The sequence below is a fragment of the Chiloscyllium punctatum genome, chromosome 17 (genome assembly GCF_047496795.1).
Source record: "Chiloscyllium punctatum isolate Juve2018m chromosome 17, sChiPun1.3, whole genome shotgun sequence".
Classification (NCBI taxonomy): Eukaryota; Metazoa; Chordata; class Chondrichthyes; order Orectolobiformes; family Hemiscylliidae; genus Chiloscyllium; species Chiloscyllium punctatum.
Window position 1 is genome coordinate 92,950,304 of NC_092755.1, and position 463,827 is coordinate 93,414,130.

A 463,827-nucleotide genomic window follows, 5' to 3' on the forward strand; every position below is an offset into this window, starting at 1 on the left:
ATTAAGGACCTCAGACAAGTTCCCTTCACTACCTCTGATTGGCCCTACCCTCACTCTGGCCATCCTCTTGTTCCTCACTTAAGTGTAGAATGCCTTAGGGTTTTTCTTAATCCTACATAGGAGGTATAGTTAGTAAGTTTACAGATGACACCAAAATTGGAGGTGTAGTGGACAGTGAAGAATGTTATCTCAGAGTACAACAGGATCTATATCAGATGGGCGTATGGGCTGAGAAGTGGCAGATAGAGTTTAACTCAGATAAATGTGAGGTGCTGAATTTTGGAAATCAAATTAGAGCAGGACTTATACATTTACTGGTAAGGTCCTGAAGAGTATTGCTAAACAAAGAGACCTTGGAGTGCAGATTCATAGTTCCTTGAAAGTAGAGTCACAGTAGATAGGATAGTGAAGAAGGCATTTGGCATGCTTTCCTTTATTGGTCAAAGTATTGAGTACAGGGGTTGGGAGGTCATGTTGCAGCTGTACAGGACATTGATTAAGCTACTTTTGGAATATTGTGTGCAATTCTGGTCTCCTTCCTATCAGAAGAATGTTGTGAAACCTGAAAGGGTTCAGAAAAGTTTTACAAGGATGTTGCCAGGGTTGGAGGATCTGAGCTACAGGGAGAGGCTGAACAGGCTGGGGCTGTTTCCCCTGGAGTGTCAGAGGCTGAGGGGTGACCTTATAGAGGTTTATAAAATCATGAGGGGCATGGAGAGGATAAATAGACAAGGTCGTTTACCTGGGCTAGGGGAGTCCAGAACTAGAGGACATAGGTTTAGGGTGAGAGGGGAAAGATATAAAAGGGATCTAAGGGGCAACCTTTTCACGCAGAGGGTGGTACGTGTATAGAATGAGCTGCCAGAGGAAGTCGTGGAGGTTGGTACAGTTACAACATTTAAAAAGCATCTGGATGGGTATATGAATAGGAAGGGTTTGGAGGGATATGAGCCAAGTGCTGGCAAATGGGTCTAGATTAGGTTAGGATATCTGGTCGGCATGGACGAGTTGGTTTGAAGGTTCTGTTTCTGTGCTGTACATCTCTGACTCTATGACTATGACCAGCTCAAGCTTTGTCATGCCCCCGTCTAGCTCTCCAAAGTTAATTCTTCAGTTTTTTTCCTGGCTCCTTTGTGACCCTCTAAAGCCCTGTCTGATCATTGCTCCTTCAGTAAGCTTCCTCCTTCTCTTGACTAGATGGTCCACTTCTCTTGTCACCCAAGGTTCTTTCAAGCTACCATCACTTCCTTGCCTCAGTGGGATAATCCTGTCCAGCATTATCAGCAGGTGCTTCCTAAATAACCTACACATTACTATCATGCATCTCCCTGAGAACATCTGTTCCCAATGTAGGTGCCCCAGTTTCTGCCCATAGCACTGTAGTTCCCCCTTCCCCGATTAAATACTTTCCCATACTGTCTGTTCCTATCCTTCTCCATAAGTATAGTAAAGGTCATGGAGCTGTGAGCACAGATATACACAGATGTTCTTTAGAGAAGGAAACCTATTGTTTTTAACCTGGTCTCAGCTGTAACCTGTAGAACCCTTTGAACTAAAAGCCTGACAAGAAATGTACATTGTGAACATCAAGACTACTGAAATTGTATTGAAGCACCTCAAAGTAGAACATGGTGATCGAAAAACAGGCTATTTCTGTTGCACTTTCCACAATTTTCAACTTGAAATGTTTGCCCTTGGACTATGTGCCTGATGTGGAATGTATATTGTATGTGTTAACCTTACAGTCGTACCGAGACAACTCAGCGAGGAACATGTTGTATGGAGAGAAATTCAGTTTTAATGCACATTCCAAGTCAAAATATTTTGTAATGGACCTTTTCAGATTTTTGTGAATTAAGTATATTTTTGTTAAAAAGAAGTGGCTTAAGACATTCAGATCTTGGATTAAGGCAAGTGAAAGAATCTGGGGGGAAAAAAATCACTAATTCTTGACAAGTTTATCAACAGAGTTGTCAGGTCCTTTGAGAGATGTAAAATTCCTGGAAGTGGAAGTTTACCAGCCAAATGATGCTTGTTTCAGTGAGACTGTGTCAACCCAGGCTTGTTGGGAATGTACAAGGATGTAATTCTGGCTGGAAGTACATCTGAAGCCATAAGGAAAGGCATCATCACCGTCCACAAACAAAAGCAGAACACAGAAGAAATTAGAAATTGGAGAAACTCAAAAGTAATTATCTCTGGACAATGACCTGAACAACATGCAAATTGGCATTTGGTAAATCAGATTAGAAAGGTGAATACATGGTTTCAGGACTGGTGGGGGAAAATGAGTTCTGGTTCATGAGGCACTACTAACTGTATTGGGGAAAGTGAACACTATACCGTGACTTGGCCTGTACTTGAACTACATTGGGGCCAGATTTCTCGGAGGTAGAGTTAGTTTTAATCTAAATAATTGGGGTAAGGGATCAGATGCAGCATGATATGGTCAATTAAAGGGTTGGCGAGACAAGAAAGGAAGGCATTTACACTTTATATAACGTTAAATTTGAGCTGCTATGTCAGGTACCCTGACAAAATCTTGACTCCAGACTCACAGCAATGTGGTTGACTCTCACACTTTCTGAAAATTGTACTCTTTAAAACAGGTCACCATCACCTTCTTGAGAGCAATAAATGCTGGTCTTGTCAGCAATAGTTACATCCAACTAATTTTAAAATAAAATTAACAGTCAGTACTATAGTAAAATGCTTTGGGATGACATTGAATGTTCTGTTATTTTAATTGTTCATTTTGAAAATTTCTAAGGATATATGTTATCAACGTAGTGATTCAGTTGCAGAAAGTTGCTTTCATTCACATGTTCTTTTCATGAATATAGGGACATGTTTGGTAGATATAGATTCCAACACTAGTAACTATTATTGACTTAATGGGTAATTACAAAAGAAAAAGAACCTATCAAAGATAAGCTTTAGCATCAAACTAAGCTTGAAATTGTTGTTGAAGATGGTGAGCATTTAATATGTAAGTATGTTATTCTTCACTGTGCTGTTTAACTGGAGGCATTGGCTAATATGTCCCATGAACTGAAGTAATGTATAATTCTGCAAACGTGACAGCATATAAATCAGGCTATGTCTACCTGTGAAGCTATTGAGCCTCTACCAGCAGTTGTGGGGAGGGGAGGAGGTGGGGGAGCTGGCTAAGCTAGGACCTTTCTCATTTCTTTTGTTAGTGTCTTCCAGTTTCTCTTCAATCGCATCTATGCTATTCACTTCAAATTATTTTCATAATAATAAGTTACACAATCAAACTACTCTCTGGGTAAAGAAATTTCTCTTTAATTTCCTTTTGGTATGTTGTGTTTATATCCCCTAGTTCTGGTCTTCCCCATAAATGGAAACCATATGTCCACCCCATCGAATTCTTCCATAGCATTGAAGACCTCAATTAGGCTATCCCTCTGGTTTCTCTTTCCTGACTCATTCAATCTTTACTGACTGCTATAATCTTTCAACTCTGGTATAATGTCGATAAATCCACTTTACATCTCTATTTCCTTTCCATAATTTTCAAAATGGATAGTGGCGTCCAGGAGGTAGGAAAAAACATTCAAACGTAACATTTTTTTCAAAAATGCATAGAACATATAGATTAGGTTGTAAGAGGCAAAATAACAAAACTGGGAAATAAACAAAGCAAAATTATTAGGAAATTTATTATCCTAATATTGACTACTTTATACTCAAAGAAGACCAATATTTCAATGAACCCAGAATCAGTCTAAGGATTAATAAGTGCTGAAGTCTAATTAGTACATTTAATTTCTGATCTATCTACCCAATTATTATAACTCTGTCAATTCCAAACATCCTGTTCTCCCACACAACTAACTGCCATCTGCATGTTTAGGCATTCTGCTCTTTATATACTCAGTGAGATCATTGACACTGTAAACAACAAAGATCCTTAAACCACCTCCACTGGCACAGTCTGCGTTTTAAATTGAGAAGTCCACTCAGTCCATTTGTTAACCAATCAACACCCTCTCCTCATACAGTATAAATTGTTGTTCCCCTTGAAGTTTGATATTCGTGTGAATCTGTCCTGATGGCAGCAAAGCCAAAAGCATCAATAAGAAGTCACTTTTTCCCACAATCCCCAAATTGTGAAGTCTCGGTGATTTTGTTGTGTAGTAAGCAAAAAGACAAGGTGAGTGAAGAAGAGTACTGCAAAAAAAGTGGTGGAGATCACAATGGGTCAGACAGCATCCATGAAGAGAGAGCAAGCTAACATTTCAAGTCTGGATGACTCTTCATCACAACTGGTGTGAAGTGTGGAAAGGCGGCATTTGGGGGCATGGGATGCTTTGGAGTGCTGGAGGATGAAGGCTGTTGGTAGTTCAGATTAAGTGATTGTAATATGAGAATGTGAATCATATTCCAATCACTTAATCTCAACTATCAGCATCCTTCCCCCCCTCCACCCCCACCCATATTCCAAAGCACCCCCCCCCCAACGCCGATCCATAACTATAGCCTAAATACTGTCCACTCCACACTTAACCTCATCTTTGCTGAAGAGTCATCTAGATTCGAAAGATTAACTTGCTCTTCACGGATTCTGCCTGACCCGCTGTGATCTCCAGCATTTTTTGTTTTCAGTATGGATTCCAGCACCAGCAGTAATCTCCTCCACCAGTGAGTGAACACGTTCAGGCAGATGATGCCAAACCTGAATTTGGAAAACCCAGATATTATATAAAGAAAAATAGCACAAAATAAATAATTCCACAGCTATGATATCCTGGCAAAGAGACAGCTGAAGAAGGAGCTGTTTTGATTAATCTTGATTTGAAAACAACAATGAGACAGGAAGGTAGAAGGTTATGGAGTATCAATGCTTTTAGACTTTAGGAGGGACAGAGATGAAAAACAATGGTCATAGTGATAGCTGTCAAACAGTGGCTGCCAAGAATGCTGCATAGAAAGGGATTGATGGTTGGTAGAGAATCATGTACAGGATAATGTGCTGCTTCATGTAACCTGCCTAGGAGTGCAAAACAGTGAGGATAGACAAGCATCCCAGAACAACATTGTCATTGACCAATACCTACTGAGTATGCCAATATAGTTTGCAGTTAGGCTCTCTGAATCTGGATTACATTAGTCCTTGTTATCATTACTTTAGATCCTCAAAGTATCCCAATTAATTTGCTAAACAGCAGTAACTTATCACCCATAGCATCTGATCTAGCGATTTCTGTTTCTACTTATGATTCTGAATCATTTCCATCATACTCCAGAAATGCCATTAATTTGATGTAACATGTTCTAGTGTTTTTTCAACTTCATTTGTCAAGTTACCAGCCTGTAGTCTCCAGAATCATAGTTCTGATCCAATTAAAATAAGAACAGCAATGACTGTTTTATGGCTTTCAGTTACTGCCTCCCTATTTAATGTACAGTGAATCTTCTGGTCACAGCACCCACTCCTAACCTCACTTCCTAAAGTATTTTTGGATAAATTTCTTCCGGGCCTGTTTTCCAGTCATTATTAAGGACCAATCCTTTATTTTGTAAGGTTGGAATTATCTCCCACCCATTCATTGCGGACGTGAATATTACATTTACATAAATGAAAAAGTACAGTGAACATTTTGACTGAACTGCATGGTTCTTTGTTCTACCGTCCTAGAACATTTGGCTTTGAAACATCCTATTAGGATCTTCAATAATGTTTTGAGCTTCTGAACATCATCCCTTCAAATTTATTTTTCCAGTCTTTCCTTCTCTGCAGGTTCTGAATGAAGTCATGTCTTCCAATCTGTCTCAAATGATGAGCATTAATCCTGAACATATTCCTCATTAGCACCAAAATTATACATCCATACAAACTAAATTTGAGGCTTTTTTAAATGAGATCTTCGGTGCCCACTGAAGGGTAATTATTTTGTGTAACTTGTGCCTATTAGAACATATTGCCCTGAAATTGTTTCACTAATATTCCCCAGAGACAACCAACTTTCTTCCTCCAATCCAAGGATAGATTCACATCACAGCCTGAAGATAAAAGGGCAGCAATTTGACTGATGATTCTACACAGCCGTTACTGAATTACTTATTACCAAATGTTTGTGGTGAGCATCTGTTTAGGTTTAGGGATCCACAGCTACAGAACTAACACATTAATACAATTTTCTGTACCAAGGAATTGCCGACAGGATAGTGACTTGTAAAACAGGACCAGTTTGGATTCATTAGCTGACTATGTCCTTGATTGACCACGGCCAGAGATAGACACAGTGACAATTTCTCTCACTGGACTATACTGCAATCATTGTCATGGTATCCTCCATCAACCATGATCAATAACCAATTGAATATGAAGTGATTATGTCATAAACTGAGAATCTTCAGGTTTGTGATTGCTGATTGTAAGATTAGTTCTTTGATTATGTCACACACCTTTGAAAATAATCCTGCGCTTTTTATCAGAGGCATTTCATTGAAAATGTCATTAAAAAAGGAGACTTAACCACCCTGTTGGGATATTAAGCATTATCATCTCTCTGACTCAGTCTCACTACCCAGTTGAGATAAAATAAACAGTTGGTCAATTCCTAGGAGCTGATTCCATTTCACCAAACCTAATTATTCAAATGTGTGATGGAAATACCATGAATAGCTCCAAAGGATTTCCCAGTCAATTTTCCCTGTATTCTGATTCTACGTTTTAACTTCAAGCTTTGAGAAACTAGGCCAGTGCAGCTTTTACAATACCTACTCTTGGATCTGCCTCCCAATTACTACCAAGCTGCCTCCATGAACTGTCACCATGCCATGCCCCGCCTCCATCAGGTCATTCTTATCCCATGAGGTAATAGTTGTGCCAACACCCATAAGAACCAGGTATGAGTAACATAGCACTTAAAGATTTACCCATGCACATTTGTGTAAAAGTCAAACTTTTTAGAGTATTTTTTAAGGTTAAATTACGGTAGATACTGAATAAAGACAATCGAAACAAAAATTAATTAGTAAGCTTTTATTTATACATACAAAAAGTAGAAATATAATACAGGTTTAAATTACAATTACATGGTACATCTTAAACGTATCAAATGCAAAAGTTAATTAAAATCCTGCAATATCACACTGTTCAACACCTTCAGCATCAAATAAAGCTCCATAATCGTCAGGAGGAATGATATTGTCATATGAATCCTCTTCATCTCCACTGTCCGTAGTTAGAGGTAACACATCATCCGTTTCTTCTTCATCTATGTCATCCCAAAAATAGTCATCCTCTGTGCAACACTCTTCACTAGATGTTCTCTAAACTGGCCCCAGACCAGCAGACTCTTCTCCTTGTGTAGCCTACCAGGGGTTGTAAATTCCAAACTTGCTTTATCCATTTTCTACATCCACCTTAACCATTCCAGCTTTGTGGATGCATATGGATGACAATTCCTTTTGGAAATTCCTCCCTTGGCAAAGTTTTCTCCTAAAACCAGCCATCGATTTTAACTTAGTGCCACAAGCAAGAAATCAAGTAAACCTACTTTTCTCACGGCCAGTGGTTCTCACCATTACTGTTTTTTCTCCTTTTGGTTCACAGTTCGATTCTCTCGCATGTTGAGAGTAATCGGCGATTCATCCACGTTTCTAATGCATCATACTTTTTGCCTTCCTTCTGGCGATTTCTGATTACAAACTGATGAAATATCTCATCTGCTAGTCCAGCCAGCAGCTCTTGTGCAGTTGGAGTTCTCTGCTGAAGTACTGAGTCATGCTTTCTCGTGAACCTTGTGCACTAACCTTAAAATCTGAAATTCCATCATACTTTGATTTGTTTTGTGCATGGATTCAGATAGCTTCACAACCAACACGTTTTCCATTTTGACCATTTGCAAACACCCACTCAGCAACTTTTTTTCTCCAATTGTGAGCACCTGCTAGGTTTATGTCTGTTGGCACACTCTTGTTTTAGCATTGTCTGAAGTTGGTCAGATTTCTTTCGCCGGTCTCTCACAAGTTTCTCTGAAACACAAAATTCTCGCTGCCATGCAGTTTATTTGTCTTCTCTGCAACGTCAATAACTTTCAGTTTAAACACTGCTGTGTATTTTTTGTTTTCTCTTCAAAATGATGAAGAAATTTCAAAACCTCAACTAGGTGTATGACTGTATTCCACAAGAGCTACGGGGGGAACTGAGCTCAGCTGAGCTGCACACAAAGAGAGGTTGTCACCTGACTCTGACCTGATGCATTTTGAACTTTCATGCAAAATTATACATCAAAACGCATAATAGCACAGAAAAAATTCATTTCCTCATTTGAACTTTTATGAGCACGATAATACCTTGACTCCCAAATGTTGATCTAGTAGCTGTGAAGAACTAGGATCGATATATGGAAAATTGCAGATTCCAAAAATAGGGAGTCGACTTCCACATGAAATCGACTTTTACTCGAGTATATACAGTAATAAACATCAATTGTAGCTATTGGCATCTCGATATACTACAGTCCAGACACTTCAGCATCTGGGTTAATGCTAAGCTTTTGGGTACAAACAGTTGGCCATTTTCATCAGGCTGTCATGCTTCAAATGACCCCAGTTAAGATGGAATCTGAGACCTTGACACCCTTAGGTCACATGCTATGGTACAGTGATGATTCCACAAGCATATCTCTTCAAGGTATACTGCCTGCTAACTGAGAGATTAGACAATGATACAAAGTAACAGACAAGAATTTGTTGCAAGTATGTTATGAAATGCTGCAGAAATAGTGGGTGTATGAAATTGTCCTCCAACTGTAAGTTAACTTCTGCCAAACTGAGGCTGATTTTGTGCACTAACTTTGCACTCATTACAATCTAGCCTGAAAGACTAATGTGGCTTCATCTCCTTTTCCGGAGGATGCCTACAGTTAATAGAGAGAGGAGATCTTCATTTGATCAGCATGTGCCGGAGCTGAGCCCAAGGTCAATGCTGTAACCCACTGAAAAAGCCAGCCCTTGAATAACCTTAACTTTTTGCATTTAATGGTTGCAAAACTAATCTTTGGAGCAGATCCATTTCTCAAAGCCTCAGAGAAGATAGCGATACTACATGGTGTATTGTAAAGAACAAGTGATCCTTCAGAGCGATAGGGGTAAAGTAGAAGAATATGTCTGACAGGCCTGTTCTAGAGCAGGATTCAAAGGCCTGAATGATCTTCTCATGTGATAGCCCAGCTTTGACAACTGGTATGTGTTGATTCAAAGAACTCAGCCAAGGTGACAGTAAGCAGTTTGAAGAAGTGGTAAATTGAATCATATTTCCCCTTACCTACTCTCCAGAAACTACCAGTGGGCAGTTTAGGCGAATGAGATCTGACTTCATTGGCTCTGATACAGTTTCTAGTTGAATATGAATGAATATCAAAACTGGATTCTGAATTTCCTACAGATGAGGGCCAGAAATAATATTGTTGCAAAGCTTTGGCTAACTATTTATGGAGACACTGTTCAGCAGGACACCATTACAACGTACTTCCCTCAGGTCCCAAGCCTAGATGATGTGGCATCACCTAACAACATTGATGTTACATTCTAGCTATTAACTATTAACATTAATTCATTCTTTCCATTACAGAAAACTCCATGAACCCTCATTGTCTCATTGGCACAAAGTGCAAACCCTTGGGGAGATACCAAAGAGCAGCAGGCAGCCACCAAACTGTTCCTGGCCAAAAAGGATGAAGAGAAAAGTTGTTTACATTGTCATGAGTCCATAACATCCAAGTCAATGAAGTACTTTTGAAGTGTAGTTACTGTTATAATTTTGGAAAAGCAACAATTGATTTGGACATGGATACCTACCTCAAACAGAGATGTGATGTTCATTGAGGGATCACTATTCCGTCATACAGGGGTTTAATGATGTAAGATCAGGACCGTGTTGTTCATGGAAGGTAGTCCACATTCTTGATAATGAAAATCAACAGCCTTTATTAAACATAACTGTACACAGAGATGGTAAGAGAGGATATCTCTTGAATCCTACAGACTTCAGTTCCACCTCCATGTAATCGACATTATTATGACACAGTTCTTTGTACATAGGCTGTTCTTAGAGTAAAGGATCATTAACCCTTTGCTCCACAAAAAAGCATCTCTCCATTTCTTTGAAAGAGATCATTTATGTGCAGGTGAGGGGCATTGGTTTTTAATGTTTCACTTAAAAGATAGCACTTCCAACATAGCAGTGTTCTTTCAGTACTGCATTGGAGTCTAAGCCTGAATTATGTGCTTCCATTTCAGGAATGGGAACTTGAACCCACTATTTCCAGACTTGGAGGTGAAACCCACAGCATGTGATACATGGCTCCTTTAAGAAGGAGTACTGGAGAGGGAAGGAAAGGAGAAGAGTTCACATTCAGAAGGGTTAATCCTCCATAAATAACTCCCCAGGAGATACATAAAACACATTTCATAGCTCAAAATACAGTTCTTTTTCTCTTTTGCTAAGAACTTTGAGACAAACTTTCTTTTTGTGGAGGGCATGTTTAAAAACAAAACATTGACAACAGATGATATTTCTGTTCATTCTTCTTTGTATCTTTTATTAGTAACCAATGATTCACCGAGATTTTCTGTTCAATTGAAACATGCATGAACACGCATAGACACAACCCTTTCTCTCTCTCTCTCTCTCTGTGACTCCCAGCAGCTCAATCAGCTGCATAAAGTAAAGCGATCTGGTCTCAACACAGCACACAAGCGTCTGACAGGAAGTCTGCTGCTGAAGAGCACTCTATCCCTGCAGGCTCTCCCACATTAAACTCCAAGCTAATGAAAACAATCTGGTGAGGAGGAGAAAGAAAGAGAGAGAGAGAGAGAGAGAGAAGAACCCACAAGCCTAGCTCCTAACCCATGGCTTGAGGGAATTGCTTGTAAGATAATTGGCAAGAGAACGCTTTTCCAAGGGCACAGAACAGTAAAGACTGACAAGAAGTTGAAAAACTCCTTCCAACTTTTTATTTCCAAGACCTCTACTGCACATAGAAGCCATTGACTGAGAAGACGCTTACTTTGTTTCAAACAAAAGGTCACAGGGTAAGTCGAAGTTTATGTTTTTTGTCTGAACTGCCACGAGCTATGTAAGAAGAGAATTTCTTTTATTCATTCTCTTATGCTTTTGTTAAGTTATAATTGCATTGCAGTAAATATCGTTTCGATGCAGATTATTGTGAAGATAGTCTTAGATTAAACTATGAGCTTTCAGTGCGAATGGGAAAATCCCTGGTACTTAGTCAAAAATGTTCTTCTCTCCTTTCTTTTCCACTCTCTGCCTCTCATCATCTCATCACTTTCCCTCCATTTCCATGTCTCAAATGCTACAGATTTAAGAAAGTATGTGATTTGCAAGCTGCCAACAACATATTAGGGGAGCTCAGTCTTCACCATTCGCAAAATGAACGTGGAGTTCTGTTTACGATTTTTCCATCAACATTTCAAAGGGAACACATTTTCACCCATTGTTCTTCACCGAACTAACTCCTTGTGCTGTCACCTTTCAATCTAAAACATGTGTGGTGGAATAAGAATATTGCAAAAGAGTCCTGAACTGCTTAAAAAAATTTGGTAAAACTAAAAACTGAGAGACATTTGAAATGAAAACTGAAATTGCTGGAAATGCATTCAGCAAATGGAAAATTAAAGTGTACTTTTTCAGGTTTATGCTTAATTTACTTGGCATTGCAAACACAGCCCTTTCTTTCCTTTGTTTAACCAGCCATTTGCTCCAGAATTGTGTTGAATTTTCTCTCCTCTCACTTTCTGATCAATGTCTTTGTTCCTCCAAATGCATATTTTTGTCTTGTTCTTTTCCCTCCCTCTCAGTCATTTTGCTCTGTTACCGTCATGTTACATTTCACTTTGGGCAAGCTAAATCAGATTGAGTGCTCACTCTTTCCTTCACTCTGTCTTTTTTTTATGAATTTCACATTCCTCTTCTCTGCTGCCAGCCCTTTCCTTATTCCTTTGTGTTCTAGTTTTTCTTTTTCTGGCATATCTGGCTGCACTAAATTCAACCTAGACTATGGATATTAGTGGTAGATGTGTCTGCTTAGAGCATTATAACCTGCAAAGAAGACCCTGACTTTCACTTGACCCTGCTGCCAATAGCACAGACAAAATTGCAAAGCTAGTGAGCGGGGAACGGCTGAAAAATATTACATCTTAGTAACTCCACAGCACTGTATCTCAAACCATAGCCAACAACTTGATTCAAAGTCATAATAGTCAGGACCTTCACAGATTATCTTACAGAAACAATTGTTTGACGCAGATTCAGATGAAAAAAAGAGATTCAATGGACAGTGTGGCAGTAAAAGGCAATTTGTACCTTCAAGGACTCGCTCAAAGGCCAATAACTTGATGTCATGTTTAATCATTTCATGGCTGAGTTATGGGATGAGAGAGCCAGGGTACTGCGTTTCAGGGATGAACCGAGTTCTGGGCCAAATTGAGATTAGCTGGAATGCTCACAGAAGCTTGTTTCATTTGGAGAATGCTTTTCTTCCCCTCATATCCCAATTTTCAAAGAATCCTATTTGACTGGTTTTCCATTCATTACTCAGTGCCTTCTCCTGGAGGGAAGCTAATGGGAGGTCTGGAGCTAATTATTGGGAGGAGCTGGTGACTCTCTCACTGAATTTTAACCCTTTCTCTGGAGGACATCCTGACCTCCACTTCCAAATTCAGCCCGATGACAATATGAAGTGGTGAGTGGATAGTGTCTAATAATGTTTCATTTTAACTATTTCATGAGAGGCCAGCTGAGCCCCCACTGCTCACCACGGGGCTCATGTAATTGTTGCAGCATCCCACCCTTTTCTGTTGTGTCCTTAAGGAGGTTATTGATTCTCAGTCTGCTGGCGAGCAGAGAGTTTGGGAGCAGGAATGGGGCCTCAACCCTAGGTTAGTAATGGCTCTGCATGGTCAATATGTAAATCACTTCTAATGCCTCCCTGTCAAGCTGTTGGAGCTACCCTCTGAATGCCCCCCATTCTTCTCATTTTCACATCCTCAATCTTCTGTAAACCCAAAACATCTTTCCCTCAAAATGATGTCGCCCATCTCAATTCGATCAACAGACTATAAATAGCAGCTAGGTAAAAACAATGACTGCAGATGCTGAAAACCAAATACTGGATTAGTGGTTCTGGAAGAGCACAGCAGTTCAGGCAGCATCCAACGAGCAGCGAAATCGACGTTTCGGGCAAAAGCCCTTCATCAGGATCTTTATTCCTGATGAAGGGCTTTTGCCCGAAACGTCGATTTCGCTGCTCGTTGGATGCTGCCTGAACTGCTGTGCTCTTCCAGCACCACTAATCCAGTATAAATAGCAGCTTGCAACCCAAACTCTATGCCCAGAACTCATTTCATCCCTGAAACGCAGTACCCTGTCCCTCATCCCATAACTCAGCTGTGAAATGATTAAACATGACATCAAGTTATTGGCCTTCAAGCGAGTCCTTGAAAGTACAAATTGCCTTATGATAATGATCAGGTAATTCATGACAAACCCTAGAATTTCCTGTAGCACATCACCTTACCATGTTATCTTTGATATTTCAAAGAAAATCTCGAGATTATTTTTTTCAAACCAATTCCTTGTGATCCTCTGAAGGTTTGGGCCTCATTGGGGTATTTCCATGAGCACTGATATTTTCCAATACTTCATGGATTCATACAGTACAGAAAGGCCATTCAGCCAACCGTGTTTGACCTAGCTCTTTGCAAGAGCTATCTGATTAGTTCCACCTTTCTGTTATTGCCCCTGAAAAATGTTTCCTTTCAATGTATTGATCCAATACCCTTGTGGACGTTGCCAGTGATACTGCTTCCACTAACCATTCAGGCAGTGCCTTCCACATCAGAAACTGTTGCCATTAAAAAATATGTTTTGACAGATTATTTGCCCAGGAAGCTATTTCACTCATCTTTGATGATGAATTTTAGCAGGTTAGGAAGCCACAGAAAACATTACAACTAAGCCAATCTGTATTCACTCAATGCTGGCTACAAAGGGGACACTTTTATCATTTATACTTGAGACTGATCCACCAGATTTGTTGTTGATATAGATCACCAGTTACTGTAACTAAAGCTCCTGAATCTCTTCTCCTACTGTAATTCTAAAATTCTCAACTCCAACATATGGCCTCTGGATTATTATAACTTTACAGAAATTACAAATGTCCAAACTGTGAAGCACCAATGGCCACCTGATGTAAATTGAAGAGTGCCACCTACCAGTTAATGCCAGTGTCCAACAGCAGCAGGTTACAGATATTTCCTGATCAACTTGCAAACCTGTAGAGCACATAGAATGTGAACACAGGCTTCCTAGACCAGAGGTGGTGACATTACCATTGCACCACAAGAGCCTTTCTACCAGTGGAATATCTGCTCGTTTAACTGAGGAGTTTTATTATCTCTCGTTTCCCTGCACCATTCTTGATTCACTGCTGAGGAGGTAAGCAGACAAGTCTGTGAGTGACATGGCTCTCTGACAAGGAGAGACATCAAAGAAAATGATTCAATTTTCCCATCAAACCCGCAGTACCTGTTACCCAGAAGTAAATCTTGAAACCGTATGGGGAAATCTTGGGCATAAGTCCACAAGCTATAATACAGTGACACACTCCTTCGCAGTGCTGTTGTGGAAGATTTTTAAAAATCCTTACTCCTAGTTGGGACTTTTCCTTCCCTTTACAAATTATTGGGATCATTTTCTGACTAGACCCCATCTGATTTTGCACAGCCAGCTTGGTCAATCTCCAGGAGGTACTTAGGACTGGATTTAAAAATTGCTTATGGGAAAGGATTCATCGGCTTGGGGTAAAAAAAAGCACAAGAGAATTAGAGTAATTGACTTGTTTTGCAGAGAGCTAGCACACATACAATGGGGTGAATGACCTCAATCTGTGAAATATGATTCTACGAATCATAGATGTTCATTAACCATTGGAATGAAAGTATTTAATTTTTTTCTTCATTAATTCTACATTCTCCTATTCAAAAATGTAACCTCTGTGAAGGAGTGAGGGATAAATGTAAAGGGATAAGACCATAAGACCATAAGACATAGGAGTGGAAGTAAGGCCATTCGGCCCATCGAGTCCACTCCACCATTCAATCATGGCTGATGCGCATTTCAGCTCCACTTGCCAGCGTTCTCCCCGTAGCCCTTAATTCCTCTAGACAACAAGAACCTATCAATCTCGGCCTTGAAGACATTTAGCGTCCCGGCTTCCACTGCACTCCGTGGCAATGAATTCCACAGGCCCACCACTCTCTGGCTGAAGAAATGTCTCCACATTTCCGTTCTGAAATGACCCCCTCTAATTCTAAGGCTGTGTCCACGGGTCCTAGTCTCCTCGCCTAACGGAAACAATTTTCTAGCATCCACCTTTTCAAAGCCATGTATTATTTTGTACGTCTCTATTAGATCTCCCCTTAATCTTCTAAACTCCAACGAATACAATCCCAGTATCCTCAGCCGTTCCTCATATGCTAGACCTGTCATTCCAGGGATCATCCGTGTGAATCTCCGCTGGACACGTTCCAGTGCCAGTATGTCCTTCCTGAGGTGTGGGCACCAAAACTGGACACAGTACTCCAAATGGGGCCTAACCAGAGCTTTATAAAGTCTTAGTAGTACATCTCTGCTTTTATATTCCAACCCTCTTGAGATAAGAGACAACATTGCATTCGCTTTCTTAATCACAGACTCAACCTGCATGTTTACCTTTAGAGAATCCTCGACTAGCACTCCCAGATCCCTTTGTGCTTTGGCTTTATTAAGTTTCTCACCATTTAGAAAGTAGTCCATTCCTATATTCTTTTTGCCAAAGTGCAAGACCTCGCACTTGCTCACGTTAAATTCCATCAGCCATTTCCTGGACCACTCTCCCAACCTGTCTAGATCCTTCTGTAGCCTCCCCACTTCCTCAGTACTACCTGCCTGTCTACCTAACTTTGTATCATCGGCAAACTTCGCTAGAATGCCCCCGGTTCCCTCATCCAAATCATTAATATATAATGCGAACAGCTGTGGCCCCAGCACCGAACCCTGCGGGACACCGCTCGTCACCGGCTGCCATTCTGAAAAAGAACCTTTTATCCCAACTCTCTGCCGTCTGTTAGATAGCCAATCCTCAATCCATCCCAGCAGCTCACCTCGAACACCATGGGCCCTCACCTTGCTCAGCAGTCTCCCGTGTGGCACCTTATCAAAGGCCTTTTGAAAGTCCAGATAGACCACATCCACTGGGTTCCCCTGGTCTAACCTACTTGTTACCTCTTCAAAAAATTCCAACAGGTTTGTCAGGCATGACCTCCCTTTACTAAATCCATGTTGACTTGTTCTAATCAGACTCTGCTCTTCCAAGAATTTAGAAACCTCATCCTTAATGATGGATTCTAGAATTTTACCAACAACCGAGGTTAAGCTGATTGGCCTATAATTTTCCATCTTTTGCCTTGATCCTTTCTTGAACAAGGGGGTTACTACAGCCATCTTCCAATCATCTGGGACCTTTCCTAACTCCAGTGACTCTTGAAAGATCTCAACCAATGCCTCTGCTATTTCGTCAGCAACCTCTCTCAGAACTCTAGGGTGTATCCCATCAGGGCCAGGAGATTTATCAATTTTAAGACTTTTTAACTTTTCTAGCACTATCTCTTTCGTAATGGCAACCATACTCAACTCAGCCCCGTGACACCCTTTAATTTTTGGGATATTACTCATGTCTTCCACTGTGAAAACTGACGCAAAGTACTTGTTAAGTTCTCCTGCTATTTCCTTATCTCCCATCACTAGGCTCCCTGCATCAGTTTGAAGTGGCCCAATGTCTACTTTTGCCTGTCGTTTGTTTCTTATGTACTGAAAGAAACTTTTACTATTATTTCTAATATTACTGGCTAGCCTACCTTCATATTTGATCCTCTCATTTCTTATTACACTCTTTGTTATCTTCTGTTTGCTTTTGTATCCTTCCCAATCTTCTGATTTCCCACTGTTCTTAGCCACTTTATAGGATCTCTCTTTTTCTTTAATACATTTCCTGACTTCCTTTGTCAGCCAAGGTTGTCTAATCCCTCCCCGGTTAATCTTTCTTTTCTTGGGAATGAACCTCTGTACAGTGTCCTCAATTATACCTACAAACTCCTGCCATTTTTGCTCTAGTGTCTTCCCGGTTAGCCTCTGCTTCCAGTCTATTTTAGTCAGTTCCTCTCTCATGCCCTCATAATTACCTTTATTCAACTGTAACACCATTACATCAGATTTTGTCTTCTCCCTTTCAAACTCCAGACTGAACTCTACCATATTATGGTCGCTACTTCCTAAGGGTTCCCTTACTTTAAGATCTTTTATAGAGCCTGGTTCATTGCAAAGCACTAGGTCCAGAATAGCCTGCTCTCTTGTGGGCTCCATGACAAGCTGTTCCAAAAAGCCATCCTGTAAGCATTCCATGAATTCCCTTTCTTTAGATCCACTAAAGAAATAGTGGATGTGAACACCTAAAGTGACCACAATGTAAGAATAAAATGTTTTTTGTTTTCAAAGGTAATTCTAAGGGCAGCTAATATTTTTATTTATGTATCAACCTTTGCAATATGTCTTTCTCAAAATAAAATTACTTGTAAAAGTTCATGGTGGTACAAAGCCAAATAATTAACCTTTGGCCAACTGAAGGACCGGTACCAACATTCTAGCCACCTGGTCAAATACTCAGAATACTCAAAAAGCAGTGAGCACTGCTTTTTACTCGAGGGCACTGCCCACAACTGGACCACTGAACCTCCCAATAAATTGTCCCTTCAATAGAATCTCTTTTTAAAGAAAGTAGTTAAAGTTGCAAATTAACCTGCTTAAAATACATTTGACACTTTGTTTCGCTTAAGAAATGTGCTGCTGTCTTACTCATTCGATGATGATACTAATCTGGTATATGCACTGTTGTATTCTGTTACTTTTATTCTTAGTACATCCTGTGGATATAGACAAAAGAAGAAATGTCACACACGTGTGGGTTATCAAGCACAACCCTTACTGCAACTTGTCCATCTGCAGTAAAATACCCCGTACAGCTACAGTTTGATCCAACTTGATCCATTTGGTATATCTCTTTGAATTCCAATTAATGTTCTCCTCCCCATTGCTGTCATATTTTGAAGCACTCCTTCTTCAATGCACAAGTCAAACAGATGTTGTCAACAGCTTGGTCATGGATTTGTAGCATTCCTGTATATGTGCTTCTTCTCCCTCTAAACCTCACATCTCCATTACCACCCCTTTTCTCCCATTTCCTCCCAATTCCTTCTAATCTAATCATTAATCTTTTAGTGCACTTATCCTTTGTTCATATTTCTATACACTTCATTCTACTATTCCCTCTTTTGTGCATGTCCTCTCACTCTTTCACGTATTCCCACTACAATGTATTACTCCCTCTTTTCCTTTGCTACATTGACTCTTTCATTGTTTCCTTGCTAATCTGGCTGTCTCACCTTGTCAATTAATACGCCTTACTACTCCGAAAACATTCTTTCTCTCTTTAATTGTTAATCGCAGCTGATTTTTCTACTCTTCTTCTCACTCCATCCCTGCAAACTATCTGCCCCTCTTGTGTTCACTGGTGCCTTTCATTGACTCACTCTCACTGCCCCATTTTTTTGTCTCACTTCCTCTCGCTCTCACATTCTCAGTTCTTTCCTCTCACTTTTTAAAAATTTATTCTTTCTCTCTTGTTCCTTCTGGTTCTTGCCTTTTCCTCTCGTACTCTCACTCGCTTCTCCTTTCTGCACTTTCTCTCTCATTTTTGACTTACCAGCCTTCTTAATTCCCTCTGTTTCTGAATTTCTTCCCGTAACTTCACCACCTCTGCCTTGCCTCATTCCCCTTCTCTCAGTTTTGTACATGTATCCAACTTCAAACTAACAGCAACAGGAAAACAATCCAAAAATAAAGACATTCCCTATGTAGCCACGGAACCACAGATTCTCGCTGAGTTGCTGAGCTGGCCTCTCTGTAATGTTTGGAGTCTGTATTAACTCTCCAGATTTATAGCAACATGATGATAGTTTCTGTTAGACTCATCAGGCCTCTGACCTTTTGTTTCTTCCTTTCTGGAAAATGGACTTTTAAAACAAAAACTCCCAGTGCTTCAGGTATATTGACACCCCTGTGTGTGCTTTTCAATAAATTACATTTCCAGTCTTTGTCTGATCATTGATTTGGATGTTTTCAGCTTTCTCACGTTAAGCAAGGACAAAGAAAATCATAACTAGCTGGAAAACCAGATTGCGTTTGTAAAAGAAAAGCACTAAATGCCTTCAGATTTAAAGTAATGCCACATATGCTGTGGTTTCCTCTGTAGCATTGTCCAAGAATGCGAGAAATCTCACTCTATTCAATGCTGAACACAGTACAGAGCTCCTGGGGACTGGGTAGCTGTAATGGTTTTCCTTACTTTTCCCTACCTTTCCTGAAGATGCTGATACGCCCAGCAGAATTCCACGGTCAGCAGAACCCCCCTCCCCCGTTTTGGTATTTCACTCAAGTGATCATTCATCATCACGTGAATCAGGATGGTCTGTGTTGAAAGACCACTCAAAAGTCAGAACTCTCATGGCAAGTCTGAGCTCACCTTCGTCCAAGTTGTGGCAATCAGAAAAGGGAACCCAGCTGGGCAAGTGAAGGCTCGGGGGAAATGGTAGTCTAGTGAACCCTCGACTAATAATCAAAGGCCTGTTCCAGTGAGCCAGAGACGACTCAAATTTCATCAGCAAAAATTAAATGGCACTATGGAATTAAGTAGTTCATATGGATAATTGTGGAACTACCAAACTGATGTAAAAACTCATCCAGTTCACTCATGCCTTTTCTGAAAGGCAATCTGCTGTCCTTGTCTGGTCTATGACTTGTGACTTCAGAAACATAAAAATGCATTTGAATCCAAACTCTCATTTGAAATAGGCACTAATGGAGCTCCCTGTCATTTTCTTGAGAAACAGAACCCTGGCCTAGTCCAGCAGGCTACCAACCTGTGAATGAATAAAGAGAAATCAGCATTCTATTCGATATATAAATCAGCAAGGTCAGGCTGTTGTCAGGCCTGAGTTGACTTGGCTCTTGAGGGGAGCCTGTAAATTTCCTTCAAATCTTCAATAAAAATCAACTCTGGTTACTAACTAATACCCACTGTTGGAAAGTGTGATTGAGACCATCATTTGAGACTGGCAAGTTGCTCAGTTGTGTATAGAATAATAGAACTCCAGTACAGATAAAGGTCCTTTCAACCATCCAGACTCTGCCAGTCAAAATCAAGCACCTAACTGTCTTAACTCCATTTTCCAGCAACAAGTGAACATCTAAATACTTAGAGTCATAGAGTCCTAGAGATGTACAGCATGGAAACAGACCCTTCGGTCCAACTCATTCATGCTGACCAGATGTCTCAACCCAAATTTAGTCCCACCTGACTTCTCGAATGTTATGAAAGTTTCTCCCTGTGCCACCCTTACAGACAGTGAGTTCCAGATTCCTATCATCCTCTAGTGACAGGAATTTTCCTGATGTGACAGAATGGGAAACTGCAAACTAATGAGTTGAGATTAAATAATAATGAGGCTGTTAATGAGTGAAAATCCATGCTAAGTGGCTCCTTGCCATGTTTTAGTGAGAATCTCCTCTCGATGTCCAACACTTGATTGGAAAATGGGGCTTTTTGGTCTTGACATTGAGAAAGGCCTCGCTGAATATCTCCAGATTTTCCCAACATTCTCGCCATGGCCCATATTGTGCAGGGACTGGTAAGCCCTGCATTAAACATCGTACCTTCTGGATCTCAGTCAGTATTCTACCGTTGACTCAATTAGTTCAGTGATATAATTATCTTGATGTTTGTTTAAATTTAAACATAGATTCAGTTCCTATTTTCACTACATTGCTGACAGTCACAGCCGGAGCTCTTCATGAGTGCTCATGCAGTGCTATCCTCATTGTGGCCTGACTTCTGTACTTCTGAAATTGTGCATAGTGTCATAGATTCATCCAGTTTGAAAATAGACTCTTCAGTCCAAACCATCCACGCAAACCAGATAGTCCAACTGCCTGACTCCCATTTGCCAGCATTTGGCCCATATCTCTCCAAACCCTTCCTATTCTATATCCAAACAGATGCCTTGTAAATGTTGTAATTGTTCCCGCCTCCACCACTTTCTCTGGCAGCTCATTCCATACATCCACCACCCTCTGTGTGGAAATGTTACCCCTCAGGCCCTTTTTAAATCTTTCCCCTCTCACTTCCGACCTAAACCTTATAGTTTAGAACTTCCCTACCCTGGGTAAAAGATCTTGTTTAATCACCCTATCCATGCCCCTCACGTTTTTATAAACCACTATAAGGTCACCCCTCAGCCTCTGACACTACAGGGAACAAAAAAACCCACCTATTCAGATTCTCCCTGTAGTTCAGACCCTCTAGCCCTGGCAACATCCTTGCAAATCTTTTCTGTACTGTCTCAAATTTAACATCATCCTCCCTATAGAAGGGCAACCAGAATTGTACATATTATTCTAAAAGTGGCCTAACCAATGTCCTGTACAACTGCAACATGACATCCCAATTCCTATACTGAATGTTCTGACCAAAGAAGACAAGCATGCTAAATGCCTTCTTCACCACCCTGTTTATCTGCGACTCAACTTTCAAGGAATTATGTACCTACACCCCTAAGTCTCTTTGTTCAGCAACACTCCGAAGGGCCCTACCATTAACTGTGTAAGTGCTGCCCTGGCTTGCCTTACCAAAATGCAACACAATTCTGTGGCTTGTTGTAATAGATTTCAATTTCCTCTGCATTCAACACCTAAAGTCTGCTGGTGAGGCCAGTGTTGATTGCCCATTTCTAATTGCCATTGAGGAGGTGGTGATGAGGTATTACCTTGAACCTCTGAAATCCAGCCATTTTAAAACTTGAGCTGCCTGTCAAAAACTGCTATTATGCCTTTGTAATGCTTATCTTCTTCCTCCCAGCACTAACCACTGTGACCATTTAAAGCAGCAAAACACTGTGCATGCTGGAAATCTACTTCTGTAATAAAAACAACAGATCTTGGGCATGTTCACTTCTGTCAAACATATGATCTTTAAAGTAAAACACTTGTTACCTGCAGATCATATAGAAAGGTGAAATAGATTCAATGGGCTGAATGGATCCCTGCTGGTCCTGTTTATATTAGACACGAATGATTAATTTTTAAAACTTTCTTACTTTTTAAAACAAACTTTGGTTCAACCAAACAAATTATTTGTTTTCATAATCATTGAGTTTGTGCTTCACCTAATTTGATTTCAAGCTGATAAAGAAAGTGAACTATTTCAAATACTATTGTACTAGTGGTCCTTATTACTTGTTCATGGGATGTGGGATGTTGCTGGCTAGACCAACATTTATTTCCCATTGTTATCTGTCCTGAAACTGAGTCGCTTGTGTGGCCATTTCAGAAGGTATTGAAAGTCAACCACATTGCTGTGGGTTTGGAGTCATATGTAGACCAAATCAGAAAATAACAGCAGATGCTTTCTGTAAAGAACATTAGTGACCCACATGAGTCTTTATAACTATTGACAGTGGATATACAGTTGCCATTTTGCTCATTTTCAATTCCTTGTGCCTTGGTGGGTTTTTTTTATTAACTTGAGGTTCTGGATTATTAGACCAGTAATAGTACCACCACACAACTGCCTCCCTGCTAACTATATAGAGAAGCAGGGGAATTTTGTGCTGTTTGAAAGGACTCTTGGATAATGGCTATTTACTTGGGTAATGGGGACAGAGAAAAGAACCGGGTGAGACTAAGAATATAAAAGTTCTAATTGAACAGCAAGAATTTATAATCTTTTTTTCTTGTTTCCCATTTGGTAACTGGCCAAATTGGCAAGCCATTGGGTGGAATGAAACACCAGACAAGTTCAGGTGTGGCCTTAGGGGATGAGACCTGGCAATCTGGAACAGCGAAACCAACAAAAAATTGGCAGTGTTGTGTTGTTATACATGTTGTCTTGGCTGGATTCCATGCAGTTTGAAATTGATTGACAACTTGCCATCAGATGTGTTTCCATGTCTTGGGCACTGTTTAGAAATTGTTAATCCAATTATAGTAACAAATGGAAGATGATTTTGGGAAATGCAATACAAGTATCTTTTCCAGTTCTAAATAAGAGTAGTCCAATGTACTTTGTTTTGATATTCATCACAAAACTGGTCTTTTCTGCTATATTTCTATCAACCTGAATGCGCATGGACATTGGGTGAGGATGAAATATGACTTGACAGTGATGTTCTCTGACTTAAATGGCTTTCTCTATTCTAACCCCCCTGGTGTCATTAATTTCTGCTTGAAGAAAATACATAGTACTGGTGAATTATGGATTGAGAGGCTGTAAGTAGTGCAGTGCTGCAGGATTTATAATGCAGATATAACAAAGAATTAGAAAACAGATGAAATTTTGGCCTTTATTTGGAATTGGGGAAGTGAGAAAAGCTATCAGCAGACAAAAGTGGTTTTAGTGAAAGGTTATGATTGGAAAATCTGGGTGGGAAGTGGGGGTGTAGAGGAAGATTAAAAACTTCCATGAACTATCAAAACATAATTGCACTTCCTACCCGACAGTAAGGATGTATTCTTCTGTCTCAGTTTTACTGCCTGCTTTCTTCAATCCTTCCAAGGAAGTCCAGTTAATGATTGTTCCAAATAGATTCCCAATTGTACTTGTCTGGTTATGTTAACCTCCAAGATGGAACATGTTGCTCATTATTGTAAAGCAAGTAGTGGTAAGTTGGCAAAGGCATTCTTGCCCATTGTGAGGAAGTTAATTAAAACTAAGATCCTTCAGGCTGTCAGACACTGTTATAAGTATGGCCCTTTTAAAATGAAAATCTCAAAGTTTATTAACCATTTTGTGTTCCTTGCATTTTGCCACTTTCCATCCTTTCATGCCAAATGTCATCAGACGGATGGATTCAGATGGATTTTCAAATGTCAGCATATTTTACTAAGATTCCAATTTGGTACAAATTAAACGTATGTCTGCATTCTGTGGTCAATGGTGACGTTGTGGTGTTTACTTCTGACATCTAAGTAAAGTTGTCCACAAAAATCCATCAATCTCCAAAGCTTGGATTTCATTTTCCTTGAGAGGAATTTAATTTTGTTTCTGGTGTTAGCTATCGGGCATCTGACATCAATCTAATGGATTGAGCAACCAAAAAATATTACCACTGTCTTGGCCCTGAAGCCCTCTCCCAAGAACCAGGTGCAGAAACTTATGAAGAAACTCAAGTTGTTGAACTTGAAAGAATTCAGAAAAGATTTACAAGGATGTTGCCAGGGTTGGAGGATTTGAGCTATAGGGGGAGGCTGAACAGGCTGGGGCGGTTTTCTCTGGAGCGTCGGAGGCTGAGGGTTGACCTTATAGAGGTTTATAAAATCATGAGGGGCATTGATAGGCTAAATAGGCAAAGTATGTTCCCTCGGATGGGGGAGTCCAGAATTAGAGGGCATAGTTTAAGGGTGAGAGGGGAAAGACATAAAAGAGACGCAAGGGGCAATTTTTTCACTTAGAGGATGGTGTGTGTATGGAATGAGCTGCCAGAGGAAGTGGTGGAGGCTGGTACATTTGCGACATTTAAAAGTATCTGGATGGGTATATGAGGGATATGGGCCAAGTGCTGGCAAATGAGACTAGATTAGGTTGGGATATCTGGTAGGTATGGATGAGTTGGACCGTGCTGTACATCTCTATGACTCTATGACTCTACAACCTCACGTTTATCTAAATTAAACTCCATCTGCCACTCCTTGGCTCAGTGGCCCATCTAATCAAGGTCGCTTTGTATTCTGAGATAATCTTCTTCACTGTCCACCACACTTCCTATTTTGGTGTTATTTGCAAATTTATTAAACATGCCTCCTATATTTACATCCAAATCATTTATATAAATGATGATAAGCATTGGACCCACCACTGACCCTTGTGGCATACCGCTGGTCATGGGTCTCCAGTTCAAAAAGCAATCTTGTACCACCATCGTCTGTCTCCTGACTTCAAGCTAATTTTGTTTCCAATTGGTTAGATCCCCCAGTTTCTGCATGATCTAGCCTTAGTAAGCAGTCTACCTGTATCATGAAGCTCTCAGTAGGTTTAAATTATAAAGAGGCCTGTGTTAGTTTTGACTTTGTGCACGATTGCTTAGATTTCCATCCTCTTTTATTTTCATTCCACAATTATCCTTGCTATGGTACAAGAGTCGAATCATCCTCTCAGCTCTGTAAATGACAGCAATTTGCTTTTAATCCATGGCAGAAGTTGAGAATCTTCCATCACAGCCTAATCCAAAAGGAAAATGTTGTTCATTAACAGGATGTTATATGGCCTACCCTGCTAGACTGAGCCATAAACACATCAACGACCTTTATGAAACAAGGGGCTTGTGATAACAAACAGAGAATTGGGGTGGCAAGTAAACTGATTCGCCCAGATAGAGTCATACAGCATGGAAGCAAACCGTTCCGTTGAACCAGTCCATGTCAGCCATAATCCCAAATTAAACTAGTCCCACCTGCCTGCGCTTGGCCCATAACCCTCCAAAAAGTTCTTATTCATGCATTTATCTAAGTGTAAAAAAATGAATTAAAATAAAAATCTTATACTACTGAAATATAATAACTGTGCGAAATCTAGAAGTAAATCAAAAATTAAGCCGAAATCTCAGGAGTAGCTGCAAGTTCCACATTACTCTCATTCCACTATTTAAATTTGTAAATTTGAGCAAATTACATCATCACAACTCAGGGTCCAGAAAACTGCTTTGATCCAGGGGTCTTTAATGCATATGGTAAGGTGTCAACAATACAAAGTTTGGGAGAAGATTTGTAGCTCGGGTGCTCGTTGTTGTGGTTCTGTTTGCCGAGCTGGGAATTTGTCTTGCAAACGTTTCGTCCCCTGTCTAGGTGACATCCTCAGTGCTTGGGAGCCTCCTGTGAAGCACTTCTGTGCTGTTTCCTCTGGCATTTATAGTGGCCTGTCTCTGCCGCTTCCGGTTGTCAGTTCAAGCTGTCCGCTGTAGTGGCCGATATATTGGGTCCAGGTCGATGTGTTTGTTGATAGAGTCTGTGGATGAGTGCCAAAATACATGTCAACAATACAGCCTGAATGCCACAAGCTGTCTAAGACATTACATCTGCTGTTTAAAAATAGGTCAGACTTCCATGATTTTCCATTAACTTGAATGAGAATCGATATTCGAAGAGATGTAAAGGGCTGTAACTCATCCTTAGCCATTTGGATTCCTCACAAATCCAATCCTGACTTAGAGATGAGGGTCATTGGATTGCAAATAGGAGCAGGAATTTCTTTAATTGATTTTCCCCCTCTCTAATCGCAGACCAGAGAAATTCCAACACCGGGCTTCTCCTAACTCAACATTTACCCTGCACTGCACCTGGCCTCTTTCATGTGTAGTTTATGTTTCAACCTCCAAGAAATTAATATAGTTAATCTTAATAGTATTTGAACATTGTATTTTCTCATTCTAATCTGTTGTTTTGTTCTTCTTTGATTTAAATAGATTTTTGAGCTAACTGTGAAAGACAACAATGGCCATTCCATTGGCATTTTGGCTACTTGCCCTCACAACAATACGCCCAAGTACAACATTTCCCAGCGCTCATTCATCTGCACCCATATCAACAGCCTCAGCAGAATCATCTGGAGGTTCAGAATCTGACATGTCTTCTACTGAAATCATGTTTTTGACTGGGAAGGTGTCAACATCTACGAGCAGTGCTGACCCCGTTTCTGTAAATGAGGCTATTAGTGCCACTGCAAAACCCACAACCATTGGTGCTGCTATTATGGGATTCATTAACCAATACATGAGCTTAATCATCATTGGTGGGGTTCTTCTAATCTTACTGGTTGTCATAGTGTGTGCTATAGTGCTGGTGAGGCAAAACTACAAGGCTTCAGCCTATTACCCATCTTCCTACCCAAAGAAAAAGTATGTGAATGAGCAAGATAAACGGGGTTCGACCAAGTCATTTGATGAGATTCCCGAGAAGGTCAATGATGAGCCCAGGGAAGATTCTAAGCAACTGGAAACAGACATACTCACCGTGACCCACAACCTCAAAAAGAAGACGCCAACCAAAGGAGAGACTGATACCGCAAAGGGAGAGGCTTCCCACACTCCAGAAAAGGACGGTGCGAGCACCACATTACAAGAAGCAGCAGGAGTAGACAACACATTGAACATAATAGAAAACAAGGAAGACAAAGTACTGGGTACAGACAGCAAAGAGGATGGAAATAAAGAAGAACAAAAGGGAGAAAGCAAGAAAAGTGATGATGAGCATGGGAAGGGGACAGAGCAGGAACTGGAAAATGAAGAAGTTCCAAGTACCAACTCCAATCAACTATCTGCTGATGATATGGGCAGTAAGTCCCCCAAGTTCACTTTGGACCAGACAGCAGACACAGTCGAGATGAAAGGTGTGGGTAATGTCAATCCAGACAGCCAGGAGCCAAAGTTAGCACAGCAGGGGTTGAATGAAAAAGCCAGTGTTGCTGAACCCAGTGCAGACAACACTGGCGATCTGGAGAATGTGCCATTGATCTCAAATTGTAATGGTGCACCAAATGACAGCAGAGCTTTTTAAAAGAGCAGAAACAAAGGATGAATCAGCGTTAGATTGACATGGAAAGTATACAAAGGACTACTTGGACATTCACTATCTGGCGTGTTTGTTCTGCTTACAACTAAACCGCATAGTTTTGACCAGATCTTTTGCAAGCCAATTTTACAAAACAAAATCAGCAGAAAAAACATGCAGGAAGATGATATGCGTAATGAAAGCCATAACCATTTTCAATACTTATAAAAATATTTGTTTTTAAATCCAGTAATCCAGTTTTATCTTTTCTCTCTACTTCAGCATAGAAAACATTGCCACAGACCCATGAGACTATTTTAATTTCCACGGCACTGGGGGTTTAATCAGCCTGTAAATGGGAAAACCACAAGGAGATTCCACTATTCTGGAATGCTTCAATTTGCTCTTTGGGCAGTTTAACCACTATGAGGAATGCAAATATAGTCTTTGGACAAATATTCTAATTGAGAACACCAAATCCGAATAGGTAACCCCAGTTCAGAACTTCAACCAATTTCACATGTTCAGTCATGTTGCTGAATCGTTACCTCCTCTCATGACTACAATTTCTGCCATCCAAGTGGATATTTACAACTTATGCAGAACAACAGAGACAGATTTTGGTCAATGCTCTTGGGCTTACCTGAAGCAGAAGATAACACACCTTAGACACATGGACAATTATCTGTCAGCTGCCAGCAAGCATTAAGGAACCCTGGAATGCAGGAAGTAAACATTTTCCTTGTAAATTGTTAACATGTCAAATGTAAAGAATTTGAGTACACTTAAATTTTGCCTTATTACAAGTAATGAATGAGCTATAATTGCAGCCATTTAAAATCAAAATTGGAATTCTGCATATTTTAGCCCTTACATATCCCAGTCAGTGGAGGTGTCTGTGGTACAGTGGTAGTCCTTATCTCTGAGTCAAGAGGTTCAAGAGGTGTCTCATGACATCTTTGAACAGGTTGATTAGAAAATACCTATCCCAGCTGGTGTATGCAATTGGCAGTGATCAGAAATAGTAATCTGAAAGGAAGGGTTGAAACTTGAATGTGTCTCTTATCCCAGCAATGCCATTCATTTAAAGGATTGAACAAAAAAATTGCAACACACTTTGTTAAAGAAGTATTATTGTCACAGATTGTTCAGGCAGGATCTGAACAAAATTAAACACCTAGCAGTATTGATAGGAGTCAAGCTCCTTGAAGGAAATTTAAGGTTTATCAGAATAAACTGCAATCTCCGATCTCAAATTACCCTTCTATTTTAGTGGAGAGTTCTCCTCTGCTTTTAGATTTAGTAAAACTAGGCACAATTTCTGACACATGCTTTAAAGTCTTCTAAAATCCAAATGCTTGAGTTTCTTGTATGCAATATGGATGTTGAGTGCTTCCAGGAAGATGAGGGAATATTTCCAGCCACAGAGAGAACTCAGTGCCAGCGTGATTCAACATGAAATTGGTCATATTTAACCCTGAAACCAGCTTTTAACATACTGGCTGTGAGGATGTGCTCTCAGCTTACTCGGAATAACACGATCATGGCAATTTGGCCATTACAATTCCATTATTTCATGCTTCGGAAATCCATTTTTCACTTAGCTCTTCAGAGATCGCTTCTTGAGGTGAGCAGTTTATCCCATGGACTCTGGTCTCGACGCTCAGGTGGTCAGCAGTGCGGTCGGCCATCTCTAAATTGGACAAAGAGCCAATTTCCATGGAGAGAGCATCAGTTGCCATCTCCTTTCCCAGCCTGTTGATGCTGCAACCCTTGTTTTATATGGCCTCAATATAGCATGGATTAGGGAATGGAACTAATAGGGTTGGGTCGGATGGAGGGCATTCAAACTTGTAAGATCATGGAAAAGACTGGAATACAAGCAGAAAATGTGGGAATGCACAGCAGGTCTATCAACATGAGGTTTAGCTGATCATCCATGCCCTGGGTCTTAAGTCTTTCAGACCCTGATAGGCCGGTGCTTCAAGCAAGACGAGAGATCAAGCTTTTCTTTAGGAGGTTATTGTACAAGGATAAGAATTTTTGATGCTTGCTTTATCTACATCCTAAAACTGTGATCATGTTAATCAAGCACAGATTTTTGGAAAATGATTCATTATTTCTCCCTCCCCACCTTCTCTCTAATTTTGGTTCTTCTGGTGCACTCATTCACAAAATGTGACCAGTTACTGGTGTTACTGGCTGCTGGAGCTAAGGGGAGGGTGTCTGCAGGAACTGACCTTCAGAATGTTTCCACTCAAGGGAATTTCATTCTGAGTAAACTCTGCCTAGGAGGTTGAGGGCTCACTGCCTGTAGCATATGGTAGTCAACTCCCAGCTCTCAATCTGTGGCACTGCATGCTTCACCAGGACAGCTACGTTTATGTTACCACATCTCACTGTCTTCTCATGAAAATCTCATAACACACAAGGCTGGACAATGTTAAAGATTCTGTTTAATGCTTTTCTGTTGAGTTCAGAATGTATTGGAACTTACTGCTGCCAAAATGCAATAATAAACCATTTTTAATAAAACAACATCTTCCTGTTTTTATTTTAAGTTCAGTCCTCCAACTCTATTCCACAGATAACGCTGTTGTCCGTGCACTGAACACTTTGACTAGCTTGTTATACCAAAAACATTTTGACCTAAGCACTCTTGTCAGTGAGATGGACAAAAGGACACAGAATTTTGTTTGCAGTTCAATTCAATTTTATTAACCAAGTATTCTTTATTTAAAACTCCATGTGAGCATTTCAAATATTCCCATAATAGTTATTCTCTATCTGGCGCTATCCGTCTGAGAAAGTATATCAGCTGCAATGATCTTCTCTGATGTAAAAATAGCTCTGTTTGATGAAGGTAGGTCTCACGGGTTAAGGTGGGTCTTGCTGCAAGTCTTCGCTAAGGGGGAGGCTTCCGTGTGTGTTTTTATTCTCCTTTCCAAATATTTTGTGACTTTTGGCCAATGGGGTCAGGAGCTGGGTTCCAAGTGTCCAATAGAATCACGCCAGCACCCTTCGCTGTTGCCGTGCTGGGGAGATGTAAAGTGCACATCTTCAGGCAATGGCTAGAAGTCAAGTTGCCAGAAAGTTTGGCCAACACTCTGCTCATACACTTCCCTTGGGCAAAGTTGGAACTGGATCCCCCTATACCTTCGTGATTTCTTTGACCTCGGTTTTCACTGATCTCTGCAGCCGATAGTCGCGAGCTGCTGTCTAATTGAGTTTGGCTCATTTTCTGTCGGGCTATCCCTGACCCGGGGACATGAAAAACCGATCGAATGGCCCAAATACTTGGCCAGTTGAGACCAGACAACAGCACAACCCGGTCATAAACTCAAAATCTTCTCGTTTCGCACAGCTTAACGCCAGCTGGTGTGTGGTTTGTGCTCACTGAGCTGTCATAGAACTGATCCCCCCTCACTTCCCATTTAAGGAAACCTGTCCTAACGCCACAGAGAATACAGGGCAGCCATGCTGCAAGTTTTCCTTCTGGTGGCAAAGTGTCAGAGCTTTTCTCTGCACCCCTCCATGACAATAGCTGGTCGGGTCACAGGCATTCACTCTTGGACAATCACTTCATTTGGCAATTCATTCATGTCAATCAACAGCAAAGCGGATGTTGCAGTCAGTTTCTGAGGACTATTTCTGTGCACAAGAAACTTACAGCTTCACACTCCGTGAGTTCCGTGTCAGTTGCTGCGATGTCTGTCAGAAATGAGAGGTGGGGGAGTTCCAGCCAGTCGCAAGTCTGTTCGTCAGTGAGTGATACTGCCATTACTATCTTTACTACCCAACTAAAAATGAAGCTCTTCAGCCGCGTTCTCAAACAGACTCGCTACCACACCCACACCTCCTTCCTCAGCACCTGCCTACGGAAAACCCTCTTCTGAAAATGTAAGGTGTCTACTGAGCATCGGCTCATTCGTAGTTTCTATGTTGCACTGCAGGTTCACGCTGACCTTCCCCCTTTTGTAAATTGATGTGATAATCCTCTCCGTCTCTCTGTAACTGTCCTGCATAACAAGAGCTTGGAATTCATCAACACATGTTCCCCATGCGGCTTAAAACTGTCTCTAATTAAGCACGAGTGATCAGTCACAATCAATAGGCTGTAAGATTCATGGCGTGAGGAAAGGGAAACAATGCATTAAGGAACGAAGAGCGCTTTCGTGTTTGTGGCTGAGACATATTGTTTGTGTAAAGATAAAAAAAACACCTAATTTGTTATGTCTGAGCAATTTTTCAATCAACTCAACTTCCTCCAACTGATCATTGTCAATAGCGACAAAAAAGCACCTGGAGAGACTCGAGAGATCAGGCAGCCACTATAAAGAGCAGTGTTAATGTTTCAGATCGGTGACCTTTTATCCAGATCTTTCAGTGACATGACATTCCTACCAAATGTACACTCTCCATTGAACAACACAGACTCATCTCAAAATTAGAGTCAAGAGAGTGGTGCTGGAAAAGCACAGCAGGTCAAGCAGCATCCGAGAAGCAGGAGAATGGACGTTTCGGGCAAGAGTCTTTCATCAGGAATGAGGTTTATGAGCAAAGGGGGTGGAGAGATAAATGAGACAGGAGTGGGGCAGTGTTGAGTTGGAAAGTTGGATCTGGATAAGATGGGGAGGGGAAATGAGGAAACTGGTGAAATCCACATTGATACCGTGGGGTTGGAGGGTCCTGAGGCAGAAGATGACGCGTTCTTTCTCCAGGCTTTAGATAGTTAGGGTGTGGCGATGGAGGAGGCCCAGGACCTGCATATCTTTGGTGGAGTGGGAGGGGGAGTTGAAGTTTTCGGCCACAGGGCAGTGAGGTTGGTTGGTGTGGGTGGTGGAACTGGCGGAGGATGATGCACACCGAGGTTGGTAGTATGGAATGTGAGGACTGGGGGGTTGCAGTTAGACTGGGGTTCAAGGGTGGAGGTGCAGAAAGTGGATGAGATCTGCTGATTTCACCAATTTCAAGGCGTAGCCATGGACACCTGCATAGGCCCCAGCTATGCCTGCCTTTTTGTTGGTTAAATGGAACAATCCATCTTCCGCAGTTACACTGGCACCATTCCCCACCTTTTCCTCCGTGACATTGATGACTGTATTGGCGCCAACTTGTGCTCCCATGAGGAGGTTGAACAGTTCATCAACTTCACCAACACATTCCACCCTACCTTCAGATCACCTGGACCATCTTAGACACCTCCCTCTCCGTCCTGGACCTCTCCATCTCCACCAACAGTGACCGATTCAACACAGACATTTCCACAAACCCACCGACTCCCACAGCTACCTGGATTACACCTCCTCCCACCCTGCATCCTGTAAAAATGGTATCCCTTATTCCTAATTTCTCCACCTCCGCCACATCTGCTCCCAGGAGGACCAGTTCCACCACAGAACATACCCACTGGCCTCCTTCTTCAAAGGCCACAACATCTACTCCCACGTGATTGATGACTCCCTCCGGCACATCTCAACCACTTCCCACACCTCCACTCTTGAACCCTATCCCTCCAACCGCAACAAGAACAGAACCCCCCAGATCCTCACATTCCACCCCACCAACTTCCATATACATCAACCTCCACCAGTTTTGCCACCTACAAATGGACTCCAGCACCAGAGATATATTTCCCTCCCCTCCCCTATCTGCTTTCTGTAAAAAACATTCCCTCTGCAACTCTCATCAGGTCCATGCCCTTCCACCAAGCCGCCCTTCCCTCCTGGCACCTTCCCCTGCCACCACAAGAATTGCAAAACCTGCGCCCACACCTGCCCCCCCTCACCTTCATCCAAAGCCCCAAAGGAGCCTTCCACGTCCATCAGAGTTTTACTTGTACTTTCACATGTCAATTACTGTACATATTGCTCCCGATGCAGTCTCCTCTACCTTGGGGAGAAAGGATGCCTAATCGCAGAGTGCTTTAGAGAACATCTCCGGGACACCCAGGCCGAACACTTCAACTCCCTCTCCCACTCCTCCAACTGCATGCAGGCCCTGGGCTTCCTCCATTGCTACTCCCTAACCACCCGACGCCTGGAGGAGGAACGCCTCATCTTCCACCATGTGATCCTCCAACCCCATGGCATCAATGTGGATTTCATCAGTTTCCTCATTTCCCCTCCCCTACCTTATCCCAGATCCAACGTACCAACTCGGCACCGCCCTCATATCCTACCTTCCATTTTCCTTCCCACCTATTTGCTCCACTCTCCTCTCCGACCTATCACCATCATCCCCACTTCTGTCTACCTATCGCATTCTCAGCAACCTCCTCCAACTCCTCCCATTTATCTTTCAGCCCACAAAACGTCAATCCTCCTGCTCCTCGGATGCTGCCTGTCCTGCTGAGCTTTTCCAGCACCACATTCTTGACTCTGATCTCCAGCATCTGAAGTCCTCACTTTCTCTTATCTCAAAATTATCTCAGTCTCCTGTTTGATTTGAATTATTTTTGTTAAACTTGTTCAGAAATACTGTGACATACCTCTGGGGCAGGAAGGGCATGAACTCTGACCTTCTGAATCAGAGGTAAGGACAATACCACTACACCACTAAGCCCCCACTCTCTTATTTGATCATCATTTTGCATTTTAACAAAATCCTTCCTTTCAAGTGAAGAATTGCAAGTTTCACCAGCTCGAGGGGACAAACATCTCTCCAAATCCTTCTGATCTGCACTTCTCTCCAAATCCCCCCCTCTTTTTCCAGGTCTCAGCTCTTTCTGTGCATTCACTTTACTTTCTGAGTCTCCTCCCTACTCCACAGTGCTCCTGTCTCAGCAAAGGCCTTAGCACCATGCCCTTCCACCTCCACCTCTCTGAATATCAAACTCAGCATGACATGAACTCACTTTCTGTTGCCTCCTGGTCTACCCTGTGACTCGAGATCTCCCCCCTGCCTGATTAGTCCTTTCATCCATTTCCAACATTCTCCCTCTGCAGGGACCCCTCTTTATCCATCCTTTCTTTCGCACTGTTGCAGTCCTACAATGCATTTCCCTTCCTGAGACTGTGTGTGTACCTTCATCCCAACCCACCCATCCCAGTAGTCTACTCACCCCCATGGATTTATTTTCTAATTACTTCACCCCTCAGCCTAAAAATAACTTAGAAAAAAAATGAGAAAGTGGATACCATGACTGACAGAGATGAATGTGCAAAATACCATTCTAGCTCGGTTTTAACCCACTTTAACCTCATTTTAACTCATTCAAACTTTACCTATTGCGCATTTAAAATTGTGCCCAAGCTTGCCTTTCGACAGAAGATTCTGGGCCCAGGCTCCACTGCACACTTGAGACCATTATTTTCAACTTGGCATTGAGGAATAAAACGTAACTTTTAGTTGAGACATTAAACCGAGGAATTGTCCATCTGAAAGACGCTGTGGCACTATCTGAAGAAGACAGAGAGCAGTTTCTGGTCAGCATTCCTCTATCAATTAATACCACAAAACATTGGAATACTGCATTCAATTCTGGTCACCCTGTTTTAGGAAGGATGTTGTGAAACTTGAGAGGGTTCAGAGAAGATTTACAAGGATATTGCCACAGATGCTGGGCTTGAGCTATAGGGAGAGGCTGAATAGGCTGGGGCTATTTTCCTTGGAGCATCGGAGGCTGAGGGGTGACCTTATAGAGGTTTATAAAAACATGAGGGGCATGGATAGAGTGAATATCCAAGGTATTTTCCCCAGGGTGGGGCAGTCCAAAACTAGAGGGCATGGGCTTAAAGTGGGAGGGGAAAGATTTAAAAGGAACCTAAAGGGCAATCTTTTCACACAGAGGGTGATGCGTGTATGGAGTGAGCTGCCAGAGGAAGTGATGGAGGCAGGTACAATTACAAAATTTAAAAGACATTTGGATGGGTACATGAATAGGAAGGGTTTAGATGGATATAGACAAAATGCTGGCAAATAGTTCTAGATTAATTTCGGATATCTGGTCAGTATGGACAAATTGGAGTGAAGGGTTTGTTCTGTGCTATACAGCTCCGTGACTCTATGACTCTATGTGCCTGTTTGGCAAATCGGACCTTAATGTGAGAAAATCAGTTGCTGCATCTTCCTGTATGACCAGCACTGACTCTGTTCTGTAAGAATGCCACTGATTCTAAATCCTGCACTTGGAAGAGTTCCCATCAATATCTTGATGCTCCTCATTATAGTATTCATGACACTACATTAGGTTAGCTGGTCAGTTTATTTTATTCACAGAAAGTTACAAAATTCACCTCTATTTATTGGTAAATACAAAGAAACCATTATCAACAGAAAACCAATGTGAACAAGTCATAGAATCATAGTTTAACAGCACAAAAACAGGCCCTTCAGCCCAACTCATCCATACTGACCAGGTTTCCTACACTGAATTAGTCCCATTGTCCTGCATTTGTCCCATATCTTTCTAAGCCTTTCCTATTCATAATTCAGTAGAACCGGTATTGGACTGGGGTGTACAAAGTTAAAAATCACACAACATCAGATTATGTCTAACAGGAGCAGCGCTCCGAAAGCTAGTGCTTCCAAATAAACCTGTTTGACTATAACCCTGGTGTTGTCTGATTTTTATCTTTTTCCTATTCATGTACCTGTCCAAATGTCTTTTAAATGTTGCAATTGTCCCCAGCTCTACCACTTCCTCTGGCAGCTCGTTCCATATATGCACTATTCACTGTGTGAAAAATTTGCCCCTCAGGTCTCTTTTAACTTTTTCTCCTCTCACCTTAAACCTATGTTCTCTACTTTTGGACTTCTTAAAAATAATTTTCTTTCTCTGATTGCCCATCCATCCTTACATGCTCACTTTGCTCAGAAGCAGACCACAGGCCTTGTCAACTCACCCAGGTATTAAGCTTAGACTGTCACAAAGCTAACACTGAAAGTTGTACCTTCGGTTATGAGGTCATAAAGAAAGCAAGCAAATACTTGCTTGATTTCTAGAGGATTCATCTTGAAAGTTACGAAATTTACACTACATTTGAATTGAACGTTGGTTCAACCACATTGAAAGAACTTGTGCACCTTGGGTGACCATAATTATAACAAAATATACAGCAATTCTCCAGGATGATACAAGAAATATGGGGTAGACATATCCAGAAAAGATGTGAAGGCTGGGTCTGTTTCTTCCTGAAAAATGGAGGTGAATGGGTGACCTAATAAATTACAAAAGGTTTTCATAGAATCCCAACAGTGTGGAATCTGGTCATTCAGCCTGTCAAGTCCATACCGACCTTTCAAAGAGCATCCTACCCAGACCCACTCCATCTCTGTAATGCTGCATTTTCCATGGCTAACCCACCTAGCCTGCACATCCCTGGCCACTATGGGGCAATTTAGCATGGCCAATCCACCTAACCTGCACATCCCTAGCCGCTATGGGGCAATTTAGCGTAGCCAATCCACCTAACCTGCACATCCCTGGCCGCTATGGGGCAATTTAGCATGGCCAATCCACCTAACCTGCACATCCCTGACCGCTATGGGGCAATTTAGCATGGCCAATCCACCTAACCTGCACATCCCTGACCGCTATGGGGCAATTTAGCATGGCCAATCCACCTAACCTGCACATCCCTGGCCGCTATGGGGCAATTTAGCGTGGCCAATCCACCTAACCTGCACATCCCTGGCCGCTCTGGGGCAATTTAGCATGGACAATCCACCTAAGCTGCACATCTTTGTGACTGTGAGAGGAAACCAAAGCAGACCCAGACAATCATGGGGAGAATGTGCAAACTCCATATATTCCTGAGGGCTGAATCAAACCCGGATCCCTGGTGCTGTAAGGCAACAGTTCTAACCATCGAGCCACTCGGGGCTACCTAAGATATTTTTCCAATCAATCTGTCCAGAGCTGTTAATACATACCCCTGGAGCAAGTAGGACTTGAATGATACGACCATTGTTCACAAGAGAGCCCTGAAAGGTTTTAAGAGACTGCCTACATTGAAAGTGTTTTCTCCTATGGGGAAGAATATCTTGGCCACAAAAAGGCCATAAATAAGAAATAGGAAGGAGGCCCCTGAACTTGCTCTGCTACTTGATAAGATCATGGCTGATCCAACATTCCTTACATCCACTTTCCTGTGTTGTCCTGTAATTCTTGATTCCCCGACTGATCAAAAATCTTCCTATCTCAGCCTTAAATATACACCAGTACCCTGCCCCACAGCTCTCTGTGGCAAGGAGTGTCAAAGACAATATAAGATAACACCAAGAAATTAAATAGGGAATTAAGGAAGAAATTTCTTTATTCAAAGAGTGGTGAGAAAGTGGGAACTCACCAGCACAGGGAATAGTTGAAGCAAATATTTCCTAGACTTACAGTGTGGAAACAGGCCATTTGGCCCAACAAGTCCACATCAACCCACTGGAGATTAATCCACCCAAACCCATTCCTCTACCGCTCTGCATTTACCCCTGACTAACACAACTAACCCACACATGCCTGAACACTATGGGCAATTTAGCATGGCCAATTCACTTAACCTGCACATCTTTGGATTGTAGATGAATTTACAGGGCAAGCTAGGTATGTACTTGAGGGAGAAAGGGATAGAGTTCTGATGATTGATTTAGATGAGAAGGGATGGGAGGCAGCTAGAGTACATAAAGCCCTGTCTAAGGGGCTTTATAGTGGGAATATAAAGTCACATGGATGGTTTAGGCAAAAGGGATCTTTCTGTGCTGTATATCCTACATCATATCCTAAGAGAGCATGCCACCAGGCTAATGTCAGCAATAGGGAGCATCTTGGCTAAACTGCATCAGTGTCATCCTTACGGGTCCACTTTCTGGAAGAAGATACTTGCAGTAGAGAACCTAACTGATGTTTCCATTCTTTAACCTCAGACACAAGGATCAATTTGCCCTACCCTCACTAACAACCTCTAACTCAGCAAAACCATGGATCAAACCCAGGAACCTGCCGGTTTGAATGGCTCAATACTGCACTAAGGCTTTCACAATATTGAAAATGATCCTGTAGACAACACTGAAACAAGTTGATAGCAAAAGTGCAATTACAGACTTAGTGGAAGCAAGATCACCATGACCTGGCAAAGCTATGTTTCCAAGTGTGTTTGCTGTTTGCTGTGTGCAGTCCAAGGTCTTGGTTCATTATTTTCCACAATAAGACGATTGTTTTAAAATCAAGCAAGTACAATACTGACTGTAACCTAATCTCTTTGGTCCTTCACAGTTCCTAGATTCTCACCAGTAAGAAAATACACTGATTTGTCTTTCTTGGATCCAAAGTGAATGACCTCACACTCCTCCACATTGAACTGCACTTGACACAGTTTTGCCAATCAATTAATCTGTTAATGTTCCTTTGTAACTTTCTGCTCCAACCTGTGAAATTTTCTGTAACTCTAACTTAGTACAAAGTTAAAAATCACACAACATCAGGTTGTAGTCCAACAGGTTTATTTGGACTATAACCTGGCATTGTGTGATTTTTAACTTTGTCCACCCCAGTCCAGTACCTGCCACTCCACATCAGAACTTAATACAATCTGCAAACTTGGCTATTAATTCTTTCAACCGCAGCATCTAGATAAATGGTGATAGCTGAGATCCCTGCTAAGATACGTGGGGAACATCACATGGACTGCACTCCATCATTCAGAAAACCTTCCATTTATCCTTACTCTGGCCTGATTTCCTACTAATGCCAATTTCCACTCCATATCATTTTTACGAATAAATTTCTTCACTGGAGCTTTATCAATTATTTTCTGGAAGCCCATGTAGATAACCTGGGCATTCCCTTATCCATCGTTCTAGTTACCTCCTCAAAAATTCCACTAAATTAGTTCATCATGACCCACTGTTCATATGGTCATGCCAACTCTGTTTGTTCATCTGACTCTTATCAATTGGTTTAATCATTTTGTCCCTAATGCCAGATTCCAGTAACTTCCTCACAGCCGAGAACAGATTTACAGGGCAGAAGTGTAGGATTGAGCAAAATCCTTATCATCTAAAATTCTGGACCAAAAGACCTTTCGCAAAAAAAACTTTTATAAATAGAAAGGCAGCTGGGCTATGGTCTGGGAAAATACAGAGACATAGAGATAGCTGTCTGGAACCATCAATCAGCCACAAAATCCAAGCTACATCCCGACTCTGAAAGAACAATCAACCACCCAACATAGAATGGGACCTCTACAGACATTCAATTTAAATCAATATTCACTCACAGAGATACTGGGCATTCAATGTCAATCAAAATCCATTCACACATAGTCCTAACTGTCAGGAAGCCGACTGACCTCAAAGGGAACACCAGTAACACAAAGGCAAGTGCAAATTTGGCATGAAGACGCCCGCAATTAGTAAAATTGCAGGTCCCGATCTCACAGTTTTGTGAAGGGTAGGTCGTGCCTCACAAACTTTATTGAGTTCTTTGAAAAGGTGACAAAACAGGTAGATGAGAGTAAACCAGTTGATGTGGTGTATATGGATTTCAGCAAGGCGTTCGATAAAGTTCCCCACAGTAAGCTATTGTATAAAATGCGGAGGAATGGGATTGTGGGAGATATTGCAGTTTGGATCAGTAATTGGCTTACTGAAAGAAGACAGAGGGTGGTGGTTGATGGGAAATGTTCATCCTGGAGTCCAGTTACCAGTGGTGTACCACAAGGGTCGGTGTTGGGTCCACTGCTGTTCGTCATTTTTATAAACGACTTGGATAAGGGCGTAGAAGGGTGGGTTAATAAATTTGCAGATGACACTAAGGTCGGTGGAGTTGTGGATAGTGACGAAGGATGTTGTAGGTTACAGAGAGACATAGATAAGCTGCAGAGCTGGGCTGAGAGGTGGCAAATGGAGTTTAATGTGGACAAGTGTGAGGTGATTCACTTTGGTCGGAGTAACCGGAATGCAAAGTACTGGGCCAATGGTAATATTCTTGGTAGTGTAGATGAGCAGAGAGATCTCGGTGTCCAGGTACACAGATCCTTGAAAGTTGCCACCCAGGTTGACAGGGTTGTTAAGAAGGCATACAGTGTTTTAGCTTTTATTAATAGAGTTCTGGAACAGTGAGGTTATGCTAAAGTTGTACAAAATTCTGGTGCAACTGCACTTGGAGTATTGTGTACAGTTCTGGTCACCGCATTATAAGAAGGATGTGGAAGCTTTGGAAAGGGTGCAGAGGAGATTCACTAGGATGTTGCCTGGTATGGAGGGAAGGTCTTACGAGGAAAGGCTGAGGGACTTGAGGCTGTTTTCGTTGAAGAGAAGAAGGTTGAGAGGTGACTTAATAGAGACATCTAAGATAATCAGACGGTTAGATAGGGTGGACAGGGAGAGCCTTTTTCCAAGTATGGTGACGGCGAGCATGAGGGGGCATAGCTTTAAATTGAGGGGTGATGGATATAGGACAGATGTCAGAGGTAGTTTCTTTACTCAGAGAGTAGTAAGGGTATGGAATGCTTTGCCTGCAATGGTAGTAGATTCGCCAACTTTAAGTGCATTTAAGTCATCATTGGACAAGCATATGGACGTACATGGAATAGTGTAGGTTAGATGGGCTTCAGATTGGTATGACTGGTCGGCGCAACATTGAGGGCCGAAGGGCCTGTATTGCACTGTAATGTTCTATGTTCACCCAAGAGAGCTATTGCCCCAGGAGCTAACCCACAGCATCTCCAGAAGAGGAATCCCAAGCAGCTAGCTTCCCGAGAACTGTTCCACAGGAGGTGTTCCTGACAGTGATCCTCAGAAGAAAATTTCCAATAGCTAATTACAGCAGCTTTTTCCAAGAGCTATCTCCAGAAGAGGGATGCCAATAACAATTCCGAAACCTATGGACATAGGCCTGTTCTGAGCCAGGAGAACAAACAGCAACTGACCACGACCAGCAGACCGGACACCCAAAACCTCCAAAAACTGCCTCACCAACCAACACCACAAGGCCCTCAGACACATCCTGAGGTGAGAACCGGCTCTCAAAAAAAAACCATCAGAAAGTAAGGAAAACCAAATACTCACCTGATAAATCCAAATCGCTTCTTACTGCTTCAGTGGACTCAACCCAGACTGAAGGCCTACACAGTTTGAAGTCTTCATCGAGGCACCGGGTACAGCAAGTGGGAACAGTCAGCTGTACTTCAAAATTGTGTTTCCCCATGTGGTGAGCCTAAACTCTTGAGACCCCAAAGTCTCCAACCTATCGAGCAGGGAGGGGAAGGTGGGTGGTGACAGTGCAGGGACCCCAAGGTTAGGAAATCTGATTTATGTGTCTGTGATTAGAACTGCTGTTTAGCTTCTAATAGTGTTTTAACCTGTTTAGTTTTGGAGTGTATTTAATTATTGTCCTCTGTATAATTGTGTTATTGCATTTGCCTTTATTTCTTGTATTATACTAACCTTTTTGTATTTAAATAAACACAGAGATTATTTTGCCCTGAAACACCTGTCTACTGCTTTCTTCATTTTACATTCCCTAAATAAGCCTAGTGTCAGAACTAGGGATCTGGGAATGATTCAAAACATCTAAAAGTCACCAAATGACTGATTGCAAACCAGAATCCCTACAGTAGTTACCTGGTTTCTCTTTCTCCCTTCTTAAATAATATTTTCAGAATGAGGAATGATGTCCAACTTTCAAATCTTGCCCTTCCTCACAGAATCACAGAATTACAGAATTGTTATAATGCAGCAAGAGGCCATTTGGCCCATCATGCCTCTATAAGCTGTCTGAGCAGTTTGGCCTAAGAATTTAGGCACTGAAGCTAATCAGATTACTTAACGCAGTATCAGAAACCAGATCGTCACTAAAGCATGTGTATAAAATGTAGGGACAAGGAAGAATAAAGAGGTATTGTACAATGATGGATTTTAGTAAGGTTTTCAAAAAGGTCCTCATGGTTGGCTCATCCAGAAGATTAGATTCCCTACAGTGTGGAAACAGGCCCTTTGGTCCAACCAGTCCACACTGACCCCCTGAAGATTAACCCACCCAGACCCATTTCCCTCTGACTAATGCACCTAACATTATGGGCAATTTAGCACAGCCAATTCACCTGACATGCACATCTTTGAACTGTAGGAGGAAACTGGAGCACCCAGAGGAAACCCACACAGACACAAGGAGAATGTGCAAACGTTGTGTAAAGTCACCTGAGGCTGGAATTGACCCTGGGACCCTGGCGTTGTGAGGCAGCAGTGCTAACCACTGAGCCACCGTGCTGCCCCAAGATTAGGATGTATGGGATCTATGGTGACTTGGCCGCACAGATTCAGAATTGGCTTGCCCATAGGAGGTGGAAGAATGATTTTTTTGTTTGGAGGACGATGACTAGTGTGTTCTGCAGGGATCCTTACTGGGACCTCTGCTGTTTGTGATAGATACAAATGACTTGGCTGAAAATGTGGATGGATGGGTTAGTAAGTTTGCAGACAACACAAAGATTGGTGGAGATTTAGATAGTATAGAAGTTGTCAAGTGATATCGTGCAACATAGACCAATTGCAGATTTGGGCAGGGAAGTGGCAGACAGAGTTTAATTTGGGTGAATGCAAGATGCTTTGGTTTGGGAGGTCAAATGTTAAGGAGAAGTAAACAGTTAAAGGCAGGAACCTGAATAGCATTGATGTAAAGAGGGATAAAGTCCATAGCTCCCTGAAAGTGGTCTCACAAGAAGATGGGATGGGTAAAAAAAAGCATATGGCTTGGTTGGGGTATTGAGTACAAATGTCAGGATGTCATGTTGCAACTTTATAAGACTTCAGTTAGGCCACACTTAGAATACTGCAATCAACTCTGTTCACTACATTACCACAAGGATGTGGAAGCTTTGGAGTGGGTGTAGAATAGGTCTACCAGGATGCGGCCTGAATTAGAGGATATGAGCAATAAGGAGAGGCTAGAAACACTTGGGTTGCTTTCTCTGGCGTGGCAGAAGCTGAGAGCAGACATAAGTAGAGTTGACAGTCAGAATCTTTCTCCCAGAGTTGAAATGTCTAATACTAGGGGGCATGCATTTAAGGTGAGAGGGAGAAAGTTCAAAGGACATGTGAGGGTCAAGTTTTTTATGCAAAGTTTTAGACATCTAGAATGCACTGCCAGGGGTGCTGGTGGAGGCAGATATGATAGGGGTATTTAAGAGGCTTTTAGATAAGTACATGCAAATGCAAAGAATGGAAAGAATGAACCAATGGCAGGCAGAAGGGATCAGTTTAATTCGACATCATTTTCAGCACAACATCATGGGCCGAAGGTCTGTTCCCGTGCTGTGCTGTTCTATGTTCTAATGTAGAGAACATATGATTACATCGGCAATACATGTCATAATACAGTGTATAGAGCACAGCATGGACTGTATAAGACAATGCAGAGTACTTAATACAAGATATAACAGAATCAAAGTCTATTCTCAAACTCATTGAGATCTTGTCACAGTTCATGTACAGTAATGCAGTGGTAACTTTGAAAGAAAGAAGAAGAATAAAGGTAGAAATGTTTACACTCAAGGGATCTGATCCTTGGTTTATCTCATCTCACAACAAGAAATATGGGAAAATTTGGTTCAAGTTTCATCTTTCATATTCTCAGGTTGTTCGACTCTGCTTCATGCCCAATGAGTTAATTCTGAATTCATTGCTGTTTTGTATTGAAACATTTATTACTCATGCCTGGGAATTGACTCACTTATAAACAAGGTAAAAACAATGACTGTAGATGCTGGAAACCAGATTCTGGATTAGTGGTGCTGGAAGAGCACAGCAGTTCAGGCAGCATCCAAGTAGCTTCGAAATCGACGTTTCGGGCAAAAGCCCTTCATCAGGAATAAAGGCAGTGAGCCTGAAGCGAGGAGAGATAAGCTAGAGGAGGGTGGGGGTGGGGAGAAAGTAGCATAGAGTACAATAGGTGAGTGGGGGAGGGGATGAAGGTGATAGGTCAAGGAGGAGAGGGTGAAGTGGATAGGTGGAAAAGGAGATAGGCAGGTAGGACAAGTTCGGACAAGTCATGGGGACAGTTACTGAGCTGGAAGTTTAGAACTAGGGTGAGGTGGGGGAAGGGGAAATGAGGAAACTGTTGAAATCCACATTGATGCCTTGGGGTTGAAGTGTTCCGAGGCGGAAGATGAGGCGTTCTTCCTCCAGGTGTCTGGTGGTGAGGGAGCGGCGGTGAAGGAGGCCCAGGACCTCCATATCCTCAGCAGAGTGGGAGGGGGAGTTGAAATGTTGGGCCACGGGGCGGTGTGGTTGATTGGTGCGGGTGTCCCAGAGATGTTCCCTAAAGCGCTCTGCTAGGAGGCGCCCAGTCTCCCCAATGTAGAGGAGACCGCATCGGGAGCAACGGATACAATAAATGATATTAGTGGATGTGCAAGTAAAACTTTGATGGATGTGAAAGGCTCCTTTAGGGCCTTGGATAGAGGTGAGGGAGGAGGTGTGGGCGCAGGTTTTACAGTTCCTGCGGTGGTAGGGGAAAGTGCCAGGATTGGAGGGTGGGTTGTTTGGGGGCGTGTACCTGACCAGGTAGTGACTTGTCCGGACTTGTCCTACCTGCCTATCTCCTTTTCCACCTATCCACTTCACCCTCTCCTCCTTGACCTATCACCTTCATCCCCTCCCCCACTCACCCATTGTACTCTATGCTACTTTCTCCCCACCCCCACCCTCCTCTAGCTTATCTCTCCTCACTGCAGGCTCACTGCCTTTATTCCTGATGAAGGGCTTTTGCCCGAAACGTCGATTTCGAAGCTACTTGGATGCTGCCTGAACTGCTGTGCTCTTCCAGCACCACTAATCCAGAATCACTTATAAACAATCTGAAGTCCTCAGTAAAGTGTTTTCTGTACTTGTCAAAATTTATGCAAAGAGCCATACTATTAGGAACAGCTAACTCCAGTATAGGTCAAAAATGCAAGCTGTAATTTTGCTGCTTGTAATTATGATGTGGAGGTGTCGGTGTTGGACTGGGGTGGGCAAAGTTAAAAATTGTCAGTGCAATAGTAAGTATTGCATTTGCCCAGTGAACTTTCAAGAGTACAGATGCCAAAAATTCTTTCCATCAAAACTGCTGGGGTTACCAATAATGAGATTCTATCTAAACCATGTTTACCAATGACAATTTTGGTTGGGATCATATGTGAAACAGAATGTCAGCACCAAACTTCCCAGGACCTGTAAAAATCTCTCTCACCATAACCATAGTGTACTGACTTACCATTTCTAGGACAACTCAAAAATAACCCTCAATTATGGATATTTTGGATATGGTAAGAAAGAATACTATTTTCATCAAATAGCCCTGATGCAATCTGGCAATAGATACACTTCATAAATTCAAGAATCCTATCTAGTTTAGGATAGGATCACTTTACCTGGTATCACTTTATCAAGGATCACTTTACCTAGTTTCTGCCCCAAAACTGTCAAGTTTATAGTGACATTCACCCACCTTTTACCACACCCTTTCTTGTAAATATCATCACTGCTACCTTTTTTATTAATTCATGGGATCAGGGTATCACTGGCTAGGCCAGCATTCATTGTCCATTCCTAATCATCCAGAGGGCAGCTTTAAGAGTCAACCACATTGCTGTGGGTCTGGAGTCACATGTAGGCCAGACAAGATACATTTCCTTCCCTAAAGTGCATTAGCTAACCAGATGATTCTTCCAACAATTGACAATGGATTCGTGGTCATCATCAGATTCTTGATTCCAGATTTGTTTTTCCATTCAATTCAAATTCCACCATCTGCCATGGCAGGATTTGAGCCCCAGTCTCCAGGACATTACCAGGGTCTCTAGATTAACAATCCAGAGATGATACCACAAGGCCATTAGCACCCCTCAGCCGCTGCTGCATCTCAGAAAAAAAATAAGATAGGCCAGAAACCAAACTCCAGATCCCTCAGAGGATCAGAGAATTGTCATTTTAAAAATACATGTAGTTGTACGTTTGCGTTACGTATGGGGTTAATTAATGTTCTGCTAATAGTGAGAGCACATCCATCATCAGATCACCTAGACCTAAGACCTAGGAAAAAAGCTCAAATGAAGTCCTGCTGAAACATAACTCTGTAAACAGTTAGGCAATGTTTCTTAGTCTGTGCCTGTATGGTTAACAATCCTTATTTGTAAGGACTATCTGGAACTTGGCTATGACATTGATAAAATCTGCACACTAAGATCATGGTGGCTCAGTGGTTAGCATTGCTGCCTTACAGCGCCAGGGACTCAGGTTCGATTCCAACCTTGGGCGATTGTCTGTGTGGAGTATGTATATCCTCCCCATGTCTGTGTGGGTTTCCTCTAGGTGCTCTCGTTTCCTCCCACAGTCCAAAGATGTGCAGGTTAGGTGAATTGGCCATGCTAAATTGCCCATAGTGGTGCATCAGTCAGAGGGAAATGGGTCTGGGTGGGTTACTCTTCGGAGGGTCGGTGTGGACTTGTTGGGCTGAAGGGCCTGTTTCCACACTATAGGGAACCTAATCTAATCTGAACAAAATCATTTTGCTTCTCTGTCCCAAGAAAACAGAGAGGGGAGTGGGGCAAATGAGGGCAGGAACTAAATCAAAATGGCATTGGAGGAGAAGATAATGCACCAGCCTCCATGATGTTCTCCTTTCTCTAAGGGCTCCAGGTTTACTGGTACACACCATGTGCTCCCTCAACAGGGACATTGGGAAAAATATGTAAATGCGGAAGAGAGGCAAGTAATTAGCGATTACAACCTACTCCATAGCTACTTTGGCCAGGCCCAGGAATAGGTCCAAAATGAGGTCCCCACCCCACTCAGCCTTCTCCACACCTGGTACACAAAGATCAGGAGCAAGGGTTTGAAGTCCAACCCAAAGAAGTAAAATGTTCTTAAGAAGATTAAACAGGGGATATAATCTTCCCACAACTATTATCTTCCAGGGTTATTCTAGTTCTTAAACTATCAGTATATTTCTTCCTTTGTCTCCCAAAACTCTGCTGTCCTCGATTTTACTTGTCACTACCAAATGAGATGTTTCTATGACTCTATAAGTGTCATATCATTGTTGTGAGGCAACCATGAGTGTATCCATGGTTAGGATCAATAGAGATTACAGGAGGGTAAATTTTTCATAGAGTCATAGAGATGTACAGCATGGAAACAGACCCTTCGGTCCAACTCGTCCACGCCGACCAGATATCCCAACCCAATCTAGTCCCACCTGCCAGCACCCAGCCCATATCCCTCCAAACCCTTCCTATTCATATACCCATCCAAATGCCTCTTAAATGTTGCAATTGTACCAGCCTCCACCACATCCTCTGGCAGCTCATTCCATACACGTACCACCCTCTGCGTGAAAAAGTTGCCCCTTAGGTCACTTTTATATTTTTCCCCTCTCACCCTAAACCTATACCTTCTAGTTCTGGACTCCCTGACCCCAGGGAAAGAACATTGCCTATTTACCCTATCCATGCCCCTCATGATTTTGTAAACCTCTATAAGGTCACCCCTCAGCCTCCGACGCTCCAAGGAAAACAGCCCCAGCCTGTTCAGCCTCTCCCTATAGCTCAGATCCTCCAACCCTGGCAACATCCTTGTAAATGTTTTCTGAACACTTTCAAGTTTTACAACATCTTTCCGATAGGAAGGAGACCAGAACTGCATGCAATATTCCAACAGTGGCCTAACCAATGTCCTGTACAGCCGCAACATGACCTCCCAACTCCTGTACTCAATACTCTGACCAATAAAGGAAAGCATACCAAACGCCTTCTTCACTACCCTATCTACCTACCTGCGACTCCATTTTCCAGGAGTTATGAACCTGCACTCCAAGGTCTCTTTGTTCAGCAACACTCCCCAGGACCTTACCATTAAGTGTATAAGTCCTGCTAAGATCTGCTTTCCCAAAATGCAGCACCTAGCATTTATCTGAATTAAACTCCATCTGCCACTTCTCAGCCCCATTGGTCCATCTGGTCCAGATCCTGTTGTAATCTGAGGTAACCCTCTTCGCTGTCCACTACACCTCCAATTTTGGTGTCATCTGCAAACTTACTAACTGTACCTCTTATGCTCACATCCAAATCATTTATGTAAATGACAAAAAGTAGAGGACCCAGCACCGATCCTTGTGACACTCTACTGGTCACAGGCCTCCAGTCTGAAAAACAACCCTCCAGCACCACCCACTACCTTTGAGCCAGTTCTGTATCCAAATGGTGAGTTCTTCCTATATTCCATGAAATATAACCTTGCTAATCAGTCTCCCATGGGGAACCTTGTTGAAAGCTTTATCGAAATCCATATAGATCACACCTACTGCTCTGCCCTCATCAATCCTGTTTGTTACTTTCTCAAAAAACTCAATCAAGTTTGTGAGACATGATTTCCCACACACAAAGCCATGTTGACTATCTCTAATCAGTCCTTGCCTTTCCAAATACATGTACTCCCTGTCCCTCAGGATTTCCTCCAACAACTTGCCCACCACCAGCTTCAGGCTCACTGGTCTATAGTTCCCTGGCTTGTCTTTACCGCCCTTCTTAAACAGTGGCACCATGTTAGCCAACCTCCAGTCTTCCAGCACCTCACCTGTGACTATCAATGATACAAATATCTCAGCAAGAGGACCAGCAATCACTTCTCTAGCTTCCCACAGAGTTCTAGGGTACACCTGATCAGGTCCTGGGGATTTATCCACTTTTATGCGTTTCAAGACATCCAGCACTTCCTCCTCTGTAATATGGACATTTTTCAAATTGTCACCATCTATTTCCCTGCAGTCTATATCTTCCATATCCTTCTCCACAATAAATACTGATGCAAAATACTCATTTAGTATCTCCCCCATTTTCTGAGGCTCCACACAAAGGCCGCCTTGCTGATCTTTGAGGGGCCCTAATCTCTCCCTAGTTACCCTTTTGTCCTTAATGTATTCGTAAAAACTCTTTGGATTCTCCTTAATTCTATTTGCCAAAGCTATCTCATGCCCTCTTTTTGCCCTCCTGATTTCCCTCTGAAGTATACTCCCACTGCCTTTATACTCTTCTAAGGATTCACTTGATCTATCCTGTCTATACCTGTATTATGCTTCCTTCTTTTTCTTAACCAAACCCTCAATTCCTTTAGTCATCCAGCATTCCCTATACCTACCAGCCTTCCCTTTCACCCTGACAGGAATATACTTTCTCTGGATTCTCGTCATCTCATTTCTGAAGGCTTCCCATTTTCCAGCCGTCCCTTTACCTGCAAACATCTGCCCCCAATCAGTTCTTGCCTAATACCGTCAAAATTGGCCTTTCTCCAATTTAGAACTTCAACTTTTAGATCTGGTCTATACTTTTCCATCATTATTTTCAATCAAATAGAATTATGATTTTAATTTATATTAAACTTCTCTTTAAAATATATTCAGGGCAAGGCATGTCATGAGAGTTCTGATGGAAGTATCTCCGAGTTGACTTTGGTGCTATGAGATCTTAGATACAGATGATGTAGACTGTTTATTTGCTTATTTAACATTAACCCTTACACTACACTAAGCATCTGCCCAAAGAATTTTAATTGTTTCTTGACAATTATTTGTAAAAGTGCTTCTCGTGTTCCTGCTTTCCTGTGAACATTCTTGCTAGTTCTCAAACGTAATCCTCAGCATGTGTCATAAACTCTGTTGTCTTTACTTAATCTTCCATAATCTTGTTTATATTCCAACTTTTGCACCTTGTGTGATTTTTTTTTATATTGATCATTTTAGTAACCTTGTTCTGCTTTCCATGTTGGGTCTTCTTAGTTATAAAGAGATCTGACATATTTTGTGAAGGCTTGTTTTTGCAAGTGTTGTGTACTTTCTGGTGTCTTGATAATCCTCCCTGTCAAATGTTATTACATGAAAATTGCTATATAAATACAAATTGCTGCTGTTCCCATTTCCCATCACTAACATTGACTATAAGCTCTACAATAATGGTCAAGAAAAAAAAAACAAAGTTACACCATCTGAAAGTTGGTTGAAAGGTGAGATATAGGTGGACCAGCCCTTAATCACATTCTTTGAGGTGACACCATGCACAAAGTATCTCCTCACTTTGTAACACATTGATGCGACTCAATACAGATTGCATTGCATGTGTTTACAGAGTTTGGCAAACACAGAAAAATCAACCAACATATGTTTTTGGAAGGTCAGCAAAAACAAAGCACTTACTTTAATTTCCACAGAAAACATTTAGATTTCATCATGAATGTTCTGGCCCATTTGAGGTACTCCAGATAAGGTTCTGTATATCCTTAAGCTTTTGCTCATTCATTTTTTTTTGTTTGCACTCATGAAACCTTCTGATACCAGTTTATTTATTGGTAGTTCAGAAGGCTTTTAGTACACTTGCTTTCATTGCTCAGACCTTTGAGTGTAGGAATTGGTGCATCATGTTCAAACTGTACAGGATGTTGGTAAGCCCTCTTTCTGAGTACTGTGTCCAGTTGTGGTTGTCTTATTATAGAAAATATATTATTAAGCTGGAGAGGGTTCAGAAAAGATTTGCAGGATGTTGCCTGGGATGAAGGGTTTGATAGACTGTGACATTTTCACTGAAGCCTTGGAGGTTAAAGGGTGACATTATAGAGGTTTATAAAAACACGAGGGGCATAGAAGGGTGAATTAGAATGGGAAAGTTCTAGACTCAGGGGCATATTTTTACAGTGAGAGGAGAAAGATTTTAAAAGGACATGAGGGGCAACTTTTTTACAGTTGTTTCTGTGGAATAAACTTCCAGAGTGAGTGGTGAATTCAGGTATAGTTAAAATGTTTAAAGGACATTTAGATAAGTACATGAATAAGAAATGTTTGAGGAGAAATGGGCCAAGCGCAGGCAGGTGCGATTAGTTTAGTTTGGGATTATGGTTGGCATGGATTGGTTGGACCAAAGAGTTTATACAACTCTATGGTTCTATGCTTGGCATCAGTTAACTCAGTGCAGACAAAGTATCAGCAAGACTATGGACCAAGTGCTGGAAAATGGTATTAGAATAGTTAGGTGGTTGTTTTTGACCAGCACAGATTCAATGGGCCTATGGGCTGTTTTCTATGCTGTAGACCCTATGACTCTATATATCCCTTTTCCATAGTGGTTCCTACTTTGACAGGACCTCCTCCAACTTTCCATGAAGTTAAAAGCTGAAAGGATGAAATTGATTGACATTTTCAAGATGTTAAGGGGAACGGATCAGGAGAAATTATTTCTGCAAATTGGGAAGGCTAGGATTGAAAGCACAGTCTAAAGATTAAGGCCAGATCTTTCAGGACTGAATAGAAAACATTTCTTCATAGCAAAGATGATAGAATTTTGGATCAGCTTGTAAAAATAGGAATTGATGCTGGATCCATAATTGTAAAACTGACACTGAGAGATTTTTGTTCGCCAAAGGAATAAAGGGGAAATAAGCAAAGGTGGGTTTATGGAATTAGGTAGTAGATCAGTCAGGATCACACTGTACGCTGAAACAAATCCGAGCAGCTAAATGCTTACTCCTTCTTCTATGCTCTAATGACGGTTATGATAATTGAAATAGGTAGGAATTTAACAGAATGAAGAGTTCAGCTTCTATAGACACATTTTGCCTACTTCATAGTTCTTTGTGGCAAATTAATCCACTATTTCAAGTTATTTGGCCACAATTCTCTTTTAGCACTTTGTCCGTTTCTCCCATAAACAGGCCAGATATTGCTGATATATATTTAGGTTGCAAGCTTTTATTATTTCACTTAGCACCCGCCCTGGGCAGGTTTTATGGTCAGCTCCAATACTGATTCAGTTGTGCAACACCTCCCAACAACAGTCGCAAAATATCTTGAATGGAGACCCTCCTGATTTTATTTTCCACAGTGAATGGTTAATAGGGTTAATTGTAGCATTATTACATCTGTTGAGGTTTCTTTTTTCAGACTGTAAACCAGAGTGAGACAGAGATGGTAAAATGGCCTTCAGTTGTCTTTATTCAGAGAACTTGCTGTTACAGGTTTCTGAACTGAAGCTACATCATTGAGTGGCTTTCTTATACCATATCAATAACAGACAGCTCATTAATATGATCAACATTTTCAGGATACAGGTATCAATACATTAAAAGTTTTAACACCTACAGGGTGCAGTTATCAGTTCATTAAAATGATTCTCCTTTCCGCAGTTTTGATGGTTTGTTTTATCTGCAAAGTCCTTGAAACTGACTCATTCAGACAGGTACTTGAGAATTATCTGTTCAGTTAATTGGTTTAGACCACTTCTAAGCACTCTTCAGTTACCCCTCTGCTGTACACTCAAGGGCTTTAGACCAAATGCAAGCACCCTGCAGTTAACCCCCTGCTATATACTCAAGGGCTTATACTATGCTAGACAGTCACCCTTACCTGCTTCCATCAGTTTCCTTTTATCCCTATTGTTGCTACTGGAAACTTTGAATCTGCTCTGATTAAATTTCAACTAGGAGAAAGTGAGGACTGCAGGTGGTGGAGGTCATAGTCGAGAGTGTGGTGCTGGAAAAGGACAGACAGTCAGGCAGCAACCGAGCAGCAGGAGAATCGATGTTTCGGACAAGTGCCCTTCATCAGGAATGAGGATTAAGATTCCCTGATTCAATTAATTCTCCCCTTTATTCTTTCTTGCCTTGTGGGTTTCTGCTGAACCCCACAACTGCAGTAATGGGTTGTTTTAATTTGGTCTATCTTGTGATAGTAAATGTACTACCGAACCGTGGTTTCATTAATGAATGAATGAAAAGGGATTTATGAATGAGTATGTGACAATGCTGCTCCTTTAACAAGTTAATGTCGCCCTTGGTTTTTTTTCAAAAGTGGTCATAAAAGCAGAGGTTAAGATATGTCTAGAAGTATCTACTTGAAAAGGCTTTTCAAGTTTTGTTTTGAAACATTTGTACAATGAAAGGGGAGCGGCCAGTTCTTCCAGTTCAGGGTTTTGGTTTCATTTGGTTTTAGCAAGGATTCTGTTTGAGGCTGCTGATCAAGAAATAGCTCCATGCTGATCCTGACTTTCTCTGACATCTTTCCTGTAAGAACCTGTGTTTGATTTTACCTTTTTTTAACCAAGGGGTATTTAAGGGGATGTTGCAAGTATTTGGAACAGTATTATTAAGTTGCGATAGAGTCGGCTGGGTTTTCAGATGGGTTAAGTTATTCTAAATTTGGTTCTCTTTTGTTTGTGTTTCATTTGGTAATCTTGTAAATAAATTCTGTTTTGTTTAAAACTAAATGGTTTGACCAGCTGCTTCCCTCCTGGAATATCCATGTCATACCTACTTAAACCAACTAACAAAATTAGGGTCTGGGTTGCCTTCTTAAAGCATTTTGAAGGGGTCTGACCTGGTCCATAACAAGTAAATATAAAGTGCTGTGAGTGGGTTAGTGGGGACACCTATAATATTGAATCCCTCAGATCAAACTGAATAACTTACCTTGAACTGTTTGAATCTGGCTATTTATGTCCTATACGGGTTAATACTTCATTATTTATCCAATGGGCGATCAATGGAACTGATGATGGAACAGTCTATCATTTGCCAAAATCAGTAGTTTTGGAAGAGGTCTGATTTGGCAGTAGGGATTCTCAGTTTCATCACACCAATCCTGCAGTTTTCTGGTTTTGACAAAGTCTTTAAAAGGATTGCAGTGGAGGGCAGGGGAATGAGTTAAAACCCGCTGATTTCACCTTTTTGGATCAGGATTCAGTTCATGACATACTGAGTATCCATTTTAACCTTGCCCAATGCAAATTGAGCACGTCTGTAGTTAAAATCTTTCATGGGATTTACTAGCGAGACCCCAGTGTATTCCTGTCATAAAATAGCGGGGTTCTTCTTTGATTATATCTGCAATGGTCTCCGATGACGTCCTCAGAACTGAACACAATATTAACCAGCCTGCATGAGTGAACCTGCCACCATGGTCAGGAAAGCCCATTGAATAGAAGAATTGGGAAGACATAAGAGCTCAGAAAAGATAAATATCTTTCCCTTCATATTCCCTTCCCTGTAATGCAGTTGGAGCCAGTGAGCTCCATTTAATCCACAAGGAAAGATCAGTCCTCCTGTACTGTAGATAGCAGGCTGTTCCCCAAATACAGTGCCTTTGTGAATCCATTCCCAACCACTCACATGAGTGCTGGGCATCAGTCTTTGAAAAGTCTTCTACTGCATGATATTTTATCACATCTGCTGGCCTGGGGCTCCTTTTTGCCAGTTTCAGGTGGGTCCTAACCAAAACCTTCCCTACCCAGTGCTGAAGACAGAACAGCTTGGCTTCCAGCCCACAGAACTCCTGCTCTAAATTAAAATCAAGGCCTGGGGTGTAACACAATCTGCTGTACAGTGAAGTTCACTCTATTAAACTTCAACAAGCCATTGCTTTAATTTCAAAACCAGCAATCCTCTTATTACAATGTAGGATTAGTTTTTACATACTCACTATTCTTGGTTGATAGTTCCAAGGTTAATTCATTAACTAACAAGGTCAGGTAGCTTTATTTTGGGGTGAGGGAGTGTATCACTGTATCTGACTCTTCTGTTCATTGTCAGCAGCTTTTGCACATCTGTTTCCTTTTCTATTTTTAGCCCAAAAGTACTTTCCAAAAAATGTCATATATCAGAAAACAGGAAGTTTTACTTAGAAAACAATTCCCTTAAGAACTGATTTTAAAAAGTACATACATTATTTTCAACAAATCTTTTAAGTCTCCTCCAGATCTTTCACCCAAGAAACATGCACCATTTCTTTAAGGCGCAGCGAGCACTAATAGCTCTTGACATCCTGCAAGTGGCAGTAGCTAAGGCTGGCACATCAGTGTCATTGGTGTGGTTGCCCACACTCCAGGATTGCTTGCTAGTCTTGAGGAACTGAAGCTTAATCTCTAGGACACTGCTGGAACCACACCAGGGAACAGAAAAAAAAACATAAATTCTTTTTAAAAACTTCAATTTATTACAGATGAAAAATAAAGGTTGCTTTATTAATTTTCAAGATGAATCAGATTGGGTAATAATCAATATTGCCTTTTGGGCAGGCAGTGAGCTTGAAAAATAGACCAATGATGGGAGTGAATGTTTTGAAATAGAAGCTCACGAGAAGAAACTATGGAACAACCCAACCACAGTTGGGAAGGTGGTGTTATGGTGGTATTGTCACGAGAATATGGACCCAAGCTAATGATCTGGGAATAAGGGTTCTAATCACATCAAAGCTGATGGTGAAATTTAAAACTATGAAAATATGACCCAATGATGGCCATGTAACTACTACTGATTGCTATAAATAAAAACCATCTGGTTCATTAATGTCCTTTCGGAAAGGAAATCTGTCATCCTTACACCTACATGTAACTGCAGGCCCTTACAGCAAAGTAGTTAGTCTAAAGTAAGTCAGACAGTCTGTGTAGCAGTAAGGGATAAGCTGGCCCAGCCAGCAATGCCCTTAACCTATGAATGAATGTAAAACCCTAGATGAGAGTTAATTAGAATAATCTAATTAACTCAAGTTAACCATCTTGAGAATATAGCATTGATGTTTGGTTGGGACATGATATTGAGTCAGATCATGTCCATACTGCCTCTCTCTGCTGGCACCGTGCAATTCTTCAGCTGTAACCTCAGAACATCAGGGACTACAAACTTACTATTCATCTCATTTCCCACAATATATCTAGTTGTCTTTTAAAATAAGATCACAGAAACCCTTCCCCAGCAAGGTCTCAACATTGAAAGTTCAGACACAACAGAAGGCTCCTGTAGCTCTAAAATCAGAATGTAGCTACAGAACATGTTATACAGGTGAATGTGACTGTTAAAGGGAAAGGGTCATATTGGATTCCTATAAGACAAATAGTTAGATCATGATTGCACTATTGTTTGCTGATCATCCCAGTTACAGAAAGATGTCAGTGTTAAGGAAAATGTCCCACGTTGAATCATTAGAATAAAGCCAGTTATGAATGGTTATTTTTGAAGAAAGTTCTGAGAAAAAAATCAAGGATTTTCCACAAATACAGAAAAATTAAGGAAGATCCAACAGTGGTTTTCATAATTCAGAAAGGTTTTAAGAGATTAATTGGTAATAATTTCATTCCACTGGTTGTCAAATTGCTAATAATATGGCATTTCTTAGAAATGGATTAAAGTGGCTTTTGATACAGAAGCTAGGGCATCATTTAAATGAGAGTTTAATTACTATGCAATAAAAAAAAGTGCACAGGGAAAAGGTAGGGAAATAGGATTAGGATAATTAGACAGCCTTTAGTGGCACGGGTACGATGAGCTCAATGATCATTCCTGATGAAGAGCTTTTGCCTGAAACGTCGACTGTCCTGCTCCTTGGATGCTGGATGACCTGCTGTGCTTTTCCAGCATCACACTCTCAACCCTAATCTCCAGCATCTGCAGTCCTCCCTTTCACCACGATGAGCTCAATGGTCTGCTTTTGTGTGATGATTTCGAAGATTACAAAAAATAATGTGTTTAAGTTGAAACATTGCTGATCATTACCATGCTTCTACAGTTTCCAGGGTAGAATCAGTCCTCTACGGATCACACTCTGCATATGTAAGCTGTAACCTGAAACAAGCTTTCTTTTTGGCTTTAATGCAATGGAAATTCTCATTACAGTCCATAAATTACACAAAGCTATTTATAGTGGAATATTAAACTGTCTTTTGGTTTAACTTGTCTTAAAGAATGATAGGTTACAGCATGCTGTTGGCAGTCTTACTGAATTCTAATGAAAACGGTATACTTCCACCACAATTATTTGGCAATATATTTATTTCCAGCTTGAAATTTTTAGAGCAATAAAACTGAGCTTTGCTGAGGCTAAGGGCCTGCTCTATGTTCAAACATGGCCACCATTTTCTTTTATTTTATATAAGAACTCGCTTGGTGAACTCTTTTTGCCAAATAAAAGTAAAACCACTGCAAGTATGATAGAGAAACTTTGCTGTAGCATTTCAGAACAAGGGGATTTTGAGATTAAATGCACTGCGCTGTATGATAGCTGTGATCACACTTGATGCGGATGGGCAAATGGTCTTTTGTGTAAGCCTCACCAGTGCTGCTCGGAATCTGACTGCCAGAAGTTCTATCACGGTGTGTGCTTCACTTGTTGGCAGAATCATCACATCTACAGTTCTAAAGGAGTTGTTGCATTAAAGAGCCCTGATACCTAATCCTAAGAATACCTAACCAAGATCTTGTCTGCCTAATGTGAAGATGGGCATCGAATGGTACAAGTGAAAAAACAACATCCTTCCTGAGGCTCTGAGACTTATGAAACTAATTGGATGGTCATTTACCTCCTTGTTGTTGTGATATGTTGAAGTTGAAGAAGCAAAGTTCTGTTTTCCTATATAAGAACAACCACACTGTTTGTTAAAATATAGATGAGGTTTGAGGTATGCTGATGTAAAATAAGAACTTGGAGCATAAGAATAGGAGCAGGAGTAGGCAATTCAGCCCCTCAAACCTGCTCTCCTATTTAAGACAACCATGGCTGATCTCATGTCAGCTTCAGCTCCACTTTCCTGCCTGCTCTCCATAACCTTTCAACTTGTTACTCATTAAAAATCTGTCTATCTCCTCCCTCAATGCCCCAGCATCCATCCCACTGATTGTGAATCCCACAGATCTACAACCCTTTGAGAAAAGTAATTTCTCCCCATCTGTTTTAAATCTGCTACCCTTATCCTGAAACAATGACCTTGCATTCATTATAGATTACTCCACATGAGGAATATAGGAACTCACCAATGCTCCCCAGCAGCACCTTTCAAACCATAACCTCCAATGTCTAGAAGGAAAAGGACTGATATTGCATGGAAACACCACCAAGTTTCCCTCCATGCCACACACAATTCTGACTTGGAACCATGTCACCATTCCTTCACTGTCATTGGCTCTAATTCCTGGTAGTCCCAACATAGCAGCCCTTTGGAATGTCCTGACACACCAAGAAGTGCAGTGGTTCAAAAAGACAGCCACCCATCAACCTCCTCCAAGACATTCAGTGATGATGCATAAATGCTGATTTTGACAGTGACACCCACATCCCATGAACAAATGAAAAAACAATACTTAATTTATAGCAACATTCTGATGGAATTTATGATAACTGCTAGGAGATGTTCTGGACCAGGATATACTTTATAATGTTTCCCTTCTCCCTGATATGTTTAACACACCGTAGGTTATAGAGTCATACATCATAGAATCAGGCCCTTCAGTCCAACTTGTCCATTCCAACCATATCCCCAAACTAATTAGTCCAACTTGCCTGCACTTGGCCCATATCCCTCTAAACCTTTACTTTTCAAGTACCTGTCCAAATGTGTTTTAAATGTTACATCAGTATCAGCATCTACCACTTCCTTTGGCAGTTCATTCTATATATGAACCACCCTCTGCATGAAAAACTTGCTCCTCAGGTTCCTTTTAAATATCTTCTTCGCCACCCTGTCTACCTGCGATTCAACTTTCAAAGAACAATGTGCCTGAACCCCTAGGACTCTCTGCTCGACAACACTACCCAGGGGTCAACCATTAATTGTATGAGCCCTGCCCTTGTTTGTTTTTCCAAAATAATTTATCCAAATTAAAATCCATCTGCCACACCTTGGCCCACTTGCCCAATTGATCAAGATCCCTTTGTTAAGCATACATAATCTTCTTCACTGTCCACTATACCACCAATTTTGGTGTCATCCACAAACTTACTAACCACGCCTCCTCAAATCTCAACCAAATCAATGCAAAATTATATCAATGACCAACAAAAATGGACCCAGCACTGATCTATGTGGAACACCCCTGGTTACAGGCCTTCAGTCTGAAAAGCAACCCTCCACTATCACCCTTTATCTCCTATTGTCAAGCCAATTTTGTATCTAATTGGCAAGCTCTCCCTGAATTCCATATGATCTAACTTTACTAATGAGTCTAACATGTGGAATCTTGTCAAAGGCTTTACTAAAGTCCATGTAGACAATGACCATCATTCTGCATTCAACAATCCTTTTGTTATATCCTCAAAAACCTCAATCAAGTTTGTGAGACACAATCCCCCATACACAAAGCCATGCTGACTATCCCTAATCAGTCCTTACCTCTCCAAATTCATATAAATCCTATCTCTCACAATCCCCTCCAACAACTTACGAACCACTGATGTCAGGTTCCCAGGCTTCTCCTTTTAGCCTTTCTCAAATGAAGGCATTATATTAGTCACCCTCCAGGCCTCTGGCGCTCCACCCATAGCTGTAGATGATACAAATGTCTCTGCTAGAGGTCCCACAATTTCTTCCCTAACTTCCCACAACCTCTTGATCGGGTCCTGGAGATTTTTCCATCTTTATGTTTCTTAAGACCACAGCACCACCTCTTCTATAATGTGGACTGTTTACAAGACATCAATGTTTATTTCCCTCGAGATCCCTAGCTTCCATTTTTCTCCACAGTAAAAGCTGATGTGGAATATTTATTTAGTATCTCTCCCATGATTCCCCACATAGAAGACCTTGTTGATCTTTAAGGGGCCTATTAACCTCTTATCAGGATCCCTGCATTGTATAGTACAACAGGAATACTACCCTACTGCACTGTTCAACATAGGACAGGGCAACAGTGCAGTCATGAGGTGTATCTGGTCAAAACCAGCAAAAACATCCCAGATCTTCCCAGATGGATCAAGGAACATGTAGCATATACATTGAGATTTCCTGTGCATGACATTAATGTTGATGGATTGCTGTGCAGGGAAGGAAGAGATGTAGGAGAGATAAATGCAAAATCTGAACAGGAAATCATTTTCCTCCTCTTCTGAGTAGCCTCCCTAGCAATGAAATCACAAGCAGCTATGGCTATTCTAGGAGTTCTGCAAAAGGGTACAACAACACTGTGTTAAACACGATGGGGCTGTTTTGACGAATGGGTATTGGTGACAGAAAATTCACCTGTGGCAGCAGATGCCAGAAAATTGCACATCGTTTCTGATATGTGATTTTCTAATATGTACTATTGAGTAACATTGAGATTCCTGTCATTGATGTATACTTTGAAAGTGACATTCAAAAGATTAATCTCTAAATTTTCCCTATCCTCCATTTATTAGTGTCATAATATTTCAGATTGTTGAATATTAAAGGGCCAAAAATCAACAGCCTTTTCCATCATGGTTTGTGCTTGCCAATTCAACTGGGATATGTTTCTGGGTACTACTATATCACTCTCCCATCTACAGCTGTCCCAACATTGGTCACCTGAAATGTATATTCTCTAAGGTGCACCATCTTCACATCCGATTGGAAAATAAATAATTCACCGAATCCCAATTGGATGATTTTTGACTATCAATCATGTCACCTTTTATCGCTATTTAAAAACACTTTATAACACATCAGTGGAAGTGTTCAAAGAGAATAACAACATAATCTGCGTGTGTTTTTTTTAAATGCCAAATCATTTTTCTCTAGAATTATGAAAGCAGTATCCAGAAGATGAATCTTTAATTCCTGGAAACCCAAGGACAACTCTGACAGGTTTGTGGCACTAAACATGTTTCAGTAGGTCAATCATTTTTAGGGTGTAAACTAATATTTGGCTTTTCTGTCATGTCAAAAGAACTAAAGGAAACTTCTATGAAACTTTTTTTTCAAAGATGATAAAATCAATAATAGCAAAGAGAGAATGGTGACTGGTGACAACAGCAAAAACCCTTCAAGCCCTGCAGAGCAGAGCAAACCCTCAGATGTTAGGACAGAGACTGTATTAGAAACAGGAAAGTATGAGAACATGAGTTTGTGCCAAATAAATGTTCAAGATTTGTTTCATGCCATTCTCATTTCACATTGTACTCATTTGTGCTTTAAACGTGAGCAAACCAGACTACGAAAATCACTTGTCATGTCCTCTACTAGAAGATGCTCTTTAAATTTAACTTCTGTTCATTCATAGGATGTGGGCATTGCTGACTGGGCCAGCATTTATTGCTTGTCCCTAGCTGCGCTTGAGAAAGTGGTGGTGAATTGCTTTCTTGAACCACTGCAGTCTGTTTAGCATAGGTCAATCACATTAAAGAACGAATTCCAGGATTTTGACCGAGCAACAGTGAATGACTGATAATATATTTCCAAGTCATGATAGTAAGTGGCTTGGAGAGGAACATGAAGATGTTGGTTTTCCCTTATATCTGTTGACCTGGACTTTTCAGGTGGTAATGGTGGGTTTGGAAGGTACTACCTAAGGAGGCTTAAGTGAATTTTTGAAGTACATCTTATGGATGGTACATACTGCTTTGTGTTGGTGATGGAAGGAGTAAATGCTTGTGAATGTGGTGTTAGTCATGCTTTGTTTTGGATGGTGTCAAGCCTCTTGACTACAGTTGGAGCTGCACACATTTAGGCAATGGGGAGAATTCCACCTCAGGGGCTTGGGCCTTGTAGATGGTGGGCAGGTTTCTAGGGCGTCAGAAGGCATATTACTCAATGTAGGATTCCTAGCCTTTGGAACAGTTTTGTGGTCACAGTATTTATGTGGCTAGTTCATTTTCAGGTCAATAGTAACTTCACAAGATTTCAACAATGAGGAATTCAGCAATGGTATGACCATTGAATGTCATGTTTACATGGTTGCCAAACGGAATGGGTATATTTGGCGCCGCCCTTCTGGCGCCGATCATTTGGCCCTGCCGTTTTGGCTCTAAACTGTTTTGGCACTCATTACTTTGGCGCTGAGCTGTTTTGGCGCCAATTCAGAATAAAAAAAAGTCTTGTTGAACCCGTAAGAAATTTGTTTTTCTTGCATTGTAAGAAATAAATCTAATTCCTTTTTATTCATTATTTTTAACCTATTCATTATAAAAACGAATTTCTACATTTTGCTACATTTATCAAACACATATATATAACCATTGTGTGAAAATTTTGGTTTGTCTCTCTTGCTTAGAATGTTTTCGGCCATTTCTGGTATGGGTTCGACAAGAAAATAGGAAGAAAATTGTATTACAGCTTTCCAACGTAAAGACAGAAGGGCTTAAGTATCATCAAGGCAGGAGATGACTATTAACAATTGTTAAATGAGAAAATGATTACAAAACAAGATTTGAATCTACAGTGGGTCATTACAGCTTTGACTATCAACTCTTGCTAGTTGAGAAAATTACATCGGGTCATTAGTCATCCTCTCTTCTTTAAACAAACAAGACTTTTTTTTATTCTGAATTGGCACCAAAACAGCTCAGCGCCAAAGTAATGAATGCCAAAACAGTTTAGAGCCAAAATGGCAGGGCCAAATGATCGGCGCCAAAACGTACCCGACCTGTTGCCAAATATGCACTGTTAATTCTGGGTGGCTTTTTAGTTCCTGCTTGGGTAGCTTACATAGAAGTCAAAGAAAATGCTTAAAAAGGAGTGGAGGAAAGTTCACCTGTAATTCACTGTATTGTAGAATCCCTACAGTGTGGAAGCTTCTAGCAGGTCTCATGCGTGTCTCTGTTTGGCTTGTCCTAAGATAGATGTGTTGTCCCAGTCGAAGTAGTGTCCTTCCTTATCTGTATGTAAGGATACTAGTGTACAGGGTCATGTCGTTTTGTGGTTAGTTGGTGTTCATGTATCCTGGTGGCTAGTTTTCTGCCTGTTTGTGATGCAACTGAAATTATATATTGAAAAAGACCTGGATTGTTTGTGAAGTCTTTCATTATCTCAGGTCTTTTTCGATATATAATTTCAGTTACATCACACTGTAAACTTTTGCTATAAATTCTGTTTCTTACAATCTTATTCTCTACAACCATCAGATGAAGGAGTAGCACTCTGAAAGCTAGTGCTTCCAATTAAACCTGTTGGACTATAACCTGGTGTTGTGTGAAATGCAATGATGGCATTTATTTTGAGGGGAATTGAATATAAAAGCAGGGATATATTTCTGAGGCTCTATAAGGCTCTGATCAGACCACATTTGGAGTATTGTGTGCGGTTTTGGGGGCCCGTACCTGAGAAAGGATGTACTGACCTTGGAGTGTATACAGAGTAGGTACACAAGAACAGTCCCAGAAATGAAAAACTCAACATATGAGGAACATTTGAGGAGTCTGGGTTTATACTCAACAGAGTTTAGAAGGATGTGGGAGGATCTAATTGAAATATACAGAATACTGAATGGCCTGGAGAGAGTAGATGTTGGGAAGATGTTTGTATTAATGGGAGAGAATAGGACTTGAGGGCACAGCCTTAGAGTAAAGGGAAGACCTTTTAGAACAGGGATAAGGAGAAACTTCTTCAGCCAGACAGTGGTGAATCTATGGAATTCACTGCCACAGAAGGCTGTGGAGGCCAGGTTATTGAGTATATTTAAGACCGAGATAGACTGGATCTTGAATATCAAGGGGATCAAGGGTTACAGGGAGAAAGTGGGAGAATGGGGTTGAGAAACCTATCAACCATGATTGAATGGCGAACAGACCCAATGGCCTAACTTCTGCTCCTATGTCTCATGCTGACCCTCTGAAGAGCATCCAACCCAACTCCTCCACCGCTGCATTTCTCATGGCCCATCCACCTAAGCTGGATGTCTTTGGACATTGGGAGGAAACCCCGCAGACGTACAGAGAATGTGGAATCGAACCAGGGTCCCTAGCCCTGTAGCTTGCCTCTCCTACGTGTGATAAGTTTGCAATGACCTAACCTTCGTTTGACAAGCAAACAATATGATTGAGGTTGGAAATGGTCAATTGGCAAAAAAAAACAAACATTTATTGAAAACTTGAATGAAGATGCTTGTGAAAATTAGCATGGTGGATTGTCAAACAGTCGGTTTTAAGAATACATCAATTCAGCTTTGCAGTATTTCAATAATAGTATTCCTTTAAAGACTGTAAGCACTCACTCTGACTTTGCAAAGACCGAGAGAAAAGAAATTGAATACAAATGGTGGGACATCATTGGATTCTTGGCAAATCATTGCACTGTCAAATAACTGAAAAGTGTTTGAGCACAATAGCACATGAATGGTGAAAGACTCCTGCTGTCACAGTGCAAGGATGCAGGAAGCTGTGGTTATGCAAACATTTTGCTCAAGAAGAGCAGATTGCATCTTTATGTGTGGGTCACCATTAGTGTACCTTACACACAAGTAGTTCATTATCGAACAAAATATATGCTAACATGTATGACAGCTGTTGGCCTTTAAAGAAGTTGGCATGCATTTGGTTAGAATATGCAAGTACAGTGAGCAATTAGGATAACTAATGGTACATTAACTTTTGTTACGTAGGACTGGAATATAAGACTAAAGCACACTTACAATGATACATTGTACTGATGAGGTCACCCCTGAAGCACTGTGTGCTGCATTGGTCTCCTTACCTAAGGAAGGGCATACTTATCCTTTGGGAAGTACAACAAAGGTTCACTAGATTGAATTTTCAGAATGGTGGTTTTGTTCTCTGACAAGAGACTGAGTAGACTAAATCTGTATCCCCTGGGATTTAGAGAAAAGAGACATGAAATAAATAAACCTTGATGTTTTAAAACAGTTCAAATTACAGAAGAGGAGTTTGAGAGGTCTTCAAGAATATAAAGGTGGATAAATCTCTGGGGCCCGATCTAATGTACCCCAGATCATCGTGAGAAGTAAGGGAGGAAATTACGAGACCCCTTGCTGAAATATCTGCATCATGTATGACTATGGATGGGGTGCCTGTTGACTGGGGGCTGGCTGATGTTGTATTTTTGTTTAAGAAAGGTTGTAAGGAGAAACCAGGGAACTATACACCTGTGAGTCTGACTTTGGTTGCAGGTAACTTGTTGGATGTGATTATAAAGGATACAATTTATGGACATTTAGGGAGGTAAAATTTGATTGGGATAGTCAACATGGTTTTGTGCGATTAAAATCATGTCTCACAAAGTTGATTGAGTTTTTTTGAGGAAGTTACCATAAAGATTGAAGAAGGCAGAGCAGTAGATGTTGCTTGTTTGGATTTTAGTAAAGCCTTTAACAAGGTTCCACATGATAGATTAACCAGTAACTTTAGGTCACATTGGACTCAAGGTGAGCTTGCCAATTGAATGCATAATTGATTTAATGGCAGGAGACAGAGTAATGATGGAAGATTACATTTTGGACTGGAGGCCTGTGACCAGCAGTGTTCCAGAAGGATTGGGTCTGGGCCCTCTTTTATTTGTCAGTTATGTAAATGATTTGGATGAGAATAGAGAAGGCATGTTTCGTAGGTTTGTGGATGATACCAAAATTGGTGACATATTAGACAATGAAGGTTTTTTAAGATTACAAGGGGATCTTGCCCAAATGTGTCAATGGGCCAAACAATAGCAGATAGAGTTCAAACTGGATAAATGTGAGGTATTGCATTTTGATAGAACAAACAAGGATAAGGCTTATACAACTAATGGTAGGGTATGCAGATACATAATTCTTTGACGTTTGCGTCACAAACAGGCAGAGTGGTTAAAAAGGCGCTTTTGGGATGCTTCCCTTCATTGCTTAGTCCTTTGAGTATAGGAGTTGGGAAGTCATGTTATGGTTGTACAGGACATCAGTGAGGCCTCTTCTGGAATACTGTGTCCACTTCTGGTCGCCAAGTTATAGGAAGGATATTATCATGCTAGAGAGGGTTCAGAAGAGATTTACAAGGACGTTGCTAGGTCAGGAAGGTTTGAGTTGTAAAGAAAGACTGGATAGACTTGGACTTTTTTCACTGGAGTGTAGGAGGTTGCAAGGCAACCTGATAGAAGTTTATAAAATAATGAATTATAGATAGAGTTAATGGTAGTTGTCTTTTCCCTAGGATGGAAGATTTCAAAACTAGAGGGCACATTTTTAAGGTGAGAAGAGACAGATTTTAAAAAAACAAAAGAAGCAATTCTTTTACACAGAGGGTGGTTCATATTTGGAATGAACTTCCTGAGGACGTGACAAATGCGGGTATAATTACAATGTTTAAAAGACATTTGGATAGATAAATGAATAGGGAAAGGTTTGGAGGGATATGGACCAGAAGCAGGCAAGTGGGACTAGTTTAGTTTGTGATTATGCTCGGCATGGACTGGTTGGACCAAAGAGCCTGTTTCCATGCTGGATGACTCTATGAGCTATTTGAAACAAAAACATTGGTAGAATAGACATTGAGAAAGTATTTCCTGTGCAGGTATCATTTACCTTTGGATTCCAAGGAAATTAAGGTATATGATGAATATTGTGGGATGTTGAATGTAGATCAGCCATGATTTTGTTAATTAGCAGAGGAGGCTCAAAGGATCAAATAACCTCACTCTCATTCATATTCCAAATCTACTTCTGTTTCCACTGCACATATACAGTCATGTTCCTTACATGATTCAGGAACACTCATAGAGTCATAGAGATGTACAGCACAGAAACAGACCCTTCAGTCCAACTTGTCCATGCTGACCAGATATCCCAAACCAATCTAGACCCACCTGATAGCACACGGCCCATATCCCTCTAAACACTTCCTATTCATATAAACATCCATATGCCTTTTAAATGTTGAAATTGTACTAGCCTCCACCACATTCTCTGGCAACTCATTCCAGCGGTGGAACAGAGGACCGTGGCCTCCCAGACTGCAATGGAGAACTCCGAGGGGTATGTCTGAATCTTGGAAGGCCAGGTGTGGGCCCTGCTGGAACAAGTAGACGACCTCAAAAACCGAGGTCGGAGAAAGAACTTGTGTCATGGATCTTCTGGAGTGTGAAGAGGGTGAAAACTTTGTTGAATTTCTTGAGAGGTGGCTCCCGGAGTTCCTGGGGCTGGAGATTGAGTTGTGCCATGTGAGTCTGGAGTGGGCCCACCAGATCGTGATGCGTAGGTCTGGGCCAGATCAGCGTCTCCACCCAATCCTAGTGCAATTCTGGCACTAAAAAGAAAAGCAGTCAATAGTAGGAACAGCCAGAAGACCGGGATGGGATCCACAGGCTCTGGTTTATAAAGGTTCAAGGATAACATTTTTTTAAAACTTTTTTTCTGGGGCCATAATTTTAAAAAGAAACACTTTTGGATGATGTAAAGAAAACATTAAGAGACTTAAATATTCAATATTCTCTGAGGTACCCGGCAGTGCTACATTTTAATTATGGGGGATCCGTCTGCAACTTCGACTTGGTGGAGAAAGCAAAAGAATTTTTGAATTCGCTGAAATAATAGACTGGGACCAAGAGGGAAAGATGTGTGCAGACAATGGCATAATTTTTAAAAATCTTCTCTTGCTTTGGTCTTTTCCCCTTTGTGGTTTTGGGTCTTAAAGGCTTGGTATTGCTTTGGTGCAAATTCTGGTTTGTTTTATGTTATATCTCTTTAGTAGTTATCTGTTATTCTACAGCTCTGTTTTGCTGGGTGAGGCGTTACTTCTTTGATGTAAAGATGTGTGATGTTGAGATGTGGAGGGAGAGGGTTAGGTATCCATTGTTAACTTGCAGGAGGGTTAATAACATTTCCACTGCCTGGGTTTGGGGCGCGGCCCTAACTGGAAGGAGCCAGGATGGATGCAAGGTTGAGAATGAATGCCCACTATGGGCTCAGAGGGAGATCTCTGGAAATTTGTGGTTTTTGTGTTTATTTGTTTAAGTTAGGACCAGTGGTTAGTTTCTTAATTTTAGTAGTTTTGGGAGTGTTTGTTGGAATAGTCTTTAGATTTGATAAAGTCCGTATTTTAGCCACTCGCCGCAGACTGAACGGGCTTCTCCCTCTCAGGTAAAAACAATGACTGTAGATGCTGGAAACCAGATTCTGGATTAGTGGCGCTGGAAGAGCACAGCAGTTCAGGCAGCATCTGAAGAGCAGTAAAATTGACATTTCGGGCAAAAACCCTTCATCAGGAATACAGGCAGAGAGCCTGAAGGGTGAAGGGATAAGTGAGAGGAGGGTGGGGTTGGGGAGAAAGTAGCATAGAGTACAATAGGTGAGTGGGGGAGGGGATGAAGGGAAGAGGGTGGAGTGGATAGGTGGAAAAGAAGATAGGCAGGTCGGACAGTCAAGGGGACAGTGCTGAGCTGGAAGTTTGGAACTGGGGTGAGGTGGGGGAAGGGGAGATGAGGAAACTGTTGAAGTCCACATTGATGCCCTGGGGTTGATGTGTTCCAAGGCGGAAGATGAGGCGTTCTTCCCCCAGGCGTCTGGTGGTGGTAAAGAACAGGAATGATCGCAAAGATTGCACGTCGTATAGTGGATTGCACGTGAATGTGGACTTCAAAATTTTATCAAAGGTGTTGGCTCTGAGGTTGGAGAAGGTGTTGCCCGTTATTATAAAAGAGGACAAGACAGGTTTTATCAAGGGCTGCAACTCCTCCAATAATATCAGATGGGTACTGAATATAGTGCAAATATGTCAGCAGAGATTGATTCCAGGCTTGGTGGTCTCCCTGGATGCAGAAAAGACTTTTGATTGGGTGAAATGACTGTATCTCTTTGCTGTTCTAGATCGCTTGGGTCTGGGAGGGGCCTTCACCAGGTGGGTGCCAGTGTTACACAGCTCTTAGTGCAGCTGTTATCATGAATGGGGCTAAATCGAACAATTTTGGTGTGGGGAGAGGCAGCCAACAGGGATGCTGCTGTTTACCTTGGTATTTGAACCGTTGGTGGAGGCCATCTGAAAGGACCCTGAAATAGCAGCACCAAAGGTGGGAATTGGGGAACACAAAATTACTCTTTATGCGGATGATGTCCTTCTGTTTTTGGCTAACCCGGAAAAGTCCGTACCCCAGCTAACACTAAAGATTATTCAACAGTTTTTCGGGATACAGGATAAATTTTGTAAAGTCAGTAGACATGCCCGTGGGGAGATTGGTGGAAGTTGGAGGATGGAATGGAGATTTTTTTTGGTGGTCACAGAAACGCTTTCTCTATCTGGGAATTTTTATTACCCCTACGTTCCATCAGCTGTACAGAGCTAACTTTGTACAGTTGTTTGAGAGAATAAAGCAGGACTCCCAGCAGTGGGAGGGACTGTCCATATCATGGTTAGGCCGTATAGCCTTGATTAAAATGAATATTCTTTCCGGTTATTATATCCCATGAGGTTGCTCTCGTTTTTATTACCCAAACAGGAGGTTTGCCGGCTGGCTTGGATAATTTATTTGGTGTCGTAGGTGCTCCCTAGTTAAATTTACCAAGTTGCAACTACTGCAGGAAAAGGGGGAGAGTGGACCTCCCAGATCGGAAGTGGCACCACATATGTGCCCTGCTGTCATATGTGGTTGAATAAGTGTGTAATGACTCAAAGTCAATATGGCTTGATGTTGAGGCCTTACAGGCGAGATGTCCCTCATCAACTTACTGTTAATGGATAAGATGAGATCTATAGCTGAGCACTGAGAGTCCAATTATTGTAAATAAAGTGAAAGTATGGAGGATAATACAGTAGGGTGAGGGCAATTTACTTAAGACTTCGCCGTTCACCCCATTCATGAGAGTCCCAGGATTTAGACCGGGGTCAATGGACTCTGGCTTTCGAGCATGGGAGGGTAAGGGAATCTCCTGTTTGGGAGATTTATTCGAGGGAGAGGTCTTGATGTCTTTCAACCAATTAAGTCAGAAATACGGGATCTCTAATTAGGGATCTTTTCTGATACTTGCAAGTTAGCGATTACATACAGACGAAGGCCACATTCTTGACCCAGCCCTACAAGTTGGATATAGAAAAAAAGTGCTCCAATGTGGGGGTGCTCTCTTGGCTCATACCATATATCATCTGCAGAGAGGAAACGCTTTGGGGGATATGGAGAGACTCAATGAGATCTAGAATCAGGAGTCAGGAGAAGAAATCTCATCAAAAACCTGGGAGGATATACTGGGGAATGTAAAGAAAATTTCAACATGTAATGTAGCACAAGCGATGTAATTGAAGATCCTTCACAGGGGCCACATGGCACCAGAGAGGTTAGCAATGTTTAAGAAAGGATCTTCTCCGAAATGTCCCAAATGTAAAATCAGCATAGGCACCCTCACACATCGCTTTTGGTCCTGCTATAAGATTCGTGGGTACTGGAGTACCATAATGAACGAGCTGGAGAAGATCCTGGGAATGGAAATTAAGGCATATCAGGTATCCTGTCTTTTGGGACTACTGAATCTGCCCTCTCTGGGTGAGCACAGGAAGAAGATGCTTAACATTCTTACACACAGTGCAAGGAAGAATATCCGAATGAATTGGATATTCGAAAAACCTCCAGGTCTTGCAGAGTGGCACAGACTTGTGATGGAGCACATCCCTCAAGATTATCTGACAAGTATGGTGTGCCATGGAATAGAGCAATTTTATAAAATATGGTGGCCATTTCTAAATTACATAGAGGTAAACCTATCGGCAGTAGTGATTAGGGCCTTTATATAGCTTTATATGGTGGCCCGAGGACCGAGGGGTGGGGAGGGGGTGGGTGGAGGCCTAGTAAATATGGGTATAACAACTGTTGCTCCCATGGATAGGAGCTTCGGTGGGAGGTGTGGCGAATGGAATAATGTAATGTAATTTAAGTTTAGTGGATTGTAACTTAATGTAATACTATTTTATTTAATTTGAGTTTATTCTAATTTGCGTTAGGTAAATATGAGACAACTGCATCTTGAAGAATAGTAAGCAGTTTATTGTTAACATTACTGTAATAGAACAATGTGCTATTTCTACTTTTCTGTATTGTACTTCTTTAACTTTTTGGGTTTTTTTGTAAAAGGCTGATAGATGTATACAGCACTGAAAGTGGTCTTTTGCCCCATTGCACCTGCATCGGTCAAGAAAAATCTGACTAATCCCACTTTCCAGCTTATGGCCCATAGCCCTGGAGGCTATGGTTATGCAAGTGAATATCTAAACACTGCTTACATGTTACAAAAGTTTCTGACTTAACCACCCTTTCAGGCAATGATTTCCAGATTTCCAGCACCTTCTGAGTGAAAAGGTCTCTCCTCAAATCTTCTTTTAACCAGTCTATGCTCACTGGTTATTGACCCCAGTATTAATGGAAAAAGTGCTTTTCTCTTCACCCTATCTATACTCCTCATAAATCTCGTACATCTCTGTCAGATTCCAAGGAAAGCAACCCCAACTTATCTAATCTTTCCTCAGAACTTAGACTTACTCAGCCCAGGCAATATCATAAATCTCTCCTGCACATAATGCAATCATATCCCCCGCAAAGCGTGGTATCCAGAACTGCACACAGTACTTCAGTTGTGACTGAAACAGAGTTTTATACAGTGCCAACATAGCCTCCTTGCTCTTGTATTCTGTTCCTTGGCTAATAAAGGCAGGAATCCCGCACGTTTTCTAAACTCATATCTACCTGCCCTGCTGCCTTCAGGAATCTGTAGATATGCACACAAGGTCTCGTTGATATTCAGTACTTTTTAGGTACTGCTATTCAAACTGTAATCCCTTGCCTTGTTAGCCCTCTCCTTACCTCACATGTTTTCATGTTGAATTCAATTTGTTACCACTTTGGCCAATTGACCAATCTTTTGATATTCTCCTACAGTTTATGGCTACCCTCCTATTTACCACCTTACCAAATTTTGTGTCATTAGCAAACTATTTGGCCATATGCCCTACATTTAAGTCCATATCAATAATGTACACAACAAACAGCAAGGGACCCTAATACTGTGCTCTGTGAAATCTAACTGGAAACAGACTTCCACTTATCAGAAATCTCTCTCTACCATCATTGTGTGCCCACTGCCTCTCAGCCAATTTTGGATCCAATGTGCCACACTGTCTTGTATCCTGTGAGTTCTCACTTTCTTGATTAGATTGCCATGAATGACCTTATCAAAAGTCCATCTAAACAAGACCAAATGTTCATCAATACTCCTGGTTCCCTCTTAAAAGAAATTTAGTCAAATCTGTCAAACATGACCTTTCTTTAACAAAACCAATGCTGACTATTGCTGGTTAATCCCTGCCTTTCCAAGTGTGATATATTCTGTCCCTGGGAATTATTTCTAATAACCTCTTCACCATTGAGGTTAGACTGACTGGTCTGTACTTTCCTGGAATATCCCATTCTCCCTTTTATAATAATTAAGACAATGCAAGCAGAAATCCAGTCCTTTGGCAACGGGCGGATTTGAAAATTATCTCAGGGTTCCTGACATCTTCTTTAACATCTAGAATACATATTATCTGAACCACAGGTCAAGATCAGAGGGGTAATTGTAGGCACAACATGTGAAAAAAAAAGGAATTATGTCTAGCATGGAAAAAACAGTACTGTACCTGCAAATAGCTGCATCGGGTTACATATAACTGTTTTGTTAAAAAGAAGCAAAGCAATCCCTTAAAGATGAGAAGCCACTGAGATATGTTGGGTGATGATTGTGATAAATCATTAATGATAGTTTGGCACCATTCAATCTCAAGGTGATAAATGGTTGTGATTGTCAAAGTGATGATTACAGAGATGTTATGCCTGCTACGCTGTGTTTTAATTCTTATACCTCGCAAAGAAACTGCAAGTCAACTCTTATTAATAATAAATTATATTTATTTATTTAGCACAATTAATATAATAATAACAAAATACACTATAAATCTAATCAAATACCTTGGGCTTTAACTTAACTCTGGATGAATATACACCAAGACACAAGATCTTGGCCTTGATCTATGAGATGATCATCTGATCATCTTCACCCTGTGGTCCCAGGGGTGTCTTCTCTTCACAGTGGTTGGTTTCAAGTTACTGATGCTGAGGATGGTGTTGCACAGATTCTTATACTCCGTAGTTGTTCGCACTCGTTTGGGAGGGTCTTTAGTGTCCTCCAACAGATTGATCAGAGCTCAATCATCCCAATTGATCAGATTGAACCAGGCGTTGACATGTCAATAGCAGGGTGGTCCTTGGATATCCATTCATGGAGGTGTTCAGTGCTCATAGGTCACGTAGCCCTCTCCAAATAAGGGTGTGAGCCACCCTTTTGTCTGGTAAACAACTCAAAGTTCTGATTGTCCTGGGAGTGGCATTCAGGTTGATTCTATTCAATACAAATTCAACTGCATATTGTATTGTCTGCAGCTGTTGGGTTAATTACATATTGTCAGTCTGTAGATGCAGCCTGTCTGGATTCTGCAGCATGTTTACTAGCACAACCACTTTGGTCAAGGCTTGTCTCAATTTCCCAACATGCCTAACTTATTGTCCATTTTTTGTAAACCTTTATAAATCCACCATTTTGAGCTGCCCATAAGGGAAAAGTCCCTCCTCTTGGTCCTGAACACTAAAAGTGTGATGGATCACAAGATCACCGACCAATGTCTGTGCAGTGACTACATGATCATCCAGGCTCATGCAAAGAACAACAGAGGAGAGCATCAAGTGAATGTGACGTGTCAGCTAGACATCAGTGCTTCACAGACATGTGAAAAGTGACTCAAAACATTGAGCCAAAAATGAAACCATTGATGGTAAAGTCGAAGCTATTTGATGGAATGATACTCACCCTCAGAATCTAGTGACACTGCTGGAGAGAGCTCACTAGTGGAACCTGAATTGGAACAAGGAAAAAGATGCACTGAAGTCACATACATAGGTAATGTAGTGACAATGAAAGGACGTCACAAAGTGAGAGCTGTAGTAGCGGTGTAGCATCCAGTCGATATGAAAAATGATGCACAGATTTATTGATTTGTGAACTACTTAGCAGAGTCCTTGGCTGATTTGTCATTAGTATGTGAACTTTTATACATGTTCATAAGAAAGAGCATGTAACTAGTGACAACAATGTCAGTACAAACTACAATACTCCGATGTCAATGATGAATTTATCCTGCAGTGTGATGACAGCATCCTTCATACAGTAAAAAGAAACTTGTTGCATTTGCATCCATGCAACTGAACAACATTACTCACATGTTGAGTGTGTGTACCTGGCTGTAGTGTTTGCTTATAGATTTTAATCAATACCTATTTGAGACAGAAAAAACACTCTAGAGCCTGATAAAAACCACATCAAAACAATTTCTCAAACTGCTTCCAAATGCTCCAAAGAATGTTACTTTATTTGCAGAGGCATCATTTGGATGTGCAGACGAGCAAAATAGATGGATAATGTCTAAATGCTGTTGAGAACTGCACTCCCTATGAGGAAACTTGGGGATGTCAACAGAGTGTGAAATTTTCCAGATTCAATGAGAAGTAACATTCTTGGAAGTTATTAACGCAGAAAAGACATTGGGTGTGAAAGACAAGCAATATATGCAATAAAATCCATCTCCAATCAGGATGAAAGGATGGTCTGAATCATTAAGGACATACCTGTTGCTGTAAGAGAGTACCCTATCCAGCACTGAAGGGATCACCAAATTACTTAGAAAGGAACCAATATCGTTGTTCTCAAGGAGATGAGAAAGAATGATGCTCAAGCACACTCTTGCAAACAGTCAAGAAATTGAGTCTAATCTGAGGGAGGTAATGAAAGTGCTCTTCTGGCAACAAAACTAATGATCACATCACATATTAAAATGCTTCTAACGAATACCAAACTAAGCAAGCTAAAGTATCTCTCAGGACTCATAACACCCAGACTGTACATGGATGATTCTTGGAGTTGACTTTACTCTTGCAGGAAGTGATGATCTTTAAACCACTGTTTACCAACCATGAGAAGTGAGAGCAGCTGACAATACAGCTACCAGTGAGAATGTGGAATGCCTGAACAGACATTGTGATGAGTAACAATAGCCTTAACTCATTAATGAAGAATTCAGCTGTTTTATAAATAACTGGGAAATTCAACACCATACATCATTTCCACACTATCAACAGTTAAATGTGAAGGTGAATGTAAAGGCAGTGAAAATCACCAGAGATAACAAAATAATTGAGTACATTTAGACCTTATAAAAATCTTATGCTCAAAACACGGATTTTCCCGCTCCTCAAATGCTGCCTGACCGGCTGTGCTTTTCCAGCACCACATTCTTCGACTCATAGGAAAATGTACTTGGGTAACTAACAGAGCACAAGGGAGCAAAAGGAGCTGCTGCTATTTATGAGGGCAAATATAGGGGTTCCCCACAAGTCAGGCTGTAGTGCGCCACATCTGACAAGCCTAAAGATACAAGACCTCTGTTTTTAACAGGAGTGTTTCCAAAGCATCAGCCGCTGGGAGTGAGCTGGTGATGTAAATGATGGCTCAGGTGGAGGAATCCACAGGACATTGAAAGAAAGCTTTGTAACTGTACAGTCTATTGTAGTGGATTATAATATCCATCAGTCAGAGGATGGAGAAATCCAGAATATTTAATCTGAAGATAGCAAAAACTGGTGAAGGTTAGCTTGATAATCTGGACAAGCAGAGATACTAGGATAGTTCTGGCCTTTATAGGATCATGGAACAGGTTAGCATCCTGTTTGTCATCTCTCCTAATTATAATTTCTTCTGATGCACAGAAGTGAAATTAGGAAAAATGTCAAATTACTGCTAGCATTTTACTGTTGGTTTTACTCAAATTGACAAAGGTCATTTACACCTGAATGAATCTGAACATCAGGGAAAGTGGGGATAATAAAGCAGTTATTAGAGAGTGGAAATAAATCTTGAAACAGTCACAATGTTGATATGAAACTGTTTTGTTTTAACTCTGTTGTAAGATTGAGCAAAAATGAAACACCAATGAAGTTCATGAAAAACACCTATCAAAAATAAATAATAAAGGGAAAAATAGAATATCAGTATCAAAATAGATATTGAGAGACTCGCTTCCAAAGAAATTATAATCCATTAGTTAAAACTATTAATGTAAAAAATATTAATGACATTATTTTTGAATAATCATTGAGACTGGTATATTAAATGTAATTCTACCAATGTTTACTTCAAAGATTTCGTATAATCAGGACAGGAGACAGTATAAAATGAAGCTCTTGCTAACAATAGTTTTACACATGTCTTCAATTTATTCCAATGTGAAATTATACTGGGTAACAGCATAAGACTGTTGGTGAATGATACAATGGACCTGATCTTCTAAGTTCATCAGTACCAGGCTGATTGGTCTGGCCTTAATTTGAACAGGCTACTTTGAACAGGCTACCTATGGAAAATTTGGTTGATGACGAGTCACAATATTGGACAAACCAGAAACTCTCAAAAAGGAAGTTACAATCATTGTGTGTATGCAGTAACAGCAACTGAGAAAACCATGTCCTACAGTAATGAGTCATTCAAAAACTTGATGTAGGAAGGCAGCAAGGAGTGGATGGGGGAAAAAAAAAGACTGGAGAGGTGTGGGAAAGAGGTGTTAAATCACAGGTGAAAATTGTACCACTAAAGGGATCTAAGCTGACCAACTACAGCCAGTTTCTCAGCTCTGCCAAACTCAGAACCAAAACAATAGAAAAGCACTTTGGCAGATGTATGGTATCCCAAAGGTTATATGGGTTCCATCCAAAATGTCCCTGACTCTTCGGAAATTTAACATCTTAATGGTTCCCCATTTCCTCCAATTAATCTTTTCTTTCTGCTGATAATAAGGTTTATCCAATAGATCTCACACCAGTCACTGCATCTGCATGCAAACAGATTACAGATTGGTTTACCTGGAAGTGGTGGCCTGAAAGGGTCTTGTTTTACGGAAGCTTAACCCCATGGTTTATAAGAAGAGCTGTCCCATTGTTGGTCTATAAATCAGCCATTTGACACGTCTGAATCTGTTTGTCATGATCTACAATCATAGGTTAATGGATAATGAAATTCCCATTCCTGTCACCAAACGTCTGATCATTATAGATCCTCATGAACAGAGTCAATTCGTACAGCAGTATGAGAACAGTCAATATAATCTCCATGCGCTCAGGAAAAGGTAAAAACTCTAAGAAATCAGAAACCCTGGAAAAGAAACATTCTGGAATCTCAAATTGTTCTATTTGCACATACATAAGCTAAGGTATACAGTCATAGTCAGAGTCATACAGGCTTTTTAGTTTTCTTTTCTCAGAAGGATCTTTCTGGGTGATATCTGAGGGAAGTACTGCTTTGCTGAACTGAAGGTTTTAGATAAGAGGCAGAAATACACAGGGGTTAAAACAAATTATGCAAGATGCTCAAACGAGGAGTAAATAATTCTTAAAGTTGAAAAAACTCTTTGGCACTAACAGCAACATCAGCAAATTTGTTTTAAGTACAGGGTTTAAGAATTCCAAACCTATTTATAACGTCAATAATCCATTTCATGTCGTACATAGAACTCTTACCTTAAACTAAATTAAATCACATGCTTAATTTCATAAAGTACACTTAAATAGAAATGTGGGTTTGCTTGCTGGTGTTAATGTATTGAGAACACTACTTTACAGAACTGGTGACATCATGTGCTGTAACCCAATTTTCTAACCTTTATCTACAAAAACTCCAGACTAGTAGGTGTTGCCAAATAATGCCAGCCCTAATGCACAGAACATGGATTTATTGAGGATGGAATAGCAACTAACAGATTAGAAATCAGTTATAAGTACCTTTAATATTAATGTTCAAGAGCAAAAATCTACAGGTGCTGGAAATCTGAGAGAAGACTTTTAAAAAACATTGGAAACAGTTAGCAGTTCTATATGGAGGTAACCTTGTGCACATCTGCCTGCCTCAAGAACATCCGCCTCTCCTGGTGGGACTGTCCGCTTATCACTGTAAGCACCCTGACAGGGCACCTGGCTTGTGTTTCATTCTTATCATGAAAGCGAGCATGGAGATGGTCAATTAGAAGATCACTTCCTGAAAGATTGTGCCGAGGTGCACTAACAACACAGATGGGCTCAAGGCCTCAATATTCGTCCAGTGTTTTGGTCCAAAAATCAGTCCAATGTTTTCATTGATGGTCTAGAATTCGTGCATTCTGATGAGGAAATATATTTCAAAGGAAGTAACTTAGAAATGACTGAGAAATTCTTCCGCTGAGATGAGAACAGGCATTAAGATGCATAAAATGCTTGAGAATATATTTACTCTATTCCTTGTTCAAAGCTCCCAAATTCAACACTTTGCCTGGATTTGTTTATACTCAGCCTGTGGAGCTTTATAATGCTCAGCAAAGAATACAAGACTCCATTACATTGGAGTAGATGTAGGGCATTAGACGTATTGAGTGTGATCTGCCACTCAGTGAGATTACAGCTGATCTGACAATTCTCAGCTCCTGCCTTATCCCCATAACCCTTGATTCCTTTACATTAAACATCTTTCCAACTCAGCCTTGAACATACTTTATGGCAGAGGGCTGTTACGACTGTTCAGTAAAGAATTCCAAAGACTTATTCGCCTCCGAGTAAAGAAATACCTCCTCGTCACTGTCCTAACGGGGTGACTCCTTACTCAGATTATATGTTCTGCTTCTGGATTCTTCCACAAGATGAAACATTGCCTGCAATGCTAGTGGACATCAAACAGGCCCACAAAAGAAAAATATTTTGACGCAATTTGCTTTAATCTATTAAATGATTACAGGGATGAGAAAGCAAACGATCACACAAGTATGACATTATGGTTTAACCAATAAGCACAACCCAGTCCTACATGCAGCGCTGCTAAGTTAGGCGTGTTCTGAAGGAACTTATTCAACTGTCCACATCGGCAGCGTTTCAATCGTCAGTTTTGACAAGGTGGGATGGTTAAGGGGCAATTTAACCAGAACTTTTTTCTCAGTTGTTAATGTTAGCCAAACAAAAATGCTGCAGATGCGAGAAATCTGAAACAAACACACAGAACACTGAATCGGTTAGCACATCAGGCAGCATCTGTGGAGAAATATAGTAATTAGTGTTTCATATAGACTACTTTATCATAATGGGTGATGGTGAATAGCGATTTCTGAAATGTTAACTTTTTTCTTTCTCCATAGGTGCTGTTTTTGCTTAAACATTGGACAACTTGTCAATGTGTTCAGTTCAGTTATTTAGTTAATTCAGAGATGTTCAATTTTAAAGTGTACATCTGAGATACTTCTTAAAATTCACAGGATGTGGGCACCACTGTTGATTCTTGATTGCCCTTAGACAGAGATGACCTTCCTCTTGAACTGATGCATTCCAAGTGGTTAAGTACACTCACAATTCTGCGAGAAAACAATTTCCACAATTTTGGAAGTGACTGTCAAGGAACAGCAATGCATTTCCAAGTCAGGATGTTGTATGGCTTGTAGGGGTGTGTTGCATGTGGTATTTCACTGTGCATCAGCGGTGAAGGGCGTGAATATTGGAACTGTTAGATGTGGTGGCAAGCAAGTGGGCTGATGGATAGTGACTATCTTCTTGATTGTTATTGGAATTACACTTATCCAGGCACGTAGAAAGTATTACATCTCACTCCTGATTTGTACCTGGTAGATAGTAAACAGGATTTGAGGAGGAAGAAGATGAGTTACTCACTAAAAAATTCCCAACCTCTAACTCGCTGTTGTGTACATAGTATTTATATGGCTGATGCAGTTCAGGTTCTGGTCAATGCGAACAGCCAAAATTTGATATTTCAGAATTCAGCAACACCATTGAATATCAGATTTTTTCTTATTAAGAGATGGGCACTGCCTGGCACTGAAGTGGTTTCAGCGTTAATCACTGCTCATTGAGTGCACAATAAACATCCCCACATCGGAGCTTAGAGTGAAGATCATTGATAAAGCAGCGTACATTGTTTGACCCAAGTCATTATTCTGAGTAAACCTTGCAGCGAAGCCTGTGGCTGAGGTACGTTTTGCACACAGGACATATTTAGGCCACTTTCTACATTCTCAGCTAAATGCCAGTGTTCTAACTGTACTGGGACTGCTTGGTTTAGGACATGATTAGGTATGTAGCACAAGTCTTCAAAATGTTTCAAAGCCAATAGCCATGTATTATTCAATACCTTCTTGATATCACCAGCATCTGTGATACTGGGATCCCCAAGTGAAGGTCAAGATTTATCATCTGCTGAGCACTTCTGGCTAAAGATAGAACATAGAACATAGAAGAATACAGCGCAGTACAGGCCCTTCGGCCCTCGATGTTGCGCCGATCAAAGCCCACCTAACCTACACTAACCCACTATCCTCCATATACCTATCCAATGCCCGCTTAAATACCCATAAAGAGGGAGAGTCCACTACTGCTACTGGCAGGGCATTCCATGAACTTACGACTCGCTGAGTGAAGAACCTACCCCTAACATCAGTCCTATATCTACCCCCCCTTAATTTAAAGCTATGCCCCCTTGTAATCGCTGACTCCATACGTGGAAAAAGGTTCTCACTGTCAACCCTATCTAACCCCCTAATCATCTTGTACACCTCTATCAAGTCACCCCTAAACCTTCTTTTCTCCAATGAAAACAACCCCAAGTGCCTCAGCCTTTCCTCATAGGATCTTCCTACCATACCAGGCAACATCCTGGTAAAAAAGATGCTTGCTAATGCTTCAGCTTTGTCTTCTGAATTGATGTGCTGGACCTCCCAGTTATTGAGGGTGGAGACTTCTCCTTTAGTGTGCTTATCATTGCCTACCACCATTCACAGCCGTATTTTTTTTCCAATTTGGTCACTGGATGCCAGCATAGCTAGGCTAGTTATTATGGCTCATCCCTAGTTAGTGGTGAGCTGTATTCTTGAACATCTTCAGTCCATTTATTGTAGGTACAGTGCTACGAAGGAGGGAAATCCAGGATTTTGGTCCCGTAACACTGAAGGAACAACAATAAAATTCCAAATCAGGTTGAATGAATGACTAGAAAAGAAATTTTCAGATTAAGTGTATGCAAGCTGTTTGTTCAGCTCAGTTGTCGTGGTTGGAGGTGTGGGTGGTACCGTTTAAGGAACATTGGTGCTTTTCTGTGTACCTTTGTACAGGTATATACTTCTGTTCCTGAGTATCAGTAGTGAAGGGAGTTAACGTTTACAGATGTGGTCGAGAGTGTGGTGCTGGAAAAGCACAGCAGGTCAGACAGCATCCGAGGAGCAGGAGAATCAACTTTTCAGGCATATGCCCTTCATCAGGAATGAGCCAATGAAGGGATACAGATGTGGTGCCAATCAAGTGAACTGCTTTGTCCTGAATGGTGTCCAACTCCTTGAATGTTGTTGGAGGCAAGTGCGTAGGTGTGAAGTCAAACGATGGCAAGGAATTGGAAGTAGGTAGTCTTAGTGATGCCATGGTTATTAGAACAGAAGTTTATCTTGGGGTCAAATACAGAAGTAGAGTCATAAACAGTCTGGTTTATGTTCAGGTAGTTGCCAGGGAGATGGATGGATTTAGAGGTTAGGGAACAGAACACAACACAATAGTATAGTTCTTCCCATTGTTTAGTCAGAGGAAATTTCTGCTCATCCATACCAGATGTTGGAGAGTAATACAACAATTCAGAAAATAAAATGCAGGGTTTGAGATAGATAAAGGCAGCATGTAGGTCAGAAATAGAAGGAGAGAACAACGATAGATTCTTGGGAGACACCAGAACTAATAGTAAGGGAATAGGAAGAGGAATTGCTGGTGTTCTCCGGCTATGAACAAAAAAAAACACTTACACCCAACTAGATTGTGACAGTGAGACTTTGAGGTAGGACGATGTGGTCAAACATATCAAACACTGCAGACATATTAAGAATGTGGAGGGGGCTATATTTATGTTGTTCACAGTCACTATCTATTTTATTTGCACCTTTTTTGCTTCAGCAGCATAGTTGAAAATCTGTTGTTAGGGACTCAAGCATTTGAGTTATACTAAAGATGGGTACATATTTAGGAAGCAATAGTATATTCCAGGAAATTAGCATCTAAGATCAAAAGACATATTTTCAGTTCAGCAACGTTCTAGTGTTTTGGTGCTTTAAAATGGAAGAACTGTCAAATGGCCATGAAGCTGGGCTTAAAAGGCGGTCTATTCTAAGCTGTCAAGAGACTGTGTTGATTTGGAACAAACATCTTGAATGTGTTGCCAGTTCTAGAACGCTCTTGTTGAGCAACTAATGCAATATCACTCATTTTAACATCACTAAAAGCCAACTTTTCCCCTAGTGTTTTATTTATCTATGTATTTAGAGTATACAGGGAAGTTCTTCACTTTAAAAGTACTTACCCATGAAGAACCACTTCCCCTTTAAATAAAAATAAATTGCTCAAAAACTTTTTTGACAGTGCAGGTTCCCCTTTAAACTCATCAGAATGAAAACCTTATATTTTATGTTCGGAAGACAGTTCTCTTTTCATAATTTGCTGAAGATATTACAAAATTGTTCTTAATGCCAGATCTTTCTAACTCTGTACTTCACCATGCCTATAAGACTGCAAGATTAAGAAGCACCATCTCCACCATCAGGACAAATAAAGTAATTTCAGATCACGTCACCTAAGGTAAACCAAATAGTATCATGGAACATGGGAGGCTATTTGGACCACTGTGTCTGTGCTAACTCTTTGAAAGAGCTATCCAATTGTTCCAGTCCACAGAACACTGCATTATTTCCTAAATTTAAACAATTTGCCTCCTTCCCCTTTGAAATTTTTCCTGAATCTGAATCCTCCTCCCCTTCAGGTAATGTGCCCAGATCATAAGTTCCTGAATAAAATGAAGATTTCTCCTCATTTACCCCCAATTATCTTACGTTTGTGTCATCGGTTCATTGGCCTTTAGGCCTCTGGGATCTGTATTGATTGTACATGGTCGACCTCATAGAATAAGAGTTCCCTGATTGGGGCTGTTAATCTGGTTCAATTAGAGAACATCAGTTGACAGAAAAAAACAAGAGTGTCAGAGGTTCTGTTTACTCAGAGCTAGCTCTGAGGAAGCTGAATCAGTGTCAAGGATTTTCCACGTGTAAATAGAAGGATGACTTGGTAATGGGATACCAGCCTCTGTGGAGGCATTTCAGTGGCAATTAGAGAAAAGCAGATACAAAATTTCGGTGGTGTGACAGTCCTGAACATGTATGCAGACCACGTCAAAGCTTAAAACCTTGCAAACTGCACGTAAGCAAATGTGTCCGGTTCCTCGACTGTCTTTCCCCCTGCTCCAGAACCTGTGGATTCTCTCTCTCTCCATCAAGAGTTGAAACTGCCTCAAAATCTGAGATGGATATAGCATATATTGCAGCCTTAACATCTGAAGAGGGGAGTGAATTTCTTCTGAGACGTCCCAAGGGCAAGAGACAAACTAATGTGCGTTACACACCACCCATATCAGAGGCAGAGTTGGAGGAATTTGACCAGGTGCTATAACACCTCAGGACAAGCTACAAATAAAAAAAAACTGCCTACGTCTTTGAACTCAGAAGGGGAGGAATGTAGTGATTGTCATGAGGTCAGCCAGGTGGACTTCACATGAGTTCCCTGATTAGATCAGATTAACAGCCCCAAATCAGGGAGTCCGAGGGGATGGATATAAATAGGAACGTCAGAGGTTCTGTTCATTGAAAACTGGCTCTGAGGAAGCTGGATCAGCGTCAAGGATTCTCCACATGTAAATAAAGGGTGACTTGGTGACAAGATACTGATCTCTGTGGAGTTATTTCAGGAATAGTTTTTCCTCATTTGATCAATGAAAACCCTTCTTGATTTTGAATACTTCTTTTGAATCTCCACTTGACACAGCTCCAATACGAATCTCAGATGGTTGCAACTTTAATGTCTCCATTGGATCTTGTAATGTGTTTCTGAAATAAACTTGCATTCTGTGATGTGATGGAACTCAACACCTAACAGTGCATTAGAAGTATGAATTGAACCTTTGCATCTTTGACGCTCTTCACACTAAGTTCCCAGGTTTAACTTTGATGTGGTCAACAATCAGATATGAAGGCAAAAAGTCTAAGATGTGTTTAAATGTTGGCATATACTTTTTCGTTATCTGATCTTGAAGCCAAATGAGTGTTCTTGAAACCTGGCAATATTTCACTTACTAAAGCCTTAGTTAGAGACAGCAGAAGGAAATGAATCTCCTTTATTGTTGCAACCTGAGTCTACTTTTTAAATAGAATGCTATATAGGAACAGAAGCACGCATTCTAAGCTACCCTTCAGCGAATTTCTAGCTCATCCACACTTAAGCATCTATCCGTCTTGGTTCTGCAACTCTGAATACTAAAAACGTCGAACTAATTTTTTTAAAAACAATCTATTTTGGGGCATTTTCAGCATATCATCTCACAAACAACTACTGATAGGGGAAAGACTTCCATATGTCAACTATTATTTTCATGAAGGACTGCTTCCTGACAACATCCTGAAGAACATGGCTCTGATTTTAAGGTTCTACCCCTTGTTCTGGATTCCACATCAGGGAAAATAATTTCCATTTACCCTACTGAAGTCTTTAACCATTTTAAACACATTAATTAGAAAATCCATTCATCTTTGGCACTCAAGGTAATAAAAGCCTGCACTATGCAACCTGTCTTCCAAATACAACTCTTTCTGTTCCTGCACAAATTTGGAGAATCTGCACCACACCCACCCTAAAGTCAATGTAAATTTTCCTAAGGCATAGTGCCTAGGACAGAAAATGGTGTTTGAAATGGGGTCACCAGAGAGTTATAAAATTAGAAAATGCCACATGACAGAAGTCGAATTTTTAATATTACTTGTGGCCTTGCTCATTTATACTACAGTTGTGATGGTCCAATTTCAAGCTTGGACATGGAGTATATTGGAAGATGGGAACAGCAAAGCAGAAATGACTGAGAAACAAGTATAACATTTCAAAATTGCTTTCTGGGTGTGACAATCCAGAGTAGCAGGTATTATGAGAATTTATTTTTATTCTTATGTTTGCTTTCCAAACAAGAGGGTGCAAGTAAAAGATTCTTTCTTTGCCAAATTAGAAAGTTGGGATATGTGCTTAAAGGGGCAGTATCTTTCATATCATAAAGAGAATTGAATATGCACTTATAAAAAAAACTTTTTGTAGGGAAAGACCAAAGAGTGGGACTAATTGGACAATTCACTCAAAAAGCCAGCAAAGATACGATAGCCAAGTTGCCCCCTCTGGTACAGTATACTTCTCTAGCAAGATTAAATCTACATATGAAAATAAACACTAACAGGTTTTATTGAACATGACAATGTACAGGGGATGTTAAGAAAGAGGATGTTCTTATGTGGAACCCTATAGACCTCGGCTCTATGTAATTGGACATCAGTATGACTTAAATCCCTTTGCACGTGCTCAGTAGCTCTAACCAAGTAAAAGGTATAATTCCCTTTAGTCTACAGTATCCATTGATACTCATGCTCCGAGAAATGACATTTATGAAAAATTGAAATGGTGACATGAGCGACACACTTCACAAGTCTATAACTCAAGCATCTGCAAGCATTTGAATAATTTTGCTTTTCCACTTCTTGGTGATTTGTTTAATCCTCTGGACCAGATAGTGCACAAGAACTCAAACCTCAATCTTTGGAAACATGAGAAGAGTTCCACTTTTTTTGAGGTACTGTGAACATGGAAAATTGTGCAAGCAACTTTGGCAGGTTTCTAAAAAACTTAATTTTTCTCTTGATTTGTTAAATAATAAATGTTATCAAGATAGCCATATGTAGCTTCAAATCTTGAAAATTAGTAAAAGCTAATTGCTTAAAAAAATTCAAGAGGGAAGTGAAAATAGGGATTTTTAACAAGAAATAATTATGCTTAATAATTCAATTATAGTGAAGGCAAATAAAGATAAGTACATGAAAGACAAAAGAGGAAACCCAACTGTTAAAGGCAGAACTATTCATGGTGCTCTTAAAGCATTGTGCAATAATCCTGCTGAAAGACTTGTACTTTTACATTAAAAGTGACTGTCTCAGATGTACAGCACAGAAACAGACTCTACAGTCCAACTCTTCCATGCCAACAAGATATCCATTAATCTAGTCTCATTTGCAAGTTTTCGGATATACTCCTGTAAACTCTTCCTATTTATGTACCCATCCAGATGCCTTTTAATATTGTAATTGTACCAGTCTCCACCACTTCCTCTGGTGGCTCATTTCACACTGTGCATGAAAAAGTTGCCCCTTGGTCCATTTTAAACCTCTCCCCTTGAACATATACCCCTTGTTTGACTCTCCTACTGTGGGGAAAAGTCCTTGACTATTCACCTTATCCTTGCCCCTCATGATTTTATAAACATCTCAGCCTCTGACACTCCAGGGAAAACAGCCCCAGCCTCTCCCGATAAGCTCAAACCCTTCAATCCTAGCAACATTGTTGTACATTTTTTCTGAACCCTTTCAAGTTTCATAACATCTTTCTGAGCAGGAGACCAAAACTGAATGCAATATCGAATGCCTAACAGCCATAATATAACCGCCTAAATCCTAAACTCAACCAATAAAGGCAAGCATACCAAACACCTTCTTCACTATCCTATTTACCTGCAACTTCACTTTCAAGGAACTACGAACCTGCACCTCGAGGACTCTTTGTTTGGCAACACTCCCAGGACCTTTCCAAAATGCAGTAACTCATGTTTATCTAAATTAAACTCCACCTGCCATTCCTCAGCCCATTCAAATTGTTTATTCACATCTAAGTCTTTTAGATAAAATAACAAAAAGCAGTGAACCCAGCACCAATACTAGTGGCACACCACTGGTCACAGGTCTACAATTCAAAAAGCAATCCTCCAGCTCTTACTTTGAGCCAATTTTGTATTCAAATGTCTGAAATTCATTTTAAGTACTTTCATAGATCAGAATTAATCAATTTTTAACGCAAAAGTCAACTTTTAAATTTTGAAAAGACCAATTATTGCTCCCTAGAATGTTATCTCAACATCCCTCCCATATCAATCCCCCATTCACAAGGGCACTCTCAAGAGCTTCCCTCCAGACCAGGCAACATCCTGGTAAACCTCCTCTGCACCTTCTCCAATGCTTCAACATTCTTCCTATAATGGGGTGATCTGGACTGTACACAATATTCCAAATGCGGTCACACTAGCATTTTGTATAGTTGCAGCATGACATTACGGCTCTGGAACACAATCCCTCTACAAATAAAACCTAACATACTGAACATTCCCAATCAACTCATTGGCTTTTCTGGAGAGCAGAACAAAGATTTGGTAAAGGAGTTATCAATGGCTCAGTAAAATAAACTGTCCATACCCTAGAAGATAATAAGGTCATAGAGTCATAGAGATGTACAGCCTGGAAACAGACCCTTCGGTCCAACCCGTCCATGCTGACCAGATATCCCAACCCATGCGAGTCCCACCTGCCAGCACCCGGCCCATATTCCTCCAAAATGCCTCTTAAATGTTGCAATTGTACCAGCCTCCACCACATCCTCTGGCAGCTCATTCCATACACGTACCACCCTCTGCGTGAAAAAGTTGCCACTTAGGTCTCTTTTATATCTTTCCCCTCTCACGCTAAACCTATGCCCTCTAGTTCTGGAGTTCCCAACCCCAGGGAAAAGACTTTGCCTATTTATCCTATCCATTCCCCTCATAATTTTGTAAACCTCTATAAGGTCACTCCTCAATCTCCGATGTTCTAGGGAAAACAGCATGTTTGAGAATATAATGAACTTAGGAACCACACAAATGTGTGAAATTAGTGGATCTGACAGTTCACAGAAAAAAGGAATGTGCACAAAAAGGAGTTGAGAAATAAATCTATAATCATAAATCTGAAGTTGAAAGTTACTATCAGAGAACAGAGCAACCTGCTCAAACTACATCATAGTTTCTTCTTGAAAATTTGGAAGAGAATGGTTCCAAGGAAAGGGTCTTTAAAACCAAACTATGTCAGGCTAATGGAATATTGGGAAACTGAAACTTACAGTCAGACACAGGTTAAAAGAAACACAAAGGAAAAGATGTTAGCATAATGGAAATAGATGATCCTGCTATTCCAAAGCTGAGCAGTTGTAATCAGGTTTATCAGGATGTTGCCTCGTCTGGAGGGAAACTCTTGAGAGACTTGGATCTGTTCTCATTGGAAAGGAGGCAGCTCAGATGGGATTTGATAGAGACATACAAGATGATCAGAGGATTAGATAGGGTAGACAGTGAAAGTCTTTTTCCTAGAATGATGACATCAGCTTATATGAGGGGGCATAACTACAAATTGAGGGGTCATATATTTAAAACAGATGTCAGAGGCAGGTTCTTTACTCAGAGTGGCAAGGGCATGGAATGCCCTGCTTGCCAGCATAATTAATTACATCTCAACAAAACTCAAGATGAATGAGATGGCACTCAGTTGAATGCTGTAAACACAATGTAAAGCACATTTTAATCAGAAAGTGATTGCCAGTTTACCTACTGGGTAAATTCCATCATTATGAGTGATAGCATTCAAAGACAAATGAATGGGTTACAATCTTAGTAAAAAAAAGGAGGACCTGAAGATGCTCATCAGGTATAGCAGCTTTTGTTGAGGGAGAATCAGAACTAACATTTCAAGTCCAACATGACTTGTTTGGAAGTAGAGAGAGGTGGGAGAAAGTGAGGACTGCAGATGCTACAGATCAGAGTCAAAGAGTGTGGTGCTGGAAAAGCACAGCCAGTCAGGCAGTATCTGAGGAGCAGGAGAGTCAACATTCGAGCATTAGCTCTCCATCAGGAATGTGGGGGGTGCCCCAAGGGTGCTGAGAGATAAATGGGAGTGAGGGGCGGGTGAACCTGGGGGAAGCCAGCTGGGAATGCGTTAGGTAAATGATAACAATAGGTTGGATGGTGGATAAGTGGGAAGGAAGATGGACAGCTAGGGCACATGTACCTTCACATGTCATCTACTGTGTCCATTGTTCCCGATGTGGTCACTTCTACATTGGGGAGACAGGACACCAACTTGTGAAACGTTTCAAAGAACATCTCTGGGACACAGGCACTAAACAACCCCACCACTCTGTGGCCAAATGCTTCAACACCCCCTCGCATTCCGCCAAGGACATGCAAGCCCTGGGCCTCCTCCACTGCCAGATTCTAGCCACCCAGTGTCTGGAGGAAGAAAGCCTCATCTTCTGCCTTGGGACTCTCCATTCACACTGGATCAATGTTGATATTACCAGTCTCCTCGTCTCCCCTCCGCCCACCTTATCCCAGATTCAACCCTCCAACTCTGCACTGCCCTCGAACTGTGCTACCTGTCCGTCTTCCTTCCCACTTATTCACTCCACCCTCTACTCTGACCTATCACCATCACCCCCCCACCTTCATCTAACTATCCATTCCCAGCTACCTTTTTTCCCCCAGCTCCACTATTTATCTCTCAGCAGCACCACCGCCAACTTATCTATCAGCCTGCATCATTTCCATCCCTTCCCCCTGCCGACTACTGACGAAGAGCCTATGCTTGAAACATCGACTCTCCTGCTCTTCGGATGCTTTTCCAACACCAAAGCTTTTGGGTAAAGAGAGGTGGAAATATGATGGTGTAGAAAATGGTGGTGGGGCAAAAAAAGAACCAGGTGGAATTTAAGGGAGAGAGCATGGGTGCACGAGTGAAAGGGAGAGAGAGACAGAGAGAGAGACAGAGAGAGAGACAGAGAGAGAGACAGAGAGAGAGACAGAGAGAGAGACAGAGAGAGAGACAGAGAGAGAGACAGAGAGAGAGACAGAGAGAAGAGAAAGATTAGCATCACAGAACAAACAGCAAACTGAGTACTCATTTTGTAGAGAGAGACAGGACCAGATTAGGTGTTAACAATAGCTGTTAAGAGCAGAATAAAGATTAGCAACAGATACAAAGCCAAGAAAACCAAACACTGGGAATGGGGAGAGAGGCAAAGGAAACAAAATAGAGAGCAGAGTTCTTGGTCTGAAATTGTTCAACTCAATGTTGAGCCCAGAAGGCCTAAATAGAATAAAACAAAGACCTCCAGATGCTGGAGATCAAAAACAAACAAAAAACAGAAATGGCTAGAGAAACACAGGACGTCTGGCAGCACCTGTGAAGAGAAAATAGCCCAGTGACTCTTCTTTAGGCCTAAATAGACAATGCTTCAGTTTGCAATGGGCTTCACTCAGACACTGCAGCAAGCCGAGGGCAAAAAAATGATTTTAAGAGCTAGATGGTGTACTAAAATGTCAAGTGACAGGAGGTTGGGTTCACGCTTGCAATATGAATTGTGTTCTGCAAAGCATTATCTCCATTGAAGGGGAGACTACATTCTAAGCATTGAAGATAGTAAAAGATTGAAAAAAGCACAAATAAATTTTTGCATCTCCTGGAAGAAATGTTATGGGCTTTGGATAGTGGGAGGGTTGAGATAAAGGGAAATGGATTGCATCTCCTGCGATAGTATAGAAAGGTGCTACAGGAGGGAGATGATGTGTTGGGGGTAACAGAGGAATGCTAGGATGTCACATAGGGAATAGTTCCTTCAGGATAGCGAGAAGAAGTGTAGCTGAGGTTGCTATGTTTGTAAATATTAGTAAACAGTTTATCACTACAAAAGGTGGCAGTAAAGTCAAAGATTAAGGGAAGAGCCAGAGATGGGCCAGGTGAAGTTGAAGTTGGAAGCAAAATTGATTAACTTTTACCGTTCTGGATGAGAGCAGGGACTGATATGGAAAAAGACTTATGAAAGAATGCCCCACGTCAGACTGGAAGAACAAAGCCCATAAAAAGACAGGAAGTAGCAATTGAGCCCACATGGATAAAATGGCCACATCTTATTTTAAGTTCTCACAGCCAATACTGAAAGATGAAGCTATGAACTGAGAAAGGAGAGAGAGCTATTCAGAAAATTCGGGCAGATTACCAGAAACTCACATTTCAGATTGAAAATTTAAAACAAAAAAATGTTGAAAAGTTTCAAGACTGAGCAGGGCATAACATGACAATCTATAAGGTACACGAAATAGAAACTGCAACGTATACTGTTAGGAGAGGAGGTAAACATGAAAATGAACAGCCTAAACCTCAGTTCAAAACCTCATCAGCATATGCTTCATAGAGAAGAACTTGTAAAAGGCTGACAGTGCTGTGTTCAGTCAGTAATTTAGTGAACTCCAGATGCAGTCTAACACCATGTCCAATTGGAGAATGTTTTACTGGAACTGTAAAAACAAAGGTTGGACCAATTCCAACCAGAATGGATAAAGCAGGAAGTTGAAAAGCTGGAAGAGGGGCATAAGAGTGGCTGCAAGAAAAACATATGCTGCAGAATGATAAAGCAGAACTTGAAGTACTTGAAGCCCAACTATAGTGTGCTGTTTTGTTCCAAAACAGGGACACGTCATTTTATAGCCAAAATAATACATGTTTAAAAGAAAAGAGAACAAGTTAAATAACTGTAAAGTATTCCACTTCTAAAATAGATCATTAGTCTTTATTTAGGAAAAATGACACTGGAACTGTTAAACTGATATGAAGGCACATCATTTAAAAAAAAGTTATTTCTAATGAGAAAGAAATAGGAATTAATTGTTCAATGTACAAAGGTGACCTCACAGCTCCAGTGTAGTAATTTGCCAAGCTCCATCAGTCCACTTGACACATGGAGATGCAAGAAATACCCTTGATGGAATCCATTTTGAGTCTGAAATGTCATTTTGAACTTCTGGGAATCAAAAGACATGATCCTCAATGCTATCCAACTCCCTTACCTTGCCAAAATAAAAAACTGCAGATCATAGAATCCCTAGTGTAGAAGCAGGCCATTCCACCCATCACATCCACACTGCCATTCCAAACAGGATCCCACCCAGATCCCAACCCGATCCCTTTAACCCTGCATGTTCTCATGGCTAATCCACCTAGCCTACACATCCCTGAGAACCATAGGACAATTTAGCATGGCCAATCCACCTAACCTGCACATCTTTGGACTGTGGGAGGAAACTAGAGCACCCAGAGGAAACCCACACAGACACAGGAAGAAGGTGCAAACTCCTTGCAGTCACCGAGGCTGGAATCAAACCCAGATCCATGGTGCTCTGAGACAGCAGTGCCAATCATTGAGCCATCGTGTCACCCTGCTGCAAATGAAACAAAAAACAGCAATTACTGGAGAAGCTCAGCAGATCTGGCAACATCTGGGGAGAAAAAGACAGTGTCAACATTTCAAATCAAATGACCCATCTTCAGAACTGGTTGTCTCAGGAAAAAGATGATATTATGCTGAAGATGGGGACCGAGGAGTAAAAGATAGTTAGAGATGGAGCCCAGGGAGAGAACAGCAGTTGGGCAGACAAAAGAATGACTGGGCAATCACTTTATGGAACTTCTATGTTCAGTCTGCAAAATGACTCTGAGCTTCAAGACACAACGTTCCCTAGCCAACATTTCTTCTCAAGCCTGCTGCAGTAATCCAGCAATGCTCAGCACCACCTGGAAACCTGCAGCTTTCAGGACTCAATATCAAATTTCTTAGGGCCTGAGCACCTTCTTCCATATTCTCTAAACACTTCCCTGCACTACCACCTTGTCATCCCTTTGGCTGCTTTCATCACAAACAACACATTTTCACCCACTAATGGTCCCTATTAGTAGCTATCTTCAGGCTGACCAATATCCATTCCTTTATTTGCCCAAAAGATGTTTTCTCGCTCTCTCTGGGTTCCATCTCCACTTATCATTGACTCCTTTCTCTTCCTAGCTCCATTAAGTTGTGTACCTGAAACACTGTTTTCTCTCCACAAATATTGCCAGACCCTGGTGCGTTGCGTTTTTGTTCCTTTTGTCCAACTCATTTGTGCTGTATACACACCCAAATCCTGAACCAAATAGTAAGAGCAGGCTCAGCCCCATTAGATAAAGGGGTTGCTGCAATTCTCTCAATTATTTTAAGTTGCCACTTTTACATACATTTAAATATCACTTCTCCACTTTACTTTCAACTCTTATTGATTCGGCTTCCAGCAATGTTTATAACAGGAAATTCCATCTGCTAAACCTTTGTTGTGGTAAAATTGTAGCATTTGTTACAAAACTGCTTTTATGGAGCCACAGGAAAGTTGCAGCATGGAAAGCGGCAAGTTTACAGTCGGCCTGTCAAATTTACTGCAGCTGGGGGGGGGGAATAAAAAGCTATTTGCTACCTTCCACCGCCTGGTCTGTACTCTCACAGATCCCAAAAACAAACCGTCCAGGCGGATTGAAGGTTTCTAATGCAATAGAAAACCCCCAGAAATACCTAGAGAAAATCAGCAGGTCTAACAGCATCTATGGAAAGAGAAGCAGAGTTAAGGTTTCGACTCTTCAGAACTAGACAGTACTTATCTCCAAAACTAATTCTGACGAACGGTCAACGGATTGGAAACGTTAACTCTGCTTTTTTTTTTCTCTCTCTCTCCAAATAAACCTGTTGGACTATAACTGGGCGTTGTGATTTTTAACTGTGTCTATAGGTGCTGCCACAACCGCTCAGCTTCTCCAGCTTTTGCTGTTTTTTTGATTCCAATATCCGCAGTTTTTGTTTAACATGATTGAAGGTTTCGGCCTTGACCACCAGAACATTCTCGAAGCCTCCCGCCTCCCGCCGCCCGCCGCCCCTCTTGTTTTCCTCACGTCCCCGCAAATCCTTCTACTCCAAATGGTTTCTAAGCCCGTCCCCAAGAGACACCCAGTTAATAAATGAATTAAAACCAGTCCGAGACCTGAGTTATTGTTAATCGAGCTTCCTTTGAACCTTCTCTCTCAGATTCCGATGCGATAAACCTCTCCTGGCTACTATCTCCGCACACCGCTCACAATACGCATGCGGAAAAACCCTGCTCGAGCGCATATTGTCTTGCCAGTAAAAAACATGGCGGCGCCCAAACCGGGGCGAGTGCGATGACGTCACTGGGTTTCGCGAGAGAGGGGGGGGGTACGGTGAATGCAAGTTTTACGCACGCGCACCAAAAGCGTTTCGGGGTGTCGCACATTCTCTGCCCCACCGTTCCACGGCTGCGCCCGGTCTTGCAGCGAGGAGGCTGATGCGTGCGTCATATCCGCGCGCGGTCGGACCAACAGTGACGTGAATTTTCAGCGTCGTCGCCGGGGAGGGAGAAGGAGCTGGGCGGAGATGACTTCTTCCCCCCCCGCGACGTAGTCGCTGTTAGTTCCTCAGCCGGGAAGAGAGAGAGACGCTGGGCGGGAAGAGCGGCCTGAGCTTGAGTCCGGGCCCCTCGCCCTATAGAAGCTACGGCGGCCTCAACTTTCGGCGGAGGCAGAAAATAACCGGCAGGCCAGTGTCGGAGGGAGTGCCCTCCGTCCATCACCATGACATCCCGAAGGTGGGTATAAGGGGGAATGGATGTATTGTGGGGAAGACGGGGTGGGTACTAGGAGGAGACTGAGGCCACGCCACTACTTTGGGGGGGGGGTCTGAAATATGGAAACAACCCCCTGGCTGCCTGGGAAATACTGACATTCAGTGATAACCTGGCCTGAACTTAAGGGAGCCTGAGGGAGGACAGGGGAAGTATCACTACTGGATCTAGGCGAAAGTGAGGACTGCAGATGCTGGAGATTAGAATCGAGAATGTAATGCTGGAAAAGCACAGCAGGTCAGACAGCATCCAAGGAGCAGGACAATCAACGTTTTGGGCAAAAGCCCTTCATCAGGAATGAAGGATCTCATAACTGGATCTAGCTAGTCACTGAGCCAAAAGGTAGCGCTTGGAGTATTGTAGCTAGGCACAAAAACATGTTGTCAATCCCTCATTGAACTGTACTTATAAGTTCTCGCTCAGAGATTGCTGTGCCGAAGATAGAGTTGAACTTGGACCTTCATAAATAGCGCCTATGTTGCGTATGAATATGTTGAGGACAAATGTGCAGCCACAATAGTACAACTAAGGATGGGTGACTGTATCCCAACTAGTAAGACTCTAGTAATGCTGATTTGGAAGCTTTTTGTCTATATGATGTCTTTAAATGCAAAAAAGATTTTGATAACAGGAAATGTGAATGAGAGGGATCAGACACACAGTGAAAATATCGTGTTTTTTTTAAATTATAGTGGTGGCCATTTGCTAGGGTTTGTGGAATAAGGTACTGAGCAATTTATAAAAGTCCCTCAAAGCTATGCTGTCAGGCAAGATCCATCAGTGATTTGCGTTTATGAAACCAGTTAAATTTGGTCAGATTAATGTAAAATTTTACCTGATGCAAGGAAATTAAAATTAAGTATTTAAAATTATCTTAAAATTAATGTGCAAACTTCAGGGCTAAGATTTTTAAAAATTCAAATTTAAAAACCAAAAATGTGAAATTGAACTTAAATTATTCCACCTAATCACTCTGTACTTCATCAAGGGGGAACAATTCATTTTGTCTAAAACCAAAAGAGAAAATGCTGGAAAATCTCAGCAGGTCTGGCAGCATCTGTAAGGAGAGAAAAGAGCTGACGTTTCGAGTCTAAGTTTGTCAAATTAATTTTGTCTATTTTGTTCTGAAAATTGAAATACCATCTTTTACAGAGCACTCATTAGATCATTGTGTGAAGGTGTTTGGCAAAGGGCCTTGATCAGCCAGGTGGCTCAGTGTTTAGCACTACTGCCCCTCAGTGCCAGAAACCTAAGTTCGATTCCAGTCTCTGGCCACTGTCTATTTGCCCATTCTCTCCCTGTCTGCGTGGGTTTCTTCTGGGTGCTCTGGTTTCCTCCCACAATCCAAAGATTTGTATGTCAGGTGAATTAGCCATGCTAAATTGCCCATTCTATTAGGTGCATTAGTCAGGGCTAAATGGAGGGGAATGGGTCTGGGTGGGTTACTGTTTGGAGGGTTGATGTGGACTTGGTGTGTTTCCACGTTGTAGATAATCTAATGGATTGTAGGAAGAGGAGCAAGAATAATCCTAGTTTAAATAATGTGATGCAAATGACATGTCTAAAGTTATTGTCAGAGAAAAGGAGATTGAGATGAGATATGATCAAGATCTTTATTATATCTAGACATGGTAGTATGGAGTTCCTAAGCTTTAATCTAGAGCGAGAAGCAAAACTAGAAAGTTATCAAGATCTTGGTGAGACTCACAACTTTAAAAAGTTTTCTTGCCTCCTATGTCTCATTTGGGCAATAGACATATGCTGTAGACTTCAACCAAAAACCATTCTTGCCATATCACCTGAATTTCTTGAAACCCTGACCCAATGAAAATTTGAATCAGCAGAATTATTGTGGACTAACTGCAAATGAGGATGATTGTGCTGTCTACAAAAAGCTTAACTTCAGGCCACAGGGTGTTACTTGGAGAGTGTGGCCTTCTGAGTAAAACTGTATTCCCTTCAACTGTTGGATCTTGCTTCATTCTTTAGGACATCAGATTAAAATGTCAGTGTTTTTACTTCTTGGAAATACTGACTGTGGTTGCACTGAACTGCCACAGGAACTTCAATTATGTTGAGCCTTGACAGTACAATTCATGTGCAAGTGGAAGTGTGGAGTTGATTCAGCTTTTCTCAGTTGCACATTTCTGTAAACATGGTATAAAGCAGACCCACCCACATTTACTAACATGTAAGATTGCAAGGCAGAGAAAAGGACCAACATGAAAGGAAATGACATTGCATGTTGTATGCAGGAAAAATATGACTTAGCAAATATTACTGCAAAAGGACCAGCACCCAGAAGACCAAGGGGATATGTCTGTTGATGCTATAGAGATAATGACAGCACTGAGCAGACAGAGTAACCACGTACAGGTCATTCTGCTAGAACATGACAATTGCGTTCCTCTGCAACCCCTCACTATAGAAATTGTACTCTGGGAAGACTCGATAGAAAACTACTGTAGAAGATCACTAGAAAATTGCTATATCCATTCAGTAGAAAGTTCATGTTATTCAAACAGCGTCCTTAATTTGTGAGTCCCGTTTTAGCCAATTCGAGTTGATAAAACACGCATTATACCAGAATAACCTGTAACTGTGTAAAAATAACAGCTGATTTTTACAAAGTGCTTTGCATAGTAAAATGTTCCATGATGTTTCACAAAATTTGACACCATGCAATACAGGAGGTATTGGGGTAGGTGACAAAAACCACCTTCAAAGAAACCACGAGACAGAAATCTAGGGAAGGTGTTAATGAAATGGGGACTTTGATCCTGAAATTGTGATCACAGGTAGTGGTGAGTAAAATCAGGGATGCTCAAGCTGAAATCTAGGATTGCAGATAATCAAAAAGCAGTGGGTCTGGAAAAGATTCTAACTCTTCTACATTATAAATCAGAGCAGCAGGGTCATGGAAGGATTTGAAAATGATTAAAATTTTAACAGGGAGCCATTGTATGTCAGTGAGCAGGAGAGGTGTGGATTGAACTGGATTTGGTGTGAGATAGGACACGAGCCCATAGAGTTTAGGATGTCCTTAAGTTTACAGAATGCAGGAAGCCACCTAATGGTTTGCTGAAATATTTTTATAGTAATAAAAATATAGTTGCAGCAAATAAACTGCGAAGGAGCAATATTAGTGATGACCTGATTGCATGGTCAGAAGTACACCTTGCAGTCAAGTAGAACACAGTTGCAAACATTTTGGTTCGGGAGTACTGTGTAAAGTTTTGGCCTTTTTACTTGAGAAATGTAGTTTCAGAGGAGGTTGACTAGATTGGTTCTAGAGATGAGGGGTTTGTCATGTGAAGAGAGATTGAGCGGTTTAGGCCTTAGCTTTCTGGAGTTTAAAAGAACGAGAGGAAATTTAATTGAGATATAATAGATATTAAAGGGGGTTGACAAAGTAGATGTAGCGAGGATGATTCCTCTTGTGGGACCATTCAGAATGAGTTGTCACGGTTTTAGGATAAGGGATGACTAGCATAAAACAGATGAGGCAAAATTACTTCTCTCAAGGGATCATCAATTGACGTATGGTGGATGCTGGGACATTGAGTAAATCTGAGGAGATAAACAAGTTTTTAATTAGTTATGGGCTGAAGAGTTTTGGAGAGTGGGCAGGGAAGTGGAGCTGAGGCCAAAGTGAGCTTGGCCATGATCATATTGAATGACGGAGCAGGCTCAAAAGGCTGAATTGCCTACCTCTACTCCAAGTTCTGATGGTTGCTAGGGTGAGGTGTGAAATCAATTGTTCAGAGGTGGCTTTGGCATTTCTAATAGAGCCATAGAGATGTATAGCACGGAAACAGACACTTCGGTCCAACCCGTCTATGCTGACCAGATATCCCAACCCAATCTAGTCCCACCTGCCAGCACCCGGCCCATATCCCTCCAAACCCTTCCTATTCACATACCCATCCAAATGCCTCTTAAATGTTGCAATTGTACCAGCCTCCACCACATCCTCTGGCAGCTCGTTCCATACACGTACCACCCTCTGCGTGAAAAAGTTGCCCCTTAGGTCTGTCTTATATCTTTCCCCCCTCACCCTAAACCTATGCCCTCTAGTTCTGGACTCCCCGACCCCAGGGAAAAGACTGTATCTATTTATCCTATCCATGCCCCTCATAATTTTGTAAACCTCTATAAGGTCGCCCCTCAGCCTCCGACGCTCCAGGGAAAACAGCCCCAGCCTGTTTAGCCTCTCCCTGTAGCTCAGATCCTCCAACCCTGGCAACATCCTTGTAAATCTTTTCTGAACCCTTTCAAGTTTCACAACATCTTTCCGATAGGAATGAGACCAGAATTGCACGCAATATTCCAACAGTGGCCTAACCAATGTCCTTTACAGACGCAACATGACCTCCCAACTCCTGTACTCAATACTCTGATCAATAAAGGAAAGCATACCAAATGCCTTCTTCACTATCCTATCTACCTGTGACTCTACTTCAAGGAGCTATGAACCTGCACTCCAAGGTCTCTTTGTTCAGCAACACTCCCTAGGACCTTACCATTAAGTGTATGAGTCCTGCTAAGATTTGCTTTCCCAAAATGCAGCACCTCGCATTTATCTGAATTAAACTCCATCTGCCACTTCTCAGCCCATTGGCCCATCTTGTCCAGATCCTGTTGTAATCTGAGGTAACCCTCTTCGCTGTCCACTACACCTCCAATTTTGGTGTCATCTGCAAACTTACTAACTGTACCTCTTATGCTCGCATCCAAATCATTTATGTAAATGACAAAAAGTAGAGGACCCAGCACTGATCCTTGTGGCACTCCACTAGTCACAGGCCTCCAGTGTGAAAAACAACTCTCCACCACCACCCTCTGTCTTCTACCTTTGAGCCAGTTCTGTATCCAAATGGCTAGTTCTCCCTGTATTCCATGAGATCTAACCTTGCTAATCAGTCTCCCATGGGGAACCTTGTCAAACACCTTACTGAAGTCCATATAGATCACATCTACTGCTCTGCCATCATCAACGTTCTTTGTTACTTCATCAAAAACTCAATATTAAGTTTGAGAGACATGATTTCCCACGCATAAAGCCATGTTGACTATCCCGAATCTTCCAAACACATGGAAACCCTGTCCCTCAGGATTCCCTCCAACAACTTGCCCACCACCAACTTCAGGCTCACTGGTCTATAGTTCCCTGGCTTGTCCTTCCCACCCTTTTTAAACAGTGGCACCACGTTTGCCAACCTCCAGTCTTCTGGCATCTCACCTGTGACTATCGATGACACAAATATCTCAGCAAGAGGCCCTGCAATCACTTCTCTAGCTTCCCACAGAGTTCACTGGTACACCTGATCAGGTCCTGGGGATTTATCCATTTTTAACCGTTTCAAAATTTCTCCTCGTCCAATACTGCATGCTGGACAACCAGTATGATATTGAGGGTGGTCCCCCACCACCCTCTCTGACCTATCACCTCCATCCCCACCCCCATTCACCTATTGTACTCTCTGCTACCTCCCCCCACCCTCCTCTCTGACCTATCACCTCCATCCCCACCCCTATTTACGTATTGTACTCTTTGCTACCTTTTCCCCGCCCTGCGCGCCCTCCAAATTTATCTCACTACCCTGGAGGCTCCCTGCCTCTATTCATGATGAAGGGCTATTGCCCAAAACATCGATTTTTCCTGCTGTACTGATGCTGCCTGACCTGTTACCATCGTTGGTTGATCTAAAAATACATTGCCATCCTTATCTGGACATGCCTATGTGTGACTTCAGACCCACAGAAATGTGGTTGACTCTAGGCAATTAGGGATGAGCAATAAATGCTGGTCTAGCTAGTGACCTCCAAATTCCAAGAGACTTTTAAAACTGAGTGTCATTCATTATTGTTCATTTGAAAACCAGTGTTATGTATTCAGATGATGTTACTGAAAGGTAGCATACAGACGTGAAGTAGGAAGGACCTAAAGAGAGATCTTTGGTGGGATGCTGAAGAAAATGGGGTTGAGAATAGGAAGTGTTGCTGATAATTTTCTGACTGGTCAGATAAAAGTGCAGTCTCACACAACTGAAGACAGGGCAAGTGTTGGTCAAGCTTTTCAAAGGCTGCAAAAAAGTTGTGAAGGGATAGTTTATCTCTATTATACTCACTTGGATGTCATTTGTGACTTTGGTAGGAGTCGTTTTAGACGAGTGGCAGAGATGGAAAGCTAATTGCAAGGATTCAAATGTGGAGTTCCAGGAAAGATGGGCACATTTAGGAAGTGACATGTTCAACGATTTTAGAAAGAAAAAGGATTTGGAGATGGGATGGCAGCTTAGAAAGACCAAAGGGTTGAGGGTTTGTTTAGGGCAGGAAGGTAGTACCTATGGGGAATGAACTTTTAAGAATCAATTAACCTGGGGGCAAGGAAAGGAAATAAGATTGCTATCAGTTTAGAGGGATTAAAGTTGAGGGAGCTGAAAGTTAGGTGTTGTATGGGCCTCATAGACAAATGAGCTCAGAGAGGAGATGGGAAAGGTACTAGATCATGTCATTTGAAGACTTAGTCCTTTCTAAGGAGGAAGCAGCTGATGATTGGATAGCCTCAGTGTTGGTGACAAAAATTTCTAAGGTCTCTGTACTAATTGGAAAGTGAGGGTGGGTGAGATTGGTTTGTGAAGACATTTTGCAGTAGAGTAAAGAAGCCAGAGCATCTTGGTAATGCCAGTGATCCCAGAACGATGACCAATTTGGGTAGAGGAGAGCAGAACCTATGGTCCTTTGTGGTGTGGCAGATTTTGCAATAGATAATAGACAATAGATGCAGGAGTAGGCCATTCTGCCCTTCGAGCCTGCACCGCCATTCAATATGATCATGGCTGATCATTCCTAATCAGTATCCTGTTCCAGCCTTATCTTGACTCCACTATCTTTAAGAGCTCTATCCAATTCTTTCTTAAATGAATCCAGAGACTGGGCCTCCACTGCCCCTGGGGCAGAGCATTCCACACAGCCACCACTCTCTGGGTGAAGTAGTTTCTCCTCATCTCTGTCCTAAATGGTCTACCCCGTATTTTTAAGTTGTGTCCTCTGGTTCCCTCCTGCCAGAGTGTCCAGTCCTTTCATAATCCTATACGTTTCAATGTCTGCCATATCTGTTCAAGGTGCTGATCATTGAACTTAAAGGGGTAGAGGTGAGGACTGTTCTTGGGAAATGGTGAGTATGAGAGTCACTGTTTTAATGGAAACGAGGGCATTAGAGATGAGGATGTCATGAGCAAATATATAACTGCAGAAATAGAACAGTAAAGGGAGGGTCAAATGTGACTAGGGTAAAGAGACAGACAGCAGCACCATTTAACAAATTATACTTCAATGTGCAAATATTGGAAATGATACTTCTACCATAAATAAGAGTGGACAAATAGATATGGTAGTGTTGGTGATTATAAGGAGAGTATGTAAGCAAGATGCTAAAGTAGCAAGTTTCCATGACTGTACTTTGATATTCACATGCTCCTCCAGCTATTTGAAGAGGAGGAGCAAAACATTAAATACCTCCAGGCGAAATGGCTAATAGCAATGACATTTGAACTCTACCAGAATTCTGCTGTTTACCCAGGGATATTGAGGTCCGTTTTATCTCCACTAATGCAGCTAAGATTGAAAGATTCTCTGTACCGACAAGAATAAAATCTGGGACCATCTGGATAAGTTTACTGGGTTATTGAGGCTCTTAAAATCTTTGATTCTGCAGCACTTAAAATATCAGTAGAATAGAGCTGGTGCTTAATGCAGGGAATTATTTGAATCAGGCATTATGTGAGTTTTTAAACATTCTGAGAGATGGGTTAATTTGGATCCACCAGTTTATTTAATCTAAGCTATGATTGTAGCAATAGCAAGCACAATAAAAAGATAAATTTCTCAAGCAAGATTTATTTTCCTTTCAAAATGAATTGCATATCTGTTGAATTTTTTTTGTCTGAAGGAATAACCAAACACCCAGTTGGAAAAATATGATTGAAAATTTTTATAGCAATGTACAGGACCTATTTGGGGAAATATAATCCATCAAGGCATAGTGCATGTGCTGTTAGATAATCTCTCAATGCTGTTTTCACTGGATTATCTGTGTAATGTAAAACCTGTCTGGGGGAGAGCTGGTGTATCTGAAATGTTTTTCAATTACTAGCTTGATTAGGGCCAGCTGTATAATGCAACACATTTGGAAAGACAAATTATTTCCAGATGTGCTTTTCTTGTTTTCCCAGGTGGTTTCACCCCAACATCACTGGAGTGGAAGCAGAGAACTTGCTGCTGACTAGGGGGGTTGATGGGAGTTTCTTGGCTCGACCAAGTAAGAGCAATCCGGGAGACTTCACACTTTCAGTGAGGTAAGAGTGAGGCTGAAAGACTACAACAATCAATTCATTCAACAGTGGTGGGATAGCCCCAGTAGCACATAAACTTGAGTCTGCTATATCAAAGCAATATCCAAAGCAATTAGAGTCCTACAGCACGGAAACAGTTCCTTTAGTCCAACTCCTCCATGACAAGCGGGGGGAATGGTGAGAGAAGGAAGATGAGAGGAGGTGAGAGAGAAGCTAAAGAGAGCACGAAGAAGGAAAGGGTGCAAGTAGTTGCCCTGCTCATTGGCAAAAGTCAGTGATGATGAGTCAGGACCAGCCATGCTGTGTATTGCTGAAAGTGAGAGCAGGAAACTCTAAGAATGATGCCACACTCGTGGCAGCTGGCTTTGGTCATCGGAGGGATTATGGTTAGACTCGATCAGTAGTTCAGGACCAGTAACTTAGAAGTTGAGAACTTTTATTTCTCTGTGGGATTAAATTCAATTCATGTGGTTATTTGTAACTAATGCCAAGAAAAGTAGCAGTGAAAGCTGCTAAACTAAACTAACATGCCTCAGTGTTTGGTGGGGTGGGGCTAGTGTTAGAAAAGCCAGATTATTGACAGAAGGCATTCTACCAATGGCTGGTCTGTCCTTCCTGTGACTCAGGTCTGCGTTATGCATTAAGTTCCCTTCAGGGGGTTAGCGGGTCTTCGTTCCCTAAGCAAACTCCAAAGCAAGTGAGGGTGAGCAACACATTCAGCTTTCCTAAAAGTTAGCTTGTTAACACAGCTGGAGCTATATTTCAAAATAGAGAACTTTGCCTCTTGACATCCCTAAAATTTCTTCTGTGTTTGCATTTTCACAATCAAGGCAGTACCTAAAGTTAAGAACTGTGACAGCCAATGTATGCATAGAAATATCTGACAGATTATGAATTTCTATTGAGTTAACGTTTTGCCAATATAACATGGTGGTATAGTGGTGAGCACAGCTGCCTTCCAAGCAGTTGACCTGGGTTCGATTCCCGGCCATCGCAGTGTTGTGGTTCTTAATGTTTGGCCATGTCATTTGAGAATGAATGTCGGTCAGGGCACAGGAAGAATACCCTTGCTTTTCATTTTGTTCTGTAGCATTTCTGACATTCCATTTAAGCAGACAGGTAAACACTTTGCTTCATGTCTCGTCCAAAAGATAGCATCACCAAGTATGTAAAAAACCAAAAAAACAGTGGATGATGTAAATCAGAAACAAAACAAGTTGCTGGAAAAGCTCCGCAGGTCTGGCAGCATCTGAGAGGAGAAATTCGAAAACTGAGGTGCTGAGGAAGGGTCACTGGATTCGAAATGTTAACAATGATTTCTCTTCACAGATGTTGCCGGACTTGCTGAGCTTTTCCAGCAACTTTTTTTTATCTCTAAGTATGTAGTGTCTCTCAGTACCGTTAGTGTTAGACATGTCTGCGAAGGTGAGATGAAAGTGAGCCATTGAACTTAAACCTACAGTGACTTGGGCAAGGACTATGCAGTACTCATGTTCAACAATAATATTTGTTTCTAAGTATATTCTTGTATGTGGATCTGTACCATCAGTTCACATATTTTGCATTTCACTTGTTTCTCTTTGGATCACCAACCTCCCCCCTTCACAAGTTGCTCACCTTGTTAATACTCTCCTAAGGCTGGTGGCCTTTTCTTGATTTCGACTTTGGCAAGATGCAACTTGCTGAAGAGACTTTTTTTTTGACTATGTTTAATGATACAAAGGCTCCTCCACCATAGAGTGCAATTTTGCACTTGATTCTGTCTTGCCTAGCATCTATGCATTGTGGGAATTAATGACATCAAGCTGAAACACCTGAACAGTTTAAGTTGCTCCCTAATGCAGAGGAGAGGCCATTTATTCACTCTGTTGAGGTGAGATTAATTGCACAGTGTTTTGCTCATGACTGATTCTTACCCAGATCCTCCAAACTGGCACACTCGTGTTCACTTCCTCCCTATGCCCCTGTTTTAAAGCCTAGAGTTACAAATAAATTAGGAGCAGGAATAGGCCACTTAGCCCTTTGACCCTGTTCTGTCTTTCAATTAGATTGTGCTTGATTTGATTTTCACTTCAACTTTGTATTTCCAACTACATAGATAACCTTTTGCTCCTTTGATTATCAAGAATCCATTACCTCTACCTTAACAGTATTCACGATTCTGTTTCTGCTGCCTTTCAAGGAAGAGTGCGAAAGGAGTCCTCTAAGACAAAAAAATGCTCTTATTTGTCTTAAATCAGTGACTCCTTATTTTTGAACAGTGACCCTTAGATCTAAATTTTCCACCAGACAAAGTATCCAATCAAATTACTTAACCTTCTAAATTGCAGCTAATAAAAGTGAATTGTGTCCAGTCTTTCCTCACAGACTAACCCATCCATTGCAGACAACACCTTTGGATTGTCTCCAGTTCATTTGTATCCTTTGTTGCATAGATGGCAATACTGTACACAGTACTCAAGATGTGGTCTCACCAATTCCCTGGATACCTTCCTAAATTTGTATTCAATTCCCCCAACAGTAAGCAATTACATTCTAGATACTTTCTAATTAACCTGATCAGAGATGTTATCATCCACATCTGGAGCAAGTGGGATTTGAACCCAGGCTTTGTGGTTAGCAGGTAGGGACACTAGCACTGTACCACAATAGCTCTTTTAACATTTGCATTCTCTCCGCTTTCCTAATTACTTGTTGCACCTGCATACAAAGCTTTTGAAATTTTTGCACTTGGACAGCAAGATCTGTCTACATTTCAGAACGGAAACATTTAAAAGTTACCTGAGGAGCAACTTTTTTTTTTGCACAGGATGATTTCATATATGGAATGAACAACTAGACAAAGTGGTTAATACAGGTATTAGTTACAACATTTAAAACAAATTTGGACAGGCATGTAAATTGGAAAGGTTTAGAGGGATGTGTGTCAAATTTGGGAAATTGGTATTAGTTTAGTCTGGGAAACCTGATTGGCATGGACAAATGAAGGGTCTGTTTCCGTGCTGTATGACTCTGAGCTCTGCAATCTCTCACCATTGAGGTAATATCCTTTTTTTCATTCTTTCTGCAGAATTGACTATTTCACATCTTTCCACATTATATTGCATTTGTCAGATATTTGTCATACACCTAATCTATTAATCCTTCTGTAGTTTCCTTTTGTCGCCTTCACAATTTACTTTCCTACCTATCTTTGTGTTATCAAAGTTAGCAGCCACGCCTTGGTGTCCTTGAAGCAAATATTTCATCCTCATTGTGAAACATTGAGACCCCAAAACTGACTCCTATGGCATGCCATAACAAAGGCAGAATTGGACCTCAGAATGGAGTGCAGCTAGTTCAGGGGGAGATTGGTTAATGGGTGAATTGGTTACTGGGTGAGGGGAGCAGAGAAAGTAAAGCAGTTAATGTCACATCAGGTCTGGAGATGATACAATGGTATGGATAGAGAATTGGTTAATGGCAGGAAACAGCGAGTGGGGTTAAGGGGTTCATTTTCAAGTTGACAACCTGTAATCATTCGGACTGTTCGCAGGGATCTGTGCTGGGGCCACAACTGTTAACAATATATATTAATGACTTGGAGGAAGGAAGCAAATGTACTGTAGCCAAATTTGCCGGCAATACAAAAATAGGCGGAAAGGCAGGTTGTGAGAGGGACACAAACAGTTTAGAGAGACATTAAGTTAAGGGAGCAATAAGTTGGCAAATGAAGTATGTGAGAAAATGTGAAATTGTTCATTTTGGGAAGGAAGAACAAAACATAATATTGTTTAAATTGAGAAAAACTGCAGAAAACTGCAACACAAAAGGGAGTTTGATGTACTTATGAAATACAGAAAATTAGCAAGTACAGGTAACCAAAGTTTGGAATGTTGGCTCTTAAAGGGATTGAAGTATAAGAGTAGGGAAGCTTTACTGCAACCGTATAAGGTGCTGGTGAGACCACTGAGTAGTTTTGATCCATTATTTAAAGAAAGATATTATTGAAGACAGTCCAGAGAAGGATCACTAGGATAGTCCTTCATATGGAGGAAATGTTTAATGAGCAACAGTTAAGCACGTTAGAACTCTGCTGGAATTTCAAAGAATGAGTTGATTTTGTTGAAGCATATAGGAATTTTAAGTGGCTTGACAGGGTAAATGCTCATGGAGAGTCTAAGACCAGGGAGCCTAGTCTCCAATTGGAGTGGTGCCAGTTTAAGACTGAGATGAAGAGGAATTTCTTCTGAGGGTTACAAGTGTTTGGAACTCCTTGCCCCTCCATTGTGAGGGAAGAATCTTTGTGTATATTTAAGGCTGAGCTAGATAGATGCTTGATCAGTGGGGGAAAGGGCAAGAAAGTGGGCATGAGGAATATTACTTCAGCCATGAGCTTTTTGAATGTAGGAGCAGGATTCAGGGGCCAGAGTGTTCTGTTCCCATTTCTTATGGTCTTACATCTGCTTCAATCAGATCACCTCTCATCCTTGTAATCTTTAATGATTAAAGGCTTAGCCTGTTTAAGTCAACTATTTCATCCCAGGAATTAGCCTAGAAAATCTCTTTTGAACGACTTCCAATGGCACTTTATCCCTTGAAATGCAAGGATCCAAACTGTACACTACTTTAGGGTGGAACCTCACCGTCACCTGTACAGTGTCACAAGATTTTCCTCTTTGTAAACGCTAGCTCCCTGAGCAGTAATGGCGAAAATTCCATTGATCACCTTAATTATTTTCTACACCTATGTGCTCACCTTTTATCATTTACACACATGAGCATCCATATAAATGAATGATTTATCGTCACATATATCTAAGAAGATGCCGTGAAAACTGTTATGTTGCTACAATTTTCCACCATTTTGAGGTAAAAATGAATTAAAAGGAAATACGTAGTCCATCTTCATTGGCTAGGGTTCCAACTCTGTTCAAGGGCTTGTGCAAAGTGTCTGTAACGTCCCTGCTCTGAGCTTACCACAACCAGGAATTCCTGCTCTGTGTCACTGAAGCTGATGCCGCACCCAATTCCAAACATCAGGCCTACAAAGCCAGGGAGGCACAGTCTAGTCACTGCCGACACTGCTCCAGCCTCCCCGTGTTGTCAGGAAGGTGAAGAAAAGAAAGAGAAAAGACAAAAAGGAGAGAGGAACAAAGGGATGCAAATGGGCCTACCATGCTGGTGCCACCATCTTGAATAGTTGGGTCTAGTCTCCCTTCCATGCAGCAGGGCCCACTTTTCCCTACTTTTGCCACATGCTCAGAAGGCCAGGCCTGCTCTTACCCCACTGAAGATGCCCAGAAAGACCTTCAGAGAGAAGAAATAAACAGGGGAAAAAAAAATAAAGGAAGTAGATGGAGGCAGACAAATCCCAGCTCAGGAGTTTGCACACAGTGCTGTTATGTCGCCACCATCTTGGGTATATCCTCCTATACTGCATTTTTGAGTCTCTCCATTTAAATAATCATCTTCCTTTTATTCTTTCTACCAAAGTGCATGACCTGATAGTTTCCTATATCAGAAATCTGAAGCACAAAGGGACTTGGACGTCCTTATTCAGGATTCTCTTAAGGTTAACATGCAGATTCAATTGGCAGTTAGGAAGGCAAGTGCAACATTAGCATTCATTTCAAGAGGGCTGGATTACAAGAGCAGAGAAGTACAGCTGGGGCGGTATAAGGCTCTGGTCAGACCATATTTGGAATATTAAGTGATTTTTGGATCCCGTATATCAGGAAAGATGAGCTGGCCTTTGAGGGAATCCCGAAGTGTTTTACATGAATGATCCTGGGGGTGATGACCTTGTCATGAGGATTAGTTGAGGATCCTAGGTTTGTAATTGATGGGGAAAATGGCCTAATTCTGCTCCTATATTTTATGGTCTCTTATTAAACTTTTTGACAAACTTTTGCTCTCTATATCCACTGTAGATTCTTCATCACAATGTACCCTCCCACCTGTTTTTGAATCATCAAAAATTTGAATACGTTACAATATTTAGGGAAGTGTTCCAGGGCCCAAAGCCCAGAAAGCTGAAAATATGGATACTGGTCAGGGATTGATTAAAATCGGGGCTGTGCAAGAGACCGGAATTGCAGGAGTCAAGAAACTTGAAAGATTTAGGGCTAGAGAAGATGTTACAAATCAAAGAACGACAAAGCCTAAAACGATTTGAAAACCAGAAAGGGCGAGAAATAAATTTGTTTAACTAAATAAAATGGTTGTAGTATGCATTAATCCATATGTTTTGATACCTCAGGCGAAATGGTGCAGTAACACACATTAAAATTCAGAATACAGGCGATTACTATGATTTGTACGGAGGAGAGAAATTTGCTACGCTGGCTGAGCTGGTGCAGTACTACATGGAGCACCATGGGCAACTCAAGGAAAAGAATGGCGATGTCATTGAACTAAAATACCCATTGAACTGTGCTGATCCTACCTCTGAGAGGTAAGCCGAGCCTTGTGCTGAACCGTGTGTGAGAGGGTTCCTGTTGACAATTACTGAGCATTATACTGTGATTATGAAGCTTGGAGTTTAGAACCAAATGTGTTTTAGGCTAGAATACTTACATGGATCCTTCTGTCACTCGTGACAAAATAAGCAATTTCCCTTTCATATTTTGTATTCGGCTTCTGTCATAAGGGAGTGAATTATGCTTTTGTCGGTAACTGTTTTAAGCCAAAAATAGTGCTTCCACGAAGTGGACAGTTATTTCCGGAGGAGATATTTTTATGCTGTTTCTTTATTACTTTTACTTTCATCCATTAGAATGATTCCAAGGAGAAAAAATATATTCTCTTTAGGGTACAATTATTGTATCTAGACGTAGTAAACAATACTATTACTTCATCTTTTTAATTCCTCTGTTGAAAATACAATGATATAGTAGTAATGCTCTTGAATTATTAATCCAGAAAATTTAGATTTCACCATAGTAATTTAAGAATGTAAATTTGATTTATTTAAACCTGGATTGAAAGGTTGGTACTTGTAAAATGACATGAAACAGTTTGGTTGTCATTAAAAACATCAAGTTGTCTATTAATTTTTTTTAGAAAAAGAAACCTGACTTTGCTTAATGGTAGTGCTTGCTTGCTTTTGGTTTATGTGTCAATGATTTGAACATGACTGTCCTCTTAATGGACTGGTTTGCTAGTGAGCCACTAATTTGTACACCTGCAACCAGAAGTGGGTGCAAAATGCAGCTCACAAATAAATGAAAATTAAAATATTGCTGCACTAAATACACAAGCTGGCACTATCGTTCATTTGGGATCAGGCAGTATATCTGCGCAGACACCAGGATAGAATCCCAAATGTAAGAATATGGGGTATGAGGTGATTAGGATTGTGACACATCCCTCAAAAGGAGTCTGTACTCTCAACAGCATGGATGTGGTGTCTGCCAAAATCAGGGATGTGCAGTGTGGGAATTATACAGCATACTAGTCCACAGAGGTTGCTGGAAGTTTGGCTAAACATATAACGCTGTCTTTTTTTTTCAAAGCAAAGGATAATGCATACACATTTTCTCCCCCACCCAGGGTTAAGCTCAATAATGAGAGTGTGAGGAAGCGTTGCCTTTCCATCTTGTCTACCAGGTTTCAGCATCAAGCACTCCTGTTTTAAGCATAATACAACTAATGGCAAATAAAGTGCTCTGCACAGTAATTCCCCTTAAGCTATCAACTGCCAGAAATAAACTCTGCTCTTAAGTGTATCAGTCCTAATTTTCACACTAGCTATCTTTAACACCATGTAAGAGTCATTCTTTTATGGCACCTTTTGTATTTTGAGTCGTGCTGTGTTGAAACTATCCCAGATGTAATTATTGTGTGTTGAGGCTAGCACATTGAGGAGACTTTCAACCTTTCATTCTCAGCTCGGTTCATATACGGATCTAAGATATGAGAAGGGAAGAGAAGATTAAAGCGTGTGTTTATATCATTTATTTCAGAAACTCCTTTCAGAGCCAACAAAGTGCTTTTGAACTTTGGCCTTTTCTGTGCTTTCCTGCATTAAAACAGGCAAATTGTGCTCAACGTATTCCCTTGAGCTACAGTCAAATAACTCCCCCGATAACTTGTTCGTGGCATGGCTAGCACACTGAGAGCTCGCTTGTTCCTCTCCAAATACTGTTATGGATTTCTTAAGCTTAGCAAGAATGTGCAATGTTTCAGTATAAAATCTCTATATTGGGCACATTTCTTCTTTATATCAGTGACCTATATTTGAAAAATTTGGCAGTGTAGTAAATAGCAAACGTGAACCAGACTCGAGGAAGATAAACACTTTTTTAATTATCCTGTATTTTTGATTGTGGACTGAAATGGGAAAAGGACTTTTTAAAACCAAAGATTGTGCAGGGAATGCTGCATCTTTAAAGCAAACTGAAATACTGTTCACACTTGTTTTTCAACCCATGGAGAAGACTGAAGGTGGTGATAGAGGATTATTATTTATACTGGAGGCCCATGACCATGGTGTGCTGCTAGGATTGGTTCTGGGTCCAAAACTAAAAGATGCCGGTTTAAGGTGAGAGGTTATAATTTTGAAATAAATAACAAGAGAGATAGAGGGGGAAATGAGAAATTTCTTCACAGTTAAGATCTGGAGAAATTTCCTGCAGATAGCAAAGTCAAATATTTGAAGTTTCAAAATACAATGAGTTACATGTACTTGAAACAATTTGCAGGAACGACGCTAGAGCATAAACTTACTTGAACAGTACTGACAGGATGGGCCAAATCGTGGCCATAGTACATGATAAGATTCTACAACAGAATGTGCAGGCAGTGCAATACAGAAAGACAAGCTCAAATGATGTTCCTGGTTCTCTGTTTGGGTCGAATTCTTGACTCAGCTGAAAGTGGTACTACTGAGCCACGGTTGACTGAGGGGTAGCAATTTTGTGCTGTTCCCTTCTGGCCATGCCTCTTGTTGTTTAAATCCTCTTTTCTCATTCCCCACTGTCCTCATTGGGTGATAACTGATTCATTTTTCTTTCCCATGTTGTGTTCTAATTGAGTGAGTGCAATGTAACTTAACTAAGGTGTGTCTGGGCAAACCTTTTCCCTTAGTAATTTGTTAATACTTCATGGTGACTAGTCAGAAATATGAATGCCGATGCGAGGAATTGTCATCTTAATACACCTGAGTACTACAGAATGCCCTTTTATGAAAAAGGTAAATTGAAAAGATTTAATTTCCAAAATTAAGTTCCAGTATGAATATTTTGAGCTTGGAGGAATTGCTTCTTGAACTTTCTTTGATACCTACTTGGAGCTATTGCTGAGACTTGAATTTGTCACATTTGTTTGTTGCGTAAACTGGTGTTGCTCTAGGTGGCTTAACTCTCTCCTTTTTGTGCAAGGTGGTTCCATGGACACCTCTCAGGAAAAGAGGCAGAGAAGCTGCTGACAGAGAAAGGAAAACCAGGAAGTTTCCTTGTGCGAGAGAGCCAAAGCCATCCAGGAGATTTTGTTCTGTCCGTGAGGACTGGCGATGATAAAGGAGAGAGCAGTGAGGGGAAGCCAAAAGTCACTCATGTAATGATCCGATGCCAGGTTAGTGACATTACTTCATACAATATTGTTACTTAAAATAGTAACCTGTTCATCCATCATGGGAAGTCGTTTAAATTCAATGGGCTTTTGAACAATTGCACTGTTTGCTCATGGTCATTAATGTTATTTGAGGCTGACAGGTGCTGACAAAGGTCGCAGTAATCTCTTAGTCAAAAGGTACACTTTGAGACTGCCAATACTGAGAGAGTGAACTATAAGTTTAGTATCTAATAAATACTCAAATCATATTTGACATGTAATTTCATTTTAGGATAATGGATAAGAGTAATGAAACTTCAGAGAGCAGATCTGCATTGTCTGATAGAATTTCTGAAGAACCCAACCACAAACCTTTGTCAGTACTTGTAGAGTTCTACTTGTTAAATTGCTTGGCTTTAATTGTATAAATAAGAGTGGGGGAGGAAGTAACCACTAGGATTCCTAACGTGACTTGAATAGTACATAGTTTTGCATTTGTGGAATTTTTCCTCATGAGATCTGAGGCATGTGCACAACGTCAAATGTGAGATTGTACACCTGAATATAATGTAACTACATATAGCTAACGTATCTGTTAATCATAGTGATTTCAGATTATGTTTATATATACATATCAAGAGTTAAACCGGGCATAATTTTAAAGTTGCAAAGTTCAAAATGCAGAAATATGATAAAAGGAAGGATAGAGCTACAGCTTTTAGAGGGGAACGTACGTTTGAAATGGGCAGACAGATGGGAAATGAAATTTAAGACAACTTGGAAGTTACTAATTTTGTAATGAAATGACAGACTTTGAACTGAACAGTACAATTTTAAAGGGAGTGCAGGATGGGGGGGGTGGCGAGGAGAGGAGAGAGAGAAAAACATATAAGGTGTTGAGAGGGGAAAAGCAAAGAAATTAGGACAAATGAAGTAGCCACATCGAAGAAGTGGCCCAGGCACCATGGATCAAATGCCTGCTTGTGTTGTCTAATTCTGAAACTCTGTATAATGAGTTTGTAACATTCTTGAGAATCTAACAGCTCTTTTTAATACTATTCTTTTCTCAAGTGCAGATCCAGCAGACATTGTAGGTCAAAAACAATTTCAAAAAGGAGAAAGCTATCCATTGCTGTGGAGGATCATATTTAAAAGTGCCTCAATTTTGCTACCGTTGCCTAAATTTCCTCAAGGGCTAGAAAGGGAAAGAAAATTGAATCGACAAAGTAAATTAGCAGCTAAAGACCTCTTCTGTGTCCTACATTTTACCTTTGGAGATTCAGGTTTTCTTTTAATTGTTAGAATATTTTTAAGTTGGAGGTACCCAACAGTTGTCTTATTGAGTTCAGTGGATTTTATATTCATTACTCTTGCTCTCAAAAGCACGCATCTATGCTTGCTGTGCTTCACCCAACAACGTGCATTCTCTCGAAGTTGATGGTCATAGACAGTGGTATCTGTGTAATTATGTAGGTTAGCTGAATCAGTATAGTTACAAGGGACTATCAATGTTACAGAATCCAGGATACAGCTGTTAATCACATTTGATAAACTCAGTTAGGTATAAATTCCAGATGCAAAGTGACACACTGCATCAGTGAGTGCAAGATGGATCTGAATCTTGCTCATTAGTGTTGTCCTTTTTAGGCTGACTGAGGCCTAGTATTATCCAGATGCTGTATGGTGTATTCACAAAATGAGTTGATATTTGTGCTTGGATTATTGCCAGCACAGCAGGCAAGCAAATTTGCTAATTTAACTTGCAGAATTTATTGTTTAATGCTTTCCTTAAGGATATGATCTGAATGATGAAGTGGGCTTTGTATGAGATGCATCAACCCCCCCCCCCCCCACCCCCCGTCCCGGCCCAGATGTATTGTCTGAAGTAAAATAACTGTTCTGCTGGTACCTATTGTAATACACTGAGCTCTCTGCTCCCTACCCCATTCCAAGGCAAACTCCATGCTACTAAATTCCAGGCATTTGGCATAATTTAAAATACACACTTGTATGAATCAACTCATGAAAACAATATCCCAATTTAATGCAAAAAAAATCTCCAAAACATCATATCTCTTTTATTTTGATATTGTTATTAATGGATGTCTGGAAATACTGACTTTAGGATTACAATTCATCCAAGAGCAAAGCTTGAAGTGAAATGTGTTCCATAAGTATGCTTTAGTTTAAAAGATAAAGAGGACAGTCTTGTGTTTTCTGATCAAAGAAATCACCGTCAAATGAAAGGGGTCTGGGAACTAGCAATGTCATTTGAGTTTATTGTACTTTTACCAGGCTGAATCTTAACCCATGCGTGTTCTAAGTGATTAGACTATTTTTGTGTCCATTTCAGTAACTGGTCTTAAACCCTATCCAGGCAGGTTGATTAAATGAAGCTCAAGATGTTTATTCTCTCCTCCCCATTCAGGATGGGAAATACGATGTTGGTGGAGGGGAGAAGTTTGACTCCTTGACAGACCTGGTGGAACACTACAAAAAGAACCCTATGGTGGAAACCCTGGGCACTGTCTTGCAGCTCAAGCAGGTAAGGTATTCTGAGCTGCTGTGATTTGAAAGGAAAGCAATATCGCATGAGAAACATTCAGTTTAGGAGCCTGCATTGTTTTTCGCTTAATGTGTACAGTAAGAGGTTCTGCTCAGTATTGCATTGCTCTAGTATTGGCACTAGAGGGCACAATTGGCTGTTATAAGCTTGCTTCAACATTAAAGACTGATCAGGGTTTACACTGTCGCTTGCATCAATAATGACGTATGTGAGGTCCTGCCTGAGCTTAATTCTTCTTTCCTGCTCTTTTAATTTTTGTGAAGGGTTAAGCACGTAAAAGGAGGCAATATTCTTGCTTTCCCAGTGGAATATTGAGAAATTTGAACAGTGGACACTGAACATTGTTGCATCATAGTTGTTAGTGGGTATCATTGGCAAAGCTGTATAAGAGAACTGCAATCTGAGGAATAGGGGAGATGACTATTTTAACAGTAATGTCACTGGGCACCAGGTACTCATGTTCACACTGTTGGAATGTGGGCTAAAAAATTCAATCATTTTGAAATTAAAAATTGAAAACTTGTCTGAATAATAATGATGATTAAACTATTGTCATTAAAGCCCATCTAGTTTACTCTGGCCTGCATGTAACTGTCAACCAACAGCAATGTAGTTGACATTGAACTGGCCTAACATACAACTCAATTGTACTGGACCTAAGCCAAAATAGTCTCACCAGATAGATGCTGATGTCCTTAAACCACTGCAGTCCAAGTATTCCTTATCTACTTGTTCAGAGATGTTATATTACATATCTCTGGCGTATGTGAGGTTCGAACCCAGGCCACCTGGCTCAGAGGTAGTGACACTGCCACTCTATCACAAGAACCCTCTTAAAATAAAGTTTGTCTTTTAAAATATGTGGACAAAGACAGCAACTTTCCCAATGAACTTAGGTCCAGAAATGGAGAGACTATCACTGCACCACAAGAGAGGGCACCATCACCACCTTTATTTTTAAAAGGTAAAAGCAAGGACTGCAGATGCTGCTACATTGATGACTGCATTGGCGCCACCTCGTGCTCCCGCGAGGAGGTTGAGCAACTCATCAACTTCACCAACACATTCCACCCCGACCTTAAATTCACCTGGACCATCTCTGACACCTCGCTCCCCTTCCTGGACCTCTCCATCTCCATTAATGACAACCGACTTGACAGTGACATTTTTTACAAACCTACCAACTCCCACAGCTACCTGGATTACACCTCTTCCCACCCTACCTCCTGCAAAAATGCCATCCCGTATTCCCAATTCCTCCGCCTCTGCCGTATCTGCTCCCAGGGGGACCAGTTCCACCACAGAACACACCAAATGGCCTCCTTCTTTAGAGACCGCAATTTCCCTTCCCATGTGGTTGAAGATGCCCTCCAACTCATCTCGTCCACATCCCGCACCTCCGCCCTCAGACCCCACCCCTCCAACCGTAACAAGGACAGAACGCCCCTGGTGCTCACCTTCCACCCTACCAACCTTTTTCATAAACCAAATCATCCACCCGACATTTCCGCCACCTCCAAAAAGACCCCACCACCAGGGATATATTTCCCTCCCCACCCCTTTCCGCTTTCCACAAAGACCATTCCCTCCGTGACTACCTGGTCAGGTCCACACCCCCGAAAAACCCACAATTCTGTCCTGGCACCCTCCCCTGTCACCACAGGAATTTCAAAACCTGCGCCCACACCACCTCCCTCACCTCCATCCAAGGTCCTAAAGGAGCCTTCCACATCCATCTAAGTTTCACCTACACATCCACCAATATCATTACTTGTATCCGTTGCTCCCGATGCGGTCTCCTCTACATTGGGGAAACTGGATGCCTCCTCGCAGAGCGTTTTAGGGAACATCTCCGAGACACCCGCACCAATCAACCCCACCGCCCTGTGGCCCAACATTTCAACTTCCCCTCCCACTCTGCTGAGGACATGGAGGTCCTGGGCCTCCTTCACTGCCGCTCCCTCACCACCCAATGCCTGGAGGAAGAACGCCTCATCTTCCACCTTGGAACACTTCAACCCCAGGGCATCAATGTAGGTTTCACCAGTTTCCACATTTCCCCTTTTCCCACCTCATCCCAGCTCCAACCTTCCAGCTCAGCACCATCTCCATGACCTGTCCTACCTGCCTATCTTCCTTCCCACCTACCCACTCCACCTTCCTCTCTGACCTATCACCTCCATCCCCACCCCCATTCACCTATTGTGTTCTATGCTACTTTCTCTCCACCCTGGAGGCTTCCTGCCTCTATTCCTGATGAAGGGCTTTTGCCCGAAATGTCGGTTTTCCTGTTCCTTGGATGCTGCCTGACCTGCTGTGCTTTTCCTGCACCGCTCTTGTCTAATTTTTTTTAAATCAACCTGTTCGGAGGTATTACACCACACCTCTGGAGCAGGTGGGACTTGAATAAAGACGTCCAGATCCAGGGATAGGGATGCTACCACTGTGCCGCAAGACTCCCTCCCCCATCAGCATCTGTTTTTATATTATTGACCTATTTTTCGAGCCATGTTATTGCACACCAAAGGGCAACTAGGGATGGCCAACAGGCTTTCCCTGCAGTAACCACAGCTCATGAGAGAATGAAAGGAAGCTTGTGGGAGGAGGAAACAAAACTGAGTAGAACAAGGGTATTGCAACAAGATGAATTCCTAGTTGATAATTACATTTGCCAACTCTAGACACATCATGCTCATCAAAAAAGTAATTAGTCTTTTGTTACTGTTTTTCTCATTACAATCAATGTTGAAATGAATAGATGTGTTTCACAACGCCGATGATTTCCAATTAAAGATTAGATTTAGTGTAATAAGCAGACTGCTTCGGGGGGGGTTTATGCAGATTGATTCCTAATAAGCTAATATGTGTCTTCGGTATGATTTGAATAGAGCTCTGCTTGCAAGACCAGTATAGTGTTTATTAATGTCATTTTACTTGAAATGCAAAGTGAAGTGTTTTGCCCAAACAATGCATTAAAATATCTTTTTACCTTTAAATTGTAGCTGGAGACAAGTCCAGTATTTAGTCTTGCAGAGAGGAATTTGCATTGCAGTACATTGTGAAAAGACACGGAAAAGAATATGCTAGTATGGCAGTGACTGGATTATGCATTTTGGAAATAACTATTTTCCTGGATCCATCCTGCCCCCTACCCTATATGCCTAAGCAGCCAGTGAATTTCTACTAATGTAACATTGTCTCTGTCTTATACAGACCAGCTCATAGAAAATGCGAAGAAATATCAGGAAGATGTAGAATGCAAGAGGTGGGACCAGTCTGCTTGCAAAAGTGTTTTAATCTGTCTGTTTGCCCCTGTAGCCATTAAACACAACACGAATTAATGCAGCTGAGATCGAGAGCAGAGTGAGGGAACTGAGCAAACCAGCTGAGATGATGGACAAGGTGAAGCAGGGCTTCTGGGAAGAGTTTGAGGTAATTCCTTCTCACTTTTGCGTGGTTTAAAATACATTGGACAAGAACTAGTGATGTCTGTGTCTAGGTTTCACTCCAGCTGATGAAATGTGACCCCCTTCTCTGAATCAAAGTTGTGATATTTCACTTCCTTAAATATGAATTTTAGTGAACATTAGAACTGCTGTCAAAGGTCAGTGTGTTAGATATTTATGCTTATCTGTAATTTTATTTTTCTTTAAATTCTTAAAACTCTCGATGTCTTCAGAAGCTGTAAAGAGTACTGGGAGATTAAAAGGGCAAGAATATTAATTACAAATTGCAATTTGTGACTCTTGTTAATTCAGCATCCTTGTCTGGTCAGGATCAGTAAATCCTCCAAGTCAACACTGATACTTTGTGTCTCAATGAAAAGACCATTAGAAAGGGGAGGAAAAAAACATGTTAATAATTCTTTCTAACCAGTCATAGTCATAGAGATGTACAGCATGGAAACAGACCCACCCGTCCATGCCGACCAGATATCCCAACCCAATCTAGTCCCACCTGTCAGCACCCGGCCCATATCCCTCCAAACCCTTCCTATTCATATACCCATCCAAATGCCTTTTAAATGTTGCAATTATACCAGCCTCCTCCAATTCCTCTGGCAGTTCATTCCATACATGCACTACCCTCTGCGTGAAAAAGTTGCCCCTAAGGTCTCTCTTCATATCTTTCCTCTCTCGCCCTAAACCTATGCCCTCTAGGAAATCTCGCAGGTGAATAGGTGTCAAGTAAAATTAAATATTTTTCAATGTACATTTTATTTTTTAATTATTCACTGCCAAACACATTCGTTTTATTTCAGCTCCTACATTATCGTGGTGCAGAATTTTGAATATGTAATTCCTAGAAATTTGAAAACTGAGCAGAATAAAATCTGAAAAAAACAAAAAACACAGGAATTACTGTACATGGTGGGACCTGTAAGCAGAAATAAAAGATGAATATTTTGAGTGCACAATCCTTCATGATTCTGAATAAGGACATTTCTCTGTGTATTGACTTGTGCTGGCCTGATTTTATGTTTCCATTATTTTCTTTCTTTAATGCACTGGGCCGTGCTGCATGCACTTGGGTCCTGCTGTGTGTGCATTTTTCTAAAGGTCAATTTTTTTCTAATGTGTGTTTTGGATGACATTACAGAGAACACAGATGTTTTGAGTTCAAGATCATCAATGTTCTGAGCATTCTGTCAGTTCAACAATCCCTTGAGTGACTTGTGAATGACAGCCAGCTGTTATCCTCTGTCAAACTATCTACATTCCTGCCAATCCATTTCCCTGAGTCTGGCAGTAGTGCAGCCAATCTGCCATAGTTGATGATTTTACTGAAATGAACACTTGGGTTCAATTTCTAAAGTCCTATAATTTTAAAACCTAGTAATTTTTATCACCTGATCTTTATTTTTTTCTCTCTCCACTCTATATTTCTGGATTTGTTCCATTAACGTTAGATGCCATGCTCCGCATGCCCCAAGTGAGCGTTTCTACACAGTCCAGTTTGTACAGGGAGTCGCAATGATTTAGCATTCTAAAGGATGCAGGGCTCCTTTAATAGTGAACAAAAATGTAGCTGCATGTTCTTAGTGCCTGTTCGTGGAAGGGTGTTATGGTCAATTGTGGTTTGGTTATCATAAATTATTTAAATTTTTGGCTGTTCGACCTGAATCTATTCTGTTCCAGACACTACAACAACAAGAGTGTAAACTTCTCTACAGTCGAAAGGAAGGACAGCGAGCAGAAAATAAAAACAAAAATCGCTACAAGAACATTCTGCCCTGTAAGTATTGACTGACCTAATCCATTATGTAGTTTTATTTCCTCCTCTACTATTTGTGCTAGTTGCATTAGTGACATATTTTGTGACTGCTAACTTTGTCCACCATTGTGTAATTGCCAGTCTAAGCCAGTTAGCTTTCTGGTGTAGATAGTCTTTCTACCAAGCCTGTCTTGTTAGTTATCTTCGCAGACAATGCTTAACATAGTAGTCCTTTCAAGGCTGAATGACTAACTTGTGACACAATGACACCAACAGCATGTGATCAATTTCTGCACTGGCTGAGGGTTACCATGAAGGACACGCCTCCTCAGCCTCTCCCCTTGCCTGAGGTATGGTGACCCTTGGGTTAAGCCACCACTAGTCGGTGTCTCTGTTTTGGGAGAGCAGCCCTATAGTCTAAGACTATGGTAACTGACCTTTTTAGTCTTTGAAGCTACAGTTGAGAGAGGGAAAATGATTCCATTTTAATTCTCTAAGTTGCCTAACAAATTTTTATGCCATTCCTCATTAAATATCAATAATTTCTTCCTTCTAGTTGATCACACTCGAGTAGTCCTACACGATGGAGATGTGACTGAATCTGGTTCCGATTACATCAATGCCAATTTCATAATGGTAAGTATTTAATCAGCATATAGCTTGACTTAGAATTTACATCAAACACTTAATGTTTTTAAAAATGTAGAAGTTGGATGACACCTCAGTTGGATTGAGGGGGAATAACTTTTTGCGTCAATGTTTACAACTGGTAGATGGTAACATACGAGAGGGATGTTGGAATTGTTGTTGTAGTAGTTCACTGGATAAAGATTTTTTTTTAAAATGCCGAAGTCAGCAAATACATCATCTGGTCTTGAACTTGAGCACCTTAAATCAAATAACGTCAGAGCAGGTGACAGACTCTGCCGTTTTTTAATCCTCCTTAAAGATGCAAATAATGCTGGAAAATAATCAATGTAATGGCTCTTTTCATTATGGAGACTAGGATAGGTTGCATAATATAGATTACTTAATTTGTCACTAGTTACGGCAGTCTCTTAGAATGCATTCATTTGGATCAAATTAGTGAATCTTTCAGGATAATTAGAATTGAGCTGCAGACATGGTATTGTTAACAGGTAATCATGGAAAAATTAGAGTGCAGTGGTTGAGATATATTTGTATTTTCAAAAGGCATTCAATGTAATCTTTTCATTATTTTTTCACAGAGCATTTATTACCCATATCCATTTGCCCTGGAGAAAGAAGTAGTGAGCTTATGGTGTATTTCTCCAGACTGCTGATAGGTAGAGAAATTCAGGCTTTTGACCTAAAGATGAAAGAATGGCAAAAGGTTATCGAGTCAGAATGATATCGACCTTAGACGATCTTGAAGGTGGTGATGTTGCTATGCACCTTGTCTTGATAGGAGGTAGAGGTCTCAGGTTTGACAGGTGCTGCTGAAGAAGCCTTGGTGAGTTTTTCCATTCATTTTGTTGATGGTGCACACGATAGTAACAGTGCCAAGTGGGGCTGGGGGTAAATGTTTGAGGCGATGGATATGAATCAAGGATAAAACTTGCCAAAACCATATATGGTATAAGTCTGACCACACCTAAAATACTGTAAGCAGTTTTAGTCCCCTTATCCAAGAAACGATATACAGACATTGAAGGCAGTTTGCCAGAGAATGTTCTCTAGGTTGATGCTGACAATGGCGGGAATCCTCTTATGAGGAGAGATTGAGTAGTGGCCCTATACTGACTAGAGTTTAGAAGCATGAGAGGTGACCTTATTAAAACCTACAAAAAATCTTAGGGTGCTTGACAGGTCAGATGCTGAGCAGTTGTTTCCATTCGGATCAGAGAACATAACCTCAGAGTAAAGGATCACCCACTTAAAACAGATGAGGACTTTCTCCTGAGGGTAGCAAATGTGTGGAATTATTTACAGTATTGGGCTGTAGAGGTTAGGTCAGTGAGTTTATCAAGGCTGAGACAGACCAATTTTAATCATTAAGAGAATCAGGGTTATCGGGGAAAGGCAAGAAAGTTGAGTTGAGGGTCTTCAGATCAGCCATGATCTCATTGAATGAGTAGATTCGATGGGCTAAATGGTGTATTTCTGCTCTTATTACATCTTGTGTTCTCAGCAGTGTCTTGTGGGGCACCAGTTGCCAAGTCCTGCCAATTAAAGAAAAGACTCCTTTCTAAGTATTTTTTGCCAGCCAATCTTCTATCTATGCAAGTATATCACTCTCTACGCCATTTGTTTCTACATTGCACAATAAAATCTGATGTGATTCCTTGTCAAATGCCTTTTGTATACTCAAGAATGTGAACAGGCTCCCTCTATCCACTCTGTTATTCCTTCAAAAAAAAACTTATACAACTTGATTTAACCTGACTTCCCTTTCCCAAAGCCATGCTGACTATTTCTGGTTGTCTTGAAATTTTCCAAATACTAAACTATAACCTTTTTAACAATTAGTTTGCATGCCTTTCCCTTGGTAAACATTGAGCCCAACTGGCTTATCGTTTTCTGCTTTCTGCCATCTTCATGAACTGAGGGGTTCTATTTAGTACATTTCAGACTGGTGAAATCTTTCCAGAATTCTGAAAAGTTTGGAAACCAACACTAAAGCGTTTATCACCCCTTTGGCCACCTCCTAAGCCCATAAGTTGAAGTCCACCAGCACCCAGGGACTTGTCAACCTTCAACTCCATCAGTTTGTTCCTTACTGTTTCCCTTCTAATTTCATCAAGTTCCTCTCTTCTGTCCACCATCTGATTTACAGTTATTACTAGGATGTTTTGATATACTCTGTAGAGAAGACAGCAAAATATTTTTTCACTTCATCTTCCTTTTTTTTTATTCGTTCTTAACTTCCCATTCTCACTCTTTAGAGGACCATCACTAACTTTATATTTTTTCCTTTGTAGATACCTGTAAAAACTTGTATCTATTTTTAAAAATTATAGGTAGTCTCACTTATTCTGATTTATTTCTCCTAATTAACCCTTTAATTATTCTCTAATATCTTTATATTCTCACCAGTCACCTAAACCTACTACTCATCTTTGCATAATTTTGATTTCTGCCCTTTTTTAATGGTGAAGATCTTGTTCTAATACCAATAAATGATGAGCTCAGAATAGTTCAAGACTGAGACAGCCACTGTCTGGCACCTGTAAAGCTCAAATGTCAACCTAGCCTGAATTTGTCCAAGTCTCACTGTATGTGGGTAAAGACGACTTCATTATCTGATTTATTTTCAGATTCAGTGGTGGGATGTGGGCATCTCTGGGGATGGCCAACATTTATTGCTCAAAGGTCAGTTAAGACTCAATCCATTGCTGTGTGTCTGGAGTCAGGTGTCAGCCAGAGCAGTTATGGGCAGTGGGTTTCCTTCTCTAAAAGGTATTAGTGAATCTGAATAGTTGGAGTTGAATACTGTAACCAACAGCAAACATCCCAATTTCTGACATTGTTGGAATGAAGGCCACTTAATGAAGTGTGGAATATCTGCAACGATGTGCTGGGTTGAGATGATTAGCCTCCACCAATCATGACTATCTTCCTTTGTGTTAGACATAATTCTAGCCAGTGGAAAGTTCTACCTACTGCCATGCAGTTCCTCTTGACTTCAATTTTATTAAGATTTTTCGAGATTGTGTTCTCTCAAATGTTGTCTTAACATCAATAGCAAATTGTTTATGACTCTTTGGAGACTTGGAGTCTTGTTGGAAAAATTCAGATATCTGGTAGATGAAGAAATATAGTAGGATAAATACAACAATGGCCAACAATGCAGTTCAAAAGAAATAATGTTTGAAATGATGTTCCCTAAGATGTGCAGATGGCCTTGTTTAGTTTTCCATTATACAAAGGCAAATGCAAATTCCAGCATTCCTATCTTATAAAAAATTTCAAATCCCTTCAGGGACATGCAAGTAAAATGGTTGCTAAGCCAAAGTAGGAGAAATGGAGGGCTAGAGCTTGGTAACGAGGCTGGATTTTAAAGAACAAAATAAGCATGGCTGTTTTGCAAGAACATTTTGAAGTTTCGGGCTACATGCTTGACAATGGTGAAGCAAAAAACTTTATCTGGGAGGAGGAATCCATGGGAGAACAATGCTATGGCATTGTGCCCTGGCCAAATCTTTCCTTGAACCAACATTGACAGCCAAGTTGCTAACCACTTGTTGGCTGTTTGTGTAGAAATACAATTTACTTGAACAAGCACAGCTCAATTAACTAATTGACTAGAAATATTTGTGATATACTAATCACATAACATAATTCTTTAAAGTGTACTTTCGAACACTAATCAGCTCCTAAGCACATGACAATTGTGATTTCATCTTATGTAGGCAAAATGTTTAATATATTCTTCATCAAATCTTTTCTTCACTTTCTTACTGTTGATCCCCAGTCGCTTTAATTTGGCTTTAATTTGCATTGTCAGAAAGCCTTTGAAATAAAACTACTGTCTTCTCAGGTGGATGTGTGCAGCATAGAACCCCATTAAACAAATCTTGATTTTTGTAACTGATCTTACAAAATAATAGAATCGTGCTGGTGACTCTTGCTCTTTAATCAAACAGAGCTGTAAATCAGGACTGACTCGTTAATACATCGTATTCATCTGTTTAACTCAGCATGACATTGAAAGCAATCGAACCACTACAAAACCAAAGAAGAGTTACATTGCTACGCAGGGCTGTTTGCAGAACACGGTGAATGACTTCTGGAGGATGGTTTTTCAAGAAAACTCAAGTGTAATAGTCATGACTACAAAAGAAGTGGAACGAGGAAAAGTAAGTTTAATTAAATACCAGATTTATTGTTAGCTGTCACAATGGAGTGTGGTTAACCTTTTAAAATCCTGAGGACCAGACCATTGAGTGGGGTGTTGGAGATATCATAATCACTTTTTAAATATATTCCTCCATCTGGCAAGCATATAATCTGCGTCAAGTACAGTAAGCTACCTCTACATTTTACTGCTGCATTTTTCACATCTATTATATTGATTCTCTTTTGTTATCTATTAGCAACTCGGAAGATAGACATTAGGCTAGTACAGAGAGTGTGTTACAGACAGCCTTGAATTCGCCTTAATTCAGTTTATATCTACTAATTTGGAGCAAGATTTGCCACATACTGACCTAGCTGGCTGAGATAGAACTATTTGCTGAGTAACATGTTGTTGAAATTGCATCTGCTTGATTTCCATATGAACACTCATCTTGTCTGTTTAATTTTCTAAAAGTAAACTGTCATGTATTCCATATTGCCTGCGTATGACATTATAAAAATATTCATGTTGCAGATAATATGTTGACTTCTGATTCTCAATGGAACTTAGTTTCTTTTTTGTTGAGTCCAAAATGTCTATATCATTTTGCAGTGAATAACGTTGAGTATATACTCAATCAATGGGTGGTTTGGTCTCCAACGTATAAGGATTGTGTGAACCCCAGCTCTTGAATTCTCTCTCGTGCTCCCTTGCATGCACACGAACTCTGGACCAAGAGATAATATTCAGGGCAAGCCTGAAGCGAGAACGCTGAGCTAAGAATTGAAATCTTGTGGAAAATTTTTTTAATGCGGATTTAAAACATTTGATGTGTAAGTTATGATAGCTCAGCCCATGCAAGAGTTATTGTATCTCAGCTTCACCATAGTGTGGAAATAAGAGTGAGCGAATGCACCTGTGACTTGAAATTATCCTTGTACATCACAGTTATCATTAAATAAAAGCCAAGAATCTTTTCTAATGTGAAATTGAACTACATTTTTCATGTCACATTTTTGCTACTGCTATGATAATCTGGTTAATTACTCGTTAGTAAACTGTCACGGTATCTGGCTCCTCCCACTATCCCAGGCAGCATGGTGGCTCAGTGGTTAGCAGTGGACCTGGGTTCGATTCCATCCTTGGGTGAAGTTTGCACATTTTCCCCATGTCTGTGTGGGTTTCCTCCCACAGTCCAAAGTTCTGCAGGTTAGGTGGGTTGGGAATGCTAAATTGACCAGAGGGTCCAAGGGTGTGCCGGCTCGGTGGGTTAGGCATGGGAAATGCAGGGTCATAGGGATAAGGAATCAGGATGGATCTGAGTGGGGATTGGAGGATCGATTATAGGCCGAATGGCCACCTTCCACACTCTAAGGATTCTATGATTTAGTGATCATGGAATCTCAAAACAGCAAAGATGAATATAATTTTGCAGATAAATGTCAGTTTTGGGTCATAGAATAATTCATTGGATGATTTGTATAGTTGGGGTGCATGGAAAGTAAAACCATTTTTCTGAAAGAGTTCAGTGCCCTGATCACCTGAGCAGTGGGTAAACTACAGATGGTAAAATAACAATTAGCAGAGCTGTCTTCATTGGCAGAGAAATCATAGTGGATCACAAATTGATCAGTTGTACTACTTTCGCATTGCATTTACAGGAACATTTGCATTGCATTTCTAGGGATGAAGTCATTAACATGGTCAGGAGTGCAGTCAGGGAGATGAAGACACCAGGTCTAGGCTTCACTTTCTCAAGTACCTTTGCTATTTACACACCAAAGTAGTGACAGAACTAAAGGCTGAAATTTAGTTAAGTTTATTTTGGGGCATTTCAGATTTGGGCAAGTAAGATGGGATTCATTAACCCTATATATACTATCTCTATATATTAGCCCTATATATGCTATCCCTATATATTGACTCTATACATGCTATGTGAAAGTGAGGACTGCAGATGCTGGAGATCAGAGCTGAAAATGTGTTGCTGGAAAAGCGCAGCAGGTCTGGCAGCATCCAAGGAACAGGAGAATCGACGTTTCGGGCATGAGCCCTTCAGGAATGAGGAGAGTGTGCCAAGCAGGCTAAGATAAAAGGTACAGAGGAGGGACTTGGGGGAAGGGCATTGGAAATGCAATAGGTGGAAGGAGGTTAAGGTGAGGGTGATAAGGGGAGGGTGATAGGCCAGAATGGGAGTGGGGGCAGAGAGGTCAGGAAGAAGATTGCAGGTTAGGAAAGTGATGCTGAGTTCGAGGGTTGGGACTGAGACAAGGTGGGGGGGGAGGGGAAATGAGGAAACTGGAGAAATCAGAGTTCATCCCTTGTGGTTGGAGGGTTCCTAGGCAGAAGATGAGGCGCTCCTCCTCCAGCCGTCGTGTTGCTATGGTCTGGCGATGGAGGAGTCCAAGGACCTACATGTCCTTGGTGGAGTGGGAGGGGGAGTTGAAGTGTTGAGCTACAGGGTGGTTGGGTTGGTTGGTGCGGGTGTCCCGGAGGTGTTCTCTGAAACGTTCCGCAAGTAGGTGGCCTGTCTCCCCAATATTAGTTTAGATTTTTTTTAGATTACTTAGTGTGGAAACAGGCCCTTCGGCCCAACAAGTCCACACCGCCCCGCCGAAGCGCAACCCACCCATACCCCTACATCTACCCCTTAGCTAACACTACGGGCAATTTAGCATGGCCAATTCACCTGACCTGCACATCTTTGGATTGTGGGAGGAAACCGGAGCACCCGGAGAAAACCCACGCAGACACTGGGAGAACGTGCAAACTCCACACAGTCAGTCGCCTGAGGCAGGAATTGAACCCGGGTCTCTGGCGCTGTGAGGCAGCAGTGCTAACCACTGTGCCACCGTGCCAATATAGAGGAGACCACATTGGGTTCAGCGGATGCAGTAAGTGATGTATGTGGAGGTGCAGGTGAATTTGTGGCGGATATGGAAGGATCCCTTGGGGCCTTGGAGGGAAGTGAGGGGGGAGGTGTGGGCGCAAGTTTTGCATTTCTTGCGGTTGCAGGGGAAGGTGCCGGGAGTGGAGGTTGGGTTGGTGGGGGGTGTGGACCTGACAAGGGAGTCACTGAGGGGGTGGTCTTTTCGGAACGCTGATAGGGGAGGGGAGGGAAATATATCCCTGGTGGTGGGGTCCGTTTGGAGGTGGCGGAAATAACGATGGATGGTATGATGTATGTGAAGGTTGGTGGAGTGGTAGGTGAGGACCAATGGGGTTCTGTCCTGGTGGCGATTGGTGGGCCAGGGCTCAAGGGCGGAGGAGCGGGACGTGGAGGAGATGCGGTGGAGAGCATCATCGATCACGTCTGGGGGAAAATTGCGGTCTTTGAAGAAGGAGGCCATCTGGGTTGTACAATATTGGAACTGGTCCTCCTGGGAGCAGATGCGGCGGAGACGAAGGAATTGGGAATATGGGATGGCCTTTTTACAGGGGGCAGGGTGGGACGAGGTGTAGTTCTAGGTAGATGTGGGAGTCGGTCGGTTTATAGTAAATGTCGTGTTGATTCGGTCGCCCAAGGTAGAAATGGAGAGGTCTAGGAAGGGGAGGGAGGAGTCTGAGACGGTCCAGGTAAATTTGAGGTCGGGGTGAAAGGTGTTGGTAAAGTGGATGAACTGTTCAACCTCCTCGTGGGAGCACGAGGTAGCGCCGATACAGTCATCGATGTCACGGAGGAAAAGGTGGGGGTTGGTGCCAGTGTAGCTGCGGTGGTCCTCCTGGGATCAGCTACACTGGCACCGCCCCCACCTTTTCCTCCGTCTCAGACTCCTCTCTCCCCTTCCTAGACCCCTCCATTTCTATCTCGGACGACCGAATCAACACTGACATTTACTATAAACCGACCGACTCCCACAGCTACCTAGATTACACCTCCTCCCACCCTGCTCCCTGTAAAAATGCCATCCCATATTCCCAATTCCTTCGTCTCCACCGCATCTGTTCCCAGGAGGACCAGTTCCAATACTGTACAACCCAGATGGCCTCCTTCTTCAAAGATTTCCCCCCAGACGTAATTGATGATGCTCTCCACCGCATCTCCTCCACATCCCGCTCCTCCACCCTTGAGCCCCGGCCCACCAATTGTCACCAGGACAGAACCCCACTGGTCCTCACCTACCACCGCACCAACCTCCATATACCATCCATCGTTATTTCCGCCACCTCCAAATGGACCCCACCACCAGGGATATATTTCCCTCCCCTCCCCCATCAGCATTCCTAAAAGACCACTCCCTCCGTGATTCCCTTGTCAGGTCCACACTCCCCACCAACCCAACCTCCACTCCCGGCACCTTCCCCTGCAACCGCAAGAAATGCGCCCACACCTCCCGCCTTACTTCCCTCCAAGGCCCCAAGGAATCCTTCCATATCTGCCACATATTCACCTGCACCTCCACACACATTAACTGCATCCACTGCACCCGATGTGGCCTCCTCTATATTGGGGAGACAGGCCGCCTACTTGCGGAATGTTTCAGAGAACACCTCTGGGTCACCCGGACCAACCAACCCCACCACCCCGTAGCTCAACACTTCAACTCCCCCTCCCACTCCTCCAAGGTCGTGTAGGTCCTTGGACTCATCCATCGCCAGACCATAGCAACATGACGGTTGGAGGAAGAGCGCCTCATCTTCTGCCTAGGAACCCTCCAACCACAAGGGATGAACTCAGATTTTTCCAGTTTCCTCATTCTCTTTCCCCCCCCACCTTGTCTCCGTCCCAACACTCGAACTCAGCACTACCTTCCTAACCTGCAATCTTCTTCCTGAGCTCTCTGCCCCCACCCCCACTCCGGCCTATCGCCCTCACTTTAACCTCCTTCCACCTATTGCATTTCCAACGCCCCTCCCCCAAGTCCCTCCTCCGTACCTTTTATCTTAGCCCGCTTGGCACACTCTCCTCATTCCTGAAGAAGGGCTCATGTCCGAAACATCGATTCTCCTGCTCTTTGGATGCTGCCTGACCTACTGCGCTTTTCCAGCAATGCATTTTCAGCCCTATATATGCTATCCCTATAAATTAACCCTATATATACTATCCCTATATATTTACCCTATATATGCTATCTCTAAAGTTGTTCTTTTAGAGGGTTTGTAATCTCCAAGCATCTATCAATAACTTGTAATATCTTCCTGCCAGTAAGGAGATACCTTTGTCATGTGAGTGTGATGGTGGTGAATTGACAGTAGAGCTAACAGAAAAATCAATTGTAAACTTTTTCTCTTGAGATTTATGAGTGGCATGGTGGCTCAGTGGTTAGCACTGCTGCCTCACAGCACCAGGGCACCAGGGTCCCAGATTCGATTCCAGCCACTGGCAACTGTCTGTGTGGAGTTTGCACATTCTCCCCGTGTCTGCGTGGGTTTCCTCTGGTGCTCCGGTTTCTTCCTACCTTCCAAAGATGTGCAGGTCAGGTGAATTGGCCATGCTAAATTGCCCCATAGTGTTAGGTACATTAGTCAGAGGGAAATGGGTCTGGGTGGGTTACTCTTCGGAGGGTCACTGTGGACTTGTTGGGCCGAAGAGCCTGTTTCCATACTGTAGGGAATCTAATCAAATCTAACTTATTGCCTGGCTCATGGTTATTTTTTAATATCACTGGACACAGAATTAAGTATCTTTGATACTTAGGATTCTAATTGACATAAAGCTGAAATACTTGCTAATATTACCCAAGTTTTTTTTTGCTAATATATATTCAGGAGTGCTTCCTGAGCAGCTGTATGCTTGATGGTGGACCAGGGAGAACCAGAAAATGGAAGACAAGATCATAGTTTGGTTAATGCAAAACTCATTGAATTCAGCTGTAGAATCTCTTTAGTTCATAACTTTTGCATCACATTATGCTACTGACTCAAATGTAGCTTTTTCTCAAAATATGTTTGTGGGTCCTTGCTTAGTGTTATCACTTGATTTTGGAGCAGAGTAAAGAATTGTACCTTGTACATGACATTGCATTTCATTGGCTTAGCTATACCTTTTTGCTATGTTTCAAGAGCTGGTGTTGAGGTAGTGGTAACATCAGTTGACTAATAATGCAGAATCCGAAGCTAATAGTTATTCAATATGGAAGAGACCTTCAGCTCATCAAGTCTGCAGCAACAAAAGTATTTTGGGACTTGGATTCAGAACTCTCAATGGCAGATAGTAAAATTTGAATTCAATAAAGTCTGGATTTAAAAATAAGCTGGTCTAATGTAACCATTGTTGTAAAAACCTGTTTGGTTCCCTAATGTCCTTGAATGCAATTAGTTCAAGGGCAGTTGGCAACGCACAATAAATGTCAGCCTTGTTAGCAATGCCCATGTCCTTGTAAGAATAAAGAATTCAGCCACTTGCAACTGCAAGGGAACAAGGTGCTAATGGACAAATAGGAAGGAAAATTGCCAATTATGTCAGAAACTCTTAACAGTAGTAAAAAGAACAACTAGTAAGAAAGGCAGCAGTAAATTAAGCAGAAAGGTCCTATAAAGCCCCAATGTCCCTGTCACACGAAAAATCACAACTTTCCTAAATGCATATGTATCGATGTGTGTACTGACTATAAAACCTAGGATGCAGTTAAGGCTGCTACTTTTTCTGTCGACCACTGTTGTCTTTCTACTCCGACCTCTTGTAACAGTGTCTGTTCTGCAACTCCTGTCTCTTTATTTAATGTTATTCTCTACGTCTTAATCCCCTACCTCTGTCCCAAAGTCCAAATCCACTTCTTGGCTGCCATTCATTGCTTCTTGGCTCTTTTCCTGCCAAGCTCCAATCTCTGGCTCAGCATAAGGCATTGTTAATTTCATATCTCCCCACCACTTGGAGACTGAGGGCAATTGATTTTAAAGAAAAACTGGCTGGTTTGAGAATGTGGTATATGTCCATGTGCTGGTGAGCATCTTAAACTAAAAAGGCTAATATTTCACATAGCTCACCAAATTGGGCTGTTCTCAAAACCTAATCTATCAGGTGTTCATTAATTGTGTAAGAAATCTCAACTAAATGGAAAAAAAAGTTACCTTTTATTGAAGTTTAGTTTTGGATTGCACTGACACAAGCATGAGAAACCATGAGCAACTTGTATACTTGATCATTTTCTAAGCTTTGTGAATTGAAGAGACTGGAAATGTAGGCAATATTTGCTTCACTGACCTTTTTGTTTTATCATGCCTCAGTGAGCACCTTGATGTTTTTCTAACTGTAATGTGTTGAAGTGCATGTTGTTTCCGCTGGAGCAGTGAAAGCAAAGGGGTGATTTAAGAGGTTTATCAAACTAGTTTGGACAGTGAAAAGGAAAAGACAATGTTCTCTAAAATCTCTGATGAAGCACTGTCAGCTTAAATGTTTCCCTCTGAGTCGGAAGAGAAATTGAGAGAAATATCTTTATGCGGATGGTTGTTGGAGCATGGAAATTATTGCACCAGGGACTGATTGCTGAAAGAAAAATGCTTTTAAGGGAAAATAGATAAATATTCAAAGCATAAAGTAAAAACTATGGTTATAAAATGTGTACCTATGTGCACGCAGCGGACATAAAAATAGGCTAAGCTCTGAACTGTGAATCTAACTTGAGAAAAATTGGGGCTGATTGTTCTGCCACTCTCTTCTTAGTGTCATTTGCAGAGTTTGTATGTCCAAATGCTTGAAGTAAACTTTACCCAAATACATCTATTTCAGAGCAAATGTGTGAAATACTGGCCAGATGAAATGTCCTTGAAGGAATATGGTGGTATGCGTGTCAGGAATGTACGAGAGTGTCCGGCACATGATTATATCTTGAGGGAGCTCAAACTCTCTAAAGTAGGACAGGTAAGAGTAGTAAAAGTAGGGAAGTGCAGGTGTGTTTCCTGCTCCAAGATCGATTCATTTCAAAATATTGGAAACATCATTTCCCAGTTTATAATATGAATCTAAATCTGTCTTTAGGGATGCACTGAAAGGACTGTGTGGCAATATCATTTCAAAACGTGGCCAGATCATGGTGTTCCCAGTGATCCAGGTGGTGTTCTGGATTTTCTGGAAGAAGTAAATATGAAACAGGAGAACATCCCAGAAACTGGGCCAATTGTTGTTCATTGCAGGTAAGAGAACAGATTGAGTTTGGAATAGTGGAATTAACTCCTGTAATGCATGAATATTGATCCTTTTGACAGGAGTCCTGTCTGAAACTACACAGATAATTTAATACTGCTACTTTGCAATGCTTTGATGATTATCTGTGGGTTAGTCCATTCTTTTCATGTTTGATTGGGATGCAACTGTGCTTTTTTGCTGAATATAAGACGTTTAATATAGAGTAAGAAAGTTGCAGTTCCGTTAGTATTGTGTGTGAATCTCCAGTCCCCTCTTTGTCACTAAATTGGCAGTGTTTATTATAGAAAGCACATCAGAATTAATGATTTGGGACGCTGTGTGCCTTGCCTCGTACCATTCGACTTGAGATGAAATGTTTGGCTCATAGGTTGATGGACTGAAGGAAGCTTTACTCTCTTTGGTCTGAAGGCCACAACACGTATATGTGTAAGTAGGCCATTCAGACCACCTAGTCTACTCTGCCTTCAGTGAGATCATGGCTGATCTGATGATACTCGACTCAATGTTCCTGCCTTATCCCCATAACCCTTAATTCTCTTAAATATTAACAATCTGTTTATCTCAGCCTTGAATATACTTAATGGCGTGCTTCTATGGTAAAAAGTTCCACATATTCTCTACCCGCCCCAAACGAAAAATCGTTCTCATGTCTGTTTTTAAATGGGCAATGTTTTGCTCTAAGGTAATGTCCTCTAGGTCTGGGCATTCCCACAAGAGGACAACTTTTCTGCATCTTTCTTGTCATGCCCCCTAAGACCTCGTGTGAATCTTGTATGCTTCATTCAGGTTTTCTCTCATTCTTCTAAGCTCCAATTAGTAGAAGCTCAATGTATTCACCCTCTCTGCATAAGAATATTCCTTTGTATCTGAACTCAATCAGGTCAACCTTTTCTGAAGTGACTGCTTTCAATGCAGTATATCTTCCCTTTTAATTGATTAGACCAAACTGTTCATGTGTTCTGGGTGTGGTGTGACTAATGTTGTATAGTTTTAGCAAGACCTCCTCCCTGTTTTATACTCTTTAAAGAAAAGCTATTTTGCCTTCCTTATTACCTCCTGAAATTTGTGATTCATGTACAGGGAGTCCAAATCCCCCTCTATTGTAATCTTACAGTATTTAAATAATATTCCACTCCTCTATTTTGTACTGTCAAAGTGTATGACCTCGATCCCCATATTATTACCCATCTAAGTTCTTGCCCACTCACCTAACCTTTCTATATCCATCTGTATGCTGTTTGTGTCATACACATCACTTGCTTTCCAAACTATTTTTGTCATCCACAAACTTGGCAATAGTATATTCATTTTCATCATCCAAGTCATCAATTAGCCTTGTAAATAATTGAGTCTAATCCCTTTGGCAGTATACTAGTTACACGTTGCCATCCTGAAAATTTAAGAATTTGAAACCGGAAAGATAAAAAGTATTCATAGTCATGCAGCAAGGAAACCAACCCTTCGGTCCAACTTGTTCGTGCAGACCAGGTATCCCAAACTTAACTCATCCCATTTTCCCAGGTTTGACCCATATTCCTCTAAACTTTTCCTATTCCATGTATGTGTCCAAATGTCTTCTAAGTGCTGTGATTGTACCTGCCTCTACCACTTCCTCTGGTGGCTCATTTCATACACAGTCCACCCTCTCTGTAGATGAAGTTGCTCCTCAGGTTGTCAGCCTCTTCCTGTCTTGAGAGGTCCAGCCATTATACTTTGTGCATTTCTCCTTACTGAAGCTACTTAGTTGTGTTTAGATTTTATACTCTGACCTCAAAGCCCTATCTTGTGTTAACTGCTCATCAAATACAATCTCAAGGCTACACGTTGATTCCAGTATATCGAGTGGGTTGTTATTCACATGGGAGCATTAACACTGAAGCCACAATATTTCACTTTTTCATCAGAAGAGTCAAAAGCTGTCCTGATGCAAGAGCATGCCTCTTGAAAGCTGAAATCCTTACTGAGTTGTTATTTTGTGATTTTTGATGTCTCTCAAGCTTGCTCTCCTTGACTCCCCCTCCCCCACCCCACCAAAAAAACTTCAACGCTGTCATTATCCAATGTTATTGAAACCATATTAAACACTCTTCCTGCTACTCCAGCTCATTCAGATTAAATCAAATTAAATCCTTCCATTTGAGTTGAAAGATTACTCTGGTTTGCAGTAAAACTGAATGAACAATGGTCCGATACAGTGACAAAATAGATGTTGAAGCTTACATTCTACTATTATACAATGCAATACAAGTTTAGTTGATTTTTTTTCAGATACAGTTCCTGCTCTATTGTCTAATTATCTACAGGTCTTGGTCTTTTTAAAAAAAACATCATCTCAAATGAATACCTACAAATGTTAAAAGATTTTCAGTGAAAATAAACTTCAACTTTTTTTGTGTTACTATTTTAGTTCCTTGATTAGACTTTTGCTACAGATCTTGCTGCCAAGTACTCATTATTTAAGTGTAATGGTGTTGGACTATTTAGGGGAGAAACAGAAGGGAGACCTGGGAGCATTAGTAAACCAAGACTTGGCAAGTTCAATTGTTACCCATCAGCAATTAACAAAACAAACAATACTGAGCTGTATTGCCAGATCAGGGTTTAAAGCTGATGCTGTCATGTTGAGACTGTATAACATGTCTAAGCCTTACATTTTCCTTACACTTTACTGCCTGAAGTTGAAGTAAATATTCAATCCCTGGAAGTAATGCAGTAAAGAGCCACAAGACTATGTTCTGTTGGTGCCAATTGTAATTAGAAAAGGTTAAACAAAACTAACCTAATGAGTTTAATGAAGTGTCCAGGATTAACCAGTTAATCCTGGACACAATCTTAAATTGATGTACAACTGCAAGACGAAGGGACCAATGTGAAATTTAAGATAAGTTCAGAATTGATAATAGCCATTCTCCACTCTGATTACTTGGCATACTATTCTCAGAAGAATAGTTTGATTATAAACTCTGGAACAGTTCTAGAAACAAGATACTGAGGGTGAAGATGGTAAGTTTCCATAGAAGGCTCAGCTGAATGACTTCCCTGTTTTACGCTTGCATTATTAGACAAAGGAAAATTTACCGTAACACTTTGTTAGGTCATTTAGTTTGTTTCACATGCAGGTGCTTTTTTTGACTTCTGTCAAGAAAATAAAAACTTTCATATTCCTCACTGTTCTCCTGTTTAAGTCATTTCAAAGCATCTTTCATTTATCGACCTCCGTGTACATTTATGAAATTGGCTGCAGCAATTTTTCGCCTTGCTTGTGGTCCTCGAGAGCAGCGAGTGCACTAATTTGGCTGAGCTGCTAAAGTACAGACCACAGTTATGGTTTATCACCTCATGGACAAATGTTACATTGCATTCCAATCTTCAGCCAATCCAATCACTTCACATATCAAAAGTGCAAGGTCATACTTGATGCAGAAAAGGCTGTGGCCCCTAAAAGACTTCCTGTCAGCTGGGCTGACAACTTGGCTCCACAGCTAGCTTCATCTTTAGTCCTTTGATTCCAGTACACCTCTGACTCTGACATCTACAATACAATGTAGGAAATTGCGCAAGTAGGTCCTGTATGCCAAAATCAAAAACTGGCCAAATCCAGTTTGGTCAAGTCCTTTTTTTCTTCAGCCTACACTCTGTGATGGCACTGTTGACAGCACCTTCTATCAAGTGTGACACTTATCCATAAATAGTTCCAATTTTTGGGTTCTCCCAGGATCACTTGGTTCCAGACCTTGTTATGGACTTAGTGCAAACATAAGCAAAAGACTGAATGATCAGGTATATCATTGGGTATCTGTGGGGAAGCTGTCCACCAACTAGAGGGACATTTAGCACAAAGGAATATAATGTAGTTGTTGAAGGCCAACTGTCTCGATCCCAGGTTTTGGCTGTAATGACTTTGTCAAGTTCCTGTTATAAAAAGTAGCTTGTAGCTATTTTAGAATCGTCTACAATTAATTGGCTTGAAGCTTCAGTCCCAGTGTGAAGCAGGTGGCTGCTTTATGGCACAAAACACTCCAATTGCTGCTCCACAGCTGCCTAATTTACAAAACTTTAAAAATCCTGTAGTGTGGTTTCTAAAGGTCCTTTGTCACCTGCCAGTTCATTAGTTTTAAAATAATACATCAGTATTCTCTAAAGAGTCCACATCTTGGCCTTTTTATTTTGAACTTGATTGAGACAGCAGCAGAGCAAAATGTATGTCCACAGTCATCTCATATTCCCAGATTCCCCTAAGCTAAATATGCTTGCTTATAGTAGCCAGCTTAGAAATTCTCACGGGTAGAGAGTTGGGGCAGGTTAACCTTACCTCTGTCTTGGATATTGATGTGGATTTTTTTCCACAAATATTTGGGGTTTTTAAGCATGCAAAATCACTTTCTGCTGCAAATTTTCTTGAAAACTCCTTCGGCTGTCTTGACCTAAATATAGGAAACCTACTAATCATCAAAGTAGTGTTTTTTTTAAATGTGGTTTTGGCTGAAGAAATCAAAGAATAATTTTTCTGGAATAATTCGGGAAAGAGGACAGGTGATTAAGTATACTTTTTAAAACCGTTTTCCTTGTAATTTCTTTCCTGTCCTGAAGATGTAACTTTGAGTACTGAGGCCATTGGCAAATTATATCTCAAGAGAGCAGCCTTATTTAAATTATACCAGCAGATTATATAAACAAATAGACGTTTGTTTCTGAGATCAGTTCTGCTTGCCTTTCCATAATCTTTCCAACAGAGTTAACAATGGGTACCCACACTCTTTATTTTCTCTCTTGACCACTCCTCTATTCACTCCACCCTTTTCTGCTCACTCACTGTTAGCCCTCCTAAACTGTGAATATCCCTCTTTGCTCATTAATCATAAAAAAAAGCTGGCAATGGGAAGTAAGGGTTCTTATTTTATGTATTCATTGTAAGCATCAAGCTCTGAAGTCACAGTGATGCTTTTCCTGTTTGAGCAGTAATCTATAGCCTTGATGCCAGTTAAATGTACCCTGTGTTTAATTGCAAGTTTTCATCTCTGAAATCCAGTTGGTTGAAGTTTTAACTTTTTCTGAACTAATCCTTTGGCTGTATCTTAAAAATGATTGTTTTCCAACAGTGCGGGGATTGGGCGTACAGGGACCTTTATTGTGATTGACATTCTAATTGACATAATCAGAGAGAAAGGTGAGTACAAGCCTCAATTGACTGTACATTTTCACAGATTATTTTCTACTGGTGTAGAAATTTTGTAGTTTTGAATTGTGATAAATAAAATTTAAATATAAAATTAAATAGCTCCTTTCGTGCAGTGTGCATCATGAATGCAAAAGCGAAGTTGGGGGGGGTGTGGCTGACTTTTTTTGAACACATCACTTTCTTTAAACACCTTTCGGTGTATAAGTATTTGGAACAGCTTTTGAGGTATCTCTTTAAGTATGGTCGTGTATGAATTGTTTTGTGAATATTATACAGTCTGTATTATGCTTTGTAAATGTGATATTTGAGTGGTTTGATACATAAATCCTTCAGTGGGGACAATGTGTAATATGGGTTTCTGCACTATAGGTGTGGACTGTGATATTGATGTTCCAAAGAGTATCCAGATGGTACGGTCTCAGCGTTCTGGGATGGTTCAAACTGAGGCCCAATACAGGTTCATTTACATGGCTGTTCAGCACTATATCGAAACCCTGCAGCGTCGCATCGAGGAGGAGCAGGTATGTCTCCAGTGAACCAAATAGTAACACTATGTTTAATATGTTCTGTTCTATAAATGATACTCTTAATGCTGTTAACAGATTCATTATAATAACAAATTGGGTAGAACCATTCAATTGAGTTCCACCAATGAGCGAGAACCATTCTATCCAACATGTGTTTGGGAAAAGAGATTGGGTGAATAAGGTGCTTTGATAGTCTTTTGTTACGTGTGAAAACCTGAATACATTTCATATGTCCATTGGAAAATCCTGATTAAGAACAAAAGAGAAACCCTTGCTGCCATTCCTCAATGGTGTTAAAGATTTATAAATTTGCACTGAATAGGGAAAAAGTCTCTGACAACTCACCACAAATGGTGTTATTCAAACCAAAAGCAGTACGATACAGATCTTAGCGGATCTTTGCTATGATGGCTGAAAGTATAATATGGTTTATTTCAGTTCACTATTATGGGAAAATTCACCCAGGGTTTCTGCTGCTGGTTATTCTCTAATGGTTCCTGCTGAGAAATGTGCTAATAGGGATGCGTACTAATATGTATATGTGGGTGTGTGGTCATTTATGCATATTCATGAAAGGTTCAGGCTGGTTTCACTGGTTACATTTACAATTGATGGGGTAGATTCATGGGATATGTTTCCTCTAACTGATCTGATTGTAATCTCAAATCTGTTTTTCACCCTTTCACACCCTTGCATAACAAGAATCTGTTTCTGTGCCTAAAAAGTTTTCTCTGCCTTAATGTTCAAGTTCTCTGCTTCTACCTTTTCAAGAAGAGAGTTTTAAAGACATGTGAATCTGAGAAAACAAATCACCTAATCGATTTTAAATGTGCATTCCTTGATTTTTAAACAGTGACCCCTAGTTCTAGATTCTCCCATAACCAGAAACCACCTCTGCACATATACTCTGTCAGGACCACCCAGGATCTTGTATGATTTAATCATCACCACTTGCTATTCTGAACTTAAGTGAATGCAAGCCAAGCCTAACCAACATCTTTCTCGTAAAGAAAATCTTGTCATTCCAGATTTTGATCGCGTAAATCTTCTCTGTGCTGCTTCCAAATTATTTCCTTTTGATAGATATGGTGATTGATACTGTACACAATACTCCAGATACAGTCACATCAATGCCCTCTATAACTCCCTCTTTGGTATTCAATTCCTCATGATTTCTAATGACTTGCTGTGACTGCCTAATAACCTTGTTTGAGTCATGCACAAAGACACCTAAATCCTTCTGCACCTTAAAGCTCTGAAAACTCTCACTATTTAGGTGTATTGTCTTTAATTCTTCCTGCCAAAGTAGGTAATTTTACATTTTTTTCTTCTCACATCTTCCCCACTCACTCAGCTTATCTGTCTTTTTGCAGCCTCCTTCTTTACAACTTAATGTGGTGTCAGATTGTAGATAGGCCATTTGTTTTTGAATTGTAGGATGGTCTGAGTAGCATACTCCTGGTCCTGAGGCCAGTGTAGTGAGTGTATGTGAGATGCTTTACTCCATAATTATGCATTAAGGAGCATGTGGAGTATAGTGTTGGCTTTGTGAGTAAGGAAGGAAGAGACTTCTTTTGATTTGAGAAGTAAGATCAGAAAAATGATATTTTTCCTCAAATAACTCCATATTTGAATAAATTATTGTGCCAAGCATGAGCATTCTAACAAGATCCCCAACTGTTCCAGAAAAGCAAGATTAAAGGCCGTGAATACACAAACATCAAATATTCCTTATCAGACCTAACGTGTGGAGGAGACCAGAGCCCTTTCCCACCCTGCACACCTAATCCAGCATGCACAGAGTAAGTACATTTCACCATAATTTAACAATGTTTCCGGTTTTACAGTAATAGTGTAATTTATGTACATCTTAATGTTTTTCTCTGTTATAGGAGGTTTACTAGTGGTTAAATTTGGGTGGTTTATTTTTATAGTGCTGACTGCAGGAATAGGGAAAATGAATTTGAGGTGGCCTCAAGTTTATATCATCGTAGGCGGTCACAAAATCATCATAAAGATTAGAGAAGGGGAGTCAATGGCAATCTGGTAGTGTAACTGTGTTAGCAACCCAGGACTCCAGACCAAGTTTCTGTTGATTTATCATTAGTGAACCAGGTGGGTTTTTTAATGTCCTTTTGGTGAAGGAAATCTGTTATCCTTGCCTAGTCTGGCCTACCTGTGAGTCCAAGCCACAGCAATATGGTTGACTTATATCTGCTTTCAGGACAATTAGGAATAGGCAATATCCAGCGATGCCCGCTAATTAAAGGAAAAAAGGTAATGCTGTGTGATGCATTATAAGGTGCCTGGGTCTGAGTTAAAGGACGCTGTACTTTGTGCCTTTTGAGTTTGTATTTTAACCCTACCGCTGCCATCCTGCCCCCAGAATCCCGACCCCACACTTAGTACTTAAGTTACTCAGCAACTGTCAATGTGGCTGGACATTGAAATCTCAGAATGTAACAACTGGCTGCTGTGAAAAAGGGGGCAACGTAGAAAGGAACAGAGTGCAATCTTCATCTGCTTTCCAGACCTGTATGCTGTATCAATGACATTTGGGGCTAGAAATAAGAAATGCTTTAAGTGACAGACAATTGAAACATTCACCTGTTAATGATATGGGTGTGGTAAATATGATGTTGAATATTAGAATATGTAAAAGGCAAGAAGTGTAATGGAAAGTGAACCATTTTGATTGGAGTGATCTTTCCTGCAGTATTTGGGAGAGACAAAAGCCAAAACTCTTAGAAGTGAATTTGTAATTCATCAAACTAGCTGTATGCTGAATTAAATTGATGGATTGAAACTAGATACCAATTATGTTGCTACCCGTAAAGAACTACAGCATTTAGTTTGTTCATCTGTTTAACTAAATCTATTGGTGCTTAAGGTGGTTAAATCTATAAACAGTAACTAATTTGTTAAAATAATAGCAGCTGAGGTTTAAAAACCTTTTTGTAAACATTTGTTAGTGGGAGGTTCTTCTATGTTTTCAATTTTTAGATAACACTTCAAAAATGTCTTTATTTTTCTTGGTCTTTTTTTTTCTTTCTGTCTCAACGCAATCTTGCTTTCTTTCTCTCTTTTCCTCCTTGTGCCTAGTTTGTTGAATTCACTCTTTTTAATTCCGTTTCCTTTAAACCCTCCCTGTTTTCATTTCCCAGTTGTTAATTCTCATTGTTGATTGGGATCTCAGACATCCTATTTTCTTTGCATTGTTAACAGCTCACATCACCTTGTGAGCAAAATAATTTGGTTCTGAATTTGCAGGGCTAAATGGCAGAATCTGCAAGATGCCGTATTGCGATAAGTTCTGACCCTTTATATCCTTGGTTTTTTGTTAGAATTGGTATTGATTTTTGGTTGAAGTTTTTTTCGTTCAAAGGTAGCAATTTGTGGACCTGGTGCTGGAGATGTGTAATGATGCTGCAGTACATGTGATGTATGGAAATGCTTAAATATCGCGAGTACTGTATGATTTGGGATGATGCAGTTTTTATTCGATTACTTTAGCTCTCCTGCCTGCACTTGGTTTTAAATGCCTACTTTAGGTTGACTTTCTGTAGCATGTGGATGGAGGGCGATTATTTATATTCAGTTTTAAGCATGCAAATGGTCTTAACTCCACAGGGATTGCAACTAATTCCGTTGCCATAATGAAAGATTCCTATCAGAGAAGAGTAGCGCACTCCTGGTTATTATTTTGAGTTGGGGTAAAGTCAGTGTGAAGTAGTAAATTGAGCTGCAGAATGCATGCTCTGGATTAATCTCTCAACTATCAATTTAGGGACAGATTTAGGGTGTAGGTTTGCTCGCTGAGCTGTAGGTTTGATATCCAGACGTTTCATTACCTGGCTACGTAACATCATCAGTGGCGACTTCCAAGTGAAGTGAAGTTGTTGTCTCCTGCTTTCTATTTATATATTTGTCCTGGATGGGGTTCCTAGGGGTTGTGGTGATGTCATTTCCTGTTCATTTTTCTGAGGGGTTGATAGATGGTATCTAGATCTATGTGTTTGTTTATGGCGTTGTGGTTGGAGTGCCAGGCCTCTAGGAATTCTCTGGCATGTCTTTGCTTAGCCTGTCCCAGGATGGATATGTTGTCCCAGTCGAAATGGTGTTTTTTTTCATCCGTGTGTAGGGCTACGAGGGAGAGAGGGTCGTGTCTTAGGGACAGATGTTGGGTGTGAAACTGGAATACATTTTTTTTCATTAAAATATTTGGTATGATTTGATTTTGTTAATATACTGTGATTTTCTTTTTTGACTCTGACTTATTGAAAATGATATCTGGTTGTGATTTCTTCCTAGCAATATGCTACATTAAAGAGAACAGTTACCTGATCTCAAACTGAAACATTGGTAAAATATGAATTAAGGTTGTTGTTTTCAACACTATACATACTATCACTGGCATAAAGTCAGTATTATTCACTGACACAGTGTTACAAGATGACTTTGCAGTGTTAGTAAGCATGATGACGTTGCATTTCTGACCACGGGACTACAGAATTATAACACTTCTCACCTGTGGTCACAAATGCATTAATGGATTACCTTGCAATCTGGTAGTGAGTTAGCTTTCCAGTTGTAACCACGTGAAGTTGAAAGAGGAATTCCCAAATGAATGGTGCAATGGAAGAAACGGTCAAAAGTTAGTTAGGCATGTGACATTTTTCAGTTTGCAACCTCTCTCACATACATGAGCACAAGGTTCATGTCGAGGGATATTGCAGTGGAGTTTTTCTCTGGGATATGAGAAGCACTTTGTTTTTTGAGCATCTACAAGGTTTTCAGAAAATAGGATACTGTATATAGTGCACGTATCAGCTGTAAGTGCTACAAATGTCCTGCCTATCCAAACAGAATTGGAGTTGAGAGAAATAATTATTTCAGTTTTGGTATATGGCGAATAACAATTGGGGCACCATAAATCCCCTTTAAGGTGATAGGTCAGATATTTGTGTTGTAGCTATGGCAGGGTATTGAGCAGCAAAAAGCAGAAACTTCTTATAATAGTGTTATAAGAAGTATAATAGTGGTATAATAGTGTTATGTGTATATGCCACGGTGAACACATTTTACTGAACAGTATCTTTTGATGCAGGATGAAAGATGAGGGTGGCCGGATCTATGAAAATGTTGGCTTGATGCAGCAGCAAAAGGGCCATAGATGAGATAATACCAGCGTTTGGAACAGAATAGAAAGGTAACATTTGCACTTTTACCTCCCCTGTCAAACAAGATTTGAAAAACAAGCCACCATACACTTGTTCCGGTTATAGATGAAGCATACAATGGTCATATGGAATGTTCAACTTTTGCAATATGATAAAAAAAATTATCTGTCAACTTTTGCAATGAGATAAAAGGTTATCTAATTTCAGAAGGTTCTGCTTCTTTATTAAACTGTAAATCCTTGGGCAGATTGAGTCACTCTTCACTCATGATGTTGAGGGGGGATAGTCCCAATCCTCTGCTTTTTTAATGTCCATATGAGAATTTTCTCCAAGGTGTGTCTGGAAACTGATATAGAACAGGAACTTTGTTTTCTCCCTTCCTGAGCTGGGATCAATTATAAGATCGTACTTGTTGCCTGGATGCAAACAACTTTTGGCTGTTATGATCCTCATAGAGACCAACTTCAAAGAGAATTCAATTCCCATTCAGGAAGAGAAGGTTTAAGATTTTTATTATAACAAACCAAATAGTCATAGAGATGTACAGCATGAAAACAGACCCTTCGGTCCAACCTGTCCATGCCGACCAGAAGTCCCAACCCAATCTAGTCCTACCTGCCAGCACCCAGCCCATATCCCTCCAAACCCTTCCTGTTCATATACCCATCCAAATGTCTCTTAAATGTTGCAAGTGTACCAGCCACCACCACTTCCTCTGGCAGCTCATTCCATACACTCGCCACCCTCTGCGTGAAAAAGTTGTCCCTTAGGTTTCTTTTATATCTTTCCCCTCTCACCCTAAACCTATGCCCTCTAGTTCTGGACTCCCTGACCCCAGGGAAAAGATTTTGCCTATTTATCCGATCCATGCCCCTCATAATTTTGTGAACCTCTATAAGGTCACCCCTCTGCCTCTGACGCTCCAGGGAAAACAGCCCCAGCCTGTTCAGCCTCTCCCTATAGCTTAAATCTTCCAACCCTGGCAACATCCTTGTAAGTCTTTTCTGAACCCTTTCTAGTTTCACAACATCTTTCTAATAGGAAGGAGACCAGAATTGCAAGCAATATTCCAACAGTGGTCTAACCAATATCCTGTACAGCCGCAACATGACCTCCCAACTCCTGTACTCAGTACTCTGACCGATGAAGGAAGGCATACCAAACGCCGCCTTCACTATCCTATCTACCTGCGACTCCACTTTCAAGGAGCTATGAACCTGCACTTCAAGGTCTCTTTGTTCAGTAACAGTCCCTAGGTCCTTACCATTAAGTATATAAGGCCTACTAAGATTTGCTTTTCCAAAATGCAGCACCTCACATTTATCTGAATTAAACTCCATCTGCCACTTCTCAGCGCATTGACCCATCTGGTCCAGATCCTGTTGTAAACTGAGGTAACCCTCTTTGCTGTCCACTACACCTTTGGTGTCATCTGCAAACTTACTAACTGTACCTCTTATGCTCACATCCAAATCATTTATGTAAATGACAAAAAGTAGAGGACCCAGCACCGATCCTTGTGGCACTCCACTGGTCACAGGCGTCCAGTCTGAAAAACAACCCTCCACCACCATCCTCTGTCTTCTACCTTTGAGCCAGTTCTGTATCCAAATGGCTAATTCTCCCTGTATTCTGTGAGATCCAAGCTTGCTAATCAGTCTCCCATGGGGAACCTTGTCGAACGCCTTCCTGAAGTCCATATAGATCACATCTACCGCTCTACCCTCATCAATCCTCTTTGTTATTCCCTCAAAAACCTCAATTAAGTTTGTGAGACATGATTTCCCACGCATGACACCATGTTGACTATCCCTAATCAGTCCTTCCCTTTCTAAATACAAGGACATCCTGTCCCTCAGGATTCCCTCCAACAACCTGCCCACCACCGACGTCAGGCTCACTGGTATGTCCTTACCACCCTTTTGTCCTTAATGTATTTGTAAAACCCTTTGGATTCTCCTTAATTCTATTTGCCAAAGCTATCTCATGTTCCCTTTTTGCCCTCCTGATTTCCCTCTTAAGTATACTCCTACTTCCTTTATACTCTTCTAAGGATTCACTCGATCTATCCTGTCTATACCTGACATATGCTTCCATCTGTTTCTTAACCAAACCCTCAATTTCTTTAGTCATCCAGCATTCCCTATACCTACCAGCCTTCCCTTTCACCCTGACAGGAATATACTTTCTCTGGATTCTTGTTATCTCATTTCTGTAGGTTTCCTATTTTCCAGCCATCCCTTTACCTGCAAACATCTGCCTTCAATCAGCTTTTGAAAGTTCTTGCCTAATACCGTCAAAATTGGCCTTTCTCCAATTTAGAACTTCAACTTTTAGATCTGGTCTATCCTTTTCCAACACTATTTTAAAACGAATAGAATTATGGTCGCTGGCCCCAAAGTGCTCCCCCACTGACACCTCAGTCACCTGCCCTCCCTTAGTTCCCAAGTGTAGGTCAAATTTTGCACCTTCTCTCGTAGGTACATCCACATACTGAATCAGAAAATTGTCTTGTACGCACTTAAGAAATTTTTCTCCATCTAAAACTTTAACAGTATGGCAGTCCCAGTCGATGTTTGGAATGTTAAAATCCCCTACCATAGCTATCTGTAAGAATAATAGGGTAGTTGAGATCTCCTTACAAGTTTGTTTCTCAATTTCCCTCTGACTATTAGGGGGTCCACAATACAATCCCGATAAGGTGATCATCCCTTTCTTATTTCTCAGTTCCACCCAAATAACTTCCCTGGATGTATTTCCAGGAATATCCTCCCTCAGCGCAGCTGTAATGCTATCCCTTATCAAAAATGCGCCACACCCCCCACCTCCCTGGAACATGAAGCTGCCAGTCCTGTCCATCCCTGAGTCATGTTTCTGTAATTGCTATGATATCCCAGTCCCATGTTCCTAACCATGCCCTGAGTTCATCTGCCTTCCCTGTTAGGCCCCTTGCATTGAAATGAATGCAGTTTAATTTATTAATCCTATCTTTCCCTGCCTGCCCTGACTGTTTGATTCACTTCTGTTCTCAACTGTACCAGTCTCAGATTGATCTCTTTCCTTACTATTTCCCTGGGTCCCATCCTCCCGAGCAGTTCTCTCAAATTTCCCTGCCAGCATATCAGTCCCCTTCCAATTTAGGTGCAAACCGTCCTTCTTGTACAGGTCACTTCTACCCCAAAAGAGATTCCAATGATCCAAAAATGTGAATCCTTCTCCCATACACCAGCTCCTCAGCCATGCATTCATCTGCTCTATCTTCCTATTCCTGCCCTCACTAGCTCGTAGCACTAGGAGTAATCCAGATATTGCTACCCTTGAGGACCTTTTTAAATTTCTGCCTAACTCTCTGTAATCTCCCTTCAGAATCTCAACCTTTTTCCTTCCTATATCGTTGGTTCCAATGTGGACAATGACCTCCTGCTGGCCTCTCTCTCCCGTGAGAACATTCTGCACCTCCTTGATCCTGGCCCCAGGGAAGCAGCACACCATTCTGCTTTTTCTCTGCTGGCCACAGAAACGTCTGTCTGTACTTCGGACTACAGAATCCCCTCATACAATTGATCTCTTGGAAGCTGACGTACCCTTCGTTGCATTAGAGCCAGTCTCAATACCAGAGACTTGGCTTTGTTCACCTGAGAATCCATCACCCCCTCTACATTTTCCCAAACAGCATACCTGTTTGAAATGGGTATATCCACAAAGGCTCCTGCCCTAGGTGCCTATCTCTCTTGCCCTTCCTGGAGTTAACCCATCTGTGTGACTGTATCTGAGACTTCACCCCGCCCCCGCCCCCATCCTATAACTGCCATCCATCACTGCCAAACTGTTGCTGTTGCAAATTCCTCATCACTTCTATCTCTCCAACCAATCCATTCGATCTGATGAGATTCGCATCCAACAGCATTTATGGCAGATATAATCCACAGTAACCCTTAAATTCTCTTTAAACTCCCACATCTGACAAGAAGTACATATCACTGCAGAGGCCATTTTTGCTCCTTCACAATCTACAGACCCAGAAAATAACACCGTCTTATTCCTCTACAAAACACTACACCAGGTTAAATTCATAGCTATGGCTTATATTTTGTTTAATCAAGAGGCTTATCTCCAAAAGCGCATAATCGAGAAAGAACCCACTGTACTCACTATTGCAGCCATTCAATTGGGCACATTTAATGAATATTACCTACTAAGTAGCTAATTAATGATTCAGCATGACAAATATCCCCACACTGAATGCATATACTGTTCAATGTGTTATAATAGATTATAGAATTTATAGAAAACAGTCTACAGCCACTCTGAGGCATGAGTTCAAGATTCACTGCTGCACAGGCAATTTTGATTTGATTGATTAATGAAGTAAAACAGCTGGAGTCAGTAGTAGTAAGCATTCAGCTGCTTATTTCTTTCATGTCCTTTAGGCAAGGCAATCTCTCCTCACCCAGTCTGAAGGTTGAGACAACCCACAGAATATGGCTGACTCTTAACAGCTCTGTGTTGCTTAGCAAGTCCTCAGTTGACTCACCATAACTTTTTTTAAGTGCAATTGGGGATGGGCAGTAAATGTCAGCCTTGTGGATGATTCCTGAATCCCATGGATAGTCAAATAAGTATGATCTTTGTCCTTAATTAACTCATATTTTCTTACTAAACATGAAAGTATTTTGTAGTTGAATCTGAGGAGCACATTACTCAACATTAATTTCAGCCATGTTCTTTAAGTGTAAAGTAAGCAAAACCTATGGGGAGAAAAAGGGAATGGAGCACTGACTTGGATGATCAGCTTTGGTCATATTTAATAGTGGAGCAGACTCAAAGGGCCAAATGGCCTACTCCTATATTCTATGCTTCTATGTAAATAGTTTTGCAGTTTGAAATAATGGCCATAGACTGAAGCACACATTTATTTCTTTATAATTAATTGAATTTAATTTGTCAGGTACATGATTAAAGGTAATTTTCCTATGTATCATTTTTGCTAAAAATGACTCTTTTAAAAAATGATTTACATTTTCCCCCTCAGGAACGAGTGGCTGTGAAAAGCAGAGGAGAAATGGAAATACGTCAGATGTGAGTGGAATGAAAAATGACCATCAGAGGTTTAGTTCAGAGTTTTGCAGAATGGATTTTGCCCTCCCCCACATTTAAACACTAAAAGTGAAAAGTAACTTCCCAAATTGCTTTCCAAATGCCATTCTCTGTGCTAGGAAGTGAAGCATCACCTATAATTTATGCATCATTCACATCGCTTTTCAGTATTTTACTGACGTGAAACCCAAGTGCCTTTTTACAGTCACAGTCTCTCTGCAGTCATTTTTACTTTGTGTACTTGAACTTGTTTTAATTCACTTTAAGTGCAGAATAGTTTTTTAAAAAACAGTTGAGGTTGTTAGAAAATCATACATTAAAATGAATCTTGAAAGAATAGTGTGCTTTTAGCAACATGTTCACTAATATTGACGTAGACCATGAGAGTGTTATGTGTTGTACATTTGGCATTCTTTGTTTTTATTAACAACTTAGAAGCGGGATGGTTGGAATTTGCACATGGGATTCCCCCACCACCCCATTTCCTCCTCCTCCTCCTTGTTAAGTTGTTGGAAGTATTGATGCTTTTTAAAACATTAAACTCTTGTCTTTGTAAGAAAGTGATTCACTGGCCATAGCCTCACTGTCAGGGTTGAAGGTTAAATGTGTGCTACCCCACACAATTTGTTATTTCATATCAAACATTTTTAAAATTCATTTTCATTCTGTGCCAATAAGATTGTTCTTCCTGGTCATGAGAGGATTCAGCAGCCTAAGCTCAACTGAGATGAAAGCAGGAGTGCTGGAGGAAGTGCAAAGAGAAACAGTTACTGATCTGAGTCCAATGACTCCTCTTCAGATCTCCAGCATCCGCAGTACTTTGTGTTTAGTTCCATTGAGCTCTGATGAATTTAGGACCTCCTTGTCAGGGCTCTTGACACTTACTTAGGATTTAGAGTTCCATTTGTATCCTCAAAGCCACAACTAGAGATGACCAAGTTGACTGTCCTCCCCATAAGAGTTCACACTTTTATTTTAGTATTTGCTTCACCATGAGTAAGACAACCTTGTATATCTGAGAGTTAAAGTTGGTGCCACTCTCCTTTTAAAGATCTCAAGCCAGGAACAAGTGATCTTCTTCTGTTGTGCCTATAAAATTTGATGTTTGCCAACTCGCTCTCCTCCTCCAGCCTCCTATACGCCTCCAGCTCTCTCTACTGGGATAGGCTACAATTTGTGCAAGTTCCATATGAGACAAATGAATCATAAAAAGGCTTGGGTCTGGTTTTGGTTTAAACATTTTGTATGTAAATTGGAAGTTTATTTTCTATGTACTTTTATATGAACTATACTTTAAAATCTCCATTAAACAGAAATGACCAAGGCTTCAGTATGATGCCCTAGTGTTTGAAGATGTAATGGATTAGTTATGATTTGGAAACTAAATGCCTTGAGGATAGCACAACTTCTCTCTGCCTAGTGTTTTGTTGAAACTTGGAAAAGGTGAGGTACAATTTCCCAAGGTTAACCCTGTCTGGTAGCTTGTAGTACAGCAGCCACTTGGAGGTTCACCATAATTCATCATGCAGTCCAAATACAAGAACAATTTCCAAGACATAGTTTTGCCTGGTTTTGGAAGAGGTGAGGACAAAAGGGACCTTTTTTAAACTAAGTGCAATCAGAATCTATTGAGAGGAATAGGCCATTGTCTTGAGCCTTTGCTCATCTATCCCTTTTAAAAACCATCCTCTATCCTATGTTGCAACTATGCAATGCATTTGCATTCCTGATAAAAGCCATCAGTTCATCTGTGACCATGTCTGAGCAGGAATGGTGCTACCTTCCTCATTGTCAATTGCCTTTTTCCTCAATGAACTTTCTTACGGATATGTGTGTGTGTGAGAGTGTGTGTGTGTGAGAGTAGGACAGTATGGTTTACTGGCACATCCCAGAAACAAGCTTCTGAAATAGCAAGTGTTCAAAAAATTCAGCGGATCTGGCACCACCTGCAGAGAGAGAAAGAGTTAGTCTTGAGTCAAAACCAAAGCTTCAAAGCATTTGGAACTAGCTTTGATTTCAGGATGAATGGAAAAATTGAGTTATCTACTTGATTAGACCAGACTAAATCTTAACGTTGGATCCCTTGTAAGAACTGATTTTAAATGTCTACTTGTGTTTGAAAGGATTACATAGGCATTGAGAAAAGTGCAGTGTCCGTGATGCCTGACATTGTGTCTAACAGCTCCACTGTCTATAAATAACTGCATAAACTGCTTAACCATAGTTTGTGTGTAACATGATGACTGTGTCTCTAGACAGTGAATTGTGTAAGCAGAAGTTTCCAACATTCAAATATTTTTGAAACACAGTACATGTATTAATTCTATGTGCCAAATCTATTGGGTAAATTTAATCTGACTGGAACCGCAAAACCCATCTTCCACCCGCCCCACCCTCTGCAGGTAACATTCTGCAGGTAGTATCCGTCCAGTGTAGCCTGTGACTTGGTTAGTCTTTTGTGAGAGACTGCTGGTATCAGTCTGTAATTAAGTATGTTGAGGATATGAAACAAAGTTTTTTTTAAAAAAATTATTAAAGTGGGAATCTAAATGTTAACATGTGCAGGAAACTGAGTTGAGTAAGTTGTCTGTAAAGCAGCTTATGTGAAACTATTCGCGTTTAAAATGTGACCACGGATTCTGTTGTATTTGCTGACTGGAGTTATTTGGAGGATTTTATACTTGAATCAGGATTTTGTAACATTGTGATGTTAAATCTTTTATTTCCTCCGCCCTCCAATTTCCACACCACATATGACTGACTTGCCTGAGGGTGGGTTGTCACCTACTTCCAGGCTTCTACCAACAGCTGTGCAAAGCCACATGAGAGCACCCTGGCAATGAGTATCTTTCCTCAATATGACCATTGCTTCCTGCCCTCTCTCTCTCTCTGGAGTATTCTGGCGTTTGCTCAGTTTTCAGGTGTCAGGACCTCCTGGATCAGGAATGAATCCACATTGCTCACTGCTCCATGCTGATGTTCTAATGCATGCTGCCATTGCAAAGCTTTTTATGTTTTACAGTTGAGCATTAACTGGGGATCTTCATTAGTTGGAATTCTGCACTTGGTTTGTGAATGTGCATCTGGAGCAGCCTATCTTGCAAATAAGCTTTCATCTTCACAACACTTACATTCAATAGTGAACATAAAAAGAAATGCGGGGAGGGGGGTTGAGAATTAATTTTAGCAAGTCTTGGATGTAACCAGTTGGCCTTTTAATGTGAATTAAATTGCTCCAGTGCTTCAGATTATTACATGGGCTGTCTGTTCACCTGCAGAATCACCAACTGAATAACCCATTGTAGATGATCAGAATAATGGTGCAATGACTTAAATGATATCTGCTTTTTATTATCCATCCTGTAATTTCACATTTTGTCAAAGTACATACCATTCAGATGCCTAGTTTATGTACAGACACAGTAAATGATTTTCCTATATTTATAAAAGTATATATGGGTGGTAGTCAATTTCTTTTTTTGCTAATCATGCTGTGATTTTAAAGCTATGTAAGCTGATATCAGAGTATAAATGTATTTGTAATGTATCAGATCAAAAATTAGAAATAAAGTCATTTTATATAAGCGGAGTATCTCTCTTTTTTTCCACAAGATCCCCATCCCTGCTGTTTCTGGAGTTGATGTACAGTAAGTAAATACATGTGGGGTCTTAATGATTAACAGTATGTGGGAGTGCATCACACAATACTGATGCTGAAATGAATTTGCATTTAGATGCCAGCAGCTTCCAGCAAGCATAACTTTCCAATCTAGGAATGCCATTATGTAAAATTGCTATCCTACTCAAACATTTGCTCCAACAAGTATTTGAAAGCAAAATTTAGCATACCCCACCATTAATTTCTCACCTCTGCCTCTCTGTTGAAGGATCTTCTCACGATAGATATTAGTAATCCAATTGATTTTGTTTGTTGTCATCCTAGCCTCTGCATTTTGTTGGGTTCCTGAGACAGGGTAAGTGCTGAGGATGTTTCCCCTTATGAAAGAGTCTCTGACCAGAGGGCATAGGTTCCAGAATTAGGGGTGCTACTTTAAGATTGAGATGAAGGATTTTCTGAGAGTTGTGTCTTCAGAACTCCTTCCCACAGAAAGCTGAGGGCAGAGTCCTTGCATATATTTAAGGCTGAGATAGATTCTTGATCAGTAAGGTTATTGAGTTATGGAGAAAGGGCAGGAAAGTGGACGTGAGGAGGGTTGGATCAGTTTATGATCCTGTTGAATAGCAGAGCAGGCCCGAGAGACTGATGGCCTACTCATGTGCTTGTGTCGGATGGTCGTCTTTGCCTAAGAAGTATCGGAGTGGTAATAAATTGCTTAATGACTTGAACCTGGGCTTCCTAGCAAGGCCTGATCTCCTCTTGCTCCTGTGATCAGGGGAGTCTCTGTACCTGCTCACCATTTGGTGTATTTTGATTAAAGTATGAATGAGAGAACCATGTTCAAGTCCAGGATTGGAATCTTTGCATATTTCTCTTCCACAGTCTGCCAACTTTGTGAATGATATTTGGGCAGATTCAAAAATTTTTCAGGTGCTCATTGAGCTGTATCATGGCAAAGATCCAATGTCTTCAGGCAGAAATCACCTAATTTCTGCCTAATTTACATGACAGGTGCTGGCAGTTGTCTTCACTCTCTCTCTTTCTTTGGAGTTGCTGCTGTTTAAATAATTTGCCATATTTCTTTAAGCCTTTTTACTCTTTTTTTTTAATCTTTGTTTTACGTGATAGTCGATGTATTCTACCCAATAGTGAATTCTCCAATTTCAGATTGCAGTCACTAGTTTTAAAGTTTATTCCTGAATACTGCAGTAATTCTATTTACATATTTAGCTATGCAAATCCATTCCATGAATTTATTTTAATAGTTTCAAAGCCCTTAATCTTTGCGTAGTCATCTGCACCACACTTTTGAAGATTTCAATTGACCCAGTTTCTTCAGCCTTCAAGATATGAATGTACCAGATTTTCACTGCAACCTGAATGAAAAATTGCCTCAATTTTCACTTGAGAACTTTAGACTAATTTAGAAATGATTTATTAAACAATAATGGAGTATGTGACCGAATAGACCATTTGAGGTTTTAGTCATAGTCATAGAGATGCATAGCATGGAAACAGATCCTTCAGTCTGACTTGTTCACGCCGATCAGTTATCCCAACCTAGAGTCCTTTGCCAGCACTTGGCCCATATCCCTCTAAACCCTCCCTATTCATATACCCATCCCAGATGCCTTTTTAAATGTTGCATTTGTACCAGCCTTCCCCATGTTCTGTGGCAGTTCATTCCATACATGTAACGCCCTCTGCGTGAAAAGGTTGCCCCTTGGGTCTCTTTTATATCTTTCCCCTCTCACCCTAAACCTATGCCCTCTAGTTCTGGACTCCCCCACCCCAGGGAAAAAAAATTGTCTATTTATTCTATCCCTGCCCCTCATAATTTTATAAACCTCGATAAGGTCACCCCTCAACCTCCGACACTTCAGGGAAAATAGCCTCAGCCTATTACAATTATGTCCTCCACAACCACCTGATGAAGGAGTGGAGTTCTGAAAGCTAGTGCTTCCAATTAAACCTGTTGGACTATAACCTAGTATTGTGTGATTTTTAACTTTGTATCTCCCTATAACTCAAATCCTCCAACCCTGGCAATATCCTTGTAAATCTTTTCTCAACCCTTTCAAGTTTCACAACATCCTTCCATTAGGAAGGAGACCAGAATTGCACGCAATATTCCAACAATGGCCCGGCCAATGTCCTGTATATCTGCAACATGACCTCTCAACACCTGTACTCAATGCTCTGACCCATAAACGAAAGCATTCCAAATGCCGCCTTCACTATCCTATCTACCTGACACTCTACTTTCAAGGAGCTATGAACCTGCACTCCAAGGTCTCTTTGTTCAGCAACACTCCCTAGGACCTTACCATTAAGTGTAGAAGTCCTGCTAAGATTTGCTTTCTCTAAATGCCACACCGCACATTTAGATAAATTAAACTCTATCTGCCACTTCTCAACCCATTGGTCCCTCTGATCAAGATCCCATTATAATCTGAGGTAACCCCCTTTGCTATCCACTACACCTCCAATTTTGATGTCATCTGCAAACTTAATAACCATGTTTCTTATGTTCACATCCAAGTCATTCATTTAAATGACAAAAGTTAGTGGACCCAGCACTGATCCTTGTGGCACTCCACTGGTCACAGGCCTCCAGTCTGAAAAACATTCTTCCACCACCACTACCCTCTGTCTTGTACCTTCGAACCAGTTCTATATCCAAATGGCTAGTTCTCCCTGTATTCCGTGAGATTTAAGCAATGGGGAACCTTGTTGAACGCCTTACTGGAGTTCATATCGCGTCCACCGCTCTGCCCTCCTCAATCCTTTTTCTCCAAAGAAAATCTAAGTGGGAGTTGGCAAGATGTGTCTGCTTATGAGTATGCATCCAAATAATAAAGTCATGTGCATAGGTTTATCTTCTAAATCATCACATTTCAGGCTGCATCAGTGAGCACTGAGTGGGCAAGCAGCTGTTGTAACTTGGTCAGAGCCCCACAGTGGCCAGCACTGCTGCTGACCTTGAGACCTCAACATTTCTGAAATCCACACCACACTTTGGGAAACCCTGGTTTGGAGCTTCGTACATGGTTTCTGTGCAAGTGTTCTGTCTGACTCAATGACACAAGAAGCTTGACACCATTGAGGAGAAAGCAACCCACTTGATTGGCACAGCATCCACTCTCTGCACCACTGACACACAATAGCAGCACTGAGAGCTATCTACAAGATGCACTGCAGAAATTCACCAAGGTTCCTTGGCACATTCCAAATCTATGACCAATTTCATTTGGAAAGACAAAAGCAACAGCTACATAGGAACACCACGACTTGCAGATTTCCCTTCAATCTGCTCACGGTCTTTACTTGGATATACATCACCATCCCTTTGTTGCTGGATCAAAATTCTGAATTCCCTTCCTAAGGTACTGAAGGAGGTGACTCTAGAAGTTGTGGATGCATTGTTGATCACTTTCCAATGTTCTATAGGATTCAGGATCTGTTCCTGCCGCTTGGAGGGTGGCTATTGTTGTCCCATTTTTTAAGAAAGGAGGGAGAGAGAAATCAATTATAGACCAGTTAGTCTGACCTCAGTCGTGGGAAAAATCCTGGAGTCAATTATAACGGACAAAATTACGACACATCTGGATAGCAGTAACAGGATAGGTCAGAGTCAGCATGGATTTATGAAGGGGAAATCATGCTTGACAAATCTTCTGGAATTTTTTGAGGATGTAACTCTGAAGATGGACAAGGGAGATCCAGTGGATGTAGTACGCCTGGACTTTCAGAAAGCCTTTGATAAAGTCCCACATAGGAGGTTATTGAGCAAAATTAAGGCACATGGTATTAGGGACAAAATACTGGCATGGATTGAATATTGGTTGGCTGACAGGAAACAAAGAGTAGTGATAAACAGCTCCCTTTCAGAATGGCAGGCAGTGACCAGTGGTGTGCCGCAGGGATCAGTGCTGGGACCGCAGCTTTTTACAATGTACATTAATAATATAGATGAAGGTATTAAAAGTAATATTAGCAAATTTGCTGATGACACAAAGCTGGGTGGTAGGGTGAAATGTGAGGAGGATGTTAGGAGATTACAGGGTGACCTGGACAGGTTAGATGAGTGGACAGATGCATGGCAGATGCAGTTTAATGTGGATAAATGTATGGTTATCCACTTTGGTGGCAAGAACAGGAAGGCAGATTACTACCTAAATGGAGTCAAGTTGGGTAAAGGGGCAGTACAAAGCGATCTAGGTGTTCTTGCACATCAGTCAATGAAAACAAGTATGCAGGTACAGCAGGCAGTGAAAAAAGCTAATAGCATGCTGGCCTTCAAAACAAGAGGAATTGAGTATAGAAGCAAAGAGGTCCTTCTGCAGCTGTACAGGGCCCTGGTGAGACCGCACCTGGAATATTGTGCGCAGTTTTGGTCTCCAAATTTGAGGAAAGATATTCTGGCTATTGAGGGAGTGCAGCGTAGGTTCACGAGGTCAATTCCCGGAATGGCGGGACTATCTTACGCTGAAAGATTGGAGTAACTGGGCTTGTATACCCTTGAGTTTAGAAGGCTGAGAGAGGATCTGATTGAGACATATAAGATTATTAAAGGATTGGACACTCTGGATGTAGGAAGCATGTTTCTGCTAACTGGTGAATCCCGAACCAGAGGACACGGTTTAAAAATAAGGGGTAGGCCACTTAGAACAGAGTTGAGGAGAAACTTCTTCACCCAGAGAGTGGTGGGTGTATGGAATGCTCTGCCCCAGAAGGCTGTGGAGGCCAAGTCTCTGGATACTTTCAAGAAAGAGTTGGATAGAGCTCTTAAGGGTAGTGGAATCAAGGGTTATGGGGAGAAGGCAGGAACAGGATACTGATTGAGGATGATCACCCATGATCATAATGAATGGTGGTGCTGGCTCGAAGGGCAGAATGGCCTACTCCTGCACCTATTGTTTTGTGGGTCTACTTAGAGTAAGTAGACTGCAGTAGTTCAAGAAAGCAGCTCACCACCATCTTGAAGGGCAAATAGGGACAGTCAAATGCTGGCTCAGCCAGTGACACTCACATTGAGTGAATTTAAAAAAACACAGGTATCTCATTTTAATAATCTGATGAAGCACATTTTAATGGAAATCAAGTACTTCATACAAGACGTGCTGTCCGAAAAAAGGATTGTTCTGGGGATAAAATTTATGCCCACCAGAAATTTACTTCCGTGGAATCTGGTTTCAGCACTGCACTAGAGGCAAAGGTGTTTGGAGGAGGGGGTGATGTATTACAACTGAAACTGTGATAATGCTTTGTGCTTTAACTGAGGAGAGAGAGAGAGAGAGACAAAGGGTGAGTAGTGGCAAGGTAGTTCAAGAGTGACATTGTAAAACACTGCACACAATTGAGATTGAAATACTTTTTATCTAAACATATGAGGTGAAGGTGTGTTTATAGCGTCAGGTCACAATCTTGTTAAATGATCAAACGTCCCAGAAAGGCTCAATGCCACATATGATAAGGTCATTCCTCTAGCACTGCAGGCATTTATGTAGCTAATAACTACTTAAATAACCTCACTTAAATGTGCTTCAGATTAATTGTTCTATAATTAATATGTGGACAGTTTCCTTTCCTTTTCCTTGCTAAGCTTTTCTACCTTGCCTTGGGTCACAATCTTTGCCATTGCTCTAAATGTAATTCGCTCCTCTGTTACTTTACTTTCTTGCATCTTTTTCTTTAGTCACTGTGCTTTTTTATACATATCCCTATGGATTTTCTCTAAGTTTCTCCTTCGTTGTTCTGCCTGTTATTCTTGAACCTCTTTTCAGATTCTTCTGTGACAATAAGCAGAAATTAATCTCCATTAGATCAAAATTTTAGTTCACATCTTCCTCGCCTACAAATAGAACTGGCTGGCTCAAATGTTACTAAGAGGATTGAAGCATTTTCAGTTCCACTAGAGCTTAGTTCTATCAAACAATGTGGTTCCTGGATGGTTGTGATATTTGAAACCTCGTTTCAATGGGTGGATTGTGACCTATTTACTTGACTTGGTGAATGTTATTTTCTGTAAAGGATTCCACTGGATTTCTTCCATACATCATGTCACACTTCAGTGCCATAAGCCCTGTTTTGGAATTGACTCTGGCCCTAGACACATGTCCTCCAAGCTATTAATTGGAAATCCCACAGGAAAGTCTGAACATATGACTTGTGTTGGGCTTTACAGGGAATATGCCCAAAGTACTCCATGTTCAAAGGAGATTTTAAAAGATGAAAGGTCACCAGCACAGTGAAAACGCCAGACTTTTCCCCATTGAAGCTTGGTTTCCCTTTCCTTGCATTCTTATTGAATGGCAGGACTGGCTTAAAGGGCTCCTCCTGCTCCTTGTTCATATCTCATGCACCTTTGGGCAACGGGCTCATTTCATGCATATGAAACACTAAGAGCTTTCTTTTAATATTCTGGATTAGTGGTGCTGGAAGAGCACAGCAGTTCAGGCAGCATCCAAGGAGCTTCGAAGCTCCTCGGATGCTGCCTGAACTGCTGTGCTCTTCCAGCACCACTAATCCAGAATCTGGTTTCCAGCATCTGCAGTCGTTGTTTTTACCTCGCTTTCTTTTAATAACCATAGCACCAGCTTCCAAGCTGCACATTCAGTGCCTTCAGTTCACCTAAGCCACACGAGTCTTCTCTAATCCAACACATACTTGGACAAATCCACTAACTCCACAACTGAGGCGGACCAGGGCAATGGCTGCATGGGAACACCAGCACCTGTAATCTCTCCTCTAAGCTGCACACCATCCTGAATGGGAACTATTCCATCATCATTCCTTTGCCATCACAGAATCAAAATCCTGGAGTTCCTGCTCCATCTGCACTGGGTATACCTGCACCAGATGGACTAGAGGTTAAAACTCATTACCAACCTCTCAAGGGATATTAGGTCTGGGTAATTAGTGCAGGGCTTGACAGCAATGCTCTCCTCCTAACAATAAATAAAAGATAGCTTTAATCTTTTTGCTTGCATTTGGTTATTTTTCAATCTGACATGTTTCAAAGTAAAAAGGCTTTTACGTTTTGGTTCCCAGCTGTAAAGAATTTCTAAATTTTTCAAACAAGGGGAGTGTATGGTTAGGTTTGGTACAGGGTTTCTGGCGGTGATCAGCAGGGACCTGTCACTCAATGAGCATGCTCACAAATGTGTACATTCTCACAATAAGAACTCCTGGAGAAGAGTCTCATCAAGCTGTCAGCTGCTCAGACAGAGGCAAGGGGCAGAGAAGGCTGTTAGCAAAACCTTGACACTGAGCCATCCTGTGTGGGAAAGGTAGGAGTTGCAGAACAATAACAGTTTTTTCCCCCAGCAATGACAGTTTGACTCTTGTGGGGAGAAAGGGGAACAAATATTAATTTGGCATCAAGGTGTTTCACAACACATTTAAAGGACGTGACTAGTCGTGGATTTCAATGTGACAAAGAATGTTCAGCAGAATGTTATAAATGATTAACTGTTTTGGTTAATTATTGTTTAAATCGATGTACTAGACAGTGCTGAACTCATTGTGCTAGTAACTGCAGACCTCAATTGAATGAGTAACTGGAAACAATATCAGCTTTTCCCTTGTGCAGGTCTGGAGACTAGAGCTATGCAGCTTAATACTGCAGGAGTGAGCATTAATAATAGATTCAAGTTTTTATTCATGCCGTTTTGCATTTGGTAACGAAAAGTGCTACTGCATAACTCGTATCAGTATCTGAGAGCCGTGTGTTTTTCATTTGTCACTGAGAAAGCTAGATTCCCGAGAGAGGTTGAGGTGAGAGTCCCAACACAATCCCTCTTATCTGTGTTTTTGTCTGTCAGGCTGAAAAAGTGACAACGCAAAATGCAAACCTTCAGTAAAGCAGCATTTTGCCAAGAATATTATTGACTGTGTTTTTTCTTCAGTGACTGTGATAGTAGAAAGTCAGTGGTGATAGGAGACTGCACTGTTAAAGTTGCAGCATTTGTTCCTAGTGTTGGTTTGGCACTGTATACCAGCTACCTGTAAATAATACCCGACACCTGCGTACAGATGAACGTTATAAAATATTTTCTGATTTTATTTTCCTCTGATTCACTTTCCTCTGTACAGAAGCTAGCACTGCTTCTCTTTTAACTTGTCAGTGACATGTATGACAGACAACAGAGTTAAGGTCAACAGCTCAGCATCCACTGCTGTCTGGTGAAGAATATTCTAAACGTTAGCAACTCATTTCGAGAAGATTTTCTTCCTCATCTCTATTATAAGTGGGTCTGCCTTTATTTTTAGAATGTGAAACTCGGTTCTAGATTCATCAGGAGGGGAAGCGTCTCAACAGGATGTATTGTGTACACTCCTGCTCCAATTTTGTTCGTGCTTGTGATTTTTTTTTCACAGATATGCTGGAATCCCCCGTCATTAGAGATGGGGATATTTGTGGAGCTGCCTTCTTCATCAAGTTAAGGTTAGTGTGGTTCTGGAAAAGCACAGCAAGTCAGGCAGCATCGGAGGAGCAGGAAAATCAACGTTTCAGGCAAATCAGGAATTCCTGATGAAGGGCTTTTGCCTGAAACATTGATTTTCCTGCTCCTCGGATGCTGCCTGACCTACTGTGCTTTTCAGCGCCACTCTAATCTTGACTCTAATCTCCAGCATCTGCAGTACCCACTTCTCCTCCAGTGAGTTGTTAATTGTCCACCATTATTTACAACTGGACATGGCAAGGCTGCACAGCTTGGATGTGATCTCTTGGTTGTAGAATTATCTTACTTTGTATGTCGCTTGTTCATTATGCCGTTTCGCAAGCAAGGAGCCCTATGCTGTTGCTTCACCAGGCAAGTATCTCATTTTTAGGTATGCCTGTGATGTTCCTTATGTGCCCCCCTGCTCTCTTCATTGAACCAGGGTTGTTCCTGTGAGTTGATGGTAATGATAGAGTGGGGGGTTTGCCAAGCCATAAGGGTTCAGATCATGATGGTGTTGAATCCTGCTGCTGTTGGTGACCCACAGCCCCTCATGGGTACCCAGTCATAAGTTACTCGATCTGTTTGAAATCTATCTGATTTAGTTCACCAATAACCCCACACATGATGGAAAGTATCCTCAATGTGAAGACAACAAGCCGTTTGCAATAAGTTGTTTCAAGATTACATCTTTGGAATTCTCTATCCCAGAGGATTGTAGATGCTCAGTCATTGAGTATGTTCAGGATTGAGTTTCATAAATAAAGGAATCAATAGATATGGATGGAAAAGTGCAGTTGAGAGAGAAGATCAGCTGTGACTTATTCAATGGTGGAGCAGGCTCATGGGACCAAGAGACCTAACCCTGCTTATATTTCTTATGTTCTTCATCTCTTAAAAACAAGTTGCGGTCTCCATGGATTTAAGCTCGTTTTAGTCCCTGTGGGGGACTGCCTTGTTTATGCAAAATTCTTTAGGATTACTCTGGAGGGTTTTGCTTGTTGATTCTCTTATTGTTGGGTGATGTACTTAGTCCTCTTCCATCCAAAGGAAGGATAATTGTACCTATTCTGCTGAAACTCATTAAACTACCAGATTCCATTATCCCTTTTTATTATTATTATTTCTCCTGGGATGTGGGCATGGCTGGCTGTACCCAGCATTTAGTGCTCATCTCTACTTTTGCCCTTGAGAACGTGGTAGTGAGCTGCCTTCATGAACCATTTCAAACTATTTGCTATGGGTGGACCCACAATAGTGTTTGGGAGGGAATTCCAGGATTTTGACCCAGTGATACAGAAGGAAAGGTGATATATTTCCAAGTCAACATGGTGAGTGGCTTGGAGGGGAACTTGCACGTGGTAGTGTTCCGGTATATCTTCTGCCCTTGTCCTTCTAGATGGAAGTGGTTGTGAGTTTAGAAGGTGCTGGCTAAGGATATGTGGTGAGTTTCTTGTAGTGCATTTTGTAGATAGTACACCCTGCTGCTACTGAGTGTCAGTGATAGAATGACTGACTCTCCATCCACAAATAATTAAGTGGGCCGATTTGTCCTGGTTGGTATCAAGATTGTTGAGTGTTGTTGGAGCCACACTCATCCAGACAACTGGGAGTATAGGGGATGGGTTACTCACTGCATAATTCCTACCCCCTGACCTGCTCTTCTAGTCACAGTATTTACATGGTAGTCTAGTTGAGTTTTAGCAATAAACCCCCCAGGAGGTTGATAGTGGGGCATTCAGTGATGGTAACACCATTGAATGTTAAGGGGCATTGGTTAGATTGTCTTTTATTAGAGATGGTCATTGCCTGGCAGTTGTGTGGCACATGTTACTTGCTACTTGCTACTTTTCAGCCCAAGTCTGGATATTGCCCAGGTCTTACTGCATCTGAACTTGGACTATTTCAGTGTCTGAGAAATCATGAATGGTGCTGAACACTGTCCAATTCATCTTGAATGAATAGTATCATGTAGTGGAAAATCTGGAATGTCTACATCTCCTTTTAACAGATGTTTTAAATTAACATATCTAAAAATGTTTTTGTTGTTTTATATAAAAACTGACAGCCCTCATTCCCACTGAGACATCAACTGAAATCTGTACTCTGTCTGAACTTCAACTCAAAAGCCCTGAATGTTGTTCGTCTTCAGGTCTTACTTCAGATTGCTGACTGCAATTTGAAATTTTAACTTCAGCTAAAATTCCAACCCAAAGTCCCACATCTGAACCCATTTCCATTCTAAAGCTATTACCAGCTGAGAGTCCAGTGTGAACCCAACCTTCACCTTAGCAATTGTCATTTCATCTAAGACTGCTAGCAGCTGCAATCCCAATTCCAGCTGGTATCTCAACCCAAAGTCTGAGACCTCACCCTGAGATGCTAGCTATGATGATGATGCTCACATCTTGACCCTAAGCCTGACTTCAGCTCGGAATTTAAGCTAAAACCTATGACTCTGACATCTTTATGGAGATTGTTTTTGCACACCCAGTGAGCCAATTTCTGATTAGTAATCACAAGTGGCAGAAGGTAGATTGTTTACCAGTTGGGACCAGGGGGAGTGCTGTGGGGGTGGGCTGGGATTCTTGGTGGGGTGGGGGGAGTTGGGGTAGGTGGATAGAGTAGAGAAGAGCTCAGAAGTTCAGAAAGAGGGGAAAATGGAACTTGCTCAACTCAAGACATTGGATCCGATGTGAGCTCGTACTCATGGGATAGATTAAAGATCTGAAACAGTATTTGCAGGTTCTCCTCATGAATTTCAATGAGATTTTTGAAATCCCAAACCAACTCATCTAACCCACTTTCTTTTCAGTCAGAATTGGATGTGAAAATTATAGGAGGGGCTGGGTTTGCAAGAAATTGTTACAATCTTTAATGGCTCTTGAAATGCCAAGTTACAAGATATCAGTTCCAAAAAAAAATAATTATACCACCTTTATTTTCACCTTTTATTTTGGTCAAACAGTGCAGATTTTTAAGAACAATTTTAAAATCTTGCAGATAAATGTGGATGAGATCTAAATTAATTTTATTTCAGCTCCTCATGGGTAGTATTTAAAGGAGACTTTTTTTTCATCAGTATGTATTCAAACTTTGATAACAGAGGTAAGAGGACAATGCCTAACCCAGGAACCACAGACTACCAAGAGAAAAGGACATTCTGAAACCCATACCATTGAGACCCATAGTTCCAGGTACCACTCGGACATCAAACCTCACCTATGAGACTAATCTATAAATCATCCTCTTCACAGAGGTGAAGGACCTATACACCAGAGCTCCATTGTGGGTGATGGAGTCATTCAGTCCTAGCACTGGGAAATGTGCCAAAACTGTCAGTCTGCCTTTGCGTAAGGTTTGAAATGTATTAAGTTTCTCGATTCACAGCTGGCAGTATAGTAACAGTAGTTATTTTGAAGGAAAAAAATCTACAGGGTTATGGGAAGGAGCAGGTGTGTGGAGCTAATTGGATAGCTCTTTCAAAGGCACTGAGAGTTCAGTGACTTCCTGTGCTGTTCTCAGCCTGTGATTTAAGTCATTGTAATATTGGATTACTACTTAATGCTGGATGGAAGAATATCTAAAGATCTTCCTGTCTCAATACATTTGCCAATTATAAAGAAAGGGATGCTGGAAATATTTGGATCTCAATCCCATCCAAAACACCGTATCCTTTTTCTCATCCAACCATAAAAAGTAGGAGCAGAAGTAGACCATTCAGTCCATCGAGTCTCTTCTACCATTCAATTAGAACTTGGCTGATCTGATCATCCTCAACTCCACTTTTTGGCCTTTTCCCATAACCCTCAGTAGCCTTACTGATTAAAACTCTGTGTACTGCAGCTTAAGATATATTTAATGATCCTGCCTCTCGAGCCCTCCGCAGTAAAAACTTCAACAGATTCACCACCCTCTGAGAAAAGACTGGGGCTTTTTTTCCCTGAAGCGTCAAAGGCTAAGAGGTGACCTTATAGAGTTTATAAAATCATGAGGGCATGGATAAAGTGAGTAGCCAAGGACTTTTTCCTAGGCTGGAAGAGTCCAAAACTAGACTGCAGAGGTTTAAGGTGAGAGGGGAAAGGTTTAAAAGGGACCTGAGGGGCAGCTTTTTCACACAGAGGGTGGTGTGTGTATGGAACGAGCTGCCAGAGGAAATGGTGGAGGCTGGTATAATTACAGCATTTAAATGATGGGTTTTTGACTAGAAAGCGTTTAGATGGATATGGGTCAAAAGCTAGCAAATAGGACTAGGCCAGACTAGGATGTCTGGTTGGCGTGGATGAAAGGGTCTGTTTCTGTGCTGAATGACTGTATGAACAGAGTGCTCTACAAATGCAAGAGGAAAGATCACAGAAGCGCTTCACAGGAGGCTCCCAAGCACTGAGGATGTCACCTAGACAGGGGACGAAACGTCTGCAACACAAATTCCCAGCTCGGCGAACAGAACCACAACAAAGGGTCACCCATTTAAGGCAGTGGTGAGGAAGAATTTCTTCTCTCAATGGTAGTGAACGTGAGGAATTCTTAACTACCGAGGGGACAGCCATTTAAGCACAGCAATGTATAAAATGCATATATTCAATATAATAATTTTTGTAAAGGTTTCAATTTATTTATAACCACTTACATATTGTCACAAATAATGACTTACTGCGAGTTTAACACGAGGTTCTGTACAGCAGTGCAGTTAATTTAAATTTGTGAATTAGGTCTGATTAGCATAAAACATCAATGTGTCTTTTCCTCCTCCACTAGTCCCAATTATAATCCTCTAAATATCCGACACTTTCAGATTTGAGCAGAAAAACTCTTTCCTACTTCATTTGCATAAATAAAATTTGAATAATAATTTATTATCCCTAAAAGTTTGCAAGCTTTTCAAGTTGACTTCTATAAAGATATTTGATGAGTGTTAAGAGAGAAGTCTTGAGTTAGAATGTATCTAATTTGCATGCATAAATGAGGTCAAATTACCATAATTTAGTAATATATCAGCCTGAACAGAAATGAAATGTTCACAAGAAGTTCGTTTTTGAGTTAAGCCAAGGAGATTATTTTACAATCAATGTACATTCCCGTATAGATTAATTCAAATTAAGACAGTTGAACATATGTTACATCAAATATATTCATGAGTAAATCATTGCTGAGTTTTGGTTCCATTTACACAGCAAGTTGAAAGGCAAAAAGATTTTTCACAGATTCATACAGCACAGAAAAGGCCCTTCATCCCATTGAGTCCGCACCAGCATAACTATCACTAAAAGTGTACTAATCCCAATTCCCTGCACTTGTCTCGTATGTTATGATATTTGAAGTGCTCATCCAAATATTTTTTTAAAGGTTGTAAGGTTTCCAGCCTCCACTACCTTCCCAGGCAGTGCACTCCAGATTCCCACCACCAACTGAATGAAAAGGTTCTTTTTTACCAAATCCCCTCTGAATCCCCTGCCCTTTACCCTAAAACTATGCTGTTTTCTGATTGACCCCTTAACCAAAGGGAATAGATGCTCTCTATTCACCCTGCCACACCCTCCATAATCTTATACACCTCAATCATGTCCCCCCTCAGTCTTCTCTGTTCTAAAGAAAACAATCCAAGCCTATCTAAGTCTCTCCTTATAGTTCAGTCTCCCCATCCCAGGCAACGTCCTCTGCACCTCTTCTGGTGCTATCACATCCTTCCTGTGGTGAGGTGACTAGAACTGCACACAGTAGTCCAGCTGTGGACTGACCAACGTTCTGTACAACTCTAACATTTCCTTCTTGCTCTCATACTCAATGCCACAGTTGATGAAAGCAAGTGTCCACTATTGCCACCTTTTGACAGATTTCAGAGCTCTTTGCTTCGATCCCATGACAGTGCCATGTTACACTTTGATAGAGCCGAATTGAGATGATAAAAGAATCACCTGGATGCCTGAAAATCTTAAACAATGGTAGAAAGTGCTGCAGTCTATGACAGACTTTATACTTGACATAATGATTTTGAAAATATTTGTAATTGTAAATGTGGTGACATGCATTATCTGAAGGAATTAATTTGGGTTACACCTTATGTAGCGTCAACTTTAGTTATAGACTTATTTTTAAGAATGAAGTACTTTCGAAAAAGGAACTGTAATTAAAAAGAACAGGTTAAGATCTTAAGTGCAGCTGCATGTGGCCCTTTAAAAGATTAACAGGATCGAGTAAGTATAAGGTCAAACAAAATCAGAGGATTATAGACCATAGGGCCTCAAGTTCAGATCTATTAATTATTTTCCCAATGACGCAATCTTTTCATTTAAAATGTAAAAATGTTGGAATGAGTTACACTGCATGAAGTATATGTCAAATAAGACAAGTGTTTGAAAGGCAGACACAGGGGTGAAAATGTACTGGTGCCTTTGCTCTAAAATGGTGGGAAAGGTGGTGTCTGTTGGGAAACCTTCATCAGAATTGTGGGAAATAATTACATTCGTTGTTCACACCCATGCATTGAAGCACACCCAGGATAAAGGAAATATACGTGAAGCTGATTGTACTCATTCACATTCTGATAAGCCTTTCTTACTTGTTTTGGATCTGGGATGTGGTCATCACTAGTAAGGCCAGGACTTGTTGCCTATTTGTAACTGGCTTTGAACTGAAGTCGCATCCGAGCACCATTTCAGAGAGTCAACCAGATTGCTGAGAGACTGGAGTCACATGTTGGCCAGACCACGTAAGGATGGTAAACTGCAACCAGAGGTTTTTTTTATAGCAATCGATGATTATTTCATGGACATTTTTACTGACAGTAGCTTTCAATTCCAGATTTTATTAATACAATTTAAATTCCACCAGCTGGGATTTGAAATAGCTTTGGCAGTATTTGTGGAGAGGGAAACATTGAGAGCCCCACACGTCACTTCTTTAAAACTGGGATTTGAACCCATCTTCTCAGAGTAGCAACCTGGGGCTCTAGGTGATTGGTCCAGTGACTGTGCCATGATATCGCCTAACATAGTTGGCATATTTTCATGTGCATTTAAAATATTTTCTATTATTGAAATTATTATTTTTGAGTGTTTTGCAGTTTGTGTTGAGCAAGGCTGATGTCATGTAGGATGCTGAAGATGGGTATGACCTGAGTAGTAGGGGCATGTGAAAGGTTTGGTCAGAGGTACTCAGCCACATGGATGCCAGGTACTGTGCCGTTCCACAGCCCTGCTCCTTGCTTTAAGTACTGTGTGCCTCTGCACACCATAACAGCAAGTAACAGTCAGTTGCATCATATTTAGGATGTGGGTGTCAAGAATATCGTCTTGTCCATCGCTAATTGTCTTTGAAGGTGATGGTGAGCCACTTTCTTCAAACCCTGCTGTCCATCTCATTTAGAATCTCCCATATTGCTGTTAGGAAGTTCCAGGTTTTTCATCAAGCAACAGTGAAAGGACTCCAGACCCACAGCAATTTGGTTGACTCTTGACTGCTCTCTGAAATGACCCGACAGGGAACCAAAGCCATGGAGCAGGAGTAGGCAACTGTACTGCCCTTCGATACAATCATGGCTGATCGCATCTTGGCCTCAGCTCCACCTTTTTGACTGTTTTCCATAACTCTTCAACCTGTTACTAATTTAAAACTTAGATTTTTTAACCTAATTTAAAAATTGTCTATCTCAACCTTCAGTTTTACTCTAACATCCCAGCAAATACCACATTCTGAGACAGTGAATTCAACACAACTTGTTATCTACATGGAGAGAAACTTCAGAGTGGAATTAGGCCTAAACTGCTCAACTTTTCTTTTTTAAGACAGACCCCTTAGCTGTGGAATCAATCTAGTGAATCACTTCTGAAATGCGTCCAAAACAACTGCATCCCTTCTCAGGTATGGAGATCAAAATTATAAGCAGTACTCCAGGTGGGGCCTCACTAATGCCTTTGCAGTTGCAGAAACACTTACCTACTTTTATACTCTATTTCTTTAACAATAAATGCCAAAATTCTATTTGCCCTCAATACCTGCTGTACCTTCAGACTAGGTTTCTGCAATTCATGTAAAAGGACACCAAGATCTTTCTTCACTGAAGCACTCTGAAGTTTCTCTCCATGTAGGTAACAAGTTGTGTTTCTATCCCTCTGACCAAAATTCAGTTAAAGGCCAATTAGGGATGGGCAGCAAATCCGACCCTTGCCGTGAATTTTATTTTAAAAGTATATAATTCCAAGTATAATTCCAATGTATATAATTCCAACGTATAATTCCAAGTCAGCAACGTGTGTGGTTTGGAGGGGAAATTGCAGGTGTTGGTTGTGCCATGTACTTGCTGTACTGTGAAAAAGATGGGAAACGATTGCAAGGTATAATTAGGAAAATTGCCAAAGTGTATCTTGGAGAAGTGCAGCAGCCACTGGCAGAGGGAGTGCGTGTTTCAAGGTGGCAGATTGAGTGGCAGGGGGTTGTTTTTGTCCTAGGTGGTTTTGAGCTGTTAGTTGTTCGAGCTCCTGGTGTGTACTCCTACAGTCCTCATCGAATCAGGCTGGTCCCCTGGCTTGACGCTACCTCTGGCAGGACCCAGCACGGGGGTTGGGGGCGTACATCACGGTTGCGGCACGGTGGCACAGTGGTTAGCACTGCTGCCTCACAGTGCCAGAGACCTGGGATCGATTCCTGCCTCGGGCAACTCTCTGTGTGGAGTTTGCACATTCTCCCCGTGTGTGTGTGGGTTTCCTCCGGGTGCTCCGGTTTCCTCCCACAGTCCAAAGATGTACAGGTCAGGTGAATTGCCCATGCTAAATTGCCCGTAGAGTTAAGTGCATTAATTTGGGGGAACGGGTCTGGGTGGGTTGCTCTTCGGAGGGTCAGTGTGGACTTGTTGGGCCGAAGGGCCTGTTTGCACACTGTAGGGAATCTATTCTAAGTATTCAAAGGGGCCCACTGTGCTGAGGTTAAGAATGGGGACCAGGGCCCAAACCAGGAGCAGCCTTGGGACCCACAATTTCTGTCTCTGCCCCGATCTCTGGTTCCATGTTCCATGTACCTCATCCTGCACAGCTCCTTTTGTAACTGAATCTCATATTTGTGTCAAGCTTGATGAGTTCTCAGTGACTAGTGAAGAGTTAACGGGAGTATTGCTGTGGCTGGAACGTGCTGCTAGCTACTGAAGCAGTCCTCCTGGACCCAGGAGCAGCCAATGCTGGTGATCATTGGTTACAGCTGACCCTGAGCAACTTGCTCCTTCCCAGCACTGCTGCAGTCTGTCACTGCACTGATGAATCAGGCTATAGAGAGAGAGAGAGAGAGAGTGTGCAGCATCCACATTTCTTCGAAAGATCCTGATTTTTGTGGCTTGGAGTTAGTTTGTTCGACAACACCAAGGGTATGAATTTCACACAATTGACAAAGTCACTGAAATGTTCATCACAGCTTAGACCACAGATCAATAGAGTGTACAGAGAAACATTTTACCTGACACAGTATCAAATGCATACTCAGGGCAATTAATAGTACAATTACTAGGGAGTGTTTTGACTTTCAAAACCTAGTCTGAAGGGAATTATTCAGAGGAGAGCTTCATACTTTTTTTCAGAAATTCCAGAACACCCTATCTATTTGATACTTCTGCCTGTGTAATTATTTGATGCTATGTCTTGTATTTTGAGTTCTAATTCAATCTATCGATTCCTTTCCACCCAGATGTTATCTGAAGCCGAGAGTTTCTGCTGATGACTGGCATGTTGGAATTTGAAGCCTCTCGTTGGCCCCTGTATATTTTAGGAGGTTGTTTAACTGCTTATCCTCTCTACCTGACCTGCAAGTGTGCTCCCTCACTCCCCCAGAGACCTGTGATATTAGAGCAAGTGCTGGCAGATTGATTGGGAACTGGGGAGGTATCATTCATCTTTCCCCATCTGCATTTCTTGCTGGACTCCGTGAATCGTGACACAAATCTCACTCTTTTCTTCCACCACCTCAGCTCAGGGCCACAAGGGGCCAAAAATAATGAGCTGTCATTCCAATTAAAATCAGCCAACTGAATGTAGACCAGAGCTTCCAATCTAACCTCTTGTTCATCTATACTGGCTAAGTCCTGAAAAACTAATACAAAATAACAAAAAAAAGCTTAATTGCACCAGAACTTCTTTAGAGTCAGGGAGATATACAGCACGGAAACAAGCCCTTTGGTCCAACTCATCCATGCCAACCAGATACCCTAACCTAATCTAGTCCCATTTGCCAGCGCTTGGCCCACATTTCTCCAAACCGTTCCTATTCATATACCCATCCAGATGTCTTTTAAATGTTGCAATTGTACCAGCCTCCACCACATCCTCTGGCATTCCATTCCACACACGTACCACCCTCTGTGTGAAAAAGTTGCCCCTTAGGTCTCTTTTATATCTTTCCCCTCTCACCCTAAATCTATGGCCTCTAGTTATGGACTCCCCCACCCCAGGGAAAAGACCTTGTCTATTTACCTTATCCATGTCCCTCATGATTTTATAAACCTCTATAAGATCACCCCTCATCCTCCAACGCTCCAGGGAAAATAACCCCAGCCTATTCAGCCTCTCCTTATAGCTCAAACCCTCCAACCCTGGCAATATCCTTATAAATCTTTTCTGAGCCCTTTCAAGCTTCACAACATCTTTCCGATAGGAAGGAGACCAGAATTGCACGCAATATTCCAACAGTGGCCTAACCAATGTCCTGTACAGCTGCAACATGACCTCCCAACTCCTGTACTCAATACACAGACAAATAAAAGAAAGCATAGCAAACGCCTTCTTCACTATCCTATCTACCTGCGACTCCACTTTCAAGGAGCTATGAACCTGCACTCCAAGGTCACTTTGTTCAGCAAAACTCCCGAGGACCTTACCATTAAGTGTATAAGTCCTGCTAAGATTTGCTTTCCCAAAATGCAGCACCTCACATTTATTTGAATTAAATTCCATCTGCCACTTCTCAGCCCATTGGCCCATCTGGTCCAGATCCTGTTGTAATCTGAGGTAACCCTCTTCGCTGTCCACTACACCTCCAATTTTGGTATCATCTGCAAACTTACTAACTGTACCTCTTATGCTTTCATCCAAATCATTTATGTAAATGACAAAAAGTAGGGGACCCAGCACCGATCCTTGTGGCACTCCACTGGTCACAGGCCTCCAGTGTGAAAAACAACCCTCCACCACCACCCTCTGTCTTGTACCTTTGAGCCAGTTCTGTATCCAAATGGCAAGTTCTCCCTGTATTCCATGAGATCTAACCTTACTAATCAGTCTCCCATGAGGAACCTTGTCAAACGCCTTACTGAAGTCCATATCGATCACATCTACTGCTCTGCCCTCATCAATCCTCTTTGTTACTTCTTCAAAAAACTCAATCAAGTTTGTGAGACATGATTTCCCACGCACAAAGCCATGTTGGCTATCCCTAATCAGTCCTTGCCTTTCCACATACATGTACATCCTGTCCCTCAGGATTCCCTCCTACAACTTGCCCACCACCGAGGTCAGGCTCACTGGTCTGTAGTTCCCTGGCTTGTCCTTACCACCCTTCTTAAACAGTGGCACCACGTTTGCCAACCTCCAGTCTACCGGCACCTCACCTGTGACTATCGATACAGATATCTCAGCAAGAGGCCCAGCAATCACTTCTCTAGCTTCCCACAGAGTTCTCGGGTACACCTGATCAGGTCCTGGGGATTTATCCACCTTTACCTGTTTCAAGACATCCAGCACTTCCTCTTCTATAAGAGTTTAGATGGAGAGGAATTTGTTAAGTGTGTACAAGACAATTTTCTGATTCAGTATGTGAATGTACCTGCTAGAGAAGGTGCAAAACTTGACCTACTCTTGGGAAATAAGGGAGGGCAGGTGACTGAGGTGTCAGTGGGGGAGCACTTTGGGGCCAGCGACCATAATTCTATTAGATTTAAAATAATGATGGAAAAGGATAGACCAGATCTAAAAGTTAAAGTTCTAAATTGGAGAAAGGCCAATTTTGACGGTATTAGGCAAGAACTTTCGAAAGCTGATTGGAGGCAGATGTTCGCAGGTAAAGGAATGGCTGGAAAATGGGAAGCCTTCAGAAATGAGATAACAACAATCCAGATAAAGTATATTCCTGTCAGGGTGAAAGTAACGGCTGGTAGGTATAGAGAATGCTGGATGACTAAAGAAATTGAGGGTTTGGTTAAGAAAAAGAACGAAGCATATGTCAGGTATAGACAGGATAGATCGTGTGAATCCTTAGAAGAGTATAAAGGAAGTAGGAGTATACTTAAGAGGGAAATCAGAAGGGCAAAATGATAGCTTTGGCAAATAGAGTTAAGGAGAATCCAAAGGGATTTTACATATACATTAAGGACAAAAGGGTAACTAGGGAGAGAATAGGGCCCCTCAAAGATCAGCAAGGTGGCCTTTGTGTGGAGCCGTAGAAAACTGGGGAGATACTAAACGAGTATTTTACGTCACTATGGAAAAGGACATGGAAGATATAGACTGTAGGGAAATAGATGGTGACATCATGCAAAATGTCCAGATTACAGAGGAGGAAGTGCTGGATGTCTTGAAATGGGTAAAGGTGGATAAATCCCCAGGACCTGATCAGGTGTACCTGAGAACTCTGTGGGAAGCTAGGGAAGTGATTGCTGGGCCTCTTACTGAGATATTTGTATCATCGATAGTCACAGGTAAGGTGCTGGAAAACTGGAGGTTGGCAAACGCAGTGCCACTGTTTAAGAAGGGCGGTAAGGACATGCCAGGGAACTATAGACCAGTGAGCCTGACCTCAGTGGTGGGCAAGTTGTTGGAGGGAATCCTGAGGGACAGGATGTACATGTATTTGGAAAGGCAAGGACTGATTAGGGATAGTCAATATGGTTTTGTGCGTGGGAAATCATGTCTCACAAACTTGATTGAGTTTTTTGAAGAAGTAACAAAGACGATTGATGAGGGCAGAGTGGTAGATGGGATCTATATGGACTTCTATGTTTGGAAAGTTAAATACCCCTACCATAACCACCCTATTATTCTTACAGATAGCTGAGATCTCTTTACAAGTTTGTTTCTCAATTTCCCTCTGACTATTAGGTTTCTATAATACAATCCCAATAAGGTGATCATCCCTTTCTTATTTCTCAGTTCCACCCAAATAACTTCCCTGGATGTATTTCCAGGAATATCCTCCCTCAGCACAGCTGTAATGCTATCCCTTATCAAAAATGCCACCCCCCTCCTCTCTTGCCTCCCTTTCTATCCTTCCTGTAGTATTTGTATCCTGGAACATTCAGCTGCCAGTCCTGCTCAGCCCTGAGCCAGGTATCTTCTCACAGGACTTTGAGGATGTTGTGTGCAGACCATCACCTGATGAACTTGTGGTCAAAAGGTGCTTTCTTTGAATGAACTGAGAGTGTTGTGCGGTAATGTGGACAGACCAACCCTTTGTAGCAATGGCGACAGGTAGCACATTATGCCCTCTGGTGCCAGACTGTTCCACAAGGGAAACAGCCACTCTGCATTGACCCTATAAAGACCCCTAAGAATCTTGTATGTTTCAAAAAAGTCATCTCAGTTTCCTGTAAACTCCAACCTACTCAACCTCTCCTCCATATCTGGGATCAATCTCATGAACCTTCCCTCAACTCCCTCCAACCCAGTATATCCTTCCTTACATAAGAGGCCCTAAACTGTTCCCAGTATTTCAGCTGAATCTGACCAATGCCTTGTATACTTCATCGAATCATAGATTCATAAAGAACCCTTTGACCCATCAAGCCTGTACCACCAGTAAGATCGCCCTGCCTTTGTACAGCTTTCATTTTGAAATAAAGTCTGACATTTCATTTGTCTTCCTTATTACCTTTTGTATCGGGATGCTAGCTTTCTGTAGCCTTTATTCTAAATAGCCTAAATAGTATTCAGCTACTAAACAGCTCTCGGTCCTCCCATAATCTGACGATGTCTACCACATACCTCCAGCTTCTGTCTTTGGGATCTTACAATGCTTCTGATAGTTTTATTCCTTCCCAGACATTTGCCAGCTATACCACATTATTTACCAATAACCTAAATAGTTGTTTTTCACTCAGAAATCTTCCAAATTCTGTAATAACTTCAGTAAGGCAGGTTAGCTAGGATATTAATTTCTACCAATTGTTATAAAGTCTTCAGAATCAACCCCAATATAAAGTTACTGTGAGACAGCTGACAAATTGAGCACAGCTCTTCTCTCACTTTGGTCTGAGAAATCAAACAAACTGACTTGCAACTGTGGTTTCTGAACCCCTGCTCTTTACATGCTGCAAGTGGTTTTTTGACTGAAGTTTCGTTTTTAAATAAGTCTTTACGGTTTCCACTCTAAACACTTTCCATCACTAATTATCTTTTCTTAATAAAAGCATATATTCAAATTCCACTGATAAAAGTGAAATTTAACCACTTCACAACTTTATCAGGCCACTAAATGTAACTTTAAATAATAATTGCTGGAAAAGCTCAGCAAGTCTGGCAGCATCTGTGAGGAGAACTGGAGGTTCTGAGGAAGGGTCACCAGACCCGAAACGTAAACTCTGGTTTCACGGATACTGCCAGACCTGCTGAGCTTTTCCAGCAACTTCTGTTTTTGTTTCTGATTTACAGCATCTGCAGTTCTTTCAGTTTTTATTAAATGGAACTTGTTTAGATTCTACAAACAACTGAATGACAAAGCCATCTCTTCACTCTGTATTTTGTAATCTGTCACAGAATTTGTTGGAATTATCTACATCAGCACTTAAATTTGAATTGTTTATCTTTCCCCTGTTGTGACTGATCATTTTACAATCTTTCTCCTGTGCCAATGTTTTTTGACGGTCATGCTTACACAGTTGCTGCTTTATTTTCCCTAATAATGCGTTGGAACTCTTTATTGCCAACAAACATTTGCATAAGAAATGCAACTAAACTTTTTCACACTAATTTGTTGTTTGCCTTTGTAATTCTATGATGTGGAGATGCCGGTGTTGGACTGGGGTGGGCCAAGTTAAAAATCACATGACACCAGGTTAGAGTCCAACAAGTTTATTTGGAAGTCCAAGCTTTCAAAGCGCTGCTCCTTTGTCAGGTAGTTAGTGGAGCAGGATCATAGGACACAGAATTTATTGCAAAAGATCATAGTGTCCTACAGCTAATGTGGTATATTGAACAAATCTAGATTGCTGTTAAGTCTTTCATCTTTTAGAATGGGTTAGAATGGATCTTTAGGTGACCATCCTCCAAGGCAGACTTCGGGATACGCGACAACGCAGAGTTGCTGAGCAGAGGCTGATAGCCAAGTTCGTTGGCCTCAACTGGGACTTTGGGTTCATGCCACACTACAGGTGACCTACTACATACAGTATACACTGTCATACAATAGCACACATCACACACTCGTACATATCACACACTCACAGACCCTCTGTCATACACACACTTTCTTAGACACACACACACCCCACACCCCCAAACTCATACCCATGCGCACATGCTCTCACAGGTATAAACTCTTTCACACTCATGCACACTCTATCAAGCATGCACACACAGTCTCTCCCTCACACACACACACACACACACACACAGTCTCTCCCTCACATGCACACACACACACACACTGTCTCTCCCTCAATTGCACACACACACACACTGTCTCTCCCTCACATGCATGCACACACACACACACAGTCTCTCCCTCACATGCACACACACACAGTCTCTCCCTCAATTGCACACACACACACACACACACAGTCTCTCCCTCACATGCATGCACACACACACACACAGTCTCTCCCTCACATGCACACACACACACACACACACAGTCTCTCCCTCACATGCATGCACACACACACTGTCTCTCCCTCACACACACACACACACACACACAGTCTCTCCCTCACACACACACACTATCTCTCCCTCACATACACGCATGCACACACACACTGTCTCTCCCTCACATGCATGCACACACACACAGTCTCTCCCCCACATGCACGCACACACACACTGTCTCTCTCTCACATGCGTACACACACACACTGTCTCTCCCTCACATGCACGCACGCACACACACACTGTCTCTCCCTCACATGCGTACACACACACACACTCTCTCCCTCACCTGCATACACACACACAGTCTCTACCTCACATGCATGCACACACACACAGTCTCTCCCTCACATGCGCACACACACACACAGTCTCTCCCTCACATGCATGAACACACACACACACACACACGCACACACACTGTCGTTCCCTCACATGCGCGCGCACACACACACAGTCTCTCCCTCAAACACACACTGTCTCTCCCTCACATGCACACACACACACACGCACACACATAGAGTCTCTCCCTCACATGCATGCACACACACACTGTCTCTCCCTCACATGCACGCATGCACACACACAAACTGTCTCTCCCTCACACACACATACACACACACAGTCTCTCCCTCACATGCATGCATACACACATACGCAGTCTCTCCCTCACTTGCGCGCGCACACACACACGCACAGTCTCTCCCTCACATGCACACACACAAACACGCAGTCTCTCCCTCACATGCATGCACACACACAGTCTCTCCCTCACATGCACACACACATAGTCTCTCTCTCACATGCACACACACACACAGTCTCTCTCTCACATGCGCACACACACGTACACACTGTCTCTCCCTCACATGCACACACACACAGTTTCTCCCTCACATGCACACACACATGCACACACACACAGTCTCTCCCTCACATGCACACACACACACACACAGTCTCTCCCTCACATGCATGCACACACACACTGTCTCTCCCTCACACACACACACACACACACAGTCTCTCCCTCACACACACACACTATCTCTCCCTCACATACACGCATGCACACACACACTGTCTCTCCCTCACATGCATGCACACACACAGTCCCTCCCCCACATGCACGCACACACACACTGTCTCTCTCTCACATGCGTACACACACACACTGTCTCTCCCTCACATGCACGCACGCACACACACACTGTCTCTCCCTCACATGCGTACACACACACACACTCTCTCCCTCACCTGCATACACACACACAGTCTCTACCTCACATGCATGTACACACACAGTCTCTACCTCACATGCATGCACACACACACAGTCTCTCCCTCACATGCGCACACACACACAGTCTCTCCCTCACATGCATGAACACACACACACACACACACACGCACACACACTGTCGTTCCCTCACATGCGCGCGCACACACACACAGTCTCTCCCTCAAACACACACTGTCTCTCCCTCACATGCACACACACACACACGCACACACATAGAGTCTCTCCCTCACATGCATGCACACACACACTGTCTCTCCCTCACATGCACGCATGCACACACACAAACTGTCTCTCCCTCACACACACATACACACACACAGTCTCTCCCTCACATGCATGCATACACACATACGCAGTCTCTCCCTCACTTGCGCGCGCACACACACACGCACAGTCTCTCCCTCACATGCACACACACAAACACGCAGTCTCTCCCTCACATGCATGCACACACACAGTCTCTCCCTCACATGCACACACACATAGTCTCTCTCTCACATGCACACACACACACAGTCTCTCTCTCACATGCGCACACACACGTACACACTGTCTCTCCCTCACATGCACACACACACAGTTTCTCCCTCACATGCACACACACATGCACACACACACTGTCTCTCCCCCTCACATGCACACACACTGTCTCTCCCTCACATGCACACACACACACTATCTCTCCCTCACATGCACACACACACACACACACACACAGTGTCTCCCTCACATACACACACACACACACAGTCTCTCCCTCACATGCACACACACACACTGTCTCTCCCTCACCTGCACACACACACACACACACAGACTGTGTCTCCCTCACATGCACACACACACACACACAGTCTCTCCCTCACATGCACACACACGAACACACACACAGTCTCTCCCTCACATGCACACACACACAGTCTCTCCCTCACATGCACACACACGAACACACATACAGTCTCTCCCTCACATGCACACACACACAGTCTCTCCCTCACATGCACACACACGAACACACATACAGTCTCTCCCTCACATGCACACACACACAGTCTCTCCCTCACATGTACACACACACACATACACAGTCTCTCCCTCACATGTACACACACACACACACACACACACACACACACACACAGTCTCTCCCTCACATGCATGCACACACACACATATAAGTCTATGGGGTGAATTTGCATTTGCAGAATTGTATTTGCAGATGCATTCTATTTCATTCAAGGCAGTCAATCCATGTGACATTTTATAAATTCTTACTTTGGAAATAGAACCAGTCTGACTCAAAATTGGAATGCTGACAGAATCTAACCTCACACCTTCAATGCATTGTCTGAGCTAAGATGTCACCTTTTTTTATAAAGCCTTAAGTTATCTCAGGAATGTGTTTGGAAAGAAATTATGAGATTTACGTATTAATGAATCGAAACTTGCAACCCATTCTGAAAGATGAAAGGCTTAACAGTAATCTAGGTTTGTTTAATACATTGCATCAGTTCTATGACACTATGATCTTTTGCTATAAATTCTGTGTCCTATGATCCTGCTGTACTAACTACCTGACGAACGAGCGGCGCTCTGAAAGCTTGGACTTCCAAATAAACCTATTGGACTATAACCTGGTGTTGTGTGATTTTTAACTTTGTAATTCTACAGCTACCTAAATAGTTCAGAATACTGTAGGATCAGACTTCTCCTTCTACTTTTTACTAAGTAACAAATTTGGGACTGTGGTTAAACTAGGCCTTACACAAATGCGCCTTATTAGACTGCTTGCATATTTAGAACTGCCTGTTTACTGAAACCTGATTAACTTCCCTAATGTTTCTTGCTACGAAGAATGTCATCTTATCCAGTATATCTAAATGGAGACTACAAGTGCAGCTGTGAACATCTGCTGTAGGCAACTATCAGATCCTTCAGGCCATCTTGTGTTTGCGAGAAAAGCCCCAAGTGGCCATCTTGTCAACTTAGTGATGAGCCACTCCAACACTCCCACTGTCATTGAGGTTGATGAAGCCTTTCCTCATGGATTTGCCATAGCACTCTCATATAAATCCAAAGGGTCCTTGTTGATGAAGGCTCACTGTGTTGAGCACATTGCAACTGGTAAGCCATCTTCTCCAGGATTTTGACTCTTCACCTAAGAATCAAAGGCCTTTCTCAGCTCATCCAGTGTTAATGCTTGTCTAGATTCGCCCTCATTCTATCATCTAAGACCTTTATGATGGAAGCCAGGAATGTTAAGCAAACTGGGCTTTCTGTGGGTTTCATATCATACAGTCCAACATGAGAAGTATTTGCAGATTCTCAATGTTATGCTGTAATAAGTTTACTCCCAGCTAACTTCTTCCTTCAGGCTGCTGGTCACAAAGCTGTCCCTAGTTAGTTTTATTAACCAGAGGCTGAGGGAGTGCTGTAAGAGAGTCACATTCAACCTTCCTCTTCTGATAAACACAAGGAGCTGGTAACCGAATAAAACATGACTCCAGATGTTCAAATCTGACACTGGGGGACAAATATGGTCACACAGTGCATCTGTCCGGGTAATCTAATTCGGCAAGAAGACCCTGTTGCATTTAGTTATAAAAATCAGATGAAGTTTGTCTCATAGAAGTGGCTGGCATGTAACTAAAGACTGTGTTGGTGCAGTGTCCTTGACTCTGTGGATTATTAGCTCTGAACTCAAGTTCCAATTATCCTTTAGGTGTGTCACAACATATCCAAGCAGGGTTTATTTTAAACTGATTAAGAAGTGACAAGAGTTATTGCAGCACAGTGGTAATGTACCTATCTCTGGAGTGGAAGGTTGGGTTCAGGTCCCACTTCCTTTGGAAATGTGATGTAATCTGTCTGAACAGGCTGATGAGAACTGAAGCCAGTGATCTGGGGAGGGATAGAGAATGGATTGAGCATCCTGGGCCAGGACAAGGTGAAACCTGTGAGTGTGACACCTTTTTGGTGAGGTACAGATTCCCCTGAGAGAAGAACTCCGGTCCTCGAAAAAGCCTTTGAGAAATAACACAGTGCCCATTAATTCCCTGGAATTGCAGTCATGTTGCAATTAATGACTAACTAATGATTAAGTTGACATGAACACACAGGGAGATGCTGTGGACATCAATATCTGGCAGGTGAACATACTAAGCAGAAGTCTGAAACAGGATGACCAGATTTTCATAAATCAAATCAAGGACACAGTGATTTTCAATTGGATTTCCAATGGCAGGAATCTGGAGGAGGGCCAGTTGATGGTAGGAGGTCATGTGCTGACATCTCCCAGAATATGACCAGCCAGATTTGGGAACCTACTTCCACAGAGAATTTAAAAGGTGCCACCAGAAACTCAAACATTGCTGTCAGAATGGTAACTTCCTGGAAGAATCTGGATTAGTGGTGCTGGAAAAGCACAGCAGTTCAGGCATCCAGGGGAGCTCGGATGCTGCCTGAACTGCTGTGCTTTTCCAGCACCACTAATCCAGAGTCTGGTTTCCAGCATCTGCAGTCATTGTTTTTACCTACTTCCTGGGAGAAGACAGGGAGGCGGTGAGGGGAGGGATACCAGTACACTGCATGCACCACAATACAATGTGATGGGGTAGCTATTTAGAGGAGGAGGGTTTTTATTCAAATTTTTACCCCTGGGTCCAAATTATAATTAACAAAATGGAGCACGTTTCCAACACTGAGGTTGACCACAAGATGTTGCTCTGGTGGATTATCCCCATATCCTCATTCAGCCATGACAGGACTGCATTGTCAGTTCCCAACTGTGCACCCCCAAGTGACTCCAGCCTGCCCATGTTAATGTGGACGTGCTGGCAATGGGCTGTAGGTTTGTAGTTCCTCAGCACAGCACAGAGATACAGACAGGCTGTCAGTTCTACATTAACAATTGCAGAAATATGAACTCTGTTAACGATAACTACAAACTGATGATGAAATGAAACAGCTGATTGAAACAGCATGAGTCCATGAATGTTTGGAGAGCAGCATTTTCCCACTGACCTCTCAGCAGAAACTGTGCCAAATGTTGCATATGTAATCTCAGCAAACTGCAGGCATGTAGAACTTTGGAAAAGAGACAGAGGCCAATCAGCCCATCGTGTCTGCCTTAACCAAGGGAATTAAAAATGAACCCAAATTCTACTCGCAGCTTCCAGCACCCAATCCATGTTGTAAATATTCCAAGACATCATTATTTTTGAATTTGCTGACAATAAATTGGGGAAGGAGGGGGTGGTGGTGACAGTGTAGTTCTAATGTAACTGACTAATTATTCCGAATCTCAGACTAATGTTCTGGGGGCATGTGTTCACATCTCAGCATGGCATTTGTGGAATATGAATTCCTTTAAAAACAGTTAGCCAAATGTTGACCATGTGACCATTACTGAGTGTTGCAAAGCTTCACTAAGGCCTTTCAGGAAAAGAAGTCTGACCTACACGTGACAGCAATGTAGTTGACTCTGAACTGCCCTTTTGGCAATTCGGGATGGGCGATAAATGCCGGCCCACATCCTGTGAATTAATTCTTTAAATTTATAATAGATTTTGTGTATTTTGAATTGTTTCCTGCAATACAGGCTATCTTTCCATGATCCTTGTATCCATGTAGTGTGCCTACATGGCAGTGCCATCTTTATGATAGGTAACTACCCTTATGCCAATTGGCAGTCACTGCATGTGACTCCACACACGATAATTACAATCTTGACAAAACGTAAAAAAGGTGTAAATTGGAACTAATTTTAGGAAATTGTCAGGTCGTCGGGATATTTAGTAAAAAGCTGCGACTGACATGACCCAGGACACCTATCCATCCAAGCCTGAGGCCTAGTATTTCTTGAGGTGTACCATGTATGCATGTGTGCAGGGAGATAATTAACAGCTTGCACTCAATGTTTATTAAAGCCATAAACACTGTGTAAGGCTCCCATAATTCAAACTTGTTAATGGGGAGATTGGCAACAATGTAAACATGGTTATGAAGTGTGAGCATCTCTGGCTAGGTCAGCATTTATTGTCCAGGGGGCAGTTAACAGTCAACCACATTTCTGTCACTCTGGAGTCACATGTAGAGCAGACCAGGTAAGTATGACAGATTGCCTTCCCTAAAGGATATTAGTGAACCAGATGATTTTTTTCCTGACTATCAGCAATGTTTTCATGGTCATCATTAGATTCTTAATTCCATATTTTTAATTTAATTCAAATTCATCTGCTGCAGTGGGATTTAAACCCAGGTCCCCAGAACATTGACTGAATTTCTGGATGAATAGTCTAGCGATAATACCACTAGGCCATTGTGCCACTGTGCCTAGAGCTCCAATGGCTGAACAAAAAGCTCAGACAACCCCAGAGTAAGTGTGATGGCCCATGTGACATTCCTGCTGGGTCACGTGGTCTGTGCTAGCATTCCTGATGAAGGGCTTATACCCGAAATGTCGACTTTCCTGCACCTCAGATGCTGCCTGACCTGCTATGCTTTTCCAGTGCCACACTTTTCGATTCAGATCTTTCTCCTGGTCTGTGCTAGCAACCCCACCAAGGTGTGGATATGAGCTGGCTCCACAATGTAGAGTGAGATTAACCCTTATGGATGTAGGCCTAGGCCTGGAGTTGAAAGGCAGAATCTTAAAAGTTCTTTAGCCTGTCTCACAGGGAGTCAACAGATTGGCTTTATTACATGAGGGGATTCTGGGAGTTTGATTGTCTAGATGGCAAGTACGTAGTTCAGAGTGGTATTGACAGCACAGCTTCAATCCATGTAACGATAGTTGTTCATAGAGGCCCACCCCTTGCTAATACAGAATGATACCTCTTGAGCTATGCCTCTCTACCAGAAGGAGATGCTTATGTCTCTTTGTGGACTAATTACACTACCTTTGAGAATGGGTGAAAGATGTACCTCTCCATCACAGTTAGGAATACATCAGCTCAGACTCTCAGTAATTTTTGAATGATTTATGGTAATAAATTAACAGTTTTCCTCCCCAACTGCAGACAAGAATACTGCAAATTAGACGATGATACAAATTTTCAAAAAACTGACATTTTTCCTCAATAAATTTGGTCCTCTCAGCCACCAGTAGTATAAATCTAAGCTCATTGTAGAGACAAAGAGCTTCTTTACCTGGGATATTGATGCCATCTGTTTGGAGTGGGCACTTTTTGATGTAAAAGCCAACAAATCTTAAGCTGATGAAAAAGATTAACTTGCACCTTTTGTTTTCTGACAATAGCTTTGAAGTGACACATTGTGTTCCTGAAACTTTACTCTTTAATAAATGTGTTTAAATTTAAAGCTATGGAAAACCCTGTCAATTATACATTAAACCATGCATGGAGGAAAGAGACAGTGATACATTTTCAAAGTACAAATTGTCTTTTGTGTTGGAAACAAGAATTGCTGGACATCACAAGGAATCAACAGATTGGATTTATTACAAGAGGGGTTTCTAGGGCACAGGTCTCTGGTACATAGCCTGTCCCTGTTGCTCAGAGGGGAAGAGGAGCAGAGCAGTAGTCATTGAGGATTCCATAGTTCGGCAAACAGATAGGAGGTTCTGTGGGAATGAGAGAGACTCATGGTTTGTGTGTTGCCTCTGAGGTGCCAGGGTTCGTGATGTCTCTGATCGTGTTTTCGGCATCCTTGCGGGGGAGGGGAAGCAGCCCCAAGTTGTAGTCCACATAGGCACCAACGAAATAGTTAGGAAGAGAGATGGGGATTTAAAGCAGAAATTCAGGGAGCTAGGGTGGAAGCTTAGAGCCAGAACAAACGGAGTTGTTATCTCTGGTTTGTCGCCCATGCCACGTGCTAGCGAGGTGAGGAATAGAGAGAGAGAGAGAGAGAGAAGTTGAACACGTGGCTGCAGGGAAGGTGCAGGAGGGAGGGTGTTGGATTCCTGGATAATTGGGGCTCTTTCTGTGGTAGGTGGGACCTCTACCAACAGGATGGTCTTCACCTGAACCAGAGGGATACCAATATCCTGGGGTGGAGATTTGCTAATGCTCTTTGGGGGGTGGGTTTAAACTAATTCAGCAGGGGATGGGAACTGAAGTTGTAGTTCAAGTATAGAGGAGATTGAGAGTAGTGAAGTCAGAACTAAGATTTTAAGATCACAAGAAGGCACCGACAGGCAAGGAATTGGTTTGAAGTGAGTCTACTTCAATGCCAGAAGCATCCGGAATAAGGTGGGTGAACTTGCAGCATGGGTTAGTACCTGGGATTTTGATGTTGTGGCCATTTCAGAGACATGGGTAGAGAAGGAACAGGAATAGTTATTGCAGGTTCCAGGATTTAGATGTTTCAGTAAGAGCAGAGAAAATGGTAAAGAGGGGGTTGTGTGCCACTGTTAGTCAAGGACAGTATTACAGTTGCAAAAAGGACATTTGCGGACTCCTCTACTGAGGTAGTATGGGCTGAGATTAGAAACAGGAAAGGAGAGGTTACCCTGTTGGGAGATTTTGATAGGCCTATGAATAGTTCCAGAGATGTAGAGGAAAGGATAGCAAAGGTGGTTCTCAATAGGAGCGAGATTGATAGGGTAGTTGTTATGTGGGACTTTAACTTTCCAAATATTGACTGGGAATACTATAGTTCAAGTACTTTAAATGGGTCAGTTTTTGTCCATTGCGTGCAGGAGGGTTTTCTGACACAGTGTGTAGACAGGCCAACAAGGGGCGAGGCCATGTTGGATTTGGTTTTAGGTAATGAACCCAACCAGGTGTTAGATTTGGAGGTAGGTGAGCACTTTGGTGATAGTGACCACAATTCAGTTATGTTTACTTCAGAGATGGAAAGGGATAGGTATATACCGCAGGGTAAGAGTTGTAACTGAGGGAAAGGCAATTACAATGCAGTTAGGCAAGATTTATGATTTGGAGATGCCAGTGTTGGACTGGGGTGTACAAAGTTAAAAGTCACACAACACCAGGTTATAGTCCAACAGGTTTAATTGGAAGCACACTAGCTTTCGGAGCGACGCTCCTTCATCAGGTGATTATGGAGGGCTCGATCGTAACACAGAATTTATAGCAAAAATTTACAGTGTGATGTAACTGAAATTATACATTGAAAAATTGATTGTCTGTTAAGCCTTTCATCTGTTAGAATGCAGTGATAGTTTCACTTCTTTCATGTGTAAATCAAAAAACCCTTTTTTTTAAAAGTTGCATTCTCGGGTTAGCTGTTAACAATGAGTGATAGCTAGACAATATGTTGAAGGTGTTAGCCCCCTGTGTTCTCTGTCTATGACCTAATGTTTAGATTGATTCTAATCTAAAAAGTGAGATAACAGAGTTTTACATAAATTCATGCAGTTTTTGAGCTCAGAGTTCTACATGAATACATGCAGTTTTTGAGCAAAGTACAATGTAACTCTGCAAGTACAAATTCACCACACAAAACATCATGTGGGTCTTTGTCTGTGTGTGTGTGTGTGTGTGTGTGTGTGTCTGTCTGGGGTGGGGGTTGTGAGTGTGAGAAAGTGTGTGTGTAGTGAGTGCAGAGTGTCTTAAGTCTGTGAGGGGGTGCATGTGTGAGTGTGTGTGTCTATAAGGGTGTGTGTGGGTGTCTGTGTGTGCGTCTGTATGTACCTGTGTCCGTGTGTATGTGTGTGTGTGTGTGTGTGTAGGAATATCTGTGTGTGCGTGTAGTGCAATGGTGATCACCTGTAATGTGACATGAACCCAAGGTCCCGGTTGAGGCCCTCCCTATGGGGGTACCGAACTTAGCTATCAGCCTCTGCTCGGCCACTTTTCTCTGCTGCCTGTCCCGAAGTCCACCTTGGAGGATGGTCACCCAAAGGTCCGAGGCTGAATGTCCTGGACCACTAAAGTGTTCCCCAACTGGGAGGGAACCCTCCTGTCTGTTGATTGTTGTGCGGTGCCCATTCATCCATTGTCGTAGCCTTTGCTCGGTTTCCCCAATGTACCATGCCTCTGGGCATCCTTGCCTGCAACGTATAAGATAGACAACGTTGGCTGAGTCACATGAGTACCTGCCATGTACAAGGTGGGGGAGTTGTTCCCACGCGTAATTGTGGTATCTATATCCACAATCTGACACGTCTTGCAGCGTCCACCGTGACAGGGTTGTATGGAGTTGTCCTGAGAGCCGGGCAGTTTGCTACGAACAACGATCTGTTTGAGGTTTGGCGGTTGTTTAAAGGCAAGTAGTGGAGGTTTGGGGAAGGTCTTGGTGAGGTGCTCATCCTCATTGATAATGTGTTGCAGGTCACGAAGAACATGGCGTAATTTTTCAGCCCCTGGGAAATACTGAACAACGAAGGGTACCCTGTTGGTTGCAGCACGTGTCTGTCTCCTGAGGAGGTCATTACGGTTCCTTGCTGTGGCACATTGGAACTGGCGGTCGATGAGTTGAGCATCATACCCCGTTCTTGTGAGGGCGTCCTTGAGTACTTCCAGCTTTCCGTCACGTTCCTCCTCATCTGAGCAGATCCGGTGTATGCGGAGGGCTTGTCCATAGGGAATGGCTGTTTTAACATGTTTTGGATGGAAGCTGGAGAAGTGTAGCATTGTGAGGTTATCTGTGGGTTTGTGGTAGAGTGTGGTACTGAGGTGTCCATCCTTGATGGAGACACACGTGTCCAAGAATGAGACAGACAGTCGAGAGTAGTCCATGGTGAGTTTGATGGTGGGATGAAACTTGTTGATGTCACTGTGTAGTTTTATCAATGACTCCTCGCCATGGGTCCAGAGGAAGAAAATGTCATCAATGTACCTGGTGTACAATGTTGGTTGGAGATCCTGCATAGAGAAGAAATCTTGTTCAAACCTGTGCATAAAAATGTTGGCATATTGGGGTGCAAATTTGGTCCCCATGGCTGTTCCGTGTGCCTGGATGAAGAATTGGTTGTCAAAGATGAAGACGTTATGACCGAGGAAAAAGCAGATGAGTTGTAGGATGGTGTTTGAAGACTGGCAATTTTGGTGTTGAGTACTGAGGCTGTTGCCGCGATGCCATCTTTGTGGGGGTGCTGGTGTAGAGTGCGGAAACATCCATTGTGACAAGGAATGTTCCCGGTTCAACTGGTCCGTGGGTGCTGAGTTTCTGTAAGAAGTCCGTAGTGTTGCGACAGAAGATTTAGGATGCATAGGATGGGGAAGGAAACTGCAGGGGATGAGCACAATTGAAATGTGGAGCCTATTCAAGGACCAGCTACTGGTTGAGTGCTGGAGCCGTGGTTTACGAAGGAAGTTGAATCTCTTGTCAAGAGGAGGAAGAAAGCTCATGTTACGATGAGATGTGAAGGCTCAGTTAGGGCACTTGAGAGTTACATGGTAACCCAGAATGATCTAACGAGAGAGCTAAGATGAACGAGGAGGGGACACGAGAAGTCATTGGCAGATAGGATCAGGAAAAACCCTATAGGTATATCAGGAATAAAAGAGTGACTAGATTAAGACTTGGGCCAATCAAGCATAATGGTGGGAAGTTGTGCGTGGAGTCAGAGGAGATAGGAGAAGTGCCAATTGAATACTTTTCATCAGTAATCGTACAAATAAAAGGCAATGTGGTCGATGAGAATACTGAGATACAGGCTACTAGACTAGATGGGATTGAGGTCCACACGGAGGAGGTGTTAACAATTCTGGAAAATGTAAAAATAGATAAGTCTCCTTGGCTGGATAGGATTTATCCTAGGATTCTCTGGGAAACCAGGAATGAAATTGCCAAGTCTTTGGTTTTGATCTTTATGTCATCATTGTCTCCAGGAATAGTGCCAGAAGACTGAGGGATAGCAAATGTTGTTCCCTTGTTCAAGAAGGGGAGTAGAGACAACCCTGGTAATTATACACCAGTGAGCCTTACTTAGGTTGTGGGTAAAGTGTTGGAAAAGGTTATAAGAGATAGGATTTATAATCATCTAGAGATGAATAAGTTGATTAGAGATAGTCAACTCGGTTTTGTGAAGGTGAGGTCGTGCCTTACAAACCTTATTGAGTTTTTGAGAAGGTGACCAAACAGGTGGATGAGGGTAAAGCCGTTGATGTGGTGTATGTTGCCTCCCTGATGCCAGGATCAAGGATGTCTCAGAGAGGGTACAGAATGTTCTCAAGGGGAAGACGGCCCAGCAGGAGGTCATTGTCCACATTGGAACCAATGACATAGGAAGGAAAAAGGTTGAGATTCTGAAGGGGGAATACTGAGAGTTAGGCAGGAATTTCCACACGTCATTTACAGTATCCATTGCTCCTGATGCTGTCTCCTCTATATTGGGGAGACAGGCCACCTACTCGCAGAGCTCGTCAGAGAACATCTCCGGGACACCCGCACCAACCGGCCCCACCACCCCATTGCTGAATATTTCATTTCTCCCTCCCACTCTGCCGAGGACATGGGCCTTCTCCTTTACCACCTGACGCCTGCAGGAAGAACGCCTCATCTTTTGCCTTGGGACTCTGCAACCGCAGGACATCAAGAGGGTTATCTCAGATTACAACAGGATCTGGACCAGTTGGGCCAATGGGCTGAGAAATGGCAGATGGAATTTAATTCAGATAAATGCGAGGTGCTGCATTTTGGGAAAACAAACCCTAGCAGGACTTATACACTTCATGGTACACTTTTATTGGTAGAGGAACTGAGTTTCAGAACCATGAGATGATGCTGCAGCTGTACAAAACTTTGGTGTGGCCACATTTGGAGTCCTTTGTTGCTGAACAAAGAGACCTTGGAGTACAGGTTCATAGCTCCTTGAAAGTGGAGTCGCAGGTAGGTAGGATAGTGAAGAAGGCGTTTGGTAAGCTTTCCTTTATTGGTCAGAGTATTGAGTACAGGAGTTGGGAGGTCATTTTGCGGCTGTACAGGACATTGGTTAGGCCACTGTTGGAACATTGTGTGCAATTCTGGTCTCCTTCCTATCAGAAGGATGTTGTGAAACTTGAAAGGGTTCAGAAAAGATTTACAAGGATGTTGCCAGGATTGGAGGATTTGAGCAATAGGGAGGGGCTGAACAGGCTGGGACTGTTTTCCCTGGAGCATCAGAGGCTGAATGGTGACTTTATAGAGGTTTACAAAATCATGAGGGGCATGGATTGGATAAATAGACAAGGTTTTTTCCCTGGAGTGGGGAGTCCAGATCTAGAAAGCATCGTTTTAGGGTGAGAGGGGAAAGATATAAAAGAGACCTAAGAGGCAATTCATTCATACAGAGGGTAGTATGTGTATGGAATGAGCTGCCAGAGGAAGTGGTGGAGCCTAATACAATTGCAACATTTAAGAGGCATTTGGATGGGTATATGAATAGGAAGGGTTTGGAGGGATATGGACCGGGTGCTGGCAGGTGGGACTAGATTGGGTTGGGATATCTGGTCGGCATGGACGAGTTGGACCGAAGGGTCTGTTTCCGTGCTGTACATCTCTATGACTCTATGATTCTATATGGATTTCAGTAAAGTTCCCCACGGTAGGCTATTGCACAAAATACGGAAGCATGGGATTGAGGGTGATTTAGCAGTTTGGATCAGAAATTGACTCACTGAAAGAAGACAGAGGGTGGTGGGTGATGGGAAATATTCATCCGAGAGTTCAGTTACTAGTAGAATATCGCAAGGATCTGTTTTGGGTTCACTGTTGTTTGTAGTTTATATAAATGATCTGGATGAGGGCATAGAAGGATGGATTAGTAAATTTGTGGATGATACTAAGGTCAGTAGAATTGTGAATAGTGTTGAAGGATGTTGTAAGTTACAGAGAGACATAGATAAGCTGCAGAGCTGGGCTGAGAGGTAACAAATGGAGTTTAATGCGGACAACTGTGAGATAATTCACTTTGGAAGGAGTAATGTGAATACAGAGTACTGGGCAAATGGTAAGATTCTTGGTGGTGTAGATGAGCAGAAAGACCTCGGTGTCCAGGTACATAGATCCCTGAAAGTTGCCACCCAGGTTGATAGGGTTGTTAAGAAGGCATAAAGTGTGTTAGCTTTTATTAATAGAGGGACTGAGTTTCGGAACCATGAGGTCATGCTGCAGCTGTACAAAACTCTGGTGCGGCCACAGTTGGAGTATTGCATACAGTTCTGGTCACCGCATAATAGGAAGGATAGGGAAGCTTTGGAAAGGGTGCAGAGAAGATTTACCAGGATGTTGCCTGTTATGGACGGAAGCTCTTACGAGGAAAGGCTGAGGGACTTGAGACTGTTTTCATTAGAGAAGAAGGTTGAGAGGCGACTTAATTGAAACATATAAATTAATCAGAGGGTTAGATGGGGTGGACAGTGTTTTAGCCATCGCTATACCTTTTCCTTGGATAGCGATGGCTAACACAAGGGGACATAGCTTTAAATTGAGGGGTGATAGATGTAGGACAGATGTCAGAGGTAGTTTCTTTACTCAGAGTGTAGTAGGGGCATGGAATGCACTGCCTGCAACAGTAATAGACTCACCAACTTTAAGGGCATTTAAATAGACATTGGATAGATATATAGATGAGAATGGAACAGTGTAGTTTAGATGGGCTTCAGATTGGTTCCACAGATTGATGCAACATCGAGGGCCGAAGGGCCTGTTCTGCACTGTAGTGTTTTATGTTCTATCACAGCAGGTCAGGCAGCATCCATGGAGAGCAAGCAAGCTAATCTAGATGACTTATTGTCCTGTATCTGTTATTTAGCCATAATGTGGAAGTGCTGGTGTTGGACTAGGGTAGATAAAGGCAGAGTCACATGACACCAGGTTATATTCCAACAGGCTTAAAAATCACAAACTTTCAGTGTGCTGCTCCTTTGTCAAGTCAAGTGACCTCACCCAATGAAGGAGCCGCACTCTGAAAGCTTGTGACTTTAAATAAACCTGTTAGACTATAGCCTGGTGTGGCGAGTCCTCGGGCTTTGCTATTTAGATTCTAGATCAAAACGCCTGAATGAAAGGCCAAGTACTGTAGGGCCGATTTCCAGCCAAACGAGGTGTTTCAGAGCAAAGTAATGATGTTACTGGGCTAATAATTCAGAGACACTTCTGATGGAAGTTATGGAGCATTAATTATGTTTCTCATTGAATGGGATGCTGCCTGACCTGCTGAGTGTTTCTCAGCATCTTCAATTTCTTTTTTCAAATTTCCAGCATCCACAATATTCTCTTTGTGTCGCCATTGAGAGGCCTGGACTAATGATCTGAAGGCATTAGTTCAAATTACACCGGAACCAGAGAACCTAAATTCAGTTAATTAGATAAATTTGGAAGAAGCTGGTTATCAGAAATGGTGATCATGAAACTAATGGATATATGAGAGAGCTCATCTGCTTCCCTAATGTGCTTTCACTCAGGGTGGACTGTATGTGACTGCAGACCTGTAGTAATACTGGCAACTCTTAGACACCCTCTGACCTGGTCTAGCAAAACCGACCAGTTCCACAAAAGCACCATAGAAAAACTATAACAAGAAAAAAATTACAGCAGTAATCAACCCCCCCCCCCCCCACCCCACCGACCCCTACCACTATATCACAAAGAGAAAAGTGATTGAAGAAATGATGAGATAACTACAGACTTTTAGTTGTAAGAGCAAGTGAAGATTGAGAGAGGTCAGGAGCTCCCCCAAACCTGAGGTGCTAGGTAAAGGAAGCCAAATATTGATTCTGACACAGGAAGGTGTAAGAGTGTGTCAGACAAAATGTGTCTGAGGGGAACCAATCTACACTCAGTGGTTGTTGTAACGTAGCATGATGTAGAGACAACAATCTCTTCAATCATGTCAACAAAACAAAAGATCTGGTCATTGACTTCAGGAAGCAGAGTGGACGGCACACCCCTGGCTACATCGGGGATGCTCAGGTGGAGATAGTAAGGAGTGTCAGGTCCCTGGGAGTGACGAATGTCGCAATCTGTCCTGGTCCACCCATGTTGACGCTATGGTCAAGAAAGCACTACAACCCCTCTACTTCCTCAAGAGGCAAAGGAAATTCATCATAATCCATAAAGCCTCCTACAAATTTCTATAAATGTACCAGAGAAAGCATCCTATTTGGATGCATCACTTCATGGTTTGGTAACTGCTGTTCCCAAGATAGCAAAGAACCGCAGAGAGTTGTGAACACCCAGCCCAATCCATCTCACAAACCAGCCTTCCATCCATTAACTTCATCTATACTCCTGCTGCCTTGGGAAGTCAACCAACAGAATGTCCCACCCTGGTTCTACTCTCTTCCACTCTCTTCCTTTGGGCAGAAGATTAAAAAAGTTTGTATACATGTACCAAAAGATTCAAGGACAGCGTCTTCCCTGCTGTTGTCAGACTTTTCAATGAACATTTTTACTGTTAATGTTGATCTCTCTCTGCACCTTCTTGGCAGCTGTTACATTGTATCCTGCTCTCTTCTGTTAGCCGGATGTACTTGTATTGTACGATCTGTCTGTAAAGCACATAAGACTACATTTCTCACTGTACCTCAGTACACGTGACAATAATAAAACAAATTGAATCAAATCAAATTTCCAAATACTGCCAATGTTCCTCATAATTAAATTGTTGGGCCATTATAGTGCCCCTGTATCTGGTGAAATCATTCACAATAAGCAATAGGAGAAATCTGCAGGAATATTTGACATATTCCTTCACAGGGTATGGGCATCACTGAGAAAGCTTGCATTAGTTGCCCATCCATAACTGTCCTTGAGAAAATGGTGGTGATCCATTGTCTTCATTTTGGTCAAGGAACTCCCACCATGCTATTAGGGCCCTTTGAGCTCCTTTCATACTCCTGACGTGTGCCTAGGAAATGGTAAAGAGGCTTGAGGGAATCAGGAGATGAATTACTCACTACTAAATACCCAGCCTCTGACTGTGTGTGTGTCATGATTATGGTCAACAGGAGAACTGGTTAGCTTAGTTGGCTGGACAGCCAGTTTATGATGTAGTGATGCCAATGGTATGGGTTCAATTACCCACCAGCTGAGGTTAACATGCAAGAGTCTTCTTCTCAACCTCTTCCCTCGCCTGAGGAGTGGTGACCCTCAGGTTAAACCACCACCATTTGTCTCTCTCCAATGGGAGAGCAGCCTTTGGTTTACTAGGACTATGGCAGCTTTACCTTTACTTTAGTGTCACCTAACATATTGGAGGCTGTCCTCGGTTATACACAGGCCTAGAGATGTCTGGTAGTCCTTTTCACCATTACTGTCATTGGCAGATGTTTTTCTGACACGTATTGTGGTGTATACATTTTCCCCTCATTTTGATCGTCTCCTGAGCTACCATAGACCAAGACTGGCAGCTATGTCCATCAGGACTTGACAAACTCAGTCAGCAATGATTCAACTGAGTCACGTTTGGTGATAGATGAAATTCCTCCATTCTGAATTCCATGTCCTTTCCACTCTCAGTAATTCTTCCAAGTGGTGTTTCATTTGGGTAAGCACTGACTGATCGACTGAAGGAGAGTGTCAGGCGATAATCAGAAGGTGATTGTGCCCCGGTTTAACCTGATGCCGTGAGAATTCATTATGTCTGAAATCAATATTCAGGATTCCCCAGTCCACTCGCTCTGGTGGGTCTGGTTTGCTGCAGTCCATGAATGTCCATGAATGTTGATAGAGCAGTCTGTAATGTTGATTGAAAAGAATTATCCTTTGAGTATGACTACATCAGGAGAGAACTTGAGTCTTCTGTGAGAAAACTTTATCAATTTTGAAACAAAGCTGTTCATATTAGTGAGGAGGAATTGATGAGGTTGACTGTGCTGGATGTACCTTCGTCATGTCCAAACCTGATGCTGAAGCTCCGAGTCGGGAGATATGTCTGGTTTTATTCTTACTGTGTTCTTCCTTAGTAGTTTGCTGCAACTGAGTGGTCTGCTCAGCCATTTCAGAGGCCATTGCTGTGGTCCTGGAGTCACATGTAGGCCAGACCAGTTAAAGGCCACTGTTTTCCTACCCTGAGGGACGTGAATGAAGGACAGAAAGCAGCTACACTGCAATTTGGAACTCTGCCAATTAATCGCTGTGCCATGGAATGATAAAGATTATAAAGGGCAAAATAATCAGTGAAGCCACTGAGAAAGAAGGCATCCCAGATAAATAGGAAAGATGCTTAAAGGATTAAAGTTGTATCAAAAACAGCAGATACTTTTCCAGCACCTCACTGAGAGTGCTTTTCAGTCATTTGTTGCAGTTGACTCCAGTTGCAGGGTGTATTTCAATGCTTTCCTCTCATTTGACAGTAGGCAATCAGTCTGTTCGAAGGGACTGTTCACCGAATCTTCTTCCCAATGATTTAGACCTAGCCACATGAGGAAATTCCTGTTTGGGTGAAGACTCAACCAAGTGGAGAAATTTGCTGGGGAGTCAGTGAACTAAACACAGTGAAATCACGGTCAGTCAAATTCTGAGAAGCTGAAGCTGCAGTTATGGGAAAATGGGAAGCTATTCCCGATGGTGGAGTAGGAAGTCCATGCTAGAGCATGTTAGACCATGCTGGAGCGTGAAATCACACCAAAGCCATCCCTCGCCATTGAGGCCTCACCTGTGAAAGGACATTCAAGGTTGGCATGTATGACCAAACCCATCAACATGTTTCAATGGCTGTCAGTTGGAGTCAAAGAGAAATGCAGACAAAGAGACTGGGCCGCAAGGAGTTCATTAGCAGCAATGAAACAATTCAAGAAAATTGTTTCCTGGAGGGTAAGTGGTGAGGGTGCAGAACAAGGTAATGGTTGATGTTTAGCTGTAAAATGGCCTCACCCATGTCCTGAACAAAAGTGAACCAAGGAACATTTTTTATTGCTGCTGAAACTGAACCATTTCACCATCTTTTATCAGATCACTCTTTAAGGTTTAAAGATGAAATGTATAATGGATATTCCAACAGAGGAAACCATGTAGGATGGCTGATCCTGTACGCTGGAGCTGACAGAAGGGGTGCTCATGGACACAGTACCTTCCTCACCTGGATGATGCTGCTGAATGCTGGCCCCCTCACCAGCCTGGTTTCCTGAGCAGCAGCAGCAATCGCTATGGGGACTGTCTGGGTCACAGAAACACAATGACGACCTGGTGCACTGGGGCACACTTGACCGAACACAATGGAATAGGTACAGTGCTAAGGGAGGCCATTTAGCCCATCACATCTGCACCACTTCTCTGAGCGTTTGAACACAACACCAACACGCTAAACTGAATAAAATTACACGGTATTTCTAGAGCTAACTCCCAATGTTTTCCATTGTCGGCTATTGTACAAGGTCAGGCCATCATAAAGTGTGAGCAAATTGAAAATAAAAAACATTTTGCACATGCTGCACCACTTCGTTTCACTTTTATTTGACAATGTAGCATGTTACACAAGGAATTCTCTAGTTATCCTGAAGCTGTGCTTAATTCATATTTGTGAGTGCTGCTCAATTATTTTACTGAGACAGGTACACTGCACATGTGTCATAAACATGACATTACAGCAGGGAGGTGGGTCAGCTAGGTCAGAAACTGCAGTCATGGGATGAGAAACGGCAGTGTCAAAACATTCTCCAATACCAGCTTCCCTCCCTCACCTCGACAATCACCGCTCACTCTCTCCTGTACCAACACTGCACACTGTCTCCTGTAACAACACTGCACACTCTCTCTTGTACCAACACCACACACTGTCTCCTGTAACAACACCGCACACTCTCTCCTGTACCAACACCACACACTGTCTCCTGTAACAACACCGCTCACTCTCTCCTGTAACAACACAGCACACTCTCTCCTGTAACAACACCGCACACTCTCTCCTGTACCAACACCGCACACTCTCTCCTGTAACAACACCGCACACTCTCTCCTGTACCAACTCTGCAAACTCTATCCTGTAACAACTCTGCACGCTCTCTCCTGTACCAACACCGCACACACTCTCCTGTACCAACACCGCACACACTCTCCTGTACCAACACCGCACACACTCTCCTGTACCAACTCCGCTCACACTCTCCTGTACCAACACCGCACACTCTCTACTGTACCAACACCGCACACACTCTCCTGTACCAACACCGCACACACTCTCCTGTACCAACACCGCACACTCTCTACTGTACCAACACCGCACACACTCTCCTGTACCAACACCGCACACACTCTCCTGTACCAACACCGCACACACTCTCCTGTACCAACACCGCACACTCTCTCCTGTACCAACACCGCACACTCTCTACTGTACCAACACCACACACACTCTCCTGTACCAACTCCGCTCACTCTCTCCGGTACCAACACCGCACACTCTTTACTGTACCAACACCGCACACTCTCTCCTGTACCAACACCGCACACTCTCTCCTGTACCAACACCGCACACTCTCTACTGTACCAACACCGCACACACTCTCCTGTACCAACACCGCACACACTCTCCTGTACCAACTCCGCTCACTCTCTCCGGTACCAACACCGCACACTCTTTACTGTACCAACACCGCACACTCTCTACTGTACCAACACCGCACACACTCTCCTGTACCAACACCGCACACTCTCCTGTACGAGAAAATGTGAAGCTGGTCCAGGAGAGAGTGTGAAGATGGTCCTGGAGAGTGTGCGGTGCTGGTACAGGGAGAGAATGTGCAGTGCTGGTCGAAGAGAGAGTGCGCAGTGCTGGTACAGGGGAGAGTGTGCGGTGCAGGTACAGGAGAGACTGTGAAGCTTGTACAGGAGAGAGGGTGAACATGGTACAAGAGAGAGTGCGTGGTGCTGGTCCATGAGAAAGTGTGAAGCTGGTACAGGGGAGAGTGTGTGGTGCTGGTACAGGGGAGAGTGTGCGGTGCTGGTACAGGAGAGAGTGTGCGGTGCTGGTACAGGGGAGAGTGTGCGGTGCTGGTACAGGGGAGAGTGTGTGGTGTTGGTACAGGGGAGAGTGTGTGGTGCTGGTACAGGGGAGAATGTGTGGTACTGGTACAGGGGAGAGTGTGCGGTGCTGGTACAGGGGAGAGTGTGTGGTGCTGGTACAGGGGAGAGTGTGTGGTGCTGCTACAGGGGAGAGTGTGTGGTGCTGGTACAGGGGAGAGTGTGTGGTACTGGTACAGGGGAGAGTGTGCGGTGCTGGTACAGGGGAGAGTGTGTGGTGCTGGTACAGGAGAGAGTGTGTGGTACTGGTACAGGGGAGAGTGTGCGGTGCTGGTACAGGGGAGAGTGCGCGGTGGTGGTACAGGGGAGAGTGCGCGGTGGTGGTACAGGGGAGAGTGTGTGGTGCTGGTACAGGGGAGAGTGTGTGGTACTGGTACAGGGGAGAGTGTGCGGTGCTGGTACAGGGGAGAGTGTGCGGTGCTGGTACAGGGGAGAGTGTGCGGTGTAGGTACAGGGGAGAGTGTGCGGTGCTGGTACAGGGGAGAGTGTGCGGTGCTGGTACAGGGGAGAGTGTGCGGTGCTGGTACAGGGGAGAGTGTGCGGTGCTGGTACAGGGGAGAGTGCGCGGGGGTGGTACAGGGGAGAGTGTGTGGTGCTGGTACAGGGGAGAGTGTGCGGTGCTGGTACAGGGGTGAGTGCGGTGCTGGTACAGGCGAGAGTGTGTGGTGCTGGTACAGGGGTGAGTGCGCGGTGCTGGTACAGGGAAGAGTGTGCGATGCTGGTACAGGGGTGAGTGCGGTGCTGGTACAGGGGTGAGCGCGCGGTGCTGGTACAGGGGAGAGTGCGCGGTGCTGGTACAGGGGTGAGCGCGGTGCTGGTACAGGGGAGAGTGCGGTGCTGGTACAGGGGAGAGTGTGCGGTGGTGGTACAGGGGAGAGTGTGTGGTGCTGGTACAGGGGAGAGTGTGTGGTGCTGGTACAGGGGAGAGTGTGCGGTGCTGGTACAGGCGAGAGTGTGTGGTGCTGGTACAGGGGTGAGTGTGCGTTGCTGGTACAGGAGAGAGTGTGTGGTGCTGGTACAGGGGAGAGTGTGCGTTGCTGGTACAGGAGAGAGTGTGTGGTGCTGGTACAGGGGTGAGTGTGGTGCTGGTACAGGGGAGAGTGCGCGGTGGTGGTACAGGGGAGAGTGTGTGGTGCTGGTACAGGGGAGAGTGTGTGGTGCTGGTACAGGGGAGAGTGTGCGGTGCTGGTACAGGCGAGAGTGTGTGGTGCTGGTACAGGGGTGAGTGTGCGGTGCTGGTACAGGGGTGAGTGTGCGTTGCTGGTACAGGAGAGAGTGTGTGGTGCTGGTACAGGGGTGAGTGTGGTGCTGGTACAGGGGAGAGTGCGCGGTGGTGGTACAGGGGAGAGTGTGTGGTGCTGGTACAGGGGAGAGTGTGTGGTGCTGGTACAGGGGAGAGTGTGCGGTGCTGGTACAGGCGAGAGTGTGTGGTGCTGGTACAGGGGTGAGTGTGCGTTGCTGGTACAGGAGAGAGTGTGTGGTGCTGGTACAGGGGAGAGTGTGTGGTGCTGGTACAGGGGTGAGTGCGCGGTGCTGGTACAGGGGTGAGTGCGATGCTGGTACAGGCGAGAGTGTGTGGTGCTGGTACAGGGGTGAGTGCGCAGTGCTGGTACAGGGGAGAGTGTGGGATGCTGGTACAGGGGAGAGTGTGCGGTGCTGGTACAGGGGTGAGTGCGGTGCTGGTACAGGGGAGAGTGCGCGGTGCTGGTACAGGGGTGAGCGCGGTGCTGGTACAGGGGAGAGTGCGTGGTGCTGGTACAGGGGTGAGTGCGGTGCTGGTACAGGGGAGAGTGTGCGGTGCTGGTACAGGGGTGAGTGCGGTGCTGGTATAGGGGAGAGTGCGCGGTGCTGGTACAGGGGTGAGCGCGGTGCTGGTACAGGGGTGAGCGCGCGGTGCTGGTACAGGGGTGAGTGCGCGGTGCTGGTACAGGGGTGAGTACGGTGCTGGTACAAGCGAGAGTGTGTGGTGCTGGTACAGGGGTGAGCGCGCGGTGCTGGTACAGGGGTGAGTGCGGTGCTGGTACAGGGGTGAGTGCGCAGTGCTGGTTCAGGGGAGAGTGTGCGGTGCTGGTACAGGGGAGAGTGTGCGGTGCTGGTACAGGGGTGAGTGCGCGGTGCTGGTACAGGCGAGAGTGCGCGGTGCTGGTACAGGCGAGAGTGCGCGGTGCTGGTACAGGGGTGAGTGCGCGGTGCTGGTACAGGGGAGAGTGTGCGGTGCTGGTACAGGCGAGAGTTTGCAGTGCTGGTACAGGGGTGAGTGCGGTGCTGGTACAGGGGTGAGCGCACGGTGCTGGTACAGGGGTGAGCACGGTGCTGGTACAGGCGAGAGTGTGTGGTGCTGGTACAGGCGAGAGTGCACGGTGCTGGTACAGGGGTGAGTGCGCGGTGCTGGTACAGGAGAGAGTGTGAGGTGCTGGTACAGGCGAGAGTGTGAAGCTGGTACAAAAGAGAGTGCGCGGTGCTGGTACAGGGGAGAGTGTGCGGTGCTGGTACAGGGGTGAGCGCGGTGCTGGTACAGGCGAGAGTGCCCGGTGCTGGTACAGGGGAGAGTGTGTGGTGCTGGTACAGGCAAGAGTGCGCGGTGCTGGTACAGGGGAGAGTGTGCGGTGCTGGTACAGGGGTGAGTGCGCGGTGCTGGTACAGGCGTGAGTGCGCGTTGCTGGTACAGGAGAGAGTGTGAGGTGCTGGTACAGGCGAGAGTGTGAAGCTGGTACAAAAGAGAGTGCGAAGGTGGCACAGGGGAGATTGTGAAGGTGGTACAGGGGAGAGTGCGGGTTCTGGTACAGGAGAGAGTGTAAAGATGGTACAAGAGAGAGTGTGAAGCTGGTACGGGAGAGTGTGCATGGTGTTGGTACAGGAGAGAGTGTGCGGGGCTGGTACAGGGGAGAGTGTGTGGTGCTGGTACAGGGGAGAGTGTGCGGGGCTGGTACAGGGGAGAGTGTGTGGGGCTGGTACAGGGAGAGAGTGTGCGGGATTGGTAATGGAGAGAGGGTGAAGTTTCATACTCTCTCCTGTACTAGCACTATACACTCTCTCCTGGACTCGATTCTGGTATTCTGCTGAAGATATGCTGAAGACTTTGTTTTATGAAAATGGATTACTCATCAGGGGAAGAGGGATATTCCTGTCAAATTACACAGACTACATGCAGCAGCTGGTAAAATACATTGCAGAGTAATGTTGTAAACAAGAGACATACAAATGAGGAAAATATCTTGTGAAAGCCTTGATCTCTGCACAAACAGTGGAGGTCAGTCAAGTGTTACAAATCATTGGAGTAATATGCCACAATTCTAGCTCCACTATTTTTGGAATTGTGCTAAATGTTTTATTTTAGTTTTAAAGTATGCACATTATCTCAATTACCCTGACTTTTAGACCAAGGTTGATAGAAATCATGGGCCCATTTTCGGTATTAACCAGTTATTATTATTTATTGTAAGTAATTAGACAGTGGCTACAGGCAAACAGATGTAACCCTTGGCAAATAACATAACTAACTAAAACTCTAATCTCCGTACTAAGACCCTCTTACACAAACAGACCGCACCTGCACAAATCAGTAAAACCGTTTATTGATTGAGATAGGAAGAACTGGAAACTCCATTCCATGGTGTTTGCCTCCCTGTACCAATGTGGACAGAATACCTTTTGGCAAGCTAGGCCTTTGGAGTTTGATTATTCTTGTCTGGAAGCTTTCACTGGTTTGTAAGAGGCACCGGAGTGGATTGTTCACTTGTGAATTCGCTCTGATTAATCAATTCCAAACGCGCAGCTCACAGTGACTAGAAAAAAAATCACTGATTTTTCCTCAAGTTTAAATTGAGTTTTTCTAACTGCAGTGAACAGGCAGCTCCTGCTGGGGGAGAAGAACCCTATCCCTCAGTGCTTTTGTGTGTCTGTGTCTGTCTGTGTATCCATATTTGTTTCCAGTTCCAAACTGCTCAGTTAGCTGAGAACCAGTCAGTTTCACTTATAAACAGCTCATCGGCTCCTGATTGTCTGTACAATGTGGGAACCCACAAGCACAAAACACAGACTTCACAATAAGTATCAAAGTCCCTGCTGTGAAATTTTGCAACTATCTTAGTCAATCCCCATTTTCACAAACAGTTCTTTCTCATTGCAGTCCACAGTTTTTAAAAATTAAAAATACAGGGTCAATACACAAGCTATCGTTGGATGCTGCAGTTTCTCTGCATTTCTCTGACTGATGTGAAGAGAATCCACATGAAAGTTAGGAATGAGTGTGGCCATTCAGCCCCTCGTGCTTGCTCTGCCCACAATTCTATCACAGTTAATTTGAATGCAGTGTCATGAATCCCATCAGCTGCTGCTGTATCAGATAAAACTGCTCTCTCATCACTCCCCAGTGAACGATGTTGGAATTGGTTACACAGCATAGAGTGAAACCAGGATCACTCCCCATGAAAAATAAAAACCTTCCCATCCTCACAGAAAAGGCTACTTGGACAAAACTAGTGAACAACTCCAGAAAATTAGAAGTGGGTTTAGAACTGTGGATTTTTAGGGAATTAAAATTCGCAGATGACGAAACCTTATTTACAGTTTCTCTTTCTCAGTATTTGCTGGCGAAGCGTTGGAGTGAGTTTGTGGGTGGTATTCCTTCAGGCTTCGAGGGATGGCTGGTGTTAATCTCAATTGAATAAGCTGCAGGGAAATTAATCCATCGCTATCAAAAACCTACACTGTGCTAAAAATATAACAAGTTGTTGCTGACCACAAATAGCGTTCCACAAAGTATTTATGGATTATGTCATTAGTAAATTCAAGCGTAATACTTAATTAATAAATTGTCCAAAACATTTGATGCCCCTACCTGGGAACTCTAAACTTTTGCATGTGCATAAAATACAGACTCAGGATTTGATGTCATTCCAGGATGACGAGTATTTAAATACAGCATTGCTCTGGCAGGGTGGGTCCATGTATTGATCAGTACAGACTGTGTCATACACACCAGGAAGACCCAGATTCAATTAGTTTTCCCAGTCGGACTTGTGGGATAGATACTAATAAACTGGTCAGATTGAGTGCTCATTGGGAATGGTGCAATTCTGAATGCACCAACCTCACAGCTTCCTCAATATCTAAGTGTTTTATACCTACCCCTCCCATTAACCCACTAATATTCACCACTTCTTCTATTGACACTACTTTAATATTCACACTGGAACCATTTTTCCTATTAACACCACTTTAATATTCAGCAGACTGTACCCCACTTCTCCCACTAACAGCGTGTTTAATTTTCACAACTGTACCCTCGCTCTCCAATTAACACTGTTAATATTTACAATGAACGCCACTTCCCCATTAACACTTCTTGTGTTCAGCTGACTGTACCCCATTGCACTCATTAACATCAATTAAACATTCCACAGGCAAATTGACTGAATCAATATAAATTTAGAATCGTAAATTCAGTCTGAACATTAATCACTTTTGAATTATTTTTAAGAGATTTCCTCAAGCCATAAGCTCTTTCCCTGCAGAATATTTGTCAGAGATGTATTAAGGATGCTCACACTAAATTTATGGTATAGTACCAGCTGTTACATAAATGAGTTCACTTAAAGAAAAAAGCTTGCACTTACATAACATCTTTCACCCACTCAAAAAGCTTCACCGTCGATGGACATGGTGTCTGTGGTTTATAGATAAGTCAGCAATGACCAGGTTTTGCTTTGAGTTCTGATGAAAGGTTATCAGCCTCAAACATTATCTCCCCTTCAGTTTCTACAGATTCTGCCGAACCTCCTGAGTATTTTGAGCATTTTCTGGGATTATTACACTTTTAGCTGAGTTTGGTTGAGTGATGAATGAGCCACAAAAATAAAGTATGGCAGCTACTGGAAGTCTGAGACAAAACCAGAAAGTGCTGTGAACATTCCGGAGTCAAGGTTAGAAACAGTTTATGTCTCAGTTAGAGATAGTATTTACAAAACTCAACCTCAGAGGTTATCCTGCTTGACTTTGAAATGGTGCCCAGGAATCTGGACAATCAGATGAGGGTCTCTTATTAATATTCCATCTCAGTTAGAGCGGGTATTACGAGGTAATGCTTCCTCAGTACTGTGCTGACAATCAGTCTCACATAAATGTTTAAATAATGGCTTGAATTGAACCTATAATTCCTGACACAGCAACAGTCCCACCAGATAGTGTGCACGCATTTTGGCAAAATGTTCATCACTTTGCACTTTGTTTGATTCCCTGCCTCCAAAGTGTTTGTTTTCAAAGATATTTGTTCTTTCTAGGGTTGCAGGTATGATTGGCAACTGTCCTTGAGCTGAGTGACTTTTTAACACAATTTCAGCAGGCAGTTTGAAGTCAAGAACATTAGTGTGAATCTTAAGCCGCATGTAAGCCAGACCAGTTAAGTAGAGCAGATTTCCATCCCAAAGCGACATTAGTGAATCTGATAGGGAGGGAACATTACCATCTGCAAATTCCCCTCCAAGCCACTCACTGTCCTGACTTGGAAATATATCGCCTTTCCTTCAGTGTCACTGGGCCAAAATCTTGGAATTCCCTCCCTAATGGCATTGTGAGTCTACCTACACCAAATGGACAGCAGCATTGAGTCATAGAGATGTACAGCAAGGAGACAGACCCTTCGGTCCAACTCGTCCATGCCAACCAGATATTCCAATCTAATTTAGTCCAATTTATCAGCACTTTGCCCATATCCCTCTAAGCCTTTCCTATTCATACACCCAGATGCCTTTTAAATGTTGCAATTGTATCAGCCTCCACCACTTCCTCTGGCAGCTCATTCCATACACATACCACCTTTTGCATGAAAAAGTTGCCTCTTAGGTCTCTTTTGTATCTTTCCCCTCTCACCCTAAACCTATGCCCTCTAGTTCCAGACTCCCCGACCCCAGGGAAAAGACTTTGTCTATTTACCTATCCATGTTCCTCATAATTTTATAAACCTCTATAAGGTCACCCCTCAGCCTCCAACGCTCCAGGGAAAACAGCACCAGCCTGTTCAGCCTCTCACTATAGCTCAAACTCTCCAACCCTGGCAACATCCTTGTAAGTCTTTTCTGAACCCTTTCAAGTTTCACAACATCTTTCCGATAGGAAGGAGACCAGAATTGCACACAGTATTCCTGAAGTGGCAATTCAAGACAGCAGCTCAGCATCACCTGCTTAAGGGCAACTAGGGACGGGCAGTAACTACTGATCCAGTCAGCAAAGCCCACACCATAGTTTCACAGATCTCACTACCAAGAGTAGCTGTCAATTCCCAAACTATATAAACTGAATTTAAATTAGAATAGCTGCCATGGTAGGTTTTGATCGAGGGTTTCCATTCATTTCTCCTGGACTTCTGGATGACTAGGCTAATACCTTTAACATTAAGATGCCCTGAGACAGGCTAGGATACTACTGCCAAGTATAAGAATTATTCAGTGCCTACAGTTCTTGCCAGTTCAAGGAAAGTTTGACCAGTGTTGTAAAATCTGAAAAGCCTCTTCTGAGTGATCATGTAGGCATGAACTGAGGGCCTATGTGCTTCTGCTGGTCTCCAAACCCATGCAGCTGTATATACGGGATAAGGTCTGGCATCCATTCCAGACTGTTCCGCAGTTCATGTTTTCACTTGGTTTGCAAATTATGAAGGTGCCAACAGCAAGTGCCAACGGCAGCAGCCCCTCCTGCCCCTCCCCTCCTCATGAGAGTCATCTCAAAGCAACGGGCTCACACACACGTCCAGAGTTGACCCATCAGACAGGATCAGATTTTCACCAGATCCTCGCTGATGGGGTGACAAAATGCTACAAATCATTCTACAGACAGGCAGATGAGCTGAGTACAATAAAAAAGGGCAATTCATTACTAAATGGGGCCTGACTCAGGATTAAAATGCTTTTTTAATTAGCCACTCATTTTGCAAAGCTTTTTCTTTTCTGCTGCGCAATAGGAAATGGCCAGGTGATGGAGTGTTCACCAAGAGCTATTTTACAAGTGCTGAATATCGCGTGTGGATTTGCTCAAGCAATTCCTTAATGATCTTACTAAATCGGAATGGTTAGTGACAGTTTAATAGATTCACAGTCAAGCTGCATCTTCAGTTCCTAACTGTGTGCTATAAGCTCTCTGCATCTTGCCCCTGCTACCATGAATATAGCCTTTATCGTTTGTAAATACCAAGGGACTCTCATCTGTCACTGACCTTTACAGTTTTGCAAGGCCATGTTGAAACATTTTCGCACGTAAAGCACATGACAATAGTTCCGTCTGGTGGCTGAGCAGTGGGGTATGTTTTCCAGGCACTGGTTTGTCAGAGGGATGTGCAAAACAACAATGGAGCCACTTGCTGAAAGGTAGAGGTCAGTTCACTCATGTCCATGAAACCATAGGAAACGGAAACAGGAGTAGACCATTCAGCCCCTCAGGTCTGCTTTGCTATTCAATAGAATCATGTCTGAACTGATATTCCTTACTTCCACTTTCCTGCCCTTCAGCTATCGATTCCTGTACTGATCAAGAATCTATCTATTTCAACTTTGAATATTTCTGTGGCAAGGAGTTCCAAAGTCTCTCAGCCCTCTGAGACAAGAAACTCCTTCTAATCTCAGTCCTAATTGATACTAGTCAACCTTCCCTGAACTGCCTCCAATGAAGTGATCCCTTTCGTTAAATAAAGGGACTAAAACTGCTCACAGTCCTGCAGATGTGGCCTTACCAGCATCTTGCACAGCCACAGCAAGACCCTCCGACTCCTACACCCCAACACACCCTCTCCCTAGAACAAGGGCTGATAGTCCACCATCACCCTCTGACCACCCGCCACACCTGCATACCAGCCTCCTGCCCTTGTCCTGTTTCTCCTGTGTTGCTGCAGGCAGTTTGCAATGGTCAGGGGGAGGTGTGTGTGTGTGCAAAACAAAACTGTACATGTGTGTAAAGTTCCAAAGAGAATTCTGCAACAAACAAAACTGAAATACTTAATGACACTTATAGGAGTTACTGCCCAAGGCCTTTCAACCCCTGGAGGTGTGATGCTGTCAGGAGACCCCAGCAAGCACAAGCCAGAAGATGCTCAAGCCTCAACATGGACTGAGGCCTCAACGCTGACTGAGGCATCAACATAGACTGAGGCCTCTACACTGACAGAGATTCCTACACGGACTGAAATCTCTACACTGACTGAGACTTCTGCACTGACTGAGATCTATACACTGACTGAGATCTCCATCCTGACTGAGACCTCTACATGGACTGAGACCTCAACGCTGACTGAGGCATCAACATAGACTGAGGCATCAACATAGACTGAGGCCTCTACACTGACAGAGATGTCTACATGGACTGAAATCTCTACACTGACTGAGACTTCTGCACTGACTGAGATCTATACACTGACTGAGATCTCCATCCTGACTGAGGCCTCTACACTGACTGAGGCCTCTACACCGACTGAGATCGCTACACTGCCAGAGATATCTACACTGACTGAGGCCTCCACATTGACTGAGACCTCTACACTTACTGAGGCCTCTATACTGACTGAGATCTCTACACTTACTGAGGCCTCTATACTGACTGAGATCGCTACACTGCCAGTGATCTCTACACTTACTGAGGCCTCTACACTGACTGAGATGTCTACACTGACTGAGACCTCTACACTGACTGAGATGTCTACACTGACTGAGATCTCTACACTGACTGAGATGTCTACACTGACTGAGATGTCTACACTGACTGAGATCTCTACACTGACTGAGATGTCTACACTGACTGAGATGTCTACACTGACTGAGATCTCTACACTGACTGAGATGTCTACACTGACTGAGATCTCTACACTGACTGAGATGTCTACACTGACTGAGACCTCTACACTGACTGAGACCTCTACACTGACTGAGATCTCTACACTGACTGAGATGTCTACACTGACTGAGATCTCTACATTGACTGAGATGTCTACACTGACTGAGATCTCTACACTGACTGAGATGTCTACACTGACTGAGATCTCTACACTGACTGAGATCTCTACACTGACTGAGATCTCTACCCTGACTGAGATCTCTACACTGACTGAGATGTCTACACTGACTGAGATCTCTACACTGACTGAGATCTCTACACTGACTGAGATGTCTACACTGTCTTCTCTTCTCTGTGGCATTGCCCAGAAAACTGAAGAGACTGCTTCCACAGGAAAAAAAATGCTGCTGATGATCAGACAGTTAAAACATTTTCATTGAATCATTTCAGCACAGCCCATTCAGCCTTCTGTGTCCATGCTGGCCCTATGCACACCTGCCTTCTCTGGGTTAGCCCTGTCCCAGTACTTATCCAATTCTCTTTTGAAAGCCACAATTTAACGAACACCACACTCTTTGACTTTGATACTTATCAGTCCATTGAGGCAGGAGGTGGAGGTATACTCCCCAGGTGCATTGAGTGTTAGTAGTGACGTAAAGCTGCACCTTCCCATCTCCCAGAGTGAAGAATGACATGCTGTGTTTTGTGGGTTTCAATGGTTTGAAAGGGTCCCACCTTTAGACACAGAGAATGGGAAAAAAGAGTGGTTGCAAGAGCTGCTCCTTTTTTGAGGTATTTTAGGTGCTGGAGGTGAGTTCCTTGAATTCTAGGAACAGCAATTTATACACTGTTTTATACACTGTTTTATACACTGTTGCATTGTTTTGGAACTTTGAGGGAAGAAAGATCAAAACAACAGCACTTTTAAAGGAGGAAGACAGACAAAGGCATTGACCACATGGTCAGAGAAAGAAACCTATACTTGCTGTCTGCACAGTTACTGCCTTTGCTGTTTGAGTTCAAGTATCTCTGGGCATTGGAGTGCATCTGGGAAAATTAACATACAGCGAAATTCACAGCTGACCTTGGAGGAACCTGTGTGGGAGAGATCACAGCACAGGAACTGATAAGTGCATAGTTTTTAAGTGTAACGTTGCTGTAAATCTGCAATAGTGAATTGAGTGGGTTCTTTTTTGATTATATGTTTTATTGAGATCTATCACTTGATTAAATTTTAAAAATACAAAACATAGGTACTAAGTTAGCCTGGAGCAGTGTTTCTTTAGAGCAACAAGACAGTACTATTTTCTGGGTCTGCAGATTATTAAGGAGAAAAGATGACCTTTAATAGAGTGATGTGGTCTTCCTGTCAGATGTGGGAAATTAGGGAGAGAGTCCATATTACTGATGATTATGTTTGCAGGAAGTGTCTTTGGTTGCGATCCTATCAGATGGCATGGATCAGTTGGAGCAAAAGTTAGTGGCAATAAGGAATTCACAGGAGCTAGGGGGTGTGATGGATGGCAGGTTTAGGAAGGGAGAAAAACTGCAGATACAGTCACGTAGATGGGCTAACTCCAGGAAAGGTAGGAGAGGGAGGCAGGTAGTGCAGGCCTCTCCTGTGGCTATCCCCATTTCAAACAAGTATGTTGTTTTGGAATATGTAGGGGCTGATGGATTCTCAGGGGAATATAGTGTGAACAATCAAGTTTCTGGTATCGAGACTGACTCTAATGTAATGAGGGGTACGTCAAGTTCCAAACGATCAATTGTTATAGGGGACTCTGTAGTCAGAGGCGCAGACAGACGTTTCTGCAGCAGGAAGCAAGAATGATGTGTTGCCACCCTGGTGCCAGGATCAAGGATATCTCAGAGACAGTGCAGGGTATTCTCAAAGGGGAGAGGGACCAGCAGGAGGTCATTGTACACATTGGAACTAACAACATAGGAAGGGAAAAGGATGAGATTCTGAAGGGAGAATATTGGAGGTTAGGCAGGAATTTAAAAAGGAGGTCCTTGACGATAGCAATGTCTGGATTACTCCTGGTGCTACGAACTGGTGAGGATAGAAATAGGAGGATAGAGTAGATGAATGGCTGAGGAGCTGGTGCAGGGAAGAAGGATTCACATTTTTGGATCATTGAAATCTGTTTTCGGGTAGAAGTGACCTGTATAAGAAAGATGGATTGAACCTAAATTGGAAAGGGACTAATATACTGGCAGGGAGATTGGCTAGATCTGCTCAGGAAGATTTAAACTAGTGTGTGGTGGGATCCAGGGAGATAGTGAGGAAACGGATCAATCTGAGACTGGTACAGTTGAGAAAAGGAACGAGTCAAACAGTCAGGGCAGGCAGGAATAAAGAAAAAGATTAAACTGCATTCATTTCAACGTAAGAGGCCTAACAGGTAAGGCAGGCGAATTCAGGACATGGTTAGGAACATGGGACAGGGACATCATAGCAATTACAGAGACACGGGTCAGGGATGGGCAGGACTGGCAGCTTAATGTTCCAGGATACAAATGCTACAGGAAGAATAGAAAGGGAGTGGGGGGGGCAAGAGAGAGGGGGAGAGGACGTCCTGGTTAAGGATAACTTTACAGCTGTACTTAGGGAGGATATTCCTGGGAATACGTCCAGGGAAGTTAGTTGGGTGGAACTGAGAAATGGGAATGGGATGATCACTTTATTGGGATTGTACTATAGACCCCCAATAATCAGCAGGAAATTGAGAAACAAACTTGTAAGGAGATCTCAGCTATGTGTAAGAATAATAGGGTGGTTATGGTAGGGAATTTTAACTTTCCAAACATAGACTGGGACTGCCATAGTGTTAAGGGTTTAGATGGGAGAGGAATTTGTTAAGTGCATGCAAGAAAATTTTCTGATTCAGTATGTGAATGTACCTACTAGAGAAGGTGCAAAACTTGACTCTTGGGAAATAAGGCAGGGCAGGTGACTGAGGTGTCATGTTGCGGCTGTACAGGACATTGGTTAGGCCACTGATGGAATATTTCATGCAATTCTGGTCTCCTTCCTATCGGAAGGATGTTGTGAAACTTGAAAGGGTTCAGAAAAGATTTACAAGGATGCTGCTAGTGTTGGAGGGTTTGCCCTATCGGGAGAGGCTGAATAAGCTGGGGCTACTTTCCCTGGAGCGTCGGAGGCTGAGGGGTGACTTTTGGAGGTTTATAAAACCATGAGGGGCATGGATAAGATAAATAGACAAAGACTTTTCCCTGGGATGGGGGAGTCCAGAACCAGAGGGCATAGGTTTAGGGCGAGATGGGAATAATTTAACAGGTACCTAAGGGGCAATGTTTTCATGCAGAGGGTGGTGCGTGGATGCCAGAGGAAGTGGTGGAGGCTGGTACAATTATAACATATAAAAGGCATCTGGATGGGTATATGAATAGGAAGGGTTTGGAGGGATATGGGCTGGGTGCTGGCAAATGGGATGAGATTAGATTAGGATATCTGGTCGGCATGGACACATTGGACTGAAGGGTCTGTTTCCATGCTGTACATTTCTATGACTCTATGACTCTATGAGATGCTGGTACTGATGCCCACTGTATTTCTCTGATCTCAGTATGTGCTGCAGAATGGTACAATTGTTGCTTTGGTACACGGACAAGAGAAGGTGCAAAACCTGACCTACTGCTGAGAAATAAGGCAGGGCAGGTGACTGAGGCGTCAGTGGGGGAGCACTTCAGGGCCAGCAACCATAATTAAATTAGTTTTAAAATAGTGATGGAAAAGGATAGACCAGATCTAAAAGTTGAAGTTCTAAATTGGAGGAAGGCTAATTTTGACAGTGTTGTAGTGAAGCAGTATATCGTGCTAGATGTACATATCATGTATATGTGAGATTAAAGTGTATTTTTGTGCAAAACAATAAATCATCATGAAATAATTTAACACAGTGGAGGGAAAATGGAGGGAAAATGATTCAAAATTTGTGGAGAAAAGACATGGCCAGCTAGTTAGTGGGTATGGGCAGAGTTTCTGATCAGGGCTGTCAATAGCATATACACATAGTGTGTGTGATCGTGAAATGTACAAACAAGACAACCCAGACCAGTTCCTCTGTCAGACACAAGACTTTAACGAAGCAAGAGCACCCTGTCTGTGGAAGGTCAGTTAGGGATGTTGGAAACTTCCTTCACAAGTTCATAGCACAGAAGGAGGGATGTTTCCAGCAAGCAGGCAGTCAACCAATAACAGGGAAGATGGCGAAAGCCAGGGGAGGTCAACCTGTGACCTCTGAACCCTCACATTTTGGACCTCCTCAAGTCTGTTTGCCAGTTCATCCATTTTGAACTATATGGGATTGTGTAGTTTGGAAAGGAATATTTTTAAGCACTGTTGTCTCATTGATGGATGAATCTTTAATCAGATCACCAAGAACTGTCAGTACCAGCAACTTGAGAAATAGGCCAATTAATGGGAACGTAGACTTGACGTTTCTGTGTGGGTCCCCAAGGCTCGATGGTACCTGTCTCTGTGACCCAAAAAGACAACTGATGGGCTACTGTTGCCCTAAATGAGGTCAGAACAGTAGGTCAGGGTGAAAGGTCACAAGCTGCAGGTTTTCCTCACTCCTTGTTACTGATTGAGATTTTCTGAAGGCTGAAACATCATTTTTTGACCATTCTTCAGGCAATCTGGAAGGTTGAAGGAGGCAAAGATGTTTCCCTTCCCTGGAAATGGCCTTTGCATTTTCACTTCATGCTCCTTTCCTGAGTCTGAGCTGACCATGAGTGAAGGTGGGTGTGTAGCTGATTAACCCCTCCGAGAATAATCATCACCCTCGCCCCAAACACCATACTGTGACCCCTTCGACTCTCTTTAGTTTTCCCACACTTAACCACTCTGAAAATTGCCACATTAAACTTAACCTGACCCCCATCCTGAATGGTACCTTCTGAGTCAGGTGCTGGGTGCCATTAAATAAAAGGTTATCTATCAGGAATTTGTTGCCTTCTGCTGGAAGGGATTTTAACACAATGTTTACTATTGGCAGAGGGGTCTGCTTTCAATTTGGAGACGAGGGTCTGATCATCAAGACCTGCCAAAAGCTTCAACTTTAATGGTCTGCAACAGCCTGATCTCCTTTCTCCCTCATGTACTTATCTTGTTTCCCCTTAACCAGACAGTGAACAGTCATGACGGCTCAGCTGGTGAATATTGCTCTCCCCCTTGTCTTGCCGGTGGCTGTGTGCTAGTAATTTGTTTGCAGTCTGTTGGCTAGCTCTCCAGGAATGTAGTATTGCACAGCCATAGCAATGCAGTAGGGAAGCACAATCATCCCTTCACTACCTCTTACTTTGCTCCTAGACATTTATTAAGCAAATCTGTAATAGCTTCAATATCCTCTCTGGAAAGCAGATAAAACATCTTCACCACCATTGAAGGGGATACTCGGCAACTGTACAGGTGCACGTGGACCAATATTGACACACTTTGCAGCCAATGAGAACGGATTGGGCAACGACCTAGAGTTAAGGCCGAACACTTACCTTCCCATTTGCATCAGAGTTTTTCCCCTCTATTTTAACCCCAGGGGTTTTGGAGGAATGTGAGTAAGGGATTTATAGCTGTTCAAACGTGGTTCCCTTGTTCAAGAAGGGGAGTAGGGATAATCCTAGTAACTATAGGCCAGTGAGTCTCACTTCTGTTGTGGGCAAAGTCTTAGAGAGAATTATAAGGGATAGGATTTATGCACATCTGGATAAGAATGATGTGATCAAGGATAGTCAGCATGGTTTTGTGAAGGGCAGGTCGTGCCTCACAAACCTTATTGAATTCTTTGAGAAGGTGACGAAGGAGGTAGATGAGGGGAAAGCGGTAGATGTAGTATATATGGATTTTAGTAAGGCGTTTGATAAGGTCCCCCATGGTAGGCTACTGCAGAAAATACAGAGATATGGCATTGAGGGTGAGTTGGAGGTTTGGATTAGGAATTGGCTCTCTGGAAGAAGACAGAGGGTAGTAGTTGATGGCAAAGATTCATCTTGGAGTGCCGTCACTAGCGGTGTTCCGCAAGGATCTGTTTTGGGACCATTGCTGTTTGTCATTTTTATAAATGACCTGGAGGAAGGGTTAGAAGGTTGGGTGAGCAAGTTTGCGGATGGTACGAAAGTCGGAGGAGTTGTAGACAGTGAGGAAGGATATGGCAGGTTACAGCGGGATATAGAGAAGCTGCAGAGCTGGGCAGAAAGGTGGCAAATGGAGTTCAATGTAGCTAAGTGTGAAGTGATTCACTTTGGTAAGAGTAATAAAAAGATGGATTACTGGGCTAATGGTAGACTACTTGGTAGTGTGGAAGAGCAGAGGGATCTTGGTGTCCATGTACACAGATCTCTGAAAGTTGCCACCCAGGTAAATAGTGCAGTGAAGAAGGCATATGGCGTACTGGCTTTTATTGGTAGAGGAATTGAGTTCCGGAGTCCTGAGGTCATGCTGCAGTTGTATAAGACTCTGGTGCGGCCGCTTCTGGAATATTGTGTGCAGTTTTGGTCGCCATACTATAGGAAGGATGTGGAGGCAGTGGAACGGGTGCAGAGGAAGTTTACCAGGATGTTGCCTGGTATGGTAGGAAGATCCTATGAGGAAAGGCTGAGGCACTTGGGGTTGTTTTCTTTGGAGAAAAGAAGGTTTAGGGGTGATTTGATAGAGGTGTACAAGATGATTAGGGGGTTAGATAGGGTTGACAGTGAGAACCTTTTTCCGCGTATGGAGTCAGCTATTACAAGGGGGCATAGCTTTAAATTAAGGGGGGGTAGATATAGGACTGATGTTAGGGGTAGGTTCTTCACTCAGCGAGTCGTAAGATCATGGAATGCCCTGCCAGTAGCAGTAGTGGACTCTCCCTCTTTATGGGTATTTAAGCGGGCATTGGATAGGTATATGGAGGATAGTGGGTTAGTGTAGGTTAGGTGGGCTTTGATCGGCGCAACATCGAGGGCCGAAGGGCCTGTACTGCGCTGTATTGTTCTATGTTCTATGTTCTAAATATCAGGGTACAGATATGCTATTGCAGCCCTGGCCTGATTTTTAACCATCATGTAGTGGGCAGGTGGGATAGCAGAGAGCTGTTACCAAATGGATGCAAGGTTAGGAAGAATCCTAAACAGTGCCCAATGGTGTGGAACTGTCACCCAACAAAAAAAAACATTGTGTGGGAGAGAGGAGGGAGAGCTGGTCAGAAAAGGATACAGCAATGACATTTGGTGAAAAAATTGATTTCACGGAGTTTCTCTGTCACGTTCCCTTAAAGAATTACAAATTAAAATTTGGATTGGACATTTATCTGCAAAGGAAAAGTTTGCAGGGCTATAGGGGAAGGCAGGGGAGTGAGACAAAGTGTGTTGTTCTTACAGAGAGCTAGTCCTAATATGATGGACTGAATGGCCTTCTACCATGCTGTGATCGTTGCCTAACTCTAGAGGTTCAGCACGAGAAAAGACTCAAGTGCCCACAGTGCAAACTCAGCAACCGTTGTGAGCCGTTCCTGTCCAAGTCAGTACTGTTTATAAATTAAGGAAACCTGAAAGCTCAATAACTATAATAACTATGACTATAATAACTGTACTTATAATAAATGGCTATAATAATTACATCTTCAGTCACTGTATCTATTATGATTTATTTCTAATAACTGTATCTATAAAGCCACCTCCATTTATATAGACACAGGTGAGAGTCAAATAGTCCCAAGTCCTCTATTAGGCTGGGGTTAAACCCAGGCTAGAGACATTTCTCTGCATTGCTGTGCATTGAGCACTCTGCTCTTCTACTGCAGTTTGGGAGCATGCTGCCTCTTTGTTCATGATCATCGATTGATGCAGGGGATAAACGAATGACACTGCATGCATCAGTAGGAGATAGCAGGCTAGCAATTGTTGCCTGCTTGACTGCTCCAACTGCAGATAAATTGGATTTAATAAAGGCTGTGTAATGTTCGGAGATACTCAATATAGCCCTCACCTGCTGATTCAGGGCTAATTTACTTAAATTCATTGACTTCTGTCAGGATTGATGAAGGTCTTTTTCTTAAAAAAAATAATTAATTAATCCAGTTGAAAATCTCAGTAGCAGCAGGTACATCCATCAGAGTGCACAGACCCTGGTGGAAGCGGTGAAAATGGTAAAAGAGCAGAAGTCACATTTTAAACTGCTTTCGTACACTGAATGATCTTTAAGAATTCCTGAATACTTTCGGAGAACATCCAGGCATTCCCTAAATGAGAAGTCCCACACCAGCTCTGAGGGACTGAACGTTTTATCCTGTGAGATGGTGAACGTGAACTTGTGATGTTTTAGGCATAAGCTGTGAGTTATCAGATGTACAACTTCTCTTTAGCTTCTAGTCCTGTCCCAACTCTATGTTTATTCTCTCTCTAATTTTTGGAGAGAAGAGCTTCCCTTAGATACTTCACTCAAGTGGATAGTCTTCATGTATGACTCACTTAACCATGAAAGTCAGCACCAAGCCTAACCTAACTCATCGTCTCCTTACCCACCACCCAGGGGAGGTTGTAGCAGGGTGGTAATATCACTAGACTGGTAATCCAGAGCTCCAGGTTTGAATAGGATGTAGATACGATAGATGGCGGGTGTCTTTTCCCAAGGGTAGATAATTTCAAGAGTAGGGGCGTATTTTTGAAGGTGAAAGGTGGAAGATTTAAAAAAGAGATGGGGGTATTTTCTTTTACACAGAGAGTGGTTTGAGTGTGGAATAAACTTCCAGAGGAAGTGGTGGATGCGGGTACATTACAACACTTAAAAGACATTTAGATAAGAAATGTTTGGAAAGATAAGGGCCAAGTGCAGGCAGGTGGGACTAGTTTAGTTTGGGATTACGGTCGGCACGGACCGGTTGGGTTAAAGGGTCTGTTTCGGTGCTGTATGACTCTATGACTATGATTATGACTAATCCCACCATGACACATGATAACATTTGAATTCAATAAGAATCTGACCAAATGTCCTCTAGATAAGGTTCACTAATGCCCTTTCAGCTGGAACTCTGCTGTCCTTACTTTGCCCGGCCTACATGTGCCTTCCCTCCCACCACCCTCTCACAGCGATAGGGTTGACTGTTCACTACCCTCCAGGCAATTAGAGATGGGAAATGATGAAACCTAGCCAGCAATGCCTACATCCCATCAACGAATAAAATAATCCACACTTACATACATGATATTTCAAAGAAGACCCTTTTGATGAGGTATCAGGAACCGTCTCTAGTATAAACTGAGGCCATTCACACAACCTGGACTCCTGGTGCAGCAGAGAACAGCAGTTTCCATGCATTGCAGCAACTGAGCCCAGATTAAATGAGAGAGATGCACTGAAACATTCAGAGAATTCCAGACCATCAGGATAAGAGCTCATAGGAAAGGCATCCAAAAACTCCCAAAACAAGAGCTTGTTGACTGTTTGTTATTGTCGATAATTCCAGCGTGTTTCTCAAGTTCCAGGTGAGGGTGCAGGCGTGACACTGGGAAATGTGAGACTAGCGTCCAGACAGGAAATGCAAAGGTGTCTGTTACAAATAAAGCAATTCATAAGCATGCAGTCAGACAGAGGTAATAAACAGGAATGAATATGGGTTCAGCAAAAGGATGTCATTAATGCACAAGGGGCATGTTATTGATGATGTTACTGCCCTGGTCAATGTTAGCTCTGAAACTGTTAGGAGAAAGTGAGGACTGCAGATGCTGGAATATCAGAGTCGAGAGTGTGGTGCTGGAAAAACACAGCAGGTCAGTCTGCATCCAAGGACAGGAGAATCAACGTTTCAGGCATCAGCCCTTCATCAGGAATAGGGCTTATGAGCCAAGGGGGTAGAGAGATAAATGGGAGGGGGTGGGGTGGAGGAAATGCAGCTGAGAATGTGATAGGTAGATGAAGTTGGGGGTAATGGTGATAGGTCGGAGAGGAGGGTGGAGTGGATAGGTGGGAAGGAAGATGGACAGGTCATGAGGGCGGTGCCAAGTTGGAAGGTTGGATCTGGGATAAGGTGGGGGGGAGGAGAAATGAGGAAACTGGTGAAATCCACAGTGATCCCAAGTGGTTGGACCTACCTATTCAGAGAGTATTCAATAAGATTTATCACTGAAGAATTATAATCAAAACAGCAGCTCAATGGTAAAATTGTAAGGTTGGTGTGGAATTAGCTGAACAACAGAAGAGCTGTCAGAGCTGATGCAAGTGGCACTGTGATGCTTATGCAGCAGTGACTGGTAGAATCCCTGCAGGAAAATGTTCCAGGACCTTTTGTTACCCACAAGATTTATTAATAACCTCGGTGTGAGGATAATGAGCAAACTGCTGCAACTACAGGTGATAAGCAAAAATCCCCAAGGAATATCAGGAACAGGGCTTCACAAGTGCAACCTCCCCTCTCTGTGGGAATTCTCCTTCTGGAGTTTGCGGAAAACTGTCCCTCATAAATCAACCGTGGTGAAAAATGTATCATGCTAAAAGAAATTCATTGTCTGTTCTTACCCAGTATAATTTCACTGGCAAGATCAGAATCAATTTTATAAAACATCTATCCATGTTTGAGGGAGCTAGAGCTTTTCTCATTGGGGTTGTGAGTGTGGTGCTGGAAAGATACAGCAGGTCAGGCAGCATTGGAGGAGCAGGAGAATCAACGTTTCAGGCATACGTTTCGATTCTCCTGCACCTCAGGTGCTGCCTGACCTGCAGTTGGCTTTTCCAGCACCACACTCTCGACTCTGATCTTCAGCATCTGCAGTCCTCACTTTCTCCTTTTTTTTTGTCAATGGAGTGAAGAAGAGTGAGAGGTGACTCGATAGAGGTGTGCAAGATGATGAGAGACATAGATAGAGACTTTTTCCCAGAACAGAAATGGTTATCACAGAGGGGCATAATTTCCAGGTGATTGGAGGAAGGGTTAAGGGAGATGTCAGAGGCAGCTTCTTTACACAGAGAGTGGTAAGTGGATGGAATGCACTGCCTGCAGTGGTAGTGATTAGATTATATTCTCTACAGAGTGGAAACAGGTCCTTCAGTAAAACAAGTCCACACCGACTCTCCAAAGAGTAAGCCACCCAGACCCAATTCCCTCTGACTAATGCACCTAACAACATGGGCAATTCACCTGAACAGCACATCTTTGACAGCCTTCCTGACAGCCCCCCATTATCCCTTCACTAATATCACAAAAACAGATGATCTAGCTATTATCACATTGCTGTTTGGGACATTTGGCTGCCATTTGTCCTACTTTACAGCAACGACTACACTTTTAAAAACAGAAGTACTTCATTGGTTCGAAAGTGCTTTGTGACATCCTGAAGTCGTGAATGGTATTACATAAATGGACACCTTTTTGAGGTCTCTCTTTACCTGAAGGTTGCTGTAATGCTAGCATTGGTTCGGTCGTTGTTATTCTCTGTTGTGAAGAAGGGTCACTGGACCCAAAACGTTAACTCTGCCTTCACTCCATGGATGTTGCCAAACCTGATGAGTTTCTCCAACAATTTCTGTTTTTGCTTCTGATTTTTGTTATTCTCAATGCTGAGTTCCAATATAAACTTTACCCTGCCCTCACACGTCCATCTGGGATCTTTGTAATAATTGTATTGAATCACATGTATATATATATATATATATATATTGCATGTGCAACTATTGGGAGGTCTCTCATAGTGCAGTGGTGAGGCCCACCTGTTCCACAGGTATGTAACAACATCTTTGAATAGCTGAATTAGAAAATAATCATAAGATAATTGGGAGAATTGAAAGAGTCTTGGACTGGAGAACTACAAGATATTCAAATTTATTTCAGCGCAATTGAATAAAAACTGAAAGAACTGCAGATGCTGGAAATCAGAAACAAAAACAGAAATTGCTGGACACACTCGGCAGGTCCGGCAGCAATGTATCAGATCCAGCAACCCTTCATCAGAACTGAAAATGAGAGCTTTGTCCATTAAGCCAATTACTCCTTAAAACATTTTCCTAAGGCCAACTTTAATTGAACCTCCATTGCCTGATGTTTATTGTGTCTGTCCTGCTAGATGAATCTAAATTACTCTAATTGTAACAGATAGCTGTGTTCTTCTGTGTCTTATCTCGCATCTCTTGTGGTCATGCCTCAGTGTCGAACCTGAAGAAGGAAATTATATCGGGTTATTTGCATTCTGCGATTACCCAGCCAACCAATGAGTTAAGCAAATATTCAGTCACAACATTCAACCATTGGCCATCTAGACCAGAATCAACCAGTACAAGGAAGCTGTTTGGCCCGTCACATCTGTGCTGGCTCGCTGAAAGAGCCATCACATTCGTCTGTCTCCTGACAGTCTCGCAACATTTACCCTTTCTAAGCATTTATTCAATTCTCCATTTCAAAGTTAGTCTCTGATATACTTTCAAGCAGTGATTTCATATTTGTATCAAACTAAATAGTGTGCTGACAACATGGAAGTGACTAATTCATTTATCAAAACTAATCTTAATTACCCAGAACCAAAACAGAAATTGCTGAAGAAGCTCAGCGGGTCTGTGGAGAGAAATCAGAGTTAATGGTTCAGGTTCAATGACCCTTTCTCAGAACTGATGGTAGCTAGGAAAAGCTTTTTTTGTGCAAAAAGTAGGGTAGAGGGAGTGGTTAAGGAGTAAATGAGAGGTGAAGATGGAGCTTGGGGAAAGAGAAGAACAGTTGGACAGACAAAGGAGTGGATAACAGTCAGTTTATGAAAATGAATAGCTACTAATGGGGACTGTTAGTGGTTGTGTGTAATGGCAGATCATGTGATAGCAAGTCAATGAGAGTGGTGCTGGAAAAGCACAGCAGGTCAGGCAGCATCCGAGGAGCAGGAGAATCGATGTTTCGGGCAAAAGTCCATCATCAGGATAACAAGTCCTGGTGTGTAGGATTTGGGGTGGGAGCATGGGAAAAGGTGCCTCAAGTCCTAAAATTGTTGAACTCCACATTCAGTCCAAAAAGCTGTAGCGTTCTCAAGCGGAAAGTGAGGTGCTATTCTTCCAGCTTGCACTGAGCTTCACAGGAGCAGTGCAGCAAACCTGAGACAGAGGTATTGGCCACGGAACAAGGTGGTGTGTTGAAGTGACAGGCAACTTGGAAGCTCAGATTCTTTCCTGTGGGTGGAACATAGCTATTCTGCAAAGTGGTGACTGAGTCATCATCATAGAATCCCTACAATGTGGAAACAGGCCATTTGGCCCAACAAGTCCACACAGACCTTCCGAAGAGCAACCCAACCAGAACCATTCCCCTACTCTTATTACTCCACATTTACCCCGACTAATGCACCTAACCTATGCATCCCTGAACACTATGGGGAATTTAGCACGGTCAATTCACATAACTTGCACATCTTTGGATTGTGGCAGGAAATTGGAGCACCCAGAGGAAACCCACGCGGACACGGGGAGAATGTGCAAACTCCACACAGACTGTCACCCAAGGGTGGAATCGAACCTGGGTCCCTGGTGCTGTGAGGCAGCAGCGCTGACCTCTGAGCCATTGTGCCGCTCCCTCAGTCTATGCTTTGATTCCGTAATGTACAGACGATCACATTGTGAGCAGTAAATGCAGTAGACTAGATCGAGTGCAGTGCAGGTAAAGTGCTGGAAAATGTGTTTGGGCATTTAGACATTGGGGGGGTGGATGTAAATGGGCAGGTGTTACACCTACTGCAGTTGCAGGGGGAGGTGCTGTAGAGCTGTGGGGTTGGGGGGCAGTGGGGGGGGTGCAGCGAAGGAGGAGTGTACTAGGGTGTCCCAGAGGGAAGGTCCCTGCAGAGGATGACAGGTGAGGGGAGAAGAATGTGTTTGGGTTGGCCTCCTGCTGGAGGTTACAGAAATAGCAGAGATGGTGACTAATGACTCTCTGGATATGGATGCTGATGGAATAGTAGGTGAGAGCGAGGAGGACCCTATCACTGGAAAACAGTATGGGGATGGTCCACAACAACCCTGTGTGAGGTTTGTCCAGCTCCAACCACAACGCTGCTCCTTGTATCGAAGCTGGACCGGCTGAGAAGTTTGATGTACATTTGGTGCTTTTTAAAAATATAATGTTTCATAGAATATGTGCATCACTGGTTAGGCCAGCATGTGTGGCCCATTCCTAACTGCTCTTGAACTGAATGGGTTGCTCGGGCTGTTCCCTAGTCCCACAGTCTATTTAGTGAAATGAGCTGTTACTTAATGGACTGGTACAAGTATCGGGGAGACAAGAATCATCCAAATAACTGAGTCATATGTAGGCCAGACCAGGTGAGGATGGCAGATTTCCTTCCCTAAAAGACATGAACTGACCTTACATTAGGTCTGTTCAGCCTGTCTGTGGTTGATTGGGATCAGGGATTCCCTCTCCTAGCCTCTCAAAGAAATCCTTTTGTTGTTTGGGTTGCAGCTGCTGACTTAGGAGTTCTCTTCCTTCTCAGCACAGTACCTCAGGGACAACTGTCCACAAGTGACATGTAATTGATGAGATTAACTGAATGTGATCCAGGCCACTGGATCATACACTGACACTCATACATGCAGAACAAAAATAAAATAGCAGTAGAAATTAGCCATTTTGTCCTTCAAGACTGCTCTGGCATTCAGTAAGATCATTCCTGATCTTCAACCCTCAACTCCTGCACATATTGATACCCAATAATCTACATTGGATAGCGTCAGTGACTGAGCATCCACAATTCTCTGACAGCTCATAGGATCCACAATCCCCTGAGTAAAGAGATCTCCCCCTAACTCTGTCCTAAATGGGTGATCCCTTTATTCTGAGACTGTGACCCTGTGTTATGGATTTCACAGACTTGAAGAAAGATTATCTCACCATGTGGTGACCAGTTCTGCTCACATGCAAGGATCTGAGGGGCAGCAATCCTACAAGCTAGGTGCTGAGAAAGTATATCAGGATCTAAAGACAATGCTACCTTTTTGTTTCCTTTATTCTTTGATGGGGTGTGGGTGTTGCTGGCAAGACCAACATTTGTTGCCCATCTCTATAGCCCTTAAACTAAGCAGCATGCTCAGCCATTTCAAAGGGCAATCAGCCCATCCACATTGCTGTGGCTCTGGAGTCACTTGTAAGCTTAAGGGATATTCATGAACAAGGGGGGGGGTTTGCAACTGTCAATGGTACTGAGAGTGCTTTCAATTCCAGATTTTTATTAACTGAATTTAAATTTCAGCAGCTGCTATGGTGGTATTGGAGTGCTTACCACCATATTCTGGACCTCTGACTCACTGATCCAGCGATATAACTGCTACATATCGTCTCAGTGCCCTTTATTTCTCTCAGTCAATTGTGACCATTGATTAAGAGCAGGAATCCTGGCTGATTCCCCTTAGCCCCTCTCATATTAGCTCAGGGACTGGGATTGTAGCACCACTATGCTGCAATCAGCTAATTACACAAAGACAGATATTCTGCAGTCTAGTTAATGAGACTAGCTGTTCTTTAATGGACTGGTATAAGTGTCAGGAAGAAGCGTTGCTGTGTGACTGCTGTACCAATAAGGCTCCTGTTAAAAATAAATCTTACTTTCTATGGAAAATAGAAAATTCTAATCATGTATTTTTTATCTGCTGCAGAAGCTGCACTGCAGTCCTCGATGTATTCAGTCGAGCAAGCTGCCCTCTCAGGAAAAAGAGATAGTGTTGCAGAACTGGAATTTACAAGCAGGAACCTTCTCTGCATGTATCTGCCTCTTGCATAGTTTGTGACATTTTATTCCACTTTTGAGAGATTAAGCATTTTCATTTAGCTATTACGACCATTTTCTACTCAAATATTATGGACATCTTCTGGTGTAGTGATAATGCCCCTGCCCCTGGGCAAGAAACTGAGTCCCTGAGTCCCGTACCAGAACTGTTGGCCATGAAACGAGCATTCGCGATATGGTTTGACAGGCTAATTATCAGCTAAGAAATTCTTCTGTGACTGTTTCCCCAAAGGGAAACATGTGTGTTTGAAGATACCATTTTTAAAAAAAACTCATTAATTTAACTTTGCTCCCGTCTCCATCACCTACGCTAGATATCATTCTGCTGCATTTCACCTGATTGATCACAAAGGCACTAATTGGATCTTCAGGTTCCTTTCCATTATCTGTAACAATCTGCTTGGATGGTACTTGGTACCATCACCCATTTGGCTTGTTTTTTCTTCCTCTCCCCCCCCACCCCTCGAACCAAGGGACAATACTGTGTGGTACAAATTGGTTTCAGGTGGGACAAGATGGGAATCAAAGGTATACTATTGTGTCAGAATGTTTTGTAGATATCCACTGGAATAAATATTATTCTATAATTCATAAAGTGACAGCATTTCATTCCAGATCTGGGGCTATTGTATCTTTGACTTTGTTTGTAATCCACACAAAAGTTTAACAAAGAACCATTCTACTTAAGAAGAGAATGATCACACTGAGTGTAGCCCTTATACATGCCCACCCAACAAGTATGGCCTTCAGGTCCTCAGCTTCTTCCTCTCCAACAGACCCTTTCAGTCCCCGTCCACCAATACCCGCCTCCGCCTCGCCTTTTCCTTCAACTCCTCCCATTTCCACCAAATCCAGGGGGTGGCCATGGGCAGCCAGCTGGGCCCCAGCTACACCTGCCTCTTTGTTAGTCATATCGAACAGTCTCTCTTCAATACCTACACAGGCACTGTAGCCCAATTCTTCCACCGTTACATCGATAACCTCATTGGCACATCGTCCTGCACCCAGGCTGAACTGGAGCAGTTTATTGACTTCACCTACACCTTTCACCCCACTCTTAAATTCACTTGGACCATCTCAGATGGACCTCCCTCCCCTTTCTTGACCTCTCCATTTTCATCCCCGGTGACAGACGTTTACTATAAACACGCAGACTCCCATAACTACCTGGACTACACATCCTAACACCTAATATCCTGAAAAAGCCCCATCCCATTCTCCCAATTCCACCATCTCCACCGCATCTGCTTGGACGAGGAAAGATTCCATTCCCAAGCATCCTAGATATCCACCTATTTTGAACAGTGTGCTATTTCCCTCTCTGTCATCCAGACAGCCCTCCACTGCACCTCCTCCATTGTCCACTCCTCTGCTTTAAACCACTCCCACTCCCAGAAACGCAATAAAGACACGGTCCCCCTTGTCCTCACCTACCACCTCACTAGTCTCCACATCCAACATGTCATCCTTAAACACTTCTACCAACTCCAATTATGCCCTACCACCAAGGACATCTTCCCCTCCCCACCCCTCTCTGCCTTCTGCAAGGACCATTCCTTTCGCCAGACCTTGGTTCACACCACTCTTCCCCCCACCCCCCCACAACCCGGAACCCCCAGGTACCTTCCCCTGCAACCAGAAAAGATGTAAAACCTGCTGGTACACCAGCTCCCTCACCTCCATTCAGGGCCCCAAACAATCCTTCCAGGTGAGTCCTGCCTTTCCTCCAACCTAGTTTTTTGTATCCACTGCTCCCAATGTGGTCTTCTGTACATCGGGGAGATCAAATGTAAACTCAGGGCACGTTTCATTGAGCATCTAAGCAGGGCCGAGAGTGGCCAACCTGACCTCCTAGTCACTGCCCATTTTAATTCCTCTTCTCACTCCCTTTCTGACATGACCATCCTCAGGCTCCTCTATTGCCACAATCCCGAATCAAACTGCAAATTGGAGGAACAACACCTCATCTTCCACCTGGGCAGCCTACCGCCCGGAGGATTCAACATTGAGTTCTCCAATCCCATCCCCCAACTCCTTTCCCAACCCCTCCACCTCACTTCTACTGCTCTGACCCACCCTTCCTTCCAGTTACCAACCGGATATATTCCTCCCATCGACCCCTCCCAGGTTGGACACTCGACCTGTTTTCACCTCACCACCCTGCGCCCCTTCCCCTTATCTGGGGGCCTGGGGATTCCCTTACACCCACCCCCAGTCCTGAAGAGGGACTACACCTGAAATGTTAACTTCTCCATCTCCTGAGGCTGTGTGGCTTGTTGTGTTCTACCAGCCTCCTGCTTGTCTACCTTGGATCCCAGCATCTGCAGATTTTCTTTGTCTCAGACTGTGTATAGTAAAAGGAAGAACTTCTATACAGAGAGTTTAATTCATTGCTCACTATTTTCAACCATGTCGTTTCTGTGCTCTTTTAACTAACTGGGCCCTAAGGGCTGAATTTCTCCACTTCTTTACCTCCTTTTCATTTTAAGATGCTCCTTTAAACCTATCTCTTTCACTGAGCGTTTGGTCACTTGTGGCATTATCTTGTTAAGTCGTTTCATTTCAAATTTTATTTAGCAATCTTTGCTGTGAATTGTCTTTGGACACATTACAGTGCAGGTTATTGTAATGTGAGAGTATTGGGGCAGAATATGAGGAGGGAGCAAGGGGCCGTTATACAAAGCAATAAGTGTAAAGGTGGGAACAATTCCACTGAATAATGAGAGTGGGAGTATATAAAGTCATGAAGGAGGCAGTAATTACCGTAAGTGTTTTACGATGAGAATGAACAGTTACTCAGAGTAGAAGAAAATGAAGAAGAATTATTCGGGGTAATGAGCGAGGTTTAATGAAGGATAGAATTACGGATATGGAGATAAGTGACAAAGAATAATAGGAGGAAAGGAGTAAAGAATGTAGGAGGAGAGAGAGAGAGAGAGAAAGACTGCTCCATTTCCAGTTATAAATCCATCTCATCTGCTCTGTCAAAAGCAGATCCCTGAAAATCAATTCATTTGTGTGCACCAGTGTTCATGTTTTTTGTTTCCAAGATGATATTGCTTGGCAATGTTTTTCATTTTCAATATGTGAAACCTATCATACTGACATAAATCAAAATAGGAGATGAGAACTTATTCATGCCTGACTGAGCTAGCGTCGTTTAATAAAATATTAGTTTCAGTTCAAATGATTTTGCTTTTAAAAAATGTTTTGATTAGAGTCATAGAGTCATAGAGATGTACAGCATGGAAACAGACCCTTTGGTCCAACCCGTCCATGCCGACCAGATATCCCAACCCAATCTAGTCCCACCTGCCAGCACCCAGCTCATATCCCTCCAAACCCTTCCTATTCATATACCCATCCAAATGCCTCTTAAATGTTGCAATTGTACCAGCCTCCACCACTTCCTCTGGCAGCTCATTCCATACACATACCACCCTCTGTGTGAAAACATTGCCCCTTAGGTCTCTTTTATATCTTTCCCCTCTCACCCTAAACCTTCTAGTTCTGGACTGCCCGATCCCAGGGAAAAGACTTTGCCTACTTATCCTATCCATGCCCCTCATAATTTTGTAAACCTCTATAAGGTCACCCCTCAGCCTCCGACACTCCAGGGAAAACAGCCCCAGCCTGTTCAGCCTCTCCCTATAGCTCAAATCCTCCAACCATGGCAACATCTTTGTAAACCTTTTCTGAACCCTTTCAAGTTTCACAACATCTTTCCAATAGGAAGGAGACCAGAATTGCATGCAATATTTCAACAGTGGCCTAACCAATGTCCTGTATGGCCGCAACATGACCTCCCAACTCCTGTACTCAACACTCTGACCAATAAAGGAAAGCATATCAAATGCCTTCTTCACTATCCTATCTACCTGCGACTCCACTTTCAAGGGACTATGAGCCTGTACTCCAAGGTCTCTTTGTTCAGCAACACTCTTCAGGACTTTCCCATTAAGTGTATAAGTCCTGCCTTGATTTGCCTTTCCAAAATATAGCACCTCACATTCATCTAAAATAAACTCCATCTGCCACTCCTCAGTCCATTGCCTATCTGATCAAGATCCTGTTATGCTCTGAGATAACCTTCTTCACTGTCCACTACACCGCCAATTTTGGTATCATCTGCAAACTTACTAACTAAACCTCCTATGTTTACATCCAAATCATTTATATAAACATTGAAAAGTAGTGGACCCAGCACCGATCCTTGTGGCACTCCACTGGTCACAGGCCTCCAGTCTGAAAAACAACCCTCCACCACCACCCTCTGTCTTCTATCTTTGAGCCAGTTCTGTATCCAAATGGCTAATTCTCTCTTTATTCTGTGAGACCTAACCTTGCTAATCAGTCTCCCATGGGGAACCTTGTCAAGAATCTTTAATTTTCTTTTATAGTGTGTGGAAGTCACAGGCAAAACCCACATTTGAGGCCCTAATGGGTCTGAGAGAGCTGTACGCTCTACTTCTGTTTCTTACGTTCTTACGGAATGGAATGTTTTGTTTCACCTTTTCAGAGGGTAGCTAAGAGTTGACCACATTGCTGTGAGTGGGTCTGCAGCCTCACTGAGTAAAGATGGTCAATTTCCTTCCCTAAAGGGCATGAGTGAATCAAATAGATTCATAACACAGTTGATGATGTTAAAAATCACACAACACCAGGTTAGAGTCCAAAAAGGTTTAATTGAAAGCAGTAGTTTTCGGAGCGTCGCTCCGAAAGCTAGTGTGCTTCTAATTAAACCTGTTGGACTCTAACCTGGTGTTGTGTGATTTTTAACGTTGTCCACCCCAGTCCAACACCGGCATCTCCAAATCATGACAGTTGATGATGATAGTTTCATGGTCCCCATTACAGAAACTAGTTTTCAATTCTAGCTTTTATTAAATTGAATTTAAATTCCACTATCTGCCATAGTCTGGATTTCTGAATTACTAGTCCAGTGACATTATCACTGTGCAAACATCTCGCCCAGCTGGTTTCATCTACATTGTTTCTATGAAGCTTTGATAGCCTGTGTGGTCAGCTGACTGTCATTTTAAATCAGCCTTTGTAAAACCATTTTAGTCCACGAAGATGCAATGGATTGAAACCGGATAATGAAGTTTGAAAATAAATTATCCTTTATTTGAACACAATTGAGACATTTGCTTGCATCAAGAAATGAATGTTTCTTGTTTACAATGAGCATTCCATTCCAGGTCAGAATGAAATGCAGAATTTGGGATAACAGCACACACACATTCTACATTCACTCTCTTCATCCTAACTCATGTTCAAAACCTGCTTTGGGAGAGGCAGCCAGGCTAGTTCCATTGGCTGTACAGCCTGCCCAAGTATCAGTACCCAGTTCTATAATCTGTGTACTGGGTTCAGGCAGTTTGATTTTTAGCAGGTTAGTGACAGTAATGTTCCCCTTCCATAGGGTTTTTGGGCTTGTATCCTGCACCTCATCTTCATTAAACTTTCATTCATCTGATTGGACTCGTCAACGTTTGAAGCTTAGTTCTGTCCCTTTGTCCTCCCAGGGAGTAATTCTGTTTTTAACTCAATGGTACGCCCCCCATTGGTCTGCTTTGTGTCGGGAATGGGTTTGCTCCTTGCCTGTTCCACTTTCACTGGAACACTATTACAATCAGCTTCTGATATATATCCCTGCAGCTCTTCCACTAAGCTAGGCTTTATTTTCACTTTCTTCTGAGCTGTTTGAGAACTCCTCTGGTCCATCTTTAAATTTACAGGAAGGTATCTGTTAACCAGATCTGTGGCTCTATCCTGCCATTTTGCTTTTCACCTTCCTGGCCCTTCCTTGCCTTGTTTAAGGACTATTGGCCTAACCCCGGCCCTTTTGACTCCTTTGTATTGTGCCCCGACTGTATCTAACAGCACTGGCTGGTCTTCAGCCCTCTTGAATGAAAAAAGTGTGATGCCAGTAGCACGGATTCAATTTCCATTCTGACTGAGGTCACTGGGAAGGCTCTGCTTTTCGCCTCAGACATGTTGACCATCAGGTTCCATGCTAATTACAGCAGTGTATGGTACTCCGGGAGGTGATTTTCACTTCCACTTAATTTGAGTGACCATCCTTGAGTCAACCTGACCCTTACATGTCTTGCTGTCTCCTGTAGCTTTTCTGCACCTCTCTAGGTGCCTAGCCTCTCTGATGCCTCCTGCTGGCCTTCCTCAGTCTTTCAGGCCTCTGCACTGATCTATTATTTTTGAGAGTAAAAACAATGACTGCAGATGCTGGAAACCAGATTCTGGAGTAGAGTGGTGCTGGAAAAGCACAGCAGTGATGAAGGGCTTTTGCCCGAAACATCAATTTTCCTGCTCCTTGGATGCTGCCTGAACTGCTGTGCTTTTGCACCACTCTACTCCAGAATATTATTTTTGAGGGGCCTATTTAATGTCAGCCAGATTGTTCCCTAATAAATAATGTATCAGTAGCATTGGCAAATGTGGGACTATACCAGCTCTTACCAGCTTTATAACAAATTCACTCTCTAAGAAAATCCTAACCAGCAGCATCACCTCTTTCTCATTAGCACATTTATCAGCACACTGGAATTTAACTTTCTGCCAAATGAAACAGTTTTCATTTTACCCACCAGCAAGGTTTATAAGTATCTGGTGCTTTGGCAAATGCTAAATTCCTTCTCTGGCTGTTTAAAACTGTTGGTGTTACCATTCCTTTTAAGACAAACTCCTGACAGCTCTCCTGGTCAATAGCCATGCTACAGCAGACAGCGACCCCTTTTAACACTACAGAGTTCAATCTTGCAACTTGAGTTTCTGTGGGATGCCTAATCTAGCCATTTTCCCTGGATCAAACTTGGCTTCCCAATTTGAAAGGACTTGAAGCAATTTCCCACCCCATCATCGATCCTGATCTCTATTTTATCAACAGTTGGGAACAGTTCAGCCTTTTCTGTCTGATTTCCTTTGCTTTTCTAGATTTTCTCTGGGGTATTAACCTACTAACCCCACCCCCACTGTATCTTACTGTGGTCTGTGAATATTTCCAGAACCAGTTTAGTTGGTTATGGATTTTTCTGTTAACTCATAGTTGTCAGAATGTTCTGGACCCAGCTACCCCTGATTCTCTACATGAGCCTGAATTGGCCAAGGTATGGAGTCATTGATCTCCTCATGGACAATTACTTCATAAAGATTTTTTTGGGTTAGCTCAATTTTAACTGTCCTACTAATCAAAAAACGTGTGGCTTTAGCTGTTCAAATTCTAGACACGTCTGGACATGCTGTTTCTGAGGATAGAGAATTTTTGTCGCTATGTCTTGGGCACTAACTGGTACATACTTAAAAACCTCTTTCGCTGTCTCACAGTCAGTTGTGCTCTCCTTAGATAAGAGGGAGTAAACCTCATGAGTTTTCCCTGTCAGCCTGCTGCCCAGCAGCAGTATCCATTGTTGATAAGCCACGTTAATTGCTGTGCCAACCATACAAAAGTGATGAAAAAGGCAACCATCCCTTCTTCAACAAAATCAGGAATTAAACGGGCTAACGTGAATACTTCAGCCTTTAAATCTGAGTTACGTGTAGTTCCTTCACCAGAGCTCCCATCAGTGGAACTCTCCCTTACTAGCATGAGCTGTCTCAATATGATCTCTCTTTCGCTTTCATTGTCCTTTTCCTGAAATTCTCTTTCTTCTCCAGACTTTTGTTTCCTGTCTTATTTTTTAATTCCTGGATTCTTCTTTTATTTAGTTGGAATTGCTGTTCTAATCTTAGCTGCTCCAGTTTTAATTCATCTGTTTAAGTATTCTCAATTTCCACCTCTAGAGCTTTTTCCAGTTATTTTGCAATTGGCTTTCAGGTCAACCTCTACCCCTAAATACTTTCTTACATTTTTTAATTCTTCCAAGGGCAATGTTTTTAGTTTCTCATAGGTTATCCTGTCCTGTTTGACAAAAAGAATTAACCTCAAATGTAGACATCTCAGCACTTTTAATATTACCAAAGAAAACCTTTTTTGTAGTTTTATTTTGTTGAAAAAAATATTTGATTCTCTCCCCTGCAATTTTTTTGTCTTTTGAAATGTACCAGTCAAGCCCCCAATTTTATTACAACCTGGTGAACATTGGCTCATCTCTTTCAATCTCCTTGGTTGGCCGCAACAACGATTTGTCATCTTTTCAGCATGAGGTTAAACCTCTCCATAATAAAAGTCTGGTTGGCCAATGCCTACCTATAAATTCAGGAATCAATTATAAGGTTTCCTTGAGTGCGAGGCAAAATGACTTTATTAGTAATCAAAACTGAGAAAAGTAATAAAGACAATGTTAAGTATTCCATGCAGGCAGGTACAATGCTGAACAACGACAGGGCCATTTATAACAGGCAAATAAAAGAATATACAGTTTAAAATCCTTAAAGTGTCCTTTAGTATGTAAGGTTTTAACCAGAGGCCATGGTTATTTAAAAGATGGCTTGTATCCTCAGTAGCGGTGAATATTTTGGGTGTCCTTTAATTTCTTGATGCTTTGATGTTTCTTTTTAATCAGTCCTATTGCCGGGCACTTTCCTTCTTGAGAGGCTGTGTCCAATTATAAATTTATCTTACTGCTCTGTGAAACAAGTAGCCCCCTGAAATAGCTGAAAACGTGTTGCTGGAAAAGCGCAGCAGGTCAGGCAGCATCCAAGGAACAGGAGAATCGATGTTTCGGGCATAAGCCCTTCTTCAGCCCCTGAAATACAACTGGTTTGTTTATTTCAATACTGAGTTCCTTGATCTTAAGCTGGTCAATTACAGATTCATAGAGTCATACAGATGTACAGCATGGAAACAGACCCTTCGGTCCAACTCATTCATGTCAACCAGATATCCCAAACTAATCTAGTCCCTTTGCCACAACTTGGCCCATATCCCTCTAAACCCTTCTTAGTCATATATCCATCCAGGTGCCTTTTAAATGTTGCAATTTCCACCATGTTCTCTGGCAGCTCATTCCATACACATACCACCCTCTGTGTGAAAACGTTGCTCTGAGGTCCCTTTTATATCTTTCCCCTCTCACCCTAAACCTATGCCCTCTCGTTCTAGACTCCCCTGCCCCAGGAAAAAGGCTTTCTCTATTTACCCTATCCATGCCCCTCATGATTTTATAAACCTCTATACGATCACCCCTCAGCCTCTGACGCTCCAGGGAAAACAGCCCCAGCCTGTTCAGCCTCTCCCTGTAGCTCAAACCCTCCAAACCTGGCAACATCCTTTGCTGGTGATTTTTTTTTATCTTCAACATTTGAACTTTCCATAAAGATGAAAATCCAACAGCAGATATGGAGCTGGGTGACTGTTTCAGTTTCTTTGTTAATTGAAATAAACAAACTAGTTGTATTTCGGGGAGCTATTTGTTTCACAGAGCAGTAAGATAAATTGGACACGGCCTCTCAAGAAGGAAAGTGCCCGGCAATAGGACTGATTAAAAAGAAACATCAGGGCATCAAGAAATTAAAGGACACCCAAAATATTCACCACTACTGAGGATACAAGCCATCTTTTAAATAACCATGGCCTCTGGTTAAAACCTTACATACTAAAGGACACTTTAAGGACTTTAAACTGTATATTCTTTTATTTGCCTGTTATACATGGCCCTGTCCTTGTTCAGCATTGTACCTGCCTGCATGGAATACTTAACATTGTCTTTATTACTTTTCTCAGTTTTGTTAAATGTGTTAATTTCAGTTCAGACTGGTTCTTGGTTGTTGATATTTGGCTAAAACTTGGCTTAACCAATGCTCAGATGATCACTGCAGCCATTTGCAAATCAGTATTTCGTCCTTTGTAAAGCTTTTTCAGTCCATTAAGGTTCTAGGTTTTACAATCAGATGATAGAAGCAGAAAATTGATGGTCCATATTGTTCCACTATCGAGATAGATTGAACGGTTTTACAAAATTGAGAGTGATTGCAGAGCAAAGGGGCGATTGCACAGATAACAATTAGATTAGAAAATGATTGCACATTGACTGAAGAGGAAATTACAGAGGAAATGAGGAAATAGTTTCTCAGAGTGAGAAAAGTGAGTGTTTGGAATAATTGAGTGTAACAGTCAATCGATTAGTTTCCAGGTGAAGTGACTTAACTGGTTCAATACACCCCCTCAGAAGACAGACTCATTACACAATCTCAGAAGTCATCCCAAAGTCAGCAAGTTTGAGCAAACTATTTCACCTTAATGCTGAGATATAGGTCTGTGAGATGCTTTGCTCGATTTATAAAATACTAGCAAGTCATTATACAGTAGAGGTGCAATTTGTAGACCCACTGTTCCTTCAGATTCTTTTTCACCAGCTTTTCATCACCTCTTTGAATCAGTCCCTCCTTGGCTGGCCATCTGTTATTCCTCACTCCTCTGTGAAGTACCTTGGAACATTTCTCTGTGTTAATATAACTTACATAAAGGCACATTGGTGGTCTAGTTGAAACATCGAATTTGCAACAATCTGTCTCATGAAAAATAAAATGCTTTAATCCATCTGTCTACCTCCTGAACTGTTGTTGATTGGCATCTTCATGGATGCTTATTAGATGGAAACTGGAATGTAGAGGTTTGGTGGTTCAGACCTGCTATTGACTTCTGTCTAGTCAAATACTTTTAGAAATCGAAGCATCACAGACTATAAGTGCGTAGATATTTAAATAGGGAGATTAGATGCCTTGAAATAATTATGGACTCCTTGGTTCAATGATTCTAGCAAAGGAACATAGGAAATAGGAGCAGAAGGTGGCCATCTGGCCTATCGAACCTGCTCCATGATTCACCCAGCTCACAGTAGATCACCTATCTCTATGCTGCATTCTCCCAATATTCCCATAATCCCTGATACCATTCGTATCCAGAAATCAATTGATTTCTGCTCTGATAATACTTAATGATTCAGCTTCCTCAGCTCTCTGGGGCAGAAAATTCCAATGATTCACCAGATTTATTTGAAAAAAATTTCTCCTCATCTTGGTTTTAAATGGCTGCCCCTTAACTGAGACAGTACCAGTTCTAGACTCATCTAGAGGAAATATGTAACCCACATCCACCCTGTCATGCTCTGAAGGAATTTTGAAAGTTTTAATGATATCTCCATCTCACTTTTCAAAATGCTAGTGAATAGATGCCCAGTTTCCTCAAATTCCCCTCAATAAAATCCTGTCATCCCAGGGACTAGTCTGATGACTCTATGGCAAGTACATCCTTCTTTAGATAAGGAAATCAAAATACTACATAATGCTCCAGGTTTGGTTTCACCAAAGCTCTTTCCAATTGCAGCAAGACAGTTTACTCCTGCAGTGGAGAGTGTGGTGCTGAAAAAGCACAGCAGGTTAGGCAGCATCTGAGGAGCAGGAGAATCAACATTGATGAAGAGCTTTTGTCTGAAACATTGATTCTCCTGCTCCTCGGATGCTGCCTGACCTGCTGTGCTTTTCAAGCACCACTCTCACGACTCTGATCTCCACCATCTGCACTCTTCACTTTCTCCTAGTTTACTTCTGCCCTCAATCCCCATGCAATGAAGGTCAACGTAGCATTTGCCTTCCTTATTATTTGTTATAACTGCATGTTAATTTTCAATGACTTGTGACAAGGACACACAATTCTTTGAATTTCAACATTTCCCAGCCTTTTTCCATTTAATAAATTCTGCGTATTTCTGTTTTCTGATAACTTCACTTTTCTCCATATTGTATTCCATCTGCTGGGTTTGTTCCCACTCACTCAGCCTCTCCAAATCATTTTGAAGCCTCCTTGCATCTTCCTCACAACTCACATTTCCACCTAGTTTTGGGTCATTAGCAAATTTGGAAATATTACATACAAAAAATGTATATAGATTGTGAACAGTTGTGGCAATAATCTGTCACCCTGAGAGTGATCCATTTATTCCAGCTGTCACTTTCTTTTGTATGTCTCCCCGAGTCTAGAACTGCAAACAGTCATAGATAAGGGGCAAAGCATTTAAAACTTAGATGAGGAGGGATTTCTTCATTCAAACCTGGTGAATCTTTGTAATTCTCTGCCCCAGAGAGCTGAGAAAGCTGAATCTTGAGCATAACCAGGACAGAAGCCAATTGATTTCTGAATACTAATGGCATCAAGGGTGGCACAATGGCTAGCACTGTTGTCCCACAGTGCCAGGGACCTGGGTTCAATTCCAGTCTTGGATGACTCTCTGTGTAGAGTTTGCACATTCTCTCTGAGGGTTTCCTCAGGGTATCTGGTTTCATCCCACAATCCAAAGATGTGCAGAGCAGGTGGATTGGCATGGGAAATATAGGGTTGAGGGGTGAGCCTGGGTGGCTGCGATTTGGAGGATTGGTGTAGACTCTGTGTGTTGAATGGCTTGCTCTTACACTGTAGGGAGTTGATGATGAATATGGGAATATTCTCAAACCATAGCAATATTTACCTCGATCCCATGTACTATAATTTTATTTACTAACCTCCTGTGTGAGACCCTATCAAAAGCCTTCTGAAAATACTAATATGTCACATCTACTGGTTCTCCCATATCTATGCTACAAGTACAGTCCTCACAATAACCCACAGATTTGACAAACATGATTACCCTTTGAAAATCCAGGTTGACTCCACCCAAATGATTAGTTTCAAAGTGTCAGCCATGACATCATTAATAATAGATTCTAATATCTTTCCAACTACTGAACAAAGTGTCTGTAGTTCACCACATTCTTTTTCCCTTTCTTCTTAAATAGTGGGGCTGCTTTTGCTCCTTTCCAGTTCACAGAAATTGTTCCAGAATCTGCAGAATTTTGAAAGATAACCACCAATGCATCCTTTATCTCTGAGGCCTTCTCCTTCAGTACTTTGGGATGGAGCGCATCTGGTCCAGGAGATTTAATGACATTCAATCTACTTAATATTTCAAATTTAGCGCTATGTCTTTATTAATATTAATTTCTTTCAGTTCCTTATTTTCACAGGACCCTTTGTGCAATGCAGTTTTAGGCTATTTTCTTATCTCACTCCATGAATACAAACTAATTGTTTAGTTTTTCCACCTTTTCTCTATTTCCTTTTACAATTTCTCATTTTTCTGTCTGTATTAACAGACTAACATTTGGCCTTGCTAATCTTTTCCTTGCCACATGCCCAAAGTGGCTTATACAATCTGCTTTTATGTTTCTCACTGACTTGCATTAATATTCTCTACATCCTTTCTTTATCCATTTCATGGTCTTCCTTGTTGGATTCTAAATTACTTCAACTTTCACTTTTTCTGATAACACTGTAACTCATTTCTTATAAGTTAATGAAGTCTTTCTATCACCTTTGCAGAAATGTCAGGGTCTCAAATTTCAGAATGGCATTAGGAAACACACCTTTCAAGAAACCAGAGATAATTTGCTTAGTAAGATCACCTCAACAAAGTCCTCGAGGAAGTGAATAACAGCAAAGTCACTGTGGTTTCTTTCATTAGTCCGAAAGGTAATGGAATCTTTTTTGTTCTGCTTATATATTTTAGATTCCTTTTTTTTAGATTTCCTACAGTGTGGAAACAGGCCCTTCGGCCCAACCAGTCCACACGGATCCTCCAAAGAGTAACCCACCCAGACCCATTTCCCTCTGACTAATGCACCTAACACTATGGGCAATTTAGCATGGCCAATTCACCTGACCTGCACATCTTTGGACTGTGGGAGGAAACTGGAGCGCCCGGAGAAAACCCACCCAGACACTGGGAGAATGTGCAAACTCCACACAGACAGTCACCTGAGGTTGGAATCAAACTTGGTACCCTGGTGCTGTGAGACAGCAGTGCTAACCACTGAGCGGGAAATGAATACTGGCCATTTTAACCATTTCTTGACATACAGGGAAACAAATTCAATAATCTCTAAATTTTAGCCAAAATTAATCCAAGCAATCTAATTTTGGACTCACACCATTTCCATTGGAATAATTACAGGAGGATTTTTGGATCCATTGTGTTTTAAACAAGTGTATGCTGTGTAACTCTGTTACTATGGTAACACAGGCTGAGGATAATTGTTGCAAAATTGTCACTAAGTAGCAATTAATTGTGAGTGTTCGTACCTTTGATGGGGATAGGATGGTGAAAACCTAGCCCCAAAGAGTTCCATTCTTCACCTTGATCAGCCCAGTGTAACAGCCACCCACCAACCTTCTCCCCGCCCTTCCGCCAGCCCTGTTACATTTAAACAGAGAGTAAAGTTTGCAAATTTCCCTACTTCCTTTTTAGTTTGCAATCCCCCAAAACATACACACTGCCCATAAGAACATCATTTTAATTAACCTGTTGGATTCAAATCCAGAGTTACCCATCCTGAGTCATACAGTCGTTGAGTCATAGAAACAGAACCTTCCATCCAACTCGTCCATGCCGACCAGATATCCTATATAAATCTAGTCCCATTTGCCAGCATTTGGCCCATATCCCTCTAAACCCTTCCTATTCACATACCCATCCAGATGCCTTTTAAACGTTGGAATTGTACCAGCCTCCACCACTTCCTCTGGCAGCTCATTCCACACAAGTACCACCCTCCGCATGAAAAGGTTGCCCCTGGGGTCTCTTTTATATCCTTACCCTCTCACCTTAAATCCATGCCTTCTAGTTTTGGACTCCCCCACCCCAGGGGAAAGACCTTATCTATTTACCCTATCCATGTCCCTCATGATTTTATAAACCTCTATAAGGTCTCCCCTCAGCCTCCAAGGAAAATAGCGCCAGCCTATTCAGCCTCTCCCTAAAGCTCAAACCCTCCAACCCTGGCAACATCCTTGTAAATCTTTTCTGAACCCTTTCAAGTTTCACAACATCCTTCCGATAGGAGGGAGACCAGACTTGCACAAAATGCTCCAAAAATGGCCTAACCATTGTCCTGTACAGCTGCAATATGACCTCCCAAATACTATACTAAATGCACTGATCAATAAAGACAAGCATAACAAATGCCTTCTTCACTACCCTAACTACGTGTGACTCCACTCTCAAGGAACTATGCACCTGCTCTTTGTTCAGCATCATTCCCCAGGAACTGACCATTAAGTATATGAATCCTGCCCTGATTTGCCATTCCAAAATGCAACACCTCACATTTATCTGAATTAAACCTCCTCTGCCACTCCTCAGCCCAATGACCTTTCCAATCAAGTACGCTGAGGTAACTTTCTTCACTGTCCATTACACCTCCAATTTTGAATATGGGAGATACTAACCATATCTCCTATATTCACATCCAAATCATTTATATAAATGACAAAAAGCAGTGCATCCAGCACTGATCCTTGTGGCACACCACTGGTAACAGGCCTCCAGTCTGAAAAGCAACCCTCCACCACCACCCTTTGTTTTCTACCTTTGAGCCAGTTCTGTATCCAAATAGCTATCCTTGTATTCCAAGTGATCTAACCTTGTTAATCAGTTTACCATGAAGAACGTTATTGAATGTCTTACTGAAGTCCATATAGAGCACATCCACTAATCTGCCCTCATCAATCCTCTTCGTTACTTCTTCAAAGTACTCAATCAAGTTAATGAGACACTATTTCCTCCATTTAAAGCCACGTTGACAAAGCCCTTGCCTTTCCAAATAAATGTAACTTCTGTTCCTCGGGATTCCCTCCAAAAACTTGGCCACCACCGATGTCAGGCTCACTGGTCTACCTGGCTTTTCCTTACCACCTTTCTTAAATAGTGGCACAACATTAGCCTACCTCCAGTCTTCCAGCACAGTGGGACTTGAACATAGACCTTCTAGCTCATAGTAGGAACACTATCCCTGCACCACAAGACCCCTTATAAGAAACAAGTACTGAAAGTGATGGAGAAACTCAACAGATTTGGCGGCATCTGTGAAGAGAGAAAACTTATTTAACATTTGGAGCCTAGTGACCCTTTATTGGCATTGGACAGCTGCGCATCTCCGCCCCTGAACCCTGCTCAGACCAGTCCTGCTCCTAACCATGGGGACATGAATCAAGAACATATCAGGGGAAGGTGATGATGGATTGCTGCTCCTGGGATCAGATCTTACTTCCTCTGATCCAAAACCAGTGAATGGGAGTGACTTGCCACAAAATGGAATATGTGAACAAAGGCTCAACTTTTCAATGCAGAAAGGCAGCTTTTTAAGGGGACCATGGTGAAAAATTCCACCTGGGGCATTTGACATTAACCTCACACCTGGATTCATCGACCTCACGGCGGAATTTCATAACATGGGTCTTTCTCAGCAACAGCTGTCCAGCCTCCAGCCAAACTCTTTCCTTTTATTTAACTAATCACCCATAGGTGCTGAGTTTGATGGAGTTTGATGGCAACCTTTTGTATTTGTAAACATGAGGGAGAGCTGTTTTGTGTTTATAAAGATGAGGGAGAAATGTTTTGAATTTGTAAAGATGAGGGAGAGGCGTTTTGTGTTTGTAAAGATGAGGGAGAAATATTGTGGTTGTAAAGATGAGGGAGAAATGTTTTGTGTTCGTAAAAGATGAGGGAGAGATGTGTTGTATTTATAAAGATGAGAGAGATGTTTTGTGTTTATAAAGATGAGGGGGCAATGTTTTGTGTTTGTAAAGATGAGGGGGCAATGTTTTGTGTTTGTAATGATGAGGGAGATATGTTTTGTGTTTGTAAACGATGAGGGAGAGATGTTTCTTTTAGATTAAATTACATTATAGTGTGGAAACAGGCCCTTCGGCCCAACAAGTCCACACCGCCCCGCCGAAGTGCAACCCACCCATACCCCTACATTTACCCCTAACCTAACACTATGGGCAATTTAGCATGGCCAATTCACCTGACCTGCACATCTTTGGACTGTGGGAGGAAACCGGAGCACCCGGAGGAAACCCACGCCGACACAGGGAGAACGTGCAAACTCCACACAGTCAGTCGTCTGAGGTGGGAATTTAACCCGGGTTTCTGGCGCTGTGAGGCAGCAGTGCTAACCACTGTGCCACCGTGTTTGTAAAGATGAGGGAGATATGTTTTGTGCTTGTAAAGATGAGAGAGGTATGTTTTGTGTTTGTAAAGTTGAGGGAGAAATGTTTGTGTTTGTGAAAGGGATTGGTGTGGGAAAGAGGGATTCCACTTCATGGGGCATTGGCATCAGTTTTGGAACCGGGGGGATCTGTACTATTGGGATGGTCTCCACCTGGACCGATCAGGTACCAATGATCTAGCAAAGAGGATAAATAGGGTGGTCAGTAGGACTTTAAACTTCTAAGTTGGGGGGGAAGGGAAAGTGAAAGCGACAGGGAGGATGGAGTTAAATGGAAAGATAAGCAGCAGGATAGCATGTGTGCAGTCAGATTTAAACTTGAGGCAGACTGGGAATGCAGCAAAAAGGAAGGATAACTTAGGATATCTTACGACTTCCAATATCTCTAATGATAAGAAAGTTAGCATTAAGGCACTTTACCTGAATGCTCGTAGCATTCGTAACAAAGCAGATGAACTAATGGCACAGATAATTGTGAATGATTATGATGTGGAAGGCATCACAGAGACGTGGTTACAGGGGGGTCAGGACTGGCAGTTAAACATCCAAGGATTTTCAACTTATCGAAAAGACAGGGAGGTGGGCAGAGGGGGTGGGGTTGCCTTGTTAGTTAAGAACAAAATTAAATCGATGGCACTGAATGACATAGCGTCGGATGATGTGGAGTCTGTGTGGGTGGAATTGAGGAACCACAAAGGCAAAAAAACCATAATGGGAGTTATGTACAGACCTCCTAACAGTGGTCAGGACCAGGGGTGCAACATGTACCAGGAAATAGAGAAGGCATGTCAGAAAGGCAAGGTCACAGTGATCATGGGGGACTTCAATATGCAGGTGGACTGGGTAAATAATGTTGCCAGTGGATCCAAAGAAAGGGGATTCATGGAATGCTTACAGGATGGCTTTTTGGAACAGCTTGTCATGGAGCCCACAAGGGAGCAGGCTATTCTGGACCTAGTGCTATGTAATGAACCAGACTTTATAAAAAATCTTAAAGTAAGGGAACACTTAGGAAGCAGCGATCATAATATGGTAAAGTTCAGTCTGCAGTTTGAAAGAGAGAAGGCAAAATCGGATGTAATGGTGTTACAGTTAAATAAAGGTAATTATGAGGGCATGAGAGAGGAACTGACGAAAATAGACTGGAGGCAGACCCTAGCAGGGAAGACAGTAGAGCAAAAATGGCAGGAGTTTGTGGGTATAATTGAGGACACTGTACAGAGGTTCATCCCCAAGAAAAGAAAGATTATCCAGGGAGGGATTAGACAGCTATGGCTGACAAAGGAAGTCAGGAAATGTATTAAAGAGAAAGAGAGATCCTATAAATGGCCAAGAGCACTGGGAAATCAGAAGATTGGGAAGGTGACAAAAACAAACAGAGGATAACAAAGAGAGAAATAAGGAAGGAGAGGATCAAATATGAAGGTAGACTAGCCAGTAATATTAGAAATGATAGTAAAAGTTTCAATACATAAGAAACAAACGACAGGCAAAAGCAGACATTGGGCCACTTCAAACTGATGCTGGAAGCCTAGTGATGGGAGATAAAGAAATAGCAGGAGAACTTAACAAGTACTTTGCATCAGTCTTCACAGTGGAAGACATGAGCAATATCCCAACAATTAAAGGGAGTCAGGGGGCTGAGTTGAGTATGGTTGCCATTACAAAAGAGAGAGTGCTGGAAAAGCTAAAAGGTCTTAAAATTGATAAATCTCCTGGCCCCAATGGGCTACATCCTGGAGTTCTGAGGGAGGTGGCTGTGGAAATAGTGGAGGCATTGGTTGAGATCTTTCAAAAGTCACTGGAGTCAGGGAAAGTCTCGGATGATTGGAAGATCGCTGTTGTAACCCCCTTGTTCAAGAAAGGATCAAGACAAAAGATGGAAAATTATAGGCCAATTAGCCTAACCTCGGTTGTTGGTAAAATTCTAGAGTCCATCATTAAGGATTGAGGTTTCTAAATTCTTAGAAGAGCAGAGTCTGATTAGAACAAATCAACATGGATTTAGTAAGGGGAGGTCATGCCTGACAAACCTGTTGGAATTCTTTGAAGAGGTGACAAGTAGGTTAGACCAGGGAAACCCAATGGATGTGGTCTATCTAGACTTCCAAAAGGCTTTTGATAAGGTGCCACACAGGAGGCTGCTGAGCAAGGTGAGGGCCCATGGTGTTTGAGGTGAGCTACTGGTATGGATTGAGGATTGGCTGTCTGACAGAAGGCAGAGAGTTGGGATAAAAGGTTCTTTTTCGGAATGGCAGCCGGTGACAAGTGATGTCCCGCAGGGTTCAGTGTTGGGGCCGCAGCTGTTCACATTATATATTAATGATCTGGATGAAGGGACTGGGGACATTCTAGCGAAGTTTGCCGATGAAAGAAAGTTAGGTGGACAGGCAGGTAGTACTGAGGAAGTGGGGAGGCTGCAGAAGGATCTAGACAGTTTGGAAGAGTGGTCCAGGAAATGCCTGATGGAATTCAATGTGAGCAAATGCGAGGTCTTGCACTTTGGACAAAAGAATACAAGCATGGACTACTTTCTAAATGGTGAGAAAATTCATAAAGCCAAAGTACAGAGGGATCCGGGAGTGCTAGTCTAAAGGTAAACATGCAGGTTGAGTCTGTGATTAAGAAAGCGAATGCAATGTTGTCAATTATCTCAAGAGGGTTGGAATATAAAAGCACCGTTGTGCTACTGAGACTTTATGAAGCTCTGGTTCGGCCCCAATTGGAATACTGTGTCCAGTTTTGGTCCCCACTTCTCAGGAAGGACATACTGGCACTGGAGCGTGTCCAGCGGAGATTCACACGGATGATCCCTGGAATGGTAGGTCTAACATATGAGGAACGGCTGAGGATCCTGGGATTGTATTCATTGGAGTTTAGAAGGTTAAGGGGAGATCTAATAGAAACTTACAAGATAATACATGGCTTGGAAAGGGCGGACGCTAGGAAATTGTTTCCGTTAGGCGAGGAGACTAGGACCCGTGGACACAGCTTTAGAATTAGAGGGGGTAAATTCAGAACAGAAATGCGGAGACATTTCTTCAGCCAGAGAGTGGTGGGCCTGTGGAATTCATTGCCGCAGAGTGCAGTGGAGGCCGGGACGCTAAATGTCTTCAAGGCAATGATTGATAAATTCTTGATGTCACAAGGAATTAAGGGCTACGGGGAGAATGCAGGTAAGTGGAGTTGAAGTGCCCATCAGCCACGATTGAATGGCGGAGTGGACTCAATGGGCCGAATGGCCTTACTTCCGCTCCTATGTCTTATGGTCTTATAAAATGAAGGAGAGATGTTTTGTGTTTGTAAAGATGAGGGAGAGATGTTTGTGTTTGAAAAGATAAGGGAGAGATATTTTGTGTTTGTAAGGATGAGGGAGAGATGTTTGTGTTTATAAAGAGAAGGGACAGATGCTTTGTGTTTGTAAAGTTGAGGGAGAAATGTTTGTGCTTGTGAAGATGAGGGAGAGATATTTTGTGTTTGTAAAGATTAGGGAGAGATGTTTTGAAACATCTAGGCGCCTAGGTCTCAGTGACTGGTGAATGAGGGTAAAGTGTTGCTCAGAGGGGGAGGTTTTGAAGGAAGAGCCTGGAGGTTCAGGCCTGCAGTATTGGGCTTTTTTTTTGTTGGTGGGGTGTGTTTAGGGAGGTACGTTGCACTGATTAGATTGGACTCCCCTCACCGCCACATTCACCTTGCTCGGTCTTCATTTTCCATTCTCAGATTAAATGATAATAGTGTTGACTGACGGCACCACGTGTCAAGGCAGCACTGACCAGCAGTGGGTCGAACATCCATCAGCTGAGACTGTAGGGTTGGGAGGGGGAGACAGAACAGCGCTGACTGCAATTAAGCAGCAGAACTCATATCAGAACACACACAGCACAGGATTTGCACCATCTCAGAGGATCTCCTCCCAACCTCAGGTAATGTTGCTGCTTATATTTGATCATTTATTAATGTGTTACCTCCTCCCCTCAACAAAGATCGTGTCTTTAGCCCATCAAATTTTGCGTGTTAGTTATTTACCTGAATTGTCAAAGTGGGGTGGGATGCTCAGCGCACTTTTCCCGGGACATGACAAGGTCCCTAACAGAATAAATAACCGTCCCGTGCTGTCGCCTGACTGTGTGGCGAGTGGAGGCTGCGGACCAGCCCGGTTCCTGAGGCTGCTCCCACTCGCTGTGATGTGGGATTTCTAGGTGTTAGTGCGGAGCAGCCGTGGGCTGGAAATAGGGGAGTATCCTGCTTTACCCACACCCCCTTCCCTGTCCCGGACCCACATAGACAAACACACACAGACCCACACAAACACACAGACAGACCCCCCACACGCGCACAGACACTCCCCATACACACAGACAGACCACCCCCCTCCCCGACACGCACACAGACAGACCCGACACACAGGCAGACCACCCCCCGTACACACACACACAGGCAGACCACCCCCTGTAGACACACACACAGGCAGACCACCCCCCGTACACACACACACAGGCAGACCACCCCCTGTAGACACACACACAGGCAGACCACCCCCTGTAGACACACACAGGCAGACCCCCCCCCCCGTACACACACACAGGCAGACCCCCCCCGTACACACACAGGCAGACCCCCCCCGTACACACACACACAGGCAGACCCCCCCCGTACACACACACACACACACACACAGGCAGACCCCCCCCGTACACACACACAGGCAGACCACCCCCCCGTACTCACACAGGCAGACCACCCTCCCATACACACACACACAGGCAGACCACTCACCCCCCCCCCCCGTACACACACAGGCAGACCACACCCCGTACACACACACACAGGCAGACCCCCCCCCGTACACACACACACACAGGCAGACCACACCCCCCCGTACACACACACACAGGCAGACCACCCTCCCGTACACACACAGGCAGACCACCCTCCCGTACACACACACACACACACACAGGCAGACCACCCTCCCGTACACACACACACACAGGCAGACCACCCTCCCGTACACACACACAGGCAGACCACCCCCCGTACACACACACACACAGGCAGACCACCCCCCCCGTACACACACACACAGGCAGACCACCCCCCCGTACACACACACACAGGCAGACCACCCCCCCGTACACACACACAGGCAGACCACCCCCCCGTACACACTCACAGGCAGAACACCCCCCCAACACATACACAGACCACCCCCCCAACACACACACACACACACAGGCAGACCACCCCCCATACACAAACAGGCAGACCACCCCCACACACAGGAAGACCACCCACCCATACACAGGCAGACCACCCCCGACACACACACACAGACCACCCCACACACACACACAGACCACCCCCCCACACACACACAGACCACCCCCCCACACACACAGACCACCCCCCCACACACAGACAGACCACACACACAGACAGACCACCCTCCGACACACACACAGACACAGACAGACCACCCTCCGACACACACACAGACAGACAGACCACCCCCCCGACACACACACAGACAGACAGACCACCCCCCCGACACACACACAGACAGACAGACCACCCCCCCGACACACACACAGACAGACAGACCACCCCCCCGACATACACACACAGACAGACCACCCCCCCGACACACACACACAGACAGACCACCCCCCCGACACACACACAGACAGACAGACCACCCCCCCGACATACACACACAGACAGACCACCCCCCCGACATACACACACAGACAGACCACACCCCCCCAACACACATACACAGACCACACCCCCCCCCAACACACATACACAGACCACACCCCCCCCCCAACACACATACACAGACCACACCCCCCCCCCCCAACACACAATCACAGCCAGTCAGGCGGCTGTATGCAGACGCTGCCTTTTCTCTGTGCTGATAGTTTGTATTTCCTGGGAGTGATTCGCATTGGACCGGGGGCAGCTGGGGGGGGGGTGGGTTGGGGGCAGGATTGATCATCTTTCCTCAACTGTTCCCTTTCCAGTCGCTCCTTTCAATAACCAGTCGGAAGAACAGGAGCTGAGGCTGGTTTTAACCCAGGAAGCGCTCACTCACCTGCAGATACGGGTGTAACCCTGGGCCCTGATAGCGCCCCGAGCTCTTCATCCGAACTGGGAATATTATCGCTGCAACATTGAGTCGGGTTGATTTTCGTTTCTCTCTTAAGAATCGGATCATGATAAACTCTAACGCATTTCATTCCAATGTAGTCTGTTTAGTAAAGGGGTGGGGAGTGGGTCTATGTGGGTCTCCTCTGCACTGGGTTTGGGGGTGAGCTGTGTGGCGTGATTCAGACAAGACACTTTACACATCTCTAGTGTATATTTGAAATTCAGCGCACATTAAACCAGGCTGTGCTGTCTGGGATGTTCCAGTATCCATTCGCTTTAGATAGTTGTTCAGCCCGGCTCTCGCTCCCCAGGATGGGATCCCTGAAGTCCCAGTGCTGGAGAGGGATCTGTCTCCCATTTCTACCTCGGCCCCTATCCTGAGCAGTGTCCCGTTTGGAGGCTCCAGTTCCCACTTCGGCGCAGTATTCCGATAGTGGTCCCTGTTGGATGGCTGTTCAAAGCCCAGTGCGAGCAGTTGGAGACGCAGTCAGTTCCCCGGGTTTGTCTTGCAGAATGCAGCTGGCACTGGGGGGCACCACCTCGAACGGTTTACACTGACTTTAGTTCCCAGCTGGCCAGGCCACAACCCCCAGTCAGTGGTGTAAAACCCCCGGGGTGAGTGCAGTCTGTGGGCGGTTTCTGTCTGTCCCCCCCACCTTTCTGAATGGCAGGGGCTGTTGGAGGGGCATTCCCCTTTGTGCGACCAGCTGGTTCTCTCTACACAAATACAATGATTTACCTGTCCTTTGCACCATCACTGACCGGCTTCAGTTTCCCCTCTCACGGGGAGGGGGCTCACATGTGGTTCCATCCTGTTAACCCCACCACCCAGTTCCTGCTGGGAATTTCTGAAATACTCATTGTTACTGCCCAGGTTGGCCTACAGTGTAACAATGAGCACACTTCCAATTACTTTCCTGGTTGTATAGTGTCTTGAGGCTTGTGAAAGGTGTTTCCTGACTCTGGTAACCTTCACACTCTGTCTGACCCCTAACTGAATATTTCCCCCCCCCCAAACTGCCCCCCACATCCCCAACTGGTCTCGACCCCTCCCCACTTTGTGTTACACTTGGACCAGAGTGGGTTAACAAAGGAAAGGCCACCCCATTTATTCAAGGTAAAGGGAGCCTTGCTTGAGTTTTTTTTTGTAGCAACAGAGAGGGTTGATGTGGCATACCCAACCTCTAAAGGCATTCGATAAAATACCACTTACTGGGTGGAGTTTTCACATTCTCTCCAAGTCGGTGTGGGTTTCCTCCCCCAGTCCAAAGATGTCCAGGGTAGGGGGATTATGGGGATGGAGGGTCAGTGTGGACTCCTGGGCTGACCGGCTTCTTTCTGCACTGCAGGGATTCAACCCTATGGTACAATGATTCTGTGTCTTGTCAGCAAATTGAAGCCTGTGGAATAAAACAGACATGGTAGCAGGGATTCAAAGTTGGCCAGTAACAGGAATCAGAGAGTAAGTGGTGACTGGAGGAAATTGTAGACACAGTAATTTCCCAAGGCTTGGCATTATGACCTCTGAGTTTCTTGATATACTAATGACCCAGTCTTGGGGGTACAGGGTGTCATTTCGAAATTTGCAGATAACACACAGATTAGAAAATTGAGGAATGAGGAAGAGGATAATGATAAGCTTCATGAGGACAGGCTGATGGAATGAATAGACACACGGAAAATGAAATGTAATACAGAGAGGTGATTCATTTTGATAGGAAGAAGAAAGATAGGCAACGTAGTCTAAAAAAATTAAGAGTTATACAGCGCAGAAACAGGCCTTTCGGTCCAACTCATCATACTGACCAGATATCCTAAATTAATCTAATCCCATTTGCCAGCATTTGGCCCAAATCCTTCTAAATCTTTCCTATTCATATACCCATCCAGATGCTATTAAAATAGTGTAATTGTACTAGCCTCCACCACTTCCTCTGGCAGCTCATTCTACCCATGCACCACCCACTGAGTGAAAAAGTTGCCCCTCAGGTCCCTTTTAAATCTTTCCCCTCTCGCCTTAAACCTATCCCTCTAGTTTTGGATTCTCTTACCCTGGAAAAAAGACCTTGGCTATTCACCTCACCTGTGCCCCTCATGATTTTATAAACCTCTTTAATGTCACCCCTCAGCATCCAATGCTCCAGGGAAAACAGCCCCATCCTATTCAGCCTCTCTCTATAGGTCATAGTCTCCACTCCCAGCAACATCCTCGTCCGTCTTTTCTGAACCCTTTCAAGTGTAACAACATTTTTCCTATAGCAGGGAGACCAGAATTGAATTCATTATTCTAAAAGTGGAGTCACTAATGTCCTATGCAGCTACAACACAGCATCTCAACTCGTATACTCAATGCACTGATTAATGAAGGCAAGCATACCAAACATCTTCTTCACCAACTTGTCAACCTGTGACTCCACATTCAAGGAAGTATGCATCTGCACCCTAGGTTTCTTTGTTCAGCAATACTCCCCAAGACCCTACCATTAATTGTATAAGTCCTGTCCTGATTTGCCTTACCAAAATGCCACAACTTACATTTATCTAAATTAAGCTCCATTTGCCACTCCTTGGTCCATTGGACTACCTGACCAAGAGCCCATTGTACTCTGAGATAACCTTTTTCACTGTCTACTAAACTACCAATTTTGATGTCATTGGCTAACCCAAATCATTTATATAAATGACAAAAAGCAGCAGATCCAGCACTGATCCTTGTGGCACTCGCTGGTTACAGGCTTCCAGTCTGAAAAACAATCCTCCATCACCACCTAAATTCTAAAGGGATTACAAGAACAGAGATATCCAGGAGCAGACGTGTAAATCATTAAAGGTTGAGATGTTGCTAGTAAGGAAAATAGGATCCTCAAGTTATCATTGTGCCATTGAGTACAAAACCACGGAATATATGATAGAACTTTCAAAAACATCAGGTCGCCCTCAATATGAAGTATTCTGTCAATTAGGAAGCATGTGAACATTCTAGAGGTGGTACAGAAAAGGTGTATCAGAATGAGACGAGAGGCTTTGGTTACAAGGGTTAATTGATGAAACTGAGGCTGTTCTCTTTGGAGAAGAGAAGGCTGAGATGAGATCTGATGACGTTCAAACCCATGAAGGTTCAAGACAAAATAAGTTAAGAGGAAGTTTTCCGGTTGTAGAAAAGGTCAAGAACCAGAGGATTGAAGGTGATCGGTAAATGATGCAATGGTAATGTGAAAATAATTTAAATGTAGTCAGTGGTTAAGGTCAGAAAACATTTCCTGAGAGTGTGGTAGAAGCAATTTCAAATATGCTAGCTCTGATGAAGAGTCACCTGGACTCGAGACGTTAGCTTGCTCTCTCTCCATGGATGATTTCTGACCTGCTGTGTTCTCCAGTATTTGTTGTTTCCAGTACAGATTCCAGCTTCTGCAGTGATTTTCTCCCTCTGAAAGGGAATTTGATAAGCAGCTGCTTGCCTGTGGGGATACAGTATGGGAGTGGGACAAGCAGATTTGATTTTGGAGAGAGCAGAACCTGACTGGCTGAATGGCCTCCCTCAGTTCTGTAACCATTCTAAGAAACTAATTGAATAATGATTAAAATGCAACAAATGTAAACTCAAACTATATTTGAGTGAGAGAAGCAGCTGTAATATAACACAGCTCACTGGGAAAAGGGCAGTGACTGGTCTAATACCTATACCTAGATTTCAGAATTGGGGGGAAACCCATGAATTTTTATTTGAAACATTGGTCAGTATGGAGGACTGGCCCTATATCACATTTCTGTAAAATTATACTCCCAGAAAAGACTTGGATGCTTTGTCTAAATTCAAACCTTCAGCTTGTGGCATGGAGAGTTCCCACCTTCACTTCCACAGTTATATTTTATAAGTACCATATAAGTTGTAGGGTCACTGGATAAGTGAGTCAGAGGCCCAGGCTAATGCTTTGGAGGCATGGGCTAAAATCACACTGTGGCAACTGTTGGAATGTAGATTGAATTAGTCATTTTGGAATTAATTTCAGTAAAAGCCCATCTAGTTTACTAATGTCCTTTAGGGAAGGAAATCTGCCATCCTTATCTGGTCTGAACTACATGTGTTCAGACCCACAGTAATGTGGTTAACTGTTAACTACGCTCTGAAACAGCTGAACAAACTACTCGATTTCAGGGCATTAGGGACAGGCAACAAATGCTGGCAGTGTCCACATTAAATTAAAAATGCTCTCTGCGATTTTTAGAGAAAGGGGGATCGTTTTTAATATGTCATCTGTTTGTTGGTATCTCTGAATAGCCCTATTAAAATGGAAAACTATCCATTGTATCAGAGTTCATTAGATTTATCTTTGCAGTTAACATCCAAAACTATTCTGAATTCCCTTTAATATCTATTGCAATCTGTCAGCTAAGGCAAGATTATGCCCAGTAGATCCACTTTTGCTCAACTTATGGTTGTGTTCTGCAGGGGATTTGTTGATTCCTGATGTTGCCATCTATTCAAGTCTACATTGTAAGGTTGACAGATACTCTGGAGGAATGTTTGACAATTTTTGTAGAACCTTGACTCCAAAGATGACTTGGATTGAGTAAGCGCTGGAGCAGATTGTTATGGCCTAATAAACAGCAATGTGAGTTAACAGGCATTTTCCAGGAATGCCATTTTCATAAAGATATTGCCTGGGGAGGGGTAAAAGGGTGCTAACAGCTGTGACTTCAAGACTTTGATCTGAGAATTGGATTTGCACTTGGTATTTTATGATTCTGTCTCTATTGCCTCAAGTGTCTGTGCCCAACATTTGGGTCTAATTTATTCCAAGCAATAACAAGCAAAGAGTATTGTTGCACTGTGTTACCCTGGAGGAATAGGTGAGAGGGTGAAACAATGTCTTAATGTTGCTTAGAGTTGGAATATCTAATTTGTGATCATTGAGTTACTTAGCAAGTGCTGGCAATCGAAGAAGCTCACAGTCCAACAATGTGTCATAGTTTCTTTATTTCTCGCTTATTCCATTTGAATCAGAGTGTGGTGCTGGAAGAACACAGTAAGTCAGGCAGCGTCTGAGGAGCAGGAGAATCGGGGATAAGCTCTTTATCATTCCTGATGAAGGGCTTCTGCCCGAAACGTCGATTTACTAGCACCACACTCTCGACTCTGATCTTGAGCATCTGCAGACCTCACTTTCTTCTTATTCCATTTGAATGTTGCACCCTTTCAAGTTTAGAAAGGGCAAGTCTTAGCATTGCTCTCTCTTGCTGAACCAACAGTAAAATAAACACCAAAATCTATTTTTTTGGGGGGTAATAATGGAAATACGAATTTGAACTTTATCCGTGGCCCTGTGCTCCATGTTGTAACCAATGGATGCAAACAAAGAAAGACCTGACTGACTGGAAGGAAAACCATTAACCCAAGGCACATTCCACAAGTAAGCCAGCGTTATGAGCTGTATTGAGAACACTTTGTCAACCCATGGCCTTGGCTGTGAAGAAGACGGGTTACAATTTAATATAAAAATATATTAAAAAACATAACTCTGCAGGGAAAGGGCAGAAGCAAAGCGGTTTGTCCCCATTGGTGTTTGTGCTTCATTGTATTAGGTTTAATTTTAAATAAAATCTTTGGTGATTCAGTAATCAAAGATGAACTTAAACTGTCTGAGTATTTGATTGCAGTACATAACTACATAAAACCAAATAGAATGGTGATTAAAAATCTGGCTTTACAAGTCTCCATTTTCTGGCACTAAAGGATGAACAATTAACACCTGCACCCACTCTTCGATAAACCTCGTGTATTTGAAGGGGCAGCGAATGCTCACAGGTTTGCCATGATCTCTGTGTGATAGACCCAGTGCTCGACCAGTTCTGGCAATGGAGGGGATTGCAGACTGTTACCATTTGCGATGCTGTGTCCATCAGGCATCCCTGGTTTGTCAGGCTGCTGCAGAATAATAAGGAGCTGACTGCTGCTGAGCTACCACTGGCACAAGGCTGCGTACTGCAGGGATCCTTTACTCTCTGCAGCTCTCTCGTACAGAAATGAAAACTGGATTAACAGATGTAACTGAGAGAAGAAGCTCTGCTCTGAAAGTTTTTAATGTAGAGACTAATCTGCAGAGAACAGTGGAAATGATCTGAGTGCTGAAGGTTTCAGGGAAGATGTTCTGCAGGACAGCATTTTGAAAGGTTTCCATGTTTAATTAGCAATTTTTGTGACTACTTACTCACATGATCTAATTTTTAACATAACCTGAGATCATGCAATAATGTAAACGGATCTTATCATTGACAAACTGACAACTATTCTGCTTTCTCAGATAGATACTGACCTTCTTTTGAGGTGGGAACTTAGTTTGTAAAATTCAAATGGAAACATTATAACTGATTATTGTTGTCATGATCACTTCTTTGTTACAGTGGCTGAGATGTGCCACTACTGTAAGATCATTGGAAATGATGGGATTACATTGCTTGAAGGATTGGTGTTGTTTGTGAAATAGCTGCTCAAAGCAGCTTATCGTAACAGTGCAGGCGGATCATTTTCACATGGTTAAGATGTACTTGGAGATGGGGTGGAGTGTTGTTGCAATGTGTCGTAGTGGGAGAGACTGTCTGATTGTTAGTTGTTGGTTGGTTGGTGCAGTCTGATAGGGACTGTGGGGTGGTGCAGTCTGATGGGGAGTGTGGGGTGGTGCAGTCTGATGGGGAGTGTGGGATGGTGTAGTCTGATGGGGAGTGTGGGGCGGTGGAGTCTGATGGGGAGTGTGGGGTGGTGTAGTCTGATGGGGAGTGTGGGGCGATGGAGTCTGATGGGGAGTGTGGGGCGGTGCAGTCTGATGGGGAGTGTGGGACGGTGCAGTCTGATGGGGAGAGTTGGGGCGGTGCAGTCTGATGGGGTGTGTGGGACGGTGCAGTCTGATGGGGAGTGTGGGATGGTGTAGTCTGATGGGGAGTGTGGGGTGGTGCAGTCTGATGGGGAGTGTGGGATGGTGTCGTCTGATGGGGAGTGTGGGGTGGTGCAGTCTGATGGGAAGTGTGGGATGGTGTCGTCTGATGGGGAGTGTGGGGCGGTGCAGTCTGATGGGGGAGTGTGGGGCAGTGCAGTCTGATGGGGAATGTGGGCTGGTGCAGTCTGATGGGGAGTGTGGGGCGGTGCAGTCTGATGGGGAGAGTTGGGGCGGTGCAGTCTGATGGGGTGTGTGGGACGGTGCAGTCTGATGGGGAGTGTGGGATGGTGTCGTCTGATGGGGGAGTGTGGGGCGGTGCAGTCTGATGGGGGAGTGTGGGGCAGTGCAGTCTGATGGGGAATGTGGGGTGGTGCAGTCTGATGGGGAGTGTGGGGCAGTGCAGTCTGATGGGGAGTGTGGGCTGGTGCAGTCTGATGGGGAGTGTGGGGCGGTGCAGTCTGATGGGGAGTGTGGGGCATTGAGGTCTGATGGGGAGTGTGGGACAGTGCAGTCTGATGGGGGAGTGTGGGGCGGTGCAGTCTGATGGGGGAGTGTGGGGCAGTGCAGTCTGATGGGGAGTGTGGGGCATTGAGGTCTGATGGGGAGTGTGGGACAGTGCAGTCTGATGGGGGAGTGTGGGGCGGTGCAGTCTGATGGGGGAGTGTGGGGCAGTGCAGTCTGATGGGGAGTGTGGGGTGGTGCAGTCTGATGGGGAGTGTGGGGTGGTGCAGTCTGATGGGGAGTGTGGGGCAGTGCAGTCTGATGGGGAGTGTGGGGTGGTGCAGTCTGATGGGGGAGTGTGGGGCAGTGCAGTCTGATGGGGAGTGTGGGGCGGTGCGGTCTGATGGGGAGTGTGGGGCGGTGCAGTCTGATGGGGAGTGTGGGGCGGTGCAGTCTGATGGGGAGTGTGGGGTGGTGCAGTCTGATGGGGAGTGTGGGGCAGTGCAGTCTGATGGGGAGTGGGGGGCGGTGCAGTCTGATGGGGAGTGTGGGGCGGTGCAGTCTGATGGGATGTGTGGGGCGGTGCAGTCTGATGGGGAGTGTGGGTTGGTGCAGTCTGATGGGGAGTGTGGGGCGGTGCAGTCTGATGGGGAGTGTGGGGCGGTGCAGTCTGATGGGGAGTGTGGGTTGGTGCAGTCTGATGGGGAGTGTGGGGCGGTGCAGTCTGATGGGGAGTGTGGGGCGGTGCGGTCTGATGGGGAGTGTGGGGCGGTGCAGTCTGATGGGGAGTGTGGGGCGGTGCAGTCTGATGGGGAGTGTGGGGCGGTGCGGTCTGATGGGGAGTGTGGGGCGGTGCAGTCTGATGAGGAGTGTGGGGCGGTGCAGTCTGATGGGGAGTGTGGGGCGGTGCGGTCTGATGGGGAGTGTGGGGCGGTGCAGTCTGATGGGGAGTGTGGGGCGGTGCAGTCTGATGGGGAGTGTGGGGCGGTGCAGTCTGATGGGGAGTGTGGGGCGGTGCAGTCTGATGGGGAGTGTGGGGCGGTGCAGTCTGATGGGGAGTGAGGGGCATTGAAGTCTGATGGGCAGTGTGGTCTGATGGGGAGTGAGGGGCGCTGCATTCTGATGGGGAAGTGTGGGGTGGTGCAGTCTGATGGGGAGTGTGGGGCGCTGCATTCTGATGGGGAGTGTGGGGCGGTGCAGTCTGATGGGGGAGTGTGGGGCGGTGCAGTCTGATGGGGAGTGTGGGGCGGTGCAGTCTGATGGGGAGTGTGGGGCGGTGCAGTCTGATGGGGAGTGTGGGGCGGTGCAGTCTGATGGGGAGTGTGGGGTGGTGCAGTCTGATGGGGAGTGTGGGGCGGTGCAGTCTGATGGGGAGTGAGGGGCATTGAAGTCTGATGGGTAGTGTGGTCTGATGGGGAGTGAGGGGCGGTGCAGTCTGATGGGGGAGTGTGGGGCGGTGCAGTCTGATGGGGAGTGTGGGGCGGTGCAGTCTGATGGGGGAGTGTGGGGCGGTGCAGTCTGATGGGGAGTGTGGGGCGGTGCAGTCTGATGGGTGAGTGTTGGGCGGTGCAGTCTGATGGGGAGTGTGGGGCGGTGCAGTCTGATGGGGGAGTGGGGGGCGGTGCAGTCTGATGGGGGAGTGGGGGGCGGTGCAGTCTGATGGGGAGTGTGGGGCGGTGCAGTCTGATGGGGAATGTGGGCTGGTGCAGTCTGATGGGGAGTGTGGGGCGGTGCAGTCTGATGGGGAGTGTGGGGCGGTGCAGTCTGATGGGGAGAGTTGGGGCGGTGCAGTCTGATGGGGTGTGTGGGACGGTGTCGTCTGATGGGGGAGTGTGGGGCGGTGCAGTCTGATGGGGAGTGTGGGGCGGTGCAGTCTGATGGGGAGAGTTGGGGCGGTGCAGTCTGATGGGGAGTGTGGGATGGTGTCGTCTGATGGGGGAGTGTGGGGCGGTGCAGTCTGATGGGGGAGTGTGGGGCAGTGCAGTCTGATGGGGAATGTGGGGTGGTGCAGTCTGATGGGGAGTGTGGGGCAGTGCAGTCTGATGGGGAGTGTGGGCTGGTGCAGTCTGATGGGGAGTGTGGGGCGGTGCAGTCTGATGGGGAGTGTGGGGCATTGAGGTCTGATGGGGAGTGTGGGACAGTGCAGTCTGATGGGGGAGTGTGGGGCGGTGCAGTCTGATGGGGGAGTGTGGGGCAGTGCAGTCTGATGGGGAGTGTGGGGTGGTGCAGTCTGATGGGGAGTGTGGGGTGGTGCAGTCTGATGGGGAGTGTGGGGCAGTGCAGTCTGATGGGGAGTGTGGGGTGGTGCAGTCTGATGGGGGAGTGTGGGGCAGTGCAGTCTGATGGGGAGTGTGGGGCGGTGCGGTCTGATGGGGAGTGTGGGGCGGTGCAGTCTGATGGGGAGTGTGGGGCGGTGCAGTCTGATGGGGAGTGTGGGGTGGTGCAGTCTGATGGGGAGTGTGGGGCAGTGCAGTCTGATGGGGAGTGGGGGGCGGTGCAGTCTGATGGGGAGTGTGGGGCGGTGCAGTCTGATGGGATGTGTGGGGCGGTGCAGTCTGATGGGGAGTGTGGGTTGGTGCAGTCTGATGGGGAGTGTGGGGCGGTGCAGTCTGATGGGGAGTGTGGGGCGGTGCAGTCTGATGGGGAGTGTGGGTTGGTGCAGTCTGATGGGGAGTGTGGGGCGGTGCAGTCTGATGGGGAGTGTGGGGCGGTGCGGTCTGATGGGGAGTGTGGGGCGGTGCAGTCTGATGGGGAGTGTGGGGCGGTGCGGTCTGATGGGGAGTGTGGGGCGGTGCAGTCTGATGGGGAGTGTGGGGCGGTGCAGTCTGATGGGGAGTGTGGGGTGGTGCAGTCTGATGGGGAGTGTGGGGCAGTGCAGTCTGATGGGGAGTGGGGGGCGGTGCAGTCTGATGGGGAGTGTGGGGCGGTGCAGTCTGATGGGATGTGTGGGGCGGTGCAGTCTGATGGGGAGTGTGGGTTGGTGCAGTCTGATGGGGAGTGTGGGGCGGTGCAGTCTGATGGGGAGTGTGGGGCGGTGCAGTCTGATGGGGAGTGTGGGTTGGTGCAGTCTGATGGGGAGTGTGGGGCGGTGCGGTCTGATGGGGAGTGTGGGGCGGTGCGGTCTGATGGGGAGTGTGGGGCGGTGCAGTCTAATGGGGAGTGTGGGGCGGTGCAGTCTGATGGGGAGTGTGGGGCGGTGCGGTCTGATGGGGAGTGTGGGGCGGTGCAGTCTGATGAGGAGTGTGGGGCGGTGCAGTCTGATGGGGAGTGTGGGGCGGTGCGGTCTGATGGGGAGTGTGGGGCGGTGCAGTCTGATGGGGAGTGTGGGGCGGTGCAGTCTGATGGGGAGTGTGGGGCGGTGCAGTCTGATGGGGAGTGTGGGGCGGTGCAGTCTGATGGGGAGTGGGGGGCGGTGCAGTCTGATGGGGAGTGGGGGGCGGTGCAGTCTGATGGGGAGTGAGGGGCATTGAAGTCTGATGGGCAGTGTGGTCTGATGGGGAGTGAGGGGCGCTGCATTCTGATGGGGAAGTGTGGGGTGGTGCAGTCTGATGGGGAGTGTGGGGCGCTGCATTCTGATGGGGAGTGTGGGGCGGTGCAGTCTGATGGGGGAGTGTGGGGCGGTGCAGTCTGATGGGGAGTGTGGGGTGGTGCAGTCTGATGGGGAGTGTGGGGCGGTGCAGTCTGATGGGGAGTGTGGGGCGGTGCAGTCTGATGGGGAGTGTGGGGTGGTGCAGTCTGATGGGGAGTGTGGGGCGGTGCAGTCTGATGGGGAGTGAGGGGCATTGAAGTCTGATGGGTAGTGTGGTCTGATGGGGAGTGAGGGGCGGTGCAGTCTGATGGGGGAGTGTGGGGCGGTGCAGTCTGATGGGGGAGTGTGGGGCGGTGCAGTCTGATGGGGAGTGTGGGGCGGTGCAGTCTGATGGGGAGTGTGGGGCGGTGCAGTCTGATGGGGGAGTGTGGGGCGGTGCAGTCTGATGGGGAGTGTGGGGCGGTGCAGTCTGATGGGTGAGTGTTTGGCGGTGCAGTCTGATGGGGAGTGTGGGGCGGTGCAGTCTGATGGGGGAGTGGGGGGCGGTGCAGTCTGATGGGGGAGTGGGGGGCGGTGCAGTCTGATGGGGAGTGTGGGGCGGTGCAGTCTGATGGGGGAGTGGGGGGCGGTGCAGTCTGATGGGGAGTGTGGGGCGGTGCAGTCTGATGGGGGAGTGGGGGGCGGTGCAGTCTGATGGGGAGTGTGGGGCGGTGCAGTCTGATGGGGGAGTGGGGGGCGGTGCAGTCTGATGGGGAGAGTTGGGGCGGTGCAGTCTGATGGGGGAGTGGGGGGCGGTGCAGTCTGATGGGGAGTGTGGGGTGGTGCAGTCTGATGGGGAGAGTTGGGGCGGTGCAGTCTGATGGGGGAGTGGGGGGCGGTGCAGTCTGATGGGGAGTGTGGGGCATTGATGTCTGATGGGGAGTGTGGGGCATTGAAGTCTGATGGGGAGTGTGGGGCATTGAAGTCTGATGGGGAGTGTGGGGCGCTGCAGTCTGATGGGGAGTGTGGGGCATTGAAGTCTGATGGGGAGTGTGGGGCGGTGCAGTCTGGTGGGGAGTGTGGGGCGGTGCAGTCTGATGGGGGAGTATGGGGCGGTGCAGTCTGATGGGGAGTGTGGGGCGGTGCAGTCTGATGGGGAGTGTGGGGCATTGAAGTCTGATGGGCAGTGTGGGCAGTGCGGTCTGATGGGGGAGTGTGGGGCAGTGCAGTCTGATGGGGGAGTGTGGGGCGGTGCAGTCTGATGGGGGAGTGTGGGGCGGTGCAGTCTGATGGGGGAGTGGGGGGCATTGAAGTCTGATGGGGAGTGTGGGGCATTGAAGTCTGATGGGGAGTGTGGGGCATTGAAGTCTGATGGGGAGTGTGGGGCGCTGCAGTCTGATGGGGAGTGTGGGGCATTGAAGTCTGATGGGGAGTGTGGGGCGGTGCAGTCTGGTGGGGAGTGTGGGGCGGTGCAGTCTGATGGGGGAGTATGGGGCGGTGCAGTCTGATGGGGAGTGTGGGGCGGTGCAGTCTGATGGGGAGTGTAGGGCATTGAAGTCTGATGGGCAGTGTGGGCAGTGCGGTCTGATGGGTGAGTGTGGGGCAGTGCAGTCTGATGGGGGAGTGTGGGGCGGTGCAGTCTGATGGGGGAGTGTGGGGCGGTGCAGTCTGATGGGGGAGTGTGGGGTGGTGCAGTCTGATGGGGAGTGTGGGGTGGTGCAGTCTGATGGGGAGTGTGGGGCGGTGCAGTCTGATGGGGAGTGTGGGGCGGTGCAGTCTGATGGGGAGTGTGGGACGGTGCAGTCTGATGGGGAGTGTGGGGCGGTGCAGTCTGATGGGGAGTGTGGGGCGGTGCAGTCTGATGGGGGAGTATGGGGCGGTGCAGTCTGATGGGGAGTGTGGGGCGGTGCGGTCTGATGGGGAGTGTGGGGTGGTGCAGTCTGATGGGGAGTGTGGGGCGGTGCGGTCTGATGGGGGAGTGTGGGGTGGTGCAGTCTGATGGGGAGTGTGGGGCGGTGCAGTCTGATGGGGAGTGTGGGGCAGTGCGGTCTGATGGGGAGTGTGGGGCGGTGCAGTCTGATGGGGAGTGTGGGGGGCGGTGCAGTCTGATGGGGAGTGTGGGGCAGTGCGGTCTGATGGGGAGTGTGGGGCGGTGCAGTCTGATGGGGGAGTGTGGGCTGGTGCAGTCTGATGGGGGGTGTGGGGCAGTGCAGTCTGATGGGGAGTGTGGGGCGGTGCAGTCTGATGGGGGAGTGTGGGGCATTGAAGTCTGATGGGGAGTGTGGGGCGCTGCAGTCTGATGGGGGAGTGTGGGACGGTGCAGTCTGATGGGGAGTGTGGGGCGGTGCAGTCTGATGGGGAGTGTGGGGCGGTGCAGTCTGATGGGGAGTGTGGGGCGGTGCAGTCTGATGGGGGAGTGTGGGGCGGTGCAGTCTGATGGGGAGTGTGGGGCGGTGCAGTCTGATGGGGAGTGTGGGGCGGTGCAGTCTGATGGGGAGTGTGCGGGGGTGCAGTCTGATGGGGAGTGTGGGGCGGTGCAGTCTGATGGGGAGTGTGGGGCGGTGCAGTCTGATGGGGGAGTGTGGGGCGGTGCAGTCTGATGGGGAGTGTGGGGCGGTGCAGTCTGATGGGGAGTGTGGGGCATTGAAGTCTGATGGGGAGTGTGGGGCGGTGCAGCCTGATGGGGAGTGTGGGGCGGTGCAGTCTGATGGGGGAGTGTGGGGCGGTGCAGTCTGATGGGGAGTGTGGGGCATTGAAGTCTGATGGGCAGTGTGGTCTGATGGGGAGTGTGGGGGGCGGTGCAGTCTGATGGGGAGTGTGGCGTGATTCTGTCTGATGGGGAGTGTGGGGGGCGGTGCAGTCTGATGGGGGAGTGTGGGGCGCTGCAGTCTGATGGGGAGTGTGGGGCGGTGCAGTCTGATGGGGAGTGTGGGGCGGTGCAGTCTGATGGGGAGTGTGGGGCGGTGCAGTCTGATGGGGAGTGTGGGACGGTGCAGTCTGATGGGGTGTGGGGGACGGTGCAGTCTGATGGGGAGTGTGGGGCGGTGCGGTCTGATGGGGAGTGTGGGGTGGTGCAGTCTGATGGGGAGTGTGGGGCGGTGCAGTCTGATGGGGTGTGGGGGACGGTGCAGTCTGATGGGGAGTGTGGGGCGGTGCAGTCTGATGGGGAGTGTGGGGCGGTGCAGTCTGATGGGGAGTGTGGGGCGGTGCAGTCTGATGGGGAGTGTGGGGCGGTGCAGTCTGATGGGGAGTGTGGGGCGGTGCAGTCTGATGGGGAGTGTGGGGCGGTGCAGTCTGATGGGGAGTGTGGGGCGGTGCAGTCTGATGGGGGAGTATGGGGCGGTGCAGTCTGATGGGGAGTGTGGGGCGGTGCAGTCTGATGGGGAGTGTGGGGCATTGAAGTCTGATGGGCAGTGTGGGCAGTGCGGTCTGATGGGGGAGTGTGGGGCAGTGCAGTCTGATGGGGTGTGGGGGACGGTTCAGTCTGATGGGGAGTGTGGGGCGGTGCAGTCTGATGGGGAGTGTGGGGCGGTGCAGTCTGATGGGGTGTGGGGGACGGTGCAGTCTGATGGGGAGTGTGGGGCGGTGCAGTCTGATGGGGTGTGGGGGACGGTGCAGTCTGATGGGGAGTGTGGGGCGGTGCAGTCTGATGGGGAGTGTGGGGCGGTGCAGTCTGATGGGGTGTGGGGGACGGTGCAGTCTGATGGGGAGTGTGGGGCGGTGCAGTCTGATGGGGAGAGTTGGGGCGGTGCAGTCTGGTGGGGAGTGTGGGGCGGTGCAGTCTGATGGGGAGAGTTGGGGCGGTGCAGTCTGATGGGGAGTGTGGGGCGGTGCAGTCTGATGGGGAGAGTTGGGGCGGTGCAGTCTGATGGGGAGTGTGGGGCGGTGCAGTCTGATGGGGAGTGTGGGGCGGTGCAGTTTGATGGGGAGAGTTGGGGCGGTGCAGTCTGATGGGGAGTGTGGGGCGGTGCAGTCTGATGGGGAGTGTGGGGCGGTGCGGTCTGATGGGGAGTGTGGGGCGGTGCTGTCTGATGGGGAGTGTGGGGCAGTGCGGTCTGATGGGGAATGTGGGGTGGTGCAGTTTGATGGGAAGTGTGGGTTAGTGCAGTCTGATGGGTTCTGTGGGGTGGTGCAGTCTGATGGGGAAGTGTGGGGTGGTGCAGTCTGATGGGGAGCGTGAGGCGGTGCTGTCTGATGGGGAAGTGTGGGGCCGTGCAGTCTGATGGGGAGTGTGGGGCGGTGCAGTCTGATGGGGAGTGTGGGGCTGTGCAGTCTGATGGGGAGTGTGGGGCGGTGCGGTCTGGCGGGGAGTGTGGGGCTGTGCGGTCTGGTGGGGAGTGTGGGGCGGTGCAGTCTGATGGGGAAGTGTGGGGTGGTGCAGTCTGATGGTGAGTGTGGGGTGGTGCAGTCTGATGGGTTCTGTGGGGCTGTGCAGTCTGATGGGGAGTGTGGGGTGGTGCAGTCTGATGGGGAGTGTGGGGTGGTGCAGTCTGATGGGGAGTGTGGGGCGGTGCAGTCTGATGGGGAGTGTGGGGTGGTGCAGTCTGATGGGGAGTGTGGTGCGCTGCAGTCTGATGGGATGTGTGGGGCGGTGCGGTCTGGCGGGGAGTGTGGGGCTGTGCAGTCTGTTGGGGAGTGTGCGGCATTGTAGTCTGGTGGGGAGTGTGGGGCGGTGCAGTCTGGTGGGGAGTGTGGGGCGGTGCAGTCTGTTGGGGAGTGTGGGGCGGTGCAGTCTGATACGGGGATGTGGGGCGGTGCAGTCTGATGGGGAGTGGGGGGCGGTGCGGTCTGGTGGGGAGTGTGGGGCGGTGCAGTCTGATGGGGAGTGTGGGGCGGTGCAGTCTGATGGGGATGTGGGGCATTGCAGTTTGATGGGGAGTGTGGGGCGGTGCGGTCTGATGGGGAGTGTGGGGCGGTGCAGTCTGATGGGGCTGTGGGGCATTGCAGTTTGATGGGGAGTGTGGGGCGGTGCGGTCTGATGGGGAGTGTGGGGCGGTGCAGTCTGATGGGGCTGTGGGGCATTGCAGTTTGATGGGGAGTGTGGGGCGGTGCAGTCTGATGGGGAGTGTGGGGCGGTGCAGTCTGATGGGGAGTGTGGGGCAGTGCAGTCTGATGGGGAGTGTGGGGCGGTGCAGTCTGATGGGGAGTGTGGGGCGGTGCAGTCTGATGGGGAGTGTGGGGCGGTGCAGTCTGATGGGGGAGTGTGGGGCGGTGCAGTCTGATGGGGAGTGTGGGGCGGTGCAGTCTGATGGGGAGTGTGGGGCGGTGCAATCTGATGGGGTGTGGGGGACGGTGCAGTCTGATGGGGAGTGTGGGGCGGTGCAGTCTGATGGGGAGTGTGGGGCGGTGCAGTCTGATGGGGGAGTGGGGGGCGGTGCAGTCTGATGGGGAGTGTGGGGCGGTGCAGTCTGATGGGGAGTGTGGGGCGGTGCAGTCTGATGGGGAGTGTGGGGCGGTGCAATCTGATGGGGTGTGGGGGACGGTGCAGTCTGATGGGGAGTGTGGGGCGGTGCAGTCTGATGGGGAGTGTGGGGCGGTGCAGTCTGATGGGGGAGTGTGGGGTGGTGCAGTCTGATGGGGAGTGTGGGGCGGTGCAGTCTGATGGGGAGTGTGGGGCGGTGCAGTCTGATGGGGAGTGTGAGGCGGTGCTGTCTGATGGGGAAGTGTGGGGCCGTGCAGTCTGATGGGGAGTGTGGGGCCGTGCAGTCTGATGGGGAGTGTGGGGCGGTGCAGTCTGATGGGGAGTGTGGGGCGGTGCAGTCTGATGGGGAGTGTGAGGCGGTGCTGTCTGATGGGGAAGTGTGGGGCCGTGCAGTCTGATGGGGAGTGTGGGGCGGTGCTGTCTGATGGGGAGTGTGGGGCTGTGCTGTCTGATGGGTGAGTGTGGGGCGGTGCAGTCTGATGGGTGAGTGTGGGGCTGTGCAGTCTGATGGGGAAGTGTGGGGCCGTGCAGTCTGATGGGGAGTGTGGGGCGGTGCAGTCTGATGGGGAGTGTGGGGTGGTGCAGTCTGATGGGTTCTGTGGGGCTGTGCAGTCTGATGGGGAGTGTGGGGCGGTGCGGTCTGGTGGGGAGTGTGGGGCGGTGCATTCTGATGGGGAGTGTGGGGCGGTGCAGTCTGATGTGGAGTGTGGGGTGGTGCAGTCTGATGGGTTCTGTGGGGCTGTGCAGTCTGATGGGGAGTGTGGGGCGGTGCGGTCTGGCGGGGAGTGTGGGGCGGTGCAGTCTGATGGGTTCTGTGGGGCTGTGCAGTCTGATGGGGAGTGTGGTGCGCTGCAGTCTGATGGGATGTGTGGGGCGGTGCGGTCTGGCGGGGAGTGTGGGGCTGTGCGGTCTGGTGGGGAGTGTGCGGCGGTGCGGTCTGATGGGGGGATGTGGGGCGGTGCAGTCTGATGGGGAGTGGGGGGCGGTGCGGTCTGGCGGGGAGTGTGGGGCTGTGCGGTCTGGTGGGGAGTGTGGGGCGGTGCAGTCTGTTGGGGAGTGTGCGGCGGTGCGGTCTGATGGGGGGATGTGGGGCGGTGCAGTCTGATGGGGAGTGGGGGGCGGTGCGGTCTGGCGGGGAGTGTGGGGCTGTGCGGTCTGGTGGGGAGTGTGGGGCGGTGCAGTCTGATGGGGGGTGTGGGGCGGTGCAGTCTGATGGGATGTGTGGGACGGTGCGGTCTGGCGGGGAGTGTGAGGCTGTGCGGTCTGGTGGGGAGTGTGGGGCAGTGCAGTCTGATGGAGGGTGTGGGGCGGTGCAGTCTGATGGGATGTGTGGGACGGTGCGGTCTGGCGGGGAGTGTGAGGCTCTGCGGTCTGGTGGGGAGTGTGGGGCGGTGCAGTCTGATGGGGAGTGTGGGGCGGTGCAGTCTGATGGGGGAGTGTGGGGCGGTGCAGTCTGATGGGGGGTGTGGGGCGGTGCAGTCTGATGGGGAGTGTGGGGCGGTGCAGTCTGATGGGGAGTGTGGGGCGGTGCAGTCTGATGGGGAGTGTGGGGCGGTGCAGTCTGATGGGGAGTGTGGGGCGGTGCAGTCTGATGGGGAGTGTGGGGCGGTGCAGTCTGATGGGGAGTGTGGGGCGGTGCAGTCTGATGGGGAGTGTGGGGCGGTGCGGTCTGATGGGGAGTGTGGGGTGGTGCGGTCTGATGGGGAGTGTGGGGCGGTGCAGTCTGATGGGGAGTGTGGGGTGGTGCAGTCTGATGGGGAGTGTGGGGCGGTGCAGTCTGATGGGGTGTGGGGGACGGTGCAGTCTGATGGGGAGAGTGGGGCGGTGCAGTCTGATGGGGAGAGTGGGGCGGTGCAGTCTGATGGGGAGTGTGGGCCGGTGCAGTCTGATGGGGGGTGTGGGCCGGTGCAGTCTGATGGGAAATCCTGAGAATTCCCATTCTAATGAGGTGGTGATGTTGTTCAATGAGAATGGTCTGAATCTGAGCAGAATAATGGAAATCTGCTTCTGAATTGGACAGCTTGATGGAACAGGTGTTGCTGGTGGAGTCAGTGCAGCTGGGTATTAATGGCTGATGTTAATCTGAAGATACAAGGCCTAGTTGTACACTGATTCGGTTTTTACACTGGGCCCTTTGGTGGGGGGACAGAAAATCTAAGTATAGCTGTCAAAAATGATATTCTTCAAAACTGCAGCAGCTGGTGCTGTTTGTGTGGAACTCAGTTACCAGAGATTTAATTTACAGTTTGGAGATGAGGGAAGGAGTCATCGAACAAAGAACAAATGTCGTAATCAAAATTGTCAAGTTTAATCTATCGAGTGTTTGCCGAGAAAGTACTGGAAATTAACAGCAGATTAGTCAGAATCTAACTTTTGGGGGCAATTCTCACAGTCGCTCATGTGACAATTATCTTCATCCAATCAGCTTTCATCAGCTTGCACTCATTTGGATCCTGGCGGGTTTTAGCATATTTCCAGTATTTATTATTTGTATTTATATTTAATTTTAAAATGTTGAAATAATAGAATGTTTCTGCTTTAATTTGCGTCACCAGTTATTTAGTTTGAAAATTCATACAAGTTTTTTTTATTGTTGTGTGTATCTCCCTGGGGTCCCATTTCAGTTCCCAGATAAGAGGGTTGTATTGATCCAGTTACAAGGAAGAGGCATGTGTAAGTAGCTTGGAAACAATTACTCTCTTATTTATTTCATTTCTTTCCTTCCCTCGGCCTGAATTTGATGTCTCTCCTGTCAGGAGACAGCAGCCAGGAACCTAATAACCAGAAAATTGTGACAGTAATCCCACATCCAAGATGTCACTGCTGCATTTTACCGGAGTGTCAGTGAGTTGCATTGTCATGCTACTCACTCGGAATCATTAACTTTGCTTTACTCACTGCTTGAAAATAACAAATAACAAGCCCTCAGGATTGGTTTGCCGTGCCTTCACTCCCCCTGAGACCTGGGGTTAAATAAAGTCATACAGCACGTAAACAGACCCTTCAGTCCAACCAGTCCATGCTGAACATAATCCCAAACAAAACTAGTCCCACCTGCCTGCTCCTGGCCCATGTAGCTCCAATCCTGCTCTAATTTACCAGACAGAGTCTCTTACATTATGAGCTTATGCACTTTGGTAGGAAGAATGGAGATGTAGTTTACTTTGGAAATCAGAAGTATAAAGGGACTTGGGAATCCTAGTTCAGAATTCTCTTCAGGATAACATGCAGGTTCAGTTGGCAGTTAGAAAGGCAATTGCAATGTTAGCATTCACTTCAAGAGGTCTAGAATGCAAGTGCAGGGATGTACTGCTGAGGCTGTATAAGGCTGTGGTCAGACCACATTTGGAATAGTGTGAGCAGTTTTGAGCCCCATATTTAAGGAAGGTTATGCTGGTATTGGAGTGGGTCCAGAGGAGATTTATAAGAATGATCCTGGGGATGAAGGGCTTTTCATACGAGGAATGGTTGAGGATTCTGGGTCTGGAGTTGAGAAGGATGAGAGGGAGTCTGATTAAAACTTCAGAATGCTGAGAGGTCTGGAAGGAGTGGACATGGACAAGATGCTTCCACTAGCAGGACAAACAAGGACCCAAGGGCACAGCCTCAGACTGAAGGAGAGACTCTTTCAAACTGAGATGAGGAGGAATTTCTTCAGCCAGAGGGTGGGGAATCAGTGGAACTCATTGCTGCAGTGGGTTGTGTATTTAAGACAGAGATAGATAGCTTCTTGTTTGTTAAGGGGATCAAGGGTTATGGGGAGAAGGCAGGAGAATGAAGTTGAGAAACATATCAGTCATGATTGAACAGTGCAGCAGATTTGACGGGCTGAATGGTGTAATGCTGTTCCAGTATCGTATGGTCTTATGATCCTCCATTAGAGTGGTGCTGGAAAAGCACAGCAGTTCAGGCAGCATCTGAAGAGCAGGGAAATCGACGTTTCGGGCAAAAGCCCTTCATCAGGGAGTAGAGGGCTTTTGCCCGAAACGTCGAATTTCCTGCTCCTCGGATGCTGCCTGAACTGCTGTGTTTTTCCAGCACCACTCTAATCCAGAATGTGGTTTCCAACATCTGCAGTCATGATCCTCTATAAAAGTCCAAAATTAAATGAGTTGAAGGAACTCATCAAATATTGGTCATAATCCTTCATATAATTGTCTATAATTGTTAATAAATCGACAGTCACACTGCAATAATTCACATGGGGCGGGGGGATGGTGGTTGCAGAATCGCAGTCTGAGCACACATTGCCTGAAAATGAATAATCCAAATGTTTGACGCAGTGTGTAACAAAGTAGGCTGCCGCTGAATGAAACTCTGTAAAATAGCAACCGATAATCATGAAGATAAAGAGTCTCGAGACCCACGAGAGCTGCCAGGTGAACACGCTGAGATTTCGTTTCTGCAACCTGGAAATGAATCCAGTTTGTGGGGACCGTGAGCCTGCTCTCCCTCTCTCCGGTGTCTCGAAGGGTTCCAGATGCAGTGTGTTTCAGCAGCCTCTAACAAGTTCCCAGTGAACTCTTACCACTATACAAAACTCCGAATGAGCTCTTAAAATGACAGTCTTATTTGGACTAGCATTAGGAATAGAAACATTGCCAGGGCTGGTGTTACATCATATTTTTTAAAACGATATTTTTGGTGGGATGTGAACACTGCTGGCATGACCCCTCCTTGATTGTTGCCCCTCCCTGATGTTCCTGAAAGGTAGTGAGCCACCTTTTTGTACTGCAGTCCATCAGGTACGGACACACCTACTTTTGGTCCATCGTTGGAGCAGAGAACAGCAAAGGAAGCTAAACACTGCAACTGGCTTTGCCGATGCTAAAAAAAGATGACAAAACTGCAAAAAAGTCTTTTGCTTGCTGGCAATCATGTCTTTCACCTGGATGAGATAATAGACAAATCCATCATCATGGTGAAACAGTTTCAGAATAGGAATATGTTACAGATGGTCCAAGAGCGTTGGAGTGGGTGATTCATTGCACCATTGTTTTGAAAAATGTGATGCGTGTGGCAATGATGCTCCTCGGCCCTATCCCAATAAAACACAAATATTTGTCAAAAGCTGTGCTTGGTGGAAGAAGCAGGCTGGACAGCAGGTCATTTCTGATGAAGGGCTTTTGCCCGAAACGTCGATTTCACTGCTCGTTGGATGCTGCCTGAACTGCTGTGCTCTTCCAGCACCACTAATCCAGTATAACTATTAGTGAGTCCACTTGCAGTCACTAGCTTGCATACGGAGAAGACAGATGAGGATTGAGGAAGGGGAGCAGGTCACTTGCTAAGGCTGTCTGAGTGGAAGTGGCATGTGATGCATGGGATTCAGGGCACATGGTGGCAACAGGAAATTGTAAACTCAGAATGAGCAGTGAGGCTGGTGGTCTTTATTAATATTGCAGCAAACTCCTGTAGTAAAATCATCCCCACACATGATTGAACCAACAAATCTCCATCACCCACATAGATATCCAGAACTTGATCCCCTGTTTCCTTCCGTTTGCTCAGTTTCATTTCCCCCTTCAGTACTGAAGATGGGACCGTCAGTCTGAACTCTGCCACACTTCCTGTTCCAGTGAAATATTTCCAACTTGAATTTGACCTCTGAAAAGATCTTTTGATCTTTCCTTTCCATCTTTCAGTGAGAAAGAGGGAACCTATCCTTGACAGTGCCCTAATATTAAATCAAAACCATGATTGAACTTCTATCATCTCACTATGAGCCTCTAAGTCCAAGGGCTATGCCGGAGCTATTCAGGCTGTTCACTTTCCTTCATTTCGGCTGGCTGCCCTTGAACAAGGAACTAATGAGCATCCGATGAAATTATACAGCTTGTTGTGCCATGGAAAGCAATGAATTATAATAACTTATAACAAGCTCCATGTATTCTAGCCGAGCCAGAACAAACTAATGGTCTGTTGATTTGAATTGCATTGGCATATCCCATAAGGTTTCCAACCCATTAAAGACAAAAAGCCTAATGACTAACCTTGACAATCAAAACATTTTGAAATGATTTTAGTAATTAATTTACCCCTCTTCTTACTTCTCCAGAGGCACTGATTCCTGCTCAGATCCAGGTCTTTGACTGATGACTTTTGTGAACTAAAGGCAGTGAATGCAACAGTGCCACCCTGGTTCTCCCCTAGTGCCCATGCATCGTACTTTTAGCAGGAAGTTAGTGGACGTCAATGGAGGGAAGTAGTTATGTCCCATCTGCTGACTAGCAGAGGCTAGTGGTCTGACATGGGGCAGCTTGATGAAATGGCTCGTTGTCACTTCAGCACAGTGTATTTACCCACTGAGCGATTGGCAGTCTTCTCTTCCTGAGCTTTGTCAATAAACTTTCAATGACTGATTTGGCAACTTGTCAAGCAGTTTTCATGATGATTAGATCACCATCTGTTGTTGCATCCTATGATTCTGTGAACGAGGCATTCAGACGGCAGAATCCGTTAGCAGTGGTTTTCTCACTGTAAAATGATTTTGTGTAAATATAGATGATGAGATAAAATGCTTGTGCAGTGGGAAGTGTAAAATGGGAGTGGGATGTATTCTCCCTCCTCCATTACAGAAAGGCACGATTTTAGCAGCAAGCTTGGGTCACCAATGCAAGCATCATGCTTGGCCGAGGCTGACTGAGAGGAGGAGGCAGTGGTCTAGTGATACTATCACTGGCCTGATAATCCAGCCACCCAGGTAATATTTGGGGATCTGTGTTTAAATCCTACCGAGGCAGATGGTAGAATTTGAATTCAATAAAAATCTGGAATTCAAGAGTCTTATGATAATCATGAGTCAATTGTTTGGAAAACCCCATCTGGTTTGTTAACGTCCTTTAGGGAAGCTAATTGCTATCCTTCCTTAGTCTGGCCTACGTGTGAATCTAGACCCAAACCAGCAATATTGTTGACCCTCAGCTGCTCTGTGACTCATAAACATTGGCGTAGCCAGCAATGCTCTCATCCCGTGAATGAATATTAAGAAAGATTAGTCCTAGGATACTTTAATTCGCAAGTGTCAAATAAACATACTTGGCCAGACTTCCACTCAAGACAGGAACCAAACCCCATAGGCATGACACAGGCAAGTAGAGCAGGAGATTGTGACCTTGGAACCACGGAAACAGCATACGGGTCAGGAAAGTCCTGATGGACATCCAGGTAATGGTGGAGGCGGGTTCACAGTCAGTGGAAAGAGGAAACCCAGTGAAGGGGGAAGCCCAAGGTTTCTCTGTGACACCTCAATCCTCTTATGGGCCTTCTCCCCTGAACAATACCACACCTCAGGAATAGTAATCATGGTCTAATTGAAGTCCCGTTTCAAACTCTTGAATCTCAGTGGACATTTTTTTTGTTGAGGGCAAAATCCCCACACACTGTTTGAATCAAGGTGGTTAAAATATATATATTATATATACATACACACAGATACTGGATGTGGTGAATGCCATATACAAATTTATTAATCCCATCACCCAACCTGTTCTAATTTGGCTTAAATTGGTGCTGTAAAGCTTCAAACCCAAGTAATATTATACAAACTAGTTTGCTGTTTCAACATCACAATAAATGATAGAGTATAAGAATAATTGTCAAACTGCTGAGAGGTCCTATTCTTAATGGAAGTGCTTGATAGTGCAGATGTTAAGCTGTGCAGTACATTGCTTTGCCTGCCTGGAATATGATGTATGGCCGGTGACTTACAGTGCTATTAGTGTTCCAAGTAATTACCCTCTTCATCTTTTAACTGCTAAAATGTCAAGACTTCTTCATTTTGTGCAGCCAAAGTTATCGATGACAGGCTTGCATATTATAAAGAATCGTTGTTCAATCACACATGAACGTTTAGTCATGAAATGACACTTTTTCTTTATTCCTAGCGTTTTTCTGTCATAACAATTTGCCAAAAATACTGGTTAAACTTGAGATTTTTCTTCATAGGAAAATGATTTGAGGTTCTAAGCTGAAATATAAATATAGTTGTTTGCAAAACTTCCAGTAATCTTCTGGTGAAATGATGCGAGTCCAGAGGCCCTTGTCCAATATCTGTTCACTTCAATGATCTTTGAGTCCAGTAGCTATTGTATTCAATTGTATTGAGACCATTATGCTTCAGTTTGGCAATCTTTAGGTATTACAGTTTTTTATTGCACTTGCCTTGAATTCAACATAGGTCAAACGGATTTATTTACATCACTAAGATAGTAAAAGCCACCAATATTTTAAGTTAAGAGAATGTTATGGTACTGTTGGTCAGAACTTACCACATGACCAATATAAGTCTGTAAATATTGTGTGTTGCCGGGCAAACATCAGGTGGGCACAGTTGGTCACACCCTTGCCTCTGCATCTAGAGGTTGTGGGATCAAGTCCCATAATCTAAACTGTGTCTAAATGCAAAAAAAGGAGAATGTCTCCTGTTGTTGGATATTTCATCTTTTTAATGAGACATAAAACTGTGGCCTTGAAAATGAGGAGTGAGTTATTATGCCCTTAAACATTTCTCCCTTAAACCCATATCACTCAAGGAGAACAAACACAGACAATCTGTTGTTTTGGCTATTTCTGGAGCTTTGCTGCAAGATTTTCCCTCAATCCTACTCAGGTAATAAGAGTGACTACATTTCAAAGGAAATTTATTTTAGCTGACATTCTGAGTGTATGATTGGGTGCTATTTAAATACAAACTCTTTTTATTCCTCTTCTCACCGTGTGCTATATGGATTTCTCTGGAGATTTCAGACCTATTAGAGAGATTTACTCCTATTCCTATTTGAGATTAGGAATTGAATGCAACAGAGATTGAGGCCAATCTGAGCATTGTGTGGTGCTGTGTTGGTGCAGAACTGTATTAGGCATTGGCCTTTGGTATTTTCTTTTTAAAAATATGTCCATTGGAACCAAGAAAACCCACTCAGAATGGGCGATGAAGTCTTTTTGTTTCCTATGCCTTTTTTAGAAATCAGATTGGACCATTACTTAAAAGTACATTTACGACAATATGTTCTGGGTTTTTTTTTGTTATTTATAAGCAGAATAAATCAGATAATGTAAAAAGCTCATTCTTTGTCACTAACCCAATATTAGAAGGCTGGGTACATACTGCCTTGATGAGATTGACTGAGAAAAAGTTGTAATGGATTTAAATTATATATAGCATTTAAATTCTTAGGAGCAGGTAATAAGATGAATTAGAAGTTCCAGCAGGAAATGAAATGTTTTGTTTGGATTCTAAGACTGAGCAGGCTGTTTAAGAACTGCAGAAGGAACAAGGCCAAAACAGTGACTGGCCTTTTCTTCCTCGTGTTCTTAGTTTGGTCATCCAACTATCGTTGTAAAGAAAGGTCAAATGGTTTCCAGGTTAGTGTGGTGCTGGAAAAGCACAGCAGGCCAGGCAGCATTCGAGGAGCAGGAAAATTGACTTTTTGGGCAAAGGTCTTTCATCAAGGTGAAGGGCTTTTGCCCGAAATGTCGATTTTCCTGCTCCTCGGATGCTGCCTGACCTGCTGTGCTTTTCCAGCACCACTCTAATCTTGACTCTAATCTCCAGCATCTGCAGTACCCACTTCTGTCTGGTTTCCAGATTAACCTGGTGCTGAAATTACAGTTTTGTATTCTCCACTGTCTGAAATCGTTATGCATTGAGTCCTCCATCAAATTAAAACTTTATAAATGAGAGTTGAAAATGCTGTTGTCATTAAATTGATTTTAAAAATAAAATAATCAAGTAAGCTTTTCTGATATCTCCATCACAGAGTAATACAGCTGCATAAAGGTGAAACGAATGTAAAAGTAATTCTTTTCCAGTTAGGTGTCATGAAACAGAATTGTAAGGGAATGAAGGATTAAATATATGTACGAGTTATGTCCGTGAAATAAGCCTGCTGGATGACAGTACTCTTGTCAAGAATGATCTTGTTTCAGGTCGTCTATTCACATACTGAGGCCAGGCTTAGTTCTGTACCTCCTTCTCCTCCGAGCTTTTGGAGTCAAGGCTTTCTTTCACAAAACTGAACTCCATGCACCCAAAGACGGCTCCATTTTCTCTTAAATGTTTCAAACCAGCTTCACCCTGAAGCTCCTTTCTTTTTCTTCCCTTTAGTTTTCCTAATGCTATAACTTCCACTTCTCACCCTCTTCCATCTTCTCCTTCTTTGTCCTACAAACCTATATTCCTTAACTCTTTGCTTGAATAGTTAAAAAAGTCACATCTCAAAAGGAGAAAAGGTGCTTTGGATACAGAAGAGTTTGAAATCTGTTGCATGAGCCAGAGGTAGGCAGGAAATTTAGTCAAGCCTCATTGATTATTTAATATCCCAGGTCACCTGCTGCAACTCTATTCTATTCACAAAATCAGACACAGGCTCCTCCAGACGCTGGGCAGAGGTGCCCCTGAAGACACTGGGCTCAGTCAAAGTGGTCAAATGAAGCAGATTGTATGTGTTAATTATATCTTTTAAATCAACAACAAAGAGAACTTTCAATTTAAAATCAATGGCCTTCTCAAAACAGAGGCTAGTTTTGATTGGTTGTGCCTACTGATTGGTTGTGCACATTGATTGAATTTGATTGGTCAATGCCTGTCTATGAATAAAGCATATGGAGAGTGTTCTGAGAGGCTGTTGTGTTGCAGTGACCATGTCACTACTTCTAGGCTAGATAGCCTCGGTTCAAATCCCATCCATCCCAGAGGTCTGTCGTAACGTGTTTTTAACAGATTGATTAAAAATATCCATGAGGAGTCTTGTGAAGAAGCATTTAGAAGTGAATTAATCTCAGAATCCACCGTGTTAAGTTTTGGCTAATGGTGTTATATAGTGATGCAATTTGACAAACTTGGTTTCCTTCAGAACTGAACTCCAATATTTCTGCTGTTTTTGTTTTATGCAGATCCTGCTGCCTTTTAGCAGTTGCCAGCCATGACGAACACTGTATTTGGGAACAACACTGACCGCTGGGTCTGTCCAAACGATCGCCAGCTCACTCTCCGATCAAAGTAAGCAAACATAGTCTTTCCTAAAGTTGCTTTTTCAAGCATGTGGAAGCCTTGCAGTATGATAAAAGAGCTTCACTTCCATATCTCCTTCATGCCTGTTTTTCGCATGCTCAGTCATTCTCAGTCGCATTGTATTCTTATTGAAACCCAAAATGTCTATGATCAACCTACTCTAGATGTTCTGCTGCAAGCCTTCATAAGACACCTTCACACAGCACCCCCCAGCCCCCAGTCCCCAGTCTCATGGAGAGTCACCGCCTTTTCACCAATTACATTGGGTTGCACGATCACTGCTTTTCTTCCACTGTTTCAGATTTTTGCTTTGGCACTGAACTTTTAGATAATGACTAAGGAATACTAAGAAAACCTCCAATTCCTTCTGCAGTTGCAGTGAAAATGGTCAAATGAAGCAGGTTGTATTTGTTAACTATATCTTTTAAATCAACATCAAATGTACTCATGCCACCCATGAGCTGTTGAAGACAGAGATACAGTTGTTAAGAATTCTCAGCGGAGTTTTAGCCAGCCCCTGTTCGTCCTGATATTTTCTCAACAGTTGTGACCGTACGGGGACGGTACCCACATGATGAGTAGTTTGGAGACGGGAGAGTTTGAAATCTGTTGCATGAACCAGAGGTAGGCGGAAAATTTAGTCAAGCCTCACTGATATTAAATATCCCAGGTCACCTGCACTCTATTCTATTCACAAAGTCAGACACAGACTCCTCCAGAAGCTGGGCAGAGGTGCCCCTGAAGACACTGGGCTCAGTCTACTGTAGAAACCCTGAGATGTCATTTACAGAATGCACTAGATCTCTGGGGCGCCAAGCAGGAAAAGAGGAAGTTGACTTGTGCCTTTTATTTACTCTATTGCGCTGTGAGTCACAGAGTCATACAGTTTGGTATGCTTTCCTTTATTGGTCAGAGTATTGACTACAGGGGTTGGGAGGTAATGCTGCGACCATACAAAACATTGGTTAGACCATTTTTGGAATATTGCGTGCAATTCTGGTCTCCTTCCTATCAGAAAGATGTTGTGAAACTTGAAAGGGTTCAGAAAAGATTTACAAGGATGTTGCCAGGGTTGACATAGTCCAATTTACCAGCATTTAGCCCAAGTCCCTCGAAAGCCTTCCTATTTAGATACCCTTCTAGGTGATTTTTAAATGCTGTAATTGTACCCACGTCTACCTCTTCCTCTGGCAACTCATTCCATTCATACACCACCATCTCCATGAAAAAGTTACCCCTCAGATCCTTTTAAATCTTTTTCTCCTCACCTTAAACATATGCCCTCTAGTTCTGGACTCCCCACCCTAGGAAAAAAAACCTTGGCTATTTACCCTATCCATGCCCCTCATGATGTTATAAACCTCTATAAGGTCACCCCTCAGCCTCCGACGCTCCAGGGAAAACAGCCCCAGAATATTCAGCCTCTCCCTATTGCTCAAGCCTTCCAGACCCATCAACATCCTTGTAAATCTTTTCTGCACCCCTTCAAGTTTAACAAAATCCTTCCTATAGAAGGGCGACCAGAATTGTACGCAATATTCCAAAAGTGGCTTCACCAATGTACTGTACAGCCGCAATATGACATTCTAACTCCTACAGTCAATATTGTGACCAATGAAGGGAAACCATGCTAAATGCCTTCTTCACCATCCTGTCTACCTACAATTCCACTTTCATGGAATTAATGTACCTGCACCCCTAAGTCTCTTTGTTTAGCAACACTCCCTAGGGCCCTACCATTAATTGTATTAGTCCTGTCCTGGTTTGCTTTTCCAAAATGCAACACCTCACATTTACCCAAAGTAAACTCCATTTGCCACTCCTCACCCATTGGCCATCTGATCAAGGTCCCATTGTACTTTGAGGTAATCTTCTTTACTGCCCACTACGCCACCTATTTTGGTGTCATGTGCAAACTTACTTACCATACCTCCTATATTTACATCCAAGTCATTTATATAAATGACTGAAAGCAGTGGACCCAACACTGATCCTTGTGGCACACAACTGGTCACAGGCGTCCAGACTGAAAAACAACCCTCCACCACCACCCTCTCTCTCTTGCCTTTAAGCCAATTTTATATCCAATTGGCTAGGTCCCCCAGATTCCATGTGATCTAATCTTACTAACTACTCTACCATATGGAGCCTTGTCAAAACACTTTGCTGAAGTCTACAAAGACAACATCTACTATTCTGCCATCATCAATCTTCATTGTCACCTCTTTAAAAAATTCAATCAAGTTAGTGAGACAAGATTCCCCTCGCACAATGCAATGTTGACTATCCCTAATCAGTCCTTGCCTTTCCAAATGCATATAAATCCTGTCCCTCAGAATCCCCTCCAACAACTTACCCACCACCGATATCAGGGTCACTGGTCTATAGTTCCCTGGCTTTTCCTTACCACCTTTCTTAAAAAATGGCACCACATCAGCCATTCTCCAATCTCTGGAAGTGGATGAGCAGCTGAATTTAATTAATTATTCCTGAGCCATTAGGAGCAAGTAAATTCCAGCATCTCTGAGGATTGCCACTGTTGTACGTTAGATATGTTTTTGCTTCCAATTCATAGAAAAATAGATTCAAGTCTGATTCACATCTTTGCTGCACTTGATTCAACTCTGCTTGAATGAAAGTGAGTGCTAAGTCATAAACAGCTCTTTTGGAGATAGAAGCCGAGGAATTGCTGCTATCAGTATTAGCAGATCAACAATTAATGTATTCAAAAAGGCATTTATTTGTTGTCTATTTAAATACAGTGGAAATACATGTATTAGACTGTAATCTTTCACTAATCAGTCCAATTCTGGTGCCAGAGCAAGGTTATAGTCTTCCATTATCTAGCTACTTGTTTGAATATTGTGCAAGATCATCGCCTTTTTGGTGTTCCATTTTACAGAATGTTAGCATGATTATTAATGTGGCCATGCATGCTCAGAGAGCTGTTTTGTATTTACAGTCATACGTACCCTGTAAGAACACTGCATGGTTTCAAATATCATCACATGTGTGGTCAGTGTCGCGTGATCCCATTTAATTTGGATGCTCTGCATTGAGATAAAACAAGTCCTGGATCTGTATTTTCTATTCTGGGGTTGAGTAAAAGTCTGTGAGACTGAAATAAAGAACGCAGCAATTCAGTTACTAATTGGAGGGTTTTCTTTGAATCAAAGCTGCTATCAACTTTATTTTGAACACTAAAAACCATTTTAATTGTTTAACAGACAGTGGGCAGGAGAATTGGAGGCACACACATTTGAAAAAGGTGTTGACATTGACAGAAACAATTGAGGCTGAAGTGGATGAGGCTGGGAAAGGTGATGCTGAAATGCCAAAAAGGATGCCCTCAATATGCAGACAACCCTGTTTCCTGGGATGTGGAATGAGAGCAAAGGTGGAGGACTGCCCTGTACATGTGCCAACCAACTAGGTGGCATGGTGGCTCAGTGGTTAGCACTGCTGCCTCACAGCGCCAAAGACCTGGGTTCGATTCCATCCTCTGGTGACTGTACGTTCTCCCTGTATCCATGTTGGTTTCCTCCGGGTGCTTTGGCATCCTGCCACAGTGCGAAGATGTGCAGGTTAGGCTGATTAACCACGGGAAATGCAGGGATGGGTGGGTCTAGGTGAGGTATTCTTCAGAGGGTCAGTGTGGATTTGATGGGTGAAATGGCCTGTTTCCACACTGTAGAGATTTTAAGTAGGCCTTCCAAAATCCTTATATGAATGCATTGTAGATCTGAGTTAGATTCCACTGGGGTATAGTACAGCTCTCCCTGAGAATACACATTATGAACATAGTGTGGATAAGTCTGTTAACACACTGAGGATTGATGCAATGTTTCTTAGTTTTGCAAAGACAGATTGAATTTCTTTGGACAAACTGCTAGCTTCCAAGTTCAATTTTGGTTCCTTCTTTATAATAAGTTCAAAGTTGGACTGTCAAGTTCAAATGTCAGTTCTCAAATGAAGGCAGTGACTTAAACATCCTGGGCTTTTACTCAACCTGATATCCTGGTAACATTAAAAATTCTGTAGGAAACCTGTCTCTCTTGTGAATTGGAATTTTATTTTAATTTTTCATTTTCTTTCTTTGCTTAATCCTCTGCGTAGTGAGAAGGAACAGTAAGTAATCTTTCTTCTCTCTTGCTCTGTTACTTTTCTTGGCTTTTGAGCATTGTTATTGTATACTGTGCAATGCCATCATGAAGAAATCAAGACAAATGTTAAAAATGAATTAAAGCTGAAGAGAGCTGGTTTCAGGAGTTACATGAAGTAATGAACATGTTGAATGGACAGAGCCGATTGTGTTGTGCTGAGCTACATTGGCTCAGCTTCTACAGGGACAGATTCTATAATGAACATCTTCACTCTGAGTTTGGGGAAAGAGAAAGTTGAGAGAAGTTTTTGATTGTTATCCTGTGGCAAATTACCATGGGTTTCAGGTGAGGGCAGATAGGGCCTGCCTGTGGGCTTAAGTTGCCTGCCAAGTTTAGCTCATCCTTGAGACTGACTCCTTGGATAACACACCTCAGCTAGATCTCGCACCCTCATATGGAAATGGTAGCAAACTGCAAGGTAGAGGAGGAGGCGGGGGTGAGGTTGAAGGGTTTGGAGGAAGTCATCAGAATCCCTTTCAATTGCATGGAATTAATCAAGTCTCTCCAAAGCTTTACTTGAGTAACATAACATTTATTTTCAAGTCAGTTTTTTAGATTTTAAGAAGTCTTCATTCACAGGGTTTCCTACTGGGTCTCCTTTTAAAACTTGGTTCGAAGCTCTGGGGTAATGGTAACATGAAAGAGAGTTTCCTCAGAAAATTCCATCCACGTACTGGAGATCTTCCTGGCATTAGAAGCTTGTATTTATTGACATCCCCTGCACCCTCTTCCCCTTCTTGTCCCTTAAAATGACACAAATCAAAACGCAAACCTTTATGTGATGGTTTCTTGCCAGAGAATTACCTCCTTCTTTCGTGAATATATTTGATTTCAGAACGTGAACCCTCATTTTATTTGTTCTAGTCAATGTCTCACTACAATGAAGGACATGGTTTGTCCAAGTTGGGCTCTTTTACAATCACAAAGAAAGCTACAGAATTCAAGACCCAAAATATACAGTTCTTCAGAAATATTTATTTCCGTAGAAACACAGGAGATGTGATAAGTCTGATGTAAACCAGAATAAATATATTTGTGATTACTTCTTTTAATGTTTATTATGTTGAATTGTTCTCATCATTGGGAATACATGGGTCCGGGGATATTTGATTCTCGAAACTGCTTCAGAAAGCTCATTTTCTGAATAAATCACAGTTTCTGATTTATAAAGATGGGGTTTATGTGCATTGTGAGTGCCTTTACTGTGCAGTTTTACAAAAACCAAAAAAAAAGATTAAGAAGAATGAAATTCCTACAAGTTTGTAAATACCTGTCTCTCAAATATCCACAGCTTTCTGGATTAAACAATAATACGTAGCACTTGTCCATGGCAGAGAGCTCATGGGAAGAGCAGGCAGATTGTTGGATATGTTCATTGTCTTAGTTGCTGATCATATTCTGACTTACCTAAGACTTTTGCTGCTTAACACCAAGAAATCATAACACGATAACACTTCCAATCCAATATACAACTTGCAAAGGAAATAGTCAACGTTCTAGCAGCTTGTGCAGACGGGAGTGAGATTCTAGAGTAGATGAGTTGCTGACCATGACACCATAGTGAAGCAAGCTATTCCACTGAGGGGTGTTAAAGGAATATAGTGGAGGGAGGTCATAGTCATGGTGATAGACACTGTCTTCCACAGTCGAGACAGAATGTCCAGAAAGCTGTTACCAGGTGAGGCCAGCATTCAGGATACCTGCGTAGGGCACATGAGGAAGTTGCAGTAGGAAGGGAAGAATCTAGTTGTGATGGTCCATGTAAATAACAATGAACCAGATAAGACTAGGAAAGAGTTTCTGCATAGAGACAATGTGGAAATAGGCACTAAATTAAAATGCAGAACCTCAATGGTAATAGTCTCCAGATTATTAGCTCCATGCAAAGTAGCAAAGGGCAAAGAAGATTACAGAGATGAACATGTGGCTAAGAGATTGGTATGGGAGAAATCGGTTCTGATTCATGGGACCCTGGCACCAGCACTGGGTAAAATAGGGGCTGTATGGTGACAGCAGATGTTACTTAAACCTTGCTGGAGCCATTGTCTAGTAAATAGTACAACTAGGAATGTAGAGGGAGCTTTAAACAAAATTGAGTTGGAAATGAATCATATGAGGAATGATTAGGTGAATTAAATGGAAATGGTAAGGCAGTAGATCAAGGCAATAAGGCCATAAATAGATAATCAAAGTATGGTGGGGGCAGCAATAATTTCAAAGTTAAGAATGTATTCCCAGAGTTTATAAAAAGCAGTAAAAAAAACTAAATAATTGCAAATTAAGTTTTATGTCTGAATGCTAATAACATTCACAATAAAACAGTTGAATTGTGAGAATAAGAAATTCATATGTTTGGTCTGTTAGCCATTACAGGTGTACAAGGAAAGGTCCTGAATAACAAGGATACATAACATTCAGGCAGGATTGGCAGGAGGGAAAAGGTGATGGGGTAACTCTCTTAACTAAAGAGTACCATAGATAAAGGTGACCTTAGTTTGAAATTTTAAAGATGTAGTATCAGTTTGGATAGAACTAAGAAAAAGCAAGGGGCAAAAAACCTTGAGGTGGTTGCTAATAGGCTACCAAACAGCAGTGATAATGGAAATTGTGGTATAAGTCAGAAAATCAGAGGTGCATGCAGTAATCATGGAAGATTTGAATCTAACAGAGACTGAGTAAACTGAATGTTGTGGAGGACAAATTTGTGGAATATATGCAAGATAAATTTGCTATAGAGAGAGTGCAGTAAACCAAACTAATTCCTGGGATGGAGAGATGGCCTATAATGTAGGATTTAATATTTGGACCTACATTCGCAAGAGTTTTGAAGAATAAGAAGTGATCTCATTCAAACATACAAAATTTGTACAGGGGTTGCCAGTGTGGATATAGGAAGGATGTTTCTCTGGTTGGGTGCTCCAGACTATTGAGGTCTGAGATGAGGAGGGATTTCTTCACTCAGTGAGTGGTGAATCTTCAAATTTTTCTGAGTCTTGAGGAGGGTCAGTCATTGAGTATGTTAAAGACTGAGATTGATTGGTTTTACATATTAAAATCATCAAGAAATGTGGAAATAGCGCAGAAAAATGATATTGAAACAGATCGGCTATGATCTTGGTGAACCAGACTAGGGTTAATCAGAAGTTATTGTTTTTTTCCCAGTTGAATATTGAGGATAAATTTGAGGAGGATGGACGGTGTTTACTGAAATTCCAAATCACCAGGTCTTATGTGGACAATTACATAAAATGTGCAGCTCGGTGATAGATTAACCAGCATATTCACTTTTCCAAAACCCGAAAGATTTGTGGATACTGTAAATCAGAAACAAAAACAGAAATTGCTGGAAAAACTCAGCAGATCTGGCAGCATCTGTGGAGAGAAATCAGAGTTAACATTTTGGGTCATATTACTGTTCCTCAGAACTTGCTGTTCTGCTGGTCGTAATGCTTCTTGATACGTGCTGCCTCCCAACTTCTGTCATCTATTCCTATCAACATAACCTTTTAATTTTTGCCCCAAAGGAGTATATGTGGTGTTCCTTTAAATACACCTATAGTATACCTTCTAGTGAATTTCACCTTCTAACCACTTGCTGGGTATTTATTCTCCATATTAAGGCTATAAGGCTATCATTAAGGCTTATCTTATATTTGTGACACCTAGTTTGGTCTCTTCCACACCGTGCAAACCTTTTTTTTAATCTGAAAGACTTCAGTTGGGTTTCTGTTCAGTCTTGTTTTGGTAAGTCAGTTCTAATGTCGTCCTTGAAATGCTTTATTGAATGTTCTGTTATCTCTCTATATCCTTTTTGTAATGTGGAGACCAGAGCCCCAGTCCTCCCAATGTGTAGGAAATGCAGGTTCCACACCTTTTTAAAATTCTCCGAGAAGGAACTTTCTTTGGCACCTCTGACTGTCAGCTTATATTGATGAGTTGCAGCTTCTTTTTTGGAGTAAGATATAATTTCTCTTTGAATACATTGACTGACCTCATTTGGCAATATGAGTCGCTGCACGTATGGAACTACTAGAGTAAAACAGAATCTAGGGTATGAGAGATAATATGTTTAACTTAAGTTCATGTGTTCTTGAAATTTGCAAAATAATTACCTTGTTAAGACCAAGATAGGTATCAACCTTGACTCAAAGTTATCATTCTCCAAGTCATGGTTCAAGTCTCTCTTGAAAACACTTTAGTGCACTGTTGAGTGAGTACTACATTATAGGAGATGCTATATTTCAAATACAATGTCAAACACATTGGGAGTTGAGGGCTGAAGTAAGATAACCCTTTTCACCATTTAAACAGAAATAGAATAAGTTCTTCTAGTGTCCTGGTCAATAATACCAACACCACCACAAATTATCTGTTCCATTTATCCCACTGCTGTTTGATGGAGCTTGCTGTGTTGGGACTAGTTCATGTTTGTCTACAAAACAGCAATGACCACACTTCATGAATAATTAGTTGCTGTAAAACACTTTGTGACATCCCTCAGCACATGGGAGATGTTTTACAAAAACTCCTTTAGGACAGTCAGAGCAGGAAATGATGTAAACTAAAAGTGACTCTTGCAATCCAGCTCAGATGAGGCATTCGTAAACAAATTGGAGAATTCACTCTGTGTAGTACTGTAGGATAGTCAGAAAAATATAGTGCACAGGCGTTTATATTGCTCAAGTAGCAATGCAGTGACCATTGCATGGAAGCAGTTATGAAAGAGTGTCCAAGAATGCAGAGACCTCAGGAGATAATTGATACACAGAACCACCCCAGGAATCAGATGTAGTACATAAAAGCTCTGATTCAGAAGCAGTGTCCAGAGGTTCAGCTTAAGATTCAGAATGTAACTACTTGGACCACAAAGACTTAGAGTCAGTCATCCAGTGGGCTTCCAGTGGCACTGAAAGTCACAACCACTCTTAACTCTGTGCTGCATGTCCCTCAGGGTACCTGGGAGTGCTGTACAGAAATCATTTACATTCCCATTAACATCTAGGAAGCAACTGGAGTTCTACCTTGTGTAACTGCCTAGTACAGCTACTAGCATTAAAGTAACTTTCTTTTCAAATTAATGGCATGCTCAAGTGAATATTTGAGAATCTGTATAAAATTCAACGGCTTAATTAAATACAAAGGCTTATTGTTCTAAAATAAGAAACAATTATAATGCGATCAATGCATCAGTGAAGTACACTTTATTAGGTTGGTGTGGAGCCATTATTCAAGACAGTTGCCCTTTCCAGAGCAGGTTTAATGATTTTTTTTTTCATTTAAACTCATTTGGTGTTAGTTTAGTACTTGAGAAGCATTCATGGATTGGTCATTGGCATGTTCCCAGTTCGCCCACTGTAAAACAATACGGCAATTTGCCCTTTCAGTTGGTGGGCTAGTAAGATCTATGAAAACATGGCATGTAATCTTTTTGAGAAAAAAAGAAAATGTAGAATTATGTTTCTGCAAAATAATTCTAGTGATGTATTTTCCCACCAATGGTAGGGTTATTTCATTTTGATATTATCACAGTGCCCAATAGCTGCTGGTAACCACTGTGATTTTGGCTGGATTAGTGCCTCACACTGTTTTCACATTAGTAAGACTATATCAAAACTACATTTCATGGAGAGGGTGAATGTAATTTAATCGCCTGTTCCAATGCGTCTGGAATCCACCCAACATTTACTGTTGATGTCATCTAAACCCTCTAAAACTCATTCATCATCAATAATTGGAAACATTTGTGGGCCAAAAATGATATAAATGCATTTTCAATTCTTTTTGTCTTCAAAGAACCAAGTTAAAGCTATTTTATAGAAATAGAAAATAGAAATAGAAAAAGCAATAGAATATTGAGGTATTTTTGTACTTAACAAGTGCAGAGCAGAGGCAATCAAAACTGTCGAGCCCACTGAATGAAGAATAGGCAGTGGGCTGAAATAGTAACAAAGGCAGTAGTATGTACTGAAATATCAACTACAGAATTGCCTTTCTACAGAAATCAGCTACAGAGTGGTATTGATGGAAAATTGGAAACAAGTGGCTAGGATGGTATGCTTTGTAGAGAGTACGTGAAATGGATGAAGAAGTTTATCTTGTTTTTATATTAAAATAAAAGTCTCACTGGTGCAAAAATGTTGCAGAAGTCATGACTACGAACACAAAGATCTTGCTGCAGTTCACATTATGTCATTGTAGATTCATAACATTTAGGAATATCGTAGAGCTTTGCGATGCAATCGCTGTGGAAATAGCAGTGTTTATATTCACAGCTGATCGTCTGCGTGGGAGACGACATGACAGGGATCAGGTGGAAAGAATGCCTGTGGGATCCATCACTGAAACCATTCAATGAGGAAAAATCAATAATAAATACATGAAAGAAACTCCCCAAAGAAATCATTGTCTATTGATGTCTTCCATCCCTGGGTCCTAATTAAAAGCCATCCATAACCCCTTAATTTGCCAAAAAATAAATCAACTACAAGGCACTGTAATTAATTTGAATGTCCTTCTAACTTTTTGTCCACTGTGGCTTGCCGGATTTATGGCAAAAAGCGAGCTGATGGAATGATGGAGATCTATATGGAGGATACAACTTTTTTAGGAAGTAGTACGGAAACCTGAGTTCTACAGGAAGGGAGCTGCCACATCAGTATACTGCAAACTCAAAACTGTTACAATTCCCAGATGTGCAAAAACAGGGCATTAAGAATGCAAAAGCAATATACATTTCTACAACCGCACAACTCTTTTGAACCCTTTCTGTTAATCCATTAAAAACTCAATTCAGCTATTCAAAACAACTTGCTTTTTAGCAATTCTGTGCTGACTTTCATTTATTAGTACATAATTATGCAAGTACTAATTAAATTCTTTTCTGGATTAGCTTCTCCAAATATTGCCACCAACACCATCATTAGGGTGACTAACTGTTAATTACTTGGTTTATCCTACTCCCTTTTCATGAACAGGGATCCTGATATTTTGAGAGGCTCCACACTTTATGGAAATTAATACCTAAACTTTCTAAAGAGCAGTTGTCAACATGTAGCTACTGCTGTTTAGGTCAGTGAGGTTTTGAACAAGTTGTAGATCTTTGCAGAAAAAGACTGAAATCTTAAGTGTCTACGTCTGGCAAAAGAAGCTACCAAATTTCAGAGGGATTCAAATGGAAATGTGCTGTTTAGCCCCAGTGTGATGATGTGTGTCTTTAAGAGGGATTGGTCTGTCCTGCTTCTCTTAAAGGGACACGTTGTAAACCTGGTGCAGAGGTGTCTGCTCCATGAAAAGCAGAGTAAATCACTTTGAGTGTTTAAAAATGCGACAAGAGAAGCATGAGTAGGTGGAGTCAGGATCACACAACCCCAGGGTTTTAGTTTTGCTTTTGATTGTTGAAGTTAGGGTTTTGGAGTTGAAGCTACTGGCTCGAGCCCTCTCTGTGCTGCTGAAAAAGCTCTGCTGCTCAATTCATTCTGTCGGTGTTCGTTCTCCTCGATTGGAGATAGCAAGTGAGGGAAATCTGTTTTAGTGTGTTTGCCTTTGCCAAGGGTATGTTTATGGGATGCTGCCAGATTGGAACAGTTGCTGAGTAGTAGTTAAAAAAATATTGTTTTGTTTGGTATTTGGATAGAGTTATAAAGTTGTGCCAATTTTTATTTGTTTGTATTTTAACTATGGTGTAAGAATAAAGAACATTTTGCTTAAAGTTGAGTAATTTGACCAATTGAATCAAATCTGAAATGCAGTACCTTACACTTGCCTTTAAATAAGATAAAAGTTAGGGTCTACACTAACTCCTTAATATATTTTGAGGGAGTTTGGTCTGGACCATAACACCAGTTGCCTGAAGTCAGCTCAGTATCATAGTTATCAGTGAAATAAATGAGGAATATGTTAGCGTTGGGAGTGGAAAGTAGCTTATAAATAAAATTTAAAGACATGGCAATGATAGGTCAAGTTAAGTCTGGCCTTGAACAGAGTTGGATGAACTACTAAATTTTGAGAAACATCAATGGAAATCATCCAGTCCACCAACCTCACACACGATATGGAACTCTACCAAAAAAAGTGCCTGGAGAAAGCTGCACCCTGTGCAACCTACTTTGCCAAGGAATTATATGCTCAGACCAGTTTGAAAATATAAACCAGTAATTATGAGCCAATATTTACCAATATACTGTATTAGTGGTGCTGGAAGAGCACAGCAGTTCAGGCAGCATCCAACGAGCAGCGAAATCGACATTTCGGGCAAAAGCCCTTCATCGTTGGATGCTGCCTGAACTGCTGTACTCTTCCAGCACCACTAATCCAGTATTTGGTTTTCAGCATCTGCAGTCATTGTTTTACCTTAATATTTACCAATATGTCTAGCACAGTTCATTAAGTAATTAATTCAATGACTTAACCAAAACAAAGTCAACAGCAAATGCAGAACTAAAACCTATATTTTACCCACACATAATTTATGTGAAACTGTATCACTAACAGGCAGCCAGTTGGTTATAGTTACTATATTGAGTATTAATTTCTAGATAATAGGGTGGCACGCTGGCTCAGTGGTTAGCACTGCTGCCTCGCAGTGCCAGGGACCCAGGTTTGACTCCAGCCTCAGGCGACTGTCTGAATGGCGTTTGCACATTCTCCCAGTGTCTGCGTGGGTTTCCTCTGGGTGCTCCGGTTTCCTCCCACAGGCCAAAGATGTGCAGATCAGATGATTTGGCCATGGTAAATTGCCCGTAGTGATAGGTGCATTAGTAGGGAGTAGGGGAATGGGTCTGAATGGATTACTCTTCAGAGGATTTGGTGGGCCTGTAGGGAATCTAATGTAACCGTAATCTGGAAATATTTTATTCCTGGATCAGGATTTTGGATTATAACATGAATCAGGAGTTTCACATCAGGTGTAGACAGAAAGGGTTTTAATTATTTAGGGGTTTGTACAATTGAAGTTGATAAAACCGGGTTTATTCCATTGGGGGCTCTGCTTGGTTTAAATCCTGATAATGGCTTCTGTAAGTCAGTCACAATACATAGGACAGAATCCTGATCCTATCGGAATTCAATACATGTTGTGAGCATAATTATACATTTACTCTTCAGCTAACAGCTTGAAATAAGATTCAAGTTATACAGTGCAAAAATGACCTTCTATGTAATTTGTTGAGTACTGTGACTGATAGCTTCTTTTGAATTTTATTGACAATTATCTACATTTATAAAGCTTTAGGAAGTATTTAATTATCACAGAATTCAACTGGAGCATTGTCTAGTAAACATTCAGTGACTGCCAGACGAGTAAATTCCCACAGTTCTGACGATCATAAGAAAATGACAATGTTGCAATTCACCATGTTTTTGAAATTTGAACTATTTGTCATTTTAATTATCTTGAAGTGCACAGCCCATCTGTAGAACTGCCAATGGAAACTGGTTGCCAGGGGACAGTTAGGCTTTGAAGCAAAGACAGGTAGAAAAGAAGGGAAGGTACTATCTCCACTCGTGATGCCGTTGACGGGCAAAGTGTACCCTGCAAAGATGGCAAGCCCTTTACCCACAAAAGCTTTGTGAATTATGGAAAGCAAGAGATACCGAGACTAAGAAGAATGGAAAAGAGTCAAAAGCAAGAAGAGGAAGGCATTCAAGTTTGCAGACCAATAGCTTCAGTTACTGCTGTGTATGATCTGAGCAATCTTACTGAGGTAATTTGCACTGCCCTGTATCTCCCTGTACTCCGGTATAAGCTGCAGATGTAACACTAGTCCCCCCTTGTGACCTGAAGCAGATCTTCATGTCTTTCACTGCAATTGTTCCAAAGATTGACTGAAGAAACAGAATAATGCAAAGCCTGATTATGAATCAATGAGTACTTTCATTTCACTGTAAAGCAGTAATGATCAGCTCATTTGGGCTGGATTTAATAGAGGCCACTGGGCTCTTTAGCTGCCATCTGTGGATCCCGGAAGATTACCATGTCTCGTCTTTTTGCGAAGGTGCATCAAGACAGATCAATGGATGGCATCTTGCCTTTGGATCATGGACCCAGAGGGCATGCTAGCCAATCACAATGTACTCTGCAGCATCACTGGGGTATCAGGCTTCAGCTCGAAGTGGGATCCAGGCTGAGGTGAGAGGGAGATCCTGAGGCGAGTGGATGAAGGGGGTTGGCTGGTTGGCAGCTTTGGCAAGGGATCCCCTGAGAGTCTGGAGGCAATGTGCCAGGGTTTTATTTGTTGAACCCCCTGTCAAGAGTGTAGTCTTGGAAAAGCACAGCAGGTCAGGCAGCATCCGAGGAGCAGGAGAATAAGCCCAAAACACAGATTCTCCTGCACTTTGGATGCTGCCTGACCTGCTGTGCTTTTCCAAGACTACACTCTCAACTCTGAGCTCCAGCATCTGCAATCCTCACTTTCTCCTTGTTGTGCCCCCTGCCTGGCGAGTCTGCTGACGGGTTGATGAGTGGGTGGTAGAGCCTCAATTGACATCAGGGCAGGAAGGCTTTCCACAGATCATCTCATTTCTGGAGGTGGAATGGTGCCAGGTCGCCTATGCACTAACCTCCAGCCCAGGGTAATACACCCCATGGCACCAAAATCACTACATCACATTTAGTGCAATCAGAACAACTTATATTCACTTAATAGTATAAAGAATATGACAAGCTACCCTATACAAATAGATTACTTTATTTAAATGAGAATGTATCTAACTGTATTCCTCAGTTTTATCATACCTGAGTCTTGACAAAGAAATAGCACTTGTAGTATTTTGTTGGCGACCTGGCTGATATTGGTCTTTGTTGGAGCAGTCCTCCTAAATTTTGCCTCTGATTTTTGTCCCTTTTGTGCACTTCTCCCGTCATCTGCCCAGGAATGTATTTACAGCCAGAAAGGCATCAAAGAGAATAATTTATATCTTGCTGGGAAAAGGCACATTTGGTCAAAATTTCCACCTTGCACTCATCAGGACAATCTGCAAAATATGATACTAAGGGGAAAACCAACATTTAAACTCTTTGAGAGAAGATTGCTGATTGGTTGTCTCTCACTCATTGTCCCCCAGATACAACATATTGTCAGTGTAGGTTAGTTGACAAGTGGAATCAGATTGATAGAGGCGAAGACATGGATAATGCATCAGTTAATGATGACTGATAGTTAACTGCCAGGCTTTGCTTTGATCTTAAACCAGGACGATTAACTCTGATTGTAAACAGTTTCCTGAGTAATGACTCAGCAAGTGACTGAATCAGCAAGTGGTTGACATCCTTTTTGTGCGTCGAAGCAGGTATATGTACAGTTCTGATATAACGCAAAAGTTCCGTTCTTTGTATAATCTTGCATGATAGGAAAATTGCACAATAGTCGCACCATGTAAACTAGTGGGGCCAGAATCTGTTATAGCCTATACAAGTATGGAAGGTTCACATTCTACAAAAAACAATCTAAATTCTTCAATCGCGTTAAAGCCAATTCACATTGAAGAAACGTGTTATAGCAAAGAAGACTGTCCACGTTCTTTATCTGGGCCATGTCTATTTATTTATAAAGCTTCAAGTACATTCAATTGAGCCACGTTACAGGTTTGATTTACAATCTCCTACTGACTGTCAGTGTATTTCTTTGATACTTAGCATTCTTTAGCAAATGTCCAACTGCAGAATTGCATCTGATGTTTTGCAAGCAGGGTTTACAAGTATGGGCTGGTTGAGTTCTCAAGTTAATTTGTCCTCTTGGGTGAGCATCATTTCATTATATAGCCTAGATCGTACATTCAATGGCTTAACTTCTGGGATACCACCTTGAGTGACTTTGCACAGATCCTTGCTTATGATATAGCATAAAGTATTAGTGTCTATCTGACACTTCACATTCACTTGATGCTGTCCTTCTGAAACATCATTCCAAAAGTCACAAACCACTTATCACCATTAGTCCTGATAATGCTAAACTGATCTATGATGTTGAGTTTTTAATGAAATCATCTTCCAGTTGTCCAAACTCACGGGATTCAGTTAGATGTATCATTGCCATCACATAGAATCATAGAGTCCCTACAGTGTGGAAACAGGCCATCTGGCCCAACAAGTCCACACTGATCCTCTGAAGAGTAACCCACCCAGACCCATCCCCCTACCTTATTACTCTACATTTACCCCTGACTAATGCACCGAACCTATACATCCCTAAACATTAGGGGCAATTTAGGATGGCCAATTGACCTATAGTCTCTCTCTGAGCTTTGATGTTGAGTGCATGATTCAAAAATAGTATTAATATGGGTTTAACATGTCTTCAAAGCCTTCAAAATCTCTCCTGTGCTCTTTGCTCCTCAGTGAGATTAGGATACAATGCAGTTTGTAGTACGATATTTCCAGCACTGATAACAGCTATTGCAACTCTTATTTACTCAGTCTTTTTATTTCACTCTGTAATTTTTCCTAGTTTTGCCACTGAGACTGAAACAAGTTAGATGTATCATTGCCATCACATAGAATCAGCAACAGGGAGTGGGTAATTCAAAGCCATTCTGACTCACCTAGTGCTTCAAAGTTGCAGATGGTTGTTTTAATTCTTCCTTGTTCTTATTTTTGTGGTAGCTGGTTCTCTGAAAATCTACACAATGTCAGCTGACATCATGTCGTGTGTTAATGGCTGCTATGTGGTAAAGTGGAAGCATTGACAGCAGAGGTAGAGGTCCCACAATGATTGCAAGCCAGCTATTACACTATATACAAATGTATTTCTCTATTAACCTGTGCTGTTTCAGAAAGAATCATCCAGGTTTCTAACAGATGTCTGCTGACCTCTTATTGAATGAGTGTGTGAGGGCAAACTCAATATGGTTTGGATACCATGCATTCCCCACCAAATTCAGGTAGTGAGTTACATGATGAATAGCAATGGTTGAAATATAAGGGTGAGTAGGTGGCTCTTGGTATCAATGATACTGGAGTTATGCTTTAGCAGCGTGTTCAGGTAGGGAAGAAATTACATTTGGAGTGTAATTGGGGGAAGTGATGAAAAGAGCATCGTTGTGTGTAAAGCATATCCTTACTAGTTATATCAGAGCTCAGTCACTTCATTCCTCATCACTGTCTTGCTGGAGATAATGTCATGATTTATGCAGCATTGCAGTTATCTTGTAAATTCTTCCTTTCTGCAATTTGGAAATGTAATAATTTATGACCCTTCGTTGGGGGGCACATAGTAGTTCTCTCCTCCTCACAGTAAGATTGTAATAGATTTTAATAATAGAGAAATTGCAATAAATTCTCCACAGACAGAGAGGTCTGTTTATTTTTTAATGTGAGAGAACTAGCATCACAGAGCCAGAGCTACAGGAGTAGAATACTAATTGGCCCCCTTCACAGACCTGGAATCAGACAAGAGAAACACAAATCTCGACACCTTGGTGCTGCATGTGATGATGTCAGCATTTCATTTCTTTGGCAGGTGAATGGAATGTTTCCGTAGGGGAACATTCCTGATCGGACAGTTCCTGAAAATTCTGAATTACTTTCCATTCTTACCTTTCTCCAGTACTCATCTATTCTCTGTGCTTTGCCCTTTCAACGCTCTCTCTCTCTCTTTCTTTCTCTCATTCTCTGTCCCTCTGTCTCTTCCTCATTTTCTCTCTTTTCCACTGCATAAGGCTCTTTCATTAATTGGAGTTTATGCTTTCCTGCTGAATGGGCATATTTAATCCAACAAGTGACCTTCCTGGTGTCCTCTCTCCATGCATCACCATGACCTGTCAGTATTTTACAGTGTGCAAGGGAATTGTCACATGGCCTACCTTAAATGACCAATTAAATGGCCTCATCCTCCCTCCATTGGTACAGTGTACACTGGTAGAGGGATGGTCGGAGGGGAGCTCTAATCCATGTCATAAACCTGGCAGTTTTAATCACACAGACTGATATTGGGCAATGAAGATGAATGCTCTCCTTAGGGGTTCCTGGATTCACCTGAGGCATGGCCTGCAAAGGTGAATCCACCCCACAACACTTCATTCCCCTTTCCCCCCCCCCCCACACACACACACACACAAACACACACCACCCCAGTCTCTTGGACCTGACCCTTCCCATTTATCCCCTCATCTGCACTCATCACACCCTCTTGTCTTGACCCCCGACCCTTAATCTACCAGTCAGACTGGGTTCCTCAGTTTTGCGGACTGTCTGCAGTCGCAGCTGTGGCTCCTGGTGGCGCTGTAAGACTGCAGAATCAATCTGTTTAGCCAGTGTTGGATTGGGTGAACAAAGTTAAAAATCACACAACACAAGGTTATAGTCCAACAGGTTTATTTGAAAGTACAAGCTTTCGGAGCGCTGCTCCTTCATCAGGTTTATAAGCTGGTGTTGTGAGATTTTTAACTCTAAAGGATAGGCATCCTCCCAAGAAAGGTGTAGAAAGAAACTAAAGAAATTAATGCTATTTCCTGTGTTAAACTGCTGTGTGGTGGTCGACAAGGTTGTGGATGGACTTCACGCCTACCCTCTGACTACTTAGCTAGATGGCAGGGATAAGCTTCACATTGTCTCACTCCTTCTCTCTCTCTGGTTCTTCTGTTCTGTGTCACTCACATGAAATACATTGCGATTGATAATGAGGTGCCATGTATTATTTAGTCTGAGTTGCAGGCCCACAAATGCTTGGATCCCAAACTCTGGTCAGCCAACACAAAGTCTCCTTGTATACCACTGTTCATGCAGCTCATTTAAAGATCTACAATTAAGGAACCGTGTCCTGTTTAGTGACAGAGGTGGTCACACGCCAAAACAGATCCCTTGGGTCTTTATCAGTAGGAGAGGCAGGATAGCATTGTGAGAAACAAAGCCCACTCACTTCAACAATTTCAGTCCGAGACAAGATCTGAATCAGTAGTGCCATTTATTTTACACTTGCAAGTGGGTGTGATGTCCAGTGCCTATAAGGTAGAGGACATACACACACCAAATTCAATTCATACACAACATTTATATGATTTGATGTCTATTGTTTTACATTGCTCCCTCCCCTGTTTACATCGTCCACTTCCCTAAGACCGGCCCCCATTACCCCTGTTTATCTCTTGCCTTATACGGCCTTGTCTGTGACAAAATGCTTGTTCCTGGCCTCACAAGGCTGTTTGACCTCATCCTGCTGTAGGTCATTGTTAGGCATATTCTTTCTTCATCATTATCTACCCCCTTCATCTGTGCCTTTCCCGAGGCAGTTCTGATCCCTATGACCCTTTTAATTGGGGTTTGTTCCTGTGTTTTTGTAAAAGTGGGAAGCACATGTTTATACCTACTGTTTGTACAGGCGTATCTAGCTTAACTTCATCCCCTCACAACATCTTATCTACTTGCCCATAATGTCTACCTTCTGACATACAGTTTTAGCTAATACAAAAACAATTATATATTTCCTCCACATCGTTTCCATTCTTGTTGACTCAGCTCTTGGCTAAAACAATTACACACTGGTGTGAGTTCATTTTACTTTGTAAAATGGAATTGCAGAATTAACATTAATTTACCTATATCCCACAGCATCATCACTCCTCACTGTATATTGACACTGTTAAATGTTGTCTGTTTTGATTCAAAATAAGACTGAGACTTGGTTCAATATTTTCTGTGTGATTGAATAGCTGACCTAAGTTGCTCCAGCGGTCAACGCTCAAACATTGGCTTTAGCTTCTGATAAAGGAAGGGGTAATGCCAGAACTCTGACTCTAATCCCAAAGGAGTGAACCCATGACTAGAGAGGGTTCCTGTGTGAAACTTTGTGAGATAGGGTTTGGTTCTCTCACACGGTTGAAGAGCTTTACACAGAATATGAGGAGTAGTCAGCTGTTGAGGTGTTGGAGGATGCTCTCCACCTATCCCAATAAAGAAACAAGCGGGAGAAATGGCTGTGCAGATAATGAAAAGAAACACAATTGTCAAACGCATCATATCCTGGCTCTCTTGGGAGATAGTTTTCTCCACTGCTGCATGTCGCTATGCTATGAACAATAAGACGTAAAATGCAATTATGCAAATAATGAATCTTAATGACTGCAAATGAGTTTTAACGAGTCTGACACTGGTGGCAACTGAAGCAAAGTTGGCAGCAAGCCAGGCTGAGACATTAATCAAAGTTTGGAGGAAAGGATGAAAGGATTCATCAACAATGCTGCGCAAGTAATGTGCTGACAGCAAAACAGTCATTGAAGAGCCAGAATAAATTTGCATAAAAATCAATCAAACTTCTCAAATAGGAACAGACTGAAAAAAATAGCTCAGCTTAACTTTTCATCTAAATAATGACTCCACTTACAGGGAGAGATATGACAAAATAAAGCCTCTGGGCCTGAATGGTTGACGCTACCAAAGAGTTGGCATAGGCTCACTAAACTATTGGCCTCTAACCCTACATCATTCCATTAGAGTATGAGCCTAGGTTGTATGTTCAAACCTAGAAACTGTCAAATTTAAAAGAAATTGAACCTGGGGAATTCTCTGCCAAGTCACTGAATATATTTAAGAGAGTAACAGATAAAGTTCCAGTCACTACTGGCATCAAGGGGAACGGGTAGAGCATGGGAGTATGGTGTTGAGATGTTGTATTGAATTGCAGAGCAGGTTGTACAGTTTGATTGGTCAATTCATAGTGATCGCATAAGCTTCTGTCCAAAATACTTGAAATAAAGGAATTGCAGTAGTACACTTGTGTCCTATTGTGAAAGGATGGCACTTATGTGCAAGTTGTGAAATATGGAACATCTACTTTATTATTAGCCATTGCTCAGCAACTTATCCCATTCTCACAAACGGCATTGATTACAGACACAAATAAGAGAGAAAAAAAACCTGCATTTATCTCGGATCTTTCATGATTGCAGAATATTCCACTCTGTTTTATAGCCAATTACATATTTCAGAAGTGTAATTACAACAGCCAATTTCCCATGAACAGCAATGTGATAAAACCAGGTAATTATTTCTTTAATATTACTTGAAAGATAAATTTTGGCCAGGATACCATGGGTAACTCTTCTTTGAAGTAGAGCTGTGAGATCTTTTACATCCACCAAACGCCTCACTTTAATGTCTCAGCTAAAAGATGACATCTCCAACAATGTAATATTCTGTCAGTACTTCATTGGAGCATCAGACCTTTGTGAATTGGAACATACACTTATAGTGGGTGATATAACTTATATACAATTACTTTGTAAAATACCTCCTTGAATGCAGCTTCAATCATATAATGTCAGCCAGTGCAGGAATGGAGCCTTCACTGTCCACATCACTCTGCATCACAGATCAGCTTTCCAAGCTAACCAACCCTGTTACCTCACACCTTGCCTGTAGTGTGATGTCTAATAGCTTCATAAAACTTTCCTGAGATCCCAGTGATAGAATTCTAAAATACACTGATTTCAAACTAAATGAAAAGAATATCAAACGGATTTAAAAGAAGGTGTTTCAGTGAGTATTTAGCATCATCATTAGGGATGACTGTGGATAGGCAATGGCAAACATTAAAGGAATACATGGATGAATTCAAACATTTGTTCATTTCTGGAAGGTGGAAAAGTAAAACACAAAACCTGGCCCACTGTAGCTCACAAGGGAATTTAGGGACATACAAACTGGCCAGAAAAAGCAGCAGGCTTGAGAATTGGAAACAGTTTAGAAAGGAGGCCAAAGGAATTAATTAAGAAACAGAAACTAGAGTATGAGAGTAAGCTTGCAGAGAACAGACAAACTGACTGTAAAAGCTTCAATAGGTTTGTAGAAAGAACAAAGTGAAGACAAATGTAGGGCTCTTATAGTCAGAAACAGGAAAGTTATAACAGGAAACAAAGAGATAGCAGACCAATTAAATATGTACTTTTCTTCTATCTTCACAAATGAGGACATAAATAACTTTCCAAAAATGTTGGACAACACAGTCTAGTGAGAGGGAGGAACTGAAGGAAATCAGTAATATTAGGGAAATGGTGTTGGGGAAATTGATGGGATTCAAAGCTGACAAATCCCCAGGGCATGATAATCTCCATCCCAGAGTACATAAGGAAATGGTCTTCAAAATAGTGTTTGTATCAATCATAATGTAGACTCTAGAACTGTTCCTTTGGTCAAATCAGCTTGGTCAGGGTAGCCTTGAGGAGGGGTTTGTTGAGTGTATCCGTGATAGTTTCCTTGAACAGCATATAATGGAACTGATGAGGGAACAAGCTGTCCTGGATCTGGTCCTGTGTAATGAGACAGGAATAATTAATGACCTCATAGTTAGGGATCCTCTTGGAAGGAGCGATCACACTCTGGTTGAATTTAGAATACAGATGGAGAGTGCGAAGGTAAAATCCAATACCAGGGTCCTGTGCTTCAACGAGGGAGACTACTATCGAATGATGGAGGATCTGTCTAAAGTAGACTGGAAACAAAGATTTTATGGTGGGACAGTTGACAAGCTGTGGTGGACTTACAAAAAAATTTTCAAAGTGCTCAAAAAAAGTTTACAGAGGAACCTCGATTATCCAAATATCAATTATCCAAAAATCGGATTATCTGAAGGAGATCTCGAGGTCCCAATAAAAACGTTATATCAAAGACGTGTTTTCAACAGTGATCACGTCTTTTGTTTACAGTGATTAAACAGGCACCGTCTCCAAATGACTGATCTTCCGCCCTCTCCCTGTCCACACTTTCCCTGAGACTCTACAGGGGGGTTCACCCTCAACTACCCCCTACCACCGCCCCCTGCCCCCCCCCCCCCCAACTTCCGCAGATAATCTGACCAACATTGTCTCGTGCAGGGCAGAAGTGGAACCTGTCGAAAAGTTGCAGTAAAAATGTGTGTGTGTGTGTGTGTTTGGAGACTTACCCCACAAAAGTGGCAGCAGCAGTCTTGCTGCTGTCCAGTCCGGCTGCCTCGGAGACAGGGCGGGGGCAGTGCTGGACGGGGGTGGGGGGAGGGCGGGGGGATGTTGGGTAGGGGGTGGGAGGCGGTTTTGGCGGGTGGGGGTTGTTGGACGGGGTTTGGGGAGTGGAATCGGGGGTGTGCGGAGGCGTTGGATGGGGTTCGGAGGCAATGGTGGGGGGAGGTGGCTGGGACACCCGCACCCACCAACGCCACTGTCCCGTGACTGAACACTTCAACTCCCCCTCCTGCTCCACCAAGGACATGCTGGCCCTGGGCTTCCTCCATCGCCAAACCCAAACACCTGACACCTGGAGGAAGAACACCTCATCTTCCACCTTGGGACCCTGAAACCACACAGGATCAAGGTGGATTTCACCAGTTCCTTCATTTCCTCTCCTCCCAAATTATCCCAGTCCCAATCCTCCAACTCGGCACCGCCCTCCTGACCTGTCCATCACCTTTCCCATCTATCCACTCCATCCTCCTCTCCAACCTACCACCTTCACCCTCACCTTCATCTACCTATTGAATTCTCAGCTACCTTTCCCCCAACCTCACCCACCTCCCATTTGTCTCTCAGTCCCCCCGGTCCACAAGCCTCATTCCTGATGAAGGGCTCAGCCCGAAACATCGATTCTCCTGCTGCTTGGATGCTGCCTGACCTGATGTGCTTTTCCAGGACCACACTCACACCTGGAGGTCTGTGTGTAGTTCTGGTCTCCTAGCTTGAAAAAGGATGTCCTACCACTAGAGGCAGTGCAGAGGAGGTTCACTAGGTTGATTCCGGAGTTGATGGGTTTGGCTTATGAGGAGAGATTGAGTAGATTGGGATTATATTCATTGGAATTCAGAAGAATGAGGGGGAGAGTCTTATAGAAACATATTAAATTATGAAGGGAATCGATAAAAATGGAAGTGGAGAGGATGTTTCCACAGGTAGGTGAAGCAAGGACAAGAGGGCATAGCCCCAAGATATGAGGGAGCAGATTTAGGCCTGAATTGAGAAGGAACTTCTTCACCCAGAGTGTTGTTAATTTATGGAATCCCTCATTTCTGATGAAGGGCTCCTGACCGAAATGTTGATTTTCCTGCTCCTCGGATGCTGCCCGATCTTCTGTGCTTTTCCAGCACCATTCTAATCCAGACTCTAATCGCCAGCACTTGCAGTCCTCACTTTCGCCTATGGAATTCCTTGCCTAGGGAAGTAGTTGATGCCACTTCAGTAAACGCTTTTAAAGTTAAAGTAGTTTGTTTTGAAAAATAAAGGATTTAAGGGATATGGTGAGTGGGTGGGTAAGTGGAGCTTAGACCATGAAAGGATCAGCCATGATCTTATTGAATGGCGGAGCAGGCTCAAAGGGCCGGATGGCCGACTCCTGCTCCTTGTTCTTATGTTCTAACTCTTGTATTTTAGCAACCTTTTAGAACTGAATGGCTTGCTAGACCACTTGAGAGGAAAGGGTCATCAATGTTGGATTGGAACTGTAGTTACGTTTTGGTTTGGCTATGATGTTTCTCCCCAATTGGGGAACAGTCTGAGTGAGAAGAATCACATAGATAGCAGAATAGCTACTTGCATCAGATCCAAAGAGCACTTGGCATCTAATGAACTATAGCCTGGAGAAGCTAGTGTTGTTCAGATTAGATAGGAGGAAAGGGAAGTGTTTCCAACAGATGGCATCTCTTTAGGTGTGATCCTTGTACAGGTATGGAGTGAGAATCGATCATGCCCTGTGTATTTAGCTGGTAGAAGAATCATTCCCTCTATCCAGCTGGGAGTGTGCTAGTCAGTGTTGGGGGATGTAATTGTCCAGCTTTTTGAAGTCAGAAATTTTCAGTATGTGCTTGTCGATGTGCCTTTAAATGCTGTCTGAAAACCCATGACAGACTCGGGACCGGCTGGTCAGTCCACACCAACAAAACAGAGAAGCAGCGAAAAAATGAGGAGCTGACTGAAGAGGAAAAGGAAATTATCAACAGGGTGATTGCCCGTGCAGAGAAGATGGAAGAGATGGAGCAGGAGCGAATTCGGTGAGTCTGACATATTTGGTGGAGAGATGGTGGGGGCTTATCACACAGGACATTGACCTCTGTTCATAACAGTGACCATTCAACAATCAATACTGGAAATGAGAGGCACAACTCTTCATTCAAAGCAGCAGCACGATCAGGCATGGCAGACTAAATGGTCTCCCTCATACTGTAATGTATTATAATTATGTGAAGTACACAGTGGGTCCAGCAACATCTGACAAAAGAATCAAGGGTTAACACCTTCACCAGATATTTAAAATTCATTCACAGGGAATAACCTGACCGAACAGGCAGCTTGTAATTGTTCATTTATCCTCATATAATGGTTACTTGTAGGTTCTTCACAAATAAAGGATTGGTACCTCACCAGAGTAAATATTTCTTAATACATACACAGTTAATTAATTAGTTTGATTCTTAACTGTTATATTTAAATAAATTATTAAGTTAATTATTGTTTTATTTATTAGTAAATTTAAGTAATCAATAATTGTTATAATTCTGTCTTTCCATTGAAAAAAATCCAGCATTAGGCACTAATTCAAAATTTGTCAGTGAGCATTAATCCATATTTCAAAGTTAAAGATGAAATGATTCATTTATTTTTATTGATCCATTAGATCTAAATAATGAAATTTCAACCCAAACCACTTTGTGAGAAACTGAACACTATGATTTATCTCCCTGTTTGTTTTTATTTTCCACTCAGGCGTCTTGTGGATCGTTTGGACAACATGCGAAAGAACGTTTTGGGTGATGGCCTGTCTCGCTGCATCTTGTGTGGGGAGCAGCTGGGGCTGCTGGGGTCACACGCTGTCGTGTGTGAAGACTGTAAGAAGGTAATTGATGCACAACGTGGAGTTGGTGCTACAGGTTCAGCAGGAAACAGAAAAGCAGGAATGTTAATTATATATCTAATCATAAGCAGGTGAATGCACATATACTACAGTGCTTCTGGAGCAGTGGTAGTGTCCCTACCTCTGAACTAAGAGGCCTGGGTTCAAGTCCCACCTGCTCCAGAGCTGTCTCATAAGATCTCTGAACAGGCTGGTTGGGAAAATAAAACAATAAAGTTTGTCTTATCTGAATAAAGTTAGGTGTTCTTTGGTACTGCTTGTTGCTTCTAGCTCAGCTCCTCCACCCTAGTTCTCAAGTCAGCACTATAACTGGGCTCTAGGACTGCTGTTTTACTAGCATGACCTAGATCCCCCTCTGGTTATGAATGACTAAATTCACAGTCCGAATACTTGCAGCTTCTGGAATAAATTTTACCTTTTAGAAAATGTTTCCTTCCAGCTAATTAGTGTGAGGAGCAGCACGTACACCTGCTGCAGCAAGCCTGCTTCCATCTCTGCCTGCAATATTAAACCTCAATGCAAGAAGAGCATTGACAGTTGGGATTAATCGCTGTTTGTTGAATTTCTCTTCAGCAGCAATCTGTGTCACCCACCCAGAGGAGGAGAGGAGAGATATTGGGAAAGAGGCTGCAAGGAACACAAAGCTCCTGACAGCTGTATGTGTTGGTGTAATGGCATCAAGCAGAGATGCAGTCTAGATCACAGAGAATTCCTGACTCTAGTTCCTATTTCCTATATTTTGTTTTAATCATCCTGTTGTGACACACCTGCATAGCAGCTGGCAGTTAAACCTGGACCATCTAGCCCAGAGGAACACCACATGAATCCTCCTATTTCCAATATCATCTGTGTTTGATTGGTAGATAAATGTTAGTTCAGTTTCCACTAAGGTCTATTTTTAGATGATTGGCTAATGTTTCGCATTAACTTCATAACTGCAGTGCTTTAACATTCACTAAACTAGTTCACAACTCTGATGAAGTATCACAGGAGTGCATGCCAATTTGTTACCAGTGCTAAAAATGACACACCAAAGAAAGTAAGTCTCTCAGTAGCTTGACTGCATCTCATTGTACAGCCTAGGGGGAAAGATTAGAATAGCCATCTCCCTCAATCACCTTCCTAAGGGACCCGCCCTTTGCTCTGTTGGGATGATCGCTGACTACGTATTTAATTGGATGGCATTCCTGTATTATTCTTGGACGTCAGTAGCTAGTTTGCAATGTAGAGTGATGCCAATGTCACAATTCCTGTACCAGTTGTAGTCACTGTGAAGACCCCATTTTCTGAACCTCACTTGAGGTGTGACGGCCCTCAAGTTAAATTCAAGGCCAGTCATCCCTCTCTCTCTCTGATGAGAGAGCAGCCTGTGATGACTTTCACTCTGAATTGGAATCTTCTGAGGCTCCCTGGAAGGGAGGCTGAGGCAGAAACCCTCAGTTCATTTAAAAGCTATGCACCTCAACTACGGTAACCTGTCAAAGCTGGGGACTAGTAGCTGGAAAGTGACATTAGGCCGGGTGACTCATTTTTAGTCAAGGCAGACATGATGCACGGTGACCTCTTTCTGTGCTGTACATTTCTATGATTCTAACAGGATGATAGGGAATGGATGTTGCTGGTTTGACCAGGTATACAAATCAGTTTGAGAGAGTTTCAGATTTCTTGCTTCCAGCATGTACACTGAGGTTGGCTGCAGTGACACATTCTGCTGCACCAGGTTAAATCAGTTCATTCAAATGATGGAATGGACCAGATCTACTTTATCTGGTGTACTACCTGATCATGCTGGACCAAGGGATAACCATGAGCCAGCAGCTGCCCAACCCCTCTCCCAACCTCAAACAAGGGTTGTCTTTATTCCCTCCCCGCTAGGTCTGGCTTTGAAACAGCCCTCCCTATTAGTCAGTTGTGAGCATAGATCAAGGAGCTTTCTGTCTGACTTTTGACAACTGAGGCAATCATTGATCTCTTTCACTTCCAGAATGTCTGCACCAAGTGTGGGATTGAAGCATCCAAACGTCCTCAGACGCTGTGGCTGTGTAAGATCTGCAGTGAGCAACGAGAGGTAGGCACCTGTGTTCACCTATGCTTATGGTTCTTCTCATTCCCAATGTCAACAGAGACTAGTACTGTCCTGTATCTGCAGATTGCACATCACTTCTGTAATGAGCATGTGTTGTAAAGCTCAGTGGTATTTTAATTAAACAATATAACTCAGCAAAGGCTGGGTCCTGCTCCAGAATCTGAGAGGAGACAATTAGAAGAAAAATTAGCATTACTCTCTCCTCATACACAGACCCAGCTGTTGGTACTATAGGGGGCCACCTATAGATGCTGTTGTTTGGGAAACACTTCAAGTTTTGCCAGCAACAAATCAAGAGTGAGATTTCTAACACCAAAATATTTGGGAGTTAAGATTGAGATAAAATTCCCACTAACTCTGATGAATAAAATCACAAGTCATATTGCTTTTTTTAAATTACAAGGTATCTTATATGTTGTCTCTTCCTTAATGACATAGTTGGCTCAACATTTCACATGGTTTTCAGTATACAGTTTATGCCTGACTCTCCGGTGCTGCTGTGAAGCAGTTGTTGCCATGTCAACATCATGGTTGAACGGTTTGAATTACCATCAAAAGGCAGCGCGAGAAGCTGCTCACTACCTGCTAGTTAATGCTGCTTTCTTTCATAACCACAGAAACTGATCAGCTCACTAGGGAATATAAATAACGTGAAGTAAATTGAAACGTTACCCTGGTAACCACATCTGCGCATCTGGTACAGTTTGCACAATTGAACACATCACTCCACCATGCTTCCCTCATCACCACTAGATTCTCATATTCTATCCACGCTATGCTTCCCAACTGCAGTTTCCTTGCTGTCTGTATTGTTGCTTTTGTTCTTTATTAACTTTAGGATTGAATAATCCCTCTTTCTAAGGGATTTTATGCCCAGCGCCTATTCTGGTTTTGCTTTGACTAAAAGAAAAATAATGTGGATGCTGGAAACTTAAAGTACAGATAGAAAGTGTTGGAGAAACCCAACAGGGCTGGCACCATTTGTGGAGAAAGAAATAGAGTTAATATTTCAAATCTGATAAAACTCTTCCTCAGAACTAGTGGAGCCAGAGACAATCACTGAGGAGGGCAAAGTAGCTGTGACAGTATTTAGAGAAGTAGAAAGCAGTGGAGGTGAATAAGCTGAAAGATTAAAATGGAAATCTGATCAGACAGAAGAGCAGAAGGAGGCCACAACTGGAAGAGAAGACCATAAGAAATAAGGACAGGGCCAGGCTTTTTGGCCTTTCAGGTCTGCCCTATCATTCAGTTGGACTGTGGCTTAAGGTGGGAGGAGGAAGAAAGTGGTTCATGTGTGGAATGAACTGCCAAAAGAAGCAGTAAGTGCAGGTACAGTTACAACATTTAAAAGGTATTTGGATAGCTACATAAATAGAGAATGTTTAGAGGGAAATGGGCCAAATGCTAGCAAGTGGGACTAGTTTAATTGTGAAACTTGGTCAGTGTGGATCAGATGGACCGAAGGATCTGTTTTGTGCTGTATGATTCCATGCATCTATCTATGATATTCCTCACATTCACTTTCCTGTGTTGTCCCCATGACGCTTGATTGCCTGAATGATCAAGAATCTACCTATCTCAGTCTTAAATGCACACAAGGACTGTTCCCCTACAGCTCTCTGTCACAAAGAATTCCAAAGACTCTCAACCCTCTTAAAGAATAAATACCTCCTTATCTCAATCTTAAATTGCTTCCCTCTATTCTGAAACTATTCTTCAGTTCCCAGATTCTTTGATGAGAGGAAACAGCATTCTCTCAGCATTTACTCTGTCAAGCCCGTTAAGAATCCTATCAATGAGATCACTTCTCATTCTTCTAAACTCCAGTGAGTAGATTCCTAACCTGTTTAGCTTTTGCTATTAAGACAATCCCTCCAGTGAACCTTCTCTGAACTACCTCCAATGAAATTTTCCTTAAATAGGGGGACCAAACTGCCTCTTGTACTCCAGATGTGGCCTCACTAGTACCTTGTAAGACTCCCCTACTTTAATACTCCAACCCCCTTGGTTGGAGCCAACATTCCGTGAGCCTTCCTGATTACCTGCTGTATCTGTGTACTAGCTTTCTGTGGCACAAGTACCCCTAAGTTCTTTTGCGTTGCAGCTTTCTGTAGTTTTTATCAATTTCAGTCATAGGGGACCTGTTATATTTTCCTTGCTATTTGGTTTGCGATTCTGTGTCTTTTGAAAGAACAAAGCTGCTAATACTTTCATGCTCGAGTGATACCACAGGTTTTTCTTTTGCAAACATGATATGCTATAAAATAACATCTGAATAACCACTTCAAGCACGTTGACATAGTCTCGAGAACACATTTTGTTTTTGTAGACACGATGTTCACAATTTAGCAAAACAGGAAAAACCAGTTCCATCAAACTGTCACAACCTGAGAACAGCGCCCTGGGAGATGAATTCAAATATTTCTTTTCACAAGGTATTCTGGTTTAACTTAGATAATTTGACGCTTCATAATTTATCATTATCTTTTCATAGTTGACTAATAAAAATCCACATTTTAACCCCACCTACCTGGTAGGAACATTTAAGATTGGGATTCAAATGACAGGAGTGTTTGCAGCCTGTTTCCATCATCAACTGCCTCCCCTCACTGCAGCCTCTGTACACACCATCATCAACTGCCTCCCCTCACTGCAGCCTCTGTGCACACCATCATCAACTGCCTCCCCTCACTGCAGCCTCTGTACACACCATCATCAACTGCCTCCCCTCACTGCAGCCTCTGAACACACCATCATCAACTGCCTCCCCTCACTGCAGCCTCTGAACACACCATCATCAACTGCCTCCCCTCACTGCAGCCTCTGTGCACACCATCATCAACTGCCTCCCCTCACTGCAGCCTCTGTGCACACCATCATCAACTGCCTCCCCTCACTGCAGCCTCTGTGCACACCATCATCAACTGCCTCCCCTCACTGCAGCCTCTGTGCACACCATCATCAACTGCCTCCCCTCACTGCAGCCTCTGTGCACACCATCATCAACTGCCTCCCCTCACTGCAGCCTCTGTGCACACCAACCAGATATATTGCAATAGAGCAACATGTAGGTGAACCAAAAGATGTACGTGAGGTAGAGAATACACTGACACTTTTAGGATATTTCTTACCAGCCTACAGTGTGGGTAGGAACCCGCAAGTGGGGTTGTGAGCTAAAATTTTGAAGACAATTTTCACAGGCAGCAATGGCTGCTCTGAAGCTCAACCCAAGTTATTGTAGCTGTCCTCCTCCTCTCTCAGTTCACACTGAGAAGTTAATGACAATTTTCAAGCCTCGAAATAGGATAACAGTGGTAAAAGGTTTGGGAAGCACTGGTTTAACATGTTTAACTGGTGGTTGAGGTTTAGAGACAATAATTGGAGGAAACAAACTAACAGACACTCTGAGAGTTTGAGTTAATTAAGAAACCAGCATAGATTTGTACAAAGCAAATTCTACTTGACTAATCAAAATGGTTTTTTTGAGGATGTAATAGAGAACGTTAGTGAAGGGGAAGCACCAAATGTTTTCTATATGGATTTTTAAAAAATAATTGATGAAGAACCAAAGATAAGGCTGATTGAAATAAAAAAATAAGGCAGATAGAGTATAAGGGCCAGTATCATTGGGATAAATGGTAAGTGTTTTTCAAGATCCTTGAAGGTGGTTGGATGTGCTGACAGTAGTTAATAAGGCACATTGAATATTAGATTTGATAAACAGAGATACAGATTACAAATCAGAAAGTTACGCTGAACTATTCTGTAGCTGAGTTTCAGTCATAATTAGTATTGCATCTTGTTCCAGTTACTGCACTCTAGGAAGAATGTAATGGTCTTGTCAGGGTGCAAAGGAGGCAAGGACAAAGGTCTAAATGCAGGAAATGATAAACAGACAGTGACAAGAGGGGATAGAAAGTACGAATCTACAAGTCAACCAATAATTAAGACTAGAATTTACAAAGACAATGAAAGGATAAAGCTGAAGACTCTGTATCTGAATGTATATAGCTTTCAAACAAAACAGATGAACTGATAATGTAAATAGAAATGATACAGACAAGGTGACTTATGGGAGTCATGTTCAGACCCCTAGCAGTCATCATGTGGCAGGGAAGATCATAAATGAAGAACTTAATGAGAGCATACTAGAAAGGCATACTAATAATTATGGAAACTTTGAATCTACCTAATCAATAGAAAAGGAGCCTAGATTAGAAGTTCATAGATTTTCAGGATAGTTTCTTAAAACAGCATATTCTGGAGCCAACCAGAGAACAAGCCATGGTATTGTGCAGTGAGATTCTGTGAATTAATGACACTGTAAAGGACAGCAGGTCAGTCAGCATCCAAAGAGCAGGAGAGTTGACATTTTGGGCAAGAGCCCTTCAATTGACTGATTCTCCAGCATCTGCAGTTCTCACTTTCACTTAATTAATCACGCCCCTGTTAGTGACCATAATACAATTGAGCATTATATTCACTTTAAGGGAGCGAACTGTGGGTCCAAGATAATTCTTTAAAAAGTAAATTTAAAAATTATGAAGGCTTGAAGCAGAGTTGGCTAAAGTGAATTGACAAAATAGGGTAAAGGACAGGTCAACAGACTTTTAAGGGGATATTTCAGAATATACACAACAGATACATTCCAATGAGTAAGTAAAATTCCAAGGGATGGACCCTACCATCTGTGGTTAATTATAAATGTTAAAGATAGTATCAAACTAAAAGAAAGAGTATATAATTGTGCAAAGTTATGTGGCTGGTCAGAGATTAGATGGAATGTAAAAGATAGCAAAGATAATAAGGTGGGAATAATCAGAGAATGAGAGGCCAGCTCAAAATACAAAAACAGTTGGTAAGAGTAAATATTTAAAGAAGAAAATAATGAACAAATTGAGCATTTGTCCTAAAGAAAATAAGGCTGGAGAAATAAGAAAAGAAAGAAAGGAATTGGCAGTTGAATTGAAAAGCTATCTTGAATCGGTCTTTGTTATAGTGAATAAAATAAAATCCCAGAAACAGCAATAAATACAAAATGGAATGGAGGGAGGAACCCGGGGAGATTACGATCACCAGATAAATCATTTTGAGTGTATTGTTGGGTCCATGGGCTGATAGATGCCTAGTCCTGTTGGATTCCTTCTTATGACCTTCAGAGGAGTGGCCAGTGAGGTAACTGATAATTGGTTTTAATTTTCCAAAACTCGCTTGAATCTGGGACAGTCCCATTAGATTGGAAGATAGCAAATGTAACTCCTTAATTCAAAAAAGGAAGAGAAACAGAAAGCAACAAACGATAACCCAGTAAGCTTAGCATCAGTTATTGGGAAAATGCTGATTACTACCTTCTCAAGGACAATAAATGCTCGCATAGCCAGCAATGTGCACAAACCATGAACGAGTACTTTTTTATTTTAAAATGGACAGAGTGACAGCCAGCATGTACTTGATGGGCTGAATGTTCTCCTTCTATGATGTAATGACTCTATGACATTTAAATTTCGGTTTCAAATGAGTAAGTTTTTTAGTTTTTTGTTATTGTTGTGGGATTGTCATCCCTTGGGAGAACAAAGCTTCTAACAATTTTTGATCATGCTGCAAGTGTTCTCAACATATGAAACTAGCAAATGCTGAACAATCACTGTCAATACGCTGACACAGCCTGGGATCATAGCCTTAAGGAAATTTCTGAACTTTGGAATGCAGGGTAAGAATATAGCAAAGCCTAAACAACCATCATGCAACCGGAGGCACACAACTTTAGAGACAATTTTGGTTAATTTCTTTCAAGCCTACCCTCCCTCCTGGGGCGTTCTTAGAAAAACCCTGCCAGGCCCACCCTTGTGTGGATCTCTATTCCACTGAATCCCGAGCAGCGTCAGCCACCTACTTCCCATCCCACCTCTCGATTTACTGCTCAATGGGTTTTACATCATGTGCTCTAGTTTTGAACAGGAGACTGGGATCAGAACTGTAAGTGAAATCTGAGACCTAAAATACCACGGTCCAAAGCCAAGGACTCTGGTCTCTTCAGCCCGACATTCCTCCCTCCTTGAATGCTGTTGAGAATTAAGATTGGGGCTAAGGTTTCAATGAACCTGCCAACAAGCCAGCAAACATATCAATTTCCCAAAAGTTACCTCAACATTAAATGTTTCACTTTTAACCCACGATGTCCCACTGCTGGCTTCCTTCACCTTTTTCAATGGGGAAAATGCTCAGTTTGTTGGCGTACAAGAGAAAAACCTAATTAATGGAGGACCTGCAACTACCAGGTCTGCAAATCCCAGACCTAGGTTTGCGTTTCCCAAGGATTTCCATGATTATTTTGGCTGGGGGATGTGGACAATTGGTCTCTCCTCAACTTTCAGATTGTTTAAATGAGATGTGAGGTCTTACTGGCAGCCACCATTTCAATTTCCTTCTGGGACAAGGGTATAGATGCTGATTTGGTGGAGCTCGCTCAAAAGACAGGACCTTATCAAGTCCATTCAGGTCATTTAATCTGAGTGGGACCTGCTGGTGTATTCACCCAAAAAAAACCCTTTCTTCACTCTAGTGATGAGCACCAGGTGGTTCTCATTGACTATGAGATCCTTGACTGGGGTTGATAACCTGGGTCAATCCAGGAGTCCCGGCTGACCAATATAAACAGGGGATTCAGAATCTCCTCAGTTCAAGAACTGACTGCAAGCTAGCTGGCCACAGTGTGTACTGTGCACATGTAAATAAAGGGTGACTTGGTGACAGGATACCAGCCTCTATGCAGGTATTTCATTCACACATATGTATTTTATCACATTTTACTTGATTACGGATGGCCTCTTTAAAATATGTAATTAAAAGTGTGGCTGATGCTGAGCATTCTCCTAACAAAGGTTATGTTATGACCGAACAGTCAGCCACCACAAGGCATTCTCAGCTAGCAGATCACAACTGTCTGGTAATAGGGAAAGCATCAGCATGTACCCAGGAGGGGAGATCAGTCAAACATCACCCCTACTGATGAACTCCATGTGAAACTGCTCAGACAGCAGCTGGATTGCTCTGTGTGAGGCTGCCTTGGGGATTGGAATTAGATTTAAATGGAATAAAGATTTCAGCACAGCCTTCTCCCAGAGAACAGATACCACATTCAAATGAGCTGGTGCTGCAGACACTTATGCGCTAAATCTCATTGCGCACATTGTTAAACTATAAAAGGACCTCTCACAGCACCACTGCATTCCTCCATAAACCCATAAATGAATAAACCCTTTCTATGTGCCATATGGTGCTGCACAATAAAAATGTTGATGCTGACCACACTCGTTCCTTTGCTAGACATGTGTAATTACATTCATTACAACATAAATCATTGATGTTAAAATGGAATAATTTGGGACTTTCTGAATGGAGTGTAAATTTCCTGATCAGAAGGAATACACCCTAAATTGAATATTGCTGGGAATAGGTGCTGCGCAGAAATATTGAAAGACACACATAGAACCTACAACATGGAATCTGCTCCTTGTCCGAGTGTGTGAATAAGACTCTTGAACATGGGAGTCTCACTACCCTTTTAAGGAGAAAGTGAGGACTGCAGATGCTGGAGAAGTCAGAGTTGAAAAGGGTGGTGCTGGAAAACCACAGCAGCTCAGGCAGCATCCAAGGAGCAAGAGAGGCGATGGTTCGAGCATAAGCTCTTCATCAGAAATGTTGGTGAATGTCTGATGAAGGGCTTATGCCTAAAATGTCGACTCTCTTGTGCCTCAGATGCTGCCTGACTTGCTGTGCTTTTCTAGCATCACGCTTTTAAGGCCCTGGCCCCATACTCTGTGTGTCAGTGACAAAAAGCAAACTTTGCACTCAACTTCCACTAAATGAGATACATCTTTACCAAACCTCTTAGCAAAAGTAGAGTCGCAGATAGGTAGGATAGAGAAGAAGGCGTTTGGTGTGCTTTCCTTTATTGGTCAGAGTATTGAGTACAGGAGTTGGGAGGTCATGTTGCGGCTGTACAGGATGTTGGTTAGGCCACTTTTGGAATATTGCATACAATTCTGGTCTACTTCTGATCGGAAGGATGTTGTGAAATTTAAAAGGGTTCAGAAATGATTTAGAAGGATGTTGCCAGGGTTGGAGAATTTGAGCTATAGGGAGAGGTTGAATAGGCTGGGGCTATTTTCCCTTGAGCGTCGGAGGCTGAGGGGTGACCTTATAGAGGTTTATAAATTCATGAGGGGCATGGATAGGATAAATAGACGGTGAGTCCAGATCTAGAGGGCATAGGTTTAGGATGAGAGGGGAAAGATATAAAAGGGACCTAAGGGGCAACTTTTTCACACAGAGGGTGGTACGTGTATGGAATGAGCTTCCAGAGGAAATGGTGGAGGCTGGTACAATTGCAACATTTAAAAGGCATCTGGATGGGTATATGAATAGGAAGGGTTTGGAGGGATATGGGCCAGTTGCTGGCAAGTGGGACTAGATTGGGTTGGGGTATCTGGTCGGCATGGTCCAAAGAATCCATCAATCATTGTTTTGTGCATTCATTGTCTTTTATCAAAATACCTTTGAATTTATTTGGTCCTCAGAAATATTCATATGGCCCTATAGATCCCTATTCATATATCCCTATTCATATTCATATATCCCTATGTACACAGTGCACAAAAATAGATTTCAGAACAGAATCTTGATGAAAACAGAACATTACCCGCTATTAACAACTCTTAGAAACTCCTTTTAAGGTCTTTTATTTCCACCTCTCAAGCAGCTTTTAATCTATTTGTTATGGCCCCCTCATTCCATAGCATCTAATTTTCTCTAATAATTTCCTTCATCCACTTCCTTAAGGAAGTCCAGATTCACCAATTTCCTGTCTGAAATTTGTGTTGGCTTTTTCATGTAAGTATGTGGTAATTTTAACTTCAATTAAAATTTGAAATTTTCCCTTCCACAGATGTTAAACTAAGTTGCTTATAATTAGCCAAACAGCTCCATCTGTCCTTAATGAAAATTTGCATAACACTGGCCCCTGTCCAGTCCTCTTGCACAAACAGACTCTGAACACACCATCGAAGCATAACATGTGCACGCACGCACAATTTAATGCCTCTGGCCAGAAGAGTACAAGGCATTGTTAGCAGAGCTGACTCATGCATTCCCCAACCCTAACAGTCAGATGGAAATTTTAAAATTCAAGTACATGGACCTAAAGAGATTGTCTTACAACAGAGCTTCTTTTGTGCATGGGCCTTGCAAACCTCTAGGCTATTCCGACCCTACCTAGCTAACATGTTTCTCCCTGAGTCGTCCAATCAAAAGTGATAGATACCTGTTATTCAATTTCCACTCCTTTCTGTTAAGTAATGATTCCAAATCTCCTCCTTGAAATGAAATGTGGGAATTAAAATCTCCCCCTATTTTAGCATGCAGTCTTGTTATGCTCCCACAAACACCTAGCCAATACCATTTTAAGACCGACTCCATATTTTATGATGTGGAGGAGCCAGTGTTGGACTGGGGTGGACAAAGTTAAAAATCACACAACACCAGGTTATAATCCAACAGGTTGACGTTGTGTGATTTTGTCCACATTTTATAACTTCCTCTATTTACTTCCTCGCTTTCCTCATGAATCTTGAAATTGTCATGTTTACTTCAATTCTGGTGTAATTACTTATTAAATATGTAACTGCATACGTTAGGTTAGCACAAGAGAGAGAAGTGATTTGAGGATTATGCGGATTGATTTTAGTGAGTAGTGGTGTGAGGGTCCAGGGTGACTGATTTGGCTAAATATCTCGTTTCTGTTCTAGGTAATTCCAGGTAATTCCTTTCAGTCTTTTTTCTCATTTTTAACCATTTCACTCCCTTCTCCTGTAGCCTTTGTTTCCCTTTAATCAATGATCTTAAGTACTAATGAAGAGCTTGACCACTCCTCTCCATATTGCCTTCTACTTATTTACTCCTGTGTTCTTGTAAGACTTTGTCTCACATTTAGACCGTTTTTCTTAGAGTCATAAAGACATACAGCACAGAAACAGACCCCTCGGTCCAACCCGTCCATGCCGGCCAGATATCCCAACCCAATCTAATCCCACTAACCAGCACCCAGCCCATATCCCTCCGAACCCTTCCTATTCATATACCCATCCAGATGCTTTATAAATGCTGCAATTGTACCAGTCTCCACCACTTCCTCTGGCAGCTCATTCCATACATGTACCATCCTCTGCGTGAAAATTTTGCCTCTTGGGTCTCTTTTCTATCTTTCCCCTCTCACCCTAAACCTATGCCTTCTAGTTCTGGACTCCCCCATCCCAGGGAAGATAACTTTGTCTATTTATCCTATCCATGCCCCTCATGATTTTATAAACCTGTTTAAGGTCAACCCTCAGCCTCCAATGCTCCACGGAAAACAGCCCCAGCCTATTCAGCCTCTCCTTATCGCCCAAATCCTCCAAACCTAGCAACATCCTTGTAAATCTTTTCTGAACCCTTTCAAGTTTCACAACATCCTTCCAATAGGAAGGAGACCAGAATTGCATGCAATATTCCAAAAGTGGCCTAACCAACTGCAACATGACCTCCCAACTCCTGTACTCGGTATTCTGACCAATAAAGGAAAGCATATCAAACACCTTCTTCACTATCCTATCTACCTGCGACTCCACTTTCAAGAAGCTATGAACCTGTACCCCAAAGTCTCTTTGTTCAGCAACACTCCCTAGGACCTTACCATTAAGTGTATAAGTCCTGCTAAGATTTGCTTTCCCAAAATGCAGCACCTCACATTTATCTGAATTAAACTCCATCTGCCACTTCTCAGCCCATTGGCCCATCTGGTCAAGATCCTGTTGTAATCTGAGGTAACCTTCTTCACTGTCCACTACCCCTCCAATTTTGGTGTTGTCTGCAAACTTACTAACTGTACCTCTTATGCTCACATCCCCTTTACTGCCCTATTTATTAGGGCTTCATGACTACGCTGGTTGCCTTAACTGGTCCACATTTGGGAATATGACTGCTCGAAGAGTGTGAACAAACTCAAACTGATGGAAATATTGAATAACGGAAACCTGTTTCAGAATGGCACTGTAGGAAGCACAAATGTCACGGCGATTACAATTCAGTCAAGGATATCTCACAAGGGGGAACAACTTAAACCATCTTACAAATGGCCTGGGAGTTTCCAGTACTTGATACGAGCACTAGATATCTAAAGTAGAAATTCATTCCATTCACAAAACTTAGATTCTTTGCCTTGATGAGCACACCAAAATGACGTTTGGTGTTGCAATTGACAGTCTGAATTTTTTTGTTAACTAAATTGAATTTTTCACTCCAGGTCTGGAAACGCTCCGGTGCTTGGTTTTTTAAAGGTTTGCCCAAACAGGTGCTGCCAGAACCAATGCCGATTAACAAACAGAATCTTGAATTGGCTAAGGGAGAACATCCTACACAGAACATCCTACCAGGTCCAGAGCAGAAAACTTCTCACAAGCTCACAAGAGGTAAGTCAAAACTCTGTTCAAAATCAGAGTGAGGTCATAAATGGCGACTAGTAGGAGAGCAGGAAAAGTCAGCATGGGTGAGGGAGAGTGAGGAGATAAAGGTACAGCTGCAGGGCGGTGAGATCCAGCAGCCCAGGGAATGGGCAGGAACAGGCTGCAGGGTGGTGAGATCCAGCAGCTCAGTGTGGGGCAGGAACAGGCTGCAGGGCGGTGAGATCCAGCAGCTCAGTGTGGGGCAGGAACAGGCTGCAGGGCGGTGAGATCCAGCAGCCCAGGGAATGGGCAGGAACAGGCTGCAGGGCGGTGAGATCCAGCAGCCCAGGGAATGGGCAGGAACAGGCTGCAGGGCGGTGAGATCCAGCAGCTCAGTGTGGGGCAGGAACAGGCTGCAGGGCGGTGAGATCCAGCAGCTCAGTGTGGGGCAGGAACAGGCTGCAGGGCGGTGAGATCCAGCAGCTCAGTGTGGGGCAGGAACAGGCTGCAGGGCGGTGAGATCCAGCAGCTCAGTGTGGGGCAGGAACAGGCTGCAGGGCGGTGAGATCCAGCAGCCCAGGGAATGGGCAGGAACAGGCTGCAGGGCGGTGAGATCCAGCAGCCCAATGTGGGGCAGGAACAGGCTGCAGGGCGGTGAGATCCAGCAGCCTAGGGCATGGGCAGGGGCAGGTCAAGCCCTTGTAAAGAGTTGGGGCGGCACGGTGGCACAGTGGTTAGCACTGCTGCCTCACAGCGCCAGAGACCCAGGTTCAATTCCCGCCTCAGGCGACTGACTGTGTGGAGTTTGCACGTTCTCCCCGTGACTGCGTGGGTTTCCTCCGGGTGCTCCAGTTTCCTCCCACAGTCCAAAGATGTGCGGGTCAGGTGAATTGGCCATGCTAAATTGCCTGTAGTGTTAAATAAGGGGTAAATGTAGGAGTATGGGTGGGTTGCGCTTTGGCGGGTCGGTGTGGACTTGTTGGGCCGAAGGGCCTGTTTCCACACTGTAAAGTAATGTACAAGTCTAGAATGGCCACACCCCTTATGGACTAAGATATTGAACTGTTCGCTGTGTTTCTTTGTTTTTCAACCTTTTAATATGAAGGACTGTAATATTTAACTTTTTAACTTAGTTTTCTTTATTTTTCACCTTTGTACCATGATGGTATATTTTCATACCTAAGATGGTGCATAACTTCCAACTTGTAACTTTTTCACTGTACTCATGTGACAAGAAACCTAATTCAATTCAATTCAAAACTATAGTCTGTCAGTGTTGGACTGTGTAAGTTTAGATTCTCCACTTAGTTTTCACTTGGGCAGGATTCCTGCTTCAGTTATCATCCCTGACTTATTAGGAATCTATCTATCTCAGCCTTAACCATACACAAGGACCTGCCCCCACAGCTCTCTCTCGGAAAGTGTCCTAAGTGAGGACAGGATCACTTTTCACAGTTATTGTTACGAAGGGTCACAATTAAAGACTGACCACTGAGGTCATTTGATAGAAGACTGTCAGATGCCATGAAACTACACAGTATCCCCAGTGGAGAGCTGAAAATTGAAGGGCATGCAAGGAGAGAGTTTGAATCTATCTTGCATACAGATCCATGAAGGAAATTCAGCGACAGTGCAGGAAAGGCAGAAGAGAATACTTCAGCCGTGTGGAGATAGCCGGGAATGTAAAAACATACAACGTTCTTTCTCTGGTTTTTCAAAAAGACTGCTTTTCCAGAAATAGGACATAAAAAAATCATGTAAAATGTGACGCTTCTACAAAATTTTTTTATGTATAATGTGTGCTTAAAATTCCAAAATTCATTAGCAGCTGAAAATGTAGCATGTAAGGAATAAGGGCGGGAATAAAGCTCTCTAACCATTCAATAAAATCATGGCTGACCTGCCCCAAACCTCAACTTTCCTTTGGTGCTAGCTCTTCACAGCCCTCACCTTCCTGATATTTCTACAATCTCTCTTTAAATATTTTCAGTGATCCAGCATCAACAACTCTCTGAGGGAGAGAATTCCAGTCATTCATTATCCTCTGGAAGAAGAAATCCTTTCTTATGTTTAAATCACTGTCCCCTTATTCTGTAACAATGTGCCTTCATTTGAGATTTGCCCACTAGGGGAAACATTTTCTCAACATCTACCCTGTCAAGCTCCCTCATAAACTTGTAGATTTCAATATGATCACCCCTCATTTTTCTAAACTCTAATGAATAAAGGCCTAATCTGTTTAGCCATTCTTGATAAGTCAACCCATTTATTCCCAAATGCCTCCAAAGCCAGTATGTCCCTTCGTAAATTTGGGGATCAAAATTGTAGAAAAGAACCTAAAAGCTAAGAGCATACCAGTCCTTTGAGCTAGCTTTGAGCTAGCCTCACTATTCAATAGGACTGTGGCTGATCCGATATTCCTCATGTCCATTTCCTACCCTTTCTCCATAACCATTGATTCCCTGACTAATCAAGAAGCTATCTATCCCTGCCTTAACCATCCACAAGGAATCTGCCCCCAAAGCTTTCTCTGCCAAGGAGTTCCAAAAACTCTCAGCTCTCTGAGAGGAAAAAATTCTCATCTCAGTCTTAAATCGAAACCTCTTTATTCTGATGTTGACATTCCTGATGAAGAGCTTATGCTTGAAACATCAACCCTTCTGCTCCTCGGATGCTGCCTGACCAGCTGTGCTTTTCCAGCACCACACTTTTAGATCCTGCCTCTTTATTCTGAATCTATACCCTCTGATCTTAGACTCTCCCATTAGGGAGAAATTGGGGAAATTAAAGTCCCCCATAATTAGGGGAAACATTCTCTCAGTATTTACTCTGTCAAGCCTCCACTCCCTCTGCAGCCACTTCCTTTAACACAAACTATCAAATCCTGCTGAATTGTTTGCCTTTAGTCCTATTTGTCAAATACTTTGCCCCTCAAGATAGAGAATGTTATAAGATCTTTCCTCCTATTAATACCTTTCTTATTTGTTATCTTTTGGATGTTTAAAAAGAGCAAATTGCTAGGAATATGTAATAAATCAGGAGGCCTGACTGGAAATGAACATAATTTACTGTTGAACATCAAAATAAAGCCACTATTTACAGCATGCATAGACTAGTGCCAGTTGGTCTGATGATTTGACAGACCCATCCCTGGGTCTGCATTTTTAAAAAAATTATTATTAACCTGATATTTTAATCAACCAGAGTTGTTATTATACACCTCTGAAGCAGGTGGGACTACAACCTAGGTCTCTCTTTTTGCGATCGCCTGGTTTTGACCATGTACAATACCAGTACCTTTTATTAAGGATAACTCCCAGGATCCATGGAGAGCCATCGCCAAAGTTCCTTATATGGACTGTATCTCCTCCTGGTAATTTTTTGAGACCTAGGAAAAACTTTGATTCTGTTGTGTTCCTTGGAGTCAGAGCCCCTTTCATAGCTTTTACTTTCTCTTTGACAGGGTATAATTCATTCTTGTCAGTGTTATGCCTGAGGTGCATTACCTCATTTATCTGGAGCACACATTATTCCCTTTTTTTAGCCAGAAGCCAGCCTCAGAAAAATGCCATTAAGACCTCCTCCAAACTCTCCAACTGTGCATTTGCAGTAGCTGCTGAAATTAAAACATCATCCAGACAGACTGCCACTCTGGGCACCATGTGGAGGATGTTCTCCATTACCCTTTGAAGGATGGCACAAGCCAAATACAGCCCAAAGGGCAAACGAGTGGACTCATACAGGCCCTTGTGAGTATTTAGAGTAACATACTCCCTGAATGACCCCTCAAGCTTCAGACGGAGGTAGGCATGACTCATATTTGCTTTAGAAAATGTATGACCCCCCCCCCCCCTCCCCGGTTTATCACATAAGTCTTCTATGCATGCCATATGTTATCTGTCTAAATGGGAAACTCTGTTGACTGTCAACTCATAATCCCCACACAGACTGACTTGTCAGGTTTTACAACTGACACAGCCCATTCAGCAAATTGTACTGAGTGTATGATGTCAAATTCCTCAAGACATTCCACTTCAGCCTCTGCTTTGACACGTAAAGATAGAAGATCGGCTGTGCCTTGAAGTATTTAAGTTGGGCCTCTGGGGTCGACACAGATCTTAGCCTTGGTGCCTTTTGACTTCCTGAGGCCCTCTTGGAATGTTTCAAGATACTTCCCAGTGACTTCATATGGATTGCCAGTATCTATTCGAAAGATCTGTTGCCAATCTGTGGATTTTCTGCAGCAAGTCCCTTGGCACAAGGTTGAGATCTGACCCTGGCGCCACTGTTAAATGGAGTCGGACTGTCTGCTGCCCAGGCATAACTGGGGTTACAGTGGTTCTCACTAATACTTAGGACTCCCCAGTGTATGTGACCATTGTAACCTTGGTGTCTCACAGACTTAAACAGAAGTTATCCCATGAGAGTTTCCTAAAGGTTTGCTCCCCGGCACCTGTGTCTATCCCTATGTCTGGGGCGGGTGGCCAGTAACCTATGTTAATTGAGGTCACTTTGGGAGCAATGATACAATTCAGTTGTATCAATTCCTCATCCTCAAGCTGTCTTATTTGCAAAGCCCTGTCTTGAGGTGGCTTCAACTTAAGGCCTGGGCGGTATGCGTTTCACCTGTTTCAGTTGCCTTGTCTGGGGCGAACTCTGTGACCACAATTGCAGCATGAATGCTCCTCACTATACTGTGGAGAAACTTGCTATCCAGTTCTAGAATCCTGTGGCCTTCAACTCCATCACCCTGCTTGGTAACAAACAGTTTTATCCATTGGAAACTTAGCTCTATGGTATTGCTAAGGGATACCCAATATTGAGGACAATATTGTCTATGAACCCCTGAGGTTTCTAAGTCCATTCCGCTGCATCTTTGTGGGAAAGGGCCAGTTCCATGGCTCTCTAGAAGTCTAGATTTCATTTGGTCAATAACTCCTTTGGGTCACAATATTATTACATCCACAAACTAAATGATCCATTAACATTTCTCAAACAGCTGGCCCGTACTCAGTGCTCTTCCAATTTCTGTCATGAATTCAGAAACTGGTTCCCCAGGAAGTCTGTGTTTGTCGCATTAAACCTATAATGCTGCAATATAACAGATGATTTGGGATTGTAGTGGACCACTGTCATATCTAACAATTAGTCGAATGATTTAAAACTCTTTATGATGCTGAAATTCAGGACCCCACAAGTGCTCAGGAGATGACTTATTGCCAGTGATCCCCTAAAAGACCATACTGGGGCCAATCCTTCATACCTGCAAAGCAAGTGCTACTTGACAACAATGTTGATGACATTTGTAAAAAATAACAATTACTTCATTCATCTGAAAAAGCTTTTCACAGTGCCTCAATTCAAATTCAAATTCAAATCTACCTTTAGGTGTGGTTGACAAACGTTATACTACGGGGTTGACTGTTAGTGCCCTCAGAGAAAATAGGGAAGGGCAAGTAAGCACTGCAGACTGATCAAGAGTAAAGTCACCATAGTCCCACTCTCTCATTAGAGACAAATGACTGGTATTGAGTTTAACCTGACGGTCACCAAACCTCAAGTGAGGGGTGAAGTTGAGAAGTCAGGACCTTAGCAGTGATCTTAGCTGGTGTTAGAATTGAACCATGCTGTTAACATTCCTCTGTGTTGTAAACTAACTAGATAGTCAGCATGGTTTTGTACAAGGGAAATCGTGTCTCACAAAGTCGATTTGAGTTTTTTGAAGAAGTAACCAAAAATATTGAGGGTAGAACGTAGAATATAGAGCACAGAACATAGGACAATACAGCACAGAACAGGCCCTTTGGCCCTCGATGTTGCGCCCGACCGGTGAACTATTCTTAGCTCAACCCCCTGCACTATCATCCCAAAATCATCCATGTGCTTATCTGAGGATAGTTTAAATCTCCCTAATGTGGCTGAGTTGACTACATAAGCAGGTAGTGCATTCCACACCCTTACCACTCTCTGCGTAAAGACCCTGCCTCTGACATCTGTCTTAAATCTATCATCCCTCAATTTGTAATTATGCCCCCTCGTACACACTGACGTCATCATCCTAGGAAAAAGATTTTCACTGTCTACCCTATCTAATCCTCTGATCATCTTGTATGTCTTATAGGGTAGAATGGTATACATTGTTTTTATGGACTTCAGTAAAGCCTATGACAAGGTTCTGCACGGTAGACTAATTAGTAGTCAAATTGGGCAGCATGGTGGCTCAGTGGTTAGCACTGCTGCATTAGGCACCCTGATTTGGTTTCACCCTCAGGCGACTGTCTGTGTGCAGTTTGCACATTCTCCCAATGTTCGCATGAGTTTCCTCCAAAAGAAGTACAGCTTAGGTGGTTTGGTCATGATAAATTGTCCATAGTGTCCAGGCTAGATGAATTAGCCATGGGAAATGCAGGGTTACGGGAATAGTGGGTCTGAGTGTGATGTCCTTCAGAGGGTCGGTATGCACTTAATGGGCCGAATGACCTGTTTCTATACTGTAAGGATTCTGTGGTTCACATGGGATTGGGGATAAGCTTGTCAATTGAATACAAAATTGTCTTGTCAGTAGGAGACAAAGGGTGGTGGTGGAGGGTTGTTTTTCAGACTGGAGGCCTGTGACCAGCGGTGTTCCACAGGGATCAGTACTGGGTCCAGTTTTGTTTTTCACATATAAAAATGATTTGGATGAGAATGTAGCAGACATGGTTAATAAGTTTGAGGATAACACCAAAATTGGTCACATGGTGGGCAGTGAAGAATGTTATTTAAGATTACAAAGAGAACCGAGGACTGGTAGATAGAGTTTAATTTGGATAAATGTAAGGTATTGCATTTTGGTAAAACAAACAGTGGTAGGACTTATACAATTAATGGTAGGGCCCTGGGCAGTATTGTAGTACAGAGACCCAGGGGTTCAAGTAAATATTCTTTGAAATTTGTGTCACAAGTAAACAGGGTGATTAAAAAGGGGCTTAGCACATTTGCCTTCATTGCTGAGACCTTTGAGTATAGGAGTTGAGACATTATGTTAAGGTTGTTCAGGACACTGGTGAGGCCTCTCCTGGAGAACAGTATGCAGTTCTGATTGCCCTGCTATAGGAAAGATATTATTAAATTGGAGAGGGTTCAGAAAAGGTTGCTGGGAATGGCAGGTTTGTGCTATAAAAATAGACTGGTTAGGCTGGGATTTTTCTCACTGGAACATAGGAGGATGAGGGATGACCTAATAAAGGTTTACAAAATCATGAGGAACAATGATAAAGTGAATAGCAAGGGTCTTCTTCCCTAGCATGCAGAGTTCAAAACTAGGGATCATATTTTGAAGGTGAGAGGAGAAAGTTTTAAAAATGGCATGAGGAACCACTTATTTACACACAGAGTGGAATGAACTGCCAGAGGAAGTAGTGGATGCAGCTTCAGTTTAAAAGGCATTCGGATAAGTACATGAAGAGGAAAAGTTTGAAGCGATATGGGTCAAACACAGACAAGTGGGACTAGTTAGCCAACTGACAAAATTGTCTCTGGATGTGCCAGATACACACTTCAACTATTTGATTGCAGCGCAAAAAGTGAAATCTGACCCAGGATTTTCCTGACCTGTATGGCTCAGTTCCACACTGGGCAGAGCTTTAATGCACTAAGCATTCCAGAAAGCACCTTCAGCGATTTATTTTCTTCTCTGCTGTTAGATGGTTTTATTTGCTTGATCATCAGTATGCAAAGCTGATCCACATCTGTCTGTACTCTTAATTTTTTTCCGACTCTGTGTTTCTCAGGTCAAGCAGAGGGTGCTGTTGCTGCTGAGCAGGTCTCTTATGGTAAGACAGTTCCAGCATAATGCAGCATGTTAAATCCCAATACATGCATGTGAATTGATTTACAAACAATCTGCCAGAAAATAATGATAACAATGTAAATCTAAGAGCAGATTTACTTGTTGCCTGTTCAATTTTGATCCCTGAAGAGAATGTTCGCCCCACAAAGGCTGCTTGTGGTTATGCTGCTAAATTGGCTTTCTTATTCCACTGGGGCATTTTCACAGATCTGTGGTTTTGTTACCAAGGTAAGAGTACAGGTCCTAGCAACACCGTTGATACAAGGGGCTGATACAATATCGTCAGTCTCTCAATCCAGATTAGTCAATCAACAAAAAACATACATGCCAAATTTAGTGCTCGGCCGTAATGCAGAAAGATACACATTAGCGAATAGAGTACGAGAACAGCAACTGATCCCACAGCCTGATCATAGACAGAGAGAAAGAGACCACTGAGGAAGCACTGATTTGTGTAAAGCTTTAGAATTGTATGTTTATTTGCTTTTAAGCCTTTGATTCTGAGCACAGCTGAGAATAACACTATTTCTCTCCAAGTCCAGTTCCCTGGAGTCTTTACCCCTCAGCTACTGGGGCTGCTAATTTGCTAGGAAATGAGTTCAGAAGTAATTGTGACCTGATATCGCATGCAAATATATTTCCTTCATTTTAATCTACAAATTGATTATTAGCAGACTGTACATCCACAGAGGCATCATGTTGAACGTGACTTCACCCTCGGCTACACACAAATCCTCTCACACACCCACATGTAATCATTGGAAGTATTCAGCTCAAGTTTAATCCTTCTTTCGCTCAGGAGGAAGTGAGGATAATTAAAATAACCTGGCTAAGGTAGCCAACTATGAATCAGACTTGAGATCATTTATTGCTGTGTCACTGGATACATTTCCTCCTGAGACAATTATTAAATTAGATAATTTATTCCATTCCTGTAATTCATTTTTACATGTTTATTTGTATGTAAGCATCATTGGCAAGGCCAACATTAATAACACATACATAAGTGAATGTGAGCTGTCTTCTTTAATTGCTCCAGGCCATAAAGGAGTTAGATACACCCTGTGCTTTTTCTTTGTGGGAAGTAATTCCAGCGCTTTATTTCTGCCAGAGTGCAGGAATGGCGATGTAGCTCCAAATTAGCATGATGTGTGGCTCAAAGGGAAATTTGTAGGTAGTGATGTTCCCATGCATCTACCAGTCAACGTAGTAGAGCATGCAGGTTTCGAGATTACTGTCAAAGACAGCCTGCGGAGTTGCTGCAGCCCATCTCATTGGCAGTGGAGGGAGTAAATGTTTGAGTGTTGGATGGAGTGCTCGTCATGAATGATGTCAAGGTTCCTCTCAGAGTTACAATTGGAAAGTATTCTGTCACACTCCTGTCTTATAAATGAGAGACAGGGTTTGGAGAGTCAGAAATTGAATTCATCACTTTGTAATTTCCAGCTTCTGGCTTCTTACATAAACACATTATTTATATGGGTCTAGGTTAGAGTGGTGCTGGAAAAATGAGGAAACTGGTGAAGTCCACATTGATGCCCTGGGGTTGAAGTGTTCCAAGGCAGAACACTTCAACCCCAGGGCATAAATGTGGACTTCACCAGTTTCCTCATTTCCCCTTCCCCCACCGCACCTCAGTTCCAACCTTCCAGCTCAGCACCGTCCCCATGACCTGTCCTACCAGCCTATCTTCTTTTCCACCTATCCAGTCCACCCTCCTCCCTGACCTATCACCTCCATCCCCACCCCCCATTCACCTATTGTACTCTATGCTACTTTCTCCCATCTCCACCCCCCTCTCTTTTATCGCTCCACTCTGCAGGCTTCCTGCCTCTATTCCTGATGAAGGGCTTTTGCCCGAAACGTCGATTTTCCTGCTTCTCGGATGCTACCTGACCTGTTGTGCTTTTCCAGCACCACTCTAATCCAGACTCTGGTTTCCAGCATCTGCAGTCATTGTTTTTACTTACAGTATTTATATGGTTAGTTCCGTTCCTGATCAATGGTGACTCCCAGTACGTTGATGGTGGGCAAATCAGCCATGCTAAGGGGAGATGTTTATATTCTCTCTTTTTGGAGATGGTCATTGCCTGGCATTTAAATGATAAGTAACATTCTCACTGCACATAAATCCAAGCCGGAATATAGTTGACTTTGTGTGCACAAACTGCTTCAGTACCTAAATGAGTTATGAATGGTACTGAATATTGTGCAATCATCAGTGAACATTCCCACTTTTGATCTTCTGATGGAAGGTCATTGATGAAGGCTCTGAAGATGATTGAGCTGTAGCAATGTCCTATAGATGACTGATCTCCACAACTGCAACTGTCTTCGATTTTGCATGTTACTTCAAGCAATTTTCTTTCTGATTCCCATTGACTTAGATTTTTCAGGGCTTTAAGTTGTCAAGTGCAGTCACTCTCACTTTACCTCTAGGATTCAGCTATCTTGTTCATGTTTTCACCAAGGCTGTTGTGAGGTCAGGAACTGAGAGTCAGTGAGCAGATTATTGCTAATGAAGTTCTACCTGCTAGTACTGTTGCCCAAACTTCCATCTCTTTGTAGACGATTAAGAGATGACTCAAGGGGCAGGAACTGGCTAGATAGGAATTGTCGACAAGACATACCCAGCCACTTTCCATATTGTTGGGTGATATTCTAGCTGTATCTAAACAACTTGGCAGCTTGTTGAGGAAATTGATTCTTCAAAACAAAAGCCAGGATATTGACTAGGTCCACAGCATTTGCGGTATGCACTGTCTTCAACCATTTGTTGATATTATTTGGACTGAATTGAATTGGTTGAAGACTGGTATCTGTAATACTGGGGACGTCAGGGGGAGGCAGAGATGGATCATCCACTCAGCACTGTGGCTGTAAAAGGCTGCACATGCTTCAATGTTGTCTTTTGTACTGCCATGCTGGACTCTCCAATATAGGGGATCGATAGGTTTGTCAAACTCCACCTCCTGTTAGTTGTTTAATTGTCCACCACCATTCACAAGTGGATATGCTAGGACTGCAGAACTTTGACTGAGCCATTGGTTGTGGAATCATTCAGTTTGGCCTTTGCTGTGCTGCTTCTGCTGATTGACATACAAATGGTCCTGTGCTATAGCTTTATTAAGTTGGTACCTCATTTTTACTTAAGCCTGGTGCTGGTTCTGAAGTGCTCTTCTGAACTCTTTGTTGAACCAGGGTTAATCCCCTGACTTGATGGTAAATATGACTTAGGGAATATGGCAAACAATGAGGTTACAGACTGTGATTGAATGCAATTCTCGTGATGGCTCATAATGTCTCATGGATGCCCAAATCTGTTCTGAATCTTTCCCTTTTAACATGGTGTTGAGCTTGATGAGAGTAGTCTTAGTGATTTTGAGTCATCGACGAGTTTATTTACGATTCTTGCAGTCCTTCATCCAAACCACTGTTATTGATTGTAAATAACAAGCTGCTAAGTGAGGGCTGTGGCTGCATTCCTAAAAGTTACAAATTTAAATGAATAACTTGAAGTGAAAGATAGGTTTCTATAGAAAAACCTTAAGTTGCAATGCTGTACCTTGCTAAATTCCAACATTGGTAAGACTATTTGTACATGGATGCAATGGAATACACTGCCAAATCCAAGGACACAGAGCTCTCTGAGAAAATCTTGCAACAGTCCTTGGAAGAGGACAAGCAGGAATATTTTGCTTCCTGCTCACTGACATGCTGTGATTTGTTCCTGCCAGATGTGCTTCTTCAGCTGTTGTGGAGGCATAACATCATGGATTTTGCAATGTCATATTTTATTCAAGTTATGAGGGAAAATCTTAGTAAAGTAAGTGAACTTTTGAAAAAGCATAATGTTTTTGAGCAGCCTTTGCACCACTGTCAATCATGTGCAGTTTGACTTGTCAATAAATAAAATTGATTTATTCCTTAAATGTTACTGCAGAAATTGCATCTACAAAGAGAGCTCACCATTTGGAAAGTTTCAGGTTACCAGGCATTGTATCCAACAGCTGGGAGGTTATGATAGAGCTTTTTAGAACATTGCTTAAGCCACAGCCGAAATGCTTCCGTCCAGGCGATGAAGTAAGACGACAGAGACCAAAGTTGTTTTACTTGGAGCAGAGAAGTCTCCGGGGACCTGATTAAAGTTTACAAAATTGAGGCATAAAGTCTATAGCAATTGTAATGAGGTCAGTCAAGTGGATCTCAATGAACTTTACTTCCCTGATTGGGACTGTTAACCCGATCCAATCAGGGAGTCCTGGCTGTCAGATGTAAACAGGAGTGTCAGGGGTCCTGCTCACTCTAGGAATTGGCTCTTTGCTAGCTAGGACAGTCTCAAGTACAATGCACCTGTGGATAAAGGGTGACTTGGTGATGGGGTACCAGCCTTCATGGAGTTATTTCACAGTCAATAGCAATAAACATTTTCCTTTGGAAAGATCAATTACTAGGGGTATATAGAGTCATAGAGATGTACAGCATGGAAACAAACCCTTCGGTCCAACCCGTCCATGCCGACCAGATATCCCAACCCAATCTAGTCCCACCTGCCAGCACCCAGCCCATATCCCTCCAAACCCTACCTATTCATATACCCATCCAAATGCCTCTTAAATGTTGCAATTGTACCAGCCTCCACCACATCCTCTGGCAGCTCATTCCAAACACGTACCACCCTCTGCGTGAAAAAGTTGCCCCTTAGGTCTCTTTTATATCTCTCCCCTCTCACACTAAACCTATGCCCTCTAGTTCTGGACTCCCCGACACCAGGGAAAAGACTTTGCCTATTTACCCTATCCATGCCCCTCATAATTTTGTAAACCTCTATAAGTCACCCCTCAGCCTCCGACACTCCAGGGAAAACAGCCCCAGCCTGTTCAGCCTCTCCCTATAGCTCAAATCCTCCAAGCCTGGCAACATCCATGTAAATCTTTTCAGAACCCTTTTAAGTTTCACAACATCCTTTCAATAGGAAGGAGACCAGAATTGCACAAAATATTCCAAAAGCGGCCTAACCAATGTCCTGTACAGCTGCAACATGACCTCCCAACTCCTGTACTCAATGCTCTGACCAATAAAGGAAAGTACCAAACGCCTTCTTCACTATCCTACCTACCTGTGACTCCACTTTCAAGGAGCTATGAACCTGCACTCCAAGGTCTCTTTGTTCAGCAACACTCCCCAGGACATTACCATTAAGTGTATAAGTCTTGCCCTGACACTTAGGTTTTGTGGGTTTCTTGCCCAGCTGATGGCTATTCACTCATGTTCACTTGGTGGCTTTAAATGCTTATGCTGGTTTTGTGTTTTAGGTATTATTCCTAGTGACACTCTAGGCTTTGGGCATTTTGCTTTCATATCACCACTTTGTGATCTGTTCAGTCACTTTGCTGGAGTGCTGCCAAACAGGAATTGGTATGAAATCACAATATTAGGACAAGTAACTTCAAGTTTCATCTTTAAGGTGTGTCTTACAAGAAAATGATGCAGGGTGGAATTCACACTTAAGATTAGGCAGCTGAATGGCTGCCAATGGTAGTTTGAAGCAAAATGTGTTGCAAAAGAGATTAGAATTGGAGATTCGTAGAACTATAGAGAGGGAGGAATAAAGCAACCTCATTACAATTTCGATTTTGCCCAGTGACTGAAAATTGAGAACAGGACAGTTTAGCAGTTTCAAATTGTAAACTGGGTTCATTAACAAATTGATACAGGTTTTTATACATCTCCATTGAGCTAAGCAACTGAATTCAAACCTTTCAGCTCTGCAGTTTTTTTGATTCAATCCAATTCAAGCAGGAAAATTGCCTGACTGTCCTCGGTGTGACATTTTTCAACTGGTTCAAAGGAACTAGCAGAAGCTTTGTGTCTACCAGTGATAATTACAACACTTACAAGGCCTCTGGGTGGGTATATAAGTAGGAAGGATTTAAAGGGATATGGGCCAAGTATTGGCAAATTGGACCAGGTCAGATTGGGATGTCTGATTGGTGCAGACAGGTTGGACGGAGGGTCTGTTTCCATGCTGTAGCTCTTATAGCAAGTTTTTTTTTTAATGTTTAAAACTTATTATGTGTTTTTGAAAGAAAAATAGAGCTTTAAGCTTTTGGGGGAGGGGATTCTGGAGAGGGGATACGTAGACTACCAAAGCAAACGGAGGTAATAGCATTACAGTGCAGCTGTTTAGGTAATGACACCCAAAGTGGGACAAGAAGGGACCTAGTGTGTAAACACAAAAAAAAAACGGCGAATAGGGTCAAAAGGGGAAAACAAATGGTAAAAAGACCAAATTAATGGCTCTTAAATGCATATAATACTTGGAACAAGATAAACGAACTAAAGACAAAACTCGAGGTGAATGGGTATGATCTTATAGCCATTATACAGGCTATAAGAAGGGCTGATGCCCGAAACGTCGATTCTCCTGTTCCTTGGATGCTGCCTGACCTGCTGCGCTTTTCCAGCAACACATTTTCAGCTCTGATCTCCAGCATCTGCAGTCCTCACTTTCTCCTCGAAGATTATTCTAGAATATAGCACCCTAACAGTAGGTATAATGCAGGATGAGGGCATGTCAAAAATTTACTATATTAATCAAAGGTGACTTCAATCTTCATGTAGATTTGGAAAATCAAATTTGCAGAGGTAACCCCAAGGAAAAAAATACAGAGATCATTTGGGACTCGAAACAATATGTTGCGGATCCAACCAGGGATCAGGCTGTTTTGGATCTGGTATTCTGTAATGAGGCAGTTTAACAAATGATCTCAGAGTTAAGGATTGCCTGTATATCCGTGACCAAAATATGACAAATTTAGCATTCAGTTACAAAGGAATGAGGCAGAGCTGGCTTGCTTGAATTCGGAAAGGAGTTCAATAGAAAGAATGTTTGGTAGATGCTTATTCTTAACTGTTACAGCCACGACAGTACTAAGTAAATTTCACTTGCTAACCAATCCACACACTCATATCACAGCTTAAATGTTGTTTTCCCTTTATTTTGGTGGTACTTGTGAATTGTCCTGATGAAAGCAAGACACAAAATTAAGTGGCATTGTAGACAATGTAGATGATAGTATAAAAATTGCAAGTGTGAGGTTATCCATTTTGAACCGAAAAAGGATAAATCAGGGTACTTTCTAAATGGTATGTAGTTAAATACAGTGAATTTCCAAAAGGATTTGGTGATTCAAATGCATAGATCTTTAAAATGTCATAAACAGATGTAGAAAATAATCAGTAAAGCTCATGTAATATTGGCGTTTATATAGCGAAGACTGGAGTACAAGGATGCAAATTTTATGCTGTGGTTGTACAAAACCCAGGATAGACCCCACTTGGAGTGCTGTGAAAAGATTTGAGCACCACACCTTAGAAAGGATATACTAGCCTTGGAGAGAATACAATGTAGGTTTATGAGAATAATCCCTGGACCTCAGGAACTAAATTATAGAGTCATAGTCATACAATAAGAAACAGAGCCTTTGGTCCAACCAGTCCATGCTGACTATAATCTCAAATTAAACTAGTCCTACCTCCCTTTGCTTGATCCCTATCTCTCCAAACATTTTTTATTCATTTACTCATCTAAATGTTTTTAAACATTGTAATTGTAACCACATCCACCACTTTCTTGAGAGGTTTATTCCACACATAGATCTTTCACTGTGTAAAAAAATTGCTCCTTGTGTATTTTAAAATCGTTCTTCTCTCACCTTAAAAATATTTCCCCCCCTCCCCCCGATTTGAAATCCCCCACCCTCAGGAAAAGACATTCAGCTTATATATATACTCCCATGATTTTACAAATCTCTAAGGTTATGAGGAGACAGTATTCAAATTAGGCCTGTTTTCTCTAGAATTTAGAAGTTTAAGATGTCATCTGATCAAAGTCTTCAAGTTACTAAGAGGAAAAGACAGGATAGATAGGGAAAACCTATTTCCAGTGGTTGGGGATTCTAGATCTAGGGATCATAGTATGAGAATTAGGGCCAGACTTTTCAGGAGAGATATCTGAAAGCACTTCTACACACAAAAGGGTGGGAGAGGATTGGAACTCTCTTCTATAAATGGCAGTGGATGCTGGGTCAGTTGTTAGTCTTAAATCTAAGATAGATTTTTTTTTGTTAAGCAAGGTTATTAAGAGATATGGGTCAAAGGCAGGTGTGTGGAGTTAGGCCACAGATCAGCCATGATTTTATTGGCTGGTATAATAGGTTCAAGGAGCTGAATGGCTTGCTGTTGTTCTTATGATCCTACAAAAATCTACAATAGAATGTGCCTTTTTACAACATTCAGGAGTGTAAGCTGTTGGATCACATAGCATTAACGGTGCAAAGACAGACCATTTGGCCCATCTGAGCAATGTTTGTGCTCCATATTATCTTCCACCATACTTCACCTATTCCTATTAATGTATATTTCTAATTCTTTTTCCTTTTTGTATTTAACCAGTTTGCCTTGAATACTGTTCACTTCAATAAGTTCATTTGATAACAGATTCTGACAAGTCTCTGCGTAAGGAGGTTTCTCCCAAATTTCTTATTGGATTTGTTAGTGGAATGTACCCTTAAATTTGGATTCTTCCACAAGTAGAAGCATTGTTTTCCATGTCCACCATATCTGGTCCCTATGTGATTTTAAAGACCTCTATCAGGTCACCTCTTAGTCTTGACTATTCTAGAGAAAACTTGGGAGAACTGTAGACCAAAGTCTGCCATACTCGAAGAAGTGGAGGAAAGAAACCATATGAAAACTTTTAAGAATTTTCAAAGATTATATAAAATACAATAGGCAAAGGATAGGGGAGTGGAGAGTTGGTTCATTCACAGATCTGACACAGACAACACTGGTCAACTAGCCAACTCGTGTACTGAGAAATATGCACATAAATTTTAATCAGAAGGTAAGAACATGGATTACAGTGTTGTCCATTGATGACAATGTTCAGTTACAAAATAACTCTGTAGGTGACTGTTGAGGTACAGTGGTAGTGTCCCTCCTCTGATGCAGGTTCGAATCCCACCTGCTGCAGAGATTTTTAGTAACAGTCTGATCCAACTGGTTGAGTAGGAAAATATTTACAAGGTAATCCTTTGATTTCAAAAAGGAATATGCCACTTAAACATTATTTCACACTTTTCATCACTCATCTGAACAAGTCCAAACTGATGTTCTACATTTTGCCATCTTTCAGCATAGTGATAAGCTGTTGTACAGCGATAGTTAGTAGCATCCTATCACCAGATGTTGCTGCTACACTCTGAAACTAAATACAAATAAACTGGTTTTATTTGCCAGTGGATTCATTAGGGGAGATTTTGCTCCTTGCATTTCTCCCACTGATGATAATTAGACAGGGTCATTAAATCCCTGTACCCACCCTTTCCCCCCCCCCCAACAAGTAGCAGCACTACTTATCTTTCTTTAATTGGTGCTGGCTGAACAACATCAAATTGCATTTATATAGTTCTTTTAATATATAACCATGTTTCATGTCACTTTACAGGAAGCATGACACCAAGGTATATAAAAGATATTAAGGCAGATGGCCAAACACTTGATCAAAGAAGTTGGTTTGAGGAAATATCTTTAAGACGGATAGAGCAGTGGAGAGTTTTAGGAAGAAAATTCAGGAGCTTGAAGGCCATGACCTGGCTTAAAAAAAAACTCAGAAAACAAGGTCCACACATGTAAGGCTTTGTAAACTGTTAGTTTCTCATCACTGATTCAGATTGGCAGGTCAATGATAATAGGTAAAAGCAATGACTGCAGATGCTGGAAACCAGAGTCTAGATTAGAATGATAATTACTGCTGTTAAAAATTTGGAGTGGAAATTAAAATATATTTCCCAATTTTTCTCATGTTCCACTTGGTACCCTGACTCTTAACCTTATGGAATTGACCATTAGCAGGTGTACAGGAGCATGCCACAGGTTTATCTTCTTTTTGATTTCCAAAATCTCATCTCCCCTGTTTGCCCCCTTCCTTGTGGCATTTCGACCTGTTCTGTTTCCACTGAGAATGAGCCAAGAACAGAAATGAAAGTTGTAATCTTTAATAGTCTGACAGCTATGAATGCTGAACTGAGTGTTGTTACGGAATGTGCTCTGTGCTAGAAACCAGCAGCCTTGGGATGTGTTCCAGAAATACTTCAATCACTTCGAAGTGGAAAGAGGACATGAAAGAACTAAAGCCTGCTGTCAGAAGAAAATAGCACTGTGAAGCTTGTTACCATGGTGTGAATCAATCATCAAAAATGAATTTAGCCTGCGAGGTGATGTGACTGAATTATTCAAAAGGCAACATCAAATAAGGTTAAAACTTACAGAATCATATCGGTGCATTGACTGTACCCATGGGAAATCAGCTGTACACAGTGGATGGCTGATCTCGTACAATCAACTTTAATCTGCATCAGAAATTTGTAGACTTCTGCCTGTCTTCTTATGCTAAAAGTACTTTGGCAGCCTTTACATTACATAGTGAGGAATTAAGTGTGGTGCTGGAAAAGCACAGCAGGTCAGGCAGCAAGAGAACCGATGTTTCGGGCATAAGCCCTTCATCAGGAATGAGCAGTTCTCCTGCTCCTCGGATGCTGCCCGACCTGCTGTGCTTTTCCAGCACCATACCTTTTGACTCTGATCTTCAGCATCTTCACTGTCTTCTAGTGGGGAATTAAGGCCAACAACGTCCTCCACAATGCTTTCAAAAAGAAACTCCTCATCCCAATATATTAACAGTTGCCAGCAAGCCTCATCTACAGCTGAGACTGGCTCAAAACATGGAGTTGTGTGTGTCAGAGGGATCAAGACAGGGGACTCTGAATGCTGGGAGCTCTGAGTTTCCTGGCCTCAGTGGGTCTGGCACTGGTTGTAAGATGAGGGAAATGAAAAGTGAATGCGGATCCCACCATGGAGGGCAAGTAAGTGCTTACCATGTAAACTCACCCAAATTGGATGTCTCTATCTTTTTTTCAGCCCTCCCTAAATAGAGATGTCCTGTGGCCTCCTGGCTTGGCACACTGCCCACCAAACGTTCTACAGAAAGTCAATGTTGTTATATTCACAGTAATTACTTCCATTCTCAGGAATAACTTACAGGTGTGGACTGGCCATGCGCATAATTCAGTTTCCTTTAATAATGACTCCTTTAAGGGGACAGATGGGCTAGTAGCAATATGAGCTGCCTTGGCAGGAGACACTACAGGAACAGCAAGCTACTACCCAGCTACATTCCTGCAGGGAATGGAGTAAAGGTCGAAGTAATTACAACTTCCTTATTATCATCTCAAGCAAGTAAGCTATGAACTGCAATTGAGGATAGGGATAAAATTGTGTGGTTCAACTGTGAGGCTGTAGTACCTCTCTGCATAATGCTGACTTATACAGAGTGAGAATGAAGGCTGTTAGCCCCATGGCTGTAGTCAAAGTCCTGCTCGCTAGCTATTAAAATTGTGATTTCTATTTTTGTATTCAACTGTTATATAAATCTGTCTCACTGTCCTAATTTTCTACTCATTTACAATGGACACAAAATCCTGAATCATCAAAAAAGTACTTAGCATCAATGAATGAAATCTCCCACAAACTGTTAAGAGATTTCCTATTCTCCCCAGTGTTTAAGTTTTGTGTTTTGTGTTCGGTTTCAGATATAATGAGGGCCCAGTTAGCCTTATGTATAAATAACCTGTGGCTCAAGCAGTTTTAATTGATCAAGCTGTCAATCCTTTCAATTATTCTCTAACATTTAATTCCTTCATGATTTAGATATTCAGTGATACTGGTTAGTATTCATAGATATTAACTAACTACCTGACAAAGGAGCAGGTCTCCCAAAGCTAGTACTCCAAATAAACGTGTTGGACTGTAACTTGGTATTATGCGACTTTACCATCACTGCTAGGATCATTAAACACAGTTGTAGTGTTACATTCACTTTTCTTGCTGGGATCTGCTAATTGGAAATAGGTGAGTTGAGAGCTCCTAGTTTGTATTATACCACTCCAGCTATAATTCAACCAGTGACCTCTCTTCATAATACTAGGACTTGGGTTTATGGGTTACCTTCAGCCCCATAAAAAGCCATTTTGCCTTTGGTGTGCCTCCTACAGCAGGGCTTTCAATGTAGTAAACTCATAAGGAGCAGTATTGTCTGCACGTGTTCTAGTCCACCTTTCTGCCATCACAACATTTGTGATAATTGGAGTGCAATGCAAGCTCATATAATTTGGATACAAGAAAGACAGTTTTTCTAAATAGTTACATACATCAGGTTGTAAGTTTGCTCACTGAGCTGGTAGCTTTGTTCTCAGAAGTTTTGTCACCATACTAGGTAACATTATCAGTGAGCCTCAGGTGAACCTGAGCTACAAATCTTCTCCAAAATCAGTTACATGCATGGATTGGAGAAAATCCATGCACACAAATAATTGAATGCTAGTGAAAAGCAGTTGATGAGGCCAGTGGAATGTTTTGCAGGGATGGAAGCCACCCATTAGTTATCACCAGGGCTTCCATTCCTTTCAAAGATGGCTTCCCACTCTGAGAGATTTCCAGCCCATTGCCAGTCAGGTGGAACATCCTCAATTGACCAAATTGCCTATTCCTGTTCTTCCTTGCAAAAACTGAGGTTATGGTCTTATTCTTCTCTCTTTGCTTTCCTTTGTGTTAGAGGAGACTCTCGTTCTGTGGAATTATTCCTATGTACTGGCCACTCAAACACTGAGCTTTCCAACCCACCTGATAGTATGGGTCATTGCTAAGGAAGAAAGGTGGATGGGAATCTTACCCTGTATGACAATGATGGGGTCTCAGCAATCTATCCCACGTCCGCAACCCTTACATTTTTGAGAGCAGATAATTGGAAGAATAAGTTATTACATGCATGGTTTACTATTTATTTTAAAATAAGACGCTATTGGCTATTGAAATTGTGCAATAACATGGGGAAATTATGGCCTAGTAGTATTATCTAGAGTAAATCCAGAGGCCCGGCTAATGTTCCAGGTCCAAATCCCACCACGGCAGATGGTAGAATTTGAATTAAATGAAAGAAATATGGAATTAAGAATCTAATGCTGACTATGAATCAATTGTCAGGGACAAAGGAAAGCCGTTTAGGAAAGAAAAGTGCCATCCTTACCTGGTCAGACCTACATGTGACTCCAGACCCATAGCAATGTAGTTGACCCTCAACTTCCTAGCCCCTAATACCCTCATTCTGTGAATGAACACAAAGAAAAAGCATTCCTTTGTGTTGGTGTGGATTACAACTGGGGTAGACCTTCCTTTTGGATCACTAGTAGCCAATGTGTTCAATTTAGTAACCTTTTATTCCAATTCAGAAGGCAGTTAAGAGTATTCACATGGGTTTTTATTCAGAAAAAGATATGGCTGACTGAAAATACTACTTTTCCTTCCCAAAGGACATGACAGATGGAACTTAATTTAGATAAATGTGAGGTGCTGCATTTTGGCAAATCAGAGCAGGACCTATAACTTAATGGTAAGGTTTTAAGTGGATTAAATTGGATTTCCGACAATGCAGAAACAGGCCATTTGATCCAACAAATCCACACCAACACTTCAAAGAGTAACCTATCCAGACCCAGACTCAAAAAGCAGACAACCTGCAATTCCTGATGAAGGGCTTTTGCCCAAAACGTTGACTGTCCTACTCCTCAGATGCTGCCTGACCACCTGTGTTTTTCCAGCAACTGAGGTCCTGGGGAGTGTTGCTGAACAAGGAGTGCAGGTTCATAGTTCCTTGAAAGTGGAGTTGCAGGTAGACAGGATAGTGAAAAAGACTTTTGGTAAGCTTGCCTTTACTGGTCAGTGCAATGAATGTGAGAGTTTGGAGGTCATGTTGTGGCTGTACAGGACATTGGTTTGGCCACTTTTGCAATACTGCATGCAATTCTGGTCTCTCTGTTAGTGAAGGGAGTGAAGGGTTCAGAAAAGATTTACAAGGATGTTGCCAGGCTTGGAGGACTTGAGCTATAAGGAGAGGCTGAACAGGCTGGGGCTACCTTTCCTGGCATGTCGGAGGCTGAGGGGTGACCTTATAGAAGTTTATAAAATCATTAGGGGCATGGATAGGGTGAATAGCCAAGGTCTTTTCCTGGGACTGGAGGAGATCAAAACAAGAGGGCATAGGTTTAAGGTGAGAGGAGAAAGATTTAAAAGGGACCTAAGATGCAATTTTTCACGTGTATGGAATGAGCTGCCAGAGGAAATGGTGGAGGATGGTACAATTACAACATTTAAAAGGCACCTGGATGGGTATATGATTAGGAAGGGTTTAGAGGGATATGCGCCAATGCTGGCAAATGGGACTGGATTAATTTAGGATATCTAATCGGCATGGACGAGTTGGATTGAAGGGTCTGTTTCTCTCTGTAAAATTCTACGACTTTACAATCTTGTTGGAGTGCCTGTACTTATTCATCTTACAACCTGCCTCTGCTGACTTATGAGCTTTGATTTTCCAACCCTACCTTTTCAGGCAGTGATGTTGGGTCTGTGCCTACTGGGCGAGCGCCAGCCAGTTCCGTTGCATCAGGACGCAGACCACCAGAGTCGCAAATGGCAGCAGGTGGTGAACATGGTGAAAGTGAGAGTCAGGGCGGGTACAGTGGTGACATGGAGAGTGACACCAATAGGAGCCCCGGAGGTTAGTGAAACAATTAAAAATTGAAGGTGTTTGATTTCTCTTGAACTTCCTGCAGTATATTGCTACTCTCTTTCTCTCATGCTTACTTTCCTCTGCTTCTGTGTCTGTTAACTTTCTATCCTTTTGCCCATTTTCTCAATTCTTTTCTTTAATCTGCACTCACAGCATTCTATCTCTCGCTAGCTTTATTTTCAGACAGCTTTGTGTGTATAATTGACTGAACATTAATTATGTGATAATCTTCTCATATCCTCATCAAATGGCATGTTGTTTCTGTGGAACATGAATGACGCACATTAGCTTTTAAGAGACAGCCTTCACAGATTAATGCTGTTTTCAGCATTATACTGTACCATAGAGAACGTTAACTGCAACATGATTTGAATTATTCAAAGGTACTTCAGAAGTGATTTATGTATTTTTCAAGATTGTGCAACCTACAATCCTCAATAAAAAAAAGGATCAATACCTGTGGATGATATTCCTCTGAATTACTCTGGCAAATGTGGTCCCATTTACAGTCCTTTATTGGGATTTCTTAGTGATATAGTTGATGGATGTTATTATCAGCAGAGGGTAGACCATCAGACTGCTTATATGCAAAGGTAAAGTGGTTGGTTTACTCAGTTTGCTGAACGGCTGGTTTGTAATGGAGATTGACACCAAGGGCGTAGACTCAATCCCAGCACTGGCTGAGGACATTCCTTTTTGACCATTCTCCCTGCCTGAGGTGTGGTGACCCCCACATTAAATCACCAACAATCATCTTTCTCTAATTAGAGCAGTCCTATGGTGTGGTCATTGTGGTAATTTTACCTTTACCTTATAAGCAGCTGCTGCTTTCACCCTAAAATGCTTTTGTTACCACACTCCTCGCTCTTCTCGCTCCTAGCTTTCTCATTCCTTCCTTGGTAATGGATCCACATATAGTTGGGTCTTTCAGCCGACTTACACATGCAGTCACACCTGAAGTTGTCTGTATGTATATGTTTCTATTCATACTGTGGGATTGTGTTCAAATAACGACCGAAATCAGTGAATGGCAAAAATAGCCTCTTTTATTCAGCAATCACAGCACAGGTTCGAGGTTCTTACAAGAGCCCCTTTATGCACATTTCTTACATATATTAAAATTCCATTACTGTGGAGTTACATTTTTATATCTCTGGTACACAAAGGTTCGAAGAGCTTCTGTCCTGGGAAACAGGAGATGGGTTAAAACATATGTTAAGTGCTGGCTGCTCCTATATGCTCTAAATAAGTTAAAGATTATACATATACTTAATAAAAGAATAAAAGAAAATTAAACTGATTACTGCAGCTGGGTTGTGAGATTTATTTGCCGGTGTGAGTTTCACTTATTCATGCAATTTTGTGGAAACGCTTAAAGGGATAATGGCCCAGTTATTTAACAGGTATTTAACAGGTACTTAATCTATTCAGGTCCAGGAGATGGTTTGTAAGGACTGATTAATGTTATAATGCTTTGTGGAGACTTGATGAGGATGTCATTGTTCTGTATGAAATGGTCAGTTGAGAGCTGATTAATATTATAATGTTTTGTGGAGATTTGATATGGACAGTATTGTTCTGTAAGAGAAGGTTGGTGAGGCCTCATTAATATTATTATAATGTTTTGTGGCGACTTGATAGGGATAGTGTTGTTCTTTATGCTGCACTTCTTCAGAGGTAGCAAGGGCTGATAAGGTATAGAAATGCAGTAATGGTATGAAATTGTTTTTAAATTTGGATACTGCAGAACTGCGGTTTTATGAATGAATGGCTGAAATCGTATTGTAGTAAGTAACGGTTTAGTAAAGGGTTATGAACGAATGAACAGTGACCTGATATTAATGAATATAGCGAGCTGGTGAGTGAGTTAATAAAGATAGCCTATAACACAATATGTCATGACACCATATCTCGCAATACTGTGCACATTGCACCAAGTTCACTTTGGGAATGTTGTAACAAAATTATACTCATATCAAAAGAAGCTGTGAGCAATAACTGGATCTAACTTGACTCCAAATATTAGTCACTATAGACATTTTGCCAATGAATGTGTATTACTTGATTTCTTTGTTAAATATAAAAGAAGCAGATGTACTTTGAGAATTTCTTTGTGTATCTCTTGGAACACATCATCTAAAAAGATGTCGGAAGCAAATAGTAACTTTCAAAAGGGAATCCACGGTAAATATTTGAAGGAGACTATGACCTATGAGACCAATTTGCAGAACTATTTGGAAAGCTTAAATGAAGGACCTATTTCCCACCTCAATGATTAGAAACACAGGAAAGAACAGAACTGGAAGAGATGTGCTGTTTCTTTGACCAGCCCAAACAACATTAATTATCTATCCCAGGGGTGGTTAAACTTTGCACATGGTGAGGGACTGGGGCTAAAGCAATAAATTGATACTTTAAATTAGAAGACAATAGAAATAACCATTCAAAAGGGCTAAGCATTAAAAAAAAAGCCAAGTTTTGCCTTTTTGGTCAACAGCTAGAGAGCCAAGATTCAGTTCCAATTGATGATCACTATGGAAAGGTGTAGTGACTGAGGCCAAGCTCAGGAATTAGATTTAACTAGCACTCACCTTGGATTGCTTGCCTTGTACAAACCTCATGCTGGCCTTGGCAGAATTCACATTAAAAGAAAGGTTAGAACTGAGTTGACCTTTAGCCTGGGCTTCCCTTCTCTTTCTCTCCCATACTTCTATTCCTTGACCCATTTTTACTCCTCTCCCCATGCCCCTCCCTTTTAGCTCTTACCCCTCTCACTCTTTCTCTTATTCTGTCCCTTTTAACTTCAAGAAAATGATCCAGGGCGTGTCCTGTCTTTCTGGGGATACTTGAATGAAATTTGGGAAAAGGTGATTCCTTTGTAAAAATGAAATGAAATAAAAATTAATGGCAGCCTACCATTCCATTCCAACCTTTCACCCTCACAGCCAAGCTCACAGTTCCGCTCTGCCATCTGACTCCCATTGCCTTTTTACTGTGATGTGACTGTCATATCCTTCCTCCCTGAGCCACAGTCTCCCTGAAAGTTTCCTTGGTTTGGACAAGTTGAGTGAGTAGGCAAATGCATGGCAGCTGCATAATAGTGTGGATAACTGTGACATTATCCACTTTGGTAGCAAAAATACAAAGGCAAGTTATTACCTGAACGGCTATAAATTGAGGGGAATATGCAGTCAGACCTGGATGTCATCACTGAAGCCACTGAAGATACGCATGCAGTTGCAGGAGGTCGTCAGTGGTTAGCACTACTGCCTCACAGCGCTGGGATCTAGGTTCGACTACAGCCTCAAGTGACTGTCTGTGTGGAGTTTGCACATTCTCCTCGTGTCTGTGTGGGTTTCCTCCCACAGTCCAAAGGTGTGCAGGTTAGGTGAATTGGCCATGCTAAATTGCCCGTGGTGTTAGATGCATTAGTCAGAGGGAAATGGCTCTGGGTGGGTTACTCTTCAGAGCGTCGGTGTGGACTTGTTGGGCCAAAGGGCCTGTTTCCACATTGTAGGAAATCTAATCTCTTATGTTGGCTATCAAAGCAAGAGGATTCAAATCCAGGAGGAGGGTTGTCTTGCTGCAACTGTACAGGACCTTGATGAGACCACATTTGGAATATTGTGTGCAGTTTTGCTCCATCTGAGGAAAGATGTTCCTGCTTTAGCAGGAGCACAGCAAAGGTTTACCAGATTGATTCCTGGGATGAAAGGACTGGCATAAGAGGAGATGTTGAATCAGTTAGGTTTATATTTACTGGAGTTCAGAAGAATAAAAGGGGTCTTGTGGAAACCTACTAGACAGGATAGGTGGAGGAAGGATGTTCCTGATGCTGGGGACAGCATCAGGCGTGACAGTCAAAGGATATTAGATTAGATTACTTACAAGTGTGGAAACAGGCCCTTCGGCCCAACAAGTCCACACCGCCCCGACGAAGCGCAACCCACCCATACCCCTACATTTACCCCTTACCTAACACTACGGGCAATTTAGCATGGCCAATTCACCTGACCTGCACATCTTTGGACTGTGGGAGGAAACCGGAGCACCCGGAGGAAACCCACGCAGACATGGGGAGAACGTGCAAACTCCACACAGTGGAGTTCCCTGAGGCGGGAAATGAACCCAGGTCTCTGGCGCTGTGAGGCAGCAGTGCTAACCACTGTGCCACCGTGCCGCCCACATGGGGTAAATCATTTGGGACTGAGCTGAGAAGAAATATCTTCACCTAGAAAGTGGTCAGCCTGTGGAAATGGCTACCACAGAAAGCTGGTGAGGCCAAAATATTATGTGATTTCAAGATGATGTTGAACATAGCAGTGGAAGCTATATGGAGAAAAGCAGGAATAAGTTAGGTGATCAGCCGTGATCATAATGAGTAACACAGCAGGATTGAAGAGCTCCTATTTGCAATGTTTCTTTTCCCAAACTTGGCCAACAGACCTACCACTGCAGTTCCAGGCCCCAGGATGCTCGCTGCTCTTCTAATCATTTGCTGGTTCTCTCTCACATTTGTTGCTGATGGGCTCATCAGTAAGCCTGCAGCAGCAGACACAGGAGAAAAAGGCTCTGATTGGAGGAGTAGCCCTTTAAAATCTTACACTTAGACTTACCTATATTTAAAACTCCGGCTGTATGAATCTGCCAGTATTACACCTGTTGACCTGTATAAAATACCCACAGCCTGTAAGGTGGATGCCCTTAGCTACCCAATACACACTTAACTTTCTTCACATTGTTGTGACTTTACCAGGTTAACTTGAGCAGTCCACTCACCCCCTCTGCAAAAATAGATTTAAGCCTAACTTTCCATTTTCTAAAAGTAGCTGTCTTTCCCAAATCCTAGAAGGCATCCTCAAACTTAAGAGGGTTTTGTTTAGAAAAAGTACCTCGAATTCTTGAAAAAATCTCTGCACCTTCTCTTCAAATAAATAATTCCAGTCACAATCAAGAGTGAAACATCCCATATATTTACTCAAGGAACATTTAGTTCTCTTGGTAAACTGGCCAGCATATGTTCTTAAACTAACACCCACAAAGTAGTTTAACCATTTATTCATTTTATGACAGTTTGTGGAATATTTCCTATCCAAAATGTTTCTTCTGAAACAGGATATTGTGTCTCATTGTGTGAAATCCTTTTCAGTACTAATCAGTGATCAGTACTGCATAAATGTAACAAATTATGTTTTAACACAGGTTTTGAGCACTAAAGTAAACCATAGAATGTTATGTTTCATGGGGTTAATGCATATAACCGCCGAACTTTGTCACTTGAATACTTTAAAGGATGTTATATTATCTTCTGTCTGAGTTATACCATAGTTGCTGTAAAGTTTTTTGTTTAAATTATTTTTTCAATTTTTACGTACGAAAGAAATAATCTTCTCGTTGACATCAGTTCTTACTGACTTTTTTTTTCCTCAGGTGGACGACGTAATGTTTCAGCTCCGGGTTCACGTCCTCCCTCAGCTTTACACCAAACTAACCCTGCACAGCCATTTCAAGCAGGTCAGTAACCCCAGAGATCAGAGTGGGCAAAAAGAAAAATGGTCTGAAAACTAGTGGCTGAAGACAAGAAGCTGAAAAGCTTTTGTGATAAGGAATCATTTAATTCCAGCACATTTTATGTCTAATGAATGCAAAAGCCCACTTCAAATTAGTGAAGCCATTCCTTCAGATGGATAGAAACATTTCCTTCCCTTTATTTGCCTTCCATTACTGTCAAGATGATGGTGATTTGATACAAAGGTACAAAGTGATCTCAGCATTTCAGCATTCGAGGTAGTTTGTATGCCTTCATCTTGTATTACATGCACTAACACTAACAACAGGGTATGGCAATAACCTTTCCAGAATGATTTTCATGCAAAGCAAAGTAGAGCAAAGCAAAGTCTGATTGCATAGTGCTTGTGTGGGAGAGCTGTCATAGTTCCTTCCCATGCCTTGCCAACCTGTCAAAACCAAAGAAGAGAGTAGATGGGAATTTTAAAAACCCAACAAATATGAAATAGTTTGTCTGCTTTTCTTTGGCTACTTTGTGTGTCAGCAGGAGCAGATTTCCACTCTGGTGTCCGCAATGCCATTCTGATGCTTTCCAACCACTTATTAGAGAGGGTGGAAGCCCATGCCTTTGCATCCCCAACAACCTGGGGCTTCCTACATTGTGGCTTCTGTACAGAGATGTTATTACACACTGCTGGAACAGGTGGGTCTTAAACCCAGGCCTTCTGGTTCACTACCAGTACAAATCTAAGATGGAAGCCAGCAACCTTGGTCAGTATTTAACCCATGAAGGAGCTTCCTGTTTGTTTGGACAAACAATTCAAAGCAGGCAGAATGAATTAAAATCTCCAGGGCGGCTTGTTGGAAGGAGATCGATGGTTTGCTGCTCATGTTGCCCAATGAAGATTTGTGTTCCCACCACTCTTCTGACAAATCCTGAACCAAAACAGAAAGTGCTGGAGAAATGCAGCAAATCCGGCAGCATCTGTGGAAACAAAACCAGTTAACGTTTCAAACTGGTGAAGCGTCACTGGGCTCAGAACATTCATTCTGTTTTTCTAGCCACAGATGCTTCCAGACCTGCTGATTTTTTCAGCACTTTGTTTTTGTTTCAGATCTCCAACATTCACAGGTCATTGTTTTATCCTTGTGAAGAGGTGATCTGGTCACACTGGCTTTCTGTTCATCTTAAATGTTAAAATCTATTCGTAACTCTTCCTCATCATCTGAGCAATGTGCTTTTCTCTAAAAATGCATAGGAGTCTTCACCTGTAGAGGAGAGAAAGTCTAAAGAATGCTCCATTTTGTTCAAATTCACTACAGAAGATAAAAATTACAGCAAAAGAGTAATACTTTATGTTGAGTGCTTGAGTTATTCTTAGATAACACAAACAAGACTGCTTACTGTGGCTCACTGAGTGGCTACATGAAATAATCTGTGCTGTCAAAGTGCCTTGCTGGTACAGCCTTTCCACTCTGCCCTTAAACCATGTGTTTAATGCTGTCAGTAGAGGTACATTAATCCAAACCTCTTACATGGTTCTCCATGAGCAGAGGTTTGCTACCAACTCTCAGACAGTCTCAAAAGATCTCCACCATCTCCTCAAAATTATTTATTTTGAACACACGCTCACACTCCCAGACAATGGCAACACCACAACAGCCTGCCAGCAAGGAAGATACAATTAGAAACCTTGTGCCTGGTAATGTACAAATAACAAGTTCAAAAACAGCAAAAATCTTGGTTTTGTACAGAATAGACAAATATTTTTAACAACAACAAAAAAATCCCCTAAAAGTTACCTTCATCATTAGATTTCACTGGGTCTCTTTAATGAAATTTCAAACGTTTCTTTTGTGCTGTCTTTGTGAGAGAGCTGTAGATTCTTTTGACATGTCAGGTTGATATATTTCTGGTTTCCCTATTCACAGGTGTGTCTGGAACCTATAGACCAGGTCAGGGAGTGACTCCCAGATATCCTGAACAAATGTCAAGTAAGACTGTTTATAAGCAGCTCTATTCTCAGCATCTCATTTCAGTTCTTCCTTGTTCTGGTTTCATCTTGGATCATATGGTCATCCAGCAGGTCCTCAACTTGAAGGGATAAAGAAATAATTCTGTTCTGTCTTTTTCCATTATTTATTTCTGCCAGTGGTAGGGTCTCCATCCTTGTCACACTCTGTGACCAACCAACCCACCCCATCATCAGATGCAAGTTATACCCTGGTGAAGGAGGAGAGAGCTGTCCGCCACCATCCACCATATACAGCGTCAAGTACAGCCTCAGCACTGCCTCCTTCCACACAACAGCAGGAGGATGAAGATGAAGATCCTTATGACTCAGATGAAGCCAGTGAGTGATGTTTTGATTGGCCGATTCAAATGAATTCATTAATAAAGACCATTAAATAGCAAGTATAATCTACTCCAAACATATCATTGTTGCAGTGAAACTAAAACAAAAATAATGCTGAAACGGCACAGAAGACCAGTTATAACCTCGAAGAGAGAAATTAACTCTCACAAAGTCCTGTTCACATGGCACCACTGTGCTTTTTGACCTAGTAGTACTCTGATTTTAAAATTCTCATCAATATTTTCAAATCACTTCATGCTCTTGCCTTTCCCTGAGCTTGTGTTGTCTTTGAGCCTAACCAGTCCACCAAGATCTCTGCATTGTCATTATGAGAGGGCTGCAGAATCTTCACTGTTGTGAGGTGGTGGTGTGATGGTATTATCACTGGACTAGTAATTGACAACCCCAGACTGAGATTTGGGGGACATGGGTTCAAACCCCACCATAGTAGATGGTGAAATTCAATAAAAATGTGGAATGAGAAGGTGGTCATATGGCAACTAAAAAAGCCAATGTTGATTGTCATTAAAAAATCCATCAGGTTCACTAATACCTGTTAGAGAAGAAGATCTGCCATCCTCACCCAGTCTAACCTACATGTGACTTCAAGCCCGCAGTGATGTGGTTGGCTCTTAACTGCCCTATGGGCAATAAACATTGGCCTAATCAGCAATGTCTACATGTCATGAAATGAATGTTTAAAACAAACCCCTCCAAGTCTGGCCTCTTGCCTATTCTGCTTTTCCACCCTTCAATGACTGGTGGGCAAGCCTTAAACTGCTTTGGTCCAGATCTCTAGAATTCCTTCCGAAACTGCTCTGCTTTTCTAATTCTCTTTCTTGATTAAAGTCAGTTCTTAAAACCTACATCTTCGAACAAGCTTGTCATCGCCTGTCTGAACATGGTATTTAATCCGATTATATTTCGCTGAAGCAAATTGGAACTTTTACCATGTTAAAGGTGATGTAAGTACATGTGGTAATATTTTGGGCATCGACATGATATAGGAGCTCTAATTCATTATGCTTTAATAAAACCAGTGGAGAACATGAAACAAATAATATAGATATGTTACTTGTAAGATGACAGGTGCTGCTGTGACATCAAATATTTTCACAGCTGTATAGTGAAATCGTGATTTGTTTTCACTTTAAATATACAGACATACCCAGAACCTTTGTTTTCCAATTAGTCTCCTCTGCATTTTGTCAGAGAAACAACAATCTGGCTGACGGTGATAGAAATAAGGCTTAGTTAAGTCTTCAGGTATTTTACAAAGAAGTACAGTTTGCTAAATATGAACAAATTTAAAAGTTACTTACTTTGCCTCATTCAATCATGAAATTAAAAGGGTTAAAATATATGATGATTTTAGTTAAATTCAATGCAAATATTTAAATATCTCTAAGGAATCAAGTCCCCACTGGAAATCCTTGTACCTGATACTTGGGTTGGCAGCATTTGAAAGAAATGTGTTTTAATTCTAATTTGTGGCTTTGTGTACCTCTGCCATTCTTGACATACCTCTGGCTGCTGTATTAAATGGGTGAACATTTCAAATATAACAACAATAGGAGATTATCTCAGAAACGAACAGAACACTAAAATGAACTTGCACTAATGGCAAGGGCCGAGAGGCGACTTATTGGAAAACTGCAGGCAGCAGACTGGAGTTGTTTGATACACGTTGGCAGAAATTAGAAAATATCTGGCTAAGGGTTCATTTGCCAATAATGGCAGCAGTAATTCCCAGCTACAGTCGTATAGATCATTTGAATGAATAGCTGTTAACTGGGTTGTGATCTTGGGTTGGCTCTTGCTTAACGCCGCATTCTAATTAGGGAGATAAAAAGAAAGTCAGAAATACGACAAAACATTTGAAAAAGAAATACCATCATTGGGGTTGGTGGCAGGAAACTGAAGACGCCTAGTCCAACACAAACGGATGCAATGGTTCTTGGAAATGAGTTGGACCAAGTGTCAGTGGGGGACCATTTCAAAGACAATGATCATTGTATGAGAAGGTTCAAGGTGATAGTAGACCATGACATGCAACAATTCAGAGTGAGAAAAATCAACTGCCAGAGATTTCCATGAGGCAAGAATGGAGCTGGGCAGAATTGACTGGAACAAGATACCGGTGGAAAAAAACTGAACAACTGGGCTGCCTTCCAAGAAGAGATGATTTGCAAACAGTCAAACTATATTGCCTTCAAGATAGGAAAAACTAAGCTGGAGCTCCTTCGATGACAAAAGAGATCGAAATTACAATAAAGAAGAAAAAGTGTGTTTATGATGGGTGTCAGGTAGAAAATAGAGATCTGAGGAATCCCAAAGGATTAGAAGGGAGATGAAAAAGCAAGCAAAGCAAAGCTGAGTAATGAGAAAAGACTGGCAGCCGGCATAAAGGCGAGTTATGAAGTCTGCAATAGGTATATAAATAGTACTAAGTGAAGGAGTAGGGCTGACTAAGCACCACAAGGGGAATTTACATCTGGAAGCAGAGAGCATGGCTGAGCTGTTAAATTAATAGCTTGTATCTACATTTACCAAAGCAAGGTTCTATCTCGGTCATGGTGACATAGGAGGAATCTCTCTTACTAGGAAGGATTCAAAACTGATAAGGAAGGATTGTATTGATTGTTGGTAATCAAAGTTGACAGGGCACGGAGACTGGATGCACTGAAGGTTTTGAAGAAAGTGTGAGCGGAAATTTCCAGAACACTGGCTGCTAGTTTTCAGTCTTCACTAGATTTGGGGTCAGGGTGGGGTGGGGGGGGTGTGGGGGTGGGGGGGGGGGTGGGGTGGGGTGGGTAGGGAAGGAGGAGGTCACTCAACCTGAAGCCTTAACTCTGATATCACTCCACAGATGCTGCCTGGTCTTTTCCAGCAATTTCTATTTTTGTCTCTGATTTTCAGCATCTGCGCTTCTTTCAATTTTATATAGATTTAAAGTTATTTGCAAAAGAATCAAGGGTGATATGAGAAAAAATTATTTCACTTAGCGAACAGTTACGGCATGGAATACATCGCCAAGAAGTGTAATGGGAAAAGGTTCCATTAATGCACCCAAGCGGGCACTAGACGATTATTTGGATAAAAGTAATGTACAAGGAGATGGCACAGATGAAATGGGCCAAAATGCCCTCCTTCTGCACTGTAAGACTTCAGTGATTGATCTAAATCACAACCTAGAAAGAGAAATCCAGTGCAAACCAGGAACTAACGAGGATGCCAGGAGTGAGCTTTGTGCAATTACATTCTGTAATTAAGAATTGAAAAGTGGGCAACGTTAAGCTGAACCTGTATCAGAATTAATATGATAGGTTTAATGGAAAGCAAGACAACCATTTGGAGGAGGAGGGTAATCATGGTATTTTGATTAGAAAAGATGAGAGGCTTCAGGAGAGCATAAACAACATTGTGGACTGTTGGGTCAAATGGCCTGTTTTTATGTAATATTAGACATTGTGCTCCACATAGAAGCCCAGATATTGTGCTGTGAGTGTACAGTCATACACATGGTTAATATGTCTGCACTAAATTCTTTAGCCCACTGTTTTATTCTATTTTGGGTTAAAAAGTAGTAGACCTAGTGATCATACAATAACATTATAAATGGCAGGGTTAAACATTTGTGAAGTGTACTATAACCTATCATCTAAGAAAACCAGACATATATACCTCTGCATTGAGTACACTATATTCTTAGTTAAAGTTATACACAAATCTGCAGTTTAAAGGCTAGAACTCATTTACTTTGATGCATGATGGCTATTAAAAATGGATTACAATTTTAACCCAGTTGGAATGCTGTGAATGACTGTTTTGTTTTTATAACACTCATTGAAGATGGTTTTGTTGGTTGTGTTCACAGCTACTTTGGGAGCACTGGAGTTCAGTCTAATATATGACCAGGTCAACAATGCTTTGCACTGCACCATCATAAAAGCAAAGGTGAGCTGTCAAATTTATTTATTTTCAAATAGAATTTCATCATCAAGTTCAAAATGTGGATACTGGGTGACCAAACGTAACAAAATAATTTACAGTCAGTTGTGAAATGTTCTTTTGTCCCAAAAATTTGAAAATTAATCATTTAATAGGTGACTCAAAATACTTTTAGTTCAAGGAAACATTTGAGTTCCTGCTGTCTGACCTACACATGCAGCCCAGGAAGTGTTTATGGCAAGATTTAAGAGTAGGAATTCCGGAAGCACTAGATAATGGTCAGTTATGATTCGATTTGATTCGATTAGATTCCCTATCGTGTAGAAATGGGTCATTAGGCCCAACAACCGTCTAGAAAATAACCCCCCCAGACCCGTTTCCCTCTGACTAATGCACCTAACACTATGGGCAATTTAGCACGGCCAATCCACCTGACCTGCATATCTCTGGATTATGGGAGGAAACTGGAGCACCCAGAGGAAACCCACACAAACACAAAGAGAATGTGCAAACTCTACACAGACAATCACCCAAGGCTGGAGTCAAACCAGGTCCTGGTGCTGTGAGGCAGCAGTGCTAACCACTGAGCCACCGTGCCGCCAGATATAACATTGCTTCTAGAGGAATTCAGAGATTTATGATTGTATCCATTTCAGATCAACAGGAGGAAAACATTCATTTTTATCTGTGAAAGTCATGCATAGAACATGGTTGGCTGATGTCAGCCCACTTATGTGAGATGCAAGTCAGCAAATTTTAATAGGCATTAAGCTGGTAAACCCCTTATCAAGCGGAATAGGGATATTGTTGGGGTTAGTGACCTCATGTTGTTTACATACAATACTGAGAGATTCAGTTTCAGGTTTGTAACTCAAGTGCTGATATGGCATTTTTGCCCTTTGTACATTACAGGGACTGAAACCAATGGACTCCAATGGCTTGGCTGATCCATATGTGAAAATACATCTCCTGCCTGGAGCCAGCAAGGTACGATATTCCTGTCAGATTGTAAACAGCATATTCTTAAGATTTACAACTGGTGAAACTGTTCTATGGCTACTGGTGTACAGGGAGGTTTCAATGGCACAGTGAATCACAGTGAGATTGTGTTCTGAGGCTCTGTTACTTATAAACTATAGGAAATGTCTGTGACAGGTAACAATTGAAATGTCATATCTCTGCAACAGATTACATTGATATTAAGAATTAACAGGCCAAATTAATTTCAATTATCAGATACAGTTATCAGAAATACATTGAGGTAGATATTTGTACATACTGTAAATACTCATACAGTGGGTGACACTGGGAGAAAGTGAGGACTTTGCAAATGCTGGAGAGTCAAAATTGAAAAGTGTGGCGCTGGAAAAACGCAGCATGCAAGGTGCAGGACAGTCAACGTTTTGAGGTGGGGAAGCGGGCTGAGAGATAAACAGGAGGGTAGGATTGGGCCTGGGGGTAAGATAGCTGGGAGGGCATTGATGGTTGCAGGTGGGGGTAATTGTGATAGGTTAGTGGGGAGGGAGGAACAGATAGGTGGGAAAGAAGATGGACAGATATGATAAGTTAAGAGGGCAATGCCGAGTTAGAGGGTTGGATCTGGTGAGGGGAGAGGAGATTTGGAAACTAGTGAAGTCAATGTTGGTGCCGTGTGGTTGAAGGGTCCCAAGGCAGAAGATGAGGCATTCTTCCTCCAGTTGTCAGATGGCTTGGATTTAGTGGTGGAGGAGGTCCCGGACTTGCATGTCCTATGCAGAGTGGGAGGGGAAGTTGAAGTGGTTGGCCACAGGGCGGTGGGGTTGTTTGTGCGTATGACCCACAGATGTTCCCTGAAATGATACTGAATTGGTAGACCAATTTAGATGGTCACACAAGTCATAATCTATCCTATTATGTCCCTCTTATTCTCCAAATACCTCAGAAGAAGGTCTCAACCAGTCTACCTGGGGAGAAGACCCAAAGTGAAAGGTAAAAGCATTTCCAGGCAAAAAAGATGGGAAATGGTGGAAGAAAAGTCAACAGTTGGGTGCTTTGAAGTGTTTCACACCAGCTGGATCCACAAAGAACCATAGATCTGCTGGCTTACTCTACTGTCCACTGAGAACAAAGCCATAATCAGAACAACATAAAATATTTAGAACATTTTTTCATGTGCACTGTTTATCAGGTGGAATTCCCCAATTTAATGACAAATAGATGCATTACTGATAGGATGCTGAGCATCCTGTTTGAAAAGTTTCCAGATTTGACACTCGTTTGTTAACCTTATCTGAGTAATGGTGTAATGGTATTCTAGATTCAAAGACTTTACACCAGGAAGGCTATATCCTATCATGAACAATTGACCTCAGGGAAAATGGGTAGGGAATCAGAGCAGAAAAGAAGATAGCCTGGTAAAAATGTCAGAATTCTTGATGATTTTTGAGACACTCAAAGTGATAGCCTGAGCAATTGAATGAGTTGACATCAAATATGTTTATATTCTTTCCAAACATAGTCAAATAAGCTGCGCACGAAAACACTGCGCAACACCCGAAACCCTGTGTGGAATGAACGGCTAACATACCATGGAATCACTGAGGATGATATGCAGAGAAAAACTCTCAGGTGAGAAATATAGACAGACACCTGAGAAAAGCAACCTCTCTAGTAGTCTTAAGGTATTCAAGAATCCCTTCAATAATCTTCAACCAATTTGGAAAACCTCATCAAATCTCTCACCCAATTAAACTCTTCTAATAATTTTCAAGTGAAGCATGTTTTCAGGTTTGAATTAAGGTGCTTGACATCTTGAATGGTCTATGACTTCTTCCTTTTGTTAATCCATCTTGATCTCTCTGGCCTTTTCTACCCTTAGTTTTTATACAATGAACATGGTGAGTGGTTTTATGATTCTATTCAGAAATATTCATGATTTTATTACTTTACTTTCAGTTTTCAGATATTGTGAAATAATGCTTCTGGCTGTTTTGGGTCATTCCTCTACAGGCAATATTGGAAGTTGATAACAGGCATAAGGGGCTTGGCATCTTGCCGAATGAATGCAGACACAGGAACATTGGAAATAGAAGCAGAGGAGGCCATTGGCATTTTGAGCATTCTCTGCTAGTCAATAAGATCATGACTGAAATTTGATATTATTTATACTTTCATAACTCTATGTTGATTCTGCCCAATCATATTATGATTTTCCAAGTGTCCTGTGTAGTGATTGTAATGAGGTCAGCCATGTAGACCCTAATTGGGTCCCTAAATGGACCAGATTAACAGCCCCAATCAGGGACCCCTAGCTGACATATAAACAGGAGTGTCAGAGGTTCTGTCTACTCTCTGAGAGCTGGTTCTGAGGAAGCTGGATCAGTGTGAAGAACGATGCACATGTAAATAAAGGGTGACTTGGCAACAGGATACAAGTCTCTGTGGAATTAATTCAGTAGCAATGAGAGTGAGATTAATCATGTGACCACTCAAAAGCGCCTATCACCTGAAGTCCAACTGGATTTCAAACTGGCTCTACAACTGGCTTTGTCATTGGAAAATGCAGCAAGTGGAAAGTATGAGGATATGCCAGTGGAAGTGAACACTCACACCAGGCTGACTGACCTTGATAGACACCATGTGAGTGAAGGCAATTGCACTCAGGACATGTCCTGAACAGAGAGACCCAAGGTCAGCCCACAGCAAAACCCCAAAACAAAGCCAAGCCTTGGGCAAATGATTAAAATTCTCTTCAGGATTGTAGTTTCTGCCAGTATGTGGACACGAGACATCAAAACAGTCCCACTCAACCTAATTTGAGTAAGAGAACTCATAGGATGGTATCCAGGCAAGTGCATACCCTGGAAAACTCACTTACAACTGGCTTGGAACAGTTAAATCGCTTAGCAACAGCTAAATCAGAGCCAATCAAAATGAATGTCTGGTTAAATGGTCACTTGGTTCATTGGAGATTGATACCAGAACAGCTGTATCAGTGTTTGGCAAAGCCAGTTTGTTAAACTTCGTTCTGGACTCCAACTGTTATGTTTGTGCAAGATCTCAGCTTGACTGAGACCCTGTACTGGAGAGCCTTTACAAGATTAAGAGTATAACTTTGATTCTGGTCTCATGAGTAGCAGCTGGTTCAGTTATTGTAGTAAAAGACTCAGGCACAAGCCTGCTGGGGAGAAATTGGTTGCAAAAGATTCACCTAGATTGGCTCACCATGTTTCGATTACAAAATGAGTGAAGTCCTAATTAAATACTCTGAGATTTTTCAGGATGGTCTCAGGACTATCAAAGGAGCCAAGGCCACCTTGCATGTTGACCAGGAAGCAATTTCACAATTCTGCAAGTGCCATTTGCCTTATGTACAAAAGTAGAGGCGGGAATCAGGAGGCTAGAAAACAAAGGAATCATCAAATCAGTCCAGTTTGTGGAATGGGAAGCACCAGACATAGTGATAGTGAAGCCTGATAGGTCAGATCGCCCTTGTGGGGATTTTAAACAAATTGTAAACCGTTTCTCACAGGTAGATAAATACTCATCCCCTCACGTAGAGGATTTATATGCAAAACAGTTGGGGGATTGCTGACCATCACAAAGTTGCACATGGAGCCATGTGTACCTACACTTGTGGTTAGATAAGGATTCCCAGAAGTATGCAACAATTAATACCTACAAAGATTTGCACCAAGATGCGAGACTGCCATTTGGGTAAAGTCAACCTGTGCATTTTTCATTGGATGATGGAAAGTATTTTACAAGGTCAACCCTGGGTCACCATTTATTTGGATGACATGCAAATAACAGGGAAAACCAATAAAGAGCCTTTAGAGAACTTGGATATAGTCCTTAGATGTTTCTCCAAAGTGGGCATATGTCTTAGAAGGGAAAAATGTATGTACCAGGTACCCCAAATGACCTACTTGGGCCACAGAGTCGACAAGACCAGGTTATACATGTTGGAAGAGAAAGTGAAGGTGATCAAAGGTGTACCAGCCATTGAAAAAGGGTCAGCCTTGGAAATGGTCTCGTAGCCAAGACGCAGCCTTCAGGTGTCGGCACACTATGCTCCCAAGCGAGATGTAGAGCTGACATGTGATGCATTCATGTATGGTATCAGGGTAGTGCTGGCTCACAAATGGCTCAATGGAAATGATTGTTCAATAGTGTACACTTCCCAGGCTTTGGCTGATGCAGAGCACAAATATGCCCGATCAGAGAAGAAAGGTATGGTGGACATAGAGTCATAGAGTCAAAGAGGTACAGCACGGATACAGACCCTTCAGTCCAACTCGTCCATGCCAACCAGATGTCCCAACTTAATCTAGTCCCATTTGCCAGAACTTGGCCCATACTCCTCCACCACCTTCCTATTCATATACCCATCCAGATGCCTTTTAAATGTTGCAATTGTACCATCCTCCACCACTTCCTCTCGCAGCTCATTCCATACACGTACCACCCTCTGCATGAAAATGTTGCTCCTTAGGTCTCTTTTGTATCTTTCCCCTCTCACCCTATACCTATGCCCTCTAGTTCTGGACTCTCCCACCCCAGGGCAAAGACTTTGTCTATTTACCCTATCCATGCCTCATGATTTTGTAAACCTCTATCAGGTCACCCCTCAGCCTTCGACGCTCCAGAGAAAACAGCCCCACCCTATTCAGCCTCTCCCTATAGCTCAAATCCTCCAACCCAGGCAACATCCTTATAAATCTTTTCTGAACCCTTTTAAGTTTCACAACATCCTTCCGATAGGAAGGAAGCTAGAATTGCACGCTTTATTCCAAAAGTGGCCTAACCAACGTCCTGTACAGCTGCAACATAACCTCTCATCTCCTATACTCAATGCTCTGACTGGAAGAAAAGCATACCAAATGCCTTCTTCCCTATTCTATCTGCCTGTGACTCTACTTTCAAGGAGCTATGAACCTGCACTCCAAGGTCTCTTTGTTCAGCAACATTCCCTAGGACCTTACCATTGGGTGTATAAGTCCTACTAAGATTTGTTTACATAGAACATAGAACATAGAAAAATACAGCGCAGTACAGGCCCTTTGGCCCTCGATGTTGTGCCGACCGAAGCCCACCTAACCTACACTAGCCCACTATCCTCCATATGTCTATCCAATGCCTGTTTAAATGCCCATAAAGAGGGAGAGTCCACCACTGCTACTGGCAGAGCATTCCATGAACTCACGACTCGCTGAGTAAAGAATCTACCCCTAACATCTGTCCTATACCTACCACCCCTTAATTTAAAGCTATGCCCCCTTCATAATAGCTGACTCCATACGTGGAAAAAGGTTCTCATGGTCAACCCTATCTAAACCCTTAATCATCTTGTACACCTCTATCAAGTCACCCCTAAACCTTCTTTTCTCCAATGAAAACAGCCCCAAGTGCCTCAACCTTTCCTCATATGATCTTCCTCCCATACCAGGCAACATCCTGATAAACCTCCTCTGCACTCATTCCAGTGCCTCCACATCCTTCCTATAATATGGCAACCAAAACTGCACACAATACTCCAGATGCTGCCGCACCAGAGTCTTATACAACTGCAACATGACCTCAGGACTCTGGAACTCAATTCCTCTACCAATAAAAGCCAATACGCCATATGCCTTCTTCACAGCACTATTTACCTGGGTGGCAAATGTCCTACTCGTTCATGCTGACCAGATATCCTAAATTAATCTACTCCTATTTGCCAGCACTTGGCCCATATCCCTCCAAACCCTTCCTATTTATATACCCATCCACATGCCTTTTAATTGTTGTAATTGTACCAGTCTCCTCCACTTCCTCCTGCAGCTCATTCCATAAATGCACCACCTCTGCGTGAAAAAGTTGCACCTTAGGTCCCTTTTAAATCTTTCCCCTCTCATCCTTAACTTATGCCCTCTAGTCTTGGATTCCCCCAACCCAGTGAAAAGCCCTTGTCTATTCACCCTATCCATGCCCCTCATGACTTTATAAACCTCTATAACGTCATCTCTCAGCCTCCAATGCTACATGGAAAATAGCCCCATCTTGTTCCACCTCTCCCTATAACTCAAACCTTCCAGTCCTGGAAACATTCTTGTAAATCTTTTCTGAACCCTTTCAAGTTTCACAACATCCATCAGAATCTTAACCTTTTCCCTTTCTATGTCGTTGGTTCCAACGTGGACAATGACCCCTCTCCCCTGTGAGAACATTCTGCACCCTCTCTGAGACATCCTTGATCCTGGCACCAGGGAAACAACACACCATTCTGCCTTTTCTCTGCTGGCCACAGAAACGTCTGTCTGTACCTCGGACTAGAGAATCCCCTCACACAGTTGATCTCTTGGAATCCGATGTACCCCTCGTTGCATTAGAGCCAGTCTCAATACCAAAAACTTGTCTGTTCATGCTACGTTCCCCTGAGAATTCATCACCCCCTACATTTTCCAAAACAGCATACCTGTTTGAAATAAGTATAGCCACAAAAGACTCCTGCACCATTGCCTACCTCTCTTACCCTTCCTGGAGTTAACCCATCTATGTGACTGTATCTGAGACTTGCCCCCTTCCTATAACTGCCATCCATCACATACTGTTGCAAATTCCTCATTGCTTCTAACTGTGTCTCCAACAGATCCATTCAATCTGATAAGATTTGCAACCACAGCATTTATGACAGATATAATCTGCAGTAACCCTTAAACTCTCTTTAAACTCCCACATCTGACCAAAAAGTACATATCACTCTACTAAAGGCCATTTTTGCTCCTTCACAATCTACAGACCCAGAACAAAGAAACCCTGGAGTGCAGGCTCACAGCTCCCCGAAAATGGAGCTGCAGGTAGACAAAGACGGTGAAGGTGGTGCCCGGTATGCTCTCTTCCACCGGCCAGAGCACTGAGCACAGGAGCCGGCAGGTCACGCCGCGGCTACCCAGGACACTGGTCAGGCCACTCCTGAAACACCGCATGCAATTCTGGTCTCCTTCCTTTCGGAAAGATGTTGTAAAACTTGAAAGGGTTCAGAAAAGATTTACAAGGATGTTGCCATGGTTGGAGGATTTGAGCTATAGGGAGAGGCTGAACAGGCTGGGGCTGTTTTTCCTGGATTGTCGGAGGCTGAAGGTTGACCTTATAGAGGTTCACAAAATTATGAGGGGCATGGATAGGATAAATAGACAAAGTCTTTTCCCTGGGGTCAGGGAGTCCAGAACTAGAGGGCATAGGTTTAGGGTGAGAGGGGAAAGATATTAAAGAGAGCTAAGGGGCAAACTTTTCACACAGAGGGTGGTATGTGTAAGGAATGAGCTGTCAAAGGAAGTGGTGGAGGCTGGTACAATTGCAACATTTAAGAGGCAGTTGGATGGGTATATAAATAGGAAGGGTTTGGAGGGATATGGGCCACGTGCTGGCAGGTGGGACTAGATTGGATTGGGATATCCAGTCGGCATGGACAGGTTGGACCGAAGAGTCTGTTTCCATGCTATACATCTCTATGAGTCTATCCTTCTTAAATCAGGGAGCCCAGAACTGCATGCAGCACTCCAATACCGGCCCAAGCAATGTCCCGCACAGCCGCAACGCGACCCCCCAACTCCTACACACAACGCACCGCCCAACAAAAGGAAAGCATATCAAACACCTTCCCCACCATGCTATCCACCTACAACTTCACCTCCAAAGAACCATGAACCTACACTCCAAGGTCTCCCAGGTCCTTATCATTAAGTGTATAAGTCCTGCCTTGATTTGCCTTTCCAAAATGTAGCGCCTCACATTTACCTAAATTAAATTCCATCTGCCACTCCTCAACCCATTGGCCCATCTGATCATGATCCCGTTGTACTCTGACATAACCTTCTTTGCTGTCTATTGCACTCCGATTTTGGTATCATCTGCAAACTTACTAACTATACCTCCTATGTTCACATCCAAATCATTTCTATAAATAATGAAACTTAGTGGACCCAGCACCGATCCTTTTGGCACTCCACTGGTCACAGGCCTCCAGTCTGAAAAGCAACCCTCCTGCACCATCCTCTATCTTCTACCTTTGAGCCAGTTCTGCATCCAAATGGCGAGTTCTCCCTGTATTCCAAGTGATCTAACCTTGCTAACTAGTCTACCGTGAGGAACTGTATATAAGGGAAAGATAGATAAACACAGGAAAGTTATTAGGATATGCCTAAAGAGGAGGGAGAACCCTTGAACCCTTACAGAGATTTTGGGCTGAATGGTGTATTTTGTAAATTAGAGAAATCCTGAGTGCTTTAAAAAGAGTGCTGTCATTTTTGAGGGATGGATGGGGTGTGTTAGTGAATGAGGGAAGGAACAGTGTTTCATGATGAATGAAGTCTGTGAACAGATTCATGGCCTTGATCTCTGAAGATGCACAGACTAGCCAATCAGCTGTTGGTGCTTTGTACCGATTGCCATGTAGTTCAGGTTCTCGTGGACAGTGAGGCACGAGACTTCTGTGGGCTTGTTGCCAGGAATCGCGGAAAAGATCCGTGTGCAGAGAGGATTCCCACTGCTATCCCGCTTCTCCAGATTCCAGACCTTCACCAGAGGATTAATGAGAAAGTTCCACCAATACCTTTACAAACATAAATTTGTAATAGTAACAGATCACAGACCTTTGCTAGCTCTACTCTAAAAGGACAAAGCCATGCCGCCTAGCTTCAAGTCAAGTTCAACAGCAAGCTGTCATTCGAAGTGTGTACAATTACAAGTTGGAAGATTGTCTGGGTGGAAAAAGTGAGGACTGCAGATGCTGGAGATCAGAGCTGAAAATGTGTTGCTGGAAAAGCGCAGCAGGTCAGGCAGCATCCAAGGAGCAGGAGAATCGACGTTTCGGGCATGAGCCCTTCTTCAGGAATGAGGAAAGTGTGTCCAGCAGGCTAAGATAAAAGGTAGGGAGGAGGGACTTGGGGGAGGCGTGTTGGAAATGCGATAGTGGAAGGAGATTGTCTGGGTGGCCAAGTAGCAAATGCAGATGCCTTATGCTGCTTCCCACTGGCAGGTACATTACTGGTGGTGCCACCACTGGAAGAGTCCATTCTGGTTTTGAGCTTTCTCCATATCCTTTCGATCACTGCTGACAAAATCAATCTTTGGAAGCAAAAAGATACTGTCCTGTCGAAACCAAAACAGCAGATAGTGATGGAGGAAACAAAAGGACCATTGCTATCAGAATTGAAACCTTGCTGGACTCAGCGAGATCAGATCACCATTGAGGGTGGCATTTTATTTTGAGGAGCACGGGTGATTGTCCCAAGCAAAGATACTGGCTGAACTCCATCAAAGTCATCCGGGCATGTCCAAAATGGAGATGTATGCGAGAAGTTATATCCAGTGGCAGGATTGGATGCAGACATAGCCACATTGGTGAGGCAGTGCCCAGAATGTCAATAGGACAAAAGTTACTGCTCGCAACTCCCTGACATTCGTGGGAATGAGTGGGTAAACCCTGAACTCAGTTACATGTTGACTGTACTGGCCCTTTCATGAGCTCAACTTTCTTAGTCATTGTGGATGCCCACACTGAGTGATTGGACATGCATAGAGTTCATTCGTCAAACACAGGGACAATGATAGCAAAGCTGCATGCATCTTTTGCAATATATGGGCTCCTGAAAGTGTTGGCCACGTAAAATAGGCCATCATCTATCAGCAGGGAATTTGAGTATTGCTTAAAGTTGACTGGTATTTTTCATATAAAAACAGCTCCATACCATCCAGCATGCAATTGCCTGGGAGAAAACACAGTGCAAACCTTGAAGGCAGGCTTAAAGAAACAGTTACAGCTTCACTCTATGCCAAACTGGTTCTAATTTTATTATCTGACCACCCCTCATGCAACCACAGGGATAACTCCAACAGAGTTGGAGAAGACTCCACACCAGATTAAATCTGACCTGGTGGGACCTGGGGAGGAGGGAAGTAAACGGCATCAGGAACACCATTACTGGACACAAGACTCCTCTAGGCAAGGGAGACGGTTCACTTCAGGGGAAACCACAGAAATGGCCCTGCATAGCTAAGAGGTATGGTTGACACGAGGTCAGGTCCCGTGTTTGACAAAGATCGGGTAGGTGAGGCAGTCCTGAACAGGTGTAGAACACATGAAAGCTGCAAATGCATGAACAGTGCAGGAGGAGAACAGACGCAACCTTCCACAACAGCCACAAAGGCTGTCAGAACCTGTGGGGTCTCCCACTCCACCTACGACCAAAGAATCGTTGGAATCTGAGATGGACATGGCAGATGTCACAGCCACAACGCCTTTACCACCTGAAGAAGGGAATGAATTTCTTCCTAGGTGCAAGAGGTGAGCTAGGGTCTGGTACGTGCTGCCCATATCTGCGGTTGTGCTGGAGGAACCAGACCTGGTTCAAAAATGCCCCTGGAGAGATTACAAGAAAAAGAACAGGCCTCTGTCCCTGGATTTAGAGGGGGAGGGATGTAGTGATTGTAATGAGGTCAGCCAGGTGGATCACGTGGAATATGAATTCCTTTATTGGGGGCTGTTACCAGGGTCCAATCAGGGAGCCCTGGCTGATAGCTATAAACAGGAATGTCAGAGGTTATGCCCATTCTCTGAGGGGGCTGGATCAGTGTCAAGTACAATGCACCTATAAATAAAGGATGACTTGGCCTCTGTGGAATTATTTCATCCTGATTTCATGTCCTTAACAACAGATTGTAACGTTTTCTATATTATTGATGTTAGGTGATCTGGCCTAAAGTTCTTCTGCAAGTCCATGGATTAACAACCTCTCCCCCAGGCCATGACTGTGGCCTACCCTTCCCTGTGCCTACTTAGTTTCTAGCCAAACTGAAAGTCACGTTAGTCAGCTCAGCTGAAGTCTGGCAAGGGACAGGTTTGTGCTATCACATCATCAATGATGTGCTTCATCATTGTCTTCAATTGCAAATGAGTCCCTCCTAATTGTATCCCATGCAGCTCTGAACCCTGTCGGATTCTCCTGAACTATAGGTTGTCTAAACTTTATCAGGATCTTTCCCACTCCCTATCATTTCTACTCCCAGATCATACAAGTAATAAAATTGCTTCCTCCCACAAAAATTAACTTACTATCACTGCCATTCCCTTAGTCTATATTATAATTTCTCCAAACTGTTTCTTAAGGGATTCATATTTTCTTTTCTTTACCTTTACATATACATCAAAGCTGTTACAATATTGTTTATTTCTTGTGCTTTTTAAAAAGAATTAAGGGAATTTATAGTCTTTAAAGGAATATAATTCACAATGCTTTCCTGCCAGTCCCTCAAAGATGGCAAAGACTTTAATTGTGGCACTATTTTGCATCAATATCATAACATAACATTGTGTGTTAACAAAGCAGTACTCACTCAGCAACAATCTTTTCATTGATGTTCAATTTATATTCCACCAATGCCATTCAGCTGCTGACCTCATTATAATCTTTGTCCAAACATGGACAAAAAAGTAAATTCCAGAGGTGAGGTGAGAGAGATTTTCTTTGACATCAGGTGGTGTTTGACATGTTGGGCCAATAAGAAACCCTAGCAACACTGATGTCATTGAGAATTAGGGTAAAATGCCTGTTTGGTTGAAGTCATACCTGGCACAAAGAAAGATTACTGTGGCTGTTGCAGATCTATTATTTCTATCTCAAGACATCATGCAGAAGTTCCTCTGAGTGGTTATTTTAATCAATTTGTTTGGACATGTTATGACATACCTCCTTGACAGAAGGGATTAGAAACCAAGCCTCTTGGCTCAGAGGTAGGGACACTGCTACAGTGCCACAGTGGCTCAAAAATAGATTCCTTTCTAGTCAACCTGTTGGGGAGATGGTATTATATACTGCTGGAGTAAGTAGGACTTGAATCCATGCCTCCTGGCTCAGAGAGAAAGATACTACAACTGCACCCCTAGTTCCCAAAAGCAGAAAGGAAATGTCTCATAATAGTCCTGAGAAGCAAGGATGCTCTTGCCTTCACCAAGATCAGCAAACTCCTGTTCATTATTGTCCGCACAGCAATCACACTTACTTTAACTGTCCTGAGAGCAGCAGGCATGCTGCTCTTCATTATTCCCACAATTGCTTTGAACTGGATCATTATGTCCTCAGCAACTGTGCTCTTCATCATTGTCTTCAATTGCAAATCAGTCCCCCCTCATTGTATCCAATGCAGCTAGTGTACTTCTTTCCATTCTACTGAGATGAGCAGGCATTCTCTTTCCATTGTCCTCATAGCAGCTAGTGCACTCTTGTTTGTTCTTATCAATACCAGCTTTATCATTGTTCTCAGAGGTATAAGCTTGTTTCTCACTACGGTTCCAAAATTAGCAAGTGCATTGGTCACCATTGTCCCAAGAATAGCAAGCATGCTCCTCGCCACTGCTTGCACAGCATGGAATGCACTTCTCATTACTATTTCCTCATTAACACCCACTTTTGTCATTTAGGCCTGTCATTATCAATTTAGAAATTTCAATAACAACTCTTCAAAACTAAGAGAATCAATTCCAATATGAGACTTTGACCCTTTCATCAGCACCTTTACCTGAGTGTGTGAAAGACGAAAGCCTCTCCATATTATAAGCCAAAAAGTGCATCCTTTCCAAGAGAGACATTAAACTTGACAAAGTTTTATTCAACCTTTTCAGTAATGTTATTATACCCCTATAAAGCAGGTAGGATTTGATCCAGGCCTCCTGGCTAGTTCCATAGCAATTAAATATGTTTCCTAATCAGCCTGTTCAGACATGTTATTGCTCAAGTCTACACTATAAGGCCAAAAAAAACAGATCATTTTAAATCAACCTGGAATTTGAAACTGGGTAGTTCACCAAAGTAAACATTTTTAATCACCTGTTAAGAGACATGTTCTGGGGCAGTTGGAACATGAACCCAGGCCAACCAGCTAATCCCATAGAATACATATTTTCTAATCATCCAGAAATAAAAAGTCATCTTTGGAATTGCCCACCCAGTTGCCTGTATGAAAAGTTCCTCTACTAGATAGCGAAAAGGTGTGGGTCTTTTGCAGGCACTAGGAACAGATTAGTGGTGACTTAGGCTGGATGTTGCTGAGGACAAATAAACTGAGGGACTTGGTGGCTAAACAGCAAGATTAGTGAGAGAATAGGATTATATATGCCAGGGAGTGTCAACTATGTGCCATGAGAAGTCTGGTTTTCATAGAAATCATATAATCTCTACAGTGTGGAAACAGGCCATTTGGCCCAACAAGTTCACACTGACCCTCCGAAGGGTAACCCACCCAGATCCATTCACCTATGTTTACCCCGACTAATGCACCTAACTCACACACCCCTGAACACTATGGGCAATTTAGCATGGCCTAACTCGCCGACCTGGACTGTGGGAGGAAACCGGGGCACCCGGAGGAAACCCACGCAGACACAGGGAGATTGTGCAAACTCCACACAGACAGTTACCCGAGGTTGGAACCTGGGTCCCTGGCGCTGTGAGGCTGCAGTGCTAACCACTAAGCCCATGGTTTTGTGTCTACTCTGCCATTTCAAGGCTATTACAGAACACTCAATAATCTTCTGATATATAGAGTCATAGTGATGTACAGCACGGAAGCAGACCCTTCGGTCCAACCCGTCCATGCCGATCAGATATCCCACCCTACTCTAGTCCCACCTGCCAGCACCTGGCCCATATCCCTCCAAACCCTTTCTATTCATATACCCATCCAGATGCCTTTTCAACGTTGCAATTGTACCAGTCTCCACCACTTCCACTGGCAGCTCATTCCATGCAGGCACCACCCTGTGCATGAAAAAGTTGTCCCTTAGGTCTCATTTATATCTTTCCCCTATCACCCTAAATATTTACCCTCGAGATGTTCTGTGTGTTAAAAGGATTCAAAGTTTCTGCTGCTGCCACCTTTTAAGGAAGAATTCCAATGTCTCATGATCTGCTGTAAGAAAACAATTTCTGCCTACCTCTGCTTAAATGGGTGATTATAATTTTAAACAGTGACAACTAGTTCTAGTTTCTTCCAAAAGACAGAATATTTTTTCCTGTCAAAATCCCTCAGGATCCTGTATGTTTCAATCAAGTTGCCTTTGACTCTTATAAAGTTACAATGACGTCGTAAAGGGAATGGGGGAAACACAAGTTGCCTGAGCTGGAGGATTCTGGGACACTTGATCAATTATTTGGCTGAAGAAGATGATGAGATAAGGAGAAGGCAAATCTACATAGATAGAAAGCTAACAATGTTATCTTTGGGGCAACTGAATACATAAGTAGGAGGTTATGCTTCAAGTGTACGGTTTACAGGTGAGACTGCGTTTTGAGTATTGTGCACAATATCGATCGTCTTATTGAAGGAGGATATTGGAAGCAGTTCAGAGAAGTTTTATAAAGACTTGTTTATTTTAGAATATTTTTAAGGTGAGAGGAAAAAGATTTTAAAAGGACATGAGGGACAACTTTTTTTTAACATCAAGAGTGGTTCGTGGGTGGAATGGACTGCCAGAGAAAGTGGACACAGGTACAGTTACAGTGTTTGAAAGACATTTGGATAAGTTCATGAATAGGAAAGATTTGGATGGATATGGGCCAATTACAGGCAGGTAGGACTAGTTTAGTTTGGGAACATCTTTGGCATGGACTGTATGGACCAAAGGGTCTGTTTCTATGCTATATGACTCTGTAGCAGGTGGGACTTGGCTCACAGGAACAGTACAACCACACCACAAGTGCCCTTAGATCCCCAGAGTAGATATTTTTAATCAAATTATTTAGGCATTTTATGATAAATGTCTGGGGCAGATGGGACAAGAACCTGGGCCCACTGGCCTGGAGGTAGGAACACCTTGCACTGCAATACAAAGCCAAGCCAGAGTTGGGATTTGGAGGAGCAATTAATTTTTTGACATTATGACACATCTCCACCAAAGGTAAGACTTGACTCAGGCCTCGTGGTCTCAAAGTGAGGACACTGCCACTGCACCACAACAGCCATAAGTTCTTCTGTGGGAGGCTAGTGAACAATGACATTTGTACAAGGTCACACCAATTAAATTCATTTCCCAATGACAGAGTCAGTACTGCAGCCCAGTCGATAGCATTCGGAAACATAGCTGGCTTCCCCCAGATGCAGGGTGCTATTGACTCAACAGATGTGGTACTGAGAAGTCCATATCACAATGCTGTGAAATTCATCAATAGGAGAAGGAATGATTCAATTAATGTCCAGGTCATCTGTATTTACCATTACCAGTGCCTGGAGGTATGTGCCCCTGGCAGCTGCCACACTGCAAGATCAGGAGCAGGCTCATGTACCTCATGTTTTGAGGGTCCAGCTGCCTTACAGGGCTGGTTACTGGGTTACAATGGGTATTTGTTTTGATCATGGCTCATGATACTATTGTGGAACCTCGTGTCTGATGCAAATACATTTACAGTGCTGTCCATGCTTCATTCAGGGCCATGGTGGAGCAGATGTTAGAACTACTGAAGATGTGGTTCTGCAGCTTGGCTTGGTCTGGGGGAACCTTTCAGTATGGTCCAGACAGAGTGTGCTACATCACTGTGGTTTGCTGTGTTCTGCACAATTGCAGCAGGCAGCAAAGCAATATGATAGATACTAAGGAACTGGTAGACTGAGCATAGTCTTTGGGGCTGAGAACATTGAGAGGAGGAAGCTCTCCTTGTGCATGATAGATTTCTGCTGCAACAGGCACTATCAGCCAGACAGGTTCTGGTTGGCACATCAGTAGATAAGAGCTGGGTGTATCAAACCATGGAATGTAAAGTAGTTCTTAGGCATCATTTGGCATGCATTATGTTAGCAAAGTGCAGCCTCTACTTGTGTTAATTGTGTTCTCTTTTGCTGGTTGGTAATAAAAATTCATATCTTGTATTGCCCAACTGGTTACCTACATATGATGTTCCTTTACTGGACAGTGACAAGATGCAGGTTTACAATGGGTACTGGGCACAGAGTGCTGATGACTCAGAGAGGTTTAGACAAAGTGTTGTTGAGTATGTGTAAACTGAGAAAACTGGCTGTGAAACAGCAAAATTAGTGAGAGAATGGGATTGTTTATGCCACGCAGTGCCTTGAGCACTCTGATTTTGTGTCTGTTATGCTATAACGTTAGGTGAGGGGCAATGCTGTATTGCCAAAGCTTCTCTGGGTGCACAGCAACCCTTAAAGATTGCAAAGGTGCCAGGACAGCTGGTATTTTCAGCAAACATCCAGTGAGTGGTGATTTGTTCTGGTACAGAGTGAGTTGGAGGATGGGGCTAGAATCGAGCAAGAGGGAGAGGATGGGTAGTAAATGAACACAGTTTTTAACATGCAGTGAGAAAATTTGTTAGGTCTCGTATAGAAGCAACACTCCATGAAACTCAAGAAAACTGACACTTTGTCAAAAACAACATAAGATTCAGCTTGAAGTGTCAGTTTTTCTGGATCTCTATGTTTGCACGTTAACCTACATGCCTCACCCATCTGTTCATTTCTGCCTCAAATTTCTACCTTGTTCTGTAAGCCTCTTGATTTTATTTGAATAGTTTCTATTATGGCATATAAGTTGATGTTTAATAATTTTGATGTGCTCATCCATGCTGATTTATGAGATCACACCCAAGCTAAACAGAATTGCTTTGATTATACATATTTTGATTAACTTGTTAGGACATGATTGCCAGCTCTTTGACAAGCAGGTTCATATCCTGTTTCTCAGACCTGTCTCATGCTCTTTTTTACCTAATCTGATTGCAGTATCGGCCTTGAATTCTGGGGAATTTACCTTTGTTACCTCTAGTCTTGTCTATTTCAGTGCTGGCTAGCTGGCCATCCTTGACCCAACATAAATCTGAATTAATTCAAAACCCTGCTGTTTGTATCCTAAACTGCGCCAAGTGCCATTTATCCATTATCCCTGAACTACATTAGTGCCTGATCCAACAGTTTTACCCTAGTTTTCAAACCCCTTCATAGACTGTTGCATCCCTGTAATCTACCCCAGCCTAACAACCCTCCCAGATTTCTGTATCCCTCCAATTCTGACTGCATTTTCATATCATATTTTAATCACACCACCATTAACGATCATGCTTTCACCTGCGTTGGCCTGAAATTGTAGAACCCGTCCACCTGAATCTCCTCCTTTAATACACTCACTCAAACAAATTTTGGTTATCTCTTCAAATCGGTCCTTATATGGCTCTATATCAAACTTCAGTTGATCACCTTCTGTAGAATATTGGGTTTTTTTCATTCTGGTTTGATCTGTTTCCAATACAGGATCTCAGTCCTGGATGAAGATAAGTTTGGTCACAATGAATTCATCGGGGAGACCAGAGTTTCTCTGAAAAAACTTAAACCCAATCAAGCAAAGAGCTTCAACATCTGTTTGGAAAGAGTGGTACCAGTAAGGGAATACGAGTATTTTAACCTGTGGGGCCTATGCCTTGTGGTCAATTAAAATGTTGAATTTTCGGTGCTCGCATCAAGGTTCCAATCAACTAAATTAGTGGCTTGAAATGTCCTCCATCAGATAATGTGTAAAATGAGCTTTGGGCAGTCTTGACTCTGTTTCAAAGTGACATGACTCTCAAGAATGCCCTAAATATTGGCATGAATGTGGTAATGTAGCTGGTGGTAGAATTCTCACTCCAACTTTGGAGGAAGAAATGGGCTGACTAATGAACAAACCATAGAAAGAAACAAGATCCCAAAGTGTTAGATTATGTATACATTTTAATTAATTTGCATGTACTCATTTGCTGTCTTTTAGGTTGTCGCTAAATCCATTGTGAATTTTTTCATAGGTAAAACGAGGTTCAACAGTTGGATCAACACGAGGAATGTCGCTTTATGAGGATGAGGTAACAACCAAATTGTTTCTCTGTGTTGCCGATTTTAAAAAAAACTCTGACTGAACAATAACTTATATTACATCTTTATGTCCTATGGGGTCTTTTGTGGAACATATTTTACTTGCTTCATGGGATGTGGGCAGTGTTGGTCAGGCAAGCATTTAAAGCCCATTCTCATCTGTCCTCTGTCAACCACATTGCAGTGGGTCTAGAGTCCCATGGAGTCCCATGTGGACTAGACTAGGAAAGGAGGGCAGATTCTCTTCTGTAAAAGGAGGCTTGTGAACTAGATTTTTAAAAAATAACAATTGACAGTTCCATGGTTGCCATTAGATGAAATTCCATAATTTTACTGAATTCAAACTTCAGAACCTGCCTTGGTGGGATTCGGATCCATGTTCCAGAACAAACTTTAGATTACTAGTTCAGTGACATTACTATGATTTGTGTGGCACAGAGCTACTTAAAAACATATTAGGCCAGATCATTTAAATACTTGGTCAAGGAAATAAGTCTTAAGGAGCTTCATAAAGGAAGAATGAAAGGGGGAGATACAGAGAGGGAATTTCAGAATTTGGAGCCTATGCAACAAATGTTGAGAAATTAAAATTTATGAATAAAAAGTCAGAATTGGAGAAGTACACGTATCTTGGTGGTCTATGGAATTGCAAGTGACTATAGTGATGGGGAGGAGTGAGGTCATGCAGGTATTTGAAAGCAAGAATGAAAACTTTTAAATCAAAATGTTTCTTGACAAGGAATCAGTGTAGACCAGTAAGCTCAGGGGTGATAGGGAAATGGGACCTGCTGAGAGATTTGGATAATATGAAGTTAACAAGGATGGAATGTGGAAAACCAATCAGGAGTACCTTGGAATAGTAGAGTCTAAGGCTGTGGGGCCAGAGGAAATTACAGAGATAAGGAGGAGTGGGACTATGGAGACTATGGTAGGATTTAAAAACATGACAAGAATTTCAAAACTGGTATGCTGTTGGAGTTAGAGCTAATGTGTATACTGAGGTAATGGATAAATGATAGTGTGTTAATGCCAAGGCAGCAGAGCTTTGAGTGAGCACAAGTTTATTTAGGTTGGCATTAGGGGTCAGCTCGGAGTTGGAATATTCAGATATAGAAGAAACAAAGGTTTCAGCAGCAGATAAACTGAGGCAGGAATAGAGTTGGGTTTGGAAGGAAGCAATCTAGATGTTAGGGTGAACATGTAGTCAGATACGCATTTCAGGGTCGGACATGACTGGAGATATTCAAACATGGATTCCAAGGAAAAATTGGCATAAATTTGGGAGTCAAAAAAACTGTCATTGACAGAGGGGTGAGGGGTGCAAATGAGATTAAAAGAAGGCAGTAGTTTGCAAACACCAATGACACAGAATGGGTTTTAGAAGACAAAAGTAAAAGTAATAAATTTCAAAAAGAAGCAGTAGACAGAGCCTGAGAGTGCTAAAAAGATCAGCTGATGTCGGGGGCCAAGAATGAAAATTGGAGGATGACGAAAAATAAGAAAGTAGGAGATTGGTTTCATGAGAGGACAAGAAGAAGATTTGAGAAATTAAAAAATAGATGAGGTCAGAACTATAGCAGAATGGAACAATAAATAATTTTGTCTTTTTGTGATAAAGAGAGTCCAGAGATAATATGTTCCTGTTAGGATGTAGGTGTAGGGAATGCTGGATGACAAGAGAAATTGAGGATTTGGTCAAGAAAAAGAAGGAAGCATATATAATGAATCACAGAAGGTTGGTCTGCAGGTACAAGTAATTAGGAAGGCAAATGGAATTTTGTCCCTCACTGCTAAAGGAATTGATTTTAAAAGCAGGGAGGTTATGTTGCAGCTGGTGAGGCCACACCTGGAGTATTGTATGTAGCTTTGATCTCCTTATTTGAAAAAGGATGTCCTGGCATTAGAGTGGGTGCAGAGAAGGTTCACTAGGTTGATTCCGGAGTTGATGGGGTTGGGCTTATGAGGACAGACTGCATAGACTGGGATTACATTCATTGGACTTCAGAAGAATGAGGGGGGATCTTATAGAAACATATGAAATTATGAAGGGAATAGATAAGATAGAAGTAGAGAGGAAGTTTCCATTGGCAAGTGAAACTAGGACAAGAGGGTATAGCCTCAAGATTAGAGAGTGCAGATTCAGGACTGAATTGAGAAAGGACTTCTTTACCCAGAGGGTTATAAATCTATGGAATTCCTTGCCCAGTGAAGTAGTTGACGCTATTTCAATAAACTTTTTTAAAGCTAAGACATATGCTTTTGAACAAAAATGGAATTAAGGATACGGTGAGAGTGTGGGTAAATGGATCTGAGTCCACAAAAAGATTAGCCATGGTCTTATTGAAAGGTGGAGCAGGCCATGGGGCCAGATGGCCTATTCCTACTCCTAGTTCCTATGTCAGGTATAGACAGCAGAGATTGAGTGAATTCCAAGAAGAGTGTAAAGGCAGTAGGAGTATACTGTCCTCTCATGAAACCAACCTCCTACTTTCTTATTTTTCGTCATCCTCAAATTTTCTTGGCCCCCGACATCAGCTGATCTTTTTAGCACTCTCAGGCTCTGTTCTACTGCTTCTTTTTGAAATTTATTACTTTTACTTCTGTCTTCTAAAACCCATTCTGTGTCGTTGGTGTTTGCAAACTACTGCCTTTACACTCCTATATAGGAGGGAAATCAGGAGGGCAAAAAGGGGACATGAGATAGCTTTGGTAAATAGGGTTAAGGAGAATCCAAAGGGAATCTATCAATACATTCATGACAAAAGAGTAACTAGGGAGAGAATAGGGCCCCTTAAAGATCAGGAACATCGTCTATGTATAGAAACGCAGGAGATGGGGGAGATGCTTAGTGAGTATTTTACATCAATGTTTATTGTGAAGAAGAATATGGAAGATACAGAATATGGGGAAATAAATAGTGACGTCTTGAAAAATGTCCATATTATAGAGGAAATGGTGTTGGATTACTTAAAAAGCATAAAGGTGGATAAATCCCCGGGATTTGATCAGAGGTACCCTAGAACTCTGTGGGAGGCTAGGGAAGTGACTGCAGGGCCCCTTGCTGAGATATTTATATCATTGATAGTCACAGGGGAGGTGCCAGAGGAGTGAAGGTTGGCTAACGTGATGCCACTATTTAAGAAAGGTGGTAAGGAAAAGCCAGGGAATTGGCCTGAAACCTGTGGTGGAAAAGTTGTTGGAGGGAATTCTGAGGGACAGGATTTTCATGTATTTGGAAAGGCAAGGACTAATTAAGGTTAGCCAACATGGCTTTGTACATGGGAAGTCATGTCTCACTAACTTGAGTTATTTGAAGAAGTAACAAAGAGGATTGATGAGGGCAGAGCGATGGACAAGATCTATATAGACTTCATTAAGGTGTTTGACGAGGTTCCTCATGGTATACTGGTTAGCAAGGTTAGATCACATGGAATACAGGAAGAAGTAGCCATTTGGATATAGAACTGGCTTGTAGGTAGAAGACAGAGAGTGGCGGCGGAGGATTGCTTTCAGACTGGAGGCCTGTGACCAGTGATGTGCCACAAGGTCCAGTGCTGGGTGTGTTGCTTTTCATCATTTATATAAATGATTTGGATGTGAACATAGGAGGTTAATTAGTTAGTTTGCAGATTACACCAAACTTGAAGGTGTGACAGACAGCAAAAAAAAGGTTACCTCAGAGTACAGTGGGATCAGATGGGCCATTGGGCTGAGGAGTGGTAGATGGAGTTTAATTTAGATAACTGTGAGGTCTGCATTTTGGAAAGGCAAATCAGGGCAGGACTTATACACTTAAGGTCCTGGGGAGTGTTGCTGAACAAAGAGACCTTGGAGTGCAGGTTCATAGTTGCTTGGAAGTAGAGTTGCAGATAGTTAGGATTGTGAAGATGATGCTTGGTATGCATTCCTTTATTGGTCAGAACAATTGTGTGCAATTCTGGTCTCCTTCCTATCGGAAGGATGTTGTCAAACTTAAAAGGATTCAGAAAAAATTTACAAGGATATTGTCAGGGTTAGAATGTTTGAGCTATTGGAGAGGCTGAATAGATTGGGGCTATTTTCCCTGGAGCATCAGAGGCTGAGGGGTGACCTTATAGATGTTTATAAATCATAAGGAGCATGGATAGGGTGAATAGTCAAGGTCTTTTCCCTGGGGGTGGGGGAGTTCAAAACTAAAGGGCATAGGTTTAGGGTGAGAGCAGGAATACAGAGATACTTCGATAATCTGAATGAGATGGGTGGGCACTATTTCACTCGGATAATTGAATATTCAGATAATCACTTTTAACTTAAACAGGGGAAGCCATACTGATCTAACACTGTGCTCTACCAGAGAATTTGTTGAAATCTATAATTTTAATGAATCCGCCATTTAAACAAAATAATGTTTGCAGTCTGCAAATTACAGGTTAAAATGAGAAGAACTAAACCCTTTCCGTGAAATCCCAGCATTAAACAAGGTCCCGGAACAGATTCGACAGTCGCAAGACCATTTACAGAATCAGTTTCCGGAAACTCAGTCTCACAATAGAAAGACACAAACCCCACCTCACACATGTGCTTACACTCTCGGCCTTCTTTTTTAATGAACGGCCCAGTAACGTGCCGGGAATATCGTAAAGCACTTACAAAGGGCTGTATAACAACCCTTACCTAAAAAAAACCCGGTCACTGATGCTTGAGCTGCTTGTGTTTCTTTGTTTTTGCCAGCGTTTTCACATCATCTTCAGTACAGTTAAATCGAATACACTCACCTCTTTGATGTAACGTTTTTGCAGGACTTTGAAATCTTCTTCAGATAATCCGATATTCAGATAACCGAGATTTCTTTGTATTTCAAATGGACTTAAGGGGCAACCTTTTCACCCAGACACATGTATGGAATGAGCTGCCAGAAGAACTGGTGGAGGCTGGTACAATTACAACATTTCAAATATGAATAGGAAAGGTTTTGAGGGATATGTGCCAAATACTGGCAAATGGAATTAGATTTAGTCAGGATATCTGGTCGGCATGGATGAATTGGACCTAAGGGTCTGTTTCCGTGCTGTACATCTCTTTGACTCTGAGTTATGGGAGATCTGGGAAGCAGTAGAAGCAGATCATAGAATGATATTAAAACATTACAACGCATATAGAAGTCCATCGAGACTACACCACCCAGACTCACTCCACCAATCGCCACCCCCATCCCGTAACCCTGCATTTACCAGGGCTAATCTGCCTAGCCTGCACATTGCTGAACACTATGGGACAATTTAGCACAGCCAACCCAAGGAACTTGCACTTCTTAGGACAGTGGAAGGAAACCAGAGCACCCAGCAGAAGCCCATGCAGGCATAGGGAGAACATGCAAACTCTACACAGGCAATCACACAAGACTGGAACTGAACCTGGGTCCCTAGTTCTGTGAGGCAGGAGAAAGTGAGGACTGCAGATGCTGGAGATCAGAGTTGAGAGTATGGTTCTGTGAGGCAGTAGTGCTAACTGCTGAGCCACTGTGCAGCCCATTCTTGTTACTTAACCTTATTCTTCAGTGAAATCTAAATAGATTTTGCATAACTCATATATGCTTCATTTGAAAAGTTCAGGGTGTTTATTATGATACTGAATGAATGGTTTTGATGTTAGAAAACAAAAGTCCATGAACTCCTCACACTTATTACTGAAAGTAAGAGTGAGAATGGAGGAGGTAATTGGTGGAAGAGGATAGATAGTATTCAAGATAGTATTGGAGAAAAGAAGGTTTAGGGGTGACTTGATAGAGGTGTACGAGATGATTAGGGGTTTAGATAGGGTTGACCATGAGAACCTTTTTCCACGTATGGACTCAGCTATTACGAGGGGGCATAGCTTTAAATTAAGGGGTGGTAGGTATAGGACAGATGTTAGGGGTAGATTCTTTACTCAGCGAGTCGTGAGTTCATGGAATGCCCTGCCAGTAGCAGTGGTGGACTCTCTCTCTTTATGGGCATTTAAACGGGCATTGGGTAGGCATATGGAGGATAGTGGGCTAGTGTAGGTTAGGTGGGCTTGGATCGGCGCAACATCGAGGGCCAAAGGGCCTGTACTGCGCTGTATTTTTCTATGTTCTATGTTCTAATTAGAGACACTGGGGTGAGGGGTTATCTTCAGATTATGGAATGTTCTTTGAACAAGCAGTTTCAGTGATGGACAGTGGGCCTAAATATTTTATACCAGGTTTGGTAATGGATAAGTAAGCCAGTTGTCTTCAAATCTGTGTCTTTTAGACTTTGAGGAAAGGAGAGAAGGGTTATACTGAGAAAATAACTGGGGTAAGAATGTGATTGATTTTAATGGGACTAAGAAGATGGCTGTGCCATAATAGTAATGTCACTAATAATGCAGGCCCCCCCCCCAGGGCTAATGATCTGGGGACAAGGATTTGTATCCTTCATAGCAGTAAAATCTGGAAAATAGAATAGTCTATTGTTCTAATAGGGCAGTGTAACAATTTTCATTGGTATATAGAATACAATGTAGCAAAGAGTGAAGTTATGCACTTTACTAAGGAGAATAGAGGCACAGATTATTTTCTAAACAGGGAGAGACTTTGGAACTCTGAAGCACACAGGGACTTTGGAGTCTTAGTTCAGACAAACATGCAGGTTCAGTTGGCAATTAGGAAGGCAAATGCAATGTTAGCATTCATTTCAAGAGGACTAGAATACAAGATCAGGGATGTAATGTTGAGACTGTACAAGGCTGTGATCAGACTGTATTTGGAATATTGCGAGCAGTTTTGGGCCCCATATCTGAGGAAGGCCGCTGTGGCCTTTGAGGGAGTCCAGAAGAGGTTTACATGAATGATCCCGGAATGAAAGGCTCTGCATACGAGGTGCTGTTGAGGACTATGGGTGTGTTCTCTGAGGTTAGATGGATGAGGGACGACCTCACTGAAACTTACATAATGCTGAGAGGCATGGGTGTAGTGGACATGGAGAAGATGCTTCCACTAGTAGGAGATACTAGGACTCCAGGGCACAGTCTCAGAGCAAAGGGACAACCCTTTAGAATTGAGATGAGGAGGAATTTTTTCAGCCAGATGGTAGTTAATCAGTGGACCCATTGCTTCAGAAGGCTGTGGAGACCAAGTCATTGAATATAATTAAGAGATTGATAGAAAGTTTCTTGATTAGTAGGAGGGTCAATGGTTATGGAAAAAAAGTAGGGAAATGGAATTGAGAAACATATCAGTCATGATTGAATGGTAAAGTACTCCCAATGAGCTGACTGACCTAATTCTGCTCCTAAATCTTAATAAAATCCCATCTGGTTAATTAATATCGTTTAGGGAAGGAAATCTTCCATCCTTACTTGAAGCCACAGCAATGTGGTTTATTCTTAACTGCCCTCTGAAATGACCCAGAGCAGCAATTAGGGATGGCAACAATCCCTACCTTGAAAATAACACTAACATTACATGCAAAAACAAATATAAAAAGGGGCTTTAAAACTGAATGGTGTGTTTAGGTCCCACTCCACAAGATATGATCAATTATGAGCCAGAACTAAATTGTCAAAAATGCTGTGGTCGTCTTCAGGAATAGCACATATAGAAAAAGTAGGGTTGGTTGGGGGAAGGAGAATATGTCTGTAGGAGGATACAAGGAAATGATCAATGACCACCTTATCAATAATAGTTATAATGAATATTGAAGTCAAGCAAGATGGTGAGATTGAAGAGATGGTTATAAATGTGGGTAAGGGAGTTTATATGAAGGGAGAGATTTAGAGATGGGAGAAGGGAGGGAAAGAAAACTTTTGATTTAGTTGGTATTAGTGAGGATACAGAAGCTGAAGGAGGAAAGAGGATGCCTTGGTCTAATACCTGGGTGGGTACCTGAACAAGGATTTTAAATGATAGGTGAGGAGTGGAACAAAGTGATAAGCTGAAAGAAATTGTCAGACTAGTTGTAGCTCATGTATTACTCTTCCCTTTTGCAGCATGCAACAATGATTTTCCCAGCACACTTGTTGAATGTACATTTACCCTTTGCAGTAACTGTGTCTATAGTTTTTCAGTACACCATTTTTAGGCACCACTCCTTAGGGCAGTTTGTGCACTATAGGTTCCCCAACAAAAATTTCAGAGCTACATTCAAAGTTGCAGCAGTAAATTCTGACCAGCAAACTAAATAGGCTGCTCTAACAGTGTTTTTGAAAATCAAGTGAATCCTGCCTATTTTAGGCCCTCCCTTGTGCTAGTACTGTCTTTCTAGTACATTCTAGAACAAATTAATAACAAATTAATCATTGGTTTGGTACAACCTGGAATGTCATTGTGTATAAACCTTTCTGGTAGGATTCAGTTGAGATATTCTTTTAGCATTTTCACACTGATGCACTCACTGTTCTTTACCTCCAGGCTGATCATAGTGTTGATACTGAAGAGAGAGGCCGGATTCTTGTCTCCCTCCTATACAGCAGCCAGCAGGGAGGCCTAATTGTAGGAATTGTACGTTGCGTTCATTTAGCTGCCATGGATGCCAATGGATACTCTGATCCTTTCGTCAAAATGTATGTAATGTGATACCTGCCTTTCCACTTGTTGAATTCTTCCTAACCTCCAGAGTGCCTGTTAGGTTTCAATCTCTGCTGAATGCTGTCAATTTTGAGTTGTTCCATTTGCTTATGACTGTTTACTATCCTGCCTAGTCTGCCAAACTTCCATTGCAAATCCATCATTGACACTTTATTCTCTTATCAGGATCATCTCAATTTCACTCCCAATTTTCTGTCTGGGCTGTACTGTTCTGGTTTCATTCTGTAAAATCAGCAACATGCATATTGGTCTCAGTACATAAACTTTGACTGTCAATGTAGGATTTGCTACCCATCCATTTTCAATGTCAGACTGAGACCTTATTTCCTGATCATCTGTCCAAGTTGTCCTGTTTTGTTATCTAGCCTTAGTTTTTTGGAGGTTTTTTTTGTCTTATTCTTTGCCTAAATTAGCAAGATAAGTGTGTTCATGCATTATGTATTTCTTTTTGTTTATTTACCAAAGAGCTCATTTTCAATGTTACTGCTGCATTGTTAAGCTAAACATTGACAACTTCCTAAATTGTACAAACCAAGGACAAAATGTTCATAACTTACTCTTGGCTGGTTATCTTCAACTTCTGATTCCTCAGACAGTTAGTTAATTATTTTTGTTTAATTATACTGTGGATTTACTTACATCACATGGTCTGCAGTCGTTCAAGAAAATGGTTCATCACTACTTACACAAAGGCAATTAAGGATGGGCATCGTGGTGAAGATGTATAATATTGTGTTTGTGTTTGGGAACTTGGGTTCTAAAGTAGAGGTAAATGGGTTTTTGGTTTTCAGATCTGTGATGGTGACTTCATTTTAAGTTTCAGCAACTCAATTGTTTTAGCAGTGGGTCAAAACAGCATTTCCCAAGAAAGCATGTGACTTAAGTCAAATGACTAGAGAAGTTACCAGGTGAGGAAATTACTAAAGTGTTTACTAAGTAGAGCTTTTGTGATCCAGAAAGAGACCGATGGAGAAGCTAGAGGCCAGAAGCAAGTTCAGTTCAGAAGCCTCATATCAGAAAGCGTGTTATTTAGAAACCTAAAAGTAGTAAAAGTGCCTGGAAAAAAAGCCATGTGTTAACTTACAGAGTCACCAGAGATGTACAGCACGGAAACAGACCCTTCGGTCCAACCTGTCCATGCTGACCAGATATCTCAACCCAATCGAATCCCACCTGCCAGCACCCAGCCCATATCCCTCCAAACCCTTCCTATTCATACACCCATCCAAATGCCTCTTAAATGTTGCAATTGTACCAGCCTCCACCACATCCTCTGGCAGCTCATTCCATACACGTACCACCCTCTGCATTAAAAGGTTGCCCCTTAGGTCTCTTTTATATTTTTCCCCTCTCACGCTAAACGTATGCCCTCTAGTTCTGGACTCCCCGACACCAGGGAAAAGACTTTGCCTATTTATCCTATCCATGCCCCTCATAATTTTGTAAACCTCTATAAAGTCACTCCTCAGCCTCCGCGCTCCAGGGAAAATAGCCCCAGCCTGTTCAGCCTCTCCCTATAGCTCAGATCCTCCAACCCTGGTAACATCCTTGTAAATCTTTTCTGAACCCTCTCAAGTTTCACACATCTTTCCGATAGGAAGGAGATCAGAATTGCGTGCAATATTCCAACAGTGGCCTAACCCATGTCCTGTACAGCCGCAACATGACCCCCCAACTCCTGTACTCAATACTCTGACCAATAAAGGAAAGCATACCAAACACCTTCTTCACTATCCTATCTACCTGCAACTCCACTTTCAAGAAGCTATGAACCTGCACTCCAAGGTCTCTTTGTTCAGTAACACTCTCTAGGACCTTACCATTAAGTGTATAGATTTGCTAAGATTTGCTTTCCCAAAATGCAGCACCTCGCATTTATCTGAATTAAACTCCATCTGCCACTTCTCAGCCCATTGGCCCATCTTGTCCAGATCCTGTTGTAATCTGAGGTAACCCTCTTCGCTGTCCACTACACCTCCAATTTTGGTGTCATCTGCAAACTTACTAACTGTACCTCTTATGCTCGCATCCAAATCATTTATGTAAATGACAAAAAGTAGAGGGCCCAGCACCAATCCTTGTGGCACTCCACTGGTCACAGGCCCCCAGTCTGAAAAACAACCCTCCACCACCACCCTCTGTCTTCTACCTTTGAGCCAGTTCTGTATCCAAATGGCTAGTTCTCCCTGTATTCCATGAGATCTAACCTTGCTAATCAGTCTCCCATGTGGAATCTTGTCAAATGCCTTACTGAAGTCCATATAGATCACATCTACTGCTCTGCCCTCGTCAATCTTATTTGTTACTTCTTCAAAAAACTCAGTCAAGTTTGTGAGACATGATTTCCCACGCACAAAGCCATGTTGACTATCCCTAATCAGTCCTTGCCTTTCCAAATATATATACATTCTGTCGCTCAGAATTCCCTCCAACAACTTGCCCACCACCGAGGTCAGGCTCACTGGTCTATTGTTCCCTGGCTTGTCTTTACCACCCTTCTTAAACAATGGCGCCAAGTTTGCCAACCTCCAGTCGTCCAGCATCTCACCTGTGGCTATCAATGATACAAATATCTCAGCAAGAGGCCCAGCAATCACTTCTCTAGCTTCCCACAGAGTTCTCAGGTACACCTGATCAGGTCCTGGGGATTTATCCACTTTTAACCATTTCAAGACATCCAGCACTTCCTCCTCTGTAATCTGGACATTTTGCAAGATATCATCATCTATTTCCCTACAGTCTATATCTTCCATATCCTTTTCCACAGTAAATACTGATGCAAAATATTCATTTAGTATCTCCCCCATTTTCTGTGGCTCCACACAAAGGCCACCTTGCTGATCTTTGAGGGGCCCTATTCTCTCCCTAGTTACCCTTTTGTCCTTAATATATTTGTAAAAACCCTTTGGATTCTCCTTAACTCTATTTGCCAACACTATCTCATGTCCCTGTTTTGCCCTCCTGATTTCCCTCTTAAGTATACTCCTACTTTCTTTATACTCTTCTAAGGATTCACTCGATCTATCCTGTCTATACCTGACATATGCTTCCTTCTTTTTCTTAATCAAACCCTCAATTTCTTTAGTTATCCAGCATTCCCTATACCTACCAGCCTTCCCTTTCACCCTGACAGGAATATACTTTCTCTGGATTCTTGTTATCTCATTTCTGAAGGCTTCCCATTTTCCAGCCGTCCCTCTCCCTGCGAACATCTGCCTCCAATCAGCTTTTGAAAATTTCGAAAGCCTCAGTGCAAGTCTCAGTCAAACATATAGTAAGATTCAATCCATAGCTTTTTCCTTTTGTGTAATTAACTTACGTTTTTTTTTAAAGTACATCAACAGCCTCTTGTTAATTAGTTCAGTGACTGACTCATGCTAATGAAATTGCAGTATTAAAATCTATGGGCTATCAAACCAGGCTTCATTCTAGGATCTGACTTTTGTTACCATCAACTGGGATCATAACACAATCAATGCTTTACTTACCAGTCAGATGCACAATCAATGAACAAATTTAAGAAAAACAAAATGGATAGTTGAGAGAGGTGGTTAGGATCTATTCAATGTGGTGATTCACAACAATATATTAGTACCTTTAGAGAAGTGATCGAGTTTACACCTTACAATTATAGGCCTTGAAATTCAAACACGCTATTGCATTGAGTAAAATTAGACTGGAATACATTCATGTGCGTGATTTCTCGTGCAATAAATTCCTGGTTCCCTATAAGCTGATTGTATAGAAAATGTGGGTGCAGTCTCCTTGAGACACTGCACCACTATGGAATGGCATTGCAAACGTTTGGCTGAGGATTGATGTGTTACTTCAGTTTTGATTTGATTTGATGTATTTGCTGTTGCGTATATTTTATTACAAAATACAGTGAAAAGTGTTATATCATCACCATTCTCCAGCGCCAGCTTAAAAAGCAGAAAAATAAAGAAATAAAGAATAGGAAGAAAGCTAGTTAGACATTTCTAATATTACATCCGTGATGATTGTATGTCACAGGCTTGTTATATTTGACTTCAATAGAAGTAATTGACAGAAACTCTCCCCATCTAATGAAATTTTAGCTTTAATATACATGGCATTAATTTAAAACCTCAGTGCTGGTTTGTTTTCATTCCTTTCAGCTGTCTCAAGCCTGACATGGGAAAAAAGGCCAAGCAAAAGACTCAGATCAAGAAGAAGACACTGAACCCTGAATTTAATGAGGTGAGGCTCAGTAATCTTATAGGTAAACATCCACAAATAGTTTGTAGTTATACATAAATGCTACTAATATGAAATGAATGTTAAATTATTTTTCTTACTCATTTAAAGGATGTAGACATTGCTAGCTCAGCCTAAATGCCCAAAGGACAGTTAGGAGTCAACCACATTGCTGTGGGTTTGGAGTCACATATAGGCCAGACCAGGCAAGGACAGCAGTTTCCTTCGCTAAAGGACATTAGTGAATCAGATATGTTTTTCTGACTATCAGTAACAGTTTCATGATCATCATTAGACTCTTAACTCCAGATTTTTAAATTGAATTCAAATTCATCTACCATGGTAGGATTTGAACCCAGATCCTCAGAGCATTACAAAAACAGACATTGCTGGAGAAGCTCAGCAGGTCTGGCAGCATCTGTGAAGATAAAGCAGTTAACATTTTGAGTCCAGTGACTCTCTGTCCTGCTTTCTCTCCACAGATTCTGTCAGATCTGCTCAGTGTCTCTAGCAATGTCTGTTTTTGTTTCAGATCTCCAGCAGCCTCAGTTCTCAGCTTTGTCCCAGAACATTACCTCGGTCTGGGATTAATGGTCAAGCAATAATACCATTAGACCATTGCCTCCCCACGTGGATTTGAGCATCCCCCAAATAATTGGACAAATCAATTTCATAAAAGCATGATGTCTGCATCTCATAGAAGTCACTGTTGTGATCTTAAGTTTGTATACTGTACTGTAGTCTGACAATAATATTGATCCCTATGACAAGCTTACAAACAAGAAGTAGAAGATTGTTCTGCTCCACCATTTACTAACAACATGGTGGATTTGACTGATACCTCAAGTCCCCATTCCTGCCTACTCTTGATAAATATTTACCTTTTGCTTACCAAGAATCTGTCCACCTCTGCCTTAAAACATACAGGAACTCTGTTTCAGCTGCTTTTCAGGAAGTAGGTTTCAATATTTGTAAGAAAAACTTCAGTTTCATCTGTTTGAAATGGGAAACCCTTTACTTTTAAACAGTGACCCTTCGTTCTAGTTTCTCCCAGAAGAGAATACATCCTCTCCATATCTACTCTGTCAAAATCCCTTAGAATTGTATTTGTTTCAATCAAGCTGCCTTTTACATGTCAAAACTTAGATTCAGTCCTAAACCTTTCCTCATAGGAATACCTGCACATCACTAATCTTGATATTAGTCTAAATAAACCTTCTCTGAGCTACTCTCAACACACATTTACATCCTTCCTGAAAAAAATACTCACCAGTGTTCTGCATAAGTGGAGCATAAACTTCTTACTTTTGTATTCAATTCCCTTACAATAAATGATAACACTCTATTATCTTTCCTAATTACTTGCAGTACATTGCATGATTCATGCATGAAGACATCTAGATATCTCTGTAATTTAGAACTCTGCATTCAAAGTATTCCAATTAAATATTATTGGTTTATGAATTAGTTTTGTATGAGGTGCAATATGAATTCACATCTCGCATTCTCAGCCAAGTAGCAATGGAGGATTACAGAGCGTCTATTCAGCACTTTGTCCAGATGGAACATAGATCATTTCAGAGACAGAGTCTCCAACGTAACTTGGGGCAGGACAGTGTGAGTGGGCTGCACAAGATGGTACTAGCTTGAGGCCTGAACAATTTTAAATCTTGAGTCTCATTACTTGTCACAATGCTTACTCCTGATTGAGGGGTATTATGTGGTCACAGGCAGGCAAAAGTGAAAAACTGTGGGGTTTCAGACTGTACTGGCAGCACAGGGATATGATCTGCAGTAAAGACAGTGAGTGATGAATGAGATCATTTCCAATTTTAGCGAGGGAGGGAGGAAACTTGGGGTAGAGGAAAGGATAAGGATTCCTTGTGGGGCCAAAAGAAGCTGGATCACATTCTATAGGGAAATGTTGAATGAAATAACTCTCCTTGGCTTCTCTTGGCCTTGTTTCTGCTGGCTGCAAAACTTTGCTGGTGACGTTGGAACTCTGCCAGATTTAAGCATTTTATTATTAAATGCATGATGAGCCTGAATTATATCACTGAATATTGGAATTTAAAAATGTATTTGGTCTGTTGGTCTATGGCCAGCAGATGTTCACAAAAAAGCAGCAGGGGCTGGATAAACAGTGTTTAGCACCAACTACTACTTTGGATCCCCTTAGTTTACACTCTTTTTCAGGAGGTGTTACAACTGGTGTTAAACAGGCATGCTACTCAGGCATGCTCAGTGCCCTATATTAGATTAAAATCTGTTCATGTTATACATTATCCAAGTAACGTATATCACTCTACCTTTGTTATCACTGGGTCAGTGTTCATGGACTGCCTCATAACTTATTATGGTGACACCATCAGAACTGAAACAGTGCAGGGAAAAAAGCTAGCCCTCACCTTCTTAATATACCCAAGAAATTGAAATAAATGAAGCCTTGCCAGATTGTCCACATTTTGAGATTATATCTCTGCAAAAGATACAAATTTTGTCATCTGGTTAGTCACACCCATCAACTCTTGCAAATGAATACCTGACTAAAACAGTCAAAGCAAGATGTGAATAGGAGTTAGTTGAAAGTAAAGGGACATATCTTAACCTAGTGAAATTGTATAGATGGATGCGACTCCCACACCAGTTAAGGTTACCAAGAAGGACTCTCCCTCTCAAGCTGTCTCCTCACCTTAGGTGTAGAGACCCTCAGGTTAAACCACCTCTTGCTAATGAGAGAGTAGTCCTCTAGTAGGACTATGGCAACTTTACATTTAAAAAAATATATCCTTTACCTACCACAGAGGAATTAAAGCAAAGGTAAAGTCAAGTAATTAACAGTCAGGTTGAGTGTCTTGGGCTACAAAAAGATGCAAAGAGGATGGTCAAATGGGCAGATAAGTGGCAGGTGGAATTTAACCCTGAAAAGTGTGAGGTGATACACTTTGGAAGGAGTAATTTGACAAGGAAGTATTCCATGAATGGCATGACACTAGGAAGTCCTGTGGAACAAAGGGACCTTGGAATGTTTGACCACAGATCTCTGAAAGCGGAAGGGCATGTTAGTATGGAGGTGAAAAAGGCATATGGGACACTGGCCTTTATCAACCAAGGCACAGATTATAAAAGGGGGGGAAGTCATGTTGGAGTTGTATCGAACATTGGTGAGACCACAGCTGGAGTACTGTATGCAGTACTGATCACCACCATTACAGAAAGTATGTGATTGCACTGGAGGCGGTGCAGAGGACATTCATCAGGATGCTGCCTAGAATGGAAAATTTAAGGTATGAGGAAACGTTGGATAGGTTTGGGTTGTTTTTATTGGAACAGAGAAGACTGAGGAGAGATCTGATTGAGGTGGACAAGATTACGAGGATCATGGGCAATCATGAATGGACACAGGTTCAAGGTGACAGGCAAGTGGTTAAGGGAGGAATATGAGCAAGAGGTGGTAACGATCTGGAATGCCCTGTCTGGGAGGATGGTAGAGGTGAATTGTCTCACATCCTTTAAAAAGTACTTGGATGAGCACTTGGTACATCATTACACTCAAGGTATCAGCCAAGTGCTAGTGAATGGGGTTAGTTTGAAGGTCAGGTGTTTCTCATGTGCCAGTGCAGGATCAATGGGTTGAATGGCCTCATCTGCACTGTATGATTCTATGATTTTAAGTCAGCTATCCCAAAGGATCCTACATAAGACCCCATTCAATAGATTTTAAAATCCATTGATGCTCAAATTCTCCTTTCCCTTCTATCCCCAACTTCAATTCCATTCTAAATGCTCATAGAATTGACAGCAGCTGTTTATTTTCTTCTTATATAAGTCAGAAGCATGAAAGCATGTAGTTACCAATTCACTTCCTTTTTCTGCAGGAATTCTTCTATGATATTAAACATAATGACCTGGCGAAGAAAACTCTGGAACTTTCAGTGTGGGATTATGACATTGGCAAAGCCAATGATTATATTGGTGAGTTCTGAATTAGAAATGCTTTCAGTTAAAGGAACACGCCCTAGGGAACAGGAAACAGCCATGACTATTTATTATAAATATTCCTTTGTTCTTCCTGATTTCCATTTAGGACCCGTTTTTCCCACATTAACATGTACGTAATTTATTGACAATCCAATGAGTCATGTAGAACGAAATTCTTTTATCACAACCACTTATGTGGCCCATTGCATTCTGGCAGCTATACCAGCCATTTTTTTTTGGTTGGTCAGGTATTTGGTACATTCAAAAAAATACCATCACCATGTTAAGAATCTTCAAAGCAGGCTGCAGAAAAAAAAACCTATGCACCAGAATGGTTGCTGTTTCTCGTTAATAAGTGTACACTTCCACCTTTCAGGGAGATATTCTGATTTATTTATGTTCAAAGAGCTTAGGTGAAGACTGACAGGTTAAGACTTAAGAACACGAACTGTTCAGACTGCAGCTGGAGTTCAGCTCATGAAAACAAGGCCTTGATTAGGCCATTGTTTCCTGTTCAGTTTGCAACCTAATCATTGCAGCTTCAATCCAACAATGATCGGAGGCTGAGCGCAAAGAATTATAATTTTCAGTGAGAGGTTCATTGGTTTAGGTCCATTTAACATCCAAACCCCATCCTCAACAGATAAGGGTGGTTTGTGCACACAGTTAGTGGTCATTAGAAGCAGAAACTTGTCATGAATACCACGATAAACAGCCCTAATCGTAAGACAAGAGAGTCATTTCTACCACCCTCCTGTCACAGTATGGTCTCACACCATTTTCTATTGAGTGGTGATGCCACCAGTTAGAGAAGCAGAGCTTCAAGGATAGCTGCTTACCTACGGTGATAGACAAAGATTCTAAATATGAATATATTATAATAGCAACATGCAAAATGCTGCTTCCATTAAATCCCCACCCCAAGGCATAAATAACTCCATATGCATTTTCTTCAAATAGGGCAAGAGGCATATTGTATAATCCTTTTATTGCATTAGTAGTGGTCAAATAAATAAATGCAATTAATTTTTCCTCCAATTTATTTGAACCCACTAGAGTGGGCAGGATGATTGGTGGTCCAGGAGAATTAGGGATGTGTCCGATGTGGGAATCCCACTGTCTGCTAGTGGATTGTCAGTTGGGCTTATTAATGAGTCACTTGACGTAAACTTATATTGAGTCCATCAGAGTTCAGTAGTGGCTCAAGATTTAAACAAAATTCTCCTGAGGGTCACCCAGCATACTCCATTGGGTTTGTCTACAATCTGTGGCAGGGGGAGGGTCCTTGCTATCAGGCCCTCAGTGGCCAATTAAAGTACGCAGCATCAGGGAGAGGTGCTGGTGGAAAACAAATAGTTGATGTTGGCATATTTGCTCAACCTTACAAATCCTATCCCACTCTACTCAGGTTGGCACAGCAGCAAGGTGGTCGCACCACTGCCTCACAACACCAAGGACTCAGGTTCGATTCCAGCCTCGGGTGACTGTCTGTGTGGAGCTTGCACATTCTCCCCATGCCTGTATAGGTTTCCTCCCATGGTTCAAAGATGTACAGGTTTGGTGGATTGGCCATTTGAAATTGCTCCTTTGTCTCCAGAGATGTGCAGGCTAGGTGGATTAGCCATGGTTAATAGGGTGGGAGAGTGGGTTTGGGTCGGGGGTGCTATTTGGAAGGTCAATGCTGACTCAATGGGCCAAATACCTTTATCTGCATTGCATGGATTCTATGATTCACTCACCTATGTCTGGTCATCTCCTTGGTCAGCTGTTCTTGGGGCTGAATTTCTGTCCAACTGGGACTTGACCTTGTGGGCGGCCCAGCACCTCCTGTAAAATGTCCTAATAGGCTTAAATTGCATTGGGTCTTTCCATAGACTGAATGTGGGGCTCTGATTGATTTTCAAATTGATGGTTGTATTTAATCCCGTGGGTGGCCAAGCACTGACCAGACAATTATCCAGGTCGAACCTGAGTCCTTGGTGCTGTGAGGCAGTGGTGCTGCCACCTTGCTGCTGTGCCAACCTGAGTAGAGTGGGATAGGATTTGTAAGGTTGAGCAAATATACCAAGATCAACTACTTGCTTTCCACGAGCACCTCTCCCTGATGCTGCGTACTTTGATTGGCCACTGAGGGCCTGATAGCAAGGACCCTCCCCCTGCCACAGGTTGTAGACAAACCCAATGGAGTATGCTGGGTGACCCTCAGGAGAATTTTGTTTAAATCTTGAGCCACTACTGAACTCTGATGGACTCAATATAAGTTTACGTCAAGTGACTCATTAATAAGCCCAACTGACAATCCACTAGCAGACAGTGGGATTCCAACATCGGACACATCCCTAATTCTCCTGGACCACCAATCATCCTGCCCACTCTAGTGGGTTCAAATAAATTGGAGGAAAAATTAATTGCATTTATTTATTTGACCACTACTAATGCAATAAAAGGATTATGTTGCATACATATTTGATATCAAATTTAATGATCTTGCACAATGTAGCCTCTTGCCCTATTTGAAGAAAATGTATATGGAGTTATTTATGTCTTAGGGTGAGGATTTTATGGAAGCAGCATTTTGCATGTTGCTATAATATTACACAGGGATTCCGATCAAATCTCAAACTGATGGCTAGAGGAGAGGAGATGTATTAAGGACTAAATACTGGCCATAGTCTCCATTTGATCCTTTATTTTCTAACAGTCTATAGATTGATCAATAGAGGCCAAAACACTTACAGGCCTCTAGGCAGACACACATACTGTGCTAGATGATTCATTATGACATCCCAAGTGTTAATGTGAATGTGAACCCAAGAAACAAGGCGAGTCCAGTAAACTTCCAGATGGCCAATCTGTACCATCTAGCATGCAACTAACTATCCTGAACTCATTGTCAATTCTACACAGCCCAATCTAACATGCAAACCTGCCTTCCTTACGCTGAACTAGTCTGTATTTCCTGCTGCCTTGGGAAAGCAACCTATGTAATCAAAGAACTCTCCCATCCCAGTAATACTGTCTTCCACCCTCTTGCATTGAGTAAAAGATACAAAGGTTTGAAAACATGCACCAATAGATTCAAGACCAGCTTCCTCCCCACTGTTAGCAGAAGTTTGAACGGACTTCTCAAGTATTAAAGCTGAACTCTCTCTGCACTTTCTCTGTAGCTGTAACACTATATTCTGCATCCTGTTCTAGTACCCTGATGTACTTATGAATGGTATGATCTGCCTGAATAGTATGCAAAACAATACTTTTCACTGTATCTCGGTACATGGGACAGTAATGAATCAAGTCAAATCAAGTGATCTAATTTGTATCCATTCATTGTCTGTACTGTATTTGAAGCATCTTGGAATTAATAATTTTAATCACTTCATTATTTCTATGTTAGAAAATAACAACAAAGAGCAGAACGGCCATTCAGTTTCTCAATTCTGCCTCACCATTCAGTTAGAACATGGCTGATCTGACCCTGGCCTCAACTCCTCCTTCATGCCAGCTCTTCATTGCTCTCAACTTCCTGATACTTCAAATACATATCCATCTCCTTTTTAAATGCTTTGTGATCTAGCCTCCACAATTCTCTGGGTACAGAATTCCAAACATTCATTACCCTCTGGGAGAAGCTATCCCTTTGCATCTGTTTCAAATGGGGAGTCCCCTTATTCTGTTATATGATTTACCAGGACACTGGTCCCAGTATGGTTCAAATGAAGCCTGTCCCAACACAACTGCTGTCTCTTTCCCCAGTACCCCATGAATCAGAACCCACTTCTTCCACAGCAATGTCGGGACCATGCATTTCTCTCTCTAATCTCATTTACCCGATGCCAATTTGCACATGGTTCAGTTACTAATTCAGAGATGATTACTTTAGTGGTTTTGCTTACTAATTTAGCTGAGTTGCTTCTCATCCCTTGGTAGAATCTCTTTTTGTGATTTACTTACATCATTGGTACCTATGTGAGCAAACGACAACTGTATCTTTACCCTCCGACTCCAAGTTCCTCTCTAGCACAGAAAAGATGTCCTTAACCTTGGAATGAGGCAGACAGTAGGATTCAGGATTCTGTCTTTGCTGCAGAGAACCTACCATACATAGCCACAACACATCAATAAAATGAAAGCTAAGTTGTTAACCATCTGGGAATATACCAAATCCTAACCAAAGTACATATGTAAATACAAATCAGGTCTTTTATGACAGGACAGCTCAAGTCACATATTCTTCACTTAGGTTCTTAGGCCAAGAAATTTAACTGAGACGCACAGACTGCTGTGAAATTGACAGTGACAGTGGCCCAGTGGTTAGCACTGCTGCCTCACAGTAGCAGGGCCCCAGGTTCAACTCTAGTCTCGGGCAACTGTGTTTGTGGAGTTTGCACATTCTCCCAGTGTCTGCGTGGGTTTCCTCCGGATGCTCTGGTTTCCTCCCACATCCCAAAGATGTGCAGGTCAGGTGAATTGGCCATGCTAAATTGCCCACAGTGCTAGGTGCATTAGTCAGAGGGAAATGGGTCTGGGTGGGTTACTCTTCAGAGGGTCAGTGTGGACTTGTTGGGCTGAAGGGCCTGTTTCCACACTGTAGAGAATCTAATCTAATCATCTCGAGATAGGATGCTGTCAGCTTGACTCTCTAACCTTGCAATTACTTCCCACTTTTGTCTGTTATTCCTCAGATAAGTGAGCCAGAACCCCATTTTTGAAGTTTTTACCAAAAAAGAACTTGCATCTAACACTGGTAAACCTAAGATTCCTATCTGGATGAAGTTGATCTCTGGTCACTCCTCATAGGGAAATTCATGTTTTTATATCTGTAGAGAAAAGCAAACAAATAGTTGAAGTGGACAAATAGTTTTCCACTGTATAAATCTGCAGAGCTGTATAGGTGAGGGTGAATGGAGACCATGGCAAAAGAATGATTGAGTGGTGATATACATGAAACTTAATTTCCATTTATCTTTATCTTGTCAGTACTGGCACCCAATAAAAAGGAAAAGTAATAAAATCACATAGTGGAATGGTAGAACAGCCAGGCTGGGAGATCTTAAGATATCTTGATTTAGATGGATCTCAGGTATATTCTGCATGTCATTTGATAGTTCCTCCTCTTTATGCCACATATTTATAACTCATCCATTATCTGCGCTTTATGCCTTCGTCACTGAGCTGACTGGTATATGGAATATAAATGGATCGCAAAACTATAGGGTGAAAACCACAGAATAAAATATCAAAAGGTAGAAGTAAAAACCACAAAAGATGGAAAGTCAAAATGGATAGCAAGTTTTACTATCAGAAAGTGTGGAACTTAATCAGATGTAGTGTGGTTAGGCTGGAGTAGAGAATTGTAGAGAATTGCCAAATTCAACATAAGGAGCCATCCAAAGAAACAAAAAATAGAAAAAAAAAGTGTTGAAAGTTCAGATTTACTCACTATTCTCATTGTCAGGTGGCACAGAGTCATAGAGATGTACAGCATGGAAACAGACCCTTTAGTCCAACTCATCCATGCCAACCAGATATCCCACCCTAATCTAGTCCCATTTGCCAGCACTTGGCCCATATCTCTCTAAACTCTTCCTATTCATATACCCATCCAGATGCTTTTTAAATGTTGTAATTGTACCAGCCTCCACCACTTCCTCTGGCAGCTCATTCCATACATGCACCACCCTCTGTGTGAAAAAGTTGCCCCTTAGGTCCCTTTTATATCTTTCCCCACTCACCCTAAACCCATGCCCTCTAGTTCTGAACTCTCCCACCCCAGCAAAAGACCTTGTCTATTTATCCCATCCATGCCCCTCATGATTTTATGAACCTCGATAAGGTCATCCCTCAGCCTCCGACGCTCCAGGGAAAACAGTCCCAGCCTACTCAGTCTCTCCCTATAGCTCAAATCCTCCAACCCTGACAATATCATTGTAAATCTTTTCTGAACCCTTTCAAGTTTCATAACATGCTTCCGATAGGAAGGAGACCAGAATTCCACACAATATTCCAAAAGTGGCCTAACCAATGTCCTATACAACCACAACATGACCTCCCAACTTCTATACTCAATGCTCTGACCAATCAAGGAAAGTATACTAAATGCCTTCTTCACTATCCTATCTACCCGCGACTCTACTTTCAAAGAACTATGAAGCTGTGTCCAAGGTCTCTTTGTTCAGCAACACTACCATTAAGTGTATAAGTCCTGCTCTGTTTTGCTTTTCCAAGATGCAGCACCTTGCATTTATCTAAATTAAACTCTATCTGCTACTCCTCAGCCCGTTGGCCCATCTGAGCAAGATCCCGTATTACTTCGCTGGCGACTACACCTCCAATTTTGGTGTCATCTGTAAACTTACTAACTATACCTCCGATGTTCACACCCAAATCATTGATATAAATGACAAAAAGCAGTGGACCTAGCATTGATCCTTGCGACACCCCACTGGTCACAGGCCTCCAATCTGAAAAGCAACCCTCCACCATCATCCCCTGCCTTCTACCTTCGAGCCACTTCTGTGTCCAAATTTATGTTATTACATTTACACAGATATATAAAAACAAGACATTTGTTTGTACATTAGGACATGTTCTTTGTTGGCTAAAATATTATGTCCACACATTGTACAGTTTTCCCTCAGGAAAGGGATATGCTTTTGAGGGTGGGGGTTTTCTTGTGTTTCAGTCCTGATGAGTGTAAGATGAAAAGCTTTCACTACAAGTCTCATTTTATTAATGTTTATGTTCTGCAATACCTAGCAATTATTAGATTTTTAAATTCTGGAATAAAGTGTAAAGTTCCCGCACTACATAAAAGTTTATATCAAATGAAACAGGATGTGAGAGGAAATATTTAAAAGACAAAGACAAGAAGAGGATAAATATCTAATATTTTGCCGTAATTGATGAGGAGTGAACAAAATAGGAATGTTACATTTTGGGAAAAATCACCAAGAAGTGTGGAGAAAAGTTAATAACTAGTCCTGGCCCCATCTCCCTTAATAATAGTTTTCTACCTCTGGTATTGAGACAGATGGAAGATCAGCAATTTATATCCATAGAATCTGTACCCATGAAAAAAAATGACATCAACACCAATGTTTCCAGCAAAGTCATTCATTCAGATTTTTAAAGTCAAGCTAATTATTTATCTTATCAGGCACTATTATTCAGCCTTTAAGATTCTGACAAGCAATTCAAGACACGTAAGATTCAACAGTACACCCATTTCCGTTTCCATGTAATGTAATGAGGTTTAAATTGAACAAGGTAAAAACAATGACTGCAGATGCTGGAAACCAGATTCTGGATTAGAGTGGTGCTGGAAAAGCACATTAGTTCAGGCAGCATCCAAGGAGCAGGAAAATCGACGTTTCGGGCAAAAGCCTTTCATCAGGAATACAGGCAGAGTGCCTGAAGGGTGGAGAGATAAAAGAGAGGAGGGTGGGGGTGGGGAGAAAGTAGCATAGAGTACAATGTACTCTTTGCTATCTTCCCCCACCCTCCTCCCTGACCTATCACCTTCATCCTCTCCCCCACTCACCTATTGTACTCTATACTACTTTCTCCCCACCCCCACCCTCCTCTCATTTATCTCTCCACCCTTCAGGCACTCTGCCTGTATTCCTGATGAAGGGCTTTTGCCCGAAATGTCAATTTTCCTGCTCCTCGGATGCTGCCTGAACTGCTGTGCTTTTCCAGCACCACTAATCCAGAATCCCTTAAATTGAACCAGTAGCGTTGTTTAAATCGTGGAAACTGATCAAGTGGATTAATCTCAGCTTTTCATAACGTTAATCCTATTATAGCTACTAAAGGTCTGTTTTAATTACAAGAATCAAATACTTCACTAAAAAGAATTATCGTTCCTTCTAATATCTTCTTCAAATGCATACTCATTAATTGAACAAGGAAGACAGCTTGGGTGATATGGTTTTTCTTTAATTTGTACTCCAAATATGCTTATTTCCAGTGTGGAAACTCAGATGAAAAGGGAATGGAACCCCATGACGTTGGGTCACCAATCTCTGCTTCATGCACCCTTTCTGAGAGTTTCTCTGGCGAGTTTTTGCCTGGAGAAACATGAAAATCAGGTGTTCTGAGTGATATCATCAGGCATCTTATGGATCACTACCTGGTAATAGCATGAGAACTGTATTGTTTAACCCCTTTAGATTGAAGAATCTGAGAAGTTGGCAGGCTGGAAATTTCAGAGGATTCAAGTAGATCACATATCAAAGCTGGAGCCTGTCTGGGGATGTTGCTTTTGTACAGTGGCAGAAAGCTTTGGAGCTGGCAGAATTTACATGTAGACAATACCTGCTTATTTCCCCTTTCTTTGGAAGCATTTCCAAAGGATATTGCTGTCCCGGGAGACTGAACTCAAGCTAAGTTGGTTATTAATCTGCTACACATTTTGAGTATTTTCTAATTATTCTTATTCCCTGTTAAGCTAATTGTCTGTTATTATTTTAAATTCTAACTTAAGAAAACCAATTTAATAGTCCAAACATCAATCTGGATGAGTTGAAAAGTGTGGTGCTGGAAAAGCGCAGCAGGCCAGGCAGCATCCGAGGAGCAGGAGAATCGATGTTTCGGGCATAAGCACTTCTTCAGGAATGAGGCTGGTGTGCCAAGCAGGCTGAGATAAAAGGTGGGGGGGGGGCGCTGGGAATACGATAGGTGGAAGGAGGTGAGGGTGAGGGTGATAGGCCAGAGAGGGGGTTGGGGCGGAGAGGTCAGGAAGAAGATTGCAGGTCAAGAGGGCAATCCCAGGTGGACTTGGAATTCATCGCACCGCCCTCTTGACCTGCAATCTTCTTCCCGACCTCTCCGCCCCCACCCCCTCTCCGGCCTATCACCCTCACCCTCACCTCCTTCCACCTATCATATTCCCAGCGCCCCCCCCCCCCCCACACCTATTGTATTCCCAGCGCCCCCCCCCCACCTTTTATCTCAGCCCACTTGGCACACCAGTCTCATTCCTGAAGAAGGGCTTATGCTTGAAATGTCGATTCTCCTGCTCCTCGGATGCTGCCTGACCTGCTGCGCTTTTCCAGTACCACACTTTTCAACTCTGGTCTCCAGCATCTGCAGCCCTCACTTTCTCCTAATCAACCTGGTTGAGATCAGATCGTGAGGTGGAGCCAAAATCAAATCTGGATTTGCATCTAAACCCCAGCAGAATCCATCTACTCAATATAAAAACACCTTACGTTATACAGCACCTTTAATATATTAAAACTATTAGTTGCTTAAAGTTTGATTTGGAAACTGAATTGAGCAAAAATTATTTTCTTTTAAATAAGTACTAATCTTATTTTCAAAGTTTTTATCTCTCCTCAAATCATTGGTGGCACAGAGTGCACAGCTTAGAATACAGGCACATTTACACATTGGATGGAAATACATTACATTTAGGTAGGATACCAATGGCTTGATCTCCCTTGTCCAGTATCTTTGTTATTTGATACTTTAATGCTATTTGTGTATACAGTCAGTTCTTCTATAACACGCTGGTTACGATCTTGTGCGACCTGCGTTATAGAAAAATCGTGCTTTAGAAGCAGGGCTTAAAGTGTTGGTGCTGTAATCGTGTTACAGCCAACACACGTTTTAAAAGTTTTCGCTGTAGAAACAGTACCCCCAATTCATCAATTGCATTACAGCGAAGTCATGTTGATGAAACACGCGTTATAACAGAATGACCTGTAATATCATTTTTTCTCTCTGTAACAGGCAGTATTATAATGGGCATTAACGCTAAAGGTGACTGCTTAAAGCACTGGTATGAGTGCCTGAAGAACAAGGATAAGAAGATTGAACGCTGGCATACTCTGTACAATGCGAATCCCATTCCCAGTGACTGATCTGCATCCTTATCAGAGCCTACATTGAGTTTGTGCCATCAAATTTGGCCACTTCCTTCTTCCTTCGTCCATCCTATTTTTTTTCATTTGAAAATACTTTGATGAGGGGACACCATCTCTGTGAAAAGTGTTTAATCAACATTTGTCCTGTGCTTAGTACAAAGTATATATTACAATCACCTTGGAACACATCACTGCACCATACATGCAAAACATCACTGTGAGGAAAATGGTGCACGATTACTTTGATATTACGTCTTACCCTCACCTCCTTAAAAGTCACTAAACAATATTCTGGGAAGACCTAGTCACATTAAACTAAGACATGAGTTTGCCTCTCTTTACTTCCTAGAAGCAGTTGGCCTTTCTTTGACAAATGTTATCTAATTAGACCCAGCTGAACTATTCATTGTGATGGACGAACGCAAAGTTTCATCGACATTGTGGCATTGGCAGGTTACCAGGTTCTACATAGTGGGGTGCATCAGAGATCCAGGACTCTAGTTGGCCACTGTGCCCTAGGCTGGGACCAGGAACATGACCAGGGCATGTGGTTTCTGTTCCTATCCCTATATTTTACAATGTACAGGTGGCTGTGCCAGGGAAGGTGATTAGCTGAAAGCTGCATGCAGCAACCATTAACTTCGACCCTACTCTCTTTTATGATCAATCTTTGCACTCATCTATACTTAGCAGGCTCAAACTTATCCAACAGTTCAACTGCAGTGGAATCTGGATCTTGGGACAGACTGTGTATCCATAGGTTTCCTACCCTTTTAAATTGGACTTCTCACTTCTACCACAGTAGGAAATATTTTGAGCCCTCATCTGGTGCTTTCTGGAGATGTTGGTGTTTTAGGAAATTCAGCAGGCCCCTACAGCTTAGAAAATCTGAGAAGACTGACTACATTCATTTCTATGTTAACCTGTTTCAGTTCTCCAACTATTGTTTTTGAAACAGTAAGCTGTCATACCAATGTCCAGCTCCTCAATGAACATGAACCTCTGTTGCATCGCTAGATCGAGGACACAGCCTTCGAGTAAAGGGAAGACCCTTTATAACAGAGATAAGGAGAATTTGTTTCAGCCAGAGAGTGCTGAATCTGTGGAATTCATTGCCACAGAAGGCTGTGGGACCAGGTCATTGAGTATATTGAAAACAGAGATAGATAGGTTCTTCATTGTCAAAGGAATCAAAGGTTACGAGCCATGACTGAATGGTGGAGCAGACTTGATGGGCCGAATGGCCTAATTTCTGTTTCTATGGCTTATGTCTTATAGATGTACAGGTGGCTGCTTCAAATGGCTTGCATGTCCAAGATATAGGGCAGGATCACTAATAAGCACAGCACCAGATGCAAGTAATTCCACATCATACTTCTGCCACTGATAAAGATACAGAATTTCCTGCCCATTGTCTCTAATGGAAATTCAATTTAATCTAAAATGAAGTAAGTCCAGTAATTGCTTAAAAGGCAACTGAATCAATCTCTCTGACAGTAAACTTTAGGTTCTAAAATACATCTATCCCAAATTTTTAACTAGATCAATAGGTCATTAAAAATATCTTGAGCATAGAGTCATCTGGTGCTTTAGAACTGTATAGAGTTTTGATCTAACCTATGCAACAGAGAATCATTAACTTACAAAAATGGATATTTCCATTGCAGCTCTGAACTCAATTTTTGACCGACTTTTTAAGAGCATTGTACCTAGATCAGCATAGAGGAGAGAATTTAAAGGAAATATATATGATATTAAGTGCTTAAAGTTGTAATGGGAAATCTCTGAACATTTCTTTTGTCTCTTTGCAATATTTATTTCTTAGAGGGAAATGAGGGTAACCATTTTATAAAGACAATCCCCTCACCTAACACCATCAATGCCAGGTGTTGCCCTCAGCATTCTATTCCTATTCGTGCCACTACTGATGCAAGGTCATAATACGAACAGGAAGAGGTTCCAAATTAAATGTCTGCGATCAGGCTGACTCTAACCCATTTGCAATAAAGCACAACATGAGAACAAAGAATACACAAGGCAAAAGAGATGAAAGTCTTTTTATGAATTTGAGGCAATTCTGTAGAGTAAAGGTCATTTATGAATGATTTACAGATAGTGTTAATATATTCCTACAAAGAATTAATTTTTAAAATGGTGATAGGGAAGTATTCCAAAGTAAAAGGGAAGACTTTCTGGTATATGTACTTTCAAAACTTGGTTGTATAAGAAAATTCAAATTAGAAAACATTTTTTTAAGCTATGCTTTAGGTGCTGCATCATCCACAATTTCCGCACTTTTGATCAGAGTTTTAATTAAAACTATTATCAATGAATTTAGGATGTCAATAGGAGATCCTAAATATTATTTTAATGCAACTTTTAAGATATCCAATCCTGATTGTGTTCAGCCTTGAACTGGCTAAGCATGCACCTTGGGTTAGAACAGAAATGGATTCATCTTTCTAAGGTACTGGGAGGATTTCTTGCACTTAGCTTACATAGAGCTCCAGTCAGAGAGACAGGAGAAGAATGAAGGTGAAAAGAAAACCTTCCAAACAACTTGTGAAATAAAATTTAGCAAACATTCAGCATTTGAGACAACAGACAACATTTCAGGTGTACACCCTTCAAGAGAATACCTGATGGGTAAACTGTCCATCTTTGACACAAATGCTGCCTGATCTATTATGTTTCCAACATTTGCTATTTCTGTTTCAGAATTATAGCATAGACATAATCTTTATTTTCGCCCATAGATCCTCTGTTTAATGTAGCCACATATTTCCAAATAGTTAATTACTTTCTCATTATAACTGTTTGTTTCCTTGCAATTAAAGAGGTCAGCAATAAAAGGAATTAACAAGAAAAGCAGGATCAAATATTCACTGAATGACAGCATAATCTTAAATGACTTTAAAGAGCACTGACCAATCAGTCTCTATTATCTTCTCACCATTTAGCTATCTATCTTTCATAGATCCAAAGGGCATGACCTCATCCATCCCCACATTAAAATCCATCAGTACGGCTTGACTTGCTTTCTGGATCTATCAGTGACCTGTGCAACAATTCACACCCTTGTAGAGAAAGACAGACCAAACAAAGGAACTTTGGTTACCATTTGCTCTCACCTTTGGAACCTGGGCGTAAAATCACTCCAGATTAATGCATGTAAATCACTATTTTATCTTTCTCCCTGCTGGCCGTTAAGGGCCTAATTGAAATTTTCTAGGTGTGGTCATGGGGTGACTATCTGTTGCGTCAGTTTGCAAACAAAAATTTGTTCATAATTTATGTAGTTGTATTGCTCAAGAGAAAAACTGCATTCTTGTGTGGAAAATGGAATTATGTATTGAAGCTTTTCTGAGTCTGGAAGATATAGAACTACACTGTTTGTGTAGAGTGGGGGCAGTATTAATCTAGCTCATGCTGAATCTGTATTTGGGCTTCATATGAATGCTTACTGCTAATATGAAAGAAGAGCTTCAATTCACAACTCTCACAAACACCATGTAATGGAAACAAAATTCATCTCCTGTACCCACCATCCAGCAAATGCAAAACATTGACAACAGCAATATTATGCATTTTGCACCATTAATACAGTGAAGTATTCCAAGGTGCCTAACAGGAATGTTACAAAATAAAATTTGACACCAATCAAAAGCTTAGACAATGAAAGATTTTAAGAAGTAACTTGAGTGGTCAAGAAATTGACAAAGACATTTATGGTGTGAATTTCAAGCAACAGAAGGCATAGCTGCCAATGGCAATTCACATTTACGTTCCTGTTCCTGGATGAGTTGATTTGGAAAACTTAACTTCAATATTTCCGAGGCAATACAAGTACTTTAGCTGGTGTAGAGTCATTGGCTGTGCCTTGTTGCAGACAAATTACAATGGTACATATGTCAAGTATTAACTGTTTAACAAGCACAATGAGATCACAATAGTATTTGAACAGGAGACATAAAACTATATCTGTCAATGCATGAATCTCACCAGAGCAACTTAGTGAATTGAATTTTTTCATTCTGTTTGTCCTATGTATGCTAACTGTCACCTAATTCCGAAATCTTCATTTAATGGCCAGGAAGGAAGATTAGAAGAAAGAAAATGCTTGATACTAAATACTTCCCATAAGCAGCTGTTGCATCCAGGAGCATATCAATCAAATAATAATTGTCTTCCAGTTTTGCTTTTGTTGAATTCTATCTCAACCAATGTTAGACTGATGATTCTGAAGCTAGGTATTCATTCAGATGCTCTGTCCATTCTCTGAAGCTTAGTACAGAATCTGAAGAGTCAGCATGAGGAAGCAAATAGTGTTGTAATGATTTTGTACTTCTAGATGTCTTGAACTCTTTGTAAATACGTTATGGTGCAGTATTTAATCAAACATGATAGTGGCATATAGTAATAGAACATCAGTAGGTCACTGACTGTTTCTTTCTACAGTGTTAATGGGTCATCTATTTTGGGCAGCTTTGATGCCTTTCTGTGGTGCTTCATTGGAATGCCAAATATCCACGTCAGAGATGTTCATTTTCTATTATGTTTCCATCTGAGGCTTACACTTAACTGCATTAACAAATATGCTAAAATGAAGTAATTTCACCTGTCTGGTTTTATAACCTTTGTGTAAGATATAATCTAGAGAAGCACATCTTTGCACATTCTTGTCAGCAAAATTTGGCATATTTAACAATACAGTATTACAGGACTTTGTAGTTGTTAGAATCTCATTTCATTATCTTAACACAAGCTGGACTCTGTATTTCCAGAGTTTTACATTTGCAATCTTTGAATTTCAAATTTTAACTTTCATTCTATTCTTAAGTGTGGCTTTTTAGCTCTCATTCCAAATTTCCACTTCTCAGTAGGATATTAGAATATTATAGAACATCATTGAGCATTATGGTAACTAAAATAGCATTCAGTCAAATGGATGTTGAATTCCACCATGAACAAATACTTACATATAGAAATTATAAAGCAGCCCATGGATTCATTGAAACTCAACAACACTTCACAGGTGATAGAGCCTTGCTGAGACTCTACTTTTAAAAATTATATCATGGGATGTGGGTGTCAGTAGCTGCCCATTCCTAATGTCTTTGAGAAAGTATCAGTGAACCACCTGGTTGAACCACTGTAAATATGTATGGTGCTGGTTGCTGATACCTCACAGAGTCACATTGATACTCGCTGAGCTTCTACAAAGCCACACGGTAATTAACTGAGATTCCTTGGATAAACCTTGAATCTTTCTAAAACTTCCCAAAATTTAACTAAGATAGAATGTAACATCATGCAAGTTTGACCATGTGATATTATTGTAATCAGTTCCCTTATAACAGGTGCATGGGTCAGAATACTCGACTTTTCATTATCAAACCTTTGCGAATCATCTTCCACATGATCCTGGAGAAGGACATCGAAGCAGTCAGTAAGAAAATGGTTATCTTTAACAGCAGAATGGAAATCAGACATTAGTTTTAAATCTTACTTGTCATTGTCCTAATACACAAAGTGCTTTATTCTTTATGTATGAAACCATTTATAATAATCACATATCACTATCTGATCTCTATCCATGCTTCTGTCCATCTAGCTGTAATCTACTTGCTGCTATGAGTTTAGGCAGTGCATGTTGCTATATAGCAGTCAGTTCCGAAAACAACCTAAATTTGGGGCTCTTATGGTGTTGAGTCATTCAAAAGCAACAATGGTAGGATCTAATTTAATGCTAATATCCAGGAAAAATGAAAATGCCTCTTTTCTGTGCTTCTGGGTAAAAGAAAAATCTGCCAACACTGAAGATAATCAGTTATAAGGTAGGACCAGCCTGAGCTCTGTTTATAAATAGCATGAGATACCTTTTTAATCAGCATGTTCAAACTGGTTACCTACGAAGCTGCATGATGTTTTGCAGTGGATATACATTGGATTGGATATAAGAAACCAAAACTTGATTTTGTATTGAGGTGCCTGCAATACTTAGGCTGTCTTCCAGTGCATGCAGATATAAGCTGTGAACCACTTTGTCCTGATGTTGCCTGTAAAGTGATACAACACACAATCCTGTCTGCTCTAAATTAACACAATAAAAAAAAGGTGGTGCAGTGATGGACAGTATTATGGCTTTGGTTGTTGTGGGTTTTTAATGCTGTGTTCATTTATCTCCACACTCCCTCACGGAGAACGTGGGCACTAACTCTGCCTTTAAGATTTCATGGAAGATTAAGGAAACCATACCCCTTTTTTTTCATGAATTATACTAATGAAGACTAAAAGCTGGGGTTGTGCAAGCAGGTGATTAAATCTCAACTGAAAGGCGAGCATGGCCTGCCTCCAGAGAGCTCCAGCGGCGGTGTGAGAAACAGAACTCACTCATAAATCAGTCTGAGACGAAGCCTTGGAAACCAGAACAATTTATTACAGCCTTGCAAGTACCGGACGCTTCTGCAATCAAGCAGAAATGTGCGCGAAAACAGAGCCTGTTAGCATTCTTATTCAGTTTACAAGTTGCGGAATCACACTTCCCTTTTCCCATCCTATCATAAGCCGATTACCTGACTTGTTTTCTTTTCTCTAGTTATTTTCTTATCTGGCCCTCCTGCCGTCCTTGTCTGCATTCTTTGTTCCTTGTTTGTTACAGCTTGTTCTTTTATCCAGTTTCTCTTATCATACTATAAGCTTTATTGTGAAGTGCCCCTGCTGCTTCTTTTTGTGGTCAACTACAACATGTTAAAGTTATTTCCTAGCTTAAAACTATTTTCTTTAAAAGACCCTCTATATTCATTAAAGTCTTAGCCTTAAGTATGCTACATGCTACATGCTACAAGAATTCCGCGGCCATTTGTATTATGTTCCCCTTCCCCTCCCCCCACAACACCCCCTCACCCACCTGCAAAAACAACATTTCTAAATCTCCCACAATTCTTCCTTTTTCTTTTTCTCTAACTGTTGTTTCTGCACTTATTAAGTCTCCTTTAATTCATTTTCTTATGTTCTGCCCTCTTACGCCTTTTGGCGATGAGGTTCACAATCTTACATTTTACATTTGTGTTGTTCGTCCCTCGAACTCTAGAAGCATTCTCTGACTTTCTCTTTGTTGCATATCACCTGCTGATTGTAAAAGCATCTGATGATTTATTTGGGTTCCTTCCCCAAGGGATGTCATCAGTCGGCTCATTACCCATTTTAGGACATTGAACCCTACCACCAGACCCACTAATATCAATAATCCATAGATAGCTAGATTGACTAACCACCTTCCCCAACCAGTCAATCCCCAATTCCCCCATTCCCATCCTTTTTCGTTCCGGTACCGATTACCGGCCTCCCTTATCTTGGCGATTTTGTCTCGCACATGTTTGGAGATAGCAGTAATGTTAGAGGAGACCTCAGGTATGTACGTACAACATTCCTCTCCAATTAGTGCACTGGTACCACCCTTCTCTGCTAGAATATAGTCCAGAGCAATCCTGTTCTGAAGGGTCATTAGCCTAATGTCAATCATTTTGGTCGTTATGGCTGCTACTGGGATTGGGTTTTGACCAACGCATCAGCAGTATTGTTGGCCAACTCTTCCAGGGAAGCCGCCAACTTTTGTATTTCTACTCCTGCTCGAGTGGTCCCATACATAGGTTTCAAAGTCCAGATGAGGCGATCTCCTTCGGTTACTTTCCGGGTTACTCGCCTTCCTCCCTGTTTATTCTGAGGTATTTTTGGGGCTCTCTTTAACAGCCTCAAGTGGGGAATTATATAGGTGAGGTAGCAGCAGCCACTCCAACCTTTCTGGTTTTGAGGCAGTGTTTGATCAACATCATAACATGCATGCATTCCTATACATTCGGTCACGCGAATGTATTTTTCCCTGGAAATAAATGGATAGGCCTTCAGGCCGCATACCCAATATATTCCGTTTAATATTTGGGGAATGGTCGTGGCAGTGGCTTGGCTGGTGTAGACACAAGATGATTTTCCTAATCAGAAGGGTGCGGTATCATTTTGATTACAGAAACAAGTGGTATTATTTACTGCTCCTTTCGGTGGGGAAACTTTAAGGCCATTGATAGCACCCAGAGTTTTCGGGGCTGGTCAAGGAAACCATCCCGCAAAATTATAATTACCCCTGTCCGATCTCTATTTTGTATTGTTTGAGCCAGAGTCAAATTGTTGTACATCGTACCCTTCTCTTTTGGTAAATGGTATTACCGTGAGAGGAATTCTGGATTCCCCATGGTGTGGGATCTCAGCACATACCCAACAGTGGGTATGCCCCTTTAGTTTAGCATAATTCTGACATAAAGTGGTAAAATGATTTTTCCCACCCCCCTTTACAGCTAGCGCCAATTTTATTGTGACAATATAAAGCTGACCACTCATTTCAGCTCACAACCCTATCTGTCTATTCCCTAACCCTTTGTATGCCAGGGAGGAATGAGTCCATGCAACACTTACAATTGTTTTGGGATACAGTTTTTTTAACCAATACTTAATAGTCTCTTATCTCAGTCCATTCTTTTTGCTCAGCTTGACTTTCAGAGGGTTGTCTGTAGAATGAGCTTGCCACTCTGCCGAAGGGGAAAGAGCGTTCATGGGGCCCTTAACATGAGTATGATGACTCCACCCTTTTTCAGCAGTTCGGACGGCTGTTTCAGTAGTCAGGAGGGTTAGGAACAGTCCCTCCCAGCTTGGGTGCAGTTTGGTATCTTTACAGGTCTTTATCAGGACCCAATCACCCAGTCGTATCCGATGTACTGCGAACTCAAGTGGAGATGTCTGGGTCAACAGACCCTTCTTCCTAAGGACAGACAAAGAAGAGCCAAGCGCCACAATATAGTTCTTTAAAAATTTATCATTGAACTCTACAGTTGGTAATTGTCCTATCACTTCCTCATCATTTCCTCTATTTAGGGTTGGCTCAAAAATAGGCACCAAGAATTCATCGCCTTTTACTCTGGAAACCCTGAGATTCTTGTTAGTCAATTTAACACTGGTAGGTCTAAAACTTAGGGATGACCATGCCGCTCCCGAGTCCACCAAAAATACTGCCTCCTCCCCTTCAGGTCCCACCTTTAAATTTATCAAGGGTTCCCGGTGGGTCTCAGGAGGAAGGAACCCCTGACTCCCCTAATCTTCATCTAAAGTCATTAGGGAAACGGCTTCCCTTTATCATGCTAATTCCGGCCATTCCCGTTTAAAATGCCCCACTTTCCCGCAATGGTAACACCCTGCCTGTTGCCTCCTTTCCCGGGTGTCCGACCCTTGTCTTTCATGTCCTCCCCTATCCTTCCTGTTATCCCCCGATCCCATTCTCCTTTTTGTTATTTCTTCTACTGCCGCCACCATCATTTTGGCTTTCTGTTTCTGCTTCTCGTCTTCCCTTTTCACATACAGTTTCGGTGCCTCACATTACAGTTCTTCCATCTGTCTTTCACTCCATCCCATCTAATTTCTGTAATTTCTTTTGTGTGTCCGGCCATGATTTAGTTACAAACTGGACCTTTAAGAGTCCCTGTGCTATCGGATCATTGGGATCCATTCCCGAATACTTCTTTGTGGCCTCCTTGAGCCTTTTAAGAAATGCAGAAGGGGTTTCATCCTTCTCTTGTCGTACTTCAAAGGCCTTAACAAAGTTTTGTGATCTTGGTGCCATCTCTTTAATTCCTAATATTACCATTTCTTGTAGATCCCGCATTGAGTCCCTATCTTCTCTGTTATTATTTTCCCAATGAGGGTCAACATTTGGGAATTTCTGTTCTGCTGGGGCCCCTTCTTCCCCAACTGGGTGCCTCTTTTTCCATTCCTGTAAAGCCGCTCTCCTAATCATACCTCATTCTTCCCCTAAAAATAACATTCCTAAATTTGCCATCAGTTCTCCCCTGGTATATAAATTAGGCCCTAGGAATTGCTCTAATTGTTCGGCTAGTCCAACCGGGTCCTCTATTAAACTTTTCATTTCCTTTTTAAAGACCCTAACTTCACTGCTAGTTAAGGGAGTGTTTACATATCTGATTGTACCTTCCCCAATCGGAACCTCTCGTAAGGGACATAATTTTACATTTTCCATTATCTCGGCCCCTCCTTTACGTGTGGTGGCTCGAGTGATTCTGAGCCCCCCAGGTTCTGCATCTTTTAGTTCAGAGTCGGTTCCCCTTTCTGTGTCTGGACTCGGTTCTACTTCGGGAGCTGTTGGCTCGTTCCAGGGAGTAGTATATGGGGGCGGCAAACACGTTAAGGGATCCCATTGTGGCTTCCCTTGTTCATTCTTTTTCTGTTCTTTCCCAGATTCCTCCGTATTCATGGGACATAATTTTACTCCCGCGCTCCCCCTCCAACAAGCCGCAGTATCGGACTGTACGGTTCTTTTCGATTGACATATATATTAAGATCTTGACACAGCCAATCCTCATCGGACCCATATTTGGGCCAAAAAAATACCAGGTGCCTTAATACCTTCTCTAGACCAAATGAAACAACAATAGTTTATCATTGTAGCCTTATCTTTCTCCCGTATCCAGGAGTTGTGTTCCCAATTACCCAACATTTTCCCCAAAGGACTGTCGGGCGGAATATATTCCCCTTTAACGTTATTTACAGATCGATCATTACACAGGCAACTCCCCGTGCCTCCCATTGTTGCTAATTTAATTCGTCTTAACGAGGTCCGGTGTCACCTTCTTCCACACCCCCTTCAGGGTCCTGACTAGACACCTTACTCGTCCGATTAATCTGACCAATTATCTGCTTTTTTTTTGAGACTTCAACTGTTCTCCATAAATCACTTTTATGTAAGGATAAAAGAGATTAGTTAGAAACTGATAGTAAGGCAGTCATGACCTGTAAAAAGAACAGGAGTTAACATTTTATTTCATAATCTGTAAAATCCTTAACCTTAAAAGAAATCATGTTAAAATTTCCATCGTGGAAATCAGATTCAAAACAGTCCCGGATCTCAAGCTCCAGGAAACAAAGCACAAAACATTCAATCACCAACAACCAAATGTGCATTCAAACCGAATCACAAAGGGTTCAACTTTCTATTACCTGTACAGCTCTTTTCTCTCTCTCTCTCTCGCACACACACAGACACCGTGTCTCACAGACACTTTGAGCTTTACGCAACGACTCCTCTAGCTTTTGAATATTTTTCTGAACGTCTGGCCATAAGTTAGTTATGAAGTGCACCCTCAGTAGCCCTTCAGCTACTAGCATTTCTGACACGGGCTGTTTTCCATTGACATATGCTTAATTTTATATATCGCCAATTCCCCGTACTTTCGTACGTCCTGACCACCAAGGCAATACTTAAAGGTCTCTTTTCTTTCCTTGGTGCGCCCCGTCCCGCGACAATTCCTGCAGCAAATACCACTGCTCCCGGTCACCTGGATATATCCTGTCCCTACCCGGGTCTTGTGCACAAGAGTTGCCTGACCGAACCCGCCACGTCTGCCCGCCTTGTTTCCAGGGTCTCCGTCCAGATCGTACTTGCCCAAACCGCGAACGACAAGCAAGGGAGTCGGAGATCATCTAAATCGGCAAGGTGCACCTCCTCCGTCATCCCAAGAGTGTCGAGCAGTCAGAGTTTTGGATCCCGGATGAGGCCCCAATTGTGAGAAACAGAACTCACTCATAAATCAGCCTGAGACAAAGCCTTGGAAACAAGAACAATTTATTACAGCCTTGCAAGTACCAGACACTTCTGCAATCAAACAGAAATGCGTGCGAAAACAGAGCCTGTTAGCATTCTTATTCAGTTTACAAGTTGCGGAATCACACTTCCCTTTTCCCATCCTATCATAAGCCGATTACCTGACTTGTTTTCTTTTTTCTAGTTATTTTCTTATCTGGCCATCCTGCTGTCCTTGTCTGCATTCTTTGTTCCTTGTTTGTTACAGCTTGTTCTTTTATCCAGTTTCTCTTATCATACTATAAGCTTTATTGTGAAATGGCCAACTACAACACTTTAAAGTTATTTCCTAGCTTAAAACTATTTTCTTTAAACGACCCTCTATATTCATTAAATTCTTAGCCTTAAGTATGCTACATGCTACAAGAATTCCGCGACCGTTTGTATAATGTCCCCTTCCCCTCTCCCCACAACACCCCCTCACCCATCTGCAAAAACAACATTTCTAATCTCCCACAATGCTGTGAACCACTTTGTCCTGCTGTTGCCTGTAAAGTGATACAACACACAATCCTGTCTGCTCTAAATTAACACAATAACAAAAAGGTGGTGCAGTGATGGACAGTATTATGGCTTTGGTTGTTGTGGGTTTTTAATGCTGTGTTCATTTATCTCCACACTCCCTCACAGAGAACGTGGGCACTAACTCTGCCTTTAAGATTTCATGGAAGATTAAGAAAACCGTACCCCTTTGTTTTCATGAATTATACTAATGAAGACTAAAAGCTGGGGTTGTGCGAGCAGGTGATTAAATCTCAAACGAAAGGCGAGCACGGTCTGCCTCCAGAGAGCTCCAGTGGCAGGAAACACCCCATCGCGCACATCGCGGCTGCAAACACCTCACACGTTCTTAATGTATTCCTACAATTCAAAACATGTGAATGACAAACTCTGTAAAAACAGGCAGTTGATGTTACCTGTTAATGATCAGTTCAGTCACCATTTGTTGTCCTCAGACGAGCAGGCGCCATGTTGGATACCTCAGGCGTTTAGCCCAGTTGTTGACTCATTCTTTTGATCATGATTTGGAGATGCCGGTGTTGGACTGGGGTGTACAAAGTTTAAAAAAAAATCACACAACACCAGATTATAGTCCAACTGGTTTATTTGGAAGCACTAGCTTTCGGAGCGCTGCTCCATGTTTTGATCCCATTTGCACTTCGCTTTTGGCTCTTGTCTGGAAATGGCAATGGGAAAAGTCCGAGCTCAGTCTGGGATTAGAAAAATTACAGTTATCCACTGGCAACCATGTCGATGGGCTTGTTGGCGAAATTCATTGTGAGTGGCCTAAAAGTATTTTGGAGTGGACACAGGTCAAGACTGTGTCTTCTGAAGAGAGCCAATTCACAAAACAATAATACATTTTAAAGTTAGAAATGGATTGTAGTCACATGGAGGCACAACATCTGTGAGGTCTCTACTATTTCTTGTTTCTGATTTCCAGTATCCGCAGTTCTTTGCTTTCAGAAAAGGGCAGGGGATGGAATTGAACAGAGAGACACTATGGAATAAAATGCGCATAAAAGTAAATGGACAGGAGAAATACAAATGAAGAGACAATAAAAACTTGGATAGAAGCTCTGAAGTGTTTTGTTAAAGAATGTTCAAAAATAAGAATTCCAGATAAATTAGAAGGGTAATTAGAAGAAAGAAAAATAAGATATATGAGTGTATAACTATAAATGCTGAAAAATGTGTTGCTGGAAGAGCGCAGCAGGTCAGGCAGCATCCAAGGAGCAGGAGAATGCTTATGCCCGAAATGTCGATTCTCCTGCTCCTTGGATGCTGCCTGACCTGCTGCGCTTTTCCAGCAACACATTTTTCAGCTCTGATCTCCAACATCTGCAGTCCTCACCTTCTCCTATAACTATAAGTGGTAAGCTGAATTTACTTATGACTTTTAATACTTTTAGTAATACATTCCAAGGTACTTTATGACAGCATTTTCTAACAAAATTGAATACTGAGCCACAAAAGGAAATATTAGGAAAATGGCTTAAATGTTGGCCAAAGAGGTAAACTTAAGGAGTGTTTTAAAAGTAGAGACAGATACCTAGACACAGAAGTCTCAGGCCTAGGCAGTTAAAAAGCCATCAGGGCCAAAGGTTATTGTGGCACATTAGTAGTGCCCTCTAGGCCAGGAATCCTGGGTTCAAGTCCCACCTTCTCTTGTGGTGGAGGTGCAATAACATCACTGAACAGGTTGATTCGAAAATATATCCACCAGTGCCTCTCAACTCTTAATCTTATTACCAACGTGAATGAAACATGGACAAAACAGCTGAACTTGAATGGTAATATGCTGTTGACCTCAAAGCAGCATTTACAACATAGAACATAGAACAATACAGCGCAGAACAGACCCTTCAGCCCTTGATGTTGCACCGACCTGTGAACTATTCTCAGCTCGTCCCCCTACACTATCCCATCATCATCCATGTGCTTACCTAAGGATTGTTTAAATCTCCCTAATGTGGCTGAGTTGACTACATTAGCAGGTGGGGCATTCCACCCCCTTACCACTCTCTGCATAAAGAACCTGCCTGTGACATCTCTCTCAAATCTATCACCGCTCAATTTGTAGTTATGCTCCCTCGTACAAGCTGACATCATCATCCTCGAAAAAAGACTTTCACTGTCTACCCTATCTAATCCTCTGATCATCTTGTATGTCTCTATCAAATCCCTTATAGCCTTCTTCTTTCCAATGATTTAACGGAGTATAAAGTTAAAAATCACACAACACCAGGCTATAGTCCAACGAGTTTAATTGGAAGCACAGGTTTCGGAGCGCTGCTCCTTCATCAGGTGGTTGTAGAGCATAAGATTGTAAGACACAGAATTTATAGCAAAAGTTTACAGTGTGATGTAACTGAAATTATATATTGAAAAAGACCAACATTAAATTTCAATTACATCACACAACCACAACCACCTGATGAAAGATCGGTGTGATGATTTAATTTTGTACACGCCAGCCCAACACTGGCATCTCCCAACCTTAACCGAGTATGGCATCAAGGAGCCCTAGAAAAAACTGCCGATGGGAATTAGGCAAACTGTCCACTGGTTGGAGGCATAGTAAACACAAGATAAGAGGTTATAGTTGTTGGTCAATCATCAGTCATGATCCTGGGACTTAATTGCAGGGTTACTTGGACCAGTATCTTAGAGGAAACCTTCTTCAACTGCTTCAGCAACGATCTTCCATCCATCATAAGATCACTGCTGAAAAGGAAAATGCCTGTAAAAACACTCAAAGTAGGTGGATAAGCTTCTCAAAGTTGCATGAGGACCATCAATGTGAAGGCCTGTAAAGGGAAACAACATTACACAGTGCCATGCCCTGTACAGGATACAGACCTGTGGGGTTCTAATCCCTAGACATCGTAATGCATTGGCTGTATATGTGCTGTACAGCTCCCAGCCACAGGCATTGCTGAGCAACCTCATTCATAGCAAAACCTTTGAACACAGAGGCTAGGGAAAGAATCCAGATGTTATAAGATGAGAGACAGTGGTGTCGGCAGCATCCATTGTCCTGCATATGCCTTCTTTGTTATGCTCCCACATGCTGCAACAGGTAGTTAACACATAATAATCCATGGTATAACTATTGTGGACATGAAGTTAGACATCATGCTGGCATAATTGCATTCACTCAGACAGTCAAACAAACAGATACAGAGCCAAAGTAAAGATATTTATACAAACATGGAATATCACCTGTGCCATCAAAGTGTCCTCAAAAGGTTTTTCTTCTCTGTCTCCCGCCCATTGTCTCAGTGTAATCCCTGGTTCCGCAACTGGAGTCAACTCTGCAATGGAGCCCATGGGTCTTGAGGGTTTGTATGGGGAGTCCTGGGAACATTAGTGTCCAGATGTATGCTGAGAGTCTTCTTGTCAGAGGCAAATGAACTCTCCTGAGCTTGAACTGCCAAGGTCAAAGGGGGATCAGGTTGGAAGTGAAAGATCTGGCCTCAGACTGTCATTCTCAGAGGTCAAGGTGGTGACCTCTGACAGACCTTGCTGTTTGTCTTTGATTGTAGTGTGAGGGTCTCAGTGAAATGACAAGTGGTACTTGGTTGACAGGACATGATATCTCAGCATTCATACAAGGATGGTTCCAGTCATCCTCCGTGAGGACCAGGATTCTGTCTTCATAGGGTTGGAACATTGGGTGCAATTCTGGTCTCCTTCCTTTCAGAAAGATTTTGTAAAACTTGAAAGCGTTCAAAAAAGATTTACAAGAATGTTGCCAGGGTTGGAGGATTGAGCTACAGGGAGAGGCTGAACAGGCTGGGGCTGTTTTCCCTTAAGGGTCAGAGGCTGAGGGGAGACCTTATAGAGGTTTACAAAATTATGAGGGGCATGGATAGGGTAAAGAGACAAATACAGCAGTTCAGGCAGCATCCAACGAGCAGCGAAATCGACGTTTCGGGCAAAAGCCCTTCATCAGGAATAAAGGCAGTGAGCCTGAAGCATGGAGAGATAAGCTAGAGGAGGGTGGGGGTGGGGAGAGAGTAGCAAAGAGTACAATGGGTGAGTGGGGGAGGAGATGAAGGTGATAGGTCAAGGAGGAGAGGGTGGAGTGAATAGGTGGAAAAGAAGATAGGCAGGTCGGACAAGTCCAGACAAGTCAAGGAGACAGTAACTGAGCTGGAAGTTTGAAACTAGGATGAGGTGGGGGAAGGGGAAATGAGGAAGCTGTTGAAGTCCACATTGATGCCCTGGGGTTGAAGTGTTCCAAGGCGGAAGATGAGGCGTTCTTCCTCCAGGCGTCTGGTGGTGAGGGAGCGGCGGTGAAGGAGGCCCAGGACCTCCATGTCCTCGGCAGAGTGGGAAGGGGAGTTGAAATGTTGGGCCACGGGGCGTTTTGGTTGATTGGTGCGGGTGTCTCGGAGATGTTCCCTAAAGCGCTCTGCTAGGAGGCGCCCAGTCTCCCCAATGTAGAGGAGACCACATTGGGAGCAACGGATACAATAAATGATATTGGTGGATGTGCAGGTGAAACTTTGATGGATGTGGAAGGCTCTTTTAGGGCCTTGGATAGAGGTGAGGGAGGAGGTGTGGGCACAGGTTTTACAGTTCCTGCGGTGGCAGGGTAAAGTGCCAGAATGGGAGGGTGGGTCGTAGGGGCGTGTGGACCTGACCAGGAATTCACGGAGGGAACGGTCTTTGCGGAAGGCGGAGAGGGGTGGGGAGGGAAATATATCCCTGGTGGTGGAGTCTTTTTGGAGGTGGCGGAAATGTCGGTGGATGATTTGGTTGATGCGAAGGTTTGTAGGGTGGAAGGTGAGCACCAGGGGCGTTCTGTCCTTGTTACGGTTGGAGGGGTTACGGTTGGAGGGGTGGGGTCCCAAGATCCTTCCCAAGATCCACAAGCCTGACCACGCTGGCCGACCCATTGTCTCAGCATGCTCCTGCCCCACTGAACTCATCTCTACCTACCTTGACACTGTCCTATCCCCCCTAGTCCAGGAACTCCCCACATACGTTCGAGACACCACCCACGCCCTCCACCTCCTCCAACAATTCCGTTTCCCCAGCTCCCAACGCCTCATCTTCACCATGGATATCCAATCCCTCTACAGCTCCATTCGCCATGACCAGGGCCTCCAAGCCCTCCGTTTCTTCCTCTCCAGACGTCCCCAACAGTACCCTTCCACCGACACTCTCATTCGTTTGGCCGAACTGGTCCTCACCCTTAACAATTTCTCCTTTGAATCCTCCCACTTCCTCCAGACCAAAGGCGTAGCCATGGGCACACGTATGGGCCCCAGCTATGCCTGTCTCTTTGTTGGCTATGTCGAACAGTTGATCTTCCGTAATTACACCAGCACCACTCCCCACCTCTTCCTCCGCTACATTGATGACTGCATTGGCGCCACCTTGTGCTCCCTCGAGGAGGTTGAGCAATTCATCAACTTCACCAACACATTCCACCCTGACCTTAAATTTACCTGGACTATCTCTGACACCTCGCTCCCCTTCCTGGACCTCTCCATCTCCATTAGTGACGACCGACTTGACACTGACATTTTTTACAAACCCACCGACTCCCATAGCTACCTGGATTACACCTCTTCCCACCCTATCTCTTGCAAAAATGCCATCCCGTATTCCCAATTTCTCCGCCTCGGCCGTATCTGCTCCCAGGAGGACCAGTTCCACCATAGGACACACCAGATGGCCTCCTTCTTTAGAGCCCGCAATTTCCCTTCCCACGTGGTTAAAGATGCCCTCCAACGCATCTCGTCCACATCCCGCACCTCCGCCCTCAGACCCCACCCCTCCAACCGTAACAAGGACAGAACGCCCCTGGTGCTCACCTTCCACCCTACAAACCTTCGCATCAACCAAATCATCCACCAACATTTCCTCCACCTCCAAAAAGACTCCACCACCAGGGATATATTTCCCTCCCCACCCCTTTCCGCCTTCCGCAAAGACCGTTCCCTCCGTGACTACCTGGTCAGGTCCACACACCCCTATGACCCACCCTCCCATTCTGGCACTTTCCCCTGCCACCGCAGGAACTGTAAAACCTGTGCCCACACCTCCTCCCTCACCTCTATCCAAGGCCCTAAAGGAGCCTTCCACATTCATCAAAGTTTCACCTGCACATCCACCAATATCATTTATTGTATCCGTTGCTCCCAATGTGGTCTCCTCTACATTGGGGAGACTGGGCGCCTCCTAGCAGAGCGCTTTAGGGAACATCTCCGAGACACCCGCACCAATCAACCAAAACGCCCCGTGGCCCAACATTTCAACTCCCCCTCCCACTCTGCCGAGGACATGGAGGTCCTGGGCCTCCTTCACCGCCGCTCCCTCACCACCAGACGCCTGGAGGAAGAACGCCTCATCTTCCGCCTTGGAACACTTCAACCCCAGGGCATCAATGTGGACTTCAACAGCTTCCTCATTTCCCCTTCCCCCACCTCATCCTAGTTTCAAACGTCCAGCTCAGTTACTGTCTCCTTGACTTGTCTGGACTTGTCCGACCTGCCTATCTTCTTTTCCACCTATCCACTCCACCCTCTCCTCCTTGACCTATCACCTTCATCTCCTCCCCCACTCACCCATTGTACTCTTTGCTACTCTCTCCCCACCCCCACCCTCCTCTAGCTTATCTCTCCATGCTTCAGGCTCACTGCCTTTATTCCTGATGAAGGGCTTTTGCCCGAAACGTCGATTTCGCTGCTCCTCGGATGCTGCCTGAACTGCTGTGCTCTTCCAGCACCACTAATCCAGTACTAGGGTCTAGTGGCATGGCTCTCATTCTTCTCCTTTTCCAAACAGGAAAGGCTTCTCCCAATCTACCCTGTCCAGCATGCTCATGATTGTAAAAACTTCTATCAAATCTTTTCTCAGCTTTCTTCTCTCTAAGGAGAATAATCCCAACTTCTTCACTCTATTGTCATAATGGAAATTTCTGATTTCTGGAGCCATTCTTGTAAATTGCCCCTCTGGAAATCGACAATGTCCCTCTGGAATTCCATTTTCCTTCTAAATTCTTTCAAATTTCATGTCACCTGCAAATTTTGAAATTATCCCCTGCACACCAAGATCCAGATTGTTAATATATATATATATATATATCAACAAAAGGTTCCTGGGGAACTCCATTACAAATATTGCTCTAGCCTGAAAGATATCCATTGACCATTACTCTCTTTCCTGTCACTCAGCCAAAACTATGTTGACGTTGCTATTTGATTTAACCCAGTCTTGCCATATCTTAAGCAAATTTCTGTTATTACCACAACACCATATTTTCACAAGGCAATCTGTAATTCTCAAATCTTATTTATTATACTCCATGTATGCACGTCGACTCCATTTTGGACTTAATTTCTTTTTCCTTTACTCTGACTTCACCTATTAACTTGCCATTCTCAATGCTAATGCCAGCTCTATCCCCAGGTTGTAAGTTTGCCCGCTGAGCTGGTAGATTTGTTCTCAGACATTTCATCACCACACTCGGTAACATCACCAGGGAGCCTCCGGTGAAGGGCTGGTGTCTGTCCCACTTGCTATTAATGTGTCTTGGTCTGTTGTGGTGGGTGATATCGCTTCCGGTTCATTTTCTGAGAGGTTGGTAAATGGGGCCCAAATCAATATGTTTGTTAATGACGTTCCATCACAGTAGAACACAAAGCCAATGGAGAGCTACAAACCAGTGTCTATAGGGAAGCCACACACACTGACCAAATACTCAACTACAGGAGCAATCATCCCAACACCCACAAATGGAGCTGCACCAGGTCATTAGTTAAATAAGCCACAACACACTGCAGCACCCAGGAAATAAGAGAAGCTGAGGAAAAACACCTGTATAACGTATTCAAGATCAATGGGTACCCAATAAGCACAGTCCACCAATTCCTACACAACAGACCTAAACAAGAAGACACAACATGGCCAGAAACTCTAACCACCCTGCCATATATTAAAGACATCTCGGAGATGACGACCAGACTACTCCGGCCCCTAGGCGTCATGGTAGCCCACAAACCTATCACCACACTGAATTTAAAGGACCCACAGCTAGCAGAATGAATGTCATATACAAAATACCCTGCAAAGATTGCAACAAACATTAAATTGGACAGACTGGCAGGAAACTAGCCACCAGGATATACGAGCGCCAAATAGCCACCAAAAGACACAACCAACTATCACTAGTATCCTTACACATAAACAAGAAGGGACACCAGTTTGAATGGGACAATACATCCATCCTGGGACAGGCTAAACAAATAGCCTGGGAATTCCTAGAGACCTGGCATTCAAACCAGAACTCCATTTACAAACACATCGATTTGGACCCATTTACCAACTTCTCAGAAAAAGAACTGGAAGTGATATCACCCACCACAGCAGACCAAGACAGATGAATAGCAAGTGGGACAGAACACCAGCCCTTCATGAATACATTTAGAAGCCAAGTACAAAGAAATTACAAGTGCACTCAATAATACATGGAACATTGTTGACAGGCTGAATTTGCAGTTTCAGTTTTTTTGAACAAAATCAAAGAATGTTTGTTGATTTTGGATAAGATTCTTTGCTTTGGAATTCATTGCCTGACAGTGTGTGATGATGATGGGTTTAATGGAGACTCTGAAAATGGAATTGGATAAGTCATTGTCGTGACATTCATATTCAAAGACCATGAAGACAAATTGCACAAATCTGGAAAATACAGAGATAATGGTTGAGATAGTTGTAATATTTTTTAAAAGCCTTGAATTCTGAAGAAGTAGCAGCATGTATATCGAATGAGCTGCTACAGGTAGTGATAGAGTTGGGTACAATTACAACATTTAAAAGACATTTGGACTTGTACATGGATAGCAACGATTTAGAGGGATATGGGGCAAATGCAGACAAATTGGACTAGTTCATTTTAGGAGACTTGGTGGACATGGATGAGTTGGGCCAAAGGGCCTGTTTCTGTGCTGTATGAATCTGAGAACAAACGTTGTTGGACTGCAGGGATGGATTTGGGGAATGAGACTAAATAGCTTCCTGAACTTCAATCATTCTCTAAGATTTAACACTGTAAAAAACTTCATTGCCCCCACTCCCGCAATATTTTCCTTAGAGTTTCAGTATATCTTAGCACTTCTGAAGCTGTTAAAACTCCATCCTACCCCATGAACGAAAGGGAAGATAAAATGTCCATCCTTAATTGATGCAGACTTGCATTAAGTGGTGCAACCTGGTCATAATATTGATCTTGGGAGCAGCCAATCAATCATGTAGTTATTGTTTACTGGTTGAGGAGATCATTAATATGAGCAGACAGTAGGATGTTGCTGTGCTACCTACATTGCAATCAATGGATGCATGTTAATCATGCTCAGTGATCTATACATCTGTTTTTACTGGGCTATGGAGAAATATCTTTGCTAGGGCATCTGTTTAATATAAGCAGCTGATATATATTATTTTTATTATGTAAGGAATGCAATGGAGCATAATTTAAACACATACAGTCACAACATTTCCATGAATTTTTATTTGCAGCATACTGAAAGGCTCAGTAGACAAAAATGGGTTGGAAACAAATTGATTTATGTACAAAAGTACCAATTAATAACAGGAATATACACTTGGCCCCTCAAGCCTAGCCCACTATTCAGTGGGTGGCACAGTGGTTAGCACTGCTGCCTCACAGCGCCAGAGACCCGGGTTCAATTCCCGCCTCAGGCAACTGTCTGTGTGGAGTTTGCACATTCTCCCCGTGTCTGCGTGGGTTTCCTCCGGGTGCTACAGTTTCCTCCTACAGTCCAAAGATGTGCAGGTCAGGTGAATTGGCCATGCTAAATTGCCCGTAGTGTTAGGTAAAGGGGTAAATGCAGGGGAATGAGTCTGGGTGAGCTGCTCTTTGGAGGGTCGGTGTGGACTTGTTGGGCCGAAGGGCCTGTTTCCACACTGTAAGTAATCTAGTCTAAGATTATGACTACATTCCCCTGAGTCTTGATAACTTCATGGTAAGCAAGAGGATAAAACGTTATGTATCTTTGCCTTAAAATATTCAAAGTCTTTGCTTCTATCACATTTTAAAAAACATAGTTCCAAAGATACTTTATCTCCTGTGGGAGAAAAGAAATTCTTGTCATTCGTAGGTAATTAGCAGCAGCCAATTTGCATACTTTAAGGTTCCACAAACAGCAATAGAACAAATAACGAGAATTCAGGTGTCAGTTGATGTTGGTCAGACACCTAGCAAACACTATATTCTTCTTCAAGCATTGCCATGATTCTTCAAGTAGACGTGAAAAATTATTTATCATCTCCTTTGAAAGGTGGCACAAAGATAGTACAGTGCTTTCTTGGGCATGCACTAAGAATAGTAGGTTTGATCATTTGTGTTTCAGTGTTTTCTGCTCACATCCTCTGTTGCTTGGCACACTGTGACCGTTTCAAATTAGCTGCAGGATTCATAATAAATTAAGGCAAGAATGAGGCCTTGTTCTTTGTGAACTCAACCAAATGATTCTTTTTTTCTCCCTTTCACTGTCAGGTCATGAAGTCATAGGAGATATACAATATGAAAACAGACCCTTGTCCAACTCGTCCATGCCGATCAGATATCCTAAATTAATCTAGTCCCATTTGCCAGCACTTTGCCCATATCCCTCTAAACCCTAACCCTTCCTATTCATAGACCCATCCAGATACCTTTTAAATGTTGTAATTGTACCAGTCTCCACCCTTCCTCTGGCAGCTTGTTCTTTACGCACACCACCCTCTGCATGAAAACATTCCCCCTTAGCTCCCTTTTAAATCTTTCCCCTCTCACGTTAAACCTATGCTATTGTATTCTGGACTCTCCCACCCCAGGGAAAGACCTTGTCTGTTTACCATATCCATGCCCCTCATGATTTTATAAACCTCTATACGGTCACCCCTTACCATCCGATGCTCCAGGGAAAATAGCTGCAACCTATTCAGCTTCTCCCTATAGCTTAAACTCTCCAACCCTGGCAACATCCTTGCAAATCTTTTCTGAACCCTTTCAAGTTTCACAACATCCTTCTGATAGCACGAAGACCAGAATTGCATGCAGTATTCTAATAGTGGCTTAACCAATATCCTGTACAGCTGCAACATGACCTCCCAAATACTATACTCAATGCACTGACCAATAAAGGAAAGCATACCAGATGTCTTCTTCACTATCCTATCTACCGCCACAAGCAAAGGTTGAGGAAGCTCTGGATGTGCTGTACTCCACCACTAACATCCTTTAGACGGAACACCCTGAGGCTCTATTTATTATAACTGGCGACTTCAATCAAGCTAATCTAAGGAAGGTGTTGCCCAAGTACAGCCAGAACATTACCTGCCCCACTAGGGGTCCGAACATTTTAGACCACTGCTACACCACTGTGAAAGATGCCTACCGCTCCATCTCCCACCCTCATTTCTGGAACTCCGACCACAATGCCATGTTTCTTCTCCCGGCTTACAGGCAGAAGCTTGAGCAGGAGACCCCCTCGGGGGGTACAGGTCCAGTGTTGGTCAGAGGAGGCAGAGGATCAACTCCAGTGCTGTCTGGAATCGGATGGGCCTTGTTCAAATAGTCCGCAGGTATCTTAGACGAGTACACCACCACCGTCACAGACTTTATCAGCAAGTGTGTGGAGGACTGCATACCGAGGAAGTCAATCCAGGTGTTCCCCAACAGGAAACCCTGGGTGAATCAGGACATACAGAACCTGCTAAAAACCAGGTGTGAGGCCTTCAGATCAGGAGACCCACTGAAATATAAGGCATCCAAGTATGACCTTCACAGAGCCATTAAGACAGCCAAGGACCAATACCAATCCAAACTACAGACCCAGACAGCCACCCAACAACTATGGCAAGGACTGAATGACATCACAGGTTCTAAAAAGAGACAGTGCAATATGGCAGATGATGATGCCAGATCATCTCAATGCCTTCTAAGTTCGCTTTGAGCAGAATTTCGACGGAGAGGTAAAAGCTATTTCAACAAGTCCTGACGAACCTATCCTGCATCAGAGGTCAGATCAGTTTTCTTTCGTGTGAATCCAAGGAAAGCGATGGGACCAGACAGAGTACCAGACCGTGCATTCAAGACATGCGCAGATTAACTGGCAGAGGTCTTCTCAGACATCTTCGACCTCTCCCTGCAGCAGGTCACTGTCCCTGCCTGTTTCAAGAGGGCCAGCATCATCCCTGTGCCTAAGAAGGCTCATGCAGCATGTCTCAATGACTACCGTCCAGTGGCCCTAACTTCAGTGGTCATGAAGTGCTTTAAAAGGCTAGTCATGGTATTAATCAAGTCCATCCTCCCCAGTACTCTTGATCCACTTCAATTTGCCTTTCGGACCAAAAGATCCACATCAGATGCCATGTCACTTGCCCTTCACTCCTTCCTAGAACATCTTAACACCAAGAACAGCTACGTAAGAATCCTACTCATTGACTACAGTTCAGCCTTCAACACTATTAACCCTGCGAGACTGATTACTAAACTTAGTGATCTCAAACTAAGCCCTGTGTTTTTGTTTTTGCTGCTGTTTATCTATTATTTACTTATCTATGCTACTTAACTCTGTGATCTGCTTGCATTGTTCACAAGACAAAGCTTTTCGCTCTGCAGTTGGATCCTCAGTTTCCTGACCCACAGGCCACAATCAGTGAAGATTGGGGACAATATTTCATCCTCATTAACACTCAACATTGAAGCCCCCCAGGGTCTGTATTTAGCCCCCTACTGTACTCACCCATGACTGCATCACCAAATACCAGACTAATGCCATTTACAAGTTCGCTGATGACACCACCATAGTCGGTAGAATCTCAGATAGTGGTGAAACAGACTATACACGGGAGGCGGAAGACCTGGAAAAATGGTGCATTGAGAACAACCTAGCTCTCAATGCCGGCAAAACCAAGGAAGTCATTATTGACTTTCGGCAGGATGTTACTCATGCCTCCCCTACACATTAACAGCACAGAGGTGGCACGAGTGGAGAGTGTCAAGCTCCTGGAAGTGGTCATCAATAACAGGCTTTCTTGGACTCTTCATGTGGACGCAGTGGTTACAAAGGCCAAACAATTTCTCTTCTTCCTCAGGCAGCTGAAGAAATTTGACATGACAGCCTACACCCTTGTCAACTTTTATAGGTGCGCCATCAAGAGCATTCTGTCTGGATGTATCACTACCTGGTATGGCAACTGTTCAACCATTCAAGATCAGAGACAATTACAGAGAGTGGCGAACTCGGCCCAGACAATCACAAAGGCCAATCTCTCATCTCTAGAATCCCATTTACCAGGCCCACTGTCAAGGAAAGGCCGCCAGCATTCTCAAAGATCCATCCCACCCTGGCAATGTTTTTCTACAACCTCTACCATTGGGGAGAAGGTACAGAAGCCTGAACACACGCACCAACCAGTTTCACAACAGTTTCTACCCTACTGTTGTCAGAATACTGAATGGACTCACAAACTCTTAACATTCGCCTGTACCTGTGTTTTTGTTTTTGCCACTGTTTACCTATTATTTACTATCTATGTTACTTAACTCTGTGATCTGTCTGTATTGCTCGCAAGACAAAGCTTTTCACTGTGCCTCAGTACACATGACAATAAATTCAATTCAATTCAAGCAGTGGACCCAGCATCGAACTTTGTGACACACCACTGGTCACAGGCCTCCAGACTGAAAAGCAACCTTCCACTACTGTCCTCTATCTTCTACTTTTGAGCCAATTCTGTATCCAAATGCAGTCTGTTTTAATGCGACAGTTACATTCCTCTGCGACCTTGTACTATAGAAAACCATTGTAGAAAATTGCGTTGTAGAAAATATTGCAGTAGAAGATCATTATAGAAAATCACTATACCCGTTCAGTAGAAAGTTTGCGTTATCCAACCAGCATCCACAATTTGTCAATCTTGTTGTAGCCAATTTGCAAAATGCGCATTATACCAGAATGACAGGTAGTTCTCCCTGTATTCCATGTGATCTAACCTTGCTAACCAGTCTACCATGAGGACCCTTGTCAAACGGCTTACTGAAGTTTTATATAGGTAAAAACAATGACTGCAGATGCTGGAAACCAGAGTCTAGATTAGAGTGGTGCTGCAAAAGCACAGCAGTTCAGGCAGCATCCGAGGAGCAGGAAAATCAATGTTTCGGGCAAAAGGCCTTCGTCAGGAATACAGGCAGAGTGCCTGCAGGTGGAGACATAAATGAGAGGAGGGGAGAAAGTAGCATAGAGTACAATAAGTGAATGGGGGTGGGGATGGAGGTGATAGGTCAGGGAGGAGGGTGGGGGAAGGTAGCAAAGAGTACAAAGGGTGAATGTGGGTGGGGATGAAGGTGATAGGTCAGAGAGGAGGGTGGAGTGGAGAGGTGGAAAGGAAGATAGACAGGTAAGACAAGTCATGGGGACAGTACTGAGCTGGAAGTTTGGAACTGGGGTGAGGTGGGGGAAGGGGAAATGAGGAAACTGGTAAAGTCCACATTGATGCCCTGGGGTTGAAGTGTTCTGAGGCAGGAGATGAGGCGTTCGGGTGGTGAGGGAGCGGCGGTGAAGGAGGCCCAGGACCTCCGTGTCCTTGGCTGAGTGTGAAGGGGAGTTGAAATGTTGGGCCACAGAGTGGTGTGGTTGATTGGTGCGGGTGTCCCAGAGATATTCCCTAAAGCGCTCTGCTAGGAGGCGTCCAGTCTCCCCAATATAGAGGATCCACAAGCCTGACCACCCTGGCCGACCCATTGTCTTAGCATGCTCCTGCCCCACTGAACTCATCCCTACCTACCTCGACACTGTCCTATCCCCCCTAGTCCAGAAACTCCCCACATACGTTTGAAACACCACTCATGACCTCTACCTCCTCCAACACTTCCGTTTCCCCAGCCCCCAACGCCTCATCGTCACCATGGCTATCCAATCCCTCTACACCTCCATTCGCCATGACCAGGGCCTCCAAGCCCTCCGTTTCTTCCTCTCCAGACGTCCCCAACAGTACCCTTCCACCGACACTCTCATTCATTTGGCTGAACTGGTCCTCACCCTTAACAATTTCTTCTTCAAATCCTCCCACTTCCTCCAGACCAAAGGGGTAGCCATGGGCACCCGTATGGACCCCAGCTATGCCTGTCTCTTTGTTGGCTATGTAGAACAGTTGATCTTCCATAATTACACCGGCACCATTCCCCACCTCTTCCTCCGCTACATTGATGACTGCATTGGCACCACCTCGTGCTCCCGCGAGGAGGTTGAGCAATTCATCAACTTCACCAACACATTTCACCCTGACCTTAAATTCACCTGGGCCATCTCTGACACCTCCCTCCCCTTCCTGGACCTCTCCAGTTCCACCACAGAACACACCAGATGGCCTCCTTCTTTAGAGACCGCAATTTCCCTTCCCACGTGGTTAAAGATACCCTCCAACGCATCTCGTCCACATCCCGCACCTCCGCCCTCAGACCCCACCCCTCGAACTGTAATAAGGACAGAACCCCCCTGGTGTTCACCTTCCACCCTACATACCTTCGCATAAACCAAATCATCCACCGACATTTCCGCCACCTCCAAACGGACCCCATCATCAGGGATATATTTCCCTCCCCACCCCTTTCTGCCTTCCCTCCGTGACTACCTGGTCAGGTCCACACCCCCCAACAACCCACCCTCCTCTCCTGGCACTTTCCCCTGGCACCCGAGGAATTGCAAAACCTGCGCTCACACCTCCTCCCACACCTCCATCTGAGGCCCTAAAGGAGCCTTCTACATCCATCAAAGTTTTACCTGCACATCCACTAATATCATTTATTGTATCCGTTGCTCCCGATGCGTTCTCCTCTACATTGGGGAGACTGGACGCCTCCTAGCAGAGCGCTTTAGAGAACATCTCCGAGACACCCGCACCAATCAACCACACTGCCTTGTGGCCCAACATTTCAACTCCCCCTCCCACTCTGCCAAGGATATTGAGGTCCTGGGCCTCCTTCACCGCCGCTCCCTCACCACCAGATGCCTGGAGGAAGAACGCCTCATCTTCTGCCTCAGAACACTTCAACCCCAGGGCATCAATGTGGACTTCACCAGTTTCCTCATTTCCCCTTACCCCACCTCACCCCAGTTCCAAACTTCCAGCTCAGCACTGTCCCCATGACTTGTCCTACCTGTCTATCTTCCTTTCCACCTATCCACTCCACCCTCCTCTCTGACCCATCACCTTCTTCCCCACCCCCATTCACCCATTGCATTATTTGCTACCTTCCCCCACCCTCCTCCCTGACCTGTCACCTCCATCCCCACCCCCATTCACCTATTGTACTCTATGCTACTTTCTCCCCACCCCCACCCTCCTCTCATTTATCTCTCCACCCTGCAGGCACTCTTCCTGTATTCCTGATGAAGGCCTTTTGCCCGAAACGTCAATTTTCCTGCTCCTTGGATGCTGCCTGACCTGCTGTGCTTTTCCAGCAGAACTCTAATCCAGACTGAAGCTCATATAGATCACTCCCACCACTCTGCCCTCATCAATCTTTTTTGTTACTTCTTCAAAAACTCAGTGAAGTTCGTAAGAAATAATTTAGCACGCACAAAGCCATGTTGACTATCCCTAATCAGACCTTGCCTTTCCAAATACATGTAAATCCTGTCCCTCAGAATTCCCTGTAATAACATGCCCACCACTGATGTCACCAGTCTGTAGTTTCCTAGCGTTTCCTTACCACTTCCTTAAATACTGGCACCACGTTAACCAACTTCTAGTCTTTCAGCACTTCACCTGTGACAATTGATGATCCAACTCCCTCAGCAAGGGCTCAGCAATCACTTCCCTAGCTTCCCATAGAGTTCTTGGATACACCTTTATGCATTTTAAGATGTCCAGCACCTCCTCTTCTGTAACATGGACATTTTTAAGATGTCGCTGTTTACTTCCCCACATTCTTCCGTATCCTCCTTCACAGTAAACATTGATGCAAAATACGCATTTAGTATCTTCCTCCATCTCCTGCAGTTTCACAGCTAGGTGGCCTTGCTGATCTTTAAGGAGCCCTATTCTCTTCCCAGTTACCTTTTTGTCTTCAATGTATTTGTAGAATCCGTTTGGATTTTCCTTAACCCTATTTGCTGAAGCTATCTCATGTCCCCTTCTTGCCCTCCTGATTTCTCTCTTTTGTATACTCTTACTGCTTTTATATTTTTCTAAGGAATCACTCGACTTCTGCTGTCCAGACCTGTCTACACCTGTCAGATTGCCTAAACATGCGGAGATATGGTTTGGAGGCAGTGGGTATGTGCTATTAACTGGAAGGAGTGGTTATCTGTGCTCCCCTTCCATTGCAGTAACAACCTAGTCATTAGGTGCAAGGAGCTCTTGTTTTTTAGTATTTGATGCAGTTCTGGCCCATTCCTGCACCATGATATTCAACATGAGTTATTTCCCACTTTATCAGGAGGACAGAAATGGACTGTGTTTACGGGGACATTATATACAAATCTTTAGATAAAGGAGAAAAATATGCAAATATTGTAGACTGGCACAAAGTCCAGGTTTGTGTGCTAAGTGGCACACTGGATCAGATGCTGCAGAGGCAAAATGGGGAGAGGTCACTGTCTCAGGCCTTTCAACTTTAGTATTCAGAGACTGGGAACTTTAATAGCTCTCAGGCTATATATCTGAAAGTTTCACTGTTATAAATCAAAAGCATTAAAAATGAAATGACATTTCAGCACGCCAAATGTTGCAGGCAAACTTCAAACCTGTTGCATTACGTGTAATTTGAAATTGTAATTTACGATTGGGCTGTTTACCTGACCTAGGATATATTTAGTAAATATGAAGACAATTACAATTGTATGAGTTGAATATTCTTGCAGGTCTTGTAATGTACAAGTTTGTTTTTATGCAGATTTTATTAATAAAGTATATTTTGATAAAAAAGAAACTTTTTAAATCAAGAGAGAAAAATGCTACCATGAAGTCAAGGGTGACACAATTCAAAAACAGCCTTTTTGACTCAAATTTTACAGTGAATGCCTCTTAGGAAAAGCAAGGGTTATTTATGTGTTTTATTGGTGTATGGAATTGTGTGGATCAGACACTGAGCCATATAGCATTCAATAATAAACCATAACATAAAGTAAAAGAAATATGGCAGAAGGAAAGACTCCAAAGGATTCTACCCAATTGTCTGCCTTTCCTTCACAATTATGTTTGCAACTGTGTGGCCCTGGAGAAGAAGCATATGATGTACACATGCTGAAAGCCTTCTCTGTATGATGAGCACAGAGGATCAGCACTGTATACACCATGAAACAATAGACCAGGTAAGAGCAGAATTAGGCTGTTCAATCCATTGAGTGTGCTCTGCCATTCAATAAGATAGCGGCTGATCTCATCATCCTCATCTCCACTGTTTTGCCTTTTCCCCCCGTAGCCCTTGACTCACCTACTGATGAAAAATCTGTCCATTTCAGCCTTGAATGGACCACCTCATAACACCTCTGTGGTTAGAAATTCAACATATTCATAACTTTCCACAAGAAGTTCCTCTTCATACCTGTCTTAAATGTGCAACTCCTTACTCTGAAATTAGGCCCTTTGGTTCTGAGCTTTCCCTTAAGAGACAAGAACATCACTGCATCTCTTAGGTCAAGTCCCCTACGAATCTTGTCTAAAGCCACCTCACATTTTGCTATATTCCAATAAGTATAGGCCTAACTTACTCAACCAGATAAAACAGTTCCTCCAGACCTGCTATCAACCAGGTAAACTTTCTCTGACTGCCTGCAATATCTTACTTTAGGTAAGGGGCACAAAACTGTTCACAGTATGCCATTTGTGATCTGTGCCTTTTATAATTTTAGTAAAATCTCCCTACGTTTGGACTCCATTCCCTTTGAAATAAAGGCCAACATTCCATTTGCTGCTGAACTTGAGTGTTAGCTTTTTGTATTTTCATAGACAAGGACTCCCAATTTAGTCTGTTCCATAGCTTACTGTGTTTTCTTTTAAGATGTAAATGACGTTCAGCTCCTCTATCGCTCCTGAGTGCAAAAATTCAAATTTCCCCACATTATATTCCAACTGTCAAATTTTTACTCGCTGAGTATATTCCTCTGTAGCGTGCTGACAAACATGATTAGATTAGATTAGATTACTTACAGTGTGGAAACAGGCCCTCCGGCCCAACAAGTCCACACCGCCCCGCCGAAGCGTAACCCACCCATACCCCTACATCTACATCTACCCCTTACATGCTTTCCCACTTATTTTTATGTAATTCGCAAACCTAGCTACAGTACATTCACTTTCCTAATCAAAGTCTTTAATGTATGTAATAAATAATAGTGGCCCCAGCACTGATCCCTGTGGTACACTAGGAGTTGCAGATTGCTATCCTGAAATGTCTCCCTTATCACAACTCTGTCTTCTATTAGTTTGCCAATCCTCTATCCATGTTCATATACTAATGTCAATATCATGGACTCATCTGAACTAACCTAATGATGCCTTATCAAACACCTTTTGAAAATCCAAATATATTACATTCACAGTTTCCTATATATCCTGCTTGTTATCTCCAAAAAGAATTCTAGTAAATTTGCCAGGTATGATTTTGCCTTCATGAAATCAGGCTTGACTGTGCTTGATCATATTATGCATTTCTAAATGCTCTGCCGATGCATTCTTAGACTCAACAACATTTTCCCAAAAGCAGATGTTAATAACTGCCACAGGCAACAACATGAGAGAGTCATCAAGATTCGAAAGGTTAGCTTGCCTTCTCTCTATGGTTGCAGCCTGACTCACTGTGATCGCCTGCATTTTCTTTTCAGTACAAATTCCAGCATCTGCAGTAATTTGCTCCTGCAGGCAACAACATCTTGATTTAGTTTATTTCCTTTAATTTAGTTACAGTTTACAGACTCTTGTGCACTCTTTTTAATGGGGTGGGTGCCATAGATAACCGGCAGATAATAATTGTCATCCTTATTGGCATTACAGAAAGAGTCAATAGCACTTACATGTAACTTGAAAAAAAAAGATTGTTTGGATGGTGGCTGGCTGTGAAGTCTTAATGAACTGTTCAGGTACTGGAATGATATGGAGGTGCCAGTGTTAGACTGGGTTGGACAAGGTCAAAATCACACAACACCAAGTTATAGTCTAACAGATTTATTTGAAAACACTAGCTTTTGGAGCGCAGCTCCTTCATCAGGTGCTAGTGGGAGAGGAAGACTTTAGACACATAATTTGTAAGGAAAAGATCAAAGCGTCATATAACTCATGCAAACGAATTGAACACACCCCAGGTGCCTCTTAAATCTTTAATCAGTTAGAATGGAGGTGCAGGTTTCAATTGATTAATATGCAAATCCCAGAATTTCTTTCAAGTCACTGCCCTGAGATAACTTAAGGTGTCATCAATGTAAAGGAGGTGATACCTCCAGTCAGACAATGTATTTTGGGCTGAGGTCTTGTTTGGAATTTGTCTGTGTTTTAACCTGGAGTCAGACTGGTTTTATTTCCAGAGTAGAAGTTTATCAAATGCCCCATTGACTGACTGTCTACAAATTTTGTCAAAATAGAATGTATCTGCAAATACAAATCTGCAAATGCGTATTCACCTCACAGATTTATATGTTCATGCATGTGTGTGTATGAGAGAGGGAGAGAGAGAGAGAGAGAGAGTGTGTGTGAGAGGGGGAGAGAGGGAGAGTGGGTGAGTGAGAGGGAGAGAAAGGGAGAGTGTGTGGGGGGGAAGAGAGAGAGAGAATGTGTGTGTGAGAGGGTGAGAGAAAGTTTTTGTATGTGAGAGAGGGGGAGAGAGAGTGTGTGAGTGTGAGAGGAGAAGAGAGAGAGTGTGTGTGTGAGAGGGGGTGAGAGAGCGTGTGTTTGAGGGAGAAAGAGAGAGTGTCTGTGTGTGTGTGTCACACACAGACTTTGCATTGTGTATCCGGAAGTCCGCTTTGCAAGATGTTTACCTGAAGGTCCAAGCCTGAATGTCCTTGACTGCTGAAGTGTTCTCCCACTGGGAGGGAACATCCCTATCTGCCAATTGTTGCGTGGTGTCCATTCATCTATTGTCGTAGCGTCTGCTTGGTTTCACCAATATACTGTGCCTCAGGGCATCCTTGCCTGCGGCGTATGAAATAGTCGACATTGGCTGAGTCACATGAATACCTGTCCCCATGTATAATGGTAGTATCCTTGTCGATGCTCTGACATGTCTTGCAGAGTTTGCCTTGACATGCTTGTATGGATACAATGCTCACCTCATTGATTGCCAGTTCTAATGTACCATGGTGAAAGACCGTAATGACCTCCTCAGAAAACTGACACAGGATAACAACCGATAGGATGCTCTTCATCGTCCGTACTTCCTGGGAGTGGAGAGACTACGCCACATTCTTCGCAGCCTGCAACACATCATTGATGACGATGAGCAACTCACTAAGATCTGTCCTATGCCTCCACTTCTTGCCTTTAAACAACCGCCAAACCTTAAGCAGACCATTGTTTGCAGCAAACTACCCAGCCTTCAGGACAACATTGAATGCAACATTGCTCTTGCAGGGTTGTACATCGACATGGATACTACCATTACATGTGGACACCACCCACCACATTCACAATAGATACTCATATGGCCCAGCAATGTTGTCTATCTCATACCCTGCAGTCAAGGATGCCCAAGGCATGGTATAATGGCAAAACCATGCAGATGCTATGGACACCATGCAATAATCGCTAGACAGGAATCTTCCCCTTCCCCAAGTGGGGGAACATTTCAGCAGTTAAGGACATTCGGTCTTGAATCTTCAGGTGACTGTCCTCCAAGGTGGACTTCAGGATACACAACAACGCAGAGTCACCGAGCAGAGGCTGATAGCCAAATTCAGTACCATGAGGACGGCCTCAACCGGGATCTTAGGTTCATTTCACACTACAGGTGACCCCAACACTGTGTACACTCACACACTTTGTAAGATGCATAGACTCCCTCACTGGTGCACACTCTCAAACACACACTCCCTCTCCCTCACACAGGTCCTCTGTCTCTCACACGCTCACGCAAACATACAAATCTTTAGGGTGTATTTGCATTTGCAGATACATTCTGTTTTGACACAATTTGTAGACAGTCAGTCAATGTGACATTTTATAAACTTGAAAGAAATTCTGGGATTTACATATTAATTAATTGAAACCTGCACCTCCATTTAACTAGTTAAAGGTTTCAGAGTCATCTCAGTTATGTTCAATTTGTTCGCATGAGTTGTATGACCCTTTGATCTTTTCCTTATAAACTCTGTGTCTAAAGCCTTCCTCTCTCACTAGCACCTGATGAAGCAACACTGCTGCGAAAGGCGAGTGTGAATTCATTAGACTCTCACCTGTGGGCGTCTTGTGATTCTTGACTTGGTCCTGGAAGAAGGAGCGGACGGTGGAATCGAATAAAAAGGCAGTGACCGCAGTCTTGCGCACACGACTCGCGGTCTGCTGCTTATTAACTCACGAACACACCCCGATAATAAGGCAACGGGGATGGGAGCGGAGGAAATGAGACTGGAGCCGGTCAAAGGAGACGGCGCTCGGTCTAAACAGTACCGCTACTCGCTCCCAGCCCCTCAACGAGTCAGAGAGACATGGAGCCGCCAGCTGGAGTTCACCTTGGTCTGTGTTGGTAATGCAGTGGGACTGGGGAACGTCTGGAGGTTCCCGTATCTGTGCTACAAGAGTGGGGGAGGTAAGTCAGAGGCGTCAAGCGCAAACGGAAAGCGTTCTTTATTTTCAGACACTTTGAAAGGAAACTTCTAGGTGTTTCGCCCACTTGACCTCCCCCCACCCCGGAAGACCAGGCAGGTGCCTCACGGTTTTCCAATGGAATTTTATGGGAGAGAGGAGGGAAATATGGAGTACAAACTGTAGGAGAGCTATGTAAATGAGACGGGTTTCCAGTGCTCTATTTGGGGAAGTAGAGTCCATGCCACTGTGAAAAAAATGACAGCTGGTGTGGAGCAGCCTGTTAAAGGCCGGTAGAATAACTGAACCATTACACAATGCACTTTCCAGTCTTTCGAACTCTGACGATCGACCTCCCTTTTTTAAATTGTTGCTCGGTTCAGGTCCGAGATGAGAGGTCAGGGTCAAAATGGTTAACGGCGAGGCAAGTGCTTTACCACCACTGATACAACCAAGTGGAAAATATCTTCAAGCTTTTCTCGGGGGTGATTGTGCGCTTGCTCTTAAAGTAAATACGATGCACATATCCTGAATAACATGTTCGCCGGATTATATTTATTTTGTTTCTTCGAGCACTCGGAAGATGGGAGCAGAGTCGGACCTTCCAGGTAGACTCGTTTCTGTTACACGACCCCTTTTGCGCCATCCCTACTTAACCAGTAAGGGCTTGGCAAATATTGGTTAAGTGATTCTTTTTTTCAGAGCCGTGGTCACACCCAAGGTTCAAGCAGATAGTTGAGTATAAGCTACAAGGGGCAGTAATTCACTGCAGTAGTTGCCAGTTCACCCCATCAGAGACCGTTTTGGTCATTGCTGGGGTAGATTGGCTCAGGGAGTGGTGACACGAGCATCCAGAACAGTGGAACCACAGCCGCCCCTGTTGTGCAGAAGACCAGTAGTACTAGGGGACTTCATAGTCAGGGGCACAAATCGGCATTTCTGTGGCTGGAAAAAAAGGATCCAAACATGATGATTCCTCCCTGGTGCCAGAGTCCAGGATGTCTCTGAATGGGCACAGGGCATTCCCCAAAAGGGAGTGTGAACAGAGGTTGTGGTACATGCTGGAACATAGAACATAGAAGAATACAGCGCAGTACAGGCCCTTCGGCCCTCTATGTTGCGCCGATCAAAGCCCACCTAACCTACACTAACCCACTATCCTCCATATACCTATCCAATGCCTGCTTAAATACCCATAAAGAGGGAGAGTCCACCACAGCTACTGGCAGGGCATTCCATGATCTTACGACTCGCTGAGTGAAGAACCTACCCCTAACATCAGTCCTATATCTACCCCCCCCCCTTAATTTAAAGCTATGCCCCCTTGTAATAGCTGACTCCATACGTGGAAAAAGGTTCTCCCTGTCAACCCTATCTAACCCCCTAATCATCTTGTACACCTCTATCAAGTCACCCCTAAGCCGCCTTTTCTCCAATGAAAACAACCCCAAGTGCCTCAGCCTTTCCTCATAGGATCTTCCTACCATACCAGGCAACATTCTGGTAAACTTCCTCTGCACCCGTTCCAGTGCCTCCACATCCTTCCTATAGTATGGCGACCAAAACTGCACACAATATTCCAGATGCGGCCGCACCAGAGTCTTATACAACTGCAGCATGACCTCAGGACTCCGGAACTCAATTCCTCTACCAATAAAAGCCAGTACGCCATATGCCTTCTTCACTGCACTATTTACCTGGGTGGCAACTTTCAGAGATCTGTGTACATGGACACCAAGATCCCTCTGCTCTTCCACACTACCAAGTATCCGACCATTAGCCCAGTACCCCATCTTTTTATTACTCTTACCAAAGTGAATCACCTCACACTTAGCTACACTGAACTCCATTTGCCACCTTTCTGCCCAGCTCTGCAGCTTCTCTATATCCCGCTGTAACCTGCCACATCCTTCCTCACTGTCTACAACTCGTCCGACTTTTGTATCATCCGCAAACTTGCTCACCCAACCTTCTAACCCTTCCTTCAGGTCATTTATAAAAATGACAAACAGCAATGGTCCCAAAACAGATCCTTGCGGAACACCGCTAGTGACGGCACTCCAAGTGCCTCTAAGCACCTTTGCCATCAACTACTACCCTCTGTCTTCTTCCAGCTAGCCAGTTCTTAATCCAAACCTCCAACTCACCCTCAATGCCATATCTCTGTATTTTCTGCAGTAGCCTACCATGGGGGACCTTATCAAACGCCTTACTAAAATCCATATATACCACATCTACCGCTTTCCCCTCATCTACCTCCTTAGTCACCTTCTCAAAGAATTCAATAAGGTTTGTGAGGCACGACCTGCCCTTCACAAAACCATGCTGACTATCCTTGATCACATTATTCTTATCCAGATGTGCATAAATCCTATCCCTTACAACTCTCTCTAAGACTTTGCCCACAACAGAAGTGATGATTTAGGCAGGAAGAGTGACAATGTCTGCCTGGAAAGGGGAGTTTAAATAGTAAGTTTGAAAAGCAGGACAGTCGGACAGCAGACAGTTGTAATTCAGGGTTTCTCCTATGTCACATGCCAGTGAGGCAAGGATTAAGATAGTGCAGTTAAATACATAGCTAAAGAGCTAATGGATCTTGAGATATCTTCTAGTACAGGAGGCACCTAAACTGAGGGGATATGCAAATCCTGACAAAAGTTTTGGTAGTGTTGCTTGAAAGGGTTTGAACTGGTGTGATTTTGGGGGGAATGGGTGACACCAATTTGAAACATAGGATGCATCCGTGAACAATTTTGTGGCTGCATGTACAGACAAAACAGGAAAGTGGCGGTATAATTTGACAGCAGGCACTCAGCATTTTGCTTGTAATGTGTAATTTAATTGTCAGGCTGGAAATAGGCAGTGTACAAGTTCAAAAACTAGAAATTACTAGAAAATCTTAGCAGGTCTGGCAGCTTCTGTGGAGAGAAATTGAAGTCATAAGTTTGACAAAGGGTCACTGGACCCAAAATGTTAACCCTGTTTCTCTCCACAGATACTGCTAGACCTGCTAATTCCAGCAATTTCTGTTTTTGTTCTGATTTCCAACATATGTAGTTCTTTGTTTTTTTTTAGTGTACAAGTCCAAGCTTTGGTTACTCTCTGTTAGCAGGTAAGCAATCAAATGAGCCATACTGCAATTCCTCCACCTGAGATATCAAAATCTTGTTCAGCTATGGAATTAGTTTTGACAGGTGTATGCTAGAACTCTGTTGGAAGCTAGGGAAGTGATTGCTTGCTCCTTGCTGAGATATTTGTATCATTGACAGCCACCAGTGAGGTGCCGGAAGACTGGAGGTTGGCTAATGTGGTAAGAAAGGTGGTAAGGACAAGCCAAGGAACTATAGACTGGTGAGCCTGACAACGGTGGTGGGCAAATTGTTGGAGGGAATCCTGAGGGACAGGATTTACATGTATCTGGAAAGGCAAGGGCTGATTAAAAATAGTCGACATGGCTTTGTGTGGGAAATTATGTCTCTCAAACTTGATTTGAGGTTTTTGAAGAGGTAACAGAGGATTGAGGGCAGAGTGGTGGACATGATCTTTATGAACTTCGGTAAAGTGTTTGACAAGGTTCCCCATGGGAGACTGGTGAGCAAGGTTAGATCGACTGAAATACCGGGAGAACTAGCCATTTGGATACAGAACTGGCTCAAAAGTAGAAGATAGAGGGTGATGGTGGAGGTTTGTTTTACAGACTGGAGGCCTGTGACCAGTGGAGTGCCACAAGGATCGGTGCTGGGTCCTCTACTTTTTGTCATTTACATAAATGATTTGGATGCGAGCATAAGAGGTATACAGGTGAACCTTGATTATCCAAATGAAATGGGTGGGCACTATTTTGTTCATTTAATTGATTTTATTTGGTTAATCGATTTTTCAATGCTTTTCCTCTGGGGCTTGGAGTTTTCTATTAAGTCTGCTCCCTGCTCAGGAGACAAGTGCAAGCCCTCACCCGCCCCAATACTGCCCACCACCACCACCCCCCCCCCCCCCCCCCCCCCACTACATCCAACACCACTGTCTGCCCCAACACCACCCCCAGCCTGCCCCCATTCACCTCCAACACCACCCCTCGTGTGACCCCATCTGTCCCCACACCACCCCCTCTCTGGGGCATTTGGACTGGACACCAACAACAAGACTGCTACTGCCTTTTGGAGGGGTGAGTCAAATAACACGTCCGCACACAACTTTTTACTATAACATTTTGACAGGTTCCACCTCTGACCTGTACAAGACCATGTTAGAGAGATTATCTGGGGAAGGGAGGTTTAGGCTACATGCCTGTGTAGAACTCCAGGGAAAGTGTGGGAAGAGGTGAGAGAGACGGAGGTCCGTCATTTAGAGACGGTGCCTGCGTTCCCATTAGTCCAGGACTGTTCTCAGCAGCACTTTTTTAATCACTGTAAACAAAAGACGCAATCAGTGTTGGACACACGTCTTTGATGTAATGTTTCTGTCGAGACCTTGAGATCTCCTTCAGATAATTGGTATTTGGATAATTGGGGTTTCTCTAGTTAGTAATTTTGCAGATGACATCAAAATTGGAGGTGTAGTGGACAGTGAAAAAATTACAAAATGGGATATTGATCAGATGGGCCAATGGGCTGAGGAGTGGCAGATGGAGTTTAATTTGGATCAATGCAAGGGGTTGCATTTTGGGAAAGTAAATCTTGGCATGACTTATACACTTAATGCTAAGGTCCTAGGGAATGTTTTAGTGCAGGTTCATAGCTTCTTGAAAGTAGAGTCGCAGGTAGATGTGATAGTGAGGAAGGCATTTGGTATGCTATCCTTTATTAGTCAGAGCACTGAGTATAGGCATTGGGAGATCATGTTGCAGCTGTACAGGATGTTGGTTAGGCCACTTTTGGAATGTTGCCTGCAATTCTAGTCTCCTTCCTATCGGAAGGATGTTGTGACACTTGAAAGGGTTCAGAAAAGATTTACAAGGATGTTGCCAGGGTTGGAGGATTTGAGTTATAGGGTAAAGGTTGAATAGACTGGGGCTGTTTCTCCTGGAGTGTCAGAGGCTGAGGGATGACCTTAGAGGTTCATAAAATCATGAAGGGCATGGATAGGGTAAATAGACAGGTCTTTCTCCTGGGGTGGGGGGAGTCAAGAACTAGAGGCATAGGTTTAGGGTGAGGGGGGGGGTGGCGGGAAGATATAAAAGACCTAAAGGGCAACTTTTTCATGGAGGGTGGTGCATGTGGAATAAGCTGCCAGAGGAATTGGTGGAGGCTGGTACAATTTCAACCTTTAAAAGGCATCTAATGGGTATCTGAGTAAGGAGGGTTTGGAGGGATATGGGCCGGGTGCTGGCAAGTAGGACTAGGTTTGGGTTTGGATATCAGGTCAAGTTGGACCGAAGTCTGTTTCCATGCTGTCCATCTGACTCCATGAATGTTCAGCTTCAAAGAACAAAAATTCAGTAATGCCTAGGGGAATGTTCTTCAATCTAGATATGATCAAACCTGTTTGCTGTTTTTTCTCCTTGCTCTGCTGAATGGGAAAAGCAAGTTTGGCAAGAAAAGTTCTCTTCACAAACCGAATTGAAATCCCAGTAAATGAACACACCATACTCTTGCTAAATGACAGTGTGCCTATTACCATTTCACCACTGATTGATTAGTTTCTCAACATAAGAAGGGAATAATGAGGCTTTTTTCAAAACTAATTTGCATGGACTGCAGAAAGAACAATGGCAATCTAACCACTTAATTTGAACCTTGTTGGAACAAGTAGCTTGTGATTCTGCCTGAAACATGTGACAGTAAAGGTGCATTGAGATTTTGAGTCAAATGCATGGGACATGTTTTACATTTGCCAAGGGCTATAACTTTACTCCACGCAGTCTCAATAAAATCATGGCTGGAGGGACTTGGAAGATGGAAAGATAGGAAAAGTAAACTCTAGATTGGAGAGTCGTGGATTTAAAGTGGATGTTACAAATTGGGTTGTAGTTGAAGATAAAGGAACTTGACTTTTTGTGCTTTTTATTGAGGAGATAAAGATCCAAAACTAGCATGAATATTGTTTTATAGTAGTCAAATAAACAATTTGCAAATGATTTATTAACCTTCAGTCTCTCTGCTCTGAATTATTTTCTGAAGTACCATCACTGCTGTGTGAAATATATAGTAAACAACACAGTAAATTTGCAGAAATAGATCTCTCAAATAGTAAAATGGTAATGATCTAATAATCTGAAGACTTTTCTCGCAATGAATCTATTGCAAATTCCTCCTCGGTGATTGAAAAAGTAAAGCACATCCAAGCCAGTTTAACATGTAGGTGATGTTGTCTTTTATAAGATTTTGTCATTTTTAGTTCATAATTATTTAGTTATTTGCCTTTTTGCTAGATCAATGTGAGTCTTTGATTAAAGACTGAATGATATTATTGTTTCTACATAAATGTTACTTGTATCATCCATGCCTAAATTTTGTATCTTTTTAAAGCTTTGAGGCAGGTGTCATTTTGAGGACCAGGTACTGACAAACATCAGGTTTTGAGACTAATCTGTGGTGTTAAATTAGAATCATGGGTAGAATTTTTAAAAAATTACTTTGTTTGTTTGTGCGACACGTAATGTTTTAGTTTGTGGTGAGCCATTGAAATATGTTGGTTTCCGAGTTTGCAATAGGAAATAATTCAAATGAACAAGTCAGTTGAGGATAAAGTTAAAGGTTGTGTGAAATGTGAGTGGAAGATTATGGAATGATAGTAGACAAGAGTCTGCATTTTAAAAAATTAAAAGTCAGGTGGAGCAGGTAGCCTCCAGAAAAAAACATGAGGAACCTTGTAGCAGAGATTGTTTGCCAGGTATGAATATTGGGTAAAGCATCCAGTGGTCTATCCTGGAGATAGATGGTCAGAGACCAGAATGGCAACAGGAGAGACTTGGGACTCTAAATCCTTAGAGATTCAGTGTGTAAGGTGAATGATAAACAAAACTAATCAAACTTAACCTACAGTACATCAACAATTTGCATTGTATGGTATCTTTTACCATAACAAAATATGCCAGAGGGCATCATGGACCATCATCAGAAAGAATTGATACTGGGCCCGGTATGGAGACATGAAGTAGATTACTTTTTCAAAGAGGTAGGTGTGCTTAAATGAAGTGAATCTGGAGGGGTTTAGCAGATGAGGTCACAATTCCAAAAGATGGAGCCAATAAAATTGGAGGTGAGCAAGAAGTCCGAATTGGAGGGGCACACCACAGAGTAGTGGGATTGGAGGAGGTAGCAAAGCTGGCAAAAAAGTAGTTTTCTTTCAGCAACTCCTAGTGTTTGAAAAATCAAAGTGAGCAAGCATACATTTTTATTTTTGTGTTGAAGGCAATATCCTGCATGAAAATGGAAATATGTGAAAATTGCAGCGCATGAATACCTTTCTATGCATCACAACTCACTGGCAGGTTGGATATTTGTAGTACTTCTAATCTGAAGACAGAAATTTAAGTATTTCTTAAACTGAACTTCAAGTTTTAACAATTTTTGGGTCCGACTAATTTAAATCCACAGTGGTCATCATTGCACATTATGTTCATTCCTGCAACACTGGATGCTGCTGCTGTTCTTCTGAGCTCCACTTTGCTAGTCTATTATCTTCAGGTTTTTTACTCGTTCTGTGCAGTGAAGGGTATCACTTGGCTTGATTTTTCCTGGGTGCAATTATTTCTGTTCACGTATTTTATAGCTAAAACCAGGGAGTGTTGGATATGAAATTAAGAGCATCCATAATTAATGTTCTGCAAATCCTAGCATCATATAGCAGAGAATGAGGCTTTATAGCCCATTTTGCCACCTCTTTCAGAAACCTGAAAGAAAAACAAGGTGCTGGAGAAACCCAGCAGGTCTAGCAGCATCTGTTTCAAATCCAATATTAATTCATTTGTGGGACATGGACATCAGTGGCTGGGGCTGGCATTTAATGCTCACCTTGAGTGTTTCTTGTGGCATGACTGTGTCTCTCTTTCTTAGAATTTGAAGAGGGATTTCTCTAGCACTTAGTAATTTATTTCAATTATCCAATTTTTGCAGGTTTTTGCTTTACTTTCAGAGACCTATCCATTTAATCCAACATTTTCCCATAAACTTTTCAGTTTATGAAATTGGAAAGTTATGGGATCTGTAACCAATGCTCTTTCGGACAGTAAGTTGTGATCTAGAATATACAAATTTATTTCATGTTTATCCCTATTCTTTGACAACTATCTTCAATCTATGTCCTCTTGTCCAACCCTTTGTCACCTAGAGTCAATTTCTCTTATGATTGGATAAGTCATGATTTTACATAGCATTATATACAATGTAGAGTGTAGAAATGGGATATTAATCCTAACTATTTTGTGCTGGTGTAGATATTGCTGCAAGTCTGCGCTCATTCTGTCTTCTGAATCTCGGCTTTTCAGCATATGGCGTGAGCATGTACCTCTCTGAAAACTCTTCTCTGAAATTTAAGAACCAGGTGCAATTTATCAAACAAATGAGTTGGAGCATGATAAAATGCCTGGTACATCCTTCGTTGTGTTTTGTTACCTATTTGGATTTGTTTTAAGAATTCTGTTTTAAACTGAATTAAATTTATTTCAGCTAAGTAACTCCAGTATTAAGACAAATGAGCTGAAACGTCTTTTGCTTTAACTTAAATAATTGAGACAAAAATTGATCTTGTCTCTTCCCCTGTTACATTGCTGGTGTGCCCAGTTTGATAGCTGTAAGGTAGATCGAGGGTTGAGGGTCTCTTAGAGTCATAGAGATGTGTGGCATGAAAACAAAACCTTCAGTCCAACTCCTCTATGCTGACCTAAACTAATCTAGTCTCACTTGCTAGCACTTGACCCATATCCCTCCTTAACCCTTCCTATTCATACAGATATCGATCGATCGACTCTGAGTTGCCTTTCCAAAATACAGTACCTCACACCTATCTAAAGTAAACACCATCTGATCAAGGTTCCATTATAACCTGACATAGCCTCCTTTACTGTCCAGTACGTCCCCAATCTTGGAATCATCTGCCAACTTACTAACCATACTTCCTATGCTCACATCCAAATCATTTATATAAATGACAAAGCAGTGGACCCAGCACCGATCCTTGTGGCACTCTGCTGGTCACAGGCCTCCAGCCTGAAAAACAACCCTCCACTACCACCCTTTGTCTTTGAGCCAGTCCTGTATCCAAATGGCTAGTTCTCCCTGTATTCCATGAGATCTTACCTTGCTCACCAGTCTCTGTATAAATTTAACAAAAAGACATTCTGGAGTATTGAATTGATTCATAAAATGTGGACACCATGTGGGTGAGTAAACTTAGGAGAAAGTGAGGACTGCAGATGCTGGACATTAGAATCATAAAGTGTGATGCTGGAAAAGTACAGCTGATCAGGCAGCATCCAAGGAATAGGAGAATCAACGTTTCAGGCATAAGCCCTTCACCAGGAATGAGGCTTATGAATCTTAGTGAATCATTGCACTTCAATTAAGTCACCTTGTATTTTTTACTTTCAGCTCCATGACTTCTCTTCCTCTTTTCTGCTTTTTTTTTTACAAATGTTTTCCTAATTTCAGAAACTGGTGTCAATCCTTCACTGTCCATGACACTGCCAAGACACAACTATTCACCTGACTTCTCATGAGAAGTCCTCAATCAGTATCTGGCAGTTCAGATATGACCTGAATCTTTCCATATGCTACTTGACTACACAATTTAATGTATGTTGGAGGGCATTTGATTGTCCTAAGTTATCACCACCCACCCAGAGAATGGTGTTACAGACCAGGCCAGACCCCCCCTCAAAGCATTTCAAGAAAGTAGCCCAGACCCTGAAGTTTCTAGTTATTTTAAGTAGGTGTGAACTAGATATTCCAGGAGTGATGCAGCTGGCCATATCAATTCGTTTTAAACAAAATAATTTATTTGCAACGTTACCAAATGAAACACAAACAAAAAAGAGAATATAGAATAACTTTAACCTGTCTGAAAACTGAACAGATTATCCCAGCTTAATGATGCTGTTCCAAATTCCTGCAACAATCCCAATTAAACACCCCTTGGCAAAAAAGTAAAATCAAACACCAGATACTCAAGGAGAGTGAGTTGGTATGGAATGTCCTTCCATTGTAGCTGTTTCTTTGGGTTCCCCAGTAGCTCCAGACTGCTCAAAATAAACAAACCAAACTAGACAAAAGCTGAGCTTGGCAAACTGGCCATTCCCCTTTCATTGTACAAGTGTTCTTTTAAAACTTTGAAAGACACTTTTCCTGAGACAGTATTTGTTAGCTATAATCAAATTGGCCCTAAAACCCATCCAAATCAAACACCTCAGAATCTATATGTCTACGACCTCTCAGAATAAATACAAAGGACATCCTAACCTTGTTAAAAGAATAGCATTGTTATAGTGGAATTTAAATCCCAACAGGCTATACTGATCACAAATCGATTAATAGTGTTTATTTTCCAAAGTGATCAGTATTTCTAACCCCAAGAAACTACATCTTGTTTTGGCTTGTGCTCAATGTCCTTTTTCTCAACTACCTGTAGGGCACATTCCTATCTGTTTACATAATTATTGCTTCTGTGGCTGGGTTACAACCTGTTAATTTTTTTAAAAAATAGGTTTTGTCCATGCTTTGTTACCTTTCACACTTAACCTTCTATATCTCAAACTAAAAAAAATTCAATTTGTTAATTTTTTTTTGAATAATTTTAAGCACTTTGTATCAAGTCTCTTCATGATTTCCTCTACTTTGAGAACAGCGTCTATTTTCCCTTCGTTCTTGTTGACCAGTCTGTAGAAATACAGATACTAAATAGTTGGTGTACTATCTCATTGGCTCAATACCCTTATGTTGTGCAACTTAGAACTGCACACAAATGCAGCTGGAATCTCTGTTTTAAACCATTCTTTCAAATACTAATACTCTAGTCTTTCACATTCTTTACCCTCCCACAAAATGTGCCACCACATCTCCTGAGATTTTGAATTCCATTTTCCACTTTTAATTTTTGCTTATTCCACTACCTTGCCAGCATACCCCATTCAGTGCCTTTGTTTTCTTGAATTATTTCCTTTTGTCTTCTGTATTTAGGATTTACCTGCAAATTTGTCACCTTCTATAACCATTTCACCACATAATTTATACACTTGGTAAACAGAAATTACAGTTGTGTCCACTTCCAGGCATTTCAGAGAGAATGCAGGGGAAACATTCAAGAATGAAGGATTACAGTTATATAGCTTATATAATTTACATAATTACATACCACACTGGAGAAATCTGGATTGTGTTCCTTAGAACCAAGATGGTCAAAAGTGAATTTAAAATCATGGTATATTCATAAGGAAGTTGTTGAAGGTGGCATGGTGGCTTGAAAAACTTTTTTAAAAAAAGCATATGGATTCCTGTGCTTTATAAATTAAAATATAGAACACCAGAAGCAAGACATTTCTGTTGAATCTTTGTAAAACACTGAATTGGCCGCACCTGAAGTATTGCAATAATTCGAGACATTGCAGTTTAGGAAACGAGGGTTTTCGCGATGGTGTATTTTTAAAAAAAATTGTGAAGGATTTATTTGGATGAAAGCCTTCAGTTTCGAGGATGAATTGAGAAAAGAAAGTTAGATAAGATATGATTTGAAGTATTCAAAACTGAGCAATTAAGACAGATTAGATAAAAGGAAACTGCCCCCTTGGCAAAAATACTTCAATCTATTTTTCTAGGCAATTAATGAAGGAATCAAAGGCAACATGATTGTTAATGCAAAGTGTGGTTAGGATCTGGAACTGACTGCCTCTAAGGGTGGTGTGATGAGATTTCATTGTAGTTGTTTTTAAAAGGGAATTGGAAATCACGTGGTGACTTTGAAGGAAAAGATGCAGGGTTACAGAAAAGTGCTTGCAGAGCCAGTGCAAATTTGATGGGCTGAATGGCAACTTGCCTGTAACTAATCTGTGATTCTCAAGTAAATAATGAGTCAGTCCAGCAACCAAAGGATTATACTCAAAACAATGTTTGCTTTTTTTTGCTCACTATGCCCATAACATGGAAAACAAAGAGGAGCTGAGTTACAAATGACAGCAAGCTTGAAGAGCCAAATAGCCTAAATGTTATCATGCACCTTTTTATGATATAGATTTAAAGTTAGTGACAGAATATTCTGTGCTGACATCACTGTTATTTTATACAGTGGAACAGTCATTGTTGCTTTTTCTTACTCCTTTTTGATATTGACAGCAACTTCACAGTCGTAGAGCTATACAGTTTGGAAACAAATCCTTCAACCTAACTCTTCATGCTGATCAGATATCCTGCATTAATAGTCTAATTTGCCAGTATTTGGCCCATATCCCTCAACTCTTTCTATTCAAGTACCCATCCAGATGTCTTTTAAATGTTATGATTGGACCAGCCTCCACCACTTTCTCTGGTAGCTCATTCCATACACAAACCACCCTCTGCTTGAAAAAGTTTTCCCTTGGGTGCCTTTTAAATCTTCCTCTTCTCATCTTTCAATGTATTACCTCTCATTTTGAACCCTTCACTCAAGGAAAAAGACCTTGGTTATTTCCCTATCCATACCCCTCGTGATTTTATAAACCTGAGGTCACCCCTCAGCCTCTGATGCTCCAGGGAAAAGAGCTCCATCCTATTCAGCCTCTTCCCTAAAGCTCTAACCCTGGCAACATTCTTTTAAATCTTCTCTGAACCCTTTTCAAGTTTCACAATATCCTTCCTACAGCAGGGAGGCCAGTATTGAACACAGTATTCCAAAAGTGACATAACCAATGTCCTGTACAACTGCAACATACCTCCTAACTCTTATCATCATTGAACTGACCAATAAAGATAAGCATACCAAATGCTGCCTTCACTACCTTGTCTACCTGGATTCCACTTTCATGGATCTATTGACCTTCACTCCAACATTCCCCAGGACCTCCCTGATTAAAAGGGAATTGGAAATCACTTGGTGACTTTGAAGGAAAAGATGCAGGGTTACAGAAAAGTGCTTGCAGAGCCAGTGCAAATTTGATGGGCTGAATGGCACTTGCCTGTAACTAATCTGGAACAGACCTGCCCTGATTTGCCTTTCCAAAATGTAGCACCTCCTTTAACTTAAACTCCATCTGCCACTCGTTGGCTCATTTGATCAAAGTCCCGGTGTACTCTGAAGTAATCTTCTTTGCTGTCCGTTACACCTCCGATTTTGGTGTCATCTGCAAGCTTACTAATCATACCTCCTACACTCACATTCAAATCTTTATATAAATGATAAAGTAGTGGACCCAGCACCATTCCTTTGGTACATCACTGGTAACAGGCCTCCAGTTTGAAAAGCCACCCTCTGTCTTCTTTTAAGTTAGTTCTGTATCCAAATGGCTACTTCTCCCAGTATCCCATGTGATCTAAATTTGCCAACAGGTCTACCATGAGGAACCCTGTCAAATGCCTTACTGAAGTCTATATAGATCATGTCCACCACTCTGCCTTCGTTGGTCCTCTTTGTTATTTCAAAAAACTCAATCAAGTTAGTGAGATACGATTTTCCATCAAAGCCATGTTGACTATCCCTAATCAATCCTTGCCTTTCCAAATACATGTAAATCTTATCCCTCAGAATTCCTTACAACAACTTGCCCACCACTGATGTCAGGCTCAGTGGTATATCGTTCCCTAGCTTTTCCTTATCATCTTTCTTAAATAGTGGCACCATGTTAGCCAACTTCCAGTCTTCTGGCATCCTCAATTGTGGCTATCACTGATACTTAGCAAGGTGCTCAGCAATCACTTCCCTAACTTCCACAGAGCTCTAAGGCACACCTGATCAGATCCTGAGGATTTATCCACTATCGTGCATTTTAAGACCATCACCAGCCCTGCAGTATTTTTCAAGCTGTCCCTATTTAGAACTATTGAAATGATACAGAACAGAAGGGGGCTATTCAGCCTATCTTGTCCATGTCAACCCAAAGACACCTAGATACTCTTTTTTTTTAATCTCATCTACCTGCACACAGCCCATAGCCCTGCAGCTTACAGAATTTACAGTACAGATCTCTCGCTCTCACTCGCCATTTAGTTTGAATCTGACCCCTGGTGTTTGAACTCACCAGCAAGGGAAACAGTTTCTTCCTGTCTACTCTATCTATCTCTACCCCTCTCAATTTTGTAGATCTCAATCATGTCGCCACCACCCCCTCTTCCCCCCTCTTCCTTCCCTTCCCTCCCCACGTTTCTCTAGTCCAAGGAAAACAATCCAAACCTCTCCAATCTCTCTCCTCATTGCTGCAACTTTCTATTAAATCTCTGCACATGCTCCAGAGCAGTCACATCCTTCTGGCAATGTGGTGACCAGAACTGCACACAATAAGTGGACTTGCCAATGCCTTGCATGATTTCATCACTATATCCCTACTATTGTAATTTATACCTCTGCTAATGAAAGACACATTCTATATGCTTTCTTTATGACCTTTTATATACTTCTACATTTAAGGATATATGCACACCAAGATCTCTCTCTTCATCTACGTCTGTAAGTTCCTATTTCCTGTGTTCCTTTTTTTACTGCATTACCTCACACTCAAGAGTTGAATGCTAGTGAAGTAACTCAACAAAGGCAGTTATCAACACCAAGTGACTCTATTTAAATAATCATGCATAGTACACGACTGGTCCAGCTAGCACAGAGCCAGTTCCTAGTGTGAGCAGAACCCCTAACACACCTGTTTGTATGTCAGCTGGGCACCTTGATTGGTGCTGTTAACCTGGTCAGTCTGGGAGCTCTTATTCAATGAGATCCAGCTGGCTGACCTGTTCCAATCACTACATCAATCTACCACTCCTTCCCAATCTGCTTCCAGCTCTCCTCTACGCTATCCACAACGTGGCCATTTTATTTTTGTTGTCTGCATGTTTTCCAATTGTAGCTCCCATGTTCGAATCCAAATGGTTATAAAACAAACCACAGGGGTCCGAACATCACTTCAAACAGCTTTGCATTTGAGGGCAGCCATTCAGCATTAACCTTTGTTTCCTGTCACTAAGCCAGTTTTGGATCCAATTTGACACATACCCTGTCTCCCTTTTTAAAACCATTTAACCACACTGGCATTCCTCCAGCACCTCACCTGTGTTGAGTGAAGGTGTGCAGATGCACATGAAAATCCAGAAATGAATTGGTATAGATTGAACACTTCACCAGAGGATGTGCTGTTGAGAATTTCAATTTTTGTGCTACAGTATTAAAAATAGTCCAATAGCTTAAATGTCTTATTAATGAAGTGTAACTGGATATATAACACTCCGATTTGTAACTACTTTTGAAGAACCTGGAGTCTGGTCCTAAAATCTAACTTTTTGTAAAGTGACAGACTTTCCATTCTGATAATTCCAAGATTTCAAATTTGATATACCCATTTGAAACCAAAATATCAATAATTGCTTTTGTTTTGTCTATCCACTTTAAATTTTTTGTACTTTTTTTTTGCTACTTGGATTCCTGTTTTTAAAAATAATTCTTAACTGAGTTACTTATTCAAACTGAGAGTGTCACTGTTAAATGCATGGATGTCCTCTTGATTTGCACCAGATTCAAACAAACATCAGGAACAAGAAATTCTATGCCACAAAGATTGTTTTGTGGATGACTTGGTTTGAGATCAGTAACCCTGCTGTTTTCCAGTTGACCACAGAATGTAATATGAGCCAAAATATGCTTTCTGAAAAGATAGCAAAGCGGAGTTAATTGTAACTTTACACTTTGAAAGCAGAATCAGATTTTTTTAAATGGTGGGCCACATGGCCTCTTCAGTGCTGTGCTGTTACAGATGATTGATCCTCTTCCAAAGATTTGCCTAGTGCTGTAACCATGAGACCGAAACTGAGATCATTCACAGATGTATTGTGATATTCGAAAAGCGTTTTGTATGAGCTATTATGCAATTTCAGTATTAGACTAAGTTTAAACATTACAAACCAAATTGCGTTTTTTTGACTGCAATTTATTTAACAACAAAATGAGGAGAAATCATTCTGCAGTGTCAGAATAAAACAAAGGGTGTAAAACATGTTGTGTTATATTTATTAATAGACTTTGTTTGTGGTGTTGCCTGGACTGGAGACTGGAATTGATGAGTCATGCACACAGTACTGACAGTCAAATAGAGCTATGTCAGTTAGTCAGTCATTTTAGCATGGAAACAGACCCTTCAGTCCAACTTGTCCATGCGAACCATGTCCCCAAACTAAACTAGTCCTACCTGTCTGAGCTTAGCCCAAATCCCTCAAATTTTCCTAATCATGTAGGAATCATTGGACGGCATGGTGGTTAGCACTGCCTCACAGCACCAGAGACCCGGGTTCAATTCCCAACTCAGGTGACTGACTGAGGAGTTTGCACATTCTCCCCGTGTCTGCGTGGGTTTCCTCCGGGTGCGCTGGTTTCCTCCCACAGTCCAAAGATGTGCAGGTCAGGTGAATTGGCCATGCTAAATTGCCCGTAGTGTTAGGTAAAGGGGTAAATGTAGGGGAATGGGTGGGTTATGCTTCAGCGGGTCGGTGTGGACTTGTTGGGCCGAAGGGCCTGTTTCCACACTGTAAGTAATCTAATCTAATGTACTTATCCAAAATGCCTTTTAAATATTGTAACTGTACCTGCATTCACTACTTTCGCTGGCAGGTCGTTCCATACATGAACCACACGATGCTTTTGTTTAAAAATAAGTTTCCCCCTTATCCTCTTTAAATCTCACCCTAAAAATATACCCCATGGTTTTGAACTCCTCCACCCAAGAGGGAAAAACCCTAATCATTCAATTTATCTACGTCCCTCGTGATTTTATTAACCTCCATAAGGTTTATCATCAAATCATCCCTCAACCTCCTACATGCCAGTGAAAAAAGTCCCAGTCTTTCCACTTTTTTATATCTCAAAACCCTTCATTCCTGACAACATCTTGGTAAATCTTTTCTGAACCCTCTGTTATACTTCCCAAAACCAGGTGACCAGAACTGGATACAATTCTTTCAGAAGAAACTTCACGACTGAAAAATGTGTTGCTGGAAAAGCACAGCAGGTCAGGCAGCATCAAAGGAGCAGGAGAATCGACGTTTTGGTCGATTCTCCTGCTCCTTTGCTGCCTGACCTGCTGTGCTTTTCCAGCAACACATTTTCAGCTCTGATCTCCAGCACCTGCAGTCCTCATTTCTCCTAGAGACCTCACCACTGTCCTGTACAACTTCAACATGACATCTGAACTGTGATACCCATTCTGAGCAGTGAAGGCAAGCGTGCAAAATGCTGCCTTAACCACCCTGTTCTACCTATGGCACACATTTCAAAGAATTAGATATTTCGATCCCAAGGTGTCTCTGTTCTACAACACTACCCAGGGCCCAACTAATAACTGTATAAGTCCTGTCCTTGTTTGTATTCCCAAAATCCAATACTTAACATTTTTATCCCAAATTAAGCTCTCCCTGCTATGCCTCAGCCTATTGACTCAATTGATCGTGATCCCTCTAATTTTGGATCACCTTCTTCACTGTCCAATCTAGATCAATTTTGGCAAACTTACTAACGATGCTTCTGAGATTCTCCCCCAAATTGTTTATATAAATGATATGCAAAAGTGGGCCCAGTGCCGATCCCTGTGGAACAGTGCTTGTCACAGTTCTCCAGTCTGAAAAACAATGCTGCACATCACCCTCTGTTTCTGACCGTCAAGCCAATTTTATATAGAACATGGGACAGTACAGCACAGGAGCTGGCCCTTTGGCCCACAATGTTGTGCTGAATATGATGCCAAATTAAAGTAATCCTTTCTTCCTGCCTCTGGTCCATACCCCTCCATTCCTTGCATATTCATGTGCTTATCTAAATCAACCCTCTTTAAATGTCCCTATCATATCTGCCCCCACCACTGCAGCAGCACATTCCAGACTCCTACCACTTGGTGAATTCTTTAAAAAAAGCTTGCCACTCGCATCTCCTTCTGAAACCCTCCCCTGCCCTCTTAAATATATGCCCCTAGTATTAGACATTTCAACTCTGAAGGAAAACAATCCTGACTGTCAACCTATCTATGCATATCATAATTTGATAGGCTTCTATCGAGTCTCCCCTCAGCCTCTGTGCTCCAGAGAAAACAACCCAAGTTTTATTCCTGGCCTCTCCATACCATCTAAGCCAGGCAGCATCCTGAAACTTCTACGTCCTCTCAAGTCTCTATGTCCTTGCTGTAATGTGGTGGCCAGAATTGAACGCAACACTGTGCGGCCTAACCAAAGACTTATAAAGTTGCAACATGACTCTTGTACTCAATCCCCTGACCAAGAAAGGCAAGCATGTCATACACCTTCTTTACCACCCTATATACTTGTGTGGCCACTTTCAGGGAGCTAGGGACTTGAATCCCAAGATCCCTCTCTTATCAATGCTGTTCAGGGTCCTGCCATTAACTGTATACTTTTCTTTGACATTTTGATCTCCTAAAGTGCAGCACCTCACACTTGCCTGGATTAAATTCCATCTGCCATTTCTCCACCCATATCTGCAACCAATGTAAATCCTTTGACAACCTTCTACACTATCCACAATTCCACCAATCTTTGTCACCTGCAAACTTACTAACTGACTCATCTACATTTTTTACTCCAGTCATTTTATAGATATATCACAAACAGTAGAGGTCCTGTACAGGTCCCTGCAGAACACCACTCGTCACAGACCTCCAGCCAGAAAAACACAACTTCCACCATTTCCTGCTGCCTTCTATAGGCAGGCCAATTCTCAAGTGGCCAAGTCAAGAATCCCATACATCTTAATCTTCTGGATGAATCTACTATGAGAGATCTTGTTGAAAAATCTTACTAAAATCCATGTAGACAGCATCCACATTCAATAAAGTTAGTAAGACCTGATCTGTCCTGCACAAAGCCTTGCTGACTGTCCCTAATTAGGCCATGTTTTTCCAAATGCATGTAAATCCTATTCCTAAGAATTCTCTCCAATAGCTTCAACTACCAATGTGAAATTCAACAGTCTATAGTTTCCAGTGTTATCTCTATTTCCTTTCTTGAACAGAAGAAAAACATTAGCTACTCATTCCTCTGGAACCTCTCCAGTAGCTAGTGAGAATACAAAGATCTTGGTCAGGGCCCCAGCAATTTCCTCTCGTCTTTCTCAATACCCAGGGAAGATACCATCGGGCTCTGAGGGCTTATCTACCTTTAATGCTCTTCAAGAAACCCAACACTGCTACTTTCTTGATTGCAAACATGCTAGGGCATTGAGTGCTCCACACAAATTTCACTATCGTTCATATCCTTCTACTGGGTGAATACCAACATAAAGTACTCATCCACCTCCTCTGCTTCTAATCACCAGTCTCTCCTTGAGTGGCCCTACCTTCTCCCTAGTTATCCTCTTTATTTTTGTGTATATAGAATGCCTTGGGATTCTCTATAACCCTACTTGCCAAAGTCATTTCATTGTCCCTCCTTGCTCTCCTAATTCCCTCCTTGAGTTCTTTCCCACTTTTTTAATATATTTCTCACTGGCCCTGTCTGACTTTAGCTTCCTAAACCTTACGCTTTTTTTCCCCTTTTTTTGACCAAATTCACAACCTTTCTTGTTTTCCAAGGGTCCCTTGCCTTGCCATCCTTGATCTTCCTCCTTCCTGGAACATGCCAGTCCTGAACTCTGATCAGCAGGTCTTTAAATACTTCCTACATGTCAAACATGGTCTTGCCCAATAATAGCTCCTGTCAATTGACACTCCCTAGCTCTTGCTTAGTACTGACATAATTTGCCCTCATCCAATTTAGTACCTTTCCACAAGCTCCTGACTTATCCTTATCATAGCGATCTTAAAACTTAAGGAGTTGTGATCACTGTTTATAAAAAAAAAAAAATGCTCTCCCACTGAAAGGTCAGTCACCTGGCTAGGCTCATGAGCCAATACAAGCTCTTAACAAAGAGACCAAGTACCATCTAAGCTACAACAAACTTCCTAACAGCCTCTTTCAATCTTTGTTTGATAAGAGAAGGAGGGAATCATGATGACAGTGCTGTAATGTTTGGGGCTTACTGTTCTTTGACACAAAGTTCTTCCTCAATCCAGTGTTCAGTTGTGGTGACTATGTTGACTTCTCCCAGAATTTTTTGATTTCAAAAATATACTTTTTAAAAACCTCTTGTATCAACGGATATATACAAAATGCAGTTCAATTCTGTACATATGTTTCTGTGCTGTACATCTTTTATGACTATTTTGAGTTTGATTCTATCCCAAATGCACCTCAGTGAAGTCTGTCTGCTGCCTTCTAAACATTAGTCTAAAGGATTTTGTATCCAATTTGGAAGTTCACACTAAATCTCATGGTCTAACCTTATTCACTATTCTACCGTGCAGAACCTTGTCAAAGGCTTTACTAAAGTCCAAGTATGGTTGGCACAGTGGCTCAATGGTTAGCACTGTCTCTGGGTACCTGGGTTCAATTCCAGCCTCATGCAACAGTGGGGAGTTTGCACATTCTCCCTGTCTGCATGGATTCCCTCTGGGTGCTCTGCTTTCCTCCCACAATCCAAAGATGTGCCGGTCCGGTGAATTGGCCAGGCTAAATTGCCCATAATGTTAGGTGCATTAGTCTGAGGGGAAATGGGTTTTGTTACTCTTTTGGAGGGTCGGTGTGAACTTGTTGGGCCAAATGGCCTGTTCCCACACTGTAGGGAATCTAATCTAAACAATCTCTGCCCTCAATCATTTTGGTTATACCATTTTTTAAAAAAAACTCAATCAAGCTGTGACACATTATTTTCCTCGCATAAAACCTCTGCAGATGGTTCCTCATCAATCCTTGCCTCTCCAAATGCAAGTGAATCCCCTCCAACAACTTACTCATTACTGATGTCAGACTCTCAGGCCTTTGTTTCAAGGCTTCTCCTTACAGCCTGTCTTAAACAATGGCACAACATTAGCCACCCTCCAGAGCTCTAGTACTTTACCTGTGTTTATAGATGATACATATTTCTGGTAGGGGCCCCACAATTTCATCCCTAACTTCCTGCAACATCCTGGGATACACTTGATCGGGTCCTGGAGATTTATCTGCCTTTGTTTCTTAAGACCTCCAGCACTTCCTGTTCTGTATGTGAACTGTTTCAAAACATTATTTATTTCCGAGTTCTTGAACTTCCATTTCTTCTCAACAACTAAGTGAATATTTTGACAGTTTTTAATATTTCTCCCATCTCCTGTGGTTCAATACAACAATGACCTCATTGATCTTTAGGAGGTCCTGCTCTCATTATCACTCATGTTTACATGAGATTTACTCCAAATAAATATGGCTGTATCTTAATGAAGTTTGTGAGAAATGTTTATACTTCTCTTGTGCAGATCTTACTAAAATCTACTGGCCTTTGCAGCCAACCACCCCCTGAGTTGGCTGAAGATCACATTGCCAGTGGCTGTGTGGATGACTTTAGTGATGAAGATTTATAAATCTGGTTCTTTCCAGACTGGAGCTGAAAACATTTGTAAAGTCTGAGGTTTTTCAATTCTTGCTGCATTCAGGAACATACTGACACTCCCTCTTCAAAGAAGGCTAACTATATTTCTTTTTTTTTTTGCTTCTCGACAGAGGCAGGCAAACCAAACACTGCTTCACTAGTGTGGGATATCGGTGGATTAGTGTTACTTCTGCAATTCCATTTTACAAAGGAGGTGAACTCACACCAGTGGGTAATTGTTTTAGTCAAGAGCTGAGTCAACAAGAATGGAAACGATGTAGAGGAAATGTAGAATTGTTTTTGTATTAGCTGAAATTTCATGTCAGAATGAAATGTGCCAATGAACAATAGTAGGCACGGTGGGCAAATAGATAAGATGTTGTGAGAGGATGAAGTTAAGCTAGATACGCCTGTACAAACAGTAGGTATAAACATCTGCTTCCCACTTTTATGAAAACATAGGAACAAACCCCAATTAAAAGGGTCATAGGGATCAGAACGGCCTCGGGAAAGGCACAGATGAAGGGGGTAGATAATGATGAAGAAAGAATATGCCTAACAATGACCTATAGCAGGATAAGGTCAAACAGCCTTGTGAGACCAGAAATAAGGATTTTGTCACAGACCAGGCCGGATAAGGCAAGAGATAAACAGGGGTAATGGGGGCCGGTCTTGGGGAAGAGGAAGATGTAAGCAGGGGAGGGAGCAGTGTAAAACAATAGACATCAAATCATATAAATGTTATGTATGAATTGAACTTGGTGTGTGTCTGTCCCTTGCCTTGAGAAAGTGACATCACACCCACTTGCAAGTGTAAAATAAATGGCACTACTGATTCAGATCTTGTCTCGGACTGAAATTATTGAAGTGAGTGGGCTATGTTTCTCACACTAGGAATAGAAGCTTCCTTGCATGTCAACCCTGCCCTGTATGAGGACTGAGATTCCAGTCCCTCAGCAGCTGGCTAGTATGTGACCAGAGGCCACAAATCATGATTACGGTCAAGGTACCAGGTATTGATCTTCATGTTCTCTTTATTCTATAGAAGTCCACTATGCCAACTTTGTTTCAGTCACCACAGTCAGCTAAAAGGTGAATTTTGGGTGATTAGGACTGTATGCAGGTAATGTAGCTTGTTAGTTCCAGTGCAGAACCTGTGTAGCAGTGGGCATCTTTACAAAGAGCCAGTCTGCCACATAGTGGGGGGGGGAAAAAAAGAGGGTGCTGGAAGTACTCAGCAGAGCAAGTGTCAAGAATCAGTCTGCTGCGTGCACACAGCCTCCACTGCTTGAGGGAAAAAATGTGCCTTCGTATGATTCCTTTCAAAATCAGTATCTTAAGATACTTTATAGCCAAGGGAATATTTTTGAAGTGTAGTCACTATTGTATTTCCAATGTATATTACAACAGCCAATTTTACCACCGCAAACTTCTACCAACAGCAATGTGATTGGATGCTGTGTTATTGTAATTTTTAATTGAGGACTAAATATTTGCCAAGATATTGAAGTTCTATGGAATCTTGAAATGTATACTTGAATGAGCAATAGGTCCTCCGTTTAAAATTCTCTCTGAAAGGTAGTGCTTCTAACTGTTCAAGACTCCTTCCATTCTGCACTGAAATGCCTTCATCCTTGATTTTTGTGCTCAAGTTCTGGAGCATAATGTGAAAATACAACTTTCTGACTCCAAAGCAGGTAGGCTACCAGTGAGCCACAGATAATACTTAGATTGACATGAGACAAAAGTCACTGTCACCAGTTGTAAAGCAAACAAAGGAGAAACCGAGCCAAGAGGAAAGGAAGAAGCTGTCTCTTTTTGGGATGGCATGGAATGGATGGGAGCAGAGTGGATTTTTAAAGTGCAAGTTACCTGTGCCGCCTTTAGCTGCATGGAAGTAATGGTTCTCTGTGCTATGGCTGCGACAAAATCCATATCTCAGTGCAGTTGAGAACCTAGAAGATAATCGTATAAGTTTCTCTTCCAGCCCTTTAACTTGCACCTCACCCATGTCCTGCTGTCTGGAATGATGGACCAGCTGCAGATGGCATGGACCTCTACTTTCCCACCTCGCTGTTTTGGATTTTTAAATCCCCAGGAAGTGACACCTGCCCAGCTGCTGCAGCCCACGCTGGAACATAACTAGATGGATAGACTGGAACCAAAGGTTAGTAGGAAAAATCGTAGTTGAACAATGGGTTACCGTAGAAGAAATGGTTTGGGCACAAGTTATATTCTTTCAAAAGAGAAAGGTAGGACTAACCAAGTTGGAACTTCCTGGATGACAAAGGAGAAATTAAATTAAAGAAAACTTATGACAGGTATCGGGTACTAAGTTGAGTTCAGAAGAAAGATGAGCAAAGAAATACAAGAGTTCTAAACAGGATCAGTAGCTAACATTTAAAGGAAATCCCAAATCTGTAAAGCACATCAATCAGAAAAGTGGTAAAATGAGTAAGACAATTCATGACCAACAAAGGGATTTACACATGGAAGCAAGGTGCATGGCTGACCTGTTTAAATTTAACAACTTCTTTAGATAAAGACAGGTGCAGAAGCTGACAAGTGAGGAAACTGTTTTGAGAAGGGTTTGGTAAGGAGGTGATATTGAAGAGACTCTTTACCTACAGTTGATGAGGCACTGGGACCAGTTGAGATGCATCTAAGGATATTGAAGGAGTTGAGTAGAAACTGCAGAGACACCAGCAATTATGTTTCAATCTTCCTTGAATTTTGAGGTGGTGCAGAAAATTGCAGGATTGCAAACGTTATCTCCTTGTTCAAAAATAAAGTTTTAAAGATTGGCCCCATAATTAATAGACCAGTCAGTTGAACCTTGGGAAAGAGCTTCCAGGCACAGTTATTCAGGATAGAATTAAGTTATGTGAAGTAATTTCAGAAGGGTTGTCATAGATTTAAGAGAAAAGTGGGTTGTTTTTTTTTTGTTTGGGATTGGGGTTTTTTGAAGATGTAACCTAGAGAGGAAGGCCCTTGATGTGGTGTACATGGACTTTCAAAAAGTATTTAAATATAGTGTCATACAACAGACTTGAGGATAGTTCTAAGTGTTAGAATAAAAAGGACAGTAACAACCTAGCCACAAAATTGGCAAAGGGCTAGGAAACAGAAATGGTTAATGGGTATTTTTTCAGCTGTAAAAAGGCTTGTAGTGGAATTTCCCGGGGTTGGTATTGATGTTAATGGAGTGGGTGGGTAGGGGGAAGATGGCGTTGAAATTGGAGAACTGTGGTGACTCACTGGTGCTACAAACCCAAAATCGCTACCACTGCTGTCATACCTATTCCAGACATTGTATGGTCACTTTCCCTGTTATTTTTTTGAGGATACAGCAACACTGCCAAATCCAGAAACTGACCACAGCATCTCCAAAACACTCAGGGGCATTCTTAAAGAAATCAGGAAGGCAAAGAGGGGACATGAGATACCATTGTCAGACAAGGTTAAGGATAACCCAAAGAAATTCTACAAATACATTAAGAACAAGAAGGTAACTAGAGAGAGGGTAGGGCCCCTTTAAAGATCATGGAGGTTGTCTTTGCCATAGAGCTGTACAGCATGGAAACAGACCCTTCAGTCCAACTCCTCCATGCCAGCCAGATATCCTCACCTAATCTAGTCCCATTTGTCAGCACTTGGCTCATATCCCTCTCAACCTCTCCTATTCCTATACCTATACCCATCCAGAAGATGGGAGAGATACTAAATGAATATTTCATGTCAGTTTTTACTGTGGAGAAAAATATAAAAATTAGTATATGCAGAGAAATAAACTTTGTTTTGAAAACACTTCACATTACAGATGAGGAGGTTTGGGAGGTCTTGGAGAATATAAAGATGGATAAGCCTCTGAAGTATCCCAGAACACACTCTCTCTCTGGGAAGTAAAGGAGGAAATTGCGCAACCCCCTTCAGAAATATTTGCATCTATAACTACAGATGAGGTGCCTGATGACTGGAGGGTGGCTAATGTCAAAGTTTTTAACAAAGACTAAGGAGAAACTCGAACTATAGACCTGAGTCTGCCTACAGATGTCGGAGGTGATTTTAAAAGATAGGAGTTATGGGCATTTAGAGAGGTGAGGATTGATTACAGATAGTCAGCATATTTTCATGCAAAGAAAATCATGTCTCTCAAACTTGATTGAATTCTTTTGAGGAAGTTACAAAAAAGATTGAAGGCAGAGCAGTAGATGTTGTTTATTTGAACTTTTAGTAAAGCCTTAGATGAAGTTCTGTAGGGTAGACTAATTAGTAAAGTTAGGAGAAAGTAGGACTGCAGATGCTGGAGATCAGATGAAAAATGTCTCCGGAAAGGCGCAGCAGGTCAGGCAGCATCCAAGGAGCAGGAGAATCGACGTTTCGGGCATAAGCCCTTCAGGAATTCCTGAAGAAGGGCTTATGCTCGAAACGTTGATTCTCCTGCTCCTTGGATGCTGCACTCTTCCAGCAACACATTTTTCAGTGTTAATTAGTAAAGTTAGGTCACTTGGGATTCAGGGTAAGCTTGCCAATTGGATTCATAATTGGCTTAATGGCAGGAGACAGATTGGTGGAGGGTTGCTTTTCAGACTGGAAACCTGTCACCAGTGGTGTTCCAAGGGATTGGCTCAGAGTACTCGTTTGTCATTTACATAAATGATACGCATGAGAATATAGAAGGCATGGTTAGTAAGTTTGCAGATGACACCAAAATTGTTGGCATAGTGGACAAAGGGATCTTGATGAAATGGGTCAATGAGCTGAAAAATGGCAGATGGAATTCAATCTAGATAAATGTGAGGTATTGCACAGAGTCCTAGAAATGTACAGCATGGAAACACTCTTCAGTCCAACTTGTTCATGCCATCCAGATATCCTAACCCAATCCAGTCACACCTACCAGCACCCAGCCCATATCTCTCCAGATCCTTCCTTCCTATTCATATACCCATCAAGATGCCTTTTAAATGTTACAATTGTACCAGCCTCCACCACTTCCCCTCATTCAGCTCATTCCATACATGTACCACCCTCTGTGTGAAAAGGTTGCCCCCTAGATCTATTTTATATCTTTCCTCTCCCCTCTCACCCTAAACCTATGCCCTCTAGTTCTGGACTCCCCTCCAAGACTTTGTCTATTTATCCTATCCATGCCCCTCCACAATTTTTAAAAAATCTCTACTGTATAAGGTCACATCTCTGCCTCCGACACTCCAGGCAATACAGCCCCAGCTATTCGACCTCTCGCTATAGCTCAAATAGCATATTGGTACAACAAACGAGGGTAGGGCCAATACAAGTAATAGTAGGGCCTTGAGTCATGTGTAGAACAGAGGGACTTAGGTGTTCCGTTACATAACTCTTTGAAGTTTGCATCACAGTGGTTAGAAAGGCATTTGGCACACTTGCCTTCATTGCTCAGTCCTTTGAGTATAGGAGTTGGAAAGTCTTGTTAAGATTGTACGACATTGGTGAGGCCTCTTCTGGAATACTGTATCCAGTTCTGGACTTCAAGTTATAGGAAGGATATTATTAAGCTGGAGAGGGTTCAGAAGAGATTTACCAGGATGTAACCAGGATTGGAAGATTTCAGTTAAGAAAGGCTGGGACATTTTTCACTGGCGCGTAGGAGGTTGAGAGGTGACTTGATACAAGTTTATAAGAGGTATAAAGTTAATGGTAGTTGTTTTCCCTAGGATGGGGATTTCAAAACTAGGGTGCACTCTTTTTAGGTGAATGGAGAGAAATTTTAAAGCATAAGGGGTAAATTTTTTTGAGGGTGGTTTGTGTATTGAATGAACTTTCAGAGCAAATGTTGGATGCAGGTACAGTTACAACACTTAAGACATGGATAAGTACAGGACTTGGAAATGTTTTGGAGGGATATGGACCAGGAGCAGATGAGTGGGACTACTTTAGTTTGGGATTATGATCAGCATGGACTGGTTGGACCTAAAGGGTCTGTTTTCTGTGCTGTGTGATCTCATGACTCCACCACTTTGCAGTGGACAGAATTCTTTTTAAAAATTACTTTATCTGCAAATTGTGTGTCTTCATATAACTCTAGGACCGGGGCTATTTTGCAGTTTGACATTTTTGCTTTGTCTGGATCTACAAAGTCCAAATAAGACAATCTGATTCACAGCAGCTAGCAGTCAAATTTATGTCCAAAAGTATGCAATGCTTCCTGCTGTGGTATTTCACAACATAATGAAAGGCCATAAAATATATTGAAAGGAGAAGTTTTCAATTGCAGATTTTAAAAATAGTTGAACAGATTAGCAGAGCTATGTTCAGAACCAAATCTCAATCTCTGCACTGGAATGAGAAGATAATGTTTGGGTCTAGAAGGGAGGCCTTCATAATTTTATATGAAGCATGTTATAGATGAGATGTGAGTTTAAGAAAGAAAATAAGACAACAGAATGAGATTGGCAACATGAAAGAAGAATATGTATAGAGCAAGATTTGATTTGTAGACTGTAGAGTCCTAGAGATCTACATCACGCATACAGACCTGACCAGATATGCTAATTTGTCAGCATTTCCTAATCCTATTTGCCAGCATTGGGCCCATGACCTTCCAATTCATTAACACACCCAGATTCCTTTTTTAAATGCTGGAATTGTTCTAGCCTCCACCACTTCCTCTAGCAGCTCATTGCAATCGTGCACCATAACCTGCATGAAGGTTTGCCCCTTCAGTCCCTTTTTAAATCTTTCCCCTTTTCACCTTTCACCTTAAACCTATGTACTCTAGTTTTGGACTTCCCTATTCTGGGGAAACGACCTTGGCTATTGACCCTATTCATGCCCCTCATGATTTTATAAACTTCTATGTAGAGTCATAGAGATGCACAGCATGGAAACAAACCCTTTGGTCCAACTCATCCATTCTGACCAGATATCCCAAACTAATCTAGTCCCATTTGCCAGCACTTGGCCCGTATCCTTCTAAACCTTTTCCGATTCATATACCCATCCAGATGTTGTTGAATTGTAGCAGCCTCCACCACTTCCTCTGGCAGCTCATTCCGTACACTCTCAACCCTCTGTGTGGAAAGAGTTGCCCCTTAGTTCTCTTTTATATCTTTCCCCTCATCCTAAACCTATGCCCTCTAGTTCTGGACTTTCCCACCCCAGGGAAAAGACTGTCTATTTATCCTGTCCCACGCCCCTCATGATTTTTATAAGGTCACCCCTTGGCCTCTGACACTTCAGGGAAAACAGCCCCAGCCTATTCAGCCTCTCCATATACCCAAATCCTCCAACCCTGGCAACATCCTTGTAACTTTTTTCTGAACCCTTTCAAGTTTCACAACATCCTCCTGATAGGAAGGAGACCAGAATTGCATGCAATATTCCAAAAGTGACCTATCCAATGTTGCAGCTGTACAGGACATGACCTCCCAACTCCTATATTCAATATTCTGACCAATAAAGGAAAACTTACTAAATGTCGTCTTCACTATTCTATCTAACTGCGACTCTACTTTCCAGAGTCTTTGTTCAGCAACACTCCCTAGACCCTTACCATAAGTGTATAAGTCCTGCTAAGATTTGCTTTCCCAAAACGCAGCACCACACATTTATCTAAATCAAACTCCACCTGCCACTCAGCTCATTGGCCCATCTGATCAAGATCCCGTTGAAATCTGAGGTAACCTTCACTGTCCACTACACCTCCAATTTTGGTGTCATCTGCAAACTTACTAAGTATATCTTCTATGTCCACATCCAAATCATTTAAACAAATGATGAAGAAATGTAGAGGGCCCAGCACCGATCCTTGTGGCACTCCACTGGTCACAGGTCTCCAGTCTGAAAAACAACCCTCTACCACCACTTTTGTCTTCTACCTTTTGAGCCAATTATCATCCAAATGGCTAGTTCTCCCTGTATTTCAATGGATCCAACCTTGCTAACCAGTCTCCCATGGGGATCCTTGTCAAATGCCTTACTGAAGTCCATATAGATCACGTCCACCACTACCCTCCATCAATCCTCTGTTACTTCTTCAAAAAACTCAGTCAACTTCATGAGACATGGTTTTCCACACACAGCCATGCTGACTATCCTTAATCCATCCTTGCCTTTCCAAATACATGTAAGTCCTGTCCCTCAGGATTCCCTCCAACTTGCCCGCCAACCAAAATTGAAACTCCCACATCCGACAAAAGAGCATATCACTCTACTAAAAGCCATTTTTGCTTCTTCCAACTTACAGACCCAGAAAATAGCACCATGTTGTTGGTCTCCAAATACTGCTCCAGGCTAACTTAACACTTATGGCTTATATTTTTAAAATTTAATTAAGAGACCGATCTCAATAAAACATAATCAAGAAAGAACCCACTCTACTCACTATTGTAAATGTACAGCAAGGCTGCACTTAAGTGAATAATTTTCTGTTTCTGTGCTGTGACCTCTCTCCAACAGGTTCCTCCAAGATCAGTTGTGAATTTCACTGTTTAAGTCTTACCTAGATGCACTCTGATGTCCAGTGATACATGAATTCCATTAGCAAAGGTGTAACTGTGTAGATAACTGCTGTGTCAGTTAGCAGTGTTTGTTTCTTTTTTCTCTTTTTTATTTTCCCCCCCTCCTTCACTGACCATGTATTGCAAAGTGCCATTGTTTTGACTTTTTTTTTTCAAGTTCCAAAACGATGCAACAGCTTATAAAACAGTAATTGCTGCTCCTGGAATTTGAGGAAATCGCCACCAACAACTAAAATACCTCAAAAAAAAAAAGCAGCTGTACAGCCACAAATTTTTCCTGTCCTCCATCTTTGATTACCCCAAATTCAATTACCCAGCCGTCAGGAAAAATAGCCCCAATCTATTCAGCCTCTCCCAATAGCTCCAACTTTGGCAACATCTTTTCTGAACTATCTTTCAATAGCAAGGAGGCCAGAGTGGAATACATTTTGAGGCAATAAGTGAAAATAGGAGGAAATGGGGGAAAAAAATGAGAATAACAGGGGGAAAAAGAAGCTTGCAAATATAACAGTTGTGGAACCTTGATAAGAAAATTTGAAACAAAACATGTCAAAATGACAATGCTGTGCTAGATTTCAATGTGTGAATTCTATTTTTATTCAACATCTTCATAATGAGGCATTAGTCTGAGAAAATAGAAATATTTAGTCAGTGTATCATGTTATTGGCTTCTTTGTTTCTTGTTTTGTGGAAACAGTTTTTAATGCAGGTTCACTCAGAAAATGATATGTCATAGTAACCAGCTCTGATAAGGTGAGAGCGACTGCCCTTGACAATTTTTAGGGGTGGTTTAAAGAAAAGTCTTTGCTGGTTGGAGTCATATTTGGTAACTAGAAAGATGATTGTGGTTGTTAGAGGTCTGTCATCTTAACTTCAGGATATCTCTGCAGGAGTTCCTCCGGATAGTGCTGTAGGCCCAACCATCTTCAGCTGCTTCCTCGGTGAATTTCCCTCAATCATCAGATCAGAAGAGGTGCTGTACAGTCATCAGCAAAACAATGTTCAGCACCATTCTTAATTTCTCAGATAAGGAAGCAGTCAATGTTCAAATATAACAAGGCCCTGGACATTCTCCAGGCTTGGTTTGAAAATTTAGCAAGGAACATTTGCATCCCATAAATGCCAGCAATGACCATGTCCAATTAGAAACAATCTAACCATAGCTCCCTTGTCATTCAATGGCATTGCCATCACTGAATCCCTCACAAACAACATTCTGGGGGGCTACCATTGACAAGAAGCTGAACTGGACTTGTCACATAAATACAACAGCCACAAGAGAAAGTCAGATGAGAAACACTAACAAACGATTATCTAGAACTTGTCCACCATCTACAAGGCACAAGTTGGAAGTATGATGAAACATTCCTCATTTGCTTGGATGTATGTAGCTCCTGCAACACTCCAGAAACTTGATACCATCCAGGACAAGGCAGCCCACCTGATTGCTGCGACTCAGCTTTGGTACCAATGTGAACCAACTACAAGATGTGCTGCAGAATTGACCAAACCTCCTTCGATAGTACATTCAAACCCCATGACGACTTCCATCTAGAAGGATAAGAGCAGCAGTTAGATGGAAACATGAACAACCTTCAAGTTCCCCTCCAAGCAACTCATTATCCCGACTTGAAATTATATCAACATTTCTTCAGTGTCATTGGGTCAAAAATCCAAGAATTTCCTCCAAACAGAATTGTGGGCCTACTTACAATTCATGGACTGCAGTGGCTGATGAAGGCAGCTCCCCACAACTTTCTCAAGAGCAACTAGGGATTGCAAACAAATACTTTCCCATCTAGTGACTAACATCCCATGAGTGAATAAAACAGAAGATGCTGCATCTAGCTTGGAGATGCTACAATATAGGAAGGATATTATTAAGCTAGAGGGTTCAGAAGAGGTGAAAGGTGAGGACTGCAGATGCTGGAAGCCAGATTATAGATTAGTGGTGCTGGAAAAGCACAGTGGGTCAGGCAGCATCTGAGGAGCAGGAAAATTGACATCTTGGGAAAAGCCCTTCGTCAAGAATGACCCGTTTTGTTTTTTTTTTTGAAGGGCTTTTGCCCGAAATGTCTTTCTTTTTTTTTGTTTTCCCTATTCCTTGGCTGCTGCCTGAACTGCTGTGCTTTTCCAGCACCACTTTAATCTAGAATCTGGTTTCCAGCATCTGCAGTCCTTGTTTTTACTTCTGACTCTGTGTGGTAAGCCACTGCCTGTGAGTGAACCATTTGATATCCAGGGTTTTCCAATCCTGTCTTGATTTTTGCAGCAGAAATGTTACCAAAGGTGTTTTCTGTCATGCCTCCCTCTCCTGAAGTGAGGGATTTGTGTATGCCATTCCATAAACTTACTGATTGAATGCAAGAATAATAACACTGGCAAACATATCCCATTCTTCAGCTTTAATGTTGGATGTGAGGGGGAGTTGCCAGTCAGCCCACTTGTCCAGTTTCAAATGCTGGCAGAAAGATATTTGTGTAGTTGCACCTGATGCATTTTCTGCACAGGTCAGAGGAGTAGCAGTTTAAACAGAAAAAGAAGCATTTTTCAAGCAGGTCAGACAGAATCTGGTGCATTTCTTGTGTGTGACAGGGAACCGATATGATTTTTTAAAAATCTGTTTGTTTTATGTCCTGTCCCACTGTTGGGCTAATATGGAGAAAGTGAGGACTGCAGATGCTGGAGATCAGAGTTGAGTGTGATGCTGGAAAAGCACAGGTCAGGCAGCATCGCGGAGCAGGAGAATTGATGTTTCAGGCATAAGCCCTTCATCAGGAATGAGATGTGGTGGGGGGGGGGGGGGGGAAAGAGGATGTTTGGGAGAAGGTAGCTAAGAATGTGATATTTAGATGAAGGCCATAGAGTCATAAAGATCTACAGCATAGAAACAGACCCTTTTTAGTCCAACCCGTCTATGCTGGCCAGATATCCCAACCTAAGCTAGAGCCATTTACCAATACTTGGCTCATATCCCACTAAACTCTTCCTATTCATATACCCATCCATGTGCCTTTTTTAACTAATGCAATTGTACCAGCCTCCACCACTTCCTCTGGCAGCAGGTCATACACCTTCAACCCTGTGCATGAAAAAGTTGTCCCTTGGGTCCCTTTTTTAATCTTTCTCCTCTGTCCCTAAACCTTTGCCCTCTAGTTCTGGACTCCACCACCCCAGGGAAAAGACTTTGCCTATTATCCTATTCATGCCCCTCATGATTTTATAAACCTCTGTCACCCCTCTGCCTTCAATGCTCCAGGGAAAACAGCCCCAGCTTATTCAACCTCTCCTTGTAACTCAAATCCTCCAACCCTGGCAACATCCTTAACTTTTTTTTTTGAAGTTTTTAAAAAACATTTCACCACATCCTTCTGATAGACTATTGTGTGCAATTCTGGTCTCATTTCTAACAGTGGCCTAACCAATGTCCTGTACAGCCACAACATGACTTCCCAACTCCTGTACTCAATACTCTGACCAAGAAAGGAAAGCATACCAAACGCTGCCTTCACTATCCTATCTACCTGCAACTCTACTTTCAAGGAGCTATGAATCTGATGGTTACAGAATCTTTAATTTTGTCACTAAGTAATTTTATCAACCTGGCACTAGCTGAACAGCAAAACAGCTTCAGGATCCTGTTTGCAAAATGTATATTCAGTGTGTTCAGCTAAAAGAGTTTAAAAATCACACAACACTAGGCTATAGTCCAACAAGTTTAGTTGGACTATAACTTGGGTGTTGTGTGACTTTTAATCTTGTACACCCTGGTCCAACACTGGCATCTCTAAAACAGGAATGCAATCAGCTCTGCCAGTCTTGAAACTCAATTGTAGTCTACATTTTAGTTTTTTTTAAAATTTCAAACCAGAGGACAACCCTGCCTTGTGCATCAGTATCATGTGGTCAGCCTGCATGCTGTCTTGTGAAGAGTTTATGAAAGGTTATAGTCAGTAACCTTTAGTATTCCAGTGTTTTAAGTTTTTACATTTAAAATGATTTAAAGATTTATTTAGCCTAACAAATAATAGCATAGTGTAACTAATTTTTTTGTTTTTGTGGTTCGCTGCACCCCCCCCCATTGCACAATTTTTTAAATACGTTTGCATGAGAACACAACTACTGCATTATAGGAGAACACTATTTGGAGGCACTAGCTTTCAGAACACTGCTCCTTCATCCTGTAGCTGTGGAGCAGGACCATAATACAATTTTTATAATAAAAGATTAGTGTCATGACTAATGCTTCCAAATAAACCTGTTGGACTATAATTTGGCATTGAGTGTTTTTAGCTTTGTCTATCCCAGTCCAGCACCAGCTCCTCCAACATGGAAGGAGAGCAAAATTGTACATATATTCTACTGGTTTTTTTTTTTGTCCACATGGGGGGAATTTGCAACATATACCTGTTGTTTACTACAGTTCACATGGGCAACACACTCCCACAAGCTCAGGCACTGCTGCAGGCTCCATTGAGTTAGACCCTTTGCGCACACTGAGAAAAGGTGATAGGTCGGAGAAGAGGGTGGAGTACATAGTTGGGAAAGGTGAGGACCTTCCTGGTCCTCACCTTCCACCCCACCAACCTCTCTATACATCACATCATCCTCTGCATCTACAAACAGACCCCACCACCAGAGATATATTTCACCAGAGACATCAGCATTCACCAGAGATATCAGATCACTCCCGCATCAGATCTATGCTACTCTCCCCACACTCCCCTCCTGATACCTTACCCTCCACCACATGAAGTACCCACACCTTCCTTTCCTCCCACATCTGACAGAAATTTGTTTGTACTTCCAGCAGTGTCATCTACATCTGTTGCACTTGATTGTGGTCTCCTCAGGCACCCTGTATCCCTGA

The 463,827-nt window shown here is 42.7% G+C and overlaps 3 protein-coding genes and 1 long non-coding RNA gene across 7 annotated transcripts; 3 read left to right on the plus strand and 1 right to left on the minus strand.

The window, feature by feature from the left end:
• Positions 1 to 10,704: 10,704 nt before the first annotated feature.
• On the plus strand, positions 10,705 to 30,286 carry tmem119b (transmembrane protein 119b). The gene is made up of 2 exons (XM_072587939.1): positions 10,705 to 11,070; positions 26,665 to 30,286. Exon 2 carries the CDS (start codon positions 26,693 to 26,695, stop codon positions 27,752 to 27,754), a length of 1,062 nt encoding a protein of 353 aa, XP_072444040.1. The 5' UTR covers positions 10,705 to 11,070; positions 26,665 to 26,692; the 3' UTR covers positions 27,755 to 30,286.
• Positions 30,287 to 91,988: 61,702 nt separating this feature from the next.
• Positions 91,989 to 94,596, minus strand: LOC140488131 (uncharacterized). Its single transcript, XR_011963000.1, has 2 exons — positions 94,280 to 94,596; positions 91,989 to 92,659 (listed from the first exon to the last, which is right to left on the minus strand). It is a non-coding gene; the product is annotated as an uncharacterized lncRNA (long non-coding RNA).
• An 87-nt stretch (positions 94,597 to 94,683) lies between these two features.
• Positions 94,684 to 153,061, plus strand: ptpn11a (protein tyrosine phosphatase non-receptor type 11a). The gene is made up of 16 exons (XM_072587940.1): positions 94,684 to 94,900; positions 103,174 to 103,296; positions 109,535 to 109,729; positions 112,656 to 112,848; positions 115,256 to 115,372; positions 118,712 to 118,825; positions 120,532 to 120,628; positions 121,164 to 121,243; positions 125,269 to 125,427; positions 133,078 to 133,209; positions 133,327 to 133,481; positions 138,594 to 138,661; positions 139,043 to 139,194; positions 140,887 to 141,002; positions 144,308 to 144,409; positions 149,413 to 153,061. The coding sequence occupies exons 1-15, from the start codon at positions 94,887 to 94,889 to the stop codon at positions 144,375 to 144,377; spliced, it is 1,785 nt and encodes a 594-aa protein (XP_072444041.1). The 5' UTR covers positions 94,684 to 94,886; the 3' UTR covers positions 144,378 to 144,409; positions 149,413 to 153,061.
• Positions 153,062 to 160,283: 7,222 nt separating this feature from the next.
• On the plus strand, positions 160,284 to 400,079 carry LOC140488133 (rabphilin-3A-like). Of its 4 annotated transcripts, none has more exons than XM_072587941.1 (20): positions 160,284 to 160,388; positions 274,465 to 274,570; positions 299,541 to 299,684; positions 300,397 to 300,526; positions 302,529 to 302,612; positions 313,969 to 314,134; positions 321,880 to 321,921; positions 336,448 to 336,615; positions 342,058 to 342,141; positions 344,068 to 344,130; positions 344,289 to 344,489; positions 348,370 to 348,449; positions 349,356 to 349,430; positions 350,941 to 351,050; positions 366,714 to 366,840; positions 367,241 to 367,297; positions 375,697 to 375,848; positions 380,013 to 380,094; positions 383,970 to 384,066; positions 393,808 to 400,079. In XM_072587941.1, the coding sequence occupies exons 2-20, from the start codon at positions 274,494 to 274,496 to the stop codon at positions 393,936 to 393,938; spliced, it is 2,070 nt and encodes a 689-aa protein (XP_072444042.1). In that variant the 5' UTR covers positions 160,284 to 160,388; positions 274,465 to 274,493; the 3' UTR covers positions 393,939 to 400,079. The 4 variants fall into 4 exon arrangements, with proteins under 4 accessions (XP_072444042.1, XP_072444045.1, XP_072444043.1 ...); XM_072587942.1 differs by lacking the exon at positions 160,284 to 160,388 and adding an exon at positions 244,920 to 245,038; XM_072587943.1 differs by lacking the exon at positions 160,284 to 160,388 and adding an exon at positions 253,262 to 253,436.
• Positions 400,080 to 463,827: the final 63,748 nt, after the last annotated feature.

Coding starts and splice junctions, on each gene's coding strand:
- tmem119b (XM_072587939.1), top strand. CDS start 26,693: ATGGCCATTCCATTGGCATTTTGGCTACTTGCCCTCACAACAATACGC.
- ptpn11a (XM_072587940.1), top strand. Junction 118,826..120,531: donor GCTTCTGGGAAGAGTTTGAG/GTAATTCCTTCT, acceptor ATTCTGTTCCAG/ACACTACAACAACAAGAGTG. Junction 139,195..140,886: donor GTCGCATCGAGGAGGAGCAG/GTATGTCTCCAG, acceptor CAACTGTTCCAG/AAAAGCAAGATTAAAGGCCG.
- LOC140488133 (XM_072587941.1), top strand. CDS start 274,494: ATGACGAACACTGTATTTGGGAACAACACTGACCGCTGGGTCTGTCCA. Junction 348,450..349,355: donor GCACCATCATAAAAGCAAAG/GTGAGCTGTCAA, acceptor TGTACATTACAG/GGACTGAAACCAATGGACTC. Junction 349,431..350,940: donor TCCTGCCTGGAGCCAGCAAG/GTACGATATTCC, acceptor TTCCAAACATAG/TCAAATAAGCTGCGCACGAA.